The sequence below is a fragment of the Canis lupus genome, chromosome 30, assembly GCF_011100685.1.
Source record: "Canis lupus familiaris isolate Mischka breed German Shepherd chromosome 30, alternate assembly UU_Cfam_GSD_1.0, whole genome shotgun sequence".
Classification (NCBI taxonomy): Eukaryota; Metazoa; Chordata; class Mammalia; order Carnivora; family Canidae; genus Canis; species Canis lupus.
This window is the reverse complement of record NC_049251.1, coordinates 23,685,812-24,178,603: the sequence shown is the minus strand read 5'-3', so window position 1 is coordinate 24,178,603 and position 492,792 is coordinate 23,685,812. Positions and strand designations below refer to the sequence as shown.

Genomic DNA, 492,792 nt, shown 5'->3' with positions numbered 1-492,792 from the left:
GAATAAGGGATTGCTCTGAGGTCACCTTTGAATTTGAGAAGTAGCCTTTGTAAAAGCTCTTGTAAATGTCTGCAGGTGGATCTGGTTGTGTTTGTGAGATGACTCAGGCTTCTCAGTGGTATGGGCAGCCACAGTACCCTGGTCTCTGGCCTTTTGGGGAACTGGCACTTCTGTATTGCTCTGGATTTCATAACCTGTTTGTCTCTTCTTCTTCTTCTTCTTCTTCTTCTTCTTCTTCTTCTTCTTCTTCTTTCTTCTTCTTCTTCTTCTTTCTTCTTCCTTCTTCCTTCTTCTTCTTCTTCCTTCTTCTTCCTTCTTTCTTCTTCTTCTTCTTCTTCTTCTTCTTCTTCTTCTTCTTCTTCTTCGATTTTATTTATTTAGATCTTTTTTTTTTTTTTTAAAGGATTTTATTTATTTATTCATGACGGAGAGAGAAAGAGGCAGGGACACAGGCAGAGAGAGAAGCAGGCTCCATGCAGGGAGCCTGATGTGGGACTCGATACCAGGTCTCCAGAATCAGGCCCGGTGCTGAATGTGGTGCCAAACCGCTGGGCCACCGGGGCTGCCCCTTTTTGTCTCTTCTTAACACCACAACTATTTCAGTAAAGATTGCTGGTTAAATAGAGAAATGAACTGGTACAACCGCTGACCAGACAAAATTGGAGGTCTACCTTGGTGAGCTAGGCCAGTAGTTCTCAAGCCAGGGCCTACTGGACATTCATGGCTGGGGCCTAAGCATATTTTCCACAAAAGTTCCCCCAGAGGAATCCTGTGTGCAGGCGGCATTGAGAATCATTGATTAAGACAGAGTAGGTAAAACTGAATGCTCTTTGAAGAGCAAGCACCTGGTGATTTTATGGGTAATAGGTTTTTTCCTCATCACTGCTCAAACACATGTTATTTCAGTTTTAGAAACCCCATCTTTTGCCAGTGGGGGATGAAATGCTCTGATTAATGTGATTTTCTAGTTAACTGATAATTAATAACTTTATATAGTTGAACCACTCAGGAATGGACAAAGGGGGACTTCTGCACCAACTTTTGGAATTTGTGTCCAGAGCTTTCAGAACTGTCTTGGTTAGGCTGTGAAATCTTACTATTATTAATATTATACATTACAGTAATTTTTTTCATTCTGTTAACTAGACAGTCACCTCTGAGGAGGGCATAAAAAAATTTTAGCCGGATGCCAACATTACGAGAATATTTTGGAGTCTGGTTCTGACTTTACTAGCTTGTAATTTAATCCTTTTGGACTCTTAATTTCTTTATCCATAGATTTATCACCTTTTTGATGCCTACTGTTCAATTTCTGTTATAATAAAAATTCAAAATGTAGGCAGCTCTGGGGGTGCCTGGGCGGCTCAGTAGGATTAAGTCAGATTAAGAATCAAGAACTCTTGATCTTGGCTCAGGTCATGATCTCAGGGTTTTGAGGTGGAGCATCACATTGGGCTCTGCACTCAGTGGGGAGTCTGCTTCTTTCCCTCTCCCTCTGCCCCTTTTAACACTTGTTCATGTGCCCTCTCTTTCTCTAAAAAGAAATCTTTAAAAATATGTAGGAAGCTCTGATCATTCTAATCACAGGAAATTAAAGGGAAATTTTTTATCTCACACAATAAGGTAACTAATATGTGTGTTCTCCCTATATTTATATATTCAACATATTTTGATTTGTAATCCCAGCATGCTTTTTTGTAGAAATTATCAAGCTGATTTTAAACCTTACATGGAAATGCAAAAGAGTGAGATTAGTAAAAAAAAAAAAAAAAAAAAAAAATTAAAACCTAATTATGACAACTTGGAGGAATTACATTACCTGAATACTGTATCAGGCATGTTAAATAATAAATGAGCATGATTTGGGTCCTCACAGAAGTTACTATTTATTGTGCACTTACATGTGCTAGGCATTGTTACCAGGTAACTCACATGTATTAATTTCCACAACAAGGTTATGTTTTAGGTGTAGATGCACTTTTTTTTTTTTTTAAACTATTATTTCTATTCTTTATGCGTGGAAACTAAAGAAATTTGCCCAAGGTTAATAAAGATAGCAAGTGGTGGAACCAAGATTCAAACATAGGCGCATACTTACAAGAGCATTAAATCATTTCATCCAGTATAGGGCATATATGAATATATTTGGATATATATATATAGGGTATATGAATATATATGGAATATGTAGGGTATGTTGTAATGTAGGAAACTGCTACAGAATTTTCTGAAGTGGTTATACCAGCAACATAAAGGGTAAAAATTGCTCCACAGACCCATCAATACTTGGTATTGTCAGTCTTTTTAATTTCAGCCAAATGGATGTAAACGATCTCATTAATTTACATTTCCCTGCTGACTTACGATGTTGAGTATGTTTTCATGTGCTTTTTGATCACTGATCTATCTTAGTGACTTGTGTCTTCAAATACCCCATTTTTAATTGTACTTTTTGTCTTACAGAGTTGTAAGATCTCTTTATGTTATGGATACTGGTCCTTTCTCAGACATATATTGGGAATATTTTCTTCCAGTCTGTGGTTTGCCTTTTCGTGTTTTGTTTTGTTTTTAAGATTTATTTGAGAGGGGAGGAGTAGCGCATGCTGGTTGTGGGGAGCAGAGGGAGAGGGAGAGGAATCTCAAGCAGGTTCCCTTTTGAGCATAGAGCCTGATGCAGGACTGTCTCAATGACAGAGATCATGACCTCATCTGAAATCAAGAGTCAGACGCTTAACTGACCGAGCCACCCAGGCATTCCTGCTTTTTCATTTTCTTAATGGTATCTTTTGAAAAATTGTTTTTAATTTTTTAAAGATTTTATTTATTCATGAGAGACAGAGAAGCAGAGACATAGGCAGAGGGAGAAGCAGGCTTGCCTCAGGGAGCCCAGTGTTGGACTCAATCCCTGAACTCCAGGATCAGGCCCTGAGCTGAAAGCAGAGCTTTCAGGCATTCCAATAATTTTTAATTTTGATGAAGTTAAGTTTATCATTTTTTTCTTTCAAATGTCAGGCATATTTTTGCTCTAGGTAGAAATCTTTGCCTACCCCCAAGTTTTTCTCCTGTGATTCTTCTGGGCCTTTTATAATTTTAGTTTCTACATTTAGATAAAATCCATTTTGAGTTGAATTATTTATGACATAAACTAAGGGTTGAAGTATATTTTTTCTATATGGATATCTAATTTTTCCTGTATAATTTGTTGAAAAGGCTTTTTCCTAGAAATTACCTAATCACCTTCATTTTCTTTTCTTTTTTTAAAGTAGGCTCCACACCCAGTGTGTAGTCTAAAACAGAGCTTGAACTCACAACTGAGATCAAGACCTGAGCTAAAGTCTAGAGTCAGGTGCTTAACAAACTGAGCCACTTTAACATCTTTGTTTTTAAAAAATCGATTTATATGTATGAATCTACTTCTGGATTTTGTTCTGTTCCATTGATCCATATGTCTGTACTTTCACGAATACCACACTGTCTTGATTATTGTATCTTTATATTAAGTCTTAAAATCAGGTAATGTAATTCTTCCAATGTCATTTATGTTTTTCAAAATTATTTTGGCTAATCTCACTCCTTTTAAAGTTAACTTGACGGCAGCCCGGGTGGCTCAGTGGTTTAGCGCCTGCCTTTGGCCCAGGGTGTGATCCTGGAGTCCCAGGATCGAGTCCCACATTGGGCACCCTGCATGGAGCCTGCTTCTTCCTCTGCCTGTGTCTCTGCCTCTCTCTCTCTCTCTCTCTCTCTCTGTCTCTCTGTCTTTCTCATGAATAAATAAATCTTAAAAAAAAAAAGTCAACTTGATAATTTCTACAAAAAAAGCATGCTATGATTTTGAATTAAAATGTTGAATAAATTTGGAGAGAACTGACATTAACAGTATCGAATCTTCTAATCCATAATTAGTGTATCTCTTCATTTAATAGGCCTTCTTTAATATCTTTTAGCAGTAGGTTATAATTTTCATTATGTAGGTCATAATACATTTTTGTTAAGTTTATGCCTAAGTATTTAATATTTTTGATGCTATTGTAAATTGTATTTAATATATTGTTCATTGCTAGTACATAGAAACAATTGATTTTTATTTATTTACCCTTGTATCTTTTTTTTTTTTTTTTTAAGGTTTTAAGTAATCTCTCCACCCAACATGGGGCTTGAATTTATAGCCCTGAGATCAAGAGTCTCATGCTCTACTGAGCCAGTTAGGCACCCCTGACCCTTGTATTTTTTGACCTTGCTAAATTTACTTATTAATTCTACTAGCTTTGTTGTAGATGCCTCAGGGTTTTCCATGTACACCATTCTATCTTCTGGAAACAAAGGTAGCATTAGATCTTCCTTACCAATTTCATTGCCTTTTTTCTCCTTTGCCTTATTGCACTGACTAGTATCTCCAATAGAATGTTGAATAGGAATAGTGAGGGCAGACATTCTTGCATAGTTCCTAATTTTAGGGGGAAAGCATTCCGTTTTTTGCCATTAAGTGTGATGTCACCTATGAGTTTTTCATTTATAACCTTTATGAGGTTGAGGAAGTTCCCATCTATTCCTAATATACCTGGGAGTTTTTATTATGCATGGGTATTGAATTCTGTCAAATGCTTTTTCTATGTCTATTGAGATGATCATAGGGTTTTCCTTTTCGTTCTGTTAATGGTGAATTACATTGATTTAAATCAACCTTTCATAGTAGAGAAAATTCATACTTAGTTATGATCTCTTTCTTTTTCTATCCATCCCAGATATTGATACAGCTGGGTTTGGTTTACTTAAATTTTGAGGATTTTTTTCACAGCTGCTTTATTGAGATATAATTCATACACCATGTAACTGACCCACTTAAAATGTGCAACTCTGTGCCTTTAGTACTCTCACAGATCACCACAATGATTTTTTTTTCACCACAGTGATTTTTAGAACATTTTCATCACCTTCAAAAGGAACACTCTACTCTTAACTGTTCCCTCCTCACTCACTTCCTTAGCCCTCCCCCAATCCTAAGCATCCACTAATTTATGTTCTGTCTATAAATTTGGTAATGCTGGGTATTTTATGTAAACGAAATCATGTTACCTTTTGTGACTGGGTTTTTTCCCACTTAACATAATGTTTTCAAGGTTCATCTATGTTGTAGCATGTTATCAGTACTTCATTTCTTTTTATGGCTGAATGATTTTCTGTTGTGTGGATATACCACACATTATCCATTCATTAGTTGATGGACATTTGGTTTGAGTTTGCCTTTTGGTTTTAAAAATAATGCTGCTATGAACATTCCTGTCATGTTTTCATGTAGGCATGTGTTTTCATTTCTCTTGGGCATAAACCTAGGAATGGAATTGCTGGATCATATACTATATGTTTATTTGCTTGAGGAACTGCCAGAGTATTTTCCACATTTGTTCTTTCATTTTATATTTCCATCAATTGCATATGTGGGTTCTGACATTTTCACTTTCTCACCAGTGCTTACTTACCTTTTTGATTCTAGCCAGTCAAGTGGGTGTGAAATGGTATCTCATTGTGGTTTTGATTTGCATTTCACTGATGACTAATGACACTGACCATCTTTTCCTTTGCTTATCTGTCATTTGTACATCTTCGTTGGAGAAATGTCTGTTCAGACCTTTTACCCATTTTTTGAATTGTGCTATTTGCCTTTTTGTATTGAGTTGTAAGAATTCTTTAAGGATTCTATCTAGGTAGAAGTCCCTTGTCAGATCTATGACTTGCAAATATTTTCTCCCATTCTGTGGGTTGTCATTGAACTTACGGTACACTTTAAAGCACAAAAGTTTTTAATTTTGACTTAGTGCAATCTATTTTTTTTTCTTATTGCTTGTGTTCTTGATGTCATTTCTAAGAATATGTTGCCAGAGCAGAAGTCATGAAAATTTACCATATGTTTTCTCCTAAGAGCTCTATAGTTTTAGCTCTTAACATTTAGGTGTGTGATCTATTTTGAGTTAATTTTTGTATATGTTACAAGTTAAGGGTCAAATTTCATTTTTTTTCATGTTTTTTTTTTCATTTCATTGGTTTTCCCAGCACCATTTGTTGAAATGACTATTATTTCCCCATTGAATAGTCTTAGCGCCCTTGTCAAAAACCAGTTGATCATGGACACATGATTTTATTTCTTGACTCTCAATTCTATTACATTGATCTATTTGTCCTTATGCCAATGTCACGCTACCTTTATTTTTGTTGCTTTGTAGTCAGTTTTGAAATTGGAAAGTTTGAATTTTCTTTCCTTGTTCTTTTGTTGTGGTGGTAAGAATTTTGCATTGTTTCCATGAAGAATAGTCTGTAATCTTCTTGTAATGTTTATGAGGGTAATGCTGGCTGTGTAATGTGATAGAGAACCATTTCTACCTTTGTCTTTTTCTAAAAGAGTTTGTATAAGATTTGTATTTTTTCTGTAAGTGCTTGATAGGATTTACCAGTGACACCATCTGGGCATGGAATTTTCTTGCCATTGGGGAGGTGTTAAATTTATAGATTAAATTTCCTAAATAGATATTAAGATTTCCTATTTCTTTTTGAACTAGTTTTTGTAATTTTTGTCTTTCAAGGAATTAATCCATTTTACCTAAGTGAACACATTTATTGACAGAAAATTATTTTATATTTTTCATTTATTTATTCATAGAGACAGAGAGAGAGAGAGGCAGAGACACAGGCAGAGGGAGAAGCAGGCTCCATGCAGAGAGCCTGACATGGGACTCGATCCACGTTCTCCAGGATCATGCCCTGGGCTGCAGGTGTGCTAAACTGCTGTGCCACCAGGGCTGCCCAGCAGAAAATTATTCATTATATTACCTTTTCCAATCTGTAGGATTTGTAGTGATGTCACCTTTTCCATTTCTGATACTGGAGGTCTGTTTCTTTTCTCTTTTTCTCTCGATCAGTCTGGGTTAGTAATTTTAGAGGTTTGTTTTTCCCTCCAAAGGGCCAGCCTCTGGTTTTGTTGATTTTTAAAAATCATTTATCTTTTCTACTCCTTGTTTTCTGATCTTACTCTTTGTTATCTTCTGCTTATTTGGGTTTAATTTATTCTTTTTCTCTCCTTAAGGTAGAAATTTAGATCATTTTCTATAGGCCCTTCCTTTCTAATTGTTTTATAGATTTATAGATTCTTCTTTAAAGATAGTGGGACACAGTACAAAAACACTTGGATAGATGAAAGGTAGAACTCTGTTACTTACATTTCTGAGCAAGAAAAATCTTCCATGCAGTGCACCGCAGAGGATTGCACTCAGGGACATGGTAACAGCAAATTAGAGCTGTCAGGGGCATCTTAGGTATGGCAAGTGGGATGAGGTTAGCTGGGTTTCATGGACTCCCTGAGGATCAGCTATGTTTAATAATTTCACTAGGCAGCATAGGGATTGTCCTTAGTTGCCTGGTACCTGGCCCCAGGGTAATTAGGGTGGGTACATAGTGGCTTAGAGTATGAGAGCTCAATAAAGGTATTGGCTAAGGGTGTGGACTCAATCAGCCACTCTGGAAGGGAAACTGACTTGCTACCTAGCTAGGGCCTTTAAATTGGCTCAAGAGAGTTTATGTTTATTTATATAGACTTTATTCGTTTATTAGGGAGAGAGAGAGAACACAAGTGGGGGGAGGGGCAGAGGACGACAGAGAAGCAACACCCCCGGCCCCCTTGGCCCCCTGCCCCCTGCCACTGCTGAGTAGGGAACCTGATGCAGAACTCCATCCCAGAACCCTGGGATCACAACCTGAGCCGAAGGCAGATGTTTAACCAACTGAGCCACCCAGGCACCCCAAGAGAGCATTTTTAACTTCTAGAGATATTTCCTAAGGAAATGAAGTATAGATTTTTTTAAAAAAATATTTTATTTATTTATTCATGAGGGACACACAGAGAGAGGCAGAGACACAGGCAGAGGGAGAAGCAGGCTCCATGCAGGGAGCCTGACGCGGGACTCGATCCCGGGTCTCCAGGATCAGGCCCCAGGCCAAAGGCAGCTCTAAACCACTGAGCCACCCGGGGTGCCCCTGAAGTATAGATCTTGAAGAGCTATCTGCACATCTAAGTTCATCACAGCAGTATTTACAATAGCTAAGATATGGAAACAACATAAATGTCTCTTGATGGATCAATGGGTAAAGAAGTGTGTGTATACATACACACAATGGAAAATTATTCAGCCCTATTAAAGAATGAAATCCTGCCATTTGGGATCACATGGATAAATCTGAGGGACTTCATGCTAAGAAAGCCAGACACAGAAAGACAAATACTACATGATCTCACTTATATGTGGAACCTAAGATACTCAATTTAATAGAAGCAGAAAGTATAATGGTGGTTGCTAGGATAGGAGAAAGGGGGGGGGGACGACATAGGGACGTGTTGGTTAAAAGGTACAAAGTTTGAGTTTTGTAAAATGAAATGAATTCTTGTGTACAACATAGTGACTATAGTTAACAATACTGTATTTGTATGCTTGAAATTTGCCAATAGAGTAGATGTTAAGTGTTTTCCACAAAAGAAATGAAGGAAAGAAGAGAGAAGGATAGAGAAATGATTACTGTGAAGTGATGGATATGTTAATTAGCTTGATTGGGGTGATCATTTCACAATGTATATGTGTCAAAGCAGGCTGCCAACCATAAGTATATACAATGTTATTTATGCCTATGTGTTAATTATACCTAAAAAGCTGGAAAAAATTTTAAATAAAATTATAAATTATATATTAAAATTGACCTCTTAAAAAAATTGACCTCTTGATGTCTTGACATCAGCTTTGAGCTCTGTTATTTGGGGTATTTACCAACCTAAGTAGTAGAGGAGAACTTGAGAGAGTAGAACCAATCTGAACTTTCCAGCGTCTCTAACAATATCTTGGTGGAGTTGTAAAGTATGTTAAAAGCTTAAGTTCTATTTTTCATGACAATACTATCTTGGTGTATTCCTTGGGTCGAGGTGGCAGGTTCTGCAGTTAATTGTTGAAAGGAATGAACTGTTAGTTCAGTAAGATGTATTTAAATGTTAGTGGTATTTGTTGTAACCAAGGGGAAGGGGTATTTGTAGTGACCATTGATGGAGATACAGAACGAGAGGTGAGGAGGTGGCAAGCTGGAGTTGGGGAGAGTACGAGAATGCAGTGGGGGAGTGGGAGGTCCTGTCCCCAGGGAGGGGACAGTCTGGAGGGACAGACTGGGGAAAGCACTAGTTTCCATTAAGTTTTAGAATGCCACCAGATGGTAGCAAGCTCTCCAAAATATCCCCTTAGGCATGGGAATATTAGGGCAGAGAGCAAGGGCTAAGTAAACAGCACGACCAGGAAGCATAGGAGAATCCCTACTATTACAGAGGAAAGGTCACTACCTGGGTCTCACTTGTCAGTGTCTAAGCAGAGGTAGCCGTGGGTGTTGCTCGGCCAGTGGTCTCAGTGCCTGGAGTGCAGTCCTCCCCAGTGGGGCGATCGTGGGCTGGGGTGATGGCGTCCAAGGCAAAGTCTTCTGCAGTGGTGAACTTCGGGGCCAGAGCAGTGTGATCTGGGAGGGACTGGTGTATCCTTTCCAAGCGGATACCCACTAAGGTTGTTATGGGCCGTAGGTTTTTTGGTTTGTTTTTTGAGTATTTTATTTTCTGAGGATAGAAATTACAAAATTGAACCAAGAGGAAAAACGCAAACTGTAAAATCCTGAGACTCTGACCATTTAATCTTAAAGTCAGTAACCCTAGGGACACCTGGGTGGTTCAGCGGGTTGAGCGTGGACTCTTGATTTCAGCTTGGGCCATGAAACAGGGTCATGGGATCAAGCCCTGTGTCGGGCTCTGCGTCAGCTCCTCGCCAGCTCCGAGTCCAATGAGGAATCTGCTTGAGATGCTCTCTGTTCTCTCCTTCTGCTCCTCCCCCAGCTCGTGTGCACACAAGTGCGTGCTCTCTCTAAAATAAATAAATCTTTAAAGTCACTAACTCTAACAGTTTTATTACGAGCACCTTAATTTTACATTCACAAAACTAATTACACTATAATGAATTTTAGGTTTTTTTCTGCGTTGTTACGTATTTTGTGTCTGAGGGTATAAACGTCCCTCATTTTTCTTTTTTTTTTTTTTTAGGATTTTATTTATTCATGAGAGACAGAGAGAGAGAGAGAGAGAGGCAGAGACACAGGCAGAGGGAGAAGCAGGTTCCACGCAGGGAGCCCGACGCAGGACTCAATTCCGGGTCTCCAGGATCACACCCCGGACCAAAGGCAGATGCTCAACTGCTGAGCCACCCAGGGTCCCAATATAAATGTCCCTCCTACAACCCACAATATTAGACTAAGCTGCTTGTAGAATTTGAAGGCAATGTTGGGCTGAGAGTTTGACTTGTGTCTCTTAAGTGCGGGGACTTTGTGGGTGTACAGCTAGCAAAAGTGATGCTGGTACCCCTGATGTTGTCATAATCGGGCCAGAGTACCAGAACCCAGCTGGCACGATCAAACCCCTCGGAGTGTGGCCAAGTCTAAAATCTCCCCAATAGTCCAAGGTTTTGCCCAGATGGGTGATGAGAGGAGTTCTGCTGCAAATAGATTTTCAACCTTACGGCCTGACTTCGGTGCATGCTGTTACTCTGGTGCACGATTGCCAGTCCAAATCTCTGAGGTGTTGCAGCTGCGGCGGTAAACTGTGGGCAGCCCCTCCAACTTAGCCAGTTATTATGGGCCTTTTGTTGCGTGTGCTGGTTTCATTGTTGGCAGGCAAATGGCAGGGCCTCAGGGCTGCAGCGCTGGCGTTGCCACACTTGAGGTCGTGTGGGGCTCGGCACTTGCTCTGTTTGGTTGAAACAGTGACTGACTTGGAAGATTTGGGTTTCCGGATCACAAACCAGGGAAAGCACTCAGACCAAAAGTAACAAGACCAATAGGCAGTGGCGTGGTGTGCGACTGCACCTGTTGCCTCCAGTCCGCGGTAGGATTACCAACAAGGGGCTGTCTGGGCTCATCAGGGTGGGACACCATGGTGACTTTATTTTTTTAAAGATTTATTTTTTTATTTATTTATGATAGACATATATAGAGAGAGAGGTAGAGACACAGGCAGATGGAGAAGCAGACTCCACGCAGGGAGCCCGACGTGGGACTCAATCCCGGGACTCCAGGATCGCGCCGTGGGCTGAAGGCAGGTGCGAAACTGCTGAGCCACCCAGGGATCCCCACCATGGTGACTTTATTATCATCTCTGATGGTTTTCATTTGCAAAGTGGGATTTTTCTGGTTCCTTCTGAGCAGTCCACACTGTCTGTGGGAATGGCCCTGGACAACTCAGTTTTACGTCCTTGCGGGGACTGGAGGGAGATCCCAGAAGAATGATCCACCTATTTCTATTCAGTACTAAAGAAGGTTGTTTTTTTTGGGGGGGGGAGGTTGATGGAAATTCAGGCTTAAATGGTCCCATTTGAGTTGAGCAGATGTCTGGCTGACAGAAAATTTGTGGTTGGCAGGTTCCAGAAGATAGTCACGGGATGGAGGCAGGATTGAAAAGCCTTAAAGATAGTTGGAGGCATTAGCAAAAGGCCTCATATGTGGTGAGTTTTCATATACGTAGAGGCCAGCCATGCCCCCTCTCAGGATAGGAAAGGGCCTTGGAAAGCTGTTTGCTTGCTTAGTTGGTGTAAGGTGTGAGCTATCCAAGGAGCCTTAAACTAAGAGAGAATAAGGCCTGGTGCAAGATAGAGATGCATTTAGGGGTCCATTTGCAGATTAGAGTTTTAAAGGAAGTTATTTGAAGAGACCACTATGGCTCTCATCTAACTGGCTGGCTGGGACCTGTAGGGAAGATAAAAGCTCAGTTGGATGCCTTTTTTAAGAGCCCAGCATTTGGGAAGTTTGAGAAGTAAAATGTGTGTCTTGGTTACTATCAGTAATGTCTGGAACTCGGAGATGAGGAGTGTCCGGTGGGGCCTGGTATTATGGCCTTAGTGTATATAGGGGCACGTGACTTTATACCCAAGATTTATATCTTGGGTATCTGTAGGCAAGAGATTTGGAGTTTTTTTCATTGAGGGGAGGGGACCAACTTTTAGGCAGTGGCCTCAAAGTTTGTAAAAGTGCACGTGGTGCAAAGGTGACTGCCTGAAATTTGACCACTTTTGCTACCTATTGCGTCCTACCCTGTATCAGGGACATCCTCATTAAGGGATTAAAAAGCAGCAGCACCGCACTGAGCTCCCTCACGTATGATCCGTACGCTCGGTGAACTTGCGCTGCTGTTCCCTCAGTTAATCCCAGGCGGTTCCCCATGGAGTCCAGGGTCTGGAGGAGGGCTGACATCTGGCAAGAGGCTAAGGACAAAGGAGGCCATTTCTCTCGCAATCGGAACAAGCCCTCGGGCCCACGTTTTGGCTCTGTCCTACAAAGAGGCCTCAGAAGCAGTGCTGAACTTGTGGGGTGCTGCTGCCACGACCCAAGGCTTAATGGGGAGCTGGGTATGGAGACTCATAGGCTTGGAGTCTGTGGGAGCCACTCTTTGCAGAGCATCTCCATACGTGGCCAGCAATCTCTGCGCTAGTGGTAGCATGAGACTGAGAAGGGTAGTTTTCACCATCAGAAGCCAAAGGGCAACTTAAGGCCATCAGAGGTGGTCCACAGACCTGGAGGGAAGAGGGGAGGTTGTCAAAGCCACACCCGTGGAGTCTCTGAAGGTCTATAAAGGAGGTGCCCGTTGATTTTCATTTGGGTGGGCGGGCTGGTCAAGGTGTTTTGTGTTCCTTCAAAGGTGAAGGCAAACTGGCTGAGAGACTTTCTGAATAGGCACTAAATTGAACATATTAGCTGGTTTCTGATTGGATGACATTATTAATTTCAGTAATACTGGGTGTTGAGCATGGGGGCCTTCATGGATGGGACTTCAGCATTTAAGATTGCAGTGATCCAGCATGAGGCATCATCCATCTCCTAGATTTAAGAACAGTTTGCAAAAGTAGGCTGTCAAGTGGAGAAGCAGTAGGAATGATCACCCATTCATCATTTGGGCCATATATAAGTTTCCATACTTGAAGACCCTATTTTAACCCTCATTGGGCCGTATTAACTACATTATCCAGGGACCCGTGGGGTCCTATTTTGTCAAACCAGTTTGTAAGTGTCAAAGGCTTAATTTAGTTTTAATTCATTACTCACGTTCACTGTGGAATATTTTAGGGCAGTGGGTCCTCTGGCTATGGGAAAGGCAAGGCTGTAGTTAAAATGAGGCATGCCTATGTTTTCTCTATATTTACTTTCCTCAAATTATCAGGGTGCCATATTCAAATTTATCCCCAGGTATAACTGAAATTTGAGCCCCAAATGGTGTATTTTATTATTTTTTTAAAAAGATTTTAATATTTATTTATTTGAAAGAGGAGGAGGGGAGTGGGAGGAGCAGAGGGAGGAGGGACAAGCAGACTCTGCATTGAGCAACAGAACGCAGTGCAGAGCTCAATTCCAGGACCCTGAGATCTTGACCTGAGCTGAAATCAAGGGTGGGATGTTTAACCGACTGAGCCCCCAGGCACCCCCAATTGGCATATTTGAGTACATATTATTTCAGAACCTATACATTGTAGAGGCATAAGACCTAATTAGTGCCCTTTTATCTTATTGTTATGTAAATTCCTTCAGTAAATTTTGGATTTCCAATTGGCTCAAATTATGAAACTTTGTTTCAATTTAATAGTGTGTATGTGTCCATGTTCATTTATTTTATTCACTTTTCCTGATTGTCTTTTTTCTTTCTTTTATCTTTCTTTTGTTTTTTCCTTCCTTACCCCCCCCCCCACTCCCCCAGATATCCCTCCTCCTGCCCTCATTGGATATGGCAGGGGGAGGGGGAGAGGTTCTTTAGTCTGCTCATTCATCTTTTTTCTCTGGAGAGCCTCAAATCAGTATTGTTAGGGTCAGGGACCTCCCTCGTAGTGATGACTGTATGGTTTAAGTACCTCAGGCTTAAATTAGATTTGAATTCATGTCTTGGTTGTACCACAAGGGTACCATGGGTATTTTCTCCTATAACAGAAAATTTGATTTTTCATTACAATGCAGTATAAGAGTGCTGGCCCCACAGCCCAGAGGTTGACGGCTAGAAACTTCTGTCCTACAGATCTGCCTTTTCCCATATGGAGAAAACCATGCTTTTCAGTTTCTCTATTTGGAAAATGGAGGGGAGGTTGATGGCCTGCTCCTAAGTGGCTATCTTTCCTTCCAAGGCTTCCATGTCCAGCTGCGAGGGATTTGGGTTGGGACTTAGAGCTCTAGAAGCCTCTCCTTGGGACAACACAGTGAGCCCCTTGTCTGAAGTATCAGTCCCTTGACATTTGTCACGCAGTGGAACTTACCCTAGCACACTGTCTAGAAGTCTTGCATCATTCAGGCAATTGCATAACCTTCCTAGGTTATGCTAGTTGGGGTGGCGTGGGGGTGTGGGGATGAGATATTCCTCCCCTAGCCCGTCTCTTGCTCTTCCTGGTTGCTTTAAGATTTTCTATTTATCACTGCTTATAGCAATTTGGTTATGATGTGTGTTGGTGTGTGTATTTTGTTTTAATCAAATTGGAAAATACTGGCCATTTTTCTTCCTATATTGTTTCTACAGTCTTGTTCCGAGACTTCATTTACGTGTAATTTTGAACCCAGTGTTCCCTCAGAAGTCACTGAACTTTTATTTTTTCATTCATTTTATCTTTGTGCTTTCATGTTTACCAGTCTTTTCTACTGCAATGTCTAATCCACTGTTAATCTTATCATGTGAAAATTCTATCTCATACATTGTCTTTTAATCTCTAAAAGTTCTATATGGGTTTTTTAAATGAGTTTGATTTCTCTCTTCATTATGTTCTTTGCCTTTGACTATATGAATGCAGTATCTGAGTTCCTTGTCTGCTGATGTAACCTCTCTTAGCATTTCTTTTGTATGAATTTTCTCCTGGTTGGGGATCATCTTCTTGGGTTCTGGCATGCCTAATGACTTTTTATTGGGTGCTGGGCATTATAATTACTGTATTATTGAATGTTTGGATTTTGTTGTTTTCCTTCAAGAAGTGAAAGGCATTTATCTGTTGATCAGTGTGACAAACTTGAGCCTTGTTTATAGGTTGTTATGGTGGAGCTAGAATAGATTTCATTCAAGAGGTGTTTCAGTCAGGGACATCTGGGTGGCTCAGTGGTTGGGCGTCTGCCTTCGGCTCAGGGCGTGATCCTGGAGACCTGGGATCAAGTGCCGCATGGGGCTCCCTGCATGGAGCCTGCTTCTCCCTCTGCCTGTGTCTCTGCCTCTCTCTCTGTGTCTCTCATGAATAAATAAATAAATAAAATTTTTTTTTAAAAGAGAGACTTCAGTCATAGTACTGTGGGGTAGCCTCTTTGTGGTTGACAATGAATGCCCTAGTTGACCACCCAGGACTCAAGGCTTCAATTGGTTGAAACTTCTTGCCCTGCACACCTCTGGGAATTATTCAGTTTAAAACTGATACATCTTTTTTGCTCAACCGCATGAGTCATTTCATGCATGTTTGGGCTAAAACAAAGACTGAAGGGTACTTATATGGAGTTCCTTTTCTGCATAGTTCCCTTCTCTCTAGAGCTCTGTCCTGTGCCCAACAACCAGTCAGTCTCCCACGAACTCCCATCTCTGTCCTTTCATACTCAGCATTCTGGGCTCTGGTTGAGTTCCCCTCCCTGTACCACTGTTAGGAAAATGCATCCAGACAGAAAGATGGAGCAGTCATAGAGCTCATTTCTTTTGTTTCTCTTCTCTCAGGGATAACAGTCTTGCTTTGTCTATTGTCCATTGTTTGAAACAGTTCTTTTATGTATTTTGCCCAGTTTTCTAGTGATTTATGATAGAGCAGATGTGACCTTTGTTATTTTATCTTTTATTGACAAATAGCGATACAATAAATTGCATGTAAACATTTGGTAAATATATTTTTGTTAACATTTGGTAAATATTGACATATACGAGTATATATCCACATATCTGCCACAATAATCAAAATAAAAAACATTTATCATTCCCAAGGTTCCTTTTGCCCCTTATCATCCATTCCCATTCCATCCCTGTGCAACTACTGATCTACTTTAAGTCCAGATTAGTTTGTATTTTCTAGAATTTTATATGAGTGGAATCATAAATATAGATTCAGTTTTATCTCACTTCTTTTACTTACCGTGCTTTGAGATTCATCCATGTTGTTGCATGTATCAATAGTTCATTCCTTTATATTGATGACTAGTTCTGCAGATGAACTACAGTTTATGTGTTTATCTAATAATGAACATTTATTTGGGTTACTTTCAGTTTTAAGCTCTTTCAAATGAAGTTACTCTGAATATTTGTGTAGAAATCTTGGTGTGCACATATACTTTCAAATCTCTGGGGTAAATAAGAGTTGTATGGTAGGTGTATGTTCGACTTTTTAAAAAAATGCCAGACTATTATGCAGTTATTCATGTTAGCAGTGTAAGAGAGTTCCAATTCTAGTTGTTTCACGTCTTTACCAACATTTGATATTATCAATCTTTTTAATTTTAGTCATTCTAGTGGGTTTGTAGTGTTATTTCATTATGGTTTTAATTTGCATTTTCCTGTGACTAAAGATGTTGTGCATCTTTTTTGTGTATCTATTTACTATCTGTATATTTTCTTGGTAAAGTATCCACACTTTTACAAATTTAAAATTTTTTTCCTCATTGAGTTGTAAGATTTCTTGATATGTTAATACATGTCCTTTGTTAATATATATTTTGGAACTATTTTCTTTTTAGTCTTTAGCTTGCCTTTTCATTTACTTAGAAGTTTTAAAAATTGATGAAGTGTATTGGCAATCATGCTTGTAGATTAAAAAATTAAATACTAAGATATCATTTCTTCTCACACTGATCTATAGATTCAAAGCAGTCCCAATAAAAATTCCATAAGGCTTTTCTTATAGAAATGGACAGGTTCATTTTTAAATTATATAGGAATGCAATATTTTAAAATTATATAAAAATGCAATTATATGGGACCTATGATAGTCAAAACAACCTTGAAGTTGCAGAAAAAATTCAAATTACTCTTGCTACCTGATTTTAAGACATTTTATTCAGCAAGACTTTTTATTCAGCAAGACATTTTTTTCAATAAGAATCCAGATGTTATGGTACTGACATAAAGATGGAATAATAGATCAATAGTATCCAGAAAATAAAAACCTGAACATTTATGGTTAATGATTTTTGACAAAAGTACCAAAATAATTAAATGGGAAAATGATAATCTTTTCAACAAACAGGATTGAATTGATGGAACAGCCATAAACAAAATATGATCTGAATTTTCACCTCACACCATATAGAAAAAATTAACTTGAAGGACACAAGCATCATAAGGCAGTGTGAATCCTTTTTCTCTCCCCTTGACTTACAACTAATCAGACATCCATAATTGGGGGTGGGGGGAGTGCCTCTGATGAGAAGGGAGTGGCATGATATATTCAAAATGCCGAGAGAAATATTCTTGCAACCGAGAATACTCTATCCAGCAAGGCCATACATCATTCAGAATGGAAGGAGAGCTAGAGTTTCTCAGACAAATCAAAGAACTTCATCACCAATAAACCAGTCTTATTGGGAATATTAAAGGGAACTCTTTGAGTGGAAAGGAAAGACCATAAGTAGAAGAAAAGAAGGAAGCACTAAAGCAGTAAAATTAAGTATATCTATAAAAATTAGTATAAGGATTCACGAAATAAAAGGACGTGAAGTGGGAGGGAAGAGGAGTAAAAAATGGCTTCAAACTTAAGTGACCATCAACTTAATACAGACGGCTATGTGCATAAGATGTCATATATAAATCAAATGGTAACCACAAATCAAAAAACAGGGACCTGCAAAACAGAGAAAGGAATCCAAAAATATCACTAAAGAAAGCTAGCAAACTATGAAAGAGCAAGAGGAGAAACCGAGAACTATAAAAACCACCACAAAATAACAAAATGACAATAAGCACATACCTATAATAATTAACATTAAATGTAAATGGATTAAAAACTCCAAAGACATAGGGTGATAAAATGGTAAGAAAGCAAATTCCATCCATACACTGCATACAAAAGACTCCTTTCAGAACTAAAAACACCTGCAGATTAGATGTGGAGGAATAGAAAAGCATTCATCATGTAAATGAATGTGAAAAGAAAGTGAAGGTGGCAACATATTGGACAAAAACCTGAACATTAAAACTTTAAAACAAAGACTATAAAAAATAATAAAAAAAATAAAACAAAGACTGTAACGAGATGGGCACTATATAATCATAAAGGGAACAATCCAATAAGAAGATATGACACTTGTAAATATTTATGCACCCAACATGGAAGCACCCAAATACATAAAGCAGCTAATAACAAACATAAAGGAACTAATCAATAGCAATACAATAATAGTAGGGGACGTTTATACCTCACATCAATGGATAGATCATTCAAACAAAATCAACAAGGAAACAGTGGCTTTGAGTGATACATTGAAACAGATTAATCTAACAGATACCGCTAGAACATTCCATCATAAAACAGCAGAATACGTATTTTGTTGACGGGCATATGGAACATTCTCCAGAATAAACCATATACTAGATTAAAAAACAAGTCTCAACAAATTAAAAGAGATGGAAGTCATACCATGCATCTTCTCTAACCACAACACTATGGAAGCAGAAATCAACCACAAGAAAAAGTCTGGAAAGAACACAAACACATGGAGGTTAAATAACATGCTATGAACAGTGAATAAGTCAACCAAGCAAGTAAAGCGGAGATTAAAAAAAATACACAGAGACAAATGAAAATGAAAACACAACAGTCCAAAATCTTTGAGATGCAACCAAAGAGGGAAGTTGCAGGAATATAGGCCTACCTCAAAAAAGGAAATAAAATCTCAACCAGCCTCACATCTAAAGAAGCTAGAAAAAAGGACAAACAAAACCAGCAGAAGAAAGGAAATAATAAAAATTAGAGCAGAAATAAGTGAAATAGAAACTAAAAAGAAAAAAAGATCAATGAAAACAGGAGCTAGTTCTTTGAAAATATCAACAAATTGATAAACTGTTAGCCAGACTCATAAAAAAGAAAAAGACACAAAATCAGAAATGAAATGAGAAATAACACCGCCAAAGAAGTAGAATGACAAAATATAAAGAATTATATGCCACCATATTGGACAACCTAGAAGAAATGAAACATACAACTGGAAACATACAACTCTCCTTCCAATACTGAATCAGGAAGAAATAGAAAATTTGAACAGTACTGAAATTGGATCTGTAATAAAAAAAAAGCTCCTAACAAACAAAAGTCCAGGACCAGATGGCTTCATAGGTGAACTCTACCAAACATTTAAAGAAGAGTTAATACCTATTCTCAAACTATTCCAAGGAATAGAAAAAGAAGAAAAGCTTCCAAATTCATTCTATGAGGCCAGCACTACTCTGATACCAAAGTCAAATAAAGACACTACAAAAAGAACTATAGACCAGTATCTCTGATGAAAGTGGATGCAAAAATCCTCAAAATACTAGAAACTAAATCCAGCAATACAATTTAAAAAGTCATTCACCATGATCAAGTGGGATTTATTCCTGAGATGCAAGGATGGCTCAATATGCTCAATCAGTATGATACATCAACAAGAGAAGATAAAAACCATATGATCATTTCAATAGATGCACAGAAAGCATTAGACACAGTACAATAACGATTCATGATGAAAACTCAGCAAAATAGGCTTTGAATGAAATTACCTCAACATAATAATGGCCATATGTAAAAACCACAGCTAACATCATGCTCAATGGTGGAAAAACAGAGCTTTTCCTCTATGGTCAAGAACAAGAGAAGGAAGCCCACTCTCACCACTTTTATTCAGCATGGTACTAGAACTCCTAGCCAACAGTAACCAGACAACAAAAAGAAATAAAAGGCATCCAAATTAGTAAGGAAGAAGTAAAACTTTCACTATTTGCGGGTAGCATGGTACTATATATAGAAAACCTGGAAGACTCCACCAACATGAATAATAACTGATAAATGAATTCAGTAAAGCACAGATCAAAAATCACAAAATCAACATACAGAAGTCCATTAAACTTCTATAAACTAATAAGCAGAGAAATTAAGAAAATAATCCCATTACAATCACACCAAAAGTAATAAAATACCTAGGAATAAACTTAATCAAGGAGGTGAAAGACCTGTACTCTTGACAAGTATAAATTCGATAAGAAGTTGAAGATGACATAAACAGAAAGATAATTACTTGCTCATGGATGGAAAGAACAAATGTTATTAAAATATCCATACTATCCAAAGCAATCAAAAGATTTACTGCAATCCCTACAATACCAACAGCAGTTTTCACAGAATGAGAACAAATAATCCTAAAATTTGTATGGAATCACAAAAGACCCTGAATAGCCAAAGTAATCTTGACAAAGAAGAACAAAGCTGGAGGTATCACAATCCCAGATTGCAAGATAAACTACAAAGCTGTAGTAAAAACAGTATGGTACTGGCACAAAAACAGACACCTAGATCAATGGAATAGAGAGCCCAGAAGGAAGCTCATGATTATATGGTCAATTAGTCCTTGACAAAGGAGACAAGAATATGCAATAGGAAAAAGAGTCTCTTCAGCAAATGGTGTTGGGAAAACTGGATCACTTTCTTACACCATACATAAAAATAAACCCAAAATGAATGAAGAATCTTAACCATAAAAATCCTAGAAGAGAGCACAGGAAGTAATTTCTCTGACATCGGCTGTAACAACATCTTTCTAGAGATGTCTCCTGAGGCAGAGGAAGCAAAAGCAAAAATAAACTTTTGGGACTACATAAAAATTAAAAGCTCCTGCACAACAAAGAAAATAATCAATGAAACTAAAAGACAATCTACTGAATGGGAAGAGATAGGTGAAAATGACACATCTGATAAAGGGTTAGTATCTGAAATATTTAACTTATAAAACTCAACATTCAAAAAACCAAATTAAAAATGGGCAGAAGACACAGACATTTCTCCAAAAACATACAGATGGCCAATAGACACGTGAAAAGGTACTCAGCATCACTCATCATCAGGGAAGTGCAAATCAAAACCACAATGATATATCACCTTACACCTCTCAGAATGGCTAAATTCAAAACCACAAGAAATACCAAGTGTCGGTGAGGATGTGGAGAGAAAGGAATGCTTTTGAATTGTTGGCGAGAATGTAGACTGGCATAGCCACTGTGGAATACAGTATGGAGGTTCCTCAAAAAATTAAAACAGAATTACCAAATGATCAGTAATTCCACTACTGAGTATTTACCCAAAGAACACAAGAATACTAATTCAAAAAGATATATGCACTCTTTGTTTATTGCGGCATTATTTGCAATAGCCAAATTACTGAAGCAGCCCAAATGTCCACCAATAGATGAATGGATAAAGAAGATGTAAGATATATATATATATATATATATATATATATATATATATCTTTCCCTTTCCTTCAACTTGAGAATATACATACATACATATGTGTGTATACAGACATGCAATGGAATATTATTCAGCCATAAAAAAGAGTGAAATCTTGCCCTTTGCAATGACATGGAGTTAGAGAGTATAATGCTAAGTGAAATAAGCCAGTCAGGATAACAAATGCCATATGATTTCACATGTGGAGTTTAAGAAACAAAACAAAGAAAAAGGAAACAACCAAGAAACAGTCTCTTAACTATAGAGAACAAACTGATGGTTGCCAGAGGGCAGGTAGGTGGGAGGATGGGTGAAATAAATGAAGCCGATTAAGAGTACACTCAGCATGATGAGCATTGAATAATGCAGAATTACTATATTGTGCACCTGAAACTAATATAACACTATGTTAACTATACCAGAGTTACAACTTTTTAAAAATTCAATAAAAATAAAGTGTCTTTGCACAGCATCCCAGGACACCTGTGAAATCCAGACACACACCTGAAAGTGGGTGGATTGGACTGTGGAGGAGGTTGCAGAGAAACAGAAGTGTTGGCTGTAGAGGCGGTGATGGCAGAGACAGCTGGGTCTGCCAGGGAGCCAGCATGAACCTGATGGCTGAGGAAGTGGGGGGGTGAATATGATAGGTGGGGGTCTGTCTGGCCACAAGTGCTGCAGCTGGAGGCACCAGTTGTTGTCTGTGGTGACTGGGAGCAGAGCAACGAAAGAGTAGTAGGCAGACAGCTGCTGTGTCTGCTCCAGGAGGCAAGATGACCAGCCACGGACCTCTTGGAGCCCCTGCCCTCCAACTTGAGAATTCCCCTCTTGGGTTGTGGGCACAACCAAAGCCTCAAGTACTAAGTACACACCTATGCCCAATGCACCACAGTTCTTTGCCTTTTTAATTTTTTTTTTTTCTTAAATGCTGCACTCCCAACCTTAATTGTGAGTCAGCTCTGGTGAAAGAAATTTAAAAATTTTGCACTATAGCATCACTTTCTGGAAAACAAAAGGAAGGCTCCTAACTACTAAACTCCAATTAAACTCCAGTTAAAGTAAAAGCAGCCATACCTTATTAGGTATTTGCTACTTGAAATGCAGCAGCAGAAGTGCTTTCCATAAAATACCATGAAAAAAGTACAAAGTGGCTGAATATATTTAAAAAAAAAAGATAAGATACAACTGTATGCTGCCTAACAGGAGACTCATTTCGGCTTTAAAGACGCACATAGGCTCAAAATGAAAGGATGAAAGATGATATTCCAAGCAAACAAAAACAAAAAGAAGGCAAGCATAGCTATACTTAGACAAAATATATTTTTTCTTAAAGATTTTATTTATTCATCTGGTAGAGAGAACACAAGTGGGAGAGTGGCAGAGGGGGAGGGAGAAACAGACTCTCCATTGACCAGGGAGCCCAACGTGGGGCTCAGTCCCAGGACCCTGGGATCATGACTTGAGCCAAAGGCAGACACTTAGCTGACTGAGCCACCCAGGTGCCCCAACAAAATATATTTCAAGGCATAATGGGTAATAAGACAAAGGTCTCTTGCTTATATAATGATAAAGGGGTCAATACAGAAAGAATATATAATTCATATAAATATATATGCATATATATGCTCCAAGCATGAAAATATATTAAGCAATTAACAACAGATCTTAAGGGAGAGACAATAAAATAAGTGTAGAGGACTTAAACTGCCTCAGTATCAGCAATAAGATAGGTCATTCAGACAGAAAATCAACAAGGCAACATTGGAATTGAACCACACTTTAGAACAAATGGACTTAATAGACACATACAGAACATTCCATCCAACAGCAGTAGAATACACATTATTTTCAAACATATCCAGAATATTCTACAGGATAGATCATATACATAGGCCACTAAACAAATCTTAGATAATTTAAGATCAAAATCATACCAAATATCTTTTCTGACCGCAGTGGTATGCAACTAGAAATCAACAAGAGGAAACTGAGAAGACATACAAATATGTGGAAACTAAACAACAGTCTCCTACACAACCATTGGATCAAAGAAGAATCAAAAAGCAAATTAAAAATTACCTTGAAACAAAAAGAAAATAAAAAGTTTCAAGTATTGTGGGATGCAGCAAAAGCAGTTCTGAGAGAAAAGTTTATGGCAACAAATGTATATATTAAGAAATTGGAGGGGTGCCTAGCTGGCTCAGAAGAGCATGCGACTCTTAAGAGTTGTGAGATCAAGCATGGAGCCTACTTAAAAATATATATATATAGATATAGATATAATTAGAAAGATTAGAAAGACCTGAAATAAATGACCTAACTTTATACCTCAATGAACTAGAGAAAAGAAAAATTAAAACCAAAGTTAGGAGAAGGAAGGAAATAATAAAGATCAGAAAAACAATAGAAGGATCAACAAATCTAAGAGCTTGTTCTTCCAAAAGATAAACAAAACTGACAAACCTTTAGCTATTGACTCAAATAAAATTAAAAATGAAACAGGAGACATTACGACTGATACTACAGAAATAGTAGAGTCATTAGAGACTCTTGTGAATAATGATATGCCAATGAATTATATAACCTAGAAGAAATGGATACATTTCTAGAAACAACTTATCAAGACAGAATCGGGAAGAAATAGAGATTTAATCAGTAAGCAAAAGCCTTTCAGCATAGAAAACTTGAGGACCAGATGGCTTCACTTGAGACTTCTACCAAACATTTAAAGAATTAACACCAATCCTCTTCAGACTCTTTCAAAATATTAGGGAGGAGGAGGGAACACTTCCAAGCTTGTTGTACAAGCCTGCGTTACATTGATACCAAAAGCAGATAAGGATACCATAAAAAAAAGAAACTACAGATCAATATCCTTGACGCATATAGATGCAAAAACTCAACAATATTAGCAAACTGAAGTCAAGAACACGTTAAAAGGATTATACACCATGACCAAATGGAATTTATCCCTGGGATGCAAGGATGGTTCAACACACAGAAATCAATAAAAGTAACACATCACAGCAATAAAATGAAAGATTGAAACCACATGATCATCTCAGTAGGTACACAAAAAGCATTTGACAAAATAACAATATCGCTTTGATGAAAACCCTTAACAGTCTGGGCATGGAAGGAACATACCTCAATATAAAAAAGACCACCTATTGCAGATCCACAGCTGACATACTTAATGGAGAAAAAAAATGAAAGCATTTCCCCTAAGGTCAGGAACAATGCAAGGATGTCCACTTTCACCACTTCTATTCAATATAGTACTAGAAGTCTAGTTAGAGCAAGTATGTAAGACCAAGAAAAGGCATCCAAATCAAAGAGGAATAAGTAAAATTGTTATTATTGTGCTGATATTATCCTTCTTGTAGAAAAATCCCAGAGAATCAGTCAAAAATCTGTTGGAAGTAAGCTACAATATCAGTAAAGTGGCAGTATATAGAATCAACATACAGGGATCAATTTCAGTCCTTTACATAATGATGTAGGATCTGTAAGTGAAATAAAGAGAAACAGCCCATTCATAGTAGCACCACAATCCATGAAATACTTGGGAATAATTTCAACCAAGGAAGTGAAAGATCTATATAATAATAACCTTTCTGGGAGAAACCGAAGAAGATACAGATGGAACAACATTTTGTGTTCAGCGTTCAGAAAAATTAATATTGTTAAAATGCCCATACCCACAGCCATCTACAAATTGAAAATATTCTCTGTCAAGGTTCCAAAGGCATTCTTCACAAAGATAGAAGAAACAATCCTAAAATTTTATATGGAATCACAGAAGGTCCCCATTAGACAAATTCTGGGGAAAAAAAGAACAAAGCCACAGGTATTATACTTCAAAATTAAAAACTACAGTACAAAGCCATAGTAATAAAAAAGCAGTATGGTATTGGCACAAAAATAGACACATTGACCAATGGAACAGAATAAAGGGCCCAGAATTAAGTCATGGCATATATAATATTCACCAAGGGAGCCAAGAATACCCAAAGGGGAAGGAATAGTCTGTCTCTTCAACAAATGGCGTGGGGAAAACTGGGTAAACACTTGCAGAACAATGAAAATAGACCCATATTCTCACACCATTCACAAAAATTAACTTGAATCAAAGAATTAAAGTCCTGATACTATAAAACTCCTAACAGAAAATGTAGGGAAAGAATATCATTAACATTGGTATTGGCAGTAATTTGGGAATGGGGAGTGATGCCAAATGCAAACAAATAACAGAAATCAACAAATGAGACTACATCAAACTCAAAGCTCCTATATAGCAAAAGAAACAATGTAGTGAAAAGACAACCTACAGAATGGAAGAGATTTTTGCAAACCATATATCGGATAAGGGGTTACTATGTAAATATACAAAGAACTCAGTCAACTCAATAACAACAATACAAACTGTTTAAAAAAATGGACAGAAGAACTATATAGACATTTCTTCAAAAAACATCAAAATGGCCAACAGACACATGTAAAGATGGCCAACATCACTAATCATCAGAGAACTGCAAATCAAAACCACGAGAAGATATCACCTCACACATGTTAGAATGGCTAACATGGGGCTGTCAGTTAAGCATCTGACTCTTAGTTTTGGCTCAGGTGGTGATCTCAAGGTCATGGGATCGAGCCCCATGTCAGGCTCAGTGCACAGTCTGCTTGGGATTCTCTCTCTCCCTCTCTTTCTCTCTCTTAAATGAATATATCTTAAAAAAAAAAAAAAAGTTAAAAAAAAGAATGGCTATCATTAAGACCAGAGACAGCAGGTGTTGGCAAGGATGTGGTGAAAAGAGAAGCCTTATACATTATTGGTGGGAATGTCAATTGGTCCAACAATATGAAGTTTCCTTAAGAACTTAAAAATAGACCTACAATCCAGCAATTTCACTTCTGGATATATATCCAAAGGAAAGTAAAAGAGGATTTTGACAATATATATGCACTCTCATGTTTATCACACTGTTATACACAACAGCCAAGATATGGAAACAACCCAAATGCCCATCAACAGATGAATGGATAAAAAAGATGTGGTGCATAACACAACAAGATATTAATCAGCCTTGAAAAAAGAAAGTATCCTTCTATTTATGACAACATGGATGGACCTTGAGCACATTATGCTAAGTGAAATAAGTCAGAGGATGACAAGTACTGTATGATATCACTTATATGTTTTATCTAAAAACGTTAAATCTGTAAAAAACAAAGTAAAATGATGGTTCTCAGAGGATGGGGTAAGAATGATAGTCTTGAAGGGTATAAACTTGTAGCAAGTAGTAAATAAGCCTTACAGATCTCATACACAGTATAATGGCTATGGACAATGATATACTATAATTATGTAATGTGATAAATAGCATTATAGGATCAATCCTAATATATAAAGTATCAAAATGCTGCACACTGTAAACTTACACAATGCTACACATCAAATTTATGTAGTAAAAAAAAAAATTAACTTGAAAGGATCACAGATCTAACTGTGAGAATAAAACCATGACACCTCTAGAAGAGAAATCTTATTGATCCCAGATTTAAATTGTTGATTGGATACCCGAAATGTGTATGAAATATTTCAGAAGTAAAAGAAGTGGCTTAAAAAAGGAAGGAGGTCATTAGAATATGATAGGTATGCCAAAACTTACTGCATTTTGTTGAATGAAATCTTTATAAAGGGGAATAAATCTAAGAGGCAGTGATTACAAAAAAGGTATATTTTAATTTGGACTCCAAATCCTATCAGCAGAATAAACCATCTTTGGAAAGCTTTTCAATTGGACTGGAATATATTCTTTTGGTAAATCAAAAACACAGAAAGAAGCTTCAGAAAATTTCAGACCATAACCTTTGACCTTTTAATGGACAATCTAGTGGTACTCCAGTTCCACCCCAATGGAATAAAACCAAAACACTGATGAGGCAAGATTTCAAATGCTTAGCCCCAAAATGTGACTTTAAAGGATTTCCTGTAGCCTCCCTGTGCCGAGATTCTAATTCTGTCATAGGTAGCCTACATCTTGAACAAATACTCAAGTCTAGGAGGACAGATGACTCCTCTCCACATTAGAGTCAGGAATGGCATGCAAGTGTGTGAACACTTCCATAATTTTGAAGGAAGAGAAGGGGCTTTGGAGTTGGACAGGTTTGGTTTTAAGTTTCAGCATTGCCAGTAGTAGTGACCTTTTCAAGTTGTGTAATCTTTCAAGTTTAACTGTGACAGTATCAGTCTCCTAAAACTGTTGTGAGGATGAAGAATAAGAAGATAAACAGTGCAACATCTGATACATAGTAATAGCCTGGAGTATTGTTATAAATGTGGAGTATTGTTACAGTCATTCATAGTAACCAGTGAGCAACCTGTTCCAAGGACTAGGATATTCAGTGGAATGCCAGGATTCAGGGCTACTAGTTACTTAATTTACCTTATCTTTATAGTGACTTATTTAGTAAGGTTGGCAATCCAAAGAAAAGTCCTCTTGGGGCACCTTGCTGGTCGGTCAACAGAGCATGAGACTCTTGATCTTGGGGTCCTGGGTTCAAGCTTTACATTGGGCCTAGAGCTTACTTTAAAAAGAATGAAGACTCCTTTAAAGGTGATGTGTCAGCCTTTGCCTGAGTTGCCTGAAGGATAACAAAATGCCACCCCAAAATATGCCTCTTTGTGTATTTTTTGAGAAATAGACATAGGAGTTCTGAAAACAGAAGTTTACCTTTTGTAATGGAAATTTAAATTTACAAAGGAAATCTTCCTTTGAAAGAAAATGACTAAGTCACAAAAGAATCTTGTCAATGGAGAAGACACCAACTTAAAAGATTTTTTTTTTTTTTAAGATTTTGTTTATTCATGAGAGACACAGAGAGAGGCAGAGACATAGGCAGAGGGTGAAGCAGGCCCCATGCAGGAAGCCTGATGCGGGACTCGATCCTGGGACTGTGGCATCACACACTGGGCCGAAGGCAGATGCTCAACCACTGAGCCACCCAGGCGTCCCAAAAGTAAGGTTCATTATGCGCATTAAAAATTTTTTTTTTAATTTATTTATGATAGTCACACAGAGAGAGAGAGAGAGAGGCAGAGACACAGGCAGAGGGAGAAGCAGGCTCCATGCACCGGGAGCCCGACGTGGGATTCGATCCCGGGTCTCCAGGATCACGCCCTGGGCCAAAGGCAGGCGCCAAACCGCTGCGCCACCCAGGGATCCCCGCGCATTAAAATTTTTAAATTGGGGGACGCCTGGGTGGCTCAGCAGTTTGGCGCTTGCCTTCGGCCCAGGGCCTCCCCGTATGGGGCCTGTTTCTCTCTCTGCCTCTCTCTCTGTGTCTCTCATGAATAAATTTTAAAAACCAAACCTTGCTTTTGTTTTCTCTGGTTACTACCCCACACTCTTCTTTTGTCTTTATCTGAAATGGTATTTAAGCCTGAATTCTAAGCCACCTCTGAGAATTAATGCATCATTCCCTATCTCCCAAGTGTACATGAGGGATACATGCTAATAAATGTTTCTTTTCTTTTTCTTATTAATCTGTCTTATATGGGGCCCGAGTCAAGAACTTACAAGGGCAGAAGGAAAATTTTTTTTCTTCCCCTACACGACCCTGAACTTTGTTGAAGGTGCTGACTTGGTCTGGTTCTTTGTCCTCTGCTCCTGACTTACGCTTATTTTTAAAATGTAATGCTACAGCTTAGTCTAAATATGGTCCTTCCTATGAAAAGTCGAGGTGCCTAGGTCTCCTGATGTATTTTATTCTTGATAAGCAAATAACCTAGCTAGTCTTCAAGGAGAGCATGCCAGTTTCCAGTTTTATATGGAATTCATTATTATATTATTCTATGTATTAAGATTGCTTGTTGCACATTTTTTCACTCTGGGTCCTTCTGAGACCAGGTTGATTGCCCTTATGGAAGGATCAGCATTATATTTGGAGAGAATAGAAATGTTTTATGAGGCTTAAGGAGCCTTTTCTTAAAGTTCTTGGCTTGGTAAAAAATAAATAAATAAAATAAGTTTCTCGTATCTATTAATAATGATGTTATAATTTATTGTTATGTGCCTCTCACTATATATGCATTATCTTTTCAACAAGGTATAAATTACTACATTTTAGAGATAAGCAAACAGGCTATGTTGTATTAACTTGCTCTAAAACTAAAAAGTACAAAAAGGGCCAATAGGCCTGATTTTACAGATTTCTGCAGATTTGAAACAAATGTGACTTCAAAAGTCCAGGGTCAGAATTTGCACACAGACCTGGCTTAGACCCTGTATGTCCCCTTCCAGATCTATTTGGGAGCATGCCTCTGGAGTCTGACTGCTTGGCTTCAAATCTCAGCTCCAACAAATCAATAGGTGCCTATATCATAGGATAATATAGAGTGAGGAAAGGGATCCTACGAGAGAAGGTATGAGGAAAGGACAATGCTGCTTACTCTAGTTTTGTTGAAGCTGCTGTATTCTTCCATCAACTCTGGGAGGATGTAAGATGATGCCCAAGGAAAATCAGAGGCAGGGATAAAAGATTAGGAATTTTAATTTCCTCTGTCTACATAACTTTTATGCTACAGGAGAAAATCAACTCAACCCAATCTACCTATTTTACTTACTTAAAGGGCAGGCAAGCAATGACTATTTCATATGGCTATCTTTAAAATTCCTCTAAATAGATATTCAAGTTCATTAAAGTGCCAATGATCATATAATGTGCCAAGAATACAAGATGAGTAAGGTTGGACTCCTATTCTTAGAAGGCTCACAATTTATCTTAAATGCTGTGACAAGGGGAAGTCAACAAAACACTATGTGCAATGATTAATTCTGCTCAGAGGGCTGTGGTGTCTAAGAAACTTTCACAGAAATGTTAGACATTAGCCGGTTTGGACATTAAATTGTTGGACAAAAACTTTACATTAGGGTTGGCTTGGTATAAGGATAAAGCGATCCCTTCTCAGCTCTTTCTAGCTTAGTTCTCCAAGAGGATAAAAGTATCAGAAATAATCTACCATTGGGATCAGGTAGTTAAGTATTGTATAGTTTAGAGTTAATTTTTTGGTTCATTGCCTTCAGGGATAAAACTCTGTCTTTATCAAGAGTTGGCCCAAGTATTCTAAGAGTTAACCCTAGGTAAATGTGAATCAATGGCAGTTCCCCATCTCTTCATTGCCCCACTTTGTAAGAAGTACCTTCATGAGATGAATATACATAGCAGAAAGACTGTTTGGTCTAAATATCAAAGTTTATTGAAATAAAATATAATCTATAATAAAAAATACTAAGGGTGTTATCACTGGTTACAGTTTTAAGTACATCAACAAAAAGTCCAACATTTTAATCCAAGAATGACACTATCTTTGTGGTACAATAACAAACATGAAATTAAATGTTGAATAATACTGAATAATTCTGTTAGAATTATTTTATACTTTCCCATCTATTCAGTATGCCCTTTTTTTTTTTCTTTTCTTTTCTTTTTTTTTAGGAATATCCTCCAAAAATGAAACTTTGGAAACTTGTTTAAGACCTAGTTTTTAGAATTAAATAGTTTTAACATAATTAGCATTTAAAACCAATAACTTTTTTTCATAGAAATTCAGTTCAGTTCTAAGTTGGGTAGGTGCTTTTAGGTGTCATTTGAAAAATGTATTTCAAGGCTGTTTTGTATCAGTCTCTATGGTTGCTATTAGCCTAAAACTGCAGTTAAAGCTGGTCACAAAGCAAATTGGATGAATGAATTATTTCAGATATAGAAAGGGTGTTAAGATAGCACAGAAGAGGAGGAAAGAACAAGTGCTCATATACTATATATTTAAACTCTTTGAGAACTCTATTTCAATTGGCCAATCTTGGCCTAACACAAGAGAGCTATGATATGTCATAGTAACTTCCTGAATAGTCGGACATGAAAATGGAGGAAGAAAATTTGTTTCTTCTTACTACATTTCAAGATCACTTGCCTCTGCAGTCATGATACCATTTCACTTGCTATTCCCCCAAAATATGTGCCCCATCCAATTATCCTGCACAATTCAAGGAAAAAGACTCACATGCACTAACTTTAGGAGATGACTTTCAAGTACCTCTAAAGAAGCACAAGTGAAGATTATCCCTTTTACTGACCCTTATGTAGCAGTCATATACCAGTCTGCTATCGTTTTGTCCTACTTTTGTGATATGTGGATCTGTGAAAACAATGTTTGTCATTTTATTGAGGAAAGTCGCTTTTTAACAAAAACCACTGGAAGTTTCTCAAATCCTCATCTTTAAAAATCTGTATAGCTATGATAGCCTATGTACTCCGGAAAAAAATGATCATAGAACTAAGATGTAAAAAGGAATAAAAACTGACAATATTGAGACACACCAGACAGATCTTCAAAGATTAAATGCCAGTCTTAGTCTTTAAACATATTCTGTTAGAACCACTCTACAAGGTATTTTAGTGATAATGCCCATTTGGACAGGTCACTGATTTGAGAATTTAAATGGGCATTTCACTTTCCCTAACTTCCTATGGCAGGACTCATGGCAGCTGTGACTGCCAGACCCAAAGAAGCCAGCATCACCTTCAGAAGAATTTTGCTTTGTGCATCCTCTAATCTAAGAGGCATCTCTGCCACTCAAAGCAGAATACTGCATAGAGGAGGCATATAAAGTTTTTTAAGTTAATGACAAATCAAGTGATTTGAAAAAAAATCTTAAAATTAGTATCAGATAAAATAGAGCCATTACAGAATAATACTAGAACTTTTTGTCTTTTAAATCTACTGTGATTTATAGTTTAGGATTTGTATTTCTGCCATGATGTTTCAATTCCTTATCTGGGATAGTACCATGTTCTCAAAAATACCTATTATATGCAGAGAAGTCTAAATCTCAGGACAACAGGATAAAACTGAACTTGAAAATAGTTAAAAAAAAAAAAAAAGAAAAAGAAAATAGTTCAGCTCTTGTTGAAGACTTTGACCCAAGTTTTTGAGTTTGTTTTTTTTTTAGATCAGAAAAGTGAAATTAGAAACTAGTTTATGTGAAAATACATATGCATATTCACAATATATTAAACTCTGATTTCTAACAGCAGAGACACTGGCATTAAGTAACAGACGTGTGAATTAAAATTTAGATCTTCAAAAGAAGTTAAAATGACCTGGGTCCTGCAATCTGTCCCTAAGATTCCATTATTTCTCTTTTGTAATTATTTTGGCCAAGATGCCTTCAATTTTAAACTTTAGTTTGTTTTAAAGTGTTACCTGAGGCAAGTAACCTCAGTTCTTTGTAAGATTTTCTCAGTAGCTATAGAAGTATTGGGTATCAGTAAAAAAAAAAAAAACCCAAAAAACAAAAACCCACTATATTCCCAGAGAACCTAAGATCTGATTTTCTGTCACTTTCTAAAAGGAATTTATCTGCACATTACCAAATAACATTTTATACTAAAAAACAAATAATTCAAATAGTCCTAAATATGACAGTACTTAACAGACCTAAATGAATTCCATCCGTGCACCAGTTTACACATATGCAATTAGTAACCTGATACCACTGTACTTTGTTCCATGGAGAAAAAGGCAAAGAGAATCTAAGTATTTAGATATATGAAAGATATTGGAAAAAAATAGACTTTTAATACTTCTTATACTCTCAAAATACTCTTGATTTTGATCTTACAGTCCACAAAACACAAAAGCAACCACAAAATACATTTTGGGAAGAGATGATACCATACTCAAAGACAAGATAATTCTACGCATTTTAACAGCATTAAAAAAAAAACTGACTTTAAGAAATATTGTCATTGGGAAAAAGATCTGCACACTCAAGAACAGAAACTATAATGTTTATGATTATTTAAGTAATATTCTGAGTTTTTACTATGCCCTTTATTCAGGAGTTTAAAGCACTAAAAAATGCACATCTTTTACATGTTTAGAATAAATTGAGGCACAGAAAATTTGCCCCTGGAAAGATGAAAGCCAGATTTTTAGACTTAAAACAGTTCAGACTTCCACATTTCCATATTTGTATTTTCTTAAAATACAAACTATGTACTGTCTTTAATACTTCCATGTTATTTTATCAAACTAAATTTTCCATATTTTAAAATAACTAGTATATTTAATAGGAAATTAAGTAAAATGTAATCAATTTACTTTTTTTGCTTAAAAGATTTTTTTTTTTAAATAAATGAGTTTGAGGACAGTTCTAGAAATTCTTGCCTTGAATATTTCTCCAGCAGGACATTACCATTAATATATGGACTACAACAATTCCTTCCTTAAATATCTATCTGACTTCTAGTCCTCTTTCCTCTCAAGGTCTCACTTAGTGACCTGAGCTGATAATTCAGTAAAAATGAAGTATTAAGGTTTTGTGCAAGTACAAAATGGTTAATGTTGGGTTCAGTCAACTAACCTGTTATTAACTTGCTTAATTAAGCTAAGATCAAGAAGTATGCGGAAGAATTTGAAACATAATATGGGATAAGTAGTCAAATACTAGAAATATGAGACACTAAAAAAATATATTCCAAAACTTAATCCTAAACTTAAATCTATGCCTCATTCAACTGCTAAGCTGACACCTTGAAACATGGAAGTTACTTCACCTAAGCACACTGGACCAGCATATTACAGGAAGCAGCCAATGCCAATTTTAGCTGCTTCAGACTGCTTAGTGTATGTATGTGTGTGTGTGTGTGTGTGTATTTTTTTAAGTGATAATTCTTAACTTTGAGGGAAAGTTCCCAGATTGCTTTGACAATAGAAGTCGTGGATCCTTGCTTCAGAAGAACAGATACACACACGCATACAAACAGGCACAAAAGTACTTTTAAATGTTGATAACCTATTGTAAATCACAGCATTGTTGATTCAGTGGGATACACATGAGGACAATTTTCATATTGCTAACGAAGACTGGTCACTAAACTTAAGAAATAGCCTTTATAAAGTACAAGAAAGTACAGCGACCATATCCATTCACATTCATGTCGCTTTTGCTAGCTCTAACAGTGATTGGTTGATGCAAATGTGTCCTTAATCTAGCCTATAAATATTAACAACAAAAATGTTTAAGTTCCACCTTCTGCTCAAGCAGTTCATGTAACAGTTTTCAAGTACTACAAAACACTGTGAATGAAAGACTTGAATATACCACTATCAAATTCCAATGTACCCAAACCACCAATGAAATGTCTGAATATGTAATTTGTTGCCTTGAGCAAAATATAAGAAAATAAAGACACAATAACTCTCTAATCTTCAAGGATGGGAAATCAGTGTCTCCAAGAAGTTTGTTTTAATAGGACTGAACATTTAATTTTTTTCCTCACAGTAATCAAACATTTTATCATTATTACTCTTGGTATATCAAACTGAACTTCAGGAATGTAAGAAAGTCTGACTTGGAAATATTACATAGAAAAAAGGTTGAATTAACAACACATGTTTTTTAGTTATTTTTATATAAGTATACATTGACATCTACTTATCTGATAGCAGCACTGCTGGTTTTGAGTGAGTTATTTTTCTTCCAGAGGGAATGCAGAATGGCAGTATTATCTTTGGAACAAATTAAGAAGATAGTAACAAATAACAGAATAACTTTTACACATTTTTTTCAAGGGTAATAAATAGATAAGTATATAATTATGGAAAAATATGCCTCAAATATGCTTTTTAAAATTTCTCAGGATTTACTGTTTTGCCTTTTCATATTATAATATAATGCATTGTCCCTACTATCTGTTCTAGGAAAAACAAATGCTGAGGTTTGAGTTTCCTCCTTCAACCAATAGAGTGATATCAAGAGAAAACTTGGACTAAGGTCAACTTGCTTGAGCCAACAGAGAATTCTGTAGAACATCTGATTATTAAATTAAAGACTCACCAAATATTTTGTACCAAAGTTTTATACCCCAAACAGGTTCTCTGATGATGATTTATCATGCTAGCATAGGAAATCTGAAGGGATAAACAAATGGTATAACATAACCAGACATGCAATACAGAAGGACATGACATAAAGCTTGACCCTGGATTTTTCCCTTAGAATAATTCCTTCCATAAATAAGACTTTACTTTTTATTTTTACATATAGACTCATCCTATAAATGGTCTTGGATCATGGAGAATGTTAAGGACATAGCTTAAGAAATCTAGACCACATTTTTTTTGTAGTCTATTGTCATCCTAGACCACAAGAACATTCTCCAAGTCGATGCTCAGGTTAGATTAAGATGCTCTTAAACAAATTTACTGAGGCTTAGAATGTAAATCACATAACTACTTGCAGCAGCAATAGTCTTTTCAAAAATGACTAAAACAAACTTTTAAATATAAAGCATATAAAAAGGACTATTAAGGATAGTAGAAATACTGGAAAATATGTGTTGCCTCATAATAAAGTTCAATAAATATTCTTTCTGAATCCTATAAACACTACAAGATGTTATAGGTCTATTTGGTTGGTTCCCATAAGTTAAAAAAAAATCTGATTGCTTTTACCTAAATTTCTCCCAATTCTTATCTATTTTCAAACAGATTTTTATTAATGCTTTTTCACTAGACTCAGAAATTATTTCTAAATTACTTTCAGAAATGTGCTTTTTTTTTTTTGTTGGCTTTAGTAAGTATACTTAATTTTCCAGCAAATAAACATGATTTAAATTTTAAGGTTCAAGGTAATTCTAGAAAAAGGTAGACATTGAACTATCTGCTTTTCTACATCCCATATTTACAAGGCCTAGCATCCACTGTGGTTTCCTTCCTATACTCAGTTCTCACACACTGTCAATAAGTAGTAACTGTAGTACAAGTTACCTATATTAAATATTTCAAAATTCCTCAAAATTTCACAACACTACAAAGTTATTAATATCTGATTTTGATAGAATATGAGTATTAGTGTTATGCAATTTTTTTGCTATTGGAAAAGAAATACAAATTATTTTTTCTATCTAAATTAAACCCAAGCTCCATTATCAGTTCTCAAGATAATATCTAAAATGTACATTCCTAAAGAAAGGTAAAGCTGTTCAAGGGCTGAACTAGTCCAATATAGGATTAAGGGTTATTTATTTCTGTTATTTTTTGTCATGGTTCTTTTGTTTGTGTTGTTTTTTTTCTCTCTCTTTTTACATCCCTGTATTAAACCCCTGGTTTCTCTTGGATTAGATAATAATTTAACATTGTAAAAATTAATTTCAGAAACTATTGTGCTAATATTTAGATTTCAGGAAGGAATCAGACGAAATAAGTTACCTCCATTCATTGTTAGAACAGAAGATAAAATAGCTTACTAACTGATATGAGTTATGAATGTCACTATGACACAAAATTTGCTGTGATTTGCTTATTTGGCTACAAGTGAAGTATTTTTCATGAATGAAAACACACAGCATTTCCAACTTGTAACATGAAACTCCAGCTCATAAAGAGTGTACTGTGTGACTTGAAAAAGTCTGATTGTAACTAAGTAACAACCTTTCCCCTGAAAAACATGAACAAAATCCATTGGGAAATCAGGCACAGACGGTATTTATCGGTTTTTCTTCCTTTCCTCCTGTGGTTTTGTTTCTCAAGACATATAGATGCATCCAACAGAATCCAACACTTGTTACAAAATGACACAGCTATTTTTGTCCTTTTCTTTCTCTTTATCTTTTTCTCGAGGTTCCTTTCGTTTACGTTCACTATTCCCAGGTTGTCTTCTACTTGGAGAGGCTTGTGCTGGCTGGCTTTGCTTTAAGAAAAATAAACAGGAAGAAATTACCTCAACTTTCTAAGGTGCTTAATCATAGTTATCTAGAAGGAAAAACCACAAGAGTGAAAGGAATCATTAATGAAAAAGTTATTTGTACACAGACTTGTTATGTTACATGGTATCTGAGTAACTGCCTCTGTCATTTTGGATAGATATAATTAATGTATCCATTATTCTAAGTAAATGAAATTTCAAACAATATGTAGGATTATATTCCCTGAAGCCTCAAATTCAAGAAATATTTATGTTAAAGTTTAGAATATGTAAAAGAAGGTGACAACTTTTGGTAAATTAAGTTCTCTAAGTCCTCATTAAATACTATAATAAACAAATTTTAAAGGAGAAAAAGAAAATCCTGAGAACTTCAAGTGTGAATAAGTGTATTCTGTGAAATAAGAGCATGTTTTTAGTGAAAAGCTAGGTTTCCACTACCATGGTAGGTTTTAACTTTTAAGCTTGGAATAGTCCATGTTTGAACTAGAACTAGAAATACTTAGTTTAATGGAGACCTCTATGTATAATGTTTTGTTGGACCTTAAAGCGCATCTTACTTTATTATATACCCGAGTCAAAGGAACCGTTCTGGCATAGTACAGTTAAACATGAAAGAAGGGAAATATTTTTTTCATTCATTAAAAAGGAACCCATTTAAAGCCACATTTTTAGAGCTTAATACTTTTAACTAGGGAAAATGGAAAGGTGCTAATAATAATCTTTGTTGAATACTTAGTACATGTCAGACATTGGGTTTATGTACTAACATTATTTATTCTTACCCACAAATCTGAGAGTTAAGCATTATCTTTTATTTTCAAGATAGGGAAAATGGGGCTAAGAGAGGTAAAGGACATTGTCCAAGGTGCAGCAACTAGTATGGGGAGACAGGAACGGGAAGACAGAAGCAGAAAATGCAATCCATGTCTATCTGGCTCTGAAGTCTACATTCTTACCAGCAGTACCTCATACTGCCCTCTAATTATTACAAAAGACTTTGTCCCAATTGGTTTATATTCTTTGGAGCTATTAACAATTTAAAAAATACATTTCATTCAATTGCACCAAAAATAATAAAATACTTAGGCATAAATTTAACCAAAGAGATGAAAGATCTGTACTCTGAAAACTATAAAGCACTCATGAAAGAAATTGAAGACAACACAAAGAAATGGAAAGATATTCCATGCTTATGGATTGGAAGAACAAATATTAATAAGATGTCTATACTACCCAGAGCAATCTACAGATTTTAATGCAATCCCTATCAAAATTCCAACAGCATTTTTCACAGACCTAGAACAAACAATCCTAAAATTTGTATGAAACTACAAAAGACCTGTAATAGCCAAAGCAATCTTGAAAAAGAAAAATAAAACTGGAGGTCTCATAATTCCAGACTCAAAGTTATATTACAGAGTTGTAATAATCACAGCAGTATGATACTGGGGCACCTGGCTGCTCAGTCAGAAGAGTGTGCCACTCTTGATCTCAGGGTCATGAGTTTGAGTCCCATGTTTGGTGTGGAAATTACTTAAATAAAAAAACAACAGTATGATACTGATATAATAATAGACACATACATCAATGGAATAGAACAGAAAACCCAGAAATACACCTACAGTTACATGGTCAACTAATCTTTGACAAAGGAGGAAAGAATATGCAACAGGAAAAAGTCTTTTCAACAAATAGTGTTGGGAAAACTGAACAGCTATGCAAAAGAATGAAACTGGACCGCTTTCTTACACCATACATAAAAATTAAAAAAAAAAAAAAAAAAACACGGATTAAGGACCTAAATGAGAGACCTGAAAAAATAAAAATATTAGAAGAGAGCAGAGGCAGTAATTTCTTTGACATTAGCCATATTAACATCTTTCTGCATATGTCTCCTGAGGCAAGGGAAACAAAAGCAAAAATAAGCTATTGGAATTACATCAAAAGCTTCTGCACAGCAAAGTAAACAATAAAACTAAAAGACAACTTACTGAATGTGAAAAGATATTTGTAAATGACATATCTGATAAAGGGTTAGTATCTAAAATATATAAAGAACTTAACACCAAGGAAACAAATAAGCCAATTTAAAAATTGGCATAAGAGGTGCCTGGGTGGCTAAGTCGGTTGGGTGTCCAACTCTTGATTTCAGCTTGGGTCGTGGTCTCACAGTTGTGGGATTGAGCCCCATGTCTGGCTCTGCACTCAAGGCAGATTCTACTTTAGATTCTCTCTCCCTCTCCCTACCGCTCACTCCCTGTCTCTCCCTCAAGTAAATAAATAAAAAAATTTAAAAATAAAATAATTAAAAATTATTTCTCCAAAGAAGACCTATAGAAGTCCATCAGACACATGTAAAGATGCTCAACATCACTCATCATCAGGGAAACGCAAATCAAAACCACAATGAGATACCACCTTACATCTGATAGAATGGCTAAATTCAAAAACATTAAGAAACAGTAAGTGTTGGTGAGGATGTGGAGGAAAAGGAACATTTATGCACTGGTAGGAATGCAAACTGGTACAGCTACTCTGAAAAACAGTATGGAGGTTCCTCAAAAAATTAAAAACAGAGCTACTCTTTGACCAGCCATTACACTACTGGGTATTTACCCAAAGAATACAAAATATTAATTCAAAGGGATACATGCACCCCTATGTTTACTGAAGCATTATTTACAATAGCCAAATTATGGAAGCAACCTAAGTGTCCATTAATAGATGAACAGATAATATGTGGCATATACACAATGGAATATTATTCAGTCATGAAAAGAATGAAACCTTGCCATTTGCAACAACATGGATGGAGCTAGAGAGTATAATGCTAAGTGAGACAAACTAGTCAGAGAAAGACAAATACTGTATGATTTCATTCATACATGGAATTTAAGAAACAACACTAAGTGAACAAAGAAGAAAAAAAGAGACAAACCAAAAAACAGACTCTTAACTATAGAGAACAGACAAATGCTTCCCAGAGGGGAGGTGGATGGGAGTGGGGAATGGGGAAAATAGGTGAAGGGGGTTAAAAGTACATTTAGCTTGACAAGCACTGAGTAATGTATAGCATCGTTAAATCACTACGTTGTACACCTGAAACTAATATAACACTGTATGTTAACTACACTGGAATTAAAATTAAAAAAAAAAAAAAAGAAACAACTGAAGGGGCGCCTGGGCGGCTCAGTCGGTTAAGCGTTCGACTCTTGATCTCAGCTCAGGTCCTGATCTCAGGGTCGTGAGTTCAAGCCCCGCGTTGGGCTCCACACTGGGCGTGGAGCCTACTTAAAAAACAAAACAAAACAAAACAAAAAACAAAACTGAAAAATCTTGCCATCAGAAACTCAGGAAAAATAATTTCACTAAATGAGAAATATATTAAGATAATCACAAACTTATAACAATGTCACAAAACCCATGGGTGCTAAAATGCTAACATAACTGAAGAGTCAATACCTAATTTAAAAATATTTATCTCAAAAAAAAGCTAAAAAATATTTATCTCAGCACAAATTTGTTGCTAAAGTGATCATTATATTTAAGAATCAGAACACTAGTTTTTACCTGGGCCTGTGTAGAAGCAGAAGCAGCAGCAGCTGCTGCTTGTTCCTGTTCCTGATAATATTGAGAAGCCCGTCTATCCTCCTCTTCTTGGAGTTTCTTTGCTAGTTCCAAATCACTGATTCCTTCAGGTATTTGTTCCCAATTGATCTCTTGGCTCTGCTGTTCTTGTTGTAGAGATAATGCCATAAGATAGTCCTAAGAAATTAAGTTATAACCATCTTTAGCTATGAGATTTTACTCAAGAACTGGTAAGTATAGAGGTTATACCTACAAAACTATGAGAAAGGCTTTTAAAAAACATATCAGAGTTTAAATACAAAAATTAAAGTTACCTAAGTATTTCTGAGAGCTATAATTTCAGTGATGCTGCCATTGTTCTAAATATTCTTGGAATTCATTTAAAATTATTTCTAGAACCAGTATATAAGGCATTCAAGAAAGCTTTAAAAACAATCCCCAATAAAAACAAAATAAAAACCCTTCACAAAATGCCCCAAAGGGGCACCCGGCTGGCACTGTGGAGCATGCAACTCTTGATTTTGAGGTCATGAGTTCAAGTCGCATGTTGGGCATAGAGCCTACTTTAAAAACAAACAAAACAAAATAAACTTCCCCATATTTATGAAAGAAACACATCTGTAGAAATTGTGTTTGAATTTGTATGTGAATGTAGAAAAAACTAGGTGGATATATATCAGTTGTCTTTGTGTAGTGATACGGTAATTTACAATTTACTGTAATTTACAATTTACAATTTACTTTCTTATTTACATTTTTTAATTTTGTCTCAATTCTACATTTCCCAACCTCCACTGAATGTCATAAGTCTTTTTTTTAATTGTAAGAATTTCCCAAATAATTAAATAATTAATTAATTTATTAAATGTTCTTCTAAACCATGATTTTTAAAGCCAATAACACAGTTGCCCATCATTCAGTGATATTCAATTACTTAACCACCTCTTCCTTCCACCAACACTCCCAAGTTATATCCTATGAGAAAATGTGATGCACTTGGTTGAAAGTTATATCTAATTTCACACACATTCATTAAGAATTAGTACTGAATGGAACTTGACTACTCTGTGCATCTCCCCCAACCTATACTCAAAATGAGAAGATTTTAATTACCTACAGGGGATATCTAAAAGGTTGTTGCCTGTGAAGACTTTGTACTATCTAGCATGAATATCTTACTAACATGACGAATTTGCCCTTCAAATTTTTTTCCTCACTTCCTCAAACTGCCCGTTGCCAAGTCCCATGGTCTTAAATTCACTCTTTTCTTGCTACTTCCACAGACACTGTATTTCTCTCAGCATCTTACAACTTTATTACTGTGGCAATCTACTGCTTTACTTTCATCCCTTCTGTTCTGATATTTTTTACATATAGTGTCAAAAAAATCTTGCACATTTCTTTCGAGTAATATATTTTTAAATGCCCCTATAAAGCTTCTGAAGGAAAATGAGCATATTATTATGGCTGTTTGTATACTTTCAAGTATTCTCCTGTGCGCTCATAACTTATTATTCAAACTGCCACTATCAAACTTAACATATAATTATTAGTTGGTCAAATATTTGCCTCTCTGTTAGACTGTAGAACTCCTGAGGACAGGACTAAATGATTTATCTTTGCCTCCCGAGGACCTTGTTAATAATGCCAGGAACACAACTGCTCAATGAATATTGGCTAAATGAACAGCCTCCATGTACTTAAATTGTTATCAGCATCAGAAATATGTGCCAACTCTTCAACATAATGACATTTCTGCCTCAGTTGTGGAAGAAGTCATGTCATTGTTACACTTTTCATAAGAAACACGCTTCTGGCTCCAAGGCTGCCCACCCGTAGCAGACAAAGATCTCACCTGTCTCAGATATAAATGAGAATTCCACTCATTAGTGCAATTCTTGCTCTAAGTGTCTACTTACCCTGGACTCTAAGGCTTGGAAAACTACCTAACATTTTTACCCTCTCCTTTTCCTACTTTTTCTGACTAGCCAAAATTGATCTCTAATCTGTGCTCACCTCATCTCTGCCACCATAACTAAACCATCATCACCTCTTGTTTGAATTGCTAGTCTCTACTAACACCTGTGTTGTCTGTTTATACCTATGCATTTTTCACATAGTAGCCTTTAAAAAAGGTAAAGTAGGGGTGCCTGGGTGGCTCAGTCTGTTAGGTGGCTTCCTTCGGCTCAGGTCATGATCCCAGCATCCTGGGATCAAGCCCCACATCAGGCTCCTGCCCAGCCAGGAGTCTGCTTCTCCCTCTGCCCCTCCCCCTTGCCTGTGCACGCTCTCTCAAATAAATAAATAAATAAAAACTTAAAAACAAACAAACAAACAAATAAATAAATAAATAAGTAAGGTAAAGTAGATCATCTTCCACATTTAACACTTGCCATATCTTTCCTATTAAAATTTAAAATAAAATTCAAACTCTGTATCATGGCCTTCACAGTTCAATATAATCTGGCTTTCTGAACCAAAGTGTATATAATCAATGTACAAATGTAAAATGCTCACTTACTGATTTAGGAAACGTCAGGAATATTTCACAATAAATCTTTATTTCAGAAGTTTTGGATAACTAAATTCACATTTGAAAGGAATGAGCATTTTATTTCTAATTTTTTTAAAGGTTTTATTTATTCATCATGAGAGTCAGAGAGAGAGAGAGAGAGAAAGAGAGAGGCAGAGACATAGGCAGAGGGAGAAGCAGGCTCCATACAGGGAGCCCCACATGGGACCTGATCCCAGGTCTCCAGGATCATGCCCTGGGCTGAAGGCAGGTGCTCAACCACTGAGCCACCCAAGGATACCCTATTTTTAATTTTTTAAAAAAGGTTTTATTTATTTGAGAGAAGGAGCGAGCAAGAGCAGAAGGAGGGGCAAAGGAAGAAGCGGACCATGTGGACTTTACTTCAGGACCCTGAGATCATGACCTGAGTCGATGTCAGACATTTAACTCACTGAGCCACCCAGGCACCCTGAAAGGAACGAGCATTTTAAATGATATGAAGACAAATTTACCTGATCTATCTGATCTTGCTGTCCTCTGTATACGGTTTCAGGATCTGAAGGAGGCCGCAGATGAAATTCTGAGTCGCAGAAATTTCCATCACCATCCACATTATGTAGGCTTTCCCAAACAACTTTTTCTTCAGTAAGAAACCCCTGATCTGTTACCAGCAAATACAGCAGACCCTTAATAAGAAAGAAAAGGCACTGTTAAATTGACCAAAACTAGCTAATACTTAAGGGAAATTTTATCATCTTATGTGTAAAGCATATTAATTATTCCTACTAGTTAGATATAATAAATAGTAGACAAAGTTCACTGAATTAGGTCTACCTGGCTTTGAATACAGATTATTATTTTATATGTTTATAAATATTGAAATAGGAATATTTTATATTTTTCACAAATATATTTATATATTTTATATATTTATAAATTTATAGAAGTAAGAAGCTGCTGGCAGGCTCAACTACTACATAACCTATAAATAGCCTCTAAGGGTTTTTAAGGAATTTGTATAGTATATTCCTGTTTTATGAAATATCAGGTAACAAGACACAGTCACAATAAAATTATATCACACTGCCTGTTTATTAAAAGTTAAAAATATATGACTAATCCAAACCATATCGATTTTTTCTTTTTCTGCTCACACCATTAGTTGCTCTTCTTTCAACACCAAGAGTACTTACAAAGTACTTATTTCTATTGTAGCACTGAATCACACTGTGCCACGACTGTGTTTCCCTGCCTCATTCCCAGACTTTATTTTTAAATCTATGTCTGGGCCTAGTGTAGCGTACATCATAAAGCTGAAGCCTAATATTTATTGAATCAATTAATGAATTAATTTATATTTTTAGTCACTACCACAGAATTTAGTACTGACTTCTAATTTTTCATATGAATTAGTTCTAATTCCAATCATATGTAAAGTGTCCCTATGATACCATTAAAGTTTTTAAGCCATTTTTTTTTCAGATCTGCCAAGGATATGACTTTCATTTACTTGCTCAGGATTTCCACTGTTAATGTAGTATTTGTTGTTGCACAGGATTCATGCTTCTCATGTTCTCTCATCACAATTAATTTTAATAATTAAGAATAAGAAATTTCTTTAGAGGGTTTGGTGGTGGCATTAGAGAAATCACTGAATAGAACCACAGCTATATAGTCAACTAATCTTAAACAAAGCAGGAAAGAATATCCAATGGAAAAAAAGTCTCTTCAACAAACAGGGTTGGGAAAACCAGACAGCAATATGCAGAAGAATGAAACTAGACCACTTTTGTACACCATACACAAAAATAAATTTAAAATAGATGAGAGACCTAAATGGGAGACAGGTTAAACCATCAAAGTCCTAAAGGAGTGCACAGGCAGTAACCTCTTTGACATCAGCTGTTGCAACTTCTTACTAGATATGCATCCCGACGCAAGGGAAACAAAAAACAATCTTCATCAAGATAGAAAGCTTTCACAAAGTGAAGGAAACAAGAAAACTAAAAGCAACATTTGGAACAGGAGAAGATATTTATTTGTTTGTTTATTTATTTATTTTTATTTATTTATTTTTTTGAAAAGATATTTATAAATGACATTTCAATTAGCAATAATCATGCCTCGGATAAACCTCATTGGCTACGATACTGCCACTGCGCAAAGCTTATAAATGACATTTCAGATAAAGGGTAGGTATCCAAAATATATAATGAACTTAAACAACTCAACATCCAAAAAACAATCCAATTTAAAAATGCGCAGAGACAGGAATAGACATTTTCCCACAGAAGATGTACAAATGGCTAACAAACACATGAAAATATACTCCACCTCACTCATCAACAGGGAAATGCAAATCAAAACTATGATGAGGTATCACCTTACACCTGTAAGAATGGCTAAAATTAACAACACAGGAAACAACAGATGTTGGCAAGGATGCAGAGAAAGGGGAACTCTCTTATACTGTTGATGGGAAAGCAAACCGGTTCAGCCACTCTGGAAAATAGAAAAGAGGATGCTCAAAAAGTTAAAAAAAAAAAAAAAAAAAAGACCCAGCAATTGAACACTACTAGGTATTTACCCAAAGGATACAAAAACACTGATTTGAAGGGATACACGCACCCTAATGTTTACAGCAGCATTATCTACAATAGCCAAATTATGGAAAGATCCCAAATGTCCATCTACTGATAAAGAAGCTGCGGGGTGTGTGTGTGTAAAATGGAATATTACTCAGCCATAAGAATGAAATCTTGCCATTTATAATGACAAGAAATCACTGAATAAACTCTGAAGCTTTAAAAACTAATTATTATTTTTGAACATTTACTATCTGTCCAGCAACACAGCTGTTCCTAAAATATGAAATCTTTCCTATTGTCTACTACCAGTTACATCTAAAAGTTAGCTGTAGATACTGATTAATTTATATGGTCATTGAAATTACTATAGCAACATGAAAAGTATTCATAAAGAAAAACATCTGGTGTATACAGTTTAAAGACACTGCTGTAAGCAAAAATTATGAGGTGATATCTCATTTTTAAAAAATCAAGTAGGTTCCAGTTCATTATTTAAATACCTATGATATGCTCATGACTATGCTATCATGGAAAGTAATGATCTTTCCTTAGTTTGTACTAGATACCCTCTTTATGCTATTCCATAGCATATCACTATCACAGTACTTTATACATCAAAAACTGTAGTTATCTATTTCCTTATCTGTCTCAATGTATTTCAAGCCCCTTAAGGACCAGAGCCATGTTTTATTCAGTTACCTAACACGTTTTTAATACCCAGTCAGGGTCTACCTTGCCCTAAATAATTAAAAAACAACAACAACAACAAAAAAAACCCTAAAAGTTCTTTCCAGCCAATTTTCCACTGAATAGATCTAACCTTTCTATATTTATACTTACCAGAGTACATTTTAATATACCATTATACTGTACAATATCTAGGTTTCATAATTTATTTTACGTAAATCATATATTAGAGTGGCTACTTATTAGGAGAGAAATCAGTCTTATTCTCCAAATGACACTTTAAAATGGGTAAATTCTGGGAGGGTTTTGTTGAAACCTGTTACCATCCGTAGCATATGAATATAAGTTTAACAAAAATGGTGTTTCTTTCTTGAAATAGCTGACCTGTCTTCTCATGGACCACCAGGTCTCAATTTCTTCCTCTTTTAGATCTTGACATTTATCAAAACAGTCTGTAACTAGTCCACTGTCAACAATGCTGGTTATTACTCAACAGTTCCTTTGTATAATTGCATTGTAGAATAGCAAAGTATGTATTAATATGGCCCTTTGTTCTTGAAAGTCCATAATTAAATTACCATCAAGAGTTGCTCTTGCTTTTGTGGCACCTGTGTGGCTCAGTGGTTGAGCATCTGCTGCTTTTCGCTGAGGTTGTGATTCTGGGGTCCTGGGATGGAATCCCACATCAGGTTCCCTACAGGGAGCCTGCTTCTTCTCCCTCTGCCTATGTTTCTGCCTCTATCTCTCTCATGAATAAAAAGTAAAATCTTAAAAAAAAAAGCTCTTGCTTTTATATCCCAGCACTTTTGCTACATCATCTGGTCAAAGCATTCTTTTCTAAGCCTTGAATCTTCTTCCTAATCTTACCAGTTTCTATAAATACTAATTTCAAAAAAAAAATAACTAATACAGGATGCATATATTAATGTATAAAATATATATAACTTATTATATGAAAATAATAAATGATACTAGATAATTTTTATAACCTAGGCAATTGGATCACCAAAGACAGAATGAAAAACTGTTCTATCTAAAATACCCTGATAGGGGCACCTGGGTGGCTCAGTCTGTTAAGCTTCTGCCTTCCACTCAGCCAATGATCCTGGGGTCCTGGAATGGAGTCTTGTGTCAGGCTCCTTGCTCAGTGGGGAGTCTGCATCTCCCTCTCCTTCTTCCCCCTCCCCCTTGCTTTGGTCTGTCTCTCAAATAAATACATACATGACAATATCATCACAATTTGTAAATTGATAAAATAGAAGAAAACTTGTCAGATGTATACAAAGATTATGTAATTCTAGCCTTTAAATATGGAGGAAAGCACTGCCCAAGTATGTCTGGTTGATTAGCTTGGATTCAAATGACAATGTCATTGGATCTTAGTTTTCTTTTCTTTATTATGAAGTGATACAGAGGCAGTTCAGAGAATTTCTAAGGTATTTTATAAATTAGAAGATGAACTTTACTTCTATTTAACAAGCATCTCTCTCATCTACAAATAGTTTTCTTATCCATCCAGAGAGGCAGAGCTGTTGAGCGTGGGCTTGAAAGTCAGATTAGAGCTGCTTAAAAACTGAATGGTCTTTGGCAAGTTACTTAGGCCTTTCAGCCTGTTGTAAAGTGAGAGTAATAATATCCACTCCTCATAGGGAAGCTGTGAAAATTAAATGAGATAATGTATGTTAAGTGCTTAGTACAATGCAAGCCACATAATGCTTAATGAATAGGAGATATTATATTCATGAACACCACCTAAATCTATCTCAGTTTCTTTCTTTCTTTTTTTTTTCCTATCTCAGTTTCCATATCTGTTGCCTTTTCCTGCCTCCTATTTAGGAGAGAAAGATGAATTTCTGCCTCCACTATGGAATCTATCACTTGTTAGTCTGTTTCTACACTCCTTACCCCGACCCCATTTAATGTGACAATGTTTGATGTATTAACCACCTTTTAAAAATAACTGAATTAGGGATGCCTGGGTGGCTCAGTGTTTGAGCGTCTGCCTTTGGTTCAGGGAGTAATCCTGGAGTCCCAGGATCAAGTCCCACATCAGGCTCCCTGCATGGAGCCTGCTTCTCCCTCTGCCTATGTCTCTGCCTCTCTCTCTCTGTGTCTCTCATGAATACATAAATAAAATCCTTAAAACAAAACAAAACAAAACAAAAAGTCTAACCTAATAGAGAATTTGTCTCTGCCTCTATTCAGTTTCTAAAGAGAGGAGTTAGAACAAAGATGAGTACTGGAGAACGTTATAGCAGACACATATATACCTCCCCTTTGGTCAAATAAAAGTCCATAACTCATATATCTCTAGAGTTTCATTTTTTAAAAAGTCTTATCTATTGAGAGAGAGGGAGAGCGAGAGCACGCCTGAGCAGGGGTGAGGGGCAGAAGGAGAGAAACAGACTCTTCGCTGAGCAGGGAGCCCCATGTGAGACTCAATCCCAGTACCCCGGGATCATGACCGGAGCCAAAGGCAGATGCTTAACCAACTGAGCCACCCAGGTGCCCATCGCTAGAGTTTCAAAAGACTTTAAGTGAAAAAAGATTTTTACACATAAATTAGAGTTTAGTAAGTTCCTAAAGAAATAGTACAACCAATAAAAAAACTGGAGATGACCTTTCCTAGGAAAGATTTATTTATTTATTCAGAGAGAGAGAGAGAGAGAGGCAGAGACACAGACAGAGGGAGAAGCAGGCTCCATGCAGGGAGCCCGACACAGGACTCAATCCCGGGTCTCCAGGATCACACCCTGGGCTGCAGGCAGCGCCAAACCTCTGCGCCATCGCCATCGGGGCTGCCCTAGACTGGAATAATTTTTGTGTATCAATGGTAGTTTAGGGAGAGGATGAAATGACCAATGACAGCCGTGTTTTCCCATTGAACTATCTCACTCCTGCTGAGCCAAACAAAACAAAACAAAACAAAACAAAGAAAAAAAACAAAAAGAACCCTAGGCCATCAGGAGACCTCCTCCTTCTCCTCTTAACTGAAGACTCCACAAGATCTGGCAGTTGCCTATTTCTTTAGTCTTATATCAGGCCTCTTATCTTCTATGCTTCAACCACGAGGGCCTTCTTTTAATTCCTTAAGGAGTTAAATTCTTTCCCTTCTCAGGGCCTTTGCACACAGATGTTCTATCTGCTTAGTTAATCCTCTTTTTTGCTAACTGATTAAACTCCTAAAAGATTCATTTTTCAAGTCTTAGTTTAAATGTTAACTTTTCAAAAAACTTTCCTGACATCCCTAACTAGTTTCTAAGTACTGATAAAAGCACTCACAGCATGTTTATGTATCCTTTGCAAAATGTGTCTCAATAGAAATAATAACTATTTATGCAATTATTTAACATGTTTCTTGCCAGTGTAGGAGGTCTTTAAATGGTAGGAACGAACCAAAGCTGCCTTGCTCAGGCTGTAGTCCTTGTACTTGGCTGAGAACCTAAGCATAATCATGCTTAGTAGATATTTGACATAATCATGCTCAATAATATTTGTTAAATGAATGAAGTGTGGACTTTGAAGAGATCAGGTAAAGCAAGATGACTCAGAAACATACACTATGTAGCAATAATTCTGATTCTGAGGTTTTGGGGCTTTAAATTTCTGAAAAGTATGGATGACTCTGGGCCCGCACCTAGCACACATCTACCTCAAATTTGAGAACAATACAAATGAACCCCTGCTATAACTAATATAATAGGAGAGCTAGGGCTTTAGAGTATTTTAATTAAATATTTTTCTTTAATTTTAATTCCAATGTAGTTAACATACAGTGTTACATTAGTTTCAGGTGTATAAAATAGCGATTCAATAATTCCATATATTTCTCAGTCCTTAGAGTATTCTTATGTAAGCAAATAAATCATTATTTTACATTGCTTTGTGCAATTCATTGACTAAAGTGTTGAAGGAAATATGAAGCCCTGATTCCTGACTTCAATCAGCTTACTTTCATTTAGAGAAAGAAGGCATATTTACATGAAAAGAAAACTGGTAACTAGGTACTCATCCATAAGTGAAGTAAGAATAACATGGCTCATTCAGCTAGAAGAAGGTGGGTAAAGTAGTGATCCTCAGCACTAGCTGTACATTCAAATTACCTGGGGAGCATTTAAAAAATATAGATACTTCGGTCCTATCTCTAGACATTCTGATTTAATTGAGTTGGTGGTGGGCTCTAGACATTGGTATTTTTTAAAAAGTTTCCAGGTAGTTCTAGCATACAATCTGAATGAGAACTACTGGTTTAAGGAGAAAAAGAGTAGCTGTACTGGAGAGATAGTATTTGAAATGCTTGACAGCTAGGTGAAATGTGGATAGGATAAAAGGACTGAGATCTTTTCAAATAGGAATTAAGGAGTAAGAAATGGTAGTAAAAGTGTAGAAATGGGAAAGGTTAAAATATGTATGAGGATAGACAATTATTAATGAGTAGGCAAGCTATAATATGCTGAAGCAAAGTGTTGGCACAGAATAGTACAAAATACCTTGCATTTTTATCCTCTCGGCACTGAGTGCTACTGAGCATTTTTGCTATATTATTGACATGATCAGAGCAGTATTCTACCACAGAACCCTCCCTATAAGTTGAGAAACTCCTCAAATAGGTGGCAGCTGTAAAAATGGAAGAGATGGATGAAGAGTTAACAAAAGGATAAATCAGTAAGACTTTTGGCAGAGCCATAAATGGCATAAGAAGAATTTAAAGTCACACTGATAGCTTTAATAATAGTAAACACTATCATAAAGACAAATCCTCATTCTTTCTTCTAAGTTCCCTTAGCCCTCAAATATATACATCCACCATTAACAGCGATCCTAGTTCAATCTCTAAGAGTTATCTTTAATTTTTTTCTTAGAAAGAAAAATAATACTTTTTAATGCGGTAATCTATGATAAAGGAGTTGAGATTTAAAACAAAAAGCTGATTTGAAGTAACACTTAAATTGCAAATCCATTACATCCTAAAGAAGTATTTAATAATTACCTTATAATTTGATGAATAAACATTATGCAGAATTTTTTAAATTTTGAAGTAGATCATAAAACATCTCTAAATCCAGCTCCTTTAATTTAGAATAACAATTAATAGCTATTTCTATATCATACCTTGTATTTGGTCATGGTGCTAAAATGATTATTCCGAAAGAACACACAAAGTTCTCCTTCCTGAACCGTTGAAGTTAGTTCACATAATCCATGGTATGTCAGTTGAGTGGCTGTGTTATTTAGAAACTGCTCAGCTACAAAGCCTATGGAACCAATGCATAATATTAGATGGAAAAATAATTTCAGAATTAAAAAATTTTTCTATTTACATTGTGTTCCAAGTATGAAGAAAGGCCAATCAAAATAAGATTTTGATACTATAACCTGATGACTCCAAAATAAGATTTTGATATTATAACCTGATGACTCCAAATCAAAGATTCTTCTAATTTTGCAATAGAAGATGTGTCTATAGACATTCTCCATTCTAAAGTAACAGTTACATGAAATTCTTTTTAACAATAAATGTATTTACTTATACTTCACCTATTTCCAAAAAAGGATTTCAGGCAGCTAAAAATAAACGATATAGATACAATAAAACTAAAACCCTTTAAAACAAATAAGAAGGCAAGAGTTAGCAATTTAAAAAGTAGGTAGGAATGAAAGATGTATGGCAACAACTACCTTCCCAATGGAAAAGTGTTTAGCAATTAAAAGTAGCCTTAACAATATGAGTTACTCTAAGATGTTAACAAAGATCCCACATAATTCTCAATTCACAAACTGTTCGGTTTTTGCATTAGAAAACTGAAAACAGGTGAGACCAAACAGAAAACAGTGTATAACTAACTGATGCCATTTTTATCCTAATGTCCTCCAACATACACCACTTCACTATGTAGATATATCAAGTTCAGAGACAGCAATGATCTCTTTTGTTTTCAAAACACAATGGAATATTTGTACAGTTTCATACTTGCAAACTTGCTTACTAACTAAAATTTATTTATAAATCCAAAATCAATTCTTGCTGTGCTTTCAGGGTCAACCTTGGATATGTGCAAAGTGGCAAAAATTTTGAGCCATTCAATGCACACATTCCCCACTGTTGTCAAACCTGAGGTCAAACCAAGCAACGTCTGCCATTTTGTTTCAGCTTTCTTACTATAAACAATTTTCACAGTCTATTAGGTGTGTCTTTTTGGGTAACTTTTACTGTGTAAAATGGCCCCCAACCATACTGTTGAAGTGCTGAGTAGTCAAAGGCTGTGTGATATGTCTTACGGAGAAAACATGTATTTTTGCAGATTCATTCAGACATGAGTTACACTGCTGTTGGCCATGAGTATAACGTTAATGAAGCAACAATATGTATTAAATAAGGTGTCTCTAAATAGAAACACAAATAAAATAAGGTTATATATTGATCGGTTGATGAAAATCTTGTGTCCAGAGGCTCATAGGAACCTAATCTTGTATTTCCCCCTAGGAGCAGTGGTTCAGTATTCATGAATTCAATGTTCACAGCAACTTTATAGAACATAACTGGGCAGCCTGGGTGGCTCAGCAGTTTAGCGCTGCCTTCGGCCCAGGGCCTGATCCTGGAGACTCAGGATTGAGTCCCACATCGGGCTCCCTGCATGGAGCCTGCTTCTCCCTCTGCCTGTGCCTCTGCTACTCTTTCTCTGTGTCTCTCATGAATAAATAAATAAAATCTTAAAAAAAAAAAAAAAAAGAACATAACTGCCAGGAATAATAATCTGTATAAATAATTTAAAAGGCTGTATTTTTCTTCTTTCCTTCTTTATCTTCATGTTTTTGTTCCTTTCTTTAATAAGGAATGTCACAGATGCAATGCAGGTAGGGGTGGGGTGGAAGAGAATGCTCTAAAAAGTTTTAAAAGTGAGCAGAGAAGTGCAGATATAGGGAAGAAAGATGAAGTTACATTAAGAAACTGACACCTCAACAATAAATTGAAAATAAACTTGGTAGAGTCAGAGGCAGCAGGATAACAGGTTTATTTCACTTCCTCTGCACCCCTCACCCTTAGTGTCAAGCTATAGAACTTTAAGCTGCCAAGTGGTTGTAAAAAGCTACCAATGTATCACACTATTCAAAGGAATTTGTTAAGGTTAGAGGGGAGGTGCAAAAAGTTATACAGAAGGCCCCTGAGACAGGAAATGTATAGCCTATGTGCATCTTCTTGGGTTTATACATTTAGAAGAGCTCCCCCCTTCAATTATTATCTTTAACTTTGCTAAGTACTAAGTTACTGAGTAGAGAGAATGTATTAGTTATATACTAAAGCACTAGCTACATAATAGTTTTAGTTTTAGGCACTATACACATGCTGAGAAGTACCACTGCTCTACATAATATCCACATTACTAAACACTTCCTGCATAAGGATGTTTCTAAAGAACCCTCCCACACCTTACACAATATCCTCTCTAAAAATCTTTTTCAAAAAGATATGAAAAATCAGTGATTACTGAACTCACAACATTATTTCATGTGTGTGAAATTTAAAAATGCTGCACTAGAAAGGTCTTTCTTAGTTACTTCTTTCTAGAGAACAGGACATCAACTCAGAGAGAATACATGACTTGCTCAAGGACCTAAAACTAGTTATAGCAAAGTGAAGACTGGAACCCAGGAGAATTACTGGTATTAAGTTTAAAAATTTAGTGCTGATTATTACAAATGCAAACTGAATTGTATTTCTCCCAAGCTATAAAGCATATCCTAATCTAGACTTATAGAGAACAATGTTTCCTAATTCTTTCACCAACTCTTAAAATCACCTCTGTGATATTCATGGCATATTCAAAAGCCTAATCTAGTTTCAACTTTTCACAACTAATTAAACAAATTTTGGTAAATAGTTCTAAGTGTTACATAGCAGTTTACTTATCTGCATTGCTTCAAATAACAGTTGATTTTCAACATTTAGCTTAAACTTCATTTTTTTTTAAAGTATGTTCCATGCTAGGAGCCTGAACGTGGAGCTACTCATGACCCTGAGATGAAGACTTGAGCTGAGATCAAGAATTGGATGCCTAACCAACTGAACCACCCAGGCACCCCTTAATTAAATTAAATTTCAATTTTAATTTGTAGATACTGTTACTAATAATACTAAACAAGGTAAACGTTAAAATAACAGTAATAATAAAATTATATTACCAAAAGTAAATTTAAATTAAAAATTGTTTTCTTGACATTAGTGTGCTTGAAAATGTTTCTTAGGTTCAGAAATTCAATACTAAATTTATCAAATTACTCTTCTCCATTACTGAGGAGTTATTAGAAAACACAAAAGTACTAAGTGCCTTAAAGGAACTGAAATAGAAACAGAGGCACTGGGATCCCTGGGTGGCGCAGCGGTTTGGCGCCTGCCTTTGGCCCAGGGCACGATCCTGAAGACCCAGGATCGAATCCCACGTCGGGCTCCCGGTGCATGGAGCCTGCTTCTCCCTCTGCCTGTGTTTCTGCCTCTCTCTCTCTCTCTCTCTCTCTCTCTCTCTCTCTGTGTGACTATCATAAATAAAAAAAAATTAAAAAAAAAAAAAAAGAAACAGAGGCACTAAAATTAGGCAAAAAGGAACAAAAAGAGGATATAGGAGAAAAGGAAACTTGGCTTATTCTTAAATGTTGGTTAGATTTGGCAGTGCTTAAGATGTGCATTCAAATTTAAACTCAATCAGAACTTTGTCACTGTGAGAGTTTTAAACAATTTTCTTTTTAATTTCATCTACTGTCAATTTAAAAAAATCAAGTACATTACATTAATTATTTTTCCCCAAGAGGATGGGGCAAAACAATCCCTTTTAGTAGGACGTATACACATATTTTCTTTGAAAATACAAGGGCTCATTGATTCCAGGGATGTGGTAGGGAGCCCAAAATAACCGTTGTGCCATAAATAAGGAAGTACTCAATGAATGAAGACATGTTAAACGAACATGGGATCATTGAGAGAATTCCACTGGATAAATCTAAGACAATCCTAAGCATCAAAGAGTCATGATAATAACTGATTATAACACAATGAATAAAAAAGAATCTGAGTCAGGGGATCCCTGGGTGGCTCAGCGGTTTAGCACCTGCCTTTGGCCCAGGACATGATCCTGGAGACCCGGGATCGAGTCCCACATCAGGCTCCCTGCATGTGTCTCTGCCTGTGTCTCTGCCTGTGTCTGTGCCTCTCTCTCTCTGTCTTTCATGATGAATGAATGAATGAATGAATGAATAAATAAATAAAATCTTTAAAAAAAAAAAGAATCTGAGTCTACACTGATAAAAATTTTTTAATGGGGGATGAGAAAACACTTTTCATTTTTACAAAAGACTGCCAACTAATAAATGTAGAAGGAATAATAGAAATATAACCACTATAGTAATGGTTGACTCAGACAAGAATCACTGACTGAGTGCCAATTGTACTGGCTGAAAGATTATTAGGGAACAGGGTATTCATGCAATTTCAAAGTATAATGCCAGAGATTACTTATTAATTAATTACAAAAGGCAAAGGACATCTTTACAACAAAAAATCTAGCAGATACCAGTTTAATCATATTTCAACATCACCAATAAAGGGATAATCAGACATCTTATGCCACTTGATTTGATGCACTGGGAAAGATACAGTATCACCTTTGTAGTATTCCCACCAAAAATATACTCATGAGGAAGCAATAAAATGAATCCAAATTGAGGACTATTCTACGAAAAAAATGGCTTGGACTATTAGGAAAAGTCAGTATCAGAAAAAATCAAAAAAAAAAAAAAAAGGAAAGAAAAAGATTAGGGATCTGTTCTAGATTACAGGAAGCTAAATTGATATGACGATTAAATGATTCTTGTCTAGAGCCTATATTGTAAAAATTCAAAGCTATAAGGGGCCTTATTGGGATAACTAAAAAATTGAAAATATGAACTGCATATAAGATAAAAGTATTGTATTGATGCTAAATTTCCTGAGATAATTCTTTTGTGACTACAAAGAAGAATTCTTTGTTTTTAGGAGACAACTGTTCAAGTATTAATAGGTAACGTGCTATAATATTTGCAACTAATTCTCACATGATTTAGGAAATAGTGTGTGTGTGCGTGAAAGAAAGAAAGAAAAACAGAAAGAAAGCAAAACTTCAGTATGTTAATAATTGATGAATTTAGGCAAAGTATATATATATATATATATAAAATCATTGTTCTAACTTTTTTATGGGTTTGAAAGTTTTCAAAATAAAGGGAAAATCAATATCATTTAATCAGAAATAACATTAATTCAAACTATAAACTTCAATGTTTATGGCACATAATAAATATTTGAATGAATATTTGAATTCAAATAAATATTTGAATGAATGAATATTCTGGAATTATTTAAGCAATTTTTAAAACTTAGGAATAACTGTTAAAGAGGAAATTATTCCTGAGAAAGCATCTGGAATTAACTGACCAGCTCTGGTGGAGTCTGGCAGCTGGTACTGTGCTATTTTTTTTCCTTATTGATTTTTGCTGCCATGCTACACCCATCATTACAACTAAATTCAAAACCAGAAAGGACTGCCACCCAAAAGAGGTAGCAAATAAATACATACTCTATGTACATGTAAAAGTTCTGTACTTTTACTTAGAAGGTACTGCCACCAAAAGAAAAAAAAAATGTTATCTGAAAGTAGGTGAAAGAATATCTAACTCTATTTAGCTAAATATTGTTTTTTCATCAGAAAAGAATGATAGTAAAAATATTTCTTGTATTCTACACCTTATAGAGATGAAATATTTGAATTAAAAAAAATATGGTTATCACCTGAGATTAAAGCTTAATACTTTTTAATAAAGAAGGATTAGAAATCGCCTTTTGGATATTTTATGGATTCAGAAAGAAAGTTATAGTTATGGATCAAAAAGAAAAAGAAAGCAGACTCCTCCTTCAGCTAAACACTATACCTAAGAAAATCTGAGGAAGAAAACAATCAGGGGAAGCTAATTGCTACATGTGTGATCCTGGAGACTTGGGATCGAGTCCCACGTCACGTTCCCTGCATGGAGCCTGCTTTTCCCTCTACCTGTGTCTCTGCCTCTCTCTCTCTCTCTCTCTCTCTCTCTCTCTGTGTGTATCTCATAAATAAGTAAATAAAATCTTAAAAAAAAAAAACCAGTTTAGCTTTTTAATTGTACTGAATTCCACATATAATTATTCCTTGATATAAAAATCTGATATGCAGAAATCTACATTACAAAATTTAAATATCAAGGAATTAATCAATTCTGGTACATATTACCCCCAAATTCTATAGCACTAAAGAGGATGATTCCTTCCTTGCTTTCATCAAGGAGTTCTCAAGATACCAATACTATATAGCTGTATTTTTTGTTACCCTGGGGAATCAATGTTAGAAAAATTGTAATAACAGTAGTAACATCAGGCTGAAAGAAAGAAGTGATGAAGGGGCGGGATTTTTGTTGTTGTTTACTTTGTTAATTAGCTTACTTTCTAAGTACATTACATAACTTGCTACATTACACCCTGGCTTGGGGAAAATGCTATTACCAACTGTTCGCTATAGCTTCCTACCCTATAAGCCTATTCACCTCAATATCACTTCTATAGTTATCATTCAATCTGTTAACATTTGCTGAATCCTATTGCTCCCTCTCTTACTACTGAATAGTATATTGGAAGTTACTGAGAAACCTGGAATCTACACATGGAAATTTTCTTTACCGTCTGTTTTTTTAGATTTGGGTAGGGAATAGAAAGTTCTAGTGACTGGGCAGGCCGGGTGGCTCAGCAGTTTAGTGTCACCTTCGGCCCAGGGCCTGATCCTGGGGACCTGGGATCAAGTCCCACGTCAGGCTCCCTGCATGGAGCCTGCTTCTCCCTCTGCCTGTGTCTCTGCCTTTCTCTTTCTGTCTCTGTGTCTCTCATGAATAAATGAATAAAATCTTAAAAAAAAAAAGTTCTAGTGAGTGAAATTTTGTTAATTGAAAGTATTTTTTTAAACAGCTTTTGTTGCTCCTCTTTCCCCTAAAATTAAACTTTATGTCTTGAGTTGTAGTGAAAGAGCTGTCATACATATCAGTGATTGATATCCCTGTATATTTATGTATTTATTCCAAGTAAAAGCCTCCACTAAAATACTGTTTTCTTGCTACCTGCTTCTTGAATAAATGTGTTAAATTTATGGATAATTGAATAATATAATTACTTGGGTTCTGATTAATATAGTATGCGATTCATGTACATATCTTCTATGTTCGTATATACTCTTGTAGTCATTTTATTTTTTTAAAATGTGGTGATTATAATCAACTTTCATTATACCTCATGTAAAAGGCTTATGTCTGAGAGAGGATCATGAAGCCCATCCCTACTTCTCATTATTTCTCTTTCATTTATCCTTCAAAAAGAGAACAGCAGCCTGAGTATTGCTGCATATTTATAAGAAAGTGAAGTGAGTGGTAGGAAAGGTATTTCCAAATACAATGGCTCCTGATGGCACTCTGGTTTCAAATGTGCTTTTCCTTTCAATGACCAGAACACAGCTGAAAAAACATGAAACTGCTTCTATGATGATAAATTTAGCAATTTTAATTAGTTAGGGATTAGGAAAACTGATGATCACAGGTATACTTTCATTTAGAGTGGTGTTTTAATATACTATATTGTACTGAAACATAAGGCAGAGCTCTACTAAAATAAACATTTGAGTTCATAATACTCATTCCAGTCAATTAGAAGATGAATTATAAAGTTTACTCAGTACTCCCAAATAATAATACTTTTTTTAAAAAAGTAACTATCAATAACTCCTGGGTAATAGAACATATCAAAGCTAACTAGTGATTCCAAAGAATTTTAGTAGAATCTAGGCCTGATTTTAGAAGTTCAGTGAAAAGAGTTCTAGAAAATACCTTTCACTGGTATCTTTATGAATAATTATTTCTTTTAATTCCTACAAGTAGCATCACTTATATTTTTTAGAAGTCTTATTTATGACATTTAAAAGATACTAAATTATAAGACAAGTTATTCTGCCAAGAATAAGTCAGGTAATAGCAACACTCACCCACCTTCACTAACCAGCTCACTATTGTCTGACTGCTTACAAGAGATGATCTTCTCCACTAGTTGGTTGTAGCTGCAGTTACCAACAGCTTTTACAATGTCATCAATCTAGAAAACAAATGACTGTCTCACTAATCATGATAGGATTAAAAACAATAACAAAGAAACCCATTATCACTCTTTAGGGTTTTATTCCAATATTGTATTAAGTATAAGAGTATTACTTATGAAAAAGAAAATCAACATCCAACAGTTTCTAATTTTGTTTATAGCTCACTATAACATATTATGAAAAATAATGCTTAGCTGTACCTCAGTTATGCAAAAAATAATGAAAAGGGAGTATTACATGCAACTTTATTTAAGGTTGTAAAGATGCATTTATGTGATTAAAATAAAAAGAAAACTATTTCAGGAGGAAAAATAAGAGTATTTCCGTTTTTTTCTAAAAAACAAATATTCTGCATTTAAAGTAAGATAATTTATGGAATTAACAAAGTTCTCCCATTTTATTATTTAGTTCTTAGCAAAGTATAGTGGAGATGCAAGTAGACATAACTATGTCATTTTCCCGAAGAAAAGTTAATTATTAATCAAGGACAGTATTTGCCTCACAAATCTTTTTCTTGTTTTTTTTTTTTTTTTTTTAAGATTTTATTTATTTATTCATGAGAGACCCAGAGAGAGAGGCAGAGACATAGACAGAGGGATAAGCAGGCTCCCTATTGGGAACCTCCTGCAGAACTGGATCTCAGGACCCTGGGATCACAACCTGAACCAAAGGCAGACGTTCAACTGCTGAGCCACCCAGGCATCCATGCCTCACAAATCTTATTTAATCTTTGTCTTTGGCAGTAGAATAGAAAAGTAAACGCAAAGTTTTAAGCTATAGGAAAATGAAACTGGGCATCTCTACTCTCCTTCCATTATACTTTGCTTTGACTTTTGAAGAAAAAACAGGTTTCTGCTGTCTAAACAACACGTTTTTATTGCCATCCCATCTGTAAAATATATTTACTTATAAACTACATGTACTGATCTATCTATAATTAAACAAATAGAAATTAATGCAATGATATAAGAGGACCAATGTTTTCTTTCCACATCCAAATGATCTTCTTGAATATTTACACTGTGAATACCATAAGTCTTCACATGTATCTGTATAAATAATACTCTGGACATTGTTTCTCAAACTGAGGAACTTGTTAAAAAATTCTAAAAGAATTCCAGGCTCAAGTTGCTTCTCAGTTGTCTAAATTTTCATTCCACTGCTTCATAGCAAAGTTTAGGAAAAACTGCTTTAGACTATAATTTTTTTGTACTTGCAAAATTCTAGAATGGAAAAGCCTCTGAACCACTGTGGGACGGACTGTTGAGAAGAACAGTTAATTGAAAAAAGTCAAATCAGGGAGTTGTGAAAAAATGTTATATACACATCTTGAACATTTCATGTTAAAATACACAATGTACTCATTGTCGATCTTTTGAGGAAGAGCCAAATAAGGCCTTTTCTTTGAAACCAGAGTCTTATGATTCTACATAAACAACACAAGAGTATGACTTCCAGTTTTGATTTAAAGTGAAAACTTAGACCCTTAAGAAGCAATCTGAGGGTACAATTCCTTCATATTTTCATTATTCTTAACACTTTTACTGTTTACAGCAATTTTCCTTAGTGACTCAACTTCATTAAGTCTTTCCAAAGCACCTGAATTTTCAATCCTAAGAAATCCACAAAAATACAACTATAATCAAAACAAGATCAATATACAAAAATCAGTTGTACTTCTATAGACCAGGAATAAATAATACAAAGATTTCAAGTTTTCATAGGCCAAATCTCTACATTAGTATTTCATTCAATTAATTCCTTTGGGAGCCTTTTATGTACTGCTAGGTACTAGGTGCTGTTAGAGAAACTGCAGACTCAGCAGTGAACAAAAGAGATGGTCTATGCTTTCATAAAGTTTACATTCTAGAGTAAAGACAACAAACCAAATAAGCAAATATACTATATGCTAGGTGGTTATATGTAGTGGTGTATAGCTGTTCTTTGTTCATTTTCATTGTATAGTTTCCCACAGCATGAATATACCATAATTTTTTTTATCATTCATTTTTTGATGGCTATCTTAGATGCTGACAGTTTGGGGCTATGACAGATAGTACTGCTATGAATATCCTTATACATTTATCCTATTCTACACATAAAGAGTTTCTCTAGGGAACGTGTCTTGTCAAATTGCTAAGTCTTAAGGTATGCTTATTCTCAATTTTGCTAGAGAACTCCAGACCACTTTCCAAAATAGAATGTCCATTTATTTTCTCAGCAGGAAATAAGTCTCTACATTGTGCATCTTCTCCAACACTCAGTACCATCAGAGTTTTAAATATTAATTGTTCTATGTTCAAATTGGTGTATAGTGATATCTCATTTTGATTTTAAGTTGCATTTCCCTGATGACTAGCTATGTTGACTAGCTGTTTGGATATCCTCTTTTATAAAGTGCCTGTTCAAGTCATTTGCTCCTTTTTTTTTTTTTTTTTAAACTGAGTTGTCTATCTTAAAAAAAATATATATATATATATTTGTAGGAGCTCTTTATACATTCTGGATGTTAATCCATAGAAGTTGTAATCTTCTTCTACTTAGTGGCTTGCTTTTACATTTTCTTTGGAATTTCTCTAAAAAAACACAATTTCTCAATTTTAATGTAGTCATGTTTACCAAAGTTCTTCATGGTTAATGTATTTGTTTTAGAAATCCTTTTCTATCATTAAGGTCAGAAACATACACTCAAACTTTTACAGTTTTAGCTTTTACAGTTAAACATCAATGTATATGGAAACAATTTTATGCTGTAAGTTGGGAGAAACCATATCATTCTTTTTTAATTGGTTATCTAATTAGATATGCAATAGCTACCTAATTGCCTTATTAGCACCTTTTATTGTAAGGACTGCCTTTCTCCTGCTGCTCTACAGTGCCCTATTTCTGTCTATATATGCATGGTCTTTTTAGCTTCTCTATTCTCTATCATTGGTCCAATTCTTAATTACAATATTTAAAATATTTCCTATCTAGAAGAACAAGTCCTCCCTGCTTTTCTGCTTCAAGCATATCATGGCTTCCACTCCCAGCCTTTTGCATTTCCACATAAATTATAGAATCCACTTGTCTCATTCTACAACTACTCCCCATAAATCTTTTGGGATTTTGTTTGGGGTCATACTGAAACTAATTTAGAGAGAACAGATATCTGTATAAATTGTCTTAAAATCTAAAATCTAAGAATAGAGACTTCCATTTATAGGTCTCTAATTTCTCTCAAATTTAAAATTGTCCACACAGAGGTCTTGCAGATCTTTTTGTCAGTTTTATTCATAGGAACTTATGCAATGTAAATGGCATATTTTTAAAATTTCATTTTCTGTTATTTTATTTATTTTTAAAAAGATTTTATTTTTATTTATTTATTTTAAAGAAATTATTTATTTATTTGAAAGAGAGAAGGAGAGAATGGGAGAGCACAAGAGCTGGAGAGGAAGAAGCTGGCTGCCCATCCAGCAGGGAGCTCAATGCGGGCTTGGTCCTGGGATCCCAGGATCATGATCTGAGCTAAAGGCAGGTACTCAACCAACTGAGCCACCCAGGCACCCCAGAGATTTTATTTTTAAGTAATCTCTATACCCATTGTGGGGCTCGAACTCACAACTCCAAGATCATGAGTTGTAGGGTCTACCGACTGAGCCAGTCAGGGCACCCCTTCTGTTTGTCATTTTAAAATTCTTTCTGAAGAACGTTTATTTGCAGAATTTTAGCTTCTTTATTACATATTTACTTTCTACCTTAACACTTTTTGCTTTTTAAAAATACTTTCTGATCTTTTTGAAATAACTTCTGCTCTTAAAATAGATATACAGCTTATTAACTTTCACATTAATATATGAATTTAGGGCTTTAAAAAGTCCTCTAAAAGTTCTTTTAGTTAAATCTCACAAGTTTTGGATTTAGTTATTGTGCAGTTTAAAATATACTCTTAAGTTTCATTATAATTTTTTGGCTCAAACAATTTCTATTTTTCTACTGATTTCTAGCTTTAATTGCACTGTGGTCAGAGGAAATTCTATACTCTCTACATGATATAAATCCTTAAAAATTTGCTGAAACTTGCTTTATAGCCCTGTAATAGGTTGGTTTTTATAAATTTCATGAATGTATAAAAAGAATGTATAGTCAGGTTCAAGAAAAAAACAAAAGAAAATGTCATGGACAGTAGGAGACTATGAAGATATGATGATTAAATGCAATGTATTATTAGTCGAGATTAGATTATGGAACAACAACAACAAAAATTAGTGGAAAAATAGGTGAAGTGTGTGAGACCTAAAAACCACAAAAAATAGAGGAGAATACAGGCAATAACTTCTTTGACATTGGCTATAACAACTTCTTTCTAGATATGTCTCCCGAGACAAGGGAAACAAAAGCAAAAACAAACTACTAGAACTACACAAAATAAAAAGCATCTGCACAGGGAAGGAAACAACCAACAAAACTAAAATGCGACCTATGGAATGGGAGGAGGTATTTGGAAATGACATACCCACCCAATATAGGATTAGTATCCAAAATATATAAAGAACTTATAAAACTCAACACCCCAAAAACCTAAATAATCCAATTAAAAATGGGCAGAAGACATGAATAAAATAAATTTAAAAATAAAAAAAAATTAAAAATGGTCAGAAGACATAAACATTTTTTCCAAAGAAGACATACAGTGGCTAACAGACACATGAAAAGATACTCCAAATCACTCTTTATCAGGGAAATACAAATCAAAACTATAATGAGATATCACCTCAGCTGTCAGAATGGCTAAAATCAACAACATAAGAAATAATAGGTGTTGGTGAGGATGTGGAGAAAGGGGAACTCTCTTGCACTGATGGTGGGAATGCAAACTGGTACAGCTGCTCTGGAAAACAGTATTGAGGTTCTTGAAAAACTTAAAAATACAACTACCCTATGACTCAGCAATTGGATTCCCAGTTAAGAATCCAAATATACTAATTCAAAGGGATACATTCACTCCAATGTTTATAGCAGCATTATCTACAGTAGCCAAATTATGTAAAGAACCCAAATGTCCATCAGCTGATGAATAGATAAATAAGATATGGTATACATATACAATGGAATATTACTCAGCCATAAAAAAGAAAGAAATCTTGCCATTTGCAACAATTTGGGAGGAGTTAGAGAGTATAATACCAAATGAAATAAGTCAGAGAAAAACAAATACCATATGATTTCACTCATATGTGAAATTTAAAAAACAAAACGAGGAAAAAAAAAAAGAGTGAAGCAAACCAAGAAATAGTCTCTTAACTATAGAGAGAACACACTAATAGTTACCAGAGAGGAGGTGGATAGGGGGATTGGTGAGACAGGTGACGGGGATTGAGGAGTGCATGTGTTGTGATGAGCACTGGGGACATATGGAAGTGCTGAATCACTATATGATACACCTGAAACTAATATTATATTATATGCTAATTGGAATTTAAATAAAAACTTAAAAATAAAATAAATCAGTGAAATGTGAATGAAGACTATAATATAGCTAATAGTAATGAACCAGTATTAAATTTTGACATGTGTACCCAAGTCATGTAAGATGAAGAGAAATGGGGTGACAAGTATATAGGAATTCTCTGTAATATCTTTGTAAATTTCCTATAAATCTGAAATTATTCAAAAATAAAAAGTTCATTAATTTTTTAAATTTATTTTATTTTATTTATTTATGATAGTCACATAGAGAGAGAGAGAGAGAGAGAGAGAGAGAGAGAGGCAGAGACATAGGCAGAGGGAGAAGCAGGCTCCATGCACCGGGAGCCTGACGTGGGATTCGATCCCGGGTCTCCAGGATCGCGCCCTGGGCCAAAGGCAGGCGCCAAACCGCTGCGCCACCCAGGGATCCCCTCATTAATTTTTTAAAGAATATACATTCTTAGGTTTTGTTTCCTGCTTCTATCAGTTACAGAGAAAGATACAACATCTTCCATTATGACAATCTATTTCGTTTTATAATTCTGTTAAATTTTGCTTTATGTACTTCAAGATTAGAGGATTAGATGCATACAAATTTTATTTTTTATTGTCAAAAACTGACCTTTATTATTTGTGACAGTTCCCATGGGTCCAAGGAAAGATCAATCAATCAGGTATTTACTTACTTTTTTTTTTAAGTTTTCTTTATTTATTAGAGAGAGAGAGAGAGAGAGGCAGAGACACAGGCAGAGGGAGAAGCAGGCTCCATGCAGGGAGCCTGACGTGGGACTCGATCCCGGGTCTCCAGGATCACACCCTGGGCTGCAGGAGGCGTTAAACCGCTGTGCCACCGGGGCTGCCCAGGTATTTACTTTCTAGGTGTCTCCAGGCACATACAAATTTAAAATGATTGTATCTCCTCAGCAAAATTAAACATCAAGCAATTGTATGGCATCTTTTTTCCTTCTCTTTACTTGCAATCTTTGTTTTTTCTCTCTTGTGAACAATAAATATATATAGTTTAGCCTCAGAACCACTTTTAACTATAGCATTTAGTCCTATTGCTATAGTTATATATTGAATTTATTAAATCTATTCTCTTTATCCCATCAGTACAACATTCCTTTACATTTTTTTCCTTCTTTCTTTTTAGATTGATTCATTTTTCTCTTTTCTCCTTGTTTAGAAGTTACTCACTATGTTTTTCTATTATTTTCACAGTTACTCTAAAAGAGCGTTATCCAATAGCACATTCTGTAATAATGGAAATATTCCAAATTTGTGTTGCTCAATAAAATATCCACTAGCCACATATGACTACTGAGCAATTGAAATGTACCACATACAACTCAGAAACTAAATTTTTCATTAAATTTAAATACCCACCCTTGACTACCACATTGGACAAAGGAGTTATAGGAACTATAACATCTGTCCTTACACAAAGTCAGAAGTTAATATTCTCTTCTTGAACTATTAATTCTAGGCCCTTAGAATACTTTAACTTCCTCCCAACCTATGTTATTATTTTTGTATTTGCTCATATTCTTTTTTAAAATCTCAAAAGATAGCATTATTTTTGATACAGTCCACAATTATCTATATTTATCCTCATATGTATCATGTTATCATTCACTTTTCCCTCCATCTGTGATTATTTTTCTTCTTTCTAAAATCCTTGTTTAGAATTTCCATTAATGATGGTCTATTACTAGGAAGCTATCTCTTTTTTTTTTGAGATTAAAAAAGAAATTAAGTAATCTCTACACTCCATGTGGGCTCGAACTTACAACCCTGAGATCAAAAGTCACATTCTCTACAGACTGAGCCAGTCAGGCACCCCAAGGAAGCTATCTTAATTTAATTAATCTACAAAATGATTTTGCTACATTCTTGAAAGATAATTTTTCTGGGAACAGGATTATAGGTTAGCATCTGTCTTCTTTTAGTACATTCAATATATCATTTCCACTGTTATCTGGCTTCCAATGTGCTTTTAAAGAGTTAGTTATCCAAAAAATAAAATAAATAAACAAATAAATAGTTAGTTATTAAGTAATAATGAAGAAATGTTCTCTCAGTGGCTGAATTTTGGTGCCTATCATTAAGAGAACTGACTTATTTATAAGATAATCATTAGCAGAATACATCATCAGAATACAGAGAACTAACCAGTTCTAAGAGGTATTTCATATATACCTATAGATTTCAAACTTTTACCTTGTTTTTTCCTTTCACAGCAACAGAATCATTCTGTCACAAAGTAAGTAAATAAAAGAGATAAAATGCTGGACATAGTTACGCTTTTCAGTGATACTTCCAGAGACAGAATGCCAAGATACAGATGCTTTGTTTGTAGTAATCCGTGCTTTTCTTGCCCAGACTACCAGTTGCTTTTACCAATGGGCAGGGGTGAAGAAACTATTGCTATTGTGGTCTCTCTGTCCTTGTAGTAAACAGATGTGGACAGGTATGCATGCTTCGTGCCATCCATCAATATTTACTAAGAACCTATTATGTGCCAAGCACTATTCTAAACAATGAGATATAAGAGCCTAGCCCTCATAATACATTCTAGTGGGAGATGAGAGTCCACCAAGTAAAAGAATAAATAATTCCAGATAATTGTAAGTAGTAAAGAAAATCAAATAGGATCATGGAAGAGGTCATGACTGGGGAAAAGGAGGGTGACTAATTTCAATAAGTCAGAAAGGGTCTCTCTAACAAGGTGATAATTGATCTGAGATTTGAATAGTGAGGTACCAGAAACATGAAGATCTGGGAGAACAATGTGTTTAGGGTAGTAAGACAATGGTCCACAGCAGACAATCAGCTAGTAAAAAAACCTGAAATAGAAAGGAACTTGATATGTCTGAAGAACAGAATAGCAATTAGCATTACTAGAGAGTAGTTAAAAAAAAAAAAAGGAGGGATCCCTGGGTGGCGCAGCGGTTTGGCGCCTGCCTTTGGCCCAGGGCGCGATCCTGGAGACCCGGGATCGAATCCCACGTCAGGCTCCCGGTGCATGGAGCCTGCTTCTCCCTCTGCCTGTGTCTCTGCCTCATTCTCTCTCTCTCTCTCTGTGACTATCACAAATAAAAAAAAAAAAAAAAAAAAGGAGAATTATATGAGGTGAAGTTGGACAGACAGGCAGAGTCTAGGTCATGCAGCTTATCATAAAAACTCTAATAAGGATTTTGTATCTTATTGGAATACAGTGGAGGCTTTTAAGGAAAGGAGGAGGGCACAGGAATCAAGGGGAGGGTTATTTTACAAAGATCACTCTGAATATGAAGACAATTTAATGGGGAAAAGGATAATCTTTTACAAAGAGTACAACAAATACTACTAGGACAACTGGATATCCACGTGCAAAAGAATAAAATTGGATCCTTCGTCAAACTATATACAAAGATTAACTCAAAATTGATCACACTCCTAAATATTAGCACTAAAACTTGATAAAACTCTTAGAAGAAGATAAGGAGTAAGTCTGTGATTTTGGCCTAGGGAAAGCCCTCTTAGGACATCAAAAGCATAAGCAACAAGAGAAAAAAAAAAAGATAAATTGGACTTCATCAATTAAAAACTTTTGGCGGATGCCTGGGTGGCTCAGTGGTTGAGAGTCTGCCTTCGGCTCAGGGCATGATCCTAGGGTCCAGGGATCAAGTCCCACATTGGGCTCCCTGTGAGGAGCCTGCTTCTCCCTCTGCCTATGTCTCTGCCTCTCTCTGTGTGTCTCCAATGAATAAATAAATAAAATCTTTAAAAAAAATTAACAACAACCATCAGGAAAGTGAAAACACTATCACAGAATGTTAGAAAATAGTTACAAATCATATATCTAATAAGAGACTTATACCTAGAATATATACAGAGCTCTTTCAACTCAATAACAAAAAGACAAATAGCTCAATTAAAAATGATGAAAGTATCTGCAGACATTTCTCCTACAAAGGTATGCAAATGGCCAATAAGCACATGAAAAGATGTTCAACATTAGTCAAAAGAAATATAAACAAATCCACAATGAGATACAACTTTATACCTTTTAGTATGACTATATTCCAAGTAACATAATAAGTGTTGGTAAGAATTATTCAGTTTGTAGTTGACTTCTAACTCCTTGAAGTTACACTCAGAAGTCTTGGAAAGATTAAACAATCTGGAGGACACGGCCCTTAACCTAATAATTTGGCTAATTTCAGGTAAAAAGCACAAAAATATAACAATCAGAGGAGTGCCTGCATGGCTCAGTTGGCTAAATGATGAACTCTTCATTTCAGCTCAGGTCATGATCTCAGGGTCGTGAGATCGAGCCCTGTGTTGGGCTTCACACTGGGCATGGAGCCTGCTTAAGAGGCTCTCTCTCTTGTTCCCCCTCCTCTTCCTCTGTCATTCCTGCTCACTTTCTATCTCAAAAAAAAAAAAAAGGATATATATATATATATATATATATATATATACACATACACACACATATGAAACAATCAGAAAATATATATCTATCTAGATTAAATTTCCAAATGAATAAAATTTTACTACATTTGTGTTTATATAATTTAAAAATCTCTACTTACCTGTGGGTCCACTAACCACCCATGGTACAAAGGAATATCAAGAAGATCAAATACAATGCATTCTGGTGTATATTCAAACACTCGAACACCTGTGAATTTTACATTTACATCCAAGCCTGTCTGTAGTTTGTGCAGGATTGCCATAGCATCACTCATATTCTGAAAATAGAAAGGAGAAAGGTAAAGATGAGAAAAATCAAATGACAATGACAATGGCAAAGATATTTGAGTGCAGGCATATTTACTTGTAATTTTCCATTTTATCCAATTTATTTTTCCCTTCAACCAATTTTTATTATTAAGTGCCTACTATGTACCAGGCACTAATCTGAGTTCTAAAAAGATAACAGTAAATAAAACAAAGTTCCTGATCTCATGTAACTAATATTCTATTTTGAGAGACAAATATATATATGTCAAGTATTTATGAAAAATTGAATAGAATAGTGACATACAGACTGACAGGGATGAGAGATCTATTTTAGACCACAGAGACTAAATAAAGAAAAGTTTCTAGTCAAAGAGTATTGCCTCTCCCACATGTGGGCATATATCCAAAAGAATTGAAATTAACCACCTGAAAAGATACTTGCATACCATGTTCACTGTAGCATTATTTATAATAGTTAAGAGATGGAAACATTCCAATGTCCACTGATAGATAAATGGATAGAGACACTGGTATATACATACAATGAAATATTATTCAGCCTTAAAAAGAAAGGAAATCCTATTACATGCTACAATATGGATGAAACTTGGGGACATTAAGCTGAGTGAAATAAGGACCACAAAAGGACAAATACCATGTGATTCCACTTACATGAAATATCTAGAGTAGTCAAAATCCTAGAAACAGAAAGTAGAATGATGGTTGTCAAGGAATGGACAAAGGGAAAGCTGGGGAGTTGTTCAATGAGTTTAGAGTTTCACAGTTTTAACAAGATGAAAATGTCCTAGAAATTTGTTATCAATATGAATATAGTTACACTACCGAACTTTACACCTAAAAATGTTAAGGGATTAAATTTTATATTATTTTTTAATCACAATTCAAAAAGAAAAGGAAATGAGCTATCAAGCTTGAAAAGACATAGAGGAAATTTAAATGTACATTACTAAGTGAAAGAAGCCAACCTGAAATGGCTGCATAATGTATGAGTCCAAATGATACTGTGGGAAAGCAAAACAACGGGACAGTAGAAACATCAGTGGTCGTTAGGGGTTAGGAAGAGGGAGGAATGTGTAGGCAGAGCACAGAGGATTTCCAGGGCAATAAAACTGTGTATGGCACTATAATGGTGGATATTTGTCATTATATATTTTCAAAACCCATAGAATATTTAACAAAAGTGAACCTAATGTGAACTATGGACTCCGGGTGATAATTATGAGTCAGTATAGATTCATCAATTATAATAAATGTATCAATGAATGGATATTGATAGGGGAATGTTGTGTATGTATGTGTGTGGGGGCAGGAGGTATATATATACATATACCATGTATACTCCATATACATGGCAACTCTGTTCTTTCCACTCAATTTTGCTGTAAACTTAAACTACTTTAAAAAGGTGGGGGAGCTCTTTAAAAATGACACTTAAATATCAACTAAAGCAAAATCTTGAGTCTTGGGAAGCTCTGGGAAAAAAAGCACTTCAGACAAAGCAGATACTAATACAAAAACTCTGCTGCAGAAATTATTTGATACCATGCTCATGGAACAGCAAGGAGTCCTACATGGCTAGAACAAAATTAATTAAAAGTATAAAGTGGTGGGAGGTGAAGTCAGAGAAAGACAGAAAAAGACAGATACAAAGACTTGTTGCTCAAATTAAGGGGGTCATTCTGTCCAAATCTGTTTTCTGTAAATATGGTCACATAAATCTGTAATGAATACTATTTTAAAACATGTTTTCCTAAACATTTTTAATACATTAAGGATGGTCATATGTATAGAAGATATATTTGATGAACCAAAAAATTCTAATATATAAAATTTGATATAATTTTACTACTGTTAATCAGACAATGTGCTACATATTGAAGATAGAAAATAGGAGGAGACTATAGCCTACTGGGGGCCTTATTGTAGAAAGGGTGAATATGAAGTAAATCCTTTTGTATTAAAACTAGGGACTCTCTGAAATTTGAAAAAGACAAACTTAGGTCATAACAACAAAATGTCTGTTTTACCAAATAACAAAATTCCATTTGAAGAGACTCTACAGACTGAAAATAGAAATTATTCAAATGTTTTAAATTTATCAATGAAGAATTTATAATAGGATAACATTGTTATATAGTCTGGCATTCATCAGTTTCACCTCTTCCTAATAACTATATTCTCCCAAAACAATGTATTTTTTTTCAATCTTCCCAAAAATTGAACCCTTGAAAATAATCAGCTTAAGTTTTTTTCCCTTCAGTGTTGTAACACTTATTTAAAGCCAAAGCAATGATGAATCTGAAAAAATAGTAATAGTAGGCTATTATAGGAGTAGTTTTACCACTACTGAGTTTTCTTCTGCAATTGTTAAATTCTTGGTTGCCAGTCATCCAATTTCCATTAGGGGAGGTATAATTTCTAATAACTCCTGGGCTCATGCTTACACTTTTATATATCTTCTATATTTCTTTATAAGTTATATAGTATTAAAATATTTAAAATGACATTTGATACTCTCCATAAAGATTAATAACATCAATAAAGAAATAAACATTTGTAAACAAAGAACTAAAGGATAATATTTTGCCATTTTGTTCAAATCCAAATTATGATAATTTATAATATAAAATATAAATCCTTGGGTTGGTTGCTTACATTGCAAGAAAGAATTACTATTAGTTCCTTTAAGCCAGTGGTTAAACTGTTTTTTATTTTTTTATTTTTATTACTTTTTGGTTAAACTGTTTTTTAGAGGTTTTTCACAAGGTACTTCTGACATGGCGAAATATTTTAAATTTAAGTATAAAATCCATTGAGGTGCCTGGGTGGCACCATTGAGCATCTACCTTCAGCTCAGGTTGTGATCTCTGGGTTCTATAATCGAGGCCTGTGTCAAGCTTCCTGCTCAGTGGGGAATCTGCTTCTCCCTCTACCTCTCCCCACCATTCCTGCTCTCTCTCTCTCAATCTCTCAAATAAATAAAATCTTTAAAAATAAGTATAAAATCTATTTTAAAAATATATTTGTAGTCATTCAAAAACCTGTGATACATACATGCGCAAAAACAGGGTGCTTTCTTGTGTTGTCAGGGTATCCATCATTAAGCAAAACTGGAAAAATAAACTTTATTTATATTACTACTTCTGATAAAGAAGTTTTAATTAGGAAGATTTCAGCTCTACATTGGTCTTTCTCAAATTTAGGGTGAAATATTTCTGTTCACATAAAATTATACAAAAAAGAAAAAAACAGTGTTAAATCACACCTGTGGAACATTAAACACCAGCTTAAACTCAGCCTTATCCACTTGATAAATGCTATTCTCACACTAATAGTAATTTAATTATAATACCTTATAAATAGTTTAAAAGTGTATCTTAAATGCAGAGTATTTTTCATTCGGCATGTATTTCTCTTAAGAAATTTAAGTGGTTGTTTGAACTTGAAACAAAAGTTTGCTTCCAATCATTTTCTAAGAGTCTAGATCACCTTAATGGAAGTGTTTCCTGAGATTGCAGAGGACTTGAAAAAACAAACAAAATAATGAAATCACTGGCAAACATTCATCAATCAAGATTTTCTCAAGACTGTGCAATAAAAGTAAAGTGAATTTTGAGGTTGATATTAAGCTGCAAAACAGTCTCACTAATTTCAATCAGAAATGATATAAATTTGGGCAGCCAGGTGGCTCCACGGTTAGCGCTGCCTTCAGCCCAGGGCATGATCCTGGAGACCCGGGATGGAGTCCCGTCGGGCTCCGTGCAGGGAGCCTGCTTCTCCCTCTGCCTGTGTCTCTGCCTACCTCTCTCTCTCTCCTCTCTGTGTATTCTAATGAGTAAATAAATAAAATCTTTAAAAAAAGAAATGATATAAATTTGATATATAAATAATATAAACTGAATCATCACTTTATACTTAAAATATCACTTACCACTTTTATATATTGGAGCTTAGCATGAGATTTCATTTGAAAATAGGTTTCTAAAGTGAAAATATCTGCAAATTATTGCTGTAAGCTACAAATTCCAATAGAATTTAAATGACTTAGTGTACCAATTTGGCTTAAGCTACAGATTTCCCACCTTACAGAGTGAAGCAATGCAATATGTTGGCTTTCCAATTCTATTAAGACTAAATATGAAGATTATCTGATCATTCAAATTCAAGAAATTTTGCAATGTTGAAATGAGTTTTGCTTCCTTTTTGCCTATTTAACACCGGTAAAAAGTATGTAAAAAAGGTTCCTTTGAAAGTAAATATAAAGGTTCCCCATGATGTTTATTTCTTCCCTGGCTCATACTTTTTTCCACTGTAAGAACCTGATTCTTCTTGCCCTCTACTGTCAAACAGAGCAAGAATACTGAAGAAAATGAAGTTCTCCTTGTTTTCTTCCAGCTCCAATAGTTTTGAGCTTCTCTTATTTTACAGAATAGCATCTCTAAAAAAACATGCAAGAAATGTGGACACACTGAACCCATAAAATAGCAGATTTTGTCCTAATGACACACAACAAATATAATTTACTCAACTTCCTCTCAAATATAATTTAATTATAAAATATAAATAAAACAAGGAATGATTAATCAATGACAAATTTACTTGAAAGCCAATTTTTCAAGAAAAACACTAGGTTATCATTCCACATAGATCTGTAGGATAATATTTATGTTTCACTCCATTTAGCATATATGTTCATATAAAACAGAGATTGGAAAAGTATGGCCTATGGGCCAAAACCAGCTGAAGCTAAGAATGGTTTTTACATTTTTAAAGGGTTGTAAAAAAAAAGAAAAGAAAACTAATCTGCCTACAAAGTCACTGACAGAGACCAATGAAAACATCCATAAGTTAAAAATTATACATTTTAATATAACAAAAATTGTGTCTGTTACCTGCTCGTAGTTTAAACGTTGAATTTCCGAAATTTCTTTTGGCTTTGCATCAAGCATGTAATCTCCTGTAAAAAGAAATTGTGAACTTGCCTTTTTAAAATATTACTTAAAAAAATAAATAAAATATCACTTCTTCATTACAAAGGTAATAGATTCTAATTATAAATTATAGAAATAAATGACACAAAATTGACCCCCAGTTCTGCTCAGAGAAAAATTGGTGTTAACTAATGGCTATTGTCTCATATTTTTTTTTTCAATGTACATACTATAATGCTTTGAACTTTATCTTCCACTGTACAATATATTTGAGCATTTTTCCATGTCACTACAAAAAAGCTCTAAAAGGTTATACCCCAAACCAAAAAATAAATAAATAAATAAATAAATAAAATAAAAGGTTGTACCAAGTCTCATTGCTATCAACAATATAAACTACTACCTCATTACTTTTTCAAGAACAGGTGTTACCAGTGTTTTAAATGTTTGCCATTCTAAAAAGTAACATAAAATATTTTTTGCACTTGAAAAATTGGTATATATGTATTTATATGTATTTTATATTTGTATTTTTATTTGTTATCATCCTTTTCCTCCCTGGTATTACTTTTTTTTTTTTTTTTTTAAGATTTTAAGAGAGAGAAAGAGAGAGAGAGAGAATATAAGCAGGTGGAGTGACAGGTTAAGGAAGAGGGAGAAGCAGGATCCCTACTGAGCAGAGAGCTCGATGTGGGGCTTGATCCCAGGACCTTTGGATCATGACCTGAACTGAAGGTAGATGCTTAACCCGGTTAGCCACCCAGGTGCTTCCTGTTATCAACATTTTATTTTATTTTATTTTTTTTAATTTTTATTTATTTATGATAGTCACACACAGAGAGAGAGAGAGGCAGAGACATAGGCAGAGGGAGAAGCAGGCTCCATGCACCGGGAGCCCAATGTGGGACTCGATCCTGGGTCTCCAGGATCACACCCCAGGCCAAAGGCAGGCGCTAAACCGCTGCGCCACCCAGGGATCCCTCAACATTTTAATATATGTATGACTTAGTAATACATATGTGGCACCTTTTTAATCTATGTAACATTTTAACACATGCAATAACTTTTTTACCTATGTTTTGTTTTACTTTTTTTAATTTTATTTTTAGAAAGATTATACTGATGGGACACCTGGGTGGCTCAGTGGTTGAGCATCTATCTGCCTTTGGCTCAGGTTGTGATCCCAAGATCCTGGAATCAAGTTCCACATCAGGCTCCCCACAGTGAGCCTGCATTTCCCTCTGTCTATGTCTGCCTCTCTCTGTGTGTCTTTCATGAATAAATAAACAAAATCTTTAAAAAGAAAGATTATATTGATTATTTTAGAAAGAGGGAGAGAGTGCATGCAAGCAGAGGAAGGAGCACAGAGGGTGGGTGGGGGAAAGAATCTCAAACAGACTCTGTGCTGAGCATGGAACTCAATGTGGGACTTGATCTCACAACCTATGAAATCATGAACTGAGCTGAAAAACAAGAGTGGTATGTTTAACTGACTGAGCCACCCAGGTGCTTCTATGTTTTACCTTTTTATTTATATACTAACTATATATACTTTTTTTTTAAAGATTTATTTATTTTAGAAAGAGAGAGACAGCGAGTGGGAGGAGTGGCAGAGGGGGAGAATCTTCAAGTAGACTCCCTGCTGAGCAGGGAAGCTGAGGTGGGGGGGGGGGGGGCTCAGTCTCACAATACATGAGATCAATACTTGAGCAGAAACCAAGAGTCGGACACTTAACAGACTGAGCCACACAGGTGCTCCTATACTTTTCTTTTAATTGCCTGTCTATACAATCTTTTTCTTATTGAACTATAAATGCTTTTTAATTTTTTATAAAATAATTTTTTTTTAAGATTTTATTTTTAGGGCAGCCCTAGTGGCTTAGTGGTTTAGCGCCGTCTTCAGGCCAGGGTGTGATCCTGGAGACCTGGGATCGAGGCCCACGTCAGGCTCCCAGCATGGAGCCTGCTTCTCCCTCTGCCTGTCTTTATCTCTCTTTCTCCCTGTCTCTAATAAATAAATAAAAAATCTTAAAAAAAAAAAAGATTTTATTTTTAAGTAATCTCTACACCTAACATGGGGTTCAAATTTACAAGCCGGAGACCAAGAGTCACATGCTCCACCAACTGAGCCAGCCAGATACCCCTCTCTTTTTTAAAAGATTTTTAAAATAACTTTTTCTTTAATGGAAGTATAGTTGATACATGTTATATTAGTTTCAGGTGTACAACATAGTGACTTAACAACTTTATATGGGGCAGCCTGGGTGGCTCAGCAGTTTAGTGCTGCCTTCCGCCCAGGGTGTGATACTGGAGGCCCGGGATCGAGTCCCACATGAGGCTCCTTGCATGGAGCCTGCTTCTCCCTCTGCCTGTGTTTCTGCCTCTCTCTCATAAATAAAATCTTAAAAAAAAAAAAAAAACTCTCTATGTTACGTGGTGCTCACAAGTGTAGCTACTACCTGCAATATCATTGACCATATTTCCTATTCTGTACATTTCATCCCAATGACTTATTCATTCCATAGCTGGAAGCCTGTATCTTCCACTCCCCTTCACCCATTCTGCCCATCTCCTCTTGCTCCTCCCCTCTGGCAACCATCAGTTTGTTCTCTATATTTACAGGTCTGATTCTATAAAAACTCTTTTACAACTAGAAAATTAGAACACTCCTTGTTATACTGTGTGGTAAATATTTTTCCCTATATTGTATTCTGACTTTATGGTGATGCTTTTCATCTATTTTTACCATACAGAAATATTTAATTTTAATAAAGTCAAATTCTTCTATTATGGCTTCTGACTGGATGTCATATGTAGAAAGATCTTTTCCTCTTAAGCATATACAAACACTCATGTGTGCTTTCTTCATGTAATTTTATGTTTACTTTTTTAAATGTTTAAATCTTTAATTTATCTGGAATTTATTTTGATATAAACAGTAATATATGGAATCAACTTCTCACCTAGCCTCCCAAATCACTAGGTTGCTAAAACTGTGTGTGTTTGTGTGTATGTTTTAAGATTGTATTTTTTTTTTAAGATTTTATTTATTTATTCATGATAGTCACAGAGAGAGAGAGAGAGAGAGAGAGGCAGAGACACAGGCAGAGGGAGAAGCGGGCTCCATGCACCGGGAGCCCGACGTGGGATTCGATCCCGGGTCTCCAGGATCGCGCCCTGAGCCAAAGGCAGGCGCCAAACCGCTGCGCCACCCAGGGATCCCTAAGATTGTATTTTTAAATAATCTCTACACCCAAAGTGGGGCTTGAACTCACAACCTAGAGATCAAGTGTCCCATGCTCTATGGACTGAGCCAGCCAGGCACCCCAAAATTGTTTTTAATATAACTTTTATTTTTCTAATTCAGAATAAACCTCTAAAGACTGCATCAAGTATTCTCTTAAGCTTTTCAACAAGAGATTTCTGATAGCATCAAGAACCTCTGATAACAGAAGATTCCTATGGGATGCCAGGTTTGAGCATCTGCCTTTGGCTCAGGTTGTGATCCTGGGGTCCTGGGATCGAGTCCCGCATCAGGCTCCCTGTAGGAAGTCTGCTTCTCCTTCTGCCTCTTTCTGTGTCTCTCATGAATAAATAAGTAAAATCTTTAAAAAATATATTCCTATGAACATCAACATATTATTATTTGTGCTTTTTGTGTATGTGTGCTTTTAATTAGAACTTTAAGATAGCAAAATCTAACTAGTAATGATTTTATTCCATATAGGCACAAGAACTCCCAAAGCACCAAATTAGCTAATTCACAAAAATGCATAAGCAAGTCTACATAACATTTTTGAGTCTTTTCTATACATGGCACATTGTATATTTGTATGTTGAGGTTTCTATACAGCATTTAACTGAAAATTATGCCTTAATAAATTCTATACATCATTTACTCAAATAACTGAGCACTGTACTTGTATCTCATAGTTAGGTTCTGTATTTATTCTGATAAAAGACTGTATTTGTTTTTCTGACAAAAACTTTAGTGGAGTCAAGATGCAGAACATTCGATAATTCAATATTAATAAACCATGAACATGCTATAATAAATAAAAACTTAGATGCCAAGAGTAGAATAATTATTATAAAAGACTCAAATGTGCAACTCCTGAGGCCAGGAAAGTCTTCTGCACAAGAGAATAGCTTGGCTAAGGTCAGCAGCTTCTTAGTTGGATCTTAATAGCGGCACCTGGGTAGCTCAGTCGGTTGAGCATCCAACTCTTGATCTCAGCTCAGGTCTTGAACTCAGGGTCCTGAGTTTGAGCCCCACATGGGGCTCCATGCTGGGCATGAAGCCTACTTTTAGATGGACCTCAATAATTCCCATCTTCTGGTATTCATGTCTTTGTATAATCCCCTTCCCTTGAGTATGGATTGGATTTACTGATTCACTTCTAGTGAATAAAAAAATGACAGAAATAATGAAATGTCACTTCTGAAATTAGAATACAGAACACTGTAGCCTTTGTCATGATGCTTTCCCAGTTGCTCACCCTGTGGAAAGCCAGGTGCCATGTTCTGAACTGTCTTATGGAGAGGCATGGAACCGAAGGAGCCCTCTGGCTACAGTTAGTGAGAAACTGAGGACCTGAGTCGAACAACTCGTGAGGAACTCAATCCTGCCAACAACCATGTGAGTAACCTTGAAAGCAGATCCTTCTGAGTTGGGCCTAGGGATGAGACTGCAGCCCCTGCTGATACCCTGACTGCAACCTCATGAGAAACTCTAAGCCAGTCACTCAGCTAAGCCAAGCCCAGATTCCTGATCCATAGATACTGACAGATAATAAATGTTCATTGTTAACCAGTGAATTTTGGGGTGATGTGTTGTGCAGCAATAGATACCTCTATTTTTAGGAAAGTTTGTAATAAAAGAATCATATATTTTTAAAGGCTGAGTTTGAGTTTCTAAGAGAGATTTAATTATCTAAATAAATCATCTCTTAAGAGTGCTGTTTATATCTGAAACTGGTCAACAATAAATACTATTTCAGGGGCTCAGTTGGTTAAGTGGCTGACTCTTGATTTTGGCTCAGGTTGTGATTTTAAGGTTGTGAGATTGAGCCCCACATTGGGCTCTGTGCTGGGCATGGTGCATGCTTAAGATCCTCTCTTCCTCTCTCCCTCTGCCCCTTCCCTACCTCTTTCTCTCTCCCACGCAAAAACCAAAAACAATATTATATTCAAAAAAGTATTTGAGAGTCTATTATGAGTATTTAATAATGAGCTAAAATAAATATTAGGAAATAAATGTTTCTCTTAAAAAACTATTCAGTTGGGAAAAGAACATACAAGAAACAGAGAATTAGATGATGTAAAGTACAATATAGTGCAACATGTAATAAATGCCTGAAGTACCAATCGATTTTGAAAAGAGATATATATTTTTAAAGGTTTTATTTATTTATTCATGAGACAGAGAGAGAGGCACAGAGACACAGGCAGAGGGAGAAGCAGGCCCATGCAGGGAGCCCGACACAGGACTTGATCCCGGGTCTCCAGGATCAGGCCCCGGGTTGAAGGCAGCGCTAAACCACTGAGCCACCGGGGCTGCCCTTGAAAAGAGATATTGATAAAGCCTATGGCACCTAGAAATATCCTTATCAGGGGCTCATATCTAAACTGGATTCAGAAAAAGGGGCAGACTTTTAGCAAGGCAGTGAGGGAAAAAGCATTCTTTGGGGAAAGTGACAGAAAAGCACATATTAAAAACATCACACCATGGGAGTGCCTGGCTGGCTCAGTCAGTAGGGCATGCAACTTGATCTCATGGTTGTGAGTTCCAGCCCCACTTTGGGTATAGAGGTTACCTAAAAATAAAATCTTTAAAAAAAGAAAGAAACATTATGCCATAGGGACAGCTCATAAGAAGGCTTATTTATACATAGGTTTATACACAAGATTTATGCTACAGAGGTGCCTGGGTGGCTCAGTGGGTTAAGCAGCAGACTGGATTTTGGCTTGGGGCATGATCCCAGGGTCCTAGAATAAAACTCCTGCCTCGGGCTCACACTCAGTGGCGAGTCTGCTTGAGGATTCTCTCTCTTCCTCTCCCTGTGCCACTCCCCCATACTTGCGAGTGAGTATGCGCACATCCTCTCTCTCTAAAATAAACCAGACTTTAAAAAAAAGAAAGAGAAGGCAGAGATGATGCCATTTATTTTTAAAAAGGCTAATTTGTAGAATGGTGGGAAATATGGTTGGTAAAGTAAAGTGGATCAGATAGAAAATTATAAATAGTGTGTTGATAAGTTTGGCTGTTTATGAAATATCATAAGGGATCTTTACTTTTTAAGTAGACAAGTATGAAATTGATGCTTTAAGAAGATAACACAGGCACAGAGAGGAAACAATAGAGTTTGAATAAATCATATTGTGAAGTATACAGAGAGAGGAAAGAATTTCAAAAAAGAATGCATAAGACTGGAATGAGACATTCCAGACCAACAGAAATCAAGAAACAAAAACCTGTAGCTACATTAGGCCAAAACTGGAAGAAAAGGTTTGGCAGTAGTTAGTTTATCCCAAGTGAGCATTAGGAAAAGAGAAGCTGGGTAAACTCTGGGCAAAATTAAAATGCTTCAACAGTGATCTCCCTATATAGTATGTAAATGTAAAGATAAAATAAATTATCTTTTTAAAAGTCAGACAATACCACCATCCAAACATCTATTTTCCTTAGTCATCATCATACAAACTATTTTCGATAATTAAAGTGATAGTATATATTCCTGCTTGTGTTGTGCTTTATAGTATCTTCTTACCCATGTTTTGCCTTCCACCTGTACTTCTTCCCATCTTATTTTATTAAATCTTCCAGCACTTCCTACATATCCTATCCTTTCTTAATGCCAAAGCCCTCCAACAGACCATATCCATGTTTGGCCCTGCTCTAATACTCTAGTAACAGAAATATTCAAGTTAAAATTTACTCCTCCTCTAATCTTTACCAATCAAAATTCCCATTCCCTTATGGTCTGTAAGCTAGATGCTACGAAGGCAATTAATAGTTTTTCTTACAAACTACTAGCATTTGCTTATTAATTCAAAAGCATCTCTGGTTCCTTCAGAGAGCTGAAGTAATCTCACAAGGAGAAAATCCAAATAGCTTAGAAAATTAAACAATTTGTTCTGGCAGGGTTGGCTCTGAATAAAGTTTACTTCTGGCAAGGCAGTCTTTAGAATCTCTTTTCTTTCCTCATTCTTGCTTACTTCTCCCCCACCTCCCATTTTTACTTTCAGACTGCTCCTAGTAGTTGGGTCCCTCTAACCCAGGACTTCTAAACCTTGTCAGCTATCCCAGCTCTATATTATACGAAGACATACTAATTATTTTCTCTCCAAGAAAAATACCATGTTAACATTTTCATAGTAGAATACACTTATGCAGCCACAGCCACATTCACTGCATTGTTGACACCTCCAAATAGCTTGCCCACAGTATGTGCTCAGTCAATATTTGCTAGATGAGAGAAATAAAAGAAAGAAAAAGACAAGTAGTGGGAATTTCAAATACTATAACAAAAACACTTTTGAGTGGTAAAGGAGGTGGAGGGACATACTTTGGAGTATATAAGCCTTTCAGGGAGAAGGTTAGGTAAATGGCATCAATCTACAGTATAGACAGCAGGGCCAGAATGAAGTTAGAAGCTATAGAGGAGTAGCAGTGTAGTTTGAGTTAACACTGTCCAAGAGAAATACAATGCAAGCCACAAATATAAGCCCATACTTTAAATTTTCTAGTGGCCACATTGAAAAAAGTAAAAATAGGTGAAATTAACTTAAATAATTTACTTAGCCCAGTATATTAAAAATATTACCATTTCAATAGTATAAAACTCAATAATACTTTACATTCTTTTTTTTGCATTAAGTCTTTGAAATTCAGTGTATATTTTATATTTATAGAACATCTTAATTAACACTGGCAAAATTTTAAGTGCTCAATAGCCACATGTGGCTAGTGGTTACTGTACTGGGCAATGCTGCTTTAGGTGATTATGGTCATGATCTGAGAATAAAGAAAGTAAGGCAGACAGTAATTAGATATGGAAGAGATAGATAGGAAACCGGGCTCAGAAATATACGTTCTTATCTCTTAAACTATATATATTAAACATTCAAATATCTGCTGATATTTGACTACATTTGAGCTACTATTACAATTTCCTAATTGGTCTCAATCAGGCCATCTTAAAAACTACAGTGAACATGTTTTTACCCCAGTTAAGAAACTAAGATAGATCAAATGGCTTAGTATAGTAAACCCAAACTCCTCACCCTGTCTCCCAAGACTCCTCAGTTTAGCTGTAATACACCTAATCCAATCTCTATTCCAATAACTATACAATATGCAGACTTGCCAACTACAGTCAAATTGTACTCATTCACCATTCCTCCAAATATGCCTTATATATTATCACTTCTAGCTTGAGCTTAAAACAGTTTCCATCTAGCCCTGTAACATTCTTTTTCTTCTTTACAAGAGTTTAGATTCTAACTATATTTAAAACCCAATACAAGTCATATGTTCTCTATTAAACCTTTTCCTACTTCCAACTCACCTCTCATACCCATTGCTGCCAAATTTCTCAAAAGTTATCTGCACTTGAGGTCTCCACTTACTCACCTCTTAGACGCTCTTCCACTCACCACTCTATTTTCATCCCATCACTGTACTGACACTGTTTCTGTAAAGATCATAATAGCCTGCATGTTGCCAAGTCACATGGACAGTACTCTTCATTATTCTATACCCTCTCTTCTTCTAACATTCCTTCTCTTGGCTTCACTGTGCCACCCTCTCCTGGCTGTTCGCCTATCTTACTGGCTAGTTCTTCTCTTTCTTCTCTCTCCTCTCCTCTATCCCATGCATTTCAGCAGGGGCCTGTTGCCCCAGAAGGACAGAAACTGATTCCCTGGGGGAGACGCCAAAAATATTTTAGCCAATATAATGGTTTGTGATCTCCAAAGGGCACAATACACAAAGAAACATATAGTATGCCTGTGATATTAAAATTTCTTGGAGTGGGTGATTAGGACAGAAATATCTACGTAGGCTCCTTTAAGGGGCAGTAATTAAAAAAAGACTAAGAAACACTGCTCTACCCCATCTCTCTACGCTGGGAAGTTTTATGGTATAACCTTGACCTCTTCTATTCTCTCTTTATGCTGTCTATCTTAATGTTCTCATCAATTTCCATAGATTTAAATCAAATTTTTATACTAATGACTCCTAAATTCTCATCTTGAATATCAGTCCTCTGGAACTCATGGACCCTCCTTGCAAAATCTTCCAGGTATTTTCTTCTCTTAGTGTTCCCTTCACCTTCTTGCCTAAATGAAACTTGGCTCTACCTTGATGACACTGCAGCCTTCTCAAGTAATAGTTCTCTTTCATGCCTCTTTACTAGTGAGTCTGGAGGTGGAGCAGATACCTGCTTACTCCTTATTGTCCTATTGTCATTCTCTCGCCTTCTCCCTAAAACTCCTCAGTTTTAAAACTCATGCCGTTGAATACTACTACTCATCATCTACCTACCTGGTTGCAGTCCTCTACCAACTTCCAGGTCAATTCCTCTTATTCCTAGCTCACTATCTCTCTCAAACACAAATCCTGACATCATTTTTTAGTGTTTTCAATATTAAAAGAGATAATCCATCCAATAACCTAGACTTTCTGTTCCTTAACCTCTTCAACAAAAATCTTATAATCTACCTTACCTCAGAAACTTATTCCCCAGGGTCATACAGCTTTGTCATTATCAGGCTCCAAAAATTCTTAAGCTCCATCAGGACCCCTATAATCCTTTAACTTCATCACATTTTTTTTTCCCCAAGACATTTATATCTTCATTTCCTCTTTATGCAACTCAGATCCTTGGCTCATCATTACAATCACTCTCGACACACATCTTCAATTCCTTAGACTCTTTCTTCAACATATTCACTTGGTAAAAAACGAACTCTGTTTAAATCCTGCTCCTCCACCAAGAAGGCCTATACTCATGCAGCTAAATGTGACTAGAGAAATCATACCACCATGCTGGCTGCTCTCACTAGCTTCAGAGGTAATGCCCAGGAATCTATCACACTCTCATTCACTCTCTTACTCTTCTATAGGCAACTATTTTATACCTTCCCTCTCATCTGCAACAACTCTTTCTTCATCCTCGCTCTCAGCTGATGACCTGGTTCCCTATTTCACTGAGAAAATAAAAGCATTCAAAAGGGCTTCTACAAGCTACCACAACCACATCTACCTACCTACCTGCATCTGTTTTTGATACATTTTGTCTCACCATTAATTGCTATCAATGAACTATCTGTACTGAGACTGTTCTTTTTTTAATTTAATTTAATTTATTTATTCCTGAGAGACACAGAGAGAAGCAGAGACATAGACAGTGGGAGAAATAGGCTCCTCACAGGGAGCCTGATGTGGGACTCAATCCCAGGCCCCGGGATCATGCTCTGAGCCAAAGGCAGATGCTCAACTACTGAGCCACCCAGGCGTCCCTATCTGAGACTATTCTGTTTGTCAAAAGTATTCTTTTCAATTCCTTTCCTCCAGTTTTCTTTTCTTAAGCAGCTTTATTGAGATACAATTCAAATACTATACAATAAACCCATTTAAAATATACAATTCAATATTTTGAAAGTATATTAACAGGACTGTGAAATCATCATGATCCAATTTTAGAACATTCTTCCCCACCAAAAGAAATTCTGTACCCATGAGCAGTCAATTCCTATTTACTCCCTTACCTTTCCCACCAGTCCCAAGCAACCCACTAATCTACTTTCTGTCCCTATAAATTTGTTTATTCTGGACATTTCATATGAATGCAATCATATAATATGTGGTCTTTCATGACATGGCTTCTTCAACTTAGCATAATGTCTAAGTTTTATCCACTTTCCAGTGTGTATCAGTACACTCTTTTTTGTGGCTAATATTTCATTGTATGGATATATCACATTTTGTTTATCCACTCATCAGTGGATGGACATTTGAGTTTCTTCCATTTTTTTGGTTATTACGAGTAATGGTGTCATGAACCTTCCTGTACAAGTTTTTGTATGGATGTGTGTTTTTACTTCTCTTGAGTAAAATTATAGGTCATACGGTAGTTCTGTTAAACTTAAAAAAAAATGTTTAAGATTATTTATTATTTATTCATAAGAGACACACACATACACACAGAGGCAGAGACACAGGCAGAGGGAGAAGCAGGTTCCATGTGGGGAGCCTGATGTGGGACTCGATCCCTGGTCTCCAGGATCACACCCTGGGCTAAAGGCGGCGCTAAACCACTGAGCCACTGGGGCTGCCCTATGTTAAACTTTTTAAGGAACTGAGAAACTGTTTTTTGTCAGCAATATTACATTGCTATTGGCTATGTATAAAGGTTTCCAATTTTTCCTTGTACCCTCCCTGTCTGGTTTCCTCCCACGCACTTGTTGAGGTTACCAGTGACCTCCTTATGGTTCAATCAATAGTCAATTTTTAGTCTTCACACTGCTTAAGCTATTAGCAGCATGTGGTTCAGTTAATCTTTTACTCTTCATTGAAACTTCATTTGGATTCTAGGAAATAAGTCTCCTGTTGTTCTTCAACCTGGCTTGAATACACCTGTTCTTCCTTCTTCTGCAATTTCTAATCAGTGGCATGTCCCACAGTTAGTACACTGATCTCTCCCGTTCTCTATCTACATTCAATCTCATTGTGATTTCACTTAGTCTACCATTTATATATGTTGTCTGCTCCCAAATGCATATTTATAGGCTAGATCTGCACCGCCCAATACATTAGCCAGTAGCAACATATGGTTATATAATTTCCATTAATTAAAATTTAATATTCAGGTTCTCAGCACATCAGCTATATGTTAAGAGCTCAAGAGCTATGTGTGATTAGTAGTACCAAACTAGATAGTACAGATATTGAAGATTTCTATTATCACAGAAATTTCTATTATACAGCAGTGATCTAGACCCTTCCTCTAAACTCTACATTTATATATCTGACTGCCATTCTGAAATTTCCACTTGGATGTCAATAAACATCCCCAAACCCAAATCCTGTTATTCCTCCCTAAACATGTTCCTTCCATTTTTCTTGTGTCATCTGATATTAACTCCATCCTTTCAGTTGTACTAAGTCAAAAACCATGCAGTGAACCATTCTCACTCTCCATTCAACTGATTAGCAAATCTTGTCAGCTTTATATCCAGAATCTGACCACATTTTACAATCTCCGCTTCTACTACCTTGTTGGAAGCCACCACCATCTTTCACTGATTGCAATAGGATTTTTTGTTGTAATAGCTTCCTGATATCCCTGCTTGTCTCTTCCTTCCTAGGTTCTAGTTTCAGCCAGAGAATTCTTGTTACTCTCAAAGTCAAATCATATCAGTCCTCTGGTCAAAAACCTCTAATGGCTTCCAAGCTCACTCAGGGCAAATGCCAGAAGTTGCTATAATAGCCTACAGGGTCCTATATGACCTGGCCCCATTACCTCTCAAATGTCATCTCCCTTGTACATACACTCCTTGGAAGTCATACTGGTTATTTATCAAAAGCACCAAGCATATTTCAGCCTTCCCCATGAAATATAATTCCCAATTATGTTCCCAATTATGAAACATAATTTAGAAGTCATAAAGTTTAACAATCACTAAGCTAGACTAAAAGAGATATAAATAGAAATTCTATTTCCAGACATATGGGTATTCAAAGTAATCTACTCTTAACTCTGAGATTTCCCCAGCCAGTGAATAGGATTAAATGATAGTAATTACATAAAGAAAAGGGTCTTCCAAAAGCTACAATCTCCAACTTCACTAGGCCTGTACTTCACCAAAAGTCGGTTAGCTTGTAGTCTGGAATGGTGTAGACAAGCTAATCAGCTGACAATAATAATTTTTCTTTTTTACAAAATTTTTCTTAAAATAAACAATTAAAAAAAATAAAATAAAATAAACAATTAATTACTAAAAAAAAAAACTAAGAATATGGACTGATTACCTATGTGGTAACAATATAAATATATAAATTCCTCTTTGCTAAATTGTAAAAGACCTCAGTGTAATACACACAGTTCCCCCGCTCTGTAAACAAGTTCTACTGAAAGCAGCTGGTCTGTAAACTGTCTATCACTGGTCTGTTTTGAAATAAGAAGCTTGCATAAGAATGCAACTTAATACACTGCTTCCTTCATCAAGAAAATTTTGCCTATGAAAAATTTCAGATAAACTAAACAGTGTGCTTGTGTAAATGTTTTACATTTTGGCACAAACCCCTGGATCACTGCAGATTGGTAACTAATGTTTCACAGACTGGTGTAGGTCCACGAGTCATACTTTGGATAGTGATAATCTAAATCTAAATCTAGGTTTTTAATTCAAGTCTATATTCAACTCAATATTTTTTTTAACACTTTCTACATGCAAAGTCAGACTTCCTGTACCATTTCCCATTCTGTAATTTATTAGGAATTAATATGTATCTTGTTGTTTTCTGGAAGTTATCAGCCTCCTTATTTATACTATAGAATTTTAACACTGGTTAGAAAAAGCCTTCAGAAAGGTTTAACACTCAAGAACAGTAACATATTAATATAAATTTTTAATTAAGAGATTCAAAATTATTATTTTAAAGTAGATTATTTAATAGCACTTCAGAAAGATGCAATTTGGTAATATATTAGTTTTGGAGACTTTATTTTGAAAAAGATAAAATCATCCACTTTTCAACACTAACCTAAATATTCCATCAGTTGTTCAGCAGTTATGATTTCCATCATCGGTGGAAGTTTCACCTGAAAAACAAAGTATTTTTTCTATAAAATCAAATGTTTTAAGTGATTAAAGTGTTTCTTCAGTCAGAAACATATGTATGTGTACAAATGTATCTACTACATATATACATTAATATTTGTTATTAAAATCTTTATAACTAATCTTTATCAAATATGACAAAGTCAATCTTATCACCATAAAATTTATAGGGCAATATAAGATCTCACAGAGACACCGAGAAATCTGTTTTTAAAACCAAACCCTTTCATCACCCACTATGATTGTCACTAGGCACCTCCAGTAGTGTCTTACATGATAGACCAGTTGAAGGGCAGGAATAGGCACCAAACATGTGACAGGTCAACCATGGAGCAGTTTTACTAAGGACAGATTGGAACATAGCTAAATATCCCATTTCTTCAGTTTATCTTGGCCATTTTTATTGAATGACTATAATGCTACAGTATTAAAGTATCAATCAGGGATCAGGGATGCCTGGGTGGCTCAATTGGTTACGTGTCTACCCTCACCCCAGGTCATGATCTCAGGGTTTTGGAATTGAGCCCCAAGTCAGGTTCCCCACTTAGCAGGGAATCTGCTTCTCCCTCTCCCTCTGCCCCAACCCTTGCTCATGGTGTCACTCTTTCTCTCAAATAAATAAATAAAATATTTTTAAAAACCCATATTAATCATACGCTAAAGAATTTCACTTGCAAAGTTTTTTTTTTTGCAAAGTTTTTTTTTAATTTTATTTATTTATTTGACAGAGAGCAGAGTGAGAGAGAGAGAGAGAGCACAAGCAGGGATGAAGGGAGGAGGGAGAGGGACATGCAGACTCCATGCTGAGCAGGGAGCCCAATGCAGGGCTTGATTCCAGGACCCTGAGAACATGACATGAGCTGAAGGCAGACGCTTAACTGACCTAGCTACCCAGGCACCCAGTAAAGTTTGAAAGTAGGCAGCATTAAACTATATTGTTGATAGCTGCATGCATGGTGATAAAATTATAAAGAAAAGTAAGGAAATGGATTCTATAAAAATCAGAATATGGTTAGCCCTAGGGATAAAGGAAGGAGTTATAGTTGGAAAGGAGGGCATATAAGAGCCTTCTGGGGAGCCACCTGAGTGTCTGACTCTTGGTTTTGGCTCAGGTCATCATCTCAGGGTCGTGGGATAGAGCCCCCCAAGTCAGGCTTGTGCTCAGTGTAGAGTCTGCCCGAGCTTCTCTCTTCCTCTCTGCCTCCCTATACTAGGCTCACTTGCTCTAGTTCTCTCAAATAAATAAATAAATATTTTTTAAAAGGTAAGAGCCTTCTGGGATGCTGGCAATGCTCTATTTCTTGACTTGCATGATAGTTCCACTGATGTTTATAATAACTTGTTAAACTATACATCTGTTTTATGCATCCTATGTATTATGGTTCACAATAAAAAGGTTAAAAGTAGATACGATTACAGTCATATTTAAGTTTCTAAAGTTAATTCGGCAGCAACACATTAGTCTACATTAATGTTTCAAGTGAATTGTCAGATGAGTTACATAGATGTTACAGCCAATCATTATAAATATTTTAGCTGACTTATTCAAAAGCATACTCTGTGGTATATTCATAGGATAGAAGAAAAATAAATGCTGTAGGACAGAAAATCAAACAAAGTAATTAAATATCAACAATAGGAGAACAGTAACATAATTAAAAATTTTTCAGGAGTTATTTTCTGGGAATCATTTTCTGTTCAACCAAGGATATCATTTAAATTATCAATTTTTCCAACAGTTCCTCCAAGTGTTGAAGAAGGTGCTCTGGGTGTTTATGTTAGCAAATGTGGTAACAGCATGTCACAATTTTTTGTTTATTTAATCAATGAATAAAATAAGTTCTAAAACATATCTCTGTAAAACAGATCTCTGTAAAACAGAAACAGTTTCATACCCTGAGAGCATACGTGACAATTGATGCTTACAATTTTGTCATCCAGCTGGATTCATTACTCAGGGAAAACCAAGAGATGCCATGGAGGTTTTTATTATTACTTGATTCTAAATCATTTTTTTCCCTGTGTCATGTTTTTCAAAAATTGTTAATAGAGTTTGGGGATTTTGTTTGTTTGTTTTGTTTTGTTTTGTTTCGTTTTAGCTGCTTTAGATTTACAGAAAATTGAACAGAAAGTTGAGAGTTCCCATATATATTTTTCACCTGAAATTCATTGGTAAACTATGGTCCCTGCCTGTTTTCCTTTTTTTTTTTTTTAGATATTTATATTTTATTTATTTATTTTTAAGATTTTTAAAAATTAATTTATTCATAGAGACAGAGAGAGAGAGAGAGAGGCAGAGACACAGGCAGAGGTAGAAGCAGGCATCATACAGAGAGCCTGACATGGGACTCGATCCAGGGTCTCCAGGATCATGCCCTGGGCTACAGGTGGCGCTAAACCGCTGCGCCACCGGGGCTGCACCCCTGCCTGTTTTTCTAAATAAAGTTTTATTTGAACTGTCACTCATTGTTTATATATAGCTTTGGCTGTTTTGCACAACAATAGCATAGCTGAATCTTTACAAGACAGATCACAGAGCCCACAAAGCCTAAGATATTTACTTACTATCTGGTCCTTTACAGGAATTGTTTGCTGACCCCTGTCTTAGATGATTTTAACTGTTCCTACAGAATATTTTATCACTACAGAATATTGTATCAAGCTGTTTCAGGAGTGCTCTTAAAGGTCTGATATTTAAACCAGAAGTTTATATTCACTGTTAATGTTTATATTCTGAATAATAGTCAGAACAATCTGAAAATCCCACTTACACCTAACAATGTTTCTTAAATAAGACATATATATTTTTTTATTCCAGACAGGTTCAGTCAATATATTTACCAGAAAATTCCACAAACAGATAGTTTATCCTCTGCTTTGGTTAAAGTAGCAATCCTATATAATTGTCAAAATAAGAATTAACAGAATTGTCAATTGTGGCATTTTTGCCAAAAATAACAAACAAAGGCACTAACAACTATATGTACTTGGGAAATACATACTATAATCCTAGATTTCTACAAACATGATTTCAGGGTTTAGCCTAGAAATGTTCAAATAATAACAATTGCCTACATGTATTGCTTCAAACATTTGAAAAAGAAAATGAAACCTCTATACTGATTAAGAAGTGGGCAACAAATATGCAAATATTTTAACTCACTTATTCACAAGCATACTCAGTGAAATATTCATTTCCTGAATCCTAGCCAGTAACATATTCCGGATAGTCATTAAAATTAAGGACAAATAAACAATTGAGAAGGAACGCCTGCTTCTCACTAATACCGTGAAGCTGTCAACAGATCTTTTTTTTTTTTAAACCACAAAATTATCTTCCTGAAAGCTTATCTTTTTCCATTCTTTTACCACTATCACTTCAAAAACAAGTACCAAAGGTTTTGTTAATGATTCTGACTTTCATTCCTCTGTCTCTTTAGGTTTTATAAAAGAAAAAAACAAGTTAGGGAATAGCTAGCTAAGAATATAGAATAAACAAGTGTGGTATTTTGTCTGAATCTCTAAATTTTAAATTTTACAATGAAAAAAACTCAAAGAATGACCTAATTTCTCAGGTGGCCTTTTAGTAATAATCTAAAACATACTGTTCTTAAGTACATGAATAATGTATATCAAAGTAATTGGAAGGTACTCTTTTAAAGTAGTTTAAATATTCTTCCTAAAATATGAGCAAAACCTTTCAGTATATACTAACACAAAGCTCCAAATTAAGAGTTCAAATAGACTCTAAGAAAATAAATTACGTCCTCTCTGAGACATAAGATTTTACTGACTTAACTGGATTTCCTGAGCAAATTAATAACTTAAGCACAGCAAGAATAATCAAATTAACAAACAGAAATAGCTACTCCAACTCCAACTATTCAACTATAGGGTAAAAACCCATTAATTCAGCCAAATTATTCTGTAATTCTTAGTCATTTGAAGAGTGAAGTGTATTTGAAAATAGACCCAAGCAAGATCAAAATTTTTAAAAATTTTATAAAATTAAAAATAAATAAAAATAAATTAATCAAATCTTCCATGTAAAGTATTAATAAAACCTTAAACAAAAATGTAAAATATCCCAAAAGTGATATGCCAAGATTTTGATACCTATGATGACATTCTGAAGGGGATAGAAAAATGCAGGGGACCAGTAAAACTAAAAAATAAGCAGTTTATATAGGTGATGGTAAGTACAAAAATGACCAAAGAATATTATTAAATGTTTAACTGGAATACCAATAAAAAGTCAGAGATTCACATTTTGAATTATAACACCTCTGTAAGTTGGGGAGTTGAAAAGATAAAAATTGAGTATTTGCCAATCTCTGCTCTTTAGGAAAAGTAGAAAAAAAATTTTAATATATTGAACTGTCATTCAGTTTGCTATGACAATTAGCATAATCCACAATCCTATGAAGCTGATTTTACTACCTTCATTCAAAGAATTAACTAATGCACTGAGAAGTTAATTTGTCCAAAGTAGCAAAGCTGTGATGTGAACTGAGATCTGACTCCAAAGCCAATTACCTTCTCCATTATACCAGTATTTACATATTCTTACAGCAAAATACTTTTTTCAACACAAATCTTATGTAAAACATCATCTGAAATATATTTTAAATAAAGATTTGACAGAACTTTGTGACAAATGAAAAGTGGAGGATAAGCCTGGGTGGCTCAGCACGTTAAGTGTCCAACTCTTGATTTCGTCTCAGGTCATGATGTTATGCATGGATCAAGAGATAGAGTATGACAGGATCCTTGCAGAGTAAGGAACCTGCTGGAAGATTCTCTCTCTTCCTCCCCCTTTCTCAAATAAATCTTTAGAGAAGAGAGAGAAAGAAAGAAAGAAAAGGAGATAATGATAGGCAAAGAATAAATAAAGTTGACTCTAAGACTTAGTTAGGAGACTCTAAAAATTAAGATCTATAGAATCAATATAAATGAGAAATTTGATAAGGGAAGACAAGTTTGTAGAAGAAAATGATGTCTGCTTCAGAACTGTAAGGTTTAGTTTGATATTCCAACAAAGTTGATATTCAAAAGCCAATTTGAAACACATTCACATTTTTAATTTGTACATGAATTATTTAATTCTTGTGTTGCAGTCTATTTTTGCATTACTTAAGGTAAAATGGCCCAAATACATGATAAAATTCCTTCTTAGTTCAAATTTCACTAATTAAAAAAATTTTTTAAGTAATTTCTACACCCAATATGGGGTTCAAACTCTTGACTCCAAGATTGAGTTACATGCTCTATGGACTGAGCCAGCCAGGTGTGGTACCCTTCTAATTTTGAATATACAGTAAATCATACAGCATTCATGATTTTTTAGTTGAAATTATAAATAATTTTTTTTAAATATTAGAAGTATTAATGGGAATCAAAGGGAAGAAATATAGCTCTTTCAAAACAAAGACTAAAGGGGCACCTGAGTCACTCAGTGGTTGAGCACCCTGCCTTCCGATCAGGGTGTGATTCCGGAATCCTGGGATCAAGTCCCACATGGGGCTCCCTGCAGGGAGTCTGCTTCAATTCTGCTTATGTCTCTGCCTCTCTCTCTTTGGGTTTCTCATGAATAAATAAATAAAATATTTAAAAAATAAATAAATAAAATAAAAGACTTTTATCCTTTAAAAAAGGATCCTTTCAACATGCCTTATTATAAACTATTACACATCATCTTCATATTCTAATTTATTATATGTAACATTCGTTTATTATTTATCATTTATTATTAAGAATAATTCATTTATTAATAATAATTACTATACTTAAAAATACCAAAATTCAGATTGTTTAGTAAATCCTTCTGCATCTCATCAATATATCAAGTCACAAAAAATTTTAAGACACAATCTTCAACTTAGAAAAGCCAATTTGAAACACATTCACATCAATTTTTATCATAATTTAGACCATAACCTCAGAGTAATACTAAGGCCTATCTAAAACTATTTAAAACCATCAGAAACTGCAGATATAGTCATACATATTAGATTTTCAAGAATGTCCTATTTTAGGGCAGCCCGAGTGGCTCAGTGGTTTAGCGCCCCCTTCAGCCCAAGGCCTGATCCGAGACCCAGGATGGAGTCTCCTGTCAGGCTCCCTGCACGGAACCTGCTTCTCCCTCTGCCTGTGTCTATGCCTCTGTGTGTGTGTGTGTGTGTGTGTCTCATGAATAAATAAATAAAATCTTTTTTTAAAAAAAAGTCCTATTTTATATGCAATGCAAAGAGTTTCAGAGCAATGAAGAACGTTACAATGGACTTATATTTAAGCTCAGAAAGCCTAGCTGCTGAAAAACCCAAGTATAACTGACAATGAAATTTTTGCACTGTTGCTTGAGAATTAAATGTGAATAGGGTATGACAAGGGACCAACTTGAAGGCTATTGAAGTCATCCAGATGAGATGAAGGTGGCCTGAACCTCCTTCAGGTAGTGGTTGTGGTAGTAAAGATAGTAGTAGTGGTAGTAAAGATAGAATTTACTAATTAATGAAAATATCAAAGAAGGTATTTAATAAACTATGAAGGGAATGGCACACTCATTCACCCCAAAAGCTAAGAAAGTCTCTGACACTGGAAATGTCAGATAATTCAGAGGACATAGGATAAAGTAGAGGGGGCTAAAAATGGAAGGAGTCTGAATAAAGAGCAACTGGTACCAGATCCCAAGGATTTGTTCTAAAGAGTCACGAAGGCTATTTCTGCTTCTCTGACTTTATCACCGGTTCGTTCAACCTGCTTAGCCCCAGATCTAGTGTCCATCAGGCTTGCTGGCATCTTGAATTTTAACTTCAAAACCACATACCCCAAGTAACAGCCCAAGTTCTGGAGTGGGTATTAATCTTAGGTTGGGCAAGTTATTTAAACTTTATGCAAAAATAAATAAATAAATAAATAAACTTTATGCAATGCACCTCAGTTTTATATATATGTAAAATAGGAGCAATATTTGCATAAAGATTTAATGATGTGATTGAGAAAATTTAGGAGAAATGCATATAATGCATATAAAATACTTAGCATCGTATCTGGACATAAAAATAACTGAATACTATTATTTTTCAAAGCTCTCTGATTACTGGTATGATCTATGTTCAAATGTTCTTCACCTGGGACTCAACATAGACTAGGCTGGATGGGAAATAGGAAAGTTATCCACTGAAGGACTACTTCAAAGCAAAGGGAAAGGAGAAAATTAACCCATTATTACAACCTATTACAGATAGAACAAACCTATTACAGCCACCAGCAGTATTCATACCGTCATCAGCCTGCATCCATTTTACCTCACCAATCCTAATTCTTAAGAGAGATTGAAAATGAAAGACTTCTAAATGTTATTTGCATCTATCACGTACACAAAACACCAATGTGTAAAGTTATTATTCTCTTCTTATAAGATCTATATTAAAAGAGGGAGGGGACCGAGGAGATGCTAAAATGGAATCTTTGGCTCACCATCTCTTTTTCCACTTTTACAAGGAATAAACACACTTGGAAATCCTCAAAAGTGCCTAGTTTAAAAAAAGGGAAATATGAGAAAATTTATGTGATTGCAATGTTCTTACAAGTGAGGAAGTTTAAAGAAAAAGAAAGTTGGGGCACCTGGGTGGCTCAGTTGGTTAAGTGTCTGCCTTCAGCTCAGGTCATGATCCCAGGATCCTGGGATCGAGCCCCACGTTGGACTCCCTACTTGGTGGGGAGCCTGCTTCTCCCTCTCTCTCTCTGCCGCTTCCCCTGCTTGTGCTTGCTCTCTCTCTGTCAAATAAACAAATAAAATCTTAAAAAAGAAAAGAAAGTAAGAAGCAAGGAGAGGTGTCTGAAAAGGGTATGAGAAAAGTTGTCAAGAAGGGACGGAGAACTAGAGCAAAAGCTCATTGTTGGCAAGAGGCTCATCTTCATGGTGCCTTATTCTATAAGTGATAATGAGAGAAAGGATGTCCATTTGAACTTCTTTGAATTTTCTGGAAATGGCCTTTGCTCATTTTGCTAGTGGATTGCTTATCTCTTCTTTCTAATCTGTAAGGGCTCTTTGTAAATGAAGAAATTAACCAATAGGCACATAATCTGGTAAAGAATTCCCTCAGTCTATAGTGTGCTTTGGTTTAGTTTCCGGTGGAGATTTTTTTGGGTGAAAAAAGGAGTATTTTTGTCCTTTTTAACCTTCAGCCTTTTCATTTTCTTTTAATTTTTATTTTTTAAAGAGAATACACATGTGGGGTGAGGGGTTGTGGTGCAATCTCTTTTCCTCCATAGCCCTTTTGGGTAGGAAATTCTTTTCTCTTCTTTCTTTGCTTAGTAGGGGTTGTGATGCAGAGAAAAGGAGAGACAGAGAATTTTAAGCAGACTCTGTACTCAGCATGGAGCCCAACTCCAGGGTCAATCTCATGACTCCAAGATCATGACCTCAGCTGAAGTCAAGAGTTGGACACTCAACCAACTGAGCCACCCAGGTGCCCTTCGGCTTTTTCATCATTTTTTATAGAATCAAATATGTCAATCCTTACTTTCTAGTTTCTAGGTTTAGAATGTCTGGAGAAATCAGGTTAATATAAAAAGAAAATCTTGCTTCAGAATCCTGGCATTCCTCTGTTGACTTGGAGTAGTAGATGGTCTAAGCAAAGAAAGAAGAGAAAAGAATTTCCTACCCAAAAGGGCTATGGAGGAAAAGAGATGTGCTTCCAACATCTTATTTTTTTTTTTTTAATTTATTTATGATAGTCACACACAGAGAGAGAGAGAGAGAGAGGCAGAGACACAGGCAGAGGGAGAAGCAAGCTCCATGCACTGGGAGCCCGACGTGGGATTCGATCCCGGGTCTCCAGGATCGTGCCCTGGGCCAAAGGCAGGCGCTAAACCGCTGCGCCACCCAGGGTTCCCTGCTTCCAACATCTTAATTGAGAACAGTGCATTCATTCTTTTACCAAAATGCTACATGATTAGAAACATTATCATTGGTTATTACAAAACTTATGTGTCTTCTGTCATAATGTACAGAATAAGTTTATGTACTTTTTTCAGCATTTGAGCCTCACAACCTATAACAGTCTTTCTGTAAGAAAACGAAAGTATGACAAAGCAGGGATTCCTTCTATTATTAAAGTAATATGGGGTACTGGGTAGCTTAGTCTGTTGACTATCTGACTCTTGGTTTTGGCTCAAGTGATAATCCCAGAGTCCTAGTATTGAGCCCTCTGCAGGGCTCCCTGTTCAGCAGAGTCTGCTTGGGATTCTCTCTCCTTCTGCCTTTGCCTCTCCCTCGGCTTGCACACACTTCCTAACACATGCATGCTCTCTCTCAAAATAAATAAAAAATCATTTTTAAAAAGTATTTTATTTTGAGAGAGCACGTGAGCTAGAGCATGAGCAGGGGGAGAGGGGAGGGTCAGAGGGAGAAAGAAGCAGACTCTCTGCTGAGCAGGGAGCCTCATGGGAGGCTCAATCCCAGGACCCAGGGACTATGACCTGAGTTGAAGGCAGATGCTTAACCAACCAAGCCACCCGGGCACCCCAAAATAATACTTTCATAAACATAAAGATATTAAGGCAGAAACTTTTTAGAATATTACATAATGCAATATTTAAGTTATACAAAGTAGAAAAATAATAGTATAATGAATTTCCAAGTACCCATCACTCAGCTTCAACATTTGTAACATAAAGTCAGTATCATCAGAAACCAAATTTTATATTTTATATATCTTTTGACTTGTTGATTTTCACAAACACATTTTTTTTTAAGATTTTATATATTCATCTTAGAGACAGAGAGCATAAGCAGAAGGAAAGGAACAAGCAGACCCCTCAACCAGCACAGAGCCTGACATGGGGCTTGATCCCACAACTTCAAGATCATGACCCAAAAGAAATCAAGAGTCAGATGCCTAAATGACTAAGCCACCCAGGCACACCCAAACACATCTTTTTTAAGACTTTATTTTTAAGTAATCTCTATATCGTATGGGGGGCTTGAACTCACAACCCAAGGTGAAGAGTCATATTACCTACCGACTGAGCCAACCAGGCACCCCTAAACATATCTAAATAAATGGGTCACAGCCTTCAAATATACTTATAAATGGCATTGTTTTTGATAGATAAAATAAAAGATTAAAGAAAAACTATACAAAAAAACTACATGTGTAGTTTAAAGTCAAGAAGCAAAGTGAAAATGTATTCCAAAGCATAAATGTAGGCGAATTTACCTGGTGTCAGTTAAACAGAATTAGAAATTTGAACTTGAATTAAATTTAATGTATAAGTTTCCTTCTTCCTTGATTTGTTGGATTATCACAGCTCAATTATTTCAGAGATTATGAATGATCATCTACTCTTCATCAGTCCTAAAGCAACACTTGTAATTAAAACTCCAATATTCCCAGCACAGTACTCACTCTGTTTGGTAATTTTAACTGTCATCTCTCATCCAGAACCACAGCACTTACTTTCTTTGAATCACTCAAATCTTCCCAACATGTTTAGTTTATTGATTTTTCTCATTATTTCACCTCCCGCAAAAAAAATAATCAACTTTAATTTTCAATTCTAATTCCATTGACTCTCCACAAATAAGCTCTTGAAAAGCCCAACCCTTAATACAACTCTAATTAGCCATTCTTCCTGCTCCTATTTCTAGGTTTTAGAGAAGTACTGGGAGAAAAAACAAAAGCAAAGCAAAACTGATATACTAAAAGTTTTTAAAGAGTACCCCCAACATAGCCATTGCTACTTCCTACTTTCCATTTATGCCTCAAATTCCTAGATATAACCTCTGTAAGATTAGAATTTCTTTAAAATATAATGTATCTTTCTCACAAAATCCTCCCCTCCATACTTTATAACTTCTCCTTGCTAATTACTGACAAGTTCCATGGTAATTCCTGACGAGGTCAATTGTTATTCTGCCAAAATGGGAGAATGAGGCCTCAATTTCCATCCGCCTCTCTCTTTTCAGATTTGAGAGAGAGAGAGAGAGAGAGAGAGAGAGAGCACCGTGCAAGCTGGGCAAGAGGCAAAGGGAGAGGGAGAGAGAATCCATAAGCAGACTCCCTGCTGAGCTTGGCCACAGGTCCTGGATCCCAGTACCCTGAGATCATGACCTGAGCCCAAACCAAGAATCAGCTGCTCAAATGACTGAGCTACCCAAGTGCCCCCTGCCTCTCTATCTTAACAGGACTCTGTCTCTGTATCTTCCTTGTCCCATCCCATTATTTCAGAAAATGAGATTGTTGTTCCTTTCCTCTGAAGAGAACTTTACCACTTATTCTGAGGAGTCATATATTGTCCTGATTTTTCAGCAACCTTGCCCTCATACCTGCCACTTTCGGGCAAAATCTTTCCTACTCCAATACCTCCTTGATGCTATTGAATTTAACAATGATAACTGACCGCTCTATTATAGTCTCTCTCTCCAAGACTATGATCATGACATTGTCCTATTTCCAGTTCTCAATCAAATCTCAAATTATACCTATAGTAGTCTCTTTTACACTCTCTCATCCTTAATGCTTAGCATGCCCTTTTCCCCACCAAGTTTAATCTTTGTTCCTGTTTTCTCTGTCTCTGGAGAATGGAGTGGAAGAGGGCATGGGGAATTACAAGGAATGTGGAATTACAGGGAGGAATTAAGCCAGTGATTTGTAGTTCCACACATATATTTGGGATGGAAAAAAGTTGAGAACTATTATTCACCACTCCCTATGGAATCTTCATTCATTCTCATACTTAACGGCAAGTAACCTACCATACTTATATCTATGCAATAACTCCTCTATTCAGTTTTTCTCTATACTTTGACCTCTTCTTTCCTGAGACCCACTCCATGCTTCTAGTGACATGATGAATATTTACATAATCATGTCCACTTATCAGACATTTCTAATCTGACACAACCAAACTTTGACATCTCCCACCTAAAACATTTTCTCTAGCTTTTGAATGACCCAATCAATCTCTATTACCCAGATTAGAAAAGGTGGGGTTGTCTTCTTCATTACCTATGTCCAGTTAGTAATCAGTTCATCATTTAGGCTGCAACGTTATCTTCATCAAAGAGAAAGGGAAGAAAATTCCCCAATCAAAAGGGCTATCCTCATTGATTCTTCCTGCTACACTCACTACAATCCTACCTTAGTCTAATCTCAAACAAGACCACTTTCATCATGTTATTTCTTCTGTCCAGTAATTTATTTATAATAGTTCCCTATTATCAGCTAAATATAAAGTATAAATACACTAGTGATGGATCTTCTGAAATCTAACAGCTACTTACTGTTTACTATTCACTATTTTTCTTTACTGTATTTACTATTTTTCTTTACCGTAGCATTTCTCAAATCTTTTAGTGTCAGGACTTTTTACAGTCCTAAAAATTACAGTCCTCTAAAGAGCTTTTGTCTACCTACGTCATGTCCACCCATATTTACCATACTAGAAATGAAAATTGAGAAAAATTTTAAGCACAAGAATACATGAGCACACATTCCATTAACTGTCAGAGCAATGATGTCATCACACATCACCTAGCCTGGAAAACCCCACTGACACTTGTGAGAGAATGAGAATGAAAAGACAAAGAACATGTTAGTATTATTATGAAAATAGTCTGACCTGTAGCATCCCTAGCTCATTTAGAGAACACCAGTTTATCAGATCTTGCATCACTTTATCTGCCTCCCTATTGATGATAACTGATGAGTAACGTTTGTGTGTAGCCATAGCGGAGGCAGAAAGAAGGCCAAAAGCCACAGATTTATAAAATATCCTCCAAATTAATTAGCCCGCCTGCTCTTTAACAGTCTAACTCAACCTATCAATTTTATGTTCTGCTATTGCCATTTCCTTCCTCTCTTCCTCTGCACTCCTGACCAAGGTTAGAATCAGGAAAAAGAACCCATCTTTTTCTGCTTCACCATATTTGAAGACTATTCCCTCTGCCTGGAAGGCCTTCTCTCACTCATCCTTCAGACCCAGTTCATAGGTTACTTCTTCTATAAAGCTTTCCCTCGACACATCCCATCCCTAGTTACCTTTTTCTCTATAATTCCAAAGCACATTTAAAACTTATCACATTGCATTGTAATTATTTATATGTCTGTCTCCCCACTAATAGTGAGTTACATGAAAGCAGACTTGCCTCTTGTTTTTGTATTTCTAGTACCTCACCCATAGTGGGAACTCAAACGTTTGATCGTTCCATCAAAGCCATGTCTTTGAAAGAGACAATTCAAGGATCGTCTATCCTAAAATTCCAGACCAGAGGAAGGAGCTCCTCTGAACTTCTGCAGTACTGTATGGAAACTAAGAGAAGAGAAAAGCCTAAAGGAAACTGTTATTCCTTCCTACAAAAAAACTGGGGATTTTGGCCCATATATCAAGTCTAACTCCCGACTCTGACACTAAAGAGCCTCCATCAAGTGGTTCTTCAGCTTTTCAATCTTATTTTTTATTATTCCAATAAACACACACACTATCCATTCTACTTTCATCGCTTTTGTTTATATCCTTCCCTCTCCCAGAATTCCATTTCCCTCTTATTTTAAATTCTATTTTTCCTTAAAAGCTTGGTTTAAGACCACAAATTCCGTGAAGCTCTCTGGGACTATGCCAAAAACAAAGAAAAACTTCCCCTTTTGGAATATCTAATACATTTCCATCTGTTTTCTATAACCTAAAATTTCATATTTATATGTATTTATAATGTTTTGTCTTGCATTCTCCTTTAATAATTTCAAATAAGTCAATGATGCAATCCCAAATAGCTCAACAGCTCTTCAAAAGCAGGCACAGTCTTCATTAAACACTTGAGTGCCTTTATATACCAGATACTGCTACAGTTTCTAATCTCTCTCTCTCTCTCTCTTTTTTTTTTTTTTTTTTTGGCATCAGCCCTTGCTAGCTAGTAACGGGAAAATGAAGGCACGTAATAAGTACTATTCCCTTTACTTGATTTTCTTCCTAACTGGTCAGAATAATGCAGGTTATTTTTTTTCTAGGAAATACTTTATCAATAGATACAGTTATCAATTTGAAAATAAAAAGTGTGCTATAAAATGCTTCCCAGCACCCTAAAACTGCAAGCTTAAAACACTTCAATCATACAGAACTCACTGGGTCCTCGATACACTTACGTTTTGAGGAGCCCTTCCTTTTTTGTTCCTTTACCTTGAATCTTTTATTTTAGTCATTACAGTTTTAGTTCCCTTAATGTATTCTGAAGTGAAGTTACTAGTAATAATGCCAAACTATTTCAGCAGAGCCGAAAAACAAGGCAAGCAAAAATCAAGCATAAAATGAAAACGTAGTATTGAAAACCAAGGAGTTATGGTAATTGGGCTCAGACCAATGCTTTCCCTTAAATGGAATTTGTCAAAGGGGCCACATCTTCCCTATCACCATTTCCTTAAGTATCTACACTCAAATGGTGCAAGTATTCTTGGAAAATGGACCAAACGTAACCATCAGAACTTGCTCCCCAATATCACAGATTGATGGTAATTTCTGAAGATCATTTCCCCCGATTCTTCACTCTTTTTGTGTATGTGACAAGGTCGGTAAGAAGGAATCATAGAAAAATATAGTAAAAAAAAAAAAAAAAATCCTAGGGTCTAGGATGCTCGGAGTCCTAGTTGCTTTTAAGTACATCAGCCTGAACTCTTATTTACACACTAGAGAGACCTGGGGTTGGTGGCAATTCTTTACCAAATACAAGAATATTCTTTGGACAAAGGAGTCCCATCATGAATTTCGTGTGAGAAGAGGACTGATGAAAGAGGCAAGAAAAGAGGAAGCTGTCAGCTGACAGGCTGCAGCGACTTCACCCCGTTTCCCTCCCCTCCCCTCCCCTCCCAAAAAGCTGTAGGAAATAGAAAGCCGCAGAATGTACCTTCCAGGCCAGAAGCAAAACATTGAGGATGGCCAGCAAAGGGCAGGGTCCATTCTCATTCTGAGTGATGATGGGTGTGTTCTCTTCCTTCCACTGGATCCACTTGATGTGATAGACAGACTGTCCCGGGAAGCGCTCCTTGGAGGCCGCCAGTACCTGCGCTTCCTCCCCCTCCTCCTCCTCCTCTTCGCGGCACAGAGGCACAGCCCCGGGCAACACCGCCGCGCCCGCGCCCGCGCCCCCCTCCTCCCCCTCCCCCTCCCCCTCCCCCTCCTCCCCGGGGACCCTGTTCTCAGCTCCCTCCTCGCTGTTAAACTCAGAGCTACTGGGGAAAGAATGCAGGTTAGAGAACGACTCCAGGGAGTCCAGGCTCGGCGATTCCCCGGGAGGGCTCGGGTCGCTGCAGCTGCTGCTGAGGCCGCCCGCGCCGCTGGGCTCCTCGGCCCCGGCGGCCGCCAACTCCGCCCGGCAGGTGCCGGCGGGCCCGGGGCTGGGGCCGGCGTCCCCGGCAGGACCGGATCCCTGGTCCGCTCCGGCCTCGGCTGTCTCCGAGGCGGTCACCTTGTGCTGCCCTCTCGGAGGCGTCGTCTGGGCAGCGGGACTCTCCGGATCGCCCTCCTTTAAGTCCAAGCCCGGGCAGGAGCTGCAGGGTCCGGGGACCCGAGGAGAGCCGGCGGGAGAAACCGAGTCCAGGAGGCTCCTCCCGGCGGCCGCCGCCCCCTGCCCATTCCCGCCGCTGCTCTCCGCCGCCCATACTCCAGGACCATCCCCGGCGGCGAGCCTGGTCTCCGGACGCCCTTCCTGCGGAGAACCTGTCCCTGGCGCTGGCGCGGCGGCCACCCCGTGTTCTAGCGGCTGCAGGCTCCCGGGGCCGCTCTCCATACCCAGCCGCCAGCCCCTCGCTCTAAAGAGACCGCGGCGGGTTCTCCTCAGCCAGCGCCTCGGACGCCATGACAGCGGCACTGGCAGCAACAGCGCCCTTGCGCGGCCTCGGCCAGGCACGTCACGGGGGGGCGGGGGGCAGCGGGAGCGCGCGTGCGCGCCGCCGCGGCTCGGGGCGTGCCTGCGCGCCGCGGCCCCGCCCCTCCTGCGCACCCGCGAGCCGGGGTGGGGGGCGGGGGGCGGGGCGGGGCCCGGGGGGCGTGGCCAGAGGCTAAACAGCCTCTCGCTTTGTGGCCGGAAGTTGAACTCCCGGGCAGCGCGACCGCACGCGGCTTCTTTAAAGGCCGGGCGGGCGCGGGCGGCGTCTAGTTGGGTCGTGACCCTCGCGACCTGGGTTGCGTGTGGCCGGGTCAAGGGCTCCAGCGTGGGGAGTCGGCGGTGATGTTTGTGTTATTTGGAAAAGCGCTCGTCCCCGAAGGGCTCTCGGGAGATTTGTTTCCTCTGCTTGTCGCATGGAGAATTGAAGGGATTTCTCACGCGATGCGGATGTTTAAGGGCTGGAGTCTGTCTGTCCGAGGTGTTTGGAGGACTACACCGCACAAATCCCAGTCTCCCCGGGGTTTTGGCTAAGAAACGGGGCTCCCCACCAGCTACTGCTGAAAAACGTCCGCCCTACTTGAGGCGTCAGTGCGGTTGTGGATATTGGCCTGCACGGCCAAAAAAGAGTGGGTGACTTGGGCCAGTAATAATAAATTAGATTGTGCCTGAATTAGCCAAGTCTTTGCGGTTTTGTCAACTTGGCCTCACTTTGGATGGAGTGAGAAGTGCCTATTCCTGAAAGGGTTCTCTAATTAGAGTTGATTCATCTTAAAGCCACGCAATTTTCAGAGAGGACGGAGTAGCCTGGAAGTTTTGTTGGTGACAAAATGGGATTTGGAGCCTATTCTGACCTGTTCTGGACAAGGGGTTCCCCTCCCCCGTCCCCCCCCCCCCTTTTTTTTAAGACTTTCAACATTTTATTAGGCTCAAGGGATACAATAGACAAGATAGGTCTTCCTTCGTAGTTAGGGATATCAATACCTGACACCTAATGAAATAGTATCTTACCTCTTTCGGTTAGAGAAGGTAGACAAAAATACAAACTTGTTCCATTCATTCATTTAGCACAGTTCAGGACCAAGTGCATTGCTGGATACTGTGGCCCTGGGGATGCCACAGAGAAAAAGAGAAAGGGCTTATGTCTTCCTTGGGTTTACTGTCTAGTAATTTTCCGTTGTATTGCTATATTTTTGACACTTGCTTGGGAAGTATGGTTTCCTGAGAATGCAGAAGATGGAGCTTCTTCCACCTTTTTGCATTAACACATTTTTGTGATATTTATCCAACTCTTGGAAAAGAGGAAAGTTTAAAAAGATAATAGCATCTTCAGAATCTTGAATTTAGAAGTTTTGTGTGTTTTTGGTCTCCATGTCAATTTGTAAGCAATAAATACTATGGTTCAAATCAGAATTTTGCCCTGAGAAAAGATTGCAAATGTTAACAGATTTAAGATATATGCTCCTGGAGGTGCCTGGCTGGCTCAGTTGGTAGAGCATGTGACTCTTATTAATCTTGGGGTTGTGAGTTCCAGCTGCTTTGGGTGTAGAGTTCATAAAATATACTCTGCTGGATTAAGCATTTCTTTAAGGCCATTAAGTGCAAATGAGCATACTAGAGATTTCAGGAAATTCAGAATTTAACATAATGCCTTGATTATAGATTTATAAAAGTATATTATAGAGGTACCTAGCTGGCTCAGTCAGTAAAGCATGCAACTCTTAATCTCAGGGTGGTGAGTTTAAGCCCCACATTGGGCATGGAGCCTACTTAAAAAAATAGTATTAAATAAGGGAAGTTATATCAAGAAATTGAATGACGCTCATTTACAGGCCAGAAACCACAGAGCCTAAAAGTACAGAACACATGTCTCAAATAATAGTGTTTCGGATGTGAGGGCGATCTGGCTGCGACATCTGTCACCCCATTGATTGCCAGGGTTGATTCGGCTGATCTGGCTGGCTAGGCGGGTGTCCCCTTCCTCCCTCACCGCTCCATGTGCATCCCTCCCGAAGCTGCGCGCTCGGTCGAAGAGGACGACCATCCCCGATAGAGGAGGACCGTTCTTCGGTCAAGGGTATACGAGTAGCTGCGCTCCCCTGCTAGAACCTCCAAACAAGCTCTCAAATAATAGTGTTTCACTAATTTTTTTTTTTAATCCTGCTTGGCTAGGCCTGTACTCACATTGGTAGTTTTCATTGGTATATGTTTCAAACGCTCACATGCATAATTTAATAATTTATTTATAACAGAAAGAAGCAGAACCAAATTTTCTTTTTATAATGTTGTCAGCAATTACATAAGGCAAAATGAACAGTGGTGAAAATGTATGTATATAATTAAGTTTGTGAAAACATACATATTATTTTTCTTTTTTTTTTTACGTATTATTTTTCTAAGGTGGAGAGTGGCATCTAGGGAGAAATATCAGAAGACAATACGCTGAAAAATGTCTCATTCTTTCTTGCTTATATGTATCTTTACTTAAATGTGAGATAAAATATGCCATTTAAAAATATAATAGTTACTTTCCAACCTTTTAAAATTATTTTTTGGTTACAGATGTAATAGTCTTAAAGTCAAATACTTTATATAAAAACAAAGCAGTTCTTTGCTCCATTCCTCTACACTGTTGAGTCCTGTTCTTTACAAGCAATCCCATTCATCACCTAGATATTCCTTAGCTCCTTATTCCTGAAGTTTTGATTAGCATGATTACACTCAGATTTCTTAATTTAAAAATTGTAGGTTTTGTTTGATTTATTCTTGTAGGAGGTAAGGATTTAGTTCTTTTCTCTCATACCATTCTTCCTCCTCTTGTTCCAGCCTCCCAATTACTTTGAAAGTTTTGATTAAATAAGGTACTCAGAGTTTAAAACATTAGAGTTATGCATTCTTAAAAAGATTTTATGTATTTATTCATGAGAGACACACAGAGAGAGGCCAAGGGAGAAGCAGGCTTCCTGCTAGGAGCCTGATACAGGACTTGATCCTAGGACCCCAGGATCACAACCTGAGCCAAAGGCAGACCCTCGACCACTGAGCCACCCAGGCACCCCGAGTTATATGAGTATTATTTACCATCACTATGATTGTGATTATATTACTTTTCTTCTTAAACTTTTGTTTTTCCTCAAATTAACAGTTACCTCATCATTTTGTTTGCTTGCTTAACTCATCACCTACCATTAACTCAGCCATCGACCTGCCAGCACAGTCAAACATATCAGATTACCTCTCAGATACAGTTTAATTTTGGGTATATCCCTCCTGAAACACAGAAACTTCTGTTCCTGTGATCTAAACTTTTTGTTTAAAGAGCTGCTGTAAAGCTGTCATCCTGGGACTTCCCTTTACTATTGTCTTAGGAGTTCCTTCCTCCTCATTTCCACTTCGGTTCTTTTTTGGATCTCCTGTCTTCTTCTTTCTTTGATTGGTGGAACATATTCTTATTTAGCTTCCTGAGAAAAAGTGTATCGAAAGCACATTTTTTGTAGCTTGTGTATGTCTGAAAAAAGACTTAAAGTCTACATTTATAGTTTAGCTAGACATAAAATTCAATGTTGGAAATACTTTTTCTTCATTTTGAAGTCATTGATCATTGTCTTTTAGCTTCCAGATGATTGTAGTCTGATACTCCAGAATTGTTGTATGTAACCTATGTCTTCTCTCTGAAGTTTGTCTCTTTCTTGGTGTTCTGACATTTCAGTACTTGCTATACTTTTGGGGGGGCCTTGTTTTATTCGTTGGGCTGCATCCTTGGTGATCACATTCAATGTAGAAACATATGTTCTTCACTTCTGGAAAATTTTTTCATTTCTTTGATAATTATTATTTATTCTTTAATTTTATTTATCTTCTTGTTCTACTTTCTAAGAGATTTTCTCAACTTTGTCTTTCAATTCTTTTTTTAATTCTTTTTTAAAATTCTTTTTAATGCATTGTTTACTGCATATATTTAATTTTCAATAATTCTTTCTAGTTCCTTTTTATTGTTTAAAGGCACTTGGCCTTTCATCTCTTAGAATATTGATCACAGTTTTTGATGTATCCTTTATATTCTTCAAAGGTGTTTGAACAATATGCTATAAAAAGCATACTTAGTAGGGAGTTATTCATAGTGCCAGAGAGTAAGATATAGGGAATACAAGTGTGAAACACTGAATTTTTTTCCTTGGAAGGGCAAAATCTGTTTTGGGAAATAAGATATATTTACATGAAATATTGAGAACATAAGTCAATTAATAATTAATACCGAGTGGTGGGGCACCTGGGTGGCTCAGTCAGTTAAGCATCTAACTCTTGATCTCAGCTCAGGTTTTGATCTCAGATCTTTGAGTTCAAGCTCCACACTAGGCATGAAGCCTATTTAAAAAAAAAAAAAAAAAAAGGTACTGAGTGGTACAAGCAATAATAAAAATTCAGATGGGGTGGGATGCCTGGGTGGCTCAGTGGTTAAGCATCCTCCTTTGGCTCAGGGTGTCCTCCTTTGGCTCCTGGAGTCCTGAGATCGAGTCCCACATTGGGCTCCCTGCATGGAGCCTGCTTCTCCCTCTGCCTATGTCTCTGCCTGTGTCTCTCATGAATAAATAAATACAATCTTTAAAAAAAATTCAGATGGGGAAATCTGTTAGCAGAGATAATTGAGGAATTAAGCTACATTATCCTAATTAAAATCACAGACTGTTAATTTAGGCTTAAGAAATCTAAAAAATGCATCTCTAACTCAAAATTATCATTCTTTTAAAGTTCTTTGTTTTTTTAAGTTGGATCTTGACAGGAAAAGATTATGACAGAAAAGTTGGTACTGTCTTTGACTTTTACCCTAATTTATTTACTATTATCTGTGAAGTCTTACTGATGTTATTATACATGCCTTTTCTATTTCACTCATTTATAGCCTCCTCCCTTGCTGAGTCTTTATCATCTTACTACTAGTGTATGTTAGCATTCTAATCTTTCCCCAGCCTATGGTTTTTTCTTCTAAATCCTCATCTCCCATAGAAATAACTCAATAAACAATCTCTACAATTTTTAAACGAAGAAATCAGAGTGTTATCATGTTACTCAGAAATGTGGAGGTAAGGGGGATCCCTGGGTTTATCGGTTTAGCACCTGCTTCGGCCCAGGGCGTGATCCTGGAGTCCGGGCTCCCTGCGTGGAGAAGCGTGGAGCCTGCTTCTCCCTCTGCCTGTGTCTCTGCCTCTCTCTCTCTGTCTCTCATGAATAAATAAATAAAATCTTAAAAAAAAAAAAGAAAAAGAAATGTGGAGGTAAGGAACTAAAGAAGATCTAGGAGTTGAATGGGACTGCCTCTAAAGAATAGCACTCAAAAGTGTAGACGGATAGGGCAGAGAACTGCTTTGTTTTTATATAAAGCATTTGACTTTTGAAACTATTACACCTTGCTTTTATTTTGTTGATGGTTCTACTAAAAACTATTTGAAGATTATTATTAGCTGAACTAAAATTGGGTCAGAGCAGATTGCACAGAGATGGGCCATATACACCTTTACTCCTTTCTTCTTAGCTTTCTACTCAAGATATGATGGTAAAATAGTGAGTTAAAATCAAGTGTTTCCATGTAACTCAAATTGTGCTGGCTCTGGCCCTCAACTGCTTATGCAGAAATTCCAGCCTCCTGCAAAGTACATCCCCTATTTAATTATTTCTGAGAGCCCCCATGAGGAGTCCCACACCTGTTCAGAAACAGATCCAATCCTATGATATTGTCCCAGGTGCTGTTTCTACTCCATGCTGCTTCACCAGATGCTAGTCTGTCCTGCTGATATTAAAGATGCATGATGGTGAATGGAAGAAAATGACCTTCTTTTCCCTTTATTATAGCTCTAAGATGCTAAATATTGGTGAAACAGGTTTTTAAAATTTTATTTACATAGTTTGAGACCTAAATTTAAGAAGGGGACCTAAATTTGCATTCAGATAGGCTATATCAGGAATGAATTCAAGGAATATATTCATTCACCTTCAACTCATAATCCTTATTCCACTGCTCTTATGCCAATGGTTAAAGTTTTGTTATTGGATCAAGTACATTATGCCTTAGGACACCTCTCCTCAAACATACTCCTACCAGTGTAGGAGTGCTAGATTTCTCTCAACTTTAGTACGATTATTCTCAAAGTGTGGTTTTTGGATTCATAGTATTAACATAAGTTGGGACTTGTTAAAAATGAAAATTCTCTAGTACCAACACCTGATCTACAGAAAGAGGAACTCTGTACGGAGCCCAGAGGGCTGTGTTTTAATAAGATCTTTGGGTGATTCTGATTCACAATAAAGTTTGAGAATTACTATTCTAGCATTAGGGGAAGCCTCTCTTCTCCACCCCAATGGCACATAAATAAAACTTAACAAAAGTCTTCTAAATTCACCTTCTAGGGACACTTGGGTGGTTCAGTGGTTAAGCATCTGCCTTCTGCTCAGGGCGTGATCCTGGAGTCCCTGGGATCGATTCCCACATTGGGCTCCCTCCGATGAGCCTGTTTCTCCCTCTACCTGTGTCTCTGCCTCTCTGTGTCTCTCATGAATAAATAGATAAAATCTTTAAAAAGAAATAAAAAAATAAATTCATCTTCTATAGCCAACTTTGTTTATTACATACCCTGAACTCTAGCAAAGGTTATTTTGGCAATTTTTTTCTATATATTCTCCCTTGAGGGGGGTGTATATGTTTGTATACATATGTGGTGTGTGTGTGTGTGTGTGTGTCTATACCTTCAAAGTCATGTTGAAAACCATATTTTTTTTTGAAAACCATATTTTATTATCCTTAATTTCAAAATGCTTATTTGTTCTTGCTTTTCCTGCATTTTCCCACCTTAATATCAGTCTCTGTCACCCAGGCTTAAAACATTTAAAGTACTTTCATTTAGTTTCCTCATGGTCAACAAGTCCTATTTTTAAAATATTTTATTTATTTATTCATGAGAGACAGAGAGGCAGAAACATAGGCAGAGTAAGAAGCAGACTCCATGCAGGGAGCCTGATGCGGGACTCGATCCTGGGACTCCAGGATCATGCCCTGAGCTGAAGGCAACTGCTCAACCACTGAGCCACTCAGGCGTCCCTATTTTTTAATTTAAAATGTTTAATGTAAGTAAATATTTAACTGTACTTTTGTAATGCAAAACCAAAAGATATTCATTTTAGAAAAATTATCTACAAGCAAAAAAGGAAAAACATACTCTTCATCATGCTATGTGGAATGAAGTATTAGAGATAACACTAGAGATACTTCACTCATTGTATGTCCTCAAACCTTTTGAGGCATCAAAACACATGTATATTTTTGTAAACAAAAATTGGACCATTCTGAACGCATTTTTTTTCAGTTATCAATATATCATGAACATCTTGGGATGAGGCTGGCTCAGTTTGTACAACATGTGACTCAATCTCAGGCTGTGAGTTCAAGCCCCACGTTGGATGTGAACTTAGTTAAAAAAAAAAAAACCTCAAAAAATCTATATATATTGTGAACATCTTTAAGCATTAATATACATTCACCTACGTTTCTAATGAATTAATATTCTATTATATGGCTGAATCAATCTCTGCTTTTTGGACATTTAGATTGTTTAATATTATGAATGTCACTAAAATCAATGTCCTTGTAACTGAATCTATTCCTTTAATAGATTTCCAAATGTTTAAGTCAAATCAGGATTTGATTCTTCCTTCAATATTTTATCCAAGCTTTGCTTTCCATTCTCTCTGGTGCTGTCCTAGGTCAGTGAGTGTGTGGGAGTAAACCTGCTAACTGATTTCCCTATAGTTTATTTTTCTTGGAGTACATCATGTATATTGCCACATTAGACAGTGCTTTCATTATTTCCATCCACTACTGAAAAGCTTTAAAGGCACCTTCATCAACCACTAAATATCCTAAATTGGTCTAGCATTCAAAGCCTTTCTTAATCTATCCTCATTCTATATAACAACCTTATCAACTATTAAAATGTAATAATAACCCTTTCTATAAGATTTGGTTTGCTCACTCACTGAACTAATTATACTTATGCAAATTGTTGTCTCATTTTGTTTCCCTAATTCAAAATGTCCTCTCCCTTTTTCTCTTAATTCCAGTTTAGCTTTCAAAGTCTACTCAGATTATGTCCAACTTCCCACTTCAAATTCCCCCTTTTTTACTACACCATTTAAAATACAATTATTGAAAAAAATACAATTATTGAATTTCCTCAGGACTAAGTTTCACTTTCTTAATATTTAAAAATTTCCAGATTCAGAATTAAACATTAAAAAAAATATTTTGTTTATTTGAGAAAAAGAGAGATAGAGCACGAGCAGGGGTGAGAGGCAGAGGGAGAGGGAGATGAAGAAGCAAAGTCCCCACTAAGCATGAAGCCCAATATGGGGCTTGATCCTAGGACTCTGAGGTCATGACATGTGCCGAAGTCAGACACTTAGCTGAATGAGCCATCCAAGCACCCCAGGAATTAAACATTCTGTGAACATTTAATGCTCTTTTCTTCAAAAGCTATTATTAAATCAATGGCATACCTTATAGTTGAGGGTATCTGAGAATCAATATTATTTTTATATGTTGACATTGACTTTCCAAGAGAACTTGGTCTTTTATCTTCATTCTATCCTTCAAGTTTATTTAGATCAGTAATTGTCAAACTGCCGTGTGATTACACTCACATGAGAAGACTGTTAAAACGCATGTTTCTGGGGCACCTGGGTGGCTTAGTTGATTAAGTGTCCAGCTCTTGATTTTGGCTCAGGTCATGATCTCAGGATCATGAGACCAGACCTGTGGGGGCTCAGGACTCAGCAGGGAGGAGTCTTCTTGGGATTCTTACTCTCCATCGGCCTGCCCCTTCAAATAAATAAATAAATAAATAAATAAATAAATAAATAAATCTAAAAAAAAAAAAAAAAAAAAGCATGCTTCTGAACTCCAAGCCCAGGAATTCAGACTCAACAGAATTGGAGAAAAGTCCGGGAATTTGCAATTTTGACAGGCATCCTAAGTGACTCTGATACAGGTATTCCTCAGGCCATATATGGAGAAACACTCACCTAGAACAATAATCAGATAATAACCACTTGCATTGTTGAGAAGTATAGTTAGTAATTGTTAATATGCATATAGTAAGAATTATGACTCATTTGGCTTCTAATGACAATAATGAACCCCTGTAATTATTTATTGAATATCTATAACATGGTACTTTGGGGAACAGAAGGGACTATTAAACATGGTCACACGGAAGCAGCCTCGCATAGTAGGAATTGTGATGAATGGAGACCATGAGACCTAGGACCAACATCTGGTCCTGCATTGACTAATTTTACAAGTTTGGCTAAATTAATTTACTTCTCTTAACATGAGCTTTCACCTTTTGTAAAAGATGAAAAAGACAGAGAGAAATATTAGTGTGAATGTTTTTGCTATGTGTCTTTGTGAATAAAATGGAAACACACAGCAAAGCTCTTCAAATATATTATTGTTGTCACTATCCTCAGATTGGTTACAATCTGGTTAGGAAGACAAGACAGGGATCCCTGGGTGGCGCAGTGGTTTGGCGCCTGCCTCTGGCCCAGGGCGCGATCCTGGAGACCCGAGATCGAGTCCCACATCAGGCTCCCGGTGCATGGAGCCTGCTTCTCCCTCTGCCTGTGTCTCTGCCTCTCTCTCTCTCTCTGTGACTATCATAAATAAATAAAAAAAATTTTTTTAAAAAAAAGGAAGACAAGACATAAGGATCTACAAGTAAAATAAAAATATGACACTCGAGGCAGTACTGGAGACCTACTATGAAATGCTTCCCAGAAAGATGAGAATTAAATAACCAAATCAATATAAAATGAATCAGATTCACTATTTGTTATAATTCCCTTAGAAGACAGGATTCTTTCCAGGTCCAAAAGAAGCAAAAGTAAGATTTAGCAATCAAATCAAAACTTGAATAAATGTAAAAAAGTTGTGGCCTAATCAATTATATTATCCTTGAAAAAAAATAACAAAAAGGGAGATGGTGGTCTACATGGGGTCTAGAGAATATTCCAAAATATAAGGGTTTGTCATAGTGTGTTTCAATAACCATTTAGGGTGGAGCTCACCTGAACAGCTGGATGGCCTGACACCTATCTGGTCCCTTGACCTATTCTAATGTGGCACAGTAAGTTGCATAGTTGGATAAACAAGCCAGTAAAATCATTTAATTAATTTCTTCTGCAGTGATGCTTTGCTTAATAAGCTGCTTTCAATTATGATTTAGCCAACCACGTGTTGAAAGATAAAAAAGAGAATGCAGTGGCTTGTTAACATGAATATCTAACTTGTAGAATAATAAGGTGATGTTTTGATCAAGACATGTCCCTTGAGAGTTGAGTTCCTATAAATTAGTCCTTGTTGGCTGATCATCTCAAGTTGCATGATGAAAAATCAAGCTTCTGATGGGGCTCCTAGGTGGCTCAGTGCGATAAATGCCTGCCTTTGGCTCAGGTCATGATCCTAGAGTCCTACATAGGGCTCCCTGCTCTGTGGGGGGCCTGCATCTTCCTTTCTCTCTGCCTGCAGCTCCCCCTGCTTGTGGTCACACACCCTCTCTCTCTGTCTCTCAGACAAATAAGTAAAATCTTAAAAAAAAAAAACCAAAATCAGGTTTCCGGATCTTCCAAACCAAACAGTAGATTCTGGACCATGCAGTGATAATACAAATGGATTCACCCAGTAATTTAAAAAACCAAACTATAAGATTTAGAGTCAAGCAGACTTAGGTTAGAAGCCTAGACCTCTCTTTCCTCATTTGTAAAATGGAATATGTCTACTCCATAACACTGTTGTGAAGAATAAATGGAATCATGCATGTAAAGTGCTTATTATGGTGCTTTGCACTATGTCAGGAATATTGTCTTAATAGTCTGGAAACCCCCAAATCAGGAGCAGAACAAATATTTGTTGAATGGATGATAACTAATTACCACTGTAACCCTGTAAGTTTTTTTGGAGGGGGTGCTCTCTGCTTTGCTTCAAAACCTCTTTCTCTCTGTGCTCTGTAATATCAGAATAATAATATGAGAATTTCCATAAAGTACAGAGGATTTTTTTTTTTAAAGATTTTATTTATTTATTCATGATAGTCACAGAGAGAGAGAGGCAGAGACACAGGCAGAGGGAGAAGCAGGCTCCATGCACCGGGAGCCCGACGTGGGATTCGATCCCGGGTCTCCAGGATCACGCCCCGGGCCAAAGGCAGGCGCCAAACTGCTGCGCCACCCAGGGATCCCAGTACAGAGGATTAATTGCAGATGAGTGATATAAAAGTTAGGTGTTTTGTGCTAAACTGTGATTGAGATTTGTGGGGCTCCTGGGGTCTAGGAAAACACTTCAGGACTATTTGGAAGTTGATCTAGTTCTGAACACAGAGGTCACAAGCAAAAATTCTGACAGGAATAACACCAGCTGGGGTGACATTAGACCAGCCCATCCAAGGAGGGCAGCCTCTACTCAGTTTCAGCCAATTGAGGTTTTGTTAAAAAAAAGTCTGCTTAACCTCTCAGTTTTCACAGCCAATCTGGAATCTAGGTTTTAATTCAAAAGCTCCTGATTGTTAAATATTAACAGATAATTAAGAAAAAAAAATTAACAAGTCAAACCAAACCTGTCTGTGAGTCCAATTTGGTTTATGAACTACCAGGTCGTGACCAGAACTTTAAAGGCTGTGTAATACTTGTTAAAAGACAAACTGAAGCATATTCAAAAATTTTAAAGACTATTTGAGCAAAAATTAATTCTAATCAGGCAACAAATAATAATAAGCTAGCAGATAGAAAAGCTTGAAAGAACTCCACAAAATGAAAGACTTTTAGAGGCAGATGAGGGTGGAAAGAAGGAAATTATACTAGGGAAAAGGTGGGTTGGTTATTGCAAAGTTAACTCCTTTAGGAGATGGCAGAAGCCTATCTGGCATATTACCTAACTGTGCTGAACAGCCATTTCCTGATTGACTGGGTTAAGATTCCATTTCTGAGAGAGTGGGAATTGCAATTCAGTCTCAGTTTGGTGATGTGAGGCATAGCATAAATGACTCCATTTGGGCCTGTTTTGTTTTTTAACATATTGTATAAGAGGAGAAGAGGTATAAAGAGAAGAAAAAACAGAAGAGAGAAAGTTTATGATGCTTTGGGGTTCTGAAGTATTGACCAGTCTGACTGGATAGAGTAGGAGTTTCATTTAAAAGGCAAGAGAGAGGGATCCCTTGGTGGCGCAGCGGTTTAGTGCCTGCCTTTGGCCCAGGGTGTGATCCTGGAGACCTGGGATCGAGTCCCACGTGGGCTCCCGGTGCATGGAGCCTGCTTCTCCCTCTGCCTGTGTCTCTGCCTCTCTCTCTCTCTCTCTCTCTCTCTCTGTGACTATCATAAATAAATAAAAAAATTAAAAAAAAAATAAAAGGCAAGAGAGAAAAGATTGGACAAGTGAGTTTGTTTTTGTGGAGCACCCTGAACGTTAGATTAAGGTATTAGGTTTTTTTTTTTTTTTTTCAGATTTTATTTATTTATGAGAGACATCGAGAGAGAGAGAGGCAGAGACACAGGCAGAGGGAGAAGCAGGCTCCATGTAGGGAGCCCAATGTGGGACTCGATCCCGGGTCTCCAGGATCACACCCTGAGCTGAAGGTGGGCGCTAAACTGCTGAGCCACCCAGGCTGCCCAAGAAGATATCAGGGGTTTAGGCAGGGAGGGGCCACTCCTAGTTTTTTAATAAATTAGTGAAATGGACCTTATTCTAGCACTAACATTCAATAAATATTTATTGGATATATTTTTGCTAAACTCTCTGAGGCCCTGTTTTTAAAATCCCTTTAACATGTGATTCACTCCCATCTTTAAGAATTAGGAAAGGTATCAGGGGCACCTTGGTGGCTCAGTTGGTTAAGCTTCTGCCTTTGGCTCAGGTCATGATCTCGGGGTCCTGAGATCTGGTCATGATCTTGGAGTTCTGGGATCTAGCCCTGCTTTGGGCTCTCTGCTCAGTGGGGAGTCTGCTTCTCCTTCTCCCTCTGCTTCTCCCCACTGCTCATGTATTCTCTCTCTCTCAAAAAAATAAAGAAAATCTTAAAAAAAAAAGAATTAGGGAAGATATTAAATAAACAAATACAATACAGTTTAATAAAGCTTTACTTATTCTAGAGAGAGAGGGTGAGAGCAGAGTGCCAGGGGAGGGGCACAGGGAGAGGGAAAGGGACAGAAACAGGCTCCCCATGAAGAAGTAGCCCAACCAGGGCCCCATCCCAGGACTCTGAGATCATGACCCAAGCCAAAACCGCAAGTCCAATGCTCCACCAACTGAACCACCCAGATGCCCCTATAGTACAGTTGAATAAAGCTACATTAAAAGTATACAAATGGTAGATATTAAGTTTTGTCTAGAGATTAAGTTAGTGGAGATTTCACAGAAAGATGGCCTGAGCCATATTTTTAATAATATCTATTTCTTTACATTTGAAAGGAAATTGACATTTATTACATGCCTTCTAAATGCCTTAAGTTTTAAATATTATTTTTCACTGTTCTCTTTCCCCAAAAGCTGATTTTCTAAGTCCTTTTCTTTTCTGATCCCTTGGACAGAAAGCAAAATCCTAGCAAAAGTGTCTTAAAATGAATTATTGAAAGGATCTTTTGAGCCTGGTTTTATAGAATATATAGGATAAGTGGGAAAGGCATTCCCCATAGAGGGAATAAAATGTGCAAAGGTATCAAAGAGGGAAGTGATATGTGTGTTTGAGAAGGCAACTGCAGTTGAACATCAGCATATTGTAGTGATTAAAGCACATGCTTTGGAGGAAAATTTAACTTTGGATGTTGGCTCCGCCTCATACCTGCTTTGTGACTTTGGGCAACTTGTTTAAGTTCTTTTTCATAGTTTTTTTTTTTTTTTTTTTAAACACAAACTCTACACCTAACACAGGGCTTGACTTTACAACCCTAAGATCGAGAATTGCATGCTCTACAAACTGAGCCAGCCAGGTGTCTCACTTTTTTTTTTCCTAGATGGTAACTTATTTAAGTTCTTTAAGCTTTCATTTCCTTACTAACTGCCAGCTGTTACTGTTATTCTGGTTTTTGTCCTTGATGCTTTTAGAAGATAAAGTAAGAAAAGAGAGCCATGAAAGACAAATCTGGCAAGGAAAGTAACAACCAGATCATAAGGGCATTGTATTTTATCCTAGGAATAAAAGGATATATATTTTTTAAAAAGACCACTCTGGCAGCAGTTGGGGCAAAAGGTCAAGGAGTGGGTAATGTAAGACAGAGAGACCAGATCTTGGGCTTTGGCCATAGAGATGGGCCGGGGTGATTCATAGGATGGAGATTAAAGATGACTTGACCTACTGGAATGGAAGAGGAGTTAGATAATTGCTTGCATGGGGTTGTCACTAACCAAGATAGCACGTTTAGGAAGGAAAAGTGGTTTGAGTAGGTTGATGTAGGGATTTGTTCGGTTTTGGACATGTATTTGGTGTACCGTAAGGAGTTGGTTAGTAAACGTTAGATATGCAATCATCACAACACCTAAAATTTTTTTTTTTTTTTTTACAACACCTAAAATTTTATAATTACATGTACCATGTAATATTCTCAGTGCTTTACAAGCACTTTACTTAACTCCCCTAGCAGCTCTCTGGAAGGTAGAATTACTTACTATTCTCCCCACTGTAAGAATTACCAAACTGTGGCACAGGTGCCTTAACTTATTCAAGGTTATAGCTGGTACATGGTGCCACTAGGATATAGTTCTGGGACTTGGGACACAAGTATAGGAAAAGTGTTGACTGTGTGGTAGGTATTGGGTTATAATTCAGAATAAGAGAGACCCAGGCTTTGTTTCAATGGAGTTTACATCCTAGTGAGTCATAGACACTTGAGAGTAGTAAAAACTAATCATGCAAGCGAAGAATGAGAAGACAAGAAGTAAAGACCTGAGGAACACCAATATTTAAAGGATAAAGAGAAGAAAAAGCCCTGGGGAAGAGATGCAGAAGGAAGCATAGTTAAAAGTAGGGAGGAGGAAAAAAAAAAAAAAAAAAGTAAGGAGGAGGACATGACCTGAGCATGCTGGGTTGGAGGGAAACTGGAGCAGAAAGGGTCTGCACTGGTGGCTGTGACTGTATTAGGAATTTAGGAAGCACTGCCAACATGTTTGGCTTTAAGAAGCCACTAATAAACTCCTGGATGTTAACCTTCATGAGAACCAGAATTCTATACAGTGACAGAAAGTGGCCCCAGAAGTGAGTCTGAGCAACTCCAAATCACTATTAGAGCCACAGCACCTACTGGTTTTGAGCAAATAGCTGCAGATGAAATGAGAGAGAAATTGGGGTCATACTGCAAACTCAGCAAAGACCGGGACAAGATATATTTAGACATTTCAGTGGAAAGTCTGGCTCAGGTTCATTGTCTAGGATCAGCTGATAACTTATCAACTTAAGGAGTTTAAAGATTACCAGTTCAAAGAAACAAAGGAAGAAGATCTAAAGGATTTTGAAGAATTGGATGGAAAGCTTCCACGGTCAGACCCTTTAAAAGTATAGAAAATTAACACCAAAAAGTATAGAAAAAAGAAAACGCAAAAAGATAAATCAGAATTCAAGTAAAGAGAAGATTAATAATGGATAAGGAGACAAAACAGATGAGAGATATGATAAAAAAAGATTCACTAACAATACCTTAGATTTTCATATCTTAGGTTATTATGAAAATCCAATCATCAAAGAAGAAATCTGAACATTAGTAGGTGATGATTTAGCATCTTGCAAAGACAAGGAGGATGAAAGCTCAAAAGAAGAAACTCATCCTGAAGTGCTGAAGTTTAGAGTCACATGCAACAGGACAGGAGAGAAACTGCTTTTCCTCAAATAAGGCTGCAAGAGATTTTGGGGGTGCTGTTCAAGATTACTTTAAGTGGAAGGCTGACATGACCAACTTTGATGTGGAGGTTCTTTTGAACACCCATGATAAATTGTTGTGGGCATTGCATTGATAGAAGAGAATCTCCACTGAAGAAATATTACATATTTTGAACCTACAACTCTTAGACCTACCTTTGCTAATGGGATGCTCAGGCTCTGTGCTCCTCAACCCATTAATATAATAGTTGATCTGACGTGTGGAACAGAACAATACCAATAGAGGGGGCCACTGAATGGTCTAACTGTTGGCACATTGCTGGTAATAATAATCTGTTGGCTGTGAATAGAGCAGCAGATAATATCTCATCTTTATTGACCAAAAGCCAAAGTAAAGAAGGCAAAGTATCCTGGGGTTTGCCCATAGATGCTGTTCAGTGGGATATCTGAATCTGCCATTGAGAACTGTCTCTGTTGACATTATTGTAACAAATATGCCATTTGGAAGAAGGATGGGCCCCAAAAAGAGAAACTGAAAACTTTATCCAGCTTGCCTAAGGGAGATGAATGGTGTCTGTAGACCACGGACAGGTTGCTGCATTGCTTACTCAGGACAAGAAATGCTTTGCCAAGGCATTACCTGGAATAGGACATGTTTGGTGGAAGGTACATACTGTCTGGGTGAACACAGGGTGTCTTTATTTTTTATTTATTATTATTTTTTAATGTTCTTTTTTTGTATAATTTTTTATTGGAGTTCGATTTGCCAACATATAGCGTAACATAGGGTGTCTTTATTACAACAATTTATCTTCTGAAATGTACACCTCAAGCTTCTATTCTTCCTTCAGAACAAGATGGGGAAAGAACTCCTTAGTGATGCAAAGAATAAAGATGGTTTTTTTTTTTTTAAGAATAAAGATGGTTAATGATATTTGTGCCTCCTAACACTGAGAATGTCAGCATGATGAACTTGGTTTGAGAGAAAAATAGTGTTAATAAAATTGCAGCTTGCAATTTAAAAAAAAAAAAAAAGGAAAATCAGGAAAATGGGCAAGGTCTTGGAAAATACTGGAGGAGAGAATTTTGAGGAATGTTAATCGACCAAGAGGTCTAGTTAGTTAAGGATTCTGAGTGCATAGCGGCATTGATAACTAACAGATCTTTGATGGCGCTGACAAAAGTAGCTTCTTAGGAATGATAGAGGTGGAAGTAAATTGCAGTGCATTGAGTGAGCACTGCAATGCTCTCTAGTGAGAGATTGGAGTGAGATGGTTTAGAAGTCCTGCAGCAGTGTAAGCAAGAGAAATTGTGTAATTGGAGCGACATTAGTGGGAAGGAAACAATTAAAGGCGCAAAAAAGACATTTTCAGGGAAAGAATTAACAGATGGTGGCTGGTTTTGAACAGACAAGGGAAGAAGAGTCTACAGTGATTCCACTGTCCGTGTCAGGTTTTTGGAAGAGCGATGGTGCCATTATCAGATATAGGAATTTAAACATACTGAGTTTGTCATGACAGTGAGACACCCAGAAGGCCGTTTATTAGGAGTTGGAAATTTAAAATATAAGTGTTAAAATGTTTACCAGGATTGGTTTATGTTGTGGAACAAATATTTTCATGTAATATTACTTGTGTAATATTCTGTATATAAGTATATACTTACTTGTTAAATTTCTCATTATTGCAGCATGAGAATAACTTTTCTTATACTGGTGGTATCAAAGCTGTGTATTCTTGCCAAGGAAATAATGCTATTTTTAAAGAAGATTTTATTTATTTATCAGAGAGAGAAAGAGTGAGAGCACAAGCAGGGGGAATGGCAGAGGGAGAAGGAGAAGCAGGCTCCCCACTGAGCAGGGAGCCAGATATGGGGTTCCATTGGACCTGGGTATCCTGACCTGAGCTGAAGGCAGACGCTTAACTGACTGAGTCACCCAGGCACCCCAGGAAATAATACTATTAATTGCTGCTTTTGAGTATTCATGGAAGGACAGTGATATTTATAATTTTTACTAAACAAACACATAGCAATTATTGCCTGCCACTTTACAAAATCAACTAATTTAATCATTGAAAAAAATCCCGTGAGGTAAAGATTTTATCCTTCTTATAAAGAAATGTTGAGGTTAGAAAGGTGAAAGAATTTGGTTAAAGCTACACAGCTTATGCATGGGAGAGCTGGGAGCCAAACCCACTTAGTCTAGGATGGTATAAATGATCACTTTCCCATACATTCTCAAAATCCCAAAAATGTGGTAAGTTACAATTTCAAACAAAATAGCCATTCAAAAACTTGTGACATTTTAACACATTCATTATGAAGCTGGTATGTTATGTATTTATGGTTTAAAACAAGGGGATCCCTGGGTGGCTCAACGGTTTGGCTCCTGCCTTTGGCCCAGGGTGCGATGCTGGAGTCCTGGGATGGAGTGCTGCATGGGGCTCCCAGCGTGGAGCCTGCCTCTCCCTCTGCCTGTGTCTCTGCCTCTCTCTCTCTCTCCGTGTCTATCATGAATTAAAATAAAATAAAATAAAATAATAAAATAAAACAGAAAGGTGGGGTGCCAAAAGGTGGGGTGCCAGTCGGTGGAGTGTGCAACTCTTGATCTCGGGATTGTGGGTTCAAGCCCCAGGTTGGGCATACAGATTACTTTAAAAAACCTTAAGAAACAAGGGATGCCTGGGTGGTTCTTTAAAAAAAAAACCTTAAAAAATAAAATAAAAAGAAATACAATCTTAAGTGTAATTTTCAATGATCGCCTTGGTAATAATGCAAAAGATGATTTTAGATTTTTTTCCAGTTGAATTTATTATTTACTTATTTATTTAAAATTTTTATTTATTTATTTGAGAGAGTGAGAGAGAGAGAATGCACAAGCCAAGGGAGGCAGAGGGGCAGAGGGAGAAATAGACTCCTTGTGGACTCTGGGATCCCAGGACCCTGGGATCATGACCTGAGCTGAAAGCAGAGGCTTAAGCAACTGAGCCACCCAGGTGCCCCTCCAATTGAATTTAAAGAGAAGGTGTTATTTGCTTCTAACCATTATAAATAAATTAATTTTAAAAATAATTATAAAATATTAATTATATAAAATTAAATAACTATAAAAATACTGTGCAATACAAAACATGCCACAAGATAGTCTAATAGCTAGAGAATCATAATTTGTTGACACCACTACAAAAAGAGAATAGTAACAAGCACAGGTGATGTTTGCATATAATTCCTTGTAAGAAAGGAAAAGAAAGAAAAATTTATGAGAATCTGGCATCTTTTGATAATCCCATACATCTCATTATAAATGGATGCTTTTATTTATTATTATTTTTAAAAGATTTTATTTATTAATTCATGAGAGACACAGAGAGAGAGAGAGAGGCAGAGACACAGGCAGAGGGAGAAGCAGGCTCCATGCAGGGAGCCCGATGTGGGACTGGATCCTGGGACTTAAGGATCAGGCCCTGGGCCGAAGGCAGCGCTAAATCCCTGAGCTCCCTGGGCTGCCCTAAATGGATGCTTTTAATGATGGTTTTGTAACTACTAACTGTATTTTCGAGCTTATTAATATTGGAGCAAAACTAAATAATTCAGTTGTCAAACTGACAAAGAAGCTTACATCTTGACTTATGTAAAGGGTAATAAATTTAAAAATATACAGAATAAAAAGTATAGGATTTCAATTAATTATTAGTAATGGTACTATTAATACTTATATTCCCTAATATAGCCTATTCAAACAGGATGCCAAATAGATAATGAGATACAAGTTTTTTTCTCCCTTATTTGCCATATGACTATCTGGAACTAGACAGTGGTGATGGTTGTACAGCAATGTACAATACTAAATGCCACTGAATCCTGTACTTTATTTAATTTCATTTTTTTCCAGCTTCATCAAGATATAACAATATATAACATTGTATAAGTTTAAGGTACATAATGTGTTGTTTTGATACACATATTGCAAAGTGATTATCACAGTGGGGTTATGTAACACCTCCATCACATCACATCACATCACATAATTATCATTTCATTTTTGTTGTGATAATATCTTAAGTTCACTCTCTTAGCAACTTTCAAGTATATAATACAATATTATTAACTATAGTCCTCATGTTGTTCATTAGAGTTCCAGAATTCACTCATCTTTTAACTGGAAGTTTGTCCCTTTTTTTTTTTTTTTTTAAGATTTTATTTATTTATTCTTGAGAGACACAGAGAGAAGCAGAGATATAGACAGAGGGAGGAGCAGCCTCCTCACAGGGAGCCCGATGTGGAACTTGATCCCTGAACCGGGATCACGCCCTGAGCCAAAGGCAGACGCTCAACCACTGAGCCACCCAGGTGTTCCTCTACTTCTTTCTCATGGAGCTCAAACTTACAACCCCTGAGATCAAAAGCTGCATGCTCTACCGACTGAATTAGCCAGGCACCCCAACTTTTAACTTTTTGAGGAACCCCCATACTGTCTTCCACAGTGGCTGCACCAATCTGCATTCCTACCAACAGTGCACAAGTAAGTGTTCCTTTTTCTCCACCTCCTCACTAACACTTGTTAATTTCCTATGTTTTTTATTTTAGCTATTCTGATATACAGTGATGTATCATTGAAGTTTTTATCTGTGTTTCTTTTATGATTAGTGATGATGAGCAACTTTTCATGTGTTTGTTGGCCATCTGTAGGTCTTCTTTGAAAAAATGTCTATTGAGGACCTCTGCCTATTTTTAAATTAGATAGTTTGTTTCTTTGCTGCTGAGTTGTAGAATTTTTTTTTTTTAAAGATTTTATTTATTTATTCATGATAGTCACACAGAGAGAGAGAGAGAGAGAGAGGCAGAGACACAGGCAGAGGGAGAAGCAGGCTCCATGCACCGGGAGCCCGACGTGGCATTCGATCCCGGGCCTCCAGGATCGCGCCCTGGGCCAAAGGCAGGCGCCAAACCGCTGCGCCACCCAGGGATCCCGTAGAATTTCTTTATATATTTTTGGATACTAACCAGGTATCAGAAACACGATTTACAAGTATCTTCTCTCATTGGGTAGGTTGCCTTTTCATTCTGCTGATTCTTTCCTTCTGCAGAATCTCTCTAGTTTGATGTAGTCCCAGTTATTTGGCTTTTATTGCTTGTGCTTTTGGTGTCATAATAATAATAAGAAGAAAATCATTGCCAAGACCAGTGTCAGGAGATTTTCCCCTGTTTTCTTCTAGAAGTTTTACAATTTTAGGTCCTAATCCGGGAATAAGAGTTTAAAGAACCAAAGTGAGTTACTGAGAAACCAAACATGAGCTTCAAAGAAGTTAGGGTGAAGATCAGAGAGTTCTCTCCAGAGCTGGGAAAAAGAGTGGCATAAAGTGGACACATTTTGGGCAGGAGATTTAGGGCCGTATGGCTTAAGCTGCGCGAATTTAGAATGGCCAAAGCCTGATCTGCAACAAATTTTTAAAGAATTCTGAAAAAAAAAAAACAAAAAACAAAAAACAAAAAAACCAAAAAAACCAAAAACCAAAACCAAAACATAGGCTGTGTCTTTCCTTTCCGGGCTTGAAGGTCCTTACAAGTGTTGTGATCACTGGTGGCTGGCGCTTGTTGGGACCTTGCTTTCGTTTATTTGGTTGCTGTCGTGCACCACCACGGGCAGAAAGAGAAATAAAAATCTCCCTTCCTTATGAAGTGAAGAAGACGAGAGCGGCCTCGAAACATCCTTCGCTCTCCCGTTCGAGCCTTCGGATGGTCCTCAGCAGCCCTAAGAACTAGAGAGCCCGGGCAGCTCTGCGGAGACGCGCTCCCGCCTGGGGGCGGGGCCAAGGGAGACCCCGCCCCCCAGCCCAATCAATCCCAGCTCTCCGGCGGCGGACAGGAAGCGGCCGTGGGCCCGCGAGCCCGGGAACCGGCCCCCGCGCGCATGCGCGCGCCCCTGGGGCGCCTGGGGGAGGGGGAGGGGCGGGAGGAAGGGGTGCGGCCGGGCCTGCGGGTTGGATCCCGCGCGTCACGTGGCGAGGAAGGAGGCGGAGGTCCTGGGCTCGGGGGAGGGAGGTAGAGAAGAGGGAAGGAGCGAGGGAAGGAACGCGGGGAAGGGAGGAAGGAAACGAACGAGGGGGAGGGAGGTCCCTGTTTTGGAGGAGCTGGGAGCTCTGCCGGCCCCTGAAGTGGAGCGAGAGGGAGGTGCTTCGCCGTTTCTCCTGCCGGGGGAGGTCCCGGCTTCCCGTGGAGACTCCGGACCAAGCCCCTCCAGCGTCTCCCTCCGGATCGATGTGCTGCTGTTAACCCGTGAGGAGGCGGCGGCCGCGGAAGATGGTGTTGCTGAGAGTGTTAATCCTGCTCCTCTCCTGGGCGGCGGGGCTGGGAGGTGAGGCACGACCCCGGGCGCCGGGGACGCGGCGGCCACCACGGACCGCGCGGCGGTTGTGGCGGCGGCGGCGGCGGCGGCGGCGGCGGCCGGGGCGAGCGGAGCCCAGTCGCGCGGCGCGGCGCGGCGAGCGCGTCAGTCAGCCCGGCCGGCCGGCGGCGCCACTCGGGCGCGCGGCGCTCCCCGCTCCCTATTGTCCCCCGCGCCCCGACCGCGTTCCCTTCCCGGCGGGCCGAGGAGGCTCCGAGCTCGGCGAGGCCTTCCCCGCCCCCCGCTGCCCCGGCGACGGCGGAGCGGGCGGGCGGCGCGGAGCCCAGGCCGGGGGCTCCAGTCCCCCCAGCGCGCTCGCCGGGCGCCGGCGGGCTCTGCCTCCCCCCTGCCTCCCTGCCTGCCCCCTCCCTCTCTCCCTCCCTCCCCCGCCTCTGCCCGGTGGCGGATTCCGGAGTCCGCTCCGCCGCGGGGAACCGCCGCGCAGGCTCGTGGGAAGTTGCGATGTGCGCGGCCGGGCCGCTGTATTGTTCTTCCCCGGGCGCGGCGATCCGGACCCGACCCGGGTCTGCAGGGGGGCCGCCCGCCGAGGGGTGGCCGCGGTGCCCTGCCTGCCGGCCTGGGAGAAGTCGCTTCCGCCCTGCGGGGTGCCCTGCCTCTGCCCGGGCGGTCGGAGACCGCTCTCGGGAGGGCGTGTTTACGTGCCGTGGAAACGTCTCGTTGCCCAGGGGAATGGGTTTGCTGGGGCAGGAAGGTCCGCCGTCTCGGGATGCTCCCTGATGTGCTGGTGGGATTGGGTCTGTCGGAGTTGGGGCCAGCCCCTGGGTAGCCCAGCCGGACTTTGCTCACCCTCAGGTGGAGTAAGCGCAGCGCAGTGAGTGGGTTGTCAGACGTGGGCAACTTCCCCACTCCGCAGACTGGACTTCAGCTTACCGTAAGCTCCTAATGTCTTGGTCACTCGGGTTTTGCAGACGGCGTTTATTTCCCGTGTATCCTAGACCAGCTGCATTACTGTGTTGTCGTGTTGGTAGGGTGCGTTATTTTAGGTGAAGTTTTTGATCCGCCCCAAAGTAGACTTAGAAACTTCCAAGTATGTCGGAAAGCATCGAATTGAAGAAGTGACCCGAGGGCTTCCCGACGAGCCTAGTCTAATTTGACAGAGAACACCGTATATTTTATGTAGCGTGTTGCTCCCGTTCTGCTCTGTTACTTGGACTCAGGATTGCAAAGCCAAGCGTCTTCTTGTCCTGAGTTCCTAGTCCGAGAATGATGCTTTCTGTACCTACACTTTTGTTGTAGTTTGTGGGGTTCATTTGTTAGAATATACATAGGAGATGAAGAGCTTCTGGTAGATGTGTAGTTTGAAGAAGCATGGTGTGCTGGAGACCCTTTATAAGGGGCTTTTCATTTAACATTTGTATTTATGTTCAGAAGGCGGCTTCCAACAAATCATTTCTTCTGCCCGTTACCACTATTTGTGATTAGAGTCAGGTGTTAGACTCTTGATTTCTGTGAGGTGCTGCTACAAAGTGAGACAGACGAGTGAGGTACTGAGCAGTGGTGGTATATAACATGACCTTTGTTTTTAAAAAGTGAAACAATAATAGGAATTGGTGTAGCCTGAGGGTTGAGGAAGAAGTAAATTAACAGCCTGATTTTTGTGGGTTAAGACCCTTGGTACGCAAAAATCTAAATTCAGGACTCTGCAGTCATTTATAAAGTATCATTTTGCATTAAACATTAAAAGGCTACTTACTTTTTGATGTTTAAGCAGAACTTTTTAAAAAGGACACTCAGAAACTTTCATTTTGAAATTAGCATCACGATTGTAGGCTTTGGGTACATGGAGATACTTGTGATTTTATTGCAATATATACTATTTTAAAATATGAACCTGAGCTATTTAAATTTAGGGTCAAGTTTGTAAAAAGTTTATATGGCGATGATATGTAGAATAGAATATACTCGAACATAATTTGTTTTAGCATAGGAAAGAAATGAATATGTAGATGAGAAGTTGTAGTGGAAATATGGATTTAACCTTAAAGTATAGATCATTTTTATGTAGTTAAATGGTTTTAGTTGCTTCTCCATTCTGATTCATCAATCACTGTTTTGTGTTAATTTTTTCTTTTAATGTGATGAGTGGGAAGTTTGAAGAATGAAAGTGTTTAGAATCATAAAACTTAAACTTCCCTAATGCTGTTCATTTCTAGCACATGCCCCAGTCTGTTCTATTTGTAGGAAGATACATAAAATTTCCAGAGATGTCTATATATATATATATATACATATATACATACACACAGACACACAGACACACTCAAGTATATACATAAAATTACTTTATTATTTTAACCATGTTAGAAAATTTTTGGAACTATTTTAAGTAAATAGTTTACCAAGCCTAAACAATTTTTATGTATGTATATTACTTTTTAACATAGATATTTTGGAGAATTGTCTTTTCTCTTTTTAAAAATTAATTGGCCTGTTTTAGATATTTTAGCTCTAGTAGTATATTCGATCCAATAGTACCATGCATTCTTTAGAAATAAGTTTTCTGGAAGTTTGGCCAAAAGTATTAAAAATATCAAAGCTTAAGCTTAAACAATTTCTCTCACTGCTATCAAATAAGGGTCTATGAAGTTAACAAGAGAGACAGGTGGTTTTGTTTTTGTTTTTGTTTTTGGTCTCTCTTAAAGGGTTCTTCTGACTGTTCACCTTTTATTTATTTATTTATTTATTTATTTATTTATTTTTTTGTGTGTGTTCATCTTTTTAATTTGAATTTGATAATCTAGTTAGCTGTTTTATTTTAAGGCCCATTCAAGCCATCTCCTACATTAACGGTATCTTTTCTATATACACAGGACCTCTCTGAGTAGGTGGAGGGAAACAGGCATAGCAGGCACCTCTGATGTCTCATATTCTTTTTATAACTTGTTAAGATGTTCAAGAGTGGTTATTCATTATCTGATTTCTTAAATTTTCCAAAGGATTTGCAGGGTTGAGGGGAGAGTAAGGGACATTTCTGTGTCTGCTGTGTATCTGATTCTGTGTTACAAGTGGTGGTATTTTACAGTTGAAGAAATAGACTTGAAGAAATTTATTTAGCATCATCCACCTGCTAAATGGTGAATTAGACATTTAAACCCAAGCCAGCTTGACCTTGAGGCCTGAACTTGTTACCCATTACCCCTCATAACCTTTTTGAAAGCAGTTCTCACCACTAGCTTAAAGGTGACCATTGGGCAGAACCACCGTAGAGATGTGTTTTGTTTGATTCGCAGTGTCTTTAGGTTTCAACTATTTATCAACATCAAAAACTTGGGAAGTTCCTTAATGAAATTCATGGGTTTCTAGATTTTTTTTTTTTGTAAGAATTGGAAACCTAGGCTCTTCTGGGCTGCATTCCCATTGTCTGTAGCAGAGTGGTAAAGCAGTAGCTGTCCTCTTTAGACTGGGCATATGCTTACCAGTCAGTGCAGTTACTATCATTCCTATTGGTAGTACACTTAGCCTACTTCACTCACTTTAATTACCTGTGTGGATCCTCTTAGTATGTTATTTGCATCTCTGCCTCAGCTTCATCTTGCATAGATGAATCCAATCTTTAAAAATTTTTTTTGACTTATCTCTTATCCAATTTTTAATGTATTTTTTAATTCTTCATTTTTACAATAGTCTTAAAACTTTGTCAACAAAAGCTGTGGCATACGTAATACTTTTTATCTAGCATAAGATTATTAGATATTTTTTAAAACTCTGTTCTCATAACAGTTTGAAGGCCTTAAAGAATGATGGTTATACTTTTTCTGAATCACTTTATCTCAGTGAGCAAATAAGAAACCATTCCTTTTTCTACTTGGGTGAAATTCATAGGAAGAAAAATGAGGGTCATGTAAGTAAAAATGTAGGCCTTTTTTCAAGAATAGGTAGTAAACATAAACTCTGCCTTTGAAATTCATAAAATGGAATAATACATTCAACAATAAGCTACATTTTTCGACATTGTTGGGAAATGACAACGACAGGTTCAGATATGAGAAGATTCCCAGATAAGCCTCTGGGACCAGAGTTGTAAAATTTTGGCAGTTTTTGATGGAAGTTTTTCTAAGATGTATTACATACACATTTACTGTGTCCTTAAAATGGGCTGGCTTCAATCTTTTCATAAAGGATTGAGGTTTAGTATAAAGAACAGCTGTTATTATTCCAGGCTCTATTGTGTTTCCTGTTTTTTTTTTTTTTAATTTTCCCAGAAACAAATGAAATGGGTGTTCTAAATTTACTCTAGGTGATTGTACTTCCAACTTTTTGGTTGAATTTCCTGGCTTTTTTGCAAACCTTGAGGATATCACCTCCTAATTATTTGTTTCTAACACAATTTCTGTGGGGAAACTAATCATACTTGATACACTTGCAAGCAAAGTGGAATAAATAAGTTCTGCATCTTTTGTGGAATAAAGTATATAAACTTTATTTTTAAAAAATTTTAAGAAGATTTTATTTATTCATGAGAGAGAGAGAAAGAGGCAGAGACATAGGCAGAGGGAGAAGCAGCCCCTCACGGGGAGTGTGATGTGGGACTTGATCCCCAGACTCTGAGACCATGCCCTGAGCCTAAAGCAGACGCTCAACTACTGAGCCACTCAAGCTTCCCGTATATAAACTTATATATATATAAATATATATATATATACTTTATGTATATACACATATCTTAAAATTTATTTTTTGTAGTGATGCGTTCACTTTTTAAAAAATATTTTATTCATTTATTTGAGAGAGAATGCAAGCACACACAAGCTGGGGGAGTGGCAGAGGGACAAGCAGGCTTCTTGCTGAGCGGGGAACCCAAAGAGGGGCTCAATCCCAGAACCCTAGATCATGCCTGGATCCCAAGATCAAGACTCCAGCTGAACGCAGATGCTTAACTGACTTAGCCACCCAGAGGCCCCTAAAAATTTATTTTTAATATATATGTTTTGGCTTGTGAAGGTTGCCCTGTTCTGAACAATTAGGATGATGATGTACTAATGAATTTTTGTAGTTAAAATGAGGCAAGGTGGAATGGAGAGAAAAAAAAAACCTGGTGAATAACCAGGAAGACACAGCAAATCACATTTATTTGGTTGCAGGTAGATCATTTTCTAGATCTGAATCATGAGTACTGTGGGTCCAAACTAATATATACTAGATTATTGATATTAAACATACCATAAAATGTACAATTGTAAAATCTTCTGCAGGAATGCAAATTGTAAGTTAAGTAAAATATTCTCTACATTTGAAAGAGCAATTAGATGAAAGGTGGCTGACAGGCTTCCGATACTGTGTTTTATTTTTTTATTTTTTATTTATGATAGGCACACAGTGAGAGAGAGAGAGGCAGAGACATAGGCAGAGGGAGAAGCAGGCTCCACGCACTGGGAGCCCGACATGGGATTCGATCCCGGGTCCCCAGGATCGCGCCCTGGGCCAAAGGCAGGCGCCAAACCACTGCGCCACCCAGGGATCCCTGATACTGTGTTTTAATGTTAGTTTGTAGTAAGGTTAACTGTTGTGTGTTACAGGTTTGGTGACTTTGTGTTTTGCATAAAATTTGTCTGTCTTTGAATTGTATCACATTCTAATGGTTAGAAAACTTTTGCCAAAGTTGAAGGTATTTTTTGGGATAGTCTAGCTTAAAATATATATGTAGAGTAACAAAAATGGAATTTGTGTGAAGTTAGGGGGCAGAGCAAGTAGTCATTGGATATAGCTGCTAACTCAAGTTTCCATGAGAGGCTTGAGTGGCCACTAATTGGGGGAGACAAATTGTAGATGCAAAAGACTGTGGATAGAAAGAACATGGTGGTTTCAAATCTGAGCCCCAAGTCACAGGGCGGATGCTCCAAATTCTAGGAGTTGATTTGCATTTGGTCTATTTGCTCATGGGCAACTCTATGTGACATGCTTGGGTAAGGAGCCCCAGGTTTCTTTTTTTGTTTCATTTTGGAGGAATTGACTTATTTAACAATTGTTAGTGATCCTTCCAAGCAAATCTAAAATGTCTCTTTTTTTTGTGAATAAAAATCCAGTAGTAGTATTTCTAACTCATTTAACTGTCAATCTTTACACTAGGAAAAGAGAGCAATATTAATAATAAATGGGAAAACTGTAATAATCCTACCTGTTCAGTTCCTAGGAGGGCAATAACATTGCTACTCAGCAGTGTGAAGCCTTTGCCTTGGTATTGGTGGGGGCAGTCCTGTCTCAATAGGTTGTAGGAAACAGCAATGCCGGGAATAGTTCTTAGAGAACGTAGACTCCCTTTGATACTGGGTGAATTCATTCTGAAGCTATTACAGTTTCAAGTAAACAGTGTGAGAATGTGTACAGCGAGAACATTGCTGTTTAGTCACCAGTTTATTGTATGTCTGTGGTTAGTAGGAGTCATGAAGCTACAGTCTTGAGTGAGAACTAAAAAACACTGAGTTTGTCAGCATAGACAGAAATGCCAAGTTATAAAAATATAGTTCCAATTATGTATTGTAGTTGCAGTTGAAATGAGGATTTATTTCCCCAGTTGGGGAAAGCTTTTTGAGAAAAAAAAATGGCATAATCTAGTAAGGTGCTTGTAGGTTTACCTGCCCGGAGTGGAGAGTCCATGGCAGAAAATAGGGAGAAGTGCTAAATGGGCCATGACACCGGAACTCCAATTACTCATATACTAGGCCATGATAACTGTAAGGTAGAGTATTATGGAATGTTGGTTGGAGTCGTTGAGGAGTTGGGATATGATACAGTAAGGAATAAATTAGTTGCTTGATGAATTGTGTGTTTGAGTCCTGTATTAGGGTAGTGATTGTAGAACTAAATAAGGATAGAAAAAAAATCCCATGAAAGAAAAACTGATAAAACTTGGCAGAAGTTTAATATGAAACGAACAAAATTTATTGAAGCCTCACTCTGTTGAATTTAGATCTTAGAGGCTGTTGCATCGGAGACAGTGTGGCTTTATAAAGCTTAGAGGACCTAGTCTTCGAAGTTGAAAGTAAGACATTTTAAGATTTTGAATCTAGATAGGTTCTAGTTTGGGCTGTGTGTCAGAATCTGGGATTTTGGGCAGCCCGGGTGGCTCAGTGGTTGAGCGTCTGCCTTTGGTCCAGGGCCTGATCCTGGAGACCCGGGATCGAGTCCCACGTCAGGCTCCCAGCATGGAGCCTGCTTCTCCCTCTGCCTGTGTCTCTGCCTCTCTCTCTCTCTCTCTGTGTCTCTCATGAATAAATAAATAAAATCTTTAAAAAAAAAAAAATGAATCTGGGATTTTATTTGACTTGCAATCCAATATTTTTTGTTGGGGATTGGTTAAAACTTTGCATAGTGTTTCAAAAATATTTGGCTGGGCGGCCTGGGTGGCTCAGCGGTTTAGCGCCGGCTTCAGCCCAGGGCCGGATCCTGGAGACCCCGGATTGAGTCCCACATCGGGCTCCCTGCGTGGAGCCTGCTTCTCCCTCTGCCTGTGTCTCTGCCTCTCTCTCTGTGTGTGTCTCTCATGAATAAATAAATAAAATCTTTAAAAAAAAAAAAAAATAACTGTTCTCTTCTACATCACACTCTTTAAAAAAAAAATTGGCTCATCATTTGGGAAGCACTGCTCTGGAGTTGTGAGGTAGAAGTTGGGTGAATTTGGAGTGGAAGAGAGAGGTTAGTTTTTTTTAAAGTAGGCTCTGCCCCAGTGAGGAGCACAGTGCGAGGCTTGAATTCATGACCCTGAGATCAAGACGTGAGCTGAAATCAAGAGTCAGATGCTTAACCTATTGAGCCACCCAGGCGCTTGAGAATGAAAGATACATTAACAAGTATTTTTTTGCAGGTGTATATTTACTATCAAGTTGGAATTAGGCTCTTTGGTTCGAGAATATGCTTGATACTTTTGATTTTATGTGAATTTTGAACTTATTTTATTTTTAAAAAGATTTTATTTATTCATGAGAGAGAGAGAGACAGACAGACAGACACAGGCAGAGGGAGAAGCAGGCTCCATGCAGGGAGCCCAATGTGGGACTGGATCCCGGGTTTCCAGGATCACGCCCTGGGCTGAAGGCGACGCTAAACCGCTGAGCCACCCGGGCTGCCCTGAACTTATTTTAGAGACAAATTTGGGAAAAGAATGTGGTCTTTCATTTGAGGCAAATGTACATATATGATTTTTGGAGCAGAATTTTCTATTTGTCTTTGCTTTCATTGATACCAAGGGATACACATACACATATTTGAACTTTGGATTTAGTTTTCATAAGAATACAAGTAGAATCCTATACTTACCAATTGAGCGGGATATATACTTGCTATCTCTTTTCCTGAGAATTAATTGGGATAAGTTTGTAAAAAAGCTGAAGAGACTGTAAAATGTTATACAAATATTATAAAAATTATGTTGTTTCCAGGCCTACTTTTATTTGGAATCTATTAGTTTCAAAATATAGATGGATAAAATGTATTTCTAGAGGTTGAAATGCTAGAAAGTTGATACTGAGCATTAGAAAATAGAATTTAAGAAAATCCACAGTTCTTTGGCACAATTTTATCACTTCTTAATATTAATTATTCAGTCTTCTAAAATGCTTATTATGAATTTGCATTGTAGTATTTATGCAGTTTTGTATCCTTCAAAAAATTATGTATAGTTAAAACATATCTACAGAGCAGACACTGAAATATTTATAAGTAGAGACAGTTTTGGTTGTCATACCTGGAGGGATGCTACTGGCATCTAGTGGGTAGAGGCCAGAGATGCTGCTAAACATCTAACAGTGTACAAGATAGCCCCCCACAACAAAGAGTTCTCTGGCCAAAATGTTAGTAGTGCCAAGGATGAGAAAGCCTGCTATAGAGGAAATTTGAGTCTTTTTACTTTTTTTTTTTTAATTTCTGATAGCATGCTGTCTTAATTGGTTACTCAAGTTTCATAAACTTACGTATTTCTATCTTGTTCAAACCTTTTTTTTCTCCTAGTGTTCTATGTGCTGCAGCTCTGAAAAATTGACTTTATCATTTATCTTCCAGCATTTTCCATTCTTCATCTTCCAGTTTGTGGTTGGAAAGTAAATCTGATTCTGTTAATTTATAATAGCGATTGAATAACTGATAACTCATGAGGATTATTTAAAAACCAAATCAAATCAGTTGCTTGTTAACCCAGAAAAGCCATAGATTAATAGGATTTTAGTTTCTGTGGGGTAGCTTTAAAGGACTCAGCCAGCAGCTTCTGCAAATCTATCTTCAGAATTAGTTCTACTCAGTTTCAACCTTTCACAAAACATTTTCTTCAAAATTTTAACTCGTAAGTTCTCAGAAACTTTCACCTCTTTTTTGTACTCTTCCCCCTTCCTCTTATTATTATCATCATTAACCCCTTTGGCAGAATTGCTTTATTTGCACATCCAAATTTCCTGGAGGAGGTAGAGGTAGATCCTTTGGGATGTCATATGGGAGAAGGGTGAAGTAATGAGAGTGGGCTTAGGATGAAATGCAGGTGTGGGGTAGATGAAATGCAGGTGTGGGGTAGATAATACACCAACAGGGGAGTTGTGGCTGAACCCATTTTGTGTGTGTGTGTGTTTTTTATTTAGGTAGGTTCAAAGTCACAGTCCCTTACATGGGTTACTGTCTGTACTTGTATCTGCACTTATTTGAATGGTATAAAGACATTTCAAATGAACATGGAAATCTAAATTATGTACATGTTTCATTTTGGGATTTGTAAGTTGTATTTCATACGTTAGTGGTGGAAATTTAATACATCCAGTATATTATAATCATTGGTGTTTTGTGCCCTTTGTGATTGATTTAGTTTATAATTTAAAAAAGAGCTACTAATTTTAACTTCTGAGCCAGCTAGTTTTTATTATTTTTAATTTTTAGAAACCAGCTCGTGTCATAAATGGGTGTGTTGAAATATGCTTATAATTAGGACACACCCTACTATCTTAAACTTTCATTGGAACTGTTAGGTGTAGATATTTGCTTGTAGAAAATGATCTGACTCATTTCTGGTGAAGAAATTGATACTGTGGCTTAAATTTGAAGTCACCGTATAGAAGTAACTTTTTTCTAAGAGTGTAGTAAATGTACTTAAATATATTGCTGAAATATAGGACATGATAGTTCCTGGAAGTCAACCTTTGTCATACAAGAGAACAATTTTGTTAGTGGTATTTAGTGCTTCCAGATCAGAGTGAATATATATCAAATATAAGAAGCATTGGTCAACACAGTATGATGTCTAAGACAGAGTTGATGACTCAAGTTTCTCAGGAAGGAAATACACTTTTATGTTGGGGAAAAATGCTCTTGGTACTTAATTTTAGAATTATACAAGTGAAAAGTCTGTTGAAAACAACTTGATTACAAGTAATTTTTCTGAGGAATGGAAATGTGCCAGCCTTAGCTTCTTCTTACACATCTTCTCATTTATTGTAATTGAGTTTTTCTGTAAATAGGAAGATCTGTAATGTCAAAACATGTTTGCAGATTTTTTTACCCCATTTTTAAAATTGTAGAATAAAATTTCTTTGATACAGATAGAAAAAAAGTTTATGTAGTATTGCTATCCCACACAAAGATGATGATGTTGACCCATCATCAGCAAGATATATTCTGATTATTTTTTCATCTTGATGTTAATGAAATTTTCATTCTACGTATTTTGCCCTATTCTTATATTTAATTTAGATTAGGGGCAGCCCGGGTGGCTCAGCGGTTTAGCGCCACCTTCAGTCCAGGGCCTCATCCTGGAGACCCGGGATCGAGTCCCCCGTCGGGCTCCCTGCATGGAGCCTGCTTCTCCCTCTGCCTGTGTCTCTGCCTTTCTTTCTTCTCTCTCTCTCTCTCTCTCTCTCTCTCTCTGTCTCTCATGAATAAATAAATAAAATCCTAAAAAAAAAAAAAGATTGGAACAGAATATTGTAGGTTTTGGATTCAAAAGTTGGGAATGAAGCTTTTATTTGCAACATTCCTGGAAAGTAAGATGCTACCAACCCATGAACTATGGAAAATATTCATAATGTCTAGCATTAATGGAATACTTATTAAATGCCAGGCACTGTTCTTAGGGTATTTTGTGTCTTAACCTAATCTTTACAACATCCCTGTAAGATAGGTTCTATTATTTTCATTTCACAAACATGGGAGCAGGATCAGGGAGGGTAATTTCTTCAATTGTCAGAGAAATCAAAAAGCAATTAATTGAGGAAAACTAGGATTTGAATATGGTCGGTCAGTCTGACTCCAGAATTCATGCTTTTTTTTTTTTAATAAAGATTTTATTTATTTATTCATGAGACACACACACACACACACACACACACACACACACACACACACAGAGGGAGAGAGACACAGGCCGAGGGAGAAGCAGGCTCCATGCAGGGAGCCTGGCGTGGGATTCGATCCCAGGACTCCAGGATCAAGCCCTGGGCTGAAGGTGGCGCTAAACCACTGAGCCACCCGAGCTGCCCCAAATTCATGCTCTTAAACACTATACTACCTCTAAGAAACATATCTCATGCTTTAAAAGACATTGGATGGTGAAGTTGTTAGATTCTGCCTTAGTACTAAGATTGAATCATTTTGGAATCAATTTAGACTCTTTGTACTTATAATATTTGAGCCATTTGGCTTTTGGTCAGTCAAGTTCTTTACAAGGTTTTTGTTTTTTGTTTTTGTTTTCTTTCCATTAGAAAATGTTTATACAATTAAGGAGAGGAAAGCACCTTATAAATAAATATATATTTATTCGTAATACCATATCAATTGTGTTATAAATTTGTGTGTGTTCATTTTTAAAAGCTTGAGGATACATGTTAAATCATTGAATGGTGAGATATAATTTATATATTTCTAAAGTAATCAGAAAAGAAAACTTTTTTTAAAGCAAGTTATCTTTAATAAAAATTGATATCCAGAGTCACCAGACTGAAAAAAGTTACAAGAAATAAAAATACTGTTATTCTCAAACTGTAAAAAGGAAGATACTTTCTAAACTCTTCTGTGGCAAGGAGACCAAGTTATGTTTTTTCCTACTTCTTAGGACTTCCTGGCCATTTTTCTACTACTCTTGCAAACTAGGTGATTTTCTGGTATTGCTTCACTTTTTCCCCAGTTTTTTCAAATAAATTTGAAAATTAATTGTTTTCTTTATTAGAGCCAGTCTAGTTATCCTTCACCAATTTTACACATAGCCATTTATACTCAATATATACTATGTTTTTTCTGAACTTTGTATCTTAAAAGCTTCTATACTTTTTGAGAGGTTGGAAGTATATATAGTCCAATTAACATTTGTCTACCTTTGACCTAAATTTATTAATGGTTGTCTTTTGCCATGCTTGCTTTATCACTCATTTGTAAAAATATATGTAAAAAATATGTATTTATTTATATATTTTTTCCTTGGAACCATTCAAAAGTAAGTTGTACCACTACATACATTACTAAATAAGATTACTTTCTCTTTTTAAGTGTGGGGATGTTCAAATTTCCAGTGAAGCTTAAAAGTACTAGGCACCACGTGAACTTATTACATGCTTTCTGAAGGCCAGATTTCTGTCAACTTCAACTAAGGACCAGAAGGCAAAACGTTGGTATGCTTTTACGTATGGGTAAAATAAAGTAACCGTAGAGAAATGAGGAGACGTTGACAGAATACTGCAGGCTGGAGCTGTTTTATGTAGGAACAATGGCCCAATAACATAATAGCCTAAGGTTATCACATCGTTATGACGATGTTAAAGGTGCTGTTAAAGTTGAGGAAAAAATTTATGATGGCTCAAATGGAAAGATATTTGGACATAGATAAACTTCAGTTATCTAGAAATTTTCCTCAATGGAAGCTGTTATTTTCCACTGATGTCAGATTACTAACATCTTACTTGTACTTCAGGTCAAATGTATTTTATTTTCATCATTGAGGGGTAACAGATTTGTTTCTCCACTGCTAAGGACTTTACATGAGAACCTCGTTAGTGAGTATTCTGTTCTTTATTAGAAGGAATAAAAGGATGTAACAGCCTTGGAGTCCTTCTTGGGTAACCTTCTCTTTCATTTGCCTTGCATGGATATTATATCAGAGTGATAAGAAAAGTTCCAGGTCTGTTTTCAGAGGCAACATAGAACATTAGTTCTTTTTCATTATTACTTTGTTTTTTACTCATAGAATTGATGGCTGTGTTTCCTTTTGTACAAATCTAGTTCATGAAAATAAAGGACTTAGAGGAAGAAAATAGTCTTCACAAATCACATGCTAACTTGAATTTTAACAGACCTTTGGAAGAAGTAGTTTCTGTTCCTGGATTTACTTATTAGTTGCTTTAAATAACCCCTAATATAGTGATGACCCCCATATTTATTTGTATTTCTAGCCCAGACCTCTCCCTTGAATTCCAGCTTCCTGTATCCCAACTATATATATTGGGTTAAATAGCTAGTGGGGATCTCAACATGTCCAAAACCAAACGCCTGATTCCCCTCACACCATACCTTTTCTCCTGTGGTCTTTGCCATCTCATTAATGGGAGCTCCAGTCTTCAGTTGCTCATGCCAAAAACTTTATTCTTTATTCTTTCTCGTACCCTTTGCATGCAGTTCTTGTCAGCTCCTTCTGCAAAGTATGTGTGGATTTTGAATACTTCTCACTAGTTCTACCGCTACTACCCTGATTGATACAAGCCAGCATCCATCTCAATTTAATTACTGTAAACTCTGCTAACTGTTCTTTCTCCCTGTTCTCTTGTTCTCCTAGTCTTTTTTTCAACATAGCAGTCAATGTGATCTGGTTAAAAGGTACTCCTTTTGTCAAAACCATTCACTGGCAAATTGTATACTTTAAGATGTTTCAAACGGTGAGTTTTATGTTATGTGAATTGCACTTCCAAAAAAAAAAAAAAAAAAACAGTGGCAAAATAAGAAAATTTAAAAAACCCCATTCAGTGGCTTACTATTTTAAGTAAAAGCCAGAGTTCTTCTAAGTGGCTTGTGAGGCCCTATATGATGTATATTGTATGCTTATCTCCTCTGCTGTACCTCTATAGTTCCCCCCTTTGTTTCTGCTCCAGCTACACGGACCTCTAAAAAAATGGCAAGTTTGTTCTTATCTCAGGGACTTTGCCCTCCTTGGTCCTTTTACATGCAACACTTCCCTTCTAGATTGCTGTAGTATCTACTCTTTTTCATTTTTAAATTAATACTACTTTAAAAATAGTGGTGAAATACACATAACAAAATTTATCATCATGACCACTTTGTGCAATTCAGTAGTGGTAAGTGTAGTTTCAATTTCCATAGTTTCAGTTTACCCAGGGTCCACCCCCGTTTAGAAGTAGATGATTCTCCTGACTTAGCGTCAGAAGGTCAGTATTAGACTAACTCTCTGTCACAATGCCTATGTCATTCACCTCACTTTATCTCATCACATAGGCATTTTATCATCTCATATCAGCACAAGAAGGAAGTGTGATTACTATACAGTAAGGTATTTGAGAGAGAGATACCACATTCACATAACTTTTATTACAATGTTCTCATTGTCCTATTTTACTGTTAGTTATTGTTAATCTCTTATAATGCCTAATTTATAAGTTGAACTTTATCATAGATATGTATGTATAGGAAAAACCATCTGTCCAGGATTGGTGCTATTGTTTCAGACACCTACTGGGGGTCTTGGAACGTATCCATTTCAAATATGGGAAGAGAAGGACTACTGTACACTTACGTTATTGTACTTAGCTTTCTTTTAAGTCTTTGCTCAGATGTTAGTGAGGTCTTCCAATTACTTCATGTAAAAAGACCAACCCTTTCCTTGGCATTCTATTTGCTAACCTGATGATAACACTCTTAGAGCCATCTAAAATTATTTACTTATTTTATTGTCCATCATCCTTCTCTAAAGTAAAGCTTCATGAGGTCAGTAACTGTTTTGTCCACTGCTGTATTCCCAGCACCTGAAACACTGTCTAGGATATTAGTAAGCGCCCATTATATACGTGTCAAGTGAATAGGTAAATGAATATTGAACTAAATGGGTTTATTTTTTAAGAATTATGTAAGAATCATGGGGGTCCCTGGGTGGCTCAGTGGTTCAGTGCCTGCCTTTGGCCCAGGGCGTGATCCTGGAGTCCTGGGATTGGGTCCCCTGTCGGGCTCCCAGGATGGAGCCTGCTTCTCCCTCTGCCTGTGTCTCTGCCCCCCCCCCCCCGTTCCCCCGTCTATCATGAATAAATAAATTAAAAAAAAAAAACTTTAAAAAAATAGAGAATTATGTAAGAATCCTAAGTTTCTAAGTACATCTAGAAAAAAGCTTTGAAAGTTTCTAATTAGTCTTTTTACCTAAATTGACTTTAAAGAAGAATGAAAAAAGAATAAAGAGGAATGAAACTACCATTTTTGTTAGTGTATTGGTTTTGCTTACTGAGTATTTTTTAACGTTCTGTTAATTAAAAAACTAGGTTGAATGAGTTAGAATTTTTTTCTGTAAAAACCAACTAGTATGTATTCCTGTTTTTTAAAATGTTATTTTTTAAAAAGATTTTAAGATTATTTTTAAGTAATCTTTACACCTAGCGTGGGACTCAGACTCACAACCCTGAGATCAAGAGTCACTTGCTCCACAGACTGAGCCAGCTAGGTGCCCCTGAAAAGTGTTATTTTTAAATCATTGATCAGTTGTCATTCCCTGCTCCAGATTAGACTCCAAGGGGGAAATGTAGAGTGTCTTCATGCTTATCTAATTATACTTAATAAAACTTATAAACTTTATTGTTAACTTATTAACTTTATGTTAAGAAACTTTTAAGATTTATTTATTTATTTTTTTTTGAGAAAGAGAGTGCACATGTGCACGAATAGGTGGAGAAGCAGAGGAAGAAAATCTTCAAGCATACTCTCTGCTTTGTGTGGAATCCCACTCCAGGGCCTGATCCCGTGACCCCTGAGATCATGACCTGAGCCAAAACCAAGAGTCAAAAGGCAGCCTAACCAACTGAGCCACCCAGGCAGTCACCCCAAGATGAAACTTTTAAAAACCCATTTTCATTTTGGAATAAATTTAGATTCATAGAATGTTAGAGCTAGGGAAGTTTTGTAGTCTTAGGTGGATCACTTAACCTCTCTGTGCCTCATTTTAAGATTAATTATACTTGTTCTGTACAGTTGTTATAACAGTTAAATTAGATAATTTAGCCATAATTTACTGAATTTTTACTTACTATATACTGTACACTATTCTAAGCCTTATATATATATATATATTTTAAAGATTTTATTTGGGATGCCTGGTTGTGTCAGCGGTTGAGCATCTGCCTTTGGCCCAGGGCGTGATCCTGGAGTCCTGGGATCGAGTCCCACGTCGGGTTCCCTGCACGGAGCCTGCTTCTCCCTCTGCCTGTGTCTCTGCCTCTCTCTCTCTCTCTCTCTCTCTCTCTCTCTGTGCCTCTCTTGAATAAATAAATAAAATCTTTAAGATTTTATTTATCTTAGACATAGGCAGAGACATAGGCAGAGGGAGAAGCAGGCTATCTGCAGGGAGCCTGACGTGGGACTCGATCCCAGGACTCCGGGATCACGCCCTGGGCAGAAGGCAGATGCTCAACCACTGAGGCACCCAGGCTTCTCTATGTAGTTGTTTTAATCCATGTAAAAACATTTTAGGTTCAGAGACTGCTATTTCACCTGATTTACAGATGGGGAAGAAACTGTGGCACAGAGATTAAGTAGCTTTTCCAAGATCCCTAAATTAAGTAAGTGGTAAAGCTGGGATTCTAACTCATGAAGTTTAGTTCTACTTATAAATAAAGAAACTGCTTGCTAAACTGTTAGAACATAAAGTTAGATATGTTGACCTGCCATGGTTATTGAAAACTTAGTTGCAACGGGACTATGAGAGTTATAATTGTCCAGAAAGTCATGCAAAATGGTGATAAAAACTGCATATGTAATTACAGAGACATGCAACTAAAATGCAGTTGTAGCATCAGTAGAAGATTTTGAAAAAAATTACCTGCTGAATAAACCTGTAATAATTTTATTTTAACAAATTGCATTTTGCAAATGCTGGGCCTGGTAGAAATTCTGGTACTTCTTCTTGGTAAGTATCGTTAGACCACATATTTTCTGATGATTGATTTGTACTGCTTTTATCAGCAAGATATAGACTCCTTTCTTCATAAATATGAATGAAAATAGAAATTTCCATGAAACATTGCGTGGATTCATTAATTTTTTTTTTTTTTGATTCATTAATTTTTAAAAAAAAATTTTAACATATAGTGCAGTATCGGTTTCTGGTAGACTTAAGTGATTCATCATTTACTTGTAACGCAGAGTGCTCATCAGAACATGTGTGCTCCTTAATACCCATCACCCATTTAGCCCATCCCCCACTCACATCTCTCCTTCATCCCTCAGTTCTTTATAGTTAGGAATCACTTTTTGTTTGTTTCCCTCTCTCCTTTCCCCTCCCCACTTTCTATATGTTCATCTCTTTTCTTTCTTAAATTTCACATATGAATGATATCATATGGTATTTGTCTTTCTCTGACTTACTTCATTTAGCATAAAACACTAGCTCTGTCCATGTCATTGCAAATGGCAACATTGAATTCTTTTTGATGGCCGAATAATATTCCATTGTATATACACATCTTTATTCATCAGTTGATGGACATGGGTTCTCTCTATAGTTTGACTGTTGTTAATAATGTTGCTATAAACATAAGAGTGATACACCCCTTTGGGATTCATTCATTCTTAAATATTTATTGAGTACCCATTTTCTGTGTCACTCTGTTCTACGCACTGAGGATACATCACTGAACAAAATAAAGTCCTTATTTTCATGGAATTTATATTCTTTTGGTGGAGGGATATATGTCAACAGGAAATAATAAGAAGAAAGCAGAATTTTATTATTTTTTAAAGTTTTATTTATTTAAATAATCTCTATGCCCAGCATGGGACTTGAACTCACAACTCCAAGATCAAGAGTTGCATGTTCTTTTGACGAACCAGCCAGGCACCCCTAAAGCAGGATATTAGAATGAGAATGACTGGGACATATGCTTTTAGATAGGGTGTGACCAAAGAAAGCTTCTGAAGAAGTTGAGTAGATACCTGAATAAAGTGTGGTGTTCAGTCCTGCTTTGGGAGATCCTCTAGTCAGAGGGACAATAAGGAGACTAATGTGGTACATAGAATAAGGGGAGAGTGGTGAGATAGTTACGGGAGTCGAGTAGGGAAATGCAGTCCTTTATAAGGCTCATGTTCAGCCTTGTAAGTCATGGTTAGGACTCTGAGCAGTTGGGAAACATTTGGAAGTATTTGAGCAGAGGACAGACATAGCATGACTTTACTTGAACCATCACTCTGTCTCCTGTGTGAAAAATAGACTGCATAGTAGGGGCAAGAGTGGAAGCAAAGAGGCCAGTTATTTGTCATAGTTTTTGGTTGTCTAGAACCTTTTGAACCTTGCTATGTTTGGCATTGATTTTTAGTCTTAGGCATTCCATCTTCCTAATTCAGATTCCCAGTCTCTTCATCTGCAGCTAGGACACAGGCATGTAAACTAGTCTTCTGAACTAGGCTCCTAATCAGAAGCCTAATTGGAAACCTGGGTTCTGAACGGAGCAGACATGTTTGCTTGCTGAAGTTTTGTCAATAGGGTGCATCTCTCAGACAGTTTTTTTTTTTTTTTTTTTAGAGTTTATTGTTTTAAGTAATCTCTACCCTCAACATGGAGCTTGAACTTCAAACCCTGAGATCAAGAGTTGCACGCTGTACCGATTGAGCCAGCCAGGCGCCCCAACATTTTAACAGATTTCCCCTTAGTTTTCTCTGGTAGAAAAGTGACATTGGAGAGGACAGAGCAATGTTGGTGTTTTTCACGTGATGTTTTTGGGCTAACTGTGGTATACATTGCTGGCTTTTGGGGATACCTGCATAGTCTTGAAGAAGATAAAAGTAGAGAGGCTTTCTGCATTAATGTCAAGTAATAGATATTACTTCAAGTAAGAGGTTATTGTATGGGAAGTATGGGAATTGAATAGGATCATAATGGAGAATACTTTAGTATTTATGGAAAAATTTATAGGTTCTAGGTCGTTTCTTATGTAGGATTTACATGTTGATTTGCAAAGAACACAAAATCTTGGATTCCTCTTTATGTCTGGTGTTATTTTGCCTGATTCATAATTACTCTTGGTTCAAGCTTGATATTACAGAAGCAATGATATAGTTAGTACTAGGGCATATATATTTATGTACTGATGTAATGTGGGACAGTCCAGCAAGTAACACGGATCAGGAATAGAGTACAGTTGACTCTTCAACAGTGTGAGTTAGGATGGCACAAGTTTACTTATGTGCAGATTTTATTTGATAAATGCAATACGATACTGTAGATGTATTTTTTCTTCCTTATGATTTTCTTAGTAACATTTGCTTTCCTCTAGTTTATTTTATTGTAAGAATACAGTGTATAAAACATGTAACATACAAAATATGTGTTAATTGACTATGTTATTGGTAAAACTTCCAGTCAGCCACAGGCTGTTAATAGTTAAGCTTTTGGGGATTCAAAAGTTGTATGTGTATTTTCAGCACTTACACACAGGTGTGTGTGTGTGTGTGTGTATTGGTGCTCCTAATCCCCACGTTATTCAAGATTAGGAATTGAGTAGACAAATAGGTAGTTTAGAAGAAAGGAATCCGGAAGATCTGCGACAAGGGGAGATCAGTATAAAGGTGAGTAGGGCAGAGGCCAAGCTCTGTTAAGATAGAGTTGAGGAGGGATGCCTGAGTGGCTCAGCGGTTGAGCATCTGCCTTCAGCCCAGGGCATGATCCTAGAGTCCTGCTATCGAGTCCCACATCGGGCTCCCTGCATGGAGCCTACTTCTCTCTCTGCCTGTATCTCTGCCTCTCTCTCAATCTGTGTCTCTCGTAAATAAATCTTTAAAAACAAGAAAAAGATAGAGTTGAGGTGGGTGAATCCTTAACTGCGTCAGTGTGATTTGGTGATAGAGCTGCAATCTGCCCCTGCTTTTTGAGCTTTTGACTAGTAGCTAAAGTACAGGAACAAATCTCAGTTGAGTAGGTCCAGACTCTATGTGGGAACAGGCAATTTTGTGATACCTAACTGAGCTAAGTAGTGCAGAGGGTTGGAGATTGGCATGGGCTCCTGTGGAGTAAACTGTGCCAATTTCATTCACTAGCTGTGGAAATCAAGGGTATACGTATATATTTTTTGAGACTTTAAAAGGTATGTTCTTATTTGGTATTTTATTATATGATTTTCCACATCTTAGAGATAGATATCAATTTAGGTTTTGAAAGGTTGCTGCCGTGTGCTGTGTTTTTATATATTTTTCTCTTCATTGTTTTTTCTGGAAGATTTTATTTCTAGATAATCTCTGCACCCAACATGAGGCTTGAACCCACAACTCTTGAGATCAAGAGTCATATGCTCTGTGACTGAGCCAGCCACTAGCCCTTCTCTTCAGTTTTTTATAGTTACATCAGAAATGTGAATGGTGGTTTGCCTTGTTTATGATGAGGATGATAGAATCATGAAGTTATTGAAATGAGAATTCTCTTCTTGGCACTGCTTCCTATTTGCTCTGTGATTCTGGGTTTGTTACATATCTCTCAAACCTCGGTTTTCTTTAAAATGGGCTGATAGTTCTTACTTTATAGGTCTTTTGGGTGGATTAAATGAAAAAAAATGTAGAATACTACAGAGCCTGGCAGATTGGAAGCGCTCAATAAATTTTACTTATTATTAGATCCAGTTTTTTTAAAATAATTTTTTAAAAAAGGTTTTATTTGTTTATTCATGAGAGACACACAGAGAGAGGCAGAGATAAAGGCAGAGGGAGAAGCAGGCTCCATGCAGGGAGCACCATGTGGGACTCAATCCTGGGGCTCCAGGATCATACCCTAGCCGAAGGCAGACTCTCAACCGCTGAGCCACTCAGGCGTCCCGATTAGATCCAGTTTTGAACATTATTTAATTAAATATTTAAGTTTATCTAATTGAGATATTTTTTTGTACAAAGGAAGCTATCAGTGTAGACTTAAGGCAATTAGAATATATTTTAAAAATAAGCATATGTAGTTTTGGATTTTTAACTTTTCTGTTTAAAGCTGTGACATGTGAAGCTTTTTTTTTTTTTAAACAAATGTCTTTTAGCCAGATTTTCATGTGAATTTTAAAATACTAGATTTCTAAAATAGGAATGGGAAAAAACAACCTTAGCATCATATTATGAATATGATAAAAACTAAAGATACTCTTGTAAAAATCAGGAGCAAAGTAAAAATGCTCTACTGTTACATGGTTTGTTAATCCTGGTTACTGTATTAAGTTTTTAAAAAGAGATAGAAACACAAATAGATGAATAAAAAATTAAATAAGAAAAGCAGAATCAACAAAGTACCAGCTTAAAAAAAAAGAGAGAGAATAATGTTCTTAGAATTTTGCATGCAAAATCAAGGGGCTCAAGAATCCCCTGCCGAGGCACATGGATCTCCTGTTAGAACTCGAGTTGTAGGGGAAGAAAAGATGGTTTATAACTAGTCAATAAGTGCTAAAGTGACTTTCTACAGATTCATACCTGTTTTGTGATGCTCTGCTTATTCAACTCTGCTGTTGGAGTATGAAAGCAGTGATAGAAAATACATAAACGAATGAGCATATAGCTGTGTTGCAAAAACAGGTGGTCAGCTGGAATTGGCTTTTGGGTTAATATACTTACCTCTGTTTTACATTTTTTGACACTTTTTCTCATCAGTACATTACCTGTGATATCAGGTAAGGCGTTTCTTGCTTGAATGATAGCCCTATTAATATACTATTAAATGCTTAGATTGAAGCCAGCAGGTAGAACAAGAAAGGTACAGCTGCAGGTAGAAGTCAGGGAATTTCTGTATACAGAAAAGTTACAGATTTCTGAAAGTTGGATGTGCATACAGATCACTGGAAATCATATAGGTCTTGTTACATCCTGATTTGCTTGGGGGATTCCAAAGGAGAGACCAGGATTTTGCATTGCTAACAATTCCCCAGGAGATACCCATGCAGCCAGTCCCCAAAACACAATTTGAATAGCAAGGTTCTGTGTCAAGACTGAAACATCCACAAACACAAATTTCCAGTCTCTGTGGTATTAGTTAATGAATGAACTCGTTATTTGAATCCATGGGAGTAGTAGGCTCCCAGTTTTTCTTTTAGCTTTTTAGCTTAATGTTGAATTGGAACTTCAGTACCACTACAAAGTCCTTGAAAATGATAGTTTCTACTTTTATTTTAATTTAATTAATTTAATTTAATTTAATTTTGTTTTATTTATGAGAGACACACACACAGAGAAAGGCAGAGACACAGGCAGAGGGATAAGCATGCTCCCTGCAGGAAGCCCAATAGGGGACCCGATCCTGGGACTCAGTCAGGCCCGGAGCGGAAGTCAGATGCTCAACCGCTGAGCCACCCAGGCATCCCTAGTTTCTAGTTTCTTAACTGATATTTTCCCTTGATGTTTGGTTTCCCCTGATGTTCTTTTGGTACCTGTGATCATTAGTTGCATTTAATTTTTTTGTTTTCTCCATTTCTTACTACATATATGTCTTATTAGCAAAAGTATGGTTATTTATGGGGCATCTGGGTGGCTCAATGGGTTAAGTGGCTGCCTTAGGCTTAGGTCATGATCCTGGGATTGAGCTCTGCATCAGCCTTCCTGCTTGATGGGCAGCCTGCTTCTCCCTCTCCACCACTTGTGCTTTCTTGTATGCTCTCTCTTTCTCAAATAAAACCTTAAAACAAACAAAAATATATTTATGAATAATGAGTCATTACATGTTGCTTAGTAGTTTCTTGGAGGTGAGTGGAATGTTGAGTTCATTAATTTTCCTTAAAGAGGACAAATTGTGGGGCACATGGGTGGCTCAGTCAGTTAAGCATCTGCCTTTGGCTTAGGTCATGATCCCAGGGTTCTGGGATGGAGCCCTGCATGGGGCTCCCTGCTCAGTGGAGTTTCCTTCTCCCTCTTTCTCTGCATGCTGCTCCACCTACTTGTGCTCTCCCTCCCTCTCTCTCTTTGTCAAAAAAATAAATACAATCTTTAAAAAAAAAAAAGAAGACGTTGTAATATTTGAGTTTTTTTTTTTTTTTTTTGATTCTGGACTTTTGTTTTAGCAAAATTGTGTAACTTAGGGAAAGGTAAAAGAAGGGCCAGATAGCCATATGTCTACCAGATTGATTCAACACTTTTCTGTAAAAATTTTTGATTAGCTTTGTTGAGGTATTATTTCCATAAAGTAGATTTCAATGATTTTAAGAAATATATGTAGCCATATAACCACTACCATAATATTAGAACATATATCAACCTATAAAGTTCCCTTGTGCTCTTTGTAGTCCATTGGAAATACTTTGTGATATCCCTTTTGATTTCTATTTTGACCTGTGGGCTAATAGAAGCGTGCTAAGTTCCTGATATTTAGGGATTTTACCACACATCTGTTACTGTTTTAATTGCACTATAGTCAGAAAACATACTACATGATTTCAGCCTTTTTAAATTTATAGAAACATGCTTTATGGCCTAGGATTAAGGTCTGTCTTGGCGAATATTCCATGTGTCCTTGAATATCCTGTTGTTGATTGGAATGTTTTGTGAATGTTAATTGGATCAAGTTGTTTGATAGTGTTCAAGTTTTCTGTGTTTTTATTTTTTGTCTACTTGTTCAGTGAGGACTGTTATGATTTTTATCTATAATTATAATTCAGTTCTGTCAACTTTTTCTTCATGTGCTTTGAAGCTCTGTTAGTGATACACATTTTAGGATAGTTAGGTCCTTTTGATGAATTGGGAAATGTTTTTCTTTACCCCTCATAATTTTTTGTTTTGAAATTTACTTTGATAATACCATAGCTACTCCATCTTTCTTTGGACTGTTTGTATGGTATAACTTTCCTCACCCTTTTTACTCTAACTCATCTTTACTTTTTTATTTAAAATGTCTTTTGTGTAGCCTGTATTTTTGCCTTTTCCTTTTTATGAAAATAACGACTGTCACTCATTTCTGTGTTATGTTTAGATCATTTACTTTTTTTTTTAAAGATGTTATTTATTTATTTATTTGAGCACATGAGAGAGCACAAGGTGGAGGAGTGGGGAGAGAGAAGCAGACATCTTGCTGAGCAGGGAGCCTGACACGGGGCTCAGTCCCAGGACTCTGGGATCATGAACTGAACTGAAGGCAGTCACTTAACAAATTGAGCCACCCAGTCACCCCTAGATCACTTACTTTTAATGTATTTATTGATATGATTGATTTTAAAACAGCCATCATAATATTTGTTTTCTGTTACTCCCCCCGCCCCCGTCCCTGACTTTTCCTGGGTTCTTTGGGATTAATTTATTTAAAAGACTCTTGGCTTATGTGTTACATCTGTTTGCTATGTTTTTAGAGGTTGTTCCAAGGGTGTACAAATATGTATCAATAACGTATACTTGTGTACCTTCAAATAATACACAATTCTATTTCTCTTCTCCATTGTGATGTTATTGTCATACATTTTAATTCTATGTGTGTCATAAATGTCACAGTGTGGTTTTTTTTTTAAAGTCTTTTAAAAGGATTAAAAAAGAAAAAAAATTCTCATATATTCATTATTTCTTGGCACTATTTTTTTTGTCAGTACAGATTTCCATCTGGTATCATTCCTTCTGCCTGTAAAGCTTCCTTTAACATTTCTTGTATTTGCAGGTCTTCTAGTGATGATTTTGTCAGTTTCAATGTCTGATAAAGGGTTCATTTCACCTTTTTCTCCCTTTTATCTTCATTTGTGAAAGATACTTTAACTGGGTATAGAATCTTAGGTTGAGAATTTTTTATCCCTTAAAGTACTTTAAAGATGTAGCTGCATTATCTTCTGGCTTATGTAGAATTATGCTGTCATTTGTAACTTTTTTCCTCTGTATAAAATGTGTCTTTTTCTAGTTGTTTGCTCTTTTTGTCCCTAGTTTTCAGCCATTAGCCTATGATTTGCCTCTGTGTGGTTTTCTTTTATATTTAATTCCGTTTAAGGTTTGTTGAGTTTCTTGGTTCTGTAGATTTATAATTAAATCCCGTTTCCCTCCTCATGTTTGTTTTCTTGTATGTACCTTAATGTATGGAACATATTTATAATAGCTGTTTTAACCTGTTTGTATGCTAATTCCAGAATCTCTGTAATTTCTGTTTCTGAAGTCTGATTTTTCCTCCAGTTATGCAGAAAAATATATTTTCCTGATTTTTTTTTACATGCATGATAATTTTTGATTGGATGTAGATCATTTGATTATTACTTTTTCACATGTTTGGTTTTGTCCTTTAGATCTTGTCTGACTATTTTGGTGTATGGTTAAACTACTTGGAGTCTGTTTAATCCTTTGGAAAATGTATAAAATTTGTTAGGGTAAGGTCCACAACAGCTTTAATGTATGGCTAATTTTACCCCGTGAATAAGGTGATGTTTTTCTGAGGGCTATACCCAATGCTCCATAGATTACAGGTCTTTCTTTCCTGCATGGTAGGAATATGAACACTTCTCAGCTGTTAATTGGCTTTGAAGATTGTTCTGCTGACTTTTTTTTGTGTGTGGTTAGTTTTTCTGGCCTGAGATAGTTTATTTTCCCCTATGTTCAGACTCGTACTCAGCAAAACCCTTAAGTGGACTGCTTTTTACGTCTCAGAGTGCCCTCTCTGTTCAGCTTTTTCTTGGCTGACCCACGAATTCTGAATGCCTGACCTCCCTGAATGTGGGTATCTGGCTCCTCAATTCCTGAGACCCTCAAGCTTTTTGGGTTCTTCCAGCCTGCACATTGGTCTGGAATCTACTTGTAGTTAGTGAATTGGGCTGGTTGTAGATTTCACCTCATTTGCTTATCTTATTATGTATTTTGTACAGTTTTCTAATTGCTTATGGTAGTTGTAGATTAAATTCAGTCCTTTTTTCTCCATTATAGCCAGAAGTGGAAACTGATGTAACAATTTACATCCTTTTTCTTATTGTCCTGCCTGGAATCCCTTCAATGAAAATTATGCATGTCAATTTACTCCTGAATACTTGAAAATATAACTTTAAAAGTTCAGAATATTCTATTATATAGCTACAATGCTATTGTATGAAGCTGTCGTATGAAGAAAATTAACAAGATCCTAATATTATCTAAAAGTGATTCCAGTTTGTCCAGGATTGTTTTCAAATGTTTTTTAATTTTCTTCTTAATTGGATTATTTTCTATTTTGCTTTTTTGTTTTGTTTTGCTTCTTTAGTTGTTTTTGCTCTAGCATATTTGGACAATGTTTATGGTTGTGTGGCTTTTCTCTGCCCTGTTGTTGTTTTTTTGCTGTGATATAATGTGGATAGTTTTTTCCCCCTTTTTTCTGAGCCAAAGTTTCAGGGGCTGACTATTTTGTGTTTTACTTTTGCCCAGTCATGGAGTCATGACCATATTCAACCTTTTTGAGAATTCCAGAGCTCTGTTCTCCTTTGAGTTTTAAAAATAAGTGAATTGTAGGACTTCCGAGCATTAGGGACAGCATCAGGAGTCCAATGTGTTATACTTTTCCACTTTCTCATTCGAATATTCTGTTTATTTCCTTGGCTACCTGTTTGAGAGATTATACAATTAGTTATGCCCAGTGTTGTATTAGTGCACTGACTCTCTTGAAAACAAGAAAAAACCCTCTGATTTTAGCCTTTTCTAACTTCAGTGGTTTAAATTACTGGCCCCCTCCACTCCCACCCCTGGTTGATTTCAGGCTACCAACATAATGTCAATGAATGCAGAATTGGAAAGAGCTCTTCTGCTCGTGAACCTGTATTAGCTTAGCTTAATCCAACACACACTGGCTATATCTTTTTCTTACTTGGTTTCAGTTCTTGAGGAATTTTTTATTGTTTTTTTAATATGTGAGGATGGACTGCTTTTTTAAGTTGTTTTCTTATGGATTCCCCCTTTGTTTTATCAAGTATTAGGGGATATAAATTACATAATCCAGTTTTAATACATTATCTTAACTTTAATGATTTTTTTTATGTTACTGAGATCCTTTCATAAATACTGATATTTAGGCATAATTAACATAGAAACATAAGTCTTATGTAGAAAATGATAATGACATGGACTTGATAACTACATGTTTCTGGGTAGCATTTTTAACTTTACCAGTTAAAATCTGTGAATCATGTTTTACCTCAATTATAAAGATTCAGAAGATCACTCAGATCCTTTGCCAGTGGAAAGTAAACATTATCTTTCCTTAGAAAATTCCTTTGTGTGGGGGACAGAGAAAACATGACTATTTAATAACTCTCCCAGTAGTGTTCCATCCATGCAAATAATTGAGCTTTTATCACATGTCACCAAAACAGCAGTATTTATTGTTTTAAGTTATCAGAAATGGCAGAACACTTAATCTGAACTGTGACTTAAAAAGTTGACTTTTTTGGTGCTGAAAAAGTAGTGGAAGCAGTAACTTTGCAAAGCCAGGTTCATGCTGTGGTTACTCAGTCCACTTAAGTACAATTCAGTAATCCAATGGAAATTCTAGATTGATTCTCAAAATAAAATAAACTACCCCAAAGTTCTTATACTACAACTTATTCATTTTTAATTTCTTTTTGATATTTTCTCTTGTGTGGAGTATATTTTAAACCCCAGTATAGACTAAAAATACTTTTAAAGAATATGGATAATGTATAGTATATTTGATTCCATTATTTAGTCTTGATTTTTAAAAGTTTCATACTAGCAGACTTTATCATCTCTTATACCCTGGCTTCACTCTATTGTCTTTGTTAGTTGCAAAGATAACTTTGTATTCTAGTTTTGGACTCCATTCTTGTCATCACTCTTGAGAGCAGTGCATTCAAGAGTACAGTGAAGTGACTCAGTAATAGTTTAAATTAAATGATCTTTTAATGCTGGGATTTGTGCTAAGCAGTTTATCTGCATTTAAGATAGCCCTTGTCTCTTTTATAAATAAGAGCCCTGAAATTTTAAAAAAGTTAAATAATTACCCAGCTCATCTAGTTAGTCATGGCTAGGAAGTATCAAAATGAAAACCCAGTTCTGTGTTTATTCCTCAATTTATGGCCTTAATTTGTATATGTAGGTCTCAAAGGCAAGTGTGGGAGGAGGAAGAGATGGAGATGATGATGATGATGATGATGAATAATTTACTAAGCCTCTATGGTATTGTAGGCCCTTTGCTAATAACTACACATGGCTTAAATCATAATCCAAACAGCCTTAAGAGAGAGATATTCTGCTTCTCTCCAGTTTTAAAGATGGGGCCCTGAAGCTGAGTTTTCCATTTGGTCAGGGAAAAAAGCTAATAAATGAAGGTAATGGGATTTAAACCAGATAATTTTTTATTCTGGTAAAAAAAAAATGCTTACCATAAAATGTATAACCTTAACTATTTCTAAATGTACAGTTCAGTAGTGTTGAATATATCTATCTTGTGCAGTTTTCAGAACTTAAACTAGATGATTTGATGTAAGAATTTGTGTCCTTAACTGTACAATGATTTGTATATACAGAAAATTTAGTGATGGACACTTAGGCTTCATGCAATACATTAGACAAACCATTATAGTTTCTTTTCTTTTCTTTTTTTGTTTTTAATTGAAAGAGAGAAAGAGCATGTGCCTGTGAGCATGAGAGGGGGTAAGAGGCAGAGGAAGAAGCAGACTCCCTGCTGAGCAGGCAACCCAATGTGGGGCTTGATCCAAGACCTTGAGATCATGACCCAAGCCAAAGGCAGATACCCAACTGACTGAACCACCCAGGCGCTGCCCCTATGGTTTCTTTAAAAAAAAAAAAAAAAAAAAAAAAAAAAAGGTGTTTTGTTTTATAAAAGAGGACAGTTTTCTTTCTTTCTTTTTCTTTTTTTTTTTTTAAAGATTTTATTTATTTATTCATGAGAGACACACAGAGAAAGGCAGAGACACAAGCAGAGGGAGAAGCAGGCTCCATGCAGGGAGCCTGATGTGGGACTCGATCCCAGGTCTCCAGGATCACCCTCTGGGCTGAAGGCAACGCTAAACTGCTGAGCCACTGGGACTGCCCAGGACAGTTTTCTTTAGGAAGAAATTTTGATTTCTGAGGTAATCACTAGTTTTGACTTCTTCTCACGGTGAAGATGGAGAAACCAGGACCAGATTTTCCCCCTTGTTTGAAAAAAAAAAAAAAACAAAACAAAACTAAGGAAACTAGGAAAAAACAGAGAAACCACAGTTTTTAAGACACTAGTCACCAGGTGGTAAAGGACAGTGATCCCTGAGAGGGAGAAACAAATGAGGCAAGACCTATGATTGCTTCAGCTTTCTATCTTGAGAAAATTGCTGTCTACAATGATGATATGGGAGGGAATCTAGATATAGGCCAACTAACTCTCTAGGTTGAGAACATGAAACTGAGAGTTAAGGGGAACTAAAGCAACTAGAGTTCACAGACAGAATATCAGAATGAAGAGTGCTGCATAGAGACAGAATCTCTGGCATCTGTAAAGGATTCCCCTACTGTTTGACAGTTGATCAGTGCATACATGTGAAGAAACTATCTGAGGCCAGAGAAAGAAACAGTGCCCCATGTTCACAGAGAGCAAAAAATAGTGCCTGTTCTCACTGGCTAGACTGAAAAAAATTCATAATTTGTGGAGCAGTGGGGTAGACTAGTCAGATAGGTCTTGTTTCAGTAGTGAGGAATAATTAGCCCTACACCGAGTATTGCTCCAGATCTGCCTAACAAATCATAAATGCAAGACCCAGAAAGATCAAACTATTTCCAAATAACCATACTTTCTCCTGTAACAAAGCCCAAGAATATCTATAAAAATACAAAAAAGCTTAGCACCCAACAAAGTGAAATTTGTCATGTTTGGCATCCATTTGGTGAAAGATTATATTATAGCATGCATTGAAGCAGGAAAACAGCAATCCATAATGAGAGGAATAAGCAATTAATTGGAATCAACCTAGAAGTGACACAAGTTGTAGAATTAACAGACAAGAACATTATTAGTATTATAATCATATTTCATATATTTAAAAAGTTAAGTATAGACGTAGAAAATATAAAACACAAATCTAACTTGTAGAGATGAAAACTATACTGTTTTCAGTGGAAAATACAGTAGATGGCATTAACAACAGATTAGATATTGCAGAATATTAGTGAACTAGGAGATACAGCAGTAGAAGCAAAATGAAAAGAGAAAAAAGAATTTTTAAAAAAGATTATTTACTTATATGAGAAAGAAAGAGCATGAGCAGGGGGAGGAGCAGAGGGAGCAGCAGACTCCCTGCTGTGCAGGGAGCCAGATGCATGGCTTGATCCCAGGACCTTGAGATCATGACCTGAGTGGAAGGCAGATGCTTAACAGACTGAGCCACCCAGCTGCTCCAAGAAAAAAGGATTTTCAGTGACTGTGAAAAACCACTAGTTGACTGTGGGAAAAGTTTGAGTGACCTGGTATAATTTGAGTCCTTCTGGGGAAAGGTGGAGAGAGCTTAAAAATAAAAAAAAAAAAATTGAAGAAATAGTGGTTGAAAAACTGTCCACCCACAGATCCAAGAAGTTCACTGAAATAAAGCTCAAGAAATATGAAGAAGCACTTTGAAATCAAATTGCTCAAAGCCAGTGATAAAGAGGAAAATCTTAAAAGCAAACCAGGGAGGGAAAAGATACATTATATTCAGAGGAGCACAGATAAGGGTGACAGATTTCTTTTCAGAAGGAATACAAGTGAAAAGATGGTGGAGCAACATTTTAAACGTATTTAAAGAAAAAAATACAAACCTGACAGCTTGGAATGCCCAGTGAAAGTATCTTTCAAAAATGAAGACAAAATAAAGACTTTCAGACATACAAAAGCTGGAAGGGTTTTGTTTTGTTTTTTTTTTTTTTTACCAGTAGAAGAAATGTTAGAGGAAGTCATCTAGAAAGAAAATGATACCAAATGGAAATATGGATTCATACAAAGAAATAAAGAACCCTGGAAATGTTAATTAGGGAAGATTTTTTTCTTGTTGTTTAAACATCGTTAAAAGATAATTCTGTTTTAGCCAAAACAGTAACAATATATTGTGAGGTTTAAAGGATATGTATAAGTGAAATATATAATGTCTATAACCTAAAGTCCAGCAGGAGAGGAATGGAAGTATGTTAATGTTAGCTTCTTATACCTGAAGTATTGTTTAACAGTTGAAGGTAGGCTGGGATAAGTTAGCGCCGCCTTCAGCCTAGGGTGTGATCCTGGAGACCCGGGATCGAATCCCACGTTGTGCTCCCGGTGCATGGAGCCTGCTTCTCCCTCTGCCTGTGTCTCTGCCTCTCTCTCTCTCTGTGACTATCATAAAAAAAAAAAAAAAAAAAAAAAAAAAAAATAAGTCCAGGGGTGCCTAGGTGGCTCATTTAAGCATTTGCCTTTGGCTCAGGTCATGATCTCCGGGGTCCTGGGATCAAGCCCTGCTGAGAAGGGAGTCTGCTTCTCCCTCTCCCTCTGCCCTTCCCCCTGCTCATTCTCTCTCAAATAAATAAAATCTTTAAAAAAAAATTAATCCAAAACAAGGAAAAGGGAACAATCCAAATTAATCCAAAGTACAGATGAGTCAAATAGAAATAAATAGCATTGATAGACTTAAACCTAACCATATTAGTAACTACTTTAAATGTAAATGATCTAAATATCCCAATTAAAAGGCAGAGATTATCAGAGTGGATGAAATGCAAGACTGGAGGAGTGCCTGGCTGTCTCATTTGGTAGAACATTTGACTCTTGCTCTCAGGTGAGTTTGACCCCCATGTTGGGTGTAGAGATTACTTAAAAAAAAAAAAAAAAAAGACCCAGTTACATCCTGCCTAGGACAAGCCAAGTATCAAGACACAAATGGGTTAAAAGAATGGGAAAAGACACACTATGCTAGCTCCCCAAATAGAGGGTAATGGCCATATTAATATCAAAATAGATTTTAGGATATAGAATATTACAAAGAATAAAGAATATCATTTGATAATGATAAAGGATGAATTAACCCAAAAGGCATGATAGTCATTAACATCTTTGTGTGTAATAACAGCTTCAAAAATTACTGAAGCAAAGAACTGCAAGGAGAAATAGAAAAAATCACAGATTTTACTAGCCCTCTTTCAATAATAGAACAGGTAGATAGAAAATCAGTAAGGATATAAAGACTTAAACAACCCCAGCAACCACCTTGACCTAGTTGACACTGTTTTTCTAATGAACATTTGAGTTTTATTTATTTATTTATTTATTTATTTATTTATTTATTTATTTATTTTAGATTTAGTTTATTTGAGAGAGAGAGAACATGAGAGTATGATCAGGGGAAGGGGAGAAGTAGGTTCCTGTGCTGAACAGGGAGTCTAATGCAGGGCTCAATCCCAGGACCCCAGGATCATGACCTGAGCTGAAGGCAGACCCTTAACCAACTGAGCCACCCAGATGTACTGACCTCGTTGTCATTTATAGAATACGCGATAAGAGCAGAGTTGACGTTTCTAGAACATTCACTCTTAATAGCAGAATACACATTCTTTTCAATTGCCCATGAAATATTTGCAAAGCTAGATCATATTCTATTATAAAATAATTGTTTCTGAGTTTAAAAAAGCAACGTTTCTGGCTATAGTGGGATTAAATTAGAATTCAGTAACAGAGGTAATTGAAAAATCCTTGGTATTTGGAAAGTAGCAGACTTCTAAAAGGACATGGATCAAAAAGGATATCAGAAAATATGTTGAATAGAACAAAAATGGTAACATAGCAAAATCTGTGGGATGCTGCTAATGCTGTATTAAGGAGACATTTATAGCACTAAACATTTGAATTAGAGAAGAAACAAAGTCTTAAATCAGTGGCATTACCTTATGAAACAAAGTCAAAAAAGAAAATAATGAGTTCAAAGTGAAAATTAACAAATAGAAAAAATAATAAGGGAAAAATAAAACAAAAGTTTTTTTTTTTATTTTTTTTAGAAGATCAATAAAATCAGTAAATCTCTAGCCACCCTGATCAAGAATGAAAGAGACAAATTATAGATTACCAATATCAGGAATGAATCTATATTCAAAAGATATAAGAAAATATAATAAGGGCGTATTGTGAATAACTTTACCTCTATAACAATTTAGGTGAAATGGGAAATTCTTACCAAACCTCATTCAAGAAGCAGATAACCTGCTTAGCACTCTATCTATATATGAAATTGAAATTGTAGCTAAATCTCATTTCAAAAAGAGAACTCTTGGCCAGGATGGCTTTACTGGTGAATTCTACCAAACATTTAAGGAGGAACTAATACCAATTCTATATAAGTGTTTCCAGAAAATTGAAAAAAAGGTATTCTTTTCCAACTTCTCTTTTACTCTAATATCAAATCTTGGCAAAGGTAGTACAAATAAGGAAACCTACAGACCAACTTCCCTTGTGACTGTAAAAGATGATACAACGTGACCAAGTGGGGTTTATTTCAGTAATGCATAGTTGGTTTAATGTTAGAAAATCAGTCAATTTAATTCATCATATTAAACTAAAAGGAAAAATGTATATAATTAACTCACTGGGTGTGGAAAGATAAGGTGACAAAAGGCAGCATCTGTTCCTGGTAGTTTTTTTTTTGTTTTTTTTTAAAGTCCTGGTAGTTTTTATCAACAAAGTATTCATGAAAAATTTAATCTGATAAAAGACATCAAATATAAACCTGTGGTTAAAATTTCAAACTTTTATGTGTGGTTGAAATTCCCTTTATGGTAAGTTAAAAAAAAAAAACTGTATGTAAACTAAAATACATTAGTGAGACAATTGTTTTCATATATATTTATAGATATTTGAATAATCATGGAATCATATTAGAACTGGAGTGGAAAGTCAGGATGATACTAATTCAAACTGTTTATTTTTTATAGGTCAGTATGGAAATCCTTTAAATAAATACATTAGACATTATGAAGGATTATCTTATGATGTGGATTCATTACACCAAAAACACCAGCGTGCCAAAAGAGCAGTTTCACATGAGGACCAGTTTTTGCGTCTAAATTTTCATGCTCATGGAAGGTGAGTAAATTTATTGATGTGTCTGAAGTTTTCCTATATTTAATCTCAGTTAAAAAGAAGAAATTTTATACCATTAATTTTCCTTCTCTAATGGAAAAGCCCCCATTTGGAAATTCAGCCTGCACTAGAATTTGGTATATATGCAAAAAAAAAAAAAAGGTTTTCTTTTAAAATGCATTATCCTTTTTATATTAAGGAAACAGTCAACCTTAAGTCTTTTTAAATTTATGAATAGAGCCCTCTTTGTATTAGAGGATATATCTTTTTCTTTTTTTAAAGATTTATTTATATTAGTGAGAGAAAACAGGGAGAGGGAGATAGAATCTCAAGCAGACTCTGCATTGAGCATGGAGTGGGACTCAGGGCTTGATATTATGATCCTGAGATCACGACTTGAGCTGAAACCAAGAGTTGGATGCTCAACTGATGGTGCCACTCAGGTGCCCCTAAAGAAGATTCTTTGTTCATAATTTCATGTGTTTTATGGGTTGATATATTTGTCTAATGGGGCCAACAGTGAAGGTAGCTGGTTTTATGTCATTAAGACATTTAATTTCTCATTAACCTAGTTTTTTGTTTTTTAAATTTTATTTATTTAGTTTTATTTTTTATTTTTTATTTTTTATTTTTTTTTAAATTTTTATTTATTTATGATAGTCACGCAGAGAGAGAGAGAGAGAGAGAGAGAGAGGGGCAGAGACACAGGCAGAGGGAGAAGCAGGCTCCATGTACCGGGAGCCTGATGTGGGATTCAATCCCGGGTCTCCAGGATCGCGCCCTGGGCCAAAGGCAGGCGCCAAACTGCTGCGCCACCCAGGGATCCCCTATTTATTTAGTTTTAGAGCAAAAGCACAGGATTTGTGTGGGGGATGGGGGGGAATTGGTGGTGGTGAGGGGGAGAGGCAGAGACTGAATCTTTTTTTTTTTATTTTTAAAGATTTTATTTATTTATTCATGAGAGTCACAGAGAGAGAGAGAGAGAGAGAGAGAGAGAGAGAGAGAGGCAGAGACACAGGCAGAAAGAGAAGCAGGCTCCATGCAGGGAGCCCGACTGCGGGACTCGATCCCGGGTCTCCAGGATCACACCCTAGGCTGAAGGCGGCGCTAAACCGCTGAGCCACCGGGGCTGCCCCAGAGACTGAATCTTAAGCAGGCTCCATGCCCAGTGTGAAGCCCAAAATTAGGCTTGATCTCAGGACTGAAATCATGACTTGAGCTGAAATCAAGTGTTGGATGCTTAACTGATTGAGCCACCCAGGTGCCCCTAACTCAGTTTTACCAACTCTAAAATGATAGTTTGTGGACAGATTACCTACTATACTAATTATTTCTCAGACAGAATTGTTAAGGGATAAAGAACAGGGAGCCAAGAAAGAAGGGTAAAAATCACATCTATTTAGTGCTTTATATGCATTTTCTTATTGAATCCTCTCAAAACCCAAATAAGATAAATACTATTTTATATCTAAGGAAACTAAGGCTCTCAGAAAAGTTAGATAATTTCTTTAAAGTTACACAGCATAAATTTGAGCCAGATCTGGCTGACTTTAAACCCCATATTTTTTTTCTTTCTGTGGGTTAGAGGTACTTACATACAAAATCTTGGAGTATTCTTTGTTAGACTCTGCCTTGCTTGTGTAATTAGTAAATCTATTCCTTTTGTGCCTTTTCTACTGCTGTAGTCCTGATTTATTGTTCAGTTCCGAATAGATTTCTCAGCTTCTACTCCATTTAACATTAAAGCTATCCTATGGACTTCTACAAGATGACTCTTCCCTTAAATGATTCCTTTTTCATGTCATCTTATTGCTCTAAAGTCTTCAATTAATGACTATAAGCCAGATTTCTTAAGTTGGCTTTCAGGATTCTCTCAAAATTAATTTGTTTATTGTTCTAAACTTTATTCTGTTTCCCAACATTAAGTGTCTTTTTCATCCAGAATGATCTGATTGCTGAGTATACTATGAACAGTTTGTTTTCTGGGTCATTTAACTTAAATCTTGGTTCAAGTTCTGCGTCTTTAAAGATTTACTTATACCTTCCTGGGAACCTTTGAATTGGTCAGATGTACCATTGGCATTTGATTTGTTCTTTCTTCCTTTTCATGTGTGTGTTTCTTGTTTATTTTTCTATAACTTTTTTTTTTTGTTCATCACAAGAAAGCATCATGGTTACTATTTAGTAATGTTTATTATTTATATTTATGCTTAAGTACAGATGTACAGATGCTTAAGGAAGATATTAATGGGGCACCTGAGTGGCTCAGTGGTTGAGTGTCTGCCTTTGGCACAGGGAGTGATTCTGGGGTCCAGGATTGAGTCCCACATCTGGCTCCCCTCAGGAAGCCTGCTTCTTCAGAACTCTCCCTATGTCTCTGCCTCTCTATGTCTCTGAAGAATGAATAAAATCTTAAAAAAAAAGATATTAATAGATGAAAAATCAGATTATAAGAAATGCTATGGGGTAGCCTGGGTAGCTCAGCGGTTTAGTGCCACCTTCAGCCTGGGGTGTGATCCTGGAGACCCGGGATCGAGTCCCGTGTCGGGCTCCCTGCATGGAGCCTGCTTCTCCTTCTGCCTGTGTCTCTGCCTCTCTCTCTCTGTGTCTCTCATGAGTAGATAGATAAGACCTTTAAAAAAAAAAAAAAAGAAATGCTATGAAACTTAGAGTACTTCATGCATGGAAATAAATATTATTTAAATTATTTTCAAAAAAATTATTTTCCATATTAAAAAGTAATGAGCATTGTAGAAAAAAAGTACTTTTAAGTTATAAAATCTCTTACTTTGATTCGAAAGAGGTAAAAAGATTCATTTTAGGGTCTGTTTTTCTATATAAAAATTTTAGTGGCAGCAATTCATGTAAATTTTTCTGACCCTCAACTCAGATATTTTTAAATTACCCATTCTTTATTAGTACCATGAAATAATAAGCAATCATTAAACCTTCCTAAGTTTTTAGTGACCACCTCAAAATAAATTTAATACTGTATTCCAAATACAGCGTAAATACCAAAAGGAAAGGTTGAGATTCTAGCTGCCTTTGGTTTGGATACCACATTTCTATTGTATTATTAGATTTTTATTTGATCTATCACATAATTCATATTGAGCTTGTGGCAAAACTTAAGTTCCCAGCCCCTCTCCCCCTTTGGTGTGTTTATATGTGTGAGTGAGAGTGAGCATGTGAGTGCATGCTGTTGTTTATTCAACCAAAAAACTTATTTATTGACTGCTAGTTAATGGTTATCTAGTTTAGGCTATGGGTGGTAGAAACATAAACATAGATCTTATAGGGACAGCAAAATATGCATTATTCATTTTATAAGAGGAAAATGTGGTATGGTGCTTTATAGATAAAATGCTATAGATAATCAGATGAGGGAGAGCTTTCTTTTTACTTCTCTCAACAAGGGACCTGGAGCCAGGAGAGCTCATGTTGTGTGTAAGTGGTCATCTTAGGTACTTTTAACAGAAATCTGTTTAATCAATTATTCATACATATATATATTTATATAAATATACATATATATTATTGTCTCAGTGATTATACTTGTATATTCATGCTGTCTCAGAATTTGTGCCCTAAAATGTGGTCATTTTAATTGTGTTGTAACATATGTTAGTTAAAAAATGTAATGATCTGATAGTTTTATTTCTGTTTCCTTGCAAAGGTCTACAAAATTACCTGGGTGGTATAGTTAACAGATTTCCTACCAAGTCTCTCCTTATACAGAATGTTAGTTTTAGTACTCTACAACGCCTCTTAAACAGGATTTGTATTGATATACAAATTATGGGTTATTGAGTTAAAAACAATTTGTAATACAAACAAGAAGAAAAGTGATTATGGTAAAACAGCAATGTGTTGATTGGAAGACCAGGCTTTATTGTGAATATGGTTTTGGGTTGACTTTGGGCTACAGTTAGCTGTAAAATGTGTGCTGCCCATGTGCGTTATGGCTAGACTTGTTATCTAGTTTTCATCTTTTAAAAAATAATCAAGTAGAGTTTGTTTCTCCTGATTATATGGTAAAGCTTAACGCCTTAGAATCAGATTGCTATATTTTAATAAATTATAGAATATAATAAATACTGTGCAGTTAATTTAGAAAAGAGGAAAATACTTGAAAAGGTTTCTGCTTAAACATTTATGACTTGGATTTCTGAATACTACTAGTACAGTCTCTGAGGTTTTTTTTGTATTTTTTTTTTAAGATTTTATTTATTCATTCACTCATGATAGACACACAGAGAGAGAGAGAGAGAGGCAGAGACAGAGACAGAGACAGAGGCAGAGGGAGAAGCAGGCTCCATGCAGGGAGTCCAATGTGGGACTCGATCCCAGGACTCCAGGATCACTCCCTGCCGGCCAAAGAAAGGCAGGCGCTAAACTGCTGAGCCACCCAGGGATCCCTGTGTGTGTATTAAAGTCATTCTTTGTGCTGTTTGTTTTATGCTTAAGTTATATGAGCAAATTTCTTTCAAACTGGCTTCTAAGTTTTATAAATAAGGAAGGGTGTATCACATCCCAAGTTTACAGATACTAATGTTAAATGAAGAAATGTTGAGATTCTTTAAGCCCAAAGTCCACTCTTAAGAATTCCACAAAAAACCACTGCTCTTGAAATAGAATTTAAAGTTGTTTGGAAATAAAAATCATGTGAGGCAGTGCTACAGGAAAGATTGTTAAGGAAATATAAGTATCTTGAAGCAAACTTCAGTAATATTCGTTGGGATATTAAAATATTTTGATAATAAATGGCTAGGGTGAAAGGTACCTCTTAGCTTCACTGAGAAATTAGGAATTAGTTTTCTTGATTTCAGAAATTGCTTTACTTGGATAAGTTCTGATAAATGGGATGCTTGAGTGATATATACTCAGAGCATTGCTTCCTCCTCTAAGCTCACTTAGCAATATGTGTATCAATTATAGCATTTATTACATTTTATTTTGGCTTTGTTTACATGCATATGTACTTTGTTTCCTGGTAACTTGAAAGGCAAAGTCTTAAGTTGTATTCACCTTTTTCATATAAATGGTGGTCATTTAAGTTATTTGAGTAAATGAATGAATGAAGCATTGTGAAGGGAGCGCACAACATTTATAAGCATAAGTATGCTTATAGGGGAAGGTATGTGACTAATACTTTTGTTTAGGTCTGGCCCTTCCAGAGAGTTTAATTAGAAAAAGTAAAGTATCAGTTGCTTATGGCATTATGTAACTTGATGGATAATAAAATACACTAAATATTAAGAAACAGATTTTTTTCTTAAATATTGTGCAGTCTGGAATATCTCACCCTTTTGAGCAGTTGTTCCTAATCAGTAAGTAGCAGGCAGATTTATTGTATTGTGGGGTACAGGGTTTTTAAAATACTTGTGGAAAATTTGTTCTTTATCAGTCCTCATGTTCATGCGAAAGTGTTTGATGTGTCAGCGGCTGTCTGTTGTTATTCCCTTCCTTTATTCTTTGATAATATGAAATGACATGTGGTATCCTACCATCCCTGGCCTCATGGTCTTGTGTTTTAGGCTTTATGTTACCAGTTCACTACAGTTTCATTAGGAATTTTGCTAATGTGATTTTCATAAAATGTAAATTTTATATTGTTTAAGTCTGGGTTTTATCTAATATGTTGAAATATTTCTATAGTCCTATATTGATATAGATGAACATTGAGAATAAATAAGTATCTCTTGGACTTACCCAAGAATGCCAAGATTGTTTAGTAGTGATTTTTAGTATAGTTCACAGTGAGATTCTAAAGTTGTATACATCTTTTTAATTTATGCCTTTTGTTTCAACTATCATTGAAGAGAAGCACAACTTCAATAAATTTTCTGAAATACTTCTTCATAGTGGTATTTAAAAAAAATAAGTAGAAGGAATATCTGAGAACTCTGATATAATAAAGTTGATCTTTTTCTAGGAAGTATGCATATACTGTTATATTGAATCATGTTTCTTCGTGTTGTGTATATACATATTTTTGAACCTTTTCCTTCTTGTTTTCCAAATTATGGACTGTCATCTTTATTTTCTGGTCTTCTCATCACTTTGCTAACTTTATAGTCTTTCATAGATTTGATGGTTCACGTCTACCAACTTTGCATTTGAGTGGAAAGCCACTTTCTTTACCTAGAAACTTGTGATTTTATAGGGAGGATAATAAATGTATTGAAACAGTCATAAACTAGCTAGAGAAAGAGAATTACCACAGGTAATTAAGTGACAGAATAGAGTTCTCTACTAATTTCACATGTGTGATTTAGAGATTTCTTTTCTTTTTTTTTTTTTAAGATTTATTTATTTATTTATTCATGATAGAGAGAAAGAGGCAGAGACACAGGAGGAAGGAGAAGCAGGCTCCATGCCGGAGCCCGATGTGGGACTCGATCCTGGGACTCCAGGATAGCGCCCTGGGCCAAAGGCAGGCGCTAAACCGCTGAGCCGCCCAGGGATCCCCAGTGATTTAGAGATTTCTTATGAGCCTTAGTTTCCTCAGTAAAACCTTGAATTTTGGACATGATAATTTTTAGGCCCTTTCCTGCTTTAAAATTCTATAAAATGTATTAGTAACACTCCAGTAACTAAATTTTAAATAGTCAAAACATTATATAGTCAATATTAAACTACTTTTTCTGCTTCTGTATATAATTATTTGGGTACATAATAAATAAAAAATTGTTTCTATCAACATGTGATTTGTACATAGTATAGAAAGATACCGGATTTTTTTCTTAAGTGCTATATAATGTTTTGGAGAACTTACATGTTTCTTTCTTCTGATTTGACAAGATAATTTTTCCTGTAGCCTTATTAATAGTATGTATCTTTTAAAAACAAATGGTCAGACATTTGATTTGACATTTTCTTTCGCAGTTTGGAATTTAAGTTCTCCCTACTGCTCAAATATGAGGGTATCAAGACTGTGGCCCAAGGAATCTGTAAAAGACATAAATATTCCCTTTGTTGGATCCTGACTGGATTTGGGTTAGTCTGGAAATATCTTGGGTTAAATGAGTGAGGTTGTAGAAAGCTAGGACGCTTTTAACTCTGTAGACAAACCAGCACACTTTGAGGAGCAGAGATAAGAATCCAAGGAGAACAAAGAGATGTCAGCTCATAAAGAAGAACAAGAGAATAAATTTGAATTTTGTAAAAATGTTATTAATGTATGAGTAAGAACAGAATTTTGAAAAATGCTGACTTGGCACTGAAATCCTTTCCAGCAAAATTTGAGCAGGTTTGAGCAAAACTTTATAAAGGAAAGGGTGTTTATTTAGTGCCTACTTTATGTCAGTACAGTGTTCTTTAGCATATATTATTAAACTATATTTCACACTGCTTTTTGTTTCAGCCATGGATTTTCTAGGAGGTAATATTCTTTATTCTTGCCTGTTTTCTCTTTACACAGAAATTAAAAGCCTGACTTTTTTTTTTAAAGCCTAGCAAATATGTTTTTTAAAAAAAATCTGAAGGGACACTGGCTATTTGAATTACTTCTTGAATCATAAAAACAAGAGCTGAGTTGTGTTCATGTTAATTTTGTATTTAGGAAGCTAAATTGAGAGTTGATGATTGCTCAGAGTTTAGCTTCTTAGATATGATTTCAATCTGAAATACCATTTTGATTTTACATGTTTTTAAGCACTAAACTAGGCTTTATGTGGTAGAGCTAGAATGAGTGTAAAAAAAAACAAAAACAAAAAAAAGCAACCCCCAAAACCTGAGCTTCCTCCTCATTTGAAAAGGGAATGAAAGTAAGACATAAAAGTACTTTTCTGGGAGGGAATGTGGTAGGGCATGTGACTCTTAATCTCAGGGTTATGAGTTCAAGCCCCAGCCTGGGCATTGGGGCCTACTTAAAATAAAAATAAAATGAAAAAAATTCAAACTTACTCTATTTTTAACTCTTTTGATACCTCATCACCTCTAAACATTCATCAAAAACAAGCTTTTGTTGTCAGAGTTTCTAGAGTTGATGATCTAAACAGTAAATGTCAGAAATTATGTATATTTTAGTAGTAGAAAAGCCCATCAATCATTTCCTCAATTGGAAATTGTATTTCATATTAAAATATTGCATGTGTGGTTGGGTCGTTTAGGAGATAAGTACTCCAGCTTAGATTTAATTTGGATTCATAGCCATCCTTGGTTTTTTGTTTTTTTTTTCCTCTGTTCTACAAGTGATTTTAAGTCCCATGTAAGTTGTGATGTTTCTTAAAAGTATAGCAAGGATTTTACATAACTTAAGGTTATTTAAATGCTTATCCTATCTCATGATACTTGAAAATTCTTTATATAACTACTAAATGAGTATGTTTAGTTTATTGATTTTATGCTTGTTTGGATTGTTTTATTAAGCATCAGTGAAGTCTTGTATAGTTGTATGCTACTTTAAAACTGGTGACTGTGTTTAAAAATTCTTTGGTAATCATATAATTTCTTTTTGAAAAGCTTCTAAACACTGAGATGCCTCACTTGGTTGTATCATACCCTCTTTTCTAACTTCTTTAAAGACTTTGCTGCTTTGGGTTGCCAATTTTGAGAGGGAGGTTGACGAATATTTTTAATACTTGTACATAGGGATAAAATCAAGCTGTTCATCTGTGTATGTCTTGAAATCTTAAATTATAACCACTTCAAACTAGTTCTAAAACAGTCTACTGGGAGAATAATGCTGAATCAACAAATCAAATATAAACCAGAAATTTAGCATATCTAGAATCTTAGATATGTTGGCATGGGACAAATAGTTGTGTAATGTAGCAGTATTTTTTCTTTTTAACCCTAAACCACTGAATTCAGTTGAATGGAATTTTGATTTCTGGATTGAATGAACAAATACACTGCATTTCTTTTGTTTGAGCTTATTTGAGCTACAAGAGATGTTTCTGTAGTTTTAATATGCAGTAATTACCAAGTCCACTTTCATATTTTAAGCACCTAATGTATTTCAGGCACTTTAGTAGTCACTAGAAATAGAGTTACTGAACAAGACAAAGTCCTTGTTAGTGAGGAGTTTATGGATTCATGAGACAAGCAGGTATTAGATTAGGAGTAATAGCTGTGGCAAATATCAAGAAAGGAATATTCAGAAGATTGCTATGGGAGCTTTGGGGGATGCCATCTTGTCTGGAGGTCAGGGAAGGCCACTCTTAGGAGATGACATTTAAACTGATCCTGAAAGGATGACAGAAGAGAGGAGTTGGTTAGCCAAAGAAGGGGAAGAAATGTGTTCTAGACAGAGGAAGCAGCATGTGCAAAGATATTTAGGTGAGATGTGGCATGTTTATTGGAGTTGAAGAAATTTTGGTATATGAGTAGTGCTTAAAATGTGAGGGAGAATGGTTCCAAATGAGGCTGTAGATGTAAGAAAGAGCCAGATCTTTGAGAGTTTATGTAAGTCATGGTAACAATTTTTTACTTAGCCTTGAAAGGTTTTTAATAAGTAACTGTATAATGTTTAAAAGTTCAGTCTAGCTGCAAATGAATAGTTTGGAGAGAATTAAATGCATGAGGCTGTTTAGGAGACTGTTGCACTAGTCCTTATGGGAAGTAGTAGCCTGGATTAAGTTGGTATTAAAGGTGATGAAGGAGAGTGAATAGATTTAAGAGATTTTTTTTTTTTTTAAGATTTTATTTATTTGAGAGAGAGCAAGCATGAGAGAGGGTAGGATCAGAAGGAGAAACAGACTCCCTGCCCAGCAGGGAGCCCATTGTGGGGCTCTATCCCAGGACTTCAGGATTATGACCCCAAGGCAGACACCCAGCTGACTGAGCCACCCAGGCACCCTGATTTAAGAGATATTTTAAAGATAGAATTTATTGGACTTGGTTGATTACGTAGTGAGGTATAAAAAGAGTCAAAAGAGGGCTATTTTCTGGTTTGAGCAGCTGAGTAGCTACTGGGTCTACTTATTGAGATAGGGAATATTGGAACAGGTGTAAATTTGAGGAGGAATCAAACTTTAGTTTTGGACATGGTCTGTGAAATTCTCGATGAAGGCCTAGGAGAGAACTCTGCTAAATGCCAACAATTTAAAGTTAGGTAGAGGAGGGGGATGCAAAGCCTGAAGAGTTTTAAGAAAAGTAGAAGAAAGGATGCCTGGGTGGCTTGGTGGTTGAGCATCTACCTTTGGCTCAGGCCATGATCCTGCATCAGGGATCGAGTCCTGCATCAGGCTCGATGCAGGAGCCTGTTTCTCCCTCTGCCTATGTCTCTGCCTCTCTTTCTGTGTCTCTCATGAATAAATAAATAAAATCTTTTTTTTTTTTTTTTTAAAGTAGAAAACCTGAGAGTGTGGTATCCTGGAAGCCAAGGAAAACAATGTTTCAAGGAGGGGAGTGTTCAGTTGCTGCTTCTTGCTTTTCTTATGCTGAACATTAGCAATATTCCTAATCTATGTTACTTTTCTTTGAATTTTTGATGACCTTGCTGGATCTAATTGTGCAGGATAGTCCAGATTTGGATACATTATACTTACATATAAATAGGGTAACAACATAACTTTTTTTTTTTTTTGGTGTGAATTTCTAGTGATTCATGAAAATAGCCAGTATATTTTTAGGCATTTTGGTTACAAGAGCATATTGGGCAATATCTTTGACCAACCATCTCTACTAATCCTGTGGTGATTGATTACAAGGACCCAGTTATGTTTTAAGTATAACATGGCTAATTTTTACTTGTGTATGAAGCACAAACACATTATTTAACTTAATTATTTGTGTGCATCTCTTAAATCTTAAATTATAATCACTTTGTATTAGTTAGGTTCCAAAACTGTCATTTCTGGGAGAGTGATGCTGAACCAACAAATCATATATGAACACAAAGTCTAGCATATCAGGAAGCTTAGAAATGATGGTATGGGACAAATAGTTGTGTTACAAGCAGTATTCATTGTTTGTTGTTTTGTTTTGTTTTGTTTTGTTTTGGTCCATAGTAAAACTGTTCTGACTCCCAAAATCTTCTTACATTTCAGTTTTGCAAATAGCTTACTCCTGCGTATCAAATGAGTGAGCCTTTCACATTCTAAATCTTGAGAGACTTTAAAGGTCACTTTGTCCAATGCTTTATTGAAAATTTCGGGATCCCTGGGTGGCGCAGCGGTTTAGCGCCTGCCTTTGGCCCAGGGCACGATCCTGGAGACCCGGGATCGAATCCCACATCAGGCTCCCGGTGCATGGAGCCTGCTTCTCCCCCTGCCTATGTCTCTGCCTCTCTCTCTGTCTCTCTCTCTGTGACTATCATAAATAAATAAAAAATTAAAAAAAAAAAAAAAAGAAAATTTTGCTATCATATGTGGTTTTTTCTTCTTTCTTTTTACTAACTATATGGTGATGAGATGATGGTTTTTTTTTTTTTTTTAAGATTTACTTATTTGAGAGAAAGAGAGAGTGTGTGTGAGTTCAGCAGGGAGAAGCAGAGAGAGATGGAGAGAAAATCTCAAGTAGACTTCCTGATGAATATGGAGCTCAGCAAGCTTGATCCTGTGACCCTGAGATCATGACCTGATCTGAAATCAAGAGTCAGAGGCTCAACTGACTGAGCCATCTTCCTAATTTCTTGTCACTTCATCAACCAGTTAATCATAGGTTATTAGTATTAAGTCTAGAAAAAGAAGTTCTTATTTGTGTTCTTTTTCTCCTGGAAGTTGAGATAATCAGTGGGGCAAATCAAAAAGCTGTCAGGTATTTTGCAGTAGCAGAGCAGCAGTACTTCTGCTTCATCGGAAACTTTATCTTAAGTGGGAGGAAGACTTAGGATAAGAAGAGAGTACAGTACTCACCTACAGGGAAGGAAACATGAGCTACTTGAATAGCCACAGTTGGATTCGTGAAACCTGGAAGTGGAGATTGGAGAGGAGAAGTTTAGATCCTTAGGCCTCCCTGGATCTGAATAGTTAACAGGGATTAGAAGATTAATAGTCTCCCAGGATCTGAATATTCACTCTAAATGTGAATGAGAGTGAAATAATGGAGATCATAGGGAAGAGATGATGATTGGTTTTATCTTTAAAAAAGAGAGATCTGAGGGGCATCTGGGTGGGGCAGTTGGTTAAGCCTCCTACTCTTGGTTTTAGTCCAGGTGGTGATCTCAGGGTTGTGAGATCGAGTCCTCTGTCCAGTTTAGGCTCATTGCAGAGTCCACTTGAGATTCTCTCTGCCTCTCCCTCTGCCCCTCCTACTTGTACACACTCTCCCTCTAAAATAAATAAATAAATCTTTTAGAGAGAGTTTGGAAATAGATTGAATGCAGAGGGGCAAATTTCCTTCCTCACTTCCCCCCAGAAATGGAATAGGGAATATTGTAGTTTGAAGGGATATAATCATAGAGATGGTTTAGTGTGTTTGCCACCTGAAGAATAGCCTGCTTGCTGCCCAGACAAGTCTTCATTAATTTTGTTTTGGAGTCCCTTCTTCTCTGTATGAAATTCTACTCTTCTACCTTATTTTCCACTCTCCTCCCCTATTTTTAATTTGTTATTTATTGATTTTGAGGTAAAATTGGTATATTACATTATATAAGTTTTAGGTGTACAACATTATGATTTGTATTTGTATGTACTAGAAGTAATCACTACCCTCAGTCTAGTTATTGCCCATCACCATACAGTTGATCCCTTTAACCCATTTTGCCCACTTCCCAACCCCTTTTCCTCTGGTAACCACCAGTCTGTTCTCTGTATCTATGAGTTTGCTTTTGTTTTGTTTGTTTTGTTGTGTTTTTTAGATTCCACATATAAGTGAAATCATGTGTTGTCTTTCTCTGTTTGACTTATTTCACTTAACACAATACCATCAAGTTCCATCCATGCTGCTGAAGATAACAAGATCTCTTCCTTTTTTATAGCCAAGTAGTATTCCAGTGCATAGATACACCACATCATCTGTATCCATTCATCTATCAGTGGACACTTAGGTTGTTTCTATATCTTGGCTATTGTGAGTAATACTTAAGTGAACAGAGACACAGGCAGAGGGAGAAGCAGGCTCCATGCAGGGAACCTGATGTGGGACTCAATCCCGGGTCTCCAGGATCACACCCTGGGCTGCAGGCGGCACTAAACCACTGCGCCACTGGGGCTGCCCTATTTTTATCTCTTTATCATCTCATTTGCATTTGAGATTTTAAAAGATGGCTTATTTGCAGAGACTGATACTACATTAAGACTAATACTGCACTCTGTATTAGCTTGACTTTTTAATTCACATGTTTGAGATGCATTTGTGGTGTGGTAGGAAGAGCAACATGCAGCAACCAAATACTGAAGTTCTAGTCCTAATTCTGGTCTTGTGACCCTGAGTCATACCCTTTGATAAAAATATTCCTCATAACTCCTTTGCAGTTACTGTGAGGATAAGATGTATGACATATGTAAAAGTGCTGTGAATATCATAAACCTATATACATTTAGGAAGGGTGTTATAATCCCATTATTATCATCACAAATCACTATCTCAATTGGTTCTCTTGGGGCTTTTATCACTAAGGGATATCTTTGGCCACACAATTTTATTTTATACTCCAGGTCTTTCGAATACAGTGATTTTTGAAATTTACTTATCTATCTATATTTTGGTAAAATAACTTGTAACTTACTATTTAAACCATTTTTAAGTGAACAATTCAGTGGCATCGAGTACATTCATAGTGTTGTGCAGCTACTGCCACTGTCCTTTTTTTGAGCTTTTTCATCTTTTCAAACAGAAATTCTTTACCCATTAAACAATAATTCCCCATTTCTGCCCTCCTACCAGTTCCTGATAATCTCTATTCTACCTTCAATTTCCATAAATTTACCTATTTCTAGGTACCTCATATGAGTGGTGTCATGCCATAGTATGCCTTTTGTGTCTGACTTAGCAAAGTGTTTTCAGGGTTCATCCATGTTGTAGCACGTATCAGAGTTTCATTCATTTTTAAAGCTGAATAATCCATTCTATATGTATCCCACTCATACATACATTTTTAAAATCCACCTATTGGTGGACATTTGGGATGTTTCCATCTTTTTCTATTGTGAATAATGCTGCTATAAACGTTGGTGTACAAGAATCTGTTTGAGTCCCTGACTGTAATTCCTTTGGGTATATAAACCTAGATGTAGAATTGCTGGGTCATATGGTAATTCTCCGTTTAACTTTTGATGAACCATCAAACTTTTTCCAGAATACAATGATTTTTATAAGGCAGTGTTCACTATATTTTTTCTGACCTTTGAACCAAAAGTTTAAACAATTAAAAAACCAGATTGTTTTTTATTCAGGGCTTGTTGAGAAACTGGGAAGATTGAATGTGGTTAGCTAATTACTATTATTTTATAATATGTTATCCAACAGGAATGTTGCAAAGAAGTTATAATTCATAGAAATATTAAAATAGCATAAAGATATGTATTAAACAGATAGTAGAATTAAAATTAAGAAATTGGAATTTAGTGACTTAAGAATAAATTATATCCATGTCTGATTATTCATCTATCAGTTGATCTATTTCATAGATTGTGACAGACTTTAATTCAGTCTGGCTTCTTTCTACCATTTACCTGCCTTTCAGGCTATTGCTCCATTCCCTCTTCTGTTCTTACATGTTTTAGATGCAAATTAATATTGATATTAATAAAAGCAGTACATTTGGGGGGTATGATTGAAATTTGATTTTTTTTTATTTTAAAATTTTATTATCTATACTGCTACTTGATTGTGCATGGATAATTAAGAACTGATTTTATCTATGGGTTAGTCCAATTTAAATCAATGCAGAGAATAACATTTTGTACACGTGAGGTGATTTTCTTAGGCTGTCAGTATCAGGGTTGGAAGAGACCTACTTCAAGTGTTCTTAAATTCTCTCTGTTATAACTTCCCTCCTAGGGTTCCTATGTGCTTAAACATTTTAAGTGACATAAAACTATTTTGGGGACATAGATTGTTCTTATACTGAGCTAAAATGTCTTTTGGAAGTTTATTCCCTGCCCTTTTTTGCATATAGAATATACTCTTGCTTATACTTATACTCTTGCTCTTATAATATTGCCGAATTAAAAATCTTGAATGATAAATATATTGAACTCTTGGATATTTAGTGTTTCAGTTTAACAAAGATACTTTTTTAAAAGATTTTATTTATTTATTCAGGAGAGGTAGAGAAGCAGAGACATAGGCAGAGGAGAAGCAGGCTCCATACAGGGAGCCTGAGGTGGGACTCCATCTCAGGACCCCAGGATCATGCCCCAAGCTAAAGGCAGGCACTTAACCACTGAGCCACTCAGGCATCCCAAAGATGCTTTTTTTCAGATGCTCTTTGTACAGTGAGTTAGAAGCATATAATGATAAGTTAATGATTTTTCAAAATATTGTGATCTTTGAAAAAATAGTGTATTTTTTTATACCTGCATAAATGATTAAGAATTTCCTATCAGTTAGCAAAAGAAATTTTATAACAGACAGATGTGCAGTAAGAATTCAGGCAGGATTCCTGTTTCTTCGGGGTAGCCTATTTTTAACTTTGTAGAGTTCCCATTTAGAAGATGTGTTTGACTTTTTGATTACTTGGGGTAGGAGATGGAAACCTTAAGGCTTAGAGGATGCCTTTCCTACCTTAGAGTCCTTGTCACAGGACCTGGGAAGCTTTAGGAGTTTTGGTGAGTGTTTTAGGCAAGTGGGAAATGAGTATAGCTTCAAAATAAAAGAGTGCCAAGATTGATACGAAATTAAGGAAAATAAAAAATAGAAAAAGTTGAAAAAGGCATATAACTTTCTAAAGTTAATGAGTATACCTTGTTGACCCTTACATACTAAAAAATGAGTTTTTCTTTTTTTTTTGTTTTTCTTTAAAATCAATTTTAAAAGTATAATTTATATATTGTTTTTAGTATATATGCTGCTGAAGTGAGCAAAGTATAATTTACATAAAATAAAATATACAGTTGGCCCTTGAACAATGTGGGAGTTAGTGGCACCAACCCTTCAATGCAGTCAAAAATTCATGTACAACTTTTGACTCCCCCAAAACTCAATTACTGATAGTTGCTGTTGACTGGAAGGCTTATCAATCTATACAACAGTTGATGAACACATACTTTGTATGTCTTATATATTATTTATTTTATTCTCAAAGTAAGCTAGAGAAAAAATGTTAAGAAAACAGTACTGTACTATATTTATGGGGAAAAAAATCCAAGGGTGAGTGGACTCATGCATTTCAACTCCATGTTTTTCAAAGGTCAACTGTAGGGCCACCTTGGTGGTTCACTTGGTGAAGCTTCTTCCTTCAGCTCAGGTCATGACCTCAGAGTCTTGGGATGCTCAGCAGAGTCTGCCTCTCCCTTGCCCTCTGCCATTCCCCCTGCTTATGCTTGCGCATTCTCTCTCTCTCTCAAATAAATAAATAAAATCTTAAAAAACACAAAAAAGAAACAAAAAACAAAGGTCAACTATACTCATTTCAAGTTTGTAGTGTGAGTCAAGTTTTGACACATGTATGTATTTGTGTAACTGCCATTCAAATCAAGATAATAGAACATGTCCATCATAGCCAAAAGTTCCTTCATCCCTCTTTGCTCTTAGTCTCTCTTCACCCCAGGCAACCACCCGTCTGCTTTCTGTCACTGTAGATAGGTTTTTGCCTATTCTAGAATTACATATATATTCTTTTGAGTCTTCACAGAAGTGCATATTTTTAGTAATTTGACATTTTTTTTATTGCTGAGTAGTTTTCCATTGTATGAATAAGCCACAATCTTTTTATTTTTTTTTACTTGTTGATAGACATTTAGGTTATTTCCAGTTTTTTATATTATGAATAAAACTGCTATGGACATTTGTGTTCAATTTATTTTTGTGGACTTAACTTTTTATATTTTCATTTCTCTTGGGGTAGAATTGTGGGTCGTAGGGTTTTCATATGTTTAATATTAGTAAAACTGTCCGTTTTCCAAAGTGATTGCTCCATTTTGTACTTCTTCCAGCAGTGTGTGAGAATTCAAGTTATTCCACATGCTACTAACATTTGAAAGTTGCTAACTGAACACTTTGGTTCAGATTCATTGAGAAATTGTGCTATTTGCAGACTTTTATGACAATTATAAAAGAGATGATATACTTTTAAGAGTTTAGTAATGATAGCTAATTAGTTACCATTTATTTGCAACTCCTGTGTGCCAGGTGTTGTGTTATTGAGTTTACATGGATTATAAGCTGTCACCCTTAAAAGAGTTTTAAGGGATAGAATGTATTATCTTTATTTAACAGATAGGAATCCTGGGCTAGTAGATTTTAGTCACAAGATTTGATTTGTAGTTTGATTTAAATCCTAGATTCTATATTTAATTTTACCTCAATATTTTGGTCTTTCTCTTTCCTTTATAGAAGACAGTTGAGAATGAGTATGATTTGGGCTAATGTCATGGTCTTTGGCTTCTCAAATTAAATTAAGGAAGGTTTAATGATAATTAGAAGAATTAGAAGCCCTAGGGAAAAAATATAGGAGTTGAAGGTTTGTGTGTGTATGTGTATGTAAAAGAGCAAGCATGTTTGCTTTCCAAGAAGAGTCATTAATATCAGTGGCACTTTTTAATGTATTGTTTGAGTTGTGAAAAGTAGGGGAAAATGGTAAAGCTGCAGAATTACTAAAGAGGTAAAGAGGAAAGGCAGGTAGTGGTGAATTACAGTAATTGGTTCAAGAAGCTTGTTTTTATGTCCAAGCAACTTAGTTGCTATTGAAATTAACTTGTTTTACCATGGAGGAATCAGCCTCTCGGCATTTAATTTATAATATATCTTAGTTACTGTTTAATTTTATATAATTTAGATTTGTATCACAGCTATTAGGTTGAATTTTAGAGCAAAATTTTTAAAAGAAAAATCTTGGACAGTATGTTTCCAAGTAGACAATGGTGTGAAACAGTGAATATTTTGCAGTCTTCTTAATAAAAAAAAAAGTTGTTTAAAATTTAGGTCCTTTTAATTTCATTTTTTCCCCTTTTCACCCTGTTTTTCAGACATTTCAATCTACGAATGAAGAGGGATACATCTCTTTTCAGTGATGAATTTAAAGTAGAAACATCAAATAAAGTACTTGATTATGATACCTCTCATATTTACACTGGACATATTTATGGTAAGTTGAATCTTAGAATTCTTTTCTTTAGTTTTTCTACACAAAGAAACACACATATTTTGAGGTATAAGCATATATTTCAGAAGGGTGGGATAAGTCCTGAGATTTAAATATGTCATGAAGGGTAATGATCTTTGAAGAATGAATGAACTCTTAGACCTATCTTTATATGTATATTTAATATTGAATTATACAATGCCATACTTCTGAAAAGTATGAAGTGTTGATTCTCTCAATACCTACAAAGTGTTAGATTCTTTAAAAGTTTTTAAATTACTTCTTTCATTTTCTGATCTTTCGAGCAAAAAATTAGCTGTGTTTTATAAGAAAAGAGAAGAAACCGAAAGGGAGACTATAAAGGTCAACTAAACAGCCAAAAATAATATGACAAAGTCATTCGTAGGAAAATCCTTCCAGGGCTATCCTACCTGAATCTATTTGCTGTGTACACAATTCTAACAAATTCTCTTACTACGACTGATTAAGAAGGTACTGGGGGGATGGGGAGCACACTTAACCCAAGATAAAGTTACATTTGACAATTGAGTAGTGTGGGAAGAACAGTCAAAATCTTTAGGAGGGGGGATCCCTGGGTGGCGCAGCGGTTTAGCGCCTGCCTTTGGCCCAGGGTGGGATCCTGGAGACCTGGGATCGAATCCCACGTCGGGCTCCTGGTGCATGGAGCCTGCTTCTCCCTCTGTCTCTGTCTCTGCCTCTCTCTCTCTCTCTGTGTGCCTATCATAAATAACTAAGATTAAAAAAAAAAAAAAAAAAAAATCTTTAGGAGGTATTAGGGTCAAAATATCATTATAACTGTACATTAATAAATATTCAAGAGAATTCTCAGTTATTAAGACAAAGTTAGCTGAAAGTTAAATTTCATTTCCACATATTTAGAGAAATTTCCACTCAAAATCATAACATTATGAAAAATTGTTTAAAAACTGTTTCTAATTTTTATAATGTCAAATAAATGAGACATTTCTATACTGAGAATTTCTTACTTGTAGATGAAACTTAGTTAATAAATTAAAAGTTTCTTGTACTCTTGTAATTCTGTAAACAAAGGAAAGTGTTTTTCCGTCAGTCTAGACTTTCAATCTCAAACCATAGTTTTCTGTTATTCCTTTGATCATTTATCTTTCTGGGCTGATAACTTTGTAGTGTCTGCCTTTCTTTGCTAGGTGATGGTCAAAAAAAGTACAGGACTAAATGAGTTTGCAGATAGAAATCATGTTATTTAAAATACCAGTGTTTTGGGTTCTTAGCTTCAGTTCTTAGTTAATTCACAGTCGATTAATTAACGTTAATCTACAATTTAGAAACTGTGGAAAGCCTGATACTTATTTTAATGAGAAAATTTTAACAGATAAATTTAACTTTTAACACACCATTCTATTTTCCCCTTCTTAATATCTTTTGATGGTTGGTGCTCAGCTTTTCTTTGTGACTATCTCAAAATACTCTTTTTATCCTGTATTTTCTTTCACAAGAGAAGTATAATTGATGGGACAGTATTACAAATCCAGTATCTTAAAAAGGATTGTTGGTATGCTTTTGTTCAAAATACTTTATTATTTTAAAATGTATTTGTGAAAATAGGAGGCCAAAAGTCTCATGCAGATTGTATCAGGTAGGAAAAGAACTTTTTTATTAATAGTAATTGGAGCAAAAACTCAAAAGATGCTTTATTGTCTTTCTTTCCTTTTTTTTTTTTTTTTTTTTAAGTAGGCTCCACGCCCAGCGTGGAGCCCAATGTGGGGCTTGAACTCACAACCCTGAGATCAAGACCTAAGCTGAGATCAAGAGTCAGACACTTAACCAACTGAGCTACCCAGGCATCCCTCAAAAACCACCCAGGCGCTCCTCAAAAGATACTTTAATATCTTTATTTTTGTAGTGCATATTTTATCAGTGGATCTGCTTGCTTCTTTCTGAATTTAAGTTAATTTAACAATTATTTATTGAATGACTTGAATGCTTGCCAGATACTATGCTTAGATGCTGGGAATAGGTTTGTCAGTGAGACAGATGTTCTGTTTGTCACTGTTGTTATCTAATAATCGTATAGATTTTAACCAAGTACTAGTTGCTAATCACATCTCAAATTCAGCTTGATATATTTTATGTGAAAAGTAATTTCCTCAATAAATTTGTGTTCAAGTTCTTAAATTTGTAAGAATGGCTTTTTGAAGAAGAATGAATTTAACACTTATGTGAAAATTAATTTTTCAAGAGTTTCTTGCTTTCATTAAAAGGTGAAGAAGGAAGTTTTAGCCATGGGTCTGTTATTGATGGAAGATTTGAAGGATTCATCCAGACTCGTGGCGGCACGTTTTATGTTGAGCCAGCAGAGAGATATATTAAAGACCGAACTCTGCCCTTTCATTCCGTCATTTATCACGAAGATGATATCAGTAAGTACTTAAATTTTATCAAGTAGCCTTTTGCAAAAAGGCATATATATAGTTAAAAGTATATAGAGACATAGAAAACCTGAGCTATTTTCAGTCCTAAGCTATTAATCAGGCTAGAAAACATTTTCACAGCCAAAATCTTAGTTTAACGAATAATAGACCTATATAAGGAGGTAATTTCCTTGTCAATCCATGCCAGTCCTACTTTGTTGATAAGATAAAACAATTTCTTCCTCCCTCCCTCCCTTCCTTCCTTCCTTCCTTCTCTTTCGTTCGTTCATTTGAAAGATTTTATTTATTTATTAGAGACAGAGAGAGAGAGAGGGAGGGAGAGAGGCAGAGACACAGGCAGAAGGAGAAGCAGGCTCCATGCAGGGAGCCTGACGTGGGACTCGATCCTGGGTGTCCAGGATCAGGCCCTGGGCTAAAGGCAGGCTAAACCGCTGAGCCACCCCAGCTGCCCGATAAAACCAATTCTATTTGAACTATGAGTCAACCAACTCTGACTGAATTGGAAATTCTGTATTCTGATATCAGCCAGTCATTTAATGCCATAGTGTCTTTGTGTGTATGGCCTTCTGAAGCATCATTATTTTCTTCTTCTTTTTTTTTTTTTATTTAAGATTTTACTTATTTGAGAGAGAGAGTGAGAAAGAGAGCACAAGCAAGGGGAGGGACAGAAGGAAAGGGAGAAACAGATTCCTTGCTGAGCAGCAGGGAACCCAACTTAGGGCTCCATCCTAGCACTCTGGGGTCATGACCTGAGCCAAAAGCAGACACTTAACCAAATGTGCCACCCAGGCTCCTCCTCCTCCTCATTATCTTCTAATGTAAATTTCAGGGGGGAGGGCAGCCCCGGTGGTGCAGTGGTTTAAATAAATCTTAAAAAAAAAATTTCAGGGGGGGATATTTGTGTAGTATTTAAGGAATATTTTAGATATTTTTGTAATTTCTAAATCCTTTGAATCTTTCTTTATGGAATCTTGAAATAATGATTTGATTTCAGCTTGATAAGACTCCAGGTTTATCATGATGGATTTTGTCCTTTACCATGGTTTTTATGTGATGGTAATTTGTTGGGAGAGTTTTCTTTCTGTGTTTTTTTTTTTTTTTTAATTTTTATTTATTTATGATAGTCACACACACAGAGAGAGAGAGAGAGAGAGAGAGAGGCAGAGACATAGGCAGAGGGAGAAGCAGGCTCCATGCACTGGGAGCCCGACGTGGGATTTGATCCTGGGTCTCCAGGATCGCGCCCTGGGCCAAAGGCAGGCGCCAAACCGCTGCGCCACCCAGGGATCCCTCTTTCTGTGTTTTAAGAGTAGAAAATGTACTTAGATTTCACTGTTTAATTTTACCATTGTCCATATATTTCTGGTCCTCTAATCACAAGAATGCTTCAGTGAAATACCATAGAAATACATTCTTCTAATTTATAATGCTTAAATACTCATGTTTTATTAAATACTCATTTTTTTTTAATACTCATGTTTTTAATGAGTTTTATTTTTGACTGTAGTTAGGCTAGTCTCTCATTTTTTTGCCTGTTTTCCTAACTGGGCAACTTTCTTCTGGCTTCATTCTCCATTCTACAACCAGAAATTTATGTCAGTAATTTCATTCTCACTCCTAATAATCTACTGAAAAGCCTAACCATCTTGGCTTTTTGCTCCATCAGCTCTGACAGTTTCCATACTTCTTCATTCTTTCCAACTGCTTGTTATCTCTGATGCTGGATTGCAATAGAAAATAGAATAATTATTCTAGATAGTATGCATTTATAATATTTAGCTACTTGTTAATTCATAAATTCATTAGTGCTACTTGCCTATATTACTGTTATTATTATTATTATTTTTAATGTTACTGCCCATATTTTTACTCATCCCTGTTTGATTCCTTTTCCAGTTTCCCCTACTGGTATTTCAGACTCTTCTCAAGATCTGTGCTACAGTCCTTCACAAGCTGGAATATGAATTCCTTTGCCTTCCTTTCTTTGTGCCAACAGAATTACTATTTACTTGATTTGTATGTTACTTTGTAATTTTGTTAGTGATTTAATCTTCTTGCAGGTTTTCCTTTCCTATGAGGGTATATAAGTTCTCCAGCTGTGGTTTCTGTTTCTTTTGCTCCTTTAACATTCCAAATGTTATTTATATGTTTTTTTTTTATTTTTTAAAGATTTTCTTTATTTATTAATGAGAGAGAGAGGCAGAGATACAGGCAGAGGAGAAGCAGGCTCCATGCAGGGAGCCTGACGCGGCACTTGATCCTCAGACTCCAGGATCAGGCCCTGGGCTGAAGGCGGCACTAAACCGCTGAGTCACCTGGGCTGCCCAATTCCAAATGTTATTTAATCTCTGGAGCAGATTCTTTTTTTTTTTTTTTAAAGATTTATTTATTTATTTATTCATGATAGACATAGAGAGAAACAGACAGACAGAGGGAGAAGCAGGCTCCACGGTGGGAGCCCGATGCAGGACTTGATCTTGGAACTCCATGATCGCGCCTTGCAAAGGCAGGCGCCAAACTGCTGAGCCACCCAGAATCCCCTGGAGCAGATTCTTTATAGATACTTAGTGAAATCTTGAAACATTTTCTTTACAAGATTTTCTCAAAATCAAACAAGGCCTTTTGGGAAAGGAGGGAGAGAGGAAGAGAGTAATGGACAGATTTTGAATTCCTGTTTTTATTTGTATTATCAAACTTGATCCTTTACTGATTTACACTTCCCATAAGCACTCTAAACTGTTTGTTCTGCCTTTTATGATTTCTATTATTACATCTTCTCTCTCATTTCCTTCCTTCTCCTGTCTACTTGTAAGTAGGTTAAGCATATTCTGCTCTTTTTTCGCACTTTTATTTCTTCCTGTCCTATAATTGCATTTTTCCACTTTGCATCTTCCAAATACCTTCCTTTATGTCAATCTTTCTTTTTCCCCAAAGATGATGAGTTAGCTTGAAAGATCAATTACATTGGATGTGACTGAGTTTACTGTTCCTTTTGGCATTTAACTTTACCATTGAGTTCAGCTATTTTTACTTCTAATAACATACTAATAATATGTATGTTCATTAAAAGAAAAAAAACGGATGTTCCTGCTAAGGAGATATTTTCACATTATTATTATATACCAATAGTAGTATTAGAGCTTAGAAATAGTGATGTTTAGAGTGATTTTGTTTATAATATTTTCAACCACTTAAAAATGTAAAAACCTTTCTTAGCTTGCATACCAAACCAGACAATGGTAGTTTGTTTTCCCCTAACTCACTTATAGTTGGCTCTTTAACCTCTCTGGGTAGAATACCTAAGGTTATAATACTAGTAGTAGTAGTAGAACAGTTATTACTGTTTAATGTGTCCCTGGCATTATATAAGGTTTTTTGCTTGCATTATTTCATTTAAACTGCATAATAGGGATCCCTGGGTGGCTCAGCAGTTTAGTGCCTGCCTTTGGCCCAGGGCGTGATCCTGGAGTCCCGGGATCGAGTCCCACATCGGGCTCCCTGCATGGAGCCTGCTTCTCCCTCTGCCTATGTCTCTGTCTCTCTGTCTCTTTCTCTCTCTCGGTGTCTCTCATGAATAAATAAATAAAATATTTTAAAAAATATTAAAAAAGATAAACTTCATAATAACACTAAAAGTGTAATAGGCACACATATCCCCCTCTCCCCAGCTTTATAGGTAAGGAAACTTAAGACTTAGAAAACTTATGTCACTAGATTATGGATCTTGTGTTCTTAACCATGTGCTCTTCTGCTTTACTCATGGAAAAAGCTTAAATTCTAACATTACTCCAAGGGGTTCTGGGGCTTTTCTGAAGTCTGTAAACCTCTCTGAATGATACATTTGCATCTCTTGTTATTTTGAGCCAAATTCTTTCCTCAGTGGATGTTCTACTTTACAACTAATTAAAAGGGAAAGGCTGTTCCTTTAATGTATGTTATTATTTTCTTTCTTTTTTTTTAATATTTTGTTTATTTATTCATGAGAGACACAGAGAGAGAAAGAAGCAGAGACCTAGGCAGAGGGAGAAGCAGGCTTCCTCTGGGTAGCCCGATGTGGGACTCGATCCTGGGACTCCAGGATCACGCCCTGAGCCGAAGGCAGATGCTCAACCCCTGGGCCACTCAGGCATCCCTGTATATTATTATTTTCATGTAATTTGCTTAAGTGCCAATAATTTATTTTCACAACTAAATTACGTGTGTGATTGTTTAGATCATTGTGTATATGCCTGAGTGAATTTAGTATCCTATATGTGTTATTCTCAGCAGAAGCAAATGATGGGTGAGGTATACCAACTTGGGTAGGGGTTCTGATGAGAACTTGGCTACCCTTCATTTAATACCATTTATGCAACTGTAAGCATAGATGTATGAAGCCACCATGGAAAATGATATTGCTGTTCATTAGGGGAATATGGCTTCTGAGGCAGGATCAGAACACAGAAACAGTTTCCAGTGAAATGTTCAATAACTTCTCTAGGCATTTTGATACTCACATGTGATGGTGATAATCACATGTATTTATCAGCTTAAAATTCACACTAGTTCAATTCTGTACTTAGGTAGTAAAAAGCACTTTTTCCTAGGAGATAGAAGTGTGAACAGTTATGGCAAGGTAAGAATACCATTTAGTCTTTTCTTCATGGTTTGTAAATTTGGAGATTAGATAGATAATCTGCATAAGCAATCTTGCTATCTTACATATTTATATTCAGACATTAAACTAGGAATTCATTGATGTGGATATAACTGGTTTTGGCAGCTTAGGGAGTCTTAGAATCATGGATTTAAAGGTGACCTTATAGATCAACTAGTTTAAAGGGTTTCAGGGCTTAATTCATTTGCTCAAGCTCATAACAAGTTAGTGGCAGACATGGTAGGGAAAAACACAAGAGGTGTCAAAGAAGTGAGGCATGCCATATGTATGAGAAAGGAGTTAGAAGGGAAATCAGGATGATGCACTAGAATAGCTTTGTGACCTTATGGGAAGGTCTTACTTTTGTAATGCTAGTAAGTAGGTTTCATTTTCTATGTATAAAATGAGGGTGTTAGACCAGATTCTTTTTAAAAAAAGATTTTATTTATTTATTCATGAGAGACACAGAGAGGGAGAGGCAGGCTCCTGCAGGGAGCCTGATGTGGGACTGATCCCAGGACCCCCAGGATCACGCCCTGAGCCGAAGGCAAATGCTCAACCACTGAGCCACCCAGGAGCCCCTAGACCAGATTTTTAATATCTCTTATCTCTTCTAAACTTGAATGATATCTAACTACTTTTCCTCTAGAGCTGGAAATATTTTTTTTTTAAAGATTTTATTTATTTATTCATGATAGAGAGAGAGAGAGGCAGAGACACAGGCAGAAGGAGAAGCAGGTTCCATGCAGGGAGCCCGACGTGGGATTCGATCCCGGGTCTCCAGGATCGCACCCTGGGCCAAAGGCAGGCGCTAAACCGCTGCACCACCCAGAGATCCCTAGAGCTGGAAATATTTTTGATTTTGATTATCAAATGTCTATATAAAATGTTTTTGCATGTGAATGAAGTAGAAGTGTATCCACCACCATTAACATTTTTCTTTTAAACAGTTGCATAATATTTTATTGTTTCATTGGTGAATATATTATTTACCAACCCATCAACTGAGTGGACATTTAGGTTGCTTCCCCTTTTTTGCTATTAAACATTGCTGTGGTATATATTATTTTCAAAACTGCTCATATGTAAAGTATACTATCTGATCATTTTTTGGCTTTTTTTTTTTTTTTTTGGCATTTGTATACATCTGTAAAACAATCACCATACTCAAGATAGTGTATATATCCATTGCTCACAAAAAGCTTCCTTCTACTCAGTGTAATCCTTCTCTTCTTCTCAACCCGTCTTTCCTCAGGCACTAAACTGCAGGCTAGTTTACATTTTGTAGAATTCTCTGCAAATGCACTTCTATATTATGTACTCTTAAAAATATTTGGTTTCTTTAATTTAGCAGAGTTTTTTTTGAGATTCATCCATATTGTATATATTAATAGTGCATTCTTTTTTGTTGAGTAGTATTTCATTGTGTGGAGAACATGTTTTTGCATTTGTCTGTTGATGACCATTTGGGTCGTTTCTGTTTTTAGTTATTAAAAAAAAAAGAACTCTAAAGCTTTTGATAAACTCATCAACTATTGATTGTTTAAAGATCATTTTACATATTATCATATGTAAAATTTTGTAAAAAGACAAGAGGATGAAACAAATACTAAGGACTTTTAATGTTTTGGTCTAATACCTGAGCTCTAGAGAGGGGATATTTTGGAAATTTAAGATGAGCCTGTGGAAGCAAGAGAGCAGAAGGAACATTCATCTTAGGTGAGTTGTGTATAGATTCTGTCTCCCTCAAACCAATACTCATATTTCAAAATGCAGTTCAAAGATAATCTCCTAGAAGCGTTTTCTGGCCCTCTCTTGACTGCTGTTTATGTATTGGTGAGTCCTCACTGTGTTTTGAATCCAGCAGTTTACAGGTCAGTTGTCCATATGATTGACCTCTGGTAAGAGTTGAGGAAGGAAAATAGCTGTTGACTGGATGAATACATTAAGTTCAACCAGTATTTAACTGTTCATTAACTGTGGATGATTTCAGCAACACTTAACACTTAGATAGTTAATATTTAAATGGATACTTGTTTATATGTCTAACACACCAACTAGACAGTAAGCTCTTTGAGGGTCCATACTCTGTGTCTGTTAATTTTTGTGTCCCTGATATTTGGTAGCTGATAGTTTTTTCCTCTCATTATTTGTTTTGTAAATAAATTAGTGCAAATAAGAATAACATTGACGTACAATTAGGAAATTTATGTGCATACATGCCTTAATTTTGAACAGGGTCTATGTTATAGTGATCTGTAAAGTGCTTAGAGATTTAAAACACACTTTCATGTAGAAACAGTTTTAAGTTGCAGACAGTTCCTAGTTATTGCAGGTGGAATGAAGGCTAAAAGGAGATTATTGGAGTCAGTTTAGAGGTCTTTGGTTAATGGATGACCTTTGAAGTGGAATGGAAACCAGCTGCTGACTGAAAAATTAAATTCAGAAGTGTTTATTGATTTGTGAATGTACAGGAAGGATTAAGACTTTAAATCCTTCAGGGGAATTTTTAATCAGTAATCTAGTCGGAATGTGATAAATGCTTAACGAAAGTGTCACCAAGGCACTGAGGATAGTGCAACCTCAAGGAGCCTTAAGGATAGATACTTAGGAAGACTTCTTGGGGGAGGTGGCATTTGACTTGAATCTTGAACATAGGATAGACTTTTGGCTGTTAGAGATAAGAATCTCTGAAGACAAAAGAAAGGTAGCTATTACTCTGGCTGTAGTAATATTTGTTTTTAGCTGCCACAGCTCAGGAACTCAGAAAGGAAAGGAAACTGTCATCTTCTTTGGCCCTGACTCACCTGTTTTCTGTTTATAGGGGTATAGTCTCAGATTTAATGAATGGAAATGATGGTCATGTTAAATCAGTATATTACAAGTTTTCATTACAAGTTTTATTTTTAAATTTTACAGGTTTTACAAGTTTTCATTACAGGTTTGATTTGTAAGTTTTACAGGTTTTAATGATTGATTAATTATTTTAAAAATTTGAGTGTAGTTGATTAATTTGTTAACCTTATTTGAGTGCCTAATTTGTATAAGACGCTTTTAGATACTGCAGACACAGAGATTCTTCTCCTAATGTATCTTAGAATCTAGTCATTCTATTTATAATTGATCAGAATAATGGAGCAGCATTGCTCCTGTTGACCTGATGCCCATGATCCTACCTGGCCCCCACCACTAATCCTTAGAAACCAGAAATGGAGAAGGACATGCCTGGCCCAGCTTCCCATCTCTGTTTCCTGGGAGATCAGTGTTAGTGCATGTGGAAAAAGGGACCACCTTCAGCTTCCTCTCCTTCTCAGGGACAGTCAGGGATTGGGTACAGGTGTTTGGGAGAAAGGGACTCCTATTCCCTGGAATTAGAAGAGAGAAGGAGATTTGGGGTCTGCCCTAGCCATTCTTTGATTCCTCCAAACTCATCTTCTGTCCTAAAAAAAAAAAAAAAAAAAAAGAAATAGCTTACTTCTTCCTTTCACTGTTCTTCAATGAAGTGAATCCTTGTTGATTTTTGGCAACTTTAGGAATAAAAGGTATTTTTGTGGGCAAGGACCTACCCACCTACCCTCCAGATATTAACAAAACCACTTTTTGTTCATTGTCTGTGAAGTCAATCTGTTTTAAATTCAATTAAGATAATAAAAGTTAGATTATTTCATTGGATTTGGTGATTCTTAGCATGTTATTGGAGAGATTACACCAAATTTTTTTTTTAAAGATTTTATTTATTTATGAGAGAGACAGAGACAGAGAAAGAGAGGCAGAGGGAGAAGCAGGCTCCATGCAGGGAGCCTGATGCGGGACCTGATCCCCGGACCCTGGGATCATGCCCTGGGCTGAAGGCGGCGCTAAACTGCTGAACCACCCAGGGATCCCTGATTACACCAAATTTTGACTGTGAGAGTGTCATCTCATAACCAAGGCCTTGGACTTTGCAATCACATTTCTAATCTGCCAGTCACACAGAATGTAGGGGAAGCCTTACTGGGAATAGTGAGGATGCAAGGGGTTGCAAGGTCTACACTAGTAGTATGTAGTGAAAAGTAGGTGTTTCATGCACCAATTCTGTTGGACAGAAATCTGAATGGTAAATATTTTCTTCTTCCTGGAGTGGATGATCGAGAGTTAACCAGAACTATTTCCTGCTTGAGGTAGTATCACAATATATGTATTATTTATATTTGCTCCTCCTACAGCAAAACAAAAGCAAGCAGTTGGCATGCAAAAGAACTGGAAGAAAGGCAATAGATTTAAAGCCGATCTTTGTTTTAAATAGGCTGAATATTCTACACCAATGATTCATTCTTTGTTAAAGAATATGCTGTTTGGCCTTTTCAGAGGAACTACAGTGCATCCTATGATTTAGCATCACAATGAGGGCTTATTCATTAGTTGAACAAAGGCTTTTTCTAGAAATGGGGATTATATTGTCAGTAATTTTAGAGGGAAAATGTCATTGTCCATTTTCATAGTTAATGTGGTGACCAGGGAAAATAGGGTCTTTTAGAAGTTTTGAAAGTAATTGGAAAAATTTTACACTTGATTCCTTTTTTTTTTCCCCCCTGTTGGGACAGTTTTGTGCTAACAGAATTTGAAGCATATATAATACAGTTTTGTTGGAAATAATCTGTTTACCAAGCTTTCAAAAGGAATGTCTGTATCTAGTTTATTATATATAAAATACAACTTGTAAAGAGATAAAACATTATATTTTTCTTTTTAGATACTCTAATTCTTGATGTTTCTAATATTTTAGAATATGGTGTACTAAATAATAGTTTTATTGGTTTTTATTCCCTTATACATTTATAAATAATAATTAGATTTTTAGTATTGAGATTTTTATTATATTTAATATGAAGGTATTACTATTTTCATATTAAAAATTTTAAAGGTTGAGAACAATTGTAATTTTCCCATATTAAGATCACTTTGCATAGTTTCTGCTGGCATGGTCAGTTTTACTGCCACTACTAACGTGCCTATAGTTACCTGGATAAGTAGGATTGAGAACGGACTCTGGAAATATAGTGTCATTGCTAGGTAGCAAAAAGGAACTGCTGGAGCTTATAGACTATTCTTTTTGAGTGAGAATATTCATAGTTACCAGTTTTCTCTGGGCCCATTCAGTTGCAGGGATGTAGGTAGAGGGTTCATTTAAACAGGATTTGGGTGAGAGTTGAGATTGAGGGGGCAAGGAACTTTTAAGGCAATATAGCAAATTAGTTATGATAATAAGGGACTACTGGATTTAAGCAGAATAAACAGAAGAAAGAGAATATCCAGTGATAGTGAACAAGGTGGTAACATTGGTAGATTGAAAGATCTTAGTGGTGTTGTAGGACTGTTGGAGAGAATTTTCAGAAAAAGATAATTGGTGGAAAGAAAGTAGGATGTGCAAGTTGAAGTTGTAAATGGGTTTCAGTTATTAGTAATGACAGATTCAAAAGAATGACTGTGTAAGTGAGAACTTGATGTAGGATAAGATCACTGGAGAAAAGGTAGTGTAAGTGTACTGGAAAAATCATCAATATTAATGCTGAAGTCACTCAGAATTATGTCGGGGTGATGTCAGAGAGAGTGACAATGAGAAGCTATAAAAATAAGGAAATAAAAGGAAGTAATGACTTGGGGGCAGCAAATACCTAGAAGGAGTTAGAGTAGTTGGTGATACAGTCTCATGACTATAAAAGCTAAATAACAATGAGAATAGTCCTGATGGTCCCTTTGGCAGAAAGTGGTAGATGGTTGTGAGTGTTTAGTGACATGAGGGGCAGGGGAATGTTTTCTCAAGAACAGGAAGAGTTCTTGGATTCCACCTTGATTTTTGCTGGAGTTCTCCTGATTGAGTCTCTTGACCTCGGCTAGATGATGGACCAGAGGAGATGATTTTCTGAAATATAAGTATTCTCTTGGTTCCAGCCAAATGCAACTTATTGAGGTGTGTTGGGGCAGAGCAGTCTTATTTTAGGCAGTCTTTTTACCCTGGGGAATGATGGCCTGCAAGGTGGTGATTCTGTTCTTAAGTTTCTGCTGGCTTCCTTCCAACTGCTGCTGTTAGCCTATAGGTGGTGTGCTATTATATATTATTTGACTTCTGACTGTGGAGAAGTGGTAGGAAGAAATCAATTCTAATATCGGCTTCATATACAATGTCACAAATACGTATGTGTGTGTATACCTGTATATGTTATTTTATACTTATAAATATATTAGCTTTATATATTTTATTGTGTAGATGAGATACCCATTAGACAGTAGTTGAGTACCGTAATAATAATGTTCAAATGCTACAAATCAAAACCACAATGAGATACCACCTCACACCAGTGAGAATGGGGCAAATTAACAAGGCAGGAAACCACAAATGTTGGAGAGGATGCGGAAAAAAGGGAACCCTCTTACACTGTTGGTGGGAATGTGAACTGGTGCAGCCACTCTGGAAAACTGTGTGGAAGTTCCTCAAAGAGTTAAAAATAGACCTGCCCTATGACCCAGCAATTGCACTGTTGGGGATTTACCCCAAAGATACAGATGCAATAAAATGCCGGGACACCTGCACCCCGATGTTTATAGCAGCAATGGCCACAATAGCCAAACTGTGGAAGGAGCCTCGGTGTCCATCGAAAGATGAGTGGATAAAGAAGATGTGGTTTATGTATACAATGGAATATTACTCAGCTATTAGAAATGACAGATACCCACCATTTGCTTCGACGTGGATGGAACTGGAGGGTATTATGCTGAGTGAAGTAAGTCAGTCGGAGAAGGACAAACATGTTCTCATTCATGTGGAGAATATAAATAATAGTGAAAGGGAATATAAGGGAAGGGAGAAGAAATGTGTGGGAAATATCAGAAAGGGAGACAGAACGTAAAGACTGCTAACTCTGGGAAACGAACTAGGGGAGGTGGAAGGGGAGGAGGGCGGGGGGTGGGAGTGAATGGGTGACGGGCACTGGGGGTTATTCTGTATGTTGGTAAATTGAACACCAATAAAAAATAAATTAAAAAAAAAGGAAAAAAAAGGAAAAAAATAATGTTCAAATGTTCAGCATCAGTGCTAATATATTGATGACAACAGAGTGCCAGTGTGTCTAATATTATTAATAATATCTGAAAAGTATATTTTACTGGATTACTATATAATAGAGGCTGCTGAATATGTATAAATAAAGATTTTATTTATTTGAGAGAGAGAGAGAGAGAGAGAGAGAGAGAATGAGCTCAAGTGAGGAGGGAGGGAAAGGGGAGAGGGAGAAAAAAAGTCCGTGCTGAGTAGGGAGCTGGACTTGGAGCTCAATCCCAGGACCTAAATCATGACCTGAGCCAAAGTGAGGCAGCCAACTGACTGAGCCACTCAGGTACCCCCCCTTAGTATGTTTTGAATGGAGGTGTATCCTAATTCCTGTCGTGGTCAGATTATATTTGTTATTTCTCAAATTTGAATAATATCAAGGATATCAACTGATTTATATGTTGAAGTAATATAATTGAACTAAGTTATGTATTGAAGCAAAACTGTTATTTTGACATGTTTGTTATGTGGTGGACTTAAAACCATATTGCTAACAATTTCACAGCTCTTTCTACTTTTTAAAACTGAAAATCTTGCATTGAGTAAATCTTCTTAAACTGAACAGTGATAATAGCACATTTCTCTAAGTATGTGAAATATTTTATCAGAGTGTTAATAGAGTTTACGAGTTTCTGTCTTCAGCTGAAAGTGGAATTATTACCATGAGTATAGTAAGTCTTCAGCTTAACTCTGTGCCTGATTTTTTTTTTAGGGGGGGTGGGGGGCAAAAGTTCTATCTGGGGATGAGTGAAAACTAGTTATAAATGAAAACATTCAGAAAGTGACGGTAACTACTAACACTGCTAAAGAATTTCTGATATGCTAGTCTGAGATTATTTTGGTACTGTCTGTGATTGGAAAAATTTGCCAAATGCCATTGAAGAGCAGGTATAAAATCAGTTTTTCTTTCCTTGACAAACGTTTTCACAATGTATTAAGGCAGTGCTAACTGCATTATCAAACAGTCCCCAAATTCAGTGACAAAATGTACTGAAAGCTCATTTCTCATTATGTAACAGTTTAATGTGAATATTCCTCATCAGACAGCTTTTCACAGTTCAGGAATTCAGGGTACTATTTCATACTTTCCCAGGTTGTCTCCCACTAGCAATTCAGAAGGGGAAAAGAGCATGGAGGATCATTCTTGTGCACTTCCCTACTGCTCACATTCCTTCAACTTGAACTTGGTTATATGTCACACCTAACTTGGAAGGGAGCCGGGAAATTCAGTCTAGCTTTATATGCAGGTTGATGAGGACCTATTGGTCAGTGGCTGCCAAACTATGCCAAGAATAAATTTTTTTTTCAAATAAGATTTTTGAATAGTTTAAAAACTTTTTTTCTATTGGTTAAGTGATATACTGATATGAAGGGTTTTGGGACATTTATGTATTTTGGTAAACAAATTTGGTTTTGGTAAACAAATTATCCCTTTGCCCCCATATTCTTTCTTTTCTTCTTTCCTTTCTTCCTTTATTTCTGATAGTGATGAGGTGTGTGGGATGGGGAGACCAGGTATAGTAGACATTTAGGGAAAGTTCATCTGAAAATTGATAGTAATGATTTAATCACAGGGCTTGTCTTTTGAAAGGCTAAGTTAAATAGTTTTTTATTTGGGAGTGGGATCTCAGTGTCCATGCTTGTGTGTTTCTGTTCATGTCTCTGTGTGAGAGAGAGCAGTTTGGGCTTGGGGGTTATTAAGATGGTTTCAAGAAATGTCATGATAAAATCAGAACTATAGTTTAAAATAGTTCTTTTTTAAAAGTTTTTAATTTAATTCCCATATAGTTAACATATAGTGTTATATTAGTTTCAGGTGTCAAAATAGCTCTTTTTTATGTGTGTATTGGGAGATGTCTAATTCAACTATAAGAATTTCCTCAAATGGTAAATATACATTTATTTCATTGAACTTAAATTTGCCTATGGTAAGTGGTAAAATAGATTCTTATTAACTAAAATACCAACGTAATAAACAAATCTAAATTAAGGCACTACAAACTGACCCATTTATGACAAAATAAGAACATAACATGCTAATTGAATAGTAAGTTAGTTGCTTATCACATTGGAACAGAAACTAAATTTTTGAAAGAATATAAATTAGTTTCATCCATTTTATATGACAAAATATTTTGTGAGCAGTAACTCAGTGCATTTTTTTACTTATCTGCCTAGTTGCTGCCAGGGTCAGCAGAAGGATTCCTCCTTATACACGTTGTTATCTTAAATAGATAAACCATTTTCTTAGCCATGAGTTAAGGGAAAACTAAGTCAAAGAATCAGTTAACATTCTTAGTTACTGGAATTTGGACTATCCTGGTATGGGGGTAAAATAAAATAGCACAAAATTATGGATATAGAAATGATATTAAACTATGAACTTGATTTTATAATAACAATTAAAATAAGTAACAAAATTCCAAAGGATCAATGTGCTATTAACTGGAAAAGATACTTAAGTATGTGTGTAAACTTGCCTATGAGTATGACTGTATATTTTTTATTTATTTATTATAATATGTGTTCTTGGCATGGAGGAACTTCTTCACCTGGTGGTTCAGGCAAACTAGACTCCAGTAAGAATCTGGGCAAGGCTCATTGGGTATTTTCAGTTAAAATTACATTATCAGAGGAAGGTATTGTGATGATTATAATCCCAAGCCTTCTAAAAGGTGATAATTGAAAATCTGGGGATATTACATTGGAAAACTTTTCAGCCTTTGTGGTAGATACTTATTAGATATATGTTATTGGGTGTTGGTGTGTTTTTACTTTCCCAAAGTCAACCTTTGAAATGCTAAAATAATAAACATACTAGGTTTTTTTTTCTCATTTGGTATTTCAGTTGTATTTTCCACTTTGAAGTCATTTGAATTTGTTCTACCTCTTTTAGTCTTGATTTTATTTTGAAAATTTTACACTTAAAAATAAAGTTAAAGGAATTGTGCAGTAAACATATATATCCTCCTCCCAGATCTGCCATTAAAATTTTTTTTTCTTTTTTTTTTTTACCCTTCATACACTTCTTGGAGAACTATTTGAGAATAGGTTGCAGACATCATGAAACTTCACTGCTAAACACATCCCCTAAAACACACACTCCCTAAGAATTTTTACATTTTCATAAATAGCTACAGTAGTATTTCACCCCTATAAAAATTAACACTAATTCAGTAATATTATTTACTATTTGTCTATAATAAAATTTCTCCAGTTGTCCTAAAAATACATTTGTTTGCATTTGTATATTATGTCTCTTTTAATATCTTAATTACCAGGCTCCCACACCCTTAGTTATCAACTTTTTCTGTTTTTTTCTTTAAGTGACATTGCCATTTTTCACATGTCTAGGTCAGGAACTTATAGGATATTCTGCATTTTGGTGTATCTGATTGTTTATTCATGATGAGATTCAGTGAATATATTTTGTTAAGAATATTGTGTAGGGAAAGATAGATATTCCTTACTGCATCACATCAGGAGGCACATATCTTTCTACTACACGGGCTTATTAGCTTGATCATTTGGTAAATGAAATGATAATTATTATATCTTTAGTGTGAAGATACCACTTTCCTTTATAAAGTAATAAGTAATCTGTGAGGTGATACTTTCAGAGTCTATGAATATCCAGTAACCCCATATCTTTCACTCAGTGGTTTTAATACCCATTAATGATCCTTACCTAAATCACTTTATACTTGTGGAGTTATAAAGTGGTAACTTTTTAACTCTATCATTTCACATTTATTGACTGGAATTTTATAGCTTTTGCAGTCTTGACCTCTGATAAAAAAATCTAAAGTTTAAGTCAGAGCTGTTAATATCAGTAAATGTAGGTTGTCCTGTAACCCCTGTCTCTTAACTGCCAGATTAAATTAGTATTGTACTATTTAATTAGTATTCCAAAGAAATAGGTCACTAGTATCCACTTCAGGTTCTAGATTTTCTTAAGAAACTACCTGCAGTATTTCTAATTATAATTCTTTGTACTATATCTTAAGCTACTTAAAAATTTTTCAGTGCTTCCCTTCTCACCCATGTCTCAGTATTTTATTTTGATAGTTCACTGAATTATGGTAACTTGATTAAATTATAAGACATGGTCATGATTAGGGAGAACCCTAACAAAGAAGAGGTATGTGAAATTTGAGAGAGTGAAATAAATTTTTAAATGACTAAAATGGAACAGCTATCTAGAAATAGAACCAATTCAGTTAAGGATTAATTAATCACTGTTTAATTATAAAGGGAAAACAAATGATGATAAAATAGTTATTGGCTTATAAAGCATTCAGTTGAGTTACACCTGGAAGAAATTTAAACAGTCTTTTTCTGTGCCATGGAACATGTTTGAAGGACACTTTTCCTTGTGGCCAGTTGGTATTCATTGAAGGAATTCAAGCCAAATAGAATATTATATTAGTCTAACTGTAGTTCAGATTGAGGTATACATTTGCAGCATAGGAAACTTAATGTATTTGGAGGGAAAGTTATAAATTACAAAATGAAGTAAATTGCAGTATTAACATATTTTATATATCTGAAGTGGGAAAGATTGGGAAAGTTAAACCTAGAATGAAGAATGATTATTGTCCTTTTTTAGAATTCCCAAATCATCTATATGACGAAATTGTAGAAACCAGTGGTATTTTATTGAGGGAGAACTTATGAACCTGCCAGGTTTTAAATTATAATGCTCAATAAGCATGTATGGCTTTTCGTTAATTTTGAGTTTTTCATTTGTAGGATGATTAGTAATCTCTAAACATGTAATAGTAATGACATTACTTTTTTGTGTTTTAGACTATCCCCATAAATATGGCCCACAGGGGGGCTGTGCAGATCATTCAGTATTTGAAAGGATGAGGAGGTACCAGATGACGGGTGTAGAGGAAGTATCACGGGTAAGGATTTTAATACTAGCTTGCATTTAAGAAACGGAAATGAACTTGGACATGTATTCCTGCATTAAAAATGTATGTTTTAGAATTTCTGAAAGATTTATATCACAATGGGGAAATACTTATATATTTTTATGTTCAAAATGGCTAGGTAACTTGCCTGCAATAAAGACAAGGTGCTGAGATTGGAATACAAATCTGTTGACTCAAAAAACATTAAGTTACATATCCACAAGATACTCTGTCTTACATGTTTTGTTGGTCAGATTACAAAAAATTTAGTGTGAGTATGTGTTTTGTATAAATATTTGTATTAGTATGAAAATTAGAGCAACTGGATTCCTTTGGTTTGCCTGGGACTTCCCCAATTTAATACGAAAAATCATATGTTCTAAGCAAACTGAGATAGTTAGCCACTATAATAAAAATCAGAAGGTTGTTGATATACATATATTTATTTATCTAATTAATTTATTTTTAAAGTAATCTCTATGCCCAGTATGGGGTTCCAACTCCACTTTTGATATTTTAAGTTTTTTTTCACCATCTGACTGTTGGGTTTTTATTTATTTATTTATTTTGCTCTTTTTTGATCTTTTTAAAAATAGTTCATTCAAAACACAAATTTAAAATGAAAATTGTATTTATGGTAAAACATTTATTATGTATTTTGGCATCTTTTCTAAAAGTAGTAAGATGGAATAATGTTGCTTGAGTTTTTTGAGTCACAAATGCAGAAATGTGTGTTTCTTGATCTGCAAAATGGCACAGATAGTTCTATTTCAGGTGGATCTTCCAAGTCCAAGTGAGGTTTTATTCTTGCATTTGTTGAATGATTATTTATCAGTCTTCTGCCATATGTCAGAGACTGGTATGTTCTGCAAGTATGTAGAGATGAAAATGAAAGCTTGTTCTCAAAAAAGTTAATACACTTGACCTTTGAGCAGCATGGTGGCAAGGGGTGCTGACCCTTGTGTGATTGAAAATCTGCGTATAACTTTTGACTCCCCAAAAACCTAACTACTGATAGCCTCCTTTGCCTGGATACCTTACTGTTAACATGAATAGTTGATTAATGTATTTTGTATTATATGTATTATATACTGTATTTTTATAATAAGCTAGTAAAAGAAAATGTTACTAAGAAAATTATAAGGAAGAGAAAATACATTTATAGTACCATAGTTTATATATGGAGAAAATCACATATAAGTGGACTCACACAGTTCAAACCCATGAAGGGTTTGTTCAGGGATCAACTATAGTTTAATTGGCAACAGAGAGAAACAATTAAGAGTGGTAAGAGATAGAAGAGGATTAAGCATAGGGTGATACTATACATTTAAGAGGAATAGTTAATCTAGCCTAGGAAGTATTTGAGGACAGTAATCAGAAACTAAAAGAATAAGCAGAAGTTAGATTGGCCATGAAGAGATAGGAAGACAGAAGGAACAGTATATACAAAGGTCAGACAGATAGCAAGACCAGTAAAGAATTTTTAACTCCAGGGTGGGGTACAAAACTAGAGTCTGGAAAACTAATTAGAAGTGTTTGTTACTCAGTTGAGAATAGTGGCTTGTACTAAGGTATTTGCAATGTGGATAGAGAGGACAAGACTACAGATTGTTAAATAAAAGAGAGTTTAGCAGTGGGTAGATATAACATTCATAAACAAAAATAGATTGCATTTGTTTATATCAGCAGTAGACTACCAGATAAAGAGGACATCATTAATAATATCAAGAATATCATGTATTGAAGAATTAGAGTAACAAAGAAAGATAAGGCCTATATAAGGAAAATTTTAAAACTTTGGGAGAAAAATATAAAAAGATTGATTTTAAATAAATGGAGAGATATACCATAGTTGTGGAAAATAATACCTAATATCATTAAAACTTGCATTTTCCCCATATTGATTTGTAGGTTCACTACAATTCCAATATAAATTACAACAGGGTTATTCACAGGAGAGTGATGGGTTAAAAATGTTATATAGAAAAGTAAAAGAAGAAGTAGGGCCCACCCTAAAGGTGGTAAACAGGAAAGAGGGATTTACCCTGGAAGATATTAAGACTTACTAGAGTAATTGAGAATATGATATTAGTATAGGATGAACAACTTGACCAGAGGAATAAAATTGAGTGCTCAGGAAGCGACCGATAACATGTGTGAAACTTTGTTATGTAGTAGAGGTGGGATCTCAAATCAGTGAGGAAAAGTAGAGATCATTGAATAAGTGGAGCCAAAAAAAAAAAAAATGCTTGTCTGTTTGGAAAAAAATGAAGTTAGGTCTCCATCTTACATAATATTTAAAACCAAACAAAACTCTAGGTATATTAAAGTGTTAAATGTCTAAAAGGAAAATTTTATAACTCTTAGTGGAAAAAGTAAATGGAGATTTTCCTTCCAGCTGTGCTAGAGTAACTGTTAAGTTAGACCTCCTGTAATTATATGAGGACTGAACTGAACAAAATATATGAAACAATTATTTTCAAACATTGGGTAATGGGCAGTGAAGGACTGAGATCCAGAGAGGGGAGAAATAAATCTCTGTGATTTCTGTCATTTTTTTGACTAGAGAAGGCAAAATTTTAGGTATAGCACAGGGGAAGGGATCTTAGGAAGAGTAAGAAGTACATAGCAGTCTTGCTGAGTGACAAGTGACAACGAAGAGACAGGTCAAAGTTTAGGAAGGCTGAGGTGTCTGGACTTAGGACAGAGTACCTGAGAAGAAAGGACTACACTGAGAAAAAGCTCCAGGTATCTGACAGGGATTACCTTGAGTCTTAGCTGAAAACTAATATGTGCATGCACAGCATGAAATTGTATTAGACAACTACCAGAGAAGGACAAAGTACTGGAGAATCTATAAATTGAACAACTGTAAGAAATTACACTTGTTTGAGATCTCAAGCTATGCTAGGAGTAGATTGGCCTCACCCTAGAGTAAAGACTATTTCAGACCTGCCTTTATTAGGCTGAAAAACTAAGGTTGAAAAAGATCAAAGTGATTTTCAAGTAAATTAGCTCCCCATCAGAATAAAGCTCAATAATACTTGTTAAAGGAGGACACAGAATGCAGATACTCAACAATGTAACATTCATAATGTCTAGGATTCAAAAAACATTACTAGATGGCAAAAAGATGAAAAATGTGATCCATAGTCATGAGGAAAAAACACCCAGATGGAAACAGAACCAGAAATTGCATGCAAGGACTTTAAAGCAACTAGTATTAATATGTTCAAAGAATTACAGAAAAATATGTAGGACCAAATGTAACTTAAAGAACTGTGAAAAGTGCATTTTCTGACATGAAAAATTTAATGGATAGGCTTAAGATCAAATCAGTTACTGCAGAAGCTAACATAAGAAAACTTGAATAAAGGAAAATAAAACAATAGAAACAATCCAAATCTAAGCTCAGAGAGAAAATAATTGGGAGTCCAGGGAGGAGGGACAAGTTTTTCCCACCAACAAAGATTTGAAAAATTACCATTTTCAGAATTTTAAGATATGAAAAAAATTTTAATCCGTAGCCTAAGAAGCTCTTTGAAGCTCAAGCAGTATAAACACAAAATCAAATTACTGGAAATGACTAGAAATGAGAAAATTGTAAAAGCAGGTATAGAGGGTTGCCTGGCTGGCTTAGTCAGTGGAGTATGTGACTCTTGAGGTTGTACATTCAAGCCCCACATTGGGTATAGAGATTACTTAAAAATAAAATCCTTAGGGATCCCTGGGTGGCACAGCGGTTTGGCGCCTGCCTTTGGCCCAGGGTGCGATCCTGGAGACCCGGGATCGAATCCCACATCGGGCTCCCTGCATGGAGCCTGCTTCTCCCTCTGCCTGTGTCTCTGCGCCTCTCTCTCTCTCTCTGTGACTATCATAAATAAATAAAAATTAAAAAAAAAAAAAAAAGATTTCCCTTCTCTAATGAGAATTTAAAAAAATAAATAAATAAAATAAAATCCTTAAAAAAAAAATAAAGCAGCCATAGAAAAGATACATTTACATATAAGGAACAAATATAAGAATAACTGCTGACTGCCCATCACACACGTTGCAAACTGAAGACATACATGGAATGACTTTTTTATGTGTTGAAAGAAAAACTGTCAAACTAGGATTCTTTATTCTGTGAAAATAATATTGAAAAATGAGAGCAAATTAAAGACCTTTTTTAGACAAAGCTGAGAGAATTTGCCTCTAGGAGATTTACATTGCAAGAAATGTTAAAAGACATTTTTCAGGTAGAAAAAAGATACCAGATAGAAATGCAGATTTATACAAAGAAGTGAAGAGCATAAAATAGTAAATACATAGGGGTGCTTGGGTGGTGCAGTCATTTAAGCCTTTGACTCTTTGTTTCGGTTCAGGTCAGGATCTCCGGGATGTGGGATCAAGTCCTGTGTTGGGCTCCATGCTCTGTATGGAGTCAGCTTGTGACTCTTTCCCTCTCTCTCTCTCTGCCCCTCCCCCCTGCTTGCTCTCTCTAAAAATAAATAATTAAACAACAGCAAATACATAGGTAAAATGTAAAGGACTTGTATCATTTAAATATTTTCTTTAAGAGGTACTTAAAATAGTAACAATGAAAAATGTGTTTATAATATGTGAAGAATCAAAACTTACGATAATGGCACAGAAGATAGGAGGAGGGAAAGTGGAAGTTATTGTTGTTTCTTATTGTGCAGGAAGTAGTATAATTGTGGCAGCTAGACTCTGCTATTTAGAAGTTGGATATTGGAAACCTTAGTGCAGGGGTCAGCAAACTACAGCCCATAGACTAGCTACTTGTTTTTGTAAATAAAGTTAAGTATTTAGTATCAGTCCTTTTAAGAAGATGTTTGCAACCTGACCTGGAGTTACCATTGAAAGAAAATAAAGGAGATACAGTTAACAAGTCAATAAAGGGAATCAAATGTAGTTGACCCTTGAGCAACATGAATTTGAACTGCATAGGTTCACTTATGTGGATATTTTCTTCTGTAAGTACTGCGTAGTACATAAATTACAGCATTGTAAATGTATTTTCTTTTCATTATAATTTTCTTTTCTCTAGCTTATTTTATATATGAATATAGTATATAATATATATAGTATGCAAAATAAATGTTAACTGACTAGTTAAGTTATCAATAAGGCTTCCAGTCAATAGCAGGCTGTTAGTATTTAAGTTTTTGGCGAGGAGTCAAAAGTTATATGCAGATTTTCAGCTGTGTGAGGGATTGGCATTCCTAATCCCTGAGTTAGGGATCAACTGTAGTTTAAAATACTCAGTTAATCCAAAAGAAGGTAAGGGGGAAAATAAGAACACAGAACATATGGGACAAATAGAAAATAAACACAAAGATGGTAAGCTTAAACTAATCACATTAATGATTACATTAAATGTAAATGGACTACCCACATTGATTTCAAAAGCTGAGATGGTAAGAATGATTGAAGCAAAACCATAGCTGTCTAAAAGAAATGCAATTTAAACGTAAAGACACAAATAGTTTAAAAGGATGGCAAAGCAGGTATCATACAAGTACCAGTTGTAAGAATGTTACAGTGACCATATTAATATCAAAGAATGTATATCATTTCACAGAATATTACTGTAGACAAGGATAATTTTTGCTTTATCAAAGAGAAATAGTCCTAAATGTCAGTTAATAATGCAGTAAGAGAGTTATAAAATAATTAAGAAAAAAATTGACAAAACTGAGCAATGAAAAAATCTACAAATTATAGTTGAAGGTACACTTATTTCTGAGTAGACAAGTTGATTGATACATTGATAGAACAAGTAGATAGAAAAGCAGTTAGGGAATAGGACACTTGAATACCACTCTGAACCAACCTGATGACCTAATTGACATTTATAGAACTCTCCACTCAAAAGTAGCAGATATACATTCAAGTGTACATGAACATTTGCTAACATATGCTAAGCTATAAAAGAAGTCTCAATAAATTTAAAAGGATTCAAATTATATAGAATAAGTTCTTAGGTTTCAAGGAGATTAGAAATCAGTAACAAAATATCTGGAAAATCTGAAATTTTTGAAAATTGAGTCACATCTAAATAATGCAATTGGAAACTGTTTTGAAGTGGATCATAACAAAAACACAAAATAATAAAAGTCATTAGATTCAGCTATGGTGAATAACCACTGAAAGAAAATTTAAATGCAAGAAATGTTAAAGGATGTTCTTTGGGTAGAAAAAGGATACCAGGGCAGTCCAGGTGGCTCAGCGGTTTAGCACCACCTTCAGTCCAGGGCCTGATCCTGGAGACCTGGGATCGAGTCCCACGTTGGGCTTCCTGCATGGAGCCTGCTTCTCCCTCTGCCTGTGTCTCTGCCTCTCTGTCTGAAAGAAAGAAAGAAAGAAAGAAAGAAAGAAAGAAAGAAAGAAAGAAAGAAAGAAAGAAAGAAAAGGAAGGAAGGAAGGAGAAAGAAAGGAAGAAGAAAGAAAGAAAGAAAGAAAGAAAGAAAGAAAGAAAGAAAGAAAGAAAGAAAGACAGACGATACCAGATGGAAATTTAAATCTATACAAAGAAGTGAAGAATGCACAGGAAACATTGGCTAATCATGTTTCTAACAATTAGAAAAAAAGAAAGATCTAGAAATCAATCTTATAAGCATCCACCTTAGAAAGCTAGACCAGAAAGTGCAACTTAAACTCTGTTTCCCTCTATTTCTAAGTAAATAGAAGGAATAAAGTAACAAGTAAGAGAGATATCAATGATACAAAAACAAGAGGGAATCAACAGAAAAGATTAATTGATAAATTTCTAGGTAGTTCGATCAAGAAATTAAGAGAAAACACAAAATACAGTATCAAGAATGAAAGAAGCTATTACTACATACATTGGTAGTTTAAATTTTGAGCACATTGAGCCAAGAAGTTCAATAGCTAATTTAATGGGCAAATTCTTTTACAGATCCAAATTAACAAAACCAAGCAGAAATAGAATAGTAGGTGTGTATGATGAAATTAGGTTGATACTTAATAAGTTTCCTATCAAGGAATGTTCAGGCCCAGAGAGAGTCTCACCATGGAAGTGTAAGCATTTAAGAAAGAAAAAATACCAATCTTATGCAAAACCTTTAAGAAAATAAAGGAGAAGGGAAAACTTAATATATTCTGTCAGACCAGCATTACTCTGATACCCACACCAGACAAAGACATTACAAGAAAACTAAACTATAAGCCAGTATACTTTAACAAAATATTAACAAGTTAAACTTAGCACTATATAAAAGAAGATAACATATCATGGTCATAGTCAGCATAGTCAGGCAAGAAAAAGAAATGAAAGGCTCCTAAAAAAAAAAAAAAAAAAGAAATGAAAGGCATGTAGATTGTAAAGGAAATAAACTGCATTTATTTGTAGGTAACATTGGGATTATGCTTAGAAAATTGTAATGAATCTAGGAAAAATTATAAAATAATTAAGTAAATTTACCAAGGACGTAGGATAGATATAAAGTCAGAATGCAAAAATTAGTTCTATACACTACCAATAAACATTTAGAAAATGAAAATTTAAAAAGCTCTCCAAAAATATCATTAAGATGATAAAATACTTAGAATACATTTAATAAAATATGCACAAGACATATATATGAACACTATAGAACATTGCCAAGAAAAATTAAATATCTAAATAAAAACAAAAATATACTGTGTTTATTGTTTGGGAGACTCAGTGTGTTAGTTCTCCCCAAATTGTGCTGTAGAGTCAGTGCAATCCCTATCAGAATCTCTGAGTATTTATCTCAGATAAATATTGATAAACTGATTCTGATAGTTAGGCTGAAATGCAGAGAACTTAGACTAGCCAAAAGAATTTTCAAAAAACAAAAAAACAAAACAAAACAAAAAAACAAAGCAAGGGCATTTGTACTGCCTGATTTTAAGACTTACTATAAAGCCATAGTAATTAAAGATAGTGTCCTCTTGACTTAAGGATAGACATATAAAACAGTGGAACAGAATAGAATCCATAGGGTCAGATGGATTTTTGCAAAAGTCCCAAGGTAATTTCAAGTAGAAAAGAATAGTCTGACAAATGGTACCGGCATAATTAGATATCCATATGGAAAAAAAGTGGAACCTCAACCTATACACTATACCTTATACAAAAATTAGCTGAAAATAGAAAATACATCCGTATGCTTAAGGATAAAACTTAAACTTCTAGAAAAAGAGGAGAAATTTTTGTCACTTTGACATAGGCAAAATTTTTTTAGGATACAAAATTTATTAGTTGGGCTCTGTTAAAATTATAATTTCAAAAGACACAGTTAAATAAATGTAAAAAGCCAGAGACTATGAAAAAAATGTCAGCAGTACAGCTATTTGATAGAAGGTGTCTCAGAATATACAAACAACTATTTTACTCACATAAAAAAATGCATGAACTCCAGTTAAAAAATGGGTAAAACGTTTGAAAAGATATTTAAAAATATATTGTATTTTAGGGTAGAGAAACACTTTGAATATGACATAAAATCTTTTGACTATAAAAAGTTTGATATATTTCACTATATGAAAATTAAGAGTAAAAGGCACCTTAAAGCAAAGAGAGTTATAAACTTTGAGACAGCATTCACAATACCTAAAATTAACAAGGAATTGTTTTCAAGAAATAGAGTAATCCTTTTTCCCTGTTTATAACAGCTGATAAAAAACAACCTGGCCTCAAAATATAAATTTTTTTTAATATAAATATTTTAAAAGTACATATATATACACATGTATGTTTATATGTGTGTGTGTTTGTGTGCGTATTTGGAGGTATTGGAGTGAGTATAAGGCTATAAAGAATTATGGGGCTAGATGTTAGGAAAATATGAGAATGCCTAGACATGTGAGCATGGCCTTTGGGGCTCTTTTCTCCAGATGTATCTTCTAGTTCCTGATAAGGTTGCTGAGAGACTGAGAAGCCAAGTAGAACTCTAGATTCTTGAAGCTAAGGATAAAAATAATACTTAAGGCCTTCTCAGAAGGGCTTTAGGATGGGATCTTGAAGGGCTATCCCTGGAGTAAGGATGAGTCAAAAAAAATCCTACCTTCTTCTATCACAGGTATTAAAATTTTTACTTCACAGCTACTTAATCTCTGATTAGAATAAAGTGATCCAGGATTACTAGTTTATCAAGCCTAACTGATTGCCAGAAGCAAAAATTAATCTTGTCTTGAGAAAGTATCATCACCTGAAGTCTAAATTTATATCTGTGGTTTTTCATGTACATTGTCTGGCATTCAGTTAAAAATAATAAGCATATGAACAAACAAGACAACATTGTAGAAGAACAAAAGGAGAAAACTATTGTATACCAAACATCAGTGATACAAGAATAAATGACACAGAGTATATATCCTCAGAGGACTTACATTCTAGCTGGGATGTCAGACATGTAAACAACCTGAAGGTTTCCAGGTAATGAAATGATCAGACACAGATACAGACTTTAATATGTTCAAATACATAAAGAAATGGAATTTAAAATTATAGCAGAAAACTGAAAATAAAAGAGTCTGATGAAAATTCTGAAATTGAAAAATATAACAGAAATTACAAATTTGATAGGTTTAGATCTAGATGTTGTATATAAGAAAACAGTGAACCATTAGAAACAAAAGGATAGAAAAATTCAGAAAAGAGATAAATGGGGGATTCACTAAAAAGATCTAGCATATGTATAATTGATATCTCAGGAGGGAAAAAACAATGAAATAGGAACAGTATGGCAGAGAGTTTTCCAAGTATAACAGAGATACCAACAAATTTGGTAAGCTTTGTAATTAGAGTCAGATAAATACTTTCCAGTGAAAGTAACACCCTAGCATGTTATCAGAAAAGTCTAAAAACAGAAAGATATATACTCTTAAAGCAACAACAACAACAACAAAAAAATCCAGTTGCCTTCAAAGAAGCAACAGTAGAAATGACAGCTCAGTTTTCATTGGAGACAGTTGAAACCAGAAGACAGTGGAATGTGCTGAAACTGAGTAACCACCATCCTGGAATGCTATACTCAGTGAAAATAGATAAAAGTAAAATGAAGGCTGTGACAAGAGAACAGTCAAACATGGAGTTGTCAAGGGAGAAGGAAAGTATAAAATGTGAGTGTAAATTTGGAATTGTGGCTTAAAATCTAATTTAATTTGAATTCTCCATTACTTGTCATCAAAGTTCACTTAAAATGGAGCTCTTAGATGTCAGCAAATGTTTAAATGCTTGGATCCAATAACAGTGTAATTCTTTAAACAAATATATACTGAGTATATCTACTCTTTGCCTGCCAAGTCTGCGTTAGTGATAGCAATATAGCAAGAAGCAAACAGAGAGATAATTTCTTCTTTCTGAGTCTCATATTCTAGTGGTTGAAGTAATGATGGTGGGCTGGGGACAGAAATTAAACTAATCACCATTCAATAAACTAAAGTTGTACTATGTAAGGGACCTGGGTTCTGTGAGGTGGTACAATTGATGAACTGACCTTTGCTGAGTCTGAAGGGAGAAGTTAGTTAGGTCAGGAGAGTCAGTAGTAGCATATGCAGACTGGCAGGAAATAGATGATGCTGGAGGATTGGAAAGAAGGCCTGTGTAGGGTAACACAGAGAGCAAGAGTTGGGTTCTGTGGTAGAGTCTCTTTGAAATAATACAGAATGAGAAGAAACTGGGCAGGTAAGCAGAGACTGCAATGCTGATTTGGTGGCACATGTAAAGGATTTACGCCTTTATCCTTAGAGCAGTAGGAAGCCATTGAAATCTATTATGCAGATGAGTAATATTTGCAAATTTGCATTTTGAAAAATTACAGTGTGGAGAATAGAGTGAAAGACAATAGTACATGCAATACTCTAGGTAATAAGTGATGGTAGCTTGGGCTGATGTGCGGGCACCAGAGATAATGGGCAAATTCCCTAAGTATTTAGGAGATCAATTTGACAGGACTGGGTAATAGATTGGGTGTTAGAGGGAGATAGAGGAAGATATCAAAGTACTATAAACAACTATAAAACTTGCTTTATATTTAAATGATTACATATTAAAAGGTAGGCTTTGAAAATATTTAAAAATGAAAGAATTGCTTGAATAAATTATAAATCATACAGTGGAATGTTATGAGACTGAAAGTGAGATTTATGAAGAATTCTTAATGGTGTAGAGGAATACCTATGGTGTTCTATAATAGAGCAGAATATGAAATTTACATAATGTGTATTCTTAGATATATAGATTTATGATAATAGTGAAGCATACTAATTATCAGAAATGACTCTTTTTGACATATAGACACCTCAAGAGCATTCCGTTAATGGTCCAGAACACCTGAGGAAAAAACGTACAACTTCAGCTGAAAGAAATACTTGTCAGCTTTATATTCAGACTGATCATCTGTTCTTTAAATATTATGGAACACGAGAAGCTGTGATTGCCCAGGTATTTATGATTTTGCTACTATTTTAAGAGTTCGCATGCTCTCTTACTGTTTCATTACACCTATGTTTTCCTTTAAGAATTAAAGTTATGGTATATCTCTTTTTGAAAAAAAAAAGAATACATATTTTTCAATAATTATAAATTATGTGGGATAAGTACACAGATGACTGAAAGGCCAGCTAGGATATTTTAGAGTCCTCTAAAACAGGTGTAAGAAAATTTTTTCGTGAAGTTGATGACACTGGAACTTAGCTTTGAAAAGACAGTGGAATTTTCAGTTGTGGTTCCTAAAGGAGGGAAGAATAGACGAATCCTTCCAGGGAGAAGTATTTAATTCCTATTCTGTATTCCCATTATACTTAGCACTTGTTTTTTTTTGTTTTTGTTTTTGTTTTTGTTTTTGTTTTTGTTTTTGTACTCAGTGCTTTCAGAATTGTATTATATGGGTTTGTGTCTTCTTAATCCTTATTAAAGTAAAAGTTTTTGGAGATACCCTTCAAAATGTCTTCCTGTCGAAGCTTCCCAGTGAGAGTTTGATTAATGCATTTTGACTCCAAATTTGATTTGAGGCTAAGATGATGCAAATGTCACCAGTATAAATGGTGAAATCATTTTGATGGTGGTAATGAGCATAGTTTTAGATGTGTGAAAGCCAAGTGGCCATTCCTTAGGATATTGACAATGTAGACCTGGACCTTGGGAGAGGTTAGCTGAACGTGAAGCTTTCTATACAGAATTTGAAGGTACAAAAGATATAATTGAAATAAGGGGAGGGAATGAAATTAAAGGGAAGAAACTGGGGGATAATATCTGTATATAGTGAATAGGATGAGGAGGTGAAGCTATGGAATAAAACATAATAGTTAAACACGTAGGGGATGAAATGGAATTAGCCAAGGAAGAAACAAGTTTAAAACAAAATGCGTGGCTAACGTATTGCAGAGATATCAAAGAGAATGACTACAGTATGTTAAGTAGTAGATGGGGGGAGTCCTTTCACAATGTATACATATTTCAAATCATCAAAATGTATATTTTAAACATCTTACAGTTTTATTTGTCAGTTATACCTCAATAATACTGGAAAAAAAATGACTACAGAAGGTAGTTGGTTTTTAGTTACTAGAAGATTATTGATGAGTTTTAAGCTGATATAGTTGTGAGGGTGAAAACATTGCAAACAGTATTGAATGGGTTGGCCAAAGCAGCAACGGTTTTAAGAAATGTGAAAAATAGAAGCAAATATGGTGGCTTAGAAATAGTATGGAATATTTGAGGGTGAAAAGAGGACAGAGAATACATGAGTAAGTTGGTAGGAAGAGGAAAATGATCTAGTAGAAAAGCAATGTAAGATTGATAGGAAACAGTGTCCTTGAAGGTCCAGATTGGGATGAGAATAAAGAAAAGTTTTCCTTTAAGGAAGAATTATCCTTTGAGGAAGACAGAAATGGATGAAAATAAAAAAAATTGAAGATGAAGAGGGAAGGAAGTCAAGATGAAGTCTCAGTACAGTATGAAGTATAATCATCTGTGGAGTAATATTTGTACCCCTTTGGGAATGGAGTAGAAATAGAATTGGATAAGGAATTACCAGGCCAAGCTGAGGTTAGATAGCATGAATTTATAATGGACCCTGTCAGCACCTTTAGGACTTTATCAGTTTGGCAACCTGGGCTACTTTTGAAATTCTTTTTAATACTTCTACTTGGCTAACTTAAGTTTGTATAATTTCTTTGAAAATAGCTTTAAAAGAATATATACATGTTTTTACATAAATTGCAGCAAGAATGCTTTTTTATAACTGAAGATGAGAAAGTAGTTTAGAAGCCAGAGAGTTTAGTTGGGCGTCATCTAGGTAAATAGGAGAATCCCTTTGTGTTCTAAAACCATGTTTAATTTCCTTCTAAAATTTAGCAAATCTTAACGTATCTTCTTTATATTTGCATTACTTCTCTCCCCTCACCCCCTAGAATAAAACTTTGTAAATTTATAGGGACCTTTTCTGTTTTGTTCACCATTGTATTCCTAGCACCTGAAACAGTGCCTAGTATACAGTAAGCGGTCAACACAACTTAAAGAATGTGTACTAATGCAGCACTAGAGAGCTTGAAGTCAGAGACTGACTGAGTGTCCTATATTATCATGGAAGTTCTTTTTTTTTTTTTTTTTTTTTTTTTTTTTGAGGGAGAGAGCACAAGAGAGTGAGAACGGGGCACTGGGGTAGTGAGAGGGAGAGGAAGAAAGAGAGAGAGAGAATCCCAAGTAGGTTCAGAGCCCAGTGTGGAGCCCAATCCCATGACATCAAAATCATGACGCAAGCCGAAATCAAGAGTCAGATGCTAACCAACTGAGCCCCTATCAGTGAAGTTCTCAAAGGAGATGTTTGAACTGAGTCTGATGGATAAATAAAGATAATCTTGGCATAAGGAAATAGCATGTGAAAAGGCACAGAGGTCTGACCTTACAGGATTGATTGAGGAAACAGTTTTATATGACTGAAATAAAAGTGATGTTTGTTACTGGCGAGAAGAGCCTGGAAAAGGCACAGAATCTCCCCCTTCCCCAGCTCACTAATCTCACTAATCTGTTTCATCTGTTCATCCAGTACATGATGCAGACGTTTTAAAATTTGAGTATGGTAGAACACGAGTAATTCTTGATTTGGGAAATGGAAATTCACAGCCTTTTTCACATTTTCACGTTGCCTTTAAAATGTTCTTTTTTTTTTTAAATCTATAGATATCCAGTCATGTTAAAGCGATTGATACAATTTACCAGACCACAGACTTCTCCGGAATCCGTAACATTAGTTTCATGGTGAAACGAATACGAGTAAGGAATTTCAGTAGTTCATAATATTAAGAAAGAGAAACAGTAAGGACCGTGTTTACAAAAAGAGAGATGCTTACTTTTTTACTTCATCTTTATGCCTTAATAGTTTAATTTAATTTAATTTTATTTATTTTATTTTATTTTATTTATTTATTTTTGCATTAATAGTTTAAATTGTATTACTGATCCAGTTTTCTTTACTCTTGGCTTTTACACATGCATGAAGACACACACGCAGGGGTACCTGGGCTTGTAATTTAAGAATGAAATCTATAGGGTTTTAATCTGGACAGCAGAAGAGGTACTGTCCCACTGTATTGTATCTGATGAGCGTACCAACTAGAAAGCCCTAGCTTCTCAAGAACTACAGGTAACCCAGTACTTGATACCCCCACACCTTGCCTATTATCACCGTTATCATTTCCTAGTTTCTTAGTCTCCTATTTAGTGCTCCAGAGGAGGGAAAGATAGATAGAATGGTTAGATAAAATTGGAAGTTGGAAAAATAGTACTATACCCTCTTTTTGTAAATTCATGGTACACACTAACATATCTCAAATTTTGAGGAGTCCTTCAGGAGAGAAACTCATGATTCCTTCCTTCCTTCCTTCCTTCCTTCCTTCCTTCCTTCCTTCCTTCCTTCCTTCCTTCCTTCGCTCCTTCGCTCCTTCCCTCCCTCTTTTCTTTTCTTTTCTTTTCTTTTCTTTTCTTTTCTTTTCTTTTCTTTTCTTTTCTTTTCTTTTCTTTTCTGAGAGAAAGAGAATGAGCAGTGGGGAGGGGCAGAGAGAGAGAGAGAGAAGCAGACTCCTCACTGAGCAGGAAGCCCAACATGGAGCTTGATCCCAGGACCTGGAGATCATGACCTGAGCCAAAGGCAGACGCTCAACTGACTGAGCCACCCAGGAGCCTTGAGACTCATAATTTTCAAAACTAATTTGACCATAGAACCTTTTCTATATTAATGAAAACTGAGAGTCCAAAGAACTGTAGAACACATTTTGAGAAATGCTCACCTAGAGCCACAAGGTCACTGATGATTAGTTTTAATGTTTTAAATTTAAATAAGTCTGTATTAAATTACTAACAAAATTGGGTTGTTTGAAAAATTTTCCAAATGTGAATTCTTTCTGTGCATATAGCTTTTAAGACTGAATTCATAAACTAGATATACAGCTTGAGTCTTAAAAAAAAAAAAAAAAAAAACCATGTTACAAAAGTATTTGCCATAGGGCTTCTTTATATTTGCGCTCCTGATTTTCTTTCTTTCTTTCTTTCTTTCTTTCTTTCTTTCTTTCTTTCTTTCTTTCTTTCTTTCTTTCCTTCTCTTTCTTTCTTTCTTTCTTTCTTTCGTTCTTTTCTTTCTTTCTTTCTTTCTTTACTTTCCTTTCTTTCTTTCTTTCTTTTCTTTCTTTCTTTCTTTCTTTCTTTCTTTCTTTCTTTTCTTTTCTTTCTTCTGTCTTTCTTTCTTTCTTTCCTTTCTTTCTTTCTTTCTTTTTTCTTTTCTTTCTTTCTTTTTCTTTCTTTCTTTTTCTTTCTTTCTTTCTTTCATTTCTTTCTTTCTTTTCTTTCTTATAGTCACAGAGAGAGAGAGAGAGGCAGAGACACAGGCAGAGGGAGAAGCAGGCTCCATGCACCGGGAGCCCGATGTGGGATTCGATCCCGGGTCTCCAGGATCGCGCCCTGGGCCAAAGGCAGGCGCTAAACCGCTGCGCCACCCAGGGATCCCAACGCTCCTGATTTTCTTAAAACATGATTGACTAAATTATAATTTTTGTTCGTGCATTTCATTTATTTATTTATTTATTTATTTATTTATTTATTTATTTATAAGATTTTATTTATTTATTCGTGAGACACACACACACACACACACACACACACACACACACACACAGAGGCAGAGACATAGGCTGAGGGAGAAGCAGGCTCCAGGCAGGACTTAATCCCAGGACTCTGAGATCACACCCTGAGCCAAAGGCAGACGCTCTACCACTGAGCCACCCAAGCGTCCCTGTTCATGCATATATCTAATAGCATGGCTAAAGGTGGTCCTTACTTAGTAGTATGATTAAATGTTAAATTGAAGTTTAAGGTGAAATGTGGTTTGTAAATAAACAATATAATAATTGCTCATAATCACTTTCATGTGTTTTGAGAGTAATTTAAACCCTTAAATGAGCAACTAAAAGTGATAATAATTATTGTTTAGTAAGCAAAGCAATAAAATGCAAACTAGTGAAAAGTAAAGAATATCAGAACAAATTGTAGTGGAGCACATTTTTTTTAGTATAATGATTTGCATTATGATGAAATGCATGAATATATAAATGGATAGTATGGCAATTGGTTATTCTCAGGCTTTTAACTGAGACTAAAATTTTAGTTTTAATCTCATCTGAAGATTCCTTGTGAACCATTAATTTGAAATTTGTATCAATAAATATATAAATGTTCTCATTTTTAGTATAAAGTAACTAAAATTTAGATGTAATTTTTATTGTAGCCAATAATAGAAATATCAAAAAATTTCATTTCAGTTTAGTGGGAAAAAGTCATCTATAGTATGTCTCTAAGCATGGGCTATTTATAATACATAGTGTGATTGCTTTTGGAATTTTTTGTGTTAGATGACCATTGCTGATTGTTTTCAGTTGTTAATGGATAAACCAGGAATCTATCCTTAAGCAGTTGCCCTCAGTAGGGTTTTTGCAATTCTGCTTCTGAGCCTCTTGGCTTTACTGAAGGGTGTGGATCCAAAAAAGACTTACAGTTCTTGTTTTATCAACTGTTATATTCTCCCTTTACTATGAATATTTTCAGTAAACTGAGGCCTGCCTTCTAAAAAAATGTTTACTTTCATGCATATCCCTTTTTATTCTGTATCAGCAGTTATATATGTAATTCTATGACTTACTTGGGAATGCCAAATTGTTCTAGGAAAGGCAGGGTCTCTGAAAGGAGGTGGGGGCCAGTAAATGAAAGCTTTTGTTTTAGTAGAAGTTTAGTATCAGAACATTATCAACAATTCTTCAGATTGTGAAGGAGGAACCTGCACTAGGAGTACCAGCTAAGTATCAAAAGAAAATTCTGGAGGAACTCAGCTTGATACAGTAAGAGAAGAGAATTGGGTGTAAAAAAGAATGTTCTTGTCCACATTCAGGGAAAAAAATTTAACTTGCAATTTGTCAAGCTTGACTCCTAAGATTTTAGATAAGGAGAAGCAAGGAAACAATTTGTTGAATTGATGGTCTTGGGTTAGATGTCTATTTTATGTTCTAGTAATTAGCTAAAATTTAGGATTTTATATCCTCATACTTTCCACTGTGTGTAGGAGATTAGTACTAAAAGAGACTTGCTGAGATGATTAAATTTGAGAAACTGTACTTCCTTCATTAGGAGTTTTGAAAGCAGGGCGCCTGGGTGGCTCATTCATATAGTGTCTGCCTTTGTTTCAGGTCCTGATCCCAGGGTCTTGGGATCAAGTCCTGCTCCTTGCTCTGTGGGGAGCCTGCTTCTCCCTCTGCACCTCTCTCTCATGAATAAAGAAATAAAAATCTTTATTAAAAAAAAAGTTTTGGGGCAGCCCCGGTGGCACAGCGGTTTAACACCGCCTGCAGCCCAGGGCGTGGTCCTGGAGACCCTGGATCGAGTCCCACGTCAGGCTCTCTGCATGGAGCCTGCTTCTCCTCCTGCCTGTGTCTCTGCCTCTCATTCTCTCTCTGTGCCTCTATGAATAAATAAATAAAATCTTTAAAAAAAAAAAAAAAGTTTTGAAAGCAGAACTTATTTTTCCATCTCAAGTGTTCAGTGTTCAGGAATCTGGTCAATACTTGCCCAGAAATTTAACATAATCAATTTTAATTCTCCTATTCTGCCTTTCTTCTTTCTTTCCTTTCTTTTCCTTCTTTCCTTTTCTTCCTTCCTCCTCCCTGCCTGCCTCCCTCCCTCCCTTCCTCCCTTCTTTCTTTTCCTTGTGTCTTCTGTGATCAGCTCAGGGATGGGAGCAGTGGGAACAATTGTAGAAGCCTTAATTCAGGCCTGATTTCCCTTGGGCCCCAACATGTTGTCCAGGCAGATGCAGAAGAAAGTGAGCAAAGACTTTTACACATAGGCTCTGCTAACATTAATTGCTTATTTAAACAATTGTTTTGGATTTTAGATCAACACAACTGCTGATGAAAAGGACCCTTCAAATCCCTTCCGTTTCCCAAATATTGGCGTGGAGAAGTTTCTGGAATTGAATTCTGAACAGAATCATGATGACTACTGTTTGGCCTATGTTTTCACAGACCGAGATTTTGATGATGGTGTTCTTGGTCTGGCTTGGGTTGGAGCACCTTCAGGTAGTTTATCTATGTCTTGGCTTAATATTTTTGAAACAAAAAGTAATTTTCACGGGACATTGAATTTTACAAAAGTATAGTAGAAACTGATGCCTGTACAATATCTTAATTTAAAGAGCTTGAGTTAGGCAAGAGTCACAATCATAATATAAGTAGAAAAATAGAATAGCCTTTTATTTTGAAAAGAGTACTAACAGGGAGATAGCCTGATGTTTGGTACATTCACTGTCTGAAATAATTTTATGAGAAAAAAAGGTACTAATTTCTGAAAACAAAAATGAAATACTATTTTTTTCATAAAAGTTAATATTATTAATTTTAAAAATCTTTTTTTCTGGGAAAGAGGCCTTAGAATTACAAGGGGAAAATTAGTTTTTGCTTCTGTTCTTCAATGACATAGCAGAGAAACCCCAGTCAGAAGCAGTAGATAGAAAAGAAAGACTGCCCTTATTATTATTTTATTTATGGCTTTTATTTTAACAAAAGGTAAGTGTTGCCTGACATGAGATGTAAACAGGAGGGCCTAGTACCCACAGCTCTGCTAACCTCACCACCTGAACCCACAATCTGCAGGGGTCTCTCTGCCTTAACAATGAAAACTACTGTCACTAAGAAAGCTGGGATAGGATAAATCCCCTTCCCATTACAGTGGAGGTAGAAGGTATGTAATTTATAGTCTAATAAATTAGGGGGCCTAATTTAGAAAAATACAAATTTATTAATTGAAAGATTGAGTAGAAACAATCCCAGACTCTCTGAATAATAATTTTGCCATATAGAGTTTGTTCTGTCATCTTTTGAGCTATATATGATCTCTTCTGATATATCATTTCTGTCTTTTTAAAGAATTAACTTCTGCTTTATGCAGGGTAAGGGAACCTTTTCTATCCCATTCCTATTCTTTAATTAGCTTATTGTTTGATTTGTGTTGTGTATTTTAACATCTTAAGTGGTACTGTATTTTAGCTCTTATAGTTCTTGCTTATTTTTTAAGCCAGTGATGAATATTCCTTTTACAATTTTCAAAGCTTCTTTTATTATTCTTCCACATTTTCATGATGTCATTAATGTGCAAGATTTTGTCATGAACTGTATACATTATAGTATAATATTTTTGGAGATTTATGTTTGTCTCTTATGTTCATCTGTCCTGGTTTTGATACTTGCATTGTTAGCAGATTGTATAATCAGTCTTTCCTATGGTAATTTCACATGTTTTATAACTTTTATATTCTGAAATTTCTTTTTCCCTTCTTGTGCAAGTTGGATGATTCAGGATGCCTGGGTGGCTCAGCGGTTGAGCCTCTGCCGTGGGCTCAGGGCATGATCCCTGTCTGGGGATTGAATCCCACATCAGGTTCCCTGCAGGAAGCCTGCTTCTCTCTCTGTGTCTCGGCCTCTCTCTCTGTGTGTCTCTCATGAATAAATAAATAAAATCTAGAAGAAAAAAAAAGGAAAGATAAAACATTAAAAAAATAAGTTGGATGATTTATTACAAAGTTTATTATTCTACTTATTCAGTAGTAAGTAATGTGAAAATTCAAGGATTCACTTGGGTTTTTTTTTGTAATGTACCGTTAATAATAGTAATTTGCTATGTTATTATCAATTACTATTGATATAGTAAGTTACCACTAATATATTCTCAAAGTATGCTCCTTAGACTAGCTGCATCAGCCTCACCTGGGAACTTGTTAGAAATATAAATTCATTGGCTCCACCCAGGTCTACTGAATCAGAAACTAAGTGTGGAGCCCAGCAATCTTTGTTTGAAAGTCTTCAGTGATTCTGATTTGCATTCAAGTTTGAGAACTACCATATTCATATTTTTTTCTCTAAGGAAACTTACTCATGGCTCCTGGGCAAGTAATTGGATGGTTTTAAACCAGAAACCATTTTATGTTCTCAGTTCCAGACTTTTATTCATTAAGATCTAATGCTCTTGAAATCTTCATATAGTTTCATGTCTATAGATACAAAAGTAGACTGTATTTTTAGGATAATTTTAGATTCACAGAAGAATTGAGCAAATAGTATAAAGAGTTCCTATATACTGCTCCCACCCCCATACATATTAACAGCTTACATTAGTACGGTGCATTTGTTATAGTTAACAAACATGTTTCATTATTGTTAACTGAAGTCCATAGTTGATTCATGTATTTTAGTTTTTAATCTAAGGTCTCTTTTTTTGTTCTAGGATCTTATAGATCCTATTACATTTAGTTGTCATTTTGTTTTTTTTAGTCTTTTCTTGGCTATTATAGTTTCTTGGACTTTTTTTTTTTTTTTTTTTTTGATGACTGACAGTTTTAAGGAGTACTGGTCAGGTATCTTGTAGGATGCCCTTCTGTTACAGTCTGATGTTTTTCTGATGATTAAACTAGGGTAATGGGTTTAAAGGACAATTAGTTTTTATATCTAGTTATTTTGATATTTGGACCACCATTTATGATACTGCTCATTTTATTGAACAGCAGTGGGCAAAAGTTTGGATTGAAAGTGGGACACAGAAGTTGTATTTTTGTCATAGGTTCTTCATCAGATGCCCTTTTCCTTTAATCTGTGTTAAACCCCCAGCTCCAGTTCTTAGAAGCTTTTTTCCAAGAGCAGTTGGGAAGGGGCTAGGGAGGGACAGAAGAATGGGGACCAGAGTAGAAAAGAGAAGGGATCTTTGTCTTTTTGATTCAACGTTTTCTAGTATAAGGTGATCATTTTAACATGACATTGACAATTTTGTTCTCTTCCCTTTGTCCTTTGACTATCTGAATTGTTTTATATTTGACATTGTATTTTTTTATTTTTAGAAATTAAAAATTTTTTCCAGTTTGACAAAAAGTTTTTAAAAATTTATTTAAATTGAATTAATTAACATAATTATTACTGGTTTCAGAGGTAGTGGTCTTATGTAATACCCCAGTGCTCATTACATCACGTGCCCTCCTGTATTTTTTTTTTTTTAAGATTTTTATTTATTTGAGGGGGGAGAGAGAGTATATGAGAGAGCATGAGCAGAATGAGGGGCAGAGGGAAAGGGAGAAACCCAAAACAGGGCTCCATCCCAGGACCCTGAAATCATGACCCAAGCTGAAGGCAGATGCTTAACTGACTGAGCCACCCAGGTACCCTACATTGTATTTTTTTTTTATAAGGAAAAATATATATTTGGTTTTGTTTATTATTTCAGTACCCTTCTGAGATTTTGGTGTTAACCTCCTCCAATCTAGAAGGGAGGAAACTTGGGTTTCAAGACTTTGTGACCAACCCAGGCTCACACAGAACCCAGAGTCTGGACCTTCTGACTCAGGTTTAGCAGATTTGGTAGTTATTTTACTAAGTATTATATACTTTAATATTCTAGCTTTCTCTAAGACATTTCTGATAAGAAGTTAAAATGTTTCCTGCATCTTAGTAGTTCTGTATTACTGGAATCTTTTTTTTTTTTTTTAAAGAGCGAGGAGTTATAAAAGTACTATTTAATATTTAAACATTGTTTTGGGTAGTTGTCATGGCATAATGGGGAAGAGCACTGGTTTGGGAGCTGGGAGACTAGCTTCCTGTCTCTTCTGTCTCTATAAATATAGGTAAATCATTTTGCTTCACCGTGTTTATTTTTCACTGTAATTTCTTCTCTTGTCCTTTCTTTAAGACTGTAAAATTCTACCTGTAAATCTTAGTAATGCATATGATTATCTTATTAAAAAGTACCATTTCATAGCTGATCTGTTTTTCTTATGGTCTGTTACTGCTTCTTAATTTTTTCATTTTTATTTGGCTTAATTTTGATTTTGTTTTATTTAGCTTAGTTTAATTTAATTCTGCAGATATTTTACTAGGTGGTGGGAAGGATTTTGTTGTGATGTTAATTTTCACAGAATATTACTCAAATTATTAGCTGTAGTTTTCACTGACTCTTAAGCTGGGAAAAGCAGTGAAAGTTGAAACATTTGAATCGGAGGTTTCTTGTCTTTAAGTCTTCTTACAATACTTTTTATTCTTATTTAATATCATACTGAAGTTGGGTATTGCCTTGGGTTTCTTTAATCAGGAAAACCATACCTCCTGCCCAACTCCATTATAAGTGGAAACAATTAGTGAACGGGGCTGGCTTGGAGGCTCCCATTTAAAATTATACAGAGATTAAAGATAGTCAAAAAAAAGGGGAGTCTGGTCTTCGAAACAAAGTTAGGATATGAATTTGGAAAAACAGAAGAGACTATGTTCATTAGTCTCTTATCATTTAGTTTAGAGACTGAAACATTGATTCTGTAATGTCCTTATATTAAATAATAATCTTAATTTTAAATTACTTGTGGCACCCTTCTAATGTGCCTTTTGAGAGGGGCCAGTATTTTAAAAAAATATATTAAGGTACATTTTGTTCATATATTATCCTTCTTAATGTTATCCTAATGAACATAGTCTCATTTGGGGCAGGCTACCAAGTAAGGCTAGCTCTGGAATTCATCTCCATAGTTAATCCTAAACAATTCAATATTCCTCTGACCATTTGTGAAGAACATTTTTGAGACATTTTATTTGTTAGCAATAGTCTTTTCTGTTTTTCTTAGTTTAGAAATTTTAGTTTGATTTTACATATTAGGATTTAAACAGAACTCAATACAGGGTTCTCAAGGTAACCCACAGCCTGTCAGATTCTTAACATGTCGTTTAAAAGTCTAATTCTAAGGCTGGGATAATCACATCATTAGAATATTACAACAGGACATTTAATATTGGCGTTTTATCTAGGTCTGGATTGTTCTGTGCAGGATGTTTGACATCTCTGGTCCCTCTCTATTACTTGTGAGTAATATTCTTCAGACATGAAAGACAAAGAAATGCCCTAGGACATTTCCTAATAACTTGTCAGGGAGTGTTACTATTGTCTGTTCAAAATTACTGCTTAGATTAATATTGCATGATAAGGTTTAGGGGTTTAGGCCTGCTCACATCAAAACTGTATTTGTGGACTCTGTCACAGTATTACCTTGTAGTTTTTCTAATTTGGGGGATGGGGTAGGGGTATGTTTTAAAGTGGAGGAGTGATATTCTGTGACTTTAGCTCTCAGGATGTACTGTAGTTAAAAAAATGCTTTTACTTAAGTCATTATACTTTTTTGTCGGTTATTGAGCCATCCATCCATCAATAATAGCTTTTAATTCAGATTAATAAATTTTTACCCTTCTCATTATTCACAGTTTGTTTTGCAATGATGACTATATGCAGTAAAATTTTAAATGGTATAACATAAAGCAATTACTGAACTGAAGCTATGGTTTAGCTATAGGTATATGTCATATCACTGATAGATTTTCTGGCACATCAGAACTACTTGCAGTGTTTTGTAAAAATAAGCTGTAACTGAGCACTGGGTAATGTATGGAATTGTTGAATCACTTTATTGTACACCTGAAACTAATATAACACTGTATGTTAACTGTATTGGAATTAAAACAAAAAACAGTGCACTACTGCCAAAAAAATATTAAATCATAACTTCTAAAATTAAATATAGTATTTTATGTCTTCTGTATAATTGGTTATTTTAACATATGTTATTAGTTTGTAACAAATATTAGAGTTTTCTTTAAGTGATAGTTAAAACCAAAAGCATTTTTTACTAACATGTTAAATAAGATGTGAATTATAAGGAGTATATTTCAGTAGAGTACATACAGATTTATGTCTGATTTTCCTTTAAGCTAGATAGACCTTAAAAATACAGAAAAATATATAATCAAAGTTTTTAATACATGCTATTTATTTTTTCTTTTTTTAACTGATAAAGATTTACAGTGTGGAGCCTTCTATGCTTAACTCAAGTTTCACAGTACTGCATTGGACCAATTTGCATATGACAAATCTTCACTAAGGCAGGATATTGATTTATTATTTGTTTAAAACTATAATATGTAGACCATAATTATTACATTCAGAATGCTTATTCATATCTTTTCTAGTTTCTAGAAATAGTGATACAGTTCTTAGGACTCCTCTCCAAAAGTAGAAGTAGCATAAGAAAATATATTAATTATTCATGAATCATTTGCTGTTTTTTTTTCCTGTTCCGTTTTCTTTTAGAAAAGGTAGTAATTTCTGAATATAATAAAGGTTCTCCATCTTTTTCTGGTTAAAATCTGCATATGGCTCAGTTTTTCAGTTTACTGCAGAGCTTGTTATTTTAGCTTCCAAATTCATAATGGTAATTCAAATTTCTGTTAAATTTACTTTAACAGGGCAGCAATTGTAGTGTCATGCCATTCTTGCAAATCTGTTTTGAAATTGCCTTCTATTATATGCTTTATCTGGGATTATAAACATTGGATTTTTTTAATGGTTTAATAATTTGGTTGTAACTTTGCATTATAGAAAGCTAACTTGAAATAATTTGATCATTTATTAGACTGTCCTAACATTTGAGTGTATTTTATTTTTTTATTCTTTTATATTTTAAGATTTTATTTACTTATTCATGAGAGGCACAGAGAGAGGCCGAGAGAGAGAGGTAGAGACAGGAGAAGCAGGCTTCATGCAAGGAGCCCCATATGGGACTCGATCCCTGGACTCTCGGATCACACCCTGAGCCGAAGGCAAACGCTCAACTGCTGAGCCACCCAGGTGTCCCTTGATTGTATTTTAATAAAAAAATAAGAGAGAAACCTTTTATATGTGAATGTAAACTAAAGAATTCTCACTAAAAGTCTTTAACAGAGTTATTAAAAGAACTATGTTCTTCTCAATACAGTGTACGTATAGACATAGATTGGCCAGCCAGTTTCTGATTTTCCCAGTGTTCTTTTTGAATTCCTTATATTAACTGCCTTTAGATGTATTAGTATTTTCATTTTGGTATTGGGCTTTAAAGTTCCTATTATTGAACAGGTGAACTACAAAGTGATTTAATAAGGTGTTTTTTTTTTTTTTAATTTGAAGGTATTCTCAAGACACATTGGAAAATTGTAATTCAGTCTTTTGAACTTATTTTGAAAAAGATTACAAACCTACTGAAAAGTTGCAGGAATAGTACAGTGAAATCCTGATAGATTAATCAGTCAACATTTTTCCACATTTGCTTTCTTCCCCTTCTATCCCACCCTCTATCCTTCGTTCTCTCTCACTCCTCTTTTTTTGTCCAGTGGACATACTTCTTTTCTTTTCTTTTCCTCCCAGCTTTATTGAGGTATAACTGACAAATAAAATTGTGAGAAATTTCAAGTATACAACATAATGATTTGAAGTTCACCTACATTGTGAAAGGATTCCCCCACTAACACATACATCACCTTACATATTTATTTGTTTTTGGTGAGATTTTTTTTCAGTTCTACTCTCTATGCAAATTTCATTTGTATAATACAATGTTACTAACTATAGTCATTATGTTATACATTAGATACTTAGACCTTACTCATTTTATAACTGGAAATTCATACCCTTTTACAAATCTTACCCTATCCCTCCCACTTTCTCATCAGCCCCTGGAAACTGTAATTCTTTTCTTTAAAAAAAAAAAAAATTGTATATTGCCTGTCAAGATAGTGAATCACATACTCCTGAGCATTACTACTATTATTTGTACAAGTGACTTCCTCAGAATCTACTCAAGAATATTTTGTTCCACTTTCATTTAAATTAAGCTGGCTTTTTTGTTTGTTTGTTTAAAGATTTTATTTATTCATGAAAGACACAGAGACATAGGTAGAGGGAGAGGCTGGCTCTGTGCAAGGAGCCCGATGTGGGACTCGAACCAGGATCCTGGGATCACGCCCTGAACCGAAGGCAGATGCTCAACTACTGAGCCACCCAGGTGTCCCTAAGTTGTTTTTTTTTTTTAAATGAGAAGGTATAGGTTTTGACAGTATAAATATGGATGTATTCAAATTTAGCAGAAACTTAAATATTTATATTGATAAATTAATGAGAGAAAAAATTGGGGAATATTTCAATCATGAAGAACATTTTCTGAAGAGCCTTATATTAAGTCCTGGGAGTTTCTTTATGTGTACCATTAAAACTTCTATTTGAAATGTCTTCCTAACCTTGGACTAAAGAAACTTTTGAGTATTTGATATATGTAGGATATATAAAATATTTTAATTTAATATAGCATATATTAGAAAATTATTTTGGGAGTAAATAGATGCTAATTTAGCCATCTTTTATTTTGAATTAGGAAGCTCTGGAGGAATATGTGAAAAAAGTAAGCTATATTCAGATGGTAAGAAGAAGTCCTTAAACACTGGAATTATTACTGTTCAGAATTATGGATCTCATGTACCTCCCAAAGTCTCTCACATTACTTTTGCTCATGAAGTTGGACATAACTTTGGATCTCCAGTAAGTATTGCCTAATTATTAGATTTTTAAAAGTTATTAACTTTTATATTGAGTGATTTGTTTGTTTACATTGAAAACAAATACATATGGATGCTTAGTTGTTTTTTTTTTTTTCATTGAAATGTAGTTGACTGGCTAGTTTTTTTTTATATTAGAACACAGTAATGTACTTGACACTACTGAAAAGGAGGAAGATAGAATATTTGTGAGTTAAATGAAAAGAGTAAGCACAACAGTGCAGGATTCTATGAAGGCAAGGAATTTTGTCTGTTTAATCCCTTCTCTGCCTGCTAGTCCTAGAACAGTGCCTAGTACATGAGTCATTCAAATATCTGTTGAATGAGGATCACTTTTCATTGTCATTTTGCACAAATGTGAGCTGGGCCAGGGCAGGGGTGGGGGGAAGCAGAGGGAGCTGGAGAGAGAATCTTAAGCAGGCTCCACCCCCAGCATGAAGCCCCTGGTGGGGCTCTGTCTCAGGTCCCTGATGCTGTATTAGAAGGGAATTTACTCATCTTCACATACTTCAGTATACATCCCTAAAAAACTAGACCTTTTCTTAAATAACTATAAATGTGATTATGATACTTGACAAAATTAACAATTCTTTGGTGTCATTTAATACTTGGTCCATCATATTTTCAAGTGACCTAAGGATTAATGCACACAGAAATAGAAACTACTGAAGGATAGACTCTGTGATTCTGGTAGGGCTTATTAAAAAACAAACTTGGGAAAATATTTGACAACTATACGTAATTCGTTTTACCTGTACCATATCACTTGTAAAAAATGGAAATTTTTGTGAGTTTAGAAAAAGATTATATAGTTGGAGCTTAAAATCCTCAAATGTACTTCTCTGATTTTCTCCCAGTTTTTAAAATGGAAGTGCCATCTCACTAATTTGCATCTTCTTATAAGTCCCTATCAGAAATTGCTAGATAATTTTTTTTAAGATTTTATTTATTTGAGAGAGAGAGCGCACAAGCAGCAGGGAGGGGCAGAGGGAGAGGGAGAAGCTGAGGAGGGAGCCTGATTTGGAACTCTATGCTAGGACCCTGGGATCATGACCTGAGCTGAAGGCAGATGCTTAACCAACTGAGCCACCTAGGCACTCAGAAATGGATAGATTATTATCAGTACTCTTGAATAAACCGTTCATTCATTTATTTATTTTTAAAGATTTTATCTAATTATTAACAAGAGGCACAGAGAGAAAGAGAGAGATATTGAGAGAGGCGCAGAGATACAGCTAGAGGGAGAAGCAGTCTCCCTGCAAGGAGCCCAATGCGGGACTTGATCCCAGATCCTGGGATCATGCCTTAAGCCAAAGGCAGATGCTCAACCGCTGTGCCACCCAGGCATCTCTTGGATAAACTATTTAAATAGTTTAATCTCTCTACCTCTTGAGTACTTTTGTGATCTTTTCATTTGTTTTGTACTTGAGCTTGATGTATTTTTTTTCTCACTAGAGGTTTAATATATACTTTGCAACAAATATATATTATGTGATCAGTTCCTTTTTTTTTTTTTTTTTTTTTTTTAACTTGAGTGTGTGAGCCTGAGTAACAGGAGGGGGGGGAAGCAGACTCCCCACTGAGTGGGAAGACTGGCGCTGTCTGGGCCTGGCGCTGTCTGGGCTTGATCCCAGGATCCCAGGATCCCAGGATCCCAGGATCATGACCTGAGCTGAAGACAGACACTTAACCTACTAAGCCACCCAGGCACCCACGTGGTGTGATCTGTTCTTTAAAAGAGTAACTGAAATTGTAGAGATGAGCAGAGAACTATTACTTATGGTCAGTTTGGTTTTTTTCCAACGGCAAGTGAATGTTTTTTCTCTCCAGTCCCCTTGATTCCAACACTTATTAGGGGAGTTGTAGTACCCTTCAGTTACTTCTCTATCCTTTAGGCTAGGGCCTCCCAAATTTTAATGTGCATACAAATTGCCAAGGATCTTAAAATACAGATTCCATTGAGGGGATGGCAAGTTCCTGCATTTATTATTTTAAGTAGGCTGCAGTGTGGGGCTTGAACTCTCAACCCTGAGATTAAGACCTGAGCTGAGATCAAGAGTTGGATGCTTAACTGACTGAGCCACCCAGGTGCCCCAGTTTCTGCATTTCTAAAACACTCCTAGGTGGTGCTGTAGCTGCCCCTGGTCTGCAGACCGCCCTTAGAGTAGGGAATCTAATCTGTTCTCTCTTCATTTCCTGTCTAATCTCTTCCCTACCCAGTTGCTAGAAATATTTTTTAATATATATTTATATAAAGATTTATTTATTTATTAATGATCGACAGAGAGAGAGAGAGAGAGAGAGAGAGAGGCAGAGACACAGGAGGAGGGAGAAGCAGGCTCCATGCCGGGAGCCCGACATGGGACTCGATCCCGGGACTCCAGGATCGTGCCCTAGGCCAAAGGCAGGCTCTAAACTGCTGAGCCACCCAGGGATCCCCTTTTTTAATATATTAATTTTGTATTACAGCTTTTTGTTTAATGGACAAGTTGGTTCACATTCTTTGCCTACCCTGCTTCTTTTCCTCATACTGACTACTTTTAATGACTGTACTATGCTCAATCATACCTCATTCTTCTATGCATATTGTTTACACTACCATATATCCATAGTAGTGCTTAGTAAGTATTTATAAATAATTTAATAGTAATAGCAGCCAGAACTATAAATTCCTGAGCCTGTCTCCCTTGACATCTTTATCTGAAATCTGTCTTTATCTCTCCTGTTGTATATCTGTACTGTGTCAGGGTTACTTTCTCTCTGAGTGGTTCACACTATCTCTTATATTTTATTTTTCCTCCCTCAAATTTTTATTGCACTTCTGTTGTAAGCTTTGTCTTGGGAAGTTGTAATCATAAATGAGACAAGTTTCTATCTCTCAGCATGAAAGTTACAATATGTTTGCTCTTACCAAATTAATCTTTGCCTAGGTTATAGTTCTGATTGTTTTGATCATGTCACTTCAGTTTACAATCTTGCTTCCTGTACCTGCTGATAATCGCTGATATAGTTTCCTTATCTTAGCATTTAGAGTTTTCCATCATTTGGGTTCAAGTATATTTCCAGTGTTAACGGCCCTCTTCTGTCAAATTAAGTAATTTATAGTCCTTTAAAATTCTTTCTGCCAGGAAGCCCGATTCCTTCCCATCTCTGCCTACTGAAATCTTGATCCATCTTGTTATATAATGTAAATTGTTAGAGTACTTTTGTCAGTCATTTGTCACTATGTATAAAGACTCTTAAAGTATTTGACCTTTTAACTCAGAAACTCTACCTCTGGGAATCCAACTAAGAAAAATGCAGAATCTGTCAAAGATTTATTTGTATTAAAAATGTATCCATTGCAGGTTTATTTATTAATAACAAAAAGTTTTAAGCAGCGCAAATGGCCTCACTGTAGGAAAGTATCCTGGAATGCTCTGCAGTCATTTAAAAATCAGTGCTTGCCTTATACTGTTAAGCTGAAAGAAACCATGTATATAACTGTATAAGTGGTATAGTTCAAATTTCATATTAAAATATGATATGACTAGGTACAAGTCAAGAAGTAGACCAAAATATTAATAGTAATTATTCATGGTTGATTATGATTGAAATGTTTAATGTTTTTTATTTTCTAAATTTTCTAAGAGTATATATTATTTTTATAGTCAGAGAAAAGTCTTTCTGTTGTTTTGTCAAACTTACAGTTTCTTTATGAAACTATTTGACTTCTCAGCGCTTTTTGGGGTGCAGTCAAGATGGCCTTTGATTTCTGTTTTATATTTTGCTTACTGATGTGCTTGTTTATCCCCTGTTCTGAGAAGAAGTACAGATAGCTGGCATGCTTGTTCCTTCTTCCATGCCCATTAATGATGATCCATTACAATATCCTCTGGGCTAATAAAGTAGTAACTGATTAGTGATACCTGTTTGTTTATGTATGTATATAATCAAGCAAGCAGACCAGCTCTTTGCCTCATGACCCTGAGGTCAAAAGTTGCATATTCACCAACTGAGCTGGCCAGGCACCCTCATTAGTGATACCTGTAATGGATTTATCGGGCAGAGAGCCAGTGATATCAAAATATGCGTTCTCTTTTAAATAGAATATAGGCTTTTGAGGGCTAGAGATAGTACTTAAATTCATATTTATATTTTTAGTTCCTTGTATAATACTGGACACAATATTTTTGAATTAAAAATACTCTGTGGGGCAGCCCGGGTGGTTCAGCGGTTTAGCGTTGCCTTCAGCCCAGGTCGTGATCCTGGAGTCCCAGAATTGTGTCCCACATCTGGCTCCCTGCAGGGAGCCTGCTTCTCCCTCTGCCTGTGTCTCTACCACTCTCTCTCTCTCTCTCTCTCTCTCTCTCTCTCTCTCTGTGTCTCTCATGAATAAATAAATAAAATCTTTAAAAAATAAAAATATTCTGTGATAATATCAAGAGGTATACAGTATTGGGATGTTTTGTTTCTTTTTCTAAAGTTCTAATGCTGAGAATAACTCTAGTGTCCTATGTTATCATAAACCAAATTGAATTCTGTAGAATGAAAACATAAAGCAAGGCAATATTGGAGAATAGTAAAGAGTTGTTAAATGCTAAATCTAGGTTCAGGAGAACAGCAAGAGGTACCAGAAGAATAAATGTGATTGTAGAGGTCCTATTTTTAATAGTTGCTTCAGGGAGCGCCTGGTTGGTTCAGTTGGAAGAGTATGAAACTCTTCATGAGTTCTAACCCCATGTTGGGTGTAGAGATTACTTTAAAAAAAAAAAGAATAGAATCTTAAAAAAAAAATAGTTGCTTCTAATTTGAAGGATTTTGATGGGCTCTGAGAAGAAACATGATACCATACCCTCAGGCATTCTTTCTTTCTGGAGGGTAGAATTATTACATATTCAAATCACAGTTTAATTAAATAGGATTGCTACTCTAGGACCCAAGTATTTTCCCCTTTCTGACATTGTTCTGAATTGTTCTGAATTGTTGTTTGAGGAGCATTGTGAAGTTGGTTGGTTGTTTTCTTAAATGCGTATCTCCTGGGGAGGAGGGAAGGCAAGGTTGCTTCTGTGGTCTGGTAGTAGTCTGTTAGTTGATCACAGGGCTGGTCATGGAAGTATATTGACTTTGTTGTGGGATCCAGTCCCTTGTTGGGCTCTGTGCTTAGTGTGGAGTCGGCTTTAGGTTCCCTCCTTCCCTCTCTCCTTCTTCTTTCCCCCAACTCCCCTCTCCTTTTTTTTTTAAAGATTTTATTTATTTATTCACGACAGACACACACACAGAGAGGCAGAGACACAGGCAGAGGGAGAAGCAGGCTCCATGCAGGGAGCCCAATGTGGGACCCGATCACACCCTAGGCTGAAGGCGACGCTAAACCGCTGGGCCACCAGAGCTGCCCTCTCTCTCTCTCCTTTATTAATACGTATATACATACATAATCAATCTTCCAAAAAATACCTTTTACTTATCTTTCTTATGCACAAGTTAATAAGTCAGCTCTCTTAGATGACTATCTTGTATGTACTTAGCCTTGTGCCATTCTCTTTTGTTTCCTGTCTTTCCCCTCTTGTCTTCTCTGAACTAGTCATAGTAATGGTGTCCCTGGAGAGCTTATTTTTGATGGACTTTATGGTGGTTTGTCCTCCATTCTACTCCCTATTTACAGAGCTGTTAATTGTTGTGGCTAGACCTTCACTCATTTTTCCTTCCCTGCTAAGACAGTGACCCCTAAAGAGCGGCAAATTGTTTTCCTTCTCACAGTCTAAAGCAATTGTAGGATCTTTTTAGAGGAGTCTACAAGCTTCTGTTGTTCTTTTTGTGAGAAAATTACATTTAATCAGATGACCTGAAAATCTTATTTTACTTCCTGTTTATGAAACTCTATATTCTGTTTGGCAGCATGATTCTGGAACAGAGTGCACTCCAGGAGAATCTAAGAATTTAGGACAAAAAGAAAATGGCAATTACATCATGTATGCAAGAGCAACATCCGGGGACAAACTTAACAACAATAAATTCTCACTCTGTAGTATTAGAAATATAAGCCAAGTTCTTGAGAAGAAGAGAAACAACTGTTTTGTTGGTACGTATGTTTTCCCAACATATATTTTCAAACATTCAGAAAACTTGACACACTCATGCATCTACCACCTATATTTCATAACTATTAAAAGTTTGCTGTATTTACTTTATCAGTTATTTATAATTTATCCATCCCTCAATCCCTTTTTTTGTTGTTGTTGTTGCAATTTAAAGTGGATTGTAGACATCAGTATGCTTCACCCTTAAACACTTCAGCCTATATAATTAACTAAAGTCCAATATTGTTTTTGGTTCTTTTTTTTTTTTTTTAACATAAGTAAAATGTTGCACAGTAAGTCAGTCTACCAATGAACTTTGACAAATGCATTTACCTGTGTATCCTATGCACCTTTCAAGATACAGAATATTTCTGACACCCCAGAAAGTTGTTTCATTTCCCTTCCCAGTCAATTTCTGCCCCCAACAGATACTCAGAGGCAATTCTGAGAATTGCCATTATTCTGATATATTTCACTGTAGAGCAGTTTTGCTTGTTTTACTTCATATAAGTATTTATTTCATATGGTTTATATCTTTTGTGGAAGGCTGCTTTCACTCAGCGTGTTTTGAGATTCATCATTAATGTTCTATTTTATTGCTGAGTAGTGAATATTGCATTGTATGAATATATCACACTTTGCTCATCCACTCTCCTATTGATGAACACCTGGGCTCTTCAGGTTAGGGCTAATATGAATAAAGCTGCTGTGAAATTGTTTTTTGCCTTATGGTAAAGAAAAAGATACAAAATATGTATAATAGAAATAAAAATAAATAAAAATATACAAAATTTGTATCTAAACTAACTTTAAGTTACAATTCAGTGGCATTAAGTACATTCACAGTGATAAATACAGTCATTACCACCACCCATTTCCAAACTTTTTCATCTCTCCAGATAGAAGTTCTGTAATCATTAGGCAGTAACTCCTGTTACCCTCTCTTCCTACTTGGTAACCTCTAATCTATTTTTTCTTATGAATTTGCCTGTTCTAGGTATCTCATAGAGATGGGATCATATAATATTTGGCCTTCTGTGTGTGGCTTATTTCACTTAGCGTAAAACTTGCAAGAATCATTCAAATTGTAGCAGGTATCAGAATGCCATTCTTATTATGGCTGAATAATATTCCATAGTATGGATACTACCCCATTTTGTTTATCTGTTCATCTATTATGTGTCTCTTGTGGCATTTAATATGTTCTAATATTCTACCCTGTATTATGTTTGTTTGGATCTCTGTCCTGTTTCACCAAAATAAGTTTGAGGGCAAAACACCTCCCTCTCTCCTGGTATCCCCTCACCTGCCCTACTAAAGCATTCTTTATTTCTAAAATATTGTCACTCTAAAATGTAGTCATAGAATATGTAACCTTTGAGTTCGCTTTTTTCATTCAGAATTCCCTGAAGATTCATTCAAATTGTTGCCTATATCGGGAGTTTGTTTTTATTGCTGAGTAGTATTCCATGGTGTGTATGTACCACAGTTTGTTTACAGTTGTAGCATAGGCTTCAAACTGAGAACTCAGTACATACAGCAGAACACATCTCAAACACATGAACCCAACACAAGGTGTATTTGAATCCAAACTATTCCAGAAAGACTAGCTTTATATTTAGAAAGTTTATGCACCTGTTAAAGGCTATCTGGGCCGTTTTCAGTTTCTGGCTATTATGAATAAATAAAGCAGCTGTAAACATTTGTATACAGCTTTTTTATGTGAACATAAGTTTTCATTTCTCTAGGATAAATGCCCTGGAATCCAGTTGATCATAAAGTAATTGTTTGCTCTTATTTATACAAAACTGTCAAAGTGTTTTCTGGGGTGGCTATATTATTTTAGATTCCTATCAGCAGTGTGTAAGTGCTCTCATTTCTCTGCATCCTTGCCAGCTTTTGGCATTTTTATTGTTTTTGTTTGATCTATTCTGATAGGTATATAGTAATATTTTGTGGTTGTGGTTGTAGTTTGTATTTTTCTGATGACTAAAGATGTTCATCTTTTCATGTGCTTATTTACCATCTGTATATTTTTGGTGAAATGTCCATGTTTCTTGGCTGTTTCTTACTGGATTTTGTTTTATTTCTGTTGAGTTTTGAAAATTCGTTATATAGTCTACATACTATTCATTTGTCAGATATTGATCTGCACATATTTTCTCCCAGTCTGTAGCTTGCTGTTTTATTCTCTTCACAGAACCTTTCTCAGGGTAAAAATTAAATTTTGACCAGGCCCAAATTTCAATTTTTACTCATATTGACTGGCTTTTTCCTTTAAGGCCTTCTATTTATTTCAAAAGGGCAGATTTAAATTATATTGATGCTATCATTTTTTCTTATTGTTGTTATATCACTGTTTTCTAAAACATATTAATGTAGAAGTGCTATATAGATCTTAACTTGTAAACTGGGTTTTCACAACAAGGTTTCTGATTGAAGTTGTCTTTAAAAAAAAAAATGAACATATTGTTTTATAGGTATTACGGTAAGGAGATTTATTTCTTAAATTATAATGAGATGTATCAAATACATTTTTGCATTTAAACAGCACCTTTTCTACATGTTCTAGCTTATTTAAAGCAATATTTCTATATGAGATAAAAACCAGTGTGTAGTAAATATTGCCTCAGAGATTTTCTGACTTTATTCTAAAGTCTAGTAATAATCATTTCAGAATTCATAGGATGTATAATTTGGGAGAAAAATGATAAAGTCATTATTACTTAGTGTATATGTCCATGTGCATGCTTCTAGTTTTAGAGAACAGAAGAGGTGGTATAAAATGAAAGAGATGGCTAGAACTTGAGTTAGCTTTAAGATTTCCTTTAATATTTGATATGGTTAACGGTAAGAATGAACTTTCTAAATATAAAGCTAGTCTTTCTACAATAGGTTGCATTCACATGTGCCTTGTGTTGGGTTCATGTGTTTGAGATGTGTTCCCTTGTATTTATTCAGTTCTCAGCTTGAAGCCTGTGCTACAACTGTTTCCCACATTGATTTGACATAGCAGAAAGAGAAGAGCACCAGATTTTAGATCCCGGAAACCTGGGTTTGGTCTTCGATTTGCTCATACTGGGGCATATGGTTTCTGGCAAGTCACAGACTCTCTGGAAGTTGGTTTTCTTTTCCAGAAAGTGAAGACATTTGATTTTTGTCATTTTCCTGAAGATGCTAAAGTTCTGTGATTTTTCCTGATCTTATAAAGAGTAGCATTCCTCTTCTGATTTAAAACCCCATTGACAAAATTCAAGAACTTCAAGAGAGAGCATAAAAGTTTTTCTAAAATTATTCACTGTGCTTAAACCAGACTATCTAATCTTAATGAATCAAGATTTGACCCAATACTGTTAGCCTCCTTGGGAATACAAAGATATAAATAATATGTAGTTCCTTTAAGGAACTTGGATTTAGCTGAGGAGCAAATTAATGTACATTAAAAAAAATTATTTACTGACTAGGATACAGTCAGCCAAAGACAATGTGGGAAATTCTGTTGACAAAATGACCCAATTTCTGTAACAAATAAATAGTGTAAAAATAGGTGGGGGTGGGAGGATGTTACATATTAAAAGAACTTAAGACATATCAACTAAAAGCAAACCATGGGTTGAGGATCCTTGTGCGAAACTTGGTTCAAATAAACCAGTTGTAAAAAGACAGTTGAGGAAATTGAACATGGATTGGCTTTTAGATGCTATTAGGCATATTGTTAATTTTGTTAGATTTAATAATGCTATTATGGTTAGATTTAAAAAAGAAAAAACTTGTATCTCTTAGATTCATCCTGGAGTATTTACAAGAACAAATGAATAGGTTAAGTGGAATTGTTTATAGCATATTGTTGATAGTTGTTAAAGCTAAGTGATTGGTCCATGGGAGTTCAATTATACTTACTCTTTTACTACTTCTGTGTATGTTTGAAATTTTTGAAATTTTCTGTTAACACAAAAGATTTATTTTTTTTTCTGGCTGATGAAACACTGCCTTGATTCATATTTATGTAATGTAAATAAAATTCAATGTGGCATGGCCTAAATAGAATGTTACCACTTCCTAAAGGGACTTTAGAGGGGACTATAATGGCAAAACTCTTTACAGATTATGAAACTGAGGCCCCCAAAAAGGCAAGTAACTTGCCCAAGGCCACATTGCTAGTTAATGGCTGAACCACTGTTAGAATTGAATTTAGGTCTTCTAATTTTGAGATTCCTAGTTTGTTCTCCTTATTGTATTCATCAAATTATCCTTTCTCCCTTTGTTATGAGGCTCTAAAGTTTGTGGATTTTAAGTCAAATTAATGTGTGCAAACAGTGCTTACTTTGTTTTATTGATTTTCCTCAGAATCTGGCCAACCTATTTGTGGAAATGGGATGGTAGAGCAAGGTGAAGAATGTGATTGTGGCTATAGTGACCAGTGTAAAGATGAGTGCTGCTATGATGCAAACCAACCAGAGGGGAAAAAATGCAAGCTGAAGCCTGGGAAGCAGTGCAGGTACGCTGCCCATTCCAGTAGTGCTCATGCTGCCACTGGTCACCCGAAGACAGTTATGACCAATTTAAAACTGACATTAAGAGATGCATATGGTTTTGAAACTTCGTCTTTATTTGCTATTGTCTTGTTTATTTTTCTGGCATAGCATTGATGAATTTATTATGGTTGGCAGATTGAGCTACTTGTAATTGTAGGTGTTAAAAGAAAAAAACAGGCAAAGATGCTCAATAAAATATACACTATTTAGTTCCTAACGTAAAAATGTGATTGTCATCCATATATTTAGGATCTTAAATTTAAATATTTAAGTAATACTGATTTCATAGACTCTTATAACTTAGTGTCATATATTATTTCACTTATCAAAATTACTTTAGTAATGGTAGATAATAAGCAATAGAATATTGTTTGTGCAGTACTTTTTAAATGGTCTATGTATCCTAGTTTGATTTTAGCACATTTATAAATGTGAAAAAAACTGATGAATTGACTAATGTATGATATAACTATGAAACACACTGATAATTCACCTCATATTAAATCCATTTTCTATTACAGCCTTTCACTCAAGTAGAATAAGAATAATGAATATAGTATGCCTTGATTATAAAAACAAGACTGTCACTTTTTTCCATTTATGGAATATGAAATTTAGTAGCCTCTTAGTCTAGAATTTGAAGTTTTATACTAGTTTTATACTCATCTTTAAAAGATGAGATTTATGATTTAAAAATCAGGACCATATCTATGTATATAGGAAATATGCTAGTGATTTTCTTTAATTGCTTTAATGTTTATTCTAGCCCAAGTCAAGGTCCCTGTTGTACAGCACAGTGTGCATTCAAATCAAAAACTGAGAAGTGTCGGGATGATTCAGACTGTGCAAAAGAAGGAATATGTAATGGCATCACAGCTCTCTGCCCAGCCTCTGATCCTAAACCAAACTTTACAGACTGTAATCGGCATACACAAGTGTGCATTAATGGGGTAAGCATTTGATTTATATGCTTTTTATTTAGTTTTATAAAACCTACTTGTTCAGAATAATTGTTACCTAAAGCTGCAAAGTTACAGTAATTGATCCTGGTTCCTGTTTCAATTATATCCCTGTTTGTTTCCCCATAAAGCCATGAATGTATCATGTGGCATAAGTGCCTGGTGGCATTTGATTAAGTTACTGACTTAACTTTCATCTTTCCACTGCATGTGTTTTTGTTTCTTTTTTAAAGTTTTTATTTATTTATTCATGAGAGACAGGGAGAGAAGCAGAGACAAAAGCAGAGGGAGAAGCAGGCTCCATGCAGGGAGCCTGATGTGGGATTTGATCCTGGGACTCCAGGATCACGCCCTAGGCTGAAGGCAGGTGCTAAACTGCTGAGCCAGCCAGGGATCCCCTCCACTGCATGTGTTTGATAGTCTCTAGAGAAAAATAATTGTACAGCTAGGCATATGACTTTGTACTGCTTTTGAGTTTTATAAATTAGTATTTTAACAGCCTACATGAAAGAACTTTTCTGGTCATTTTATCTGAATGTGAAGCCTTTAAAGCTTTCTTGGCTAAATATTTGCTTTCCTTTACAAGAGGGAGATTTCATTTTTGTCCTCTCATAAAGGAGTCATAATAACCAGTGTAAAATTGATGCGCATCTAATCTTTCTGGGTTTTTTTTTTTTGTTTAGATTTTTTTTAAATTGACGTTTCTTTAAAGATTTGCTACCTTATTTACACTTAACTCTTTTTCAGGTTTGTTTATATGATCCATTTCTGAAACTAATCTATGCTTTTTTTTTTCCATTTGTATTTCTACCTAATTGTTCAGCATCAAAGGTGTATATCTGTTACTCTGAGCAATACGTTTGACTGTATAGGGATTAAATAACTGTTTTTTTTATTTTCCTTTCAGCAATGTGCAGGTTCTATCTGTGAGAAATATGGCTTGGAGGAGTGTACTTGTGCCAGTTCAGATGGCAAAGATGATAAGGAATTATGCCATGTCTGCTGTATGAAGAAGAGTAAGGCTTTTAAAATACAAAATATGAAATCTATTTTAAAACCTAATTTTCTCCTAAATTTTTTTAGAGTTTTTTTTAGTAATCTCTGTACCCAATGTGGGGCTTGAACTCACAACCCTGAGATCAAGAGTTGCATGGTCTGCTGACTGAGCCAGTCAGGCACCCTTTTTTTCCCTAAATTTTAAGCATTAAACTTTGATATACAGTTTGGACAGATAATTTCTGCCTATACCAATCCTCTTTGGATAGTTTTAAATGTGGCTTAGCATTGTATTTCTAGTATTATGGTCCCTACAGTGTTTTAAAAATGATAAGCTAGACAAAAACCTGCCAACTTTATGGCAATAATTAATATAAACACTGTTAGTTTTAAAGCCATTGTAGGAACTAAGTCAAGAGTTACTGGCTATTTGTTTATATTGCATGCTTCAGGCAAATTACCAGTGGTGTTATCTAGCCTAACCAATGAAAGTCTGTATAACATGTCATGGTAATAATTTTAGGCAGTTTTTTCCTTTCCTCCCTCTCTCCCCAGCTAGCTTGGTAGGAAATCTGATCTTCAACTTATATTTGGCACTTCTTTTCCAGTGGATCCATCAACTTGTGCCAGTACAGGGTCTTCCCGGTGGAATATGCACTTCGTTGGTCGAACCATCACCTTGCAACCTGGATCTCCTTGCAATGATTTTAGAGGCTACTGTGATGTTTTCATGCGGTGTAGATTAGTAGATGCTGATGGTCCTCTAGCTAGGCTTAAAAAAGCAATTTTTAGTCCAGAACTCTATGAAAACATTGCTGAATGGATTGTGGTAAGTACGGTTTTTATTTATAAAGAAACCTTATCTTAACATGGTTTTATTGTAATTTTACTTGGCCAGCAGTCACCAGTGTTATAAGAAAATCACTTCTTTCTTATTTATCCTAGAATTTTTTGGAAGAATGATTTTTAAAGTTCAGCTATCCCTGCGTATTATTTTCTTTTAAAGTGATCAGAATCTCTGCATGTGTATTGCTCATAGATTAGTTGGTAGATGATGGGAGCCTTCTGTTTTACTCTGCTCCCCTGTTCTTCTCCTCAATGGGTTCCTTTTTTCTTTGGAAAAAGAAAAAAGGGCATTTTATTATTAGGGCATTTTATTATTAGGGCATTTTCCTTAAGTTGTTTCGGAAAGCCTTGCTTGCTTTTTATATTTCTCCCTTGCCTCAATATGACAGCTACTTTGCTGAACAGGAGATATGAAAAGGAAATTGGTGATTTTCTGAAGATTTTTTCTGCTGTTTCAATATAATTTCTTGGTCTTTATCTTGTCAGTGATCGGAAATGTTGAACAGTTAAGATCTGATACAGAGCCTTTTGCAGATTTGTTAATGATTATGGATGTTCTTCTGGCATAAATCCACTGAACTATATTATTTTTAAGCTCACATTTCTCTAAGCTGTACAGATGTTGAATTACCTGAAATTTTCTTAAAAGATTGCTGAGAATGACTATCTGAATTCACTTAAATATTCATGTTTCTAAGTGATTACATTAAAATATCAGTAGGAAATTTGCAAGTGATATATTTGAGCATGTGCTATATCTGAATTGAATGAGTTTGCTTTGGAAATTGACTTAGAACTCGGTTCCTCCTCCCTTCCCCCATTCCCAAACTGTTCCTTACATTTTTTGTATGTGTTCAGGACTTGAGGATGCCTTGAAAGCCCAAAAAAAGTCATCTGCAGGTTGTCCTCTTTTTGGTACTCTTGTAATAACATTTATAATAAAAACTTTGGAATTATCTCCAGTATTAAAATGGCATTTATTGGGGCACCTGGGTGGCTTAGTTGGTTGAGCCTCTGATTCTTGATTTTAGCTCACGTCATGATCTCGGAGTTGTGAGATGGAACCCCAAGTAGACTCTGTGCTCAGCAGCAAGTCTGCTTCTCTTCTTCTCCCTCTCCATTTGGTCCCCCTTCCTGCCCCTGTATGTGCTCATACACGCTCTCTCTCTCTCTCTCTCTCAAATCAGTCTGTCAATCAGTCCATCTTTTAAAAATGGCATTTATTATACATAGGAAGAATAATACTTTGCATGTTAGAATATATGGTTTTTAGATACACAATGATTGTGAGGTAGAAGGATCATCGAACCTAGATTTAGGAGGCCTGGGATGTATTTATTTTTAGAGAATACTTAAAAAAATTTTTTTTTTAAATTAAGCTCTCTGTCCAACATGGGGCTTGAATTCACGACCCTGAATCAAGAGTTGCATGCTCTGCCTGCCTACTGAGCCTGCCAGGTACCCCTAGGAGACCTAGGTTTTAAACCAAAAAAGGGGTCAGTTGACTTAGATCTCCTTAAAACATGTTACTCATTTTCGTACTCCTGTGCTATTAAAAAAAATATCCATTAAGCTAAAGGTGCCTTTGGCATGTTGTTAAATGGAAAGAGTATATAGGCTTGGAAATTATGCAAGGATTCATATCGTCCTCTGGCATTTGTCAGTTCTGTGACTTCAAGTAGCTTACCTTTCTTGCCCCTGTACTTCCCTCTTTTCAATTCAGTCCAATCCGCCCCCCGCCCCATTATCTCTAATAAGAGTAAGTTGAGATCTGGTATACTTGTCAACTATAGAGGACAGTATATTTAAAAAAGTAATCTGGTAATGGAGATCTCAAGAGTTATATTCTGTTGAGTATATGTTGTGCCAGATATTTTAGGTTTTCTAGATAGTGAATCATATCTAAAAATAGTATTTTTTTTGCTTTTTTCCATTATCTCTAATTTTGACTCCTTTTATTTAGCATATCAAAAGCTCATTCATTACCATTTAAAAATATTTAATGGAAATGATTTTTCAAAAGTATTATTTTTTAATCCCAGTTTTGTTTTGTTTTGTTTTTTAAAGTGTGCTCCATGCCCAGCATACCCAGCATATATCCCAACACAAGGCTTGAACTCATCATGACCCTGAGATCAAGACTTGAGCTGAGATCAAGAGTCTGATGCTTAACTGACTAAGCTACCCGGATGCCCCTAAAAGTGTTTTTAAAACCTTTTTTCAGGGGTGCCCTGGTGGCTCAGTTCATTAAGTGTCTGCCTTTGGCCCTGCGATCAAGCCCCACATCAGGCTCCTTGCTCAGTGAGGAGCCTGCTACTCCCTCTCCCTCTGCCTGCTGCTCCCCCTGCTTGTGCTTTCTCTTCCTCTGTCAAATAAATAAAATCTTTAAAAAAATAAAATCTTTATTCATATTTAGATTTGAGGATTTAGTGAAATGCTTCTTACAATGACTTAACAACATGAAGTCTTGTGTTCTGAAACTTGATTAATCAGGCACTTTTAGGTATATGCACTTTTAGGTTTATGCAAGTTTGCCTTGAGTGAGTGTAGAATTCTTTCATTTTATATCACTCTTGACATTCCCATGCCACTGTTTCAGATAGTGTGGTTCATAATACTTGGAGAGTATCACAAGGCTATTGCTGCATTTGTGGGCATTCCCAGGCCAAACAGTAAGATAACAAAAATCCAGTTTCTTAGAAGCTATTTGTCTCATTAGTACCCTATGCAGAGTTCACTTGCATAGCAGAGTTTATTTTGTTCATGAATACTTCATGCTTTCGTCTTTCATCATGTTAGGAAAGTGTCCTTCTAGTTAGTAATAAGCTAGGTTACTAGGATGCCATGGTGTAAGAAGCTGTGAAAGGGAGGATGATTAGTTTCACTGACTTTCCTTTCCATTGGGGCCAGTGGCTTTGTCTCCTTTCTGTAGCATACTCTGGCAACTTTTCTCCTCAGATAGCATAGAGTAAGAAGAACCTGAACAATTTCATACTTTTCAGGGTATGAGGTACTGACTGCTGCTGCTATCATGGAAATGATGTGAGAAAACTTACTTTTTTTTCTGGGAAAGATTGTTTTTGGTAATAATTTGAATGTGTTTAAAAAAAAATACGTTTGGTATATTTGCTGAGTGCTTGCAATGTGTTTGGTAAGGAGATAATGATAAACAGCCTTTGGATTTATCAAGGAGTCATCTAGTCCTTCAAAAGTTTGAGAGCACTCCCCGAGAAATCTGTTGAGACCCTCCATCCTTATCTCCTTTATTAAAAAATGGGGTTGAGGGCATTGGTAATTCTTTTTCACTTTTTTCCATAGTTATTAATGTGTTCATATTTTCTACATGTTTTGTATTAGGTTTGATGTAGAAAACCATCTTTGACTTTAATTTTTTTCAAATTTATCATTGTATTTCTCCATCTTTTTAAGATTTTTTATATATTCAAGAAAGATACAGAGCATGGGTGGGGGGAGGGGCAGAGGGGGAGAGAGAATCTCAAGCAGTCTCCATGCCTAGCACTGAGCCTGATATCAGGCTCAATCTCATGACCCTGAGATCATGACCTGAGCCAAAATCAAGAGTCACACACTTAATTGACTAAGCCATGCAGGTTCCCCTCTCTATCTTTTTAAAAATAATTTCCTATTATTTTGTGGCTCTTTTCTTCTTAATTTATTTAGATTTATCAGGAGTTTTTCTTTTTTATTATTTTGATAAGAATCAATTGTATCTCTCACTTTTAAATGAATTTCTTCTCTCATATTTTGTTGTAACTTTATGAACCCAAGTATTAAGTATCTCTTATTTTTTATGAAAGATTGAAGCTATTGTTTCCTGAGTTCTTCATGAAACGCTAGAACCATAGGTTTTGTGGACAAATGGATCTGGGAAACATTGCATACTATAGTCCCCTTTTAGATACTTATGAGAATATTGATAAAGTCCTGTAGTAAAAAAAAAAAAGTCATTTAGATTTTTTTTAAGCTTAGATTTCATTTCCAAGCTTACCTGACCCCAAAAACCTTTATTCATGAAAGCTTATTAAACCCTAAATGTCCTTAGAAGTTACTTGGGGGAACATTGGTTAAGATCAGTAATTCTTATTCCTGGTTGTTCATTAATTAGGGTTTAGACTAATTAATTCAGAATCTCAGGGCTTAAGTATCTGGGTCTTTTAAAAGCTCTTTAGCTCTTTCTGGTGAGGTGCCAGGACTGAGAACCAACCATTCATCTAGAACCAGGGAGTCAGCAAACTATGACTTAAGAGCCAGATCTAACCCACTGCCTGTTTTTGTATGGCTCACAGGCTAAGAATGGCTTCACATTTTTTAAGTAGTTGAAAAAAAATTGAAATAATGTTCCATTGCAAATTATGAAATTCAGATTTCATTGTCCATAAATAATGGTTTATGGGAACACGACCACACCCATTCATTTATATATTTTCTGTGGCTGCTTTTGTACTTAGAGTAGTTGCAACAAAGACTGTGTGGCTCCCCAAATCTAAAATACTTATCTGACCTTTTAGAGGAAATGTTTGCCAATGCCTAATCTAGAGCATTGGATCTCAAAGTGTAGTCCCCTGACCAGCAGCAGCAGCATTGTCTGGGAACTTGATAGAAATGCAAATTCTCAGGCCTCACTTGGAGCCACCACGTCAGTAGTACTGCGATGGTGCATGCTTAAGTTTGGGAACCATTATTTTAGTCTCTGTAGTGTAAGGACTCCTTGTTCAAAGGCTTATGACAGATTTTCTACTCTGTCATTCTCAGAGGCTAATATGGAGGTTGGGGTGTGGACCTTCTTCATAGCCTAATAGAATAGGCCACATAGCTGTCACTTGTGAAACTTGAGCAACAAAACTGCAGTATTGTTACAGGGCTTAGCATATGGTAAGGATTCAGTATATATTTGCTAGATGAATGAAGCAGATTTCTTAAATGTCATAATTTATATGGAAAAGAATAAAAATTGTGCATATTATCTTAACTTTGAAGCTGTAATATCAGGTTTCTCTCAGTGGTATTTTATCCTGCTGGCTGGGACTGTGCTTAGAGTAATTAAGAGATTAGTGGCCAGTTGCTTTCTGCTTGGCAGATTGCTGTGAGGGGTGGCCCATGGGGGTGTTGCGGGTTGGAAGAACATTGAGTCTAGACAACATTATATTCTGAAGGATAGAAGCAAAGCTTTCTGCCGCCACGGGACAGCAAAACCAGGATCACCACAGGAGTGGTGGGTCCAAGAAGACTCTGTGAGCCAGAGGAAGTTGAGTGCATTTGCTGAGAGTGAGTTGTCAGACGCTGAAACATTCACTGAAAAAATTACATGGTTGAGTTTTTCTGTAGATTTTTTAAAAGATTTTATTTATTTATTTTAGAAGGAGAGTGTGCATGCATGTACGTACTCACAAGAGGAGAGGAGGTAGAGGGAGAGAGAGGGAAAGAAGCAGACTGTGCGCTGAGTGTGGGGCTTGCCTCAGGGCTCGATCTCAGAACCCCAACCTGAGCCAAAATCAAGAGTCAGCTATGTAAATGACTGTGTTGAATAACATCTGTCTGTTTCCTATGTAGATTATTTTCTTAGGCTTGATTTAGTGCTTGGTAACTGCAAGGCTGTATTTTAACCTTTTGGTTATCTTTGTCTCTGAAGTTTCACTTATCACCCTTTTATCTATAAAGGCAAGGGTTGGTGCATAATTTATACTCATTAAGTGTTTGTTGAGTAAATGATGGCTCTCCTTTCAGATTCTAGCAAGTGGATAAATTGTGATCTTTTCTTAAAGATGAAACACATATTTTTCATTTATTAGCCTGGTTTGGTATTCTTTCCTCCGATTTTATAGCATGTATAAAAGAGAAAAGCAATTTCACATTTAACCAATTCTATGATAATTTTCTTTTAAAGGGAGCATTAAAAAATACCCTTCTCCAAAGGTGGCCATATTTACTATAATCTCAAGTACACCATTGTTTTGTTTAGTGTTTCTTGCTGTCTTCTCACCACTGTGATGTTTCATTTCCCCACACACTAAACTCTGAAGAGCTGCTGTCATTGTCACTAAAACATCTCAAGCTGTGGGGTTTTGAGATATGTAGTTACCTGTAATATTTGGAGGAAGTCCAGGAACACTGCTAAAAGGGACTGAAAGTTCTTAAGGGCCTGGGTACTGTATTTTAGTAAATGTCTACTGATCTCAACTGGACCTTCAACTTTTGACTTTTGTTTTCTACGGTTATAACCATTACTAAATCTAGGGTTTCTCTCTTACCTGCTTTTGTTACTGTCATACTACTTGCATTTAAGACTTTTTAGTACTAAAAAACTAGTATCAGATATCAAAATCACCATTTTTTACTCTGTAAGAGCCTTGTTACATTATTTCTATGTATGGGTAATCTAGAAAAAAACAAATGAGCTATTTAGAAATGCCTAAGAAAGTTGATATTTGGAATAGTGATTTACCTGTAATAACTAGTCCCAACAGGTACTTTTTTTGTGGGATAGATGCCGAGTTTATAGGATATAAATTCAGGGAGCTTATAGTCCAGTTTGGATTAGAGAAGACAAGAACACAGAAATTTCATTTCTGCCTGGTGTTTTCTTTTTTTTTTTTTTTTTTTTTTTTTTTGCCTGGTGTTTTCATAGAAAATATGGAAGACCTAAGTAGGGAATATCTTTTGAAGAAGGTGATGCCAAAACTAAATTCTTAAGGACTAGTAGAGGGTCAGATGGATGTTTTATGAATAGGGAGCACCTAAGAAGTCACATAAGTATGAATTTTTTTTAAATAAAAAATGTTTTGTTTTTACATTTTTCCTTTTGAAAGTGTGATTATCCTTTTTTTTTTTTTAATTGACAAAGTAATGCCTTTTTTTTTTTTTTTTTTTGGACAAAGTAATGCTTTGAAAAATAAGCCACCTTTTCCCTGTGAGGCCCAGTCTTCTCAAGATAATTTTTTTGTGTATTCTTCAGAAACAATACCATTTCAAGAATTTTTTTTGAGAGAAAGCGTGGGGAGGGGCAGAGAGAGAGGGGAGGAGAGAAAGAATCTTTAGCAGGCTTTGCACCTAGTACAGAGCCCAACATAGGGCTCAATCTCAAGACCCTGAGATCATGACCTGGGCTGAAACCAACAGTTGGTCACTCAACTGACTGAGCCACCCAGGCACTGATGATAGATAGATAGATAGATAGATAGATAGATAGATAGATAGATAGATAGATAGATAGAGATAGAGATATTCTAAAGTGGAATATAATATACTTCTGTTTTCTACAGTCATATATGTGGAATCATATCTATACTTTGTGGTACTTTATTGTGCTTAAGATTTGTTTTTTTTCTCTCTCCTGTTTAATGGTTTTAGAGATTCTTGGTGGGAAGCTTTTGAAGAAGGATTTTACATAGAGGAATGGCATAGTCAGTTCCATATTTTAGTAGTTGTAACACTGGTGACCATGTGAAATTGATTTTGAACAGGGAAGACTGGAAGAAAGGAAATGTGTTAGAGGAATGAATAGACATACAGGTCCTGTAGCTAGCCATCAGCCTGAAAGTAGTAGGAAAACCATTGATCCTTTGTGCTTATGGATTGGATCACATGGGATGTTATACTTCCTCCCCAGAGGGAATTTGGGAATGTATAGTAATTGTCAAAGTAACTCAAGGGCTCTACTGGCACTGGATGGATAAGGGCTGGGAATGCCAGATTTCCTCTATTCCTCAGAATGGTCGCATACCACAGTGCCAGCATGTCTACACTGAGTAAGAGGCACTCATCTGCATCATTGGTATGCTTATTTAAGATGCAGTTTCTTGGGCCCTCCATCAGAAAAACTGAATTGGAATTTGTAGAGTTGTGGCCTGAGAATCTGTGTTTTAATAAGCATGTTAGATAATTCTTAGATCTAACTCAGTGATAGGAGTATCCCTTTAGCATGTGAGTGCTGATGATTTGAGCACCTTTTCCCAGGCATAGCACTCTCTCTTTCTACAGCCTCTCATATATACTCAGTTTCTCTGAAAATTCTCAGGCAGGTAGGATAGAGATTTAGAACTGAAGAGTTAGTGTTGGATGCTATCCATTTAGGTATAGATTCCAAACCAATATCCTGTATGTGGGTATAGAACAGGTTGACAGACGATGGCCCATGGGTCAAATCCAGTCTGCTCTTGGTTTTTATAAATGGTGTTTTTGGGGAAAAAAAAATACAGCCACACTTATTTGCGTGTTACGTGTGGTGGCCTTTGTTCTAGAATGGCAGAAATGAGTAGTTTGACAGAGACAAGCCTAAAATATTTGTTGTTTGGCCCTTAATAAAGAAAGTTTGAGACCAGTGGTTCTGTCTTAGCTGCATAATGGAATAAGTCTGGGCAGCTTTAAGAAAATTATTGATATCATAGTCCCATCTCTTTGGTGCTGGGATTTGGTTTGAGTATCTTGAGTTTTAAAAGCTTTCTAGGTGATTCTAATGTGCAGCCAAGGAGAACCACTGGTATAGTGCAGGAAGAACACTTGTATTAGTACAGACTGGTGATTTCAGTTCTTTATGTATTTTATTGGGTCAGAGTGTCAGAAATGCAGACAGTGGAGGGAGAAAAAGGTTCTACTTCATTAGGTGCCATATTTAAAAAGCTCTGGATGATAGGGACAGGACAGAGGCTGTACATATAGACCATGGAAAATATATGTCACAAGGGAAAGGAAATATCCTAAAGAATCCTAGGGAGGGCGATGCTCTGGAAATTATTTTCTGTTGAAAACAAAAGAAAATTTTAGAAGATTCTCTGGCAATCTCAGTAGGATACAAAAAGTGGCCTTGAGAGAAAAAATGTGTGGGAAATATCAGAAAGGGAGACAGAACGTAAAGACTGCTAACTCTGGGAAACGAACTAGGGGTGGTGGAAGGGGAGGAGGGCGGGGGGTGGGAGTGAATGGGTGACGGGCACTGGGTGTTATTCTGTATGTTAGTAAATTGAACACCAATAAAAAATAAATTAAAAAAAGAAAAAAAAAAGTGGCCTTGAAAAGTAGATTATAAACTTGTGGTTTCCAAGCAAGATCCAGCTCTGTAAACATGTCTTGTATTGTCTGTATATTGTTTTTAGAAATTTTGAGTGAGGTGCCAGCATTTAAAAATAGATTTCACATAAAAATTGAGATTTGTTAGCTTCTTTTGAAAAATCTAATCTTCAGCAATAAGGCTGAATTGCATTATATCTTACCTTCTCCCTTTCTGAACAGTAAATTCCTAAAGCCATTAGATGAGGGCAAGGAAGGTAGGCATCCATGCTAGGTGTGGGGAGCTGTCATGGCACGGAGCAGAGTGTTAGAGCCTGAGCAGAGTAGGGAGGGTATGGAATGGGGAAGAAGACCAATATGAGATATTAAAGCCCAAGCAAGGTAAGAAGGACACCTTGCTGGAGGGGCAACTGGCTTGGGGATATCAGAGTACAAGAGTTATAAGGAGGGTATCTACATAGGAGGGGCAGTTGTAAAGGGAACCAAAGCTCCTTGGAGAAATGGCTGATTCCAGGGTTGGAACAGGGAAAGAACAAGATAAAGCTAGAATTAATTGTGTCAGAAAGTTAAGTGTTCAAAGACTGATAGGGACGTGTTCAAAAGACACAGTATGATAGTAACAGATTATAACCTGTTGAGTAAAATAGGAAACCATGAGGGAATAATAACGTATTGTGCCAAAGTGAGCAAATGGGGGAATAATAATGAATGAAATGACTAAATTGAAAGTTTGAAGAACGTGATATCTCTATAGCTCCAAGTTATGTCCCTACAAAGTACTCATTGACTATAAAAAAGAGTATCTTTGTGGTGAAGTTAGGCAGATAACACCTTAACCAAGTGATCAAGTTAGCCATAAGTAAGTAATGAGATAAAAAAAAGTGTGTCTCCTGATAGGATGCAATGAGAACAACACAGCATCACTTCTGTGATCTTACTAAATATGACCAAATCTACTCATAGGGACACATCCAAGAAACCCAAATTGAGGGACATTCCAGTACTAAATAACTGGCCTATAATCTTCAAAACGGTTAGGGTTATATAAACTGAAAAAGACTGTGGAACTTTTCCAGATTGCAGGAGACTAGAGAAACACAGCAGCTAAATGCGCCACGTAATTCTGATTGGATGGTATTGTGACAAATGGTAAAATGTGATTGGGGTCTGAGGATTAAATGGTAGTAATTTATCAGTGCTAATTTACTGATTTGGATGATTGTGTTGTGGTTATTTGGAAAACCCCTTATGTTGTAGAAACTATATGCTAAAATGTTTAGGTATATAATAGGGCGTCATGCTAGCAATTTACTCTCAGATAATTCCAGATTTTACAAAGTCCTTTGTATTAGCAACTTTTCTGTAAGTTTGAGATTCTTTTAAAATAAAACAGAATTTTAATAAAGTTTAAATAAAACTTAAAAATATATTGGGGTGCCTAGGTGGCTCAGTCAGTTAAGCTTCTGCCTTTGGCTCAGTTCATGATCTTGGTGTCCTGGGATTGAGCCCCACATGGGGTGGGTGGGGGTGGGGGGTAAGTCCCTGCTCAGTGGTGAGCCTGATTCTTTCTCTCCCTCTGTTCCCCCCCCCCATTCCCTCTATCTCTTTCTCTCTCAAGTAAATAAAATATTAAAATATATATATACATATATGTATGTGAAAGGCTTTATGCACACATGAAAAAATGGCTTGGGGTATTTTCCACAACATGTATTTTTATTTTTGTTTTTATTACTTTAATTATTTTGTCATTGCTGATAAAGAAAGCAGGATAGAAATAGTAGGCTGTTGTTATAAGACTCCTTATCATAGAAAATCTTTAATGGGAGTTCTTGGGTAATAAGTAGCAATAACTACATATGTATTATATGAGTTGGTGTTAAGCCAATGTAAAGCTTATAAAATAACCTTTTAATAAAAGATATAGTAAACATCATACAAAATACAAAAATACTTTGTTTTATATTACTATCTTAAAATTTAAATATTTCGAATTGCAAAATAGAATTTAAGAATAGAAACAGTAATTTTTCTATAAAATTATACCAGTAATTTTTGAAGTTTTTTTTTTTTTGTTTGTTTAGCTAATTGATTTGTTTAATATGATTTAAGTTAGAAGTGAAATTTTTAATTCCCTCTTAGACTGGGTAAACTTTCCTTATAGAATATGTATATCCTTCCCATTTTTCGTATTAAAAAGGACTAACCTTTAAATAAATATATATAATAGATATTATGATATAAATAATGAGAACCAAGATATATAAAAATAATTTCATAACGGTAGTCTGGGGCTTAAATTCCGAATGAAATGGACCAACTAAGCCACCCAGGTGCCCCTAGAAGTATAATTTAAAGCAAGTAATACTCACTAGAGATTGTAAAAGCAAACAGATGTGGTTTATAAGAGTAATAGCCCCCCCCCCCCTCCAAAAAAAAGCCACAAAGGGAAATAGTCAAACCAGGAAACAATAACATGGAAAAATACAGTATAGGGGTGCCTGGGTGGCTCTGTCAGTTAAGCATCTGCCTTTGGCTCTGGTCATGATTTTCTAGTCCTGGGATCCAGACCCCCCCCCCCCCCCCCACCTTTGGGCTCCCAACTCAGTAGGAAGTCTGCTTCTTTCCCTCCCTCTGCCCCCTCCCTCCTGCTTGTTCTCTCTCTCTCTCAAATAAATACAGTCTTTAAAAAAAAAAAAAGGAAAGAAAAAGAAAATACAGTATAACTATGTGCAGAATGGATCCTAGTTTTGCATGTGAGTTTATCTGTGTATATGACCAATATAACCAAATCTAGAAAAGAGACTGAAAGGAAAGTAAGATTGAATGTTTTTATTTAGGATGTGAAAATATGGGGGATTTTTTCCCCCTTTTTTACTTCTAATATTTAAAGAAATTAATCTACATTTGCTTATATATGGTATCTGTAAACTTCCCAAAGAACAAATGTTCTTCACAAATTAAAATGTAATGTATATAAATTATGTAATATGAAATATTCTAAAATATTTTAGTTTTTTCATTAGAAACATTTGTTTATTTCTAGGCTTATTGGTGGGCAGTATTACTTATGGGAATTGCCCTGATCATGCTAATGGCTGGATTTATTAAGATATGCAGTGTTCATACTCCAAGTAGTAATCCAAAGCTGCCTCCTCCTAAACCTCTTCCAGGTAAGACAGTTTGAGCAAGATATATATTTTTATAACTTAGAACCATTCAGCAGGTAGAATTGAATGATAAATGAGTCTTACTATTAGTATTAAATTTTACTATACTTTTCTCTTTGAGAATGAGATTAGTGGATGAATTATTGACTTTTAAGTATGTTTTTTATCAATTCAATCTAGCTAATGGCTGCCAATTTAATGCTAATCTGTCACTAAAAATATTTAGATTTAGACAATTTTATTTTTTGCCTAATACTTGTTTTCTTTTTTCTTATTTTTCATATTCTAAAATCTTCTTGTTTTTAGGTTTTATTGTGATAGGCTACTTATAAATGATTGATTTTTCAATTCTAATAGCTATACTTCTTTTATTGTTTCTAATGTTGCTCTTGAAATATTTTCTGGCACATAAATTAATTTTCCTTAGGGGTGATGCTTATGCAGGAATAGAGATGATGTCCTGTGGGAGGGGCTTAAGATGATGGCTTCAGTAATCATAGTTTTACTCTTCATCTCTGAAAACAACTCCTCAGGTTTGGTCTTCACTCATTACCTCTGTCTCATGGAGGTTTGGCATGGGGAGGAGGCTTTCTTTAGATTAGCTCCAGGATTTGGAGAAGAAAAGGATTAGGAAGCAACTGCTCCAGATTATTTAGTTCCCATCTATTTCTCACTCACCTTCCCCAAGGTTTTTGTGGTTTCTGGCTGCCCTTGGAATGCCTGTTCCAGAACTCTTCATTCTAGGTGTGGGACAGACATGGTGCCATAACAATGGCGGAGGAGAGTGAAAGCTAAATGACAGGTGTCCCTTTCCTACCACCCACAGACTTCTCATGAAGCCTCTTGCCTCAGGCCAAGTCTATTAGCCTGCACAAAGTAGTTTAAAACTAGGGGTTTCTTATAATTTTTCCCTCAGCTGCTTCCCTGAATTTACCTATCTTGAGGCAAGAGAACTCAGTAGTAGTCATACTTGGGATAATATCTTGGTGGGAATCAGGAAATTTGATTTTGATGTCATTGCTTTTTATAAATTGACAGTGTTAGCACTGTAAAACTTATATTAATTTCTTAGTGATTTTTAAGGACCACATGACACTCTTTAGGTATGTTACCAATTATCTCATATAATATAACAGTTCTTTTACTTGATTTCACTTTAAGCAAATTCCACCTTCAAAAACTTAAAAAGAAAAACAAAAACAAAACCCAACAACCCTAGCCATCATTGAACCCTCCCAAAAAGCACTTTACGTGAATTGTCATATAATCCTCACAGATTATATGGATAGACAATATGAGTTCATTATTATCCCTGTTTTACATATTAGGAATCTGAGTTTCAGAGAGGTTAAGTCATTTGCTCAAAGACACTGTGTAATTTATTCCTCATGAATTCTGTCCTCAGATTTCATGTTAGTCTGATAGTTGGGTCTGTTGAGCACTTGAAATGTGGCTGGTTTATATTGAGACATGTTGTAAATATAAAATACCAGACTGGGAAGTCTTAATATACAAAAAAGGATGAAATAGTTCATTAATACATTTTTGTATTGATTATGCCTTGAAATATAACATTTTGCCTACATTGGATTAAGTGAAATAAAATTATTAACATTATTTTGCCTGTCTTTTTGACTTTTTCATTATAGCTACCAGAAGATTTAAAATGACACATATGGCTCGTATTGTATTTCTGTTGGCTAGTGCTGATCCAGAACCTTTCTTACTGAATTGGCAACTTTGTTTTTTAAGATTACAAGGCACACAACAAATCCGTTTTACTTTTGTTTGTGACTCACAGGCACTTTAAAGAGGAGGAGACCCCCACAGCCCATTCAGCAGCCCCAGCGTCAGAGGCCCCGGGAGAGTTATCAGATGGGACACATGAGACGTTAACTGCAGCTTTTGCCTTGGTCCTTCCTAGTGCCTACAATGGGAAAACTTCACTCCAAAGAGACACCTGTTAAATCAGCATCCCCAAACTAAACCCTCACAAATAACAGTCGAAGACAAAATGGCAAGAGATCATGTCCTCAGACCAGGTGGAATTACTTAAATTTTAAAGCCTGAAAATTCCAATTTGGGGGTGGGGGGGTGGAAAAGGAACCCAATTTTCTTATGGACAGCTATTTTTAACCTAATGGCACAAAGTCTTAGAATATTATTATGTGCCCTGTGTTCCCTGTTCTTCGTTGCTGCATTTTCTTCACTTGCAGGCAAACTTGGCTCTCGATAAACTTTTATCACAAATTGAAATATATATATATTTTTTTCAACTGCCGATCAAGGCTAGGAGGCTCGACCACCTCAACATTGGAGACATCACTTGCCAATGTACATACCTTGTTATATGCAGACATGTATTTCTTACGTACACTGTACTTCTGTGTGCAATTGTAAACAGAAATTGCAATATGGATGTTTCTTTGTATTATAAAATTTTTCCGCTCTTAATGAAAAATTACTGTTTAATTGACATACTCAGGATAACAGAGAATGGTGGTATTCAGTGGTCCAGGATTCTGTAATGCTTTACACAGGCAGTTTTGAAGTGAGAATCAATTTACCTTTTTATAACGATGGAATTGGTTCTGATTTTCATCTTGTCTTCATGCAATGGCTGCTAAGAGCACAGGAGTGACTGCGCTGAAGAACACAGTTAAGTGTACAAACTGGACGTATGCATCATACTGCTTCAGAGTCCGTTCTTACGTAAACGTCTGATTTCTGCTTACTTATTTTAAACTTTCTAATTCAATTCCAGTTTTGAATTGATAGGTGAAATTTTATTCACGCTTTGGTAGAAATTATGTCAATGAAATAATTTTTTTTATCTGTAGCCTGTTACTTGTGTTTTTTATATCTAAAGTATGCTAATTATGTTTTTGGTTTTCTCCAATATGGAAAAGAAAAGCTGTGTCTTTTATTTTATCAAAATATTGGAATAGTGTTTTCAGCATACTATCACTGATCATTGGTAACCACTAAAGAAGGATGATTTGTTCAACTGTAGTTAAAATTGTAGATAGGCCTTCTGACATTTTTTTTCCCTAAAATATTTTAACAGCAGTGAAGGTGAAACAGCACAATGTCCCATTCCAAATTTATTTTTTAAACAGTTGTAAATAATTGGCTTTTTAAAGAAAGAAAGCAAAAGCATTTAATGTATTAACAGGCTTATTGCTATGCAGGAATGGAAGGGGGCATTACAAAAAAGTTTTAAGCTTGTGACATATTTATTGCTTCTGTTTTCCAACTACATCACTTAAAATAGAAGTAAACGGCTATGATTTTTCTGGCTTCACATAGGAGGCAAATTTAGGAAACGTTGAAAAGATTTGTGTTTTGGCTTTTTTTTTTTTCCTTTTTGTTTCTTAAGAGTATAAGGTTTACACAATCATTCTCATAATGTGACGCAAGCCAGCAAGGCCAAAAATGCTAGAGAAAATAATGGGATCTCTTCCTTGTAAACTTGTACAGTATGTGGTGACTTTTTTCAAAATACAGCTTTTTGTACATGATTTAGAGAAATTTTGTACATGAAACCCCAGATAGACTATAAATAATTCTAAACAAGTAGGTAGATATGTATGTAATTGCTTTTAAATCATTTAAATGCCTTTGTTTTTGGACTGTGCAAAGGTTGGAAGTGGGTTTGCATTTCTAAAATGGTGACTTTTATTCTGCAAGAGTTCTTAGTAACTTCTTGAGTGTGGTAGACTTTGGAACATGTACATTTTTTGCTTGTAATGTTATCCTGTGGTAGGGTTTTGGCAGGTACACACTGCCCTATTTTATTTTGAGTCTAAGTTAAATGTTTTCTGACAAGAGATACATGCACTGAACTCTTTCCACTGCAAATCAAGATGTGGTAAAACAAAAGGATCAAGACAAATGAGATCTAATACTACTGTCAGTTTAATGTCCACTGTGTTTTATACAGTATCTTTTTGTTCACTTTGGAAATTTTTACTAAAAATTGCAAAAAATAAAGTATTGTGCAAAGATGTAAGGTTTTTTGAAACTTGAAATGCATTAATAAATAGACTTGATGAAATCAACTTGAAGGTTCCATACTCTTTGAACTCTGAGAACTATCAAAAGGATCTTCCCACAAGGCAGCTTTTCTTACTTAGAGAATTGACTCTTTCCACACATGTACAGTTAGTTTTATTCCAGGTTAGGAGTCCATGAAAAAAATTTGTGATTAGATATCTCTGTATCTACACACAATGATCATTTAAAAAAATATGCAGCTAATCTCAACCGCTTTATGTTATTTCTAATCAATATTCAAAATGTTTAAAAGTCTTTGCCTTGGTAGAAGAGCAGAGTAATCTTGGAAATATATGCAAAGTTTTGAATACTAAGTACCTTCATTTATTTTAAAAGTCTTTTTTAGTAGTTAGTATGTTTTAAAATTTGGAGCCACATTTTTCGGTTTTGTCAAATTCATAGCAAATAAGGAAAAAACTGACATTTCAGTCTTAACTAGAAGAAGAATTATAAGCCCAGACTGGTGCCCTGCACAGAATAATCTGCCCCAAATTCATTCATTCTTCTTTCTTTCTTTTCTCTTTTCTTTTCTTTTCTTTTCTTTTCTTTTCTTTTCTTTTCTTTTCTTTTCTTTTCTTTTCTTTTCTTTTCTTTTCTTTTCTTTCTTTTCTTTCTTTTCTTTTCTTTTCTTTTTTTTCTTCTTTTCTTTCTTTCTTTCTTTCTTTCTTTCTTTCTTTCTTTCTTTCTTTCTTTCTTTCTCTTTCTTCTTTCTTTCTTGACTATAAATAAGTAGTATTTGTTAAATGAGTATGCATAGTTGTTACTTTTTTTAAGTTATTTTGATTTACAAATATCAAAGTATATATCATGCCTAGTCTTACTTGTTCTTGAAGCCATTAATATTAATTCAGATGATTGCAAATTTGTTTTTACTTAAAATTGAATGCTTAAATTTGTTTAGAATGTTTCCCCCCCTCAGTTATCTAAATCCTGGCAACAACTCACAGACAAAATCAATAAAATAAATTATTAGAGTATTTGGACTTAGTGTTCCCCATAGCTTCAGGCAAGATCATACAGTTTTGGGGAAGGACATTTTAAAGGGAAGGACAGACAACTACCTGATCAGACACATCTTGTTTTCTGATGTGTTTTCAGCACTTTGTGTGTTGGATACTTCGTTTTTGTCATATTCACAGACTCATAAGAACTAACGATTTCTCCAAATTGAGCAAACTACCTTTAATTTTTCTCTGTCCATGTGGCTGGTACATTTTAAGATTAATGATGATGATTATTTCTCCAAAGATAGAATTAGTGTCCTTGGCAGCTGTGCAGTTAATTGTAGGTGATTGTGCTTGAGAAGGCTTTTAATTTCTTGTTAAGTATTTCTAATGGAAAGTATAAAAGTGGGGGTGTCAGTGTAGTGAGTGCATTACAGAACTGGACATGCCATCTTCAGGGATAGGAGAGGAGATGTTCATATTTAAAAGGTCCATATTTCAAAGGTCAGTGCTTCCCCAAACTGGAGAGGAAGTTGGATATAGTTTTAAAGCAGCTGCCAGGATAATTCATCTTTAAGGAAGTCTAAATTTGCAGTAAGTTATAGTTTCTTGAAAAACAGTTTTGACTTCTAAGTGATACATATGATCAGTTTACCCCACAGAGCTTAGCTTCAGTTTTGGGATTTCTGGTTTTATGTTCTTGATTAAAACAATTTCCATTTAAATATTTTTCCATTTAATACCAGTTTAGCTTTTCCATGATCATTTCTGTATCCAGCCCTTCATATTATTAGGATACAAAACGAGCCTTTGTGTGCTATATTGCGATGTTGTTTGTGTGTGTAAAATATATACACATGTGTACTATTTTCAGTAGAAATTCATATATTTTATAATTGAGAGGCTCTTCAGATTGTGTGTTCTCTCCCATAAAAAGCAATGGGATGCTAGGTAAAACGGAAGGTTGAGCAAAATATTTATAGCCTCTGCTCTTTCCTAAAATCTTCACTGAAGTCACAGTGACTGGGGAAAGAAAAGAGCATAATCCAACAAGGATAAGGAATACTGAAGCAAAGACAACAAGAGCACAGGTTTTGAAATAGAAAAGCAGGGGGACATCCCCAGGCAGACCTAGGGAAGCCAAGTCCTATGCCAGCAGTAGAAACATGAAAATAACCCAGTGTGCCCAGTTCAGATTTTGGGAGATAGCCTTCAGTACATTTTTCTGTGCATGTGTTTAAAAGCATAATATGGACGCTTCTGTACCCACCTTTCATCTTTAACAATATATTGATACCTACATCATTTTAATGACTAAATATTTCATTTTATGGGTGTCTTTACTGTACATTCTTAAAATTAACCAGTTCTCTCTTGTTTGCACATGTAGGTTTTTAGATCATTTATTATTTTAAACAGCCCTACAGGGAAAATACCTAAACCTAATAAAATAAATTCCCAAAAGTAGAATTGTTGGACTGAAGGTTTTTTAGAGGTCATGGATAAAAATGACAATATTGTCTTTCAGATAGACAGTACCAAGTTCTATTGCTATCATATAAGAATACTTCCACCATTAGCATATTATATAATTTCTTTAAAGTAATCTCTATAGCGACATGGGGGCTCCAAGATCAAGAGTTGCATGCTCTACTGACCCAGCCAGGCACCCCAGCATATTATATAGTTTTTTAAAAATCTGAGTGCCCCATGCTTATAAATTCACATATACACAGCTACATGAATTTATCAGAAATAGTGGAAGACTCCTGCTTAATTGACTTTATTAGCTTTGAACATAATTCAAATGCAAGTCAAATGTAGTGTCCCAATTGTAGTCTCTAAATGCCATTTTCTTCAAAAAAAAAAACCAGACTTCCTTGAAATATGGCTAATTCCAGGTCTAGAGAAAGAAATGTACAAGAGCCTAAAAACCAGTCTGTGTCATACCAGAAAGCACATAAGCCATTAGAACTCTGTCAAAAAGGATTCAGGAGGCCCCTTGAACAAGTTCCCACTGACCAAAGCTGAGCTAATTTTAACATCAGTAAGAATAATATCTGCAAGAAATCGAAGCTCACGTTATGTTTTACTCTGAGTTTACAAAAGCATAGTCACCTTTGGAATATGCTCTTAAAGAAATATAACCAACTAAGAAGTTAAAGAGGAAGGGTAGGAGATCACCATTTTACTCCATAATGATTAATGGACCTAGATAGTGACACCAGTGACTGTTAACCTCACGAAAAGATGGCAGATATTTTGTGCCTCCTAATGGAAATACATATACCACTCAGGAAGCAATCCTGCCAAAAGTCGAATCTGTTGCTGACTGAGCCTCCATAGCTGAGCACCTCTTTACTAGAAATACAGGGAAGAAAGGAACATGTTAAATGATACCACAAGAGATTAAATCAGCGAAATGCAGACTCTGGAAAACTATAGGACAACTATATTTCTTCAAGAACTGAATTTCAAGGGAAAAAAAAGATGGATTAAAAGAGACTTAAGAGATATATCTTCCAATACAATTATGTGCCTATTTGGATCTTGATTTGAGTAAACTTAATAAGAAAGTGAGACCATTGAGGAAATCTGGAAATAATTGGATATTTGATGACTTTAAAGAGTTTTATGATTATTTTTAGGTGTGATAATGGTGTTGCGGTTACATTTTTTACAAGGGACCCTACAAGAGATGCAAATTCGAAATACTTAAAAATGAAATAATACAGTATTAGGATCTGCTTAAAAATAATTGAATTGGAGCTGGATAGTGTGTGGGAATAGAGATGAAACAAAGTTGACTAGGAGTTGATAATTACTGAAAAACTGGGTGATGGGTACTTGGGAATTCATTATACAGATACTATTTTCTCTACCTGTGTTTATATTAGAAATTTCCCATAAGTGTTTTTTAAAGTGTGAATGAAATTCATATAGAAACTTACTCATTGTTTTTATTTTAACAACAATTCATGATCATAGCCTGTATTTACAATGATTTTTTTTTAACTGGGAATTAAACTTAAATCAGTCAAGCTAACATAATTAATTATATTCTGCTCCAGTTACAATGAATGATTAATTGATTTCAACTGCTAGGGTAAATGCTTGAAGCTGTCAGTAATTCAGTGGTCATAGTAAGCGGGCCATTCCATCCCTCTATACTCAGTACTTTTTGTTGGTCTTGCTATTTATTTAAGGGAAATATTTATTTTCTGTTAAAACGTGTCAGGGAGTGATCAGGTTATTCACATTTAACCTGTGTGTCCCATAATAGCATAAGTAGACACTCTCCTTTTTCTTGTTGAAATGATAATGATCTCCAGAGGTGGCAATGTATCTTTAAAAAGATATCTTAGAGTTGTTTATTCTCATTATAAAGAAATTAGAATAATTTGAGTGTAGGTTTTATATAAAAAGTGATTCCATTACATGAGTTTTTGAAATAATTTTTAAAAGCAAATAGTGAATAAATTAAGCAATTTTTCATTCTAAATGTCTATTTTATGCGCACCCCTGCCCCCTGCCTTTTGGGCCTGGGAGTTTTAGGCTTTTTATTTCTAAGCAAAAAAGTCCAGTTTTTGTACACTGAAGTGTCACTACGTTGGGATTTATTTTCACTCTTTAGTTTTGTGACTATTCATTTTCCATAAGTTCTTATTAATAGCACGTCTGATTAAGTGCATTGACATTTTTTAACCATTTTCCTCCTGCTTCCTTGAAATCTTATCAGAGGATGTTTGGAATTCGTTGGCTCCTCTGGTGTGCATCGGCTGACTTACATGCACCCGTTACCTCAGTTTTTCATGGGATGGATCATTAAGCACTTGGTTGTGCCAGCACATCTGCTAGATTAATAGGAACATAGTGGTGAATGCAACGATGTCCCTGCCCTCATGAAGCTTACAGTCTGGTAGGTAAGACAAATGTTAATCAAATAATCATGTGGTAGATGTACAATTCCAACCCTGATAAATGCTACAAAATGGATACTTCTAGTGACCCAAGAGCCGACCATGCAGGGATGGGACTGAGGGAGGAGGTGGGACCTAGTCAGGAAGGTCAGGGGAGACTTCCCCAAGAAAGTGATGCTGGAGCCCAGATCTGAAGGATGAGGAAAAAGCTAAGTGGCTCAAACAGGTTTTATTGTTGAGTGGTTATATACTGGGGACTGATAGCTAGTTTTTCTTTGAGGAAAGGCAATTATTTTTTTGCGCTTGATTTTATTGTATGTGAACTAGCCAATCAAGTTCCTTTGTGTAGTTTTTAAGGGTGGTTTTTCATTTTTGCTTAGCACTGTATTCATTTCCCAAAGAGCTGGCTTTTCCTTTGACATACTTGGTGGTGATTCTTAAAGATGTCGGCCTAACACTTTGGAGGTTCCAAAAGGCTCTTTCTTGGCTTTTCATATCTTTTCCTCTGAATCATGACGACCCATAAACTCAGGACCAGGATGTCTGACCTCATACCATGCTTAGTAAGGTGATCCTCTGATCTGCTCTCTGCCAGTCTATACATGCTTCTGACACAGCACATACCACACTGCAGTGCAACCCTGCTTCATCTAAGCCAAGTTCTGGAAAGGATCATTTATTTGTACCTGTTGGCTACCTCAATTCCCATTCACTTATCAGCTTCCTGCATTTTGTCCTCAGAGCACCCCAGGGACAGTAGTCTGTGCTCTCAGGGAGCTCATAGTCTTGTAGGGAAAAAGAGCCCAACAATTCGAATGCTGAGGGGTTTGTGCTATAAAATACACAGATACAGGGTGTCTAGAAGCTCAGGGGAGATGCACATGTGAGCTGCCATGACTTCCCAAAGGAGATAGGCTTGAGCCGAGTTTTGGAGTTTTAGTAAAAAGTTCACTCTAACTTGTCCAAACTTCTTCTCACAAGTTTTGAGCAATGATGTAATTGCAGGGTGGTTCCTTGAATGTTTCCTGCCCTGTCATGCTTTCGTGCCAGTGGGTATGTTTTTCCCTCTGCCTAAATTGCCTCTTCCCTCTTGGTTCTTCTACTTTATTAGTCTCTGTGTCCTCAAACTTGGTCATAGTAAGTGTTCCATAAACATTTATATTTTAATAAAGGGTATACACTTTGTAAATAGGAAATGAAGCTAATTTCACAAGATAAGCATAAAAGTTAATCTCATTACAACATATTATTGACACCCATACTTCTTTTAACATCTCTGATTCTAAATCTGGCTATGACCTTCCTTAGCCTCCAGGGAGAAATTTTCTTTCAAAATCTAATATGCACTTGTATTTATAGAGAATAAAATCTACCCACCAAGTTTTGCGCAAATGGGGGAAAACACAGCTTTAGTTTGGAGTGTATAAGCAACAAATTGTAGCTCCTGGCAGAAGGAGGACTGGATTCAGAAAGCTCAAATTAGAAATTACATGGGGAGGCCCTAGCTTCTTCATGTGTGAACAAGTGTTTTCTTTAGATAAATCATCTATGGTATTTTTTATTTGACTATTTCATAATGAAAAGTGGAAGTTAAACATTTTGTAGATGGTATTTTCCTGCCACAAACCTCCTGATCAACATTTTTCTATAAAGTTTTCCCACAAAATTCTAGTTATGTGGGTTTTTAGACAAATATTCAGGAAAAAAAAAGTTGGGGGTGGGTATGGCTCCCAGGATCAAATGGAAATGCTGAGTTAAAATCAAGTTTTTGTTTCTTTTTATTTTCATTTATTTATTTTAAATAAAGTACCATTTAGAGCCTCCACTATGATGTCTAAAAGATTCCTTAAAGTATGCAGTGCTCCCAACTAATCAACTCTTCTCCTTTTTCTCCCCTTGAAGAGTCTGGGCTCTGCAGAAGCATTTTGGGGATCACTGCTTAGATGGCAGGTACCTTTGTAGGATCCCCAGGCAGGGACATGTTCTCCTTATATAAGGAGTTCTCACTAGGCTGGAGTTTCACAAATGCTACAACACTTGGAGGGACAATAGGTCGACAGGTTGCAGAGACTCAGAGGACAGGTGATTTAGCCCCTCCTTCGCCTCTGAGAATCACCTCTGCTTTCTGTGGCATTCTTGAAAACAGCTGCCTGGGACAGTAGTCTCCAGCTGTGTTGATCTTATACCCTATACTTAAAGATCTTGAGTACATACTCCTGATTTAGATATCGATGTGTTATTGCACTATTTTGTACATTTGAAAATATGCAAAACTTTTAAGGGACAAGATTAAAAGTTAATGGAAGTTATAATATTTCTTAACCACATTCCAGTGAGTCATTTTGCACTCACCTGGGTGTGTGAACAACCCACTTTGTAAACCTCTGGCTTTAGATACAGAATCTACATATCTTTCAAATAAACTATCTGTCACCCTCCTCGCATTCCTGGGTTAAATATGCTTTCCAGTGGAATACTGGAGCTGTGGAAGAATGTAGGCCACCTCTACATATTTACTCCCAGAGATGTCCAAAAGGGAGTAAGTGGAAAAAGCAAGTATTAATAAAGATGTATGGTTTGATTTCTTGTATGTAAACATTTTTAAGTTTGTAAAAATGTATAATTTATGTATAGAAAATGTCTAAATTGATAACTTAAAAATGGTTATTTCTGAGCACTGGACTTAAGGGTCTTGGGAAAGGAAGAGGTTTATATCTTTCCATATTGTTTGAATTTTTTATGAACTTGGACTCTTTTTATAATAAATAATTTTTAAAGTCACTAAATCCATTGTGATGTCAAATATGTTACATTTTTTAAAAAGTTTTGTTTATTTAGGTAACCTCTGTACCATAGGACTCGAACTCATGACCCTGAGATCAAGAGTCACATGCTCTTCCAACTGAGCCAGCCAGGTGCCCCTCATACATTGTTAATGTTGAGTGTTGAAGTTGAGTGATGGGAACATTGAGATTCATTATACTATTTTTTCTTTTATGTATATTTGAATATTTCTGTAATAAAAAATTAAAAATAAATGAAAATAAATGCGTTGCAAAAAAAAAAGTCTATAGAGATAAGCCACATAGTTAACAGGATTATCTTGGTGGTGGGAGAGAGTTGGGGAATAGAGCTCCAGGTACATTTCCCTGGATATGTTCTATAAGCATGTATTGCTTTTATAATAGGAAAATACAAAATTAAACATAAACACACATACACACTACAGAGCCCCCAGTGTGAAGAGTTTCATGTGTAGACAGGAGTTTGAGATACTTGATTTCTTAGACTCTTGTTAGTTTCTAAGGGAAAAGACAAAATGAATGTGTAAGCCAAGAGTGTTTACAAATGTATAGATAGGGCTCAGCTGTTCCATGTTAAGATCTTGAGCCTTGTTTTATAATACAATGTATAATTCTTTTTTTTTTTTTTTTTTTTTTTGTGATAGTCACAGAGAGAGAGAGAGGCAGAGACATAGGCAGAGGGAGAAGCAGGCTCCATGCACCAGGAGCCCGATGTGGGATTCGATCCCGAGTCTCCAGGATCGCGCCCTGGGCTAAAGGCAGGCGCCAAACCGCTGCGCCACCCAGGGATCCCACAATGTATAATTCTTGATACATGATAAGACAAAGGTAAAACTCCAAAGCCAAACACCCCTGCAAAGTCCTAGCAGCATCAGGAAGAGCACAGCTAGTGATCTGCCATGAATGAATTGCACTGTTAGCTAGTTACCAAGCTCCAGGATATGAAAGACAGTATCTTTATAAGTAGAGTACCTAATTATAGTTCTCACTGGGGCTCAAGGGAATTAATATGTAAAGGGCCTTCTGTGTTGCTCACTGCAATGGTAGGCTGCATTCATAGACCTAAAGAATCTATAAGGAGGGAAATGATGGTTCATTAGCTGTGTGACCCCGTAAAAGTTAAGCTGTAAGTAAGTCACCTGTGAAAGGAGGATGATAATACTAGCCACCTCAGAGTACCTGATGAGGCTTAAATGAGCATGTTTGTAAGGCACCTTGCATATGGTGAGTACTCCAATGCCAACTATTCTTGTTTTCATGTGAAAAACTGCTTATTGAATGGAGAACATTTAGCTTGCAAGCAGGTGTTCCCTGATTTTAAGTATCTTCTCAAATAGCCATGTGGTTAGGGATGATTGGTCTTTGGTCAATCCTATGACCCTTGCCAAGTTTAGGAACAGGCATGTAACCCAATCTGGCCCGTGAGATATGAGGGGATTTCTACTTTTCTTTCTCTGGATGTTCTCTTGTCTAAGTGTGCTGCCTGGAATTGGAGTAGCCAGCTTGCTATCAGCCTGAGGATGAAGCCAAGATCAAGGATGGTAGAGGAGAGAAAAAAGGAGGACTTCATCTTTATGACATTACTGAGCTGCTGAATCAGCCATCCCTGAAGCTCACCCTACCTTGGGACTTAACATTTTTGTAAGACTAAAAAAAAAGAAAACATTTTTTTTTTTTTTTTAAACTTAAGCCTGCTTCGGTTAGCTTTCCAAAGCATCATAATTAATAGAAGCTGCACCGGAGGAGTTTTGAGGTAACAGTGGTGGCATTTATTCAGTCATACTTATTGAGTACCTTGGAATGCAAAACTAAACATGAAGAGAAGAAGTTTCAAGCATGAGGAATGGGGGTTCTGGAAAGATAGCTTGGAACACATCCTGCCTCTTTTCTACTTGCAATTGAACCCATCTGCCTCTTCTGAGAAGAGCAGCTGCTGGGGCCTCCAGGAGGCAGACAAGGCCCGGAATGTGGGTGAGGCTCTAGGTTCTGGCAGAGTCCTGACACAGAGAGGACTGGAACAGGGAGTCACAAGGAGGGGTTCAGGGGGAAGGTCCTTGTGAGTGTACCTGGTCTCCCTGCTTCCTAAAGAGCTGAACAGATGGGTTGAGTTGCCTCCACCCTTGAGTTGGAGAGGTGAGAAGAGGAGGGAAGGCTTTTCCTCCTCGTGCCTCACCAGATGACTGGCAGCCCATCTGCTACTAAGCTTGGGCCAGGGGAGGCTGAAACTACTGTTCCTTCTACTGCTTTGGGAATGCTGCCATTTAAGATATCTCAGGACCTGGGACAGAGCCCCAGTGAGCAAACAAAGGAAAAGAATGCAGCCCAGCAGCCTCATAGAGAATTATAAGAGAATCCTCAGTATAGAAATAGCTGCGGCATAGATAACTTGAACAAAAAGAATAAGAGAAGTTAAGGAGATTTAAGTGCAACACACACACACATACACATTGATTTTCTGAGCCCAAAATGATTTTGATGTAAAAATTCCAAAAAATGATTTGAAGGAGAAAGAGGTCACTGTTGATGTCTGAATTAGTGTCCTGGAAGTTAAGAGAAAGATACACCTAAAGACACAGAGCAAAAATATACAGATAAAAGATGGATAGAAATCCAGAAGGAGGGTGGGGGACATGATAGAAGAGGCGATCGATAATACAAGAAAAGTTTCTTAGCTGAGAGAGACTTGGATCTCACAGAGTTCCAGGAAGGATTGATGATGAAAAGACTCTTAGGCATATTCTTTGAGCTACAGGGAAGAGAAACATCTTATATGTTTCCACAGCAAACAAGTTATCCCTAATGGGGAAACAATCATCGTAGCATTGGACTGCTCATCTACAACACTGGAAGCTACAATATGGAAACCTCTGACCAACTGAGAAAAGAGGATTGGGTGGAAATCCACCAAGGCAAATCTCCTGTACCTTCAATTCACTGAGCCCTGCAGATTAACCCAACAATGTGTTACCACTTGCTTTTACCTAGCAAATAAACTCAGAGTCAATGTCTCCAGAAGACTGGAGAAGGGCGAGGAGAATAGAAAATCTGGGGCACCTGGGATGGAGTCCTGCATCATACTCTGCCCAGAGAGCCTGCTTCTCCCTCTCCCTCTGCCTGCCTCTCTGCCTACTTGTGCACTTGCTCTCTCTCTAATAATACATTCTTTTTTTTTTAAGAAAAAAAAATAAAATCTTAGGAGAATCACCAAATCCGGGTATATCATCAGCACCTGGATACTCAAAGCACTGAGAAGCTCATTCCTCAGACTGTTGAGTGTGGCTGGGCTCTCCACTCTGGAAGAGTATATTCTTTTTCCGGATTGATCACATCACCATCTGCCTTGACAACTCTTCTAAAAACAGTCTGGAACTAAAAATAATAAGTGAATCTCAGCAAATCTAGGCATCGGCGGGGGTGGGTGGAAGGGAGGGAAGTGTTCCAAAGGTCTCATCTGGGGAGTGGCTGTGGAACTGGTGGAGGAAGTGAAAGTATTCTAAAGTTTGGGGTAGAAGTAGTGCGGGAACAGAGTATTCTGGTGGGAGAAATATGTCTGGTTTTCATGTCATGGTAAAGAAATAATGTATCTGATTATGAGCAATAGGAAGGAGAGTAGCTGGAAAGAGAGTGGAAATTCACAAGAGAGATCCTGTTAACAAGATGAAAAAGGGAAAATAATACCAATTTGATCAACCTACAAAAACAAATACAAGTAAAAGAAGGAAATAATAAGTCAAATAAGCCACCAAATAAATAAGGTAGCAGGAGTCGTCTGACCATTATGCTAAATGTGAACGGACTGGATTTTCCCATTAAAAGTCGGAGACACAGATTGAGCTATAAGTATAAATAAAGCCAGCTGCACACCATCTAGAAGGAAAATACCTGAAGCAAAATTTTAAAGAACTAAAACATAAAGAGAAGTTGAAAATGAAGGGATGGACAAGGATACCATGCAACAAAATGAAAAAGAAAATAGGAATAGCAAAATTAATAGCAGACAAGAGTTTAAGGCTGAAGGCACTCTAAGAGGGATGTTACATAACAATATAAAGCGCGTATGCAGAATTGACATTAGTAAACCTATGTATATGAAACAATGTAGATGCAAAGACAACTTGATAAAAATTTTGTAGATTTCAAAACATGTTTTCCAGAATCAGAATTTACAAAAAATAAGACTATAGAAAGAACTGAATAATACAGTCAACATACTCAATTTAAAAGTTATACAGATAACCTTATGTCCCTTAAGTAAAAAAACAGAATTTTTTAATATATTCATAGAACATTATAAAAATCCATCATGCGCTTGATCACAAAGAAAACCTTACTCAATTTAGAAGTGAGAGATTTTTGTAGCTACATTTAATAAAATTAGAAATAAACAATTTAAGTATTCAGAATATAATTTATAAATTAAGGAACACTGCCTGGATAACTTTTGGAGCAAAGAGGAAAATAGAACTAAAACAGCAAACTAAAAGCATTTGGAAAGGGGAATGTTTTATATCAAGATCTGTACTTACATCCCATTACTATTTTTTTTTTCATCCCATTACTATTAAAGAAGAATACAAGTCCTTGTTCTTCTACACAATAAATTCACGGGAAGAACAAAATTAAGCAAAAGAAATCATGAAGAAGGAATGACCACAGAGAGCGTTACGACTGTGAAGTCATAAGCAAGGTGCCTGCGGCACAGAAGTACGGAAGACAAGGTCATGCAAAGGCTAACCCTACCATGTGAAGCACCTCACTTTTAAAGAGGTCATAGGGTCTCACTTGCACAATCTTGCCTCTTTGGATTTTGTGAGGTAGGTGCCTTTTTTGTCTCACTCCAGTCCTGGCCCTGACTGTGAAAGTAAAAGCTTCCTTCTTAGGGAGAAAAAGGTATTGTACTATATTTTTTATCCTTTCTTTTTTAAATTAAACTCATAATAACCCAGATATAACTTGTATTTGTTGACCTTTTAGGGTTTATTAACTTTATTCTAGCATAGAAGAGAGTACAGTCAGAAGACATCTTTTTTCTTAATTTTTAAAGATTTTATTTATTTATTTATTTATTTATTTATTTATTTATTTATTTATGAGGGGGGGGCGCACCTGCTTGCAAAAGCAGGGTGAGGGGCAGAGGGAGAGGGAGGAAGTCTCAGCAGACTGAGCTGAGCACGAGGAGGGGAGGGGACTCAATCTCACCACCCCAAGGTCATGACCTGAGCTGAAACCAAGAGAGGCTTAACCAACTGAGTCACCCAGGCATCCTACAGTCAGAAGAGATCTTGCAGACATAATTTATGTGGTCCTTTAGATGTTTTTTTTTTTTTCCTAGAAACTTTTTTTTTTTTAAGGTGCATTACATCTCTTACCTTACTTTATATTCCTAAATTGATGGCCCTATCTTATGGGCTTACCCACGTCCTTGTATGTCATTGTTAAAAAAAATGAGACTCATTGTACCTCTTATTCCATTAGAATTTCAGGATATAAGGTAGAAAACAAACAAGTGGGCTGTTCAGAGAACATCAGCCATGAAATGAATGAACTTAGAATTACTCCAAATGTACTTCCTAAAAAAGATAGTATTTAAATATATTCTTAAGAAGAGTATCTCTAGATCTTGGGAGGAATATTATCATTCTCTAGCATAGTTTCTCTTTACAGTTAACTAATTTAACTTTATACTCTATTGGTCACCCCCCTCCTTTTTTTCCTTTGGTGGATTATATCTAAATTTAATGTTGGACAGAGCACTACATAGCATTCCTGTGACTTAATCTTATTTTTCTATGAAAAACGTATGCATTTACTCAGTTACTTCAGGCAGAATTATTTGAATTTCAGAGTTTAGTTTGGGACTCTTTCCTGTATTTTAATGTTACACTCATGATCGTGATCATATATAACTTTGTACTCTTGCTTGAAGGCATTTCACAAAAATAATTTTAATAAATGTTATATGCAATAAACAAGTAAAAGCTGAAAACCTAAGAATATTACATGCAAAAGCACAGGGACCAGATGGTTTCACAGCTGAGTTTTTCTCTAATTAAAAAAAAATAAAAAGATCATCACAATCTTATCTGAACTATTCAAAGCCGTATATTAAAGCTGTGGAATATCAAAGCATGAAAATGATAGCACTAAGACAAAATGTAGATCAGTTTCACTTATGAAAACAAAGGCAAAATTCTTTTTTAAAAATATGTATTTATTTATTTTAAAGAGAGAAATGGTGTGGGGGCCAGGAGGGGGAGAGAGAGAGAGTCTTAAGCAGACTCCATGCTGAGCACAGAGCCTAACAATGGGGCTTGATCCCACGACCCTGATCATGGCCTGAGCTGAAACCAAGAATTGGATGCCTAACTGACTGTGCCACCCGAGCTCCTCAACAAAGGCAATATTCTAAATAAAATTTTAGCAAGTCAAGTCCAGCAATGTAATGATAAAATGCATTGTAACCAAGGAGGGTTTAATCCAGGAATGCAAGTGTGAGCCAGTATCAGGAAATTTGTGAGCATAATTTATTCTATGAATAAACTAAAGATGAAAATCTTTATATTACTAAGGTATTTCCTAAATTTCAACAGCCATTTCTAATAAAAATAGACTACAATAAAGTTTACTTGCCAAAACAAAATAAATGTATTATAAAGGCAGAACATTAAAGCTATTAATGAATATCAATAATGAAACAGTAGTGTCCACTATTAGCATTCTTAGTTAGCATTGTCTTGGAACTTCTGGCAAACCCACTAAAGTGAGAAAAAAATAAGCAATCAATATATATTGTCTTTTTGGTGATGAAGCGATTGTATACCATGAGATTCTGGTAAGAAAAAAAACAGATAGAGTTAGTAAGATAGTTTGATAAACTAGACAAAGAATATATAAACAAAACCCAAAGCCATTCTATATAGTAATAACCACCATTAAATAGAAATGGAATGAAAAATTCTATTCTCAGGACGCCTGGGTAGCTCAGCGGTTGAGCGTCTGCCTCGAACTCAGGGCGTGATCCCAGGATCTGGGATCGAGTCCCACATCGGGCTCAGCCTGCTATCCTTCTGCCTATGTCTCTGCCTCTCTCTGTGTCTCTCATGAATAAATAAATAAATCTTTTTTAAAAAGAAAAATTCTATTCTTAATAATGACAAAAATTAAAATTCTTAGGGATAAATAAAAACTTGTTGAAGGGTATGAAATAAGGTTTGAGAGATACCTGGGTGACACAGTTGGTTGAGTGTCTGACTCTTTGTTTTGGCTCAGATCGTGATCTGAGTGTTGTGGGACCAAGTCCCATGTCAGGCTCTGAACTAAGCATGGAGTCTGCTTGGGATTCTCTCTCCCTTTCTATCTGCCCCTCTCCCCTGCTCTTTCTCTCTCAAATAAATAAATAAATAAATAAATAAATAAATCTTTTTTTTTTAAAAAAGACTTGAACAAATGGAAAACATACAATGTTCCTGAATGAGAAGACCTCATATAACAAAATGTTCAACTTTCCTTGTGTTAATTTCTATATTTCATGACTCCCAATTAGAACATTAGCAGTGATTCGGGGGGAATTGAATCCATGTTATAAAAGAAATGTTAAACTTTTCTGACCTAAACAAAAATTTCAACTACAGTATAGCAAAGAATACTATAAAATCAATAGGTTTGGAAAAATATTTGCAAAGAAGCTGAACGATAAAGAGTTAACATATTTCATAAAACATGTAGTTTTTACAAACTGATGAGAAAAAGAAAAGCATTCTAATACCAAAGGAGATTTAAACATTTAATTCACAGGAAAGCAAATTCAATAAACATCTGGAAGGATTCTTAAATTCAGGAGCAGGTAGGGAAATATAAAATAAAGTAACAATGAGATCATCATTTATACTTATTGGACTGGCAAAAATGAAAATAAACAGTAAATATCTCTGCTTAGAAGGAGGTGGGGAGAGAATAGGTACTCATACATTGTTGGTGGAGCTGCAAATTCTTGCTTTGGGAGAGTAACATGGCAACATCTCTTAAATTTAATAAAGATCATTTGATCTAGCAGTTCCACTGATAGAAGAAATATTTCCCCTTAAATAGGTAGATGGAGGATATGATGCTGTTAAATGCAGCATTTTTCAGGGTGTCAAAAAGGTGGAAGCAAAGTGAAGACACGTTGGTATAAGACTAATTGAATACATAAAGACAGTACTATGATGTAGAATATTATGCAGTCATCAAAAATAATGAAAGCTGGATCAATGGACCTAGGAAGATTTCAGGAGGTACCGTAGGAAAACCAATTTGTTGAAAAAAATTTATGATATCACATTTTTGTAAAAGAGTGACATCTCCCTTCTCCATGAGAATGTAGACTGTGTGTTGGGTGTATGACTGTAGACAAATTTCAGTTACATCTCTAGTTGTCAACATGGGTCAAGGGACAAGGCACTGGCCTGAGCAAGAAGAGTCAGAAAATATTGTGCTAACTTCTCTAGCACATATAATTCTACCTATATAGAAATAAGGAAAAGATCTGTATCTCCTGCCTTACAGGGATACAAATAATATATCATTACCTAAAAAATAAAAGCAAATTGCTGAGTGGTCTATATCCTATGATTCTATTTCAGCGAAAACAACAAACAATCAAAACCCTAGGTGTGTACACATGTTTGTGGATGTTCAAAGGAATAATGTGGGAGGCTGTTCCTGCAGGGACGTGATTGTATTCATCTCTGCTTTCCTTCCACTTTGCTTTTTAACATCTTAAAAAATGAGAAATTTAAAACAACCACATAAACAAAACCCAAGGGCACATGATAGCATCTGCCCTTAAGAGCTCGCAGTCTCAGGACACCCAGGTGGCTCAGGGGTTGAGCATCTGCCTTGGGCTCAAGGCATGATCCCCAGTCCGGGGATCCAGTCCCACATTGGGCTCCCAGCAGGGAGCCTGCTTCTCCCTCTGCCTATGTCTCTCATGAACAAATAAATAAAATCTTAATTAAGAAAAGAGGTCCCAGTCTCATACAGACTGTCCTTGGCTCTGTGAGGCATCAATTTGGTCTCTAGGGCTTCCAGGGAAGAAATGGAGGAAGGGAAATTACGGGCAGCCAGATTTCCTCTGTGTAAGGATAGGGACCTCCCTTCACTGCAGGTGCTCAGCCACAGGTGCGATGGTCCCCTTCTCCCCCAGAGGAGGGTTTTGGATGAGGTCTGTGTTGTCCCAAATGTTCTGATGAGAAGAATTACCCAGAAAACTTGTAAAAATAAAAATCTCTGGGATCAGTCCTCACCCCACTGAAGCAGAATCTTCACAGAAGGGAGCTGGGAAGCTGTATTTTCATTAGGTCCCAGGTGATGCAAGGTCCCAACCTGATGCAGAACAGGTTGGAAAACACTGGCCTGTATCCAGTGTGGCCTGGGGACCAGCCCTGGTGGCACCTGCAATGGCATCAGGTGGGAGCTTGCTGGAAATGCAAGAGTTCGAGTTCCACGGCAGACTGAGTCAGAAATGGCCTGGACAAGGTCCTTGTGCACAGCACAGTTCGAGAAGCAGTGCCCTAGATGATCTTTAGGGTCATTCTCAACTCTAACTTATTCGGCATGAAGAGAGCCCTCAGTGGCTAGAAAACCCTTTTTGTGATAGACCTATACGAAAAGTGAAAATGCAGTCAAGGAACACAAGGACATTTAATGAAGTGACTGAAGCAGAGGCCAAGCCAGGCAGGGAGGAGGCTAGTGGGTCGGAAAAGATGGCAGTGTCCTTGAGGTGGGAAGGGAAGCCACCCCCTACACCAGCCTGGCTGTGCTTTTAAACGGGATGAGGAAGCTGTGAACTCTGTAGTGAACAGATTTGGTAGGTGGAGTTTACAATTTGATCGGAAAGACTAGATGTACCTCTAAAAAGATGACCCACAACTTGTTAGTTCAATACGTATTTGCAAGACGGCAACTCTGTACCACATTGGGTGACCGGTCCCACAAATTGCCAGGACAAGGATGAGGTGGCGGGGGCTCCAGAAACTCAGTGATCAACATAAATAATATCTTAAGGCAATATTTGTCAAAGATCAAAATGAATGAAAAAAAAACTATGATAAATAAAATATCAAAATTTTACATAAGGACAGGATCAGTAGTACTGATTTCTCGTTTTGTTCATGGTTCCGCAGGACCTGGCCACAGACAATTTTGCCAGAAGAGTGTAAGGGTGTTAAGAGTTATGTAGAACAGGGATCCCTGGGTGGCACAGCGGTTTAGCGCCTGCCTTTGGCCCAGGGCGCGATCCTGGAGACCCGGGATCGAATCCCACGTCGGGCTCCCGGTGCATGGAGCCTGCTTCTCCCTCTGCCTGTGTCTCTGCCTCTCTCTCTCTCTCTCTCTCTCTGTGACTATCATAAATAAATAAAAATAAATAAATAAAATTAAAAAAAGAGTTATGTAGAACAGGCTGAGCTGATAGAAGTTTGCAGGGGGTGGGATCATCCTTGTTAAATTCTCCTCGATGCGGTTACACCCAAACTGGGAGGAAAGCCGGTCAAGAAGCTGGGAGAAGTGGAAGAGGTGTGAGCAACAGAACAGGTGAAGGCCCAGAGGCAGGAGAGAGCTTTGCACTTTTGAGGGAACCGAAAGGGGCCCTGTGTCTGGACCGACCATTCTCAAACTTTGGTTCTCAAACCCAAGGCATGTTAGAAACATCTGGAAAGCTCTGGAGTCTCTATGCCTAGGCCTTGCCCAGACTAAATAAAGGAAAATCTCTAGGGTGGACGCATGGGTGGTTTTTAAGGGTTCCAAGGCAGTTCCAATGTGCAGGCTGAGTTGAGACCTGGTGGATGGTGGTGGAGGGAACCAGGGCCAGAGAAGACTGGAGGGAAGAGCGCAGCTTGGCTGGAGGCCTTGGAGGTTGGGGTCATAATCTGGTACTTTTTCCTTTGAAGGGCTTTAACGCCAGGACAATGATAGGATCCTACCTCCTCCTCACCCCGTTTTTTAAAGCTCACCCTGGTGCTGTGATGAGAAGAGTAGATACAGTGGGAAGAGGTGGGAAGTTGTTGCAAACGTCCAGCGAGGAGAGTGGTGGCAGGGGCTGGACTGGTGGCAACCACGGTGCAGAGATGAAGACGTGTTGAAGGGTTTGGTGATTCTTCGATCGTGGGGGCCCAAAGGAGAGGAAACATTATGAATGACCCCCCCACACACACACACATACTCAGCGTCAGGCATCAGCAGTTGAGGGGTGGTGAGGACATTCATGAGCCACAGAGCAGGGGGCATGGAGACCCATGGGTTTGGGAGGGTAGGGAGGTACAGCATAGAACATTCTGGGCTTATGAGACATGGGGCACTGCTACACGGGCAGTTGCATCAGGGGGAGAGCCCCACACCAAAGCCCACAGGGTCAACGAGAAAGCCAGCACAGTGGCTGCGGTTGCCTGGGGAGAGAGAATGAGGGAGCAGAGGAGGCCCAGCCCCGGGGAGAGCCAACCTGGAACAGTAGAGAGAGGACAAGGACACCCAGGAGCCAGAGAGGCAGGAACAGGGATGACACACTAGGGAAGATCCCCAAGGGCTGGGCGGAGCTAGGAAATAACTGGGGAGAAGAAGGGGCCTGGCTGGAGACCAGGGCAGGACGCAGTTGGGCAGGGAGGAGGGGATTGAGGGGAGACGGGAAGAGAGAGGAGGCGAAACAGAAGGCAGAGCTGGGAGAGGATGGGGTGCTGGGGGGCCGTTCATCATGGGATCGGGGCACCAGTCCCTGGTACCCTATATACTTAGCAGATAGCTGGCGCCTTGGTGTTTCTTGCTCTGGCTTGTCTCTGCCTCCCACCCACCTGACTTTCCTCCCACGCGGCGGGTGGGGTGCGGCTCTGCCCCCGGATCCAGGTGGACAGGGGCACAGTGAGCTTTGCAAGGGAGGAGAGCGCGTGCATTGCGAATGAATGGAGAGCAGTTGGCTTCTCCCTGACTTCGCGCACCCCCAAGAGCCCAGCTGCCGCGTAATCGCCGCTCTCCGGCTCGATCCTGGTGCTCTCTTAGAAGTAAAAGCACAAACGGGCTTCCGCCTGAAAGGCAGGATGCCAGCATTATCTTTCCTGAGTGGGCTCATAAATACACATTCTGGGGAGAGAGGTGCGTATAATCAGCGCACGAGCCAGCGTTTTGCATGTGCAATGAACAGATGTGGCTGCATTATTCAGTTTCCCTATTTGACTTCCCTCCCGAGATGTGCTTCAGCAAATGGGATGTCGATGAACACAGCTTCCCAAGTGGAAATAACCCATGCCAAGAGGAGTTTCAAACGTTCCAGTTAACCATTTGTCATGTTGGTTGCTTATGGAGTTCTCAGCCCCAAATGTTATGACGTTGTGTCACTTCGGGTGTTCCTACTAGACATGAAATAATTTCTATAATTATGTTTTGTGTGAAACGACATTAATACTGACATCAATACATTCACAGTCTAGTGAAGAAATGTGGGTCTTAACTCTGCCCTCTATCTTCTTGGTGGTTTTTTTTTTTTTTTTTTTTTTTTTTTTTTTACGTATTGCCAAATGTGACATTCATACCCAAAGTGAGTGAATAACATACATATGTACTGTTCAAAAAAATGGTTATAAGTATGAACACCCGAGCATCCAGCACCCAAGAGTGAGAAGCACGGTCTTGCTGGCAGCTGGGACTCCAGGGCGCGTCCCCAACGTCTTGCTAGAGCTCCCACGGCGCCACTGCTGTGCCAGTGGTTTGACTGCCTTTAACTTAGAGTTTTATCACGTATATATTCATCTCGAACAATATAGTTTAGTTTGGCTTGTATTACACTGGATGTATTTTTTGTGTCTTTGTGCCAACATACAAACCCACGAGCACTCCCTTAAATTTTGCACCCTGGGCGCCTCACTGGGTATCTTCACCCTAGAATCGGCCCTGTTCCTATAGCGTGTGTGGCCTTGGTTCATGGTCATCCCCTCTGGTGAAGAGTCCATTTGTAAGACTATACCACAGTTCCCTTATGCGTTGTCCTGGTGGCCATTTGGGCTATTTCTGGTTGTCACGACTCCAAGGCTGATACGGGTTTTCCTTTCTGTGCTTGCTGGTATACGTGTGCATCGACTCTGCAGGGCGGATAGCCAAGAGTGTCTTCAGGTTGTTTTTAAAAAAGTGTCGCCTTAAATTCCTTCTGGTTCAGTTAATGATAAAACATGCCCAATCCATGCAAATGTGATCTTATTGTAAATCTTAGCATTTTAGACATAGTGGGACATGTTCATTTGACTGTCATTTCTGGACACACATAACACACTTGACCCAAAAGTGTGGGCAGGTACTTCTGCAGGCAGGATCGGCATTCGGGACAGGAGGCAACATTGGCCAAGCTGTTTTTCCTCCCTATTACCCCACCCCCGTCTTTAGTTTTGTGGGTCTTTCCAAGGGAAAAAAAAGCAAATCATGCAAGGCGGTCTTAAATCAGAAGCATCAGAGGCGGGCATCTCTTTAGGATTTGTTTTTTACCAGCTCAGGTTGTATAGTAGGCCCGATGTGCTCTTCTTCTTCTTGAGTTACTTGAAACACGTACACAAGTCATGACCATGTCTAGTGTTCCCTTCATATGCTTTGTAGTGGAATTTGCTGGTTCAAACATCATCGTTTCATTTATTGGACAGTTTGAAATTTGCCATCTAACTCTTTGAGGTAAACTTCCAGTAGTTTTTGTTGCAAGCATCAGTAGAAGAGAAAGATTGTATTTCTTGCGATAGTAATTTCATTGTTAACATGACCAACTGTCCAGCTTTCATGTTGCCATTCGTAGTTTTAGCAGAATTCTACTTTTATGGGTTGGATTCAGTGAAATAATTGTATAATCTGCATGATGGCAGCTATTAATTAGAATTTTTCTTCCTGTAGTGAGCTGAATTGTCTTAAAGCATGTGTATACTTGGGGACATACAACTAGTGATTAATTGGAATGTCATTTTACTGAAACATTAGTTCTGTCATAAAGAAGTACTTCTCCAGTGTGGTTCAAAAAATGGATCAGAATAAACTAGGAAAGAAATATGGGAAATTTGACTTAATTGTAAAAGACATTTTAACTCAGGACAGTGGATTTATAATGGCTCTTCTTGGTACTTATGTTTGCATATATTACCATTTAATCAAAGATACAATCGGGAAATTTTTAGTTACACCAATATTTGAATACTGTTACATAATATAGTTTTTTAAACTGTTCAGTTTAGAATAGTGAAACACACTCCTCCCTTGAAGCTAAACTTTGTTTAAACTTTATGCAAGATTGTTTATATAACTTGGGTTTCCAAAGAAAGTAACCATTCCAGATGAGGCATCAGATCATTTATTCTTCCCGCCGGGGCTTCATGAAAGCTCATCTGATCTTCCTCTTCAATTTTTGAGAGTTTATGTCGCACCTCACAAAGGTTTTCTCCTGGGTTTGGGGGAGCTGTTGCCCATCCATGTTTTCTGAGCAAAATGCCATTCTGAATACAAAACATAGAGCAAACACGGCATTAACTTTTAGCTGGAGCTTATGGAAATGTTTCATCCTTCATAAATAAAAACTCAATTAATGTAATGCATGCTATTTTTTTTTAAAGATTCCATCTATTTACTCATGAGAGACACATACAGAGAGAGGCAGAGACCTAGGCAGAGGGAGAAGCAGGCTCCCTGTGGGGAGGCCCATGGGGGACTCCATCCCATGACCCTGGGATCATGCCCTGAGCTAAAGGCAGATGCTCAACCACTGAGCCACCCAGGAGCTCCTGTGCATGCTACTTTTTTTTTTTAAATTAGATTCTTTGGTGCACAAATATTTTCATAACTTCAGAGAAAAATAAAACCCAAGTCAGTGAAAGCAATCAGTGTGAGGCTGCTTCCTTGGAGCTCCCTGCACTGGGGTGATTTCAGCTCCCTAAGAACAGAAAGTCCCCGGGGCAGTTCTTTTTCTCCCCAACTACAGCTCTTCAAAGATTTGAGGGGAACTATTGTTCCTTTCACTGCATTGCCCTGACTCCCGAGGATGCATGCGCAGTTCCTCCAACAGGCCCTCACCAGGCAGGCTGCTCTCCCCGGCTTTCCTTCTTTGGACATGCTCCCGGTTGTCAGGGCTGCTCTTGGAGGGCCCTGGGCCCAGGCCGCAGCACCGGCCTCTGCCTCTGCCGAGCTCAGCCCCTAAGGCCCACCCCTTCCTCTTGTTGGTGCAGCCTGGGTGCTGCTGGAGAGGACATCACCGTGTGTTTGGGTTTCTCTTGGAGACCAACCCTGAGACTGCCTTGACTGCTCATTAGCTTGGCCTGAGATGCTGTTTGGTGTTGCTGGCCTGCGTCTACTAGGAGACAATGATCAATAGTTACAAAGAATTCCTGTTTGTGGCTCCTCCTCCTCCACTCCCTCCTCCCCCTCCTCCAGACCCTCCTCCTCTTCCCCCTCCGCCTCCCCCTTCCTTTCTCCCTCCTCCTTCTTCTGTTCTTCTTCTTCTCCTCCTCCTCTTTCTTCTTCCTCTTCTTCTCTTCTTTTTCTGTATTGCATCTAAGGTCAAGTCTTCATTAAATCAGACTTTTTAAATTAAAATAGTGTGTAAGCCAGATTGGAGAAAGACAAATATTGCATAATATCACTTATATGTGCAATCTGCTACTCCCCCCCCCCAAAAAAAAAGTAAAATTCATAGAAACAAGTAGAAAAGTGGTTCCCAGGGCCTGGGGGAGGGGAAGATAGAGAGATTGGCAAAAGCATACAAACTTTCAGCTATAAGATGAATAAGGTCTGAGGATCTACTGTAAAACAGGGTGACTGTAGTTGGTAGCACTGTAATTATATATGCGTGAGGCGATGGATGTGCTAGTTAACCTGATTGGGGGGATCCTTTCGCATGTACATGTATATCAAATCACAATGATGTTCACTTTAAATATCATAATTTTATTTGTCAATTATATCTCAGTAAAACTAAAGTTTAAAATGTGGTATGAATAATTTGTGAATGCAGTTGTGAAAAATTCAAATGCAAATAAATGAAGTCCAATATCAAAGATCCTTTTTGCCATCACCTTTCACCAATATCATTCCCCTCTACTTTCCTGGTTTGGTTTATGTCTCTCCAGACCAATTCCTTTTTTCTTTTTTCTTTTCTTTTTTTCTCTCTTTCTATAGACTTATTTATTTATTAGAGAGAGAGAGAGTGAGAGGGAGGGTCAGAGGGAGGGGGAGCAAGAGAATCTTAAGCAGACTCCCCATTGGGTACAGAGTTCCACACAGGGCTCGATCTCACAACCTGAGATCATGACTTGAGCCAAAATCATAAGTCAGATGCATAACTGACTGAGCCACCCAGGTGCTCCATCTCCAGGCCTATTTCTATGCATTTACACATATATCTGATGTTCATATGAAAACATAAAGAATTTTTAATAAAAGTGGAATTACAATGTATATATTTTTTGGAAATTATTCATTGTCATCAGTGGACCTGGAGACTTGTTCATCTCATTACCTATAAATCTGTTTCATTTTTTAAAAAGATTTCATTTATTTATTTGACAGAGAGAGAACATAAGCAGAGGGAGTTGCAGGCAGAGGGAGAGGGAGAAGCAGACTCCCCACTGAGCAGTAAGCATGACATGGGAGCTTGATCCCAGGACTCTGAGATCATGACCTGAGCAGAAGGCAGATGGTTAACTGACTGAGCCACTCTGGTGCCCTGAGTCTGGTTCATTCTTTTTCACCTCCTGCACTACATTCCATTGTATGGATGTACCGCAGTGCATTAGAGCCATTTTCCTCTGATGAAAATTAAGGACATTGAGGTTTTCCCAATGGTTTACTATTGACAGATAGTACTTCAACAAACATTTTTGTACATGTTTACCTTTGGTGGATATTTTGAGTATTTCTCCAGGATAGACACCTAGAGTTAAAATACTGGTTATTTTTTACATTAAAATTTTGATAATATAAGCTCCATGAGACCAAGGGTTTTGTCTATTCTGTTCACTGCTGTGTACCTGGTGCCTACAGCGGTGCCTGGTGTAAGGTAGGTGCTCACCAAATCTTAGTCATTGAATGAAATTCTGCAGAAGCTCCCTAATTTGCACTCTCACAAACAGCGTATGAGAATGCCTGTTTCCCCACACCTTTACCAACTCTGGATGTTGTCTGTTTTTTAATTCCTGCCAAACTAATAAGTGGCCAATGATAATTGCATTGATTTTTGTTTTGCATTTATATGATTACTGTGGAGATTGAACACTTTCTCATTACGTTTAGCTGATCGCTTTTTATGTCCTGCTGTAGAACCAATGTTTGCTGTCCTGTCTCTTCAACCACAATAGGCCCTCTCACCCCTGACTTTGTGCCTTTGAAAGAGAAAATCACCTCTCATTGAATTCCTCCCGTGGAGGCACGGAGTGAGTTATTTAACCATTTTTTGTCCCCTGTAGTTAGCAGAGAGAGTAAGAGTATGAGGTTGAATGTTTGCATCCTGGCTCTGGGATTATGATTGGTAGAGGTACTCAAAAATTGGTAGTTTGTTAATAGTCTTATGAGATACATTTATAAATTCCATTTATCACTAAAGAACTGAGTCTCTGAAAGGTGCAATTAGTGTCTGAGGCTATACAGGTGGTGAGCAGCAAGTGGAGTTTGAGCTTAAGACTGGCAGACACAGGTCCTCAAATTCTGCCTACCATATTGCTTTGCTCGCTGCCTGTCCCTCTGGAAACGCTCCTGGCCCCCTCTAAAGCCTGATGTAGCACAGCACCGCTGAACTGATGTCTTTCTTCAGGCTTCCTAGCTCATGCAATACTAGACCTTCACTTATGCCACGTGAACAATTTGGCCCAACTTGAGTGCCAGCAGCAGCACCTGGGAGTTTGTTAGGGGTGCAGAACGTCAGCCCCCCGACCCCAACCTATATTTTAATTGCATTTTAACGTGATTCCCAGATGATCCCTGTGCATGTTAAGGTTTGAGAAGCACTGGGATGGAGCCTTTAATTGGTAAAATTAATGCATCTGATTTTCCATTAGGAAAATTAGGTCCTGAATTTTGTTTATGCCAAGGGCCACACTCAGATTTTTTTTTTTTGGTATCCCCCAATGGTACTTCATGCTGTGAAGACCCACAGGAGCCACTGAGTACTTGCAACTTAAAAAACTATAGGTCCCACAATCCCTCCTCTTTTCTCAGTGTGTCCCTCCTTTAGCTCTGAGTAAGGGTTTGATGTGCATATATATTAATATCCAGCATTGCAACTCTGCTGGTTTAGACTAAGGAGAGTCAGATTCATGGGGCCAAGATTAATGGAGGAAGGAACTGTTGGAAACACTGCATGGGCAGTAAATAGGCAATGAATCAGACAAATCCTGAGTCAGATCTGGGCTTGGACAGTTGTCAGCAATGCCCCTCAAGTTGTGTAATTTGCGTGAGCCCCAGTTTCCTAATCTGTAGAGCCAAGACTACCCATTTCAGAGCATCATTGCGAAGGCTACCGGAGATGAACATTCTAGACCCAGTTCCATGGGAGCTCTGGAAGCACCATTCCCTTCCCTCTGCTCTTTCCTTCTTCAGAACCACATGGGTAAGCGCCCGTGAGAAGGTTGTAGTGTGTTTTCTACAGCCTTTCAGGTCAAGTCACAGAGAATTGTCATGATGAACAGCCACTGGAACTGAGGAATTACCCTCTAGCTGAGAGAATGTGGGGAGGGCTGGCTTTCAGAAGGAGAGCTCTTCGAAAGGGCCAGAAAGTCATGCAAGAATAGCTAAGTGTAGAAGAGAGAAGCAGTTTAATTTTCTCAAATTGATCATGTGGAGAAATCTGTTGGCAGGCTGCAGAGTACGCTCTTAGTAATTGCCAGGATTTTGTATCCCAGGGAGATAAAATCTCAGAGCGCTGTTGATCGGGGAGCCGGGGGCATAAATCTGCTGTGGGCCTGCTCCCGGCCCTGGAGCCTGTGCTTCAGGGCTCCACACTCCAGGGAGGAGTGTGGTTCAGAGGGGAGAGGCTTGCTGCTTTCCGTCTCTACTGGGGACAAGCCAAAGAGAGAGATGGGCTTCCCAACAAAGGAAGGTGGAAGAGGAGAGACAAGTTCCCTGAATACAAGGGAAGAAGGAGGAGGAAGGCTCTGGGGAAGGACAGATTTCTCCTTTCATGGAGAACTGTGGAACTATAGAAAAGCCTAGTTGCCATGGCAAAATGTGTTGGGCATCCCTTTGCTCTGCTGACAGGACTGAAGGGGCAGCTGGACCACCCTCTCTTTCTTTTGTGTCCGACTCTGTCCCCAACCCTGTAGTGTCCCCTGGGGACTTTGGGGCCAAAGGAGCTGTTAAATCACACAGAGCAGAGCTTTTTAAGGCTACTCCATTGGCTCACACCAGAATTTCTTAGGGCTTTTATTAGCAAATGTGTGTCCTGGGTCCCCTCACAAATCACTGGGAGTCAGAAGCTCTGCAGGTGGTTTCAGGAATCCTATGTCTTTAATAAGCTCCCCAGTGACTCTTTGGCACTCGAGGATTTGAAAGGTGCCATCGCAGAATGCGGTTTTGAGATTGTGATCTGTTAAAAGCATTTCTCTGGGTAATAAAAAAGAAATGTCACATCTTGGTCCTTGTCCCTCAAAGTGCAGTCCTTGGACTGCAGCACCAACAAACATCTCCTGGGGATTCACCTGCGTGCTGGAGTTTGAAAAGCCCTGGGCCAATGGGGCGGTTCTCAAACTCCAAGGTAGGTAGCCCTGAACCGCAGGCAGGGGGAAGAGGTTAGACTGGGGGGTCATGAGACTGGGCGCCAGTCCTGGTCCTTCCATCTGTGGCTGTGTGAACTTGGGATGGTCATTCCACCTGCTTGAGCATCTGTTTGCCATCATTAGGACACGATAGTGCCCACTTTATGATATAAATGCAGGTGTTAATTGTGGAGGTGCCGGCCCACGGAGATGCCTGATCGGTGTCGGGGGAGGATGAGTCAGTACTCACCGTTGTTGGGTTTCTCCTGCTTTGACTTTGATGGTGTTTACAACAAGGCCTGAGTAGAGGGGCCCCCTGCTCCATGGGATGATGGTTTGGACCGTGTTCCAGACATTGGTCCATACTGAGCCATTTTCCCACTTGAACTTGATCATGACCAGCTCACCAATATCCAAATCCAGTGTGATAAGAAAGGAATAGGTTTTATTACTAGTAATTTCTTCATCCCTTGAAGATACAAAGGAAATCAGACCTAGTTTATTTGTGACAGCAAAGACATGTTGGGCACATTTAGGCTGTGTTGGGTTTGCCCGATGACTTGGGAAGGTCTTTTCTGCTGCATTTCCCAAACTGGTGTGGGACAGACTATTAATATAGGGGAAACCACGTCTTTCTGGGTTTGCATATTTAAAGGATTCTGAGAGTTTTGCCATAATGATTCTGGTAATTCTGTTTAGCTCAGGCTTCCTCGCTTCAACATTAACAAATCAGGAAAACTGCCCCTGAGAAGACAGTGGGGCTTTGGCAATGACCTCTGGGCAGTTCAGCTCCCTGGAGGTTTGATTAGCACAGTAGAGCCGCACCCCACTCTCATCTCTCCCCACTCATGCTTTTTTCTCCCCATATAAATGGAAACGACAAAGTATAACAGTAATAGAAAACCACATGTTAAGGGATGCACCAATTTGGAACACGATTTAAATGCAGATTCTCAGGTACCATTAGCAGGTTTACTCACTAGTCTCCAAGACATTATCATGTCCCAGCACGGACTGAGCAATTTATTGCTCTGGAGAGGTCTGGGACTGTGCAAAGGTAACACTGGATTTAGGGTGAGACAGGTGGATGGAGGGTTCCTCTGCATGGTTCATCAGAGCTCTTCCTGTAGAAGGTTGTAAAGAATTGTTTAGGGATCCATCCACCCTGTGAGGCTATGAGCACCCTAGGGCTAGGGTCCCCTCTACCTCTGAGGTAGAGTGCTGATTAATACTTGTCGCATGACAGAATCTGTGTGATGATCATAAATCCAAAGCTGGGGGAGATCTTCTGGAGGTTGAGGACTGTCCCTGGGGCGGGTGGAGGGCTAGTGTCACTTCCAAGGAAGAGCCCGCGGTGAGGGTCGAGATGCTGAGAAAAAGCCTTTTGCTGGTCAGTGAAGATGGGGAATCCTCAAGGGGGGCATAAGGCCCCGGCTCACGTTTGGGCAGGTGTGTAGCAGGGCAGAGGATAGATGGGCAGGGCTGCCAGTGCAGGCTGGCCAAGATGGGAGACTTGTGCCAAGTTGAAACCAGTTTTATTTCTGGGTTACGATGTTCAGAACTCACTAGAAAGGAGCTCAGAGCTGTCCTGTGGACACCTGCTTCAGCCCTTACTACTCCTCCCTGCCTGCCTCTTCTTCCCACACTGTGGTGGGAATTTGCCACCTCTGGCTTCCCTCTCTGCTCAGCTCACATCACAGTTAACCCATCATAAACCCAGATAATCTCACCATAAAGCAACGTGCGGGGCAGGGTGAGGCTGAGGAGGGATGAGAAGGCACTGGGCCTGGGGCGGACATCCCGTCTGACAGGTGTTTGGGGCTGAGAAGAGTAAGCTGTGTCTGGCCTGGCCCTTGCAAAGTAGGGGGTCCAATTTAGACCCTGTGAGAAGAAGTAGCACGTCATCACCACAGATAGGGTTGCATCTTATACTCACAGAGTGATGGTAATTTTCTGGTTTTCCTCTTTTGTTCCAAGGAGTGTCATGGTAAAAGTTGGTTCTACTGGTTTCTCAAGTTGGTTGATGAACTGGATCTTGAACTGGTAATGATACACTAAGGAGAGAAGGTGGAGGGGGAGAGGGAGAGAGAAAGAGAATTTAAAGAGGATTTTTAAAATTAAAAACTTCATATTTTTAACATCTGAAATGCAGAGAGCAAAGTCTAGATAAAAGATACCAACTTTTTTTTTTGTTCCTGGGCGAGGGGATTATAAATGCTTTGGTTTGTTTTTTTCTTTTCCCTTCTCTGTATTTACTAAATGTTTACAGAGGATGTCTGGTGTGTCTATGATATAGTAATAAGTATAATCTAACAGAAGACAGTATAGAAATATGGTGTAGCTAGCATTCTCACCCCTTTCTGGATGCAATCCCGTTGGACAATTCCATGTATTGGGCAAGAGTCTCCTTTCATAAATTGAAAGATATTATCGCTTTGAGGTGCCTGATAAAGGCAAGGGAACGTGTTGCCATTTTTCACTTTTGCCTCTGGTCGATGGGGTCAGTTTTGGGGTGGCCAGAGCTCTAGTTAAGAAGCGTGTGCCCTAATGACTGCATCTCTATGTTCGGGGGCAGCTTCTGGGCCCTATGCTCTGTGGGGTTCAACATGCACATTTCCGGATGGAAATAAGATAACTCTAGTTCTAGCACTTGGGCCTAAAATGTTTCTATCTTGTCAAATGTTCCGAATGTCCTTCTACTGGGTTTTTTAGGAGAGGGTAACTTCTTCTACTCTTCTTTACCTAAATACAGTCTATATTTAATTCATAAAAGCAAATCGCTTACTATTACACAGGTATTGTTCAACATTTTCCACTACATCCTCTCATTCACTCACCACAACAATGCTAAGGGGTGGGTATTGTCATCATCCCTGCTCAATAAATAAGAAAGCTGGCACCCAAGGAGGGAAGGGACTTGTTCAAGCACATCGCAGAGTCTGTCTCTTAGCCTGGGCCTATAGCTATGCTCCTAAATTGGCCTTGACTTGCCTGCATCATCGCATCTACCAGCTATGCGGCTCTTTTCGAAATTACCCCACCTCATTCCGAAACGAATGAACTTGAACTTTTAAGTGTTTATGCCTGGGACCATAGGTTTATACACCCTAAGGAAAAAGTTGAAGTATGGAAAGAGATTTCAGTTCAAAAGTGTCATAACAGAATTGTTTAACTGAAAATAAATCAGAAACACCTGAGATAGTCACCAGTTGAAGAATGACTATGGACTAATCAGGACAATTATAAGAACCGCCATTTAGCTTTTTACCGTGTCCCAGACACTGAGCTAACCGTGTCACATATTATCTCATTTCTCTTTACAACAATTTTGTAGGACGCCCACTTCATCCTCGCCCTGCATCATTTCACAAATGCAGAAGCTGATGCTGGGGAAAGTTAAATAACTTGTCCATTGTCATGCAGCTAAGAACTGGGGAAACTGCAATTAGACTTTAGTCTGCTGATTCCGAGTTCGTATTCCCTACCATGTGATTTACTCTTATGAAGTCATTAAAAGATATTTTTGGAGCAATTTCAATCTTTATGAAAGAAGTGGAAAAATAAAACCCCAAACAACAACCAGGACACAAAATTGCATATCTAACATGAGTCCAACTTTATGAAGCCGAATGCACAGGAGGGGGATTCATAAACACGTAACAGTGCTTATCTTCGGGGAGGAGAGAGGGGTAATTTTTTATGCTTCTTTACACGTCCCTGAAAGTTCTGGGTTTTCTACTATATGCCTGTATTCTAATTAGACTCTTATGGGAAAAAGAAAAAGCTTTTCAAAGTATTCAAATGAAAGCAAGAGGACCAGAAGCTGTGGTTCCAGACTTAGAGGAGCTTGCTGCTGGGAAGCAGAGTCACTTCGGTGACTCCTGTCACTTTCTATCTTCTTGTCTCGTGGGCATCGATGTCCATGTCTCCTCCCCCCGAGGGCAGTCTCGGTGTCATCTTAATGCTCCTATTTCCACAAGTCAGAGTGTGCACCGGGCACCTACGGGGTTTTCAGGAGCTCTTTGTGTGAAGATAAAGCAAGACATAAGCTGCATTAAAGACCCTACCTGGAACGGGAATAATGAGAAATGGAGATCCTACTGCGCATTAGGCTACATGCTAAGTATTTCACATACATCATTTTTGGTTCTTATCACAAGACTACATAAGGTTAATGCGCTGGATAGGTCGAATTTTCTACCCCTACCCCTGTCTCCCCATCCACGTCTGCCCACCCCATGGCCTGGAGCTCCCGGGCCCCCTTGCCAGATGGTTTCAGGTTGGGAGGCATGAGCAGGAGAAGAAGGAGAAGAAGGCATATATAAAAGAGAAGAAGGAGTTTTTTCTCCACCCTCTCCTGCTTTGGAGCCTGACCACGGCGTAGCTGTGGCCCACGACGACTGGCTGCCCTGAGCAGCCCCTGCTCTACAGTCCTGTTCTCCTGGGCTAGCCCTCCCCTCGCTCCTCCAGGCCTGTGCTTAGATTCGGGTGTACGGGCAGGCCCTGTGGGGCTCCTTCATACTGCCCACCCTCCGTAAGGGTTCCTCCCCACCCTCTCGAGCTGACCTCGGCCAGCAGAGTCCTGTTTTCTCCGGAGACCTGGGGTGTCAATTATTCTGGTGGATTAGACAAGGGAGCAGAGATTTGGACACACGTTCTAGGTCACCCAGAGAGTTACAAGTGGAGCCCAATATGAACCCAGGTGTCTGTCGGATTCTGAAATCCCCTTCCCACCAGAGCCTCCTGGGGTTCTGGTTCTGCAGGCTCAATCTGCCCTGTGAGAGCAAATGGCAAACAGCCCCCGAAGAAGGGCTGCCGTCAAAAGCTTTCTGCAATGAAGCCACCAAGACAAAGTGCCTGCGGCTGTCACCCACTGGTGTCCATCCTGGGCGACCACTGCTGCAGAGTCTTCCTGCCTGTCCCCTGAATGCCTAGCCCCTGGGTGGGGATAAATGTTTCATGTCCCTGCACTGGAGATGGGTTTTCCTCTTGCTTTGCTTGCAAATCAAGAGGAGGTGGATTCCCACATCAGAGATGCCACGGTTCCACGCTTCTGGGGGCAGGTGTAAAATCCAGGGGTCGGCTTGTCAGGACCCTGTTGGCTTCCCATCCTTTTTTTTTTTTTTGTCTTTGTTTTTTGCTTTTGCTTCCCATCCTTTGAATGAGGACTACGCGACCTCCTGCAGTGTCTCCCCCGGGTGGGGCCCATGCAAGAAGTCAGAACCCCAAAGGCGCAGAAGTGGCGAGGAGCCTGAGCCCGCCGGCTTCCCAAGCGCTCCTGAAAGATGTGCGGGCCATGGAGGCACAGGGGTGAGGGGGCGAGGGCACCCCTTGTCTGCAGGAGCCCCGCTGTAGGACTCCGCAGGTTGACGGCATAGGCAGTCCCAAAGTACCCGCACCAGGAAAGTCACTTTTTTGGGAAGAGATCTTGAAATGACATAACTTTTGCAAATATGAAAAAGCCTTTCATACTGAGAACTACTTAGATGTTCTTATTTCAGATTGTTGTGGGGTTTTTTTTTATGTGGTTTTTTTTTTTTTTTTTTTTTTAAAGGAAAAAGAGACAATTTGCCTGTCATCCCCTCTCCCTGGCCCCCAGGACAATGATGCTGTTACAAAGACTAAGGGAGAAAAAGCAGGAGTAATTTTGCTCACTTTCCCTCGTGACATGTTTAATAAGGATTTTAAAAAATGATTTAAGAAAAATGCTTTTGATCCTGTGACTGCAGAGGGGTCAGCCCAACGCATTCCTCGGTTCAGGCAGGAGAAATTATTTTAGGTCTTAAAGATAAAGAGCATGAAACAGTCCATTAACCCGGAATGAGAGCAGGCAAATGCCACCTAGAGCAGAGATGTGAGGCCTCTGGAGATTCTCCTCAAATACAGGGTCCTCCTGAGATTCAGATACTCTAAAAACTCGGATTCTGATCTCATGCAAACCCCACTGGTGTCACAGAAAAAACAACCACTTAAGTTTCTTTTTATAAGCCAGCCACTGTAGACATGGGGTTGTGGAATGTATGAAAAGAGAATATTTTGTTTCTTCTCCTTCTTCCTCTTCTCCTTCTCCTCCTTCTTTTGTCTCATGGGAAAAAACAAAACAAAAAAAACCCCCAAAAAGCCAACCGATTCTGGATCATTAGATATTGGCCCTGGGAGGTATTTTGACTCTCTTTGCAAACATCAAAGAGGCCTTTTTCTTTCAGTGTATCGATTTTCTTTCATGAAGATGGGAGGAATGAGATCTCTTGGGGTGTCTTGCAGCACCGAGGGCTTGTTCCTAGACACGGGATGCCTCTGCCTCGAAAGGGAGGCTGTGGATCGTGGGCAGTGAGAGGACGTCCCGACGATGGGACGGTGTGGGGGTTGCCCGGCGAGGGCCCAGCGCTCAGAGCAGGCTGGAGGAAGGACGGCAGGCGCAGGTGGTTTTGGAAGCTTGCGTATTGTGCTCCTACGTGCTTGTGTTGGTGGCCACATTTGGGCTTCACAGCACCATGTGTGTGACATCCTTGCAGCGCTTCAGAATGAGCGTCTCCCAAATGTGCCGCTTTGACCTGTGGGTTATTTGCAGCCGAAGACAATCAAAGCCCAAAAGACTCAGGTTTTACCTCCCGCTTATCTGCTTCTAAGAATTTAGATAGGAGGCCTAGTCCAGGAAGAGAGCTGCTGCCACAGCCAGCTGCAGAGTCTGGGTGATGAGGTGTGGTAAGCCGGAGCTCAGGGCCTGTTGCTTCCTCCCCGCGTCCTACTGTCTCTGCATGCTGCGACAAACATCTGTTTCCCAAACATTGGCTCTTCCCATCTTCTTGTGCTTTACCTTCCTTCTCTTTGAAGCCCCACAGCCCCACCCCCTTCTCTTTAGCTCAGAGCAGACAGGCTCAACTGCCTGACGTCTTGGCAACTCTCACGTCTCTGTGAGGCTCTAGTATACAGGAAATTAAAAATTTTCTCCTGTTAATCTGTTTTATGTCAACTTAATTGATAGATGAGCCAAAAGAACCTAAAAAGGGTAGAGGAAAACATTTCCTCCCCTATACTCTGATGTCATGGGATTGGATGCTGGCCTTTTCTGTAGGCAGCTGCCTCTTCCGCTAGGGGTAGGATTGGAGGAGTGAGTGTGTGTGTGTGTGTGTGTGTGTGTGTGTGTGTGGTAAAGAGTGTTGTGCTGACTGGCATCCTACTGCCCCCCTGTTTGTGCTTCCTGGGGGAGAGCAATAAGGGCCCTCAGCTGAGGTCCTGGAGTCCTCTCTCTGCCACCCACCACCATGTGGTCATGCGCATTCATAGCCTCTCTGAAGCTCAATTTCCTTATGTGTAAGATGGGCATCAAGAGGACTCTTGGGAACACCTGAGTGGTTCAGCAAAGGACCCCAAGTAGTTTAAAAGTGAACTTGCATTTCTGGGCACCTGGGTGGCTCAGCACTTGAGCATCTGCCTTTGGTTCAGGTCATGATCCTGGGGTCCTGGGATTGAGTCCCACATCGGGCTCCCCCTGGGGAGCCTGCTTCTCCCTCTGCCTGTGTCTATGCCTCTCTCTGTGTGTTTCTCATGAATAAATACATAAAATCTTTTTTAAATAGAGGACTCGAACAGGGCTGTTGTGAGGATGTGATATGATGAGATGGCATATATAAAAGTGCCCAGGTTCTAGATGGTGTTAACCCAGTGGCACCTATTCCCCTTCCTACATGCTGAGCTGACCAGGCATGGCTCTGAGCTGCACCCATAGGTGCCAGTTTTAGTGCTTCACCCCCCTGCTCCTCCACACACAATCACTTTGTGGCTGAAGAAACCGAGACCCACATAGGTTTTGTCACTAGATCAAGGTCACCTATAAGGTTGACAGCAAAGCTAAATTCTGGACACTCCTTCTTCCCAATCTCAAGCCTGCGCTGGCTTTACTACATCCAGTACTTTTTCCAGATCTCTCCCTGGAAGTTAGTGAAAACCTTCCAAAATAAGTAGCAAAGGGATGCCTGGGTGGCTCAGTGGTTGAGTGTTTGCCTTTGGTTCAGGGTGTGTTCCTGGGGTCCTGGGATCGAGTCTCACATCGGGCTCCCGGCATGGAGCCTGTTTCTCTCTCTGCCTATGTCTCCGCTTTTCTGTGTGTCTCTCATGAATAAATAAATAAAATATTAAAAGAAAAAAAAATAGTGGATAAAAGCCAATGCCAGATTCCCCCAAGTCAGAGTTGGTTTGTTGTCTCACCCAGAAGGATAGAGTACTCAAGCCAAGTCCTCTAAGGTGGAATGAGGCCCAGAGTGCAGGGAGAGAGAGAGAGAGACGGAGGGAGAGGGAGAGATGCAGGGAGGGACTGGCGTTGGTGGTCGTGTGGAGGCCGTGTGGAGGCCGTGTGGAGGCCGTGTGGAGTGGAAGAGTAAGGGCCGTGAATCAGGGCAGCCTGGGGTCAAGCACTACACTGGCTACTCACAGACTCTCCATTTATTGGAAAGGTCACCATAATCAGTCCCTACCCCCACCCATCTCAGCCTCTGTCCCTCTGCCTCTCTGTCTGGGCTGTTGTGAGGATTATATGATAAAGGGGATAGTTTGCACAACATACCCAGTGTAGAGCTTGGATGGACTAGGCCCCCATAAGTGCCACGTCCCCCCCCACTCCCAGTGGCCTTGTCCCACTGCTAGAGGATTAATGAGATAAGGCGCTTGCTAAGCAGAACTCCCTCAGGTTGGATATGTTCCTTCTCTTCTCTTTTAAAAAACAGGCTCCCAGACTGGTGACGGCTCTTCCTGGGAGCATGAAAATGGAAGTGGGCCATAGCTGCCTGTGTCACTTTCCTGGTGCTCTTCCGCTGCTGCGTACTCTCCCAGTGGGCACCGGGTTCTGGCGAGTGGGTGCAGAAAACAGACCCTTTGATGGTTTTGTTGAAATATCTTAGGAGCCAAAGGAATGAGGGCTACGTTAGTCACCCGTTGTGAGGCTACAGTCAGGAGGCCCTGTTTATCTGGCTCAGCCAGATCCCGCACTAAAATATATCGTACAATTAGATGTTCTTGAAAAATATGAATTACGGGTTCTCTGTAGCCAGGGCTGGGCAAGTCTCTTTTAAGAATCTGTAAGTATTCATCAAATGCCAGTGAAATAGTCGGGGGAGGGGGCAAGCCAGAAATGATCATGACCATGATGGGCGGAAAAAGGAGTAGTTATGGTGACCTAGATTAAAGGCCTGGGCCTAGTACTGTCAACAGACTTCTTCTGTGATGGTGGAAGTGATCCATTTCTGTGCTCTCCAGTATGGGAGCCACGTATCTGAGCACTTGAAAGGTGGCTAGTGTGATTGGGAAATTGAACGTTTGATTGCATTTAATTCTAAGTAATTTAACTAGCCCCAGCTACTGTACCGGGTGACGCAGGGTTATACAGACTGCAGCATCCCATAAGCAGCTGCTCCCGAACGGGTGGCGTCTCACCTGGGGACAATTTCCAGTCATAACCTGGGCAGCTTAATGTGACTCTAGGGATGCTACTTCTCACTAGCGAAAAGATTAGGATTTTGCTCATTGGAAGGACCGAAACAGAATGGTGCAAGAATTTGGAAGGCCCAGAGAAGGGGAGCTGCAAGTCACAGCTCAGCATAGGAGCCTCTGTTAGGGGCCGAGATGGGTTCTGACCAGTTTCAGGCAGCTCTGCCTTATAGCCTCTGTGTCGTTGGCCTCGGGGGGGTCTCAGCTCATCAGAAGCATCTGGAGCAAGATGAGTAGTTGGCAATAAAGGCCCCCGAGTGGTTGTCTCTAAGGGACTCACGGCCTGTCTTCCTGGGATGGTGCTGAGCACGTACGTGTAGGAGGGGGCTGGTCCCCAGTGAGCCCCATGAGGTAGGGACTCTGACTACTCTCTCTCAATTTATGCTTGAAGAATAAATAGAATGGATGAACACATTGGTTTTGGGTGCTAGGGTGGGATGGTGCTGCCCTAATGCAATTCTCTGGCCCTCCTTCATTGAAAAGAGATCCTTGTGAGCTCACACTAGTAGTGTGTGCTGGTCAAGCAGCTAGGTCCTTAGGAAAAGGGAAGAACTCAGCTTGGGTGTGCCTACTGGTCTCCGTTTCCCCTCTTCCTCCTCTGCAGGCATGCCTGCCTCCCTCCCCATCTCCAAGCCCCCAGTAGATGTCCTCCAGCTGGACCAAGCTCCTCTTTCAGGCACCCCCCACCCCAAAGCCCTGGAAGGTGACCAGTAGCCTCCTCTCTTCCTGGCTGAGCTCAAGGAGAAAGCAAAACCTTCCCCTTCTTCTCCCCTCCCTCCTTCACCCCCACAAACAGACAAGGGGCAGGTTCCTGGGGTTAAATAAAATCCCTCAACTAATTGGCAGGAGGTCTGGGTCTACATGCTGACTCTGCCAAGAATTCACATTGTGTCCCTGGGCAAAGGACTTCCCCCCTCTGGGCCTGGGGTCTGCGTCTGCAAAACTGCAGGGGAGAAAAGCCTCTGGAAATGCTCACGTTCCACGATTGAAAGTGGATCCAGGGAAATGTGATTATCAGAGGGGCTTAATCACTCGGGGCAGCTCTGGCATTTCAAAGAGGAGCTGGTGAACCCAGACGAGTGTCTAATTGGCAGCCTGCCTGGGGGAGCTCTCTGCAGCACGAGGCCTTCCAAGTTCCTCGGCCTGGTTGGGCTGGTAGCTCGGCCTCCACCTCCACCGGGGAAGGGTAGGCCCCCCCCCGCCCCAGGGGCCCCGCTGACCCCTCAGGCAGGAAGGGCCCGGGTGCTCCTGCCTGCCCCAAACTTCGGTCACTCCCGGGCCTCACGGAAGGGAAAGCTGGCTGGAGAGCAGAAGTTCAGATAAGCAGGAATCCTGTGCGTAAAAAGTCAGTTGCCTGGGAGCTTGAACCTGTGAGTTTGCTAATAAGAGGAGCACAGCCCCGGAGTCGGATGCACCTGGTGCTCGGCCCCCTCTCCACGCTGCGCGGCCGTGGGCGGTGGTGCCCCCAAGCTGCGCCCCCCACCCCAAGATGAGATCATAACCAGCCCTGCCAACCTCCCGGCTGCTGCAGGAACTGCAAAGAGGTGACGGCCGCGTCTGCTGTTTCGTGCAAAACGCCGTGCAAATGCAAAGCGGGGGTGACAGTGTGTTCACCTTCTGCACCTGCAAATATTGGTAAAGCCCCAACGGCAGGCACCGGTGAGCATGAGCAGTGAAACAGCGGGGACGCGAAGTCACCCACGAGCTGTTTAAAGGGTCAGACAGCAGTGTTACTGGCGACAGGTGCCAGCTTGTTCACTCCTGGAGGACTCCGGCTTCAGTGGAGCATTTCCCTGATGGCTTCAGCCCCCGAAGAAGCACAGCTCTGACCTCCAGCTCCACCCAGGGAGGGACTGGGGCTCAGCCTCTGCCTTGAGGTTAAGGATCTGATGAGGAAAATTGGAAGCCCAGCTTCATCTTGGGGGGGGGGGGCTCAGTAAGCCAGAGATACCCCAGAAGATCAGTGGATCCAAACTTCGGAGGAAATGAGGGGCCACAAACGTAGCCTGGAGCCTCGTTGGGTCCCGGATGCTGTGAGCAGAGCTGGAAAGCACTGGGCTCCAGCTGGGGTTCGCAGATGCATCCAGGTCCCTGCCCCAGGAGACCTGGGTGGTGGAAGGATCTGCTCAGGGCCCTCCAGGTCTACCATCCTGGGGGATCCTGGAAGTGCATGAAGAGAGGCCGACGCAAGGATTATTCCAGAAAGGATCAAGGTTTTTCCTCCTGTTGCTCGGCAGCCCGGGGGACAAGCTCTTGGGAACGGAGAGAGAGGCTGTGTTGACATCGCCATCTGGGCTCTGTGGTTTCAGAAACACTGAGAGGCAGGGCCACTGGGTGACGGGCAGGAAGGGGGGCACGCGGTGGGATGAGCACCGGGTGTTGCAGGCAACCGATGAATTATTGAAAACTACATCTGAAACTAATGATGTACTACATGTCGGCTAATTGCATTTAAATTAAAAAAAAAAAAAAAAGAAAGAAGAGGAAGGAAGAAAGACGGAGGGAGCAGAGCATGAAGCGGGCCCAGGACAAGGCTTGAGGGAGCTGCGCCCTGGGCCACCCGCGCTCACCTTTGAAGGGGGACTGGGCGCGCGTGGCGAGGAAGAGCCTCTTGCTTTTCCTGCTCTGCGGCCCGCGGCGGGCGTGGTAGCCCAGCGTGTTGCAGCGGCGGCCTCTCTTGCAGCTCAGGCACAGGCCCTGGCTGAAGCTGTCCATGTCGCCGCACTGGTAGGCCGTGCTCTGCAGGCTGGGGTGCAGCAAGGAGTCGATGAAGAGGTGCACCGACCGCTCGTGGGAGCATTTTATGGTCTGCGTGATGGCTGCAACACAGGGACAGGGAGGCCGTCGTCACCCCTCCAGCCCAAAGGGCCCTCCGCTCAAAGCATCGTCCTGCTTTCAGCGCCCATCAGTGGCCCGTTGGGGAGGAGGGCTGGGGTTGCTGGGGTTGTGACAGTGGGAAGCAATCACGGCCTGGAAACTCCAGGAGTAGAGCCCTCTCGGCCACGTGGTGGAGAGATGTCAGCCCAGGCACCGCGGGGCTCCTGAGGGCACCCTGGTGTTTTAGCTGGAAGCCTAGGTCACTAAGAAAACACTGAATTATTTAAGAAAACAGAGTGGGGTGATTTATTTCAAAAAAATTCACGTCTTAAATGGCTAAAGATGTGCAAGTGCTGATGCCTTGGGTTGAGTTAGCTGGAATAGGCTTGCGTGAAGTGCCTCTTTTCCTCACCACGCTAGGTGAATGAGAGCCAAGGTACTCCTGAGGCTTGGCGAGTGTTCTGGTGAAAGCGGAGTCCTCTCCTGCAAGGTCTGCCCTCTGCCTAAAGCAGCCGTTGCCTCTGTTGGGTAGCTGGCCTGTAAAACCAGCAAGGGGATTGGCTTCTAGAAGGATCATCCTAGTGACCAGGTCTGCATGGGCCTATCCCGAAACAGCAAGGTTAGGAAGTTTATCTATCTTGGAATTTTTGACCTTTTTTTTTTTTTTTTTTTTTTACACTCTCCAAATCTTAACCTAGTCTTTAATAGATGATTCTCAAGGATGCTGAAGAACCACCACAAGGCGTGCAAAATACCTAATGTGAAGGTACAGCACAGGTAACTTTGCCAAAAGCTATTTTCCCCTGGTGTCTGAAGGCTAAATGCCAAGACTGGACACTTCACTTGGTCTCCGGCTGCATCTGTTGAGCACCTACTATGAGGCAGGTACTATGCTGAGTGCTTTCACTCATCCTGCTCCCCACATCTTGCCACAGCTCCTCGAGGCAGCTGTTCTGGATGAGAAAAGTGAGCTTCAAAGGCATTCACTCATTCCAGCTCACCTGGCCCATAGGGGATGGATGGAAAAGCGTTACCAAATTACCTTTTGTTCAGGTGCATGGTGAGAACCACCCCAGGAGGGGATCGCTTTTAAACTTAAAGGCGAAGAAAACTGAGAAAAACCACAGCAAAACTGGGCAAGCGAAATAAATGTACGTGGTTTCACCACTTTGAAGGTTTGCACGGAAGAGTGAATGGCACCAGCAGAGATGTATTCACCAGGCAGCTACTTACTAGATACCAGGCCTGTGTTGAGCTTTGGGAGGCAGTGGATCTGGGAGGAGGTCTGGGTGGTCAGCCCGGAATGGAACAGGCCCTGTGGATGGCTGGAGGGGCGATGACATGAGGGACATGTGAGGAATGACGAGGGGAAGTTCCCAGAAGGTTCTCTCAGCTGTGGGCGGGTGGCAGGCTGGGAGTCCAGCCAAGATGAGATAATGTTGAATGTGAAGGTCATTCTGATACTGGAGAGGTGAAGGTGGTGATGTCATCACTGGAAAGCGTGTGCTCAGTTTGGTTTTACATGATGGAGGTGAGAAGGAGGTACGTGGCAGGGTGGGGGTGGGGGCCTCCAGTTGGCTTGGCGTGAGTTGGCATGTTTTCATCAAGATGATATTTTATAATAATGAGAAATTTGGAACACCTAGGGAACGTATGATTTTTGCTGACAGTCTTGTTCTTAAATCCTGTGCGCGCTGTCAATGTGCATGTTAATGTTTCAGTCTAGGATTTGAGAGAGAAGTGGGATCACAACCCAGATAAGGCCACAATCCAGCTCTTCCTGCCCTGAGATGAAGGAAGTGACCAAGACATGTTTAGAACTGAATTTTGAATTGGAAGGATCCCAGTAAGGTCCCGTAGGACCAGCTGATTAAAGGATCAAGAAGCTATAGTTCAAGGATCTATTAAGTACATCATCCTCATGTGGCTGGGAATAGAAGGAGCCCCCCAGGTGAGGAAGCTTCTAGAGAAGGAGGAATAACCACAGGCAACAGGACTCCGTTTTCAGAAGGGCTAGTGCCCTTCTTTGGGTACTAGCCCAAAGAGACTTTGGAAGAGACTTTGTTGGGTACACCGGGAGAACTAAGAAGTAGGGGTTCCCGGTGGCGCCCCCAGCTCATTGTCAGAGACTGGGCTCCAGCGACCCCTGCCAGTTAAGAGGAGGGCGTGCTGGAGGGACACTCCCACGAGCCCTCCCGCTGAGTGGGCTTGGAGACCATCCACCCTGGGCCCCCACCCTTGCTGAGCCCTTCCTGGGGTCCCGCAGAACTGGAGCTTCCCTGGATGGGGTGTGAGGGGCGTAAGCCAGTGCAGGCTAGTGGTCTGGGCCGGGCCTTCTTTCTCACCAGTTAAGCCATGCTTGGTAATATGTTTGTAGAGCTCTAGGAAGTGGCAGCCAGGCTGGAAGTAGCCCCCATTGGGGTAGAAGTCGTAGTGTGCTATGGGCTGTTTGATGCCCACACTCAGGCCCATGTGCTCCCGGGTGAAGGTGTGAATGGCGTCCACAAAATCGGCATCATCTGGTGAAAGACGGTCGTTGGGCGAAGATCCCTCAAACAAAGGGCCTGCAGCGTCCAGCCCTAATAGGAAAGCAGGGCTAAGGGTTAGGTGGGAAGAATGGAGAAGGCTCCTTTTAGCTTTTCGACGTTATTACACATTCATGAGCTGGCAGGAAGAAGAAAATCCTAGGGGATAATCTTTCTCTCGAAAATCTTGCTATAACCTTTTCGCAGTAAAACCACAGTAATTCATGATGCCGAAAATTAGACGCGGGCTGTGCATTATCTATGGGGAAAGAGGTCTGCAGGAACGATCCAGCGGTAGGAATAAGGTTATGAGGGAATGCTTGATTTATTTAAGTAAATCAATTTTAAGTACCTCTCAAGCTACTTTCAAGAGCATCTGTTTGCATACAAAAACCACTGTGCTTATTGTAAGTGGTTCTAACCCACCCATCAGAGAAGGAATTTATTTGCCTGTGTGTTGTCAATAATTTCCCTCAACAAGCTGGCTTTTCTCCTACAGCAATGTCATTTCATTGGAATGTCCAGAACAGCCTTGGGACATCACTGTTCCCGGGTGAAAATGTTGTGAGCAAACAGGACGGCTTAGAGCCCTGGTCAAGTGACAGATGTGTGTGCTGAGGCTACTGGCAGCTCCCGGCTGGCTGTAGTCGGGGAGTATTTATACGCTCAAGGTTTTTCCTCTGTCTTTCTTCCTTCACCTTCCCTGGAAGACCCTTTGACATCTCCTACCAGCCCTGGCTTCCGTCCCTGTTGGGGGTGAAGGAATTGACAAGGGGCACTGACAGCGCCTGTCTCTAGCTCTCACCCATAGTTACAAATGAAAGATGTCTCGGTGTGATTTATATTCCATTCTTCATGGGGCTGAGTATGAGATGACAGGAGTAATGAGCTGTCCTGCTGCCTCTGTCATGAGTGGGCCTGGCTAATAATGCCTGATGTGACCCATGACCCCAGCCAGAGTGGAGAGGGTGCTGGGCCTGGTACCACTCTTCTGCGATTCTGACTCAGCCTTCTAGGCCCGGTTGCTTGGTGATGGGCCTCACTGGCTTTCTCTGGAAGGTCTGCTCACTCTCAGCCTGTTGAGGGTTATATCACAGAGTGGGGTGTGCAAATAGTGGCCTGTGAACCAGGTGTCCCCGGTTACCAGCAAGATCCAAAAGGTAAGGATGAGGAAGTGAGTTCTCGTAATGACAAATTTATTTTGTTTAAATGTCTGCCATTATTCCTATCTTTCTTTATATTAAAACCAACCTCTTCTTTGGCAAAGTAATAGTAATAGTAGATATTAGCTGCCAAAAATGGTCTTACTTGATAAAATGGGGTCATGGGGCGCCTGAGTGGCTCAGTTGGTTGAGCATCCAACTCTTCGTTTTGGCTCAGATCATGATTTCATGGGTTGTGGGATCAAGCCCCAGGTTGGGCTTTATGTTCAGTGTGGAGTATGCTTGAGATTCTCTCCCTCTGTCCCTCTCCCCACTCTCTCTGTCTCTCTCTAAAATAATTTTTTTTAAAGATTTATTTATTTAAGTCACAACAATGCTATTCATCTTAAATTTCCTTTGAATTGTTTTAACCTGTGGAGATTTAGTTTAGCCTGCTGGGTCTTAACAGATGAGTAGGAGTTTGGTAGGTAGACTGGGGCTGGGTGGATAAGTTGTGGTAAGATATTCCAGGCAAGGGGCAGCTGGGTGGCTCAGTTGGTACTGTCTGACTTTGGCTCAGGTCATGTTCTCAGGGACCTGGGATCTGGCCCTGTGTTGGGCTCCCCACTCAGTGGGGGGTCTGCTTGTCCCTTTCCCTCTCCCCCTTCTCAAGCTCTTTCTCTCTCAAATAGAAGGAAAACGTCTTAAAAAAAATATTCCAGGAAAAGGGAAAAGGACATGCAAAGGTCCAGAAGCACAGGAGGCCATGGTGTGTTCATGAAGTGGAGAAAGACCTACTGCCCGGGAAGCCTGGGACTACAAGAAGAGGACAGTGGGAAGAGAGGTTGCAGAACTCTGGAACACCACACTGAGAAGGGCCTTGGCTGGCATTCTTTCTTTCTTTTTCTTTCTTTCTCTTTTTCTTCCCTCCTTCCTTTTTAAAAGATTTATTTATTTTGAGAGAGAGAAAAAACATGCACAAATGCAAGGGGGAGGAGGGAGAGAGGGAGAGGAGAGAAAGTCAAGCAGACTCTTAATGGAGCATGGAACCTGAGGCAGGGCTGGATCTCATGACCCTGAGATCACAACCTGAGCCAAAACCAAGAGTTGGATGCTTAATGGACTGCACCACCCAGGTGCCCCTGGGCTTTCTGAATTTCATCCTGTGGGTATCTGTGGGCCTTGCGGACTTGGCTGGGGACCAGTCCGATCAGATGTGTTCTTTGAAACAGCACTGTGGGGTAGTGTTGGGAGAGGAGGTTAGTGTCAAGGATGCCTGGGAGGAAAGGCCTTCTTGCACAGCCCCAGCTCTTCCTGGATATCTGGGGCCATTTCCAACTTAGTGTAAGCCCCTCCCCACTTTCCAAATGGGTCCCAGAATTAGACCCATGTGTTTCGTAAATGTGGAAACTAAGGTACAAACGTAGCCCACGTTACCACAAATTTCGTGCTGTGATCCTTTAGCTTACTCATATTGGGCTTCCTAAACTATAGGTTGAAAAATGAACTCTTTCCTGGTACTAAGATATATGTATGAAGGAACCTGTTGGAGAAAAGGCAATAGGAGTTGGGGCTGTGATTTACTCTGAATTCTCGAGGAACAAGAGTCTAGGACAGTGGGCAAGTTTGGAACAGTGCGGCCAGTCCTCTGGGGAGCAGAGACACTGCGCAAAGTGGGGGCAGTAATTACAGGACTGTAGTAGGAGTTCCTGCTCCACACCCCCACGGTAGGTATTGGGCACCGTTACCTGTAATTCTCCCAATCTTGTGCTTTCCGCCAATGTAATTGCCAGCGAATCCTGAGACATGTGCGCCCAGGCTATACCCAATTAGATGAACATTGCTTCGAGAAAATTGGGCAGATTCCTGGAAGACAGAGGCAATATGGTTCGAGGCAAGAGTTGCCAGATAGAAGCCTTGTGTGGGTCCAGCTTGTTCTGGGCTCCCACCTTATTCTTTGTGCCGAGTGGCAAGTGAGGTGCTTAATTCATCCTCCTGACCCACACTGGCTCCATACTTTGCTAGCACCCGCCTTTCCGGCTCAGCTACCTGGGACCCTTCCCGGTGATGCTGCCCCCCGCTTGCGTGCCATTTACTAGGATGTTAACACCCTGTGCAGTGATCCTGTTCATTTCTATGGGTTTGATGGTGTATGGGTGTGTTTAGATCCCTTAGCTCATCCAAGGGAGTGGGCATAAAAGAGATAGTGGATGGGGGAGAGGGAGGGAAGATAGTTCTGCAAAATAGGGGTTCAGGCAAGGCATCTGAGAGAGCCCCAATATCCCATCCCCACCCCATGTCCTCCCATTCCTATGAGCTTAGCAGAATGGTTCTCCTGTCCGGGATGCTTTGGAGATCAGCTTAATTCACTTAGTCTTAGGAGAAGGGAGAGGCGGGGAGGGAAGGCGGGAGGGTGGGCCTTACCTCCAGCCACAGGATGAGAGCTGCCACCTCCTGGCCCACAAGGCGGGTGTTGCGGACGGCGACGGTGTAGTGGTGGTAGGCCAGGGTGAGCCAGTCAGCCAGCACCACGTTCACCGGCTGGGCCAGTCCAGACTTCAGTGCGGCGACCATCTGCCAAATCCAGCTTTCCAGGAGGCCGTCCACCTGCGGAGGGCCCGCAGAGTAGTCAGCTTAACTGGGAGGGGGCAAAGGGGGTGCTGCACTAGTCTTTTCTTTCTCCTTGTTCACCCCTTTTTTTTCTTTCTTAACTCTTGACTAATTAATGCTGGATCCTTCTTTCCAAAAGAAAGGGCTTAATGTAGGGTTGCTCGACGTTGGCACTACTGACATTTTGGGCCAGATACTTTCTGTTGTGGGGACTGTCCTGTGCACTGTAGGACAGGTAGCAATATCTCTCGTCTCTACCAAGTAGGTGCCAGGAGCACTCTTCCCCCTCCAAGTTGTGAAAACCAAAAGTGTCTCCAGGTTTTGCCAAATGACCCCTGGGGGCTACCCCCTGGCCTCCAGCTGAGAACGATTTTCTTAACGTGCTCCTATTTTAAGAGTTTCTGAGCCTTAAAATAATGGAGAAGTCTCTGCAACCAGGAGCTGAGAGCTGACCTATCCTCTAAGGGTCAGTTCAATTACCTCCCTGCCCGGGAGGCCTGCTCAGCCACAGTTCTGAATCCCAGCTCTGCTCCCACCCTGCATATGCTTGCTCGTGAGGGAATAAAGCACCATGAGCTGCAGCATGGCAGGAGCTCAATACGCATTCATAGTCTTTCTGTGTGTGCGCCTTGTTTGAGAACCAACTTGCTGGGCACTCCTGATGAGTCCACGGAACAAAGCATTTGTGCTGTGTCTGCAGGATAAATAGGAGTTCACTTCTCAGGATAAGGGTGGGCTGGTGAATGTGGGGCAGGGTGTCTGGGGTGGTCTAGGCAGAAGGAAGAGCACTGCAGAGGTGCAGAATCATGAGAGGACCCTGTGGTATATCTGCAGGGAGAAGAATCTGGTGTGGTTGAAGACCAGAGGGGAGTGGGGGATGGAGGTGAGGGGGAGGAGAGGCTGGAGAACAATGCTGATGACGTGGGCAGTTCATTCTGGGGTCAAGTGCAACCACTTATGAATATGCACCCAGGGCTTTCCATGTGGATAGAGCACCTTGGGTTCAAATCCTGACTGTCCTAGTTAGTTAGGAGTTTGGTTAACTTTCCCCTACACCACTTTCCATCTGGAAAGTGGGGCTAACAGTAGCAGCCTTTCTCCGGGACTGCTGTGAAGATGAGATCAGTTAATCACTGTGACCACTTAGAACAGCACCTGGAACGCAGCAAGCTTTCCGTAAATGTGAGTTAAACAGAGTTACGCAGAGTTACGTTAGTAGTTACTGACACAGTGACGCAGCTCTTGCTGCTACTGTCACTAAGGGTGGTAGTTGTGTTCCCATCTGGATTTTAAGAATGAAGAGCTCATTCTGGGAAAGGACGCTCGTAAAGGTCCTATCTTCATGTTACATTTGTGAACGAGGTATTTATGTAGACATTAATTCAGTTAACAAGTATCTTTGGAGCACCCCATATATCATGGATACTGTTCCGCAGGAGAAGAAGAAGAACACTGTAGGCAGGAGACAAGGCAAGCAGCCTGAGCCAAGGCCAAGAGGAGAGGAAGGAGGCACAGGGGAGTGGGAGGAGCTAGGGCGGGTGGGTGTTGCTGGAGTCTAAGTGGTGGGGGGGGGAAGGGGGAGGCCAGGAGAGGGAGGAGGAGACAGCAAGGGCAGAGGGAGGGAGGCAGGGAGGCTGTGGAGGAGGCCGGGAAAGGTAAGGGGGGCAGGAGGAGTGAGTGGAGGCAGAGTGAGGGGGGCAGGGTCAGAGGGGAAAGCACAGGGAAGAAGGGGGAAGAAGCTCCAGCTCTGCTGTGTGTAGAGCTTTTGACTTGGGGGGTCCAGCTTCTCACGGGCGCCCCTGCCCAGATCTGTCCTCCGGCTGCATTTCCTCCTTCCCACCTTCTCTCTTTTCTTGTAAGGAAAGTCCCTTTGGCCAAAGCAGCAGAAGAAACCGGATACTCTTCTCTAGTGACTGGCCTCCTAATCCCTTTCCTCCCCCACGGTTCCCACGGAAGAGCTTTTCTGTGGCTGATCTCTCATTTCCTTTCAAACAGGTTTCATCAGGTGAGGACCAGACCGAGTTAGATCCCTCTGACAAAGGCCCCAGGGACTGGGAGTCCTTGAGACTGTGAGCTCAGAGCGTGAGGGTGCTGGGTTTGAATCTCTGTCCGTTCTTGGCTGTGTGACTGTGGTAGCTGCTCAGCCTTTCTGAGGGCGGTTTCTTCTTCCAAAACATAGTAACCCACCTCGTTGGGAGGTGGGAGGATTCAATGAGTTGATGTATCACGTAAGGGGCCTAACTTGTAGTAGGGCCTCGATCTAGGTGAGGTCCCCTCTAAAGGGCAGGAAAGCCCAGCACCACCTCGACTGCTGACCTTGGGGTGTGTGGAACCCCCACAACCCTAGGGAGGGTATCCTTTAATCCTAGGGGGAAGCTGCTAGCAGGCTATAGGTGCCTCTGCTTTACCCCTAGCGATGGCAAGCACCCCACCTCATGGCTATACCCATGTGGCTTCATGTGGCTCCCCACTACCACGTGACGCCAGGCACAGGGGCTGTATTGTTCATGGGAAGGCTCTGAGCCTGCACATAGCAGGCTTTCAGTGAATAAATGTGGATAGAGTGGCGGGTGGGTAGACGGGCTCAATTGGCTTTCTACGGTAGGACAGATGAAGGTTTCAAGAATTTTTTTCAAGTAGATGGCAGGGAAAGGTTTCCAAGTCACGAAACAGATCCCCAAATCTCTGGAGGTTTCAAGTCGTGAACTAAGCTTCAAATTGTGGGTTGGTTGGAATCAGGGAGGCAGAAATTCCTCTTGGAGACAACTCCTTGCGTAGTTTGACTTCAACCATTGCCCACAACATTCTCTCTCCCCTTTGTCTGGGATTTTTAGCGTTCCTAAAAGACTGCATTTTCTCTAAGAGTCTACACGTCTCAGTCACCTTTTTACCTAGGTATGGCCAATGGATGTCAGTGGAAGCATTTCACAGATGCTTCTGGGCAGCTAGCCTAAAAAATACCCCACACTTTTATACCAAAAGCCATTGAATTGTAGGCTTTAAATGGATAAATTTTATGGTATGTGAATTATATCTCAATAAAGCTGTTAAAAAAACAACAACCCAGCTCTTAGACTCCTTTGTGTTTGCCCTTTACTAATAGCGCTACCTGGAATAAAGATGTGATGACTGGTGCTCTGGCTCCCATCTTGGACTATAAGGACAAAGGCCTCACTCTAAGAACGGCAGAGTAGTAAGCTGGAAATGAACCGGGTCCCTGAGGACTTCATTGACCAAAGCCATTTATCCAGTTTTCGATTACATATTTCTAGATTGTTGTGTGAAATGGAAACAAACTTCTGTTTTATTTGAACTACCGCTAGTTGGGTTTCTGGTATTCACAGCTGCATTTAAATCTTAGGGTCACAGCATTTCATTGGGAGACTGTCTTTTGGCTTCCCATCTGAAACAGGCAGATTCACCTTCCTGGACTGCAACCTCTTCTGGGTCCTCATGTGCTATGTGACCTCCTTGAGCCACATTTTATCATCTGAAACGTGGAGATAATTATACTTTCCCTATCCTGCTTATTCATGGAATTGAGATAATCAATGAGATCCTGTATGGGGAAGTACTCGGAAAATTAGAATGCACTTTACAAATACAGTGCATGAAGTTGTTATCACTGGCTCCCTATCTTTTTTATTAAAATTGGACACGTGAGGGAGAAAAGCAGAAAATGTACATGCAGAGAGAAAAAAAGGCATGTCAGCATTTCCTACCGTCCACCCGTGGATTATCATCACCAGGGGCAGAGAGGAGTTGAAGCCACACTGCTGTAACGTGTCTGGGTGATTCAGTTGAATCTGACAGCCCTTATCCCTTTCTTCTTCAAAAAGCAGGAATCTGGTCTTTGTCTCCTGCGATGCTTCCATTGTCTCAGCAGCTCTCAATCTTCTTCCAAATGGCTCTGGAATGTAAGATTGGGGACAGTGCTTTACCCTGGCATCTGTTCCACCTCTGCTGGCTCTGGGACAGCCCAAAGGTTCCTAAGGGTACCAGCCAGTAGGGTTACTATGAGGTGCTGGAGGTAGGCATGAACCACAGCTTTTGGGGAACCCACAGCAGAATGCCCATTTCTCCCTTGGGAGATGATGAAGGGTGACCCTACAAGAACCCAATAGAGAGGTAGAGGGGGCCAGGTCCTCCATCCTGCCATCCTGACTATGGGATCAGCCAGCCAGATATTGGAGGACCTCTAGGACAATAGGGATACGGAAGAGACAGTTGAATGAGTATTTCACCCCAAATCACACTGTCAATAAGTGGTGGTGTCAGGATTTGAACCCAGGTCCCTCTGATTCCAATTGCCTGCATGCCTACATGCTGCAGAGACAGTGGATAGAGCACCTTAGTTAGATGACACTATGCATTTGCTCATGTAGTCCAGCCTGTTCTCACATGCAGACTCATTATACCGTGTAGCCTTGCACGGACCAGGTAGGGTTGGGGCGGAGAGAGGATCTCAGGAGTGGCCGATTCTGCTTGATGCAGGGAGGGACGTTCAGGGAGGACTCTTCAGGGAAAACGATGCTGATCTTGTCTGGAAGGATGGACAAGGGCTTGTGGGGCAGCGTGGATGGTAGGAGGGAGCAGGGGAACGGGGAGAGTTCGGGCTCCCAGGGTGGCACTTTGTGGCACAAGGAGGAGTGCGATAAGCCTGGGCAGCCGAGGTGTCTGGGGCCCTGGGAGGCTGGGGAGTCTGGACGTTATGCCCTGGATGATAAGGCTGCTGCTAAGGAGTTTTTCAGCAGAAAAGGATAAATTGAGTATCCATTCAGAATCTTTCAAAGACTGTGGAAGAATGGGGGGGAGGGGAGGAAGAAAGATTGTTTTTAAGATTTTTACCTTCTGTTGTTTTCTCAAAATCCCTACTAGTCTTTCTTTTGGGGGAGCCCAATGCCAATCCTGAGACATTTTGGAGTGATGAGCAGTCACACAGCTGCCACACAAGGCCATGCTGTTGCCTGGACAGACACCTCTGCTCGGGCGGGGGCAGGGGGAGGCCCAGAGAGGTGCTGTGTTCTCAGGGCTGGGGCACCAAGGTGGGTGGCATCTTTTGTGCCAAGATTAGAGATCAGGCCAAGCGCTGGTGGAGGATGCCCTCATCCTCCCTTCTAGCCCAGGGTGGCTCTCTGGTGGCTGGGGGTGCACCAGCATTTTTGGTCAGTGAACTCAGTTGAACCTAATTACTAAGGATCTCGATCATTCATTCTGAGCTTATAAAGTCATTCAGACTTCTCAAACAATAAGTCTTGGGCTCTTGGTTTCAGGGGACAGCAGGAGAGAGAGATGATGAACCCACAAAGTACGAGGGGAGGTATTAATGAAACCAATTTTCCTACCCAAAGGTTATTAATTTGAAAGGTTATTCATTTCCAGCAAAGGGCAATGATTTTTCACCATGATGACAGAATGAAACGCATCATGTTTTATTAAAAGGAGATGTGAGTGAGAATCTGAATAACTGCTGTGATAATTAAGAAAATGTCTGCTGCCCAGTTTGGTTTTCCCAAGCTTATCCTCATCCCTGCTGGGGACTCCCAGCTCCCATTTCGCTGGCTGCACCACCCTCCTGGTCTTCTAAATGGAAGCTGAGGTGTCACCTTGCACTCCTACACCAGCCTTCCAATCAGTCTGAAGCTTTGAGTTCCCGAATATCCCTAGAAGCCAGTGCCCTAGCTCAGGTGCACATTGTTTCTTGATTGATTGTGACAGCTCCCTAACACCTCTCTCTGTGTCTCTCTCTTTCTATTTGATCTTGACATCCTCCCTCATGCTGCAGCTCAAAGAATCTTCCTAGAACAGGAATAACTCTCATATCCATTAGTGATTTTGAGCTTTGTGGTATCACAGCCAAGGCCACCACCCCCGTGATAATCCCTCATTCCTCAGCTCCTCCCCTCCTGCTACCCACTGCCAACGGTTCCCCCTACCTTTGCCCTCTCACTCCCCTCTCTGCCTCTGCTGCTTCCTGGTGAGCCCTGGACCATCCATTAAAATGGAACTCACACATCACACCCTGGAGGAAGCCTTCTCATCTAGCCAGAGATCATTACTTCCTCCTGCTGTCAGCACTGTATTGGGTCCTTGCTTCGAATGTGCTTGTCATGGGGCCTGGTAATTTATTTGTTGAGGTGTGTGCTGTTTTCTCCACCAGGCTGTGAGCTCGTGGAGGGCAGTGCTGGTAGGTGCTCAATAAATGCTTAGTGAATGATGCGTTCTGTGGCATCCAGCTCTGACATCAGAAGCTCAGATTTGATTTGTCAGCCATTCATGCACTGGCGTTAACTAAATGTAACTAATTTTCTTTTATTTAGTGACGGAAGAGCTACCTCTTCCTTCGTTTTAGGATAACTGACTCAAATGCTAAGAAGACTATATATGAAAACAATATGGGGATAGAAATAGTGCCTATCTTATGAAGTTGTTACAAAGATTAAGTAGGATATTTGTAAAGAGCTCAGAAAAATGCCTGACACATAATTAGCACCTATGTAAGGCTGTGTTGTTAAAATAAGTACGAATGGGAGCATGCGGCATCTTGCATTTTTGATCTGTGAAATTCTTTCTTTCTGTAAAAATTTATTCCAGTTGCCCTCACAGGACCAATTCTGTCTTATGTGTATTTACTCTGGATTTAGCTGGGAGAGTAAGCTCTGGCCCCGGAGCCTAGGGCCTCAAGGCTGTTCAGGAGAGTGCTCTGAAAAAGGAGTTGTCAGATAGAAAGGCCCATAAACAATTGAACAGAACTGGGCTCTCCCTCTTCTTCCTGGGAGCTTGGCTTTCTTATAGCACATATAGGAGTGAGGAAATTGCGTATATATGTGTATATATTCATTTCTTTCCTCCACAAAAACTTGCGAAGCATATATTATGCCTCAGGCCTTGGCTAGGTACTATTTGGAGGCACATAGGGCACGACCTCTATTTTTCAGGAGTCCCCAGTCCAGTGAGAGTGGTCAGTATGAGAACCAGTCATTGCATGTGGTTGCTGTAAGTGCTGCAGTGGAGGGACATCCTGAATAGGGCCTGCCCCTATCAGTTGCCCCATCAGTTGAGTCTAGAAGGATGAAAGATTCCTGAGGAGCTCACATCTAGGACAAACTGTTGAAAAACGTGAGGCTCTGGTACCTAAAAAAAATAAGATTTAGTGGAGGACATGAGGCTCAAAGAGGCTGCTGTGGGGAAGAGGGCTGAGAATTCCCTTGTGCAATTCCAGGAGATAGAGATGGAATCAATGGGTGGGTGTGGCACAGAAGAAAATTTTAGACTTAAAGACATTTGCAAAGATTCATGGTTGAACAGATTGGGACAAGGAGAAAGTAAGGGTAATAAAACAACAAAGAGAGAAATGCTAACAGATTTGCGCTCTAAAATTCATGTGATGTGATCATCTAATGTTGCTGAAGATGGGCCACAGCTTTTATTCTGGAGCTTTTTATTGGCCAAATCAGAGAGGGAAACAGGAGCAGTTATAGGATTCATGGTGTCCAGTTGCTTACACTTTGCTGGTCCTGAAGCCTGAGATGGTTTCCCTATGTGTTATTGTGAAAAGAGGCCACTGGACGAAGCCTTGCCCAGTGATCACTGTCTTGAAGATCATTCCTACAAAATATGTGGTAGCAGGTTTTATGTGGTTGACTCTGAGAGTGCTCAGCCATCCTCAACAGAAGCTGCAACCACAGTGCCAAAAAGCATTTAAGTCACAGTGAATCTCTGTGAGGCTCTTATAATCCAGCAGTAGTCTCTGTGACCGAGGGAGGCAGGGGCCAATTCAGGTAACATTTTGGGTTATAGGAAGGAATAGAGCTCCAGAGCCCGAGGGTCTGAGCCTCCATGGGAGCCAAGTCTGATTGCCCCTTTTACAGAACACAGAGAATGCTAGTGCATTCTCAGCCAAGCCCTGGTATCAAGGACACACAGCTGTTGCCCTACCCACATGTATACCAAACTCTTTCCCAGGCTTAAGCCCTGCATGTAGCCAGCTCTTGACCGAGCACCTCTACCAGGGGATCTGTTCAGTACTGCCAACCCAGTGAGGCCCAACTGAATTTATTTTCCTTCCTTCCAACCCATTCTTCTTCCTTTCTCTCTACATTTCCTATTGTGGTGAGCAAAACACAATTATTTGTCCATTGTGTTGCTCAAGCTAGAAAGTTCAGAGCTGTTCTGGAATGTTCTCTTTGTCCCTTTGGTGACCCTCAGGGGTCACCAAATACTGAGGACTCAGCCTCATGATTATCTTTTCTGTCCCCTGCCACTGGCCTAGTCTAGAACCTCATGTTACTTTTTTTTACATTGTGGAATTGAAATAGCTTCTTAACTGTTTTATATTTTATTTGTAGAATTAATACACACTCGATGTCTATGTATATATACATATAATTTGAAAACTGCTGAAAATGAAGAAAGAATCTCACTACTGGGACAAAAACACAACTAATATTTGGAGTAGTTCCTTCTAATCATTTATTATGGAGTTCCATAGATATTTATTTTGGAGTGCCCAAAATTGAAATCATATTATGCAAATGATTTCATATCCCTCTTTACCTGTCAAGATAATTTTCTTAATAGCGCTACAAATTCTTCAAAATCATGCTTCTGAAAAGTGGCATCATTTGTTTACTTATTCCATTATTGTTGGACATTCAGGTAGTTTCAAGTTTCTTTTTTTTTTTTCTATTAGAAACAATACCCTGATGACCATCTTTATACATAAATCTTTGTCTGGAAAAATCTATGAGTATTTTCTTAGTATAGATTTTTGAAAGTAGAATTGTTAGCTCCTTAGGTGTGATCTTGTGGATATCTCTTTATGTATGCATATATATCCAAATTGATTTTCTGCACTTTTTAAGCTAATATTTATTGAGCATTTTCTCTGTGCCAGGCACTTTCCTAACAGTCTTCTTTGTACTGACCCATTGAAACCTTACAGCAACTCTGTGAGCAAGTTGTGAAAAAACCCAATGATTCTGTTATGAGTGGGGGTGGGGGGGGGGTCGGGGGGAATGTGTTCCAATTGTATTTGATAGGAGTAGCTCTTTCTCCGAGTGTGTCTTCTACAAATGTTATTTTCTCTTGTCTTTAGAAGCGATAAAGGCACCCCAGAGATATGAATCTGGGGATGAGGCTGTGGTTTTGAGAGGGAGACTATTCAAGGGAAAAGGTCGGTTCCTTTGTGGGAGTCATCCCCTGTAACCTGGAAGGTGGCTTGATGGGCTAAAGAGGCTCAGGGCTGCCCTGTGCATGACTGCAAGTTCCTGGGGGCAGTGAAGCTTCCTCAAAATCAGTTGGAAGCGGAAGCTGGGTACAGCCATTGCATTTCTAATATTAGGTTCCTTGCAGCAAATAATTTCTCCATTCCTAAGTCAGCCCCCAGGTTTGAGAGTTCCTAATGTTTCATACAGGAGTGAATTATTTCATTTTCTTTTGGGTAAGGACATCATTAGGTGGTGACTGCAGGCAGCTGAGCTGGCTCAGGAGAGAACCAAGGCTTCTGCAGTAGAAGGTCTCAATGGGAGGCTGTTATTCTGTCTTCTGCCCCTGATACCTGGGCTAGGTGCTTTTGCTTAGTTCTTGTTTTGTTGAGCACCTCTCATGGCTGATGCTCAGGACATGAGTGCGTAATACTGGAGCCACAGGTATTAATATGCCCCTCGCAGAGTTGTTTGTGAAATATCTTCATATTTATTATTTAAATTGCAATCCTGTGTGTTTGTGTGTCATTTGTTAACTTTACACCTTTGTAACTTTATAACATGCACTTCTGAAAATATTCCCAGACCTGGGATTAGTGAGAGGAGCCTCTGAAAGACCATAATTTCATGATAACTCTGAGCCCCACCCCACCCTACCGCCCCCCAGTCATGTCCTCTGTTCAGAATGGAAGGAACCTATGAAATAAATGTAGCCAAAGGCTGCATCTTCCCTGGCTGTTGTGGTCAGGCCTGTGATTTGTACATGCACAACGCTGACTTCAGAATTTCTAGCATGATGGCAGGATGGGAAAACTTAAATAAGAGTTTAGTTGTGGCTGGGCCTTTGGAGATTCAGCTCTTCGCTGTTGCTGATCTTTGGTGATAAGCAGATTCTGCCCAAGGCTGTGGTGAGGAATGCTTCTCTGACTCCACAATCTAGAATTTTGCCCATCACCATTTTGTTGTGAAATAAGACGATGAGGTAAGGGATGGAAGGAAAGCTATTTTCACAAGTCTGATTTATTCTGTTTACTTTGTCTACTTTGGCCTGATTTTGCTTACCATCCTGTAGCCTGAGATTACAATCAATCTCTCCTTGGAGATTAAGGAAGAAAGTAAATATAGAGGCTATGTTTCTTTTTATTGGAATTTTTTTTCTTCCAAACTTTCTTCTTTTTTTCCCAAACCCAAATGTGGGGCTTGAACTCACAACCCTGAGATAAAGACCTGAGCTGAGATCAAGAGTTAAACCAACATTTAACCAATTGAACTGCCCAGGTGCTCCCTCAAACCTTCTTAGGCTGTATTCCCTTGCAACTCTGGCTAGAATCAGATTTTTTTTTTTTTTTTTGGTCTTTCAAAAAATCTGATTATGAAAGACTATGCTGTTCAGGAAAATTTTCCTTTTTTTAAAATTTTATTTATTTATTTATTTTTTCAGGAAAGTTTTCCATTTGTACTCAATACTCTAGGAATAATGGTGCTTACTTTTTTGTAAAGTGGTTCCAAGGTCACAGGCACATTCTGTTCCTAATAGGTTCAAGATAGAGTGAGCAACTGTCCTGTCAAACCACGATGAGTTGGTTATTCTAGTTCAAGGGCAATGGGATGAATAGGTGGAGAGGGAAAAGACGATAAAAATTGCCATCCCTGTTGATGATTGTTCTGAAGAGAGTTTTTATCCAACATCCAGGGTGCATAACTTCCTGCCTGGTCTTTCCCCCTGGGGAACAAATGTGGTCCCCTGGCCTGACACACTCTGCTGTTGTGTCCTATTTGCCTAATGAACATCATTCTTTCTCCCAATCTAAATTCAATCTTCATTTCCTTGGGGAAAATTTCTCCGAGTTTCCTCACCTGATCACATTTCCCTATTATTTGTTCTTTTAGGTGATTTCACAGTTGTTAATTTTCTATTTGAGTATTCATTACATAAATATCTCTCTCCCCTATTTGGTGGTAAGCTCCATGAAAGCAGAACCTAGGTCTGGTTTTGCTCACATTAAAACTTTAGTTAGAAAAAAAAAAAAAAAAAAAAAAAACAAAACTTTAGTTAGTACAGCAAGGGGCTGTAGTGGTGAGGCCCCAGACTAGGAGCCATGTGACTTGGGCCTGAGGTCCATTTCCAATACTTACTACTCATGTGACCTTGGGCAAACTACTTAACTTCTAGGTGTCTGAATTTTCTATCACATCATCTGTAAGATGGACATAATAATAGTACTTACCTTAGAGAAGTATCATGAAGATTTGATGAGTTAGTATTGATAAATTCTGTAATAGAGCCAGGCATGTAGTGTGTGCTATATAAATGCTCACTATTATGATAATTTGCCATAAAAGATTTTGTTGGAGGGATGAAAATTATCTTGAAATGGATCACCAACCTAAATTTAGAAGCAAAACGCATAAAAATTCTAGATGAAAACAGGAGAAAATCTTTATGACATTGAGGAGAGCAGAGATTTTTTTTTAGGACGCCAAGAGCACAAATCATGACAGAAAAACTTGAAAAATTAAATACATCTGATCTTTGAAAGATCCCACTGAGTAAATGAAAAGCCAAGCCAGACTGAGAGAAAATATTCGAAATACATATATCTAACAAAGGATTTTGATCCAGAACATATAAAGAACACTTACACCTCAAGTATAAAAAGACAAACCCAATTATAAAATGGGCAAGAGATTTAAACAGCTACATCTTATAAAAAGATTATATAAGTAGCACATAAACACAGGACAAAATGCTCAACATCATTATTCGGGAGGGAAAGGCGAATCTAAATCCCAACAAGAGACCACCTCTCCACCTCTAAAATCCCTAAAATGAAAAAGACCGACAGGATCGAGTGCAGGTGGCGATGTGGAACAGCTAGTTTTCACATATGGCTGGTTGGATTGCAAAAGACTGCAGCCACTTTGGAAAAGTGTCCTGTCGGGCAACCCCGGTGGCTCAGTGGTTTAGCACCGCCTTCAGCCCAGGGTGTGATCCTGGAGACCCGGGATCGAGTCCTGAGTCAGGCTCCCTACATGGATCCTGCTTCTCCCTCTGCCTGTGTCTCTGCCTCCCTCTCTCTCTCATTAATAAATAAATTAAAAAAAAAAAAAAAGGAAAAGTGTCCTGTCATTTCTTATAAAGGTAAAGGGACCATAAGGCTCAGCAAGTCCAAACCTCAGAGCTCACCCAAGAGAAATTCAAACGTACGTCCACACCAAGATACAAGCATTTACAGCAGCTTTATTCACAATAGCCCCGAACTATCAACAACCCAAATCCCCGTCAACTGGTATAGGAATAAATGCGTACAGGGAATATACCATAATGGGCTACCACTCAGCAGTAAAGGGAACAGATTTTGGATACACACAAGCGTGTAGCATAGACGAATCTAATATGTGGGTCTTTCATGGTGCCATGTTTTTTTGTTTGGTTTGGTTTGAGTGTTTTTATTTGACATCGGATTTCAATCTCTTTTATTTGCGTAATAATGAAAACTGACCTCTCACGGTGAAGTGTTCACAACTGCATGCTAGCTCAACTGATCCCCCTTTCATCCTCCCCTTAGAATCCAACACTTGCTTTGTCATAACACCAGCAAGGAAAGAGCTCTGGTCCTTGAGGGCAAAATGGGGATGTGCGTACATAGACCATAGTGGGTGGGTCCTCACATCATGGTTTGTATGGCAATGTTTGGTTTGGTAAATAGGAGAGAAAAGGATAAGAAGAGAGAAGAGAGTCTCATTATGAAAGAGATGGGAGTGCACTTCAGTGCCCCGGGTGGCTTGATCTGCAGGGCTAGTCACCCTGTGCGTGCTCCCGCAGGCCACTGCCAGGTGTCAGGGTCTAGAATCCCAGGGTGGGAAGCAAGCTCAGGCACGACCCAGCCAGCCCCTCCCAGTTTCTGGCTAAGGAGAAGGTCCAGGGAATCTGGGGGAATGGCTGGACCAGCACTCAGGCTTTCAGACCCACCTACACTAAGTGAAAGGTTGGATACTGTGTGATTCCATTTATATGACACGCTGGTGGAGAAGGTCAAACCAGCGAGAGAGCAGACCAGGGGTTCCCTGAGGCCAGGAGGTGGAAGAGGCAAAAGGGAAACCTTCGGACGGATTGAAATGTTCTGTATCTTGAGGATGGTAATGGTCCCTTAGATGTACAGAAAAAAAAAAAAAAAAAGGTTGCAAAAATAAACTGCAGTCACGCAGCACTGTGGTTTCTCCACGTCAGTCAGGGTCCAGGCCAGGGCACCGTAGGCTGAACAGCAGGCTTTCCGTGTCAGTTACTTGTGCAGGGCTGGCTGGCCTGCGAGCAGGGTGTTTCTGAGTCCTCTCGGGGTTGGCGTCAATCGGCAGGGAGAGCTCCTGCCCTGACTTTGTTTTTTGTTCTTTTTTTTAAATAAAGATTTTATTCATTTATTCATGAGACAGAGAGAGAGAGAGAGAGAGAGAGAAAGACAGGCAGAGGGAGAGGCAGGCTTCCTGCAGGGAGCCCGGTGTGGGACTCAATCCTGGGACCTGGAATCATGCTCTGAGCTCAAGGCAGATGCTCAACCGCTGAGCCACCCAGGCGTCCCTCCTGCCCTGACTTTGAACCAAATGCTAAGATTGGTCCAGGACAGGCCAGCCCTCCAAGACCTCAGGGAGACCTGGCATACCAGGAGGCCCTTCCAAGGCCCTTGGGGCCTGGGATGACCATCCTGGGGAGGCCTGGGGAGGCCAGGGGAGGCCTGGAGATGACCAGCCTGGGGAGGCCTGGGGAGGCCATCCTTGAGAAACCAGGTCATCTGGCCAGAGTCTTAGGGATGCAAGGGGCCTGGAGACCACGCAGCGTCCCAGCATCCAGTCTGGTTACTGCCTACTTTTAATTCTCTTTCCATGCATCACAAACAACCTACATTTATGGAGGAGTAATTCATTTTCCTGCTCTTCTTAAGTAAGGACATGGATAACAGCACCAATCTACTCTTCTAATCCTCTGGAGAGAATCAGTGTTACCACATCAAGAAGACAATTCCAGTGAAATGCAAGGAAACGCGACATTCCGTTGTCTTGTGTGATACAATCTTCCTCTACAACTTGTTTGAATGTAGCGGAGTGATGCCCTTTGCCCACCTCCAACCGTTACTCCCCTAGGGACCAGGGACCTCTTATTGGTAATAATCCGGTCCAGCTGCCTTATTTTACCGGTGAAGCTGGGACCCAGAGAGGCCAACTGATAAGCCCCAAACCAGGCATCTAGTTAACAGCAGAATCAAAAGAACTCAGCTCTCGCAACATTCAAGACAGCGTCTTCCTGTTCTGCTGGGGGAGAGGAGACCCCCCTGCATCCCTGCCAGATTTTTGGGACTCTGTTCCTGTCACTGGTATAAAGCTCAGAGGGCTCATGTACCTTGCCTCACAAAGGCTGACCGACCCCCCGAAGTAAGGTCCTTGGATGTCAAAGAGGATGTGGGTCTTGGGTCACCGGAAGAGAGTGGCTGGGGCACCCTCTTGCCTGTGGGAAATACCCCCAATTGAGGTGACCAGAGTAAGAAAACTGTAAGCCCCATGACCCCCTCCCCTCCAACACCTGTCAGAACCATTGTCTGCCAGCCTCACCTTCAGACTAGATGTCTTTTTTATTTTGATTTTTTATTTTTAGTAGCGTCTATGCCCAGTGTGGGGCTTGAACTCACGACCCTGAGATCAGGAGTCACATGCTCCACCAGCTGAATCAGCCAGGTGCCCCCGGCCTAGATGTCTTCCTTGTATCACAGAGGTAGCACTAGAACTCTTACACAGCCAGGGGGCTGTGATGTTGGCGTCTGACCAGAGTCAGGCTGCGGGAAGCTGCCCAGGAGCTGGGACAGTCACAGGTCCTTCTGGAATGGTGGATCTTGGTTTAAAGTCACGTCGCCAAGTGCTATTTTAATAGATTAACTGAAAAATGTCCTTGTTTCAAAGCTTTGTTTGGCTGCGTAACGACTGGTCTAACCCCTCCCTTTGCTCTTTGTTTCTCCTATCGCTCCCTCCTGTCTTTGGCGTGATCGACACAACTGCCAAGTGACAGGAACAGAAGGAGGGGCAGGGGCAGAGGACCTTAACTCTAATTATGGGGTTTAGGGCACTGTCGGATGGCATCACAGTCAAGGGCTCTAGGAGTACTTGAGTCTTCCCCAGCCCTGAGCCACCCACCTCACCGAACAAGCACGCTGGGAGCAATGGTAGGTGGGGGATCCCATATTTCTTCGGCGGAGAAGAAATATGGGTCTCTTGGTCTCTTGGTCTGGCTCTGCGTCTGTGCACTATCCATGGCCATACAGGTGGTCAGCTTTTGTATTTACCGTGTGCAGACGCCCTGCTAAGCCTTGTGATGCTTCCTCTTGCTTTGTGTCTGCTGAGGCCCCTCTTATTCTCAGCTCTAGAGACAGGCCGGACCCGGGATGGTTTTTCCAAACAGACCTTGGGCCGGTAGTCTGAATGGAAAAAGAGGACACAAATCCTTTTGTCCAACTTGGCTTCCCAGTGGCACAGCTTTGGGGCTGGTGTCGAGGTGGGGCTACTGTTTACTCTCATGTTCTCGCTCATTCTTCTCTTGGTCCCTTCCCCAGTGCCAGCTCTGTGCCAGGCTTTTTCCCAGAAATGAAAGTTGCTCTCATCTAAATGGTTTCTGGGGCAAGTATCAGGTGTCTTCCCCATTCTTTTAAAAAAACGTATTTGTTGCACAAAAGCAGGGTAACAGCAGGAAACAAAATTCAACAAAGTATTCTCATATTCTCATCATCCTAACGGAGGGACTTTTCATTTTCTTGTGTTTCTGTATACAGGATAGAAACAGAATTGCTTTTTGCTTTTTTTTCATTTCATATGATACAATAAACATCTCTCCATATCCCTAATGGAGTTCGTACTCCTCATTTTTAAAGGCTGAGTAATATTCCACGGAGGGGGTGTCTCATAATTTATGTAACCGTTCCCCTATCTAGGACAAGTAGTATATTTCCGATTTTCTACTTTTATGAGCAGAGCTGCAATGAGCCTCACGCAGAGAGTAAGGAGTAAGTCCCCCACGGGGTGTCAGCCACAATTATTACCGACCCCAGAGAACCCCCGTAAGACCCTGAATGTTCTCATTAAAGGTGATGATGGGGAACTGGGGAGGGAGTGGAATTGGTGAGGCAGGATAAACGGCTGTTTATGTGGCTGTCATTTATTTTTCACCAGTAACTCAGAACACCTCATTTTATCCAGGCCTCATAACACCCCTAGGAGTAGGTGCTATTCTAAAAGGAAATTTGGGGGGATCCCTGGGTGGCTCAGTGGTTTAGTGCCTGTCTTCAGCCCAGGGCATGATCCTGGAGTCCTGGGATCGAGTCCCACATCGGGCTCCCCTCATGGAGCCTGTTTCTCTCTCTGCCTCTCTCTCTCTCTCTCTGTGTGTGTGTCTCTGCCTCTCTCTCTCTCTCTCTGTGTCTCATGAATAAAGAAATAAAATCTTAAAAAATAAAATAAAAGGAAATGTGGGTCTCGAGGATTAGTGTCTTGACCAAGGTCATGCAGGAGGCAGCCGAGCTGGGCCCCGTGTGGCGGGCGGCTTCCTTGTGGTCCTGGAAGCTCATCACCTGCTCAGAACCACAACCCCCCCCCCCCCCCCCGAGAGGCTTTCAGTCTCCCTGGGATACTTGCTGACCATGAGGTTGTTGAAATCAGCCTTAGAGTGGCACTCTGTGGTCACCAGGGTGGCGGTGTTGAACTGCATTTCTGTGGTGACTTTGAAGAAGGCTCAGAGCCTAATGTGGAGACATTTCACATGAGGCAAGCAACTGAACATGTTCTTTTTTGCATCTACTGTATCTGCTTTTATAGACAATGTGGCCTTAGATGCTCAATATTGTGTCACTCGTATTTGGCTCTTGGTGTGTCTGTGTGTTGGCAGATCTCTACGAGGTCCTGGTTTCCTATTAATTTGTCTTTGTTGACCTTGACTGAGTCATGTAACTTGCTGGACCTCGGTTTCCTCATCTGGGGAATGAGGGGTTGGGAGAAGCTGGCTCTGAGGTCTCCATGGTGGTACAGAGAGACGTCCTTGGCTCCTTTAGTTAGCTGGACCAGGGTTCTAGACGTGGCTTTTCTACCTTTCCACCTCTGGATAACGGAAGGGTTGGGAGAAGCTCCTGGGGTCCCTCTGGGTCTAGGATGTGAGTCCTAAGACTGTCCCATCTCAGAGTTGCAACAGGTGAAAGATACCAGAGGGAAGTATTTGCGAAGCCGAGCAAAAAGAAAGGTGAGAGTCAGAGTAGCGTGACTTGGGGGTTCCTGGCACTGTTTGCCCCAGAAATGCCCCCCCGGCTCCTGTGCTGGAATCTGAAGCTGATGTTCTGCAAAGGTAAATACTTGCAACGTGAGGAAAGAACTAAGCATTAACTTGGCCAAACAACCCCAAGATTACTCTCTGAGGCAAAAATAAACATTGGTGGGCAATGTGAGCTGAAGCACGTACAGGGACTCGGGAGCTGCCTGATGAGGAAATGAGCTGGATCCAACCTCTGAGCCTCCTTGGGGCTTCCCTGTGTTGTGGCCTAGGGCTGAGAGGGCCAGTCATTGGGCATGATCTTGGAGACTGGCAAACCACCATTGGTTCATTTTACCGCACATTTAGTGAGCACCTACTATGTGGCAGGGATGGTGCTTAATAGTGTAGATACAACAGTGAAGAAGACATATCATACTTTTGGGGTGCCTGGGTGGCTCAGTGGTTGAGCATCTGCCTTCAGCTCAGGTCACGATCATAGGGTCCTGACCAGGGTCAAGTCCCACATCGGGCTCCCCGCAGGAGCCTGCTCTCCCTCTGTCTATGTCTCTGCCTCTCTCTCTGTGTCTCTCATGAATAAATAAATAAAAAATAAATATATTTTAACGAAAGACCACACTTTCAAGAAGCTCATGGGCTTTTGGTGGAAGTACATAAGTAGACAATAGTTTTCAGCTTGGTAAGCATTTTCATGGTAGAAGAATAGAAGAGGCATCTACTCAGCCATAGGGTGGCTGGTATGAAGGCAGCCAGAGGAATCCCATTGCTGGTTAGTGTCACCAGTTCCCCAGATCATCTTGGGGATTCCAATCAAGGGTTGGTCTTGTGGGGAGAGGGCTGTGGAATGTGGAAGGAGGAAGAGCCCATGAATGGCCAATGCGGTTACTTCTATACTTATAGAACTTGAGGTCATGGCTGTAGACTCCACCCTGGGCCCTTCAGACTTTCTGAGACTGCATCACCTTTGAGGCTCCCCAGGCTCTGGGGTCTGCAGCACAGCTGTTCCCATCATCAGCAGGTTCATTTCCTGATAAAGAAATAAGGAGTGGTTCCCTGGCTGGCCCAAGGCCAACAGCGAGCTAAACAAAATCAAGCCGGGCCCAGAATCCCATTTCTCTACCTCTCCCTCCGTTATGTCTAGGTTCTGAGACCACAAGACCTTTTAGGCCATGTGCTTTTACCCTTGTTTCACTTTCCCTGAGATAATAATCTTCTGCCCTGTCCTCCCTGCACTGCCTATGTCCGGAGGCACTGCTGACTGCAGCTTGTCAGACCCTATCGGACCATGGATATGTACTGCAACAGTTTGGGGGGCACAAGGGCACCTGGGTGGCTCAGTGGTTGAGGGTCTGCCTTTGGCTCAGGTCATGATCCTGAGGTCCAGGGATTGAGTCCCGCATCGGGCTCCCTGCAGGGAGCCTGTGTCTCTGCCTCTGCCTGTGTCTGCCTGTGTCTCTGCCTCTCTCTCTGTGTCTCTCATGAATGAATAAATAAAATCTTAAAAAAGATTTAAGATTTTTGTCTGTGTCTGCCTGTGTCTCTGATTAATGAATAAATAAAATCTTAAAAAAAAAACACAACAATTTCTGGGGCACCATGAAAGCAATGGTGGAGGCAGAGTAGTGTGGAAAGAAGGGCACTGGCTTTGGAGGCACTTGGTCCCGTATATGATTCTCTGTCAGTTATTAGTTGTGTGATCTTGAAAAGTTCACTTCACCTGTGGGAGCTTCCATTTCCTTCTCTTAAATTGCCACCCTGAGTATCCATGTCATAGGGCTGTTGTGAGAAGCAGATGAGACTTGCTGAAATGTTTACTATCGACATTCAATATACAGCTTCTCTTTCCTTTCAAAGCTTACTTCAGATCTCCTCCATCTCATGACTTGACCCAACAGAGTTCTTTCCAGATACTTGTTGGTGTGTATTCGCAAAGATTTTTGCCAGCCTATTTAGCACCTTTCTGTGAGTCGTGTTTACTTCTTTTAGGCAGCATGTCACATGTCTTGGCAAGGATGCTGTGCCTTTGTGCCAAAAGGAGGCCCCTCTTTGGAGTGAGATAAACGTGTAAAGTGCCTCCCACATGCCTGGAATATGGCAAGTTCTCAATGAACAGAGGTGGTTATTGTGTTATGGGTGGTAACGGAAGTAGTGATTGGTGTTTGCTATTACATCTTTCTCTTTGAAGGGTCCTTCCATGCCTCATCTGTAATACATCATGAACAGATAAAATATCAGATCGGATAATTCTTCATGTCTATGTGATATGGGATCCCTTTCATTTCAAAAGGTCGGATGGACCAGGAGAGATCAGTGTTGGAATTTGTAGGGTGTAGACCCTAGGAAGCCCCTGGGGAGATATAAGTCTCATACTTGATTTTTCCTCCAACAAATCTTCCTCCAAAAGGTGCATGGAATGTGTCCTACTGAGACTCTCCCCGGAGGAGGGTCCCTGTGCCTTGTTTGGGGCAGGTAAGCTGACTCTTTCTTATGGCTGGAAGCCTACAGGTATAGGCTGGCCTCCTCGTGGGAGAGAGAACACAATATGATAATGAGCAAGGGGGGAGCCCCAGTGACCAAGGAAACCATGAAAGAAAAAAATCAAGAATTATGAGGGAAGCTTGTCCTTACCATATAATAAAACCTACCATAAAAAGTCAGTAATGCTGGGGATCTCTGGGTGGCTCAGTGGTTTAGTGGCTGCCTTCGGCCCAGGGTGTGATCTGGAGTCTCAGGATCTAGACCCACATCAGGCTCCCTGCATGGAGCCTGCTTCTCCCTCTGCCTGTGTCTTTGCTTCCCTCTCTCTCTCTCTCTCTCTAAGTCTCTCATGAATAAATAAATAAAATCTTTTAAAAAAAGTCAGTAATGCCTACTGTGTGTACTGGTGCATGGGCAGATAGACCAAAGAAGCAGAGCAGAGATCCAGAACACCTAGATACATATAGGAATTCAGTATTTGATAGCAGTGGCCTCTCAGATGAGTGGGGGGTAAAGATGGATTTTCAAATAAATAGTTTTGGGAGACCTGGCAAAAGATAGATATAGAAGTTGCAACTGTACTTCACACAATATACCAGAAAAACTCCAAATGAATTACATTTCTAAATGAAACAATGGAAACCATAAAATGACTAAGAGAAAATTTGCACAAATTCCTTTATAACCTTGTGAACAAAGATCCTCTGTGAGTCAAACTTCAGAATCTGTAAAAAAATTATTAAATTAGACTATGCTAAAACAAAAACTTTCTGTATGGCCAGCTCAGTTAATAAAAGAAAATAAAAATATCATTAGCAAAGTCAAAATGTGACTATCAAAGAGAGAACATAGTTGCATCTCAGAACACAAAGGACTTATTTCCTTTGATATATAAAGAGTGCCTAGAAATCAAGAAGAAAAAGACCAGCATCTCATAGTAAAATGGGCTGAGACCAGAAAGGGGTATTTCACAGAAAAAGGAATATAACCTATTCTCAATTCCCTAAAAAGAGAAATATGAGTTAAAATTATACTGAGACACAGGTCTTTCCTGTTGGGTTGGTAAACATTAAAGAACTTGATCCCACACCTCTGTGGAGAGGCTAGCAGGAATCCAAGGCAGTGTAACATAGATAGAGGGGGATTTGGTAACAACTATGAAAATTACAAATGCACTTGCTCTTTACCCAGCATTCCCTTCTTGGAAATTTACCCTGTGGATATATCTGCACACATATGAAATGAAATTAATGTCTGTAATTGTAAGATACGGGAAACATCGCAAGTGTCCATCTGAAGACCAGATAACCAAACTGGGGAGTGTCCCTCAATGGAATACCATGCAGTTGTACTGAAGAAAAACACTATGTCCTGACTGAGGAGCTATCTAGAATGTATTGCAAAATGACAAAAGTCAAGTAAAGAATGCTATCTAGAGTGAGATATCTTTCCTGGGGAAGTGGGAGACAAATAAATAAATTCACATTTGTTTTTATCTGTATAAAGAAACATCGGAAAGATACAGGAGAAATTAATAAAGAAGTGATTACCCATGGTGGGAGACAGCGAGATGAAATGGATAAAGACACAAGCAGGGAGGCAAGACTTTGCAAATCTGTCCATTTTATATTCTTTTATTTATTTTTTCTTTTTTTATATTCTTTTAATCTGAGCCATGTGAATATCTTACTTCTTCAAAAATCATCCTAAATAGGATGCAGAGCCCACTTCTTGTTTCCCATTTGTACCTTTGTGGTGTGCATTTGTCTGGATGCTGTGCATCTACTGCTGGACGCCGCTCAGGCCCCAGAAGGCTCTGGAAGCTAACCTCTCACTGCCTGACGGGGGCCCCATGTTTCCACTGGCCTGCCTATCTCCCTTGGCCTTCGTCTCTGCCTGGAGAGGCACATGCCTACCCTGCCTCTAGCCATGACTTCACTGACCTTGGCCCCAGGGGCCCTTGACTGCGGCTGTTGATAGCTAGGCCAGGAGGTCGGGCTCCCTCCCAGGTGACCTCAAAGAGGAAAGGTGACCCCATGGGGAACTTCCCAAGTAGCCAGCTTCCTCTCTAGGAGAACTGAGCCTGGCAGATGGCAGAGTGCTTGGAGCCATGCGGAGCCAAGGTGCGAGGAATTCTGCGGAAAGAAGCTGGCTTGGAGCTCGGAAGCTGGGCAGTGAAGGCTGTGTAGGGGGCCCCGGGGCGCCCCCTCACCCTCTCAGCTTCAGAAGGCGGGGAGGGAGGGGAGAGGAGGGCGCATGCTTCTCCATCAGGAAGCTTCTGCCTGGGGCCTCTCCGAGCCTGGCACTTCCTCGGCAGCCAGTCCATCTGGGCTGGTGCCCACCGAGCTCTGGGAGCGGGGATATTTTAGATGTGTCAAAAGTGATGAATGTTGGAAAGTGCCATCGGCAGCTCTGGGAACTCACAGTTCATACTGGCAGCTCCGATGTGCCAGGCCCTGGAAGACACTGAACCCCAGAGGAAAGTGGCAAGTCTTTAGAGCAGGCAGCTGCTGCTCACCGTCCCAGGTGCAGGCGGCCGCGAGGTGGGCCCTCCAGGGTCCAGGCAGCGCCAATCAGAGAAGGTGTGGATGCAACACGCGTGGGCTCTCGAGGCTGGTAGCAGCCCTGGGGCTGTGGGCCAGGGCGGAGCGGGGGCCACGGCCAGAGGCAGGCGGGGGCTGGAGGTGAGCCCAGACCTTGGCCCAGAGCTAGGCAGCGACAAGGCCCCAGTGTGTCAGGATTTGAAAACACCCCAGGGAATGCTGTACTAGAACCCAGCATCTACCCAAGCCTCCAAGAGGAGGCTGCCTCAGTATTCTCTCTTGTAGGGCCTGGTTTTGCACGTGGGGGTCACTCGCTCTCTGCTTCTGCAGGGAGGCGGTGCCCCCAAGGCACTTGCGGAGCTGGGGGCAGGGGAAGCTGAGCTGGTGGCTGCTCTGGAGGGAGGAGGGTGCAATCCTCTGGGGGCGGGGGGCAGGGGTCCGGGTAGGGCCAGTAGGAGGGAGGCTGGTCACAGTGGGGGAGTCGGGATGTGAGCCCGGGGTTCCCGGCCGGGCCAGCCTGGCCCATCTTCTGCAGGGGGACCAAAGGGGCCAGGGGTCGGGGATGGATGGAGAAGCTGGCATTAGCTCCTCCTGCCCCTGCTGTTCTCACCACAACTCTCGTTCTCACCAAGTCCTTTTCTGTTTCCCCCCAACCTCTCCTGCCACCTGGAGACAAAGAGAAGGAGCGGGCGGTCACACTCATCTTCGTCGTGGTCATCAGCAAGGCTTGGGCTTCTTTATCACCCCCCAACTTTGTTGAGGGCTGCCCTGGTCTCTCTACCCTTCTTGGTCCACATCCTCCTCATCCTGCCAGATGCTCTGATGCTCTGCTCCAGCCAGAGCCACTCGGGCGTCCCCGTCCTCCCTCCCTCTCTCGCCTCCGAGACTTTGCTCTTGCTGTTCCCTCCCCCAGGATTTCTCGTACCCCCTTCCCACACCTCAGCCTTGGGCTTGAAGGAACAAGAATGCATGCTTCAGGAACCTTCTGACAGCTGGTCAGGCGAAGAGCCCCTTCTTTGTATTCCCCAGGCCCCCGTGCAGATCCCGAGGGAGGGACTCTGTCTCTTGGCGGGCTTGGCAACTCGGCTCTATGGTGTGTCTTAGGCATTCACGTGGTCCCAGCCCCAGCACAAGGCTGGCACAGAGGTGGGTTATTTGCTGGATTGAATTAATAGGATCATTTCATGTTTCTGCTCTTCCCAGGGAGAGATTTGTCATGGTGAGCCCATGCTGAGAGGAAGGGAAGGGTAGAGGCAGGGACCCTGCATTGTGTCACTTCTAGCCCCCTTCGGTGTTATGAGCTGATGGACTACTGACACAGGGATCCCTGCCTCTGTCTCTCTGGGAGTGAGCTGGGAAAAAAGGCACTAACAGATAAGAAGAAAGTTCCAGACATTGTTTGGAATCATGAGTGGTCCTTTGTCTTCAACTCCAAGTCCTCCAGATCCTGAGCTTGTCTTCTTTTCTCTCTTCCCTTCCTCTGTAATTCCTTATTTTCTTTCAAGCCTTATAATTTAGTTCTAAAAACTGCTTTTGTGAAGGTTTTTCTGATCTGGACTGTTGAGATATTAACAAGGGTTATGGGAAGAAATAATTTTGTGGTCAAATAAATTTGAGAAATATATTAAGCAACATTAATCAGGGTTCCTCTTGGCCAGACAGAGACGTTAAGCCACTACTTACTGTGCATTTCATCTCCAGTGGGGGCAAACGGTATGCAGTCGTTCTCAAATGCCATTGCTTTGGAGCAGACGGTCCCTGCCCCCCACATTCCTTAGTGTGGCCCTGCATCTCTGGCACTGATACCCCCTGGGACACACTTGAGGAAATCCTGTTGGACAGTAGACAGTTTTGTCATGTGTGCATCCTGGTAAAGCTGCATTCACACTCGTGTGTGTGTGTGTGTGTGTGTGTGTGTGTGTGTGTCTTAGAGGCTGAGCTGGGCTAGCCTCTCTAATGAAGGCAAGACCTTATATGTGGACTCGGGCCTGGCCACTTTGAGACATGCAAGATGCTGTAGGTAGTGACGCAGTACCGTGAGAGCCATGTGAAAGCCGCTGCGATCACTGTGATCATATTCCTGTTAGCCAGAGATGACCACTCCCTCGACTCTTTTGGGTGTTTCCTTACCATCTTTTCCCATGCAGATCCTATGGCATGCAGGATTTTACTTACGGATTTTTTTTTTTTTTGAAGTGTGGAGAGTCTGTTGATTAAAATGTTTTTTGTTGTTGATTAAAATTTGTGGGATGAATAGAAATGGGGCCACTTTAGAACAGTATTTTAGCTGGCTGGGAAATGATTTTTTTTTTTAAATAGACAAGTTGAATTGCTTTCAAATTGTGCTCCCGGCATCCCAAGCCCGAGGGATCTGGGGGCTGTTGCGGGGGCAGGGAGGGGATGCAGAAGTTAAGAGGGAAGGTTCCTGACTGCCCACCTCTGTTTCAATCCAAACAACATTGCCTTCAGTTTTCAACTTTCTTCTGCTTGAGATTCTGTTTGTAGGAGGGGTTCCTTGGATGACATATGTTTAAAACCCACAAATCTAGACCAATCGCTTAACAGATTAAAACGAAACAAAAGCTGTGGTGGGTGCAGAAAAGTGAAGACACATGTTAATCAATCGCACATCTGGATACTGGGTCTAGAACTCAGGGTTGCCAAAACCCCACTGCACGCTCTTTCTACATACATGCTCTTGCATTTGCTTATTTCCTGGCGAGAAGAATAAAAGGCAGCAAGGAGCAAATGGCAGCAAAGATGCCCTGCTAACTCCACCGAGAAACAGTTGGGAGAAAGGTACAGAGCAATCCCATCTGCTCCTCGTTTCATCTGTTTCACTGCGGTCCTTCTGTAGGCTGGGCCTTGAAATGTAGAGAAATATATGCTCGCAGTAAGGGCTGCTTCTGCCAAGAATAACTCATAAGCAGACACAGTACAATACCCCGGTCTCCAGTGAAATGAACTGTTTAATCAAAACTGCTGTGTTCTGTAAATATCCAGTCTATTGATGAAGAGCTCTGCAAATAGGGGCAGCTCCTGAGCAAGCTCCTGAGAGAGTTTGGGGGGAACTAGAGAAGACAGAGAATAATGGCAGACACGCCTGTCTTGATCACTGGGGTGGGGGTACCTACAGAGGAGGGGGCTAGGTTGAGTTATGTCTGTGCCGTGTGCAACGCTGTGCCTTCGGTGCAGTGGTTGGGTGGGGCGAAGGGGACGGCAGAGGTGTTCAGAAGCACCTCTCTCGATCCTTCGCTTGGCCTGGCTGGTTGCAATTGTGGTCCTTTTGATTCCAATGCTGTTAACACTCATCATCTACCTCCAGTACCCGACTCAATTCACTAGCCTCTCACAAGACACTCTGGGACAGCCAGAGTCATCCTCAAAACACAGGCAGTTTGGTTACAGAGTTTACTTTTTTTGAGGTGATGAAGCTTATGTGCTTATATGGCTTATGCCCAGTAAGGTGCACAAATCCTAAATGGATAGCTTTGTGAATTTCTACATACGTTTGTAACCAGTGTAGGCATCCCCCAGAGCAAGTCAGAGAATATTTCCACTCCCAGATGGTTCTCCCAAACTTGTCTCCAGGGAATACCACCAAAATGTAATCACTATTCTGATTTCCCCCAGCAGACGTTAGTATTGGCTGTTCCCGAATGTCACGTAAGTGCACTCAAACAGCACGTGGTCTTTGTGCATGGCTCCCCTTCCTCAACAGTATGTGACATTCATTCGTGTTGTTGCACGTACAGAGCCTAGGCACTATGGTGCCTTACTGCCTTTTGTCAAGTTAACTAACTCCATGTTGCCTTCTGGAAATGTCTCCTTGGGTAAGTGGTTTGGGTAATGCAGCATTGGCTGAGCCTGGGGGCGGGAGGTGGAGTGAAAACACAGAAGGTTAAGTTCAGGGCAGAGCTAAGAAGGTAAGCTTTTAGATGAACTCCCAGGTGCTGTGCAATTGCAGTCTCCTGGTCTAGGCTCTCTGGCACAAGCACAAGCTTCTCTTTCACTTCTGTGTTTCTCTTTTTACAGAACAAACTTTATCATGCCGGCAGCAGTCTTAGGCATTAGGGCAGTGGTTTTCAACTGAGGGGCCATCCTGTCCCTCACTCCCTGGAGGGGCCATTTGGCAACATGGTAGTCAATAAGACTTGAGGACTAATTGTTTTTGGTCCTCAAGACTGGGGCAGAGGTTGCTACTGGCATCTAGTAGGTGGAGGCCAGGGATACTGCAAAATGTCCCATAATGCTCAGGACAGCAACATTCGCAGCCTCCTTCCAAATTATATGGCTCAAAATGTCAATGGAGCTGCTGTCAAGAAGCCTTAGTCTAAGGTCAGCACTGAATCTTGGAGGTTGTTCCCTTTTCTGATACAGGAAGAGAAGAAACAGGGCCAAATGCGAAGAGCTCTTGACTTAGAGGTAGAAGACCCCTGGAAGTTTAGGCCCTCCTCTGCCAACCAACTACCCATTTGACCTTGTTCAAATCACTTAACCTCTGTGAGGCTCACTTCCCACAGCTTTTTCTGGTAACTGGGCTGCCCGCCTCTCCCGCTTACAGACTTGTCAGGATCCAGTGAGAACGTCAATGGAATTGCTTTGAAATGCTTACATGTTATTATTTTATTTGACTGTGACAGCAGAGGGAGCTTATATGGGTGTTTTTGTGTATAATGTCAGTGCAAGAATATTTTCAGTGGGATTTCTGTTTCCCTGTGTTCAGTTTCCAGGGCCATACATACTCTTATTCTCGCATTTGTATGGGGAAGGACCACATCTACAAAGGGTGTTTCCTGGAACTGTGGGCAGGTCTTCAAACGTCCCTGTAATTCTCCGAGGTTGCGGTTCTCAACACAAGAACTTGCAGTCTTGAAATTCTCTTTTGAATTCTTGTGAGACCTCCCAAAGGGGTTCGCTTCAGAAAAGCAAGGTATTTTTAGTGCTGAATCTTGGGCTCAATTTTGGCACACGAGAGGCTGAGAGCCATAGGCCATCCTAGGTGAGGATATGGAATGTTACGACAATGTTTGACAGCATTTTGTTCAGATTAGTATGTCACACCATGGAGAGTAGACAGGAATACAACACCATGTGAGGAAGAGGTAGAGGTCCGGTGCTGTGCAAAGCTGGTGCAAGAAAATGGTAGGCATTTATTAGAGCATTGGAGGATTGTGCTTTGTGAGTCAATAAGAGGATGAAGTGAGGCAGTAAATAGTTCTATTCAAATACAATGTCGAAGGGAGACTCAGTGTGGTAATGAATAGTGTGGAACATGAGTAGCTGGGCATCGTACTGTAATTATTAATAATACAAGCAATGTTGTTGGGAATCTTAATACAGAGTTGTGATGGGCTGAATCTTTTTAAGTGAGCCACCTCAAATTCTAGTATTCAAAAAGTGTATAGCAAAGGACTTCTGCTTGCAGAAGAGAGAAGAGGTTTATCTTCTCACCTTAGACAACTGGACAAAATATATGAAATGACAGTTATCAAATATTTGGTAATAAGCAACACTGGACAGTGAACTTGAGAAAAGGGAAGCCAAAGAGCAGAGCTCTACCATTGTCCCAAGGCCTAGCTCAGTTTGCAACCTGGGGAGTTATTTCCAGTGCACGCCCCGCACCCCCCCGGGGGGGGCAAGGGACACAGAATTGAGAGTCTCACTGCAGGCTGCCTGAGCTTACAGAGGAGAGCGCTGGAGAGGAGAGAGCCCCAGAGATGTGCAGAGGGTCCCCTTGAGTTTTCAGCTGATAGAGATGAGCACAGATGTGTGAAGTTGGGGAAAGAATGACCTGAATGGAGCAGGAGTACAATCCCCAGGCACTTGGGGAGCTGGGAAGAGTTTGTGTTCTCACCAGCAGAGTGAAGAAAAAAAAAAAAAAACTCTGTAAACGTAGGACATTGGCTAGAATACTGAAAAAGTTATCACTCAGGAGCAGAGCAAATCAGCTCTTCCGCTAAAGGTTATTCTGATTCCACCTTACAAAAGTTTTATAGCAAGGCTCAAAAAGATCAAATGATTCTCAAATAATTTAACTGCATCAAGAACAAAGCTAAAGAATATTTAAGATGATGCAAAGATATCTGGCACCAACGAGGTAAAATTCTTACTGTCTTGCATGTAATAGAAAATTACCAGGCATGCAAAGAAGTAGGAAAATACAACCTATAATGAGGAGAAAAATCAATGAACTGAAACCAACCTGGATATGATACAGATGATAAAATCAGTAGACAAGAACATTAAAACAGTTGTTATAACTGTATTCCACATGTTCAAGAAGGTAGGAGGAAATATAAGTATGGTGGGAAGAAATATAGAAGATATAAAAAAAAATCAAAATTGAACTTCCAGGTTGACGAAATGGTGTCTGAGACAAGCAATACATTGGGCAGGATTAACAACAGGTCAGCATTGCGGAGGAAAAGATTAGTGGACTTGAAGGCATAGCAATAGAAACTATCCAAAACGAAACCCAGAGGGAAGAAAGACTCCAAATAAAAGAACAGTGCATTAGGGAGCTTGGGAGTAATTTTAAGTGGCCTCATATTTGTGTAATTGGAGATTCCAAAGGGGAAGAAAGAGAGGCGGACAGAAAAAAAATGTCTGAAGGAATAATGGCAGAAAATTGTAAATTTGTTGGAAACTGTAAACACATAGATCTAAGAAGCTTGATGAATCCCAAGTATAGGAAAAATGAAAAAAAAAAACATCAAAAAACAAAAAACCACACACACACACACCAAGGTACAGCATCATCAGATTGCTTAAAACCAGTGGTAAAGAGAAAATCTTAAAAACCGCCTGAGTAAATAGCCACATTGCATAAAGGGAACACAGATGAGAATTTAACAGACTCTCCCTGGAAGTAATGCAAGCCAGAAGACAGTGGAGCAACATATTTAAAGCTCAAATAGACATGTGCAGCCAACTCTGTTGCCTTGGGACAAATGTAAGTTGGTAGGTGCTGGGACGGAATCTCATCCCCAAGGCCTAGCTCGGTATGAGTAGGAAAGTCAAAGCACTGAGGCAAAACTATGGAAGCAGTAAAGACATTGGGGGTCACCAGGAGCCAGGGAGAGGGAAAGATGAATAGGTGAGCACAGAGGAGTTTTAGGGCAGTGAAACTACTCCGTACGGTACTACAGTGGTGGACACCTGTCATTATACATTTGTCCAATTCCACAGAGTGAACAAAGCCAAGAGTGAACCCTGATGTGAACAATGGGCTTTAGGTGATAATGATGTGTTTGTGCAGCTTCAGCGGTTATAACAAGTGTCCCACTCTGGTGGGGGATGTTGCTAGTGGAAAAGTTTGTGCATATGTAAGGGCGGGGACATATGACAACTCTCTTGTTCCTCTCAATTCTGCTGTAACCTAAAAGTGCTCTCAAAAATAAATGTTTATAGGGGTGCCCAGGTGGCTCAGTCGGGTAGGCGTCCGACTCTTGATTTCGACTCAGGCCATGATCTCACTGTTGGGGGATTGAGCTGCATATCTGGCTCCATGCTGGATGTAGAGCCTGCTTAAGAATCTCTCTTTCCCTATCCCTCTGTGCCCCTCTTCTCTTAAAAATAAAATAAAATAAAATAAAGTTTATTAATTAAAAAAAAGTACTGACATGTGATGGTCAGATGAAGATTATAGCCCCGTGCCTACCCTTTTGAGAGAATATGGAGAAGAGAGAGAGAGTACTGGGAGTTTCACGATGATGCTAAGCTAGTTCCACAAAAAGAGGCCCAAGTTCCAGAACACATGTTCCCTCTGCTATATGTTCCCAGCTCAGTGAATGACACCCCCAAACTTTAAACTTCAGGCACTTGATTCTTATATCTCTTTAACCCTAAATCCTACTGATTTTATCTCCAAATGCCTCAATTTGCTTCTCTTCCTTTAATTGTAGTTCGAATCCAGGCCCTCAAAACCTCTCAGAAACTCGTTATTTGACATTGGAGATGTCATGTTATCCCTCTGGGCCTGTGTTTGCCCTTCTATAAAACAGGATGAAAAAAAAAAAAAAAAACCCAGGATGATTGCTTGGGTGTCTGGGTGACTCAGTTGATTAAATGTCTGCCTTCAGCTCAGGTCATGATCCTGGGTTCTGGGATGGAGCCCTACATTGGACTCCCTACTCAGTGGGGAGCCTGCTTCTCTCTCTTCTCTCTCTGTCCCTCCCCACTGCTCAATCTCTCTCTCCCTCTCTCTAAAACAAATAAATAAAATCTTTAAAAAAAAAAAAAAGAGGATTGCTTATGGGTCTTCCAGGGTTCTTTTTGCTTTTGAAGTCTGGGTTTCAATGATGTTTTAGGACATGTATATAGAGAGACCTCTTTTATTTCACACTAATGAAGCTAGATTCTGATGTGGTTATGTCCAGAGAGGAGCAAGTTATAAGTTCAAATGTGTCCTGCACAGAGTATTTGCTGAATAAATAAATAAAGGGGAGTTTAAAGCAAAACAAAAACAAAAACAAAAACAAGGAAACCCCCAACCAAACTCAAATAATTATAGTCTGCCGAATAGGCTTCCGTTTGGGGTAGGCTGGATGATGACTCTTCCCAAAGTTGCCCATGCCCCAATCCCTCAGAGCCAGTGAATTTTATCTTATATGGCAAAAAAGATCTTGCAGATTTGATTAAGTTAAGGATCTGGAGATGGGGAGATTGTCCTGGATTGTCTGGATGGGCTCAGTACAGTTGCACAGGTCCTTGTAAGAGAGAGGCTGCAGACTTTGAAGATGTCAGAAGTGGCCATGAACCAAGGAGTGCAGATAGCCTCTAGAAACTGAAGGAGACAAGGAAATAGGTGTTTCTCTTCTGAGCCTCTAGAAGAAACACAGCCCTCTTGATACCGTGATTTTAGGACTTTTGACTTCTAGAACTGGAAGGTAATAACCTGTATTATTTTAAGCTGCTAAATCTATAGTGATCTGCTACCGAAGCATTAGGAAAGTAGCCCAGTCCCTGTTTCCCTATTAACTTCTTATATTTAACTGGAAAGACATTTAGTCTTCCTCGGTCTCTGTTTTATTTTCAGCCAAGTAGGGTTAAAACTATCTCTCCTACATGAGGCAAACGTGAAATGAAATAGTTTTCATTTCATTCAAAGCTAGCAGAAATACTAGAAACACTACTTCCAATGCCAGTCGTACGAGCGCTGGTTATTACTTCTAATGCTGTGCAAATTCCTTACCGACACTATTTCATTCACACTCCTCAACAATCTTAACGAAGTAGGGATAGATCATTGTCCACCTCTACCAGATGGGAAAACCAACACTTAGAAAGGTCGAGGAGACTTGCTCAAGGTCACACCGCTACGAGTGGAGGAAGCTAGAATTCCGTCTCGGGTCTGTCTGTCTGTCTGCAAACAGGTGCTCTTGCTCACTTTGTTGTCCTGGCAATTATAAATTTATGTAAATGGGGCCCATTACAATGATCATTATTACTGTACCCCTCTGTTATCCTTCTCTCTTCATTCCTCTCTCCTGTAACAACATCTGAGTGCTCCACTCATCATATTCCAGCTTGTCACCGCCTTGTCACAGAAGTGATTGAGATGCTACTAATTCAGCATTACGACTTTCCGGCTGGGCGAGGTTGGCAAAGGCTGGGGAGCTGTTTGTTTATCTGAGAGCAAATGGCTCTGAGGTTTGGAAACGGGGACGCCCCTCCCACCCAGCCCAAGAGAGATGCGGTTGCATATGGTGAGGACTGCGCTCAGCCATTCGTGAGTGGGAGCCGAGACAGGGCCCAGATGCTGGCTGCCTCGGGGTCTCTGCAGACTGCTTAGTGGCACAAGAGTGACCGCCGGGGGCTTCCTGGAGGGGGCTGTGCCATTTGAATACCTCATATTTTTCTTTTTATAAGGCACGCTAATCGCAGCCAGTTTTCCAATCCTCTTTCCCCTTCATTCAGCTATCTGCTTCCTCTTCCTTTTTCTTTTTTACCTTTGATTTTTAACGCTTCCCCCCATTGTTCTGAGATCTGTTTGTTTTTAAGGGGTTGGCCTGGCTATTAGGAATCAGGGCCATGGGGCCTACTCTGCATGAGCTGCACGGTTGGCTTTGAAGGCTGTTGAGAATTATTTGGATTAATCAAATTCATTCTAGTATTTTCCCTCGTTTCTGATCATCAAAGAGCTCAGAAAGGTTTGAGCTGGTGCAGAATTTCTCCTAGTCTGTCCTTGGGAGCAAGTGTCTGGAACGGGGTCGATCTAAAAATGTTTTCTGAGTGAAGCCCTGTTAATGGGGCAGGCTGCAAATTCACATCAAGAGAGTGTCAGCTTTCAAAACAGCTTCTTGGCAGAGCGGGATGTGGAATTTTAGAGAAATCTGAATCTGCTAAGCTTCCATTAAATGAACTCCTTGATTCCAGGCTGAGCCAAGTGGAATCTGGGGGTTGTGGGCTGTGAAAGAATTGACTTCTTCCATGTTAGGATGCCTCAGAAAGGTCCTTGGGGATGAGACAGTCATCACTTTGGAGTTTTTGTTTTCGTTTTCCTTTTCTGTGCTGCTCTGTGTCTCCTTTTCTATGCATTTGTTTTTTGGATGCTTGTTTTGTTTTGGTTGGTGTTTTCTGTTTTGCTTAATTTACTGGAGGTCAAAGATGGAACTTTTGCAGTGGGGTCTGCAGGATGTTGTGGGGTGAGCCTCACTGGGATAGGTCCTCTTTTATGCCTGGCTCACTTCCTCACATTGACTGTGAGCTCTTTGAGGACAAAGACAGAGGCCATGATTTCCTCTTTCATCCCCCCCCCCCCCCCCCCCCCCCCCCCCCGCCTGATACTCTGCGCAGCCAACCCTCAGCCCCTGTTTGTTTCGGGACGCATGCATCTGCCACCGCTCCAGTTACGTGGCCAGGCCACTCAAAGATACGATAGGACAGGTCTAAGCCTCCATCTGCTTTCTTAAAAGACTGTTGGATCTAGAGAAGTTATCCCCACAGCCTTCGATCCTTGCGGCTTTTCCAGGCTGTCTCCTGGTCTTTCATTCACGTTCCTTCCTGGCTTCTCTCCTGGCTCCAAGACCCTATCCTCATTTTTTCACATCTATCCCTGCCTCTCATTTAGATGGCCTTTTCTCTCTTAAAATCAACCATAAGGGAAAGGAAGGAAATTGAGTCCGGAAAAAATTAGAGAGGAAGACAAACCATGAGATATTCTTGACTCTGGGAAACAAAACAAAGGGTTGCAGAAGGGGAGGTGGGTAAGGGATAGGGGCATTAAGGAGGGCACTTGATGTGATGAGCACTGGGTCTTATATGTTGGCAAATTGAATTTAAATAAAATATAAAAAATTTTTTAAAAAGGCAAAATGAAACAAATAAAAAAAGCCTAACTCAAACTTTTTTTTTTTTAATTCAGAAAGGAATACATGTTCATTGTAGGAAACTTAAAAAATAGAGAAAGATACTGGAAGTATAAAGAAAAAGACCTGAAATAACCTGTAATCCCATCATCAGAGATAACCATCGTATTATGGTTTCTTTTGAGTCTTTAAAATGCGACATGTCTGCATGTGTGCGTATATGTAGGTGTACATAAATATACACATATGTTACAACTTAATATTTCGTCTTGGACATTTCCCCGCAACATCACTAATTGGCTTCAGTGGCGGTGGACAACTCCAGTTGTGTGGCTGTTCTGGAATTCTTTGACCAAAAAAAAGCCCACTTTTTTTTTTTCCCCTTCCAAATGTAAACAGCACTGTGATGCAGTTCTATTTATGGGCCTCTTTCTACATCCCGGATGAATACCTTTTTGAATGAATTCCTGGAAGTGGAATTAATTGGTTAAGTGCCCTGAACTTTAAAGACTCTTAATACATATTGCCACTGTCTGTTCTCCTGACTCTAGCCTTACTGCTCTTAGTTCTACAAACCACGAACAGACTGTGCTTGTGACCAGAGTGGGTCCTGCCTGTCACAAGTCAGCCACACCTATACCTTTCCCATGGGAACCTAAACCCTGGGGGTATGGTATTTATCATTCATGTTCCTGTAGCATCTGCCATCCTCACTGGAAAGCCCCAGGGTAGCGCAGTGAGATGACTTATTGCCCACATTTCCTGGAGTTCGTGCCTTGCATTTAATGAGGATTTGGGTACTTTCCTTTTACCACGCTCCCTCCCCAGGAACTAGAAAAGAATAAGGGAGGAAGACTGAGGATACCTTTGAGGTGGATCGACAGCTTGGAAATCTCAGCCAGAATTCCACATGAATGTGGATGATCACTGAATTCATATTTTGCACCATTTCATGTAGTGCAGAGGGAAAGCAGGATGGGCAGTCAGGAGTCTTGGGTTCTAGTTTTGATTCTGCAGGCATTAGCTGAGTGACCTTGCGGGGGAGTGGGAGTCTCTTAACCAATTCCAACTGCCTCCCCCATCTGTAAAATATGCGTCATAATAATGCCTTCCAGGTGTGGTTGTTGAGGTGCTGAGATGAGATATTGTGTGTCAGTGCTCTGTATGCTGAGGCCTACCTGGAGGGGAGTGCTGTTGTCTGTATGGACTCCATCTGAAATGCCCCTCACCATGTGCCATTCTCGCTATATTTCAGGTCAGCTGTCTGTGGGCCTTTGGGCCACTGAGTTTGGGTCTGCCTGGTGCAGGTCATCGGAAACTGGACTAAGTGGGATAGCCATTTGTGTTGGTATAGTTATTCTGCAGACTTGGGGAAGTTTCTAGTAGGGAGCCACAGTCCCAGGCCTGCTCCCCCAGTGGCCTTATGACTTTTGCTGACTCATGTAACCTCCTCAAAACCTCGGCTTCCTCATCTATGAACTGAATGACAGCACTGAATTGAATAAGGTCCTTGCATTCTGAGGTGTGTCCAGATGTCCTGCTGAGGCAGGGGCAAGTTGGAAAACAGAAAAACAAGGGAAGAAGCTGCTATTTATTGAGTACCAGCTATGTGCCAGGGGTTTCATTGATATCCTCTCATGTAGTCACTGATTCCTTCATTCATCAATTCATATATATAACATAGGGAGAATGAAAAGAATATACGTATATTAAGAAGTCACATGCTAGGCTAGATACTAGGAATAAAACCGGAAATAAAATAGACAAGGTCAAGGCTCATGACTTTATAACAGCGCTTTATATGAGATAAGAATTTTGTTAACTCTTTAGCACAGTGCCTGGCACATGGACGGTTTTGCTTTCTATTCGTTCACATGCCCATAGATTAAAGAAACGAATGTAAGTTTTTTTGTGGTTGGGACAGTGAGGAGACTCAGGGCAACATGCAGGGCATCATTTTTCTCTATGGGAATGATGCGGGTGAAGAGACAATCTTCCCTATGAAAGCTGTTGTCTCTGCTGCAGAAGAGCCTGTGCAAGCCTCAGATGAGCATAGGCTGGGCTGCAGCTGGTCACACAACCATGATTCGAAAGGAGGCTTTCTCCGCTCCCTCTCAGCTTGGGTCAGTACTCAACATGCTGTGGGCACACCTCTGTGCCACTCGGCTGGCTGGTTTTTTACCTGGGAGGAGAATTCAAGGTGCCAGCAAGTCTCTGGTTAGGAAGCTGCAGGAGGTTGTTGAGCCAAAGAGAACGTGCCTGTCCTCCGTATGGTATGTCTGTGCTGTCTTACCAAGGCAGGGCCAGACTGGAAGACAGACATATAATAAAGTGCCCATTCAGTGCAGAATGCTAAGAGTCAGGCATTCTGCAAAGTAATTTCATTCAATCCCCCAACAGCCTCGCATGGGAGGCTTTAGCACCTCACTTTAACAGATGGAAGAGCGGAGGCTCAGCCACTTGCTCAGTGTCCCCCAGCCAGTCAGTGGGAAAACATGGATTTGAAATCAGGCCTGTCTGGTACTAGGAAAATCCTAACAGTGAGCCTTCACGGTGTGGTACCCTTTGGTCCCGAGTAGGTGCTATTCCTTGAAGGACAGCCGAGTCAATCTGTTTGGGGATGAGCACTGAGTTAGTGAAATACCCAGGAATTTCCTTGCTCCTTATTTCTCTTAATGCTCTTTTGGCCATTTCACTACTTCTTTTCTCCAGCCACAGAGGCGGAGTCCCCTTATATAAAATGTGCTAGTAAGAATAGCACACGGAGTGGACAGCCCAGTTTGGAGTGCAAGCTTTGCATCCGTAAGAACAGTACACATACAACTCCACTCTAACACGTGGGGAGGGAAAACTCGTGTGTAGACGGAAAAGAGGTCTGGAGCAGCTAGAATCCTTCATGATGAGGTACAATTGACTATACAGGCTGGTGCAACAGGAGAGAACAATGGGAAGGAATAGTCTACATCCATTTAACTGGAAGGTTTAGCAAATCAAAGTACAGGACATCCAGTTAGATATGAATTTCAGATAAGTAATGGATACTCTTTTTTAATATGAGTATGTCCCATACAGTATTTGGGACACACATATCAAAATGTATCCATTATTTATCTGAAAATCAGATTTAATTGAATGTCTCGTATTTTATCTGGCAACCCCAATTTACACCTCGCCTGGCTTTGAGGTCACATGACCTACTTAAGTAAATGAAAGAGTCCTGAGTTGGGCTGTAGTCTTTGCCCTGACCAGCTGGGTGCTCTGGGGCAAGTGACTTGTCCTGCCTGGCTTGACTTTTTTTTGTCTGTCAATGGAGCTTACTTAGTATGTGCCTCCTAGATGTTGTAAAAAGAATACCATCACATATAAAAGGACAAGCTTTTGAAAGCGAGCTCTGGAGGGGCGTTCTAGGTGTTTGAATGTAAGGAAACTAATATAGCAGCAGACATATTGACTATGGAAAATTAACCAGTATATTTATCAGTATACTGGTAAATTTGAGGTTCACTTAGTTCTAAACTCCTGGAAATCGCTTGACCCAAACTATCCTTTGGTTTGAAGGGATTTGTGGCATTTCTGCAAAATACATGGTTGCGAATAACGCCAAGATGAGGCATAGGACAATGCCAGAGAATGACACACTCAAGCTAAAGAGGGCAGAAAAGTGAGATTTGTCTTCTCTGAATTGGGTATTCATTCCCTTCCCCTCATAATTATTTACTATTGAGTTTCCTTGTGGGTGGTGATGCCAACGGGCATTGCCTTTACTAGAATAATTAGACAATATTAAACTCTACATATTTATCAGGATGAAGTATAATAAATATTTCTATAATTTTTTTATTATAAAGCTTGCTGGATGTCAGGTTAGCTATGTGTAGGACTTGCTTGTGGCCTCATGATGTTGTTATGAGCTTCTAAGAAGACCAGGACCTTACAACCAGGGGCGAAATCCTCCCAGGATCCAGAACACCTTCCCATCTCAGGTCTCTATGCTAGCTCTGCCCTTTGCCTGAAGTGCTCTGCTGGGTCTTTGCAGGGCTGGCTTCTCCTCAACTCTACCTACCTTCTCAGGGAGGCCTTCCTTGACTTCTCTGTACAAATTAGGTTGCTCTGTAATTCCCTATTAGCATTTTGCTGATTGTTTCATGACATTTTTCAAGACGTGGAATGATTTTGTCTTGCTTACTTGCTTATGACGGTATTTCATTGACCCTAACATACCATGGTTAGTATGATACACCATTGCTTTATATACCACTAAAAAGGGAAAAAAAGGCAGCTACAAATTAAGATGTGACATGATGCCTTAATGATAGTCCTGTGTCATGCATGAATCGGTCACAGTAGCCTCTCATTGCTTTGAGATTTCTTTCGTCTCTTCTAGAGGTTTGGTATTTTCCTCCTGCCAGTTGCTTTGCTTAGAGCATAATGGACAGTCCTTTTGCACATGCATCGGTAAAGCACTGTTCCCTATACTGTGATTATCTTCCCATAAAACACTTGTTTGTTACTTTGTAAAAAATTATGGGATAACTGTCATTTCTCCAATAATAAATGTCAGATGTATGCCTTCATATCATCTCCAACCCTTTTTACATGCAAATCATAGATTGGTCTTTGCAAAAAGATTTTAACTGGCAATGAAGCTTGACCCATGGAGTCCCAACCATGCACAAAACTCAGTTGAAGTGATGATAATATGAGCACTTCTGATCAATCTCACAGCCACGGCTTGGCCCCAGCGTTTGTAAGATATCTTTTAATTTTGAACATATTTTAAATATGAAGAACTGCATGCTTTGGAATTGATGAAATAGTGTCAGCACTACCAGGGAGCTGAGTTCTTGTCTGTTGTGTCTGCCACTATGGGCCCAGCACCTAGTGCATTCTTGGTATATAGAAAGTTCTCAATAAATATGTGTCCAATGAATGAAGGAATTAATAGAATCCTATACTTGTATATTTTTGTTAACTGTGGAATTGATTGAAGTCTTATGGAAATAAAATAGTATATAAATAGCTCTGCTGTTTTTAAAAACTCCTTTGTTCCGAATTCATGTAACTGGTGATACCAATTACAAGGACTAAGTTTTGACGGGAAAAGATATGGTCGACTCCATTGATAGAATTCTCATTATCACACTAGGAAGTATTTGCATATAACACTTCTCAGTTTCCGAACACAGACATTCTATCAGGTGGTGACAGGAGTGATTCTTGATCACCAGGCAATGTAAGCTGGGGCGTATAGGAGTCAGGGCTGCTTCCCTGTGAACAACGTGGTAAAGCACTCAGAGTCCATGAGGGCCCCGGCTTGCTGAGAACTGGCAAGTCACAGTATGACTTTTATGCTTTAGAAAGGCATGGAAAAACTAGGGTTATGCCAGTGATGGCAAGAAATGAACTTTGAAGGAGAATATATATATTTACTGAACACCTACTAGGCTGGCATGTATCATGTATTCCTCACACAAACCCTTGGATTGGATGGCATTACTTCCCTTTGCACACGGGGCAACTGACACTCAGAAGGAGTCACCTTTCCATAGCTAGTGGATGGCTCGTCTAGAATTCCAGTCTAAGTCTTTTTGATTCTCTAGCCACGGCTTTGTCAATCACTCTTTACTGACTCAGAAAACCCGAGATTTGTGGAATGTCCAACAGAAGTTACGGATGTTTGGGAAGACTTGGGCCAACAATGCATTTTGGGATAACAAATGTGGCTCATCATTTGGAAAGAAGGCAAGGTGTTGAATCTGGTATATTCTATCCTATCTGAACCATTGGCTATAGAATGATGTATTTCCACACAACACAGAGGAACACTTGTGGATTTGAGTAAATAGCAAAGAGAGGATTCCGATAACATGTCCCCACCATCCCCCACATATTTTCTTTATTGTACTTCATTTGGCTTGGTTTGGTTCATTAGTCGTTTTGGCAGTTACCAAAAGAATTATCACACGTGATCTGCTTTGATTTAGGACTGGACACAAATGCTCTGGGGTGTCGTGAAAGGAGGAGGACTGGCTGCCACTTGCACTCAAGAGAGAGCAGGCCTGAGAAGCCAGGGAGGAAGAAAGGAAGATGCGTAGAATGGTGAGAAAAAGTAGCAAGAGTGAAGGGTTAAAACCCCACAGTTCTTTCACCAGGGTCAGGACATGTTGATTGGTTCTTCACACATGGGGCTGGACAGGGAGCAAGAAAGAATGGGGAGAAAAAGGCATTAAAGAAGCCAGGACTAACGAGAATCTTTTCAGAGACAACTTCAGCCTTAAAGATGCTCCCTCAGCTCCCAGCATTGCATCTGGGGAAGAATAGAGCTTCATTTCAGAGCAAAGGTGATGCATACAAGTGTTCCCATATTAACACATTAGTTCAAAGGAAAGGGGGTGGGCAAGAAACAGAAAAGCAGGGAGCTAGGGAAGGCATTTCCCATTTTACCAAGGCGTGTTAAGGCTGCCCTCGCCACCCCCCCCCCCCCCCTGCAGTGACCACTGAGCACTAGGCCTGTGCTCAGATCACTTGTCATGAAAGGAACTGGCCGAACTTCCTACTGCTTTGGGGATGCTGGGCTGGGCTTCACTGACGAAAAGGTGGCAGTGCTTGGTAGAGTCTAAGTTTTTTTTTTTTTTTTTAGATTTTATTTATTTATTCATTAGAGACATAGAGAGAGTCAGAGAGAGAGAGAGAGAGGCAGAGGGAGAATCAGGCTCCATGTAGGCAGCCCGATGCAGGACTTGATCCTGGGTCCCCAGGATCAAGCCCTGGGCCAAAGGCAGGCACTAAACCGCTGAGCCATCCAGGGATCCCCTAGAGTCTAAGTTTTAAAGCTACTGGTAAGCTGTCCTTTCTGCAATCCAGAATTCCAGAAGCTGAAATTCATCCCAGGGACCACTATTTTCTCCTTATTTTAGGAGGTGCCGCTTTGGTGAACCCTTTTGGTTATCCAAGTAAGGCAAGTCCGTGTACTTTTCTGGGAGTGAGAGGAGAGGTGTGATTCAAAGAAGTGATGCAACCATAGATATGTCATGTGACCTGCAGGCAGAGGACAGGTCACACTTCAAGAAGAGGGGTGATCACAATTGTATGTTTAATAGTGAGTTCAGTCAAGCCAAGTTAGTGTGGCTTATACTGATTTAATTTTTTTTTTTAAGAGACAAAAAAGAAAGCAGATATACTTTTCACTTTTGGTTAAAAAGACACTTGGGAAGGTAAGAGAAAAAAAAGAAGGGATTCCAAACAGTTTCGCCATAGTGAAAACCAATTTTGTTTCTGAGTGGATGGGTACAGGGAAACATGGTGGTGTTTGCTTGTTGGCCCCACACGCCCGTGGTGTCTGCCTTCAGCAGAGGTGGGGGGTGGAGGAAACCAGCAGGGCTTGGGTGGGAGTCGAGAAACAGCCAGCTTGGCGCGGAGCACAATAGGAGCCTGTGTCCCTAGGAAGAACACTACTGCTTTATCGGGGGGCCTCTCAGTGGTTCGTATCATCTGGAGAAAAAGAATATTGCCGCCTGCATGGGTTTCTCAGAAGCTAGGGGCTTGGATTCGGAGTTGAGGGCAGTTGACTGGGAATGTAGGGGGAGTGGAAGGTGCCTGGGTCCCCTTTCTTGTGCCTTTTCTTCAGGCCCCCGCCCTGCTCAGGGCCTGTCCCTCCAGCAGAGGCTGTCCTGGAACAGCTGGTCGAGTGTCTTTTGTGGAAATGTGCCCTTTCAGTTGTGGCAGAGCTGAGCCAGTGTGCCGATCCCACACAGGCTGGGTGTGGCTTCTATTTCTGGGTTGTGGCCTAGCCATGGTTTTAAAGATCAACGAAGGCAGCAAGACAACGCCCTAGTCCCCAACGATGCCATGGGCAGTGTGGCCATCTCTCTCCTAGATGGTCTCTCCTCTCTGGGGCTAAGGAGAGCCAGGTCCTGGGGATAGGAGTCCCACCCAGGTGTTTGTGTGAGACCAGAGCAGGGGAGACAGGTGATACAAGGGGGGGCAGGTGCTGTAGAGTGGTCCAGGAGCAATCGAGGCAGGGCGCATTCCATGAGGTCAGGGTCAAGGGAAATGGATTGCAGCTGAGGTGGCATTCCCTCCAGACTGGCTGTGTCAGGAGACTGAGAAGTTGGAGTCCTCTCTCGGAGGCCTGGGTGGGGGCTGGCCAAAGGAGGCAACAGCCACCTGCCGTGAATGGGGGGCTCAAGGGGCTGCATGGCCTTGGCTCCCGCAGAGCTGACGGGCGGCCTGCAGCCCTGCAAATGCCGATCTGAAGTCCCGGGAATGGAAGTGGATGCTCAGCGATGGGAGTGATGGTTTTGGCCTTGGACTGTTGGTTTGAGTGGAAACTGGCTGGAGAGCTGGACATTAAGCAACCTGAGCTTGTTCCAAGCCGACTGACCTTGGGGTGAGAGGACTGGCAACCATGTCACCTGAGGACCAGCTGAAGGCATAGTTAGCCAAAGAAGAGAAAAGCTGGTATGAGGCTGGGTGGAGTATGAAGGAAACACATCTTGGTACAATAAAGGGAGGCAATTCTAATGGCAATGGATTGGGTCATGCGAACTGTCTACTTTTACGCTCACTCATGGAATGTGATCCCACCTCATAGAGATCCCTGCCCACCAGACTTCCCGTCCAGCAACTGCTGAGCACCTACTATGTGCCAAGCCCTGTTGGAAACACTTTTTTGTATGTTATATCATGTAATCCTCTCAACAACCCTATGAAGTAGATCAGTCTTTCATTAGATGAAGGAGCTGAGGCTCAGGACTGTGTGACCTGCAGAGGCCACCTGATTAGTGAGAGGCGGGGAGGGTGGAGGTGAGGGGGCTCTGTGTGTGTGTGGCCCTGGGAGCAGAGGCTCAGGTCAGGTCAGCACGTGAGTCTATGTCTTTTTGCATCAGTCCAACCCTGGCCTAGCACCCGAATAGCTTTCTAGTGGCTTTCCTGCCTGTTTGGTCCCTTCTTACTTGGGGACTGGCTTTCTCTTGCAGCTTCTCACACCAGGCTTTCCTGAAGAAAGTTGGGGACCCTCTGATGACCAGCGTCTGAGCAATTTTCCTTCTCTGCCTCAGTGGATCTTCTAGCATCTGTGTGGCTCTGGTTTGGAAGGCTCACATGAATTAAAATATCTGACTATGTGAGCTCTAGTCTTCCTCCGACTGTGCTTGTGTCCTTGGTGCCACCTAAGAACCGGGAGATCATTTCTTGGCCATCAGAAGCATGTCAGGCCTTATAATTTCTATTTATATATTTATTTTATGGAATGGGGAGGGGCAGAGGGAGAGAATCTTCAAGCAGACTCTCCACTGAGTGGGGAGCCCAACATGAGGCTGGATCCCAGGACCCCTGAGATTTTGACCTGAGCCAAAATTAAGGGTCAGATGCTTAACCAGCTGAGGTGCCCCCCACGACAGGCCTTACAAGACAGGGTACAGCTCGCCTGGCTCTCCTGGTGTTGAGTTAACAGGGCCATTTGATTCCCTTGTAGTACTTAGAGGTCAGTTCCTCTCGGTGTGCAGCCTTCTGGTGACAAGGACACTGATGTTTGATGGTAACATGTTATTTTGGTCTCATTTCTGACAATGGCAGAAATTTCCTGTCTTTTGATACCTTTGAAACTGCCAGGAGAAGGAGAAGGGGAAAACAATCCAAAATTTGTTCTTAACAACCAAAAAGCTAGAAAACGGCATGCCTGGGTGGCTCAGTGGTTGAGCATCTGCCTTTGGCTCAGATTGTGATCCCAGGGTCCTGGGATCGAGTCCTATATTGGGCTCCCTGCAGGAAACCTGCTTCTCCCTCTGCCTATGTCTCTGCCTCTCTCTCTCTGTGTCTCTCATGAATAAATAAATAGAATCTAAAAAAAAAAACAACTAGAAAATGAGTTGTTGAGACCAGCGAGGAGAGACCAACCCGGAGCCTCACAGCTGATGGAGACAACAGTGCAGTCCTCGGACCCCACTCTGCTCGGCCTCACCTGGCCACCCCAAGGCCCCCTCTGACATTGGGAGGGGGTGCGGGCGGCTGACCTCCAGAGATAGAACTGGATATAGTGGGAATATCTTTGTAGCTTTGACTTGAAGAATTGCCTGCCTGAGACTCTGACACCATCTCTTTTCTGAAAGATCCAAGGCTGGTCACAGGTATAAAAAAGAAAAATTTAGAAGGGGCAGCTGTCATCACTTCAGCCCTGTGGTTTCTGACAATGGCGTATTTATTTTCCTCTGCCCTGAGAGGTTATTGCCCTAGATGGGGCTGGAATGACTTCACTGCAAAGGAGACATTGAAGCCAAGGGGCCTGGGGTTTCTGGGAGGCCCAGATGGAGCTCATTTTACCGTAACTAGGATGCTACAGGGGCTGTATTCTGGCCTCCTCTGTCAGACTAGGATTTCAAACTGGGGTACGGAGTTCTGCAGGGAACAGGGTTTTCTGAGCAATCTTTTCTTTTTTCCTCTTGAAAATTATGTCCTATAAGATCTTGATACAGAACATGGGCTTTGTAGTATGACTGTGATTTTCTTAAGAAAATGCCCACCTGAGGAAATAAGACTACGGAGTGTGTGTGTGTGTGTGTGTCGTGTGTGTGTGTGTAGTTTACCCTGGGTTCTGAGGGGTGTGGGTCCCCAGGGCCTGGAGAGTCCCAGGCTGGGCCTGATATGCCATCTCTCCATGGGTTCTGCTGCTGGTCTCTCTGCTCTCAGACGCTGTTCTGCGCTTGGTCCCTGGCATGTGCGGGGCCTCACAAAGACAGGTGGCGGGGGCAGCTCCAGGGCCCTGTTCCTTTGGTGGGCCCCAGAGGCTGAGCTCATCCTCACCCTACTCTGCACTGAGCAGATGGCCTGGAAGCCTGACCTCCTGGGGACAAGGCATTCAGGGGTGGTGCTTGTTTGCGTGGCAGGTAACGATGATGGGAGTGGGGACCACATGCAGGGCTCTGCCCATGCAGACCATGCCCTCCTGGGGTCCTGCCTAGGATGCCTTGGTGTCTCCTGTGTCCCAGTCACCCTAGGGCCTGTGTTACCCCTAAAGTCATATCACAAACTATCTCCCCCTACTCCTTCTTTTAGACCTGTAAGCGTGGCCTCTGGCATCCTCCTCCAGCCTCTGAATCAACAGCAGGAAAATCTGGTGACAGGTCCTGCTCACGGTTTAAGGAACACACTGAGTTCTCTTATCCCAGAGGGAAAATAAAATCCTGGTTCTATCACTAAATAGGCTGTGTGACTCTGGGCAAAGTAGTTAACTTCTCGGAGCCTCGGCTCCTTCATTTTTGTCACAGGATTAGCAACATCGTCCTCATTCAGTTGTGAGGTTTAAAAGAGATTATCTTGGGATCCCTGGATGGCTCATTGGTTTAGCGCTGCCTTCGGCCCAGAGCGTGATCTTGGAGACCTGGGATCGAGTCCCACGTCGGGCTCCCTGCAGGGAGCCTGCTTTTCCCTCTGCCTGTGTCTCTGCCTCTCTCTCTCTGTGTCTCTCATGAATAAATACATAAAATCTTAAAAAAAAGAAAAGAGAGATTCTCTTTCTGTAATAATAGCTAATTAATTGTCTCTACCTCAAAGAGTTACTATAAAGATAATAGTTGATGTTCATAAAGTAGCCATATAAATTATTTATGTTTGTACTATCTTTGGTGCTGCCTGGCAGGTGTGATAGAGGTGTTTGTTCTGAAAAAAAAAAAAAAATTGTCCAAGGAAAATGTTTCATAGGCCCATTGAATACTTGCTGAATGATAGGAAAGGTCTACAGGCTGAGAGAGTCTCCGGGTGGTGGTAACCACGTCTTAGTCATCTTTATACACTGCACATCCAATATGCTGTCTGGTGCCTAGGAACACCCCAGAAGTTGCTTATTGAATACATAAGTGGATGGATAAATATGCCCTACTCGTGTTATACTTTTCTCCAGCCTTGAAAGTCTAGTTTTAGAAAATTTATTTCTGATTTTGGAACGTTAAACCCTAATGACCACACATTAGTGACTCGAAGCTGATTACTTTGACATGTGTAACCCTCTGGCAAGAGTGTCAGCAAGCTAAATGGCCATGTTTTTGCCAAAGAGGGAGAAATTTACGTGGTGGTGAGCACAAAATTTTCAAACGCAAGTGCAGGAGCTGAGTAATAATGCCCCACAAACATTTCTTTCTTTTAATGGAATACACGCTTGACACCTGCTATGAGCCAGGTAGTGCTCAGGATACATAGGCGAGTAAGTCGTGCCTGCTGTCCGGGTGTGTACAGTCTGGAGGGGAGGGGGATCCCGTGCATGATGAGCAATGTGGGGTACAGCGATGTGTGGGAGAGGTGTAGACAGCGCTGCGGGGCTTCAGAGGAGGGAAAGGGCCCATGGGTTTCCGGATGGGGCTGGGCCATCAGAGCAACAGCAGAGGAAAAGAATGAGAAAGACGTCGTGATAAGTCAGCTCCTTCTTGCCACACGCCAGGCGCTGTACTGTCACCAAGGCCCATGCAAGTCTCTCACTCACCAGCCTTGCCCTTTGGTTACTTAGCCAGGCCTTAGGTCCAGCCTCGAGCACCTTCAGCTACTGCCTCCCTCTTGGCCCACACAGCTCCAAGATTTTATTAAATTCTAGCTTACCCAGGCATGGGGGCTGAGCTGGGGTTTTACTCCCACCCTCTAACCCAAAGATATATTAACAGATATCTGGTTAATCCTGTCATCCTTGGGTTTCCTTACCTAAGTTCAGGCATGGAAAATTCTGGAAGGGTGGAGAGCCAGAAGCTCCAATATTGCACTGGTGTCTGTTCTCAGAATCACCGTGTTAGAGCCTGATGAACTGCCTTACGCTAAGAAAGAAATTCGGGGTTTGCTTATTCTAAAAGATCTCAGCACGGTAATTTCCTCATGAGGAAATTGGCTTCGGCAGAGAGTTTTAAAAATGGCATTGTAAAAACTGGCAAATATGTTTGTGGCAATTTATCGTACCTTTCCTTCTTGTGATTAGACCCAATCAGATGTGGTCACATCCCAGCTCAGCCCGCACCCGTAAAAATTCAAGCTAATTAAGTTCCCTTCCTCCTTCTTCCCCACCCTGTCACCAACGATGATTTCTTTGTTCATTGACACAGACGTTAAAAATAAGTTGAAAATGTTTCTAAGTTCCTTGTCATTCTGGGAGAAGATCTGTCATCATCACCAAGAAGTACTAGAGTGTAGAATTGAAAAGAGAAACAAAAAACCTAAAGTGGGAGAAATAGAAAGAGGGCCCTTCAGGTAGGGACCCTGGGACATTTGAAAGTGCACATGCTGAGCTGCCTTGAATCTTTTCCAGAAAGAGTGTAGCTGTAAAGGGGGATGCTGCTCTGGTTCTCTGGGGGAGGTAGGAAAGGCCCGGACGAGGTGTGTGGCTCTGGAGATGCAGAGGAGGACCACAGGAGGCATCTTGAGGGGGAAGCAACACGAGCCAGCGCTGAGGCCTAGATGAGACCTAGAAGCCTCCTGGAGAGACACAGGAGAGCTGGTCTCAGGAAGTCAGAGAGCTGGAGGGGAAGAGGATTGCCTCGTTTAATCCCACGGTTTGGTGGCTCTGGGGGCCAAGAGGACTGAAGGAGGAGTGACAGGTCCCAGGTTTGGGCAAATCGTAGTAGGGATGACAAGTGTAGCACAGCGGTGTGACGGTCCCTGTGTGTGAGTCTGTTTTTGAGCCAACATATTAAGGTAGACTCGATCCCTCTTGGCTGTGCCCCCAAACAATCCACCGGTTCCTTGAGCATTATTTAGTGACGAGGAACTTAGTGCAGAAATCGCAGGGGTGAGGAAGAAAGACTTTATACAGCTGCCTCTCAGAAAGCTGCCCACAGCAGGACTGGACGTGTGTGTTGTAGGCGTTTCTCTCTCTCCTGGGCTGCCACCAGCCCCATCTGTCTCCATCCTTCCCCTAGCCACCCGGGCCTCTCTTGTGTGCAGTCATCCTGTTCTGCCCCAGGATGCACACTCTCATGCACCCGTCGTGCACAGCGAGGCAAGGAGGTGGGTCATCAGGCCCACCCTCACTGCAGGACGCATTAGTGTGCTGTTCTCGTTGTCCACATGCTGTTTGGGGACTCGCTGCCCCCAGCCTTGTAACAGCCTCCGAAAGTATCTTTCCCAACCACATATAGCACCCCCTCCGAGGGTAGTTCTGGTCAACGTTACCTTCTCTATTTTGGTATACAAACGAAAGTGGATTTGGGTGGAAGGAACCCACAGTGGCTGCTGGGCAGAGCTAGCATTTGAACCTAGGTTTTGGGACACCTGGGTGGCTCTGTGGTTGAGCGTCTGCCTTCAGCTCAGGGCGGGATCCTGGGATCGGGTCCCACACCAGGCTCCTTGTGGGAAGCCTGGTTCTCCCTTTGCCTGTGTCTCTGCCTCTCTCTGTCTCTCTTGTGAATTTAAAAAAAAAAAAAAAAAAAAAAAAAAAAGAACCTGGGGTTTTGACTCCCCATCCAGTGCTCCTTTCACAGCATCAGACATGGGGTGGAGGTGAAGGGTCCTGGCTCAGGCTACTGGGGACTCAGCACCAAGCAGAAAGTTGGGCCAGATCAGTATTCTTGGCTTTATTTTCATTATTGCTCCCTAAGGAGTCTCTTTAGACATTTTTTCCTAATTGCCCATCCATGAAATTTTAACACCACCAGCTTTGTTTATGCACTGTGTGTATGTCTGCTTTGTAATAAAAAGAGTAAGATTCCTGTGTCCCCTTCCCTAAGAACCACATTTCACCTCCCCTGAGCAGCACCGCCCTTGTTGAGAATGCATGGACTCACAGTGGTTCTCAAAGTGTGGTCCTCTGGCCAGCAGCAGCAGCACCTGAGAACTTGTTAGAAATGCAAAGTCTTGGTCCTGTTGTGGACCTAAGTGAGCCAGACCCTCTGGGGGTGGTCCCAGCCAGCAGTATTTTAATAAGCCCTCCACGCTGGAGTTTGAGAACCACTGGACTAGCTGATAGAGGACACCACTGGGTTTTTGTGGTTCAGCAACAGAAGAAGAATTATTAGAGCCTGCCTGTGGGAAATACTGATTCCTAATTAATTGTGATCGTACTCAGGATCCATTTTTTTTCAATCTCTCCAATCCTTTTTAAGCACCTATTTTGTACAACGTATGCAAGGCACTGTGGGCAGGAAAGAACCAGATTCTGTGGGGCTTGAGTTGTAGATACAATTTCCTGTGTAGGGAAAGGAGTACAAAATCGTGAATGCGTGGTTGAGTAGAGGCCTTAGGGAAGTCTTGAAACATCAGCTCCATGGGCTCCATGTAAGTCTGCCCAGTGGAGGACCCAGCGGGTGGTGGCAGTGCTGCAGGCCACACAGGCTGACCTACTGGGTGAGGGGGGTGGAGCTTGCCAGGCACCTGCCAGGGAGGCACATATGCAGTCGGGGCCTGGGGTGGGGAGAGCATTGCTTTGGTGTGGAGCTTGGGAAAAACCCTGTGGAAGGCGCCCTTTGGTTTCTGGAAGAGGCACACCAGTGGAGAAGGGGAAGGCTCCCATGATGAGGGCACTGGGGAGAGGTATAGAGTGAGGGGGCAGGAATGTATAAGGGTGCTTCTATCTGATGCTCCAAGGCAGGATGCTTCCTGGTGCTCGCCACACCTTCATGAAAACACAGACAATGGTCTCCTCCAGGTGGCTGTGGAGCCTTATTTGCCACAAAGGGCAGGAGCTGCATTTCCCCGAGAAGGTCATTGGGCTCAGACACCCCCTCTCCTTGCCCAGTAGCCACTGGCCGACTTGTCCCCCTTCCTCATCCATTCCTGAGAATGAGTGGCTGACAGATCGTCCCACCACGGTAGGCAGAGTTGGGGGGGGGGTGTCTCACCTGCCAGCTTGACAGGGGCGCCATTTGTCATTCGCTTGGGGGCAGAGGCCTGAGCTGTGCGTGGCTATTTGGATTTCCAGCCCACTGGCCAGCCCTCCCCCGCAGCTCGGCTGCCTTGGAGCCAGAGTTGTCTGTTCTGTCTTCCTCAGTGGCAGCTGTAACTGCTGCAATTTTCCCGGTGGACACCTCTAAGGAACCAGTTATTTTTAAAAAGGGTAGTGCATTTGCTCCTCGCCGGCTCCACCACATCCATCAATCAGGACTTACTTTAATAGGGGAAAATCTCTCTAGCAGGGTTGGGTTCTCTCCTTAATTCACTTGGTTAGAATTGGCCTAAATTATGCTGAGGCGTAATTAAGGTATTCAGAGTTAGTCTCCTCTCCCTGGAAAGACATGCAGGAGGTCGATAGTCTTCTGTTTTATGAACACAGCTCTTGATTTATAGTGTTTGACTTCTTTGTCCACCAGAAAAGCCAGATATCTTTTCCTGTCATCCCCTTCCTTCCTTCCTTCCTTCCTTCCTTCCTTCCTTCCTTCCTTCCTTCCTTCCTTCCTTCCCTCCCTCCCTCCCCTGTCCTCCCTTCCTTCTCATTCATGGGGCTTTTACTCCATGCCAAGTACTTTGTTGGGCACTAGAACCCAGGATGAATAAGACAAGGTGTCCAACAGTAGGTGACTACACATAAGCAAACAGGAGCAGAGAGCCTCGGAGGAATTTGGTGAGTCCCATAGAAGGGTTTTCTGACATTAGGGACCGGATGATTATTGGCTAGGGGCGCTGTGTCGTGCTCTGTAGGTAGTTGAGCAGCACCCCAGGGCCTCTACTCACTAGGGGCCCCCTGTTGTGACAACCAAAAATGTCCCTAGACAGTATCAAATGTCTTGAAGGGCAGTGAGGGGGCGAAATCACTCTGGTTGAGGACCAATGAGAACCACTGCCCTAGACGGAACTCCTGATGGACAGAGCTCCTTGCCTGGCTCTGCTGCAAGGGAGTGAGCTCTGTGATCAGAAGCAACTTGCTTACTTTTTGGGTTTCCCTTTTCTTATTTGCAAAATGGGAGTTGGGAAAACATTCCTTCCAAACGCTATGAGTCTATGTAAGTTTGGTTCTATCTTTTTTTTTTTTTTTTTTTTGGCTCTATCTTTTATAATGTATTATGTCACTTGCTCTGGAAAGAGAAGGATAAAGTTTACGCTTTATCATATACTTACAATGCCAAGGACAGACGCCTAATCCTTCCCCTAATACTAATACTAATGAGCAAATGCTGACAGATGCTCACTGTGTACAATAGAAATAGGGCCTGCGGTCAAGAAATCTGTATTCTTTGTGGAAAAAGATGTCAGTCCCAAGAGAGCCCAACCTGGTCCCAGCCTGCCTATGTTTGAATCCTGGCTCTGCTTACCCTCTGAGACTCAGTTTCCTCACCTGTTAAGATGGAGATGGTGATATTTATGACCTCAGCGCTGCTGCGAAGATTTCATGAGATAGAACAGTACCTGGCACACTGTGCTCAGTAAGGTTTAGCTGTGATAGTTGTGAAGGTGAGGCTGATTTACCAGCACTAAGTCATCATGGTGCCACACTCAGTGCATGACACACACAAGTGAATCCTGCCAGTGTTCAGAACACTGTCCCATAGGGAGAGAAACAGAATTACGAGGAGTACCTCCGAAGGTTGCATACACTTTGTTTTTGGCGGGGTGCTGTAGGGCAGGTGAGGGGGCATCGGAGAAGGCTCAGAAGTGCTCAGGGAATAACTGGTAGCATTGTGGAGGCTTTGATACAGCTGGAAATCGCTCAGAGTGGGGAAGCGACCTGGCCAAGGCCACACCAAAGACAAAGATCAGAGCTGGGATTCGTGCCCCAGATTCTTGGCTCCTGTCCAGTGTTCTTTTTGTCTGACCAGCACTGTTGGGGTTCCAGAAAGAGGCATTTCTTAGTGAGGAAGTTCTCAGTTCCTTAAATCCTGGAGTTGAAGAAGGTCTGTCTTGAAAGCCTCCAGGGCAGGGGCAGGACAGGGCGGGGGAGGATGGTCAAGCAGGTTGGGATCGATGACGTTAGAGCTGAGTGCTTAGGAACCTGTCATATCTCCGAGAGGGCTGGACTGAATGCTTACTTCTGTATTGTCTGTTAAATACAAACACCAGGGTCGCTAAGGAAATGGGATGAAGTGAGGGCCTCTAAATGAAGAGTACAGATAATTTCCAAGCAAGAACTAGTGAGAACTGTTTGCATTCAGGTGAAAGGCTAATTATAAATCAAATCTAATAGATGGCTAAAGAGGTTCCTCCCAAGCTGTATTTTGCAACACTTCATTCTCTGACCTTGGGTATTGGCAATCTGAGATATGCAAGGGTGCTGATTTATACAGGTGGGTTGGGCCTGAGGGCGCAAGAGAGTAGGAGTCCCCAGAACTATGACTGCTGAACAATCAAGATAATGTTGCCTTACATTTGCACAACTCCGCTCAATGGTTTCATGGACATGGTTGAGCCCTGATGACTCTATTACTTTTACTATGTAAGTCCAAATTGAGGCTGGGTGAGGTTAACTCATCGTTAGCTTCCTAACGATGTGGATATATATTTTCCTAAAAAAAAAAGTCTCTGATGAGGTTGAGGGGTGCCTTGGGTCTGAAGAGGATATGGGATATCATGGGGGAGGAGGGTGGTAAGGGGGAAGCATTGTCAGTATGAGTTTCTTTTTTTTTTTTAAATAAAGATTTTATTTATTTATTCATGAAAGACACAGAGAAAGAGGCAGAGGGAAAAGTAGACTCCATGTAGGGAGCCCAATGCGGGACTTGATCCCAGGACTCCAGGATCATGCCCTGGGCCAAAGGCAGATACTCAACCACTGAGCCACCCAGGCATCCCTCAGTATGAGTTTCTTTCTTTTTTTTTTTAATTTTATTTATTTATGATAGTCAGAGAGAGAGAGAGAGAGAGAGAGAGAGAGAGAGAGAGGGAGAGGCAGAGACACAGGCAGAGGGAGAAGCAGGCTCCATGCACCGGGAGCCCGACATGGGATTCGATCCCGGGTCTCCAAGATCACACCCTGGGACAAAGGCAGGCGCTAAACCGCTGCGCCACCCAGGGATCCCCTCAGTATGAGTTTCTTAAGTCAGCTTTCCTTACAACAGTGTGAAAGTTCTGGATCATGGGCAGGTTGGAAAAGCATGAAAAATGAGAAGCACAAGAAGGGAGAAAGAAACTTTGATGGGATATTGAAGATTTGCTCAGGACCCCCTCTCTCCTGCTGGAGGCTAGCTATCTGGAGGAAAAGGGCATAAATAAGACTGACGGAGGCATCTATTTGTGGATTTTGATCCTGCCCCAAGGATATTTGCATTTAAGAAGAGGTTGAAGCATTAAAACAAAGGAACACAAATTGACCAATTTTAGGCCCCAAGTGAAGGTGGAGTGGAGGGGCGTTTGCTGAGCAGAGCACCTTTTTCTAGGTGCTTCGATTTGGTCTGCAGAACTCTGCCACTAGCACGGCCAGCCTGAGGTTTGGGAGACCACATCTACAGAGCCAAGTGGCATAGGACTTTAGGCTCCTAGGAACTGTTTGGTTTGGGGCAAGTAACATAGCCTGTCTAGATTGTCCTCATCCATAAAATAGACAGAGTGATAGTTCCTACCTCACACCTTTATGGGAAGTTTAGAATGAGTTAATGCTTAGGACAGACCTGCCATATACTAAGAATAAAGGTCAGTTACTAAAGTTACATTATATGTTTATATTATAGCTACATATATATTATAATAGCATTAATTCCAGTGAGATTAGTTATAGGAATATTACTCATCACAGCCATAGACTGTAAAGTCTCCATGGCCACAGGCAGAGAGCATGGTTTCGGTTTCTCTCACTTGCAGGCCCTTCACAACCTGCAGGGCAGACAGAGCCGAGGTTCTTGCAGGAGCTGAGGGCCAGGCGGGCCCCAGGCCATGTGATGAGAGTGCTTGTGCTGCTGGGTGGAAGGGCTCGGGAGCCTCTCTCTGCTGCCAGAGTCTGGGTGGTACGTCTGCACTTGGCAGGCAAGGTCCCTTTCTGGGGCCGGGAGGGCTGGACAATGGGTGCTCTGTTGCTTGCTGGGACTGTGTCGAGGTATCTAACTGGGTCAGAAATGCAGCTACGTAGAGTGGGCCCCCGGCTCTGGGGCATGTGTGACAGTGCAGGCAGAGAGGCTGCCCAGGCTCCAGGTCTCTTGGCACCCAGAAGGATCCACCTGGAATCACATGCCAGGCAGCTTTTCCAGCACCATGGAGCTCTCCCTGGGATCAATAGTCCTGCGGTGCCCCAGCCCTCTCGCCGTGACAGCCTGTAGTTAGTACCAGGATGAGGGGGAGGGACGGTGCTGGGTGCCACCTGTCAGGCGATGGCAGGTGCCCACCGGAGCCTGAATCGGATTCTTGCCCTCTCTGAACAATGGGGCAGGACTGTGGAGTTGTTGCTGCCTGGCGGCCGGCTACAACACCGTAACCAGTATTTAGCGGAGACATTGCTTGGGAATCTTTTAGGAATTTGCTCTCTGGTGTAGGGGAGTCCGGAGGTGGAGGGTGGGGAGAGGGACAGATTAAACTAACCTTGCAACCTTTTATGTTCCAGGTAGTGTGCAAGGCACTTCACATTCATTTTGGCTCTAAAAACCGAGGTAATAGCATAATTAGTCCCACTTTGCAGACCAGGAAACTGAGGAGTGAAATGACTTGTCCTAGATGACACAGCTAGTGAGGAGTAGGGTTAGGATGAGACCCTGTGACTGGCTCAGACCCACACACTTGACCACTCTCTGGCATTCCCTTACTGCACTAAGCCACTGTCATTTCTCCCTTGCATTTGGGGAGTGGGGAGCCATGTCATTTCTTGAAATGCCAGCTTCTGAGCCTCCAGCTTTGGGGCTTTCCTGAGCTATAGGGGCAGGGCAGTGTAAACAGGATGTGTGTCAAGAGCTAAGGACAGGATGGCCCTCCCTTTGGACAGGGCTCCTGTGACTTGTTCTTAAGGGGTGCCTTTGTTTCTTCACTTGAAGATTTTAGGGGATAAATTTGAGAATGGCTTTGAGGCTGCTAGAAATTCAACTCCCCTGTGAACTCCATTCCATCCAGCCAATTTAATGGGAACACTCATTCCTTAGCAGGTGAGCTACAGTCAGGCTTCCACCTGGGTGTAATTATAATCCTCTACACTTCCTGGCTCCGGGGTCTCCGAGACCTGAAGGTTTTGCTAGCGCTTCTCCCCTCCCTAATAACTGGTTGGCAGTCATTCATCAGAGCCAGAAGCCACGAGGTAACACCTCTCCTTGCCGCTCTTGCTCTCTGGTTGCTTTGGAGACAAATCAGGCCTCCCCCCACTCCTGGACCTGGGTTCAGAGAGCCAGAGATTATGATGGGAGAAAATATGTCTCCGTACTTCACTATGGTGTTTTAATTTATATTCATCCGGAGAGTGGCAGATTAGAGGTTGTGGAACTATCAGGGAAAAACAGCTTCTAAAAATACAAGTGTTGCTAGCGCGATGGGCCTGATTTGGAAAGAGGGCGTCTTGCATTTTCTCCCGAGGTGAGAAGACAACAGGGTAATTATCCAATGAGCGGCGATGGCTTGCAGAGGAGCAGCAGTGCCAAATACTTGTGGTGCCTATCCGCCCACTCAGCTACAAAGGGGCATTCTAGAGCCCTGTAAATAATAGTTCCAGATTAGCTGCAAGGGGGGATGCTGTTTCAGAAAGTGAACAGCCTCAAGAGTCTCTCTTTCTTGGCAGAAACTCTAGTTGTCTTCGTGGAGGTGACCCAGCATTGAGGGCACCAGGCTAGAGGTTGTGGAGGGTCCCAAATGTCCTGGCACCTGTGTCCCTCCTCTAGACTCTTTTCCCCGGGATTTGTCCTGTGTGTACCCCCGGGCCTGCCACCTTCCTAAGCCCACCCATACTTAAGTCCCGACCCTATCAATCATCTGGGCCTCTAGCAAGTTTCCCCAGACTCTCTTTGGTCCAGTTTCCCAGTTTTTAAAATGTATTAAATAATAATCCCTATGTTGCATTCATTTGGGGTAAAAAAAAAAAAAGAAAAATGAGAAAGAAGTATTACAAAGGGCCTAGGACATGACAAGGTCCCAATGCATACAATTTTTCTTTATAATATAAGCAGGTAGGTCACAGGCGGCAAAGCTACTTAATAGGGTGGTTGAATGAATCACAAATAGTTGAATTTCAGGCCATGGGGAAGATATTTTTGGACAGGTGAAACTTGCTGGCGCCATTCAAATTCTATGGAGATGTCTGTCTTTTCAGCTTATTTGGAGAGTCCGCTGTGTATTACCAAGAAGTGGAAGAAGGCCAGGAGGGATCACAGGTATTGTTTTTCCAGTTTATCATGCTCTCCCAAATGCACACTCAGCATTTCCAAGTAACTATCAATGCTGCATTTTGCAGATGACAAAACGGGAGGTCAAGATTAAATCCCTTTGTCAAGTTGTAAATCTGGACTTGCAAATCCTGGTTTTTCTCTCCCCTAGTAAGATGTACTAGGGAATTCATCCCTAGGTTGTCAGAAGACGCTGCAGTATGGCCCATATTAGAGGGAGTCCCAGGTATTGCCAAAAGGAAGTATTAGAGGGAAGAGGTTGGCTCATCTATAGAATTATTTTACTATAATGAGAGGCAAAAAAAAAAAACAAAAACACAAAACTCAGGATTTCTTCTGTCCTGGAACTTCTTCCTCTCCCCAGAGCTGGTCCCTCTGTGCTGAAGGCCACAAGCCTGGGCATTACTCCTCTAACATATTTTAGAGGACATGGCAGGTCAGAGAGGCAGCTCCCGAAGATTCCAGGCAGAGATGGGAAGGAAATGGAACTTGGGATTGTTTTTCCTTCCAAGATGCCTACTTCTGGAAACAAGGTTGCTGAGTTAGGGTGGATATGACAGTGACTACTCCAAACACCAATCACTGTGCCCAGCACCTATTAGGGACTTAATAAACAGCTGTTGGGTGAGTGGCATAGATAAGGAAACTGAGGCATTAGGTGGCTCCATGTAATTCAGTGGCCAACCTGAGATCTTGGGCACTTGTCTCAGAGAACCACCCAATTCCTGAGCCGGAATGGGGTTTAGGGATAGAGTAAGCCTACTTTCTTACTTTACTGATGAGGAAGCTGAGGCCCAGAGTTGTGGAACTAACTGCCCCAGGCCACACAGCTGCTTGGGGGGCAGAGCTTGGCTTTCCTGACCTCCAGCCTCCCGGGCACATGGTGCACTCTCTCAGTGTCCCTGACAGCAGGGTTTGGAGATGCATCCATGATGGACACAAGCTTACCTCAAACCCCACAAATACTTCAGCTGAATTTCCTTAAAATAACTTGATGTGCTCCTGCGGTGGGGGTGGGAGGAGGGAAAAGACAATCCTGTTAAATCTGCTAATTGCTGAGAAAACTGCTTCTGAATGATGGTATGTGCTCTGGAAATGTGTACTGATTAGTCAGCCTGTTTGGGCCACACTGTCCTGGAAGAAGAACCATCAGGTAGGAAATAACGTGACTGATAATCAAGAAGCAAAAATGCAGTCAGTTTTAAGTGTCAAATCTTCTGGGGGCTATTTATTAAAGGACTACCTGGAAATGCCCAGGTTGACTCTATAGTTTTTTCATTTTTAGAAGTTCTAAACGCCCCACAAAATCAATGGTGTTACCACCGCTAAAGAACAATGGCTAGTGTCTATCAAGTACTCACTATGTCCCAGGTACTCTGTTATGTGTCGTGCATGCATCGTCTGCACCCTGCACAACAAACTGAGGAAGTAGAGGTAAGACCTATAGCCCCATTTACACAAGAGCAAACTGAGTTTCTGCAGGGTTCAATCACTTACCTACTTAAGATCTATGTTACTAAGCAGTCCAGCTGGGACTCAGACCCGGGGGTATTTGCTGGAAGACCCCAACTCTCATTCAAGAGGATTCTAAAATCAGCGTGTATGTGTAGTCAGAACTGCCCTTGACGATCCTGTGATCACTCATACAGGATGGAGTTCAGCCAATACGGGCAGACCTCGTGCAAGAGATATTGTGGTTTGTTTCCAGACCACCACAATAAAGCGAATATTACAATAATGTGAGTCAAATGCATTTTTTTGGTTTCCCAGTGCACGTAAAAGTTGCATTTGTACTAGACTGTAGTCTGTTAAGCATGCAATAGAATTATGTCTAAAAAAAAGTACATACTCTAATTAAAAACTACTTTATTGCTAAAAAACACTAACCACTGTCTGGGCCTTCAGCAAGTCGTAATCACTGATCACAGATCACTGTAACAGACATAATAATGAAAAATTTGAAATATTGCTAGAATTGCCAAAATGTGATGCAGAAACACCACGTGAGCAAATGCTGTTGGAAAGATGGTGTCGATAGATTTGTTCGATGCAGGGTTGCCAAACCTTTAGTTTGTATAATACACAACTAACTGCAGAGTGCAAGAAGGCAAACCCCGGGTAATAAAACAGGGTATGCCTGTATTTTTTTCCCAGTGGATCATCAGATGAAGGCCGGGTTGAATGAAAAATAAGTATCTTTATATGCTAGAATCATACTCAGGGCAGCAAGAGGCTCAAGCAATGTGGGACACGCAATGTGGGAAGGTGCACTTTCCACATCACACTCATGGTGGGCACACGCTCACCAAGCGACCTGGTGAGCGGAACCATCCCTGTGCTTATGATTATTACCGTTATTTCTCTCCCGTGCTAGCTCACTGTCTGGTTGTCTGCTTGCCAAGCACCTGTAGTTGAATTCTTTCAAGTTAAATGCATCTGGGAAGGGATTCCACAAGCTTCCAGCTGGCAAATGAAACAAACAACAAGCAAAACAGCTTCCTTGACTCTCCTGGGCCAGCGTTCAGTCTTTTGCAGGCCACAAATTTTGTTCGTGTAGTTTAGTGAGATGCCCTCTGGCTGCTTTGCTTCCCCCTCTGACGACTGGGTGGGAGGAGCCATCCTCTACCATGTGCAATCTGGGCCCGTGCTAATATCACACACTCATCCCATGAGCACTGACTGCACGCAATGCCTGGACCTCCAGGATACGGGGCCTCAAGGAGGCATATCTACTGTAGAGACAGGACAGAGGAGAGAACCAAAGAGTACAAGGCAGTTGGACACTTGCTGGGCTTGCAGCAAGCTGAGGCAATCCAGGCATCTTCTAAGTAGGGCAACCAGCTGTCCTGGTTTACACACGGGACTGCCTGATTTAGCACCAGAAGTCCCATAAACCAGGAAATTCCTCAGTCCAGCCAAACTGGGACAGCAGGTCGCCCTCACCCAGTCTAAGGAGATGTGGAAGGGATGCTCCAGGTGAGACTTATCCAATGTTTAGGACCTCTCTGGGCACATTACAGAGAGAGAGAGAGAGGAAGGGGAGCCAGGCTGAGGGGAAGACAAGCAAAGGGACAGTGGCCTGAGAGAGCAGCATGGTTAGGGTGGAGGGTCCAAGTCAACGAGCGATCGCAGAGGAGGAGGCATGCGGTGTGTGCTTAGTTACGCTGGGGGTGGTCTGTTCCCTGGAATCTACTTCTAGGAAGAACAGAGAACCCCTGGCTGCCTGATGCTTGGGGGGTGCTTCCCTGGGCAAATTCTGGAGACAGAGAAGCGTGCTGTGTGGTGCACACCTGCTTTGGGCCTGGCGGTCGTCAGCCAGGCTTCTTGCCGAGGCCCTCACCGCCCCACCCCACCCAGCATGGGCTTGGAGCGTCGCACGGCTCCCTGAGTCACGTCTCTATGCTGCGTGGTGAGTAACCTTAGTGCCTCTGAGGAGAAGGGGCCCCGGCCAAGCTCCCCTGTCCCTCGGTGTTGCTGGGAAGGTGGCATGGGGTGACTGTGTGACCTCCCACCTGAAGGACTGGCTGAAGCTGGATCTTCCTGGATCCTCAGTAATCTGTAAACAAGGATGCCAAGAGTTCCCTTGTAGGGATGTCGTGAGGCCCACATCTGAGGGTCTGCCCAAGTGGCTCACCCTGCCAGCCTGTCCCACCTCCAGGGCTTCCCAACGCCACGGACACCCAAAATCTGTAAGAACTATCACGGACACCTCCCTCCCATCTTCCTTATGATCAGTCACCACCACCTCTTAATGCTACCTCCTAGGTTTCTCCTAAATCCCCTTTTATCCATCCACACCCCATCCAAGGGACCGTCAGGTCTCTCCTGGCTGCTACCTCCTGCACCCGTCTCTCCTTCCACCCTGGCTCCTTCCAGCCCACTCTACACACCTGCCTCTGGCACTGTCACCTGAGAATGCAGAGCTGCTGCCCTCATCCCCCTCCTAACACCCTTTGCTAGATACCTATTACCCTTGCGGAACCCAGCCACAAGACCACCCTTGGTGCTGAAGCTTATGGCTTAGGACCACTTTTCAGCTGCCCCTTGAGCTACTTTCCTCCTTTATCTCTACCCACCTGCCACGGTGGCTTTGCTCAGTTCCTAGAACACATCTCACTTTTTTTCCACCCAGAACCTTGACTTGCAACCCACTTCCTTCCCATTAGCCTAGTTAACTCCTAGTTACCATTTAGGTTTTAATGTAAATGTCATGTCCTCACTGTGTCCTGTAGCATTCTCAGCGTGTTCCATTTGCAGCTGGTTTTAGTTAGGCATCTTTGGTTTTTTTTTTTTTTTTTAAGATTTTATTTATTTGCTCATGAGAGACACAGGGAGAGAGACATAGGCAGAGGGAGAAACAGGCTGTCTGTGGGAAGCCTGATATAGGACTAAATTCTGAGACCCCGGGATCACGACCTGAGCCAAAGGCAGATGCTCAACCACTGAGCTACCCAAGCACCCCAGTTAAGCATCTTTGAATTTGGGGGAGAAGGTGTTTTGAGAGGCAGTGTCCCCAATGGTAGGAGTGTGAACTTGGGAGCTGGGGTACCTGGGCTCAAAACCTGGCACTGACACAGCTGTGTGACCTTGGCAAGCTATTTACCCACACTGTGACTCTGTGACTCGGTTTCCCCATCAGTGCAAAGAGATAATGATAAGGGGCCCAACTCAGTGAGTTGTTGTGAAGATTAAATAAGTTAATACTGGCAATGCCCTGAAGAGCACCATGTCCAGTCCACGGTAAGTGCTGTATCAGCATTTGTTACGTAGATAAAAGAATTGCCCCCTGAGCATTTCGCCCACACCCCAGGTGTGGCATCTGTGACAGTGCATTTATGTCAGATGTGCTCATCCCCCTTCCTCTCAATCATAAAGTCCTTTTTAAGGTAGGGCACATGGCTTAGGCCTTTCTCTGTATACTGGTGCCCAGAAAAGTGCCCAGTGCACAGAGAATTGACAAATAGAATTGGAAGAGAATAATATGATGAAGAAGGGCTGAAATATCCTAAAGGCAGACCTGCATAACTCTTTCCATGAACTCTTTCCATACCCATTAGAACGACAGGCCAAAAAGACAGGGTCAGAAGAGATGAGCCTCCTCTTGGGTAGACTCAACACTACTGGTGGTCTCTCTCAAAATTTCCATACAAATATTCTCAAACAGCTTGGTCCTCAAGAAGAGAGTCCACGTTGGACATAAATTTAAGAAACAGATAATAAAAACTTGAAGAGTGATCTGGGATGGCTGGGAAAGTTACTTTAAAATGCCCTTTTTAAGTATGGAGGGAATTAAGATATTTGATTAATAGATAAATCTCCCAGAGAAGAAATTAGAAAATACTTAGTTTTCTTGCTTCAATAGCACTTTTCACAGAGCTATTAAATTACCAATACTAAGTAGGAAAAAAGAATACTCATTAAAAACATTGATTTAGGACAACTTGCTAAGAGATATTTTTACTCAATGAGCATAGTATCATTGGAGGCAGCTGGGCTCTTTCACTTCCCAAATTTACTTAAAAAATAGATGGAGAACCATCTATCTACTTTGTATCTGTGGTTTATTTTTGGGAATGGAGTCTGTATGCTGAATGGTGATGTGGCAATGAGAGAGACTTGGTGAAGGGACACAGGTGACCCCTTTCTCTCCTGACAACAGGCTCCCCTCACACCCCACCCACGTCTCTAGGGGTGCACATGTGTGTGTGTGTGTGTGTGTGCGCACACATGCGTGCACTCCTGGGGAGCTTCTGCTAGGTGCAAAATCCCCTTCTCTCTTTAGGATTGTGGGTGTGATTCTAAATCACAGTGCAGGGCGTTAATTCCTTATTTGCCAAATGTCAGATCAGAGCCTCCTGGAATTGGACTGAGTCTCAGGAAAGCTCCCCTCAATGGCCATTTTACTGCTCTGTCAAATTTTTGTTACTAGTGGTCACATCTTAATCTTTAGTAACCTAGCATTTGACAGAGGGAGGATTGTATCTGATACTCTACACAGTTCATATGATTTGCATTTCATTTCAGGAATGATAAAAATGAATTAAAGATAATGTAAAATATTTATTCCTTTTTTGAAGAATTAAGTTATTTGGTTGGTTAGTTTTGAAGAATTTAGGAAATACTTATTCTATACCCAGATCATTTCGTTCTATACCTACATCACTAGGGAGATTGTAGTTTAGACTGGAAATCACACTGTTGCCCAAAGTTACCTTCCCACTGAGCCCTTTAGGGCTCCCCTAACACATCACCGCTGGGAGGTTATAAGGCTCGCCAGATTCGAGAAATCATCTACCCTATCTGTGCAAGGCTCTGGATGAGAGTTAATTGCTCAAGGAGACCCAGTTAGTGGTAGAGTCAGTTCTCAAAAATAGGTTTACTGACTTCTAATCCTGAGCCCTTGCAAAAGTCTCCAAATCAGGGCGAGGACTGGTATTGATCATTTGGATAAAACCACGCCATTAAACTTTTTCAAGCTTGCTGTAGATGTTTGCCAAGAATGTTGCCTCGGAAATGTGGGATGTCCCTACTGGAGGTTGGAGGATACATTCCAGGGGTCTTATGGTCTCCTGTTGTCCCCAGGAACACTGCTCAGGGCAGAAGGGCCCAGACAAGGAGGGCGAGCAGTGTCCAGAGCTCTAGTGGCCACAGTGGCTCTACACACCTGCCTAGTGACCTTCCTTCTTTTCATTAACTGTTTCTACCTATAAGACCTAAGAGGGATATGTATATCACTTGCCCATTTTATAGACGAAGCAATGAAGCCCTGAGAAATCAGGTAATTTACTGAAGACTTGGATCTGTGTGACTCCCAAGCCTGAGGAAGCTCTTTTCAGGACTCCATGCAAGTAGACCACCCTGTCCAAAAGTTGACTTGACCATGGGGAGAGGGTTGGAAAGCTGGAGAGGGAAGATGAGGCAGATGGAAGATTTCCCCCAGTTTACTTTATTAATATTATATTTTAAAACTGGCTACCTTTAAAAGGAAGGGTCCCTAGTAGTTGCCTCCTCTGGGGTAGAAGCTGGGAGTCTGGGGGCTAGGCTGAGAGGGAAATTTTTTACCATATATTGTTTTGCAGCTTTTGTAATTTTGTACATGCAAATGTATTACCTTTTTAAAAATAAATAAAATTTAAAGGGAGAGGAGAAAGATACGGTAGGCACTTGCTAACGAATATAGTCTGCACAAATGGCAATACTGAACACGGTGACAAGTGTCTTCCTACTTCTGGCCCCCAGGCCCTCCTGCCACCCTTCTTCCCCCAGTCAGCCACGGCTATTGTTCTAGAGACCCTTGACGCACATACAAGCACACATGTGCACATGTCCTCTTTTACATAAGTTGGATTAGGACACACATATTGGGTGGCGCCTTGTTTTTTCACTTAAATTTTGGAGGATATTCCCCATCAGTACATACAGGTCTGCCTCATTCATTTTGAAGGCTGCATAGTGGTTTTCTAAGTGTTTACCAAGATTTATTCATCCAGGTCCTTGTTAACAGACATTCACGTTGTTTCCAGTCTTCTGCTAACCCAAAGTGAATGCTCTTTTCTTTCTTAAAAGATTTTATCTATTTATTTATTTTAGGGGTGGGGGGGGGAGAGAGAGAGAGAGAGAGTGAGTGTTGGGAGCATGGTAGATGGAGAAAGAGAATCTCAAGCAGACTCCATGTTGAGCACTGAGCCCAATGTAGGGCTTGATTCCATGACCCTGAGGTCATCACCTGAACTGAAACCAAGAGTTGGGTGCTTAAACAACTGAGCCACTCACTTAGGGACTCTTCCTCCAGAGTGAATATTCTTAATGTGTCTTTCTATACATGTGTAGGTCAATCTGTAAGATCAACATTTAAAAGCGCAATTGCTGGCTCGAAAGATATTTGTGTGTCTTTAATTTTGAAAAATTGTAGGTGTGGTTTGAGAGATCTTGCCATGCTGTCCCCCCAAAGAGGTCATACAGTTGCCCTTCCACCACAAGGCATGAAAATATTGGTTCCTTACAAGAGGGAAGGCTTTTTGCAGAGTAGAGCAAACTTTTCTTCTAAGGAAGAGTAGGTCTTTAGAGACACAGTGCATTTGATTGAGAGATGTAAGGACAGTTCAGTGGCCTCTCCAGGGCAGGCGTAGGATCCTAGGAGCTCATGGACATTTGCCCCTCTCCCTGGGGACTGAGCTTTTCTCCTCCACCAGCCAATCTATGGATATTTATGGAGCACTCAATATATGCCATGCACTTTACCAAGAGCTGTTGGGATCATCAGGAATCAAAGACTCTGGACCTGTCCTCAAGGAGCTCGAGTAGTCTGAGCAGCTAACAAATCCCTTATGAGAAGAGAAGTGACAATACAGGGTCAGGAGCCAAAGTTCTAAGTGAGGCTTATGGACAACAAATTTCATAGGAGTTTGGGGGGGGTCAGATCATGGTTAGCTGGGGTATTGTTGGGAAGACTTCTCAGAGGGAGCAGAATTTGATGCTAGCCTTGAAGAATGACTAATATTTTTCTGGGCCAAGACGAAGAAGGTGGGTGTTAGAGGTGAGGGATGGATTTTTAATTTCTAAGCAATAATTAATTTGTGCTGACCAGCTGCCAGATATGGTGCAAGACACGCACTCACTCATTTGCTCAAGCAGTATGTGCTGCATGCCTATTGTAGGCCGTGCGACTTTCTAGGAGTCTAGAGAACTTAGGTTCTCGGCACTTTCATATTTGTATGCCTCATTTTATAGACTAGCAAACTGAGGTTCTGGGGCTATTAACTGATGCCCTAAGTCACTGGGCCAGTGTGTGGCCACGCTGGGGGTTTGGTGTCAGTGTTCTGATCCTCACTATGATGCTTTCCCTTGCTAACTGCTGAAGAGCAAAAGTATGGAAGGAGAAACAGACAAGATGTGTTTGGGAGACAAAATATAGGTCAGTCTATGAAAGACAAATTGAGCACCAGACCTGAGGTCTATTCAAGCCGTCCAAGCTGCATACCCTTGTAACGAAACAATTCTGTAAGAAAAGATGACATTTCTGTGGCCTGAAATTTCACGCCTTATGCAAGTGGTATTTATTTTTCCCTGCAAATTACAATCTGCATTGACATTATTAAGGAAATCACATGGACCCAGCAGCAAATGAAGAATCCAATTGATTATTTTTATTGCTATAGAAGTCCTTTGTAGGCGGGCTGGGAAGAGACCCAATTTCATTTGCTTGTAATATTGCAAACGCCGCTAATTGCCTGTCTTCGGTAAAGTATAGAGACAAAGGAACAATCAAAGGTATTTATTAGAATTTCTGTTTGGACAAATTAGCTTCGCATTTCTGTGGCCTTCATCTCGGTGCAGAACACCAAAACTCCCTGTGTTACTAAATGATAGTTATGACATCACCTTTCTTACTGTTTATACAGTTGTTTCTAGCAACATCTGTAAAGTACTATTGAATTGACTATTTTCAGACCAATTTTCTTTCCCTGCAGAGGTTGAACTATGAGTGGATTGCCATTCAATTCAATTTAGTAGTTATGACAGTTGGAATAACTACATTGCATCCTAATATGTATATCTCATGCATAAATTACATTGTTTGCCAAGTAATAATGAGCAGAGAAGCTGCCAGGAGACTGAAAATCAGTGCTCAATAGAGAAGTAGGTCTTGTAGGTTGGAAAATGTCCATTGAACATTTTGGGAGTCCAGTGGACTTCAACTCGGCCACATGGTTGGCGCTTAATGAATTTTTATTGACACGACAACCCATTAATGCTTACAGAAGTTGGCTCAACGCTCTAGTCTGATGTACATTTTCTCGTTCATTCATTCACTCATTCCTTCATTCCTGAGAGCTCAGTGGTTTTGGAGGTATGAAGAATTATGGGTATGCGTGGTATTTGTCCACTGAATTTTAACTCTGTAAAGGTTACAAAACAAGTTCACGGAACTTCTAGTAGAGCAAGGTGGAAGGTGATATGTGGCATCAAACAACGCCCCTGGGAGAGGTGGTGTGCCATAGGCCTAGAAATAGACTCTGAGGTCGGTCAGTTCTTGGCTCCTATGCTTTCCAGCTATATGACCTGGGGCAATTTGCATTACCTCCCTAAGTCCTGGATTTCTCATCTGTGAGATGGGGAGAAATCACAGTAATACCTACATTGCAGGGTTCCTGAGAGGAGTTCCTGAAAGAAAGCTTGTGAAATGCCTGGTACTCCGCTCAAGTAATGCAAGCTACAATAATAATAATTACTATTCTTGGAGTTGAGTCATTACTTCCGGCCTGGAGGCAAGGTGGGTAGGGATGGCTTTGGTGTGGGTCAAGCTTGGATCTGTGGAACTGTGGGGAGGATGTGAGCCTGTTGGGGGCAGGAGCTGGAAGCTAGAGCCTGGGAAGGTGGGTGTAGGGAGGTTATAAGTCCCTCTGACGGGAGCAGAGGGGGATGAAATAGGGCTGGAGAGGTAGGTGGACCAGACCACGGAGGGACTTATCGATCCTTACAGATTGGCATGTGGTTAAAACTTTCTCCAAGAATCAAGCTAGTCCTCAGAGGTCAAGGAGAAGTGACCTGGTAAAAATCAGTTGCTTGAGGCCTAGCTTCCCTGGACATCAAGTATTTTATCCTAAAAATGAAATTAAATTACTGCTCAGTCAGGCAATTTCCCAAATTAAAGTGAGCAGAAAACACAGGCATTTCCTAACTTCTACATCATCCGGCTCTGAGACTCTGTGGGTGCTCCCTCAGGGGCAGGCAGGGTGAATGGAGACATGTCTTCCACAGGCTGAAAGGGAGAAGCACTGTCGACAATTTTTGAACTTTTTTACTTTCCTCTGTGTGGGGTTTGTGCTCTTTATGATGACGTGGTGAATATTGTCCCCCCCGAATTATTAAACTTTCAAAGTGCTCTGGTCCATATAACGTCTCCTGATTCTGGGCCTGTTCCAGCCTGTCCCCAGGAGCCCAGTCTGTGGTAAATTAGCTGCCAGGCAGGTTTTCTGGAAAACATGGGGCCTGCCCCTGAACCATGGCTGTCTCACTCCTGTTTCCTTCTTTCACTTCTTTTTTCAGTTCATGGAGCCTCAGAAGCACCTTATCTCTGTCCAAAGGGATCCTGGCAGAGAAAATCAAGACACGTTTTGTTTAAAAAGGTAGGAGATGGGGGTGCCTGAGTGGCTCAGCCAGTTGAGTGTCTGTCTGCCTTTGGCTTAGGTCATGATCCTGGGGTCCTGGGATCGAGCCCCTGAGTCAAGCTCCCTGGTTAGTGAGGAGCCTGCTTCTCCCTCTCCTATGTGCTCTCTTGGTCGCTATCTCTGTCTCTCTCTCTCAAATAAATAAATCAAATCCTTAAACAAAAATAAATTAAAAAAATAAATAAAAAGGTAGGAGATGGCAAAGCCCTTTTCCTTTCTGGAAGAAACCCTATCGACCACTGGCTGGCTTCATCATCCAATGCCTGCGGACTATAGTGGAAGAGAAAATATTTTAAAAGGGAAACGTGAAGAAGCTTGCAGGGAAAGACCCCACTCAGAGCTCAGCAAACACTGACTGAGCAGCAGCTGAGCATGAGGCTGTTGTGCCTGCAGGACCCACCAACCAACCCTTCTGACCCTCCAGAGTGGCACAGATTGAGCTGAAACAAGCTTGATTCGTCGCTGGGGTGCAGAAGAACTGGGGCAGAGTGCAATCCAGCAGAAATGGGGAGGGAGAGGCTCTGGAGCTCAAGGCCATTCCTCTGAGCTAACTGCTAGCAGGCAGCAACTGTAGAGCATTTTACTGCCTCCTGTCCCCGTCCCCCCCCGCAACGTGTGGGACTCATCTGCCACTCTGGCCGACCCAGTGTTGGAGTGACGTTGTGACCTAAATGACTTAGAGCAGTTGAAGAACCTGAGGATGGTTAGCCTGGGAGGAGGGGTCTGAGAGAGCCCAGAGGCCGAGGAAGTTGTCACCCTTACGGTGACCCTTTCCGTCTTCACGGAGATCTAATGCTTTGTGATCCCAAATACTAAATTCTGACATGTGAGTGAGAGCCTGAAGGGACTTGATCTGGGCTCGATGTCAGGGACACTTTGTTTTCTCATCTATAAGATGGTGACACATCCCCTGCATCAGGGTGGAAGAAGGTGGAATAAGAAATGCATATAAAGCTCTCTTTCCTGCTCCCAGCACAGAGGATGTGCTCCTCAATGGTCAGGACGCCCCGATGGACCCTTCCCTCCTCTTCCACCAAAGGTCCCCATGCTCCGCTGCCCGGTCCCTGGAACTCTCAGCAGGGGAAGGACAGTTGTTTCATGATGGATGTAGAAGGACCTTGGATCAAGTGGCTGGGGTGTTATCTTCCCATCCCAAGACTGCACTATTCCCGGGTAAGTAGATGGAGCTGGTGTGGCTGCAGCATGTTTCAGCGGACAACGAGTCATTAATCAACGATGGCAAATTTCCTCCTAACAAGACCTGCCGTGACGCAAGACAAGATAAAGAATGTGAAACAGTTGTAGTCCACCAGGAAAATCGGAGGGACCGGCCCTGACTTGCCTAGGTTGTGGATGGTCAGGACGCTTGATCTTATCAGAGGCAGCTCAGCAGACTGGGAATGAGGGTGAGATTTGGGGTCAGGGAACCTGGGAGAGAGCCCCCGCTCTGTCCCCTGCCGGCTCTATGACATTGGACAAGTCACCTAACCTCTAAGGCGCATGTTCCTCCTTCTTAGCGTGGTCAATAGGATTGCAGGAGATGACGTATGCAAAGCCCCTCACTGTGCCCGGCATATAGGAAGTATACAGGACATTTTAGCCAAATCTGTAGCTGAACCAGCTGATGCGAGAAAAGTATTAACTGGAACGGTTCCTCTCCTCCTACCTCCCGGCTGCATCTTGGGATGCTGTCCCCAGACATTTCCCCTGGAGTTCTGTGGGTTGTCATTTTGTCTGCGTGCCTTTCATCCTCCTAAAGTCTCGCTAATAGCTCAGGAAGTGGGTGGGTAATGGGCTTCTCTGTTGTTCCACTGGCCTCCCAGTGAGTCTCACTGTTTTGCTTTCCTCACCACGGGGGCTTCTCACACCCTCTAATGACTGTTTTCCTTTCAGAAATGGCATATTTTTAGACGAAAGCATTTCCTGTGGCTCATCTCCCGACTCTGGCAGATCTCTGATTTCTCATCAGTTTTCCCCGCCTCTCTCTGGTCTTATAAAACCCACCCCAGCAGCATGTGCACGGTAGATGCAAGAGCCACTTGCTCCCAGCAGCCTTCTCAGCTCGGAGCTGGTACCCGGGGCTGAGGGGGCGGGGCCAGGAGCCTTGGGGGCGGGGCCAGGAGCCTTGGGGGCGGGGCCTAAGTCGGGGGCGGGGCGAGCCTTGTTTGCTGCGGTGGGTCCCAGTAGTCAGGACTGCGGTGGACACTCCTAGCTGCTGCCCTGTCCCCTCCCCTGGTTGTCCAGCTCTCCTCTGCCAACACTGGAGGGTGACGGTCGTGATGACGGTTTCAAAGTGACCCAAACCACTCCCCCTTCTTAGCCAGCCCCAAACTGAAATGACTTAAATGCTCTAAGCCTCAGTTTCTTTATTTGACAACGGGGATAACATCAGCAAACCTCACAGGGCCGTTGTAAAGATTACATTAAATACAGTATAGAAATCAAATGCTGAGCGTCCCTCCCTGGCACCTAGTTTCTCTTATTTCTAATTTAAATAGGTATAAAAATTCAATTAAAGTCACATTTTAAATCGATAACATTTAAAGTACTATAATTTATTATCTAATTGTAATGATTTATGTATGTGCCTTACTTCCCTCACTGACTGTAAGCCCCTTGCGGGGAGGGGCTAGATCTTCTCCATCTCTGAATACAAAGGGTAGAATAAGTACCGGGGGCTGAGTGTGATCCAATACTTTGAGGAGCCAGAGAGATTCATTACAACTGTCAAGTATGGGAAGCTCACAGCCAGTGCAAGGACTCTGCGTAGAGCCTGGAGGAGGGTAATGGGAGGAAGTACCTGAGTACCCCTACCCCTTGGGCACTCCAGTGGGGAGATAAGCTAGATCCCCAAGGAGAGAAGCCCAAGGGTCATCAGGGGAGGGAGAGGGCATGTGCCTGTACTGTCTGGGGGGAGTGTTGCCAAAAAGGGGGAGGAGAAAAGATGGATGGAGGACCTTCAGGCATCTGCCCTCTGCAAGCCTCTCTACACAATGAGGATTGGATAGCCCTATATTTCTGTCTGCTTTAATTAATTTAAAGCAGTTGATTTTCATTTTTGTAGCTCTGACTCTAGGTGATTCTTTTATTTTTTTTAAAAAAATATTTATTTTTAAATATTTTATTTAAATTCAATTTGCCAACATATAGTATAACACACCCAGTGCTCATCCCATCAAGTGCCCTCCTTAGTGCCCATCACCCAGTTGTCTAGGTTGGTTAGCCAAATCTCCACTTGTTGGTTAGCCCATGCTAGATCACTATGACATGTGTATGGCTCTCGGATTGTCTCCCCCCATTCCCCATGATCATGACAGACATGGCTAATGGATCACAGCATTCTTCACATTCAGTCTGATGTCGTCCCATGATCCTCCATATGGCAATCATCCCTAATGGAATGGAACTGCTCCTTGAGCTGAAAGTCACTTACCATTTTTGGCCTAGACTCTTAGATCACTGGGTATGGCCTGAAGCCTCCATACATTTCAAAAGCTTATCATTTTCCCCATAGAATGCTACCATGCTTCAATTCTTTCCTCCTTTCTTTATGGAAGGCTGTTTCTTACTCATTACTGGAAAGATTGGAAAAGCCTTAGGTGTTGAGAGGATGAAAGGCAGACAGACAAAAAAACAAGTCCCCACCTTTATCTAATCATATTTGATAGGTGTTTGGAAAGATCTTAAGTTCTGACTTTGGATAATGGGTTAAATGTGATTTTTTTCTGTATTTTTCTTTTTAGAAATTTTGTATGAGACAAGTATTACTTTCTTAATAGAAAAAATGCATTTTATAATAATGCATTTTATTTTTTATTTTTTAAGATTTATTTTTATTTATTTGCAAGAGGGGAGAGAGTGCATGCACATGTGCGCACACCAGTGGGGGGAAAGGCAGAGTCTCGGCTGATTGGGGAGCTCGACTCGAGGCTTGATCCCATGACACATGAGATCATGACCTGGGCCAAAACCAAGAGTCAGACTCTCAACTGACCAAGCCACCCAGATGCCCCTATAATAATGCATTTTATTTTAAAGTTTATAAAACTTGCTGATAACTTACCGCTATATATCCTTTTGTACCTTTTAAACAATGGACCATGTGAATAGAATACCTCGTAAAAAATAAAGGCAATAAATTAAGTGCTGGTCTTTGTGTTTGTACACATGAATGCCCTCTTTATGAACAAATTTCCCATTTACAGTCTTTTGAAATTCAAATAGTATATTCCGTGAAGATAATGAGAATGATGGAAAGTCGTCTAGCACTGTGAAAGATGTACACCTGGAGGTGATCAGTTTTTTTGTTTTTTTAAAATCCAGAACAATTTCTAAAAGAATCTAGGTGGAGAGGCAAATACTCTAAGGCAATAGAAATTTGAACTTAGGCCCTAGTGTGCAAGTCCCCTTTTGAAATTTCATGCCGAATTTTGTATTTGTAATTTTGTATTATTTTTCTTAAAGTGAGCCTCCCCTTCCTATCTCAAGCTATATGGGGCTTCAGGCCCCATGAAACTGGCTGTGCGCATTGTATAGGGTTCAATGTCTATCAACCCTACAGTGTTGGGAAAGTGCTAGAAAGGGAGCACCTGCTTTTTTTCTCTATTCTTTTCTTGCCTCTTGCGTAGGAGCTGTGTTTGTTAATAATGTGAATCCACAGTCCACATTTTTACCAGAGGGCAAGGTCACTTCTATGGATGGAGTCCTGCAAAGGCCAGGATCTTCCTCTGTTCTGGGCTGTGAACACAGTGGCCAGGCCTCCTGGGGTAAGTAAGGCAGCCCCAAGATTCTCAGCCTCCTTTATCAGAGCCAGTTGGACAAGTTGAGGTGGCTCTTTTTTGGAGGTTGCTGACCATCCATTCAGAGGGGCTGAGCAGAAGGCTTCAGGCCCAAGCCATATCTTCCTGGCCCTTGTGAGGGTGAGAAAGGCTGACACTGTATTCTTTCTTAGGTATTCAGTACCCTGTGTATGATTGTGACCCTGGCAGGCCAGGGAGTCATCTTAGGATCCTTAATATTCCAATGTGCTCATAACACAATTTGCCCATATTCCTTCTAAGTTAGAAGGAAAATAGGAATTATAGTGAGTCAATGTTGAATGCTTATCATATCTTGTCACTATCTTTAGAGCAAGCAGGATAACTCTGGGTGTGGACAGGGCAGCAAAGCTGAGGTATAAGTAACTACCTCTGTACAAATGCTAGCAGCTGTGCAAATAAGTGGGCAGATATCCAAGGTATACAGGAAGGAAAGAAACAGTTTGCTGGCTGTGGATTGTAAAGCACATAAACCTTAATGAACATATTCCCAGATTAGCAGAGTTCCATAGGGTAGTTTCTACTTCCCAGGTTCTCAATCCACGTTGTCTTTATGACTAAGTGGTCTGGGTTGGGCCTTTGTGTATTTCAAAAGTTCCCTAGATCATTCTAATGTGCGTTCAAGGGTGAAAACCACTCCATAGTTCAATGGTATCAGTAGATATCAATTGCAAAGAGGATAGTGTCATAGGGCTGGAATGGTTAACTCATGTTGGAGATCACACCAGGGTTTGTGGGGATCACTCCATCTCGGGAGTTAGATCAAGAGATAATTCATTATTCCATAGAGCAGTGGTTCTCATATGTGAGATTGCATTAGAGTGCAGGAGGGCCATTGTGCCCAGGTTGCTGGGCCTCTGATGAGTTAGATCTGGGACTCAAAAGTAGACATGTCTGACAAGTTCTCAGGTGACGCTGATGCTGGGAGTCTGGGGACCACACTTTGGGAACTACTGTTGTAGAGGACACAGGTCTTGGTTCTGAGAGGCATTGCTAGGGAAATGGATAGAGTGTGAGCCTGGGGGTCCAGTGCATGCCATGGCTCATGCACCTGCTGTGTGGCATAGGGTGAGCCACGTGGACTTTATGGGCCCATGTTCACCCATAATCTGGGAGTAAGATGAGCTGCTTTGCCTATGCTCACGGGTTGAGTGGGATAATCAAGAATAATTCTAATTGGGCCCTTACCAGGTACTGAGCATTTTCCATGCATTATTTCAATTTGTTTCCTTAACATTTCTACTAAGTAGGTCCTATGATCCTTACTTTACAGGCTCAGAGACTGAAGTTCAGGAAACTTCATTACCTTGTCAAGGGCACTGCGTCAGAGGCAATTCCAGCTGACCCTGGAGCCCAAGCCCTCAACTGCTGAGGCAACCCTGACCCTCAGTGGGAAACCCTGTGAACAGTGAGACTTGCCAAACAATCTTTAAGTGGTTTTTCTAAGTGGTGAGCAGGATTTGATATAAGGGATACCTAGTGGGCGAATCAGTCTAAATCACAGTGAGCAAACCCCAATTAAATCAAGTCTGGGCAGATAGGAGGGCTCTAAAGGAAAACACAACAAAACACATCAATCACTCAGTTGTGATGTTTGAGAACAGGCCACTCAGATAAGACGAAGGCATTAATTAGGAGGAAAAAGGAGCAGAGCAAACAGCCGGCAGGAAGACCAGAGGGCTCTTTAAAAGCCTGATGGAAGCCCAGGAAGCTGCCTCCCAGAAAACCTGGCAGCAGATCACAAATGCTGCAGCTGATTCATTAAGTCAAAGTGGCCATCTTGGGAAAAGGGCAGCTTTGAAAAGCACTAACAACAGAAAAGGAGGCTCACAACAGGGGACCAGGAAAAGCCACCAGGTGGGACCTGATATGTGCAAATTAGAGATTGTGAGCTCAGGGGCAACTCAGGGGAGCTCACAGAGATGAGGAGACCATGCAAAGGTTCTGCACTCTGACATAGGGGAGTCCCAGAGGCAAGCACCTTTTGGTCCCTGGAAACGAGAGAGCCTATGTTTGGGGTGATTGGGACAGATGATCCCTGAAGGCCACTTTAGCTCTCAGTTCCAATGACCCTCTGTGAGTTGGGTTCATGCTTCACTGGTCTACCAGATTTCTTTTCCGAGGTAAGCAAGTCTTTGGGGAAGAATACAATGAATAAAAACCATTTTAACTGTCAGAAAAAAAAAAATTTGATGAAATTTCATGCCAAAGTTTACCGGGGAAAGAAGTTCTTAGAACTATCTCACATGGGTAGGAATGTTGTGTAACAAATTACTTTTATACAAAAAAATGGGATTGTTGTGATGGGTCAGGTAAGTCAGTGGATGTGTGAAAAGCACTTTGGAAATGGGAATTGTTATTCATTAAAATAAAGGCATCATAGGGGCACCTGTGTGGCTCAGTCAGTTGGGCATCTGCCTTTGGCTCAGGTCATGATCCGAGTTCTGGGATCAGGTTCCACAATGGGCTCCCTGCTCAGTGGGGAGTCTCCTTCTCCCTCTCCTTCTGACCTGCCTCCCCATTTATGCTCTCTCTCTCTCTGTATCAAATAAATAAATAAAATATTTAAAAAAAAGAATAAAGGCATCAGAAAAATTGGGATGATTTTCTGAATGAAGAGATGTGAAAAGTGCCTTTACTTAGTAATTGTGATAACATATAAGAGTTTTATACAATATGGAAGGAGATGGAAGGATATATATACATCCCAGGAGGTAAAATGCTCAGCTGATGAATAGGGCCATGTGAAATGGGCAGAAAAATAGATGAACTTCAATGTGGACAAGGTTGTGACACATTCATCAACAAATAACCCAACAATGTATAAAGTGGTTGGCTCTTATCTAATGGGTGTAAACCTAGAAGAATTTCTGTCTTTGGAGCCTGTTTCTCACCTGTAATGCTAGTTTGGTCAAGATAGCTAATGAAGCATTTAAAATAATGCTAAATCCTGAGAACTTAAAGAAGCTGTGGAAATAATGTAGTTTATTAATTAATTTTTACAGGTGAGAAAACTGAAACCCATAGAGGAAAGTAGCTTGTTTAAGATCCTATAAGTGATTAGGGAATGCATTGTATACAAGATGGAAAACATTAATCTACCTTTCATGAAACCAAGGTATCTGAGAGAGGCCATCTTGAAGGCCTCATTTCTAGAAACTTTCTAGGTCGATGAGGTGGAAGGTTGACCACATGCTCCTTCAAAATGCCCCACTATGTTGCTATAAAAGACAAGTCACTGAGATGAATAGATAGATGCCTCAAGACAAGTAAGATTTTCCAAATAATCTTATATAAGTGATTCCTATTAATCATACAGACAGGACTTCACAGTGAAATCACAGATGAGTTTAGAACAAGCAAAATGATGACAGCCCAAACATCTGTTGGTTTTGGGAGTAAGTCTTCTTATTTTAGAACTGGCATTTAATCATCAGAGATGGGGCTTGATAGGACTTCAGAGGATTTTTAGATAACCACCAGAAGATCTAACTCCCCTGCCCCTGTGTTAATCAGAAGTGATAGACATTGGGTCTATGATTCTCTCTCTACTTTCATGTGTACCTATACCTAGATTGACCACACACTGCAGAAAGTAGAGATGAAGACAGGATAGAGAGCGCTCTTTAGATGTGTTATTTGTGATGACTGTACTCTCAGACTCTAACCTCCTTCGTCCCTCGATCCCCAGGACTTGTTTAAGCCTTCCTGTGATAGCTGATTTCCTAGGAGTGAGAATGCTTGGTCTAAGTTCTTTGCTCCCTCTTTCTAGCTTACTGAATTTTTAAAAAAATTTATTTATTTGACAGAGGGGGGCGGTTAGTGGGAGAGGGAGAAGCAAGCTCCAATGAAGAACTCGATCCCAGGATCCCAGGATCCCAACCTGGGCTGAAGGCAGATGCTTAACTGATAGAGCCGCGTGGGTACTCCACTTAACTGAATTGTTTTTTTTTTTTTTTGAATTGTCTCCCCATCACCTATCAGCCCACTTCTAGCTGGACTCTTGGTCTTTGTCTCCTTCAACCAGTCTAGCCCTGCCCATTAGTCATTTCCTATAATCCTTATTTGATTGGTCACTTTAATCTCCAACTTAAAACCTTTTCCATTGTTCACATGGAATTTCATGGACTTCTCTCCAAATGTGGCTTTTGAAAAATCTTAAGTCTTCATTACAACTATGTAAGAGCACAGTCTGTCAGAAGCCAAGTGTAAAAACTGTTGCAATTCATAAGTACCAATTGTAAGTAAATATCAATCAATCAATAAACACATCCTGATCCAAAGGGCAAAGAGTGGAGGGTAGGTAGGGAGGCAGTAAACAACATCTTCTGATTGGAAGGACAGGAATGACACAGGCAAATGTGGGGTATACGTGACAGATAAGCTCGTTTCTTTCTCTGGTCCCTGAAGGGGTAAGATATATAGAAACTCCAGATGCCCAGAGAAGTGATAAGGCTGCAATAATGGGGCTTTTCTTTACTCCACTGCAAACCAGTAGTAGTAATATTCGTCCATTTGGACTTTAAAGGTAAAGTAGAAGAAGGACCGTGCCTGTTTTGATGCCTGATGAAGCCACAGAAAGTTCTAGAAAAATAAGAAACCTGGAAGGGACTGACCCCGAGAAAGTTGAAGGTAAGTTAGAAAACTTGCCTTCTACAGAAATGTGACAGGACCCAGGGACTGGCGTAGTTTGAGGTGAACGACAGCTAAAGAACAGTGGTTCAAGATGCTTAATGTTCATATGTCTTTAAATCTTGCTCTAAATAAAATGCTTTGTTTGTACTGGTTGTTTGTCATTATGTGCTCTTTTAGTGAAAGGCTCTGTTGAATTCCAGTTGAGTGAGGAAGCAGGCTGGTATCTGGCTCAGCTAACCCTGTGGTTGGGGAGTACCCCCCCCCCCCAATCCCCATCAGTCACTCAGGGGGCAGGCCCTCCCCCTCCCCCCCAGTGTCTGTGGCACTGACATTAGTGGCATCACTGGCCTACAAACCGGCCACAACAAAGGCCACGGTACTTAAAGGTGGAAAGTGACACACACCTGCGGAGGATGAGAACTCAAGTAGGTAGCAAGTGTGTGCTCCTTGCATCATGATCCATTTAACACAAAATAGTGCTTTTGGCAATTTCCTCCCCCCTAAAGTGAAAGCTTTGGATTTCAGATGGGGTTATTTGCCTTTCATCTGTGCTTTCTCTACGGTTCTATTTTCTGATCCATTACTTTCATCTCAGAAACCTGTCATTGTGACTCTTGTATCAATGGCGCGATCAATCAAAAAGCTTTTTACCCTTTGGGTCAGAAGTATTTAATATCAGGTAATTTAAATGATTTTATTTGTATTGACCTCGTATTTGAGAGTCATGCAAGATGTCCCGGGAAATCTAACGTTCAGAGATAATGAGTGCCTTTCTTTGACGTTTGTTCCCGGATGAGCAAAGCAGGTGAGGGTCCCTTAGAGAGTCGGCGGGGAACTGGAGTTGCCGGTTGGTGCCCAGGGCCGGGTCCCCGGTCCCCCGAGCTCGAGGGCAGGTGGAGAGGAGACTCTCCGAGGACACGTGGAGCGGGGCTGACCCTGGGCTGGTTGCGGGCTCTGATGGGGTAAAGGTGGCAGGTGCCGGAGCTTGAAGGTGAGCGGTGGGCAGGAGGTCGGGGTCTGTGTGGGCTCTCGCCCTATGGAACACCCCACAGCAAGAGAGGGGGAAGGGAAAGAGCAGAGAGGATTTCAGAAGCCTGATTGGATCTGGGGCACAGACTCCTACAGCGGCAAAAGCATTTTTGGTGACGCTCCCATTTGAAGACTTCCATCAGCGGGTTATAATGCTTGTGGCACGTCCCCCGGGGGAGGCGGGGAGAGGGGCTCTCGGGGTCATAGGAAGGCAGGAGGCACATCGCAGCCTCCCCTCCGGGGTGCTGACACCCCCCCCCCCCCACTTGCAGGGACCGATGCCTGGGAGACAGGACAAGGGGCAGGAGCAGGGTCACAGGAACAGGGGGCTGCCCGAGACAGCAAGGCGTGCTGGGGGGCCAGGGGGTGGGGAGGGGATGCAGGTGGGGTGTCTCCCTAGACCCTTCCACTGTACCTGTTCAGAAGCAGACCCTGCAGCGCTGAGCAGTGACCTCTCCAAGGTGGCCCTGCCCGAGCTCCGGCCTGTGGAATGGAAAGCCACTCTGCACGGCGCCTGCCTGGCCATGAGTCAGGCCCTTGGGTCTGTGTGGCCCTGAGTCACTTAATGCAAGGTCTCTGAGCCAGAGCTTCCTCCTCTGATGAACCAGGGCCCTGGGGTCATTGAGATGAAAGACAACCAGGTAGGGTTACACACAGCCTGGCAGTGGAAGTGCTCGGGACAGGTGAGTCATGCATTGTCCAGAGGAGAGGGAAGGCCCGAAGGCTCCTGGGAGGGGAGAGGGGGGTGAAGCCCGAGGCAGATCCCAGCAAATGAATGCAGCCTGTACAAGGACGCTCAGAGGAGTGAAGTGGGGGTGTCCACCGTTTGAAGCAAGTGTTGTGAAGAGTTAGGAGGAGGAGGGTGGGAGAGATGAATAATGCTGCCGAAAAGGGTTGGTGTTGGTTGGTTGGTTGGTTTAAACTCTTCCTCAGGTGAAATAGTGTAATGAGGCTGGGGGTGGGGGTGGGCGTGGGGAATCTGACTGCACCCCCCACTGCCCCCTGTGGACACCAGGATAGGCCATTGCTGACCCTGAGGCAAAATGGCCTGTAGGAAACCTGGAGAGAAAAGGTGAGCTTGGGACAGAGGTCAGGCTGCTGGGGCATTGCCTCTGTGTGTGTGTGTGTGTGTGTGTGTGAGAGAGAGAGAGAGAGAGAGAGAGAGAGAGAGAGAGAGAGATTGCAATAAGCAACATGTAGAGGGGTGTGGTGTGGCTGAGAGGGTGAGGTTCCTGGGCCAGTTCCTACTGTGCTTTCGCTGGGCTAGAAGCTGTGATTACTTTTCTCGTGTCTCTTAGACACACGGACAGACTGGCACAGGGCCTGACCACATGTATCAAAAAGACAAGGAGTCTCAGTGGTTCCCAGTTTCAACTGCTGCTACAGCCCCCCACCTAACATCTGGCTCTGTTTGTTTTACTTGTGAGGCGGTGCTAGCGCAAGACACTAGGTACCCCTTCTTTCCTACCCTTTGGTTTCCCCAAGCCCCTGTCTGAGATGATCTAGTGGTGGCACCTGCTCAGGGCCCAGAGGGAAACCCCAGCCCGGGAGTCTCCTTTGCTCTTTGTCATCCATGGATAAAGCCACTGTCTGGCAGCAGGGAGGATATTGAGCTGTGGGGAGTAAGGGTCTTACGTCCCTCCTTCCAAACTATCTGCTGAAGCCTAGTGAGAACACAGTTTTCTGCGGCCCGGAGGGTCACACTGACATGCTTCTTTATGCTTCAGAGTCCACTCACATAGGTGATCATAGTTCTCTCCTTTAAAGAGGCAGGACAGGTACTAGAGATAGTGTTAGAGGGCTGAGCCCCTTTCCAGAGGTCACAGACTGCAGGCCCCAGCAGCACTCTGCTCTGAGCCAGTGGCTATCAGGACCCTGTGACAAATGACTCCCTTCTCATCCCAGTGGTCCACGGAACAAGGCAGCCAGGCAGGGAGGCCCCTGCCACAGCGTGTCATCTCTCACTGAAGGACTGGCCCCTGGCTTCTACTCTCCATAGCACTGCTCCGCCACTGGGTCCCTGCTGGGCGGAAAGAGTGGGATCCACTTAATGGAGTCTCCCACAATGACTTCAAAAGCAAGGCTGAGTCTGCAGTGTTCTGGGGGCCACTTAGCAATATAGGAATAATTCCAGGACTTGTGCAAGTGCTAATGAGGACCAAGAATAACTCCACTGACCTGTCTCTGAAGGCAGGGCCCAGCAGGGGAGCAGAGCCTGGGTGTCCCCTGTAGGGGGTTCCTCAGGCCTGCTCCCTCTGCCTAGGCCTGCAGAGGCCAGAGTTCAGCTCACATGTTCCCTTCAGCACTGCCTAGGAAGGTAGAATGATCTGGAGCCTCCGATGAGCCAGAGCTGTGCCCCTCCCACACTGGAGAGGGAGGCCAAGAGCTGCCCTGTAGGTGAGAAAACCAAACCAGCAGTCACCCTGCCGCACCAGGCTTTACATCTAAGGTGCTGGCGTCAGGTCAGCTGGCCCTTCTCCTGCCTTCCCCAGGGAGGGTCTCTCCTCTCGTGCTTAGAACTAATTTGTCTGGATGGGAACAGGGCAGGAAAGGGACATTTGTTTCCTTGGCTTTGGTATGGGGTGCAGTCGGGGAGAAGTATGTGTGTGTGCACACATTCATGTGTATGAATGTGTGTGTGTCTAAGTGGATAGATAGGATTTTATTTAATTATTAGAGAGAGAGAGAGAGCACGAGCAGGGGGAAGGAGCAGAGGTAAAGGGAGAAGCAGACTCCCCACTGAGCAGGGAGCTCAATGATGCTGGGCTCCATCCCAGCACCCTGGGACCATGACTCTGGCCAAAGGCAGACACCTAACTGACTGAGCCACCCAGGTGCCCCTAAACTGATGGATTAGAGACAAAGCAGAAAGGGGACCACGAGTGCTAGCCTTTCAAGGAGGATGCAGACAGCCTTTATGATAAAGATGATAGGGTAAGGTTGGAACCAGATGGACTCCTGGCCTGGACCCAGAGGTTAATTAATGAATTAAACCAGTTAATCAATCAGTCAATCAATCACGTTAATTCCCTCAGCAACATTTATCTAGCACCCACTATATGCCATGCACTATGCACAGGTTGGACTGAGGCCCAGCTTCTTTCTGTCTTCAAAGTGCTCACAGTCCTATAGGGGAGGTGGAAATATGAGCAAGCAGACAAAAAATATGATGACAGCGTGGTATATGCCAGAAGCAGGTAGAGATGACGGAAGCAAAGAGGAAGGGGGCCTCCAAGGGCATAAGGATGACATTCGGCCTCCCACTTGGATGAGGAGGTGTTGATGCTGGATGTGTTGGAGGGGGGCCGAGGGAGCAGAGCAAAACAGTGGGAGGTAGGTGTGGATGGGTGGGAGTTTTAAGGTGGAGCTGAAATCTGGAATTTGAAGGGCATTTTAGCCAGGGAGGGGAGGAGGCATGCCAAGAAAGGCAACGTGAACAGAACGCAGGGGCCGGAAGGAGAGCGTTTTCTTTTCTTTCGGCACGTGGGGAGAAGGCAGAGGTTAAGGGGATGAAGGACACAGGCTCTGGACGGAGGCCGCCTGAGCTCAGATGCCAGCCCCGCCGCTGGGTAGATGGGTAGTTGAGGGCCCGGTGGGATGACTGGCACAGCCCTCAGGAAGTGTTAGCTCTTGCTACTGTTACTATTCTAGTCCATCTCCAAATGCTCTTCGTTTTTCCTTTGAAGTGTTTCTTGCGTCTTGCTTTGACTCTCTTGCGGCAGTGACCACCTGAACCTCTGCTCCCGAGCACTGCTCTACTCCCCTCACAACTGCGTTTCTGCGTGTCTAGGAAGCTGGCCTTGGCTTGCTTTCTTCCCCTGCAACCAGCCTGTGGACCAGCCCCAAACTGAGCCCCTTTTGCGTCCTGTTCCAGCCACTTCTTTGCTCAGAGGTCTTGATGTGCCCTGTTTTGGAGAAGTACCAGTGTGGCCATTTTTCCCTTATAGATGAGAAAATCATGGGCCAAAGAGGCTAAGTGAGTAGGCCACACTCCAAAGCTGACTGGTGCGGGGTCCTGGGTTTTCCGATCCCGGCCTCTGACTCCTTCCCCTCTAACGGGCTGCCCTGTTTTCCCCAATGCCCTACTCTGGTGCCCCATGATTTCCCAGTCCCAGAGCTTTTCCATATCCCCCTGGGAGACACCATGGCAGGGTGGGGAATGGGCTTGCATGAGCCATGCCAGCAGTGACACTGTTTGCAGCCTGGCCCAGCCCCTTACGGAGTGTCCTTGAACAAGTAAGGTAACCGTCCTGAACTTGAGTGCTCCAGGCATTGAAAGAGGTGTTAGAAGAGCTCCCTACAGGGTGGGAAAGAAAGGGAGTTAGGATTTATAACCTAAGTGAAGGATTGGTAGTGTGTCTGCCATACAGTACGGGGCTCTGGAATATTGAAGCCCCTTGTCTCCAGTTGAGTGGGACATCCAGAGCAGACCCCCACAGGGCTGCACTCAGATGTCCCCTGGCAGCCATGGAGGCAGAGGGGCCGAGACCTTCACTGCCTTGCCTTCAGGATAAGTCCAGAGAATGGTTCTCCCTTCCTTGGAAAGTGGGAGGGGCCAGTTCTTGTCAAGTGCAGCCAGCTGTCCCCACGTCTCACTGTTGCTCTGATGTCAGAGGAACCGGAGGGCCTTGCCCAGGGCCACCTGGGGCCTTCGTGCCAAGGAGGAAGCCGTGCTGCGTGCACGGGGCCTGTGAGGCTGTAAGATAACTGGGTCCCTCTCTGAAGAGTAAAGGGAGCCAGTATCTGTTCTAGTTCAGGCGTCCTTGGGAAGGGGCTGTGCGCTCTCCAGTTCCTTCCTGCGACAGTGGCAAATGCAGCCAGAACACTGTGCAGAGCCCAGGGCTGGTTTCTATTTCATTATGGGTCAAGTCCAATTCGGGGGAATGTTTATTTGTTTTCCCATAAATGTAAAAATCTACTGATGTGACTAGAGGAAATACAACATGCTTGTTTGCTGGTGGACTCTCCTCTTATTTATTTTCTGTTTTTAGGAGTGGGTGCAACTTCCTCCAGAAATTGCTGCATTCCAGAAAACCTGGACCAAGCCTGGGACTTGTTACGTCACTTTGGCTTTGATTTATGTACTCATGCATTTATTGTTAACTTTCTAAAAGGGATCTCAGAAGGAAAAAAACAAAACAAAACAAAACAATGAAGCCGGTTCTTCAAAGGCTATGAAAAGATGATCCCACTCCACTTAAGCAGAGGACTAAAATCCAACCTCACCAGAAAATATTTGCCCCTCGGGGAGCACTATCCAAAGCAGGACCTCTAAGAAGACGCTTTCTGTGGCATCTCCTGCCTACTGGGAAAGGTCAAATGTTGGCCACTAGATTTATTTTTTTGACTTGACTTCAAAGAGGTCTAGTGCTGAAAGAGGCCCGCCCTGCCTAATGTCCACTAGGCCACTGGCTCTCAATGATTGAAAGCTGGTGTTATCCCAATAGAACTAGAAGATACGTATCTCACCTAAAAAGTAGAAGCGTGTCCTCCACCTCTCCCTCCTGGAACATACTGCCTCCATAGCCAAAGGGAGGTTTATAGCCTTCTCACCGTTCTGCGATCCAGTAACTTGTCTCAAATATTCATTAGAAATATAATAAAGCCACGGATGTAAGGACCTCAGCGGTGTTACTGGGGTTGACCCAATGTACAACTAAACCATCTCCTAAAGACCAGAGAGATAGTTAGCAAGGGGCCTTTCCAGAAGGTTCTGTAACCCCTATAGCCCCCATTCTATTGGGACACTGGAGTTAAGGACAAGGAATAGAGATGGGTGGTACTGGATTTGTAATTTGTAGGGCATATGGATGACCCAGATTCTACTGGAAAGAGCTTCAGAGCAGAGTTCTTTGGTTTCTGATCTTTCCTCATGGGGAAAGGGACCAAGAGTAGTATCTGGCTCTGGCAGAAAGCTGGTCTAAAAGCTAGAAGTATCCAGGATAGAGGGCTGAGAGATGGGAAGGCCTCAAAAGACAGTGTTCTTTTTTTTTTTTAATAGATTTTATTTATTTATTCATGAGAGACACAGAGATGCAGAGACATAGGCAGAGGGAGAAGCAGGCTCCTTGCAGTCCCAATGTGGGACTCGATCCCAGGACCCCAGGATCACGACCTGAGCCAAAGGCAGATACTCAACCGCTGAGCCACCCAGGCGTCCCATAAGACATTGGTCTTTAAAAGGTGTTGTCCTAGGTGCTCTGGCTTGGAGGAAAGAGCCAGGGATGAGGATGATCTTTCTGCTGCAAACAGCAGCAACGACATGCACACCAGTACAAAAAACAAACCTGATTGCTCATGCTGTGTATTTTAATCTGTCTGGGTTATGCTCTCATTGCATGAGGCAGAGGGACCTGGTGGGAAGGCTCAGCTAGTTTTCTAACCAGAGCATATGCCAACCTTGCTTGGGGAAGTCCATGCCCCAACTTTAAAGGTCAGTTGGTGAGCTTCACATTCAGTAAGCTCTTCCTGATGACCCCATTTAAAATTTTATTCTCCTTTGAAGAACCATGGCACAAGATACATGGGCACAAATTTTTCTCTGGAAATTTCCCTGTCTCTGTAGGAGTAAACTAAAATAGGTACTTTTTTTTTTTTTTTAAACCTCTCCAGCTACTGGGGACAGCAAGGACTTTTGCCATTTAATTTTTATTATCCAGCTCATGAAAATGTATTTCTTAATCTCCTAGCTACAGATACTCCTGATCAGAAAAAGCATAAACTGATATGTCCCCTGTACTCCAGGAGCATATCATTTAAAACTAACAACATGGCATATACAACAGAGGGACGTGTGGAAAATACCCAAAGAGCCAGCACCAGTGGCAGGATGAAGACATGTGCTTTGGTCTAGGAGGAAGAAGAGAAGGAACCGTGTGAATGGCAGAGGCTGCTAGGTATGTAAGTGTAAGGTGAAAATCCTTACCTTATATCCACTTTGGTCAAATTTATTTGGAGAAAATGACGAAGCCAGTATTTTTAGCCCTTTTGATTGCCAAATGGGATTACCTGGCTGGTTTGGCCAATAAAGATAGTAACAATGAAGGTGACTGATCACAAAATGACATGACCTTCATCATCAGAAGACTTTAAGGAGAAGACAGCTTTGAGGGTCTCATCCAACATGGGTGAGGAGGGTCTGATGCGTGGAGAGAGCTATTCCAAATGTCTGGCCTACAAAGGAGGGAAAAAGCACAGCTGCTGTGGCCCTGCCCTGGAGAAGCAAGTGGATCTAATAAGCTGGATGCTTTGTAGGTAACCTTGCTTTCCATGGGTACGCTTGAGGAAAAATGAGAATTTTCCATGCTCTGAAGACCAGGGCTCCTCAGCTCACATTACCTGGCAGTGAGCTCCTGGGCTCATTCGACAGTGCTTGGATGCTGACAAAAAAGGTGGCAGGCTCTGGATGTCATGTCTGCTGGAAGCTAGTTTCCACCTTGCTCTGCACCCTTGGGTATGCCACTTGACCTTCTTAGCTTCTTTTTCCTTATTAGCAAAAGAAATGAGTTGGACTAGATGTGCTCTAGGAGCCCTTCCAAATTTCCAATTCTATGAATCAGGCGTACTTTAAAACACACATGCTTCTTCAGTTGGGAAAATAGCAATGATGAAGCTCTGAAAAGATAATCTCTTGTTTTCCCCAATTAGTTCTGCCTTTGTGAATGTGGAGGGGGAAACCTTTGCAAATCAGTGCCTCTGGGAGAAAGGAGAAATGGAAGAGACCTACCTGAGGTGTAGGGGCGGGGCAGACACCCTGTGTGGACGGGGCTACTGCGGGGCTGGGGGCATCAGTGGTGGTCACCCATGTGCCCCTGTAATCCTCCCAGGAGAGGGGGGTCTCCATAGTGTCCCTGCTCAACACCTCCCTTCAGGGGCCTCTGGGGCGCATCAACCAGATTTGTCCTGTCCCTGCCTATGGCTTCAGGCATCACCTAGTGCTCTAGGGCTGCCTGCTTTCTGCCCTTCATACAGGAAAAACTTTTTTTTTTTCATGATTATCAAAGTAATACACACCACTTTGGACAAATAGGAAGGCACAGAAAAATATTAAGAAATGCAAAACCCCAAATCAGTTATAATCCAATCACCCAGTTCACATTTCACACATTTAAGTGCTTTTTTCTTCTAGTGATTTTTTTTTCTTCTTCTTAACATGAATGTACACATTTTGTGACTGGCTTCTTTGGGGCTCAATCTCACATGTTCCTGCATCATTAAATGTCTCCAGCCTCCCTGTCATTCCCACTGCTTCCCAGTGCTGACACGCCTCTTTGGTAGCCTCCAAGTCAGGGCACTCTAACCTCCACTCCTCACTCGTGCCAGTTACCTGCCCAAAGTGCAGCCACTCTCCATTTGTTTTGAGTCTCATGATTCTTTGGGCCCTGTGTCTTCCATGATGCCTTCCAGGACACCTGGGAGGGCCCTCCTCATCATCCTTCCCTCCCTAACGTCCCTTCCCTTCCTTGGGCTCGCTTTGATCATCAACATGTGCTGCTCTGGAGACTTAGGCCCCCCTCTATGTAGATGTCCCTCAGGCAGTAGTGTGATGAGAATATTTAATAACAGTCTCCCTGGGGGGGGGGAATAGATACATATATATGTTTATCATATATTATATCCATACCAAGGATGTGTATTATACAATTTACAAATAATAATAAAATATCCAGTACCCTTTATTGTAACCTCCATGTAGCCAGTTGCGTCTCCCAGAATGCCCCCAATGATTTTCGCATTTTCGCATTCTATCATTAGCCAACCCATGGTGGATTATTTTCATTTACATTAATTAGCAAGACAAAAATGAAACAATGAGGATGTGTACTGGAACTTCAATCATTCAGTCATGACATGAGCTACTTCTTTGGTGTGTCAGGTAATTGGTTTTGAATTCTAGAAGAATATGTTCTCTATTTTTGTCTTATTTATGATTGGAACAACTAGAGACACAATACACTTTTACATTTAATCTTCATTATTAATATTTTCTCCATGGCTTTCTTAAGTCTAGACCAGGGGCTGGCAACTTATGGCCTGCCGCTGTTTTTGTAAATAAAGTTTTATTGGAGCATGTCCACGTCCACTCATTTATTTATTATCTGTAGCTTCTTTTGTGTTACAATGGCAAAGTTGTGTAGTTGGCCACATGGCCTACGAAGGGAAAAATATTTACTACCATATTTACTACCAGTGATGTTGCTAACAGGGCATTGGAAAGATATGCACTTTGGCATATATGGTGCTATTCAGTATTTCCCTCAAAAATGTCAGTAACCTTAAGAACAGAGATAAGAGTAAAATGGAGCAAAATAAATGGGAACAGAGGAGTTTTAGTATTTACCACGTTTTTTTAAAATTTATTTATTTGAGGGGGAGGGGCAGAGGCAAAGAGAGAGAGAATATGGCATTGAGCATGGAGCCCACTGTAAGGTTCTATCTCCTGAGCCTGAGATCATGACCTGAGCCAAAATCAAGAGTTGGATACCTAAGTGACTGAACCACCCAGGGGCCCCACTACTGTTGTTTTTAAACATCATTTATTTAATTGTAAGTTTTTATAACTTAATTTTAAAATCATGGCTGTGCTTAACAATCAGCTCACAAAATTCTTGAAAATGTAACAACTGTCTCTGTCAAGGTTGAGGGCTTTGTCTTTGGTGGAGAAATATGATCCCAGCCCATCTGGGTGGAGCCTCACTGCACCCTAGCCCTGGAGAAACTTCTGCCCAGGATGAGGGCATGCCATGGTCTCATGCTTATCCTAAGTCTTTACTTAAACTTGAAGAAAGGAGCCTCTTGTGTATAACAGGGACTCCAATACCATCTGTTGATGAGAAAATTAGTGGCCATGTACTCTGGCCACTATAGGGAGTGTAACCATGAACCTCTACCCACCATGTGTGGAAATGAGTCATTTCAGACAGAGCCATCCAGAAGGCACAGATGGTGCCCTGACCCTGTATGACCTGGGTGGGTATTCTATGGGAATAGAGCACAGGGTCAGGCCAGTCAGTCCTGTCCTAGCTTATGCCCAGTTTTCTGCTTTGGAAGTACCAACTTATAAGCCTTCTCCTCCCCTCCCCCACCCCAAGAAAGCAGGAGCAGCTGGTTGACTGATTCCCTGGAGTCCTGTGGCCTTGGCCTGGGAAAACAACAGTCAAGACCCATGAGCTGAACCAACTGGTGTTTTCTTTAAGGAAACATCATGCCTCAAACCCTTTACTGTCAGCTGCTCAGTGACCTTGGGAAGCAAGCTGTTTTTCTGGCTAGTTGCTTTGAGTTTGCTAGAGCCACAAGACAAGTGACACTGAGGCATCTATCTCAGTCCTGCAGGGAAAGGACAGGTGCCCAGGGGCTGCAGCACTGGGCCCCTATCCCACCATCACCACTGTGCTATGTGACCTTGGGCTTCAGCCTGTTTCCCTGCAGGTTAGATGTCTCACAGGATTATTGTGAGGTCAACTGAGATAATATATGTGAAAACAATGCTGCAAATAGTAAGTGTAAGAGGACAGTGAGCAGGACTGGCAGCGGAGCCTCTGCTGGAAACACCAGGTGTTCAGTAACCCACATTCTCTAAAGAGACTTGTCAGCAACTGGGACCAGATTCCCAAGGAAGCAGGCCCAGTCACCATTACTCACCCTCCTCTGGCCACATGGAGGAGGTAAGTGGGAGAAGGGAGGTAGGAGAAAGTAGGAAAGTAACTCACTTCTGCCCCTCCCACTGTGACTCTTCCTCTTGAGGTCATGTTGGGGGCATCTATCAGCATCAGTTATGGAGGTTGCAGAGTAAGGGTGCTGGCAGGAGGATGCTTGCTGAGATATCGAGATTCTTGGCCCCATCTGTGGTGGGGAGATGGTGACAGAGTTTTGGGGGAGAGTGTGACCTGTGTCTCCAGGAGTTTGAGGGCCTCTGAGTGAATGTGAAGGCTGTGCCTGCTTTGGCCATCTGAAGACAGGGGGCTCAGACAAGGTGGAAGAAGGGACTCCCTCATGTCAGTTCCCCTCAGCCCTAAGAGGGCAGCAGGAAGAAGACCCCAGTGGTTTTTTTCTTTCTTCTTTTAAGATTTTATGTATTTATTCACGGGAGACACACAGAGAGAGGCAGATACGTAGACAGAGGGAGAAGCAGACTCCCTGTGGGGAGCCCAGTGTGGGACTGGATCCCAGAACCCTGGGATCATGACCTGAGCTGAAGGCAGATGCTCAACCACTGAGCCACACAGGCATCCCAAGCCTAGTGGTTTCCGAGGCTCTGTAAAGGAGTACAGAGTGGGAGGGCATGGGCCACTGGAGAAGCCAAAGGGGCCACAGCTGTCCTCCAGGACAGGCTGGGTTCACACTGACAGGACCCTCAGAAAGCCATGTACTCATCCTCACAGGACCATCCTGGAGCAGATGGCCCCAGAGTAAGCTGAGACCAGACAGACAAACAAGCAGTTAGAATCTCTATGTCCCCCACCTGTACTCCACCACCAGTTTCCTGCAGAGAGGGTAGGCCCTCTCTCTGTGTCCCTGACCTGTACCCCAAGGCCAGCTCCCCCAGAGAGGAATTCCAGAACCAGGCCTGCTCTCCCATCCCACCCCACAGTGTCCCAGTGGGAAGAGGAGTTAAAGAGTAGAAATGTCTCCTCCCCATTTCAGATCACACCTTCTCCCCGAATCTAGCTCATGAGCACAAAAGGAAGAATGTCAAATGGATGTGACACTGAGGCTTTAGAATTAAGCAATAATAAATTAGACTAAATTTTAGCAATAGAACTGACCAAAAGTTAAGAAACCTGCCTAAGATGGTATTAAGGGATGGAAAAGCATGGCTTGATAGCACATGGTCAAAGTCAGGGATGGGAGAACTCTAAAAGTTTCAGGTTTATACCCCTCTAAATTCAAACAGATCAATAAACTCATAATGGAAGTCTTAGTTGTTATAGTAGGTGGCTCCATTGAACTTGAATTGAATCAAATATATGTACGGAACACTGGTCTCAAACTTGAGAAAAAATTTATAAAGATTTGATTTATTTTACTACTTTCCCTGGGGGGAGTGAGGTTCAAGGCTCTCATTGGTGCTCCTCTGTGTTAAAGAACGGGTTGAGGGGGCAGCCTGGGTGGCTCAGTGGTTTAGCGCCGCCTTCAGCCTAGGGCCTGATCCTGGAGACCCGGGGATCGAGTCCCACGTCGGGCTCCCTGCATGGAGCCTGCTTCTCCCTCTGCCTGTGTCTCTGCTGCCTCTCAATCTCTCTCTCTCTCTCTCTCTCTGTGTGTCTCTCATGAATAAATAAATAAAATATTAAAAAAAAAAAAAAAAAAAGAACAGGTTGAAAGTCCATTGCTCTACAAACAACGGAGTCTGCAAGGTCACCAGGACCCTCCCATGCTCTTGAGGCCAGCTCTGCCCAGGTGAATGAATCAGCTGCTGCAGCAAAACTTTGAGCAGGGGCCCAATGTGCATAGCGAAGGTGTGTAAGCAGCGACAGGGAAATTATTCTCCCCTTCATCCCTGCACATCACAGCAAGTACTCTCTGGTCTGGCTGTAACTCCCCTTCAGAGGAAGTGTCCTTTCCCTGTGGACTGGGCTCGGTCAGGGTTGGGTACAGCTGATTCTACACAAGGAGTACGTACCGGGAGGTCCCATCCTTCTGGCCATAGTCATCTATGTAAGGATGAGCACCTGGCCCAGCAGAGTTCTTTCTGAAAGTTTTGCCAGAGTTACGTGATAAGATATAATCTCTCTGGAATTTTAAGCTCTAAGGACCATAGAAATGTGGGACTCCCAAGTGCCAGCATAGAGGGAGGAAGATAGAGGAAGAGACAGAGTAGGAGAAGAAGAGAAGGAGGAGGAAGAGAGAGAGAACAGAGAGACGGAGAGACATGGTGACTTTATTAGAGGCAGGAATCCAGCTGCACTTGAAGCCTGTATTTTGGACATCCTGTTATGTGAGTAGATAAAGCCTCCTTTTTCCCTAAGCTCATTAGAGTTGGATTTCTGCCCTTGTGACTCAAAGTCCCGACTAATACAACCATGGGATACTCTTATCTACTTTTCCTGCATCTTCAAATATGTTGATTTTTCTTTCATCCCCACTGTACCACCCGTCTTAGGACCAGCCTCCAAATTCTGTGAGCATCAGGGCCTTTGGTTGCTCTGGGGACACCCACCTCCAAGTAATGAGTACCAAGTGATGACCTGCTCAGTCCACTGGACTTCGATGGAGAGGGCTTGGGTCAGCCTAGCTTCAGTACACAATGATTCTAGCACATTTCCCGGGGCAATTGCAGCCTTGTGACTTACACTTACACATGTAAGACCCCTGATGCACAAAAAAAGCTACCACGTGCCTCCAACAACCTTCTAGTGTTCAACATGGAACTCTCAGGGTCTTTAGACTGTGTACCTTCATTGCCCTGGGCCCACTTTCATCTGCAAATCCTGACTGTTGCAAGAAAATTCTCTTAGGGACTATTTTGTAGGAACCAGCACCGAGGGCTCTGTTAATAACACCAGGGATCTCCTTACAAATGTCACCCAATAAAGTTATCAGAACATCCCAGTAGGCAGACTATGACCTTCCTAGTAATCTAGGCAGAGCAGACCACCAATGGGTGGCCAAACTCATTAGCACTTCAGTGCATTTCCAGAATAGATTCCAATTCACAGCTTATTAATGGAAATTGACCTTTAGCTGAAGATTTCATAGAAAAGGATTTAAATCACACATTGCCCAGCAAAACGATAAAAATTCCTCTTTAGATGTTGCTATTCTTTACCCAGAGTGCCAAACACTGCCAGCAGCCTCCTCTCTCCCACTCATGGCCTGAAATACTTCTCACTCTTGTTCTAAGGCAGTTCTGCAGGGGGGGATCCAGGACCAGCTTCAATATTAGCATCACCTGGGACCTCATTAGAAATGCAAATTCCCGGGCTCCGCCCGAGGCCTACTGAATCAGGAGGTCTGGCATGCAGCCCAGAAATCTGTTTTAACAGAGTCTCCTGGCAATTCGGATGCAGGCTCGGGTTTGAGTTTGAGAATCACTGTCCAAACCACTACCTGAGTGAGTCAGTTCCTGCCTCAGTTTCCAGCCCACCTGGCAACACAGAGGGCCCCAAGTGTCCAAGAGGGGCCCATCTCCTGCTCCCCAAGCAAGCTCCTTGGTGGTCCCCACTCTGGCCCCAGATCACATATTAGCCGTGTCAGCCCTTAAGACGGGCAATTTTCCTATGAAGGCACTAAGTCTCTGCGTGTTGTCACACTGGCACCTAGACTGAAGACAGGTGGTTTCTCCTGGCTCTGTTCCAGAGCCCCAAATCCATCAGAGCATCCAAGGAGTGGGGGCAGGGTGGAGCTTATGCGGAAGGAAGGAAGTGGAATGAAAAAATCTCCAAGGGAAGAAACAAATGTACTTTGAAACCTATTCTTCCCAGCAACGCTCATGGATTATAAAGCCACATTTATCTTTCAGAGTAAATAGCAATCAGTCCCTGAGGAGCGAGGAGACATACAAATAATGGCCAACATGTGTTGATACTGACAGTGACCCATAAATCTCCTTTTCTTTGGGAGAAGATGGCAGGTGGCATTTTAATTCCGAGCCGTCGAATGAGAAGGAGCAAGGTTTACCTCTGCTGTGGATCTGAGTGGAGCATCCCTGGAAAGACAAGCCAATGAACACGCAGTTGAGCACTAATTGATGGCCACCAACATGCTTCGTAAGGCTCCATTACCCAGCTGGGGAGCATGGCAGCCGAAACATGGAGCAGCGGAGCCTGGGGGGAGCAGCCATCTAGGGGGGACAAGGGCCCCCGAGGTGCCACAGCCTCCCCCAGCGCGACTAACTGCTGCCACCTTCATGGAGCACATGCCAACTCTGGTGCTTTGGAGCGCTTTGGAGCTCAGCAGGCCCTTTCTCGAGGCTTCTTTTGCTTCTCTCCTCAGCAGTTTCCTCATCATGCATGGCCTGTTCCAAGCCTGCTCTTTGTCCTCAAGTGTTCAAAGGTCACTAGCTCATGTTGAGTCTCTCTCTCGTTCTATTTTTTCCCTTTTATACCCCCCTCCCACCATTTTTTCTCAACCATGGACTCCATCTGTATTCTACTGATAACGTTTGCTTAAGTGTATCTGTATCCTGAACTTGTGTGGTGGCGGTGGCACTATGTGCGTCTGACCTGCATAAATCGTACTGTGCTCTAAATCTCATCTGTTTCTGGTGCTGTTTCACTCAGCACCGTGTTCGTCAACCTTAACTGCATCGTTGCACGTGCATCAAGTTTACTGCTTCCAACTGCTGCTTTCCAATGAGTTTATGTAGACACATCTGTGACCTTGGACAATCTCTGATGAGTGTATTTAATTTGCATAAATGGTACTGAGCTCTAAAAAAAAAAGGTCCTCAAGGACCTTTGTAGACCTTTCTCTAACTTGTTGATTTGTTGTGTCTGAGAATGAGACTGGCTCCCACTCCCTGCTCTGCCACTTAAATAAGGCACTGCCGTTACCATTCATCTACTACTTGGCCGGATGCTCTGCTAGGTGTTTTTTTGCACGTTGACTCACTTGATCTACGAACAGTGTGACTTTGGGCCAGTCACTTGACTTCTATAAGCCTCTGTTTCCTCATCTTTAAAATGGGGACATACTAGCACGTACCTTATAGGGTTGCTGGAGCACAAAGTGGACTATTCCAGGGAAGCCCTGGTGTGCAGGGCAGATGCCCACCCCGCCCTGCCTGCCCCTGCTTTACTGAGTTAGGTGCTCTGTACCGCGTTCCCAGGGCCTAAGGCTGGGGCTGTGGTCTAATTTGGGTCTCCTCCTTGACGGAGGGAATGCACCTTATTGCCTTTGCATCCCCAGCCCTGAGCACAAGGTCCGGGCAGGGTACGTACTCGGTGACATGTGTGAAGTTAGGAAGGAAAAGAGGAAGAAGACTGCAGGGTGAGTTCCAGAAAGTACTGGTCCTGAGCTAACAGGTTTGGGCTGGGGGACCCCAAGTGGGGACACGACAAAAAGGGAAACTGAAAGAGCTTTTGTCAGAGAGGAAAGAATGTACAGAGTGCCCAACTCTGAGCCCAGGTGAGGGCAGTGATTTATCCAAGTCACACAGCCATTTGGTGTCAAAGTTCAAGGCATAACCATGGCTGAAGATCGCTAGTGTGCGCAGTGTTCGATCCACCACATTAGGACAACATGTTATCTGAAATAGCTCGCGTGTGACCAAGCTACTAGGTTCTAGAATGTTCTCCCCCCAACCCTGGCTGCCACCCCGCTGCTGGTTATTGAGAACACCTGCTTAGTAATGCCTCATCTCCTTCTCCCAGGAATACTCCCAGTCGGCTTCCAGGCCCCTCCTTGCCCTTCCACTATCAAGTCTGAGGACTCCATGAGAAGCTCATCCAGACGAAGAGTCAGAAAGTTGCATGGGGGAAAGACACAAGCCTTGGAGTCAAGTAGACCACAGTTCAAATCTCGCTGCATCCTTTTCCTCATTTAGACAAAACAATTAGGCTGTGCGCCCCAGTTTCCTTACATGTGAAATGCGAATAACAATATACACATTGTAGGTTATAGTTTGTTGTAAGAATTAAGCCAACTTAAGCAAAATGCTAGACATAGTAATTAGGCATATCCAGCCCATTGGAGGCAAAGAATTATGTCTTACTTGTCTTTATATTTTTTCCCATTTCCCCGTTGCTCGAGGGCTAGCATGCTGCTTTACATCTAGTAGTAGGTGCTAAGTACTGCATCACTGAGTAAGTGAGGAGCTATTTTGTGTTCTTTAAAACTTTGTTTCTCAAAGCGTGGTTTGGGGACCAGCTGCACTGGCATGACCTGGACGCTTATTAGAAATGCAAGATCTTGGAGTCTGTCCCAGATGTACTGAAACAGAACATTCCTTTTAGTAAGCTCCCCAGATGATTCGCATGCACATTAAAGTTTGAGAAGCTTTCCTTTCGAAAGCAACTTCTGAAGCTGGGGGAAACCTAAAAACTCCTATTAAGGGAGCGAGCATTGTGGGAAGTTTACAGGCAAGAAGATAATACACATGTGCTGTGCACACCCTCTTCCCACTCCCGCTGGTCTGGAAGTGGTTTCTTGGTTTGATGGAAACCCAAATGACTTAGAATCACTTCTGTAAGATCCATAATGGTTGCAGAGCCAGCTTCTGTGTGCCCCCTGTGTGTGTGTGTGTACTTTCTAGAGTAGACTGTGGTCTGGGGATCATTCCTTCCTTGCCAGGCGATAGCTCTGTCACAGATGTAGACTGCAGCCTCTGATGAAGAGCCCCAAGTGACTTCACTGTTCCTGTGTTTTTAGATGGGGAAGGAGGGCAGGACTGGAGGTGGTTTTCCTGGATCTCTGGGATGTTTTCCATTAGTGCCAGCAGGGACGCAGAGCCTGCTAAATGTAATGACTTCAAACACATTTACTTAAAACAAATGTATGGTGCTTAGCCCTTTGATGAAGAGGCATACGCTCAATGGTTATTTGCCATGAGCCTCCTCCATGCCAGGCCTGCGCGGGTCCTAGGGATACAGTGGGGACTAGAACTTGTTCCTGCCCTCGAGGAACAAGGGGCTCATAGTCTACTGAAAAGACAGATGCGCTGGGAGATAAATCAAAGAGTGATGAGCCAAGGGCCATGGGCAAGAGGTCTACAAATGACATGGGACAGTGGGCTCATGTATCTCTGAGAGAAAGAGAGAGAGGGATGAGATACATATATTCATCTATGAGAGAGAGAAAGAGAATGAGAGAGAGAGGGAGGGATGGAATTAAGTGGTTGTGCCGTGTGCACACACATATGAATATGCATATATGTATACACAGGGAGAGAGGGAGAGAGAGCAAAGATACTAAAATGTTAACAATTACTGAACCTATCTGGAGGAAACACAGTAACTCATTATACTATCCTTTCCTAGTTTTTCTCTACTTGAACACTTGTAATTAAAAGTGGGGAAAACCTTGGGGGTAGTGCATGCATCAGGTGAGCATTATCATGGTCTATGACTGAGTACACGGTAGATGTTTACAAACGTGTGTTTATGGCTCACAATACGCAGTTGCAAAGTGCTTCCCCTGTGCGACCGCAGTCCATCCTCCCAACAGCTCCTGTGGGGTCTGTAACGATCCCCCTGGCTCACGAGCAGAGGCCTAGAGACCATAGTGGGGTGTCCAAGGCTAAGTGATCTAGTGGGGACTGAGACCCAGGCTTTTAGACTCCAAATCCAGTTCTCCATTGTCACCCAGAGTCTCTCTCAGGACTTATTTCCGGCCTGTACTGGGGGGCCGAGTGCCCAGCCGTGAGTAGGAGGCCCCAGTGTTTATCTTCCCTGGTCCTCCTTGTTCCCAGTTAAGTGACCCACCACTTTTCCTTTTGGGTCTGCAGGGGGTGAAGACAAGGGAGGCAGGCCCCTGGACAAAATGGCAGCTGACCTTGGGCCCTTTCTCCTTGGCTGAGGCCCGGGCGCATCTAGGAAACAGCCTGGCTGAAGACAGCTTGTGTGGGAAACAGGCCTCTCAAAGCTAGAGAGAGCCATTGTACGGGCTCCCACTGAGCACACTCCAGCAAAGATGATTGGTCTTTCAGGCACCCCGCCAGAGGGTAAGTTTTATCACTTACCCGCAATATGAGCCAGATAAATGGCTCCTTCTTGGTTTCCTGCCAGTTATTGCTCGTGCTGCCAGAAAGTCTTAATCATGCTGCTGAAAGAGGCCGCACCCCCTCCCCCCACCAGCTGCCAGCTGGCTCCTGGGCCTCTCAGCTGGGCCATGACTTTCTGCACCCCCACAGCAGAGGCTCCCCTGTTTGGGCCCGATTCAGAGCCTGCAGACTTACTACTCCGCTCTCCAAGCTCATGTATATTTATAAACCTCTTTTCCTAACCCCGAAGCCCCCTAGGGGGTTGCTGCTGAAGCTCAAACCAAACAATGATGTAGCTCCAGTGTCTCCAGTACCTGGCCCAGGACCCGGGTCAGAGCCTCGCCTCGCAAGTGTTTGCTGGATGGTCAGTTGTGTTCCCTCACCCCTCCCCACATTCCTACGTGGAAGCCCTAATCTTCAGTATGTCCGATTGTGACCCTCTTTGGAGCTAGGGTCTTTAAAGAGGTAATTAAGGTTAAATGAGGTCACTGGCACGGGCCCTAAGTGCATATGATTTATATAAAAAAAGGACATTAGACAGACATGCACTGCAGGAGACCTTGTGAAGATGAAGGGGAGACCATGGCCAGCCACAAACCAAGGAGGGAAGCCTCAGAAGAAACCAGCTCTACTTCTGCCTCGATCTCAGACTTCTAACCTCCAGAACCATGAGAAAAGAAATTTCTGAGGTTGGGGCCCTTTCTGATGGCAGCCCCGGCAAACGAGGGCACTGGATGAATATTGAATTTGTTGGTGTCCCTGCACAGGCCTGGCACAGAACTGATGTGTGGCTGAATCTGTGAGGAAGTCCGTGCCCCAGAAGTCATCCTTCCAGTGTGGACTTCCCTGCTTGAATGGGTCATTTGGGTGTCTCTCCGGAGGGGAGGGGATAGGCTGTTGGCCACCCTCCCTTATGAGTCTTTGCTCCAGCTCATTCACTCACTCATTCATTCATTTATTTGAGAGAGAGAGAGAGAGAGAGAGCTCACAAGCAGGGGGAGCAGGAGAAGGAGAAGCAGGCTCCTCGCTGAGCAGGGAGCCCGACGCGGGACTCGATTTCAGGACCTGGAATCATAACCTGAGCTGAAGGCAGACACTCAACCAACGAAGCCACCCAGGTGCCCTCTCCAGTTCTTTCTGATTCAAAATCATCTACCCTTATCATGAATCTCAGGTGCGGGAACCCCTCCCGCTGTGTGGCATGAAGGTGGTGGCCAGCACTTGGACATGTACATGCCAAGGTGACCTAGTCATGGGGTAACAGCAAGACCTGTGTTATAGGCTGCAGAGGGAGTCTCACCAGAGGAAATTTCTCTGGTGTTCTCTTGGGGTCAGCAAGCCTCAGAGAAGCTTAGGGGAGTCTATTTGTGAAAGCAGCCCTGTACCTAGAGGGTTCCTGAGTGAATAAAAATATTTTAGCTTTTCTAAAGTATGCTTGGTTATCTTCAAATGGCCCAGAATTTTCAGTCTGGCCATCATGGGGCATCTCCTTTCTTCAGGCTGCCTGGGGTTGTGTTTGCACCTAGTTTGTGAGCTTGCCTTTGGGGAACCAGGGACTGGGAAGGAAGCTGAGATAAGAGGGAGCAGAACTTTGGCGGCTGCACACAGATTTCCTGCTAGGCCTCTGAGGAGGTGGCCGTCACTCATAGTGAGTGTGGGGAGGGTAAGCGTTGATCAGACGTGGTCAGGTTCAGAGAGGCTCAGAGGATGTCCCAGGCTCCCCTGGCAACGACACCCACAGTAGAACACGTCTGAAGGCCAAGATAGCCATGTGGGCTTTGCGGGGGACACCAGCATCGCCAGAAATCCCCATCAGTGAGAATCCCAGGGACCTCGGGAGGCTTCCTCCACCCCTTGCCCTTCAGGCCCCGGAGAAAAACAGCTTTGGGGAAGAAACAGTCCAATGGTCATTGACCACTTGGATCGTTCTTACAGAATTATTTCTTTGTCCTACTGGTGTTTGGGAATCTTTGAATCACTGAAGGCAGTTGAGTCACCCTAGGATTAAGGCAGGGCTGATGTCTCGTGTTTAAAGTGGATAGAACTTGGCTTTCATATTTTTCTCTGCCCTTAACATTTAAACAGCTGACATCAGCTGAGGCAACCACTGAAGGTCTGGGGCACTGTGATGACCTCCCGATGAGTCCTCGTTGACACCCAGAGTGTCAGTGCTAGAAGGGTCCCTGCATGCCACTCACAGGAAATCAGAGGCACAGGGGACGAAGGCAGCCCCCCCACCAAGGCTGTGCAGCTGGTGCGGAGGAACTGGGAGACCTCGATGGCACTTCCTGAGTTGCTTGGAGCAGGGGTGGGGGTGGGGGTGTGACAAAATGAAAACAAAACACAGCAGCACCAGAAACCAGCCCGGTGGGCAGCTGCACCAGGATGTTCCCAACTGAACATGGACAATGGCCACAGAATAGAAACAATGTGCTACCCGGACCTTCTATGTTTGTGATGGGACAAGAGGGACCCAGACATGACTAAACATTCCCCTCCTCTGGCCAACAGCAGTGAATGCCACCCCTGTGCCACTGCCAGCCCCAGCCCCGCTGCTGCCTGCTGTATCATTGTTGACTAAGCCATGCAAGGGGGGAGTTGACAATAACTGATTATTGAATTATTTTTTATAAAGATTTTATTTATTTATTCATGAGAGGCAGAGACACAGGCAGAGGGAGAAGCAGGCTCCCCGCGGAGGGCCCGATGTGGGACTCGATTCCAGGACCCCAGGATCACGACCTGAGCCAAAGACAGTCAACCACTGAGCCACCCAGGTGCCTGATTATTAAACTATGAAGATATCTGGTCATTGGGTTGCCCATCCTCCCCTTAATGGACTCTGATCCAGAACTGCCCCCACCCCCTTCTCCGTCTCAGCCAGTAAAACCCAATCTACGGAGAAGCCCCCCTCAACAGCTCACATTGGGATGCCCCGGGGTTTCTCTGGGGTATATTCTTTCTTGCTGCAGTAAGGCCAATAAGCCTTTCACTTGACCCTGAGTGGGCGCCTGGTGATCTTTGCTTGGTGAACGTTTACATCTGTCAAGTGGGGATACTAATCCTGCCCCATCGATATTCCTTACAGGGATGTTGTTAAGAAGCAAGTGGTATCATGTGGGTGGGAAGGAGTTCTTCATGTTGAAATTGCAGGTCTCTAAGCTAGCGCGATGTGGAATTTCCAAAGGGTTCTCTTTCCAGACTTAGAAGACAGTACTTTTGAAATGGAAGATTCCTATTCAGCCTTCGACTATGTGTTCCTGCCTCATTTCCCCGGCGTAAATCCCTCCTACGACTTCGTGTGAGGAATAGCAATGAACACGAAGACTTCAAAGACACTTGCCCAAGGCTGGGGCCTGCCTGGGAGGAAGATCTGAGTGTTTGTGGGCGCCTGCGAGGTGGTGACTGCTGAGCACCACCTCTGTATTTTCCTGCTGATACCACCATTCCTTCCATGAGGGAGTGGCTGTGGTTTCAGCTGGGCTGAGAGATAAAGCCATCCACCCAGCAAAAAAAGGCAGTCAGCAGCCTCATTCCTCCTTTTTTTTTTTTTTTTCATTATTTTTTTTAAACCCTAACCTCAGTGGTGGCCCCGTTGCTCCAGGGTGAGGGCCAAACTCCATAGCATGGCCCCAGCCATTTCTTTTTATGTGGCCCACCCTCGGCCACAGCAAATGTCTCGGGGATTCCCAATTTCATGAACCTTTTTCAAGTCTCCGAGACTGGTTTATGCTTGTCCTTCTGCTTTGCAACGTCCTTCCACATCTTTTCCCTCAAAACTCAACCCAAATGTCTCTCTCTTCTCAGCTGACCCCTTCTGCCTCAGAGCCTTATGATGCTTTGTACCTGGTGTTACTTGTGCACTTAGCACACTATTGAAATTGTGCTTCTCCCGAACTCTAACCTGTGCGCACCCTCACCTGCAGCTGTAGGGAGCCAGAGACCCCTCAGGTAGGAAGCTCCTTGATGAAATGAAATGTGCTTTTTCATTTTTGGATCCTCAGGGATGCAGTCTTGTGCTGACCATGGCGCCTGGTACACAGTAGGTGGCTAATGAATGCTGGAATTTGCTGCCGTCGATCTTGTTATGTTTCAGTGTGGAGCCGTATGTTGTTTTCACTATTTGGGATTCTCTCGGGACAAGGAAGCTGGAACATTTTTCACTGGAAAGTTTTTCGCAATCAGAAAGGCCAGTCCTAGAACCGAGGATCCACGGCCCTGCCCAGCTTTTGGAAATGCCCAACACATCTGAAAAGAATTTTCTCGATCCTATTTTCAGGCCTGCCAAGGAGGGTTCACTGTGTATGGTTCATTAACTGTGGCAGCTTGTATTTTCCCACCGATTACAAGTAAGTCTCTGCTTGGGGATTTTTCTTCAAGAGTCACTTTCTTTTCAGCATGCCCATTTTTTTATTTTGGAAGGATAAAGTGTCATGAATATTGTGGGTTTTTAAAAAATATTTTATCTATTTATTTATGAGAGAGGCAGAGACATAGGCAGAGGGAGAAGCAGGCTCCCTGCGGGGATGCTGACGTGGGACTCGATCCTAGGACCCTGGGATCATGTCCTGAGCCAAAGGCAGATGCTCAGCCACTGAGCCACCCAGGTGTCCCTATCTGGGGGTTGGTATTATCTGGGCTATGGTTTTCCCTGAGAGACATCAAATGCAAGATCAGTCCTTGTTGATTCCTTCCTCTTCCCTACCAGGAAACTTCAGAATGAAGCCAGGTTTGCCCTGGAGGCCTGGAAGTCAGGACACTGGGTCCAAGTCTTATTTTGCCACCGACTGGCAGTTTTCCTAGTGGTTCTCCAGGTGTTGTTCCAGACCAGCAACAGCACTTGGAAACGTGTTAGCAATAGAAACTCCCGAGCTGGCCCCAGACCCCACTGAATTAGGAACTCTAGCAGCTGGTATCCAGAAACCTTATTTTATTAAGATTTATTTATTTAATACATTTAATAAGACTATTTATTTTATGAATAAATACGATTTACGAAGATCTTATTTTAATAAGATTCTGATGTACATTGAAGTTTGAGAACCATCGATCTGGTCAAGTCCATTTCATCTCTTTGATATAAATTTATTTTTAAAATTATTCAAATCGTTAAATATACTACATTATATGCACACACACACACATACACTATAACATTATAAAAAATTTGGAATAGACAAAAATTTAGATATAAATTTAACTGAAGTCAAACCTCCATGTGCATTTCCTTCATATTTTTTCCCCTCACACACGTATTTTCAGTTTTGTGATCACAGGACACACATAAGCAGGTATCCTGCTTTTTTCCTGCTTAACATAAATTCTATAAATACTATTCAGTGTTGCCACCTGCACGTCTTCATCGGAACTGTTCTGAGTGCCACACAGCAGTGCATGGAAAGCTGTGTTGCAGGTACTTGACCAGGCCCTGGTGAACTGTGTATGTGGAGGGGAGAATGCTCTGGACACACAGGGAGGCCTCCCCTCTGAGGCGTTTGATTTCTCTCCCCTGTGTCCTGTCCCTCCCCTGCAAGCACCATTGTGGAAAAATCAAAACTGTGAGTGTTCCTGGAAACAGAGTCATAAATGGAGAGGAAAGGGAGGTTAGCCAGCAGCCCCGAGTTTTCCAGAGTCATCCAGAAACTCCATTCTCCCAAGCCTGAAATCCCCTCCTGCAACCCTGGAGCCATCGGGTCCTCACTGTGCTCCCTTGTGGCTATGTCTGGAAGTTGCACTTGCTCGTGACCAGCAAGGCCAGCACCCCACCCAGTCTCCCGGTGGGGAGGAGCCCATTGGAGTTGGTCTCCTCGCCCTAGGCTGGGGCCTGAGTGGGAGCTCCCCTCCCTGCAGGACTGGCTGTGCTCCCTCCCATGGTCCTGGTTTCCACACTGGGGCTGAAGTCCAGCCATGACCCTCAAGCTGCTTGGCAGGAATCCAGATGTCCTGCCTGGTCGCGGCCACCCCCTTTCCCTAGTGAGTGGACCTCAGTCCCCAGCTGAGAAGGCCCCTCCCTAAAACGGACACCCTCCCAGGAACCTGCATACAGCCACCCTCCTGGCCGTGAGGCTGGCCGTGCCCTCTGGCCTGCACAGATCCCGTGGATGGCAGGGACACCTCGGGCTGAGGTCAGGGTGGCCCCGTCCTTGGGGAGAATGTAACTGGGACTGCTCACCCCTGTCTGTGGGCCAGCCCCACTCCCTTTGCCCTTCCCTGAGGGAGCCAGCAAGTGAGGACCCAGCATGCTTTGCTGTACTGTGGCAGCAGGTGCAGGAAACAGGCAGGGAGGAGGTGGCAGGGAGCATCTGACTTTTGGCTGCCTTCCTTGCTTGGTGATTCATGTGCTACGGTCAATTCCCAGGCCCAACCAGTTCCTTCAACAATCGGCCACTCAGTTTCTTTTCTAAAAACGTCCTATTCACCTGACCCAGAATTTAAGAATATGGGTGCAAGTCCTGGGTCGCCTGTGAAAAGCAAGCAGGGTGGAAGACAGGCTGCTTGCTGTCCTCTTACCTCAGGCTTGTCCTCTCTGGGTGTGTTACCCTCAGTGGGGCTCGAGGGGTTGGGCCGGGAAGTCTGATAGTGGATGGGATCTGTCCTTTAGCAGAGAGAAGGTAGCGTTTCTCCAGCATGCTGGGGCCTGGCCTGCAGACTCCGGCTCCCCGTGCATTCCTAATGCACATGCTCCATCTCTGGATGTCACCGGCAACGTTACTCACATATGACTCTTGCTGCAGGTGGGGAGGCCTATCAGGAATTCAGAGGTCCCATTGCAGGATAAGTCTGGGCCTGAGCCTATGAGAGTGGAGGTGGCAGGTCTGAAGTCATAGAAATAGGTATGGCCTTTTCGCAGTGGCCCTCTTGGGACAGCAAATCCAAGACCAATCTAATTGCAGCTAATTGGGATTTTTCTTTTTAATTTTAATTTTTTCTCTTACTTTCAAATACTTAAAAAAAAATCCCACTCTCTATGAGCTTAAACTCTGTATATATCTTTAAATATGCTTCTCATCCCTAGCCATATACATGTATATGATGTTTTCATAATTGTGATTCAATATGTAGGCTATTTAGTCCTGTCCCCCCCCGCCCCACTTTATTGCATATAAGATTTCCTTGTATTTATTTTTAAAAGCTACAAGACCAGTTGTTATTTAACTTTTTGGAGGTCACAGATCCCTTTGATAATCTGCCAGAGTTATGACCTCTCTCCCTCACTCAAAGTGCACAGACACATGGCCTTGGGTGCCATCCCAGGAGGCAACCAGACTCCAGAAACCCACCTCGCCAAGTTAATATCCCTCGTGTTACACTGTGAGTGCCTGGAGGCCAGCCCTAAGCCTTCTATTTATGAATTCCATCTTTATTACCCAAAAGATCCTGGAACTTTTAGTACTTTAGTAGGTATTTGAAACAATGCTTGTTTAAAGATGGACTTACTGCTAACTGGATGGTTTATTGTTAGGCATTCCGGTCGTTTCTAGTTTCTGGCCTTTGTGACCTGGGCTGCTGTCAACTCCTACCTAGAATTTGCTTTACTTTTCTTCATCCCAGAAGGCCTGTCCTGGGGAAATGTTTAGGCTTGAAAAACATGTGGACTTTACCAGCCCTATACCTTTGCTAATGCACAAGGAAAGCCTCCTCTTTTGTTCAGATTCTATCCTGCGGGACCCTGCTCAAATGCCACCGGCTTCCCTAAAGCTTTCCCTGTACCCCACACTTGGAGGTAAACTCTAATGCCTCCCTACCTGCTCCTAGTTCTAGTCCATTTGGGCTGCTATGACAAAGGGCTGTAGACTGGGGCGGTGGGGGGAGCTTATAACCAACAGAAATTTATTTCTCCCAGTTCTGGAGGCTGGAAGTCTGAGATTTGGACGCCAGCATGGTCAGGTTCTGGTAAGAGTCTCCTTCCTGGTTTACTCACATGTTGGAAAAAGAGCAAGCTCCCTGGAGTCCCTTTTATTTATTTTTATTTTTATTTTTATTTTTATTTTTATTTTTATTTTTATTTTTTGGAGTCCCTTTTATAAAGGCACTAATCCCATTCAGAGGGCTTCATCCTTATGACCAAATCATTTCCCCAAGTCCGCACCTAACTATCGGCATATTGGGGTTAGGGCTTCAACATGAATTTGGAGGAAACAAACATTCAACCCATCGTACTCCTTTCTAGTGGTACTCATCACATTCCATGTCCTAGTCGTGAAAATTTTATATACACATCTTATCTCCTTTTTTTGACTCAATGATATACTTCATGTATATGATACCCAGGACAGATCATTTTAATATGCCTCTGCTCTGTAAGACAAAATTGTTCTCAGTAATGTTGCAAAAATCAGGAATCACTATTTTCTTAATTTGTTCTTTAATTTTAGAGCAATGAACAATTTAAGAGGAAGAACACACTGCAACTTTGAAGATACTCAAATGCATTAAAAGTATTTCCTGTAAGAACTACAATTTTTACTTACTAAACAAAATATAGTTGACTCTTGAACAACACAGATTTGAATTGTATGGGTGCAAATATATGTGGATTTTTCCCCATAAATACAACAGAGTACTGTAAATTGGTTTTCTCTTCCTTATGATTTTCTTAATAACATTTTCTTTTTTCCAGCTTATTTCTTGTAAGAATACAATATGTAATACATATAACAAGCAAAATAGATGTTAATCGACTGTTTATGTTACCGGTAAGGCTTCTAGTCAACAGTAGGCTGTTAGTAGTTAAGTTTTGGGGAATTCAAAAATTATATGTGGCTTTTTGACTGCATGGGGTGGGGGGGTCAGTGCCCCTAATCCACGTGTTGCTCAAGGGCCAACTGTATTATACCTCCCAGTTCCCTGTTAATATCTGTCTTACTGTATTACATTATAAACATAAAAACTCTAAATGGTGGTCACATAGGATAACAGAATGTAAGTTCTCAGGTTTTGCTTCTTTGTCTTCACAATCATTATGTATCATCTTTGATTTTGAATTTTCTGTTTCTATGTAGGGAAATGCAGTAAGTATCATAGAAGTTGGAGACATGGGGTGATCAGAATGAGTTGGGAGGTTTCAAAACCATGACACCTGCAGTGAGCACATCACCAAATGGGTAAATGTCAGGGGCCAACCACATAACTGGGAGTTCTCAAAATTAACCTCAATAGGGACGCCTGGGTGGCTCAGCAGTTGAGCATCTGCCTTTGGCTCAGGACATGATCTCGGAGTCCTGGGATGGAGTCCCACATCGATCTCCCTGCATGGAGCCTGCTTCTCCCTCTGCCTGTGTCTCTGCCTCTTTCTCTGTGTCTCTCGTGAATAAATAGATAAAATCTTAAAAAAAGTAATGTTGATAGGGAACATAATTTTTATTAAAGGGTAAGTAATAAAAATGTGATCATTCGAAGTTTACACATATATTAATAAAACCCAACAATAACCATAGCAGTTGTTTGCAACTTTAGTAAAAAACTGTTTTGAGAGGTAGGAGGTCTATTTTTATCACTGACATCTGGGGTAGATGGCTCCCATCTCCCCACCCCTGGTCCACCCCTGATTCAACAGCTCAGGGCAGGATTTGGGGACAAGGGCCAACTTGTACAGTGTCTACTGTCCAAATGCAGTGGTTCTGGAATGGCCTATATGTGAAGCCGATTTTCTTCATGTACTCCAAACAAAGCAACACATCACAATCCACTGAAAACAGACACAGATAAAAGAATCCAGCCCTTTTCTATTAAGCCAGACATTCAAGAAATTTGCAACACTTCTTCGTAAAACAATATCACTCTTCAGACTCCCTTTTTACTGTTGTTGTTTTGAAAATATGAGGTATTTCTCATAATATATGTATTGATACCAATAGGTTTGCTGTTCTTTTTGAAGGCATTACAATTTACAAAAATCCCTCAATTTTAGTCTCTAATATCATAAATATCGATAGCTGTGTTCCACGCAGAAAACAAAACAAAACAAAACTCTAGCTCTTTGGAGTCCTAAGGAATTTTTCCGTATGTAACGGTGTCCCGAGATCAAGAAGTTTGCGAACTGCCACACACGTGTGTGGCCTTATACACGGCAGATGCTTGCACGGGGGGATGGTTAAAGGAGTGAGGGACTCAGTGGGTGGGTGCCAGCGCCTTCTGGGATTTGGAAGCTGCAGCTGGGATGGGAGGGAGGGACAGGCCCCTGGAGGCAGTGGTGATGGATACCTGGAAGGTGGGGTTGCCAGGGCCTGGGAGCAGCAGCTTCCATCTGAGAGCAGTGTGGGCTCTCGTGGCCACACCAGTGGGGTGGGTCTGGGCCTCAAGCTGTGAGGTCTGGGGATGAGGGTGATGGTAGCTCTGTGCCCCGGGGGAACAGATCCTGTTCCCCTTGGTGCTGACAGATTGGAACAACTGCCCCGGTCCATATTTCTGAATGAGAACTGAACAGAACTGTTTTTGAGGGGCCTCTGGCTGTCACATCCCTGGCAGTGAGCACAATGGAAAGAGAGAAAGGCCTGGAGCCTCAGATTGAGCTGTCTGTGCTTCTCCTTTCTTGGCTCTGAACAGCCATGGGACCCCTGCTGGTCACCCAAATGCTGGCTCACTCTCCCACATGGCGAGGATGGGCTAACAGCTGGCACGTACCGGGTGCACAGAGCCGGAGTGGGTCCATTAGTAAGTCGTTCATAAAAACAAAAAGAGGCAGGCCGGGAGGGGTGGGGTTCAGGAGGAAGTGTCCTTGGGGGAGCTCTTCCTGGCCCAAGGCTAGTGACAGTGGGAGCTTTGTACAGATTGGGGTTTCCCAACACTTGACCCACTAGGTGCACTTTGCCCTGGATAACTCGTTGTGGGCACTGTCACGTGCACTGTAGAATGTTTAGTAGCGTATCTGGCCTCTGCCCATTACATGCCAATAGCACTCTATCCCCAACTGTGACAATTGAAAAATGTCTCTGGACATTGCCAAATGTCCCCTAGGGGACAGTTTTGCCCCTGGTTGAGACCTGCCAGTCTAGATACTCATCTGACGAGGCCTCCACTGTGGGCACTTGCTTCCAGCCAGTGCCTTGGACGACGATGCCCCAGCATCATACACAGATTGGGCTCAAGCACAAAGAGTTTTGCCAAGGGATTCTGCTTGCAAGGGAGCAAGAGACCTCTGGACTCTGATCCTTTTCCCTGAAGAACCCTCCTGCTCATCATGGCTGCTTCCCCCAGCTTTGGGACAAACCAGGCCCTGAGGAAGCAGCAGCTGACAACACAACATCTGTTGATAGAAATCTGGACAACGTCCAGCAGCCTGGAGGAGGCTGACTTGCCCTTCAGCCTCCTGCTCAGCATCGATGGCTTCTGACCTCCAGGTCTCCACCTAAAACCATTCTGAGCCCATCGACAGCACAACGGGTAAATGAAGGGAGACATATTCCCACGATGGAATGCTTCTGCCCCTAGAATGAATGAGTCACCACCACATACATGTGCCCCGGATGAGTCTCACCAGGGTAATGTTCGTGAAAGAAGCCAGAAGCAAAAGAGCACATTCTGTATGCTTCCCTAATGAGAAGTTCCCCCCAAAGGCAACATAATCTATGTTAAGGCTCAAGGGGTACACAAAAGAAGCTTCTGGGATGTAGGTTCCGATTACCACCATTCACTGGGCAGTTATGATCTAGGTACTTTTCTTAATATATGTTATACTTTGATACAAAATAAACAAACAAAGACCACATTCTGGGCCAAAGGTCAGGGCAGACCCTTCAGCAAAATCCTGGTCAACCCAGGAAATAATAATCATCAGCGAATTTGCCTGTCTGCCTCTAAATTATTATTGTCATTTTTGGACCTGCTTCATGCATGAGATGATGAATGCAAAATAATAGGCACAATGCTTGACATAGAAAATGCTTAGTAAATGGTAATAATTAATACTACCAATCAGTTATTAACTGGCCTGTGATGAAAAATAATAATAAAATAACAAACAGCCCTTTTGAAAGGGGAAACAAAATTCTGGAATTTTCACATATATTGGTCACTAAATTTCTCATTCTCAAGGTTTTTAGAGGTCCTTCCAAGCACAGTCTTTGAGAAAAGAGAAATCTAAACCCTCTACCTTAGAGTTACTAGCTCCTGACCAGCACACACACAAAAAAGTCCCAAATATCTGTATAATTTGGCCAAATTGCTCACTTTACTTCATATTTGTCATTTACTGATTCAATGTACTGTTTAGTCAGGCACCTGGAGTCCACCTACCTGATCAGGCATTTGGATCTTTGGCCAACAATCTGGTTTATGAATTTACAGATCAAACGGGTGTGACTGCTGTTGGATTCCTCAATCTCAGAGTAAACCTTCAGCAGAAAAAAATGAAGCCTAGAGAATGTGCAACACTATCTCTTCCTTAGACCTGTCTGGAAATAGGACTCTACAAATTCCTCTCTCCTCTGAGAGAGCCAACAATCAGACAACCTCAGCAAGACGGAGCATTTCGTTGCAAGCTGTGCTCCCCAGCCACAAATTAGATGCCAAATTAGCACTCAGGAAGATCCAAAACTCTTTCAGATCATTCTCCATCCAAGTCTTATCATGACTCGTTCTGAATCAGACACGGGAGAGACTTCAGCGCAAGCTGCCAGTGCTTTTAGACATCTCCAGAACGATCTCCTTAAATTTCAATCCTGCACGAATGGTGACATGTCCCTGTGACCCGTGACACCACTAATAGAACTGAGCTCTCTCCCACACCATCAAGAACACTTGGATTCATTTTGACAGACATTTAAAGAAGAAAATCCATGCCCATCTCCGCAGAGGAGGTAGGCTCTTACCTAGTCCCAGGCTTTGTCCATGGGCACTTGATTGGATAAAGATGCACAAAACCAAGAAAATAGAGACACATGGGGGACTTTCCATTTCTCCTGTCTCACCCGGGGTCCGAGGTCTTCTTGCTAATTTCTGAAGTTAAAGAGACCAGATTGCCTATTGATACTTTGTGAGGGAAGCCTGCTTATTAATAATTAACCTTTAACCATGCTATCAAGTGTTCGCTTCTCTTGCTACCCCCTCAACCCCAAGTCTAACTCTACCTAATTCAACAAAGGTTGATTTACAAAAGCTTTAAAAAAAAAAAACAAAAAAAAAAACCCTGATACATTTTGAAAATCAAATATCTTGTCATGTATTCTTACCTTCTTGGGCCAAGGTCAAAGTTCCAAATTAATCAATTTAAAGTTAATGTGTTTGGAAATTCTGTCAAAGGTCAGGGGTCAGTGGCTCGCACATGGTTACCTCGTTCTCCCTCTGACATCAGTGCACTGGGGATGCCGGCTCACGGCAGAGGTATTTCAAATTGCAGGCTAAGCACAAAGGAAAAGAAAAGGGCTCTGGCAAGCAGAGAGCTGCCGGAGGGTCCATTTTCTGATGGGTTCAGCAAAATTGCTGGTGCCTGAAGTCAAAGAGTGGTGGGGTGATGTGTCTGTCTATAGCTGAAAGGGGCAGAAAACCTCTAACGTCAGTGTAAGAAGGAACTGAAGCAAAAGCAAAGATGCAGGACCAGATGCCTTTGCCGGGGGATGGGTGGGTGGGAGGAGGGTGGCAGGCAGCGGGGGAGAGGGGCCCATTGGGAGATGACCCTAGAATAAACTCTCCAACTCTGTGCTAATTAATGCTCGCACTGTGTGGAGGATTGAGAAGTCAGGCCATTCCACAAAACCAGGCCAGGGATATGTTACTGTGTATGACTCTTGTGAGATTCCTTAGATCTCTAGTTTTTTATTTTTTTTTTTTTTAATATTTTTTTTCAATTTTTATTTATTTATGATAGTCACAGAGAGAGAGAGAGAGGCAGAGATATAAGCCGAGGGAGAAGCAGGCTCCATGCACCGGGAGCCCGACGTGGGATTCGATCCCGGGTCTCCAGGATCGCGCCCTGGGCCAAAGGCAGGCGCTAAACCGCTGCGCCACCCAGGGATCCCTTAGATCTCTAGTTTTATTTAAACTTTATTTGTTCAACACCTCCCCCCCCCTTTTTTTTGCATGCCTACTATATGCCAGGCACTGTTTTAGGTACTTGAGATATTTAAATGAACAAAACAGATTAACATTCCTATCTTTGTGAAGCTTATGTACCACTGGAGGTGAGAGGACTCAGATGATAGACAATGGACACAAGAAGAGATTTATGGAGATTGTAGAATGGAGTGAGAGCTATGGAAAAAGGGAAAGTATAGCAGAATTACGGAGTTGGGGAGGTAGTGATTTTAAATAGAATGGTCAGGGTGAGCCTTGTTGGGAGTTTGAACTTTAAACGAGGGTTTCAGTGGACATATTGTGAAAGAGTAGCCAGTGCAAAGGCCCTGAGGTAGGAGTGTGCCTGCTAGGTTCCAGAAACAACAAGGAGACCAACGACCCAGGAAACACCCTTATAAAGACTTTGACTCTTATGATCTGAGACATGGGGAGCATTCTGAGTAGAAGGGTGACATGATTTGTATTATTATTTTAAAAGATCATTCCGGTTTGCAAGGCTAGGAACAGATTGTAAGTGAGCAAGGGTGCAAGTCGGAGAGGATTTGAGGGGGTCATTGCAATCACCCAGTGCAAAGTGATGGTGGCTTGCTTCAGCATGGTAACAGTAGAATTGGGGAGCGGTGGATGGGTGTTGGATATATTTGGAAGATGGGTGCAACAGGATTTCCTGACTATTAGAATGTGAGATGCAAGACAAAGAGAGGCCTTGAGGATGACTTTAAGGACTTTGCCTCGAGCAAGCAAACATTGGGCTTGGTAACAGCTGAGGTGGGGAGGCTGTGAGTGGAGCAGTTTTGGTGTTGGAAGATTATGCAGCCAGCTTGGGCATTGTGAGGTTTGAGGTGCCCCTAGGACATTCAACTGGAACCAGTTACATCATTTGGGGATTAACTCAGCAAGAAAGCAGTGAATCCAAGTGGCTCCAGAATACCAAGACCCCTCCCTCCCAATTTCTGCAGAGTACACTCTCTTACCACTTTCTACATGGGAAGAGGTCTTCAAAGTTCTGGCTCTTAGAAGTCCCTGCTTCACCAAGAATTTTGCTACTATCGTCTCACACCAGCTTGTTTTGTGAGGCTCTCGTGGGGTGGGTTAGGAGGAGAGATGTCTGTTCCCTTTCAAGGGTGCTGACTGCTCCCATCTTCCCAAGCTCTGGCTGCCTGGCCTGTCACCCTTCTGTGGTGGTTTTAATGCACCAGCCCTGTTGTGTTTTCTTGAAGCTGGCCAGGGAGACACCTGGCAGGGAAGAGGGGAGAACTTCACAGTGAGCTTTCCAGAGCCTGAGGATGCTGGGTCTACTTTCTACTAGTGAGCACAATGTGACTTAACCTGAATGAGTCCATCCCCTCACCTGTAAAATGGGGTAACATGAGCCAGAGATAATATTTGGAAATACCAACTTAGTATTATTTTTCTCCCAACATCTCTCTCCCTTGCTCTTCCTCCCTCGTAAGAAGGGCAAACTATAGAGAATTCTACAAATCTTTTGTCTTCCCCAAACTTAGGACCTAGGACAAGTGAATTGTAACCCTCAAAGAGAAGCAAAAGGCTAACCATGTTTTACAGGGATTTGAGGGGAGTAGGAGCACTCCTACCTTCTCATCACGAGGATGAGAGCCTCTTGGGCTTTGTAGGTAGGTGGGGGAGGAGAGACTTATCCCTAGGTCTGGGGGGTAGATGAGACAGTCCCTGGCTTCCCCCAAACCCTGCTGGAAGGTGGTAAAAATCTAAAGAGGATATGGCTGTGTGATGTTGGCAGATGGGCAAAAGCTGCCCCTGTGCCTGGCATGAGGTGGGAGCAGCTGTGAGCCTCCAGTACTAACAGGTCATGTAAGATGGGAGGACGAGTCCCTCAGTGGCCACCTGTGTGGATGGGTGACAGACAACCAGGTGCCACCCCCACCACCAGGCTTGGGTGCTGTGTCTGATCCAGAACTATGGCATAATAGGGTGGGGGTGGAAAGGAGAAATCCCAGAGGCCCTGAAAAATAGGAGTTCAGTAATTCAGATGGCTTACAGAAAATGAAGACATTGCTTGTATCTCAGAATTCGTGGACTGAGATCCATCCCTGTACAAAAGGAGGTATGTCATGAGTATTAGAGATTTACATGGGGAACGCCCAGCCAAGTGCCTGGTTCATACTAAAGGTTCAGTAAACGTAGTGACTTATTTTGGAGGCAACGTGCTCAGTGGTCAAAAGCCTAGGCTTTGGAATCAGATAGATCTAGGTTCAAATCCCTGGCCTGTCACTTTCTAACTGAGGGTGACCAAGGGCAAGACATGAGTGTTTGGAGCTTTAGCTTTTTTCTTTCATCTGCATAAGGACTACTTGATGCCTCCATGATCGGGTTAGAGGGGGTAACGGAACGAGGAAAAGCAATCTTGGCAAGTAGGAAATAATAAATGATGGCTATTAATATTGTTGAATTGTTTTTAATTTACCTAGGGCATCAAGAGGGTCTCCAGGAGTAGACAACAACCGAACCACAGTGATAAAATGAAAGGGGTAGGTAAGCAGAAGGTTGGGCACTGGAATCAGAGTCAGCCCAAGAACTCAGGGAGAGGACGGGTTTGGGGCCCATCCCAAGAACAGTCCAATTAAAGCTTCACGCTGACGCCTGGAGAAGCTTCATACTAAACAAATTCTCCAGGCTGTTCTTTGTCACATGAAATTTGGACCATTGCTTCCAGCTGGTGCTTGTAAGGTCTGTGGGGGCACAAGAAGAAAATAACAGACCTTTCAGATATTCTTATATCTCTTGCTAGATGCTGATTATTGGTGTCCCTCTAAAATTCATATCTTAAAGCATAACCCCCAAGGAGATGGTATAAGAGGTGTGGCCTTTGGGGGGTGATTAGGTCACAATGGACAAGCCCTCATGAGTGGAGACAGTGTCCTTGTAAAAGAGACCCCACGCAGATCCCTTGCTTTGCCCCTGTGAAGGAGATCTATGGCCATCTATGAGGACCTCACCAGACACTGCTTCTGCCAATCCCTTGATCTTGTACTTCCAGCCTCCAAAACTGTGGGAAATAAATGTCTGTTGTTTATAAATTTCTGTTACTTACCCAGTCTGTGATAATCTATTATAGCAGCCCAGATAGACTAAGGTGAAAATTTTGTGTTTATATTTATAATACATTCATACTATACAATTAGAATATAGCACTATGTAATATATTGGTGATACATAATTTAGAAGCATATAAATGCCCATATATTTGGGGCGGAATGCTTAAAAATTGTTTTTTTTTTTTTTTGTTCATTTGTTTTAGAGAGAGTACACATATGGGGATGAGGAGGAGGAGGAGGAGGAGAGGGGGAGAGAGAGAGAGAGAGAGAGAGAGAGAGAGAGAGAGAATCTTAAGCACAGAGTGTGGAGCCCTACACGGGGCTTGATCTTACAGCACTGAGATCATGACCTGAGCTGAAATCAAGAGTCAAATGCTTAACCTACTGAGTCACCCAGGCCCCCAAAGCTTTTTTTAAACTGATACGTGTGCTTTACTGAAAAGGTGTGAAAACTCTCCCGTAGAAAGATAGAGTGGCTCTAGGCCTTAATGACCTAACTGAAATGTGGTTGACTCCATCAAAACATTGGAAAAGCTAAAAAAAACAACAACAACAACAACAAAAACATTGGAAAAGCCAATAGATCTATTAGTGGAATCTGTAGTCATTTCCATGCTGAAGAAAGCCCAGCAGTTTATGGGGGGACTCTTCATTTCCCACGAACTGTAAAGGAGGAAGGCCCGAGTCCCATGGAAGCTGGAGCCTCCAGCAGAGTTATCATTACTGTCTGGAATCCTCAGTCTAAAATAATAATGGTTTTATAATTAGATTCTTAAAAATTGCCCAATTCTTGCTCTCTTTTAATTTGAAAAGCTTCGTGAAGAAATAGAAATTTCAAGAGACTGGCATTTGATGACCTGACTGTAACCTTTTCCTTTGGTGTAATGGTGATAAGAAAGTTAATCAGAAGAAAAGAAATAAATATTTTACAGAGATAAAGAGAGCAAGTCCCCGGTGGGGAGAAGCCAGGGGATCATGGTGAAGTTCACTTATGAAAGAAACAGAGTTTTATATTCAGGATCAGCTTTTCTTGCTTTCATCTTCAGAAACTGGAGATACACAGGCAAGAGTGGCAGCCTCAAGTTGGAGCTCTCAAACAAGTGAAATTGAAACAATAACTTTTGGATTGGTACTATTATTTCCCTCATTTTGCGGTTGAGATTTAAGAGATTAAGACCTGGAACAAAACCATATTTCCCCAGTAAAAGACAGAGAGGGGTGATTCAGGGCCATCTGAGTGTAGGGTCAGTTTTCTTAACAACCACTAACCCTTAATCCCTATGTGTCTGGTTTTCCTTAGGACTTCATGGGGCTTTCTTTCCTAGGCCTTAATTGCAGTCCACTTCCAAGATGATGTTTATGATGCTTTTAGGACCATGTCACTGGGAAATGACACCTTCCCTTATTGCTTCTTAGGACCAGGCTACCACTGGTCCAAATCCTGGAAAATGACCAGGGTTTTTTTGGGTCACTGATCTGTTTGTAGACATTCTTGTACCATGTGGGAGTATGGCAAAAACAAGAAGGCTTGGAACATGTCCTCATTTGGAGAGGGGTTGGCCTGGAGTTTAACCTTTCCTTATCTCTCTCTCTCTCTTTTTTTTTTTTTTTTAAGATCAGTAAACAAATGAAAGGTGAAAACAAGTTTGCAGGTAATGTTTTAGACTATTTGAAAGAATGAAGTGTTTCACGCAGTACAGGCTGGTATTTATTCAATGAGATCATCATTCCTTTATTGATAAAACTTTGCAGATAAACTTTGCATTGGTTCTGCCTCTGACTGGTTTTGCAACCCTGGGCAGATTATGTTGTCTCTCTCTGGCTCAGTTTTCTCCTCTGTAAAATGGAGTCAGGAGATCAAACGTTATCACGTGGAAGGCACCTTTAACAGCTCTTGGCACAGTCAGAACTTATTTGATTTTTGTGACAAATGAGGTAGGAATTATTTCCCTCATTTTACGGGTCAGAAAACAGAAGCTCCCAGATTCCTTGTCCAAGGCAGGCCACATGTCTAATTTTTTAAAAAAAGATTTTGCTTATTCATTCATGAGACACACACATACACACACATACACACACACACACACACACACACACACACAGGCAGAGACACAGGCTCTTCCCTGCAGGGAGCCCGATTCGGGACTCCATCCCCAGACCCTGGGATCACGACCTGAGCGGAAGGCAGATGTCGATTGGATGGGGACACTTCCAGGTCCCCATAAGCTCCGCGGCTCTCGTTCCCAGGCTCAAGTGAAGATCCAAGTAGCTAACGAGCAAAGAACTTATTTTTGTTTCTGAACTTATTTTTGTTTCCTGCTCTGTGCTGGCCCACTTACTCTCACTGTCAGAATTTCAGCTGCTTGTTTGTGGAACAATTGAAAAAACAAAAAACCTAAAACCCCCAAACCAGAATGGTGTTTTTTGTTTGTTTGTTTTGTGGCCAGGTACTCTGGGACCAATAATGCGTCTTATGATTTTAGTAGCTGCAGTAGAATGGCAAATCTTTTTTTCTCTGATTGCATTATGCTTGGAAGCAAAAAGAAGTCAAGATTTAAGTAGATTTAGAGCAGCCAGATAGACACGAAACATTGGTGGCTCCTTAAAATTTGCCAAGGGTTTTCTCCTCTGTGGGAAAGAGGGAGGGTATAGCCTAGACTCTGCCTCATCCTCCATCTGCTTGGGCTGTTGGTTGGGCTTGGTGATGGGTGATGATGCTGAGTTACTTGGGGGGACCAGCCACGCCATGAACTAAAAAGCTGATGGCAGCAGACTAGAGACACAGTTTGGGATGGTGGGCTGTCAGCATGCCAGCTCTCTTTCTCTGGGTACCCAGGGGCACTGACCCCATCCTGGGCATCAGATAGGGCTAAAGCATCTCAGATTGAAATGCTCACACCTCTCTGCAGCAATGGGTATTTGTACCGTGTCGTGCACTCGTCTCACAAAAGCTTTCTGGGGTTAGCAAGTCAAGTCCTTGGCTGTGAAAAATCAGGAGCAGTTTCCAACGATCTGTATCAAGTGCTACTGGTGATGCATCGTTTTTCCAGCAAATATGGTATGTCGATGATGTGGTTAGTTATTGATTGCTAGGCAGGTCAGAAGTCAGGGGTTAACAGTTCAGGAGCCAACTACTGTAGAGGCCAGACTTTCTATGTGACTCACTGAAACCTCAGAAACAGTCCTATGACACAGGTGTGATTATTCCACCTCATGCAGAGAAGAAAACAGAGGATTCAGGAAGTTACTGAGTTGCCCAAACCCACGTTCTAGTAAGTGGTGGAATGGGATTTGAATTATAGCCCACACAACAAAAAGCAGGTTTGCCAAGTGTCCCATCCCCAAGTATCTAAGGTTAAAAAAAAACAAGCTTGTGCTGTGTGCTCTTGAACTGCACATAAAGACATAGATCATATACCTGCTATGTTACTATTTTCAAAACAAATGTTCTCAAGCCCTTTGTCAGCTATTTCATGGAGACACCCCTGAACCCATGAGACTAGCTCAAGAGAAAAGCAACAGTGACATTACGCTGGGATAGAACCATATACTTTATATACAGATGAATTTTCCCCAATCAGCGGTGAGAAAAGTCCAGAGAACATGAGGGGACTGGAGTTCTTGCTCATGAAGCTTTGCCTTGGACAGAACACTGCTCGACAGGAAATTGTCGGGGGAGAGGCTACACTAGGAGTAGCCTTAGTTACACAGCATTGCCATTACCATGTGCTCTTGAAACCATTCAGGTTAGATCATGCCCAGGGTCCTCCAGAAAGCCATGGGGTGCTTTGGTAGGTTGAGCAGGGAGCCTGATGCGGGGTTCAGTCCCAGGACCCTGGGATCGTGACCTGAACTGAAGGCAGATGCTTAACGCTTAACCAAGAGCCACTCAGGCGCCCCAAGACATAATTTTTTTAAAAAGATAAGATCATGGCTCCCACTTAGATATTAAAAAAGAACATATGCTAGGTATTTTATTTAACTCATTATAATGAGGAACCTGGTAAGGGTGTTGTTATAACTAGTTCAAGGGAGAAGTCACCCCCCTTCAATGTATATGGATAAAGGACTGTTGAAAAGAATGTGCGAGAGGGAGCATGGCTCGCTTCTTCCAGCGTGGGAGGAAAGTCAATCGAACTTCCACACAAGGCAGGACAGAACTTGCATTTTGCGTTGCTTATAGTTATCTTCGGTGTACAGAGTCGTAAACTGCCTCAAGGGCAGTGAACACCAAAATCAGATAACCCAGGACAGCAGCGCAGTGCATAGACAATGCGTCGTTTTCCACTGGAGCACAAAATCTCCCCTGTAATTCCTATTGTTAAGAAATGATAAAGGGAAGTACTTAGCTACAGAATTTAAAGATAGCAGGATAAGTTTCCTTTGAGAGGAGAGGCTGTGTCTCTGTACCTTTGTCTCTTGCGTGGAAGCTTTCTGATAACAGAACTGGATCCTCATGCTGCCCTCTTCCTTCTTGGCTCGATTAGTGGGCAAATTATTTAAAATCTTTGTGCCTCAGTTTCCCCACTCTAACCCGGGGTAGTACTATTATTAACCGCAAGGGTTTGGAGGGAGGAATAAGTGAGAAAATCCAGGAACTGTGCTTAGCACAGTGTCCAGCACAACACATATCCACAATGATTATTTTTAATAAGTATAATGTTTCACTGTGTGTTTTTCTTCAATATTTCATTTATTTATTATCGTAGAGAGAGAGAGAGAGAGAGAGAAACAGAGGAGGGATGGGCAGAGGGAGAGAAAGAGAGAGAATCCCAAGCAGACTTTGCACTGAGCGCAGAGCCTGCCATGGGCTTGATCTCGTGACCCTGAGGTCATGACCTGAGCTGAAACCAAGAGTTGGACGCTTAATCAACTGAGCCAGCCAGCCAGGTGCTCCCTTCACTGTGCTTTTTATTTCTCCTACCCTTACATGTTCCTTCTCTTTCTCTTTTATTGCCCATCTAACTGACTATAAGAAAGAATCGGAGAACGAGATACAGTGTTTTTTTTTTTTAAGATTTATTTATTTATTTATTTATTTATTTATTTATTTATTTATTTATTTATTTATGATAGACATAGGGAGAGAGAGAGAGAGAGGGAGAGAGGCAGAGACACAGGAGGAGGGAGAAGCAGGCTCCATGCCGGGAGCCCGATGTGGGACTCGATCCCGGGCCTCCAGGATCACGCCCTGGGCCAAAGTCAGAGCCACCCAGGGATCCCCGAGATACAGTGTTTTTGAAAAAAATATGACATCTGTGTCCTGTCCTTGATTTTAAAATTAACTGTATAGGTTGTGATGTATTCCTTCCCATTTAAAAAATAAAGTCCCCTCACCTGATATTTGCTTTCTTGTGTTTTGAGTAATTCCCATCGCCTGTCTTGAACCAGCTACCCTGAATTGAAATTTGAAAACGTGATTCCTTTTCTCAAGTTAGTGGTAGGAGAAAACATGTTCTAAAATGGGAAGGGCCCTCCTTACAGGGGATAGTACACCACGGCCTGGAGAGGGGATTTTCTGGAGTCGGGTCCAGGAGCTTGGTGGGGAGTCTATACCCGGTCAGGCTCCTCAGACCCCAGGGGCCAGAGAATCCATGGACTGCTGGGGGAAGCATGTATGGGCACCAGAGAGGATCGTCTATGGGGTCTTGCCCAGGCCAATTGGTGCAAATCTGCCTTTGAGAAGTTCCTCCCCTCACCCTTTTGAGCCTGATGGAGGGGCAATCTCTTCAACCCCAAACAGGACTTTCTGAATGTCTCAGGGTTCCATCAGCCCCAAGTCTTTATGCTTTGAGAAACTGTCAGATCATTCAGGTGAACGCCACAGGCACACCTGTCCTTAGCTGCCTGCATTCTGCAGGGATGAAGCAAGTAAGTGTTTGCTTTGACTGAGCCAGGTTGGAGAAGGAGCTTTAACCTCTAGGCAAAGTTCAGGGATAGGAGGAGGAAAATATTGCTGTGTCTAGGCTTCCTTTAAATTTATGGGCCTGGAGCACTGCCATGGAGAGAGCTGTTTTTCACTCCAGAATTTCACTCCTAATCTGATGGTCCTGAGAACTCCTGGGATAGCAAATTGTCCTCCTGATGCCTTAAGAAACAGCGGAGATTGGATCCCAGAGGTCAGCCGGTGTGTAATTGGGATCTCGGAGCTGGGAGGACAGCACAGTCAGATTTACACAGCGCTCCCTGCCTCTGGGGACTCTTTCTTTTTGCAGTCATATCATCACCAGAAGCAAAGCCGCTTGTTTGAGCTCTGGCTAGGAAAATCACTCCCCTTGTCCATTTTTCACAGACAATGAATGAACAATAAAGGAAATGGTAGGCTGTTAAAGCGAGTAGCAAGACCCAGTCTTAAAAAAAAAAAAAAAAAAAAAAAGACCCAGTCTTGGCCAGACTTGGTACCATGGGGAGAGACAAAAGATCTGGGTTTGAGCCCAGCTCTGCCTTGGCTCAGTCGTGACCTCTAAATAATGATGGGGATAATGGAACCGGTGACCTCATAGGGTCATGAGAATGAAGGATGGTAAACGTCCAAATATACTAAAGCCATGAAAGGACCCACATGAGGTAGAGAACCCAGACTGGGACACCAAATGGAGGAGTATGTCTGTGGAACCAAGAGACTGTGTAGGACATGGGGTTGAAGTGCTTCTGTTTCCTGACCTCTGAGCTGGATGCACCTTGTTGCCACAGGGTCCCAGGTGGCCACTAGCCGAGGGAAAGTTCTGGCTTCTAGTGCGTCAGAGCTCTGGAGAATTGTTGAGCTGACTACTTCAAGTGGTTTATGGACAACCTCACAAAAACAATTCCCTCAGACTTTGGAGGTGGGGGTTAAAGGCAGTCGAGATCTGGTGGTCTACAGGTGAGCTGAGGGCTACTGCAATCAGGGGATTCCTGGGGACCTCACTGGTACTTCCTAGCGGATAACCCAGGGAACGTTTGGTTATAAACCCTAGCAACGAATATTATGATGAAACTTGCTTTAGGTGTCTCTTTGCTGGTGCCTCTTATCTTCATTGCTTCTTTGACTGAATTCAGAGCCTTCGAACTACTTCAAAGATCCACCCTCTCCTCCTCACTCATCCCCAGGAAAATCTCTGCTCTGGTCTGCTTCCTCCCCGGAGACTTGTGCAGAGAAAGGTCTGGGTGTATGTATAGATGAGCTCCTCCAAACCTTGCACACGGATGGAAGAGAGAAGATGCTAGAGGGCTGAGTCCTGGGAGTTCCAACGTTTAGGAGTCAGGTAGATGAGGAGGGACCTTTCTGCTTCTGCCCAAGTATTTCTTAAGAATAAATTCTTAGGGCCCCTGGGTGGCTCAGTGGTTGAGTAACCTCCTTTGGCTCAGGTCGTGATCCTGGGATCCTGGGTTCAAGTCCTTCATCAGGGAGCCTGCTTTTCCCTCTGCCTATGTCTCTGCCTCTCTCTGAGTGTCTCTCATGAATAAATAAATAAAATCTTTAAAAAAAGGAATAAATTCTTAGTGGGAGCACTTCTGCCTAAAGGGTGGGAGTGATATGGTTATAAATGAACGTATGAGTTAATTTCTGGGCAGCTTCACCAGCACTGGATATTAGCATTCAACTTTTTATTTTTTATTTTTTCTGGCTCTTTTAGAATATGTAAACTGTCATCTTCAGACTGCTTTCATTTACATTTCTTTCATTTCTAGAGAGAATTAGCATTTTCCCACTCTGTTTGTCTACTAATTGTATTTCCCTCATGGGAATGGTCCTGTCTTTTACCTATTTATCTTTTAGAAATTGACATTGATTTTACAAATTTGAATTAGCTATTCGTGATAGATCTTAATTCTTTGTAATGTTTAATAGAAATATTTTTCCCTCCTAAAAATCTTTAGTAATGCTAATTTTTATAGTGCAATCATTAAAATTGCTTCCAGGCTGAGAAAGGAAAAATTCCCCCAGAGAGGTGATAAACATTTTTTTATCAAATTTTCCCAAGTTCTTTAGATTTTATATTTAAATCTTTAACCAACCAAAGCTTATTTTGGAAAATATTTTATTTTAAATGACTCTATTAAAAAATCAGTCAATAATTATTATTGAAAACTGAGAAAATGAAGAGCAAAAAGAAAAACATAGTGAAGAAGACCCCTGAAATTTCACCATCCAGAGACAACCACTATTGTCATTTTGATTTGGATTCCTCCAAGTTATTTTTCCTATTTATTTGTTTTTAAAAATACAACTCTACAAATGTTTTTGTAACCTCTTATTAATGAACTATTTCAGTGGCTTTAAATATTCTTTTAAAATTTTATTTGAGACAGTTACAGAATATGACATTCTATAGATGTACCATAATTGCCTTAATTCCTTATTGATTTTTTTTCATCAACTTAGTGTATCTAAAACATCACCACGATGAGCAATCCTGCTGTAAAGATACCTAAGCATAAATCTTGGCCCACATTTCCTATCACTTCCTTTGCTCCTAAATTTCTTAAAGTAGAATTTCTGAGGCAAAGGTTATACATACACACATATACATAAATGTATTTTTTTTCACTGTTTCATATATACTGCCAAATTAAGTAAATTTATATCATTTTAAGCTCTTGTCAGCAGTGAATGGATGTGGTCCCCCTCCTATCCTCCCCTTCTCCCTGTTAACATTAGCTGTTCATATTTTTGCAATTTCATGTTCAACTGATAAGCCAAAATGGTATATGTATGTATTTTTTAATTTTTTTAACTAATGAGTTAAACTTGGCTTTCCCATCATTCTCATTTTTATTGGATATTCTCTTTGTTTATGAATTGCCTATTAATGATTTTTATACATTTTAGATACTGGTTTGTTTGTTTTTGTATTTTTAATGTATCTTTAAAATTGGGGTGCTCACTTAAAAAAATGATTTCAATCACAGTATAGTGAATATTTATGAATACCACCCTGCTCTTCAGACCCATCAAATCCTAACATTTTGTCATATATGCTTCTAATTTTTGATATGAAATTGAATACCTGTCTACCTCTTCCCAAACCTAATCTTATTTTTCCCTGCACAGAGGCAACCACATCCTGAGTTTGGTGCCTATGGGTCTCTCTATGTATATGTTTGCAACATATGTATGTAGCTATAAAATATATGGCATTCTTTTGTATGCTTACAAATTTTTAAACTCTGCTTACTTATCTGCAACTTGGTTTTTCATTCAGCATCATATTTTTGAGATTTATCTCTATTGATAAAACTGCTATAGATGGTCTCATTGTATGAGTCTATCACAATTAGTTCGTTCTGCTGGTGGATATTTGTGTGATTTACTTTTTTGTTAGTGTGTTTTTTTGCGGTTACAAACAATGTTGCAATGGACTTGCATTGTCTGCAAGTGAGAACTCCTAGAGTTTACTCCTAGAAGTGAAATCTCAGTGTTGTTAAGATACGGATCTCTTTGGTGTTGCTGGACATTGACTATTTATTCTCAAAATGGTTATGCCAGTGAACACATCCTCATCAAAATGTGAATGTTTCTCCAGTTCTTTCACGTCATCAGCAGCACCAGATAGTGTCAGACGATTTCATTTTCACCTGTTGATAGATGTAAACTAGTATCTCATTGTTTTAATTTCATCTTTCTGATTACTGGTAAAATAAGCTCAATAAAATAAGGATGCTTCCTTTTATGCGTGTCATCGGTCATTTCAATTTCTTGTGCTATCAACTGCTTGTTCAGATCTTTTGACCATCTTCCTATTGCATCATTAGTGTTTCTCTTATTGATGTCGATTCTTTGTGGTGGCATGAGTTGCAAATTATCTCCTCGAAATCTGCATTATATCTTTTCACATTGCCCGTGGTGTTTTTTTGTTGAACAGTGTTAAACTTTCATGTAGTCAGATCCAGCAGTCTTTTCCTTCAGGAACATCCTGTAGCAGAGGCAAATTTACCTTTACCCTCTTAGGGTTTTTTGGCTGGGCCTGAGGATTAAGCCCACCTAAGATAGACTGACAGAAGAAAAATGTACAAATTTGTGAGTTTTACGGGACACGGGAGCCCTCATGAGGAAATGAAGACCTAAAGAAATGCTCTTATGCGGGGTTGAACAAAGAGAGGCAACGTGGAGGAGTAACTGAATTATGTAGGGAAGCTAAAGGAAGATAAGAAGTGTTTTAACAAGGTCTGTTCATACAGATTTCTTTTAGCTTTTATTCTTTGTTGAAGAATGGTTCTTTCCCCTGGTACTAGAAGGGCATCTTCCACAGGGGAATTCTTATCTCCTGTTTTAGGAAGAAAGGGAAGATTAGAATGTCCTTCTCGAATCTGTTGTTTTTCAAGTGCCTTTGGCTCAAACTGATCCTAATGCCAAAGTGGCATATTGGGGGATGGTAAATTCTAACTCTTCAATCCTTAGTGTCTTTATTTCTTCATATTTTCTTTTAAGTCTCATCAAAAAAAAAAAAAAAAAAAGAGAGAGAAAAACTCGAATTCTTTTATAAAAGGTGTCCTTGATTTGTTGTGATCTCTTGGCATTCCTGGAATTTACCTTTATTGCTTATCACACTGTCGTGTCACAGCTGCATTCTCTAAGCTCAGTGAAAAATGATTTTTCTGCCTATGCTCGTTGGGCCTGATATGGATGAGGTGATACGTGGTTCACACAGGCCATTCCTGCTTTTCGTGCCCTCAGGAAGCTTTGCTAATTGACTGCATTAATTTTTTCATTCATATAGCCATTTATTTATGGATTCACTTAGCCAACAATTATTTTTGGAAAGTCTACTGGGTGCCTGAACTTGGTTGTAATCTTTCAAACCAGTTTTACTGGAGTTGGCACTTGAGTACGTTTGCCATCCGAAGAGTGTGTTTGTGCATGCGTGTGCATGTGTGGTATTTCTCACAGATTTGTGGATGAGCACGATACTTATCACTTAGGATGAATTGGGTAGCTGGTCTTGTTTCTCCATGACTGAGAACTTTTTATATCATATGGCAAAATCTGTTTCTTGAATATATAGAAATATTGTTCACTATATTTGTTGAGGTTATATTTCTTTGAGTAGGTGAGGGATTTCTTTAATATGTCTTTCACGTTCCTCCTCCTTTATCATCATTTTCATGTTTTCTCCATCTTGTTTTGCCAGCTTTATATTTTGTTTGCCCATTTGGTTGAACATTTAAAATTATCATAAATTGTGCACTGCCATCATTTATAGGTTAAAAGCTTTTATACCAGTTAAATCAATTGTATATTTTTAATTTTGTTGACTCATAATTTTCTTTTATTTACTACATTTCCAAGGGCTTTAATATATCTTATCTTTTCAGAGACCGAACAATTAAATTTACTAATTATTTCCACTGATTTTTTGTTTTTCAACTTGTTTATTTTTGTTCTTCATTGTTATTATTTTCTTCCTATTTTCCCTTATGTTGACTCTCTTCTTTTTATAAGATTTTAAATCAGATGCTTAGTTTGCTTATATTATATTTCAAAAATGTATCTCAGTCTTTACCTCTGGGCTCTGATTGTTTGTACTCCCCTTACTTTTGACAGGTGGTATTTTCAATTTTATAGTATTCCATAAGTTATTATCATGCTCTTAATTTATTACCTCACCCTGTTGCTAAGGAGAGCTTTCGCTGTTGATTTTAGAATTTGTTACTTTTACTGGTTTTTGTTTCTGTAAATTTTTATTTTTATATTATTTTAGGCTTACAGAAATGTTAAAGGACTAGTATGAAGAACTCCTGTACACCCTTTACCCAGATTCACCATTTGTTTATATTTTGTTTATATTTTCCCTGAATATAAAGTATTTTAGTACTATATATAATACTATAGTATATATTATAGGAAATAATTAATATCTAGATAAATAAATTTATAGATCTAAATATAAAATTAAATTGGGGTTTATCTTATTATATATTGTAAATACACTGTATATATGTGTGTGTATGTATGTGTATATATATGTTTGTGGCAACCACTGAAATGACTGTATGTTCACAGCAATCTCCAACTATAGGGCACTCAATATGTTAATATTAATTTTCTTCTTGTACTATTTTTTAAAGAAGTGTATATTTATTTCATATTATATTATTATTTATTGTACATTACCTTTATATTTATAGTAAAAAAATAAAGCAAAATAACAAAAATCACCAGAAATCCCAGGGCATACTGATGAGCACTGTTAGTATTTAGAGATATATTTTCTAGACTTTGGCTTTCAATCCACAAAGATTCTGGGCTTTTCTTCCTAGTTAAATAAAGTATAAGTACATTGAAAATATGGCATCATAATTATATGATGTGTGGATTTTAGCTTTCCTTTAAGTCTTAGTATTATATTATTGTATGTACTTTTTTTAAAGCAGTCTCCATGCCCAGCTTGGAGCCCAACACAGGGCTTGAACTCACGACCTGAGATGGAGATGTGAGCTGAGAGTTGGCCGCTTAACTGACTGAGCCATCCAGGTATTCCTATTTTATGTACTTTATAGATAAAATTCATAACATCTTTACAAAGTAGAGCCACATTTTAGATGATGGATCCAAGGTTCAGAGAGGTTCAATAAAATGCCTAGGTCACACAGAGGTAAGAGATGGAGTTACAGTTTAAACCCTGGACTGTTTCCTTCAAGGCTATAGGCTCAATTGTTATTTTATCTAAAGTTCCTTTCATTGCATTTTTACTTATATCGTTAACATTTAGCTTTATTGCACTGTGGTGAGAAAATATATCTATATAACTTTCCTCTGGATTCATTTTTGGAACCTTAATTTAAGAGTTATATATATATGTATATATATATATATATACAATTTCCAATACCTTGAGAAAAATGTATAGTCAATGTTGTTACTGAATTCAAAATATGCCCACTAGTTCTAGTATACTAAGCGTAGCATTCATAACCTCTATTTTATTTTTCAAATTGTATCTACTGTTGTCATTTCTTCAATTACTTTTAACTTTTTTGTCTGTTGAAATCTGCCTATTTAATTTTTAAGATTGTCTAATTTTTATCTTAGTCTGATCATGAATTCACATCTCCCGTTACGGTAGTCTGGTTTTTAAAGTTTATTCCATTTGTTTTTGCACTTCTAACTTTGGTAATCCATGTCTTCACTGTTGTTTCTATATTTTTCATTATAATCAGGAACCTCTTTGTACTCCACTTCTTTGATTTTAAGATCTCTTTTATATGATCCCACTTTTACGAGCTGTTTCCTTTTTGTTATACAAGTTTCTTCAATAAAACTTTTTATATTTTTAGCATTTCAGCATCATTTTATTACAGATACCTATCTTTAAGCAACAAACATGTTGTTGGGTCTTACGATTTAATCTAATAGGGGAATTTGTCTTTGGAGAAACGAACGGCCTATATATATGGTCTCCCTTGGAATGCAGCTGGTACAGTGATAAGAGATGGACTCTTGGCTACAAGCTATGGGCTTTCTGCAAATTACTTAAGGACTCCATGAGGAAGTTACCAGTTTCCTTATCTGTAAAATCGTGTTAATTAAGAGTATAAACCTTACTGAGTTGTTGCGAAGATTAAATGAGATCAAGAACATTCTGGAATAGAAGCAGAGTAAAGCATATTAAACTATTATTTGTAAAATGTCACTGTCATTTTCGGCTATTCTAGATACCAGGCCTGGAAATTTCATTCAAAGCAAGTTTCTTGGCAATAGCATATAAAACAATTTCTTAAAACAACGATCTGTGCTCAACATGTGCGAAATGAGCTCCATACTTTTCTCTAAACTCATCTCAAATTTCTCCTTGAGATAATGGGAATAACTTACAGTAAAATTGCTGAGAAGCAGTGGTCAGGTTTCAGCTCGACTGGTCCAGCTCTACTTCTGGCTGCGCTGTGGAGTTTCACAGCTTGACTTAAATTCAGCCCTGTCAGGAATCACCGTGTCGTTTTCCATTTAATTCATTAAGTATTTAGGTGGCCCAAATAAGTCGTTTGCTTCCATGAGGGGGATCAAAGCGACAGAGTTAGCTGGCTTCTTCTCTTGTCATTGGGCGTGGAAAAACTGACGGTAAGAAAAACAAACCAAGCAGTGATGGATTTTCTACTTCCTGGATCATGGAATTTGCTCGTCCAATGACAGCCATCTGGTGGGCAACCAGACATGAGGTCAGCCCAGCGTTCTCCTTCCAGCAACCCTCCAGCTCCTGTACAGCCGAACCCCTGCATCAGTTCAAGCTGCTAGGAGCTGAAGCTGAGTTCATACTTCTGCTCCAAAGGACCAAAGAGGGACAGAGAGGAAAGTGAAAGAAGTCTGAGGATTCCACTAGCATCCGTTTTCAACTTTCCAAAATTGTCTTTGTGTTTCAGGATCCAGTTAACCTTAAATCAGACGAGGCTATATCACTAAAGTGAGGAATAAATATCCTAGAGTATTATAATCTGATAAACTCCAGAATGACATGATTGATTTTTGTTGTGTGAGCTTCAAATCTCTGATAGCTTCTCTTTGATCAGTGAGAGGGAGAGATGGGTGCATTTCCCCACCTGAGGCAACAGAGCTGTTTTCCTTTCTTAAACCTCTGTGATGATCATAATCATCTTGTCTCTTGTTAAACATATGCTTCCAAGTCCCTCCCCAGAGACTCTGATTCAGTGCATCTGGGACGGGGCCTCAGATGTGTGTTCTTGACAGGAGAAGAGCTCGGGCAATATTGGGGTAGATGGAAGGAATTGTCTGTTTTTAGAATCAGACGGCTCTGGGCTTAAATCCTGGGTCTTTCACCTACTAGTTATGGGGTCTTGCACAAATTAGTTAACCTTCCTTAACCTCATCTGAAAAACAGTAGAGATAAAAACATCGACCTCAAAGTGCTGTCGAGAAGATTCAAAGGACAGGCCCTGGGTTGCTCCTGTTTTTCTGGCTGCTGCCAAATCATTTCTGCCCGAGTTCATTGGAAGGTTATCTTACTTAGTATGTAGGCATAATGGTTTTTGTTGTTCATCTGCTTTTGCTGTTGTGGGTTTTTTGTTTTGTCCTGTTTGCTTATCTTTTCCATCTCTTTGGCAGATATGTATAAAGCTTTTACCGTGTACTAGAAACTGGGATTCCCAAAACCCCCCAAGCACCTCCTTGCTGGTGTGGAATGTCCACACGACCCACCCTAGGGTTTTGAAGAGGCTGACCAAAATCTTGTGTGAGTGACTTGATGTTAACGGGTCCCTAATTGTGTAGGGGACTTCCTGAAATTAGGAGTGTCATGTCCTTATCCCGCCTTTGTATCAGAATTCTAGTTTTCTTGAATCCAATCATATGTGTATGCATATGTGTGTGTGTGTGCGCGCACGCGCGTGTGTGTGAATTTTTTTCTCTGTAGTTAAAGCAATTTTTTCTCCTCTGCTTTACTGAGATATTATTGACAGATATGTAACTTTAAGGTTTACAACAGGATGATTAGATACTTGTATATATTGCAAAATGATTACCACGATATAATTAGTTAACATCTCTATCCTTCACATAATTATGTGCGTGTGTGTGTGCGCGCATGCCTGCACATGCACAGTGATAGCATTTAAGATCTATTCTGTTAACAACTTTCAAGTATATAATACAGTGTTGTTAAGTATAGTCACTATCCTGTGAATTAGATCCCTGGATCTTATTTATCTTATAGTGGGAGTTCATTAAGGAATGCTTTATGAATTTGCCTGTCATCTTTGAGCAGGGACCATGCTAATGTTCCCTGTAACATTCCAGTTTTAGCATATGTGCTGCCAAAGCAAGGATCATGTGTATATTTTTTTCTTCAACAGAAAATATACACTTAAATGATCCCATTTGTTTTTTACACAGAATGTGTTCTAGGTGCTTTGCGCTATGCAGTCTTCCCCTCCTGGCAAGAAAAGCCTTTGCACTTGTTTTTACTTTCATCCTAATAAGAATCCATCAGATCTCTGAGGAATATACTTACACTTTCTTTATATTTAGCCTTGCTTCAAAAGAATTTAAGACACTTTTTAAAGATGCAAATGATGCAAGACTTACTTAAAAAAAATTCAGGTATAGAAGATAAGGATGGGAAAAATAAGGTGAATTCATGAATGAGGTTTCACATCATGTTCATGTTCTACTCTTCTTTTCGCTTTCTGGTCATGGGCCAGATAATTTGATCCGAACTTTCAAGCAGTCATTGCAAACCTTCTGCAACCCGGAGAGGAAGGTGATGATCCTCAAGCCAATTATTAGGATCATCATTTCTATGAGCCCTGAATTTCATTTTATCTTTTCCACTAGCCCAAGACTTTAAGTCCAAATCAACATTAGTGTCATTAAGGATCTACAAGAAGGGTCATGAAATGGCATGGAGAACTGTGCTCTCCAACATACTGGCCAAATACGAAAATGAATCAAGGAATAAGGAGGCCTCTCACTGCAGAGGAGATGACAGCTGGGTGGAAGAGCTGGGCCAAGGACCAGCCAATCCCCTGGTCCAGAAGTCATAGCCATGGCAACGGTAGTGCCCGCAGCTCTCCTACCAGCAATGACACCCTGAAGAAGCACCGGGAAAGAGAGGAGCCTGTCAGACTTCCAGGTTAGGCTCTTGGTGAAGGACATTTATGTATTTTTTTATTCACAATCACTGGGGGAAAATAAACAGCCTCTCTCATGTTCACCTTGCAGACCCAAATCTACAAAGCAAAGGCAAATGTCCAGCGGCACAGCCTGCTGAGGCCAGGTGTGAGTCTCTCGTCAAGGAAACCTGTTGCCTACCTCCGATTTCCTTTTATTCTCTTTACTTTCTAGTAAGAGTGCTGCTCAGGACTTTTCAACAGGAAAAGCCCAGAAGAGGATAGTTACGTTTGAAGCCACCATTCTCGTCTGCCTCATTCATTTCAAACAGAGGTACCTCTCAAAGAGAGAAGGCCTGTGTACAAGCACAAATGCTCGCTGCATTCTCTTGCCGTCGGCTGTGATGTGGTGGCTTTTGATTCTGCACAGAACCTGCCTTGTTTCAGAAACTGATGGATGGAGGCCCCTGAATGAAGGAGACAAGAACAAACGAGCAAGGCTCCTGGTAAGGCAAGGGACTTCAAGAGAATGGGCTTGAAAGCACTTAAAAGGTAAACACGGCATCCAGGAAAGTAAAGAATTCTCAGAGGCATTGCGCTGTTCCTGATTGATAATTTGCAGTTCTTAAGGCTCTTCACATGTTTGTGCAAACACAGGTAAGCTCTTTGGAGACATCTGACTTGGGATTTTAGGCTTTTTTTTTCTTTTCTTTTTTTTTTTTTTGGTGGAGGGGAAAAAAAGATGAAGTCCACACATGTCAGAAAGCAGGAAACACTAAGTGAAATTAAAAACAAAACAAAACAAAACAAAACAAAAACCAAAAAAAAAAAACCACAGGCTGAGTTGAGTTTAAGGCAGTGAAATAGAAAACAATGCCTTGCGAGACCTAGTAATGCAGCATCCCTGTAGAGGAGAGGGCATGTGATTTCTCTTTCGAAGGATGTGGAAAAGCCCGCAGGGCTCATTATCAACACCACGGGCAGTGTGAGAGCTGCTCTGTGTAAGCTCTGGGAGATGGGCTTCCTCTTCCTGTAAACCCTTGTCCTTCCCTTTTGCCTAGTAGATAGATGCAAACTGGTGAAAAATCAACATGAGAAATCTAGCCACCTGAATATATTTGTAAGAAAACCCTATCAAACCCCTGTGGGTCAGCATTCTTCATGAGTTGGAGTGGGGAGGAGGCACCTTGCAGGCTGAGCAGCTGCAGGATGAGGAGGGGACTGGGGGAGGGAGGGAGTTAAATGAAGCAGGAATCCACGTCCCGGTCATTGGTTCTTATTCACCATGTTCCCATTTAAAAAAAAACGTCCACCAGCTAGGTGGGATTATTACACTGTGTAACTACATTAGGGTTAATAGGTCAGTTTCACACAAAAAAGTTGATCGAATCAGACACTCTTGGTTGTCCACCCAGCAGCCATTAATTTTAATTTTTTGGCTTACAGAGTCCCTGTTTTGATTGCAAGTCCTCCTGCCCTTATTATGAATCGGGGAAGCGTGACCCTGGGTTGACCTTCAAGAATAAATCTTGATTTTTTTTTTTTTTTTTTCCAATGGCAACTGAGGTAGATGGAATTTTCAGATGGCTCCCATGACTGTCACTCTCCAGTGTTAACACCTATGATTATGGCAGAAGGCAGATTATCTGGGTGGGCTTACTCTAATTGCATTTTAAAAAATATTTTATTTATTTATTCATGAGAGACACACAGAGAGAGGCAGAAATATAGGACAGTGGCAGAAGCAGGGTCGCTGCCAGGAGCCCAATGGGGGACTCGGTCCCAGGACCCCAGGATCGTGATCTGAGCCAAAGGCAGATGCTCAACCACTGAGCCACCAAGGTGCCCCTCTAATTGCATTTTCAAAGCAGAAGGTTTTCTTCAGCTGGTGGCAGAAGGGAAAGTCAGAGAGATGGAAGCATGAGAAGGAGTCAGTGCACTGTTGCTGGCATTAAAGATGGAAGGGGCCTTGCTCAAGGGTGGAGAATGGCCTTTGGACTTGAGAGTGAGCCTGGTGGATTGCCAAGAAGGCCATGGGGACTTCAGTCCCACAGCTGCAAGGAACTGAACTCTACCAACACTCTGCATGAGCTTGGAAGCAGATTCTTCCCTAGAGCTCCAGATGAGAGCTCAGACCAGCTAACACCTTGAGCAAGTACCTAAGCAGAGAACCTACGCGAGCCTTCCCGGACTTCTGACCTATAGAACTGTGAGAAAATAAACAGGTATTGTCTTAAGCTCCCAAGACTTCCACTGCATTAAGCTCTAACACAGCAGTAGAAAACTAATAAAGCAAGTGTCAAGGAATCCATATTTCTGCTCAGGAAAAATTAGTTTTCAGCTCTGACCCTAATCAGGAATCAGAAAGTGACCAGCAGCAGAGACTGTTGATTAAGCTCTCCAATAGCCATTCCCCACTCTCCCCATTGTGCACCGCTCCCTCCCCATGGAAGTTACAAATACCAGATTCTTGCTGCTGGGTGGCCACGTGATGTGGGTCTGCCTCTGGATAAAATCCTGCGACAACATGAAACAAAAGTTGGAGCAGCCATTTTATAGATGCGAGGTGACGAGCCTAACCATGGGAGACTGGAAAGGAGGACAGATCGTGGTTCTTTCAATGCATTATTTTTTTTTTCTTTTATGACAGTTGCAAGCTACAGAGCTAGCCCTGGAATTACCTAAATTGGCACCTCTTGTTATGTAAGAGAATTGTTTTTATTGCCTAAGGCACTCTTAGTTGGTTTTTCTGTTGCTTGAAGCTGAACAAAACCTTACTGATACATTACCCTTTCTATCGAAAAAGCATTACAGGGATCCCTGGGTGGCGCAGTGGTTTGGCGCCTGCCTTTGGCCCAGGGCGCGATCCTGGAGACCCGGGATCGAATCCCACGTCGGGCTCCCGGTGCATGGAGCCTGCTTCTCCCTCTGCCTATGTCTCTGCCTCTCTCTCTCTCTCTGTGACTATCATAAATAAATTAAAAAAAAATTAAAAAAAAAAAAAAGAAAAAGCATTTCAGGTGGAGACATCTGAGGGAGAGTGAGCGTAGAGGTTGAGAACCTGGCTTTTGGCACAGGTAACAAAGCGTCCATAGGCAACTGGGGACTTGAAGGGCAAAGATTCCTTGAGATTCTTTTCCCTTGCATAAAAGTTTATGTGGCCACTGATCTAAGCTATACATTAAGTACTAGTCATATGGCCTTGGACCACTCATCTAAACTTGGTGAGCTTCAATTTACTCATTTGCAAAGTGGGGATAACAACCCCTTTGTCACTTGGTTTTATGGGGGTCAGACTTTATCGTCTATTTTTACTTGTTTTGGGAACTTCATAGGGCAGCCTGGTCTACTGTCAGAGCCTTGCTTGGTGCATGGCATATAGGAGGTATGCTCAGTAAGTATTTGTTGGGCCGATGTGTTGTGTCTGTTTGTCCATATCCGGGGTATTCGCAGTGCACCGTGAGCTGGGAGGTGGGGCTGCTTGCTGACTGGGTGCTCCATACAGCACCTACCCCAGATACAACTTAAGGAAGGATTTTATTAAATGCTTTCTTCTTGGCAGGGATGTATTAGGCTCTGCCATTGACACAGAGAATTCGACTTTTGTTTTCCACATATTTTCCGCTAAATATGCTGTGACAAGGTGTCTCTTTTGATCAGGGACATTGCCAATTTCTCCTTTGATCAGGGACACTGTCAATTATTCTTCTCCCGTCCCGACTTTCTCTATGATTCAGAGTGTGAAGCTATCTGTTGACTTTGACCTCTCATGGTTATGTGAGGTGCTTTGGCTCCAATCAGCAGGGTTGTGTCCAAGGCAGGCTGGCCTCCTGTGAGCTCCCAGGCTGCTGAATCAGTCATCCGGCAGGTGACAGGTGGTGCCTTTAAGACATTGTGGAGCAAAAGGAGATAGCCACACCTGGCCCTTCCCTATTGCAGACAAACCAGGACACTATCTGCTTCCTCGGGCTTGCCCCCCTGTAACATCATCCACTTCCTTGACTCCTCATCTATGGTCTCCTCACTTCATGTACCCACTCCTGGGTCTCATCAACCTCTTCCAGCTGGACTCCTGGGACTGTTGCTTGCCACCGATTCTCTAGGCTCAGGGATCCTGGGTTTTGGTCTTGCTGTGCTCCATACCGTGGTGGCTGTGAAACATGCAGAAACCCCACCGAGAGCCCACAGACTGGCATCCAAGGAAGGCTTGTTTCAGATTGCTCCCCCAAAGGAATTATCCTGGAGGAAGACAGGAGAAGATCAAGGGCTTAGGGGCTAGGAACGCATCAGCTAGTGAGGCTGGAGACACTGCAGTCTGGGCGACTTAGCCAGTCACAGAGAGGCCAGGCCGAGCCAACCTTGAAATAGCGAAGTTAGCGCTGATGAAAGGGTGAGGGTGCATGGGGGTCAACTATGAGAGAGGGAAACCGAGATCAGAGAAGGCAAAGAAGAACTGAGAAAGCAAGACCCTAGGCTGAGAGCAGTGGGGTTGAGGATAAAGAACGTGCGCTGGGGTCGGAGGCTGGGGGTGTGAGGCCTGCTCTGTCTCTCCTTTTACTCTTTCTGTGAGATACCTGCACTGGCGGCCTCGCCGGCTTATTGTGCATTTTCAGGGATCTGAAATGAACACGACAGTCGTCTAGACAATACTGTAAAACCGTCATGGACATTGAAGTCCCCTTGGCATTTCAGTTTCTTCCTGTATTTTTTTTTATTGGAATTCAATTTTCCAACATTTAGTGTAACACCCAGTGCTCATTCCAAGTGCCCCACTCAGTGCCCATCACCCAGTCACCCCAACTCCCCGCCCACCTCCCTTTCCACCACCCCTTGTTCATTTCTCAGAGGAAGGTGTCTCATGCTTTGTCACCCTCACTGATATTTTCACTCATTTTTTTTCCTTTCCCTTTATTCCCTTTCACTAATTTTTATATTCCCCAAAGAATAATGTATGTTTGATACAAGGCGCGGGTGAGGACTTTCCATTCCCCTGGGGCAGTGGCAGTGGCAGTGACGGCAGCAGGGGCCGCGTGTGGGGCAGGACAGTCTTCAGACTGCAGCAGGGCTGGTGACGGGCACTTGGAGTGGGTCACGAGAGCAGTGCCCGCCCCAACTGACAGCTCAGAAGTTCAGTGGTGGAAAGTCCCCAGCTTCTGTGAAGAGCCGGATTAAAGACACACACGGCTTTATTTACAGTCACAGGTCAGTGGGAACAAAACATGAGCCAGGGAGGAAAATTGGTTTTAAAATAGGTCAGCATCTCATGCATTCCTAGAACTGGGAAGAAACCTAGAAGGTGCCTACTGGGTGGCCACCCAGGGTCTGCCTGCGGGGCCCAGCCAGGAAAGGGGCCCCTGGCCCCCCGCTGCTGGGCACCTCTGCTGATCCCCTTCCTCCTCCCCCTCCCTCTCCTCACAGGACCCTCAGTGCAGTGCTTGTCCCCCGTCCCTTGCTCACCACAATCCTGGATCTCTTCACTTGTTTCTGCCCAGCTGCTCCCTTTCAGACAGAGTCAAGGTTTTCTAATTTAGTTTTTTTTTAATTTATTTATTTATGGGAGATACAGAGAGAGAGAGAGAGAGAGAGGCAGAGACACAGGCAGAGGGAGAAGCAGACTCCATGCAGGAAGCCTGATGTGGGACTCGATCCCAGGACTCCAGGATCAGGCCCTGGGCCCAAGTCGGTGCTAAACCGCTGAGCCACCCAGGGATCCCTCTAATTTAGTTTGTAATTACACTTTTCCTTTTGAGGTAACTACAGATTCATATGGAATTAGTTGTACTAAGCCAGACAGAGCCATCCTGGGAGCCCTTTAGCTGGGGTGCCCCGGCGCCCGGCAGCCACGAAGCACCTGCTGAGTAAGCGCAGATGCCCACCGCCAGGAACCCAGGCTTGATGTGGGCAGTGCCCCCCCCCCCCGTACTGTGGGGAGCCCCAAGGGATATGAACCTGGACCAGGAGCGCCGCTGCCCCCAGGCGGCGTCCAGTGCCTGGCTGGGGGGCACAGCCTGCTTCCCCCGCTTTTCTTCCTGGGCCTTTCTCCCAGTGGCTCCCAGATCCTCTGTGGCAGTCCCAGTGGGACCAGCTGGAGCTTCTCCTCCACAAGCCTGTTCTAGAGGAGAGCCAGAGGGCGTGAACTCTCCCCCCAAACCCCCCTCCACCAGCTCCCCCAAGACACACACAGCTTTTCCTAAAGGAAAGCCATTCCACTAACTGTCAGAGCTGGACTAGAACTGTCAAAGCATTCAGAGCCACCTCGAGTCACAGTTCCATTTCCCCTGCATTGGTGTAAAAATATCATACTTTTTCATCAAAGTGGAAAACAACGACACAGAAAAGCTGAGACCTGGGTGACTCTCAGAACCGGGCAGGAGTCAGCAATGTCTTATGGATGGAAGCAGAAGATTTGAACACTGTGGACAGCGGACACGTGGGCTCGCACCCCACTTCCTGCCTCCCCCACCCCCACCTCCTCCTGGCCCCTGCTGTGCCAAACTCAGTCGGGTTTTTCCCAGGGCCACTGTGCACAGGGCTGTCCCACATGAGCCCAGATGGCTGCCTTTATGATGGCTCTGTGATGCCTCATTACCCATATTATGTACTAGTATGTGCATCACATGTTAAATTAACGGTATCGGCTGTGCTAGGGTAATGGATTGGCTGGTTACCCTCTTTCCGAGCAGTTACTCAGGCTTGCCATCTGGCGAATCTAATAACCAGGTGGTGAACCTAAATAACCTCACTTTGATGGAGGTAGAAGGGACCCCGGTTGGCTCTGTTCCTGCCATCTGCACCCTTCTTCTTTAGGAGACACGTCCAGAGACTTGGAGTCATGCTATTCCTTAATCGAGTAGTTCTTAGTTATTAGAAGCACTCTCACTTCATTTATGCAGAACTATGGTCTCCAGCGTCTTTGCCAATTTAGAAAACATGTAGGAGCCAGGAGGGGAGCCAACAAAGGCTGTGTACAGCCAAATGGCATAAGCTTCCTCCCACCAAAGCTCTTGGGCCTCTCTCACAAGACAGCTTTTTTGGAGTTTTGCTCAGAAGATATTTACTCCTACTTTACACTCAGTGATAACCGTGGAGCTCTTTGGATTTCGAAAGATTCAGTGTATTGGAGGCTGTGGAGTAGAGGCGAGGAGAGGGTGTGTAACAGCCAGACACTAGGAGAAATAATGAGGAATGCCTGACGGTACTGAAACTATTTAAAGCAGATCCAAGAACTAAAAACACAGCAAACTGGGGGCGTTTAGTGAGGGGCAAAGTGTGCCACAGCCTTGAATATTAACAGAGAACACTACAGTGTAATGATGGATATAATGCAACAAACCCACAACGTCAGCATCATTAATTGTGATTACTAGACACATTTTAGGGGCGGAGACCTATGTCCTACATTGGAGGGTCAGAGACCTATGTCATACGTTATGGAAAGGTCTTCTCTAAATGGTTAAAAAGTTCGACACATAAGGAATTAAATCCTCAGGTCTTTGGGAAAAATCATGTATGTATGATTTTGACCCCCTTCCCCAGCGTCCCCGTCCCTGTGAGGCTGACGCCCTTATTAAAGCCTCCAGATTCCAGCTTGTGCTTGGGAGATGGGGACATACAGGTCACCTTCCTTCTGGCAAGGCTTCTTATTTATTACCATTGCTGTAGGGCAATTCCTTCTTTTGATAGGCCACATAGAGGCATAGAGTTTGGATAGGTTTCCGCTATGAGCCCTTGTGCGCCACACCCCGTGGGCCACACCCTGTGCCCACCCGCCTGCCCTGTTCTGTTCCTTGGAACGCTTTGCCTCTGCTTTGTGCTGTTCGCTTTGTTCTCCACCTTCATAGCAGTAGTTATTCTGTTTTCCAAATGGAGCATCTGCACCAGCTTAATGTAACTTTTGATTTTGGGTCGATTTGTTTTAAGCTCTATTGTCACCAATAAAATCTTAATAAACAAACAAACAAACAAAAAAGATTCGAGTGAGCAAAGTGAATTAAACTATTGCATAAGGTTTTAAAAAGACCTATATTTTCATTAGCTGAGATTAGGTAGGTTCACCGAGGAAAATTCAGAAAAATATATAAGAAAAAGAATAAAATAAAACATAGCTATAATCCCCAGCTCCAAGATATAATCAGTATAAATATTTTGTTTGCTTTCTTGTTCCCTCTGCACATATATTTTATATTTCTATCCATTCATCTATCTGTCATCTATAACTATTTGGAGCTAATACATAAGAAATGGAATCATACCATTCTGTAATTTGCATTTACCTCCACTTAATGCACAGGTAAGATGCTTTTCATGCTAATAAGTAAACCTCTTCAACATCATTTTAATGGCTGCATTGTATTTCATGATATGATAGCCATCCAAGAAGTTAGCATAATTTAGTGATTACTTATAAAAGCATATATTGCACAGCGATATCTGGAAAGTAAAAAAAAAAAAAAAAATTATGAGCAAGTAGGGCATGGAGACTTTCTCTATATAATCACCGCCAGACAATTTCACTGCTGTGGCAGCAAAATTGAAAGCTTCAAAGCCAGGCCTCTCATCTTCATGAGCCATATTGGCTGCTTGCCTCTTGTTGGGCACTTAGAGCCCTGTATCTGTAAAGATGTTTTTGGCTGTAAATAACAGAAAACTCAAAGTAGCTTAAGTAATTAAAAATATTTTACGTTATAAGAATCCTGGAGATAAGGCTGATCCAGGGCTTGTTAATGCAATGACTTAAAGGCATCACTAAAGAGTTGTATTTTTCTCAACTTTTTTTTCCTCTCTCTCCAGAGGGCCCCAAAATTTTGGCAGCTCTTCCAGTTACTACATGAAGACAAGATAATATCCAGAAGCAGAAAAGGAGATGTTCTCTTCTTTGGGGCCTCTTTTTTAAAAAATTATTTTTAATTTTGGTAAAACATCCATCACGTAAAATTTGTCATCTTAACCATTTTTTTAGTATACGGTTTGGTAGTGGGAAGTATATTCACACTGTTGTGCAACAGATCTCCTGAACTATTTTCATCTTGCAAAACTGAAAGTCTATGTCCATTAACTGACAACTCCAAATTCCCCCTTCACCCTAGCTAGCCTCTGGCAGCAGGCCTACTTGTTGTCTCTATGAACTGGATTCCTGTAGGAATCTCATGTAAGTAGAATCATATGGTATTTGTTCTTTTGTGACTGGCTTCTTTCACTTACCATAATGTCCTAAAGTTTCATCCATATTTTATCATGTGTTAGAACCTCCTTCCTTTTTAAGGTTGGATAATATTCCATTCTATACATATACTATATTTTGTTTATCTATTCATCCACTGATAGACACTTGGGCTGCTTCCACCTTTTGGCCATTGTAAATAATGCTACTACGAAATGGGTGCACACATATCTGTTTGAGATCTTCTTTCAATTCTTTTGTCTCTACATTCAGAAGTGGAATTACTGGATCATATGGTAATTCTACTTATAATTTTCTGAGGAACTGCCAAACTGTTTTCCAGAGTGCCATTTTGCATTCCCACAATGCAATGTGTTCTTTTTTAAAAAATTTTTTTTATTTATTTATGATAGTCACAGAGAGAGAGGCAGAGGGAGAAGCAGGCTCCATGCACTGGGAGCCCGATGTGGGATTTGATCCCGGGTCTCCAGGATCGCGCCCTGGGCCAAAGGCAGGCGCCAAACCACTGTGCCACCCAGGGATCCCTACAATGTGTTCTAATTTCTCCACCTCTTTGCCAATACTTATTGTATTCTTTCCTTCCTTCCTTTCTTCTTGTCAATAGTACCCATCTTAATGAGTTTGAGGTGGCCCTTGTGTTTCTTTTTACTACCAAGGAAATATTTATGCTCATTTCTCCTGACTCATTGGTTAGAATTATGCTTACAGGTCTAGTATTAAATCAATCACTGATAAGAAAAGTGGAACCACACTTTGTTTATTTAGGCCAAGCAGCATGTGCCCTAGGACTGAGAGTTCTGAATATATATATATATATATATATATATATATATAGTCATATATATATGCTATTTCTTAACTGAGTAGTTCTTGGTTATTTTTATTAGTTATATATCTACACATATTTCTTTTTTGAGCTTACTTTATGTATTTGAGAGAAAGAGAGAGAGAACAAGAGCAGGGGGCAGAGGCAGAGGCAGAGGGAGAAGCAGACTCCCACTGAGCAGGGAGCCCCATGTGGAACTCTATCCCAGGACCCTGAACCGATGCTTAACTGACTGAGCCACCTAGGCGCCCACTCTGGCACTATATTAAGGGCCAGCTGTTTGTGTCTCATAGTGAAGAGCAGTGCTTTTTAATTATTAAACTCTAATGTGCAAACAAATCACCAGAAGAAGTTAAAATGCAGATTCTGACTCCCTGGGGCAGTGCCTGAGGGTCTGCATTTCTAATCACTCCCAGGTGATACTGATGCAGCTGAACCCAGACCCCACTGAATAGTGAGGGTCTAGCACATGCACCAGAATCCCCTGGAGGGCTTGTTAACACCCAGATTGCCAGACCCTGACACCAAAGCATGTGATTTAGTAGGTCTGGGTGGGGGCCCAAGAACTTCGAACCGGTTCTTCCTAAGTGATGCCGATGCTCCTGGTTCCTGGAACACATCCTGACAACCACTGGCTTAGAGGACAGTCGCTGGAGCCAGGCCATTAGCTTTGTGCCCAGAGGCCCACTTCGTCCCTGTGTAACCTCAGTGGGTTGCTTAACCAGTTTCCTGATTTGTTAACCAGGGATGATAACACTACCTCGGTTAGATGACTTTGGGAGGCGCTGCGTTATGCACTACATAATGTTAAGTCATTATTTGGCGTTCCTTTCAAATAGGTAGGATTAAAGTGGGCACATTCGCTGCTCTCCGGGAAAATCTTTTAGGAGGCAGGGTGTCCCTCTCCCAGGTGTGTTGGAGAAGCTCTCTTCTTTCACTTGTGCCTGTAACTCGAGAAGCAGCCCAGACTGACTTTTTTCCACCACGCTGTTGGCTCCTCATTAAGTGCGGGGATGCTGGGTACTGCCAGCCTTTAACCTGGATGGCCAGGATCCTTATAAATAAAGAATGCAGCAAAACCAAATGAGGGCAGCAGCATCGCAGGCTGCAGCAACGAGTCTCCCCCAGCTTCCCCGCAAGGGCCTGCTCTCTGAAAGCTCAAAGTCTCCTCTGGCAGGGCAGGATTAGGAGGAGCGGTTCCCAGCAGCCCAGGCGGCACTCTGAGTGCTTTAATCACATGCAAGGCTGAAATAAAGGGAGGAAGGAAGCGGGCTCTGCAGCCAGGCTTTTTACCTGCCTCTGCCTTTGGGCTGGGGAGAAGGAGCTCAGCAGGCTATGAACATTTCAGGCAGAGTAGCAATGAAGCCCCAGCGAGACCCAGTGTGTGGCACCACCAGCAGAGGCCCAGTGTGGCTGGGACGCAGGTGGGTGATGGGGCTCTCGGCAGGGCCAGATCACTCTGGAGTTAGAAGGAATCTCACGTACTTGTATGGCATCTGGGAGGCTCCCATAGTTAAACTGTATTAGGATTTTTTTTTTTAAAGATTTATTTATTTGAGAGAGAGAGAGAGTATGGGCCTGTGTATGAGTAGGGGGAGGGGCAGAAGGAGAGAATCTTCCAGGGGACTCCCCCATGAGCACAGAGCCTGACTTAGAGCTCCACCCCAGGACCCTGAGATCATGACCTGAGCTGAAACCAAAAGTCAATGCTTAACCCACTGAGCCGCCCACGGCGCCCCGTATTAGGACAGTTTTGATGGCAAGGAACAGAAGCCAGCTTGCCTTAGCCTAAGCTGAAAGGGGGCTTGATATAAGGGTTCAGGCTGTTGCACAGAACCAAGGGCAGGCTGCAGTATCCCTTAGGGAGGGGCTGGCACAGGGAGCACAAAGGCATCCCACTCCCCATATGAGCTTTCTCTGCTTTTACAGTCTACATGGGTGATCAGAAATGTCTATCCCATTAGCACCCATGTGTACGTGTTTTAGATTTAACCATCTATAGAGACTGACTCTTTCTTAGTTCCAACCTCAAATTTCTGGCAAAGAGGCTCTGCTTGGCCATCTCAGGTGCTGGCTGCTCTCATCAAATGTTGCCATGGGAGGGAGCAGGGACATATTGTCCAACATGGCTGCTGGGGCCCTTGGTTGTGGAAAAAGGGCAGGCTGTGAAAGGCTTCTTCATGAACCGGGCAGACACTCCAAGTGGACCCCCTCAGAGGAAGGACAGAGCAAACTTGGAGCTCCTTTTCCACCCGAGGTCCTCTGATTGTACCTTTATGTTCCATACCTGTTCCCCCCCCTGCCAGCAGTGGAGGGAAATGCAAGCGTAGAGTCTGTGACTGTAGGTTTAGGCTGAGAGGATGGAGGCCTAGCTCCTGGGCACAGGCATATGACCACTTTGGGAACAACATCGAGCCCTCCTGACACAGTCCATAAACAGCAGGGAGCTCAGCCTGGCTACCATCAACTCGGAAGCTGAGAAAATCTGAGAGCCGAATACCAGGCCAACAGTTCTTCCATAGAACATCAAGAGATGCTTCCCTGAAAATGTGATTTTTTTAAACACAAGTTAATGGAACTCAAACTACAAGGAAACTTCACCCACCCATGATCTCACTCTGTTTTCTTTGTTCCCTCTTCTTCTAGCTTCTGTCCAAATGCGCCCAGAATCTTACATAGCTTTAGAAAGTATAAACAACATTTTGTATTCCATGTTATGTAATGAGTACTTTCCATGCTGCCTTGTCATCTTCTTAACCATCTTTGTCAGTATGCCATCCTTCAAATGAAATATATTATACTTTACTTAGCACATAATTAAGGTCTGATTTAAAATCTGAGGCTGTGGAGCTAGCTAGAAGGAATCTCAGGAAATCATTGAGGCCAAGAAAAATGAGCCGGGAAAGCACAGTGAGCTCCCTAAGGTCAAAGAGCTGGTGGGTTCCGGACCTGAGGCTAGAGTCATTCATTCCTTCAAACAGATGTTTGCAATTACCCCCTTGATGTCAGGTAGTGGTGCGTGGGCTTCCTCTCACTTCAAATCGCTTTTCACCACATTGCGTGACCTAATTAACATTTGTTAGGTAGGAGCTGTTTCTTATTTTTCTTAACAGAGAGGAGGGAGTGCCTTTTCAACTCACTGTCAGGAAAATAGAGGTTGTGGAACTGAAATGAGTAACAGCAATTTTAATTCAGACTGGTTTCGTGACTGACTGGTGGATAAGTCAGCATGCAAAGACATTTGTGTTTCTCGGGTTTGGCTTGCTGTCTCGATGCCCTTTGCAAACTCCACAGGGATTTTAAGCTTTAAGTCTGGTTATAAGCTTATGCAAGCTGTTAGTCACCTTTTTAGATGAAAAGCGCCACAGGATTATGCTTGAAAATGTTCCGTGCTTCACTACGGATTCCTTTGGAGTAATTCAGCTGTAGTATGATTTTGAGGGAGAAGTGATTGAACGGTTACATTCCAAAACACATTTGCATTTGAAAATGGGGGTTTATCAGCTAAAAGAACTGTTCTTGAAAGGTACACACGTAGGGCAAATTTAGAACAAGCAGAACAATTTAGACATGATAGTTATGAGTTGCCCAAAAGCTTGAAATACTGGGGGCTCTTGATCACTCCAAATCCTAGACATGATTGAATCGTGAATATCTGGTGTTTTACTTTGGAAAACATGTTGGAAAAGGAAATCTTGTCCGTGCCGTATGTCCACAGATCTTTCCAAATGTTCTAGGCATGCATCAACACAATTGCAAACACACGGTTGACCAGAAACCAACCAGTGGAGTCACCTAAGCTTTTGGTATAGTGAAGAGGGTGGGCTCTAGGGTCAGATTGCTTGCCTTGGTATCTTGGTTCTACCACTTACTGGATATGTGAACTCAGCTGGGTCTCAGTCTGCTCATTTGCAAAATGGCGGGGCGGGGGGTGGAGAAGATTCTTTAAGTCATGGAATTGTCATGTTGAATTGATTGTGTTAAATCATGTAACATAATGGGTCTCAAACTGGAATGTGCTCACACATCGCCTGGGGTCATATGAAGATCAGTAGAAACAGAGAAAGACAAATACTGCAGGATCTCACTTAAACATGGAATCTAAAAAAGCTGAGCTCACAGAAGCAGAAAGTAAAAGCTGGTTGCCAGGAGTTGGGGGGCAGGGGAGATGGAGAGCTATTAGGCAAGTGGTAGAAGCTTCCAGTTATAAGAGGAACAAGTTTGGGGAGCTAATGTGCACCTTGGTGACTGCAGTTAACAATACTGTATATGTAATACTTGAAAGTCGCTAGGAGAGCAAATCTTAAATGTTCTCATCATAACAACAGCAACAAAATGGTAATTATGGGAGGTGAAGGATGTTAACTAACCTTACTGTGATACACACATAGACCACACATGTAGTAAATAATACACACACACACACACATATATAGTCTTCACATTGTACACCTTAAATTTATACTGTGATGCATGTCATTTATATCTCAATAAAGCTGGAAAAAGAAAAAAAAGATGCAGTAGGTCTAGGATGTGGCCTGCTATTATAGATTTCTTTTTTTTTTTTAAGATTTTATTTATTCATAGAGACACAGAGAGAGGCAGAGACGCAAGCAGAGGGAGAAGCAGGCTCCACGCAGGGAAACTGATGTGGGACTCGATCCCAGGTCTCCAGGATCACACCCTGGGCTGAAGGCAGCGCTAAACCGCTGAGCCACCCGGGCTGCCCTATTCTAAATTTCTAACAAGCTCTGGGCGATGCCTGCACTGCTGGTCTCGGGGTGATGCTCGGAGCAGTGGGGGTGCAGAGTGTCTGTTCCATGAGCAATACTCAGTAGTGCTAGTGGTTGTTACCCTTCGGATGGATTTCTCCTTCTCTTTCCCTCCTCTCACACTATCATGGCTCCTGCACGCCTCATCCTTTCATTTCTTTCCTTCTGTTACAGACCTTTGGCCTTAGCGACCCCTCTCAGGCGCTGGTGGTTGACCGTGCATGCGTGGATGGTGTGCGCTTGCGAGGGAGCTGACGCTGAAACGGTCCCGATCACGCCTGGAGAAAGTGCTTCTGTCTGAGCCGTGCCTGACACCACGACCCAGTCTTTTCTGGGTTTAAAGGGCCTTCGGAAAAGCAGCCAATTTAAAGTGCAGGGCCGCTGTCAGAGCTTTCAGAGGGTGCCCCCTGCCTTCCCCCCTGTCTTGGAGCAAGGGAGGTTTCTCCATCCTCACGTCCTGGAGAGAGAGGTTCTTGGGCTTAGCCCTGTGTTTCTCTACCAGCTTCCTCTGACCTCCGTCTGGACCCTTCCTGGCCTGGCATCTGCTCCTGGGCATGTCAGCTACTGACACATCACGGTGGTGTACCTGGGGCTTTGCTGTCTTGGTACCTTCAGGGCTTGGCTGTCCTCCCTCATTGACTCAACCCCGTGTCAGACCTCACTGAACGTCAGCCATGTCCTCCATCTGGTCACTTGGCCATTGGAGGGCCACCCAAGGTGGGTCCCTTGCTCTCAGCCCTGCAGCTTTCTCTGTCCCTTGCCATGTGTGGGTGGGAACTTCCAGGCACCTCCACATGTAAGCAGAGACATTCAGGGGCATCAGGTCCTCTCTCTTCCTGAACATCCCACACTGTCACCTGTACCTGCTGTGGCCACCCCATGGTGGCACAGGTGCAACCTGAGGTGGTCTCCCTTGGAATTCCAAATGGAAATGCAGTGGATCTTGCTCTGGGTTCAGCTTTTCCTTTTTCCCCTCAGAGTTTCTATCTGTCTCCATCCCCTGCCCTGAGCTAAGGCCTAGAGGTATATGTGTGTGTGTGTGTGTGTGGGAGGGGGGGTGTTGGGGGAAGTGGAGGGGAGGATCTTAGGCAGCTACTTCTTCCCAGGTTCTTCTTTTCCAGAACTCTCCACTTCCTCCCAGGTAGAGCTCTACTTTCCTTTCTGTCTGTTGGAAATTGCTCTATGTCATATCTTCTTTCTTACCCATGGACTCTTTGTTCTAGGTGGCTCCATCCTATGCCCCTTCCCTGAGGCAATAAACCTCATGCCTTATCTACCATGCCGGTGGAAAGAGAAGACTTTTGCTTATTGAGAAGGGAGGTTAGTTTTTTAAATATTTTAAAAATATTATCTATATTATATATTACAGCTGCTGCATATACAACAGTGGTAAAAAAATGAGCTGTTTTGCTCCTTTTTTTTTTGGTTTTCAGCAGATACTACCAATCTATCACATTGCATAGCCTTGGAAACCTTCTTAGCAGTGTTCCAGACAGCCAGGGACAATCAACAATCAACAAGAGCTGGCCTTGGAAATATGGACACTTTTCAATCACTGGTATAGAGTTAAGCTCGAGGAAGGTAGGGACAACATGCAGTATCTAGATCTCACAACCAAATAGGCAATGTAAGTTTTACGTTTGAGAACTATATCATCAGAAATCACTTTAAGGTATGAAATCATTACCACATCCCCACAAAATAATCATTCAGCCTCTGCTTGTATAACTCTAGTGATGGGGAGCTCACTGCCTCTTAACAGTGAATTGCATTTTTAGACTATTCTAAGTAGTAGAAAGGGATTCAGTATGGTTGTTCTGAAACCTGCTCCTTGCAACTGGCTCCTACACATAACATATTTCATTCCCATCCACACTGTTGGCTCCTCATCTGTTCGAAGGCAGCCACCATAGTCCCCATTAGTGTCTCTTCCCCTAGTCCTTTTCATTGGCACAGCCTCCAGCCTCCTCACCAGCTTGCCGGCTCTCCTCTGATTCCCTTCCCTTTGATGAGCCATTAAAAATGAGGGAGGTGACTTTGGTGAGAAATTTCCCCTCCTCTCACAATTTTTTTTTTTGGACACAAGTTCCATGTAGAGATACTGATTACTGGGGATAGGTAAAGGTTCCTCCCCACTGCAGCCTGGTGCTGTGTTCTCAGAAACCCCAGCTTGTCCTAGTGCAATCCCCTTTTTCTTCCTTCCCCTCCCCTCCCACCACACACACACACACACACACACACACACACACACGCACACACACACACCTTTCTAGAGGGCATCATTACTCAGCTGGCTCCTCAAAGCAGCAGCCTGCATATGCTGATTTTAGTGCTTGCTTGTCCAAACTACAGGCTTAATAAGGAGGCCACAGGAGAAAATGTGTGGTCACTCAAACAGCACCACTGAAGTCACTTAGTTTTGAGCACTCTAGAGGAGTATCCTGTGGGAAAAGGTTGAGAAAGTCCTGAAAGGGGCTTGCTCATGCACCTTAGTTTTGCCACCAGCAGACAATTTGATGCTGCTTGTTAGAGTGGGAATCCAGTGGGATCTTACAGGCTGGAATAAGGAGCCATCATTAAAAAGATGTTGGTCACAGAAACAGCCAACATGATTGAGCATTTTCCATATGTTTGACCTTGTGCTGCCTGCTTTACATTTATGAACTAATTTAATAGTCACACATTTGGCTCCTTGCCCAAGGTCATGAGCTACTAAGTGGTAGAGCCAGTCTGAACCCACAAATACCAGTGATACCGTCCCTCATAACCCCCACCTCAAAAGATACAAGGAAGCAAATTTATGATATTGTAAAGCAAAAACTCCCAAACAGAACCACATCATTCATTCAGGTTTGATATTGGGTTCTGTTCTACTAAGAGTCTCATAGTCTCAAGTGTTTAGAGTTTTAACCAATGGATGGGATCTTGTCCTCTGAGACCCCTTGTATGTGCCCCACTGAGGCAGCTTCTCCCATTCTGGAATGTCTTCTGTTCTCCTTCCTGTCCACCCAAATTCTACACATACTTCCAAGTTTCTAGCTAGCCTGTCTTTTCTTTGCCCCCGTGACTAACTCACCTCGCTTTGACTTCTCCTTTGTCTCAAGTGAACACAAACCAGTTGTTCCATCAGTTAACATTTTTGAGCATTTATTTTGTAGTCAGTAACACTACTGACATTTTGGGTATTGTGATGGTTAATTTTATGTGATGGGGCCTGACTGGGCCATGGGGTGCCCAGATATCTAGTCACACATTATTCTTGGTGTTACTGTGAATGTTTTTGGATGAGATGAACATTTAGATTGGTGAACTTTGGGTAAAGCAGATTGCTCTCCCTAATATGGGTGGGCCTCATCCAATCAGTTGAAGGACTGACCAGCAAAAAAAATCATGCCTATCCCTGAGTAAGAGAGAATTGTCCTGCATTATGGTCTTTGAACTGGGACATCATTTAGATTTTCCAAGTTGTATAGCAGCCTGCTGACTTTTGGACTTGAACAGAGACATCAGATCTGCAGATTTTGGACTTGCCACCCTCTGTAAGAGAATGAATCAATCCTTTATGATAAACCAATTCTTTATAGTAAGTCTCTTTATATATATAAAGAGGAATTGGAGGATTTGTTGTTAATATAATAAATATTATATTTGTTAATATAATAAATATTATATAATAATAAAGTATAGATAAATATAAATTATATATAGTATAAATAATAAATATAAATTATATATTTATTGGTCCTGTTTCTCTGGAAAACATTGACTAATTCAGGGAAAACAACTCTTTCTTTTGTGGGCTGCCCTGTACATTGGATGTTTAGCAGCATCCTGGTCTCTCTCTCTATTCATTTGAGGCTAGTAGCACCCACCACAGCCGAGTTGTGACAATCAAAATGTGTCCAGACACTGCCAAATGTCCTCTGGGGGGCAAAGTTGTCCTCGTTGAGAGCTACCATTCAATGCATGTGGGAGAAGCCAGGGAAAGCCTCGGCTGGAGTTTTCCGCTGCCAGGGACCTCACCATCTACTCGGGAGTCAGCACTGACAGTCAAGAACCAATATGGGGGCAGTTGACTACTAACTTGTAAAACACGCTGCGATTTGATTTTTAGCTGAGCTTGTGATTTTCTTTTTGGGGAAGAGGAGAGAAAAACTGAAGCAACTTTTATTAGAAAAAGTGGAAGATTTCTTTTGTTGGAGAAGGAGAATCCTGTAGAATATGAAGAAAAACCATAGTGCTCTCCTGTTTGTCCCAGACAAGTATAATTCTTAATGAGTTATCACTTTTCAAGGATTGGAAGATTCCTTAATGAGATAAAAATTGCCCGTATGTCTCAGCTCTACTGAGTAGCTCTAGTGAGCAACAAATCTTCCAATTCCACTTGCAAATTCCACTGGAGTCCTCAGAGTTTTGAGGAATTAGGTGATTCTTCAAATGAATCCATAACCCATTGTTGCCCTGGACGTATTTAATAACAGAATTCTGGGAGTGTAAGATTAAGAGACACAACTCTTCAGTCTTTGCCCAAACAGTTTTATTATTGGAATGATTCATGCACTGGGAGTCATTGAAATTGATCATTAGTAATTTATATTCTTCGCAGACAGAGCTTTTTGAGGTTCCTTTCCTTAGCTGTTCAGTGTCAGTTGTCCAATGAAAGCTGCCAGTTGTTCAATGGACATTTTCTTCAATTCTCTAAGAAATTTACAGTCCTGAAAACATTCTAGGGCCGCGGGGAGTTGAGATGTGACTCTGCTGGTTTTAGCAAGCTGTGCGTGACTGAATATATAATGCATTAAAGCTAGTCTGAGACACAATGTGCCAATCAATAGCAATGCAGTGTGTGCTGAACAGGAAGATTTAATAGTAGCTTAGCTTTGTAACTAGAGGTGAGACACAAGTCACACTGGGGAGGGGGGAACCTGGGCTGGCAGGTTTCCCGCTGGGTTTAGCAAGAGCCTGGCCATGAAGTGGGTGCTGGTACTGGCCTGGGTGCCTGGCGCAGAATTCAGAGTTGTGCTCCAGCACTTCTGCTCTCCTCACCTGTTGTCACATGTGGAGTTGATGTAAAAAGAAGCTGATTTATGCCTTACCAAGTCATAGGACTTTGGGCTTGAAGGGAGTTGGGAGTCATGTGGTTTGATATCCTTCATTGTCTAGGTGGGTCATTGCAGGTCAGAAGCGATGATGGAATAACTGTGATGGTAACGTGCACAGAAATGCAGGGTTCATTGTCTGCCGGACACTGTGCTGGAAGCTCTAGAGACATCTCCCTCTGTTGCTGTGAGGTAGACGCTCTTATGATCCCATAGTCACAGGTGAGGAAAAGTCAGAAGGGCTGAGTCATTTGCCCCAAGGCACACTAAAGGTGAAGGCCTGGCAGTGTTTAAATCTAGGACTCCTTCCCCAGCTGGCTAGCCCTTTTTTTTAACCTTGTCACTGGATTTTCTCATGTGTCATGTGTCTTTCAGCCTTTTTTCCCCTCTTCCCCCCCTTCCCTTCAACATGGGGTGTGGAGCAGTGAGACTAGACCAGGCACTGCCCCAGGCTCTGTGAAAGCAGTTTCCTACATTCCAGAGCTGTAAGACCATTGGCGAGGCCAGTCTAGGGTGGGGGTGAGGGTGGGTGTAGGAGTTAATATTTCTTCCTTCTTTTTTTTTTTTTTTTAAGATTTTATTTATTTATTTATTTATTTACTTTTTGAGAGAGAGAGAGAGAGAGAGAGAGAAAGAGAGAGAGAGAGGCAGAGGGAGAAGCAGGCTCTCTACCGGAGCCCGATGTGGGACTCAATCATGGACCCTTGGATCAGGCCCTAAGTCAAAGGCAGACGCTCAACCGGTGAGCCACCCGGGTGTCCCTAGGAGTTAATATTTCTTAATCTAGTCTTTATCAAAAGTCGAGTGTGAGGAAGGGGGCTCTGGACCCAGCAGCCTGGAGCAGACCTTGGTGACCTGGGGTTGCCTGAGCAGGGCAAAAAGCTAGGCTTTTTAGTGGATGGCTATTGCCAGGGTGGGCCTTGGCTTGGTCATTTCTCCTCAAGTGACTGAGAGCCCCGAATATGGGCCCCTGAGATGACTGTAGGCTGCAGAGAAGTGAGTTTAGTTTGGACATTACAGACAGCCTTTGTTGAACTTAAAATGGGTGAAATGGCACCGAAGGGAGCTCTCTTGTGGGGGCTTCTGGGGTGGGGTGGTACAGCCTTGAGGGGGTACCTGGGATTTGGCTCTGTCAGGGCTCTTGTTTTAAATAGTCTCCTTACCTGCCCATCTGTCCCAGCAGTGAGCTATTAGTGAGCATTTGTAACTTCTGTCTTTTATCTGAAACGCCAGGATGGTGCCTGGACTGTTGTGTATGTACTCAGTAGATATTTGTTGAATAATTGGAGATCCTCAATCTTGCAGGATCCAGAAGTTGGGCTCTGAAGGGTGTATTTAGCATTTATGTGGACCGAGGGCCTGGTGAAGTAGACCTGTATGATATATAAATACATCAATTGTACGTCCCAGATTTTTTGGAACAGATTCTGTTTCAAATATTCTCTCCAGTTTTCCCTATAAGTACACTTATATCTGTCAGGCCATGTGCTCTGATATTTTAGTGTAGAAAATATGGACAGTACAGCAAAGATGCTAATTTATCATGGACTGTTGAGGTCTGGGCACTGCCAGGTATCAAGAGACTTGAGGCCCTGAAAAAGCAACAGCATGATTGTGTGGTGAGCAAGGAGGTACAGGTTTATTTAATTACTATCTTTTTCTGACCTATTTCTGAGATGTGGAGATACCAGTCTGGATATCTCCAGAGTAACAGAACCCGTAGGGTATATTTCAAGGGATTTGCTCACATAATTGTGAGGGCTCCAGGTCTGAAACGTGTAGGGCAGGCTGGCAGGCTGGCAACTCTTGGCAAGGATAATGTTGCAGTCCTGAGAGACTCAGGGAAATTTCAGTTTTGTTCTTAAGGTCTTTCAACTGATTGGATGAGGCCCACCCACATTATCTGGTGCATTTGCCTTCACTTAAACTCAACTGATTGTGGATGTTAACCACATTTGTAAATACCTTCACAGCAACACCTAGATTAGCGTTTGAGTAAGTAACTGGGTCAGTTACTGGGTCAGTAACTTTTGCCTAGCCCAGTGGGCAAAAAACTAACCAACATGGCGGACAAAATCTGAACTGCCCGTAATTTGTCCCCAAAAGTTAATACAAAGCAACAATAGTAGATTTGGACATATCCTAGTAAATATGGGAGCAGTACTATCTGATAAACTGCCGTTCTCCTCCCCAAAGAGGAGCAGCCACAAGCCTATCGATCTTGTTAAACCCAATACGTCAAGTACGCAAAAGCTGGGAAGTGCCCCTGGAAGGGGCTGCATCTCTGTTTCTCAGGAGAGAGAAATATTGGAATAACACTTCTTTACTCCCTTTACCCTCCTCTTCACCTTCTATGGAAAGGGGGACCTTGTTTGACTGGTGTCGGGAGAGACAATCTGCTATGGGCCCAGACCATGTCTACACGTTCTTCCTGTGTATGCCGTGAATGCAAGAGACAGATTGCTCTTCACCCACCTTACCCAGGGTTGCATTTTCAGTGAGTAACCTTGAGAAAGGAGGTCACTTCTTTCCCTGGACAAAAAAGACAAAGAATAGGCCTGCCTTCACTTGCTATAAAAGTGGTGAATCACCCTAACTCCAACTTCCTCTCCTGGAACATAATTCTGCATTCACAGAGTCCTTCTGGGGCCAACTTCACTGTTCCTGTGGGACCTGGGGGAGGGCCTGGGACACTGATATGAATATCATGCTGATACTTCTGGTTATTACATCTGCTGTAATAAAGTCCTTTGTCTCTGATCCAGGAGTCTCATATCTTCTTGCCAGTATCCATGAAATAGTTATAGGCCAGATCGTTAGCTTGCAAAATAGGGTAAAATCCCAGACTGTCCACAATTTTGACTGTAAGAGCCCTTGATTCCCTGCAAGCAACAACTATAGGCTTCATACTCCTGGCCTTACAGCCTCTTTTGTGTGATGAGGGTCGTTCCTAGAGGTCAAACTCTCCCAACTCCAGGATCTCACTATAGGGGGCAATAGTAAGAACTATTTTGGCTTTCCAGCTCTCTTATTAAGAAAGCTGGTGTACTGATTACTGAGTGGGCTATTTCCAAGTGGTTTAGAGTCTAGAGAGGACCAGACCAGAAGAGAACATATAGGCTTTTCTAGAAACCCTAATACACACTGTATGCCAGGCTCTCTGATAGGAGCTGGGGAGCTTTTATAATGAATAAGAAAGGGCTTGTTCTTGGAACGTTTGGTTTCACGGGGGCAGGGTGTATGCACAGATATAAGAAGATGGGACAGTGTTGGGAGCTACACAAGAATACTGATTGCTGACCACATCTCTTCATCTCACCTTTTTTCTCTCTAAGTCACTAAAATCACATTTTAATCACCTTAATTGTATTTAGATTATTCTTAAGTTGGTAACAGCAACACATTTACAAATGATCTCTTGGGAAGGGTAATTTCTGCAGTGGTTAAGCTCATTATTTGTTGATTTATACCAGATTCATTCGCAGAGAGTGATTTATCTTTATGACTTCGGAGTAACTTATGTTCTGACCATGACTTCTGTAATAAATCAATGAACCAGATAGAATACAGTATTAAAACCTAAATTATAATGTGTATATTTAAGTAAATAATGCATATGCTAGACCTTTAGGTATAATCCTAAATCCTATTTTCATTATGTTTTTCAGCAAATATACTCAAAGTAGAAATAGTCACAATATTCACAATATTGTCATATTTAGTGGGTAGATAGACAGATGAGACAACCAGAGAGAGAAGTAGAAAGAGATAGGTAGAAAGAGACAACCAGACTTTTTTTTATTTCAGATCCTATTGTGGATTGAATGCTTATGTCTCTTGTGTCAGTACCAGGTGCTGTACTAGGCACTAGGAATATAGGGGTAACTGGGAATAAACTTATCAAATACTCCAGTCTTCTAAAAAAATAATTGTAATTCAATCATGCATTTAATGAAAATAGCTAAATTTTATAGAAGTTTGATTAGTAATGAATGCCTAGTTATTAATGTAATCGCCTCCAGGAGCAGCTATTCCTCCAAATAATAGATACCTAAATATTATTTGTATTTTGCACTGATCTATATAAATTCCTGAAATAAAATTTTACAAAAAAAAAATCCAACAAAATTCAGCTTAGAGACATTTATTGAGTGTCTACCAGACAGAAGGCCCTGTGCCAGATTCTGTGGGGAGTATGGACAGATCCATGCCCTTGAATAATTCATAATCAAATGAGGACATTAATTATCATCATGGATTTATGATTCTGCTTACCAGGCAAGGGTCTCCCTTTTCAACATAATGACTCCTTTTCGGCTTTCTGTGATGCTTTTATCAATGGTATGTTGGCTCTAGTGTTTCTGTATTAGTCTAAATCCGTATTGCAGGAAATGAATGGAAGGCTAGAAAGGAAGGTGATGAGGAAGTGAGAGAGGAGCTGACACCAGCTGACACCTACTCTGTCCTGGGCACTTTATTATCTAATATATTCATGGAAGAATCGAAGAAGTAAGCATTATTGCCCTTCCCTCTTTGCAGATGACAGCATTAAAGCTCAAAATGTTCAACATTTCTCTAAAACCAGACAGAAAATGGCAAAGCTGGGATTTTGAGGTCTGTTTAACACCAAAGCCCAGGCTTTGTCTGCTACACTATACTTACAACCTGCCAAGAATGTGTGTGTTTTCAGAAGCGGGCAAGCAAATAAACAAGCAAGTAAGCAAGACTGTACCTAGAAAGCAGTGAGTTCTCTGGCACCGGAGGTATTTACAATAAGCTGAGTAACCACTGGCAGGAACATTAGAGGGAATTAAAACATTGAGTGTGTGGTGGAGAGAGTGATACCAAAATCCCGTTCAATGCTGGGATTCAACCTCTATGAAACCATTAGTAGAGTTTGTGTGTATTTCTCCCTTCACAGGGTTCTTTACTATGAATGGAGAGAGTCATCTGTTATAGGTAATGGGAAAAGTGAGGCCCACGAGCCATATCACTAGGCAGCTTATCAATATGTGCAGCAGCTCATCCTGTTGAAAATTTAGCTTGTGTTATATGCATGATTACTATAAATTTGTCCCATCGAGGGATGTCCCTGCAAATCAATCATGTCAACTCTGGAGGAAAACAAACCTCTTTTTAGCTTTGAAGGAGCTCCCTCCCTAAGGAGAAAGAGACAACCAGACTTTTTTTTTTTAATTTCAGATCCTGTTGTGGATTGAATGCTTGTGTCTCTACCAAAACCCGTATGGAAGCCCCACCCCTGCTTGTGGTGGTGTTTGGAGGTGGGGGCCTTTGGGAGGTAATTATGTTTAGATGAGGTCATCGGGTAGGGCCCCCATTGCTGGTGTTAGTGCCTTTATAAGAAGAGGAATAGAGAATACAGCTCCCTCCCTCTATATGAACACACACCAAGAAGGTGGCTGTCTGCAAGGCAGGAAGCAGCTCCTTACCAAGAAGTGACTCTGCGGGCACTTTTGTCCTGGATTTCCCAGCCTCCAGAACTGTGAGAAATGAATGTGTGTTATTTAAGCCCCCCCATTCCATGGTATTTTGTTATGGCAGCCCAAGCTGGCTAAGGCAAACCCCCTTGGCTCTATTGTTATAACCCATGTTTAAGAGTTGACCTGGTGGCTCTATGGAAAAACCTCTTTGGGGAAAGGGAGTGATGAGGCCCTTTGGCAGATTGAAAAGATGTGTGATTCCCTGGACACAGAAAGCAGAAAGTGGGAACAAGAGAGCAATGAGAATCTTTGCCACAGTGGGCTGGGAACCTGGCTCCTTAGAACATGGGTGTGTGGGGGGCAGAAATCACTGAGCATTGAGTTGGCTGAGCTCAGCTCTAGGGGAATGCAGCCTTGTCCTCCGAGTTCCAGGATGACGTTTGTTCAAAACTACCCCCAAACAACAGCGGGGTGGGCTGATCATTCACCAGAGCTCAGTTTGGGACTGGGAGATTAAATGTTTCCATCCCCTCTTTGTAAAGAATAATTGCTGAGATTTGTAGCAGGAAATGGAGCAGTTGGTTGCCTGGGCGGGTATGGGGGGTGGGGTCCCCTCTGTCCTGAGTGGGGGAGGCAGGCCATCCAGAGAGAAGTAGTCACTCAAAGCCACGTCCTGGTTCTTTACAGTGGTGGGCCAGCCACAGTCTTTGCAGAAAACACAGTATCTTCATTTCTCCTGGTCTCAGAACTCTCAGACTTGGCATCTCAAGAGCAAAAGAAAATTCTAGATAGAAACCTCATTTGAATTCTGAAGTTATATTTGGAGGAACAATGTTCAGATGTTTGGGATTTGTGTATTTGGCAATGACAAACAGCAGCAACAGTGACAACGGGGGAATATAGATCTGAAGGTTTCATGTTTAATATTTGGGGTTTTGTTGTTACCCAGATTTACAAAACAAACAACAACGCCCTGTCACGCATAATGTGGCTGAGTGATGGATCTTTGGAGCTGTCAGACAAATTCTCTTCAAGTTTTAGAGTCGGTAGAATGACTTAGGCTAGGAGGAAACACTGGTGAAGAAAGCCTGCCTCCAGATACCCTGATTATTTGTGTCCTGCAGTCCTGTGTGTTGAGGAGCTAAGGGCAAATGTCAAGGGATCGGGCTGGGGGATATCTGTCTTTTTTTTTTTTCTTACAGTTTATGAGTTACTTGCTTCCTGTGGGCCAGGATTGAGTTTCATTCGTGTCTGACAAATGCTCACCCACCTGAGCAAGTGTCCAGAGAGAGACGTAGGATCTTCATGGCACCTCGAGATGCTATCTTTGCTTCCAGAACTTCCCATCACCTTCTCCCTGTATTGGGCAGGTTTTGTTTTCTCTCTTGGCTCCAGGACTCGCTTCCAGAGACTTTGTGAATCTGCTCATTTGCTCTGGAAGTCTCTTCTCTTAGGGGAGATTTAATTTCACATCTGCACCAGCCAAGAGGTCCAAGGCTGTTCAGGGAGGTCCAGTTAGCCTTGGGGAAGGAGGGCTGAAAGGAGCCCTGAGGGTTCTAAAGATGAACTTTTCCTTTCTGTCCTCACCCTTCCCCTCCCCTTCGCTCTGTGTGTCAGCAATTTTACCTGTGAAGCCATGCCTTCCTTGCCCTCCTTGCCTTCCTTCTGCTCTCTTCCGGGCTACTCTCATTTCCGCCCTGAGTGACTGACAGCATCAACTCACCTCCCGGCCTTCAGACTCACCGTCCCTCTTCATTCTCTTCTGAATGGAAGCACGCATCTCTCCCTGTCATTTTCTTGCTTAGAAACTTTCACTGGTTCCCTATCACCCTCAGGGTGCTTGGCTATTCACTCCTTCCACTTGGAATGCCCATCCCCTCTTTCCTTTCTGGAAAGGGATTCACCTTATATCTCTTCTCTGAGAAGCCATCCCAGACCCCTTTAGTCCCCTTTTGGTCACTTCTTTCTTTGCGCTTCCACTGCCCAGTGACAGAGAACCGAATAGCTAGCAAGCTTTCCATGTGCTGAGTGCTATTCAAGCCCCTTCCACTCATTGTCTCAGTTTTTCCTCACAAGAGCTTTATTTTTAAAAAATATTTTATTAATTTATTCATGAGAGACACAGAGACATAGGCAGAGGGAGAAGCAGGCTCCTTGTGGGGAGCCTGATGCAGGACTGGATCCCAGCCCCCCGGGATCACAACCTGAGCTGAAGGCAGATGCTCAACCACTGAGCCACCCAGGTGTCCTCTCACAAGAGCTTTTTGAAGTCTGTTCTCTCCTTATCTCCAGTTTAGTGGAGGACATGAGGCACATCCATGTGTACAAGGTTATGAGAGGCGACTAGAGAGGGGTGGAAGCGGGATTTGAAGTGGCTCAGACTGGAAGTCATGCTCTTAATCACCACACCCTTCTGTGCCTGTGAATCTCTGGGAAAGCTCTTTTCACATTTGACCATGGTTTCTTCACATCTCTCCCGGTAGACTAAGTAGCTTGAGGGCAGGAATACTCTCATTTATCCCTGTGACTCCATTAGGAGGCCCTTGGGATTTTAAAGCCTGGTAATCCAGGGTAATCTCATCTCAGGGATGGTTGATTAGCAACCTCTCTTAGCTTGCTAGGGCTGCCATAACAAAGAGCCACAGAATGGGTGGCTTAAACAACAGAATTCCCTGTTCTCCTAATTCTGGCATCTAGAAATTTGCAATCAAGGTGTTAGCAGGGTCGAATTCCTCTAATGCTTCTTCTTTCCTTCAATTGGAGATGGCTGCCTTCTCCCTATGTCTTCACATGGTCTTCTCTTTACCAGTCGTATGAGGTTAGAGCCTACCTACCAATTACCTCATTTTGCCTCTTTGAAGATACCATCTCCAGATACAGTCACATTCTAAGCCACTGGGGGTCAGGGCTCCAATACAGGAGTTTTGAGGGTAATGCAATTGAGTCCCTAACACAAACTCCATCTGTTGCCTTAATGCCCCTTTGCCATGTACCCAACATATTCATAGATTTTGAGAGTTAGAACCTGGATATTTGGACGAAGGACACAATTATCCTGCCTAGCCCAGAGGATCCCATGCTGACATCTAGTGAAGAGTCTTCAGGGCATAGGAACAGCTAGAGCCAAGGCCCAGAGGTATATGAGGCTGGAGCTGGGTGAGCAAGAGGAGCCTCTGGTGAGGTGTGGTCATGGGGGAAAGGGAGCCTGTTTGTACTGGCCCTGTGGACCACCGTGAAGACTTTGGTTTTCACTCTGAGGCTTTGAGTGGAGGAGTGACGTGACCTGACTTTGTTTTAACAGGATCTCCCTGGCTGCTGAGTTGAGAGTTGATTAGAGGGGACAGAGTGGCAGGTGGGAGGTTATTGCCACAACCCGGGATGGAGAGGGTGATGGCTTGAGCCAGAGTGTAGCAGACAAGTCCTAAGACATGGTTGGATTATGTCTTTTGAAGGTAAAGTCATTAGGATTTTCTCTTGGATTGATGTGAGCAAAAGAGAAGAGTCAAGGAAGACTGAAGATTTTTTTTTTTTTTGTCTGGCGCACCTGGAAGGATAAAGTTGGCATTGATTGCGATGGGGACACTTGTGGGAGGGCTAAGCCACTAGACTTGAGGGCGTGTGTGAGATGGTTAGTTAGACAGCCAAGTTCAGATGCAAAAGGCTCATTTTCTTTATGCATTTACAGCCAACTCTTACATATTTTTGTTTATGCATCTAATGATTCTTATAAAAAATCGAGAACAAATAACTTCCAGTTGTTCACTGATGTTCAAGTAACTCATGGGCAAAGATTAAAATTAGTCCATTTACAAACTTAATTACATTCCCTTAGACATCTCCAACCACATGTATAAATTTAATATGTTTACTTTTTAGACACTTCAAATGTCTGGCAGGGTATACTTACAATATTAATAAGCAAAACCCTCTTAAGCATTTAAATTACTCATGTAGCCAATAAACGTATAATTATAGTAAATCAACTTCTCTTAAACATGCCACAACTATTTATAAACTTAAAATTCTCTTATACTTTTCAGCTAAAAATAAAGAGTGTCAGATTCTTTTAAACGTGATAAACCCTTTAAGGGTTTTTTTTTTAATTTTTCATTTTTTTCTAGTTGTCAAGGGGGGAAATGAGGCTTGGTTTCCCTGCTTAACTTGCAAGAGTGTCACGAAGGCAGCGCAAGGAATAGGGCTTGCACAATGTAAACAAGCTATGAGAAGTTAAGATGCTGTTTTCTTTCTTTGAGAAAACTAACCTCTGTTGAGGTCACGCTTGACTGTGTCTTGAAAGATGAGAAGTTTTCTTGCTTTCTTTTCCTCTGCAAATGAAAATGAACTCTGGAGAAGAGCAGATAATTTAATGAGGTGCAAGTATTGAGTAGAGACCCCCAGTACCTTCGCATCCACAGATGTAATCTGACCTCGTAACAAGAGGTCCCTTCTAATCGTGACATTCCTAAATCCTCATGTCGGGACAGGGATCAGTGGAGGCAGGCACAGCCTGTGACACTTGGTGTTTGCTGGACAGTTGGATGAAAGCACAGCAAAGTAGGTAGCCACTTACTCTGCCAATCCTGGTGTCAGCTTTCCTCCTCATGATCCACAGAAGGGGTAGACAAAGAACAAGGGATGGCAGTAACAGCAGCACTGAACACTGCACACAGCCAGAGAGGCTGTGGGCTATGGATGCTTTGTGAAGCCCCTGTATGCTCACCTGGTTGATCCCGGGCAGGATGGGCAAAGGCGTCCTCCCAGGGACTCCCACAAGGACCTGATAGGAGCATCTTGGGGAGCTTCCCTCAGACAGCCTTGCTTCCTGAGAGAGGAGTGTCACCCTGCTGTCTGCAGTTTGGGCAGGGCTGGCTCATCTCGGAGTGTCTGTTCTGGTGTCTTCCAGGCAGCAGTTTCTGCTGAGCTGTCAGCCAGCAGCCTCTCCTGGAAGGAAGCAGGTGACTCCTTCCCAGTATGTAGGATGTGGTGAAAGACCATAGCACCCCTGGGCCGTGAGGCCTGCAGGCAGGCCTGCCCTGTACGCTTCTTTTTATCTGACAGTTGGTTGACCTGGGCAGAGGTGTGGCAGCCTCAGTTCTGGCTCGTAGAGGATGACTGGGGTACCTTGGGCAACATTCTGCTGGACAGAAGGGCCAACAGGTCATGGATTTGGGTGATGGCAACTCCTTGGCGTGGCTGAGACTTCCTGAGGGTGACTGGCTTTTGATTTCAGCTGCTGTGGCCAGATTGCCGGCTGGAGTGAGGAGTCCTGCTTCTTCCCTCCCTGCCCCTCCCCTCTGCAGGGTCTGGGGGTGCTTGCGCTGCCCCGTGGCACCACGCCACTGTGGCTAGCCTGCGGCCCACCCCTCTGGGCTTGGGGAGTGGCAGCCCTAGGGGCTCTAAGACTGTCCCCGCACCCTAACTCACCTGCGTCATGGGAGGGGTTACAGAGAAGGAGGCCAAGAGCCACAGCTGTCAATGAATGAGCTCTGGATGATGCAGCAAATCCACTCTGGGGTGTGAGGATGGAAGCGGAATCTGAGACTTCAGGGTAGCGGTGTCTACAGAGCCCACCCCATCTCTACCAGCCCGCCCGCCAGCCACGGATCGCTACACGGACCTGCCAGAGGCCAAGCACGGCACTCGATGCTGGGGAGATAGGCAAACGGGTGGCTAGAGCCAGAGGGGCCTGCTCACTGCAGGATGAGGGAGTTGTCGGGCAGGCTCTGGCCGGTGCTGAGGATTCCAGGGCACGTCCAGTGCACGCAGCCCCAGGGAGATGGAGACAGACGCATGGACAGAAAAGGAGGGACAGAGGGAGCTTGCCCACGGGAGCCCTGATGGGGGTGGGTTGGCCTCACTCAGCCAGGTAACGGGGATGTGGTGAGCCTGGTGAGTGCTGCCATGAGGGGAAGCACGGGGTTCTGGGGGGGTCCCAGGGAGAGGTGATGGACTGGTGGTGGGGGGGGAAGCAGGAGGCAGATCAAGGGGCCAGGGCAGTGGGGATGCCTGGGGCAGGTTACCGGGAGGGTCCCTGCGGGCTGGACAGGGGGCACTGGAAGGGACCCAGAGAGCAGCAGGGTTGCCAGAACGGTGGGGGCTCAGAGAGGCGCAGGGCAGGGTACCAGAGCGTTGTCTTATTCAGTAACCCCGTCTTTCCAAACCTGGCTGTTCTTCACCACCACCTCTGAGTTCACTAAAAACACAGAATCTCTTTCACTACTAAAATTCTGATTTTTAATAGGCTGGGGGAGTGGGGTGGGCTCCAGGTGTCCATATTCCAAATCCCAGGTTCGCTCAGGCTCATTCACTGGCATTCAGGAACCACTAGATCTTTTATGATCGGTGACTGTTCTTCTATCTGGGCATTTATGCAAGTTTCGCGATGAGGGTCCTTACCGGTGGCTGGTGCCTCTGTTTTTTCACATCAAGAGTTTTTTTTTTTTTTTTTTTTTCAAAGGGGACAAACCAGAACCAATAATGTTGTCCTTCTGAGGCCTGAAACAAGGCGAACTGAGCCCATCAGTCTGTTAACAACTGGAGGTAAATCCTGGAGGGGGGAGCACTTTGTAATTTCAGATACTAAAAATGAACGGTATTATGGAGTAACGGTTAACATACGCTGCAAGATGTTTACGATTCCCTGGGGCCAAATAAGTAAACATTCTTCCAACTTGAGCTGCAGGAGATAGGCAATTTCACAAAGAGATGCTTCTTCCATTTATATGAGATGACTGTGTGCAAGAGAGGAACCTGGGTGCTGTGCGCAGGATGTGAAGTTTCCGCCCAAGGCCTGCGGCAGGGGTGCTCTTGCATCAGACGCCGCGCTTGCTGGACACGTGGCTGGAGTCAGGGACCCGGGGAAGGGCTCTGGGGCTATGATCTGAGCCCTGGCTGGGGACATCATGTGGTCCCTCTTCTGAGTCAGGGGAAGGTCAACGTCCAGGTCTTTTACCTTCTTGAGAGCAGAGAGGAGACAGATGGTTCTTGGAGATAGCCTTTAAGAGCCCTGAACATGCGGGATGCACCTGATTCCAGATTAAACTGGATAGGAAGGAGGCCTGTGCGGAATCAAGTCCATTCAGAAATCAGATGAGGCTGAATGAGTACATGGAAAGGGCCACTGTTATGGGTTGAAGTGCACCCCCCCCCCAAAAAAAAAGATACATTGAAGCCCTAACCCCCAGTACCTCAGAATGTGGCCTCATTCCAACATAGAGTCTTTATAAATGTACTCAAGTTACAATGACGCCCTTGGGATGGGCTCTAACCCAGAACACTGGCTTTATAGAGGTACTCAAATTATAATTAGGTCATTAGGGTGGGCTCTAACCCAAAACTTCTCCTTTTATAAAAAGGAGAAGTTTGGACATGGAGAGAGACAGATGACCCCTACCCCCTACCCCAACAACAGGGAAAGCACTGTGTGAGATGGAGATCAGACCAATCGCAAGGCGAGGACCACCTACCATTGCCAGCAGGCCGCCAAAAGCTGGGGGAGAGGTGTGGCACAGCCCTGGGGAAGAACCAACCTTGCTGATACCTTGATCTTGTACTTCGGGCCCCCAGAAATGTGAGATGATAAATTGCCACCCAGTTTGTGGGCCTTTGTCACAGCAGCCCTAGCAAACGAATACAGACCCTTTATCTCTTTTATTGTGGACCTACGTTCCATGAGGACAGGGGTTCCGTCCTGTTCATGGTGTTTCCAGTGCCTGGCACAGAGTAGGTGCTTGACAAGTATTTGGCTGAGTGGATGGCTCCTTTGGGGGGCAAAGGTGATTTGTCCCGGGGCACACAGAGTGTGACAGTGATAGCCATCATGTACTAGGCACCTGCTACGGAGACGTGCTTGGTGTTCACAAAGGTTGTCTCTAGACCACAGCGCAACCTGAGAGGGAAGTCTTCTTTTTCTCATGTTACTGATGTAGGAATTGAGGCTTAGAGAGATTAAGGAAATCAGTCAAGATACCACAGCTAGGAAGTGGTGGACTTGGGATTGTAGGTGAGGCCTGACTCCAAAGCCCTTGATCTATCTCATCACTGGCCAGGGCATTAGTGGGAACCAGGCAGCCGGCCGGGGCCAGAGTCACCTGGGGAGCAGGCCCCAGTGAGCAGCTTGGGGCTAGGACTCCAGACCCAAGAGAGGGGCACTGACAGAGAGCCCACTCCTCAGGGCACACTGCCAGAGCAGTCATTCTGGGAAGAAATCCAACTAACCCAACTGGGCTGGGGGAGGGGAGCACTGGAGGACTCTGCAGCAGGCTTAGTTGGCACGGCAGCAGCAGGCTCTCGGTCATCTAGATGTGTGTGTGTGTGTGTGTGTGTGTGTGTGCATGTGTGCGTTGCTCTGAGGTTGCCTAGGGCTCAGGGCTTGATGCAGGTGCACAGTGCAGGTGGACCTACCCTCAGCTCTGGGGAAGGCGAGCGGCAAGAGCTTCTGTTGCAAGGTGGCTACTCTGCGGCTGGCAAGTGCAGGCAAGTGGGCACATTTGAGCTTCCAAACCTGCAGCCATTTTGTATGCAATTGCCTATATGAGGCTGACGTGACACAGAAGGTCAAGAGGCACATTTTAGGGACCATTTTAAGAACACGTTCCCTGGTGTCCCCCTTCAGGGCCACCCTGGAGAGAAGCTCTTTCCTTTTCTATCTCCTCCTTGGAAGGAAGGAATTCTTCTACCCAAATCTGAAGGCTTTCCCCACCTAATCTCTAATCTGCAGGATTGGGGAGCAGTTCTCAGCCTCTTCTCTGTGGAGACCCACGTTCGGATGCCATGCTCGTTATTTTCATCATCATACTGCTGGTACCTAGCGCAGTGTGTGGCACAGAGCTCCTTCAAGAGATATTTGTGGAATCACTAAAATGAGAGACACGTTTGGGCTGGATCTGACAGGACTGCTCATACCATGGCAAGAGCACCTGAAGAGTGACCTTGTCTCATTATAGGGACAGAAGAGTAGGGGACACCTATGGGTCAGTGGCTTCCTGGCTGAGAAAATAGGCTTGTTAGGAAGGAGGCACCTTGGGAGCTCTGTGGCTGGTGACCGAGTTCTCGGTTTGCACAGACCTGCCAAACCAGCTCTTGCTAAGCTCTGAAGACGGGAGGAGATGAGTCTCCGAGGCCATCCTGATTTATCATGCCTCAGTACTATAGTTACTATTATTGTTGTGGTGGTGGTGGTCTGAGTTGTATCAACCAGCTGTCCTTCTAGAACATTCTCAGGTATATGATTTCCTAAAGGGTCTGCTTAAAATGCAGGTTCCTAGGCCTTTCCACGGCAAATCTTGATTCAGCATATCTGGGGAAGGACCTGAGGGATCTACCTCCAGCTGATTCTGATGGCTGCTCAGAGGATCACACTTGGGGAAGTGGATCCCTGAATTTCCTCATCTGTGGAAAGATGAAGTTAGGTGAGCTCTCTGGTATCTTTCAGTTGTAATGGTCTAGAAGTCTTTCCAGGGGTAAGAAATAAAAGTACAAGAAGCTGCATTTCAGATGTTAAAGGTTTAACTCTGATGCCTGACCTCGGCTGTCAGTGTGCTTCTGGAAGTTGTACATTTCACCAGCCCAGGCATTTACCTGGTTTCCAGGCATGTGTGAGACTCACTGCCCCCAAAGCAGGAAGGAAGATGATGAACAGGAAAGGATGCAGCCCTTATAGTCTGGAGTATGCCTCTCTCTGCTGTCCTTCCAGATCAAAGGGATGCTAATGTAAGGGAACGTGCATATTTTTCAGACTCCGGCTCTCCGGGGGGGTGCTTTCTTTTATGTCATGAAATAGCATGATAAGAGGAAACCCATGGCTTTGTATTGGCCTCCTGTGGTGAAAAGTCCCAGAGATGTGCTGTCTCGTACTGTGTCCTCCCACAGCAGGACATGAGATGAAGGAAGGATTGGACGTGAGGTGCTGGTCTTTCCTGCAAGGACATTTGAGACATAAGGTGGCTCAGGCCTGTTCCCCACAAAAGCCTCTGTATCTCAGGGTGTGACCAGAGGCTGAATGCTACCAGAAAGAGCAGGCCTGTCGATGCTTTGGTTTCCTGTCACAAGGATGTACTGAGGTGGTGTAGACTCTCTGTGAATAACATAGCTATTACCAGTCACCCTGGGGCTGACATCTGTGGAACAAGCCTCAAACTTATTTGGGCTAAGGTAACAAGCTTGACTGTGCTCTGTGAGGGTTCTCAAAGCGACAGAGCCACATATGGGCATGGTGACTGTCAGAAGCTCTGTGCAGAGTGTCTGTGTGTGGTGTGTGTGGGCGTGTGTGATATGTATTTGTGATGTGTATGAGGGGTGTGTATGTAGTGTGTGTGACATGTGTGTGTGATTTGTGTGGTGTATATGTGTGAGTATATGAGGTATGTATGGGGGTACATGTAATATGTGTGTGTGGTGTCTGTGATGTGTGTGTGTGGTGTGGTATGTGTGTAGGGGTGAGTATATGGAGTGTGCATGTGTGGGGGGTGCATGTGATGTGTGTAAGGGTGTGTGTGAATGTGTGTAAGGGTTGTGCATGGTGTGTTGGGTGAGGGAAAGAGTTCCAAGCCTGGGTCCCGGGTCTTGAGAGAGTGCTCAACCCTCGATGGTGCCTCACTTTTGTAGTAGAACAAGTCTCTTATCATAACCCATAATGTTATTCATAATGTCATAATTTGTCCCCCTGTCCCCATTTCTAGCATAATTTCCCACTGCCTTGCTATAACACTGCCCTCTCATGTAGGAGTTGGAGGCCATGCTTAAGACCTTACTTGTGTAATTTCTCTTCTCGCAGAGCTCCAGGAGAACCACCATTAGCCCATTCCTGTCCCGGGTTAAAGAGGACTCTAGAGGCTTTATACCTGTCATTACTGCCAGAGGTAATCTCCAATGTTTACGGAGAATGGAAGGCAAGATGTGACAGCCCTGGGCTTTCTAGCTGTTTGTGCACCCACCATTCTTCCTCCTAAAATACTGACACATACCAATATGGGTACTAGGAATATGAATGATAATATGAATATAAACATGAATACAAATACTAATGTGAATGTGAATACAAATTCTAATATAGGGCCACCTGGGTGGCTCAGCGGTTGAGCGTCTGCCTTTGTCTGCCTTCGACTCAGGTCATGATCCTGGAGTCCTGGGATTGAGTCCCTCATGGGGTTCCCCTCAGGGAGCCTGCTTCTCCCTCTGCCTATGTCTCTGGCTCTCTCTCTGTGTCTATTATGAATAAATAAATAAAATCTTTTTTTAAAAAAAGGAAAAACCCAAATTCTAATACAAATACAAATGCTAACGTGAATAGCAGTAGCAGCAGGAATATGCATAGAGATACTACTGATTTAGGAAAGATGTTAGGATTCAAAGCCAATGGCTGAGAAAGAATTCTTGAGCCATTTTTGGTGCAGAAAGGTGGTTTTATTAAAGCACGGCGCATGCACGGCGACAGGACCCGAGGGCAGAAAGAGGTGCATGGAATTCAGGAGAAGTGGCCCATTATACACTTTCAAGTTGGGAGGGGTTAGGGAGAGCATAAGTCTCTAAAGAATTTTGGAAGTAAGGTTTCCAGGACCTTGAGGGGATTAGCTATTGCTGAGAAAAGGTCATTTCTTACTGTCTAATAAAACCTGTGGTGAGACCCTTCAGATCTATATCGGTGGGCCAAATGCTTGGGGGATGATTACCAACATGTGTCTTGGGGGCGGGGTAGAGATAAAGGAAGTTTCCAGAGGACTTTTTACATGTTAAAGTAGACTTACAGGATCCTGGAGGGTCAGGCTAAGATTGCCTTTTGACCTTAGCAAAGCATTAACATCTAGGAGGAGGCAGCCTGTCACCCTGCCTGTTTCAAGGACTCGTCAATGGGCTATAGGTAATGAGGGAATTTAATGATTTTTCTTTTTTTTTTTTCTTTTTCTTTTTTTTCATTTAAAAATTTTTTTTAGTAATTTTTCTTCTGGCTTTGTTTCCCACGTCACTAGTACTCATACCCATACTACTACTAGCTTTTCCATCTATGCCTTGGCGCTCTTTGAGGCTTAGATGAGTCAATGTTTGCGAAAGCACTGTAATATTTGTCCTTAACATCTCAGGGTCCTTCTTTGATGAGTACCCTGTGTAAATCTTTAAGAGCGCCCACCTTTTTCTTCCTGGTAGGAGCACTGAGTTCTTAAGGGAAGGTACAGAGCTTTGGAGCCAGAAAGAGCAGAAAAAACAGCAAAATGACCCTGAAAAGTGGATCCCCATGTTCAGACTCATGTAGGATAAAGGCGGTCTCCTTCATGCCCCCGTGGGGCTGCAGGAGCCTCGGAGCCCCTGCTTCCCCTTCTCTGTCTGCCAGGGTGGGGGAAGTGGGGGGGTGGGGAGCTGAAGAGCCCCCCCAGCTCCCCCAGAAGAGGGCAGCCCAGCCCTGGGATCTGGTGCCGGTTCCTCTCCTCGGACACACCTGCTCAGACCCCTTGTAGCCACAGGCCCATGAGCTGTGTCTGCTCTTGGCCGGAAATGCTTTCAAGACCAGGTCCTGCCCACTTGTTGGAAGAGAGAAGAACAAGCTGCACACACTTGGGTGCCAGGGAGATGCAGTGGGGAATGCAATGGGAGGATGAGCGGTTGAGTTTGTCCTGTTGTAGCATCAACAGTGGCGGCATGTGATGCCCAGTCTGGAGGATTTGGAGTGAGGTTTTCCTGCTTCATGTGAGGGTGGAGGGTTATTGCTCTCACAGCTTAGCTTGCGTGGCTCCCAGCCGTGCTTTGATGTGAGGCTGTCATCAGGACGCCACGCCCACCTTGTTCTTCTGGGCAGCATGCTCCACTGCAGGCCTGTCTCGGCTGGCTGGCCCGGCTCCTTGCTCCTGGCTGGTGGAGGCAGGGTGACTGGCTGCATAGCCGGAGACCAGGTGGGCAGACCTGGCCTCCCTGCTCCCCCATGCCCTCTCTCAGTTGTCAGAAGCTGGAGAGACCTCAAATATCAACAACCCCTAAGTCCAGGGTTCTGCTGTAGCCGCTCACTTATCTGCTCTTGGCTTTACAATTCCTTGCCTGTAGAGCAGAGCCAGTACACCTGCTTATCTTCCTCACCAAGCGATGTTGAAGAGTCAAGGAGATGATGGCTATGAGCACACATGTAAACAGGAAAGTGTCTCAGAAAATGACAGCTGCTACCTCTTAGGATTATTACTTCCTTCTAAGCAAGGTTTGTATGCAGCAGACCTGTCTTTTCACTTGGGTTGACCCTCCCCATTCTGCTATGCCTCTAAAAATACCCCTTCTCCAGGGTGGGGAGCTGAGGCAAGGCTCCACATGTTTCTGACTGGGCCTGAGAATTCACAGAGCAGGAGCTGAATTATATTTAGAGTGTCCTGGGAATTCCCTGGACCCTCTTTCAAGCCCTGGCAGGCATGGGGATCTCAGAGCAGAGGGTAGAAAGAGGATGCTTACGTGAGATGAGATGGAAGCCTGGTGGAGAGCAAAGCTGGGGGGGACTCTGCCCAGAGGCTGGGGAGAGGCTGTGGGAGACATCAGGTATGAGGGGCTGGCCTTCCTCTGGAGAAGCAGGTGCCTTGGGATGTTGCTGGGAGCAGGGGAGGGTCCTTGGAGGCAGGCAGGGAAAGCAGAAGTGTGGCCAGCAGAGGAAGCAACCCCCTTGTCAGCGCAATACAGGGACTGTCAATCCATGTCGAGGCGCCAGCAAGGATGGAAAGTGGGGTGTGAGTGGGGAGGGATGCCGCAATCCTGCTCTTCGGTGCTGTCACATGGCTGGCTGGCAAGGGAGGTGGGTATATATATTGGGGAGTACGGTCTAGTCACTTCTGTCTCTCCTCTGAGCGTCTCTGAAAGAAGGCGTAGCCCCTCTGAGTTGGCCTCCTCGTGTGTCTAACTACATCACTCAGGGTAATGGCTTCCTTCACTTGGTGGGTAGGCTCTTATAGAAGCTGTATATGTTCTCCACCCAACAAAAGTGGGATCAATAGCAATTCTGCAAGTTTCCTCATAAGCTCACAAAGTGAGGGTGCTTCTCTGAAAATCGCCGCTACGATATCCTTTGAGCTTCACTTGTCCAGGAGCCTGGCTAAATCTCCCTCATCGTGTTAGAGTCTGCTTCCCAAGGGCTCCCTGTGTATGTGATGGATTGGAAGGCAAATCCCGAGGGCTCAGGGTCTGCATGTTGTGGGGAACCAACTCATAACCCTAGAATCGACTTGTAGACCCTAAGGAAACCTTCTCACCTAGCCTTCTACAAGAGTCCCCTCCTAGCTTCCCAAACTCTAGACCCACACAAGAACGTGTTCTCAGCTAGCCAAAGTCTGCCTCTCTCATGATACAGCAAAGCCAGTAAAGGAGCTCTTCTGTTACATTGCTTTAAGGCATGCTTTTTAAAAATTAACAAAGAGTAAATCAATGAACTCCTGTCCCTGGCTCCCTACCCCCATGGACATCACAATTTGTTCAGAGAGGAGGGACTAGAAAATCTTTTGTTTAGATTTTCCACAACATAATAAGTGCTGATACTTCAAAGACAGTTTACTCTTTTCAAGTGCTTTCATATCCATTCTCTCTCTGTCTTTTCATGACCACTCTTGGCTCTGTTTTGTGGTTGAGGGAAGAAAGGTGAGGGATTTAAGTAGGTTGCCCAGGTGGAGGGCTACTAAGTGGGGAAAGCAAAGATCAGATTCAGAACTCTGACTCCACAGCCATCCACCATTACTGCCTTAGGTGATTCAGCTTGGGGTGTGGAGTGTGGGGTACTGTCCGCTTCAGAGCAATGGAGGAAGCACGCTCTGCTGGAAGCCAGTGGGTCTCTCTCCACCCACCGGAGCCTCCCCGGGGCTGAGCAGCACATAGACTGAACCATCGAAGAGTACAAGTGGTCTTTGCCTGGAAGACACGCTGCAGTCTTTGAGCCCATGGTGCAGAGTGGGCTCCTGGAGGATGCAATTCTATAGGAAAAATGTGGAGGCTGCACGCCGGGGACCCCCAGTATCAAGAAAGCCATAGGGGGGACCCCTGGGTGGCGCAGCGGTTTGGCGCCTGCCTTTGGCCCAGGGCGCGATCCTGGAGACCTGGGATCGAATCCCACATCGGGCTCCCGGTGCATGGAGCCTGCTTCTCCCTCTGCCTATGTCTCTGCCTCTCTCTCTCTCTCTCTCTCTCCCTGTGTGACTATCATAAATAAATAAAGAAAAAATATTTAAAAAAAAAAAAAAAAAAAAAAAAGAAAGCCATAGGGTTGACCACTAGGGGATCATAAAAGCAAAGCTGTAAACATAGTTAGCTGTGCCATTATGTAAAATACTGAATCTATGTTCCAAATCCTAAACTGGGCATTCATGTACTTCCAGTATTGAATCTGGGAAGGTCCTGGTGCCCTTTAGGGTGTTTATGAGACCATAATGTAACAACTTATCTTCCTGGCTGCATTGTTTGACCTTGTACCCCACACATGCTGACTTACCATTTTGTAGAAGATCTGTTTCACCCTTTCTTGTGTTATGATTAATTAACTACTGCTTATTTTTCTCTCAGACCCTTTGCTCTTTGACAGGAGGCAGGATCCTGCTCAACCTATTGGCATCCCACTAGTGCCTAAAATAGTCGCCTATAAGCAGCAGGTGTAATACATATTTGCTTGATGGAGTGTGGTTTGGAGGCTGGGGCCTCCCTCCAGTGCTTGGGCCCAAGCTGGATGTGATATTTTCACTGCAGTATTTCTCTTCCAATGTAAGACATTGGTTTGCAAATGACTCCTCAAAAATGAACTGAGATGTATAACAAGAGGCTTTACATGCTTTTACTTTTAACTCCCTTCTAATCTAGAGAATGTGTTTAAAGAGATAATATGAAATACAAACAGAGGGACGCCTGGGTAGCTCAGTGGTTGAGCGTCTGCTTTTGGCTTGGAGCGTGATCGAGTCACGATCGAGTCATGGGATCGAGTCCCACATCGGGCTCCTTGCTGGGAGCCTGCTTCTCCCTCTGCCTGTGTCTCTGCCTCTCTCTCTGTGTCTATCATGAATAAATAAATAAAATCTTAAAAAAAAAAAAAGAAAAAAGAAATACAAACAGTTCTGCATATGATCGTCACAGTATTCCTTGTGGAGAGAAATTGGAAATGATCCACACATCTACCATTTCTGAAGGGATTATACCAAACGGTGGTTTTATCCATTTGATAAACTACTAGGCATCCGTTTATTTATTTTTAAAGATTTTATTTATTTATTTATTTATTTATTTATTTATTTATTTATTTATGAGAGACACAGAGAGAGAGGCAGAGACACAGGCAGAGGGAGAAGCAGGCTCCCTGTGGGAAGCCTGATGCAGGATTTGATCCCAGGACCCCAGAATCATGACCTGAGCCAAAGGCAGGCACTCATCTGCTGAGCCACCCAGGTGCCCCTTAGACATCCATTTAAATGATGTTTATTAAGGCTTTTGATGGCCTGGGGAAATGCTTAAATATTACATGAAAAAACAAGAATTCAAAACTACGTAGAAGTTTAACACATTATCTCAATTTGGAAAACTGGGCAGGGAATAGTTACAGGAAAAAATGAAGAATTTTGCAGTAATTTCTCTAAGTGGAAAAATTTTAAATCATTATTGCTCATATAGGCTGAATGTCTGCACCCCACCCCCACCAATTTCATGTGTTGGAACCTAATCCCCAGTGTGATGGTATTTGGATATGGGGCTTTGGGGAGGTACTTAGTTCATAAGAGTGAAGCTCTTATGAAGGGGATTAGTGCCATTATGAAAGAGACCCCAGAAAGATCCCTTGTCTCTTTGGCCATGTGAGGACACAGCAAAAAGATAGTCATCTAGGAACGAGGAACAGCAGGCCATCATCAAACACCAATTCTGTGGGTTCCTTGGTCTTGGACTTCCCAGGCTTTAAAACTGTGAGAAACACGTTCCATGGTTTATAAGCCACCCATCCTCCTATGGTATTTTGTTTTGGACTAAGATAGTTATTTTCTTCATTATATGCTTTTGTATAGATGGATTTTAAAAACCAAAATGAAAATTATCCTCCCAAAACCAACACGTAAAGTGTTGTCTTAAAAAAGTGATGAAGGTCACCATTAAAGAAAGCCATTAAAGACAGAAACATATGTCCAACAATTTATTACCAGTTATTATGAAAAAAGACAGGAAAAACAAAAAGAAAAATAGGCAAATTATCTATGAATAGACAAGTCACAGGAGAAGAATTTACCTGGCTAATAAACACCTGCAAACATTCTCAACCTCACTGGTTGGGGCAGTGCCAATTAAAAGAACAAAGTGAGTATCAGTTTTCACTGAATGACAAAAAAGTAAAGAGAGTTTTGGTGAATTATCTGCTTCTTTCAACTTTCTTTTATAGCAATGATGAGCAACCCTGGCCCTGGGAAGGTATAATTATCTTCTCATAAATATACGCACCTCTCTATAAACAAAGAGGTATAAATGGGTGGGTTCTTTGTCTGTGGGAGGTGTCAAATAGGGGAACTAGCTCAAATCAAAAGAACTCTATGTCATGAATTCTCTAAGTTAGAAACTCTGAATGAATATTGTGTGTGACTTCCTTTCTTTCAAAATGGACAGCTCATTTCTGGGTTCCCTGGGAATCAGACTCAGAAAGGATCGGTACATGAGAAGTTTACCAGGGATGTCCTTGGGAAGGGAGCAGATTCGGCAGAGGGGGAAGCCCAACTGTGATGGAGTCTCAAGAGAAGCTGCGACCGTGGCCCTGAGGGCAGTTCTAAAGATGGATGACCCTTCAGAACTATCCAGAGATGAGACAAGAGAGCTAGATATATATATCTCTGTATCAATCAGGAATGCGACCATGACCTTGGGGACATGACTCTTCATTCAGCTGAGGCAGTTCCTGAGCTGCTGCCCGCTGAGAGCTGGCCTCCAAGCTACTCCTAGCAGCTGAGGGAAGAAGTCCTTCATTCCTTCCTTTTTGTGGGCGTGGGGGAGATAAACCAGTTTTATTCTCCATCATGATGTTATACAAAAACCTAGAAATAATGGATTTGTAGAGAAGAAACAAAGGAATTATAAATAAGAAGGCAACAGAAATCAATTTGAATCATTTTTTATGATATGAGGATGAAAACCATTTTGAAGCACATGTATCTGGCTTCAAAGTAGGTTTTGTTCACTGACCAAAGCCTGCCATAAAATCAAAGTATTCAGCATTTTGTCTGGCAAAATGCTATTGGCTCTTGACAAAACTTTCGAGGTCTCTGAGAAAGTTTGGTGATCAAGGGCCATGCTGAACTCATCTGAAAAAAGTGTCATCCACCCCCTTGGTCCACAAGGAAATCCATTAGGTGGTCATACAAAGCCCAGTCCTGGGAATCTGTGTTGAGTATATAATTCATGCTCTTCCATTTTGACTCTCCAGTGGTTGGGAAGCTCATTCCTCTGATGGAGAAAATGTCACTCTTGTCCTCCTCTTCTTGTCCAACATCATCCTCCAGATAGTGACAGTCCAGCATAAATGTCCTTCTTGCCATTATCTTTATGACTTCAACCAAGAAATTGGGAGTGGACATCAATTCTGGCTTCTGTTCTCACCTAGGGGCATATCACAGAGTCCACCACAAAATGACTACTTGAAGGGCTTTAAAAAAAAAACGACATTTTTTTTAAAGAGCAGATTTAGGTTCACAGCAAAAAGAAGGAGAAGGTACAGATATTCCTTATGTACTCCAGACTCTCCCCGCCCAGTGCATAGCCCCCCCTACTATCAACATCCCCCACCAGAGCGGTATGTTTGTTACAACTGACAAACCTACATCGACACATCATCATCACCCAAGGAAACTTTCCCAAGGTCTCAGCGCTGTAGAGTGGTAGGTTTAAATCCACTCAGGGATTTAAATCCACTCAGTTTGGCTCCAGGGTTCATTCTGTTCGCTACTAAGCATACCTCCTCCACCATGTCAGTGAAGTGTCTGCTATGATAACAATGTCCCCCCCCCCCCGGGGGGGCTTTGTCAGGGATAAACAATAGCAGAGTGGGACGGAAATGCTGGGGACAATCACTCAGGATCCAGGAGCTCCACACAGGTCACTGAGGCAGGAAGGAGATGTTAGAGCTACATTCTCTGATGTGTGATTGTTTCTAAAATGCTACAGTTTGGCTATGATTTCATGATGGGTTAACTCCTCTTTAAAACACAGTGTGTGTGTGTGTGTGTGTGTGTGTGTGTGTGTGAGAGAGAGAGAGAGAGAGAGAGAAAATGAGAGAGGATATTCATAAGGGAAGGAGATTATGGAGCTGAAAAACCCAGTTTCTTACACTGCAGTGTGCACATCAATCACCTGGAGTGGGGCCTGAGAACATGCATTTCCCACCAGTTCTCAGGAGATGCCAATGCTAGATTCACCAGATTGACAAGCAAGAAAGTCGAGGAGCAATGGTTTCAAAGCCTTAAACAAAAACACAGGAACACCTTTTTCCAACCAAATCTTAATGTGAAGATTCAGTAAGTAAAGCAGATGGTAGTGGAGTCACCTTGGTTCAAGTGAAGGGGAGCATCCAGAAGTCCTACCCCCAGTGCTTTCTCTACTGCTCCAGACTCATGGAAATTCAAGGCAACACAAGGCAGCTCAGAAGAAGTCCAGTGATCTGGACCCTCTCCTTGTCTCCCACTAGGGTTTCTCACTGTCCCATACCAGTCACCTGTGGCTACCTGGCCCTGAAAACATAGATGGGGTGAATGAAGAATGGAATTATTACTCTACTTTAAATTAATCTACTTTAATTTAAAAGCTTCAGCAGTATATTTTTCTGTTAAACATCACTGTTACAGTAGGACATTTAATTCCATCAGGTAAGAGCTTACTGTAGTCTACCCATACATACTTCACCCATCTAGTTGGTGCCAGGTGATTGATCCAGTTTGAATGATGGTTTTCTATCTGGTGTAACTTGTTTTGTGTTTTTCTGAATATTTTGTGCAGTTATAGTGATACCTATGTAAATTATAATTAATAATAACACTTATTAAAATCTCTAATGTTATTGCATTTTTTTTTTTAGATTTCTTTATTGGGGGAGGGGCAAAGAGAGAGGGAGAGAGAAAATCTCAAGCAGCTCTCTGCTGAGCAGGGAGCACAACATGGGGCTCGATCCCCTGACCCTGAGATCATGACCGGAGCTGAAGTCAAGAGTCTGATGCCTAACCGACTGAGCCACCAAGGTACCCCTACATTTATTTTAATTGTGATATAATTATTTTTCTAGTTAAAAAATAAGTATAGATGAACATTTAAATTTAAGACAAAGAATCACATGGAGATACAGAAGCTAGTATTATGACTAGAACAGTAACATTTAGATTTTTTTTTTCCTCAAAGGACTCCCACATTTATGAAGAAATATCAACGTGTGGTCTAAAAATTGAATTCAAGGTATGAATATTTTTGAATCTTTTATATTTATCGAAAAATTTTAGCTATATGTGAAGAAATTCGTTTCTTTCATGATGTACTCTGATCCAGCTATATCACTTTAAATATCCAGGTTTATTGGAATTTTGAAATGAGAGATGGATGTTTTTCTTATTGCTTCATTCCACTGTGTGTGATACATGCTGACAATATTTGAACTTAGTTTTCTGAAGGAGACATTCAGAAAGGTGTCATGGATGAAATTGTTGAGATTGTTCAGTATCTATGTGGAAATGCTGTGAATCATCTCCGGTTTACAGAACTGTTGAAAAAATAGAAGACAATGGATTTAATGCTGGTTGCCAATATTCATTATTTGAATTGTGGAAAAATTTTACAAAGATTTACTATACTAGTAAGTCCAAATTTTTTTCTTGAAACAAAAGGAATAGTTGCCAAGTGGTTAATAATCAAAGACAAAATGGCAAAATGAAAATTTGGCATTCAGGTTGAAATGTGCTATAGGTGTAAAATGTGCACTGGATTTTGAAGACTGTAAAAAAAAGAATGCAAAATATCTTAGTTTCTTGTGCTGATATGTTAGAATAATATTTTGGATATATTGACTTAAGGTATATTACTAAGAATAATTTCTCTTGTTTCTTTTTAATGTGACTACTGACAACTTCAAATTATGTATGTTGCCCTTATTATTCATCCTTCTTTTGTACCCCTAGGATCTTTGTTTATGAAACTTCTCCATGAAAATAGGAATCATTGTGTCCTTTTGCTTTTTTCTCCATTGCTGAATCCTTGGTATTAGACCTGTGCTTGACTCATGGAAGGTACTCAATAAATGTTTGCTAAATAAATGAAAAATTGAGATATTTAACAATTTTTTAATGACCATAAGTTTTCTGTCATAAATATCTTTGCACAAGCTGATATGTGAGTGTGTCCATATATATTTTATTTATTACCTTAGAATAAATCCCAATATCATTGTATAAAAGAGCATGGGCCATTTTATAACTTGTTAGACATTTTCAAGTTAATCTCAGAAAAGATTAAACCAATTTACAATGCCATCAATATTGTAAATTGGTTCAGGATGTGGTCTCCCAATGCCAACTTTTAAAGGGTTGTAGAATGATGAGTGAGTGATGTGGCGTTGGGCAAGTTACTTAGCTTTCTGGAATTGCAAAATGGGGAGAAAAGTATAAAGTTGAAAAGTGAGTAAATGCCTAGGTGAATACTTGCCTTGTGTGGAGTAGCTTTTAAATGTATGATTCCGGTTTTTAAAAATTAGAGTATAAATGTTTTCTTATAGTAGTAAAGGACATGATTGGTGTTCTCTGCTGGGGGTGTATGTTGCCGAGGGTGGGCAGGAGAGGGCTACTTAGGGGATGGGGCCAAAGAAATGAGTCCTGTAATGGGCTGCTAGGCTCAGCCATGTTTGGGAGAAGGAAATAGCCTCTTAGGTTTATACCCTGGATTCTCCAGCTATAAAGATTTATTTAAAATAATTGTGGGAGCTGGTGGTATCTTATACATGCCTAAGAACTCAATCCCTCTTATTTTATATTTTATTTCAAAGTGAATATTTTCTATTTCCTAGCAAAAAAAAAAAAGCAAACAAAAGTTTTGAATAAAAATCCCCTTGGGTGATGATTTCAAAGTTTCTCAATGGGGTGAGGAGCTTAGAGGAATGCTAAGAAAAAATAGCTTATCAGCTGCTCCATATTTTTTTTAAAGATTTATTTATGATAGACATAGAGAGAGATAGAGAGAGAGGCAGAGACACAGGAGGAGGGAGAAGCAGGCTCCATGCCGGGAGCCCAACGTGGGACTTGATTCCGGGACTCCAGGATCGTGCCCGGGGCCAAAGGCAGGCGCCAAACCGCTGAGCTACCCAGGGATCCCCTGCTCCATATTTTTTTAAAGGTTTTATTTACTTGTTTGAGAGAGAGAGAGCAGAGAGCACAAGGGGGAGTGGGAGAGGAGGGAGGGGCAGAGGGAGAAGCAGACTCCCCACTGAGCAGAGAGCCTGATTCGGAACTGGATCCCAGGACCCTGAGATCATGACCTGAACTGAAGACAGTCACTTAACTGACTGAGCCACCCAGGTATCTTCTAACTGCTTCATATTTAAATATTATTCCTCAGACTTGAAAGTGCCTGGATCTACATTGTCCAGCATAGGAGCCACTAGCCATATGTGTTTAGTGAGCACTTGAATTGTGCCTCATCTAAGGACTTAGTGTGAGGGGTCGTGAGTTCAAGCCCTGTATTGAGCTCCAAATAAGGTGTGGAGCCCACTTGAAAAAAAAAATTTTTTTTTAATAAATACTTTGTGACAAAAATGTAAATTATCTCATCAATAATGTTTAAATAGGATTACATATAATGATAATTTAGATGTATTTGGGTTAAATAAAACATACTATTAAGAATAATTTTACTTGTTTCCTTTTCCTTTTCAAATGTGGCTTCTAGAAAATTTTAATTTAATTTAATTTATTTTTATTTATTTATTTATTTTTGAAAATTTTAAATTACACACATGGCTCACGTTTTATTTCTCTAGGACAGAACTGGTTCAGACCCCCATGTCTGCCTGGAGCACCCCAGCGACCTCCTGTACCCACTTCAATACTCTGGAATATGCATTGACAGCTCTGACTAGCTCTAAGCTGGAGTTCACAGCCTGGACACAAAGCAGTGAAGTGTTCCTCTTAGACAGGACCTGTGAAAGCAGATCGGAAGCCGCTAAGATAAAAGGCTGTTGGCGGAACTCAGGCCAAAACCTCACCTCAGTTAACACCAGTAAAATCCCAGAATTTCCCTTTATATTTTTGTTAAAATGGACCATTAATGAGGCCAAAAGTCTGACACTGGCAGATGACAAAATACTTTTTCTTCTTTTCTCTTCTGTGTTTTCAATTCCAGAAAGACAAAGATATAATGAATAACATAATCCTTCTATAAAGAAGTAAAACAAAACTATTGAGATTAGAAATGTCTGTGTGGATCCTCTGGGATGCAGATGCCAAGTGATGAGCTGGGACATGCAGTAGGTTTGCTGGGAGAGCTGTCTGTGAGGGAGGGTGGAGGGTGCTCAGGAGATGGCGGGGAGAGCCTTCAGCCCCTCAGGCCGGTCTGGCACCATGAGAGGAAGAAGGGAAGGAAGAGTTGGGGAGGTTCTGGGTCTGCGGTATTTTCCGTTAGGCTCTCAGGCAGGCCAGCAGCAGTCCCAGAGCTCAATATTTCCTGTTGGAAGCAGCAGGCCTCCAGCAGGATGGGCCTGCCCTGGAGTCCCCCCGCCATGCCCCACCACGGGCTGGGAGACGGGCGGAAGGGTGGCCCTGACGCTTCCACGTCCACAGGCACTGACTGGGGCCGTCAGGAAGGCCGCTCCCCTTGGCAAGTCCTCTGGAAGGAGAGCCCAGTGGTGCAGGCCACACTGCCACAGAGGTATTGGTCTCCCATATCCGTTATTGTGCTGAATGGAAGTTAAATTCCCAAGCCCAGATGTTTTTGAACGTTTCAATGAAACAGGACAATGTCCTTTAGAAATGGAGCACTTCTGCATACCGGTGGCCTGGGTCAGGACCAGAGTCACTGCTCACAGCCTCGGTTTTCCCGCCTGTGACACTGTCGTGAACTTTAACCCCCACCTTGTGGGGTTGTGGTGATTATTTAAAAAGATGGTATGTGAGGGAGCTTTCCCGAGAGAGAGAAGAGTGTTTGATCGCCTCATTCACAGATGGCTGGTCCCCCCCCAACCTCCCACTGGAAATCAGGTTGTGAGTGCTAATGGCTTCTAAATGCAGGTAATGTCACGTGGAACTTTAAAGCTATTGGCAAAATGTGCCTTGAAAATTATTTCCATCTATGAAACGTTCGTTGAAAGTCATTCTAATTGACCCTGGTTGCACACTGATCAGGGGTTGCCTGTGGTTTTCACAGTTCTTTCATCTTGGAACGCCTCCCCCACATAGGCCCAAGGAGGGGTCCCTTATTCTAGCTCCCCCAGCCTCTGCTCCAATGTCACCTCCCAGGCTGGCCCTGGCCCTTGTACCCAAAATAACAGCAGCATGACCTCTCACCCCTTATGTCGCTTTGTTTTCCTTTGTAGCACATGGCAGCTCCTGTTATAATGTTTATTGTGTTATCATGTTTCACTATTACTTTATTTCTGTTTTGTCTTGTGGAATAGTAAGCTTCCTGGGGTCAGGAGCTTTGTTTCACTCACTAATATAGCCCCTGGAATCCTGCCTGGCATATAGTAATTGATTTTTTTTTCCGACTGCATGAAACTCATATGTGGTTTCCAAAATGAAAGAAAAAACGGAATTTAGAACAACAATAATAGGGATCCCTGGGTGGTGCAGCGGTTTAGCGCCTGCCTGTGGCCCAGGGCGCGATCCTGGAGACCCAGGATCAAATCCCACGTCGGGCTCCCGGTGCATGGAGCCTGCTTCTCTCTCTGCCTCTCTCTCTCTCTCTCTCTCTCTCTGTGACTATCATAAATAAATAAAAAATTAAAAAAAAAAAAGAACAACAATAATACTTTTCTTGAATATGCTAGTTGTCTTCAATGGCAAGGGGAAGAGGAAGAAAGAGGTTAATGGCCGAGCACATATGCCCCTGCATCTCACCTTGGGTGGGCCCAATTTCCTCCTCAGTCAGAATTCTCACCAGGATTGCTAGCAAGAAGCAAAAGAACAGGCTGGGCACTTATCTTTTTTTCTTGCTCAATTTCTCTAGAGCAGGTAGACAAGCTTTCTTTTTCTTCTTTTCTTTTCTTTTCTTTTCTTTTCTTTTCTTTTCTTTTCTTCTCTTCTCTTTCTTTCTCTTTCTTTCTTTCTTTCTTTCTTTCTTTCTTTCTTTCTTTCTTTCTTTCTTTCTTTCTTTCTTTCTTCTCTCTCTTTCTTTTCTTCACGGAAATCAGATAGGAAAAGTAAATTGAGCGAGAGCCCGATCTAGCCCACACTCAGTCTTTGGCCAAATGGACACTCAGTCTTTGGCCGATCAAGAATGGTCATGTCTGTTTGGGCTTGTTCCTTGTTCATGATCGAAAACACAGGCTGTAGTCCAGAGAAGGGTAAACACTTGGTCTGTTTCAGCATAAAGGGTCATCACAGGGTGACTGACTCCTCTATCGCTTGGGTCCAGCAGCAGGGGGCGCTGGGAGTGAGGCAGGAGGAATGGTTCATCCTGAGAATGGGTTCGAGCTGAGGGTGGTATCCACCTGGGGTGTCATAGAGGGGGTCCCTGGATTGAGTGGAGTAAGTACAGACCAGGGGAACTTGGTGGCCCCTTTTCATTTACTGGTTCCATGAATTTAAGTCTCCCCGAACTGTTTACCCAGAAGGTCAGTAGAGAGAAAATGAGAAAGAAGGTCATCTAGCAGCCAGATGCAACAGGCTCTTAGAAGGGCAACTTGCTCTTGGCTAAGCCGAGGAAGAGTCTGCAGAACACCTGCTGTTGGTACATTCCTGTGAGAGAAGCATCATTCCTGGGAGAGTTGGACGCTCAGACTGGAGCCCCAATGACTCTGGGGTGCTCCACAAGCCAAGAAAGCACAGAGCCCCATCTGAGAGGAACAGAGGGCAAAGCCGAAGTCTAGCCAACGCATCTCACCTTGGGCGGGCGTAGTGCTTCTTGCACCTGCTCCTGGGGGAGAGTCTGCTTCTTCTCTCCCAGAGGTGCGAGTGAAATTCTCACAGTATCTTAGTTGGCAAGAGAGTGCAAGTCTGCAACAGACACCCAGGTTCTAGTCCCAGCTTCACCTCTAACTCACTCTGTGACCTTGGTCAAATGGCTTGACCTCTCCGGGCCTCAAATTCTCGCAACAGGAAAAAGATGGAGTTAAGTGATCTCTGAGGCTTTCTTCTGCTCCCCCCTCCCCACCGCTCCTGTTCTGTGCACACGTGATGGAGGGGATTCGAGGAGGGCTGGCTTGTATTTCCCTTTTAGAGCTCTCTCAGAAAGGCAGTTCAGCATTTGGCACTGGGGGTGGGAGACAAAACAGAGAAGCAGCCTTGAGATGTGATAGACCTGTGGGCTGCCTGTCCTGTCTCCCTCACCCGGTTCTGGGGTGTCTGTTTCCTAATCCAGGAGCCGAGCTGCCTCCCAAGAGGGCAGGAGGCCCGGCGCTGCAGTGGGGAGCACTGCCGGCTGGTTCTGCTGCCTCCTACCCCCCACAACTGACCTGGGAGTGGTGAGTCATGCTTTGTCACCACCAGTGCCTGGCAGTGGGCCCCACACAACTTCTTGAGCTTGTCAACACCCAGGATAGAATAAATCATCGGAGGCCCATTTTAGCCAAGAGTGAAAAATGAAGTCACCAGAAGATGCCAATTAGGGACGCAGAGGGGAGGTGAAGGCTTGTGAAGGACAGGGCTGTCTTCCCTGGGCGGTGAGCCTGGGAAGGCCTCGGGCCGCATTGGCCGCCTGCAGCCTCCCTGCACCCTGGAAGGGCTCTAGGAGGAGGCCCTCCGCTGGGGAGGAACCTGGGCTCCCCTGCCCTGCAGCCCTTCCAAAATCACTGAATCCACCAGCGGACAGATCTTAGCCTGTCCTTGCTCCAGGCTGTAGGGCCTCCTTGCTATCTGGAATCATAAAATCCCAGGGAGTTGGGAGGGAGAGGCTGAAGTCTCTAATCCAGTAACTTTCCAGTCTTTTGTCCTGTTTTATTTTAGGAGCAGAAAGAAGAGGGAGGGGAGGATCTGCAGCCTGTATGCTCAGCCTTCCTCCCCCTTCTCCCCCCGACTCTGGCCTGGACTAATTCATCTCAAAGGCTCTTCCATTTCTACCATTCTGTAGTTCATTGCTAGATCTGAAAATAACACATTGTAGCAGAGCTGAGCATGTGGGCAAATTGCTGGTATTTTAAAGATGAAACAGCACCATTGCAGGAAAAAGAAAAAAAAAAAAAACATCCCAGCTCGGTTATTTTTATAAGCTATGGGATCCTGGTCAGGTTGCCTGACCTCCTGCCTCTGTAGTCACATCTGTAAATTGGAGAAAATAATAGTACCTACCTCAGAAGGTCTTCGGGAGGGTTAAACGAGGATAAAAACAGTCAGGGCTTATTCAACACCCCGCCGCGCCGGCAGTGGTGTGGCTAAGCCTGTGGGACCCAAGCTTTTGTAAGAGCCAGCAAGAGTTGGGGTGCTGCTTCGGATTCTGGGTGCCCATCCTGTCCTCTCTTAGTCTCCCGTTCCCGGGCAGATGTCACAGGGGCTAATGTTTCCTCTCTGAACTTGGCTGGCTTAGTCACTTCCTCCCTTGGCCTTGTGTATCAGGAGGGACGGTGGCTCCAGAAAATGCACTAGGATCCGGAGAGAGAAGAACTCATCTGTACCTTCACTCGTTCATTCATTCATCCATCCAGCAGAGACTCTGCACCCATCTGTGGCGGGCACTATGCCAGGCCAGAGGATTCAGAGCCCACGGCGGCCTGGGTCTTTCCCTCCACGGCTGTGGTGATGGGCCATCCTTCATGGGACTCAGCCTTCCTCTTGACTTTCACTCTTTTTCTTCTTCCTCTACCAATCAACCTCGGGCCCTGGTCATTCTAACTTGAGAATGACCTTTATGGGACACCTGGGTGGCTCAGTGGTTGAGCCTTTGCCTTTGGCTCAGGTCATGATCCCGGGGTCCTGGGATCCAGTCCCGCATCAGGCTCCCCACAGGGAGCCTGCTTCTCCCTCTATGTCTCTGCCTCTCTCTGTGTGTCTCTCATGAATAAATAAATAAAATCTTCAAAAAAAGAAAAAGAAAATGACCTTTATATTCTTAGACCTCTTCCACTTGAGGGTGCTAGTTGAAACCCTAGGAGTAGATAAGATGATCAGAGGACAGTAAATCCAGAGAAGAAAGTTGATCTCAGGAAGCATGTACATTTGGGGGTAAAGGGTGCAGGAACAATGGAGGGGTCCAGGCACTGGTGGATAAGGGTGCTGGGTAAAGGGTGGGGGCCCCACCGAGGCTGCTGAAAGGATGTCTGGAGGCTGCTGGTGAGCGGCACACAGAACCCAGTAGGTTTGTGATTCTAAGGCAAAGGTGTGGTCCGAGCAGGCAGTGAGCCTGAGGCCACAAAGCAGGCAGTGGGCAGGGGCAGTGACTCACAGTTCTCAGGCTCGGGGGATGCTCAAAAGTCCCAGCTGGGCAGCTTGCAATCTCCGGCCTCTCCCCAGATTCCAGTCCTGGTACCGAGTGGGGATGTGCCAAGAACAAGGCAGTTTCTTGTCCCAGAGGGTTGGAGCAGGATAAGGGTTCAATATCCTGCACTGGGCATGAGGTCAGGGCCAGCCTGCAGAGAGGGGGCCCCAGCTTGGCAGAGAACAGGCCTGGCAGAGACTGGGAACTGGGCTGGGTCTGATGGCTCCCAGAGAAAAAGGTAAACATGAGGAAGTGAGTTTGAGCTCGAACTGATGACCTCAGCCGATTCGTGGGAAGATGATGACCTCTGCTTTTAAGATTATCACAGGCCAGGAGTGCCGGGGGAGTAGCTCAGTGGTTGAGAGTCTGCCTTCAGCTCAGGGTGTGATCCCGGGGTCCAGGGATCGAGTCCCACATTAGGCTCCCCATGGAGAACCTGCTTCTCCCTCTGCCTATGTCTCTGCCTCTCTCATGAATGAATGAATAAATAAATAAATCTTAAAAAAAATAAAAGATTATCGCAGGCCAACTGGGTGAAGGGTCTCCCCTTGCTCAGAGACTGGAGCCCCACCAAGCAAGATTTCACCTCCAACAGTTGTCCGTATCTGGGATTCACCTGGTCCTCGCCACAGGCCGGTGCACCAGGAAAGAGAAGTCACATTTTCCCCAGTTTGCAGGTGAGAAAACTAGGCCTCCCACTGGTGAGGGGGACTACTGGCAAGGTGCCCACTCCTGCTTGAGTGGTTTCTTTGTTTTTGAGTGGGAGGAGGAGAGGGGCTATGGAACAGGTCCAAATCCTGGCCATGCCCCATTCTGACTTGCAGGATTGGGGGCAAGTTGCCTACCCTGCCAAAACCTGCTCTTCCTCATTTATGAAGTGGGACGGTAATGCCAACCTTTTGTCTTCTTGACTTCAACCTACCAGGAATCCCTCAGGGCTCAGGTCTCTTCTCAAAACAATTACCTCTCCCCACCCCCTACCCCAGTTTTTTCGGTCATGCCTATTATTTTAAAAATCCATACTTTGATGTAGTCTAGCTTGAAAGACTCTTCCTAGCTTTGGATCTATATTTGCAACTGCTAATCCAACTTCCACACTTGAACCTTGCAGGCATCTCAAACTCAGATGTCAACAATGGCATCTTATTCTCTTCCTCAACCCACTGTTGACTATTCTGGGTACCTTATATGAGTGGCATTCTATAACATTTTCTCTTTGTGACTGGCTTATTTCACTTACCGTAATGTCCTCAAGAGTCACCCATGTTGTAGCATGTGTCAGCATTTCCTTCTTTTTTTAAGACTGAATAATATTCCGTGTAAATGCCACATTTTGTTTATTCATTCATCTGTCAGTGGACCCTTGGATTACTTCTGTCTCTTGGCTATTGTGAATAATGCTGCTGTGAACATGGGTGTACAAATAACTCCTCGAGATCCTGCTTTCAATTCTTTTGGGTATAGATCTACAAATGGAATTGCTGAATCATATGATAGTTCTATTTTTAATTTTTTGAGGAAATGTCATACTGTTTTCCATAGCAACTACCACAAATAGTGCACAAAGGTTCCATTTTCTCCATATCCTCACCAACACTTATTATTTTCTGGGTTTTTGTTTTGTTTCGTTTTGATAGTAGCCATCCTGATAGGTGTGAAGTAGTATCTCACTGTGACTTACTGAAAAGACTATTATTTCTCTACCACATTGCCTTTGAGCCCTGGTAAAAAATTAGTTGTCCGTATATCTGTAGGTTTATCTCTGAATCCTATTCTGTTTCAGTGATTGATCTGTCTCTCTTTATATAAATACCAAATTGTTTTGATTGCTGTAGCTTTGTAATAGTTTTTTTTTTTTTTTAAGATTTTATTTATTCATGAGAGGGAGAAGGAGAGAGAGAGGCAGAGACACAGGCAGAGGGAGAAACAGGCTCCATGCAGGAAGCCTGATGTGGGACTCGATCCCAGGTCTCCAGGATCACACCCTGGACTGAAGGTGGCACTAAACCGCTGAACCACCAGGGCTGCCTGCTTTGTAATAATTTTTGAAACCAGATAGTGTGAGCCATTCAACTTTGTTCTGTTTCGGATTTGTTTTGATCATTCTCATTCCTTTAGAACCAGCTTGTTAATTTATTTAAAATTCCTATCTAGGATGTTTTTGGGATAGTTTTGAATCTGTAGGTCAATTTGAGGACAGTTGACTTCTTAACAATATCGAAGTTTCTGATCCATGAACTAGAATATTTTTTAATTTGTTTAGGTCTTCTTTAGTTTATCTCAGCAATATTTTATAGCTTTCAGTGTATGGGCCTTTTACATAATTTTTCCAGATTTATCTCTATTTCATTTTTGGATGCTGTTGTAAACGGTACTGATTTTTAATTGCAATTTCTACTGTGGTCAGAAAAGATACTTTGCATGATTTCAGTCTTCTTTAATTTGTTCAGACTTGGTTTGTGGCCTAACATGTGACCTCTTCTGGAGAATGTTCCATGTATGCTTGAAAAGAATATATATTCTGTTACTGTTGGGTTGAAAGTTCTGGATATTTCTTTTGTCCATTTGGTCTATGTTGTCCCTTAAGTCCACTGTTTCTTTGTTGGAACTCTGTGGTTGATTTCTCTGTTATTGAAAGCAGAGCACAGAAGTCTCCTACTATTATTGTTTTTTAGTTCCACTTCAGTTCTATCGGTGTTTGTTTTATATATTTTTTTTATATATTTAGGTGATCTGATTTATGTGCGGATGTACTTACAATTTTATCTTACTGGTAGATTGACCTTTTATCATTATATAATATCCTTCTTTGTCTCTTGTGGCACTTTTTCACTTAAAATCTTCATGTCTGATAACTGCAATCCCTGATTGTGGCTAATCTATAGAGACAAAATTGATTTTTGTATATTGATCTTGTATCCTGCAACCATTTGTAGATTCCATTGGATTTTTCACATAGATGAATTTGCCGTTCTCCATTAACTTATCTTGGATAGGAGGTTGGTCTAAATGATCTCACATGCCATTACTTGAACCTAAAGATCCAAGCAATGCTTTTCTGTGTGGAGAGAAGCTTAGTCCTGTGGTGCAATCTGTGTTTGATCCAACAGCTCAGTCCATCTTGCGCCCACACATGTAGGCCATGGCGATCTTCACGCTTCCCACCTTAGGAGTCTTGGCACCTTGGTTCCTGGAGAGCTTAGTGCCAATTTGCAGAGGTATATGTTTCACTGTGCAATATGTTTTCCAGACTTTGTATAAATGTCAGATGTTATCAATCTTAGCACTTCTCTCTGTGGCCAACCCAGCACGTCACCATCTAGAGCTGGTGAAGTTTTTGTTTCCCATGCGCTGAGTCTGTAATACCACATCACTCTCGTCTGAAGGTGACTGAGCTTTAGTAAACATCTATTGTGGGCACTCTGCCTCTTTTTTTCTCTGTTCTCTGGTTCCTTCCATATCCACCTCTTAACTCTCCCCCACGGTCTCTCTCTGACTTACTAAAGCCTTTTCATACCTTTTCACTCTTGTGTGCTAGAAGGTTGAGAGCCAACCCTTAAGAAGAGTGTAGAACCTCTTGGCTTTCATTTCTGAATAGACTTCACTTCTGGCTCTGTTTATGTTCCCACCCTTATTTTCCCTTTGCCTCATCTTGCCTGTTTGTTTCCTCTTCACACATTTAGCCGTATGTCTTCCCTGCTGCCCAAAAGAGTCCTGTTCTGACAGCCCCTATTTCCTGGCCTTATAATCCCTCTCCAGAGTCTGGGCTGTCCCTCACATATGGCCCCTTTAGAATATACCACCCTGAGTTATTAGACATAGGAGTATCGATGAAGAATGGGAAGGAAATGAATCAGACTAAGGTGTATGGTAAATGCAAGTTAAAAACAAAAACAAACAAAGGTGCCTGGGTGGCTGAGTCAGTTAAGTGTGTGACTCTTGATTTCAGCTCAGGTCACGATCTCAGGGTTGTGAGGTTGAGCCCCTTGTAGGGCTCTGCACTGGGTGTGGAGTCTGCTTAAGATTCTCCCTCTTCTTCTCCGCCTGCCCCTATAGCTTTTGTCCTCTTTGCATTTTGAATTAATTGCTCGCCTCTTCCTCCTTTACTCTCTCTCTCTCTCTAAAACAAAAACAAAACAAAACAAAAAAACACAACAAATTAAAAGCCAACTAAGAATACGTATTTATCACAAATGTGGTAGAGAAGGAGTTAATAGCCTCATTCTTTAAAGAGTTTCTACTTCGATAAGAAGAACACTGAAACATTAATACAGGAAAGTAGGTAGATACTGTGAACAGTTCACAGATAAGAAATAAAAGCGCCTCACAAATATATGGGAACACATTCAGCTTTACCAGTAATCACAGAAATGCAAATCACGATAATAAAATGCTATTTGCCCCCTGCTGCATCATGCAAGGTTAAGACTCAGGCATCACCCAAGGCTGGTGAGGGTGTGGGGAGAAAAGCATGGCTTCCAATGTTCAAGAAAGCAATTTGGCAATGGGCTTAAAAAGCTTTAAAATATTCATATTCTTTACTCAGTAATTCCTTTTCTGGGAATCTTCTAGAGAAATAATCAGAAATGCAGACAAAGATGTATGGGCACAGATGCTAATCGCTATGTTATTTATTATTGCCAAAGCAACCTAAACGCCCAATACTGTAGAAACAGTATGAATTGTATGAATTATATAGCACACCCACACAATGTTATACCAAGCAACTAGTTAAAGATTATATTGGCTAGGGTGTTTTCATGATAGGGGACATGTTTTTTCATGTAAACTTAAAAAAAAAAACAAACCTCAAATTGTATACTCAAGATGATCTCAACTATATAACCTTTGCTTCTTGCAAAGGCTTTTTTTCTTTTTTCTTTTTTTTTAATTTTTATTTATTTATGATAGTCAGAGAGAGAGAGAGAGGCAGAGACATAGGCAGAGGGAGAAGCAGGCTCCATGCACCGAGAGCCCGACGTGGGATTCGATCCCAGGTCTCCAGGATCGCGCCCTGGGCCAAAGGCAGGCGCCAAACCACTGCGCCACCCAGGGATCCCGCAAAGGCTTTTTTTCTTAAAAGGCCCTAAGATAATGAAAAAAACATTGATAGATTCCAGTAGAATAGATAGAGACTAAGACTGGCCACTTCCACACTCAGCACTGTGCCCTATTTATTCAAGATTTTTAAAGAATAAAATTACTGTACATGTCTATAAATAAGGTGTATAATCCTTTGAGAGCCCTGTCCTTCATCTTACACTTCTGATTCCTCACCTCCAGTTCTTGGATTGTATAGATGCTCAGTAAATAGAATGATGAACACATGAGTTTATGGGAAAAGCCTCTGCCTTCAGTGATTGTTGAATGGGAATGAAAGGGGTCATTTTTGCTCATTTCACTCAAATATTTTGCTCTTAGATTTACTTTTAGAATAAATTTCTCCACTCCCCTATTCCGACACGCCTTTACCTGCCAGGCAGCAGGCTTTGAAAGAAAGCTGTTCTTTAGGGAAGAGGGTTCAGTGACTCCACTTATACTTCCAAAGAATCGTCAGGTCCACCACATCCCCCCGAAGCCTCTGCTTAGGCATGTCAGGAGTTTCTTTTTAAATTTTATTTGAAAACAGCACTCCAAGCCAGCCCATAAAAAGAAGTAGGAGGAGAGGAGGCGAAGAAACAAAATCCAACCAAACTTTCAATGTGAAAGCCTAAGCCCAGTTTTCCTTATTGGAATGCTGAGGCAAACATAATCAAATATGGTGCCATTTCAGAGAGCTCATTAGTGCCTCTGAGAAGCCCCAAGGAAAATTTGAGAGAATCAGAGGTTTGGGGGAAATGCATGATTCATAGCAAAAGTATCTACCATTTTCTGGCCAAAGAACGATTCTTAAATGTCATGACATAATCTTCAAGTCATACCTTAGTCTGACATTTTTCAGGACCCAGCAGATACTAACAGACACTCTTTGGGGCCTTTAAAACATGTTTATGCTTGATCTGGGACTGCTTCCAGTGTGTCTTTCTCTCTTCTTTTATAAAATCTGAAGACAGGGTTGGAATAAATAGGAGGAATCAACTGGACCCATCCACTATATAGCATAATGTCAGGTATGACTTCTCCATGAGTTCTCTCCTAACCCGCAGCCAAACTACTTACACCTTGTGCGGAGCTCCCGTGCACCCTGCACGAGCACTGGTTACAGCTTTTATCAGAGTGCATTATAATAATTTGTTTCTGTGTCTTTCTCCTGGATTGTGGGTTCCTGAGAGCCAACATCATGTCTTACTCAGGCTTACATTCCACCCTTTCTCCTAGCAGAGGTCCTGGCAAATAGTAGGCATTCCACTGATGTTTGTTCAATGCATAAAGAAGGGCACACTTTCTACAGGCACTAACGTGGGGGATACACAGACAGCTGGGGTGCCTTAGGTAAGATAAAGATCTTTATCACTACTTATATTCTTCTGCAATTAATTATGAAAGAGATGGAACTAATAGTGAAATGTATTGTTTTCATTTTCTGTATTTATTGTCTCTGACCAGATGTATAGAGGCCGGGTGCTTCCAGCTTGTTTTTGCATGTTGCCTGATTGTCCCATTTCATGTGGTTTACTCTGGTTAATGATGGAAAGCTGTACTCCTCTGCTCTTTGCCCCACAGGGGACAAGAATTTCTTGCTTAAACCTCAGACTTGCCTGACCTGCTGCTTGTATTACAGGAAAGTATAGTCGGCTGGGAAGGCTGAGATCATTTCCTGAGCCTTTTTTCTTTCTTAGTATCTCTTATTTATTGGACAACTCAAGGGGACCACTTGACAGTGGAGTTGGTACATTCAAGAACAAAACATATTTTGATTTCAAAGTCCTAAGCTATATCTTGCAAAAAACTGAGCAACGGTCCCAATTTGCTGTTGGTATTTCCAGTTAGTGTCAGTATGGTGAACAGGTGAAGGGTAGAGTTTTCAGCTTCGTGGAACTGATGCCCAGAAAACTTCCCCAATTTTCTTTCCAACTTTGCTCACATGTACTCAGGTGGTGTGAAAGGCAAATAAGCACAGAAACTATCAGGGATGATCTTCAAGATACTTGACAACATTTTTGCCAGAGTCTTCCTGGCATAGGGGGTACCCTGGAGCCAGGGCAAGGAAGGGGAGTCATGGGGAGGACAGGGACTTGAGTTGGCAGGTACATACCAACTGTTACAAAACTAGTTCAAACTGGGTGTTATTCTATATGTTGGCAAATTGAACACCAATAAAAAACAAATTTATATATATATAAAAAAAAACTAGTCCAAGATTTATATAACTCAGATGAGGGTTGGGTGTGTCCAGCAGGATATCTGCCCTGAAGTAAGAAAGAACTGGGGCCTTTAACACCTCCACCATCTCCTCTCTGACAGGGGTTGCCAACCTGTCCGCATAGTAGAATGCTCAGAGCATCTTTTAAAAATGCCAAAGCCAAGGCTACAATCTCTGGGGTGGGACCCAGTGTCTTTGAAAGTCCCCAGGTGACTCCAGTGTGCACACAAGTTGAGAACCCTGCTCTACGGCGTTAAATTATCTTGTGTTTGGGGCATCAGCTTCCTTCTTAGTAAAGGGTGGACAGCAGCGTTGGGAAAATCAAATAAATAACATGCAATGCCTGACATGTAGTAGGTGCTCATTATCTATTTTCCTTCTTTTGTCCCTCTGGAATTATTTTCTTTTGTCGCTTGTTCTGAAATGTCACCATTTGGATAAACATTGCCCCTCTTTGAAATGGAAAGATCCCCAGGTGGGTTTAGGGCTATTAGTCATTTATATCTTAGGGCAGGTTATTTAAGATGATGCCTCTTCCAAACCAGCTGATGGGAGGTAAACGGAAGAGGGTGGGATTTCAACTATAGGAGTTGGATGAGCCAGAGAAGTCATGATGAGTCCCCTGTGTTTATGATGTCACTGAAGAGTGGCAGCTGCTTCAGCTTCCTGTTGAGAACATAACCTCAAACTCGTAGCTGCCTTGTTTTTGTCTAGAACCCCACTGAAAGAAAATATTTATGAAGGG

At 40.6% G+C, this 492,792-nt stretch overlaps 3 protein-coding genes, 4 long non-coding RNA genes, 1 other non-coding gene and 2 pseudogenes across 9 annotated transcripts; 5 read left to right on the top strand and 5 right to left on the bottom strand.

The window, feature by feature from the left end:
* Positions 1 to 30,751: 30,751 nt before the first annotated feature.
* MINDY2 (MINDY lysine 48 deubiquitinase 2) lies at positions 30,752 to 104,622 on the bottom strand. Of its 2 annotated transcripts, none has more exons than XM_038580541.1 (9): positions 103,741 to 104,622; positions 88,759 to 88,816; positions 74,949 to 75,013; positions 69,885 to 70,043; positions 59,747 to 59,849; positions 51,776 to 51,918; positions 43,901 to 44,074; positions 40,859 to 41,053; positions 30,752 to 37,273 (listed from the first exon to the last, which is right to left on the bottom strand). In XM_038580541.1, exons 1-9 carry the CDS (start codon positions 104,620 to 104,622, stop codon positions 37,148 to 37,150), a joined length of 1,905 nt encoding a protein of 634 aa, XP_038436469.1. In that variant the 3' UTR covers positions 30,752 to 37,147. The 2 variants fall into 2 exon arrangements, with proteins under 2 accessions (XP_038436469.1, XP_038436470.1); XM_038580542.1 differs by lacking the exon at positions 30,752 to 37,273 and adding an exon at positions 40,515 to 40,575.
* On the bottom strand, positions 45,445 to 45,556 carry LOC119866983 (annotated as a pseudogene).
* Positions 104,623 to 105,162: 540 nt separating the features above from the next.
* LOC100688044 lies at positions 105,163 to 121,497 on the top strand (annotated as a pseudogene).
* Positions 121,498 to 126,664: 5,167 nt separating this feature from the next.
* Positions 126,665 to 254,976, top strand: ADAM10 (ADAM metallopeptidase domain 10). The gene is made up of 16 exons (XM_038580540.1): positions 126,665 to 126,975; positions 160,993 to 161,143; positions 179,161 to 179,279; positions 181,538 to 181,696; positions 198,241 to 198,341; positions 209,647 to 209,793; positions 212,533 to 212,625; positions 216,785 to 216,968; positions 225,146 to 225,309; positions 231,204 to 231,387; positions 235,733 to 235,883; positions 236,687 to 236,870; positions 237,787 to 237,895; positions 238,484 to 238,704; positions 250,792 to 250,918; positions 252,717 to 254,976. The coding sequence occupies exons 1-16, from the start codon at positions 126,921 to 126,923 to the stop codon at positions 252,809 to 252,811; spliced, it is 2,244 nt and encodes a 747-aa protein (XP_038436468.1). The 5' UTR covers positions 126,665 to 126,920; the 3' UTR covers positions 252,812 to 254,976.
* Positions 254,977 to 276,698: 21,722 nt separating this feature from the next.
* On the bottom strand, positions 276,699 to 428,338 carry LIPC (lipase C, hepatic type). The gene is made up of 10 exons (NM_001287090.1): positions 428,131 to 428,338; positions 410,061 to 410,187; positions 304,669 to 304,856; positions 300,761 to 300,943; positions 300,085 to 300,202; positions 297,015 to 297,248; positions 294,423 to 294,671; positions 284,306 to 284,423; positions 282,620 to 282,838; positions 276,699 to 277,125 (listed from the first exon to the last, which is right to left on the bottom strand). Exons 2-10 carry the CDS (start codon positions 410,143 to 410,145, stop codon positions 277,014 to 277,016), a joined length of 1,506 nt encoding a protein of 501 aa, NP_001274019.1. The 5' UTR covers positions 410,146 to 410,187; positions 428,131 to 428,338; the 3' UTR covers positions 276,699 to 277,013.
* On the top strand, positions 377,332 to 387,683 carry LOC119866901. Its single transcript, XR_005381711.1, has 2 exons — positions 377,332 to 377,579; positions 383,603 to 387,683. It is a non-coding gene; the product is annotated as an uncharacterized LOC119866901 (long non-coding RNA).
* On the top strand, positions 411,869 to 447,580 carry LOC111093294. The gene is made up of 6 exons (XR_005381712.1): positions 411,869 to 413,344; positions 413,709 to 413,768; positions 426,690 to 426,789; positions 445,828 to 446,370; positions 446,877 to 446,973; positions 447,087 to 447,580. It is a non-coding gene; the product is annotated as an uncharacterized LOC111093294 (long non-coding RNA).
* Positions 429,986 to 430,088, bottom strand: LOC119866979. Its single transcript, XR_005381928.1, has one exon. It is a non-coding gene; the product is annotated as a U6 spliceosomal RNA (small nuclear RNA).
* A 25,710-nt stretch (positions 447,581 to 473,290) lies between the features above and the next one.
* LOC119866900 lies at positions 473,291 to 484,703 on the bottom strand. Its single transcript, XR_005381709.1, has 3 exons — positions 483,622 to 484,703; positions 481,234 to 482,587; positions 473,291 to 474,797 (listed from the first exon to the last, which is right to left on the bottom strand). It is a non-coding gene; the product is annotated as an uncharacterized LOC119866900 (long non-coding RNA).
* On the top strand, positions 476,328 to 479,672 carry LOC111093335. The gene is made up of 4 exons (XR_005381710.1): positions 476,328 to 476,382; positions 476,540 to 476,593; positions 477,310 to 477,417; positions 479,160 to 479,672. It is a non-coding gene; the product is annotated as an uncharacterized LOC111093335 (long non-coding RNA).
* Positions 484,704 to 492,792: the final 8,089 nt, after the last annotated feature.

Coding starts and splice junctions, on each gene's coding strand:
- ADAM10 (XM_038580540.1), top strand. CDS start 126,921: ATGGTGTTGCTGAGAGTGTTAATCCTGCTCCTCTCCTGGGCGGCGGGG. Junction 161,144..179,160: donor AATTTTCATGCTCATGGAAG/GTGAGTAAATTT, acceptor CCTGTTTTTCAG/ACATTTCAATCTACGAATGA. Junction 225,310..231,203: donor GACATAACTTTGGATCTCCA/GTAAGTATTGCC, acceptor TCTGTTTGGCAG/CATGATTCTGGAACAGAGTG.
- LIPC (NM_001287090.1), bottom strand. CDS start 410,145: ATGGAAAGTCCCCCATGTGTCTCTATTTTCTTGGTTTTGTGCATCTTT. Junction 300,944..304,668: donor TGATAATCCACGGGTGGACG/GTAGGAAATGCT, acceptor GGCCCTCCGCAG/GTGGACGGCCTCCTGGAAAG. Junction 277,126..282,619: donor GCAGGAGAAACCCAACAACG/GTGAGTACTGAC, acceptor TTTTGTATTCAG/AATGGCATTTTGCTCAGAAA.
- MINDY2 (XM_038580541.1), bottom strand. CDS start 104,622: ATGGAGAGCGGCCCCGGGAGCCTGCAGCCGCTAGAACACGGGGTGGCC. Junction 75,014..88,758: donor ACAACTGATGGAATATTTAG/GTTAGTGTTGAA, acceptor TTCTTTTTACAG/GAGATTACATGCTTGATGCA. Junction 59,850..69,884: donor GGTGGTTAGTGGACCCACAG/GTAAGTAGAGAT, acceptor TTTGTTTTCTAG/ATTGATGACATTGTAAAAGC.